Source organism: Triturus cristatus, chromosome 3_1, assembly GCF_964204655.1.
Source record: "Triturus cristatus chromosome 3_1, aTriCri1.1, whole genome shotgun sequence".
NCBI lineage: Eukaryota > Metazoa > Chordata > Amphibia > Caudata > Salamandridae > Triturus > Triturus cristatus.
Window position 1 is genome coordinate 683,575,172 of NC_140583.1, and position 556,335 is coordinate 684,131,506.

Genomic DNA, 556,335 nt, shown 5'->3' on the forward strand with positions numbered 1-556,335 from the left:
AGATCACTCCCACCCAATACCAGGTGAACTGTCACGCAAGCTCTCGTCACTAACAGAATCGACTACGGCAATTCCCTCTACATAGAAATCACCGCCCAGCTCTTGAGGGAACTCCAGGCCATCCAGAACACAGCACCCAGACTTATCCTTGACCTTCCCAGACAGATGCACATCACGCCTCACCTCAGGAAACTCCATTGGCTAACCAGTTGCTAAGAGATGCCAGTTCAAGCTGCTCACCCATGCTTATAAGGCAATACACAACAAAGATCTGGCATACTTCAACAAATGCGTACATTTCCACCAACCTACCAGGGAACTCTGTTATGGATCCCTCTCCCTAACACCTACCCAGCTCATCTTTAGGGCTAACAGCAGAGGCTGCTCCTTTTCCCACCTAGCGGCTAAGACCTGGAACACCCTCCCCCTGCACCACAGAGCATCACCATTGCTCCAACAGTTCAGGAAGGACCTCAAGACCTGGATGTTTAACCAATAGAAACAAGCAGTGTGATCCCGCAGCAGGACCCCACAGTGCCTCGAGACCCTCACGGGTGAAGCAGCCTGACTGATGCAAATGAAATCCGCATTTATGCAATATGTCTGCAATATGGTGAAATGCAGGCACACATAAGTCAATTAAAGTATTAATTTGATGATGCATATGTAATATGTGTGTGCAAATTAAACACAAATTAATATAAAATTCAAATGCATTAGGTTCTTATTAGGTGTAACATTCAGTAATGTTACACATATTACACGTTGCACACATCCAAAGCAAGCCGATTCTGCAAAACGATTGATCTGATTGTGACCATTTCTGTCTATAACTAAAAATCCTCCAGCTGCACTAGTAGATAGTTTATCAACAGTAGAAAGCTTTCTAATCTTGTGCGAGTTGAGTATCACTCCTACAGATGGTATCAAAGCACCAAAGATGTCTCCTACAATTTCACAAGCATCTCTTTTTGCTCACATGTTGTTCCCTTATCGAATCTTCAATTTTTCCAACATGATACATTTTTGGAAAAACTACTCCCATATAACATGTTCCATACCATCTCTAGGGTAATCTGTAAAATGCATTTTTCCCACAAATGTAATAGACTTCACGAAAAACTGGATCAGCTCCATCCAAATACAATCCCCAATCTGTTGAATTTCAAATCTAGGATAACATTCACTTTTCCCTATAAAATGTGTATCAGCTGTGGATTTCCTAATAAAAATACATAATCTCCCTTTATGTTGCCAATCTAAAACTAATGCTGCTATGTTCCCCACTAATCTATGTTCACTTTCGTCTTTGGCCAATTGTGGCACTTTTGATGATTTGTTGCTTTAGCCAAAATGTCTCTCCTCCTGTCTTCTACAGAATCCATGAATTTCTTTTCTCCATCTGAAAGTAAGCAAGTTAAATTGTGTCTATGTGCATAGGCTGAATCCAATGTCATGGTGGTACTAAAGAAAGGTTCCACTATCATAGTGCTTTTGGCACCAGGCTCTCTATTCTAGTGCTTCAGCACAGGACTTCTGAAAGGCAGTCATTATTCGAGTAATAGTATTGGAAATGAACTTTCCGATAAAAGAAGCTCAGCAATAAGCTACAGGTAACTCCATATGTCAAGGGGGGGGGGGCTGGGAGGGTGGTGGTACATTATCCATTCAGCAACTGATGCAGGTAACTGCATACAAATGTAGAAATCCCTAGCATCCATTGTGTTAACATATTCATAAAGCACTTATAATAAACATTCAATGAGTAATCTACATGTAACTCTTTCTCATATACTACAGAAAAACTATTGTCAGTAGGAAATGGTATTTGAGGGGTCCATGTAGACTTAGGCTCTTCTACCTGTAAATGATTAGGTAAATTCAAAATTATAAATAAAGCAACTAATATTATTATCACAACAGCAAATACTCCTGCACATATGCGTTTGCATCTAATAGTGTTTGCGTTAGGCTCCATGAGTTCTATGGTGACAAATTGTTAGCTAGAAGATGCATCACAGTTCTTTCATTTAGTTTCCACTTGCGCAAACAACAAAGCAAAGTTCAAATGTCTCTTCCGCAAAAAATATGTACAATGATCTTCATGAGACTTCCTTAGCCCTACTCCGTGTTCTTCTAAGGGACAACCTTACAGTCCTCACCAGCTCGTGCCTTGGTACTCTTCTTTGTAGTCTGAACAAAGCTTTTAACTTCTGTCTCTAATAAATGTGAAGTTCAAACTCACTAATGATCACTTCCAGAATACATTGACTCAGTATGTTCGGTGGCAATGCAATTTCAAAACTAAGTTCAGCCACAAATTTCAATTTAATTTGTAATAGCAAAAGGTGAAAATTGTGCTCTCCCAATCATGGACTACTAGGTAAGTCCATTCTGGTGAAGAATACCTCCGACAGGACACTCTTGCTCTCTTTGATCTCCTTACTGTTGGCCATTCTTTGTCACTATCACTTAGGTCAAATTCTTCAGAATCCTCCGGGATAGAGAGTGGACATGATCGGCTGTGTCCCCCTCCCTCTTGTCTTCTGGGTCACCTGTCACCGGGTACAACTCGTGTTATACTGCACCAGGCCCTTCACCAGGGTCTGGATCTGCCACAGTCAACACTACAGGATGGCACCCTTCTGTTCCGACTTCAACTGATGAACCTCAGGCCAAACAAGTGGTGTCACAGCTTTGTGCTGATCCCTCAACAGCCTGACTAACCTGCTTCCTCTGTCTCACTATAACAACCGGCACATCAGGAACAGGTGCAGTTATATCATCAAGGGGACACAGGACTCTTTGAGTATTGGCAGCCTGTACGCAATGAAGGGGACCTCTAAACTTCACAGTAGTTATCTTGCCAAGATCATTTGGTACGGTCCATGCCACCAAGGCTCCAAGTATGACTTGTGCACATGCTTCTTCACCATTACCCATTCACTGGGACCGAGGTCATGGCACTGCTCCTGCTGGGGTGGGGCTGTAGCCTCTCCAACCAGGTGAGACAGAACGCACCACATCAGCCAGGCCTTTGCAGTAATAAAGAATCATGTCATTGGTAATGTTCACAGGTGCATTCACAGGCAGAGCTGGCAGTCTCATGGCCCTCACCATGATGATTTCATGGGGCTACAATCCTATCCTCCTATCTGGAGTACTGGGTAGACTCATCAGTACAAGGGGCAATGCATAAGGCTATATCAGAGATGTTGAAGCACACGCTTTAGCCAACCTCGATTTCAAGGCCCCACTAGCTTGCTTCACAATTCCAGAAGCCTCTGGACAGTAATTGCAGTGGAGTCTCTGTTCGACTTGTAATGCTGCACATAACATCTTCAGGACCTCATTAGTAAAATGAGTTATTCGGTCTGACTCCAAAGAAGTTGGGAAAACGAAACACTGTATTAACTCCCTCAACAACAACTTGGCCACTGTGAGTCTATCATTTCTCATAGTCGGGTAAGCTTCTACCCACATTGAAAAGATGCACACAATCAGTAGGACGTGTCTGCACCAGTTACACACAGGCATCTCAATGAAGTTCAGTTGCATCCTGTTGAAGGAACCTCGTGATCTCCCTATGTGACTCAGTATTACTGCGGTTCTTCTGCCTACATTTTGCTGTTGGCACACAACTCTCCTATGACAGAAACTTTCAGACATAAATCTTAATCCGGGGTTAAACCATGTTTGTCTAAACAGGCGCATCATGGCGTCTCTCCCTACATGTGTAGGTCCATGATAATATCTCGCCATAGGAGGTATCAAGCTATCTGGCAACACAGTTCTTCCATATGCTGAAACCCAAGTGTCATCCTCAGCTCTTTTGACATAACCTGCTCTGACCCAGCCTTGCTGTTCTGCCTCTGACACTTCTTCCTGCAACCTCTTAACCATAACTTCCTCCCAAGTATCAACTGCAGCTAGCAACAGATTGCAATTTGTGATATCCAAATTTTCATTGACGTATTCCCCATTAAAGGTGTAAGAATTCAAAGTGCAGTACCACACAGCTTGGTCCGCATATCTATTGCCCACTGTGGCATTGTCAGTGCCATGGCATAATTAATCACGACAATCTGGGCAGACAGTTGCAAAGCCTGTAACAAATTTCTTACACTTTCAGCATTAGGGATTAGTGACCCTGAATAGGTCATAAATCCACGTTGGGAACATAACTGCCCAAAGTCATGAACGACACCAAAGCGGTACTGACTATCAATAAAATGGTCACTTTCAGCTGGTCTGAAACCCAGCATGCTCTAGTAAGAGCAATCAATTCTGTAACTTGTGCTGAAAACGCTCCTTGAAGCCAGAAGGCTTCAACCACACCCGAAATAGTACAGACTGTGTAAAGCAGCGCTCAGGTTTCCATCATGATCTCGTAAGCAAGAGCCATCAACACACAGCATATAATCTGATTCTGGTAGTGGCACCTCTTGTATGTCAGGTCTCGGCTTAGTGCATAGTTCAGTTACATCAAAATAGTCACACTCAGTATTCTCATTACCAGGGAGGGGCCATAAAGTAGCAGGATTTAGTACAGTGCACCTTCTCAGCATGAAGGTTTCCTCTGCAAGAAGGACTTGCTCATATTTGGTAAGTTGACTATTGCTAAGGTGCTGCGTTAGAATACATGTTTGCACTACCTCAACTGAGTAGGGGGAAAAACTGTAAGTGGGTGACCTATAACAATGCTTTCACACTGCTCAATGCTAATATTAGTGGGAGAGGAGTTGGCCTAACGGCTAGGGCGCTCGACCTCGATCCTGGGGGACTGGGTTCGAGTCTCGGTAATGACGCTGAACATCCTGTGATTCTGGGCAAATCACTTAATCTCCCCGTGCCTAACAAAGAATGAATGTGTGTCCTAATGTAACGTAACTGGTGCAATGTAAAGCGCTCTTATACCTGATTGGATTCGGGTCAAGTTTGCGCTATATATAACTCTGCAAAGAAAAAAAAAAAGCAACAGTTTAAGGCATCCAGGCAAAGCAGTAGCTACAGAATCCAAAGTGGCAGAAAAGTATGCAACAGGTCTGTAAGCATTCCGTGCATCTGAGTGAACATTGAAAGAGCGCGGCCCTCTCTTTCACTGCAAAACAAAGCAAAACATTTATTATAATCAGGCATTCCCAGTTCCAAGATACGGCAGAGACATTCTCTCAGCTCTGAGAAGGCTCGCATGCAGCTGTCATCCAACAGTACTGGATCAGACACATCCTTATGTGTCAGCCTCTGTAAAGGCTTGGCCCTCAGGGAAAAGTTGGGAATCCACTGTTGACAGTAGCACACCATTGCCAAGAAGATTCTGACTTCTTTTTGTATTGTTGGCGGATTCATTTTCAGAATCACTGAGATTCTATCTGAAGACACCTTCTTTGCTCCTTTCTCAATGTGATGTCCTAGATACAGGACTTCTTTCTTACAGAACTGCAATTTGGTTGGGGACACTGAATGCTCATTCTCAGCTAAGTGGTTCAAGAGAGCAATTGTGTCAAATTTGCAAGCATCCTACGTATTTAACGCCACCAAAAGGTCATCAATGTATTGGAATAGGACTGAGTGATATGGCATTACTAAGGACTCCAAATTCTTTCTCACTATCTGATTGAAGATGGATGGACTCTCCATATATGCTTGTGGGACTCGAAACTATGCCAAAACACAGCTGCCGAAACGGAAAGCTAAAAGGAACGGACTTCTCTCATGCAATGGTATAGAGAGGGCTTCATACAAATCAATGACATAGTACCACTCTGCCTCACTTGCAATGTGAAATAATCTCACAGCTGGATTCGGTAACACAGAATAAGATGGAACAAATATTGAATTACCGTTTGCAAATCCTGAATAATGCAGTGCTTGCCACTGGGTTTCTGCAAACCCATAATGGGTGAGTTACATGGACTTCCCATAATCTCCAACAGAATGCCTTGCTCGATCATTGAGTCAATCACAGCAGTAATCCTAGCAACAAGTTTCAGGGATCGGATTATACTGTGGGATTCTCTAGTACTCAGCATTTGGCTTCACTGTAATACAGATTGGTTAAACTCCTTTGATAAGTCTGATATCTTTCCTGGTAAAGTCCCAGACTCCAGGTAACACTGTCTCTCTCAATTCTGGGGGCAAATCATCTTTTGCCAACATAGGGAACATGTAAATTTGTGATCTCTGTCTAACAAGTTTAAAGGCAATGTCCTCATCATGAGTTTGGAACGCAATCCCATTCGGGGAACAGTAAATGGAGCAATTCAGCTTGCACAATCAACTCGTCTAAGCAAATTTACAGGACTCGAATCACAAATGACAAATCGGTGATTGTCCTCGAAGGATCCAATCTTGACAGGTACTGCTTCAGAAACTGGGCTAGTAATTTGTTTATTTACGACTCTTACAACTTGGATTTTCTGTCCCTAGAGGGGCAGGTTGGGAACATTTGCTGATCTAACAGTAGGCCAGGTAGCACCAGTGCCAACGAGGAATGAAACAGGATTTTCATTCACCTCAGCATCCACGTATGGGCCATTCTGGTTTATCTATAAGGTTGCGCAAAGTACGCAATCCTCCTCCCCGCTCAGGCCCAGTCATTGCGACAGGTCTGAGCTGAAATCATCATCAGCTTGAATCGGAGTACTGTTGAGATGTACTCTGATTCACAAAATGATTAGTGTTTCCATTGGGAATTCGATCTGCATTGCATCTCAGGACATTTACATTTTGCTGTGGCATTGAGGCTTGTGGAACCTGCATCACCTGAGCTTGGGTACATTTGGATTTGAATTCTTTGTCTCTGTATCTGCTGTGTCTGAACCATATTGTTCTTCTGCGGCTGCACAAACCCACCATTCTGTACCTCATTTCCATTTGCCAAGTTACTGTATTAGACTGACAGACATGTTTCCAGAGCCCTAGCCTACCGCATACATGGCAAGGATTAGTCTTCTTTAAAGTCTGCACATCACCACCTGTACTCGGATCAATCTGGACACCATGTCCTCTACCTTGCGGTTGAAACCCTTGCTGTTGAAATCCCTGTTGTTAGAACCCATTACCACCTTGCATCACCGAAGCTCCCTGCTGATACACTCCCGGTATGGGACCAACGTTCCCAACAAACTGAATTCTGACCTTTCTGTGCAGCATTCATCTGGGCTATCATTAATTTCTCCTTCAATTGCTTGCGTTTCATCTCCAATTCATCACCACAGTACTTGGCGTATCTCAAAATTTCATCAACGGGCTTACTATGCCAACAAACCAAATGCTGTTGAATCATGGAACTAACCTTCATACACAAATCTGTAAACAAAATGTTCTATACCCTTTGCCTCAATAGTTACTGTCCCACTTAACTGTTTTAATGCCTGCAACAGTTTCTCATAGTAGACATGTACTGACTCTTTGAATACTTAGGTCATTCTGTCAATCTTGAACCAATCGATATCTTTAGAGATTTTCGATTTCAGAAATGCAATCACCTGGTTATACTTCTTCATTACCAGTGGTGACGGAGCATGTGATTGAGGATTTCTCATCGGCTCCACCTCGGGCCACAGAAACTTTGCATTCAACTCATAGATCACCTGGAACCACAATTTCAAACAAAGTATCCAAATCTTTACACAAAATGTATGTTTTTTTTCATAAATTGATCAACCTGTCTGTACCATTCCACTGGGTTCTCACTCAATGTTGGAAAATCATTTGTGAATGATGCAAGATCATGATACATGGACATACCCTCCACCAGGCACTTCTCTCATGAGAAGCATGTGCATATCCTCATCTTCCTCCTCTGTTCCAGATGGAGGCATTTGCACCCTGACTTTCTTTGGTTCCTTTTTCTTTCGCCAACTACCTCCTAATCTATCTAATTCATTCAATTTTCAAACTTATGCAATGAATCCCTTGATCTGTAATTTCATTCCTGGCAGTTGCATGTTTGCAATATCCCCGTCACTGAAGCTCATCCTGTAACTTTTCTGTAAAGCTTTGGATCTCTGTATATCAATTCCATATCTTTGATCCAATTCCGATAACCTTTCATGAGACCGTCTTGCACGTCTAGTAATGTCTTTACACAGAAACAATAGCTCATCCTCCCGATAGGCAGTAAATTGTGATGAATCAAGAGTCCCAATTATCATTTCTTCTAATTCTTCTTTCCGTTTGGCCACATCCACTGCCCTTTCCCTTTCTGGGACCTGAGCATTCGTTCCACTCGTTCCAGGATTCCCACTACTTGTCGGGATGTCTATACCGCTAAACCAGTCATCATGGTCTCAGGCAGGAAGACCTGGTTGTGCTGGACTATTAAGGATTATCTCTACGCTATAGGTACCACTACTCACACCAGGCAGTGAATGCAAAGGAGACATGTCAGAGGATGGCGTTTCCATAGACACTTCTGTCCTATGGATACGATCATTCATTATTGGACGTGCATTTGTGTTGAGCATGAAAAAGGGTGATGATCCCTGAGGAAATCTCCTTGTCAGAACAAATTCTGTTTGATTTAGTGTGGGGTCTGCAAACGCAGCATTTGGGGTATTCCCTTGTGTCAAAACCATAGGTGTCTGAGGGATGGGTCTCATTGTCGAGCCCACTGAAGTGTTAGCTCCAGGATTATAACAGTAGGAACAGCCAAAGTGTGTGTAGTATTTCATGTTGCTTCAAGCTTATACAAAGGACCTACAATACCAATTGTGATGGGAACAGTCAATGCATCTGGGGAATTTAGAGCATGTGAAGTCAAAGGGGCTGTCATTCCTGAATTTTCTCTTGTTTGATTAAGATTCAGCTTCACTGGTGACGTAGGCAGATCAAAGGGTTCATTAATGGGTACATTACTCATTCCACCCGTCTGGATGTCGTTGTATGGAGGTGGACGATACAACAGTAATTCTGTTATGAAATCATCATTTATATCGCTATCGCTGTCCTCAGCTACATTCTCTGTGTCATCTGTCTCTCTATTCTTTTTGTTCTCCTTGCATTTACCTTTACCTTCTTCTTCTGTTGTTTTTGCAGAATATAGTGTAGCTCCCTCAATCATGTCAATTCTCCAGGATTTCTGTTGTGCATCCCATCTAGCGTCCGCACAAGTGCATATGGCTTTCTTAACTATCCAATGAAGTCTTTTGCTCCTTTTAAGATAGGTCATATGTTACCAGATATTAAGTGCATCATGCTGTACAGGTCTAGGAGGCGGCATCATTTCATACAACGTCCTACTTAAATGTTGAATAATTCTCAAATAAATGTCCCATAAAGAGGAAATGCCAACGGTCCATCGTTCTCTGTGATCTGTGCAAGCCAAACACATGCATGAAGCCCCACATCTTCTGCTATAATTCGACCTGGCGTACCTTCGGGTGGTGCCTCTTCTCCCTTTCTAACAAGCACAGTCACATCTTCCCTCACTAAAGCTTTGTTATGCTTTTGAAAAAGTAATTTTTAATCAATATATGTAGTATTCACAAATGACTTTAATCGAAACCAGCAAATTGTTTCCCACCCATAATTCTTTGCTTGCCGATCACAACCAATCTCAGCATGGCTCTCTATGATATATTTAATCAATACTAGCATGACACCACACCAACTGACCCATACCAGCGCGGCACACTGTGACGTCAATCTCACTCCTTGCAGCAACTCGCCCACCTTTACAATGTTTCTTGTGCGCGTTCCCTAAGCAATTTACAAAAAATCATGCAAGCAATTTCAACAAATAACTCTAACTGCTCCACTAGAGAAATTAAAGATTATTCATATAAACAAGTGGCAATTTAGGACAATACTTTCAGACCTAATCTAACATTCACTTCAAGTGAAACCTCGACCAGCGGGATCTCACTTAGATTGCGAAAGGTATTCCCTGTTCACTGAGATCAACTATACCAACCAAATCTCACACAACAATAAAGTCCCTATCCGAATGATGCTGTCAGTGACGTTTCACGATCAGCATCACAATACAGCAGACAACTACACCCATTGTCTTGTAATCTGTAACTTGACTGGACGTCTCTTATCTATACCAGGATCTTATGCCACGAAAGACCCAAAGACCACTTCAACTTCTCTGCATTAAGCAGCACATTCACACATCAATTTAAATCAGCTCCGCATAACATCACACAGCCATTTCAAAATAGCACTGTAAGCATAAGCAATTACAACGTACGACCCTATTAATACTCACTTCTTTGCTGCTACAAGTCGTTTTCGAACCGTCACAACTACACCAATCCAAACCTTGGGCTTTTGTGCATTGAACTGGGCATGGGCAATTTCTAGATAGGACACCCGAACTCCCTCATGTCAGTGGAAAACCATCTGACGTGCTACCAGATTTGATACAGCATTTTCTGGGCCCTTTGTCAAGGTGCAGAGGATTCTTACTGTAGACTTGCACAGGAACAGAAGTTGCTTTTTCCCCAACTCCCTCAGAAGGAAACTCCGGAGACCTTGTCTCCAAAAGACCCCCAAGGGGGAAGGGGGAGTGGATAAAATAATAAACAGCAGAAAAGGCTGGTTCAGGACTCCTGATTTCTCAATTTCTCCCTTCAGTCCTGATCTGTTCTGAATTGCTGTTGGACTGGGGATACCTGAGGAAACTAAACACAAACAATTACCGCAACCCCTATTCTACTCTATCCTTTCCTTAACTATCTATTTCCTATGTGCTTACAACCTAACTAGCGTCCTGAAAGACTGTGCTTCTCTTCTTTTATTTAATTCAATGCTTTCTACAGTTGTACTGTCTCTTTCCTTTTATTCTGTATAGTCTTCAGATGGTGTTAACCTGTAATTCACATATCACAATAAATGTAGTTCGGATCAATCCCTATCTCTTATCTGTAGTGACTATATCTTGCTAAGATTTTACCTACCCAAACCTTCTGAAAGCTGCGCTTCTCTTCAACCACTGTTTACGTTCTTTTCTTATTATCTTCGTGATTGAATCTGTGTAACAATCTTTATATGTTGAATTTATCTCTCTTTTACTTTTCTTATAGGTATAGCTATATTCCTCAAATTTAACAGGTAAGATTTATTTTTCTTATACATAAATACATATGTACATAAGTTCTATTAATGTGCTGAGTTCTTATTATTTCTTGCCACCATTGCCTTTCATTGTTATCAAGTTATCTTAGTCAATATTATGCCACTTAGCTTAATAGTCTTTCTCTTCACAGGATACAGCTGAAAACACTGCTGAGACTCTTCTCTTCAGTCAGGAATTCTTCGGAAAACACTCCGAGATAGGTGGGAGGAGAGTCGTCTGTAAGCGACACCCACCAAAGCTCCTTACTTCAGGAAAGCGATGTGCGCAGACTGCGAGAACGAACGCTATGGGAAATCCTATTCCCGACGGGAACCAGGACTGACTGAAACCGAGAGCAAACCGTCGAATTTACTAAGGAAATATTCAAAGAATACAAGGAGAAACTCCGACAAGGTACGCACTCTAGAAATACTTCAGTGAAGTGCACAGTCACTAGAGAACGTACGCTTCACCAAGATTCCACAGAGCTCGGGGAGAAAAACACTAGACTGCAATACGGGTAAGAATGTCAGCGGCCATCTTTAAAAAAAATGTGTGCCACCATGAATTCGAAATGAAGCCTTTGGTCTGATCTCCTCCCTTCTTAAAGCGTTTCTTGACCAGAAAGGCACACACAGACTTTGTTAGGGGGTCTGGAGGTCTGACAGTACCCCCCAACAAAGGCGGTCCTTCCATTCTTGGTTTTGTTAAGAATCTTTGGTGAAAAGATTTCACCAGTCTTGGAGCATGGACATCTGATTCTAGCTCACAAGAACCCCTCTGGCCCATAGCCCTTCCAGTCCACCAGATAGTACAGTTTCCCTTTTATCTTTTTAGAATCTAAAATTCCTTTCACTTCAAATTCTACTCCAGATTCTAGTTGGACAGGTTTTGGAGGTGAATCCTTCCTTAACTATGGAGATGTCTTTTTCAGCAAGGATACATGAAATACTGGATGATTCCTACGCTTATTGGATTTATCTTTTTCTCAATCGGATAGGGTCCAATAAACATAGGTTGAAATCTTCGATTTCCTTTTAACCTAAGGTTTTTTGTACTTAGCCAAACGCTATCCCCTACTTCTGAAGGGGGGGCATTCTCTCCTCTTCTTATCTGCATAAATCTTGTATTTCTTTTTAGTTTGCTCCAAGTTTTTTGATGCAGCTTAATGGACTTGATTCAAGTGTGACACCAAATCTTTGACTGCCGGGACAGAGATTTCAGTTTGCCTTACTGTAGAATTTGGGTGTCTACCATAATTTAAGTAAAATGGAGAATATCCTGTGGACACATTTCTGGCGTTATGTGCAAACTCTGCTGCCCACAGATATTCTGGTCAATCTCCATCTTGTTTTAGAAGGCACAATCTTAAATACTGTTCTAATTCCTGGTTGACCCTCTCTGTCTGTCCATCTGTCTCTGGGTGGTAACTAGTTGAGTATCTGGCTTCAATTCCCAAACATTCTACAAAGGCTCTCCAAAAATGTGAACAGAACTGTGAAGCTCGATCTGAAATTATGATTTTTTTGAATTCCATGAATTTTCACCATCTTAGTGCTGAAATGCCCGGCTAGTTGTTTAGAGGTGGGAATCCCTTAGTGCCAAGAAGTGTGCCATTTTCGTAAATGCATCTACAACTACCAAGATTGTGTTGAAACCCTGGCTAGAAGGTAAATCAACTATTAAATCCAGGGTGATTGTATGCCACGGAAAGGGGGGTGTAGGCTTTAGTTGTAACAACCCGTTTGGGGACTGCCGTTCAGATTTTCCCTCAGCGCAAATTTCAAAAGTTTTAACATATCTTTCAATGTCTTTATTCATTTGTGGCCACCAATAACTTCTCTTCACTAGATCTTCAGTCATCAATTCCCCTTTGTGTCCTGCCAGAGGATTATCATGACATTCATACATTGCTTGATCACGTAATTCCTTTGTTGGTAGGTACAAGGCCCCTTTGTGGTAATGCAGTTGATCTTGAATTGCTCTCCATTGTTTGGCCCATTCTTGCATTGCTTCAGGACTTAAGGCATGAGTAACTTGTTCCCTCAAATCAATGGGAGCTGTTGTACAAATTATTCTTCATTCAGGTATTATCGTTTGGCTTTCCATGAGACTTTTTGGATTTTTAGTATCCAATCTGGACAAGGCGTCCGCCTTTCCATTTTGAGCTCCAGGTCTGTAGATAATTACAAAATCATAATCGGCACACTATAATGACCATCTGAGTTGCCGTGGAGTTAAAGTCCTGGCTGATTTCAGGAATTTTAGGTTTCGGTGATCAGTGAAAACGGTTACCGTGTGCTTGGCTCCCATAAAGTAGTGTTGCCATTCCTTAAAGGCGTCCTTGATGGCCAATAACTCCTCCTTTATTGTGTAATTCACTTTGGCTGAAGATAGCTTTCAGGATCTGTAGGCGACCGTATGGATCTGACCCGTTTCCTTATGTCTTTGGGATAGGACGCCCCCCACGGCTTGATCTGAGGCATCCGTTTAAACATAAAATGGTTCCGAGGGATCCGCGTGTAAAAGGATTGGAGCTGAAGTGAAATTTTCTTTTAAAGATTTAAAGGCTTCTTCTGCTTCTCCTGTCCACTCAAATCAAATTCCTTTCTTAAGCAATTGTGTAAGGGGAAGTATCTTTCGCAAAAATTCTCTGATGAACCTTCTTCGCAAAACCTATAAAGCTTTGGACCTCTTTTACACTAATTGGAGACTTCCAATCAATTACTGCTCTAATCTTTCGTTCATCCATGTTTATTGCAGTTGGTGAAAGGATAAAGCCTAAAAACTCCACTTGGAGTAACATTAAAAGTGCATTTTTCCATTTTCACAAATAATTTGTTCTCTCTGAGTTTCTGCAATACCCTTCGTACCTGTTCTTGGTGTTTATTCTTGTCGATTGAATATATCAGGATATCATCAATGTATACAATGGCACATTGATCGATGAATTCACTGAGGATTTCATTAATAAAATGCTGGAATGCAGCTGGGGCATTACATAGGCCGTACGGCATCACCTGGTATTTAAATAGCCCGAACCTTGTTCTGAATGCCGTCTTCCACTCGTCGCCTTCTCTCATTTAGATTATATGGTAGGTCTCTCTCAAATCTAATTTCGTTTAGATTTGCACTCCTTTGACTTGATCCAACAGGACGGAAATGAGGGGAAGGGGGTATCGGTTTTTCTTGATGATTTTGTTGATTGTACGATAATCGATGCACGTCCTCAAATCTCCCTCCTTCTTTGGCACAAAAAACAGAGGCGAAGATACTGGGGATTGGGAAGGTTGGATAAAACCGTTTACCAGGTATTTATCTAAGTATTCCTTTAGGTGTTGATGTTCTTTTTCAGTCAGGGCATAGACCCGTCTACAAGGCATATTAGAACTCGGCTCTAAGTTGATCTTGGAGTCGTAAACCCGATGAGGTGGCAATGAGCTTCTTTTTTGTTGAAGACCTCTTCAAAATCCTGGTATTCAGGGGGTCGATTATGCACACAGAAACTCCTGTTGAACACAATGAGTGTGCAGGGTTACTTCCACAAGTCCTTTCCTTTCCGCCAAAGCAATTTCCTTTACAGTAATCTGAATCCATAATGATGGTTCTGTCACTCCAGTTGATGGTTGGGTTATGCTCAGTGAGCCATGGCCATGGCAATCCCAATATGAGCTGGAACTGAGGCACATTGATTAAATTAAACTGAATTACTTCTCTGTGTCCGTCCCTTGAGATCATCTGCCCGATGAAAGGTTTGCCCCATCCACCGCTCGCACTGGCTCGCTTTTGGATTTCGGTATGGCTCTCAAACCCACCTTGGCTGCAAATTTTAAGTTTCAAAAATTTCTGGTGGCTCCCGAGTCTACCATTACGGAAACTTCTGTCAGTTTTACTTGTCGAAATTTTATAATCATGGACAAAATAAAATGTGGCGAAGACGACTGCAAGGTATTCGCTACTCGATGTTCGGTTGGAGTTGACTCCTGATTAGCATCCACTGGTCCAACTCCTCCTACTGGTGGTGCTGCAAGTTTTCCTTTGACTTTTGTGAGATTTTTGGTTTCTTTGGACAACCTCTCACAAAGTGACCACTTGATCCACAGTACAAGCAGAAATTGCCATCTCTCCTTTTATCTTTTTCTTCTTTAGTTAAAGGACACCTTATAGCTCCTATTTGCATGGGTTCCGTGCCTGATTGTCCTTCGGTAGTTTTGCCGGTTTAAGATCTGACTATCAAATCTAGAGACAATCGGCTTGAAGTCTCTCAGTCATTCCCCTTTTCTTTCACCTTGATGAAAGTCGATCTCTAAAACCAGATACACCAGCGCCAAGATTTCTGTGGGACGATTTGGGATCTGAGCTAGGACATCCTTCAGTTTGTCATTTAATCCTCTATCAAAGACCGCTGCTAAGCTAAGAGGTCTCTGTTCCCTTGTCGTAGTTCGAGTAATTTATTATCGACCGCTTGAGAAATTCTTCATCTGTCGAATATTCGAAGAAATTCTTTTTTGAATTCTTCATAGTTATGCAATATTGCGTCATCGCAGGAGACCAAGGGCATGGACCAAGAGGCTGCATCCCCGCTTAGATATGACAAGATAAACGCTACTCTTGATTGCGCATCAGGGAAAATTGAAGGACGGCACATGAAATGCAACGAACATTGAGTGAGGAAAACTTGTGCCTTTTGTGGATCCCCACTAAATCGTTCCGGAGGGGCTAACTGAATAACTGGGGACAATGAGTGTACCACTTATATTGTTAACCTATTTGAACTTTCTGTGGACGAGCCTAAGGATTCCCTCCCTGAACTAAATTGTTATCCCATTCTAGAAGCTAACTCTGCAGTTTCCTTCCTTGAACTTATCATTTCCTGTCTTAGACTCTGATTTCCTTCTCTAACGGCAACCAGCTTATTTTGAATTGCATCTAGGACCGTTCCCAAGGTTTGTAAGTTAATTCCTTCGGCCAGTCTGCTTGGGTGCAAGTAAATACATGGGCACTTCACTCTGTCAAGGGGCAGAGGATTCTTACCGTAGACTTGCACAGGAACAGAAGTCGCTTTTTCCCCCAACTCCCTCTCAAGGATACTCCGGAGACCGTTAACCCCTTCGGTGCTCATGACGGAACGGTTCCGTCATGAGCCACGGTTGAGCTGTGCTCATGACGGAACCGTTCCGTCATGACCACGCCCGCGCAAGATTCCGTCAGCACAGCGGCGGAATTTGCGCAGCATGGAAGGGGTTAAATAACCTTTTCTCCAAAAGACCCCCAAGGGGGAAGGGGGAGTGGATAAAATAATAAACAGCAGAAGAGGCTGGTTCAGGACTCCTGATTTCCCAATTCCTCCCTTCAGTACTGATCTGTTCTGAATTGCTGTTGGACTGGGAATACCTGAGGAAACTAAACATGAACTATTACCGCAACACCTATTCTACTCTATCCTTTCCTTAACTATCTATTTCCTATGTGCTTACAACCTACCTAGCATCCTGAAAGACTGTGCTTCTCTTCTTTTATTTAATTCAATGCTTTCCACAGTTGTACTTTCTCTTTCCTTTTATTCTGTATTGCCTTCAGACGGTGTTAACCTGTAATTTACATATCACAATAAATGTAGTTCTGATCAATCCCTATTCTTAAATGTAGTGACTATATCTTGCTAAGATTTTACCTACCCAACCCTTCTGAAAGCTGACCTTCTCTTCAACCACTGTTTACGTTATTTTCTTATTATCTTCGTGATTGAATCTGTGTAACAATCTTTATATGTTGAATTTATCTCTCTTTTACTTTTCTTGTAGGCATAGATATATTCCTCACATTTAACAGGAAAGAGAACAAAAACTATGGGAAATCCTAATCCCGACGGGAACCAGGAGGGACTGAAACCGAGAGCAAACCGTTGAATTTACTAAGGAAATATTCAAAGAATACACGGAGCAACTCCGACAAGGTACGCACCCTAGAAATACTTCAGTGAAGTGCGCAGTCACTAGAGAGCGTGCGCTTCACCAAGATTCTACGGAGCACATGGCGAAAAACACTAGACATGCAATACGGGTGAGAATGTCGGCGGCCATCTTTAAGTTCCTTTTGTGCCACTATGAATTCAAAATGTAGCCTTTGGTCTGATCTCCTCTCTTCTTACAGCATTTCTTGACCAGTAAGGCACACACATACTTTGTTAAGGGGTCTGACAGCCCTCTTGCTTACCATTTGGTCCTCCGACAGACCTTTCTATCCAACTGAGTGGTGATGGGAGTATTAGCATCAATAAAAAATCAATTAACAGTGCAACCCATTTGGCTACCTACTGAGGACCAGAAATCAGTAGCTTGGGTTAAGAAGGTTTATTACAATTTCAAAATCAAATTCAAATAAACAACTCATAACAGCATGCTATAAAGATACAGAATAACAACTGGGAAAACCAACCCCCTGAAGAAGTTTAGGAATACCAGAATCAGACATACAAGAAATTCAGTCACAGCTGTGCAGAATATTAATAAAAGCAATTCAACCAATCAATCACAGGCTTGTAAAGTGTAACTAGTCACCCATGAGGGTCTCAAGACGCTGGTGCTCAGAGAAAAGTCTCAAGTTATGTTATCTATACAAAGGTAAATCTAGAGAAACAGAAATCTAAGTCCAAGCTAAGAGGATGGTTCACTTAACCTAAAGAGTCTCAAAAATCAGGATATGCCATGAAAAAATCAGAGTCAGGGGAAAGGGGAAAGTAAGTAGCATCACAGAGGCTCGGTCAAGAATCTTCTATGGGTCTGGAAGTGTCAGCCTAAGCCACACTTACGAAGGGATCAATAACAATGAAGGACTAAACTTCATCGGTTTCAGGGTCTGCAAAAAATGTCTGGAAGACCCCAAGAGAGGAAAAGGACCGACTCCTAAGAGTGCTGGAAGGGAATCCTAAGCAGTATGAAGAAGATTGAAACTCCAACAGGACAAACACTATATCATAATACATAATGCAGCAAAGTAACACTCCCTATGTGAGCATCACCAGGGGTCCATTCACTCTGCTTCTCAGGTAGCAAGCGGTTACATCAGAAGATAGTCACATGCTGGACATGGGAATGACATCAGTTTCTCACACTCAGAGTAAGTTCGACACATTCCTGAACAGGCTTTTCAGTTAGCGCTCTGGTTCTCCATGTACCTTCATCAAGGTCTTCTTCTCAGGCTTTTTCTCTCTATCTGGCGGCTCCTCCATGTTGGCGGAGGAGCGCTGCCCTACTACTTTCTTGCAGTACGAGAAGCACAAACATCAAATGGTATTATAAAAAATACCATTTTATGTTTATGGTTCTCGCACTGCGAGAAAGCAGAAGAAGGGTTTGGTTGGGGGCGGGTGGGTGGGTGGTCCTGCTCGAGGGGAGGAGTGGCTAGCCTAATGTTGCGGCCCTGACTGTTTTGTCAGCCCTCTGGGGCAGACCAAACCAGTCATGCGCACTCTCCATTTTCTCTATATTTAAACTCAAATAAATATAAAATTCTAATGCATTAGCTTCTGATGAAGCAGGTAAAGCTAAATTTTGTATACCTCCTCTATTTTGCATGAAATTTAATTATGTAATCATTCTAAATATTAACTGGTACTAATTAGTGTAAAGTGGCATGACTAATCAACATCTGCACCTTAATAAACACGAGATACACGTGGGACTAAAATGCTAATTGCATGGCAAACAATTAAACGATTAACTGTGGTACGCAAACTAACTTTAGAATGTGGTGAAATAGAGAATTGCACGATTCATGTTGCTTTTGTGATGGTTTGTGCTTCCAGTGCTGCAGAATGGTGAGTATTATTGCTTTAAATGTTGCTACAAGCTAGGAAAATACTAATATATATTGGGATCAGTGTGGGTTTAAACATTAGAATCTTCATTTCTATATATTAATTACTGTTATGTTTGTTTTTGCTTAAGTTGGCATTCGGGCCTACTAGGCCGCAGTACTTAAGATGGAGTTCTGAAGTTGCCACCGCCATGTGAGCGTGATGTCTACTGCGCAGACTCGTATGGCTCTGGAGATCTCCAAGCGACCTCCAATGAGAAGCGAAGTGTCAAGGATAGGAACATGGAGGACTGCCAAGATGAAGACTGGTGGGAATGACCATGGGGACAATGAAGGACCTGTACAAAAAGGCTTGCATGTTGTTACTTCGGAACTTTTGCCTGTGAATTACCAAAAAGAATACAATTGAGAAATGTCATGCCCGGTCTCATGGGAAACAGGCAAACCTGGGAACATTCAGGACACTTACAAATTGCAAAGGGTTTAACCAATCAGAACACTCTCTACCCCTAAATTGTTGCACATTGACCTAAAAGTAAGGAGAAAAAGGCTATAAAAGCCAGTGATTTGGAAGAGGGGGGTGGCTGGGTTGCTAACTTGTTGGGTTGTTGGTTCGTTGGTTCGATCGTCCGGTCATTTGGCTGATTAGTGGGGACTGCGTCGAGCTGAAGGAGATTTCCTGGTTTACCAGGGTTTTCTTTGATTACAAGAGGACGATTCCATCTGAAGGGTTTTTGATTATTGCTGTGGGTTGACAGGTTCGTCTGGAGATGGTCACAGAGACTGGAATAATATTCGGGGTGGTCGGAAGGTCGCCAATGTCCAAAAATTAGGTAAATATAACGTTATGTCAATTTTATGTTAAAGATCAAAGATTGGAAGTCCCTCAAATAGAGAAATTATTTGAACTGTAATCCTGAATATGCCAATACAGAGTGAACTAAATTAGATAAACTAAAATTGATTAATAAGAAATGAGTTTGTGATTCTTTAATAAGGTATTGAAAGTTAACTGAATGGTTCCGAAGCTTTAAATGTGTTTTAGCTGGTTCTAAATCACCATCAACCAGTCCAACTAATTGGTTCATCGACCAAGTGGTGGAGTGCCTTGATGTTAAAGTTAGGATTCTACAGGTACAGATGTATATAATGTATATAATGTCATGGAATTAATCCCGGTAGGTAACAAGGTACCCCCACATGTCCAACGCTTCTTTTCCTCCTGTGTACAGATTCGAGTGAGACGTGTGAGTGTTGGTGTTGTGGGCCCCACCAATAAATGACTGTATGAATGAGTTAGTGTGATGATGAATCCGTGACATAAGGAGGACATGTAAATTTGCCCTTTTCTGCTGGTGCAGTTTTCTGGTAGCAAAGTTATGGTTTTATTGCATTGGTTTGGTGATTATTGATTTATGTTTTAACACATTATGTTGAGTCGTGTTGCGTTTTATGTTGTCAATTGGTTTAAAGACTTCCGGGACGTAGGAAGTTGGTTGCCCTGTATGTAGACGGGAAAAGTGTGGCAAGTGAAGTCGCACAGTGCATTGTCTGGATGCCCTGTATGTAGACGGGGAAATGTGTGGCAAGTGAAGTCGCACAACGCATTGTTTTGAGTCGATAACATTGTCGAGTGTTATTGGTAGGGACATTTTCTATGTGAACATGCATGAGTGAAATAGCAACAGGTTCTCTCGTGAAACTCTGGCCTTAATTTTCAGGAGCAGTGTAGTCTCCACATGTGTTTTATCCCCAGAGAAACGGTTAGCCTTTTTGCTTGTTAGAAGGGTAAGGTAGAGGGAAGTGCTACTTTATCGGCGAAACGGAGTAATTCAGTGGTAGGGTAGAGGTAAGCGCTGCCTACTGGAAATACAGAATTCTTCTGTAAATGAACAAGACTATCTCTTTGGTTTAGCAAAACAGGCAATGGTGGTGTTTTTATGTTGTTACTAACAGATTTTGAAAGGAGGGGTCAGCAGAAGCAGGAGTAGCGAGAAACGCTGACATCAGAAAGACCACGCTGGGATTGGCCAGCCGTAGAGAGACGAAGCTTTCACGGATTGGTGCGTTGGTGTGAGCCGCACTGGGATTGGAGAAATTCAGGAGTGACTTAGACGCACAAGATTGGTGCGTGAGTGTGAGTCGCATTGGGATTGGATTTGAAAAGTCTAGTGATTCAGAACTAGGAAAAATAAAAATGATGTACTGCGATCCACCTGAGAAAGAGAAAAAATCATGGTTTGGGAAAATTAAAAACCTATTTAAAAGGGATAAGCCGATTGTGACTAGGGAAGGACAGATACTCCCTCCACCGAAATCGCCTGCATCTTTTATGGTAGCGAAATATGAGTACCATACATGTATTTGGCTAGAGAATTGGGCAAAGTATACAAAAGAGGATGGAGTTCTAGCGTTTCCAGAAAGTGGTTCGTTTAGTTTAGCTGTATTAAGAAACTTAAGAGAAACAATGATGAGGTTAGAACCGAGACCTAGACCTACTCAGTTCGAGGCTTTGATGGAGTTGGAAGAAGAGATGTATGAAAGGGAACGGCATCGGAGTGGAAGAAGGTATAATTATATGTTTGGTAGACCGTGTGGGCAAGCAAGTCATGAGGACCGAATGAGAAGATGGTGGAATGCAAGCATGATTGATGGTATGTTTCCTTTGAGGAATACTGAAGAGACAAGTGGCAGAAAGTGTACAGAAAAGAGAAACAATACAGGGTCAGAAGGTTATAAATTTGGTGTGAGTGAATCAGAGGATGAAATGCTAGAGGACATGTTTTATAAAAATTCTCCCCCGTATCAACCAAATTCTACGTTGCCGACGCCGAGTGCGCCGGTGAAAGAAACCATATTAAATAAAAATCTTGCGCAAACACCACCTGATTTAGGGGAAATTAATCCATTTAGAGACTCTGAAATGTCACAACCTGTTAGGACTGGAAATGAAAATTCGGTTGAACTAGCTAGAACTACTCTGGAATTAACTGAGAAAATTAGAGAATTAACCAAAAATATGGAAGCAGTGACTGTACCTGTAACTATAGGGCCGGTGATGCCCGTCTTTGATAAACACAAAGATAGTGAGCATTGTTTAACAGTTCCCTACAATTGTAGTAAACGAATCGAGACACAAATATGGCAGGAACATCAGGTTTAAGTACTCCTAAAAATCTGACTGTAAATCAAAGTCCAGCAAATAAGACACTGATGACAACAGAATCGGCAACAGAAACCCCAAAGAAAAATACGGATAGAATAAGAAGCGAAACAATCCCTGTAGATCCCACTTCTGAAGAATTAAGTGATTGGTTAAGAAATTTACAGCAAAAAGATACAGAACCTCAACCTTTAGATGTGGCAAAATTAAAAGTAACCTTGGAAGAATTAATCGTAGGGACTATTCCAACTGAAAAATTAAAAGCATATCAGGACGAGGAGCTAATGTTTCTCTGCAAAAGTATAACTTGGAGAGCGAGGAGTTAGCATGAGAAACTGGAAGAGACAGCAAGTGAAATGGGTATTGACTTTGAGAAAATAAAATCATTACAGAAACCATAGAGAGTAGATTTTTCTGAAAAGGATATTGAAAATCTGAATACTGCGGGAAGATTGACTCAAATGAAAGAACTGATTGCCTTGTTAAGGAAATGGGGTGATGTAGATAGGTGGAAAAATAGACGGTTCCGAAAGAGAGAGGATACGACAGATCAGGCTTTTTCGGCATTTCCGGTAAGAGAAAAGGAGCCAATAGTAACTGAATGTCCCATGAGGGAGATCCCAGGAGGGGGTTATGTACATGTTCCCTGGACTAGGCAGGATATTTTGTCATTTACCAATGATTTCCCGAGGTTAAGAGAAAAACCAGTAGAATGGTACCGACAGGTAGAAAGGTTTGTTAAATTGTCGAAAGTGTTGTGGATAGATCTGAATGGCCTTTTTGATATAATTGTACCTGCAGATTTATAGGCAGAATGTAAAATTACAATAGGGTGGCCAACTCAAGAGTACCCTAGGGATCCTAAGACGGGAGCCCCTGATCAGGAGGTAATGAGGAAATATGAATTGGAGAGAGCCATACTAAATAACCTTGCGCCCTTATCCCTATTAACTAACAACAAACAGTCACTAACAACAAACCCAATACTCAAATATAACCCGAACGCTCTACTGAAGGTGGACCAGAAGATGGAACACAGCATAAAAAACTCGAGATGGGAATCTCTGTGGGCAAACGCTAGAATAAAATACAGGGGCAAGCCGCTCTCGTTCAACTCGTGGGGGGAAACAGGGATCTCCCACCCTATACAACTTGAAGAGGGAGGGAATCCCATCACTTTCAATATGATAAAAAACAAACATAATCTACCAGACATAGAACTATATACTTTTCTAAAAATCAAAACAGCACTGTCCAAAGCAAAACTTTCCACTACCAAGCCATCAATCTTTCAGTATATGTCTAACCGTAATAAATTAGGCCACCAGGTATCACATCTCTACAGACTCCTAAGGTCCAGCCCAACCAAAATCAATGATAAAACATGCAAATACTGGGAGTCCCAGCTTGGGGACTCACTTAGCGAAAATGAGATCCAGACGCTATGGTCATCCCCCACACAAAGCAAAATATCCCCAGTTCTAGCACAGACAAAGTTTTGGAAACTACACAAAATCTACTGGACCCCAGCGCGTCTGGCGTCCTTGGGACTGAACCTCAATGACCAGTGCTGGAACTGACACAATGGAAAAGGGGACCTGGCCCATCTCATATACTACTGCCCAAAAGTCAAGGTTTTCTGGGGAAAGATCTTTGCCTTTTTAAACAATATGTTAGGTTGTACCCTTAAAACTGAGTTTGCCACCCTAGTAACTGCTTTCATTAGGACAGATGCAGAAAAATAAAAGTGCCGCCAAAAGAAACTGATTGGGTAAAAATTGATAGAACTCACCAAGAGGTTAACCCTTTGGGTGCTCATGACGAGCTGGACTCGTCATGGCACACAGTGGGCGTGTGCTCATGACGAGTCCAGCTCGTCATGACACCCACCCACAGGGGAAGCGCTGGCGCTCCCCCCGTGGGACTTCGATCCGGTTATCTTCTCCGGGGAAGGCAGGGGAAGCCCTTCCCCTGCCTCCCCCCGCCTCCCCTGTAAACGTCATCAAGACGTCAGCGCGCGAGGAGACGAAACAGGTACGTTTTGGGGCTGGAGAGGGGGGGATTTAACTAAAAGAGGCATCGGGGGAAAGGAAAGGGTTTTCCTTTCCCCCCGATTACTCTTTTAAAAAAAGGGAAAATTTCCTTCTGAAAATGTGGTGTATTCACGTTGGGTTTTGTGCCATTTCCTGTCGTGGGTACTATGCCTACCCACACAAGTGAGGTACCATTTTTATCGGGAGACTTAGGGTAATTCAGTTTTGTAAAGCAACTGTTATTACCTATTGATTTTTGATGCATTTCTGCCTTCCAAATGAAAGACATTGTGTAAAAAAGAAGTCATTTTGAAAAATAACCGATAATTCTCATGCTAGTATGAGTATTCCCAATTTCGAAAATGTGCAAATATGTACTGTTTCTAAAGTCCATAATTTGTGCCCATTTCAAAAATACATAGGTGTCTTTCATACTGATTTTTCGCACCACAAACACTTTTTTGATAATATTTGCAGGGAAAACCCCAGACGCTTTTTGCAGCTCGTTTTTCTCATTTTTCCCCAAAAAAACAAACTTTTGCTGTACTTTGGCTAATTTCTGGGACCTCTCCAGGGGAATCCACAAACCCTGGGTAAATTTAGAATCCCCATGATGTTGGAAGAAAAGGACGCAAATTTGGCGTGGATACCTTATTCGGTCAAAACGTTACAGAGGCCTAAGCGCGCACTAACCCAAATAGCCAAAAAAAGGCTTAGCACAGGGGGGGAAAGGCCTAGTAGCGAAGGGGTTAAAGAATCTGTTCATGCTTACTATGAAAGGCTAGACAAAAACCTAATATTGGAAAAGGAAAGGGACAAATCAGCTTAGAGGAAGCAAAACAGAAATGGCTATGCCCATAATTACGGAAAATTATGGCATTGGAAATCCGAGTGTAAATTGCCCCCGAGTGCTAATGGTGATAATGCATCATTGAATCCACAGGTGCAGAATGAGGTGAGTTGTCAACCGCCGCGACAGCAGCAGGTTGTTACCCAACAATGTCAGGTGCCAAAGCCACCCTTTCCACAGAGCGTAAATCCTCAGAGATACAGTAATGAGACAGGATTCTACACCGAGGAACAGGTAACAAAGCTACTGCGCACTAGTGCTGTTTCGCAGTATTGACTGCAGCGAGATGAGAGTGAGTCAGAAAAGAGTTATTGACGGTGCCTAGGAGAGGAAGAGGAGTGTGTACTTGGTGCAACTCTAGAGGTAGACCAGACAGGACCCTTGGATGGAAAGGTAAATTATGAAAATATTACTTTCCTAGTAGATACTGGTGCTACTCATTCAACTGTTACATCAGCTGATGTTAAAAATCTTCCTCTCTCTGGTGACACAATCCAAGTAGTTGGAGTTTCAAATAGACAGATAAAAACTGATCTTACTGATCCTGTTAAAGTTAAAATAGGGAAATTCACCGACATGCATCGATTTGTCGTATGTGACACTAGCCCCGTGAATTTGTTAGGGAGAGATTTGATGTGCAAAATGAATTGCACTATCTTCTGTACCCCTGATGGCATAGCTTTTGAAACTCCTGATGAGGATGTACTGTATAGAATGACAATGGCAAATTTGGAACCTGAAACTAATGAGGCATTTGTTGTATCTGATTCGGAGGAATTGCCTCAGGAATTGAAGAAAACAGTGAAACCCGAGGTATGGGATTTCACAGGAGAAGATATGGGATTGATGAAAAGAGTAGATCCTGTGAAAATAACTGTAAAAGAAGGAGTAAGCTACCCGAATATTCCCCAGTATAAACTGACACCAGAAATAATTGCAGGAGTGACGTCTGTAATAGACAAGCTGATTGAACAGGGAATTTTGAGAGAAATAATGAGTAGTCCATGTAATTCTCTGATCATGGTTTAAAGAAGCCTAACGGAACTTTCAGGATAGCACAAGATTTGAGAAAGGTGAATAAAATTGTTGTTCCCTGCGGGCCCATTGTATCGAACCCTTCGGTAATTCTATATCAGAATCCCCATGATGCGGAATGGTACACAGTCATCGACCTGTGTCATGCTTTCTTTTCTATTCCATTGCACCCCGATAGCCAACAAATGTTTGCGTTCCGGTTCAGCGAACGTACTTTGGCATGGTGCCGTATCCCACAGGGGTATACAGAAAGTTCATCAATATTTGATCAGATTCTAAAGAAGTTACATCAGATTGGTCGCACACTGCTACACCTACCAGTCGTGTTCCCCCAATGAAAATGGTCCCTGAAGGTCAGCGTCGGCGGATACACCTATGCTCAAGAGTGCGTGCAAGTATGCGTGGCGTGTGCCATCCCTGGACACGTGTTTCGAGGTAGTTGCCTCTCGTCAGCAGGGAGTAGGAAAATGAGAGTGGGGTTGCTGTGTAAGCTGCTAAAAACATAATCAGGTCTAGTACCTCTCTTAGCGCGCAGGTGCGTAACCATGAGTCCGTCGACTCCACCGGCTCAAGGGAGCCTGAATATAAAGTTACATCAGATTGGTCGCACACTGCTACACCTACCAGTCGTGTTCCCCCAATGAAAATGGTCCCTGAAGGTCAGCGTCGGCGGATACACCTATGCTCAAGAGTGCGTGCAAGTATGCGTGGCGTGTGCCATCCCTGGACACGTGTTTCGAGGTAGTTGCCTCTCGTCAGCAGGGAGTAGGAAAATGAGAGTGGGGTTGCTGTGTAAGCTGCTAAAAACATAATCAGGTCTAGTACCTCTCTTAGCGCGCAGGTGCGTAACCATGAGTCCGTCGACTCCACCGGCTCAAGGGAGCCTGAATATAAAGTTACATCAGATTGGTCGCACACTGCTACACCTACCAGTCGTGTTCCCCCAATGAAAATGGTCCCTGAAGGTCAGCGTCGGCGGATACACCTATGCTCAAGAGTGCGTGCAAGTATGCGTGGCGTGTGCCATCCCTGGACACGTGTTTCGAGGTAGTTGCCTCTCGTCAGCAGGGAGTAGGAAAATGAGAGTGGGGTTGCTGTGTAAGCTGCTAAAAGCATAATCAGGTCTAGTACCTCTCTTAGCGCGCAGGTGCGTAACCATGAGTCCGTCGACTCCACCGGCTCAAGGGAGCCTGAATATAAAGTTACATCAGATTGGTCGCACACTGCTACACCTACCAGTCGTGTTCCCCCAATGAAAATGGTCCCTGAAGGTCAGCGTCGGCGGATACACCTATGCTCAAGAGTGCGTGCAAGATGGCATTATAGTGACATACTCGTGGCATAGGCGTACTCACCGTTGCTACTACATTATCCAGAGTTCTATGGGGCTATTTGCTGGTATGACGAGCAGTGTGCGACCTACTTTGTTTATGTATTTAAGCTCCCTCGAGCGATTTGGGCTGACGAGCCTGGGTTCCGCACCTGCGTGCCGTGAGAGGTATTTTACCTTTAATATTTTGGCAGTCTACTTGGCACCCCACATACCTACCTGCTCCCTGCTGACGAGAGGCAATTACCTCGAAACACGTGTCCAGGGATGGCATTATAGTGACATACTCGTGGCATAGGCGTACTCACCGTTGCTACTACATTATCCAGAGTTCTATGGGGCTATTTGCTGGTATGACGAGCAGTGTGCGACCTACTTTGTTTATGTATTTAAGCTCCCTCGAGCGATTTGGGCTGACGAGCCTGGGTTCCGCACCTGCGTGCCGTGAGAGGTATTTTACCTTTAATATTTTGGCAGTCTACTTGGCACCCCACATACCTACCTGCTCCCTGCTGACGAGAGGCAATTACCTCGAAACACGTGTCCAGGGATGGCATTATAGTGACATACTCGTGGCATAGGCGTACTCACCGTTGCTACTACATTATCCAGAGTTCTATGGGGCTATTTGCTGGTATGACGAGCAGTGTGCGACCTACTTTGTTTATGTATTTAAGCTCCCTCGAGCGATTTGGGCTGACGAGCCTGGGTTCCGCACCTGCGTGCCGTGAGAGGTATTTTACCTTTAATATTTTGGCAGTCTACTTGGCACCCCACATACCTACCTGCTCCCTGCTGACGAGAGGCAATTACCTCAAAACACGTGTCCAGGGATGGCATTATAGTGACATACTCGTGGCATAGGCGTACTCACCGTTGCTACTACATTATCCAGAGTTCTATGGGGCTATTTGCTGGTATGACGAGCAGTGTGCGACCTACTTTGTTTATGTATTTAAGCTCCCTCGAGCGATTTGGGCTGACGAGCCTGGGTTCCGCACCTGCGTGCCGTGAGAGGTATTTTACCTTTAATATTTTGGCAGTCTACTTGGCACCCCACATACCTACCTGCTCCCTGCTGACGAGAGGCAATTACCTCGAAACACGTGTCCAGGGATGGCATTATAGTGACATACTCGTGGCATAGGCGTACTCACCGTTGCTACTACATTATCCAGAGTTCTATGGGGCTATTTGCTGGTATGACGAGCAGTGTGCGACCTACTTTGTTTATGTATTTAAGCTCCCTCGAGCGATTTGGGCTGACGAGCCTGGGTTCCGCACCTGCGTGCCGTGAGAGGTATTTTACCTTTAATATTTTGGCAGTCTACTTGGCACCCCACATACCTACCTGCTCCCTGCTGACGAGAGGCAATTACCTCGAAACACGTGTCCAGGGATGGCATTATAGTGACATACTCGTGGCATAGGCGTACTCACCGTTGCTACTACATTATCCAGAGTTCTATGGGGCTATTTGCTGGTATGACGAGCAGTGTGCGACCTACTTTGTTTATGTATTTAAGCTCCCTCGAGCGATTTGGGCTGACGAGCCTGGGTTCCGCACCTGCGTGCCGTGAGAGGTATTTTACCTTTAATATTTTGGCAGTCTACTTGGCACCCCACATACCTACCTGCTCCCTGCTGACGAGAGGCAATTACCTCGAAACACGTGTCCAGGGATGGCATTATAGTGACATACTCGTGGCATAGGCGTACTCACCGTTGCTACTACATTATCCAGAGTTCTATGGGGCTATTTGCTGGTATGACGAGCAGTGTGCGACCTACTTTGTTTATGTATTTAAGCTCCCTCGAGCGATTTGGGCTGACGAGCCTGGGTTCCGCACCTGCGTGCCGTGAGAGGTATTTTACCTTTAATATTTTGGCAGTCTACTTGGCACCCCACATACCTACCTGCTCCCTGCTGACGAGAGGCAATTACCTCGAAACACGTGTCCAGGGATGGCATTATAGTGACATACTCGTGGCATAGGCGTATTCACCGTTGCTACTACATTATCCAGAGTTCTATGGGGCTATTTGCTGGTATGACGAGCAGTGTGCGACCTACTTTGTTTATGTATTTAAGCTCCCTCGAGCGATTTGGGCTGACGAGCCTGGGTTCCGCACCTGCGTGCCGTGAGAGGTATTTTACCTTTAATATTTTGGCAGTCTACTTGGCACCCCACATACCTACCTGCTCCCTGCTGACGAGAGGCAATTACCTCGAAACACGTGTCCAGGGATGGCATTATAGTGACATACTCGTGGCATAGGCGTACTCACCGTTGCTACTACATTATCCAGAGTTCTATGGGGCTATTTGCTGGTATGACGAGCAGTGTGCGACCTACTTTGTTTATGTATTTAAGCTCCCTCGAGCGATTTGGGCTGACGAGCCTGGGTTCCGCACCTGCGTGCCATGAGAGGTATTTTACCTTTAATATTTTGGCAGTCTACTTGGCACCCCACATACCTACCTGCTCCCTGCTGACGAGAGGCAATTACCTCGAAACACGTGTCCAGGGATGGCATTATAGTGACATACTCGTGGCATAGGCGTACTCACCGTTGCTACTACATTATCCAGAGTTCTATGGGGCTATTTGCTGGTATGACGAGCAGTGTGCGACCTACTTTGTTTATGTATTTAAGCTCCCTCGAGCGATTTGGGCTGACGAGCCTGGGTTCCGCACCTGCGTGCCGTGAGAGGTATTTTACCTTTAATATTTTGGCAGTCTACTTGGCACCCCACATACCTACCTGCTCCCTGCTGACGAGAGGCAATTACCTCGAAACACGTGTCCAGGGATGGCATTATAGTGACATACTCATGGCATAGGCGTACTCACCGTTGCTACTACATTATCCAGAGTTCTATGGGGCTATTTGCTGGTATGACGAGCAGTGTGCGACCTACTTTGTTTATGTATTTAAGCTCCCTCGAGCGATTTGGGCTGACGAGCCTGGGTTCCGCACCTGCGTGCCGTGAGAGGTATTTTACCTTTAATATTTTGGCAGTCTACTTGGCACCCCACATACCTACCTGCTCCCTGCTGACGAGAGGCAATTACCTCGAAACACGTGTCCAGGGATGGCATTATAGTGACATACTCGTGGCATAGGCGTACTCACCGTTGCTACTACATTATCCAGAGTTCTATGGGGCTATTTGCTGGTATGACGAGCAGTGTGCGACCTACTTTGTTTATGTATTTAAGCTCCCTCGAGCGATTTGGGCTGACGAGCCTGGGTTCCGCACCTGCGTGCCGTGAGAGGTATTTTACCTTTAATATTTTGGCAGTCTACTTGGCACCCCACATACCTACCTGCTCCCTGCTGACGAGAGGCAATTACCTCGAAACACGTGTCCAGGGATGGCATTATAGTGACATACTCGTGGCATAGGCGTACTCACCGTTGCTACTACATTATCCAGAGTTCTATGGGGCTATTTGCTGGTATGACGAGCAGTGTGCGACCTACTTTGTTTATGTATTTAAGCTCCCTCGAGCGATTTGGGCTGACGAGCCTGGGTTCCGCACCTGCGTGCCGTGAGAGGTATTTTACCTTTAATATTTTGGCAGTCTACTTGGCACCCCACATACCTACCTGCTCCCTGCTGACGAGAGGCAATTACCTCGAAACACGTGTCCAGGGATGGCATTATAGTGACATTCTCGTGGCATAGGCGTACTCACCGTTGCTACTACATTATCCAGAGTTCTATGGGGCTATTTGCTGGTATGACGAGCAGTGTGCGACCTACTTTGTTTATGTATTTAAGCTCCCTCGAGCGATTTGGGCTGACGAGCCTGGGTTCCGCACCTGCGTGCCGTGAGAGGTATTTTACCTTTAATATTTTGGCAGTCTACTTGGCACCCCACATACCTACCTGCTCCCTGCTGACGAGAGGCAATTACCTCGAAACACGTGTCCAGGGATGGCATTATAGTGACATACTTGTGGCATAGGCGTACTCACCGTTGCTACTACATTATCCAGAGTTCTATGGGGCTATTTGCTGGTATGACGAGCAGTGTGCGACCTACTTTGTTTATGTATTTAAGCTCCCTCGAGCGATTTGGGCTGACGAGCCTGGGTTCCGCACCTGCGTGCCGTGAGAGGTATTTTACCTTTAATATTTTGGCAGTCTACTTGGCACCCCACATACCTACCTGCTCCCTGCTGACGAGAGGCAATTACCTCGAAACACGTGTCCAGGGATGGCATTATAGTGACATACTCGTGGCATAGGCGTACTCACCGTTGCTACTACATTATCCAGAGTTCTATGGGGCTATTTGCTGGTATGACGAGCAGTGTGCGACCTACTTTGTTTATGTATTTAAGCTCCCTCGAGCGATTTGGGCTGACGAGCCTGGGTTCCGCACCTGCGTGCCGTGAGAGGTATTTTACCTTTAATATTTTGGCAGTCTACTTGGCACCCCACATACCTACCTGCTCCCTGCTGACGAGAGGCAATTACCTCGAAACACGTGTCCAGGGATGGCATTATAGTGACATACTCGTGGCATAGGCGTACTCACCGTTGCTACTACATTATCCAGAGTTCTATGGGGCTATTTGCTGGTATGACGAGCAGTGTGCGACCTACTTTGTTTATGTATTTAAGCTCCCTCGAGCGATTTGGGCTGACGAGCCTGGGTTCCGCACCTGCGTGCCGTGAGAGGTATTTTACCTTTAATATTTTGGCAGTCTACTTGGCACCCCACATACCTACCTGCTCCCTGCTGACGAGAGGCAATTACCTCGAAACACGTGTCCAGGGATGGCATTATAGTGACATACTCGTGGCATAGGCGTACTCACCGTTGCTACTACATTATCCAGAGTTCTATGGGGCTATTTGCTGGTATGACGAGCAGTGTGCGACCTACTTTGTTTATGTATTTAAGCTCCCTCGAGCGATTTGGGCTGACGAGCCTGGGTTCCGCACCTGCGTGCCGTGAGAGGTATTTTACCTTTAATATTTTGGCAGTCTACTTGGCACCCCACATACCTACCTGCTCCCTGCTGACGAGAGGCAATTACCTCGAAACACGTGTCCAGGGATGGCATTATAGTGACATACTCGTGGCATAGGCGTACTCACCGTTGCTACTACATTATCCAGAGTTCTATGGGGCTATTTGCTGGTATGACGAGCAGTGTGCGACCTACTTTGTTTATGTATTTAAGCTCCCTCGAGCGATTTGGGCTGACGAGCCTGGGTTCCGCACCTGCGTGCCGTGAGAGGTATTTTACCTTTAATATTTTGGCAGTCTACTTGGCACCCCAAATACCTACCTGCTCCCTGCTGACGAGAGGCAATTACCTCGAAACACGTGTCCAGGGATGGCATTATAGTGACATACTCGTGGCATAGGCGTACTCACCGTTGCTACTACATTATCCAGAGTTCTATGGGGCTATTTGCTGGTATGACGAGCAGTGTGCGACCTACTTTGTTTATGTATTTAAGCTCCCTCGAGCGATTTGGGCTGACGAGCCTGGGTTCCGCACCTGCGTGCCGTGAGAGGTATTTTACCTTTAATATTTTGGCAGTCTACTTGGCACCCCACATACCTACCTGCTCCCTGCTGACGAGAGGCAATTACCTCGAAACACGTGTCCAGGGATGGCATTATAGTGACATACTCGTGGCATAGGCGTACTCACCGTTGCTACTACATTATCCAGAGTTCTATGGGGCTATTTGCTGGTATGACGAGCAGTGTGCGACCTACTTTGTTTACAGATTCTAAAGAAGTCCCTAGAAGATTTGAAAATGCCCGAAAGTTCAGTGCTCGTGCAATACATCGATGACCTATTGGTGGCATCGAAGACGCGAGAGGCATGTGTGGTGGACACAGTTGCATTGTTGAATCATTTGGCGGATGGAGGACTCAAGGTATCCCCATCAAAATTACAATTTTGTAAGAAGGAAGTACAATACTCAGGTCATAAGATTGAGACAAGCCTGAGGAAAATGACTGCAGACAGGATCAGAATAATATAAGGAATGAGAGCACCAATGACTCAGAGAGAAGTGAGAATCTTTCTTGGGATGGTGGGATATTGTCACCAGTGGATCAGAAACTTTTCGCTGATTGCAAAACCTTTGGTACGCTTGACAAAAGGTGATGTGAAAGATCCCCTTGAACTAAATAAAGAGGAGGTGAAGGCTTTTAGACAACTGAGAGACAGCTTGTGTGAAGCACCAGCTCTTGGAATGCCTGATTACGAAAAGGAATTCGAGCTCTATTGCAGTGAGAGAGATGGATGTGCACTCTCTGTGTTAGTACAAAGGCATGGAAAATTAAGACGACCGGTTGCATACTTATCGGCTGTACTAGATCCTGTACCCATAGCTTTGCTGGATCAGAGTGAAGGAATTGTGATGGGTTATCATATGAGAGTGTTTGTCCCCCATGATGTTGCAATCCTGTTGACAAGAAGCCAAACCCAATTTATGATGCATAGTCATCTAAATATGAAAAGGTCATTCTGGGTGCTACAAATGTGAGCCTTGTAAGGTGCCTTAATGTAGATCCATCAACATTGCTACCTGATGCTGTGAATGTGGAAGTGAAGGATGATGCGGATCATGACTGTTTGGAAGTGCTTGATTTTTGCACTAATCCGCGTCCGGATATAAAAGATGTGCCTCTGAAAGAAAGTGACTATGTGATGTTTGTGGATGGGTCATGTCTAAGAACTGAAGAGGGAATTCTGAGTGCTGCATATGCAGTATGTACTGTAGCGGCTGTGTTGGAAGCGTCTTGCCTGAAAGGAGTAAAATCAGCTCAGGTTGCTGAATTGCTTGCAGTGACCCGAGCATGCAAGTTGGGAAAGAACCTGCGAGTCACTGTGTTTACCGATAGTCAGTATGGGTATGGAGTGGTGCATGATTTCGGACAGATTTTGTCTCAAAGAGGGTTCTTGACATTGAGTGGAACTCCAATCAGAAACGCTGAAGTGGTTGGAAAATTGCTTGAGGCGATACAGCTTCCTAAGCAAATTGCAGTTGAAAAAGGTGCGGCCCATTCAAAGGGTACAGATTACGTGTCAGCGGGCAACAAATTTGCGAATGACATAGCGCAGTATTGTGCGCGGAACCGAAATTCCTTGAATTGGAATCGTGAAAAGGAAATGAACTCATGTCCCTTGCTTTTTACTAACACTGTGAGTACCTGGGATGAGGTGAGGCAGTTACAGGAAGAGGCAGGAGAGGAGGAAAAGAAACAGTGGATAAAATCAGGATGTGCACCACGCGAGGTAGACAAGGTTTGGGTTTATCGTGATCGAAGACCAGTAATGCCTGATAGCAAGATCTCTTTTTTTTTTTTTTTTTAAGTTTGAGTTTATTAAAGTAAAAAGAAAAGGGGGGAGGGGGGTACAATCAATCATGGTAAATATTACATATAATAAGCAATACAATGGGGACTCTCAATAAAAGTAAATATGACAAGCATGAAAAATACAAACAAACCTATATATAAGAAAATATCATATGATACAATAGAAACAATGTCATAACAAAGGGTAACACTATAGCAGTAAAAAATCAACTCATGGCGGCTTACGTACTTCAACAGTGTCAAGGTCTGGAGAAGCATGTGTTGGGGCAAAGGAGGAGAGATAGGATACCACAGGTGACCAAAGCAGGTCACGCTTAACTGCTAGGGAAATGGGAGATACGAAATTGGTATCTAAACGATGGTGGAAGCAAACTGCATTCCACCAAGAGTGATAGGAGACGTTTGCAGCCTGTTTCCAATTAGAGGTAATGGTATGAAAAGCCACAGCAATTAAGAGGTCAAGTAATAGATAGTGGGGAGGCGATCGCGGGAGACTTGGTGATAGGGAACCTAGAAAAACTTGCAGAGGGGAGAAGGGAATTTGAAAATGAAATATCGTTTGTATTTGCGCCCAGACCAGGTGCCAAAATTTGGAGATAGGGGGGCAATCAAACAACATATGTTTGAGATCTGCAACAGGACAGGGACAGGACCAACAAGTAGGAGATGTGTCAGGTGAAAAGCGAGATAAAATGTGTGGGGTACATAAAGATCTAGTATAAATAAAGTATAAAGTTTGGGTAGTATTAGCAGCTCTAGAGGTTTTATGAAGTTTAGTCCATATTTTGTCCCAGAAAGACAAAGGCCAGTCCTGGGTAAGATCCAATTCCCATGCAGTCTCAGTTTTAGATTTTAATCTATTAGTGGAGAATCGAAAAGAATTATAGATAGCAGAGGCCGATGGAGATGTCTCCAATAATGAGGAGGTAGCTTTGCGATCCAAAGGAACAGTGTTAGATGGGGCCAAGGAATGAAGATATGAAGTCAAGACTGGAAGTAGGGCAATGTATTGTGATCGAGCAGAGGAGGGCAGAGAAAAAGAGGATTTAAGATCTTGAAAAGAGAGAGGAGTGTCTCGGGAAATTAGTTGGGAGATCCAACACAATCCTTTAGAGTACCATGACTTCCAAAAAATAGTACGATTACGTATTTTGAAGAGAGAGTTATACCATATAGGCTGCTCATGAAGGGAGAGAAGAGACGGGTAAGATGATGATAAATAAGGAAGAAGAAGAGTGCGAGAATGTGAGATAGTAGGAGAGCGAAAGCGAACCAAGGGAGATGTGAAAGATAAATACTCACGAAAAGTAAAAGGGGAAAGAAAAGAGGATTCCATACTTAACCAGACGGGTGGATAATACGGAAGGTCAGAAGAGAACCATCGGATCGATTGCTTCAAAGAGAAAGCTCGATGGTATTCTCTGAAATCCGGAAAACGTACGCCAGATTGGGACTTATCTTTGCGTAGAGAAGCTAAAGCAATCCGGGAGCGTTTACCATTCCATAGGAATTTCAACAACAGGGAATCAAACCGTCTAAAGAAAGAAACTGGAATATGTACTGGAAGCATGGAAATGGTATATAGAAGAAGAGGTGATAACATCATTTTTATGGAATTAAGCCGACCCCACCAGGACAGAAAGAGCGGGTTCCAACGTTGAATAGCCGTGTCCATTTTCTTGAAGATATAATCGAAGTTAAATTTGAGTGTGTCAGACAGGAGAGGGGCGAACCAAACACCCAGATATTTGATCTTAGATGGCTGCCAAGAGAAACCTGTTTGGGAAAAGAGATGTTTTTGACAGAGAGGGTTTAGGGGAAGAATCTCGCATTTATCAGCATTAAGACGGTAGCCAGAAACCGCAGAGAAGGAGGACACTTGTTGAAGGAAAGAGGGAATAGAGGAAATAGGATCAAGGCAGTAAAGAAGAATATCATCAGCATAGACCGACATTTTGACCTGACGTGAACCAAAATTAAACCCAGAAATACTGTTATCCATACGAATTCTAGTAAGAAAGGGTTCCAGGGCTAGAACAAAAAGTAATGGGGATAGAGGACAGCCTTGTCGTACTCCCCTGTGTAATGAGAAGTAATCCGAGGACATTCTGTTGACAAAAATAGAGGCCTGGGGATTAGAATAGAGTAAGGAAATGATAGATATGAATTTGGGGGGAAAGCCGATCCAGCGTAAGGCCTGAAACATAAAATCCCAACCAATCCTGTCAAAAGCCTTCTCCGCGTCTAAAGAAATAGCCGCGAAGGGAAGTGACAAAGAGGTAGTCTTGCTAAGAATATTAAGAAAAACACGGGAGTTGTCAGATGCGAGACGGCCCTTGACAAAACCCGATTGTTCAGGACCAATAAGGTCGGGTAAGAGGGGATCCATGCGTAGTGCCAATAATTTTGCCAAAATTTTGTAATCTGTATTAACCAGAGAAATTGGTCTGTAGTTTTTACATAACGAGTGGTCCTTATCTTCCTTGGGAATTAGACAGATTAAAGCCTGTTGAAAGGAGCCACTGGAAGATCCCGCCGCAAGGAAGGATTGGAATAAGAGTAATAATTTAGGGAGGAGTAGGGAGGCGAAATGACTGTAAAATTCAATAGTGAATCCATCAGGGCTTGGGGATTTACCATGTCGTAATTTAGAAACTGCATGAGAAATTTCAAGGGGCGTAATGTCCCGATCCAGATCCGTAAAATCCACATGAGAGGTCGAGGGGGGAGTAATTGAGTGAAAATATGAAAGGAGATCCGTAGTTTCCGGAGTGTGTTCGGGGGTATAAAGATTGTCATAAAATTTAACAAACTCAGAAAGAATATCTTTATCCTTGAAGCACGAAATCCCAGAGGAAGTCTTAATGGACTCAATCTTTGAACGCTCCTTCCTTATCTTTAAGTAATTAGCCAAAAGTTTCCCCATTTTGTTTTTGCCTCCATAATATCTGGAATTACATTTTAATAAAAGATTAGAGGCAGCATCAGTTGTAAACCTATTGAAGGAGATTTTTGCATCAATAAGTTTTTTAAGAGAAGCCTCAGAATTAGAAGCATGATAATCAAGCTCCAAAGTCTTAATATTGGCTAAAATGCTTGTAGACTTGGCCTCTCGAAGTTTCTTGCGACTAGCCACAAAATTAATAATAAAACCCCTAGAGGCTGCTTTAAAAGAATCCCAAACAGAAACAAAAGAGGAGTCAGGGGTATGGTTGAGAAGAAAAAATTCCGTGGCGAAGGCAGTAAATTTAGAACAAAAAGTCGAATCTGTAAGCAAAGCATTATTGAAACGCCACCTGCCGGAGTGGGGGGAAAAAGGAAGTAGGTCTAGGTCCACATGAATTGGGGCATGGTCCGAGATTAGAATAGAACCAATATCTGAACGAATAGCGTGTTGGGATAAGGATTTGCTAAGGAAAATATGGTCAATACGGGACTGCGACTGATGTGGAGGGGAGTAAAAACTATATTCTCTGAGATCAGGATTACATAATCTCCAAATGTCCACCAGGGCATTATTTTGAAGGGTGTTAACAAATTGAGAGTGCATCCTAGAGGGGACAAATTTAACGTTGGAATGACGGTCAAGGAAGGGATCGATAATTTGATTACAGTCCCCCCCCAAGAAGAATATAATCTCCAGAGAGGGAGGACAGCTTTGTTGAAATAGAGGGCCAAAAATATTTATCAATTCCAGTTGGGGCATACACATTAAAGAGAGTGATAGGAATATTATCAATAAGTAATGTAACAATAACCCACCTACCATCAATATCACATTCATGAGAAATTGAAGAAACATTTAACTTTTTATGTAATAAAATCACAACACCATTTTTCTTGGAAACTGTGGGGGAGCATAACACATGACCCACCCAACAACGTTTAAGCTTCAAAGCCTCCGAATCAGAGAGGTGTGACTCCTGAAGGAGGGCAACATCAGATTTAAGTCTCGCTAAATGCGATAAAACCCTTTGTCTTTTAATGGGATTGTTTAAACCCTTAACATTCCATGATGTAACACGGAATGGAACAGCAAAGAGATACAACTGACAGCAACATGCTTGTTATTGCAGAAAAAATAATTTGAAAAAATTGAGAAAGTTTCAACAAAGTGATAAAGGGGAAGGAGCAAAGGGAGAAGGAGCGAAAAGGGGAAAAAGGGAAGAAAGGAAAAGAGAGAACCATTATGAGAATAATACTGAGTACAAAAAGAGGAAGAGACAAGGGGGGGAAAAGAGAGGAAAGGGGAAGCAAAAAGAGAGAGGAAAGAGAAAAAGGTAAGAAGTCAATTATAGAAAGAGAGACAGAGACAAAAATCAACAAAAAGACAGTACACGTTCGAGACGAACGACTGAGGAACATACTTACGGAACGAAAAATTCAAAAAACGAGGATGGGGCGATGGCGCCGGGAGACAGCGACGACAACAACCAGAATACACAGACAAACCTCAAATACCATGGATCCAATAGCGCACTGCGAAAAGAATAACATAACACATCAGGAAGAGGGAAGGCAATGTCTGTAGAAACAAAAAGGATATGCGATGAGAGGAAAAGACGTGTCACAGAAAAATAAGAAGTATTAACTACAGATGAGCTAAATTACACTTCATAACACCACAAAAGGGGGCACGTGATAGCAAAAACAACTGTCGGACAAGGAGACAATCATGGTTTAACTAAACAAGAACGTTAACAAAGAGACAACAGAATCATAAACCATCGAATTCAAACAAGGAGAAGCAGAGTATGTCAACCAGGTCTGGATACATCCATAACGTCAGGGCCATGTTGTTGGAGAAACGCCTGTAAGGCCACAGGGTCTTCATACGTGATTGTTCTGTCCTTATAGGTGACCTTGAAGAGACAAGGATGTAGTAGACCATATCTGGCATTTAGGGCCCGCAGCTGAGGCCGCATGTCCAAAAATTTCTTCCTACGATCTGCAGTAGCCTTGGAGACATCTTGTGATAGATAGAGGCGATGACCCTCCCATATAATTTGTTTCTTGAGCTTGGCAGCTGAAAGGACCTGTAAGAGATCAGTGAATTGTAGAAACAGCATGATAACACCTCTGGGTTTACTAGTGGTCCTCGGGCCAAGGCGATGAGCTCTTTGAATATTGATGGAGGTTAAAGTTGGGGCGTCCAAGATCTTGGCCAGAAAGGATTGGAAGAAGGTGGTGGGGTTTGACCCTTCTGTAAGTTCTGGAAGGCCATAAAGACGTAGATTATTTCTGCGATTTCTGTTTTCCAAATCCTCCGTCTGGCGCTTAAGTAGAAGAATCTCCTTTTCCATTGATGGAATGTGGGAACAAGAAGATTGTAAGGAGTCTGTGTGGGATTCCAAGGACTGAACACGTGACTCCAAAGATGACCATTTCTCCTGCATGGCCTGCATGTTCTTGGTGGTAGCCTCCATGAAAGGTTTGAACGCACGGAGCTCCTCCAGAATTAGATCCATGGGAGCGGATGAAGAGATACTCTCTGGGGATGGTGGATCCTTCTTCAATCGTTTAGAAGAAGCGAGGGAAGAGGACAACTTCTCTTTATTGCGCGATTTAGGAATGGCTCCTCGTATTGGATCTGGTTTTGGTGTGATGGCGTCCGCCATATCTCGAGGAGAAGAATCCGAATCTGAGTCCCCAGGAAGTGGAGAGGGAGTGGACAACTTTAAATTCCTGAGTTTTCCCATGAAGAATCGTGCAAAAATCGACGATTACCGCCCCGAGGGAAGGCAAACAGAGATTCTGAGGATGCACGATATGTCCGTGAAAGGAGCTTAGAGTCAGACACAGATCAGAAGGACTATAAACGTGAGATGCCGTGACGATTCAGGGAGCCTGCTCTGATGTAACCTCTCTCATTGGTTATTGACCGTGACTCTTCAAAACTCGGAATGATGCAAAGACCAGGTATTAGACGCATATGTCCTCTTATGCAATATCTGACTCCGTTCACTATAACATGACTTGGGTGCAATAAAAGACAAGAAAGTGCACCATACAGCAAGAAAAAGCTCTTTAAATTTATTCACACTCCTTGTTGAAGTTATCTGAAGTCTTAATAATTCATTTTCCCTCCATTTGCAATAATCCACAAAATAAATTTGAAGAAGATTAAAGGTTGGATGCACCAAAAAATAGTTATATTTAAAGAACTAGGAGCAATTGGATATAAAGGACATTTTCCCCCTCAGAGAGAATAAAGTAAAAAAAAAAAAAAAAACTCCACAGAAACCATTCCATTCCTGGTAATGAAATTATTGTTCTTGGGATGTTTGAGGCAAATGGACACTAGATGGCAGCAAAGAGTTAATAAGCAGAGAAAAAACGGTCACAAAAGTCATTTTCTGAGGGCTTGTTTAAACAAAGTTAGCTTCGTGAAGAAAATAGGTACTTATTATGTGAGGCAAGGAAGAGGCAGCCCATTACAACAGCAGACGGCAGCTCCAGGTAATTTAGAGGGTCGCAATTCAAGGAGAGCTCCGTGAGGGCAGTGCGTGATAAAATTCCTGTCAGCGCGCGAGCTGAAATGGCGGCCGTTAAACGCTACAGAAGCGCTCGAGTGAACAAATAAAAATAACGGCTCTTACATGGTGGTCCCGTTATTGTAAAGTATATCGTTGCAGGCAGCTTCGCTTCCGACAAGCGGGACGCGCTAATAGAAGTTCGAATAAGCGGTCAGCACCGCGTTAGGATCGTCGTTCTCCCCCGTGACCAGGGAGGTCAGGGAGTGTCCGCCATCTTCAACGGGCGCAAGCCACGCCCCCCCGATAGCATGATCTCTACCATGGCACGGATGTACCATGGACAGGCACATATAGGTAGGGATGCCATGATTAGACTTTTAAAACAGACCTGGTATAACGCCAAGTTCCGGCTTGTAGCTGAGAGCCTTTGTCAAATATGCCTTATATGTCAGAAATATAATCCAGGAAGAAAAACGGTGGAGAGTTTGGGAACTATAGGACTGGAGGGAGGTCCTTTCACCAGAACACAGATTGATTTCATTGAAATGCCCCCATGTAATTGGCTAAGATTTGTCCTAGTAATTGTCTGCCTGTTTTCACGTTGGGTGGAAGATTACCCGACCAGACGGAGCGATGGAGTTACTGTAGCGAAACTCCTATTGAGAGAGTTAATTCCTAGATTTGGTTTCCCAGTAACGATTGAATCAGATAGAGAAAAGCATTTCCAGAATGAAATTATAAAATAGATTTGTCAAGCATTGAATGTACAACAGAAACTACATTGTGCCTATCGCCCAGAGGCTTCTGGAGTTGTGGAAGAAATGAATGGCACCATTAAAAACAGATTTGAAAAATGTGTTTGGCCACAGGTCTAAAATGGCCAGATGTCTTGCCTCTTGTGCTCATGACTATTAGGTCGATTTCTGATAGGAGGACTGGCCTGAGCCCCCATTAAATTATTATGGGTAGAGCAATGAGACATGTTTTCATTCCTGTCAACAAACTACTGCCTATATCTGATAACTTTGTTTTGGATTATTGCAAGGGGTTGGCTGATACCGTTCATTCTGTGTTTCATCAGGTTGGACCAGATGCATCCACCCTTGAAAAGAAGCCAGCTCATGATTTGAGTCCTGGAGACTGGGTACGAATCAAAGTACATAGAAGGAGAAATTGTCTGGTCCCACGCTGGGGGAAACCACGTTAATTGATTCTGACCACGACGACTGCTGTGAACTGTGCCAAAGTAAAGAATTGGATACATGCTAGTCATACTCTTCGAATCCCTGGTCCTATAAATAGACCTGAGGAAAAGTATTTGATACCAGTTCTGAGTCAGAATCAGAGGAAACAAGAACTAGACAAACCTCAAGAACGGGAGAAGCGGATTTGAGCCAAGTTGCGGAGCAAGAGAATATACCACTAAGGAGACGACTGGAAATTTCCGACACTAGCTCAGAATCAGAGACTGAACAGGTGGGAATACAGGAAAGGATAAAAGACAATATTGAAGAAACTGAACAAGAAATTTTCGATAAAGAAGCAACAAGTTGCAAGCACAAGAGAAATTCCGCCTGAAATCATAGAAATAGAAGGTGGGGAATTAGATACAGAGAGTGAGGGTAAGATTATTGCGGAAGACCCCCGAGGAGGTGTAGGGACGACACACATCCAGGTAGCAAACGGGACAGTTAGTCAGCAGGAAGATTGCGTGGAAGAAACACGAGGAGGGATAAACATAGATAGTGAACCTGAGGTCTTGAGTATAAAATCCAAAGAAAGTAAAAGTCAAACCGATACGGAATCTGAAGAAAGTGAAGGAGAAAGCCAAGGAGGACGTACTTTGAGGAAAAGAGCTTGGAAAACAGAGAGAGGTGAGAAGAGGAACAGGTTGAAGAGACCGTTGAAAGAGAAAATGTGGCCTAATCAATTAAAGAGATTGAGATACCGACTAACGAGAATAAAATCTTCCAACGCTGAAGAAGTGAATGAAGTGTCTAGTCAAGAGAAATCAGAAGACACTGATCAGGCACACTTGAAAGGAGCAAAGATGATAAAGAAACCAAACCAGAAGTACAAGTCACCAGAGTGGACGTATGTGGCACTTCCTGATATACAAGAGGAAGCAGACAGCCAAGTAAGTCTAGGAGTGACTGTACAGGAAGTGGTTGAAGAAGAAGAAGATTCAGAAATCCTGAGGAGACGGATGATGAGGAAGTTCTGAACCAAGATTGTGAAAACAGAGACAAAGACGATCCATACACAGATTGAAGTGACAAAGAAAGACGCCAAGAATTAAAAAGTTGGACAAGACACGTAACTGAAAGAACCAAGTAGGCACTCAAAGCCTTAGGTTTAGACAAAATTAAATTATGAATGAAAAGAGGCTAAGTCAAAAGACACTGATCATTTCTGAAATGGCAAACACAGAAGGTAGAAAACCTAGATGTGGGTTTCTCCGAAGATGGTGTAAAATGTGTTTTTGTTGTACAGGATTACTAATGCTTGTGTGGATCATATTAGCAATAACGGTTTCATTTAAAGCAACATTTGAAAGGGTAGAAAACCACACCAAGAACAGGACTAATAGAGAAGAGGTTTATGATACTCATGTTACTAAACTGGTAGATAGAACAGATTTCCATAAGGATAAGTCTATAAATGATTCTTCTAATAATATTTTTCAAAGTTGCTGTACGAATATGTAAAGACTATGGAAGTTAGAGATTGTTATGTTTGTATGCAGTTACCTTCATCGGTGTCAGAAGGTGTCACCTATCATCACCTTCCTTTGACATATGGGATAACTTGTAGTGTATTAGCAAGCTTGTTCTATAGAACAGGGAAATTAGAATATTATTATACTGATGTAGATAATGTTTTCTCACAGATACCGGTAGTCCTCAAACTAAACAAGGGGATTCCTGGAAGAATCTTAGGTGAATTTTTCTTAGAAACTAGAGAATTAACTTTAGAAGAAGTGTTTAAGAATAATCTTACTTGTAATCTGAGAAAAGAAGAAAAAACATTCCTGAACATGGTAGAGGAGAGGAGAATTAAGATGCAAAGAAATGTGTCTGGGGAAGAGATGGAAACAACATTTTGGGATGCTGAAAAGGAAAACCATTTAAAGGGAGAAATAAATCCCGCAATGGCTTTGGATTGGCCTCAGAGAGGGAAATTGTGCATCAGTAGAGATAACACTGCTTATGATAATTACTTTGTAGGTGCAAGTGAATGCCATGACTTACATAAAATCACGGGAGGATGGGGATTTAAAGGAGGGAATGATCTGGTATTCCCTGGAATATATTACATCTGTGGGAATAGGGCTTACTATAGGTTACCGGACCACTGGTATGGTACATGCTACCTAGGCCTGGTCTTCCCAAAAATATTTCATGTGGGAAGGGGAGAAGACGGTTTTCACAAAATAGGTAGACAACTAACACGTAGAAGGAGGGAGAGTTGGTCAGAAATTATAGGGAATATTTTTGGAGCGCTGATACCAGCCGTCGGAATATCTCTGAATGCACATAAAATTATGAAATTGTCTACAGTTGTGGATCGCTTATCGACAAGCACAGCTGGAGGGTTCTTAATGGTAAATACCGAAATGGTTGCCATGAGAGCCATGAATATGCAAAATCGACTTGCCCTTGATATTATATTAGCCAAAGAGGCAGGAGTCTGTGGAATGCTGAAGGTACATCATTGCTCTACTTACATTCCTGACGAGAGCCAAAATTTAACGAAATACATTAAGAATATAACTGATTTGCATGAGGAAATTGTTCCATTGGAGTTTGAAAGTGTTTGGGAGAAACTTGGTAAAGGTTTTTCTACTATAAAGGGTTTTTAAACAAAATTGGGTAGTTCATTTGTAGGTAAAATACTAATACCAGTGACTTGTGTGGTAATGCTGATACTGATCGTAAGATTAGGGTGTGTATGTATAAAAAGAAGAACATTACAAAATAGAATAAAAAGAGAAATTGCGAAAAGAAAGGAGAAGGAAATAAGAGAAAGAGAAGTAGGAGATAAAGAACTAGAAGAATGGAAAGAAAACATGTACAATAAACGAGAGAAGATGAGATGGGAGATACTATGATGTAACATAACAAAATGTAAGGGAACTGAGTAATCATTTCCGCGAACAAATTTGACATTTATTGGGATTTGTGGTGATGTTAAAAATCACCAAAGGGGGGATTGATGGAGCAGGTAAAGCAACATTTTGTATACCTCCTCTATTTTGCATGAAATTTAATTACATAATCATTCTAAATATTAACTTGTACTAATTAGTGTAAAGTGGTATGACTAATCAACATCTGCACCTTAAACACGAGATACACGTGGGACTAAAATGCTAATTGCATGGCAAATAATTAAATGATTAACTGTGGTACGCAAACTAACTCTAGAATGTGGTGAAACAGAGAATTGTATGATTCATGTTGCTTTTGTGATGGTTTGTGCTTCCAGGGCTGCAGAATGGTGAGTATTATTGCTTTAAATGTTGCTACAAGCTAGGAAAATACTAATATATATTGGGATTAGCGTGGGTTTAAATATTAGAATCTTCATTTCTATATATTAATTACTGTTATGTTTGTTTTTGCTCAAGTTGGCATTCGGGCCTACTAGTCCGCAGTACTTAAGATGGAGTTCTGAAGTTGCCACCGTCATGTGAGCTCAATGTCTACTGCGCAGACTCGGATGGCTCTGGAGATCTCCAAGCGACCTCCAACGAGAACTGAAGTGTTCTTTGTCAAGGATAGGAACATGGAGGACTGCCAAGATGAAGACTGGTGTGAATGACCGAGGTGACAATGAAGGACCTGTACAAGAAGGCTTGCATGTTGTTACTTCGGAACTTTTGCCTGTGAATTACCAAAAAGAATACAATTGAGGAGTGTCATGCCCTGTCTCATTGGAAACAGGTAAACCTGGGAACATTCAGGAGACTTACAAATTGCAAAGGGTTTAACCAATCAGAAAACTCTCTACCCCTAAATTGTTGCACATTGGCCTAAAAATAAGGAGAAAAAGGGTATAAAAGCCAGTGATTTGGAAGGTGGCTGGGTTGCTAAGTTGCTGGGTCATTGGTTCGATCGTCCGGTCATTTGGCTGATTCGTGGGGACTGCGTCGAGCTGAAGGAGATTTTCTGGTTTACCTGGGTTTTCTTTGATTACAAGAGGGCGATTACATCTGAAGGGTTTTTGATTATTGCTGTGGGTTGACGGGTTCGTCTGGAGATGGTCACAGAGACTGGAATAATATTTGGGGTGGTCGGAAGGTCGCCAATGTCCAAAATTTAGGTAAATATAACGTTATGTCAATTTTATGTTAAAGATCAAAGATTGGAAGTCTCTCAAATAGAGAAATTATTTGAACTGTAATCCTGAATATGCCAATACAGAGTGAACTAAATTAGATAAACTAAAATTGATTAATAAGAAATGAGTTTGTGATTCTTTAATAAGGTATTGAAAGTTACCTGAATGGTTGCAAAGCTTTAAATGTGTTTTAGCTGGTTCTAAATCACCATTAACCAGTCCAACTAATTGGTCCATCGACCAAGTGGTGAAGTGCCTTGATGTTAAAGTTAGGATTCTATAGGTACAGATGTATATAATGTATATAATGTAAAGGAATTACTCCTGATAGCTAACAAGGTATCCCAACATGTCCAGCGCTTCTTTTCCTCCTGTGTACAGATTTGAGTGAGACGTGCGAGTGTTGGTGTTATGGGCCCCACCAATGAATGAATGTATGAATGAGTTAGTGTGATGACGAGTCTGTGACATAAGGAGGATATGTAAATTTGCCCTTTTCCGCTGGAGCACTTCTTATTATGTGTAACATTCAGTCAATCATTAAAATAAATCAGATGCAAGTATGACTGAGAACTATATATGTAAGTGCATACACATGCAACATTGATGCACACATTATATAAACTTTATTGTTTCACATAAAATCACATTCTACATAGGTAAGAATGGTTTCTATTTGGTTTGCAAGTCAATGCACGGTATTCCTATATTATTGCACACGTTTATAGAAATCAAATTTCATCTCTGGATGAGCACATTATCTACTATGTGAGGAATGTTTAATATTTATAAAGACTGATAAGACAGTTATAATAAACCACATAATGTGAATAAATAATCTGATCCTACAGTGAATACACTCTTTAATAATGAGGTCAAGTGCAATACTTACATTAGTTCATTAAACCATTCAAGAAACATGTGTTAAGTGCACTTTTCGTTAGGTATCCGTTAAGTCTATGGTGACGTAATTTGTGACGTGTAATGGGTGAGCAAAATGGTGCTGCACCAATGAAAAGTAATAGTAAATCAATGTTCTGTGTGTTTATTTATTTTAACGATAGAAGAACTAATAAAAGTCATAATCAATTTGGATAAGGTAATACATGAATTTAAGGAGGAGAATAAAGAGGGAAGCTTGGAAAACCATGCTGGAAGAGATTAACCTCAAGAAAAATATGTACAATAAGGCATAGAGATACACAAACAGAGAAAATTCAAGAGACATATTAAACTAGAGGTTGGACATTGTTTATTTGTAGCGAGAGTTTTATGGGGCACAACAATACAAAGTGGCTGTCAGACATCAAGCAGTGATGATGGCACAGATCTGATCTCACATTAGAGCGGAGAAAGAAATACAGGGAGTCAACAAAAACACAGGCCTACACTAGATACCAGAACGTAAATATAGAGAGAGCATCAAAAACAGATAACTTAAGAGCAGACCACAAATTGCAGAGTACAAGCAGGACAGCGGAATCTTTTTTAGAAATAAGAAAAGAAAGAAGAGTACCGTTAGATGAGAATAGGGGGGAGGGGTGGGGGTTGCTCAGTAGCAAGACGAGAGGCTTATAATGAACATATCTCAACATAAATTAAGGAGTTTGCAACAGAGGACACTACAGAAAGGTACATCTTTTCTCCTCGCAACGGACTCGTCAATACAAGATAACATCTTGTAAATTAATGAGGAAAATTAGACTAACATTATCTTCTCCACACTGCTTGCAACACTATCAGAGAAAGAAGCTCGTCTTTATAGTGAAAGTAAACTTAAATCATCATCTAAGTCTCGAGCCACAGACAAAGTTTTGGATTTCTATGAGACTAGTCAAAAAAGGGATTGGAGATTTGTTTTGTTACTCAAAGCTGCTACAGCCAAAAAAAATAGTTTCTGGCCATCTTGCACCATATGTGATCCGAAAGGCATGGCTGTGTTACAGCGCGAGGCAACAAATGTAGAGCAAAGAACCCCAATAATGGTTACAAATGGGGATGGAGGCATCACCTCCGATATCTCTCTAGCAGTGCCTGGGGATGAAAGCAACAGTGCCACTGTACTCATTTGGGACATTTGTAATACTAAGGAACTGTAGGCTAGCCTAGTGTTGCTCCATCTGTGCAGGAGCTATACTTTTCTGGACTAGGGGTCTGAATGTGGGTTGAAACACAATATGGCAAAACCATACCTGGGCAAATGGTATCAATGCAAAAGGACCGTTAGCTTATTCACCTCATCACTGCCTGACCTGGATCACATGTACGTATGTAAGGTCATCCAAACCTATATTTAATAAACCTGCAAGAAATTCATACTCTAAAAAAACACATGTTTAGTGTCAAGGAAAGAATACTCGGAACATGGAAAAAAAATCAATGTAGAGAGGCGATAGTAAACTATAAAGAGTCAATAATTGCGGCAAAAGCACATTTTTTTTTACTGAGAAAATCAGTGCTGCAAAAAACTCAGCAAGAGAACTTTTTAAAACTGTCTCTGCCCTATCCAAATTTGGCGAAAGCAAACAGTTCAGTCCTAACAAGCAATTCTGTGACAAACTAGCTGAGTTTTTTCACGACAAAGTTTAAAAGGTATACGATGAGTTTTCTAGCTGTAAGGACGAAGATAATCTGGATGGGATTAACAAAGGCGAGGCGACCCTGCAGAGTCACCTACAAACATTCAACCATCTAACGCCAGAACGAGTCAGAAGGCTCATAATGTCAACAAAATCGGGATCCCCACTGGACCCCTGTCCTGTTACGGTCCTTCACGCAGTCCCCAACATTATTGCAGAGCATTTATCGAATTTCTGGAAAGAGCACGGTCGGGCCAGGTGTTCAGGAGTGCGCATGCAAATCTAACCCCCGATAATGTGCGGGTGTCCAGTGCTCCAAGTCGGTGAAGGTACTCCCCTCGCCAACGCAAGGTTTTGGATCAGGAGTGTTTCCCACCACCTAGGGGTAGCCTGTTTGAATCTATACAGGTCTCTGCTCCACCCCGATTTAGAGGGTATTTTAGTTCACAGTTGGTTTTACGTGCACTGTTTTCATTATTACTTTGGACGAAGCGCCACCGACTTCTCTGGCCACAGAGGCACGAAACATATTGACCTATGACCTCTTTAACCTAGGCATAATGTGCCTTTAGGGTTATATTATTCTTCATTACTTGTCTGTCAAGGGTACATCTTTCTATATTTTTGCTGCATGATGACCCTTTATCTTTTTATCTCCTTTTTACCCCTGTTTTTAGGACTCACATACCCACACACCCACATGCACCATCCCAGAGGGAATTGCAGCGCCGGCCCTACGAGGAGCAAACGCCCGATGAGGAAGCATGACACCTCTCGGGGTGTGTGAGAGCTTCAGTGGACAAAGTGATTTTCCCTCTCACTTGTGGGTCCCACTTACCTAGGATTACCCTCTTTTTTCCTGATTTTTCTGTTTTTCTTTGAATGCATGGGTGACATTTTGCACCTTGCTATAGGAACAGTGTCCTCTTGTTTATTCAGACCATTTAGCCCCCCTTCTTCACAATATCTTGGAAGCAGGCCTCTTCCCTACTATCTGGAAAAAATCCCTGGTCAGGCATATTTTGAAGAAACTGTCCCACGATCCCATGGAGATTAGCAACTACCGGCCCATCTCGTGTCTACTGTTTCCATCTAAAATTCTTGAAAAAGCTCATAATGAAGAATTTCTTCATTTCCTAGAGTCTAATGATAAACTAGACCCTGTGCAACATGGTTTTAAGACCCTTACACAGCACAGAGTCTACCCTGGTTGCCGCCACTGATGAACTACGTGTCCAACTAGACGGGGGAGGGAAAGCTATATTGATTCTGCTTGACCTCTCAGCCGCATTCGACATGGTTAATCATCAAATACGTATTCAGCCGCCTTTCCGAAATAGGGATCACAGGCAATGCCTCCAATATTCTCAGATCCTACCTATTTGACAGAGAACAAACTATAGCAATGGGAGAACACAAATCTCATCCCTAAGCCCTGCCATGTGGAGTGCCTCAGGGATCCTCGCTATCTCCAACATTGTTCAATGTCTATGTTACTCCACTGGCCAGACTCATACGTTCACACGGCTTCACCGCTATTTGTTATGTTGATGACATGCAATTAATGGTGTCTCTATCTTCAAAGTTGGAGGAAGAGGCAATTAAATTTAATGACTATGGCTCATATTATTAGGTGGATGCGACACAACTGCTTAAAGCTAAATACTGACATAACGGAAGTGGTCTTGTTTGGTAGGGATATCTCCTTCTAGAATTCCTCAAGGTGGCCGGAAGCAGCTGGGACATGCTCGCTGCCAGTAAAAAGCCTTGGTGTAATGATAGATGACCATTCTACCTTTCATTCCTATGGATCTCAGGAAAACAGTCATCGTTGCTCTGGTGCTATCAAAAATAGATTACTGTAACGCTCTCCACTTAGGGGAAATCAAGAGAACTATACACAAGTTGCAAGAACTACAAAACACAGCTGCACGACTGCTGCTTAAGATTCCTAAATTTAGTCCTATAACCCAAAGCATCCGAGACCTGCACCGGCTATCTGTCGAGGCAAGGATCCAATTTAAATCAATGTGCATTGCACACAAGACATTGAACGGGCCGGGCCTGCTTTTTTTAGGAAGCATATTAGATGCCACACCCCACTACGAAACCTTAGGTCATCATCGGCCTCTCTACTCGTGGTTCCCAGGGTAAGGAGAGAAAAATGGGGTGGCAGAATATTTTTCCACGTAGCCCCCAAATTATGCAACACACTGCCCATCAGCCTCAGAAGTCAAACCAACAGACTATCTTTCAGGAAATCGTTAAAAACATGGCTTTTCGAGCCAAAACCATAATCTTTTATCATTCCCCTCTAGTATAGATTAATGACAGCTAGCGCTAAGACGCCTCAGCATACACGCGCTTTATAAAACTTTCATTTCATTTCAATTCTTTCAGTCATTCAATACACATACAATAGTTAGAGTTGCTTTGGCATCCCAAGGGGAGAATTGAATTGCTGGCTTTCCCAGCAGGGTGTGATGGACTGGAAACTCTGTTTTTGGCCAAGCGCCCAATTTTATGTTAAATTTAACCATAAGCAAGCTGGGTTGGGAAGCAAGGTGGGAGAGGAGTTAGAGGAGCAAAATTGTCTCAAAAGAAGCCACAAAGTTGCTCCCTGGTTCGTTTACATTAAATAGTTAATTGGGGGGAGGCAGGTGGGAATAACATCTGTCATGTACTCACCTGGTCCCAACTGAGGAGATGATACGGGGGGGGTTAATAAAAAAGAAAGGGAGACTGGCAGTATTGGATCTGCTCTGCGGCTGTGCGACACTGCGTAACAGGATCTGTCACTCCTGAGACCTTCTATGTTTGCGAGTTAGATGCACACTGGACCAGAACCTCTGGTTTTGCGATGACGCAATGCACTGGAAATAACAAGAGGAGGCAATTACCATCAGTACACTAACAGGCTTCTTATCATACAGTAATCTAATTGTACATTGACTTCAGTGATATACACTTGCTGGTTTCATCAGCAGCACGACATGAGAGCAGAATACCAAAACTCCACATTGGAGTTTAGTACACTCCCACGAATAAACTCAGAGCGCAGATTTCGGTCAAGGTGAATACATATATCAAAGACTCTGAAGTGCTTTCTCTAGGCACTACTGTTCATCAAACAAACACGGAGCTAAAGTCTTGCGCAGTGACAGTTCTAGCACCAAGGCTATAGGAAGGGTCCAGAGTATAAACACACAAGAAGCGCTGGAGTAAATCACAGAGAAGGCCTGGAGAAAAAGTCTATCATTTTCGAAGACACGGATACTCGGTCCTGCTTACTGTTATAGGGGGATTCGTGAGCACTAACCTGATATCAAGTACTAAGCCTAGCTCTTCCACTTGACTGACGTTCGAAGAAGATCTTGAGCCTTTGACTCACGAAGTCGCGGGGGTCTGGAGTAACTGTGCAGGAGGGAGTGAAGAGGAAGACAACAAGGGAGCAGGAGCCACAGACACCACAGATTCAGATGGACGTGAAGGAGACTGGAGTGCTTCTTAGTTTCAGCAAGATTCTTTAGGTGAGTGGGAAGGGTGAAGCTTGCTGCATAGGGAGTGAGGCCAAACCTCAATTCAGGTTTGGGCAGGGTTTATACACTCTCTCAAAGCCTCAACGGATGTAGCTAGATCACGTGTGACATGTGGGTCACATGGCCGTCTGGAAGGTTCTCGACATGGAGAAAACGCATGTTAGTACAACCTCTTTGACCTTACAAAATAGGCAGGTGCAACTGGTTGATTGGAACTAAATAACAGGAAACAAATCTATTGTTTTTGCTTGAACGTGCATGATGGTAAACAACATCAAGACCCCAGTAATAGAGGCAGCAAGGCTTGCAATTGGCTCAGGGGATACTGGGGGAAGCTTGCAGGGGTTATATTGGAAACCACATTACAGTCTTAGTAACAGCGGGTGCAGATAGTCTATTGGTTCACGGGTTCTGGGATACGCTGGCAAGGAATCAACTGCAATGGAATTATGGGTTTTGGGGGACATCAATCATGGTATCAAATCGCACCATAGAGCTCCCCAGAAGTAAAGCAACATAAGCCCTGTGCGTTGGGCCCACTACACAGAGGGTGCATGAGGTGGTTGTGACAACGTCCTGAGATCAGATACTTTAACTAGCTATGTAATGCTTGTTCCAAAGGTCCGGTTGTCTTGGCAAAAGTTTTTCTCTGAACAAAAAAAATATTCAGGAGGAGTACATTTCGAGTCTGGCCAAAACAGTAGTGGGTTGGCACTCCAGGGTCCTTCAGCAGAGGAGTGACTAAGCATTAAATCATATTAATTCTAGCACATCACCTCTCTTTGGGGTCCACTACAAATAGATCTTTTCCTCTCTTGTCTCTGTAGGGAACTTCTGTTCTGGGGTTTTTATCATTAGAAGTATGGCAATGCTGGGTGGCTGTATTTTTGTGGACCCCTGAAGATCCTGGAACGTTCCCTCACAAACATTTGACAAAAATGCATGATTTTGGCCAAAGTTTGAGGTTTGCAGGGCATTGTGGGTGGGAAACGTAGTGGAATCCACGCACCTCAGTCTACACTGTACTCCCCTTGTCCGAAATGTCTGGGCTTGGTAAGTTTCCATCAGTGGAGGCTGAGCTCATGCCCAAATTCGGCAGCTATCCACATTGCCAAAAAGGGTTGATTTTCATAGGAAAAAATATAGTATCCTCAATGCTTTTTATGGCCTTGCCTGTTGCATGCAATATCCCTACTAACACCAGTGGGCTACCAGAAGTGTGAGAAAACAGAATAGTAGCACATTTGTTATTACCAATTCAAAATGTCCTCTGAATCGCGGTTGTACAGGCAATCCCAAGGTCAGATGTTTACAAATAACCACAATTTAAAAACTCAGTATCATGAGCACATATAATTAAAAAATGAGGTTTACTTCATACCCATTTTATCTTCATCAGATTTTACCATATGAACTGTTGCATGGTCTGCACAAAATGAAAAATCATTATAAGCTGCAGCTCTGTTGTTGGCTCTAGTTAGCGCTTGTTTTGAGACAACCAACAAGCAGTACATATCCCACCAACCAAAAAGGTCTGACGGATGTAAAAGTATGTACATTTTGTAAATCAGCCGATGGGGCAAAACAACTGCAGAGGAAAGCTTTGTCATTAATTGTTATGTATATATATATTATTTTTTTATTTCAATGATTATTTTTTTTTTTTAAACCATGAGCAATCTATGCAAATGACCGGTGCCGAGTTCAAAATCTTTTCTAGTTTTCTGAAATGTATAGCTCTCTGGGTTTCACACCTGTTTCCACATTTGTTTTACTCCACAATCTATAAATAGTTTGAAACCAGAAACAAAATAGGAAAAATAGACTACCATTTACAAAAATGAAAAAAATGTGGTAAAAAAATTGTTTCCTTTTACAACTCTTCTTGTTCCTGAAAGCTGTGAAGATTGTGAGCTTAACACAGCAAACTTTGTTTATGTCATTTTTAGAAGAAATAAATGTCACATGTTTCTTGTACAACACTTTCTCTAAAGCCCCCAAACTGTTATATTTTCCTTGGTTCCCTTCAGTGGAATACACAAACCCTGTGTATATTTAGAATTCCGAACATGAGGGAAAATAGGATGGAAATTTGGCTTGGATAATTTTTGTAGAAAAAAGAATTATGAATGACTGTAAGGAAACGTGCCATGGGTTGTGTGGCCTGCACAAGTAGCTGGTCTACATTCACCCTTCACTAGGAACCAAACACTCCCTTGTGGAGCTTGACTCTCTCAGGGTAGCCAAGCAGAGCAGTCGAAGGCCTACTCAACGGTGGTGGGGTGGGGGCAAGTAATCAACACTGACTGGCACAAATAATAACACTCAAGACAGTCTGTGTTTTTTTTTTAGAAAAGTAAAATTACATCTATTACATATACACTACTTCATACTAGACTGTAATTTAGAAATATGTATAAGGCTGGAGGAAATACCTTTGGCAACATTAGATTTGACCCCTAAAGGGTCAGGACTACAACATTAAAAGTACACCCACTTCATGTACAACACAGCACATAATCATATCTGGGGGTGTCACTTTGCATTAGGTCAATGTTGTCCAATCTCAAGATTGGAATCACATGTTATGATAATACTTCATTCCATCACTGGCACTTGTTATGAATAGTCAAGCATTACAATCATGTGCCCATGTGATCATTAATAAAGTATGACATCCCTGCATTATCAATAGTAAAAGCATGACATCCTTATCTGCACTGAATATGAGTAATCAGGCACTGCATTAAGGTGCTCACATCATCATTAGTAAAACATTGCAGCCTCTCAGGAATATGGCTTACTGTCAGCATTCACAAGCCCTTATATAAAGCATTGACATTGGCATTATTTGAATAAGGTATTGCTTAAACTAATGGTGAATAATATTTTGCAAAAGGCATTGCCAAACTGTCATGAAGAACACTTTTCAATTAAGCATTGGTCAAATCAAATCCTTATAACAACCATCATTAAATCAAGCATTTTCACTACACCTCAGTCTTATTTAACTATCTCATAATAGGTCAACTATTAAAAACAAAACTCCACTCTTTTTCAACCCTTACTATAGGTGTCACCATGTTTCATTGTCATGTCATGTAATGTCTTGCCGCACACCAACTGATGGTGTCGTGTGTCAGGGAGATTCATGGCTCGCAGTGTTCCTTCTGTCAAACAGTGTAGGAGGCTGGCTTAGTATATGGTGCACACTTATTTAAGTGAAGCACCTTGCACTAATCCAGACAACCCCTATGATGATTTTATTGGTCTTAGACAACCATAGAAAGCTCTCTAAATAGTAGCAGCCGTAGAGAGCAGCCTTCAGGCTTAGTCCAGAAGGAGTGTTAAGCAGCTTGGTTTACCACAACTAATCATTCAGTGTAGGTTAAATGAAAAAGAACTACAAAGTGTAGTTATAAAAATAGTTATATTTATTATACACAGTCACTAACACATTGGTATATCTCCTACCCAATGATATCAACACAATACACACAATATTTCAAAAGGAAACAGGTAAGTAAGCACAAATACACACTGGTCTCCACAGGGAGACCAAACCATATACTAAAAAAGTGGAATGCGAACTGCAACCGAAGCCGAGACCTGACCCAGAAGACTCAGAAGAGCTAGGGACCCAAGGAACCACCCAAGTTAAGTGCCCAGGAACCTCACGAAGGCTGTGTACAGAGTGGAAATACAGCCGTGTTCTCATTGCACGTCAGTGGGGGAGTCACTGTTGCACTTTCAAAGAAGGACCCTTCCCAGTGGACCCTGAAGAAACCCTGTGGAAGATGGAGCGTTGGAGAGTCACCCTGTAGTGCTAGAAGCACTCGTGTGGTCTAACACCCTGTGATGACCTTTGACTACCATTATTTTAACTGACTTTGGCGTGTTGTTTTACCCTAGCCTGAAATGTACAACGTCCTGCATATGCCTTACTTCCCTTACAGGTTTATTTCTTGTAATCTTGCTGTCTTTCAATGGGAGCTGTCACGGAGTAGGACAGCCTTGCCAAGAACAGAACGTGTGGGATGTGCATTTGAAAGCATGAGAGGGGGAGAGACGTGTGGGGTGTACTTTTTGGTCTCGAAGTGCAGTGCAAATGTGCTCGGTGTAATACATTGAGAGATGAAGTATGGGACTCTATAAGCAGTGTGTTCACAAATGTGCATTGTGTTGTAAATTGGTAGAATTATGAAGTTCTTACTATTGACTTTGACATGGCCTCATGTCATCCTGTTTTCTGACTCTGCCTTGCTTGAGCTTTTCTGCGTGCACAGCAGCGTTTGCAAGTTGTTTGGGTTAATCATGTTCAAGGACTGTTTTTGTGAGAGATTGTTTAATATACCCGGAAGGCTTTGTGAGCTTCGTCAAGATAAAGGCTGGAACATGCGAGATTAGAGATGGGGACGTGAGAACTCCTTCCTGCTGTGGGAATGCTTGCTTGGAAGCTGGCCAGTTCTGGTAAGATTCCTTTGGTGCAGGGGGAGGTCTCTCTTGAACCTTCTAGTGTGTTTTGAGATTATAAAGCTGAGGGTTCTTGACTTAGAAACCGGGATTTTGGAATCCGAACAGGGACGGACATGTCTACTTCGGGGCGTTGGACCCTGGTTGCTTAGGCTCGCTACCACGGCTGTTAATCCCCCGGTCAGGAGTGGGCTAAGATGCAGTGTTTGCACCTGATGAAGTATTGAGTTTTGACTAGTGCTATTGTGATGCGTGTTTCCAGTGGCTGTGATCATTTGAAGTGTTGAGTTTTAATTATTGCCATTGTGATGTTTGGCCAGTGGCTTTGATCATTTGAGGTGTTTTCTGTGTGATGTGTGAGTGAGTTGAGTTGCACATCCAAAGTAATCATTTGATGTGTTCAGTGTATATATCTTTCTGATCTCTTGCAGGACGTCCAGCATATTATATTTTCTTGAGTGTTGTTTCATATTATTTGCGGCTTCTTTATTCATCAGTATTATTCATGCATTTAGCTGTTATATTTACCAAGTGTGTTATTATTGCTTGCATATAAAAACATATATATATATATTTGTGTATTTTAATGTTGTGCATTTGGCATCTGGGAAAGCCTGTCTGTTAGAGAGCATTGTGTAAAATAAAACCTCAAGCCTTATTCTAAAAGACAGGGAGTGAGTCCTTGCATTTTGTAAAATAAAAACCATTTCTAAAGGTGTTTGTATTGTGTTATGTCTCCTACTTCGCCCTGTGGGTTTGAGCTACCGTGTGGAAGATTCTGTATTATCTGAGCGGCGAAAGCAAGACACACCCCACCAGTGGATACCCCAGGAAACAAGATACCTACACCAGGGATGCCGGGTGCATAGGTGAAAGAGTCCGGTGGTTTCAAGGATGGAGTCTTGAAGAGAAGTACCTGCAAGTCTATGCATCTTGGGAGTGACCAGGAGACACAGAAAAGCAATGACCACCGATGACGGAAGAGGCAGGAGAGTTGACAGTGACCTTGTCGCTGCAGTTGTGAGGGCCAGGCAATACTGTGGAAGACCAGGAGCCAATCACGATCTGTCCCATGTCAGAGGTCAAAAACCAGGGGGTCAGTGTCCAGCTGGAGTACCAACAAGCCTTGGCAGCAGCAACAGACATGGCAAACGAAGAAGGTGCAGTGCCGGAACCAGCAAGGTGCAAGGGACTCACCAAATGCAGGAGAGTCAGAGGAGGCCCCCAGCAAGCAGGGGAGCACACTGAAGCCAAAGTTGTGTTTTTTGTTTTCCAAAAGTGAGGCTGAAATTCAACTGCAATGAAAGTATCAACAAGCATTGGCAAAGCCAACAGGGGTTGCCTATGCAAGATCTATTCACTTTGTCAATGTTTTTAACCATGTTCTACAACAGTGACACTGCTTTGCATTGTATAGCATGGAAAAGTATGGCTTGTCATTGTGTGATATGGTTTGTCATAGTATAGTATGGCATGGCCTGTCATTGTATGGTATGATATGACGTATGGTATGGCAAGGTAAGGTATGGCATAGTAACAGAGATGGGTCAGAAGCCAAAAAGATAGAGGGTGCAAGAGATAGAGGTAGGGAGGCAAAAGCACACAACCCAGATGGATGGATGGATGGATGGAGGCAGAGAGGGTAACACGAAGGGATACAACTAAAACATCAAAATTCAGAAAAATGTAAGTGACATGCACTCCAAAAGCACATTTTCTCAACTGTGGTGTAGAATGTTTGAAGTGGGAGCAAAGACGGAGATTTGGAGAGAGGGGTCAAAAGTCACAGGGACAGAGGGTGGGAGGGAGGGGGTGAGGGCAACACGGACAGAGCGAAGGAGGGTGGGAGAGAGGCAGGCCAAGGCAACATGAATGGAGGGAAAGAGGGTGGGGGCATAGGCAACATGAATGGAATAAAGGAGCGGATAGCAAGGGGGAACAGACACAAGGATGGAGATACAGAAGGTAAAACGAAGGATATCAAACCTGCAATACAACAAAAACAACAAAAGTCAGAAAAATTGAAGTGACACACAGACTCCGAAAATAAACTCTCTCAACTATGGTGTAGTGTGTTTGAAGGGGTAATAAAGACAGATACGGAGAAAAAGGTAAAAAGCCACAGGAACGGAAGGTGGGAAGGGGGTGAACAAAAGCAACACAGACGGAAGGTGTGAGGCAAGGGAGAAAAGGCACACGTGGGGGGTGGGAGGAGGGAGCAGCTAAAGGCAACATGGATAGACGGAGAGAGAGAAGCTAACACGAATGAATATCATATCATATCTGCAATACAACTAACAATAAAAGTCAGAAAAATGTAATTGACATGCGCACACTGAAAATAAACTTTCTTAACTATGGTCTAGTGTGTTTGAAGCAGTAACAAAGACTAAGAAAAGGGTCTAAGGCCACAGGGATAAAAGGTGCAAGGGAGGATGCAAAACCAACCTGGAAGGACACGAGTCATACAACAAAAACATAAAACAAAATGTATATATATATATATATATATATTTTTATCAGTACATTCGTAAACTCAAGTTGCTCAAATTCCATCAGATGAGATCCTCAACAGACCAAACCCAAAGGAACATGCAAATCATGGAAGCCGACAACTATTCAGGCCTCACTGTATCAGATCTGGGCATTTACCAGGACCTATGTGAGCTGGGGGAGGAAGCACAAGCCAGCAGTTTTAATCTGTCCCCCCTGGGCGTGTGTGCCAGACCAACTACACCGTTCAGAAGTAAATCTAAATTTGTGCCTATTATGGCTAGAGACGGTTTGGACGCTTTCAGTGAGCATGTTGTGAATCAAATCAAAAAATTAAACTATGCCATCAACAGATCGAGCAAAATATACACCAACAAAGAAAGAAAATATAATCAACTGATTTCTATATTGCAAAGAGAAAATGTTGTTATTAGGAACTCTGATAAGGGCGGGAATATCGTCCTGTGGCCTATGGACGAATACATGTAAGAAGCTCACATCCAACTCAATAATTTACAATGTTACAAAAAAAGTACTCCTTTCAAATATAAGAATATACAGAAATTGCTATTTAAACATCTTTTGGCATGCAAGAGCCGGGGACTCCTCAGTGGAGACGAATACAAATTTATTAAAAAAGAACATCCTTTGGTTCCGGTTATCTACTTCATACCTAAGGTACATAAAAATATCAACAGGCCCCCAGGCAGACCCATTATTGCGGCCTGCGATGGGCCACTGGAGAACCTGTCCAGGTATATTGATTATTTCTTGCAGCCTTACATGAAGAACCTGAAATCATATGTCCAAGATACATGTGACTTTTTGAACAAAATCAAAAATTTGAATTGGAGATCGGACTATCTTTTGATAACATTAGATGTGTGCTCATTATATACTTGCATTCGTAACAAAGATGGATTGAGGGCGGTCGAATATTTTCTGTGTAGTAGACCTATTGTATTTGCCCAACATACCAGAATGTTATTAGACATGTTATTATTCTGTCTAGAAAACAACCTTTTTCTTTTTAATGGCCAAATGTACCAACAAACTCAGGGAGTAGCCATGGGGGCCAGTTTTTCTCCCAGCTACGCCTGCATTTTTATGGGCTGGTGGGAGGAACTGGTTCTCATGCGCCAATTTGAACAAATCTATAACAACAATGTGATCTGTTGGCTTCGTTTTATAGATGATCTGTTCATTGTTTGGAAAGGGAGCGAAAATGGTGCTACTAAATTCATTGAAGAGATCAATCAGAATGATATTAATCTAAAGTTCACTTCCACCATCAGTAAACATACAGTGACTTTTCTGGATGTGCAGGTTTCAGTGGACAACAATATTTTAACTACAACGCTTTTTAGAAAGCCCACCGCGGGAAATACTGTTTTACATGCATCCAGTGCCCATCCTCCCCATCTAATTAAAAGCATACCATATGGGGAAATGCTCCGCATACGTAGAATTTGTAGTAACAAGGATGATGCGGAAATCAAGCAGGCGGAAAGCCGTGCTAGGTTTTTAGCTAGAGGGTACAAAACAGAGATTGTAGATGCAGCCATCAGAAGGTCACATACTAAGGCGAGAGAGGATCTTTTAACATACAAGGCCAATACACCACAATCAGGGGTCACTGCAACCGTACAACCTGTGAGACTCATTTTATCATATTCTAAACATGAAAAGCAAATCAGGAGTATAGTCAAGCGTAATTGGCATTTTATCCAAGACGACCCAGTAATAGGCAATCAGATGCTCACAAATCCCTCCATTACATTTAGAAAAACTAGAAGCATGGGAAACAAACTAGTCAACAATAGACTAGAGGAATGCCGTAAGGATATGTGGCTTACAGCAAGAAAAGGCTTTTTTAAATGTTCCACCTGTAAAGCCTGCCAATTCGGCATAAATGTCAAAACATACACATCAGCTTTCTCGTCCAAGATCAGAGAAATTAAACAGCACCTTACATGTAAAACAGAGTTTTCAGTGTATGTTCTCGAATGTAGCTGTCAGCTTAAGTACATAGGGAGCACAAAATTGGCTGCCCACAAGAGGATTTTCCAACACATACGGGCTATAACCAATAAAGATCAGAACTACCTAGTTGCTAGGCATTTTCAAGCAATTCACGGCAGCAATCCCAGGCATCTTAAATATTATATAATCGAGGCGATCCCGGTCACAAAGAGGGGAGGTGATAGGGAAGCGAAGTTAAGACGTCTTGAAACCAATTATATACTGGAGTTCGACTCCAAATATCCTGGAGGTCTTAACACAACTGAAGATCTTTACACATATCTATAAATTCTGCAATCCCCTCTAGGTCTTCATTGCCATCTATTACTCCTTAATAATCTGATATTTAATGAACTTTTATATACATTACTGTTTATGTCCTTTTAGATAGCTAATTGTCTTTTAGTATTTATTCTGTTCTTATTTATATTTATTCTTGCCCGGATTTTTTAGGACGGATTTTAGACATATAGTTTTTATTGTGTGTCTTTATCATTGTTCTGATGGTACGGAGTTTTAGGATACTTTATAAGAATGGTAGCACTACTTGAGTTATTTAGATCCATTCATGGACTATACTTTGAACTTAGCATCCATTTTCTCCCCTCTGGTATCAACTCTTGCAGATTTTGACATCTATTTTTGCACATGCCCTTTTTCAATGTTTGCACTTAATTGGTCCATAACTGACCGGTACAGCACTTTTGCACTTTTTTGCACCTTTAGATTTCATACATTGTAAACATATTATCACTAGGGGTTAATAGCATAAGGAGTGATTGGTTGTCTAGCCAACTTGCTGAGAAATTGAGATTATCTCATTCAAAATCTCTTAGGCACTAAACCAATATCAGATAATGATCATATCCATGTGATAGACATTCCTTATGTTATCAGAGAACAAACAACAGTATACAACAATTTAAAATGAAACTTTATCCCGGTGACATTATGTATAGGTATTTTATAATGTAATATTATACATTGGTGTATTTATTTGGATTTTATGCAGGTACAGAGTAGCACATATACATATATCTTTTTTTAACACGTGTTTTTATTTATTGTTGCGTTCAGGGGCTTATTATTAGGCAGGTGTTTTAATCATTCATGTATTATACGTCAATACCATTATATTTATTGTTTTGAACTGTGGTCAGTTTCAATCAACTATGCCACAGGACTAGTAAACGTTGGGTATTATACCATTATAAATCATGTTTTTCTCAAATGTTCAAAACAGCAAATGGAAGTTTCATCTATATATGTATTGAACAAGTTAAATCTGTTGTCTATGTCCATGAACTCAGCACTGTGGTTTTTCATGCACCGGCACTTTAAATAACTGGGAAAAAAATCTGAGCATTGTCATGTGATCAAGGCCGCTCAGACGGCCGAAACGCGTAATGGCAGGCGAGGAGGAATAAAAATTATTCATCTTACTTAATGAGGTCTGCGTTCATTCTTTTTCTTGGAGAAACCTGTGAACGAAGAGTGTGGATATATATATATATATATATATATATATATATATATATATATATATTAAAAACCCACACAGTTTGAAAAATACGCTTTCTCTGCCACAGTGAAGCGTGTTTGAAGTAGGAGAGGAACAGAAGTAGACAGCCTGCAAACAGATGCAGTATGTTGGGACGGTATGTTTTCTGCATGGCTCTGGAGAGCGTGCTAACCTGCTCTATGTCGAGCTCCTAGCAAGACTCAGCCAAGTTGCTGAATGTTTTCTTGATCTCTACCTCAGTGAACATGACAATCACGAATGTCATCTGATACTCTCCCTATTTACATGGAAATTACACCCTAGAGCTTGGCTCTGAGGTCGAGGGGCTATGCATAGAGTACCCCTCTTTTGAAGAGAGTAGCTTTTGCCAGGTTGTAGCAGACTGACAGTGGTGGTAGCATTAATCTAGACACAAGGGTACCTGTACACTTTAGGTGAGGTGGCCTACCAGCTCCCTCCTGGTAAAGTCTGTGCAGTCTCACTTACCTGGGTTCTTTTTGTCTCTGTCATATGTGGGATATGTGTATTGAGAGCCAGTGGATTCACTGCATGAGGATGGTGAGCCATTGTGTTTAATGTAAGCTGAGCTGGAATCTGTTCTGGTTCACATTCCATCTCCCTGTGCCTCCCTATTACTTGTAGTAGATTGGTAGGTTGTAGTAGGCACTAGGTCTGATCTGGATTTAGCTAAGACTCTCTTCTGGGAGCACCCACTCCCTTTCTACTGAGTGTCAATCAGGGCCTCCTGATCGTGAGTTAATTTTCTCTGGGGTCTAGGCTGGACAGGTGTCAAAAGACTGGGAGGGAGCTCTCCTCACATGCACTGATCACGCAGGAAATACGCTCCAGAATTGGAGGGACGCACGGGATGCAAAAATAACAGACCCCCCTGATTGGATTGGCCTGTCAATCAGGGAATTATAAAAGTCTGGCTTCATCAGATGTTTGGTTGTTCAATGCTGTCCTGTTGGACAGGCCACATGAGGGGCTTGCTCCCCCCCCGCATGACAAGGCCCGCGCCCCGGACTCCCAGGTGTTACCCACAAGGGCAACCCGCACCCCGTCTCCCAACGGGACTCCTGCCCCCGGACATCCATGTATCATGGGGCCGAACCACTACCGGCTCCCCCGGCCGGATCAGCCGCCATCTTGGACACCGCGCCACGAGGCCGCGTGGCCTCCGCCCGACCCTAACCCTGGGCCTGGCCCGGCCCCGACATCCCGGCACCACCATCCACCCAGGAGGTGAACGGACCACTTGGCAGGTCAATGGGAGAAAGAACTGTCGATGGCTCTCCCCCGCCAGGTGCCGATCGCCCTCCAGCTCCCCCAGGCGCTGGCTCCACCCCCTGCTGGGTGTCTGGACTCCCTCATCCCGGACCCCCCGACCTCCAAGTGCGAGGGTCCGGACATCAAAGGGCGCCAGACCTATAACTAGGGCGGCTCCAGAGCAGGAAGGGAGTTGTATCCTGGAGTCGAGAGACACCGAGAAGAACTCAGCCTTGACGGACTACCGGCGCTGCCGTAGCCCTACCTTGTGAACTATCGTCCTGCCTGCTGGCGCTGCCGCGGCCTTCTGCATCCTCCTTCCTCGTCGGGACCTGCTGGCGCTGCCGCGGACCGTTGCAACAACACCTTCATCGGGACCTGCTGGCGCTGCCGCGGACCGTGTAACGACCACCTTCACCGGGACCTGCTGGCGCTGCCGCGGACCGTGTAACGACCACCTTCACCGGGACCTGCTGGCGCTGCCGCGGCCCGTCCAAGCTAGAACATCGAGCTCGAGGATTGTGAGCTATCCACCATTCCATCTCAGCTACCAGATTGGTAATCAGACTGTCCCGCTACCCCCTTTTTCCCAACCAAGAGACTAGAATCGAGGGGACCCCTGAGTCCAGACCTCCTTGTACCATTCCATCGTACCTTAAGAAATCGCTTATAAAGAACGTTAAATCCTATCCTTGTGTGGTGTATATCTGTGGGGGGGAAGTTACTCATCTGTACGATCGCTGGAGATGGCTCTCCCCGGAGACCTCTCCCCTTGTCCTCGGCCGACCCTCCCGGTCCGTCTAACATTGGTGGCCAGCGGCGCGATCCGAATCAACGCGTAATCGTACAGAGAGTAGCTCACCCCACAACAAAACCACGATGTCAACCAAAGAGAGCGGATCCACCGAGAAATTCCAGATGGATAAATTGGAAGAGTATAGCCATCGCGAACTGAAACAATTCTGCATGGAACTAGGCATGGCTACCACCGGCCTGAGTACCAAAGACGATCTTAAGCACGCCATTGAGTCGTGGGCGGAAACCGGGGTCGCCGGATCCCCAGACCAAAACGGTGCAGCATCGGAGAGGAACGCCACGGCTCCCGAAGAGCGAGGAACGGGCCTCTCGCAGGAGGAGATCCAAGAAAGGGAAAAAAACAGATTACATGAATTGGAAATGGCACGACTCAAAATGGACGGTGAACTAAAATTAGCCGAGCAAAAACTGAACCTAGAACATCTGCGGCTCCGAGAAGAACGGGAAGAAAAACAGAGGCAGAGAGAGCTCGAAGAAAAAAGACTAACATTCGAACACGAGCGCAAACTGGCAGAAATAGAACTACGGAAGCAGAACAAAGAACCGGAGGTGCCCGAGCGACCGCGCACCCCGGGAGCAACCGAAAAGAAAGTCCACATCCCCAAGGATGTTGTCCGAGAGTATGTCCGAGAGGACGACATACAACAGTGGTTCAAAGCCTACGAGATCGCCATGACCTCCCACCGGATCGATCGGAGTGACTGGGGAGCCGGCCTATGGGGGAGGTTCGTCAACGAAGGCCGCGATGCCCTACTGCAGCTCCCAGACCATCAGATGTCATCCTATGACCACATGAAGGCTGCCCTCCTCACCCGATATGGGCTCACACCCGAAATGTACCGCCAGAGGTTTCGGGACTGCACCCGGATCCCGGGTACAACGTGGGTGGAATATGTCAACTATTTCAGCCGAGCCTTCGAGGGGTGGATCAAGGGAAGCCACGTAACGACCTACGAGCAACTTTTCAACCTCATGGTGTGGGAGCACCTGTCTAACAACTGCTTCGTCGAGCTCCGGCAGCACCTCCTCGACAGTAAATTAACTGACCCACGGCAACTCGCCGCCGAAGCTGACCGGTGGGAAAGCACCCGAGTGGGCCGGAGAGGGCCACACGAGCAAAACCGGAACAACCAAGGTCAGCACCGTCCCCGAGGAGGAGGAGGAGGCCAGGGGCGAGGGAGAGACACCGTCCCGGCCACTCCCGCGGCCAGCACCCCGCCCCCGGCCGGCCGGGGCAACCCCCGATGCGCCCGGGGTTCCGAGCCAACGTCACGTGTCACCGATGCCAGCGAGTCGGCCACTACGCCAATGACCCGAACTGCCCGCAGAACCAAACGCCAAGACCCCGCCAGGTAGCTGCCGCCGCCCTGGGGGGAGAACAAATTTCCGAGGAACAAGAAGAATATGAGCAGGCACAACAGGAGTGGGAACCGGCCGCCATGGTTCTAGCGTGCCTAGGGGGAAAAGACATGGTCCCGCGAGCTCCCCTACCCGCCAACACCAGAAAATATAGCCAGTGGGTGAACATTAATGGGCGCCGGGCCGAAGCACTACGTGACACGGGGGCCAGTGTGACGGCCGTCCGCTGTCACCTGGTAAAACCAGAGCAGATCCTGCCGAACATTCTCTGCCCCGTCCGCTCAGCCGACAATTCCGAAAGTCTGTGTCGGATGGCCTGCGTCCCCTTCGAATGGGGAGGGGTCTCCGGCATGTTGAAGGTGACGGTCCGGGATGATGCCCCCCCGTGGACTGTCTCCTGGGGAATGATCTTGAGAGTTCCCCGTGGGCCGCCGTCGAAAGAAGAGAGCACCTGGGGATGCTGGGCCTCCCGGACTGGGCGTGCGTAACCACCCGATCCATGGCCGCCCGTGCCATCCCCCGACCAGAAGAACCCGAATGGCCTGCACCTCCTCCACCGATCGCTCCAGTAGAGGACACCGACGATACCGACCCCGCAGAGCCAACCCCCGAAGGGGTCGCCCAGCCCCAGGACCTTCCCGACCTGGCTCAGTGGCGTCAAGAAGGGGGGCCCACCCAGGAACAGTTCCGCCAGGAGCAGAAGACCTGTCCCTCCCTCGAGGGACTCCGCCAGCAAGCCATCGCCCAGAGCGCAGGGGACTCCACCGGCACCCATTGGGTCTATTGGGATAACGACCTGTTATACAGTGAACAAAGAATCGCGGAGTTAGGGGCCAGTCGAGTGCTGGTGGTGCCCCTCCGTTTCAGAGACTTCCTGCTAAATCTGGCCCATGATGTCCCCCTGGCTGGACACCTGGGCCAGGACAAAACCTACAGTCGCCTGGTGACCCACTTTTTCTGGCCGAAGATGCGAAACGACGTCCTCAACCACTGCCGGTCCTGCCCCACGTGCCAGGCCAGCGGGAAGAGCGGCCGCAAGCTCAAAGCACCTCTGCAACCCTTCCCAGTGGTCACCACCCCGTTCGAGAGGGTAGGAATAGACATTGTGGGGCCCCTGGACCCCCGCACAGCACAAGGACATCGGTTCATCCTGGTACTGGTGGACCACGCCACCCGCTACCCCGAGGCTGTGCCCCTGCGAACTGTAACAGCTCCGGTGGTCGGCCGGGCCTTAATGGGGATCTTCTCCCGGGTGGGCTTCCCCCGAGAAGTCGTCAGCGACCGAGGCACAAACTTTATCTCGAAATATATGAAGTCCCTCTGGCAACAGTGCGGGGTCACCTACCGATTCACGACCCCCTATCATCCTCAAGGGAACGGACTAGTGGAGCGATTCAACCGCACCCTCAAGGGAATGATTGGGGGATTGGAAGAGCCCCTCCGTCGCCAGTGGGATGTATTACTTCCGTGCCTCCTCTTCGCCTATCGGGAAGTTCCCCAGAAGTCCCTCGGATTTAGCCCTTTCGAACTCCTGTACGGGCACCCTGTGCGAGGGCCCCTCAGCCTAGTCAAAGAAGGGTGGGAGATGCCCCCCCTAAAGACCCCTCCAGACGTCTTCAAGTACCTCCTGGCCCTACGCAATCAGACCAGGCGATTCAGGGAAATGGCAAAAGCAAATCTTGAGGCCAGTCAGGAGGACATGAAAAAATGGTACGATCAGAATGCCTCCTCCGTCGAATTTGAACCTGGTCAACAAGTGTGGGTGATGTCCCCCACCGAACCATGTGCCTTGCAAGACAAGTGGACGGGGCCCTTCAAAGTGGTCGAACGCAAGAGCCCCGTCACCTATCTCATCGATATGGAGTCTCCCCGGAACCCCCTCCGGGTCCTCCATACCAACAGACTCAAACCCCACTTTGTGCGCTCGGAACTCAGCCTCCTGATGGCTACAGACAGTGGGGCGGAAGAAGACTCCGAGCCTCTCCCTGATCTCCTGAAGACTTAGGAGAAAGACGGTTCCGTGGACGGAGTCCGGCTCTCCGGTGCCCTCACCCCAGAGCAACGCCAGGGTTGCCGGGACCTCCTGCTGCAGTTTGCTCCTCTGTTTTCCCTCACCCCAGGGGTCACCCCCTGGTGCTTGCACGACGTGGACACTGGGGACAGTCCCCCTATCCGACAGCGGGCCTACCGCGTACCAGATCGGGTGCGGGCCTGCATCCAAGCGGAAGTGTCCAAGATGCTCACGCTCGGGGTCATCGAGCCCTAGGACAGCCCCTGGGCCAGCCCGGTCGTGCTGGTCCCCAAAGCCGCTGCCCCCGGCACCACTCCTGAACTCCGATTCTGCGTCGACTATCGGGGCTTGAACGCTGTCACCAGGACCGACGCTCATCCCATCCCCCGAGCGGATGAATTGATCGACCGCATGGGGGCTGCCCGCTACCTCAGCATCTTCGACCTGACAGCGGGCTACTGGCAGATCGGTCTCACACCCCGAGCCCAAGAACGGTCCGCCTTTTCTACCCCCGATGGCCACTACCACTTCAAGGTCATGCCCTTCGGCATGAAGAATGCCCCAGCTACTTTTCAGCGACTAGTGAACCAGGTCTTGGCGGGGCTCGAAGAGTTCAGCGCCGCCTACCTGGACGATATCGCTGTGTACAGCCGCCACTGGTCCGACCACCTCCACCACCTCCGAGAGGTCCTGCAAGCCCTCCAGCGGGCCGGCCTCACAATCAAGGCCGGCAAGTGCCAAATTGGTCAGGGGTCCGTGACCTACCTCGGACACCAGGTGGGAAGCGGTCTGGTGGCCCCTCTGCAACTCAAAATTGCTGCCATCCAGTCCTGGCAACCCCCAGTCACGCAGACCGAGGTCCGAGCCTTCTTGGGACTCACCGACTACTACCGGCGGTTCGTGAAGGACTATGGCAGCATTGTGGGGCCCCTCACGGGTCTCACGTCCAAAAACCACCCAAAGAAGATTAACTGGACCCCCGACTGTCAAACGGCCTTCGAGAAGCTGAAAACCGCCCTGTGCACCGCCCCGGTGCTCCAGGCCCCCGATTACAGTCGGGAGTTCATTGTGCAAACGGACGCCTCCGACCACGGCATCGGGGCGGTTCTCTCCCAGCTGAACCCCGAGGGTCTTGACCAGCCGGTGGCCTTCATCAGCAGACGCCTCCTGGCCCGAGAGCAGCGCTGGAGCACAATCGAGAGGGAGGCCTTCGCAGTAGTGTGGGCCCTCAAAAAGCTCCGGCCCTATCTCTTCGGTACCCACTTCCGTGTGCAGACCGATCATCGACCCCTGCAGTGGCTAATGCAGATGCGGGGGGAAAACCCAAAACTATTGCGCTGGTCCATCTCCCTGCAGGGGATGGACTTCACTGTGGAACATCGACCGGGCCAAGACCACGCCAACGCAGATGGCCTGTCACGCTTTTTCCGCCTCGACGAGGAGAGTCCCCAAGAGGATGGGTGACTCTCCCCGCCTTCAGCTGGGGGGGACGCATGTTGGACAGGCCACATGAGGGGCTTGCTCCCCCCCCGCATGACAATGCCCGCGCCCCGGACTCCCAGGTGTTACCCACAAGGGCAACCCGCACCCCGTCTCCCAACGGGACTCCTGCCCCCGGACATCCATGTATCATGGGGCCGAACCACTACCGGCTCCCCCGGCCGGATCAGCCGCCATCTTGGACACCGCGCCACGAGGCCGCGTGGCCTCCGCCCGACCCTAACCCTGGGCCTGGCCCGGCCCCGACATCCCGGCACCACCATCCACCCAGGAGGTGAACGGACCACTTGGCAGGTCAATGGGAGAAAGAACTGTCGATGGCTCTCCCCCGCCAGGTGCCGATCGCCCTCCAGCTCCCCCAGGCGCTGGCTCCACCCCCTGCTGGGTGTCTGGACTCCCTCATCCCGGACCCCCCGACCTCCAAGTGCGAGGGTCCGGACATCAAAGGGCGCCAGACCTATAACTAGGGCGGCTCCAGAGCAGGAAGGGAGTTGTATCCTGGAGTCGAGAGACACCGAGAAGAACTCAGCCTTGACGGACTACCGGCGCTGCCGTAGCCCTACCTTGTGAACTATCGTCCTGCCTGCTGGCGCTGCCGCGGCCTTCTGCATCCTCCTTCCTCGTCGGGACCTGCTGGCGCTGCCGCGGACTGTTGCAACAACACCTTCATCGGGACCTGCTGGCGCTGCCGCGGACCGTGTAACGACCACCTTCACCGGGACCTGCTGGCGCTGCCGCGGACCGTGTAACGACCACCTTCACCGGGACCTGCTGGCGCTGCCGCGGCCCGTCCAAGCTAGAACATCGAGCTCGAGGATTGTGAGCTATCCACCATTCCATCTCAGCTACCAGATTGGTAATCAGACTGTCCCGCTACCCCCTTTTTCCCAACCAAGAGACTAGAATCGAGGGGACCCCTGAGTCCAGACCTCCTTGTACCATTCCATCGTACCTTAAGAAATCGCTTATAAAGAACGTTAAATCCTATCCTTGTGTGGTGTATATCTGTGGGGGGGAAGTTACTCATCTGTACGATCGCTGGAGACGGCTCTCCCCGGAGACCTCTCCCCTTGTCCTCGGCCGACCCTCCCGGTCCGTCTAACATGTCCTTTTCTGACAAGCCACCCACAAAGGGTTGTTGAAGAAGCTGAGATCCAGGAGTAGAATCCTGGGAGGGATGGATTGCCATTCTTCCAGACCTGGGAACTGGGTTGAACTTAAGGTGTCTCTGTAGCAGATTACCAGTTAAAGGAATTTGACAGTCTTGTGGAAGGAGCTGGGCTTCAGCTCACCAGGAGGTACCCTAGCAGAGAAACAGTGGTCTGTGAGGCTTGTGGAGGATGTACATGTTTTGGAACACAAGGAGATTGCAGACAGCTGCTCAAGGTGAAGAAATTTGCAGCACATCAACAGGGAGAAGGGAAACCCCTTATTGTCACTGAAGGTGAGACTGCTTCACCCCAGCCCCTCCTCTGATCTCTGGGAGCTTGTAAGTGCTTCCAATTACCATATGTAACTGGAGGAAGAGTGCCTGGTTGAAGAACTTAACATCTGAACCCTTGGTCCCTGATCTTGCACAGTCTCAAGAATTATCCTTGTGTGTCCTGCACTTGTAACATGTAGCAGTGTTCCTGTGGGTGCCCTGCTATTAGGAAATCTAGACTGTGACCAGTGGACTCTGTGGTACAGGCCACAGCCCCTTTTGTGTCTTCTGAGGGTATCATGGTGGACTGGCATCCTGGCCAGCCACTTCCCTCCTACATCTAGCCCATTGGTTATTGGACTAATGGCACTCCAGTAACGGTGCCAAGATAACCCTGAGCAACATGGTCTGTATAATACAATGCTGTGTTTTATAGTGTTTAATGTCTAGGCACTATAATACTGCTTGGGGTCAGAACACTGGTAGAGACTTCTGGTTTCCACTGGGTATCTTAGTTTTATGTGTAGTGTATTTTTCTGGTGTATAATAAAGTACTTTCCTTTTATAAATGAAAGCACTGACTGGACATTGATCTTATTACCTAGTAATACAGTGTCTTACTGTATGTTGAATATGTAACGCACCTCAGCTCTTTTGAGTAAGCCTTGGGCTGCTCCGTCTTTCCACCCTGAGAGAAGCAATTGCTGTAGAACAGGATGTGGTTATCCACTTTGGGGTCAAGTAGTACTGTGGCCTCAGGACACCAGTAGTGGACAACTTCAAGTGATGCAACTGGAGCCCAGTAACCCCCGACGTCCCGGGTGCCCCATGAAACAGATCATCACACAGTATTATGGAGTGCTTCCTCACAAATGCATTATTATGAAGTACTTCCTCCAAAAGAAAAAAATAGGGGGGTGTCAAAGTGCACACAGCAGGGGAACACTCAGTGGGAACAAAAGCAGTAATTTGGCAATGCACCATGGGGGGGGAACACACAAAGAGGAAATAAAACCAGCAAATGCTAACCAAACAAAAGCACAGAAATAAAAGTGATAAAGCCAGCCAATGGTAAACAACCAGCAGGCTCTAAGGCCTTTTTAAGTTAACAAAATATCTCACAAGCAACAGTACATGCGCTTACTGAGGCGAAACCGGACCTAAAAACCGAGATAGGGTCAGGTGCAGTATAAAGATAGTCACTAGTGGAATATGTTTCCAATGTGCTCACTATAATTTTGCTGACATCCTTTTAGGCGTGGTCACAGACACTTTGCGCTGCCCACTTATATGGTGCAAATCCCGAACGGGTGAATATCGTCACACACCCCAAACGTATACAACAAAGTTTTGTCAAAAGTTATGAAATCACCGCTTGAAGTGGGCCGGGTCCTGTCAGTCTTCAGCACCAGCAGTTCTAACAAGCAGATGCTGAGACTGGTCTCAGATGTTGCCCTCACCCTCAGGATGAAAAAATATATATCTTAATTCTGCAGCAGCAGCACCTTTCACAGCCTTTGATGTAACTTCAAAAAGAATCGTTATAGAACTTTGACAGTCTCATCATTTCAGAACGGAGGCATTTTCAATATTAAATACAACAAAGCCATAGTTGTTGCTTGTAGGAGAATAGGATCTGCACTTATGTTGCCCCCACTTTTTGTTCTGATGTATACACTTGTTTCTGGCTATAGTCTGGCTGGGTCCCTGCTAATCAGGGCCCCAGCCTCTCTGTTCTCTCTAAACGACTTGGTGTGCATATTAGATGCACTAGTGATTGGATACTGTGGTACCTTATGAGCCCCTAGTATATGGTACCTTAGGTACCTAGGGCATAGGTACTTCACAGGCCTACCAGGGGCTGCAGCATGTATTATGCCACCCCTGGGAAGCAGACTCAATCTGACACCACAGGCCTGCTACTGCAGCCTGGGTGAGGTAGTGTTAGCACTGCTCACTGAGGTATAGGTTTCTATATCTCACCATACACACACATATAAACCTATCAGTCACCCCTATGGCAGGCCCTATCAATCCTGAGGGCAGGGTGCTTGGTTTACAATGTGAGGGGGTGCCACTGCATGAGCAGGACCCCTCTGCAGCTGGCAGAGTCTATTCTCTGTGGCATTATAACCCAACGGTAAATGCTAACTTTGGAATGACTGCATCAAACATGTCGTGTTTGGTGTCAAACAACTTGGAATCATACCCCCACACCAGTAACTGGTGTGGGAGTATGATCCCACCCTTCTAGAGGGGACAACATGTACCTATTGTGGTAACACGATAGAAATCTGAAAAAGCCCTGGCATCACTAAATGGATGCCACCAGCACAGACACTGGGCTGCCCTCCTGCTGCTGACCGAAACTCACAGTGGAGGAGGCCCAACAATAGACATCCTATCACAGGGAGGTGTAACCACCTTTCAGACAGGATTTAGTGTATTGGGGCTGGGTGGGTGCACTTCTAGAGTGCTTTGAAGTCCTGCACTGGGTGAGCAGTAGGCTCCTCTGTGCATATGCCAGCTTAAACCGGTTCAGGGGCTACCTGTCCCTGCTCTGGCGCAAAACTGGACAAAGGGAAGTGGGTGTAACCAGCCCCTACCCTGACCCTCTCAGAGGAGTGGTCATAGAACTAGTCCCTCCCCTACCTTTAGTATAAGATAGGGAAACCTTGCCATTGCAAGTTAGATGACTCTGGTCGACGCTTTACAAGAAGAATTCTGGCCCTTCGACATTCCACTACCTTTGGAAGACGGAAGAATCTCCCTTGGAGTCAAGGAGTGACTCCCCTGCTTGGCAGGCACCAAAAACTCTAATCAACGGTCGCAAACTTTCCGGCTCCTGCCGGAGTCCGAAGTCCCTGCAGCCCCGGAAGTGGATTTCCTGACTTCTCGACAGCCATTGTGAGTCCCAGCAAAGCTGTGGCGAGTGGACCCCATGAGTGACGAGGAACAGCAATACCCGTGTACCATGCACTATTGTCGAGTGCAAACCCTTCACGACGTTCTACAAACTTGTGCATTGGACCATCTGTGGCCCAAGCCTCCAGCAGGTTTTGCAGTGAAAATCAGAGGTTTACCCCGTCCCGAGTGACCGTGGGCTCCTGTAAAGCATTTCCTCACAAGGCGTCTTCGCGATCCCTTGCCCTTTGGCTTGTGGGTCCCCCGAAGACTTTTTCTTTGAACCAAAGGGTTCCCCTGGTTGCTCCAGGCCTGCCCTCACTCACCCTCGCAGGGTGAGTCCCTCAGACCTTGCCGGTCTGCACCGCTGACTTTCTTCACATTCCACAAGACTTGCTGTTGCCAAGGCTTGTTGGCTCCAATCCGGTTGCCGACACCTCAGTAAGCTGCAGACGTCGTGGGACACTCCGAATCCAGCTGCTGGTCATCGTCGATCCTTCCTGGACCTCGCGAGCAAAGAGTCAAAACACCCTTGATCACCTGAAATCACCCGACTTCCGTGGGCATCCATCTTCCTTGCCCCGGGTCACTGGCAAGTGACTGTGAACACTGTCCCTTCTGCTTTCAGGTCATCTTCATCCTGAATCCACCCTTGGATTCCACCGGACACTTCTTCAGTCTTCGCAAGCAGCAAATCTTCTTTGCTCTCCATAGAAAACTGCGACGTGACCCGACACCAAAAGACACCTATGCACCCGGCTTCCCTGGGTGAGGTAACTCGTGCACTCCGGTGCCCTAGTGTGTGTTGGCCCTCGAATTACTCACCTTGTAAGTGGCTTGCTTGTAGACTTCCTCGAAGTACCCTTAAACTTTAAAAATCCAACCGCTACTTGCTCCATTGTAATCAATACGGAACCCGCGGCTGTGTTCTCACACTGCATGCGTCTCCCGTGGGTCCTTGACTTACCTGCTTCTGCTGCATTAGTGAAGCCCCAGCTATTCTACAGGCCCTAGGCCTTGTCCCATTGCAAGTCGACTTTTTTAAACTTCTTTTTTAGTATATGGTCTGGTACGTCCCTAGGGCCCCAGCCATATTTGTGCTTAACTTATTGTGAAACGTTGATATTGAATGTGTTCTTGACTTCTAATCTCATAAAGAGATTAGTAGAGTGCGTCTAGAAATAAATACATATATATTTGATATATATATAACTGTGTGGTGTCCTTTCATTTGGTAATTCAAGAGATTATAAGGTAAAAACAAGCTGCTTTACATTCCTCTGAGACTTAGCCTGAAGGCTGCTCTCCACAGATACCACTAGGATAGCTTTCTTTAAAAGGTTGTCTTAAACCTATCTACCATAAGAGTCGAATTGGACTGGTGCAAGGTGGCCACTATAACTAGTGACCAGCATATGCCAGGCCAACTTCTCACATTGCTTATTTATCTTATGCAACTAATTACTATTGACAAATCCTATAATCCTGGCCAGTTGTAGGTGTAATGTTACATGTATTATATGTCTGGATGCAATGACAGAAGCCGCAAAACACTAGCAGGGCAGCACACTTTGATAAGCATAGATTTTTAACATAATTGTGTTTTAAGCCACGCCCTTAATTATATCGACCACGCTTTTTTTAAAGATCCCCCAGTTTTTTTTCATCCTACCTGGCTGTATGCAATTATGCATTGTTGTATTTTAATGTATAAACGGAGGACTTAAAGTATCAGGGAACTAACAATTCTTAAGGGGAAAGTTGATGGTTCTATGCCAATTTTAAACATAAAGCGTGTTAGAAGGGTTTACAAGAGGCGGATCAAAACGGGTTGAATTACCTTCCGAACTCTCACGAGCTGCGGCATTGGGGGACCGCCACTCACTCCTGTGCAGTGCTCCGACCTGTTTTACCACACACACTAACACTTTCCGGATCGCACTCATCCATTGGACCCACCATACCTGCCCTGGACCAGGCTGACCCGTTTCACCATACAAACCGGCCCCGCGCGGCAATTATGCCTTTCAGGTTCTCCTGGAGCTGCCCTGCTCTCTGCTGACCACTCCTTACTAAATAAACCCTTCACCTCTAGACCCGGACAGTGGGTCGTACCCTTACAGGCTGATCTAGCTTCAGTGACTTTGAAATCCTGAGAATGCGCGTTTTGCCCATTCTTCTGATGAACAAAGAGCAACCTGCTACTGCCAGAAGCGGGTTGCGGGAAAAAGTGAGGGGGGCATACATAGTAGTGGGAGGGACACAACACTAAAGGGGGCGGGATTGAGAGAATGAAAAACGAGTACTCAGATTATGAGGCAAGGCTGGAGACAGACCTGAATGGAAGAAGGCGGTGCCGGAGGGGGCAGGGCTGTGGGAACGGCTGGAGAGTTTAGGGTGTGTGGCTGAGAAAATGGAGGCTGGGCCGCGGCAGCCAAGGGCAAATGTGTAGGGAAGAGGGCTGAACTGGACGTGGGTGGGGCCACAGGGAACGCGGCCTCCTTTGCTTGTGAGCTCTGGGCAGAACTACTCGGTCCTAACACAAACCTGCCAGGAAGGAAGAAAGACTGCTTTGGTGAGCGCATTTTCTTTCAGTGGTTAGCCGTTCATATGCATTTTATTGTATGTATAGTGCTTATACGGAGAATTCTGGCGTCTTATCTCTGAGCATAGGTGTAGCCTCCCTGGTGCCCACTGTCAAACTGCCTCTGTGGCTGGCACACTCAAAACGCGAAGCCCGCATGGAGCTAGGATGGGAGTCTAGGAAATACATGAACCCCCTGAATGGCACGCAGACATGCTGTGAGCACCCGCGTCGGTCCAGTTACAATCTCTAGTAGCTTTCTTTACATTATTATTTAAAATAAATATTACCCCTGAAACTCTTTTGAAGCGGCTCACTCTAAAACAGTACCCTTCTATATATGCATACTCTTTTTGCGCTTTTGGAGCACAACAACGCTGGGCAGTATTTGGGCACTATCGTATAGCATATTGACTATTTTCCACACGTATTCTGTCTGGATTCCCTGGAGTGTGGCCGTTTCTGGCTTCTTCGTTTGCCGGTGACACACGAGTCTGCACTGTCCCTGTGCATGGAAACTGTTGCGCAGCACTGGGTGCTGCCCTCTGACCTTTGCGTGCCCTAAAGGCAGGCTCGTCCGCTCAAGGTCCCGTGGACCTCAGCAATTACACTCATATGTCTGGAAAGGCGACACCGGTGATTTTGGTGAGCACGAGGAGTCACTTCAGGGTAAAAATTAACCAGGTCTGTTGCCATTTCTGTTTCAAGGTTGTATCAACAGAATTCGAGGTTACTCTGACCGAATCTGTGAGAATTTGGATACACGCGACCTTTAACAAATACCCTTAGTATGTATAATTTATAAAAACTTGTTTGTGGACACATGATGGCATTCAGTTTGATGACAATTAAGGTCTGGTCGTCCTGAGCACTCCCGTTTACGCCACAGTCAGACTTCAAACTGATTTGAGGTTTACTACATCTGATATTGCAAGGAACAGATAAACAGAGATCAAACCATGTTGCAAACTCGGCGATGCTGTTCATCGGAGACCATTTGATGGTCACTTGGACTGCACCTTCCTTCAAAGTGAAATCTTTTGATAAATGGTGGTAGGGATGGCCCGTAGAGAGCTATTGACGAATGCATGCTTAATTTTCTTACACAGGAAATACGTTGTGCACCGCTTTGACTTCTGATCACAAAAACAATATTATTGTCTAGTTGTGATTGCATCCTGGACCTCTGGAGAGAACGACCATTCAGCACAAGCAAACGCGTTCCAGGACAGCGAGATTTCAGCCTGTCATCTACTGATTGCCCGCCATCGCTCCCTTGCTGTCATCTCACCGATGCTGACTCCCAGGCATTCGCACAGCACACCGGCTCCCAGAGTAGCCATCTGCAGCGTGCGACCTTTCACCCACTTTTGCAGCAGTCACGTGTCTGCTTGCTGTGGGGGGAGGGGCAGAGTCAGGGAGGCAGTGGCACTTTCATCCTCGCTACGAAGCCTGAGCGGAAGGACTCACCGGGCGGGTGGAAAAAAGACGCTCGCAGTAGTAACCGGTGCCCAGCAAGCTTCTGCACTGGTGAGGAGACTTTGAGGGGTGACTTGGGGGGCGGGTTGCGCTATTGAGTGGTGGTGTTGCGAACGGAGGCGGGTCAGCGCTGTCACTGCAGTATTTAGCAGTACTCCGTAGCATTACGCTTCTGCTGCCGCTGTGAGGGCATGCGGGGAGAGGTCAGGTGTTCAGATTGTCAGGGTAACGTAAGCTGCATCCTCAGCTTTGACGAGTGGGCTGAGGGGTAAGTCTACTCGCTCTATTGCTTTTAGACTATTCCTTGCGTGATTCTTTCAACCCACCGCTCTCGCGGGACGGCTGGCCTATCGCAGAGAGAATCGTAGTTTCAATGGGGATGTTATCCCTTTCTAGGACAGAAGGAGAAGAGAGGTATATGCGATGAGAAAGGATAGATATATAGAATTTTTATTGTTTCAAGTTATTAAAAACCATTGCAATATAAAAACCACACTAAAGATAAAATACATAGCGTGATCATTCCTTAGATAAAACAGCATGCGATTGTGTTAGGGACTGGTTTCCCTAAAGTGCAAGGTGCAATAGTAATCGCATACAAAAACCAGTGATCCAGGAAAAAACAACAACCCTAAGTTTATAAAAGAGGAGGCCTGCCCCAAGAATCGCTACAGTAACTTCTGAGCCAGTTAAACTGTTGCGAAGAACGACTAACCAGCCCAGCGAGCAGCCTCTATGCAATTCAATTCAATTCAATAGTTCTTTATTCGATGGTTAAAAATCATCATAAAAGATTACACAATTATACATTAAGAACAATATTAAAACAATTCATAGAACATTGAATGATACTATATATGTGCAAATATATCAATGGTCACATACCAATCTCAGAAGTGGATTGCCTAAAACTAACACATTGCCAATTCTACAGGCTACCTGGAAGGGGCTACCCTCTAGAGACTCTGAGTCTAAATGCAAATTTTAAGAAACTCAACACTGCACATAAAGTCAATGGGTCACTAACCCTTTGTAGAAAAGTCAAGGCCTCCTTTGCCCGAGTGAATCTTTCCTTTTTCAAAATGCCTATCAAAAATCTGCGTCTAGGGAGGCTATACATAGGGCATAAAAGTACAAAATGAAGGGTGTCCTGCGGAGACCTATTGTCGCAGCCGCAGGGACCCTTCTGCTCAATAGAACTATTAAAACCAGCTGGTTCAGCCAATAAATAAGGTAAAAAATTGAGCCTAAAACGTGCCATTAAAAACCTCTCTTGGGCATTATAAAGGACACACAGATATGGTTCCAACCCACTAGTCGTTACAAGCAAGTTATGGGCGCTCACCGAGGGTTTAGTCTCTTCTAATGTGCTCCTATCTGCTGCTCTAAGCTCCAGGAAGGTTCTCTTTAGTTTTAACATATCCTGTGCTGTGATCGATGAAGGCTTAAGGAACATCTCTGAATAACCCATGTTTTCCAAAGTATTCTTGATATAGCTAATCCATGGGATTTTCAGATATTTGTCTCTTCCCCGACAGTCTTGCATGATCGTCCTACTCAGTGCTGCTTCAGGATTCGTCCAAAGTTTCAGCCAAGCCAAAATTGGTCTGAACTTGATCAGATCCTATATGTAGGGTCTTCCAAGTTCTTTGTGGGCAATAAGAGCTGGCGTGCAGTTGGGGACGTTCAATATCGAACGAAATATTTTGTTTTCTTCCCTTTGTATACCATCCAAGTTTATGAAACCCCAAACTTCTGAACCATACATAGTTTTTGGGCAACACATTGAACCATACAAATTAGTTGTTTGTTCTGGGCTCCAACGGCCAACTTTTCTCCCGTAACCGGAGATTGCACCAAAAGATGCAACCAATTTTCCACTTCTTTCTTGTGCAAGGGATGTGAATTTTAAGGAATCGTCAAATAGCACCCCTAAATAAGAGAATGTTTGCACCCTTTCAAGCGTATGGGTACCAATCCTATAGGTAAAGCCGGTCAATGGCCTATGGCCTGCTGTCATAATATATGATTTTTTTAGATTGACAGACAGGTCAATTGTCTCCATGAATTTAACGAACCCATCGATGAGGATCTGCAGACTCTTAGGGGTCCGTGCCAGCAGAACCGCATCGTCTGCATACAGCAGCACTGGGATTTTACGGGTCCCAACCCTTGGGCAATCTACTTTTAAATTATTGAGGGATTGTTCCAGGTTGTTAATGTACAGCGAAAACAAAAAAGGGGCAAGGATGCATCCCTGCCTCACTCCACTTGTGCATCCAAAAGATTCAGTCAAGCCCCCATCTTTGTTATACCGGACCCTAGCCGAGGTATCACTATGTAATTCCCTTAAAATGTGTATTAACCCCGGATCAATTCCAAGCTGGCTCATCATGGCCCATAACTTCTTCCTGTTGACATGGTCAAATGCAGCGGCCAAGTCCATGAACCCCAGGTATATGGCTTCGTTGCTGGTCTTGGTGTATTTTGCTACTAGCATATATAGGTTCAGGCATTGGTCGCTGGTTGACCTGCCAGTCCTGAATCCGTACTGGACATCTGAGATTATATTATTGTCCTCAGCCCACTCGGTCAATCGGGTCAAGACTACCCTACCCAAAATTTTAGCAGTAACATCTATCAAAGAGATAGGCCGATAACATTGAGGGTCATCCTTACTCCCTTTTTTAAAAATAGGGACTATAATGGCCGTTGACCATGAACGTGGCAAAACGGTCATAATAGCAGCGTTCAGCACTCTGGTGACAATAGGGGCCCACAGATCCACTTGACTTAAAAATAAGTCTGGGGGGATCCCATCTGGGCCCGGTGCTTTGTTCTTAGTAAGTCCCTCAATTATCAATCTAATCTCTTCCAGAGAGAATGCCACTTGATTACTCGTAATGATCGTCCCCTTCTCCTGTGATGAAGTATCTTTCCCATGGTTGTATAGCCCCTCAAAATGGGCGATCCATTGTTCAGGGAGGATATTTGCGGCAATCTCCGGGGCATTATTGTCTTGAAAACAAGGAGAGTTTATTAATCTCCAAAATTCGGTGATGTCCCTGTTTTCAGATGCCTCTCTGAGAGCCGCCCAAGCTTCCACCTGGAGTGTGACTTTCCGTCTTTTTAGCTCCTTCTTATAAGCTAGCCTACATGTTTTAACTACATCCTGGTCCCTCGGAATGCTACTCAAGGCCATTTTTAGATTTTTCAGTGCTCGTGTGCAACCCCTGTCAAACCATTTTGGTGAATCTAAATGAGGTTTCGTAGGGGCCTTGGCCAACAATAGTTCGTTCACCAAACGCGTTATTTGGTCAAACGCTTTTATAAGGCAAGCCCCATCCACCAGTGGGTCTAGGCACTCGTCGATGAAAGACTTGCCTTTTTCCATCAGGGTATTATAGAATCTGGGCCCATCTATCTTTGCCCACTTAAGCCTTCTGCCCTGTGCCGTCACAGTTTCCATAAAGATGCCCTCCACTGGCTTAGTTTTTTGCTGACCTTGGAGCAGAAGCTCCAGTACCAGCGGATTGTGATCGCTAAAAGGGCTCCACTCGATGTCTACCTTGGTAATGCGACTTTTTAGGCCTCTCGAGACAAATATGTAATCTATATAGGACGAACACCCTCTCCCCTTAAAAGTCGGGGCGATAGTTCCATCCGGTCCCGGGGTGATCCTGTCGACTGTATGCTCGCGATCAAAGGAGTGGATCAGCTTACCCCATTCCAGGCCAGTTGACGAGTGGCTAAAATGGGGTCCCTTTTCTATGGGGCATTTAGACCAGTTAGCACTAAAGGGGAACAGGCCAGGACATAGGTGGCAATTCAAGTCACCCATTACTAATAACAGGGGGGCCAAGGCACCCTGTGCGATGGCAAGTTCATATTTCAACCTGGCATCCAACTCCTTCAGAGTAGAAAGATCACTTTCCGAAGCGTTGGCATTGTACACATTGAACAAAACAAGGCCCAGCCCTTTGTTTCTAAACCTAAGGGCCTGTATGTTCCATGTGAACCAATCCACCTTAGACCATTTGCCTTCTATATTTAGGTCGATATATGTAAGCAGGCCTCCCTTGGCCCTGCCTGAAAGGGTTTTCTGGGCGGGTACAAAGAAGCATTTGTAACCGGCTATTTGGTAGTGAGTGTTATCAGTAGCCCAGGTTTCCTGCAGACAGATGATATGGAAAGGCGTCATAAACTGCTGCCATTCCTTGATGTTAAATTTTCCTGCAATACCTGCAATATTCCACGAGATAATTCTCAAGCCCTCTTTTTCAATAATAACGGGCCCTACCACTGCCGGTTCTTGACTAATAATAAGTCCCCCCCCCCCCCCCCCCCAGTTTCCTTTCCAGGGGATTGGCTCTGTGAGTCGCTAGCTTGGTTTCTTCGCTTAGTCACTAAAGTGACTGACTCTGGGGGTGTATATGCGCAACCCACTCCCTGAGTATCTAATGCTCCTTGGGTTTTTGCTAAGATCCTGGGCCTCTCCCTCCCAAATGCTGGGTGCCCTTCTTCCACGGGTAAACCATATCCCGAAAAAACTTCATCTAGCAGGCCTATATAATCCATGTCAACCTGTACTAAAGAAGAGTGAGGATTGCACAGTCAATCAATCTCCTCTAGTGACCTTAAAGGGGCGAACCTGTTTACCCAGGACTAGTGTCCTCCATCCCAGACCCCTGTAGCTTGATGTGCGAAATTCAAGCCTCTGTTTAACCCAGGGTGTCGTCCCTCGGCCTGTCTCCACCCATGATGCAGTCCCTCCTTCAGTACCTGTTGCTTTGAATAAAAGAAGCTAAGTGGCAGGGGCCTTATACTTGTCATACTTCTCGAGGGTCCCAAACTCAAAATATGCTCCACCACCCTACTGTCCCTAAAATTGGCAATGATGCAGTTTCCCTCGATAGTTTTCAGGCTCCTCCCTACCCAGTTCACTCGTCTAACCAAAAGGATTTCCCCAACCTGATTGTTGGCAATAGGTTTATTCTGGTTAAGCCAGAAAATGAGTTTATTTTTTAGCTCCTCTTGGGATTCTTTCTGTGTTTCTTTGAGTTCTGGAACCCCTGCAAACACAACGACCAACGGACAAGCCTCGGGTGGAAGGTTAATCGTGGGGAATTGCTTATATGTGGGGGAGGGGCTCTTTTCATAGGCAGCTACATCATTTATGGGGCCGGCCAAAGTCTCAGACTGTACGTCTGCATTCTGTTTTCCTGGTCCTTTATCCGGACGCCAGCTGCTCTCCCTAGCAGTGTCACTACTAGCCACTTGTCCGTGGGAGATGGGAGGCTCATGAATTTGCGCTAAAATTGTATGTGTGTTTCTACTCTCATTAGCGTTAGTCACCTTTTTAGTGACTAAGTGGGTCACTCGGGGGCTAGTGTGGGTACTCGGGGCACCTGCCAGGGGGTCTTTCGACACTCTGTTTTTTATCTCACTTGATATTTTGTCTAGTCTACTTGTGACCGGCTTCAATAGATTAACAATCAATAATTCAATCTGGGCCTGAAGGTCTAACATGATCTTATTTAACCAAATAGGAGCCTCTGTCTGGGGGCTTGTCTGGGTGGCACGCTCTATCCCACAGGAGTGTCTATTAGTTGGGTTAGTGAGTGGGGCTACACTATTAGTGATCTTTCGCTTTTTAGGGGTGCACTTATTTTTTGTGCGTGTAGCAGTGCGTTTGATATAACCTGCCTCCTTCTTCTTACTGGTGAGCGTGGGTTGGGCACAAGGGAAGTCCCTCTCACTGGTATCTAGAGTGCTGGGGGGTGAAAGGAATAAAATCTCCTGCTCCTGGTCTCGTGATCTTTCGACAAAGTCAGGGTCAGTATCAGGGGTTAAAGAGAGACGCCTCTCGGTTCGCTCGATTTCACTGGATACAGCCCCCAGCGCTCTTTTTAGCATACGGTCAATAGCCGTGGGCTGCATTATGACTGGAAAGACCGAGCTATTGGCTTCTTTCTGTACCTGGGAGGCATTGGGAATACAACGCTTAGGTCTTAGTAACCGTGTCTGACTTTTGCCGGCCATAATACAGGTCAGTCACTTATACGAGTATTATGGATAGTTTTAGTCTCCCGCCTTTTGCAGCACGAACTTTAAGTCACACTTAATATTAACAAGTCCTGCTGCAACGCCCCGGGCGCTGAAAGAGTCACAGTGATAAGGGTTATAATATGACCAGCAATGTTCACAGTGTCTCGATTGGTATTACTCACAATGAGATGTCCAGGGCGATTGATCAATAGAGTGGCCCAGCCCGGCCTCCTCTGGCCCCTGACGGCCACAGATGGCCCGCCCTCTGCCCGGGCTCAGCCCGGCGACGCCCGCGCACGTCCCGCGACGCGGGGGGAGCCTCGACTCAAGTAGCGCCTCTGGGCGCGCTTTCCGCCGGATGTGGGCGGGTCACTGAGTGGCTGCTGGGGGCTGTAGTCCTCCTGCACGGCGGCCTCGGAGCAACAAGAGGCGGCGAGGGTGACTACCGGCGACTCTGCCCCCCAGCCCTGGAGCCAGGTAGGACTGCTGCGTGGCGCTGCGTTGGCTGTTGCTTAAGGTTTGGTCCCCCCGCTCCACCGGGGGAGCCTCGACTCAAGTAGCGCCTCCGGGCGCGCTTTCCGCCGGATGTGGGCGGGTCACTGAGTGGCTGCTGGGGGCTGTAGTCCTCCTGCACGGCGGCCTCGGAGCAACAAGAGGTGGCGAGGGTGACTACCGGCGACTCTGCCCCCCAGCCCTGGAGCCAGGTAGGACTGCTGCGTGGCGCTGCGTTGGCTGTTGCTTAAGGTTTGGTCCCCCCGCTCCACCGGGGGAGCCTCGACTCAAGTAGCGCCTCCGGGCGCGCTTTCCGCCGGATGTGGGCGGGTCACTGAGTGGCTACTGGGGGCTGTAGTCCTCCTGCACGGCGGCCTCGGAGCAACAAGAGGCGGCGAGGGTGACTACCGGCGACTCTGCCCCCCAGCCCTGGAGCCAGGTAGGACTGCTGCGTGGCGCTGCGTTGGCTGTTGCTTAAGGTTTGGTCCCCCAGCCTCTATGCAATTATGTCTGATCACAGCGGCACATTTCCTACAAAATTGTAAATAGTAAAGCCAACTCCCTGCTAAAAATATCACATTTTGACTAGGGTTCAGTGAACAAATCCAGCACATGCAACAACACATACTCCCTGGCCTCTTTAACCTTGTTAAAAGCCCAAGTTAAGGGATCTCGGCGATAATACTCCATTATCACAGTTCTATAACACCTGATGTATAAAATACTACCTGTAAGTGCCAGTCTTGATCAGAGAATGGAACTGGTATTCAAACCCTACATAAATGCATTGATTAATTAGGTATAACACGCATAATAAAAATTCAGAGCACCCCATGTAAAATGTCACACAAATACAAATCTTAATAACACTAATGATTAAGAGTTTGCTGGCACTAAAGTCAGTAATTCTTTTAGCTTCTTTAAGTAATTTCACACATTGGGCTGACAACTGAGAGCTCACACCACTCAGACATACGACTATAGCTGTGTGAAATAGTCTTATGCCAAGTTTACAAAACCGGTGTTTCAGCCAGAAGGAGCTTCGATTTTCCAAAATTGGACAGACGTATGATATGTGGATGAGACTTTCCTTCTTAAAATTACATACACAACACTGCTGCTCAGTAGACCCTGATATTCTTGCACATTTGTAATCTTTTTGAGAAATGAAGCCTCATCTCAGCAGCTCTTTCTTGCCTGACAATTTCATGTGTGAGTCTAAATACATGGCTCTTCCTGGCTCTTCATACAGTGAGTCATATAAACCGGCGTGAGCTTTCTGGTACAGTTCTTGAATGTCCATGACCCTCGATTGTATCCCCGCTGTATTTAACAGCAATTGTGCAGAGAGCTTCAGGTTTAAAATGAGGAGTGCATTGTTGGGTGCCTCCACGTCTTCCATTGCATCCCTCAAGTAAAGTTTGCATGTTGGTGCTTTGTCATGGATACCTCAACATATCATTTCCTTTAGTGACACTGGAGCCTCTGTGCTTTCTGGAACAAAAGGAGAAGAGAGGTTTATGCGAGGAAAGAGGAGGATATGGGACGTCAGATGACCGAGACAACAAGCATTTGCAATGCAATCGGTCTCGCCTGTGGGACCTTATTTGTATTTAGCTATGCAGCACATTAGCCTGGCTGCTGAAACATCTACTGTTCTTTAATATGGAAGGATGTCCGATAAATTCCAAATACTGTCCCAAAGAGGCCAGTATTCATTCAACTATATAAAGCAATGGCCACTGATGAGAAGCTGGGCCAATCAAAAGTCAGCTTTATTACAAAAAAAAAGAAATGAAAACCGGCTTCCAGTCAATAAGGACTGTTTCTCAACAGGCATTTGCGTCTTTGCAGGGCGCTGGCAGAGGCACGACTGTTTCCAACCGAGGTAGGAATTTTGTAGGTTCGCAGCACTGCACACACAAAGGGTACATCATAGGCTTCAGCAATGAATCTTCAGTTGCCAAAAAATGATGCATATTACACACATGTACAAACACAAAAGAACATCGGTTGCACTGGTGCACAAATATAAAGCTTCCTTCAAAACAAGCACTGGCGAAGACAATAAGTCTGGCTTTAATGTGCTAATGGACGTAAAGACAGACATTCACAAATACAATTTACATACATTAGCATGCACAAATGCTCTTAATCACGTCAAGGCCTACGTTGTTGGCCTTGTCACAGCTGGAAAAAAGAAGCAAAAATGATATACAGAATTGAATATGACAAACAGCGGGAGGGCTAATTTCAGACAGACCAAGTAGTCCCTCGTGCATTCCAGTGGAAGCACTTTATGGAATTATGTAGCACAACCAACACCACGAGGTTAGAGACTTAGACTCCTCTGGGTGGAGCCACAGCCCACTTTAAAATCTACATAAAGAATGTGTAACCATAGCTCTGCAGACAGCTGCGCTGTCAAGCTACACCTAAAGAGTGATTTCAGCAGAGCCAACAACAACTTCCTGCACATATAAAAACATGTAGTGAAATAGGTGTGAGTTTGTCACCCGAAGTCAACACATTCTGCTGAAGGAGCTGCACCATACACCACAAACAAGACCTGGACTGGAGGCAGAAATTTATGGAAGCTGAAGTGCCATTCTGCAGCTACCCACGGAGTCCGCTAATATCAAAGACCGGTGCCACCGCATAAGCCTTCCCCCAGAGCCGGTCCTATGAAAATTGTCATGCGTGCAGCATGATTATATTCAACTGCATTCAAACAAGTAAACAGTCAGGGTGCCGGAAACTATACATTCACATGTTCAAACACACTGCATAACCATGTGTGGAAGCATGGCCAGAGTACACGAGTGCACAGCTATACGTAGGCACATATTGAAAGTGCACGTAAGTGTAGGATCAAGTGTAAATGCCACTTTCATGTGCACTGACCCAGAAAGTAACACTGACTCGCGTAAAGCAGCGGTATGTGGCGCCCTTTCAGACCGTGTTGGTGGCCTTAAATGTTACTCAGTTTGGCCACCTTGGCTCTACACCGACCTTGGACCGGGTGCAGCTGTCTGCACTGCAGGACTTCAGGGTTCCCTGCTACAAGGGTCTGTACATACGTGCAAGCTCTGCAGAGTAAACTACACGGTCCCATGTGCAAATACACGCATGGACGTTAAAATACTCATGCACGAGGTGTGCATGCAGCTATTTGAGCAACATTGGTACACATACCTTACACTACATTCCTTTCCTCACAGACCGAGACGTGCACAGAATGTGGTTATGGCCCTCCAGTATCCCAGGTGCATTCGCGAGAAGCTCGTCGGGCACAGGTTTTCACTATGTATTCTGGGACTCAAGTTATTTTGGGAAGGCACGCGCACCAATCACTAGAACGTAAAACATGGCTTAAATAAACAAGCAACATGACCGCTGACTTCTGACCGAGGTCAGTAATGGCCAAGGAGTACTAATAGATGAGAGTTTTTGGAGGGCCAGAAGTAATGTGTAGGTGTATGTTTTAAAATTAATTATTCATACTGGAGAAGACCGCCAATGTAGCAGCATAGGCACCGTTGCGGGTTGCCGGGCAACAGGGAAGAAGCAGCTTTGAGTTCCGAGGAAGCCCCCGGTACCTTCTAACGACTAGGGCTTCCCTACGCCCGCAAAGAAGATCAGAGTGCGCCCAGGACAGAAGAGCGCCGCCGGAAAGGAAGCTGCTTCGCTGAAGGAGTGTCGACAGCCCAACGCCATCTTTGTCCCTCCGTGCACGTGAAAGCCGCCATGCGCGCGCGTGTGGGCATCATGTGCGAAGAGTTGCCATGCCAATGGCAAGCTTAGCACAAGATGGTGTTGGACTGTCCACAGTCCGTAGGGGCACGCGCATGCTGTCTGCATTGGACAGATGGCGAGAGCAGCCATCTTTGTCCATGTAGGCGCGTTGCATGCAAGCGTTGGGGAGAATCGATTCCAAAAGGTCTCTCTGACGAGAGCAGCGCATGCGCTTCTTTTCGCCAGGCGAGACCTAAAAAGATAAAGTGAGACAGGAGGAGGGAGAAATATAGCCGAAAGGTTAAAGGGGAAAGAGGAGAGAATATTTGGAGCGAGTAAAGATGGAATCCGAGTAGAAGGAGCATAGAAGATTGGAGAAAGGGTGAGCAAGAGATAGAACGGAGTAGTGTGTAAAGCAAAATGTAGAGGAGGACGGTGACAGAGAGGAGTAAATGGTCAAGCGTATGATAAGAAAGCAGCGAGGGTGCCAGGTGTTCACTGATCTTTAACAACACATGAAGGATAGATTGTGCATGTCAGAAACCATCTTAGTTCCGTGGCTACACAGCAAGATGCCCGATTTAGACTTGGATGGTAATGTACACCCTTACGATTCATGGTCGTTCTAAATCTAAAGAAGAAACCACAAATTGAATTTCCTTCAGCCTAGGGATAATATTGTGAAGGAAGTAGCACCAGTAGATTCTGCTCCATTTTTAGGTCGTCTGCAGAAATGGGATTTTTCGTAAACACCCAACCAGGAGCCTAGCAGATACTAAAATACTGCGGTGTGGGGGTGGTGGGGTGGAGCCTTGAGTACCTGCGCAGCCCAAATTGCCAATACTTTATTAAAGAAATGGGCATTTTCCCCAATATACAGGTTAAAACGTATGAAAACCATGGTTTTTATGTAAAATGGCGAAAAATACAAAATAAAGGATTCAAAATAAAAATAGTTTATAACCTCTAGTAGTGCATAGACAGTGCTGAGGATCGGTAATTCTAGTTCGGACCCTAAAACAGTAAGCAGACAGGCAGTACTGGAGGAAGGTGATGCTGCAGGTGACATTAACTACTCTTACAATGCTTCGGTACAAAACTCACTGCTGAAATCATATTTATGTGCTTCTCTATTAATATTAAAGTTCTTTGAAACAGAAATTTTGAAATGACGCATTTTCGAAATTTCCCTGCAGTTTATACGTTTCTACGGCAAATATTACTTCACCACAACATTTTGTATATTTTTCTCTTGGCTTCCTTTTTTTATTTAGTAAAGTGCTTCTGCGTCACGTAGGCATAAGAAGACACAGAAATGTGAATGCAGCTACACATCTCAAATTGTTCTTACAGTTTGCTTGGTGAACATAATGATCATTTGCAACTTGTTTTCCAGCTTTTCTTGCAGCAGTTTGAAGACTGTGGTTCTCTGACAATGGGTTTACACATTCCTCTGAGAGTTCAACCTCCTCTGTTTGTTCTAGAAGACTTCTCAGCAATGTAGGAAACTGTTTTTTTATTGTACCCCCGCCACCACCTTTTGCCCCCTTTTTAGCTACTGGATACAGGGTTTCTTTTTTTAACTCTGACAGTGCACTAAGGCCTGCTAACTGGACCTCAGTGCCAGTGGACTTTCCTTGCAACAAGGTAATGTCTAATTGTAACAAAGTTGGCAAAGAACTTTAGCACTCCTGTAAGTCCCTAGTAAATGGTGCCTCTGGTATCTATGGCATTGATACCAAAGAAGGTCCTTAAGGGCTGCAGCATATCTTATGCCACACTTAGGGACCCACACAGACTTCCATTGCAGGTTGTGTGACATGATGCAAACCATGAGTGAAAACATGACATGGCACACTCCTGTTTTGCTTGCCAAAATCACTGCATTTAATATAAGTAATTCACCTCCATATAGCAGGCTTTTGAGGGTGCATTATATTTTACGGTAGGATATATCTGCATCAGTAGATATCCCTATGTGCTGTCTAGTTCTATTACTAGATATTGCAAGTGAACGTGGAAGCCATCTTAAGGTATGTACTGGGCATTGGCCAAAACGAGTTACCCAGCTACATAATAACTTCACTGAAACATGTGGTGTTTGGTTTTAAACACCTTGAATTAATAAACCCACACAGATTCCAGTGACGGATTTATTAATGCATGCACCCAGAGGGCACCCTAGAGGTATCCCATGAACTCTACTAGTGTGCTTGCTGATTGAACCTGTCCAGCCTGCTACCACAGACAAGTTTCTGACCCCTAGGAGGTGAGAGCCCTGCTCTCAGAGACCAGAAACAGTGCCTGCTCTGGCAGGCTAGTAAATTGGCATGTCAAGACAGGGAGCTTCAAAGAGCACACCACATTTGATATGCAAGCCTGGCTTCCACCCCCTGCCCTGAGGTCCATTTGGCACCAGGACAAGCGGGATGTTAGCTATGCAAGGAGGCGTTTTGCACCTCCAGGATAATCACATCTGTACATGAAAATTAGGATTTCACCATCTTGATTGTGGTGAAGTTAGTAACTCGTGTGTAGAGGAAAGGAGGACAAAGAAGCGCCCATGACGTGAGAACTGAGGAGCAGCAACTGACTTGACACCAACACTGCCAGCCTGCTTGCTGTCCCCGACTGTTGCACAGATCCGGATCGCACAGAAAGCTTTGTCACCTCCAAAAGCTGTGGAGGAGCACACACCTTGCCTGCAACATCCCCCTTGGAGCAGAGGAGCTGCTTCCCTGTACTGTTGCAGCCACCAACAAGCATTTGCAATGCAATAGGTCTCACATTTACGTGAGTTTTAGTTATTGACATTGTAAATGACAATGCCTTTTATTTATGTTTTGCGTTTTAAAACAAATAAAATGCATTGTCATTTAGAATACTAATAGCTTAAACTCTCCAAATGCGAGAGTTATTGCATTGCAAATGCTTCCCCCAATGCGCCTAAGAGCAACATGGAATTACTCTGATTACTCCAGAGTCATTGAAATTCTGTCCAGGTCTAGTCATTATGTGGGCATCGTCAAGGTCACAGGTGTCTGGGAATCTGTGCATATAGCACTATAAATAGATGAATACAGGTTTTATCATTAACAGAGCTCCTGTGTGTTTTGGATATTAACAGGAGTAAATTAAGAGACAGTCTGTGCATTACTGTTCGGTAGTAACGCAGTGGTTAAAAAATTAAGTCACAATAGTGACATGTAGCCACCCCTGCTCTATACACTGTGTAGCCACCCCTGCTCTATACACTGTTTCCTCTCCCCTCCCCCTCCTCACTAATAGCACCTTAGTGGCACTTTAGTGTACTTGAGTTGTATCGTCAGAAGTTTTAAAGACAAACCCTGCAGTTACTGAAGGTAGCTCAGTCTCTGGAGTTCGGTGCGATAAAAATATTAAAAAATCACGCAAATTTAAGAAAGCATTTCAGTCAGCCTCAATCCCAATAGCTTTAGTCTTACTCCAGGAGAGAACTCCTATTAACTACAGGCAAAGAGCGGGGCAGTGCTCTGGCCAGAAACAGCATTCACCTGAACTCTGGATTTGGGGAGCACCTTCAGAAGGGACAGGGCACACTGTGGGCAGCTACGGTGGATACAAGTGAGAGGACCTAACTCCAGATACAGGATGCACCGGCCTCGGAGTGGGTGAAAGCAGTAGTAAAGAACTTGCGACAGTAAGGGAGGGCGAGGAGAAATTCTTGATGAAAGCAGGAGCCAGACCTCCAGTGGGTAAAAGCGAGAGAAGAAAACATCCCATACAGTAAAACTCCCCAGAGAGCTGTAAAGACACCTCTTGCAACCAGGCCTGACTCCTGAGTGCCAGTAAACTCACCCACGGGTGACATGTTAAAATCGCCTCACAGCATGTGAGTAGGTATTTAAGGAAGCCGGTCAGTGAGTCTTAAGCCCTTCACCTAGCCCAGCTCCATTAAATACAACTATTACCAACCAGCAAACAGCTCCTGTTGTAACTGTGGAAAATACCAAGCTCTTAGTCCAAGTCAATCCAATGCCTAAACCTGTCATCGAACAGCAGTCTGCAGAGAACTTCCACCCACCCAAGTAGTGCCTAGAGCTGCGTTGTGCGGTGTAATCTGTGAGGAGCTACACTTTTAACCATGGGGAAGAGATAGGGCAGGAGGGTACGCAGCTGCCCTTACCGAGAGCCCCGCCCCGTCAGGAGACAGAGGAGGGAAGACGACCCCCACACCCAAATAATGCCCAGCGCCCCCAAGGGTGCTCTGGAGACCTTCTTGCCAGAACTGGGGATGTTGTTTTCTGTGATTAAAGTCATAAGAGATGTGGTGCAAGCCCTGGAGACCTTCTACTCTGTCACAGACTCTGTTGGCAGGCAACTCCTTGAAATATACAGAAGGTGGCGACCGGGAACTTCAGAGGTGTCTGCTGGTTGGCAACACAGAACAGATCATGCCGACCTCTTTGGGGACGGACGAGCACCTTCAGGAGAACGTCTGTCTCCAAGATGGAGCGACCTTAACGCTCAAAGAACACTTGTACATTATTTAAACAAGCATTGGCATAGCCAATAGGTCTCGCTTTCAGGACCATATAAGTGTTTAGCCATGTAGCACATTATCCTGTTAATAATCCGGCGATACAATTTTACGCCCTATGATGTTTAAGGACGCAATCCCTGTGTGTCATGGACAGAAACATGCTTTGTAATGTACCGTGGTAACACTGGGCTGCAGAAGTCAGTGCAGAATATCAGTCTATGCAGTTCGACCAGTGGAGATGTCTGTTAAAAAAAACATATCTTCCACTCTTGTGCTAAAATGCAGGCTTGTGCAAATGGTGGCAGCACATCTTACTGTAAGTACACCAGCCGGAACATGTGAAGTATTCTAAAGAATCCCCCACCAGGGACCTGTCAAGAGCTTCCCCCATTGCTTAATGAGCTGACAAGTCACTAATGGAACACACTCGGCTCAGCTCCTGATTTAGGTGTGTGCCAAACCACCATATTCAGGGCCCCTAGAAATGTGCGGCAGGGTACGGACAAAACCAATACACACTGTGTTGGGAGTAAAAGGTTGCAGTTTAATAAACAATTAAATTTTTATGGCCCCCTCGTAGTCGGCATGGCAAAGATTTATGCACGTGAGGTGCTGGCGATGAAGAAAGTAATGTTTCTTTAGTCCACGTTCCCGAACCCTTTAAAGGGCTGACGTAGCTACTGCCCCTTTAAACACCAATTGCCCCTTGCCTTTTTACCCTCAACAGCACATCCACAGCCCCCCACAAACCATTTAGAGCTAGGCAATTAAACATGCCACGTCGCCACCAACAAAACACCGCATGCAGCCGCGTAATTGTTAATAATGCGGCTCAACGAGGCAGGCTTATTAGGCCGGGCAACAGAGCAGAATGCAATAAACAGCAAGTGATTTTGAATAACATTATTACAGATAATGCTAAACGAATATATTCCACTCAGCAGCTGTGCAGCGCCAACTATGACTCTGCAGCGCACTGCAATTTTTTTTTTATAGCAGTTTTATAAAGCGCAAACTCGACACAAAGGTATCAGAGCGCTTTACATGAGCACCAGTTGCATTACAGACTGACGCATTCATTTTTAGGCGCGTGGAGATTACGTTATTTGTTCAGAATCACAGGATGTTTTGAGTCTCCAGCCAGACTCGTACCTGGTCCCCAGCTTAAAAGTCAGCCGCTCTAGCCGTTAAGCCACACATTGACAATGAGTGGGCAACTTGACTCCTCTCGGCACCTGCACCACATTCATGTTGGCACCCATCCCCTGAGAGTAAGAATGATAGCAGTTTGCTGTACAAATGTTTGGAACAAGACATGACACCCTATCATCTAGGATATAACGTTTTGGGCTGAAATGTTGCTGAAATTTGTGTTTACTGTTGCCCATGATGAATACAACAGTCTGTAAAACTAACATCAAATTGCAAGCAGAAAGAGGGTTTCGATTTGAGGGCACTACAGACGTACCACGTGGTGTAAATGTGCTAGGCTACTGTCAGCAGTGCAGCTGCTGTTTGCAGTGGCGCTGTGCCCCCAGAGTGTGAGGTGGCAGTGCACCCTGATTATTTCTGTCCTTTACTATCCAACTGGTGGGAGAGCAGCCGTTTGCTTGCGTACGGGCTATTGGCGTCCTTGCTACACGCTGTCTGGGCTAAAGGTCACAGGATACTTGGCATCGGACTAGGAGGCCATGCCCTCTCATAAGCAGACATAGATATGACGTGCTTCTTGATTTTGCTTTTAAAATCAACTAAAAAAATTCTACCTCAGCAGAAAGGAAGGAGAAGGAATGTCTGGAGCCAAGTAGGCCTGGCGTTAGTGGCAATGCAGCGATAAACACATGGCAGCAGGCAGCACAGACTATCAGTGTTACGTATACGAGCCACGCACTTTGAAACCATTACGCCGGTCCGCCGTCAGTTAAATAAACAGAGGAAAGAGCAAGACGCAGCTAAGAGAACGCGTAATGTCTGCTGAGCTGAAACAAAGCACACGTTTTTAGCAAAATCGTGTACACGGTTTTAAGACCAAAGAGAGAGGATGTGAGCAGATATAAACAAACATACAACAGCTCACGCCAAGAGAAAACTAAACCAGCGAGGCCACGTGGCGACCGCTCTAATTAGAAACATGATCCCGAACAGATGGCGCCCCTGCTCGTAACTGCAAGCCATAGGCTGATGCATTTACTGGGAAAGGTGGGACATGCACCTGCCTTTGTCCAATTGCATGCTGTCTTTTTGGGAAAACGCACGCAAAGCCCAATATAAATAATGCCAGGAAAAAAAAAAGCGCGCACGAGCGTGTGAAAAGTCCAGAGTGATTCCAAGAGGTTGTTTTCCTAGAGCAGTGCATGCGTGCTACGCTAGGCTCGACCTAAAAAAAACGACACCTTATTTTCAATAGTGAAATGTACTGCGGTCCTGAAAGTGCAGGAATGGTTGCAATATTTCCAAATTCTGTTTGACTACAGTCTTATAATCGGCTTCATTTCTTGCTGATGCGTGACTGCCATGTGGAGAAAGCAGCCTGATCCTGGGCTCATTTACATACCCAAAATGACCACTTTGGTTTGCTTTCTTCTTTTTAACTGTCTGTTTGCTGCAGCAGTGATATGTTTGTAAATTGAGAGTGATGGGCAGTGGGCCTTTATTCCCAAGGTCAATCCGACTTTCAGGTCTTTTCAGATGAGGGATTTATATACCGCTTGCTGTTTCCATGCTGTCCTCAGTGCATTGCTGCCTTTCAGGCCCAGCAGCTGCTGGAGGCTTCCCAGTCTCTGGTTGGGTGAAGTCTGAGGAGCAGCTCATTCTCCTGTTACCCATGGGTAACTGGGTGATAGTTCCACAGCTGCTGGTATCCAGAATTTGGTGCAGGGAGCTCAGTCTCTGCTTTTCTTTTACCCACAGGTAACTAGGTGTAGTTTCCACAGCTGCTGATAGCTAATGGAACCCAGAATTTGCTGATGGAATCTCAGTCCCAGGTTACCTTTGACACCGGAGTAAATGGGTGAAATTTCCATCGCTGCTGGCACCTGCTGGAACTCTACAATCGCGGAAGGTAGCTCAGTCTTAGATTAACTTTTATCCATGGGAAATTAAGTGAACATTTAACAGCTGCTGGAACCCTGAAATCGCTGAATGGAGCTCAGTCTCTGGTTTCCTTTTACCCACGGAAACATGAGGTGAAACCTCCACAGCTCCTGGTAGCTCTTACAACCCTGCAGTCGCCGAAGGGAGTTCAGTCTCGGGTTTCCTTTTATCTACGGGTAACTGGGTGATACCTCCACAGCTGGTGATAGCTGCTGTAATCCTGCAGTTGGCGGAGGCAGCTCATGCTCTGGTTGCCCGTGGGTAACTGGGTGTAGTTTCCACAGCTGTTGTAGCTGCTGGAACCCAGAATTCGCTGATTGAAGCTCAGTCACAGGTTACTTTTCACACACGGGTAACTGGGTGAATTTTCCATCGCTGCTTGTAGCCACTGGGACCCAGAAGTCAGGGGTCACAACGCAGTGCAGGACAAACTGGACTGAGAGTGTCAGTGCAAAGATTCACTTGATTACACGAGGTGGGCACTTCCGTCCTCTGAAGACAAATTATTTTTGAAGTATTAGTCGCAGCACATACAGGAAATAATACAGCCTCTAAAAATATAAGAGGTATTGAATTGCATGCAAATACTTGTTTAGGACTTGTGCCCAGCTCACAAACGCACACTAATCTGCATATGCAAGCCTACTGAGCGCATATCCCTAACCAGCGGACTGGAGCTCTCAATACCGAGAGGGCGTTATCCACTTAAGAACCCACGGCTGTTTGCACTCGTGCAAGATGAGCAGACTAACAGCCACACCGCCACTCAACAGTAATTCATTTCCCGTCCAGCCTGTATTCACTTTCAGTTTGCCTGTCGATAGAGCGCCAAACAAAAGGCGAAGAAAATAAATATGGCAGCCTATTTGAATCGTAAAAATTAATTTACCCTCCGCGCTGGCTCGAGAGGCAGCATCGGATTTCTTATTCTGCAAGGAGTGAAGTTCTGCATTTCACACCCCCTCTCCGGCCCGGAGGGGTGAATCTGCAGCCCCCTCAGGAATCTTTCTTCTAAATAGACCGTCTGATAGATTCTGTGGGCTCGCAGGGTCGGGAGAATGCTTGATGGAAATCGGTTTAATGGCTTCCGAGCACACAGGACAGCTAATAAATAAAGGTGCACGGGCATATGAGAGGTGGGAGGAGGCTGCCTTGGAGGTGGAAAAAAGGACTTCTGCATTGGTGCAGCGGAAACGGAGCGTACTTAATGCAAATTAGGTTAGTAAGCTGCCGCCAATACTGAAGCTGGCACCCCATGCGTGCTGTGTCCCTTAATGCTGTTAATAGTTCTCGGAACTGGAAATGAAAGCTCCAGAGTTAGGACACAGTAAAAAAATCGAGTCCTCATGGGCGGTAACAAATGGTGACAAGGCGGTAACAAGGAGGGACTAACAGGCCTCGTAATGAATCGGAAGGCAGCATTTACCAAGGACAATGACACCATCCAATGAAAAGTATGGGTGGAGAATGGGTGAGGATTTCACAGCATACTCTACTACAGCATGCTTCACAGAGCGAGCAGTGCATGTGCGATGCCGCTAGGTTCGACCTAAAAAGACCGAAACAAGAGCCTCCACCAGCGCGACTCCGCCGGACAAATCCTCATTGCACATGAACCCCCCCCCCCCCCACCCCCCAGCCCAAGTTGCTGTGACCTGACCGTGCCCCTGAGGTACCAAGGCTCCAGAGAGGCGAGCCCCCCCTCCATTGGGCTCCACCGGATTGCCATCAGTCCACACCTGCAGCCTCTTTCTGCAGGAAAGCTGGAACCACAAGAGTCTTTGGACCACCCCAAGCTACACCTAAAGACACCACCGCACCCAAGCCCCACAGCCTGAGGAGAAGTGGACCAACCGTGCCCACAGGGTCCTGAGATCCTCCACAGCTGAACCCGCCTTTGGGTCCTGTCCTGCAGCCCAAATTCCAGTCGGCCAACAGTGTCACTTCGTGCCAGAGACCCTCATGGTCTGAGCAACCCTATGGGTTCGCCTGCACTGGCCCCCCAGTCCTTACTTGCAGCCTCTTTTGGACCAGACCGTTCCCCATTGTCATCATCCTCATCAATAACTTTATTCGGTTTAAGAGTAAAACCATAAAAGTCATACAAACAACAATAAAACATCTGCCAAAATACCAATAGACAGGTAAAACACGTCCCAGAAAATCTAAGCATGAGACGATAGTACATGAATTGCGATACAAAAAGATTATTCACAACTTGCCCTAAGTCTGACGGCGGCCCATAAAAAGTTAAGAGTATAAAAAACAGTGTCACTGGAGAGTAGCTGTAGGGAGATGAAAGCTGGTCTCACCCTGCTAAAACCCAGTTTTTAGGTCTTGGCTGGCGATAGCAGCATGCATGCATGCGCTGCGCTTGGCATTCGAGAGCTTCTTAAAATCAATACGGTTGAGGAAGGGGACTTGAAGCCCTGACCCCTCTTCCCATTGGCCCGCGTCATAGTTTATGCTAAACGCTAGCATTCTATTGTTAAGGAAGCTTTTTAGTCCCTCCTTGTTGCTGCCCTGTCCACGTTTGGCCCCGCCCACTGGGACTGGATCTTTTACTGGCAGCAGTACACATACTCCTTTAATTATTAGCCAGGCACTTTTTTCCCCCATTCGTGTAATGTGTTGCAATAACAATCTGACGTGCTTGTTGCCCTCTGGGTGAAAAAAAAATCTTACCTCTGCAGCAGTGCCACTCGTCACTGCTTTTGAGGTAACTTCAAGGAGACTCGTTATAGTTCTTTCAGTCTCATCATATCCGAATGGAAGCATTTTCAAGGTTATATGCAAGGAAGCCGTAGTTGTTGCTGATTTATCTTACACAAACAACAACCATTGGTAAAACCAATAGCTCTGGCTTCCTGTAGGTGTAATATCACTTGCTTTATCAGTATTATATATCTGTATGCAATGACAGAAGCAGTAAAATACAAGTTGTCGTACACGACCACCAGCAAGGCTCCGTTTAATGGCTCTGTGCGTCTTGATCTCCACGTCTGTCCAGCTGCGAGTTGACTGTGGCGTTAGAACCAGAACTACACAATTTTGAATTTGAGAACCATGATTGAATCTCAGGGTGCTCAAAATCCTGTGATTCTGGGCACATCACTTCTCCCCGTGCCTCAAAACAAGAATGTGATCTTGTGTAATTTAACCGGTGCTCACTCACAGTGATTCAATATCTTTGTGTGGAGTTCGCGCTATATAAAACTGCAATACGCATGGTTTTACATTTGTTTTCATCTTGTTACTTAGAGGAGTCGAGCGAAATGCTGCGCATGGGCGGCCTGCTGTGCCACTTCTTTTCAATCTCCTAGTACTTGGGCCAGCTCCTCAGGTGTCTCCCGGCCCCAGCTGTACGAAAAACCTCTTGTGTGCCTGCACAAGTAGCCGCTCTTCCTCTCACTTTTCAGGTTACTGCTGCTTGAGTTTGACTCCAGGGAGCACTTCAGCTGAATGCTGCAGATCCTCGCTGCCCACCCCCCTGCTAACCCACTGCCGGGGTCTTTAATGGTGCACTTGTGTGTGCCCCCGACCGAGGCTAACTGAGGGCACCTTGGCCCCAGCACTGCAGCGGTGCGTATTCCGCGAAAGCGTTTTCCTCACGGTTAACTGCAAACGTGAAGCACTCTTCAAAATTTCACCACGCAGCACGCTGTTTATTTGCAGTCTGCACCCATTATTGTGTGCCACTGTGCTTGTGTAAATTAACAAAGCTGTGCTTTCTTTTAGCTACATAAATAAAAACATTCTGATTTTGAAACGCAACGGTCACTTTATTTTCAGGCGCCATTTACGAGTGCTTTTTGTTGTACATGTTTTGTGTTTAACGCACTATTCATTTATTTATTGCCTGTAAGATTTATTGCTCAATGTTTCTCATTTTTGTGCTGGAATGAGGGGAAAATGACTTAATTGATGTTAGTTCAACCCCGATGCGCAGGGCTGTTTCAGAGGTTTCCCTTCTGTTGCTCTTCCCCTCCCCCCCACATATGTGCTTTTATGGCTCTCTCGCCAGTGTGCCTCTCTGCTGCATGCACTTCCCCCACATGACGGACCTGGCATGCTGTCCTGCTCCTCAGGATTCTTTCTGCTTTGCCACACTTTTCACACACACCAGCTATTTATTTTCTCACATTAGCGCCTGCCGAGCTGGGCCTTTTTGCTCTTTTCCATAAATGAGCTCCCTGCCGAGATTTATGGCTGTGTCTGCTACTCCACCCTCCTACAGTGAGCCATTAGACCTCACATGTAATGTCACCAGGGCAGTGTCATAAACCCAGCACACTAGCAGATCAAGACTTTGTATTTCGATTACTGTGCACTTTGTATGTCTGAGTTATAATCCTATTGCAAGAAACATGTTTAGAGTTTGCATTTTTAAACATATGAAATGCTGCTGAAGCTTTATTCATTGAAAAGTTATTTCTTTTCCAAGTCATGGGCTAGGGATGGTTTAAAGTGCTGCATCCAAATTGTAATATCACCTCAAACCCTTCATTTAAGTACTCTTTCTGGCAGCATCTCCAGGATCTGTGTTTATTTATTTTTGTAAATGTTGCGGCGGTTTCTATCTGGTAACTTTGCATCCAACAACTTACAAAGGCTAAAACAGGCCCTGCAAACGCATATCATTTTGACAGACCTCCTGCAGCTGTTTTTACCGTTATTCATGAAGGATAATAAAGTACATTTTAATATAGCCTTTGCACATACGTGCACATTAATCATTGCCACCTAATTACACTCTACTAAATACCAGATAAATACATCCTACATAAAACCACTATGCCACATAGCAACCATCCATACAAATACACTCCACACCATGCCACATAATTCCCATCAGCACAATTTCACTCAAAATACCACACAGTTCCATGCCACGCAATTCAGCTCCACGCATTTCCATTCTGCACCACATAATTCAACAACAAACCACATAATTCAAATCTACTCACTTACACAACAAATGCATCCAATCACACCTCAAAATTCAACGTCATTTTAAAAAAAAATATATCTTTATTACATTTTTTATTAATTCCCTGATACAAACAATCTAAGCAGTTGTGTATGAAGCACTTTTTACTAGATCATTTTTACTGTGTCGCCGTATCCACAGGTCTGGGTACTAACCTCTCATATCTGCAACACAGGCAACATCCGTATCTTAGGAGTAGACGTGCTATTGCATATTAGCATGGGTGTCCACAGCCCATGCATACTGTTACCTCTAATTGAGGAGCCCGGCTTTTTTATCACATGTGACTCTTTTCATCAGTAATTAACCATATGCAGACATTACAAGTGTTACAGAAATGCAAGGCCTATACTAGGTTCTAGCATTGGGATCGCAGTAGACCGTGGTACATGGGCGATTGGAAGTGAATATCACAACTGATTACAAGATATCTTCATTTTTAACATTTTAACCACAACCAAATGATAACAAGGGGATGGGGGGTAAAATAAAGGCAAAAGAAAAGGAGATGTCCAATACTTGAAGGACCGTACTGTTAGCGCAATATGCGCTTTTCGAGTGAGGTCATGCCGAGGCTGTGTGTACATGGTGGATGCAAGTTGCATGTCCTGGACTGTGCATAGTCGCATGGGCAATAAGGTATCTCATGTTTGAAATTATGTCTATGTAGTGTCATGATAGAATGTGGGGTCATTGCTCAATTGAGCAGCTACAGCCAAGACATCTCGTAAGTATATACCATCAGCTCCACCCAACCAACACGTTGGGCATCAACTCCCGCCTGTTGCATGGGAGGAGTGTGTGACACAGCATTAGTCTGTATAAGGGCTTTCAGGATGTCATCCCAGGCCTGCGCTATGGGAAACTTGCGCAACCCAGCCGTTTCTTCCCTATGGAGAATGGTGCTCTCTGCCTGCGCCCAAATCTCTAGAGATTTCAACCAGTGGGGTACCTCCGGAGGGTCTTTGTTTCCATCTCTTGGTTATCAATCTTTTTGCAGTAATTAGGCCTAAATCGCGAAATCTAGAGCTTACTTTATTAGCTTTTGTACGCTTGTAAAATCCCAATATACAAACCTCCCACGTGTTCGGTACCTCGGAGTTAGTGCTGCTAGTGAGTGTCTCTGCTATCGTGTGCCAGTAGGACAGAAGAAGGGGGCAGGACCACAACATATGTAGTAGGTCAGCATCCAGAAGATGGCATCTCGGACAACCAGAAGAGGTGATGTTAACGTATCTATTGATCTTGTCTGGCGAGAGATACGCTCTGTGTAGGATGAATGTTCGTATAAGTTTAAATCGTGGATTGCGTGGTATGCATGTGGCACCAGCTAAGACACATTCCCATTCTTTATCGGTCCAGGGTCGACCTCTGTCCTCAGTCCACCGTGCATGGAGTCTCTGTGGTGGTTTTAACACATGCGTAAGCAGGGCCTGCACCAGCCAATGAATCGCATGCAGGTATTGCAACAACAGATGTCGGTGGCTCACTACCCAAGTCTCCCCATGCTAGTGTCAGCGTCCGCATGATGGCCGCGTGCAGGAGGAACTGACCCACCGGCAAACCGGTGTCTGCCGTTAGGGTCGCAAAAGGCAACAGGGCACCGTCTGCATATAGGTCTCCCAGTGTCTCCACCCTTGCTTCGGCCCAGGGGGTCAGCACTGCATCTGTTACAAAAACTCGACCTCTGGGCGTCCCGACAAGTGGCAGTATCGGGGCGTAAGGGATGGTGTCTTTTGTGAGCTGAAGGCTCCTCCGGTAACATCTGTGAGCCAATTCGATATGGATCTGTGTCGGGCGGGGGAGTTTCGCCAGTGGGTGAAATAAACAGTAGATTTGAGTCTGTGTCCAGGATGATGACTCAGTCGCAGTATCCCTCAAAATTCAACATCATGTCACACAATTCAACAGCTCACCACATAATTAAATTCCACTACATACCACGCCACAAGACAACATACCAATACACATATTTACACTCCATAACACTCCATCCCATTCTACATAATTCCAGCTAATTTAATACCACATAATTACTATCCACATAATTCCACTACACAAATACACACACACACTATTCCACCCCACATAATTCCACAACTAACAAGTCCAATCCAATCCATATAATTAAACTCCACACTACATACATCCACTCCATAAACAAAAGACATTGTCATTTACAACACCATTAACTCCAACTTTCACTAATGGGAGACCAAATGCATTGCAAATGCTTGTGTTATTGTACGTTGTGGCAGATCTGCTCCACTGTATCTCTTGGGGCTCTACAAACAAATTTGGTGATGAAGAGTAAATTGTATTTTTCTTGACAACTTTTTAATTAAAAAGTTCTTCTCTTTAATAATTCCCATAGTTGAAAAAACAAGCATTTGCTATGCAATAGGTCTCGCATTTCGCGAGTTTGAGCTATTGGCAAGTGGGCTGCTGGATGCTGTTGGCGTAGGAGTGGTTGATCATAAGAACTTGCAGGAGACACATGTGAACTCTCGTTCAACGTTGTGTGGTGCAGTGTGGCAGCAGTGCGGTGAGCGGCAGCCAGGCCTGAAAGCACAGAGGAGTGCAGCACGGTAGCAGGGCTTGGAACAGAACCAGGGTCCCTGGTGCTGGACACGGTGCAGGTGCAGATAGGCGCAGCTGTTCCTGCTGCACGCATCCTTTTATCATCCGTTTTGCAGCTGCCATTAAGTAGTTTGTGGGAAAGAGGAGGAGTACAGGGTGCCGCGGGCGGGAAACGGAAACCAGTTATGTCACTTCCTGTACGATGGATGATCATAAATCCAGTGACTTCCCTTTCTGTGCAGATGGTTGATAGGAAATTAAGTTCTCTTTGTAGGTTTCTTCTACTGCCTAGATATAAGCCCTCATTTATTCCACATGCTTGCAGTGCAATACAGCAGGTTAAACATTCACACTACACATATAGCCAACACACCTTTGTGCAGGACTGCGTTTACATGCATGAGCACATTGAAGCTTGGTACAATCAGACTACAGCATTAGTTCTGTAATGAAGAGATAAAAGTTGGAGAGATTGCGGCTCTTCTCGAGAGTACATATGGAAAGATAAACTGTTTTCAAAGCCTGCGTTCTATACTTTTTATCTTGAGTAACACAGATGCAGGCCATGGAACTGCTAAACTCGGCGTTTCATTATTGCAAAATATCCAAGATAAGGATTGTCTGAAAACTGGTAAATATAAAACTTTGCATCATTTTGCGATTCACACGAAGGTGTGTTATTACCATGAGTGCTTGTCGCTGTACCTGTGTGCGTTCCATCAGTGCTTGGCGCTGCACTGTAATGGCATTCTTGTAAAAAAAAACATATCTGGGGTAAAAATCTTTCACAACAGGGCACATAATTTGACAGATTATTTTCCCCTTCTTACTACCAAACTCCCGTCGGTGCACTGTAGTCACCAGCAAGCCACTTTCATCCTCATGAGAAGGAATGACGGCAGCCGTTTCACCAACTCTCTGAGGAATACGGCTGGGTTTGGCAGGTACGCTGCATGCAGTTGGAACAACTCGCCCCAAAAAAATAAAGCATTACAACTGCAATAGGTCTCGCCTTTCATTAAGTTAAAGGCATTTGCTTTGCTATACAATACCAATAGCAAAGCAAATGGCTTTAACTTAATCAAAGGCGAGATCCATTGCATTTTCAATGCTTGTTTAAGAATGGCAATAATAAATAACTTTCTAGGAACAGCATAAAAAATACAAAACTTTAAAAAGTGCAACATGCCCTGAGGAGAATCACTGTCGCAGCCACAGGGCATGAGGCACTGACCTCTGTGGGAGTCACCGGAGTCAATAAAAAATGATCATATTTACTTTTAAGCCCTAGGAGATATGGCTTGATAGTTGGCACGATTTTCAACATAATGTACTTGCGCACACTAGGCTTACACAACTCTTTGCCCTCTCTTTCGCTGCGGCGCCTTTTTAGGAAACACTCTTTGGCCAAAATAAGATCCTTCTTGCATATCCACTCAGGGTTCGTGAAATGTTCTGCTCTGCCTAGCCTAGAGAGGCCGACTCTTATGTACTGGAGCCATCGGATACGCGAGGCATGGTCAAGGGAGAGACAATCCCGTAGGACGTCTTTACTTAGTGTGTTCTCTTGGTTAGCCCAGATCTTGAGCCACAAAGCCTAAGGTTGCAAGGCCAGTTGATCTGAGAGGAAAGACATCCCAAGCTCTTCATGAACAACATAGGACGGGTGCTTTGCGGGAGGGAAAGAATCCATCGCAAAAAGGTGTTTTCAGCACTCTGCACAGACCCTACATTAATGTGGCCCATATCTCACACCTGTAACTTTGAAATACATTTGGCTTGATAAATCTTCAAGAGAGTCCTGGTTGGTTTCCCTCCCACTCTGCTGGCGAAATTAAAAACAGCTGCTGAAGCTTTTACAAGGTCCCCTTTCTTCCGAGTAAACAGGGGGCACAAACTCAGGGAATCATCAAACGCTACTCCTACATAGGAGAAAACATTAGTCTTGGGTATTGACGAACATCCGAGTGTAAAAGTGGGCTGTTGCCCTTACGGGGTCCCACCTGCATAATGTAAGATTTGGGGTGATTAACCGATAAGTCCAGGTCCTCCATAAATAGGGCCAAAGAATTCAGAAGGAGTTGTAGACCCATAGCTGTCCTCGCTAGGAGGACAGCGTCGTCCGTGTATAAGAGGTCCGGCAAGCTACGCATCCTACTTGGGGACAATCCACTTTTTTGGCCAAAAGGGCCTTCTCTAGGGAGTTTATGTACAGATTAAAAAGGAAGGGTGCTAGGATGCACCCCTGAGGCACATCTCTCTTGATGTTAAACTGACGGGACGCTTTCAAGTCCTGAGACTAACAGACAAACGCCCTTTGATTTAGATGGGGCACCCGATGCTGAATTGCAGCTTTATACCCGGATGCCCCAGAGTTGACTTAAGTGACTTGTTGGTGCTGCCTTGGAACTTGCCCCATACTTTTCTTTAAACCCGGAAGGAGAGTCTCATAAGTCGCTGCTAAGTAACCGCAATCAGTATATGTTTCTTTACCATAGGATAACATTACCACTTTGCCGCTACAAGTGCCATTGTATTTCTGTATAGTGTAAAACCGTGATAACTCACCAAATGCAAGTGTATTTCTGTATACTTTCAGGATAGTGATATTTCAAAACAAGGTACTTATCGAATTACGAAATTCTTGGTGTTAAAAATATATATAAAAAGGAGTGTTATTTTTCTCATTTGGTGTGGATCTCCTTTTTGAGTGTGTGCACCATTTATTGATTCTGTCTATGCAACAAATGTCTACCACTTCTATCTGATAAGCCTGAGGCTACTCTCACACTACCCTAGATAGAGCACCTTGGGATTGCTAGAGCACACCCCTGCCCATTCATAAGGGATACCTGGACTCCCACAGCATAACTGTTTTTGTTATAGTATAGAAAGAGCCAACTTCCTGCTAGCAGTAGGGCCTAGATTGTTTTAACCATGTAGCAAAAAACCCAACAACATTAAAACCTGGATTGGCTGTCACTCAGTTCGTTTTATCCAGTGTCTTCCCCTCCCCCCAACAACTGAAAATTCTCCCATGCACCCAACTTTAAGTGGTACTGTATGTCTTCTCAACAACATCAATGCCTCTCCACTTCTTTGGTTCACCTTTCGAAGCATGTGGAGCTCAGGCCTCTGGCACCCCAAGTAGAAGAAGCCATTAGAAACCGATGGAAGATGGTCCACAACTTCAAATATCTAAGTTCTGTACAGCAGGCAGTGGCTGCAAGTGTGTGTGTGTTTACTTTGTTCAGGTCGTGTGTTACTCTCCATCCAGTGTGGTACGAAACCTTTTTTTTAAACATCTGTTTTTTAAGTTTATTAATATACATCTGCTTGTACATTAAATTTATACCATTTTCATTCTTATACAGGGTTTTAAGCAGGCATGTTTATCAATTGGTGTTCACAGCTTTGCATTTCAATTCGTAATTACCCGCTATACACATTGTGCATTACTATGTGGTGCGAAATCTTAAACAAGAAAAGGGCCGTGAGGTACAATGTGATTAGACCACTTAGAAACATTAGGATGGTATGTTTCAATTGGCATCTTCAAAAGGGGATAGATTAGTGACTTAGCATAGCAACTCCATGGCTGTTGCAGCAGTTTTAAAAAAGAATCCAGAATATTAATTTCCACCAAAGTGGGCATTCTGTTATTCTGTATTTTTTTCTTCTTTAATCTCCTTACATAAACATACCTACTTTGTCTTGCTCTTTTAAAGTGCCATCCATAAGCAACAGAGCATCACTCATAAGTGCATTGAAAGCATGAAACTGTCACACTTGCAAAAGGAAAACATGATGCCTCTGCGGAAGGGGAGCGGTATTAGGGGACAGTACTTGGGCGAAAGTGCAGCCGAAAATGGGTCGGAGCGGTTGGGATAATGGTTAAGTGACCTGTCAGAAGTACCTTGCTCTGTCTCGCTGCTAGTGTTGAGAATGAAAAAGAGATACTCAAATAACCCACAAATTGTGCATACAGGTGTTTTTGCAGGAAGGGTTTGTGAGGAAATGGAGTGCATTGCATGCTGTGGTTGTGTGACCACACCATGTAATACTTACAAACCCTTTTTGGACCCTTCGGTTTTGTTTGTCAAAGCTTCAGTTCAATCCTGGGTAGCTGTGGCTCTGGGCAACATGGCTTACACAAAGGAACAAGTGTAAAGCATTTAAACGGCCCAAAACAATTGAAGAAATCAACAGCTCCAAAGAAATCTAACAACAATTTATAAAAATTGACTCTATTTTTAGACACTCCAACAAAAGAGATCCATCGTAGGGTTTCAGAGATAGAGAATTTGCAAGGTATAGTAAATCAAAATATTTTAGTCAACCCTGAACAAGCATTCACATATTTGATACTTAGAAACTTTTTCACTAAAAAGTTTTGGCTAGTTGAAACACTTGCTTCGAGTCACTTTAGGTGACAAACTCGAGTAGGGTGCTAGTCAGGGGGACCAGTGGGGTCCTTAGAAACGAGTACCTTAGAAACTGGCACTGTAGAAGGTGAAACAGTATTCAGTCAGTTCCAGGCACTTTTATCCTTTGCAGGGCTTTCCTATGGAAGTGGTCCTGATGCAAGGGATGACTGTGGATGCAATGCGGTCCACGGGGGTCTTGCTGAGACTTCTCTTTGTTCCGCGAAGGGGGTGAGGTGGTCCTGGTCACAGGTACATCATCCCTCAAAGTCCTCTAGGTGCTGGCAGAAGTCCAGTCATCACTGGGCTACCAGTTGCCTAGTATCGTGGCCACAAGCTAATCCTTAATGGGTTGATAACTTGTTCTCGGAGGGTCGCAACTGCACACTCCCGGGCTCATGGAATTTGGGTGCAACTTTGTGAGTCGGTGCTGGTCTCTGGTGCTGTACTGCGGCCGTTGGTGGCGTGTTGAAGTCTTGGGTCTAACAACATGCCCCAGCAGGCTTATCAGCTGTTGTGTCCGTCTGATGTGAACAGACCAGCTCACTGACCCTTGGAGTCTTTTAGCTTTGGCTGTGCTCTGGAGACAACTTCTCGAACAAGACACAGCAGGCACAGTCCCTCTCCTTTGCTGGCCATCAGGTTCAGCAGGTGCAGTTCACAACAGTGTAGCCTCTCTTTGACGTTTCCAAGGTGCAGCAGGACAGTCCTTCGGTCCTCCTTCCAGTCGAGACTGGAATACTGGGTGCCAGTGGTGCGCTATTTATGCTCAGAAAACACCCTCTGGTTAGGATCCAGTTGGTAGCCAATAGCCTACCATGTTCCCTTCCATCTGGTGACCACTCCCTGCAAAGTGTGGCATCTGGGCACCCCAGGATGCACCATTCGGCCCCTTTTCTACATGGCTGGAGCGCCCAGCCGAACCCCGATGTGTGGCTACCAAGGACATTTATGCCCCTGGAAAACCAGTTTAACAACTGGTCTCCCCTTCCGTTTCCCTATTGCTAGCCTGTCTACCTAAACAATAGTTCAGCCCCTAGTTTCAAGTGTTCCCAATTTGCCCATCACAGGCAGATTTGCCTTTTGAAGTTTGCCTTTTGGGCTAACACCCATGTGGCTTCCTCCCTGGGGGCAGGTAACGCCTCCTACAGTGGCACGCCTTTATTGTTATCTTTCCTGGTAGTCCCTGACACGTCTCCCCAGGAGAGCAGAATGCTGTCTGCAGGACAGACCCCGAGGACCACTAAAGTGGTAACTTCTACAGTTGCACTTTGCCCACCAGTGACATTCAATTTCATTTAACCATTAAATCTGATCTAATTTACGGATTCTTTTGATACCTTCCAGTACCAACTTTAGTTGTTCCATTCAGGAGTTATCAAGCCTGAGTTGCCGGCCTGTAACTCTGTACTAGGGTTTTTACTGCTTGAACATGTAAAATATGTATTCCACTTTTTAACATACAGCACCCTGCCTTAGGGATCGTTAGGCATACCTTAGGGTTTGCTTGCATAAAATAAAAAGGGAGATTTGGGCTTTGCCATGACCTTAAATGGCAAAGTCAAACTAGCAATTTAAAACTGCCCTTTTAGTCCGCAGTGGCAGACTGGGAGTCAGATATTAGCTTGTCCCACTCAGGGTGGCACAACAAGTGTTGCTTTCGTTGAGGGACACTCTAATTTAAAAGCCCTGGGTACGCCTGGTACCATATACTAGTATCCTGTAAGTATTTATTTATTTAAAAAGTTTTATATAGCGCTTGCTTGACCCTTGGGTATCAGAGCGCTTTACATACACACTGTAGGGACAGAAGAAAAATTGCATTACATAGTAGGCAGGTGGTAAGGAAGCAAACCGAGATATAAGTACAACATAAAAATTAGGTAAACAGTGCAGGAGAGGGAGAGAAAAAAGAAAAATGAAGGTGGTTAATTTAATCCGGTCACCATTTATCCTTAAATGTCAGGTGAGGGAGGAGTCAACTTGGAGATTGAAGTCTAGGTTCGTTGACGTTGGTCGGGAAAGTATTTGTTGAAAAGATGGAGTTTTGGGTCCCTTTTGAAACAGGAGAAAGAGGGGTTGCATGTGAGGTCTCTAGGGAGAGCATTCCACATCCTGGGAACGTTGCCAGAAAAGGTTCGGCACAGAGTGGTTTTCTTTTTTAGTTTTGGAGGGATAAGAAGAAGTGAGTATGAGCTTCTCAGAGTTCTGGATTTTCCTGCTTTTACCAGTTTGTTGTTCAGGTAGTTGGGGGACGGAGAGTGAAGGGTTTTGTGTGTGATGCAGGCCAGCTTGTAAATACATCTACCTTCCATGGGAAGCTAGTTGAGGGAGTTGAGGGTAGCTGTGATGTGTTCAAATCTTTTTACTCTAGATATGAGTCGAGCTGCCATGTTCAGCACTGCCCTTAGCTGGGCTAGGTGAGCTTTTGGAGTCCCTGTTAGGATGGCGTTCCCTTGGTCAAGTTTAGAGAGAACTAGGGATTGAACTATTGTCATGAGATCATCCTGGGGAAGGAAAGGTTTCAATTTCTGCAGGTGTTTTAGTGAGAAAAGCGCACCTTTTGCAGAGTTTTTGATGTGGGCTTCCATTGATAAGTTCTTGTCAAGGGTAATGCCTAGAGACTTAACTGATAGGACGAGGGGGTAGTTTAGGGCATCCAGATTCTTGAGCCAATCTTGGATTGGTCGGTGGTTACTTTTTGGAGAGAATAGTATTAATTCAGTTTTATCCTGGTTGAGCTTTAAGTGGTTAGCGTTGAACCAGGTTTGGATCTCGGTTAGAGTGACATTTAGGTGTCGGATGTCGCTGGGTGAATTGATTTTGTAATAAATTTGGGTGTCATCTGCGTATAGGTGGTAATTCACTCCCGTTTTTAGGTCTCGCCTGGCGTAGGCTGAGCGCATGTGCAGTCTCGCTGGCGAGTTTTAGTGTTAACAGGGTATTTTCTGTAAGGGGCTTTAAGCCCCGCCCCTCTGTTCCATTGGCTGGCGTCACCGTTTATGCTAAACGGTGGCCAGCCATTGGAACAGAGGTGTCGCTGACGTTTTTGCTTGGCTTTTGGAGCCGTCCCATTTGGACGGACTCGCTTGCTTTGCGTTGGTCGCAAAAGGTTTCTTATCTTCATGGGGCCACACATGGCCCCATAAAGACAAGAAACCTTTTGGCAGGCAAGGCCGTCCAAGTGGGACGGCAGAACCTAACCAGGGTAGGGGTAGTCCTAGGCAGCTTCAACTGACGGTGCCCCCTTCCATTGCCTTTCTCTATCTCTCCCTCACCTCATGATGAAAGAGAAACACGCGGACAAGAGCACATGGGAAAAAATAAACAAAAACAAACAGACATGCCTGAATGGCATCGCAGAGCCCTCTCCCCGCGGCAAGGGAGGAGCTAACCTGGTCTCCAGCACACCTCTCCGCACCAGTGCGAGAGTGTAAAAACACCCCGGCCCGCCGCAGCGGAAGGGGCAGCTGTTTGTGCCCTCTGACCTGCCTAGAATGTTCTCTGGCTGATGATCTAAGTTGAACACACAGCACGGCAGACAGCACCCGCACTTTCTCTCACGTTGTCTTGCGTGGGACTGCCGCCTCTGTGCTAGAGATTAGCTGTAGTTATAAACCGTTTTCTATAGCGTCGCCCAGACACACAGGGCAACAGAGCGCTTTATGCGCGACCAAGTTACCAGGCCAGGGACACTGAAGAGATTGATCCAAGATAATACAAGAAAGGCGTCATTTCAGGAGTTGTTCTTACAACATAACTGGCGCCTTTGAGAGACACTCTGCCAACATTTGCCAATGCTCTTTGTCTGCACCTCTCCATGAACGAGCCCACAAAGTGTGTTTAGGTCTTGTCCTGACACAGAAGCTAAGACATACCTCACAGTGCCAAGAAAGGTGAATGCCAATGTCGGGGAGCTCACGAGCTGATAGTTTCACTGCAGAAATGGTGTCATCAATTATTTGTTCATTTACTTGCATCGTTAGACGTTTATTTTACGAAGCAGAAACTATACAAAACTGTGCAATATCACAAGCTTCAGATGAAACGACCCCCGAGTCTCGGCCATAGTTTGCGAGGGGGTATCTTGGTTAAAATTGTAATGCCGCACGAACTCTTAATCTAGCAGGGTACAGGGGTCGCTGTGACACCCCGTGATCCCCACATGCCCTGTCTCTGCGACTAAATAGTTGGACGACCCCATAAGCAAACAGCTAGGTCCCTGCGGCACACCAAACTGCGATTTCTTTTGAGGACGGAAGGGTCTATTTTTGTTGTGCCTTATTGTTCCTGGGGAATATTTCTTGCCCGTTGAAAAGTCGGAGTGAGGGGGGTGGGGGGGGGGGTGCAGGAGGTAAAGGGACAGGCTCCACACTCAATATCAAACACCTCTGTTCGGTGGTGGGAGCAGAAGGCTTGAAATCAGACATCTCATTCAATAGGAACAGGCCAATAAACTGCAAAGGTAACCCCTCTCTAAGACAGGAATAACAAGCATTTGCGAGAGTTTAACCTATTGGCATTGTAAATGACAATGCCTTTTATTTATGTTTTAAAAACCAACACATAAATAAAAGGCATTGCCATTTACAATGCCAATAGCTCAAACTCTAACAACTGCGAAACCTATTGCATTGCAAATGCTTGTTTTCAGGATGATTGTGAGGGGCTCCATGAAGAGATTGAAGAGGGAAGGAGAGAGGATCGAGCCTTGTGGGACCCCAAGTGTGACATTAGTTGACTTTGAGAGACAGGAGTTGATTTTGATTTGTTGCGAGCGGTGCTGAAGGAACGAAGTGAAGCATTTTAGTACTGTGCCATTAATGCCAGAGCGCCTCCTCAAGGTCTCAAGAAGAGCTGCATGGTTTACTGTGTCGAATACAGCCGATAGGTCTATAAGGATGAGGAGATAAGCTTCACCTTTGTCTAAGGCACTGTGGATATCGTCAGGCATGTTGAGCATAGCTGTTTCGGTGCTACAGCCTTTCCTGAATCCTGATTGAAAGGTGTCGAGGAGGTTGAACTCCTCCATGTGTTTGTTGAGTTGGTGGAGAACGCCTTTCTCCAATGCTTTTGCTAGGAACAGGAGCTTGGAGATCGGTCCGAGGTTGTTGAGATCGTTTGGGTCGGCCCCTGGTTTCTTGAGTATGGGTGTGATTAGTCCTAGTTGAAGGGAGTCTGGGACACAGCCTGAAATGGGAGAGGAGTTGATGATTTTTGTCCAGAAAGGGGCAATGGTGTGGTTGAGTTTTTTTACCATTGTGGAAGGGAGGGGGTCCATAGGGTGGGAAGAAGGTTTTAGGCTTGCAATTATACTGAAGACCTTGTTTTCCGACATTAGCTCGAAGTCGGACCAATGCGCGTCGTTTTTTAGCTGGAGGCAGACCTGATTGTCCTTGGTAAGAACTCTTTCTGATTGTTCAAGGACGATTAAAGGGGGGCCGGTTGAGAGGGAAGAGGGATTTGAGGTTTGGATGAAGGATTGTTCCATTTTTGTGACTTTATTAGAGAAGAAGGTGGCAATTTCTTCACATCGTTCATTGGTGGCTTTGATTTCGTGAGAGGGAGTACAGTTTGTTTGGCTTTTGACAATGTTGAAGAGTTCTCTCGGTCTGTTTTTCGCCTGATCTAGTTGGCTGCGGAAGAAAGATGCCTTTTCTCTAATAATTTGTTTTTTGTATGCCAGCTGAGTAGATCTAAGTTCCGCTAGCTGCAAAGTCGAGGGGTTTCGTCTCCAAGACCTTTCCACTTGTCTGAGTTGACGCCTTTCGTTATTAAGATCCACATAGAACCAGGGTTCAGATTTGATTTGCCTCATTTGTTTGAGTTTTAGTGGCGCTACCTGGTCTAAAACCTCTGTTATTGTTGAATTAAAGAGTGTAGTGAGGTCATCGGCCATCCAGGTGGAGGGTTGGAGTTGTAGATGGGCATGAATCCTGGATTCAAGTTCGGTTATAGGGACTTCTTTGATATTTCTGGTCCAGTGCTTAGGTTTGTCAGAACGAATAGGTTGGTGGCTGACAAATGCGTCAATGTTGAACAGAATAAGGTGGTGGTCGGACCAGTCAATGGGAGAAACGGCTCTCAGAAAGACCAGTTCATTATTGGTAATGATCGCATCCAGCGTTGCACCTTTGATGTGAGTTGGTTCGTTGCAGAGTTGTTTGAGGTTGGATATTTCAAATAGGTTGGATATGTTCTGGACTGTGGAGTCTTCTGGGTCGTTCCAGTGGATATTGAGGTTACCCAGGAACACGTCTTTCATATCTGTCAGGGAGAAGCGTGTTATTAGGTCGGTTAGTTCTTAGGTGAAGAGGGCATGCTCCTCAGGAGGATGGTAGATGGTGTGAAATTTGATGGGTGGGGTGCCTTTGGCTGTGAGTTCGACACCCAGGTATTCAGACAACCGGTATTCTGCAGGTATAAGTTTAGTAAGTTGTATTCCAGCTTTGTGAATGATTGATGGCTAGTCCGCCACCAGTTTTGATCGGCCTGTCTTGTCTGATGATGTTGTAACCTGGAGGGGTGAGAATGTCAAGAATGGGGGTGGAGTGGACATTGAGCCAGAATTTTGTGAGGAAAGCGATGTCTATTTCTTCAGCGAGTAGAGCTTCAGCAATGTCTGTGGAGTGTTGTACTGCTGATCTGCAGTTGAGGAGCATGCAAGAGAGAGGACGGGGAGCCTCGATGATGGGGGGTGTTGAGTGGATAGAGGTGTATTGAGCAGGAGGTCTAGGCGAGTGGATAGTTTTAGGGATTCTGTTAGTGCCAATAATAACAGGGATAGTGAAAGGAGCTGTATTCTGGCTCAATGCGGTAAGAGTCATTGATCTCATCCGGTTAACTCCAAAGAAATTTCCAACATGGAAAAAGTGATAGTAAAATAATTCTTAATTAGCCACAAATACTGCTCTTTCTGCAGAGATCTCTGTTACATGGTCAAATACTGGTAAGATAGCTCAAGTGATTAATGGATTTGGAGAGAACAGTGTGTAATCTCTGGTCTTTGGTCTGAATCATTAAGTATCTCAGACGGTTGATGTCTCTTGTAGAGACTTGATTGTATGTCAAAGATGACTTTTTTATGTAAAATACTACTATAGGGTAATGCTTTTGTGTGAGTGATCCTTATTAAGCCTACAGTTAACGAGTTACAATCATGTAAAATAGCTCAGTGAGGTATGCATCTACTGCAACCATGCACGTCACATGTAAAGCTTAGTTTTGAATCCTTGCAAGATTTAACTCAAGCTTTACTTATTGAAGATGATAAAATTGGTTCAGTTGAGTACTACCAACTAATTATTAAACTTCAAAACCACACTCTTTTCATTGTGTACAATTTAAATCATTGTTAGGTACGTCTGTCAAGGCCTAATTTAACTAACACAATACACAGCACACATTCCTTCAATATAGTGTCAAAAACACTTTTTAATCTCACTTTATTTCATGAAAACGTTAGTGACACCGAGCATACTACTAGTTGTTTAATTTTACAGATAGGCAATGATTTAGTTATGCTGCTTCATTTAACATCCAGTCGCTCACACACGGACACTCCACTCTACCAAAACATTAGTGATTTTCTGCAGAGTGAGACATTTAATGCTGTGGTTTTCACCCCTGCAGACTGCCCCTTCATAAGGCGAATCGCACTGAAAGAGCATGAACCCCTTGATCGTGTTGCTCTGTCGGCATACATAATAGGGACTCCTTTGTGAAGATTCAGTAGGACTCACATGGATCTTTGTTCAGGCTTTGCAAAAGTCAACAAAATCTGAATGAATTCCACTCTACACCAGAACTGTTTTTTGGTATGGAGATCCTCTCAGTTGGGCTGGGCTGGCCTGGTGGTGGCTGACCGGTCGTTGCACAGCCCTTTCCTTTCCTGTGTCTTTTTTCCTTGCACACAGCAGAGCCCCACTACCACAAGTCCCCATGTACCCCTTACATTAGTAGATCAAAAGACTTGGTTTCCGGAACCTGGAACTGGTTGTCTTTTCGCCACCTCTGCATGTGAATACATTTACCGAAGGACAGTGATCACTCCTAACTGAACAAAATATGCGCAACAGAAAGAACTTGAAGTGCTGAATAGCCGACGTATATGCCAGTGCCTCTTTATCACAGAGTAGTGGCATTCTTCCCTTTTAAGAGAGCGAGAAGCAAACACCACCACTCTTTCTTCTCCATTCCCCACCTAGACGAGTACAGCACCCAAGCCCAACTAACCAGGCTCACTATTGTTCTCCTCTTAACTTCAAAGTGCTCTAATGTGGGCATCTTCTCCATCTTCACTTCAACTGCCTTGAATGTTGTCTAACTACTAGCAGACCATGTATGTTTCTCACTTTTGTTAATCAAAACGCTTAATGGCTGCACTCGGTTTGCAAGACTATGAATAAACATAAAGTAGTACTCAGTTAAACCAAGGAAGCAACATAATCGATCTTTGTCCTTTGGAATGGTTGCCTTGAATATAGACACAGAGTGAAAATGGCATGGCCTACCTTAGTCACTGTCCCAGCTCTGAACTGACATTTACCTCTTTTGTCCCTTCAAATATGTTATTCCAAAATTGGACTCCTATGAACGTGTAAGAAGACCCCGAATACCAAGCATTGTCACAACTTTGTCTGCAACCATTATATGTAACCTTAGTCACACACGTCCACTGACCTTCCCATTTCTTTTTTTTTTATTATAAATCTTTTTATTAAACCTACATCGGTAAGTAATACAATACAGAGGGCTGTGTAAGTTATATATTACAATACGCATGGGTGGAAGAGTACACTGACTTCACATAGGAGAGGAACATTACAGGGAAATGGGGTCATCATGCTCCATACTGCGAGGCGGCGTACAGATCTCACCTCTATACACATTCCACGGGTTCCAGATACGGGACCACTTCTTATGGCACCCCCTTGCCAGGTACACAGTTTTTTCCCAAAACATACACCAATCAAGGTTTTTCCCCCAGGCTTCTAAAGTGGGCGGTTGTGCTGCCCCCAAAGTTGGGCGATGTTTCTTTTGGCCAACATGAACCCTAGAGTGGCCCATTGCTTCTGAGAAGCGTTCAAATCTGTGGGCTCCCAGATATTTAGAACACATAGTCTCGACTCCGGGCCGAGGGAGACACGTAACACCTCACTAATTGTGTTGTGGATTTGGAGCCAGTAAGAGCTAATATGGGTGCATTCCCAGATAGTGTGCATGAACGTTCCAGTAAGGCCACATCGCCTTTTACTTTCTCCCGAGTCGGACCACCCCATGTGTACTAACCAGGGACCTGTTATGTAGATCCTATGAAGGATTGTAAGCTGAACTAGGCGCAAGCGTGCCGAGATAGCCACCTCTTTAGGGGAGGACATTGCTACTTGCCAATCCTCATCATCTAGTTCTATCCCATCCTTGTCCACTTGTCCTGCAGTGTCAGGAGAGGGTCTGTCATGTGGTGGATTAACTTTTTATAAATTTATGAGATCGCTTGTTCGGGGAGGTGTCCGTCCAAAACTCTGACCTTCAGGGGAGAAGCCTCCGGGGGATCAGTTCCTCTAGGCAACGAAGACTTGAGTGAGTGTAAAATCTGTATGTAACGAAAATATTCTGTGTCTGCAAGTTCATATTCGCTCTGAAGCGAACTGAAGTGACCCCTCCTCCTCCCCACACATCTTTGATAGCCGAGATTCCGATCAGATCATATCTATCAAAACCCTTCGTTTTCCACAGATCGCGCAGTTTCTCTGCATCCCAAAGAGGGGTGGCTAAAGTTAGTTTATGTTCCAACCAAGCGAGTTAGTAGCGTCATGCCAAATTTGAAGTGTTTCGTGGGGCCTGTCATCATAAATCGTTTAGGTCGGGAATACTGTGCTCTACCGTAGTTGCCACCCAGAAGAAGCCACCTGTCCATGGTGTAGCCCGGATCATCTGCGCGACCATACGTGCCATGATTGATGGCCGCCAGGTGGGAAGCCCAATAGTATTTCTTGATATCTGCGAGGCTAATGCCTCCATCGTACCAGCTTAGCGTTAGTTTGTTCAAGGCTATTCCGGGTCTGCCATCCCACAATAGATCTCTCTGCAGGCCCTCAATCTCCCTAAAATAATGGGCTGGAACCAGATCCAAGGTTTTTTGTAGGGCATAGAGGAATCTTGGCAGGACCATCATTTTGAATAGGGCGGCACTGCCCAGGAGTGAGATAGGGAGCGTCTTCCAACTGGCGATGTCACCTCTGAGTTTTTGAAGAGGGGGAAGGAGATTTCGGGCATAGCGTACCGAGGGGTCGAGTGAGATAAAAATCCCCAAATATTTAAATCCAACCGTATTGATTTGTATTTGACAGTTTCGGGGTGGGACCGGAGGGTTCCCACTCAAGATAAATAGGGATTTACCCCAATTGATGGAAAGGCCAAAGAATCTGCTGAAGATTGTAAGGATATCTAACACTACTGCAAGAGATTTCTTAGGGGAGGTCAAATAGAGCAGTATGTCGTCTGCGTACAAAGATATGCGGTCCTCCCATCCGGAGACCACCGTAGCCCTCTTATCATGGGGTCCCAACAGATCCAAGCAGCAAGGGGTTCCAAGGCCAGGGAGAAAAGAAGGGGGGACAAAGGGCAGCCCTGGCGAGTTCCCCGACTAAGTGAAAATGTGGCTGAAACTTTGTTCTTCACCACCACCTGAGCCCGTGGTTCGGAATATAGAAGCCGCACCCATTGGATATACTCTGGCCCAAATCCCAACTTAGCCAAGACTGCCCATAAATAGGGCCACTTGATCGTATCAAAGGCCATGGTCACGCCTAGTGACACAATCACAGCCGGCTCTCAAAGGGTGTGGGCCCTGTCCACCACCCCGTGGACTCTGCGTAGGGCTGTATTTCTATGGGGCATAAAGCCAGATTGATCTGAATGTACCAGGCCACTGATCACTTTCACCAAGCGGGTAGCTAAGAGCTTGGCTAAAATCTTAGGTTCTGCGTTTAGAAGAGAGATGGGCATATACAAGGCTCAGTCTGTTTTAGCCTTCCCTTCTTTATGGATGGTGATAATGGTAGCTATTCTCTACTCCCGGGGCAGCCGTCCCGTTTTCCTAGCTTCTTCGAACATTAATTTCAAATGTGGAGCAAGTTTATCTGGCCTAAGTTTGTACAGCTCAATGGGGAGTCCGTTTGGGCCCAGAGCCTTACCCGAGTTTAAGGAGCGGATCGCTTGCGCGATCTCGTCAGTTGTAAGAGGGCTATCCATATATTCTCGATCTTCCGGTGAAAGACAGGGAGCCTAATATCTCGCAGTAAGTCCTGAGAGTCTGCTTCTGTATGGGAGGTCACTGTCGTATAGACTGTTCAAAAATTACCAGCAAATCTTTCTACTATTTCCTGTGGCTCAGTGATCGAGACGCCGCCCTCTATTCTCCGCTCCGGGACCAGCCGGCTCGCCCACTCCTTTCTTTCCAGCCACGCGATGAGCTTCCCGGCCTAATATCCCAGATCGTAAATTCTACCCTGTTGCTCCCTACTCAGGGCCTTGGCCCTATCAGAGACCACAGTTCTATAGTCCTGCTGTTTCTGGTTCAGCAGATGGAGTTTTTCGGGCATTACCCCAGACTCCAGAGCGCTCTCTAGCCCAGAAATCTCAGCCTCGAGCTCAAGTACTTCTTTTTGCTTGTCTCTCTTGGAACCAGAGACCAGTGATATCTCTTGTCTCCTTATTACAGTCTTAAACGCTTCCCATAAGGTCTAGGTAAAGGACACTGACCCCACATTGTTGGAGAAATATTTGTCAATGGTCTTATCAAGGTCTTTATGAATCTTAGGGTTGCGTAGGTATCAAGGGTTGATGGGGGGCCAGTCTCCCAACTGTACCCCGATTTATGAGCAGATGGACCCAAAGGGGCGAATGATCGGAGATACCCCTAGCTAAGTGTTTAGTTTTGTTTATGGAGGTGGCTTGTGCAGCTGGAATGAGACAATAGTCCAAGCGGGAGAGACTGTGATGTGCCCAAGAGTGAAAGGTGTGCTGTATCTGGTCCGGGTGATAAACTCTCCAGCTATCAACCAGTCCCATTGCCTCAAGGAAGTCTGGTAACCAACGAGTAGATGGTCTCACCTCCCGGGGGGGATACCTGTCCAATGTGCCTGAAACCACTGCATTGAAATCACCCCTTAGTACTAAGAGCCCCTCCGTAATGGTGAGCAGGACCGACCCAAGTCAGCGAATGTTGTGCCCTGCAAGCCAGGGAGAACATAGATGGACATGAAAGTAATGACCCGGCCCTCCCACATCCCGGAGACACCAATATATCTGCCTCGATCATCTACTCATGTGGAACCCACCGCTAGCGGAAACGCATTTCTTGTCATGATACCCATTCCCCTTGAGCCCGAGGTGAATCCAGAGTGTGCAATCATCTTATACCCCCCGGGCATTGCCTTACATAGGTTCCCAACCAGATGTGTCTTCTGGAGCAGAACTACATCAGGTGAATGCCTCTTAATGTACTGGAGAACCACACGTTGTTTGATTTTGTCCCCTAACCAGTTAACATTCCAGCTCAAGATTTTTAAAATGTTGTCCCCCATCATGCTTGCCATGCATATCGCAAAGCGAGAAACCCTCCGCATTTACTCCTTCCATTATTCTCATGAGGATGCAGCCCTATACCGTACCGATGAAACAAGTGTAGCACCAACCCAACAAACAAAACACCCCAACCCAACAACCCCCCACCCCGCTGCCCTGCACTCTGGGCTTAGAACTGCCCATCAAAAACATGCAGAGTGCCTGTCACCCTAAATAGATGTTCAAAGGAAGAAAGAGGGGGAAATAGTGTGCTCCGCATCCCCGCCCCTGACCACGTTCCTTGTAGCGCCCCTAGTAGGCGAGTAGTATAAGGTCATAGTAGATCATCAGTCCCAGCTATCCGTCACATGCGCCCCCGCCCCAGCCCACCCCACAGCAATTGTCCCAGTTGCTCAGTTCCAGGTTGCCGTCCACCAAGTCGCCGTCTCAACGAGGTCGGATGTCTGCATATTCCCCAGCGCCGCGATCCGTCGGACTCTTTGCTCCTCGATATTCGATCCACTCCGCCACCGCTTCAGGTTGATCGAAGAACCACGCTCTTCCCTCCGCCTCGACCCGGAGGCGCGCCGGGAACCGCACGGAATATTTCAGGCCCCTCTCCCTCCGCTCGCATTTCCAAGAAAGGAACGGCCTCCTTTGCTTCTGCACTCTGTGTGAAGTCCGGGAAGAAGAAAATATCAGCGTTTTCATAGCGAAGGGGGGCCCCTGCTCTGGAGTTTTGTAGGATAGCCTCTCTGTCACAAAAGTTTAAGACCCGAGCCAGCATGGGCCACGGGGGAGCACCCGGTTTAGGATGGCCACCCGGGACCCTGTGAGCTCGTTCAATAACAAAAAATGTGCTGAGGCCTTTGAGTTGCAAGTGTTTAAGAATGAGGTCCTCAATAAACAGGTCCGGGGATTGCCCCTCCGATTTCTCCGGGAACTCCTAGGATGCGAAGATTATTGCGCCGAAGTCGGCCTTCGTAGTCATCCAACTTGAGATCCGCGAGAGTGCGAGAGCTCTGGAGCTCGCGGACCTCCCTTTGTAGGTGCATGACATCATCAACGAGAGTGGAGGTCATTATTTCTACCTGCTTGACCTTTTTGTTGAGCTTCCCCAGATCAGCCCTAATAAGATTAATGTCAATCGCCACAGTGTCTAAGGAAGTTTTGACTCCTGTAATGGCCTCCATGACATCCTTAAGCGAAAGCTCCTGTTCCTCTACCACCAGGCTCCCCCAGGCGGCATCTTCGGACAGGCTGCCCCACTGAGCGTCTTTAGTAACGGTGTATCTGTCCAGTTAGTTGGTTTAAATCGGTTTTGTCCCACGGGACCCAGAGCCCTTGACGCTCTCCATATTAGCACCCAAAATGTGATTCCAACCGGACTGGGGAACTCAGGGTAAGCCGAGGCACCACCCCCCACAGCACTCAACAGTAGAGGCAAACGATTAGGCCCCCAAAATCAATGCGCATGCCCCTGACGATCTCTTCACAATTGGTTGTTCCCCTTGGGGGGGATGGGCCACTCGAATTAGCAGCTGTAACAACTCGGGGGGGGCAACAATCTAGGTAGACCTGGGCATTAAAGCTGGCAACTGTACATAGGCCTTGTCATATGTCTATAACTGGCCCCCTTGGAAGCCCGCTACGGCCTCTCCGGATCAGAGCCGCCGAGATCTCAGGTGAGCACACAGGGGGCCGAAAGTCTTTCACGGCTCTTACAGAGCCCCCGGAGGGGGGGGGGTTCACTTCAATTCCACGATGAGTCACAAACTATGCAGAGTTAGGTTGCTGCCGACCTGGGTGCGTGCGGCAGTGATAGCACCAAACAGGCAGGCAGAGGGAAGCTGCAGTAGAACTGCCTGCTTTACGATTGGCTCAGTTCGAGAGTAATGTGGTAGTTTAGCATTTGCACCATGCTCAAGTTCTATCCATTTACCAGTGTCATCAATGAAAATGATCCTTGTCCTTTCCTGGCAGGTAAGATGGCAGAGATTGGCTATAACAACCTGTTGAGTGTTTCATTTCTGTAATTAGTGCACTGGCTGACCCAGGATTGGAGGCAGGATGGAGGTAAAGAAAATTCAACTTAACAGTTTGCACCGCCTCTCCTCCATCGCCCCTTTGTTCCAGCTGGAACAAGAAGCACACCCAGGCTCCCCATAAGCCAATCACAATGCTGCAATGCAGCGTTGTCATTGGTCTGGGCTCTGTGGTTCGGCGCTCAGACTGGAACTGGGGGCCTCGGCATGTTCCCGACCCAGTCTGTAATGTAGCCTGAGTGGAGAACATGCAAAGTGGGTATGACAGGCTGGCCCAAGATGGCCAGCCAAACATTCATGCACACTAACAGTATCCAACACTCCTTTCTCTGCTTCTTTGTCAGAAGAGCAGTCCCGACACCCGCTCCACCCCGTCCCCAAGGCTGCCACAGCAGGAACAAATAAAATGCTAATAACATTGAATTATTATCATGTTATTTTTCCCTTATTTACACTGCTAAAAAGCAGTGAGGCGATGCTCCTCCAATCTGCAAGTGGGCTTACCTAACAATTCAGCACTTTCACTGTGGTTCAGCAGCCTTTCCTAATGTTGCTTTAACCCCTTCGGTGCCCGCCCCTTTCCCCGCCCTGTGCCGGCCGTTACATTAGCGGGCGGGGTTTGTGACGAGCTGGACTCGTCATGGGCACAGCGCCACCGCGGCCCATGACGAGTCCAGCTCGTCACGGGCACCGAAGAGGTTAAAATAATTTATTACATAGGACCCTTGCAGTACTCCGTTAAAGGTAAACATGGTAACAATGTTTTAAAGTCAAGACGACCAAAATAAAACATTCCAGTTGTATGTAGCAAATTTACTATAAAATGCATAAAGGAACACTTTATAAAAGTGACCTAATCAACAACGTAAATGCTAGGGACATTAAACCTGGTATAATTGGCGCATTCCGTGTGCAGCTAAGGTTTGTTGATCTCGGCATACACGTTAAACAACTTGTTTTTCCGTCTTGAGCTTTCATTCAATAAATGTTACATTCGGAAAGTTATTCAATAGATCAAACACACATGATGACTATGGCATTTAGATCAAAGTGCTTACTCTATAAATGTTTTCCATGTTCTTTCTTGATTGAAGCACCCCAGGCCCTGCTCTCCCGTGCTGCTGTACCTCTCTTCCTCCTCCCCATTTTTATGGGTGTTTTCTCCTGCTTTTCCCTCGTTTTCTACTGCTTTCTCTTTCCTTTCCCCACCATTTTCTGAGTGCTGTCTCATGCTTTTGCCTTGTTTTTTACTACTTTCTCCTTCCCTCCCCCTTTTTATGAGTGCTTTCTTCTGCTTTTGCCTAGTTTTTCACTGCATTCTCCTTCTTTTCCCCCATTTTTCTGAGTGCTTTCTTCTGCTTTTTCCTAATTTTTTACTGCTTCTCCCTGTTTTTTTCCTCATTCGCCGCTCCCACCCGTTTTCTAACATCTCGCTTAACCCCACCCACTGCCTCCCAGCGTCCCACCCTCCTCCCAGGACCTACTTAATGGAGGCCGCAGCACAACCCCATTGAGCAGGCCCCAAGCCCAGCTCTCCCGTGCTGCTGCACCACTCTTCTTCTCCCCTCTTTTTCTGAGTGCTTTCTCCTTCTTTTGCCTCATTTTCTTTTTTTTTTTTTTTACAGCTTTCTTCTTACTCGTCCCTCTTTTTAGGTCTCGCCTACGCAGCACGCACGCGCTGCATAGGAGGGGACATCATGTAATCGATTCCTTTTTGCCCTAAAATCGTGCACGCGTTGCATTGCTTAGAATGGCAATGCGTGCACGTCTGGTGAATCCCTTGCGGGAGCAAGCAGCGCCATGTGGTAGCAATTATCGCGCTCGCTCCCGCAAGGGAAATGCTGCGCGTCCCTGCTCTCAGCCAGCACTCCACCCACTTGTTTTTTTGTATTGGAGACTCCTGCCACCACTTTTTTTTGGGGGGGGGGGGAGAAACTGCTGGTGAGGCAGGGAGCTTTATTTCTCAAGGAAGCTCCTTCCCCCGGTCGGGGCCAGGTACCACTGCACTGGCTACGGCCATGCAACTTTCGTGTGATTCACAACATAGTCACTTGTCTGTGGGGGGAGGCATCAGAAATACCCTAAGACTGAGGACCGGGGGCGTGCAAGAAGAATGAAGGATTCAACCATAGCAAGAGCGAATTTGTAATGCATTTAAAAGTCATGGCTGCCGTCCAGCACTTGCTACATTCAGGCAGGGAAAAAGTCAGTCTCTCCCAGGCCTACTCTTTTAAAAACATTGGGTTTTTTTAAGTTGTATCTGGCGCGAACTAAAAACCGCGGGTGTCCGGTTGCTTCACATGAGCACCAGTTGCACCACAGACTGGTGAATTCAGATCAAGGGATTTGCCCAGGATAACAGGATGTTTAAGCGCCCGCCGAGCTCGAACCCGGTTCCCTTGTTTCCAAGTCGGCCCGTCTAACTGTCCAGCCACATGAAGCCAAGAGAAAGGGGTGGGAGCATTAAACACACGCACACATAGATATGACTGTCCGTCCCCTTCCAAACCAACCCCTCAGGCCAATATGGAGCCCACTGCACCCACCTTCCGCCGCATCCAGCAGCAGAAGGTGGCTCCTAAGCGATCCTTGTTAGTGAAGACAGTGACTGTCCTGGATCTGTAGACCCTGGAGAACCGGCTGCAGTGCGGTCAGCCGTCATTAGTTCTGACCTCCACTCCAGCCACACAAAATCAGTAACCCTCGTCCACTTCTCTCCCATGAATGCCCATAGAGTTGTAACCTTCTGGTGTAATCTTATGGATGGCTGCGTACTTGCTCACTGGGCGCTCGCCCGTGAGGCTACAGCCGGAAAAGCCTACCATTCCTATAGATTTAACTGGGTACCAGCCCATTACGCCTTCAGAATAAGAGCCCATACCTTCACCCCTGGGCCATCGCGACTCTAAAGTCTCTTACAGCCCGATTTATGCAGTTTTCTCGAGCCAGCACTTCGCAAGCTTCCACGATGCACCCAGCTGCTGTATATCGATTTTGCTAGTTACCTGCTGGGTCTGCAATGCCCCTCAGACCATGAAAATGCATCCTCTGTCCGTGAGCGAGGTTCACAGCAGCACGATGGCACTGTGCCATGCTCTCTTGCCATTTCCCACCACTGCAGGAATATAATAATTAGTGGCGTTTCCCAAAACTCTCAACCACCTCGCGCAACGGGGGAATACCGGTTAGTGAAACTGTCCATTAACCCTTCTTCCCTACACTTGGAGGAGGTCAGATCATGCCATACCTATTTGCGCATTGTCTATTTTAAATCGCCCTGGAGGTATCAGTGTGCTTCGCTGATGCAAAAGAAATGCACAGTCAAGGGATTCACTGTCCCATATTTGCACCTCACACGCGACTGTGCTGCAATGGGGTGGCAGCTTCTCAGGGCAACAAGCATTGGCATAGCCAATAGGTCTCGCCTTTGGGACCTTATAAGTGTTTGGTTATCCAGCACAATATCCTTGGTGCAACATTAACTGTTGCATGGCTAAACACTTACAAGGTCCCAAAGGCGAGACCTATTGGCTATGCCAATGCTTGTTCTGAGTGCTTTATCCTGCTTTTGCCTCATTTTTTGTTGCATTCTTCCACCCTGCCCCCCATTATTCGTAGTGTTTTACCCTTGTTTTTTGCTACTTTTTCCTTCTTTCCCCCTGTTTTTCTGAGTGCTTTCTTCTACTTTTGCCTTGTTTTTTTACTGCTTTCTTCTTCGAACCCCCTGTTTTATCTGAATGATTTCTCCTGCTTTTACCTTTCTCCTTATTATTGCAATGTATTCTGCTTAAACTGAAAAACAATTTCTTGTCAGTGTAGTTGTGCATCTGAAACAATTTCTAACTTATCGCAGATCGTAAAAGACACAGACATACTTATATTGTCTAGCTAGTATTTATTAACTGACCAAATAGCTTTATATCGAATAGCAGATGTGATTAATTCATAATACCTTTCTTAGCTTCCCTTTCATTGCTACAGGCTATGCCTTTTAGATATCTGTGACAGTGTGTCACAAATTGATGGTTGCTCTCAATGTATAAGAGCAGCTACGTGGATTCTGAAGATCTGGGCCCACTCTCTGTGCTATCTCCGAGTTAACTTAAATAAAAAGGATACAATATAGCATATTATTTTTATATACATATGGTACATAAGGTATTCATATGTTGAAGAGCATTAAAAAAGGGGTTAAAATGCAGAATCCTTCAAGATGAAACTACTGGTTCATTATATAACAGTCATCAATTACCTGGTGGCTAGTGGGAGGAGTAGGAAATAAAGTTTGAAGAGAAATTGTATTATAGTAGTTTTTTTGAATGCCGAAAGATATGGGTAGTGAGGATACCATGTTGAATACAATTACACATTTTGGATGCAAAGACTGAGAAAAAGTGGATCGGGTATGTTTGTTTCTAGATATGAAGTGTCAGAGCTTTGGAGTCGGTGAGTGCCTCCTGAGATCTTCAGTTTCTTTGCTAAACAATGGGCGTAATCTGAGTGTAAGTGTTTGTGAACTAAATATGCATGTTTATTTTAATAAGGGCCTTCAATAAGGAGCTAAACCCAAGAGCATAAAATGTGAGTTTTGTGGTCAGAGCGATTGATTCCAAAAATCAGGTGTACTACTGCATGCAAGGAGGCCTTCAGTGAAGGGAGATGTATTTTGGTAATACTGTAAGAATCACATTTTCATAACTTGAGCTGGAGAGTACCAAACCTGGACTTAATAGTCCTGTTCTGATGCAAACGGTTTGATCCACCTACTGTGTGAGTTGTTGATTCACATTTCTTGCTCCATTGTGTCTGTTTATGAAGATGAATGGGATTGACCAGAATGAACCCAAGAAACTTGAAACTTTTAATGATGGACTGGTGCAGCTTAATAATTAGGTTGAAATAAGCAAGAGCAAAGTTTTAGGTGGTGAATGGTCATACAGGACTGTATGATGTGAAAATTTGAAGTTGGTAGAAGAGATGTTAGAATTGGAAGTAACTTCCAGATAAAGCTCAGTGTGGTCATCATATTGGCGATACGCTATGCAGGAGTCCTTGATGTCCCCCACAGGGGTGTGGATGGAATTACTTTCACCTTACTCCCAGGACATATTGTATGGGGACAAGGGCAACACGTTTTTCAGTGCATTTTGTCTGAATGGACAGGTAGGACCAACATGAAGCACGTTCCCTTTGGCTTGCAATTTACAGTATGAATCTTTTAAAGAATTGTCTGCCAATAAAGCCAGATTTGTATTTATATGTGTATACGATACAAACCTGTATAAATGGTTTATTAATGCAAAGCCTTTACTATTCGGGCCAACGCTGCAAGTAAACGCAGTGAGCTCAACTTTCATTACTGACGTGATTCCAGTACAAAAACTTTTACACTTTTGGAAAATGTAACAATTTGATGCATCTTATAACGTTCCTTGATTGTATGTAGAATTGTGAAAGTAAGATTAAACAGGGGTGTAGAATTTAAGAAAATATCTACTTGTCCATGCCGACAGGTTGCTTCATAAATCTACTTGTCCTGTAACAAAATCCACTTGCTCCTTTTGGTGTCCTGTTGTGCAGCGACAAATTATTGCAGCAATATCTTTATATAAGAGCACTGATACAGCCTCCTTATTATGCCAGGGCTTATACCATAGTGTTTGAATACTTGCAATCCCCTTATGTTGCCACGCTCCCGCAGATCTACATACTGGGGCTGTAGGTAGTGGTAAGCAATAGTTTCATGGTTAGAATGCCCTTTTGAGTCTGTGCAAACCTACTAACTTGCACGTTTAAAGGATTTTCAACAACTCTTCTAATCTTTTCCCATACTGAGAAATATTGGAAATTTACTCCTGACAATGGCAGACGTAAACCTTCTTACAGAGTGGGGGAAAAAGTGGTTGGAGGGAAAGTGAGCTTGCAAGCAGTCAAATTTTCGCATGAGCAAATCTACACATGCACATTTGCTCATGCTAAAATGCAGTTCACAAATTTTTTCTAGCAGTACTATTTCCTGTCCTACTTCTGTAAATACTTTGGAATTCACGAAAGCCTCGTTGCTGCACTTAATGCAAGGAAATGTTTCATGGGTGAACTTTTGAGACTTTCTGTGATAATTAGGCCCCTAATTTGGTCTGGCGTTGACCATGACCTTTTGTGTTTATTGAAATTCGGTCTCTCTCTCTCTGTATCGACTGTTTTCACTGTGAGTGAGAGCATATCTGCATGCAAAGTAGTTTTGTTCAGTGCCAGTAAATACTGTAGAAGTTTGTGCTTTTTCAGACCAAAAAACTATTTTTGCTTTTGCCAATGTTTGTTAGAATGGTGAGGGCCTGGCAGCTGTCACACCAATAAGTTTTTACAAAAACCATGCCAAAATAAGTCACATATTGTCAAAACTAAAAAGCTGACCACCGATTTCAGACCTACTAGCTTTGCCAATGCTTGTTTCATTTTGTTTCCCATAATCGTATTGAAATTGGTTACACTGATTTTCTATTATGAATATTTTTGGGAAATACTAGCATGCATCAACACATTACTAAATGATGCTGCAAAGAAATGCTACCTGAAATTTTACCATAGTTTAGCAAAAGGATTTATTTTCCTGCTTTCATTTTTTTACATGACCATTTTATTTTGAAAGCAAAGAATCATCAATCTTGCTTTCAAGCTTCAGCAAATATTTGCATCAAACCAGAGAGCATTATACATAGCTTCATATTGCTAAACTTTGAAAACATGTGCACACATTTTTATACTGGAACCACTGTCACTAGTGAAGTCGGAGCTTACAACATTTACTTAGAGCGCTCACCCAAATAATAAAGGCTTTCAATTAATGAACCATAAGTACAAGTTTGAACAGCATTAACATATAGGCAAAAATATTACCTTAACTGCAGAAAGTGCAATTCCCTGATCCATAATGTGGTACTGCAAACTGGCAGCTGAAGGGTTTGTGTTGCAGGGGGTTGGGCCTACTTGTCCCAAGGACAAAATACACATGAAAACTTGTTGCACTTGACCCCAAACAATATGTCCTGGGCGTTGAGCTATAGGAATTCCACATCCCTGTAAGATCAGTGATTTTTTGCTTTCAAAATAAAATATACCTACAAAACTCCAATTTGAAAAAAGCGTCTTGCTAAACTGTTGCACAACTCAGATACAATTTCTCTGAGACATATTATAGTAAAATGTGTTTAGTGTAGGCCAATATAAAAAAAATATAAGGGACAATTATGAAAATAAGTTAGGGGCTCTGTTATTAAATTGAGGCACAAATGTGTACTTGCATTGTCCTTGGATTGATGGAGGCCTATGACTTTGAGGAATTTTCAAAAGTATGCCAGGAAACAATACTCCTTTCAAACCTTTGCAAATACCGTTTTCTCATGAGCAAGTGAACATGACCTTAGGTTCAAATCCCAGTGTGTCCACACAGCCGTTTATCCTTCCTAGATCAATAAAATGAGTGCCATTTTGTTGAGTAACAAAAACAACTATTTTATCACCAACAGAACGTAGGGAGAATGCGCACTTTACAGAAACACATGCTGTGTGTGTTCATGCAAAAATCTGGTGAGCGATTGCAAAACGTCTTATACACCCGCCCCCCCCCCTCTCTTTTTTTCCCATTTTGGAAAAAGTTCTAACCCTGACCTTCCTAGGAGTATTTTATCCAACCTTTTTGATTTGGGAAGTGATTGGAATGGACTTGGTGAATATTTTTCAACATACAGGTTAGTGGGTGTGCACAAACTTACAGGGCATTCTGAAATGACCACTTCTAAACTTCTAACCCCTGTACATAGATTTGGGAAAAGATTGGCAAATCAGAACTGTACTAGAATCCAAACCTTGGTATAATATCCGCATAATCTGAGAGGCTGCTATAACCTCTCTGCATGGCATCAAAACAAACAAGTGGATTTTTGTACAGGGCAAGTATATTTCTGAAGCATCACACAATTTAGGCAAGTATAAAGATATAACATTATACACCCTGCACCCACCAGCTCAAGGTGAAGATTAACAAGCATTTGCAGTGCAATGGGTCCTGCATTTACGAGAGTTTGAGCTATTGGCATTGTAAATGACTGTCTTTTTATGTATGTGTTTTTAAAACTTAAATAAAAGACGTTGTCATTTACAATGCCAATAGCTTAAACTCTCGCAAATGCGTGACCTATTGTACTGCGAATGCGTTAGGCACGTGCTATAAAGATTTTTTTTAAAGCGTTGGGAGAGAGCGAGTCATGCAGGCAGGACAAAGCTATTTGAGAAAATAGCGCTCGGAGGCTGTAATTAAAGCCTACAGAGTAACAACACACGTAATGGAGTGTCCTAATGGGAAGTTACAAAATGTAGACAAAGCGGCACTAAGGAGGGACTACTAAGCCCATTGACCAATGAAAAGCTACCGTTTACAGTGGACAGCGATACAAGCCAATGAAAATTTTGGGCCAAGAGTGGGAAGAGCTTCAAGTCCATACCTGAATACAGCATACGCTGCCCAAGCTCGACCTAAAAAGTGCAGGGAGTATGACCGTTCCGGGAAACTCTTTGTGGAACTGCAACAGGATCTGAGTAAAAACTTTCAAGCAGCTAAGAGTATTTTATTGTAAAACATATAAAAGTACCTTGTTTTCTGTACTCATATGTTTATACAGCAAATGAATTACTATATCATAGTTGATTGTATCGAAAGCAGCGGAGTGGTCAATTGGTAAAAGCAAGCACGTGTTTCATCATCCAAAATTTGTTCAGCATCATTGATAATTTGCAGAAATGCTGTTTAAGAATTACAACTAGCTCTGAAACCTGACTGCCATTCATAGAGAAGATAATTATTGCTGACAATCAGTTTGAGTTTTATGTTACATTTCTGTAATACATGTTGATATAGTCTAGAGGTGCCATTATCTTGAGTACCTTGGGAGCAAGTGTAGAGGTGGAATTCTCCTATGTATCATAGGAGCATAACAAACCTATCTGAAAGAACCTACTAGCTTCAGGAATGCAATTCAACAATTACTTCATGGAAAACGATAATCCCAAAAAGCCGTTCTGTACTGTGTCAAACAGGAGTAGCCATTCAGCAGAATGAAATACCGTTTCAGAAGGGGAGTGGGGAGTTAATTAAATCATTTCAGTAGGGTGTTTTTTTGTAGCTCATAAAAGACACTGATGGTGAGATTCATAATAGATCAAATACATCAAACGAAAACCAAAACACTACTACCTATAATTTGGGTGTTGTGAGCCCCTCACACTCTGCTGCACTAATCATAGCTGTGGCCGTAAGTAACAGGCCTTCTGCCTCTTTCACCCCTTCCCTGCCATGTCAGCCATCACTCCAATCTTGAAACAGACTGTCCATTTCAGAAAAAATTAGCTCCCACGTGTTGCCCACTTCTTTGCAGCATTGGTGCCCTTAGCCCTAATGGTAGAAAGGATAATTAACTGAATGCATCTTTGGTAAAGTAAGACGGTTACAAATGTGATGCAGTGAACCCCTCAAACTCGTGGACCTCAGATCAACCGAACCTGCTTCACTACTGAGAGCTACTGCCTTGCGAAGTGAAGTCTCCTCTGCTCGTTGTTAAAATATCTGGATCCATCTTGCCCCATGCCCTACTGTGCCATCTTCTCCATGAGGCCTATGCTAATTAGTCTCTTCTGATGGTTCGAGACCCAAAGCAGCACTGGCACAGTGAGGGTGCACTGGGCCGTAGTGCAAGCAAGGAAGTATAGTGAGCGGCCATAATTCGGGTTTGATTGGTACCTCACACTACTGGGCCCAGTTCCATTGCACCTGCAGCACCAATGAAATGTAGTCTGCTACCCACTTCGCTAGGCCGTCACTCCTAGGCCGAATGGGAAAAGCAGACTGTCTGTCCCTTTGTGCTAAAGAAAAATGGGGGGAAATGCCCCTCATCTTGGTGCCCCATTGCTTGTGACCTGTTCCCAGCATATCAGTATTGACCGGGCCCCCAATGTTAGCAAACAAAATGGCTCCACATCCCCCCTTGTGCTTGTTACAAAACCAATATTGGTGTGTAGTGCACCGTTTCACTATTGCACCAGTGCCACTGCACCTGTTGCACTAATGGTAGTGATGGCGCATTAAATAAAATTACATGAGCCTGCGTCTCTTGCCACCTTCCGCAGGAGAAGAAGCTATCTCTGTCCATTAAAAAACACAATAGTCCCACACATAGCTTCTTCGGACCATCTGCTACCTGGAAGGAATGTAAATATGTGCAGTTGGTTCATCACCAAATGTAAAGGCTAGCTGGGAGCAAGGACCGGCTTTGGGTTTTAGCGTCACTTGAAGATTCATGGTGAATTTATTCGTTTTGAGAGGTAATGTAAGCATCGTGAATATATTTGTTTGAGAGTTCATGTAAGGGTGCTGAGTTTTGGAAAGCGTCTTCTTAATGGACATAAAATTGCTTGCTCAAGGTACGGTCTCGCTACGTATTACTAATGTTTATTTTTTAAAGTGCTTATATAATCCTAAACACTACATCATCATGTAGCAGTCCATCTTATACTGTGTAATACAATTTTGAAATAATAACTTGCATATCCACGGTGCTTTTTGTTACAGGCTGGGACCACATAGCACTATACATACACAAGTCACTATTCCACATTTTGCCAACCAGGATTCAGATCTGTGTCTCTCTGGTCTCACAAACAGACATCTGCAATGATTGCATTAACCAATTGAAGTTTCACAACCTAAAAGAGGCCATTGCCGACTAATTAGTTGAATTTGCAATTTTTTTGTCATTTAAGATGTGTGCATTATTATATATGCAGTTGCCTGAAGGTGAAAACAAGCAACAATATACTAAAGAATAGATTTATTTGCCCCTGCCTCTACAGCGTGCAGGATCACAGCTGCAGTACTTCTTGTATGTTTTGTTTTTGTAACAACAACCCCTAAATTGTTAATGGGGACTTTGAGGTGCCTCTGTGCCAGAGTGAACGGGGGAGTCTAAATTAAGGTTCCACTTCAAATGCTTCATGCAGTCTGGAAACACAAAAAATAAGTAAAGTCACGCTTCCAGGCCGTTTTCATTTACAAGTGTTTATTATGGCACTTGTTCCCCCTCTGGGAACGCAGCCATAGAATCCCAGGGGTGCTCTCCCCACAGTTTGAAGACTTCTGATCTAATCAGACCTTGGGTCTTGTATCCTGCGGAGATCACTGTTTCATCTTTTATTTCTTTATTGTGTTTGGTGCACGTACTACAAAATAAACAATTCTGAGATAGGTGAAGCCACACAACACTAACCTCATCCAGGACGCTATTATAAATGCATTTCTCAGAGACAATGGTGCCACTTGCCTAGGACATGACTTTTACAATCGCCTCCTTGCAGATGATCATCCCTGTGCGTGTGTGCCTTGATGAAATCTGACATTCAGACGTGCATTTAAAATGAAACAAAGTTACTAGACACTAGTCAAACAGTGGGTCTAGGTGCGTTTTACATCCATTAATACACCTTGATGTGGTGATCACTACCAGTTTGAGTTTCCTATGTGCACAATTGCCTAGTCTGGACTCTGAGGGTTCGGGATTACTACTTTCTCAAGTAAACAGTATTGATCCTTTGAGAAACTTGTAGATTATGTAAAACAAGCATTTGCAAAGCGGGTCTAGTCTTGGCTTCACAGCTATTAGCTATGACAGTGCTTGTCTCCTTTGCAGTAGTTCAATATAACTTTACCATTTTAAGATAGCTGACACATTTGATAAAACGTGTCAACCATCTTGGAAGGGTAAAAAATAATGAAATCTGGCAAAAGGATCTCAAGAAGTCTGCATGTGTGTTGATGCAGTGGAGGCCATCTTAGAGTGATTTTTGTTTCACTAGGCAAACACATTCAAAGATGGTGGCCCGAACGTGCTTATATATGGAAGGCCATCTTAAGAATGCTTTCTGTCGAAGTCGATCTCGGCAGGTCTACTCACCATTTCTTCCTCCTGAAGTCAATAAAAAGAGTTGGATAGCAATAAATATCAGTTATTCATCACCAAGATGCCCTAAACAGTAAACGTTAGCTTCACAAATACATGTTACGTTAAAATTTGTGTGGTGTAGCTTTGCTATTTCCTTTTTATGATTTGTGAAATACCTCTTGAAAAGCTAATATGTCTGGTTTTAATGTGCTAATGCACATTATATAATGTGTACCTGCTTGTGTCTAAATGCTTTAACACATTAAAGCCAGATCTATTGGCTTTGCTAGCAGTACTTCATAAACCATTAAAAGACGATTACGGAGCTACACCACGCTGAATAGCAGAAATATATTGATATACAACTCATTGGTACTCATATTATTGAACTTGGAAGGATGGAAGACTGAATTTGAAGCAGGAATTCAAACCTGTAAGCATGAGGTCAAACACAGATCTCTAGAGTCGCTACATTAGTCCACTGAGCGACCAGACCAAGTTTTTAGCATCTTTCACGTGCTGCCTAAGTTGCATCGAGTGATTTAACTTAAATAGCAGCAGTTACATAATCAGTTGACTAAATACTCCACCCTGTGATGTCGTCAAATAGTGAACTAGATGTAAGCGCATTCTAAAGACGTTTCAGCTCATGGTAAAATAGAATTGGCTTTTGCTAACTTTATTAGCATTTTTATGAAATAGCTTTAATAATTGCTCACAGAAAAACATGCATTACCACAGTATAGCGTCGCTACTGACATAATTAAAATCACATTGAAATTGATATAAATATTTTTAATATGACATGGTTTTCGTAATAGGTTCTTTCTTATTTTACATATATATTTTTTATACTTAATGACAAAGACAATGATAAAATTCTCCCTTCTACTTTATCTAAAAAGAAAGGCTACTTACTACTGCAAATGGGGTGAAACGATACAAAGCCTTTAAATGAAGTACTTTGTCATAAATTTTAACAGCAGGTTGCCAACAGGAAGGGAATCCAGCTAAAGACAGTGTGATGCAATTTCACTAAGTTTGCATTTAGTGTGAATTTATTTACATGATTTCTGAAAGCAGTAAAGTTTGCATTTGCATTAACGTTATTTACTTTTTGTTTAATTATAGCTTTGTAAACTGCTAAATCACTGTGCATGCAACCTTGTCAATTAGTAATTGTGAGAAATGTATGTTATGGGCAAACGGTGCAGACACAGCTTTAGGGGAATCGTTAATTATACTCCTTTGTGGGTGCGTTGTCTGCACTAAAAGCGGTATTATATGATGTTAATCCGTAAGTGACTGCAATAAAAAGACCTTGGCGCGGCCTACCAGCCATCACACTGATGTGGATTATTTTTTTGGGTGGCTCTGCACATGGGTACAGACAAAATGCAGTCTCAGAGTGAGGAGATTTAATGAATGAAGTGGGATGATCCCATGCCCTATGTTGTATGCTGGGCTGGTTGGAAATAAAATCTTAATGACCCACAAAAGAGCAATGGATGAAGAGCGTGCGCACACTCTCTCACCCTCCTCTCGCAACTAACGCTCCACAACAACAACTGTGTTTGGGTAAGAAAGTTCGGAATCAATGCTCCAGTTGGGCAGTGCAGATTAACTCCAGTTAACTAAAACCATGTTGCTCTCAAGAACATGGTGTAATTAAAAAAAACACTCCAAAGCGTGGATAGGTGGATGTCATACTGAGGTGAATGGACAGAGATTCACTTTACAAGCATTACGACACAATTGTTGACTTGATGATCCGAAACCAGAATACTGTGATAACTTATTTTATCATTAAAAGTCTTGGTATTTTAGGAGTACAACTCATTCTTGGTTAATCTCTGGCCAATACTAAGATACTTGTTAATGGTTTCAAAGAAGGTTGACATTTTATTTCTGAGGGCGCACTCTGGGTTCGATTGAATTAAATGTGATGCTTTGCATAGCTGCACTATTAGTGAACAGTGTAGACTATATTTACAATTTATTTTGGGAGCTAGTTCTTTTAGCTATTGAATGACAATGGTTAGTATATTGGCAGCTATCTTGCAATGGTTCCCCATCAATCTCTGGTGGTATTAATGGGAAATGGCAGTGTTCATTTCAAGGCTCAGCATTGGATTTCTTCGGAACCCTTCAATTCCACTCAGCCTACCTCTGCGTTGGCCATGTCACGTTTGCATATTCACCCAAAATTGCTATCTTAAACAGTTTTGCATAATAACACTCCAATTTATTACTGAAGCAAAAAAGACCCTTTTATTTAGACAGACTCGTGCCATCAATTAATTATATTACATAACACATTGTAAAATCCACCGCCTCGCTGATGCATTGAATTTCTATCATTCCCCCACCCCTAAAACGCCTAACTTAAGGAACATTGCATCAACTTAAAAGCCCCTTGCTTCTCCCCCTCTATCCTTTCTTCCGTCACTCATTGCCTTTTCCATGCATTTCCTAATCTCTCTCGATCCCACCCCATCAAGCATCCCCTAGCGAACCAGCCTATTGTGTTTCAGAGCCCCAGATGTTACTCTTCCCCTCCCCTGTTCTCTCCCTGCCGAGGGATGGATAAGCCTGCTTCAGACTCTCCACCCCGAACATACTGCCTTTGCTCGTGGTGAGCAGTGTTTTACTGCTAAGATCTCTCAATGGACTTTGTAATAATGCTTTATATGTTCCCCTCAACTACCTAGGGTGGCCTCTCATAAACCCTGTCTCCCGCCTGGAACTGTTTTCTGCTGTGCCTTCCCAAATACAATCTACCTTCTATACACCAACCTGTCTACCCCGCCCCATCTCTTCATCTACCTCTCCTGTCTCATGGCCTGTGCCACCAATGCAAAGTCACTCAGGGAGAGACTGGCTGAAGCCACATTCCCCTGGGTCGCTACATTGCATAATGACAACACACTCCAATTTCTTACTTTAGCAAAAAAGGGCACTTTATTAAGACAGGCTCGTAGCATCAATTCATTAAATGACATAGCACATTGTAAAAACCGCAGCGTCGCTAATACATTGAATTTCTATCACTCCCCCACCCCTAAAACTCCCAATTTGAGCAACATTGCATCAAACAAAAAGTCCCATGCTTTTCCCCTTCTGTTGTTTTTTCCTCCACTCCTCGCCTTTTTCTTCCATTCCCCAATCTCTCTTGCTCACACACATCAAGCATCCCCAAGCAAACTCGCCTATTGTACTTCAGAGCCTCAGACGTTACTCTTCCCCTTTCCTGTGCTCTACCCTCCCCCTCAAAGGAAGATACGTCTGCTCCAGACTCTCCATCCACCAAAAATACCGCCACCCAGGAAAACACTTGGATGTTTTCCTGCTCCATCCTACCCATACACTTTTGTTAAATTTCTGTTTGAGGATTCAGTACACACCAATTCTTCTTTTCACAACTGCTCAAAACATTTCCCGTAATTCACAAAGGTAATATTCTTGCACGATTTTAGATACATGTACCCCATCTGACCTAAACAATAAAAAAAATAATCTTTTTCTTTTGTTTTTATGAGACAAACCTTGAATTCCAAATTTCTCACACAAAAGTTGCATGTCCCTATTTAACTTACAACATGCTTTATTTATGAATGAATTATTTTTGCCCTTCTTCAATGCTTTCTAGGAATTAACTCTGTCCATACAATGCACATACCCACTGATTTCCTACATCTTACTGTCAGATCTTCTTTCATTTGTTTAATCATTGTGAGACCCAGATAATTGCACCAGATAATTTTCTCCAAAAAGTATCACCAACATATCTGGATTCCCTTTGATAGTGAAAAGTTCTGCTAACATTGGAATTAAACTTCCCCAATACAGTCCACTTTTACCTCTCCATACCACTTTGTGGCTGCTACTTGGAAGTCGAAGAGAACAACCATATATGTGTTGGTCTGCATAAGATGCTACCCATCTTACAGTTGAATGTCCCACGGTGCATGAAATCATCATAACTAAATCTGCACCTTGAATGCAACCTAATGTGAAAAATTAACAATTAGCAAAATATTTCTCTCAACATTTTTAAAGCTTTCTGCAACTTATTTCCTCACATACTTTTCACCGCATTTTGATTTCCATCTTCCAATCCTCTTTATACCGTCCCATGAGCAACCCAATATAGCTGCTTCGGTTGCTTTCCTTATATTAAATTAGGGTGTCCCATAAATTCCTGCAGGCTGGCCTATTTATTTCATAGCCAAACATAGTGCTCCTAACAAGTTGGAGATAGTATTTTTTTTGGCCCGTTCTTGTGGCGACATATTTCCTTGTCCTGCAGCTGAAATCTTATTTTGAAACTTGACCATTCTTCATTTGGGCATAATCCTGTTACCTAACTCGTATTCATCCATATCTATTTTCCTCTACCTGCTTGGTCAGTCTTTGATGTTCTCAGCCAAGTTCTCAATCTATCACTTTAGAAAAAGATTTCACTACTCTTCATGCCACGCTTTCCCTTTAAACACAGAAGCTCTGATGCTCTAAATGCACAAAAACATCCATACCATACATAACAACTTGAAGACTAGTACTTCATACTAGTCATAACAGCAACAAGGCAATTGTGCTAACAGTTTCTTGAAGTTATCAAATGTGACTGACTTTCTTAACTTAGGGCATCTGTTTTGTTCTTTACTTAAACCTTTCACAACTGGATCGTAACCCCACCATAAATTGCAATAAAATGATATCCCTGCCAGTTTTACTGATACAGTTGCATGTGTTATCCCTTATCAACCAAAAACATCACAAACCACAAATTTGCCTGTTCATTTGCCAGTGGGTCATTTTTTTCTCAAATTCCTGGTGTTACCTCGAATTAAAAATTCTTCTCACTTCTGTTGATAGCTTCTTCTTGTAGATGGGGCTATAGATTTTTCTACTAACTAAACTATTCTCATTCCCTCATGACCAAATGGTCTGCAACAGTTCTGTCTTGTTGCTTTCTGCATGTGGGCAAGACTGCGAAACCTCTGCCACTGAAAAAGAGAGAAAGCGTTTAGTATATTGTTTCTGACACCAGGCATGTTTTGCTTTAAAATAATATTAATTTGCAAACACTTTATCATTATTGCCCATAATAATCTCAGCACTCTCAAATCTCTCGCTTTCAGTTTATTCACAAATTCTACTACTGCTATGTTATCCACATTAAACATTACTGTCTTGTTTTTGAGTTCATCCCCCCATGCATACAATGCCACCACCAAAGGGAAAAGCTCCAGAAATGCAATATTACGTCCTTGTTGTAACCAATGTTTTGGCCAACTATTCGCCCACCATCTACCCATCCCAGAAAATTCCAAAACCTTTTGCACCTGCGGCATCTGAGTAAATCTGTACTTGCCAAATGGTGTCTTCTAGTAAATATAGTGAAACTCGAGCAGGGTCACCATATGCATAAATCGGCTCTTTTTGTTGCTGATATCCTTATTCTGTGATGTGGTAATATTGCTCCAGACATTGCCATAGTTAAACGTATGCAAAGTTCAAGTAACCCAACAATTTCAGAACTTTTCTTTACTCCAGGTTCCTCTTCCCAATAGCAAAATCTATAGTAGAGCTTTTATTTAATCTAATTTACTTGTGGGAAGTCTTGCCATCGTCTGTATTTTATCTATTTCTATGTCTAAGAATGTCAGCTTAGTACTCAGACCTTCATTTATTTTTAGGTGCTAATGGAACACCCAATTCTTCTCCTGAACTTAGAATTGTTTTTTTGGGAGCAATTATTATTGAGTCACGTGTCAAATAGAACGCAGAGCTCTGTAACCCAGAGGCTTTCTGCTGCAGTTTAAAGTACAAAATATTGCATTGACATTTAATATAAATCTTTTTTCAAAAATAAATAATATGTATCTAACTAAACTCCCCATCCTATGCACTGTCTCTGCACTACATCTCAAGCATCCCCTCCACACCCACTGCATAAATGACAAATCCCGCTTAACCATTGGACTTCTGCCCACTTGTCCCAGAATCGCTGCATTTCCAGCAGGAATGGCTCCAAGTAAAGGCCTCTATAATCCGCCCATCGCTTCCAGATCTTGGAAAAGCTTTTGAGGGCACCCCATGCTTTACAGATAGGAGTCTCCAGACCCATGTTAAAATCAAGACCGTTCTTCCATGCTGACAAGGAAGGCGGGGCCTCAGCCTTTCATTTCCGTGCAATGTCCGTTTGGCTAATGTAAATCCCAGTAACATCAAGTGGTGCTTCTAGATATCTCCCTACACACTCCATTATATATCACAGCACTAATTTAGGCGAAAAGGGGAGCTCCCACCCCGAAACCTCCAAGTCAGGCCGACACCCCGCACCAGAATTTTGCGATCGACATACACTGCCCGACTGTATGAAATAGGGTACCATCATCCTGACCACATCTTAGACCAATCGGGGATGCCACTAGGCCTGCCCACCACAACCTGGCTCTAGAATAGTATACCCCAGTGTAAATGGTTAAATTGAATTAGTCGGAGCCGCATTGCGATTGCAGCCTCCCGAGGAAAGGCCAGTGCTTCCGCCCAGTCCTCTCCTTCCAATGATCCAAGGTCCTCCTCCCACGCCACCCTCAGTTTATCTAGTGTGGTGGGACAGTTCGTCGCCAGAGACTGGTAGAGTTTAGAGATTTTGTGGTCTTGTAGGTCTCCCATAAACAATTTAGCTTCAGTGAGGCTAAAATCAGGGAGAGACTCCAAGCCCGCGACACTGGGGAGGACAGCATGCCTGAACTGAAGTTATTTGTAAAATTGGCATCTGGTATGCTTGCTTGAGGTCTTGAAAAGACTTTAGAACCGTGCCTCGCATCACATCCCCCAGGGCAGAGATCCCTATATTGTCCCAATCCCAGGAGCCCGCTAGGCCAGCTAATTGTGGCAATCTCCCATTGGACCAAAGTGGAGTCTCATTTGAAAACCTGCCCCACCACCCCATCTTCCGCAAAGCCTGCTTCCACACTTGGAACACCACCCTAGAGTATAGATTAGTGTGTAAGGTAGTAGTCTCCATAAATCTCCTTTCTACTGCATATGCATGGTCAGACCTGTCCCCATACCACCAGTCATGTAATATCAATAAGTGCGAGGCTACGCAGTAGGATTGGACATCCGAGGTGGCCAAACTACCACAGTATGTCGATTGGAAACATGTCCGCAGCACTACTCTGGGTGGCCTTCCTGCCCATAAGAACTGCCCCAGTGCCGAGTTAACTTGGCGAAACCACGAAGGGGGGATGGGGAAAGGACAATTCTGTAATTGGGAGATCAGCCGCCGTAACGATACCATCTTGAAGATTGCCAAATGACCGGGGATGGAAAGGGGCATATGAGACCAGGATCACAGCTCTTCGCGCACACGCGTCCATACCAACATAATGTTATGTTCCCAGGACACAGTTGGTGAGTCCGATAGAAAACTCTCGGGTACTTTATTTCATTTATTATTTATTTCGGTCACACGGACCATAAAAGGGTTACAACATAAAACAACTCATGAAGATAAAAATACATTTGTAATTTACAATCAATTGACCAGAATATAAAACAATCATTCGTTTGATGATGACTTAATGCATTGATTACGGCTGTGCCACATTGATGTTAAGAATTTCGCAACTGCAAATACAATTGGGGCCGACAAATCTCTTTTCAGAATCCTATAAGCAAGAAGATAGCGCCTGAAACCCAGATTTTTAAGTATTGGAACGAGCCAGTAGTTTCTTGCTCTTCTGTATGCTGGACAGAAGAATATTATGTGCAAGTCACACTCCCTCGCGTAGGCACAGGCTGGGCATTGTAGTGAAGTCTCAAAATTTGTCCAGCGAGCAGTGTGCACTTTGAGAGGAAGGGTGCTATACCGCCATTGCATAAAAAGCTTCCTAGTAAGCGGGGGGCCAATGTTATCAAATACAAGCTCCTGGAGATATGAGTCTTTTGTCCCCAAGAATTTACCCGTTAGGGACCTCTCCTCAGTGTTATTAATGTGAGTGCACAAATGATATTCATAGTAGGATTTTGATAGGGACTGTCGTGAAGTTGTAGGGCAGGTATTTTCTGGATCAGACCATAGATTCTGTCTGCCTATTGCCTCACATGTTAGTTTAATATGTCTGAGCCAAGGGAACCGTGCAGGATTACATAGTCTCATGATTTCCTGAAGCTCAGATCTGTAATTAGACAATTCTGGTACCGACCATAGTTTCCGCCAATACAATAGGGGTTTAAGGCCCAATTCTTCTGTGATTGGTCTAAGGCCTTAATCCAATCTCAGTGGTAAAAGTGGGGTACTAGGCGGAAGGCCCGTTAGTTGCCTGATAAAATTATTCTCAGTGACCTGCATGGTCTGGGTGGCAGAATGCCCCCAAAGTTCTGCTCCATAGGTCACTGCCCCTTTTGCCTGCATTCTATAGATTTGTAAACGAGGGGAAAACGGCTGGTAAGACAATCCACGGGACATCCTTGCCAATCCTCCTGTCATTTGAGTTAATTTAAGTCTCGCCCTGGTGCGATGCGAATCCCAGGTCATAGACTCATTTAATGTTATCCCTAAGTACTCAAATGTAAAGACCCTCTCCAGCCTAGAGGGCCCAAGAGTAGGATTTGCGCGTGTTTTCGGAGGGGGGTTGAAGATCATGTACTTGGTTTTAGAAGCATTGATCTCCAACCCCCGAATCGCACAAAAATTTGCGAATCCGTCGAGGATCCGTTGGATGCCCATAGGGGACTTGGAGAGCAACAGGGTATCATCTGCAAAAAGAATAGCAGGTACCCCCGTGCCTCCAAGCCTAGGAGCATCAATATTTTCCAGTGCATTCAAATGGCTGATCACCCCATTGACAAAAAGGCAGAAAAGAGTCGGTGCCAGCACACAACCCTGTCTAACCCCCCTGTCAAAGGGGAAACGATCAGTAAGGGTGCCCCCCCTTCCAAACCTCACCCTTGCAAAATTACCCAGGTGCAATCTTCTTAAAATACCTAATATATCATTTGGGACACCAAGATCGTCCAGGACGACCCACAATTTATCCCTGGGCACTAAATCAAACGTGGCACGTAAATCAAACAAAAATCGTATATAGAGTGCCGCCCTCTATTAAAACGGTCTTCCAGTGAATGCAATTTAAACGAAAAATCTGGTCAATGGTAGAGACTTTTCTTCTAAAACCAGCCTGGTATGTGCTCATAATGTTCGATTCCTCGATCCAGTCTTGTAGGTGATTGAGAATGAGTCTGCCAAATAGTTTTTGGGAGACATCAATAAGACTGATTGGTCTGTAATTGGCTGGGAGCAGAGGCGAACCCTTTTTAAAAATTGGGACAATCTCTGCGCCCAGCCAAGTGTCGGGCAGCTCCATGCCCTTTAGAATAGAATTAAATAAAAGCAAAAAATAGGGTGCCCAGACTTCGGGTTCCTGTTTGAATAGGTCTCCCGGCAGGCCATCCAAACCCGGTACCTTTCCTGACGCCAGACCCATGATAGCTATTTTGACTTCTTTGAATGAAAAAGAGAGAGACAAAGCCGATGGTATGTCTGTTTCTACCTGGACAGGATCCGCTCCAGTCCCCTCAGGTGACATATATAGGGACTGAAAATGGTCCTGCCAGGTCTTGGCTGAGATGTTAGGTTCAACTGCAGAGACCAACTCCTCTGAACCTGTGTTTACACAACGCCAGAATTTTCGTGAGTCTCTGCATGCCAAGAATTTCGTTAGTTTCTCCCATTTTTCATGTTCCCATTCAAGTTTTGCATTCTTGATTAGGGATTTGTATGCCAGTCTTCGTTCGCTAATTTCTATCCGGCCTTGTCCTGTCTTAATTGTAGAGAGAAGATCGCTTTTAGCCTTCCTACATGCAGAATTATACCAGGAGGGACCGGGAGTGAACCCACAGGCCTTTTTGGATTTACTGGTTAAAATTCCTGATATAGATGTGATAAGATCTGCATGCAGCTGGCCCAACTTAGTAAATAATCCCAGCATGTTAGATTGGGTGTTTAGGACTTGGGCCTTCTCTAGCATGGGAGTAAGTAGGGTGTATAGCTTAGGTAACAGCCCTTGTTTGGCTACTAAGTTCTCTTATTTTATTCTGCGTCTATTATTTGAGAGAGATAGCCCCACAACAGGAGGCTCCCTATTCTTTTCCCTAGGTTCCAGACCGGAGCAGTGTAGCTCAAGCTCCAAAGCATGATGGTCACTATCTTCTCTTGGCAGTATGCGAAAATCACTTAATTGTGACCACAGGGCCAGTGGGACCAGAATGTAATCAAGACTTGATGTTTTGCCCTCTCTGTGGAAGGTGCATTTTGGAGGAATATCTGATGGTAGCCTTCCATTACAGGCCCTGAGTCCGTGTTTAAGAGTAAGAGATGTGATTTGCACCGCCAGAGGAGACCACACTCTTGGGGCCGGTAGCTGGGAGGGTGGTATAGACCAGGCAAGATCCTCCTCCTTGGTCAAACCATCCAATGGACCCATGAGTGGCTCGAAATGACAGTTCAGATCTCCACCTATTATATAAGGGGTGCCCTCAGGAATTGTATTAAGGGCAAGATCGAGCTCATCGATAGTACAAGATTCTTTCGAGATACTAACTGGCCTCGAATAGACATTTATTACCAAGAGGCGATGCGAACCTGGCCACTCCAGTAATACAGCCAAAATATCCTCTGAATTTACTAGCAAAGGGGCAGCCCTACAACCTAATTCTGTGGCTATCCAGATTGCAAGACCACCAGAAGGGCGGCCTTTGCCACTCCATTTAGCATTCTTAGAGAAAACGGCGAAGCCAGTGCGGGTAAGATCTTCCCTCATCCAGGTTTCTTGGAACAGACATATATTCTTGTTCTCTATGAAAATGTTCCAAGCCGGGCAGTTTAATTTATTGGACAAGCCCGCCACATTCCAAGATAGAATATTTAGAAGGGGGGCTGAGGTCCTCACAGGGTTAGGAAATGTCTGTACAGTGGCCATAGGATGGACCTTCAAATTAGCAGACGTTTCATCCTGTGCTAGGCTCTCCAATACTGCACCATTAGATAGAATGGGAGCCACCACACAGGATTCCAGGTCGGTTTGTGTCTGCTGGGGTCCATTGTTCTGTATAGAAGTATCTAACTGTACATCATATGATGAGGGCCTTTTATGATCCAAAGCCTCACCAAGGCTTTGCCTACCCAGTCAGTCCACCCTATCTAGGTGACTAAACCTGTTATATGTGGGAAAATAATTATCCTCCATGATTCTAGGGTTAGAGTAAATTTTATTTACATTGGGTCTCCACCTCCGATCCCTACTGCTAGTAGGCACGAGTTCCCAACCCCCTCCCTCCCCCTCGTGCCCCACCAAGGGGTAGAAAAAAGACAGGGGGAGAGTTTGAATGGGCGACCCGTGCATATTCCGAGGCCAGCTACAGATGTACTTGACAGTTGCAGGGTCCCTGAAGTTGATCACAACACAGTCACCCTGGATAGACTTCCTAGTGGTGCCTACCCAGGGGACTCTTCTTACCATAAGGACTTCGCTATGTGTGCCCTCGGGCAGGGGTCTATTGATGGACAGCCAATAAATAATCTTGTTTTTTAGTGCACCCACTGGTTCTCTGGCTGGGGGGATTAATTCAGGAATACCTGCCAGAATCACCACATAAGGGATGGCCTGGGGTGGAAGATTAATTATCTTGTGCTGAGGATCCATCATTGGCGCCTCTGCAGGAGGTGCGACCGAGGCTTCTTGGCGAGTTATGTTTACACAAGTTGGATTAGGTAATGGTGGATTCTCTAATGCACTTACAGGGGATTCTTGTATTAAAATGGGCTTAGGTGGAAATGGGCCTTTTTTGGGGGGGGGGCTCAGATTTATTCTCCCTCTCCTTGCTAGTCTTGGCACTAGATACCTCCTTCCCCTCCGCTGTGCATAGTAAGTAAGTAAATTTTATTTGCACAGTTAATAAAAACCATTGCAATTCCACATTATAAAAATAAAAAGAGGATAAAACAAATACATTCTCTACGTTACCCAACACATACTTAAATTCAGTCTAAAATAATAAAATCTTCCAGATTAAGACTTTCATTATATCATTTCCGTCACTTTGATAAGTTTTACAATAAAACTATATAATTGTGTACAGTTCATACTATCAAGTGACTCCAAGATAAGTTAAAAAACAGGTTTCTGCATCCTTATCTCCACCTCTTTCATAAATTTCACCAAGTTGCAGTTTAGCCGCAAATCGTCAGGGGAAAAACAGGCAAGCACGGCATTCCTTCGGGTGCGAATTCCTCGTTGGTTAAACAAACATTTAAGCAAACGTTTCCTTACTTCTAACAGTTTTTCACAGGAGCATAAGAGGTGTGGCATGTCCTCAATTGCCTTACCACATAGCCGACAGAGGGCATCCCCTTTGTCCCTCTGCCAATGTGGAAGATGGCATCTACAAGGGATCAGGCCCATTCTGAGTTTTAGAAACTTCAGCTTTAAAAATCTTGAGTAGCCCAAATTGAAATAACTCTGTAGACCTTGATTTGAATAGGAGTTTAAGACAAACCACCCATGTGATCTCCTGGCAACTGACTCCTTATCTTCTATCCATGATAGGTGTTTTGTTGTTTTCTTTACCAGTCTTTTAATAGTTGAATGATTGGTGGAAGTATTCCATAGCTCCTTTAAGCCTAGGGTCACCAGGCTTTTGGCCAGATAGTTAGCAGCCTGGGATACTTGATTCTGCTGTAATTCTGTCCATAAAAGGCTATTAAGAGACCCTTGTTTTGCCTTCCTGAATTATCCCACGTAATTATGTATGCGCCCTGTCTTGCAAGCGCCTGTTTGTGACCTCCAAACTCTAATCTGTGCATAGAAGACCCATGTGGATTTTCAATAAAAGTGATTCTATCTTGGAGATGCGATCCTTCAAGGGATTAAGAATTTCCCTTAGGAGGACTCGAATGTCCAAGAGAGAGGGTGGCTCATTCCCTGCTGGACAATTAAGACTGGGGGATAGCTCAGACGTAGTTAGAGCGGGTGATAACCTGTTTTTCCTGTATTGGCTCGGTGTCTTAGTTTTGGAAGTCTTGTGAATCAACTCATTCTTAGGATTGCGTTTGAGAGTATTCACCTTGCGTCCTCCAATTGAGCCAACTTTTTTTGTAATTTTCCTTTTGGGAATTGCTCCTTCCCTCGTCCTCTGTGATGAGTCTAAATTAGAAATGGGGCACTCGGTAATTGTATCACCAATAGGGAGGGTTTGAGTAGCATTCGAGGGAAGTGATGGTGGCCTGGTACAAGGGAGAGGTAAAATGCTTAGCTCCGTGATAGCGGACATCTCGCAATCAGTAGTATTTGGAGTAGGACTGCACAGGTCGGCTAATTCAGGAGTAACATTTGACCCCCTAGAATCTACCATTTTAGGAGCACCAGTTTGTTCAGGCGTGGTAGCAAGTGCAAGGGGACCCAGTGAAGATCTTCTAACCCAGTCAATCTCTTGGGATATTCGCCTTTCAAGAATGGATATTTCATCAATTATTAATGAGCCGGCTTTAGCAAAATAAGTGTCAAGAGTACCTTTAGCCACTCCTACAGCCCGGGAGGATCTGCTTCTAGTTTCTCTGGCTGACATTCTCGTATAAGTCTTCCGATAGTAAGTGCTGGAATTTGTGATTCAATGAGGCCTTGGCCGTGCCTCGGCCGTCCTCGAACGGCCTCAAACGTCCCGCTCTTTGCCCGGTCTTCGCCCCGCTCTTCGTTCCGCGCGCGTTCCGCTGGCGCGAATGTTGCTGCGATATACGTAAGCCAAAATAGCTAAGGGGAGTGGCTGGGAAGAGGACCCAGCTGCGCCGATGGTGCTCCAGGCGCTAGGGAAGCTGGTCCTCGCAGTCCCGCCCTCCTCAGTATGCAGGTCCCAAACAGGCGTGGAGCGAAGCAAACAGGAATCAAAGCACACAAGAGCCAAAAGTCAGCAGCCATTTATGACAACGAGCGGCCCCCGCGAAGCGGGGGCCGCGAGTCGCTGCGCTGGTCAAGGGGTGTGGCTGGGAAGAGGACCCAGCTGCGCCGATGGTGCTCCGGGCGCTAGGGAAGCTGGTCCTCGCAGTCCCGCCCTCCTCAGTATGCAGGTCCCAAACAGGCGTGGAGCGAAGCAAACAGGAATCAAAGCACCTGGCCTATAAAACAGCAACGTTAAAACTACAGAGAATCCAGATCAATGACAGTATATAAATATAAATACAGCTGGGCAAATGTAGTGTAGCAATGTTTTTTTGTTTAAAATTGTGAAGGACTGAAGCAGGAGCGAGGACTTAGTCGAGCGGGGCTCCCAAGGTTCCCAAGGCTGTGATGCAGGCACTTGCTGTGACCGCCCACTAAAGGGCAGCTGCACTTATCACCAAAAAGTCACTGTCAGCACCCTCTATCTTCAGCCTCTATCTTCAACAAACCTCTAGCAGACCTCCAAAACGGACTTTCTCACTGCATATAAGACAGCTAATTGAAATTGTAGGATTAGCAAGGGGATTGGCGAGATTAGGCGGGATCAATTGGCAGGGTCTTTGGCGGCGTAAAGAGCAGAGCCGAGCCAAACCACAAGGAGAGGTGGAGGGTGGCAAGCTCCGCAGGTCTTCCTCACTTGTATCCGCCCGGGCACGTCGGTGCCTTCCACCACCAGTCTCTCTCGCTCAACTCACAGAATCCCGCAGAGACCCTCCTCGCTCTCTCGCTCAACAGGTCTCTCAACTCCGTGGCCGCTACCTTCAATCTATGACGTCAGGTTAGATATCTTTAGTGAGAAATAGAATCTCAATAAGACGGCGTACGTGTCATTTGGGGGCTTTGCAAAAAACTGCTGACAGACGCCCGATCCATTTACATCCGTATCATATCTCCAGTCCCCATCGGAACCATAAAGTTGATAATTTGTCAGTAATATATATGCAGTGACAAATACCAATAATCAATATTCGAAAGTCGGCAAAGCTCCGGTGCGCCCAACGTCACGGCAGGAAAGACGAGAGCATCAATATTCGAAAGTCGGCAAAGCTCCGGTGCGCCCAACGTCACGGCAGGAAAGACTTTATTCCAATTGTAGTTACCTGCGCCACCGAGGCCCAAGTACCCAGGGCCAGCTGTTTCCCAAGAATCCACAAAGTGGATTTGCAGGGGTTCATAAACAAACCCGACGACTCCCCAAACATGTGCATGATACGAAGCAGCCACGTTCGTGTTCTGTTAACATCTGTCAAAAAAATAAGACATCATCAGCGTATAATGCGATGTGATCCGACAGTCCCTGAGCCCACTCGAGTCCTGTCACATGCGCCTCCATCCGGACCCATGCCGCCAAGGGTTCCATAGCTAAGGCGAACCGGAATGGCGACAGTGGGCAACCCTGTTGGGTGCCCCTTCCAATAGGGAAGGTGAAGGAGGCAGACCCCGCGATGTAAACTGAGGCAGTGAGATCCGTATACAGCAACTTTAAATAGGATAGGAAGCGTGGACCCATATTCAGCCCGATCTAGCAGGGCAAATAGGTATGTCCAGCTAAGGGAATCAAATGCCCTATCCATGTCTGCCAACAGGAGTGCAGCTGGCACATCCTGCCCCCGAATAGTGGCGATGGTGAAGTGTGCACGACGAATATTATGCCGCGTCGCTCTCGGAGGCATAAAGCCGGCCTGATCTGGGTGGACCAGTGAGGTAATATGGTACTGGAGGCGATTGGCCAAAGCCTTAGCCAAGATCTTATCCTCTTTATTCAGTAAGGAAATAGGGTCATAAGAAGCATGCTGTTCCGGGGGTTGGCCCGGTTTGTGAAACACAACTACCTCGGCATATCTCCAGTCCCGCGGGAGGCATCCGCGTTCCCGTGCTTCTTCTACAACCCGAAGGAGATGGGGTCCCAATTTCGTGGAGTATCTCTTGAACTCCCATGGATACCCATTAGGGCCTGGGGCTTTTCCAGAATTAAGGTCGCCCAGAGCTGAGCCCAGCTCCTCTTCTGTAAGCGGAAGGTGCAGCTCTGCCCGAGCCTCATCAGAGTGTGTCTGGGGCGGAAGGTCCCCTATGATGTGGTGTACCATAGCAGCCGGTAGGAATTTCTTCGGGGTATAGAGTTCTGCATAATACTGCGCAAAACTCTCCGCAATACCAGAGGGATCTCCAAGGGTCCTCCCGTCTGGTCCCGAAATCCCAGGAAGGACCAGGGGGCGCAGAGCTCCCTGGCACAGGCAATGCAGTAGTTTGCTAGATTTTTCCCCCCACTGGTAGATCCTACTACGGGAGGCCAACCATGCCAGTCGGGCCTCATCCATCAACAAGTCAGCATGCATTTGCCTAGCCACTAGCAACTGCTGGCATGCCAATGCACCCCCTTCCCCCTACTGACCAGATCGAGTTCTATAATATGAGCCTCAGACCTTAGCAATGACTCCTTCTTGGTCCTACGCGCTGTGGTGCAATATAAGATATCTACGCCTCGTATGGTCGACTTCATTGCCTCCCGTAGGGGTTGGGCTGCTTCCACCGACCCCACATTAAACTCTAAATATTGGTCAATAACCTGTCCTATATGGTATCCATACTGTTCATCCTGCCGATTCCAGGAGGAGAGGTGCCATCGAAAAGGTGGTTTCGAGGGGCCAATCTGTAACATTATCGCAACTGGGGAAGATCCGATAGACCCCTCGGAAGAATTTCTGCCTCTCTGTCTGCCAGTTACACCCAATGGTACGAATATATAGTCCAATCTTGAAAATGATTTGTGTACTGCTGAGAGATATGTATAGCCCTGCTCCTCCCTGTGCAACCTACGCCAAGGATCAACCCAGCCCAATTTTGACACCAGGGAACATAATTTGGTGGCTTAACAAACAGTGGACGGGCTCCCCATCTTCATCTATCTATAGCCATATCCATCACATTATTCCAGTCTCCTCCTACAACTGTCAATCCATCCAGTACATCCGCCCACAGTGGCATAAGACGCTCAACCAGTGACCAAGACAATGGGGGGGGCATAGACATTACCCAACACAACCTGTTCCCCATAGATTGTACCCTTAATGAAGACGTACCTCCCGTGCGTATCTGCCCACGTCTTAGAATGTGTATAAGGGATTCTTCGGTGAATAAGAGTAGCAACTCCCCAGGATCCCCTGGTGAACCCAGAATGGAACACCTGCGAATAGCCGTATCTAAGAAAGCAGAGGGCCTTAGTTCCCAAGAGGTGCGTCTCCTGCAACATCAAGACATCAGCCCAATAGTGCTTAGCCTGCTGGAGGATGACCCCTGTCTTCATCTTGTCCAGTGCACTCCTAACATTCCAGCTCACAATCCGGATACCTCCAGCATGGACCTGCAATCTATCTGTGGGGGCTGACATTTCTAGAGCCAGTAGTATCAATGAGCAATACAGGCGACAACCAGCAAGCAAGCAGCGGTTCAAGGTAGCGGCGATGCAGTGAGATAACAAAGCCATCCCAGATCTGGGTGCAGCGAACAATTCTCATCTTGAGTGCAGAAAGTGACCCCACAGAACAAAAGTACAGTGCATATGAAAAATGAAATCAACCCAACTAACCCCCCCACCCCAATACCTCAAAATGGCTGAAGTATCTGTCGCGGCGAAGGCGGCAAGGGGGCCCCAATGGGAGCCCTCCGCCCACCCCCACCAATGGATCCCATGAAACCCACCCATAGTCTACAGGCAGTCCCCCGGACTACAAAAGGTCAAACGAGGGTACAAGCCTCTACACTCGCCTCATCGGTCAGAACGGATATTCTCGAGAGGTCCCCCAAGTGAAAGAGTTTCAATACATTTACGAGTTCCCCGGCTGAGTCACCGAGGCAGATCTGCTGGCGTTGCTATGGGACTGGGAGCTGTGCCTGGATCTTGATCTTCTAGTCCCCTTGAGTTTAGGCTTAGGTGGTTTACGGACAGTTTCACTAGTCGAAGAATCCAATTCCAGCCTGAAGACCTCTTCGGGCGACTCAAAAAACAGAGTGCGTGACTGAAATACCACTCGCAGTCTGGCAGGATACAGGAGTGCATATGGCAGTTTCAATTCACGGAGGCGGGCCTTGGCCAGCATAAAAGACTGCCGCTTCTGCTGAACCAGTCTTGTATAGTCCGGAAAAATAAGGATACAAGTGTTTTCAAATTGAAGGGGTTCCTTGAGTCGGGCCTGTTTCAGGATGACGTCTCTGTCATGGTCGGTTAAGAATTTTGCTATGACTCATAGTGGTCTGGCTGCCAAGGACGGCTTCTGCATGAGGGCCTTATGAGCCCGTTCAATAACAAAGCAGCGAGACATTTATCCCGGGGGAAGCCAACTGACGAGCCATGTGGTCAAGAACGGTTCCATGTCTCCTCCTTCACACCCCTCTGGGAACCCCACAAGGCGCAGATTACTCCTCCTTGTTCTCCCCTGTGCATCTTCAACGCGAGAAGCCAAACCTCTGGTAATGGTTTCCAGTGTCGCCACTTTATTTTTCAAGGTAGTAACGGAGTCCTCCACTTCTGAGGCCCTGGTCTCAGACTCTGTGATTTGCTCTGTTGCATTTCATAGATCTTGTCGGAGGAGTAAGACTTTAGAGCCCACCTCCCTGATTTTCATTTCCAAGGCTGTTCTGGACTGCGTAATGGCTGCCATGAGTGCTGCGTTATCCGGGACTCCACCCTAAGCACCCCCCTGGTCTGCCGTCGAGGCCCCCAGCCCAGTGTAGCGGTCTTGCATGCTTTATTTAGCCGAGCCCCCTGTCAGCTTATCTCTCGTCATGATGGCGATGGGGCCCCAATGTAGTGAATGGCTGGCAGGGCAGACCCCCAGACAGAAGCTCCAGCTCAGGTATAGCAGCCAAGACCAATGAACTCAGACCCTTCATCTGCGCGCTCTCGCCCTGCATTGCCCAAGCTCAGTATGGAGGTTCCTGAAGAAGTAGGACACGGGCGGAGATCTCTTACCCACAAGCCGCACCGAGCGCTCGCTCAGCTGCCTCCGCAGGCAGTCGAAACTCCCCCCCCTCCCCCCAGCGGGTGTCCACCTGTCTCCAACAGCTTGGTAGGGTGCTCCCAACAGTTCACGCACAAGCCCCCCAAGTGCCTGCAATGCCATGTCTCAAAAAGCTTCCGTCAATGACTGCATCCACATATATCCGGGGGCAATCTCTATCTGCCTGGAGCTATCAGGTGGCTGCAGCTACTTCTTGTGACACTGGCTTCAATGGTTTGCGGGGATCCAGTAAATCTCACCCTTGTTCCCGGCTTCCAATATATACACCCCAGTGGTCCAGGATAAGCCCTGAGCAGGCACATATGAACAAGGGTCCAACAGGCAGGCCCCAGACAGTCAGGAATATAACCGCCCCCAACTATGTCCGAGGCGATTAGTCCGCCTCCTCATGCAACCCGATCCAATCGCCGATATTCTGCTGGGAGACGCAGGGGGGGGGGAATCATCAGCCGTTATTTCAGAAGTGGTCCACACTATCCAGAGTGCCACTCTCTTCCGTTATACACAGTGCGGCTGCCCAACCCTCCCATGCAGCCCGATGCAGCCACTGGAATGCAGGGAGAATGCGCGCGCCAATGGCCACAACCAGGATATTCAAGCCCCCTGGGTGTGCCACAACACCCCCCCGCATCCGCGGGGCAACAGATCCACCTCCTGTTCAGCCGCCAAAAGGCAGCGGGGGGCAGGGGGAAGCAAGAGGGTGGCCCAGCACACTCACCAGACCGCCTCCCCCATGACCCCTCCGTATAGAAGCCTCAGCTGCAGCAGCCCCTGCCCCAGAGCCACTTCCAGGGGCTGTTGGCAAGCCACAAGACTCCTCAGGTGAGGCAGGGCTGTGCCACGATCCCGATCTCAGCCACTTCTGGCCGGCGCTCACGCAGCTCCGCCTCGTGCCCGTGCACCTCCGGAGAGATGTCTCCCAAATCACGGAACCGGCTGGTTTTTGCCGTTGCCACGTTCCCTGCTGGTTCCTCTCGCAGTCTGAACACTTTTCCTCAGTAGATAGACCGACGAGGCAGGGTAATTCCAGGATAATTCAGACTGGCTCAGCAGAGCTCACCTAAAGCGCATCCACCATGCTGGCTTGCTAGGCCACGCCCCCCCCTGAACTTAGATTTTATTTTTAAAGCTTTCAAATATTGCCTTGTATCTTTTTTATCCACAAACAGAAAATCATCTAGATAGTACCATACCATTTTGTGTAAAGAACCATTGTAAAAAGGTGCTAAATGTTTCGGACAGGGCATGAGAAATAGAACAACCCTTGGATAGTACTTTGTCCACGTAAATGGTTCCCCCAAATTGCATGCCTAACAAAGCAGTCTGCACGATGTATTGGTAAAAGCCTGAATGCCGCACAGCTGTACTGCTTCGACTTCAGGGCCTCTTAGACTAAAATGCATGCAGAAGGAGGCTAGTCTGGCCGCCTGGTTCCTGAGAAGTGCAACGCTGGTCACTCCTATCACCATACTTAGAATAACTCAAATGTGCCTAGTTACCAGCCAAGTAGAGTCATTCACCACTCGCTATCAAACCCTCTATGATCCCCCCCCCCTCCTCCCCCTCAGACTGTCAGGCTCCCATCCGCGATTTTCTCAACTGGGTCACATTGCCAGTTATTGATCCCTAGACTGGGAGGAGCTTAGTGCACCCATCGCAGTGGAAGAAATCTTGGGAGCCATTCCGGGTGCAGCTACGAATAAGACTCCAGGACTGGACGAACAGCCAGTTGAGTTCTGTAAAGCATATGAGGACATCCTGACACCTAAGATGGTACTTGTTTCCCCTCCCAAAGTCCGCCAAAGATCCGCTGAAAGTGACATCATACCACCCATTATCTTTGCTCGGGACAGATTACAAGTCCTAAGCAAAATCGTTGCAGTAGGACTCCATGCGCGCCTCCTCCATCTGGTTCACCTTGACCAGAATTACTTCATCCCTGGCAAGTCCACAACACTCAATGTCCGCAGGCTCTACAGAGTGATAGAACAGGCCCCTACTCACTGGCCCTATATAGCCTGCATAGTACTAGAACTGGAGAGGGCATTTGATATGGTGAACTGGGGATACATATTTTCGATAGTGACATTCTTGGGCATACCTGGTAGACTCCAAAGACTTATCAGACTCTTGTACACTGAGCCCACTGCTCGAGGGAAAATTCAGCAATGCATCTCCCCCCGTTCTTGGTGAGCAGAGAAATGCGCCAGAGATACCTCTTGTCTCTGCTCCTCTTTGCCTTAGCGATGGAGCTGCTGGTGTAGCAGGGTCGGGCGTGGGGCATACCATTGACAGGAGACGCATATTGTCTCCCTGTATGCCGACGATGTCTTAGTCTTTGTCCGCAAATCCGAAATGGCATATCTGAGATCGGGGATATTCTCATGGAGTTCCAGACCACATCTGGCTTGGGAGTGAATTGGGCCATGTCATGTCTGTTCCTGATCCACCTTGATTGTCCGCCACAACACTTAATGGTGGACTCACATCTTGTCTGTTGGGAACCCCACACATTCCGATATTTAGGCATTAACATCTACCGCACCACACAAGATCGCGTAGACTTCAACCTCACTAGGGCTGTCACCTCCCATGCCCCCAAATGATGTTCTGGAGCACACTCCCACTCCCCGTTCAAATGAGGGTATCCTTGTCTAAAATGGTGATGCTCCCACATCTGCTATATTTCTTCCACAATCTTCCAGTAAACATAAACCCGTACCACATTCTGTGCCTTGCACTCTATGCTGGGGAGTTTCATCTGAAATAAAAGCAGGCGTCGGGTCGCTATGCACGAGCTGCTGCTACCAGTTGACAAAGAGGGCCTTGAGTCCCCCAATGTTGAAAATTATTTCTCCAGTATTGGGGTGTCTTTCATAGATTCACATGCTTGAATATTTCCCGTCCTCGAAGTGGGAGTCCCACGGTACATGGCAATGTAGCAATAACACAACCATAGATAGGTAAGAAAAAAAACATAGAGTAGCATTGAATCATAGAGCTTTTAGATAGAAAAAACTTGTCAATTTTCTAACATATTAGTCATTGTGAAAAGTCCAAACTCCAGCCAATCAGGCGTTAGCACCCTCCAGAATGTTCTCCTTAGAGGCTCAGGCCCTCCGATTTTCTGCCGCACGTCTCAGTTATTTTCTCATTTTTTGTCATGTCTACAACCAAGAAGTCCCTTTTCAGACCTTGTGGGACATGTGGAAAACAGCGACTTAATTCTGATGATCCTCATAAGAAGTGCATTTATTGCCTCTACCCTGAACACCAAGTAAAGGATTGTAAAATCTGCAGGACTTTCTCTCAAAAGACCTTTAAGGCCAGGGAGGGGCTGCTCCTTCTGTGGCTACATAAGTTGAAGACTATGGAAAACCCCCTATCATATGTGGAGATTGTTTCCTCAGTCCGGACTACTTCATCTTTGAAGAGAGCCATTGAGTCGGAAAAGGTTTCTCCTAAGACTAAGGTGGCGAAGAAACATCATGTTGTCAAGTCCACTGACCGGCCTTCAACTTCAAAGGGGTGTCTCCTGCCTCCAGAGTCTATCTACACCCTCTATGCCCCCGAGATCTGACTCTCAGGCGTCCAAAACTCTATCTGAGCAGTTTTTGCCTGAAAAACTGGTTATCTCGTCGACGAGCTCGTTGTTGCTTCCTCCGTCGATGAGGACTGCTGTCGTCGCTTCTACGACGACGACTTCAACTTCTTCGTTCATGATGCCGGCTATGATTCTGTCGTCGGTGACATCACTGTCGACATTGGTGTCAGTGAAGGTGAGGCCTCTGTCGTCTACGGTGCCTTTGACTTCGTCGACGGCGTCGAACAAGCAGAAGAAGCCCTCTTCGACGCGCACTTCCTCGTCGACTAAAGGGTCCGCTTCATCGACGATGGCGTCGACAGCGATGGCTTCGTCGTCGATGGCGGCTTGGTCGACAGCGGCTCAACGGCAACTTCTCTCGTCGACGGCGGCAGCGTCGACAGCTGCATCCATGGATCTGGTTCCTTTGAAGTCTTCAGGTTCTCTGCTTCAACGGCGACTGTCTTCTTGGGAAACCTTGACGCCAATCCAAACTGCTTCTCATCCTCCAGCAGCCTTTCGGGGAGGTTCCAATCAATATCGACAATACAATTCTTTTCAAGGCCTACAGCGTTACTCCTCCCAGAATCAACAATCGTACAGACAATCGCCAGCCGCATCTTACAGATAGTTCAGAGGTAAATCCTCTTATAGAGGACGGGATTCCTCCAAGAAACAATGACTTTTTCCCTCTGCCATCCTTGATGCCTACCACCCTCGCAATGGTTGGAGGTCGAATCTCCCGCTTCTACTTGTAAATGTCTTGTAAATGTAAATGTATGTAAATGTATGTGTCTTGTAAAGCGCACTGCTGCCCTGAGGCGTCCTGGCGCTGTAGACCGCTGGGGAACCCATCCTGGCTATCCCTGTGAGATGGTCCCTCCAGGGTATCTCCAAGGTGAAACCAGGCATCCCCGGCGAATGTGGGGGGCCGTTGTGGAGATGAGGCAAGCTAATGCCCAGAGTTGCCGAGTGTGTTCCTGGTTAGAGTAGGTACCGAGGCGAGAATTATCGAGTCCGTTTTTGACACTGGTCCACGACCCTGCCGCGTCGGGAATTGAACCCTGGTCCCTCCAAATGATCACTGATTACTACCGATCAATGGGTTCTAGATATTGTGCGCAGCGGGCTCGTTCTAGAGTTTGTAAAGATCCCTCTCAATTCTCCGCCCAGAGGTCCTCCTCCTGCCCATCTGAAGGAACTTTTAGGTCAACTAAAAATCTTATTGAGGAAAAGGCGCGATCGAAGTGGTTCAGAACTTACAAAGGGGCAGAGGATTCTATTTGAGGTTCTTCCTTATACAGAAAAAGTCGGGAGAATGGTGCCCTATTCTGGACCTAAGCGCCCTAAACATATGCATCAAGAAGCAAACATTCCACATGTTGTCTCTTCAGGAGGTCCTTCATTTACTGTCCCAAGGAGAGTACATGACCTTCAAGGTGCTTATTTTCATGTTCCTATTCTGCCCAGACACAGAAAATTCCTCAGATTCAGAGTGGCCGGGAGAGATTTTCAATTCAAAGTCCTTCCATTCGGCCTTCGTTCTGCACCACGAGTGTTTACCAAAGTCCTCGCACCGGTGGCAGCTTATCTTCGTCTACAATGCATACAAATTTTTCCTTATCTCGACATATGTTGTTTTTAATGTTTCCTCATATTCTGACTTGTTATACCATCTCTGTGCCTCTGTATGCTTTCTATTTGATTTGTCTGTGCTTATTTCCACATTTTGGCCTTTGTTTCCCACAAGTTATATCTTTTTGGTGAATAAAGGTTTTTACTATTGTTGAGACAACAACTCCCATCATGCTTTGTTCCTTCCTCTCCCAGATCCTTTCTCCTTGGCCTGGCTTGTTTACGAGTAACTGGAGCCTTGGTTTACTCTACTCTACCCCAATGTCCACACCCTCCTTTTGCTTCGCCCTGCCTAGCTGGCTCAACCAGAAGCTCCCTCCTCATTTTTGGTGTTGCGGGGTCCACAGAGACGTGAGTGCCTCGTTTCGTGTTAATATTTAACAATGGGGGATAATTAGCCTCCGCCTCCGACATCTCTGCCTAAGGCTAGGTCGCGTCTCCTAATGCACCCACCTTATTTTTTATTCAACTCCGAGGTGAGGGGGTAAATTACCGTGGCCGCTATGCCGCTTGCTGCTTTGCGCTGAAGGCTTGTTAGCCCAACCCAAGCCTGCCCTGAGACCCCCAGTCTTCATAAGTCTTCCCTGCCTGCTTCACACAAAGTGTCATTTGCCTTTCGTATTTCTTCATTCTTTTGCATCACCTTTATTTATGGTTGATATCCTTATACCCCTAAGCCCTTTATAAAAAATGTTAACACTTGTTTCCTACCTGACTAGAAAATCTGCTGCTCATAAACCCTGCCTGCCACCAGGTACTGTTTTTTGCTGTGCCTTCCTGCCTAGAACTTACAATATATAACCACCTGCCTTACCCCGCCCCTTTTTCTTCATGTGCCTAACTTGTCTCGTGGCCTGTGCCACTAATGCGACGTCACCCAGAGGGAGACTGGCTGATGTCAGGATCCCCCTGGTTCTCTAGGTTGTCCTCTGCCTCCTCCCTAAGTCCTTTATTTTTGTCCCAACTGCATCTCTTGACATTACACCCCCAGCCTACGTATGCATGAAAGCACCTTTCAAACCACAATTCACTCTACAAGAGCTATCACTGCCTTCTTTAACAACCTCAAAAGTACTTAAACTCGTTGCGTCCCACCATTTGCCTCATTATCCTCAACTCTCTCTGTTAAAAAATGAAAACCTGTAGGTTCACTAGAAAGAAATCCTTCTTCCAAAATGCTCTATGATAGCTACCTCTCCAATAACACATATTGCCTCACACACTGTCAAGGAGCTCCCCTGAACATGTCCTCATCTTAAAGTCCCTGACATACTCTCCTCACGCCATCAACATGAGTCTTTCCTCCTCTCAAGGTCACTGACAGATTCCTTTCCCACTATTAAAGGAAGTCTGTCCTCATTTCAAAGTCACCTGCAGTCTTTTCACTATCAAGCCCTGAAACTAGCCTCGTCTCAGTCACTGACGGTCTCTCCTCCCCCTATTGTGCACTATTCCTCTGGTCATACTCTTTATTATTCAGTTGTATGAATGATGTTATTTTGAGATTTTCATAATGTCAGTATATAAACTTTTCAAAGTAAATATTGAGTCCATAGGTAGGCACTCCTTGAGGTTTGACAACCAGGAAGCTTACTATGTAAAAGAAATACTTTTATATATTGTAGAACATGACAACAAAAGGGAACACATACAAGCAAAGAAGTTGGAAAAATTTGTATTTACAGATTGGTGTATACGTTTTAATCAAGTAATATATCGGTGCAGGTTAGAAGAGAAACTTATGGTAAAAGTTAACTTGTATACAAAACAAGCTTGTTGATAAAATACGAGAAGTACATGGAATTCTGAGGCCTTGGTTATATTGTACACGGGGAATTCAACTCCACTCTATGCAGAGGTCACATATTGCACTGTTTGCAACCAGATAGCAGCCCAACCAAAATCTGGCCTGTGTGTTTGAAGGAATTCGTATAGCCTGCAATACAGGCATATAGCCAAAATATCTTAAGTCCATAGGTCGGCTGTGTTCCCCGAATTGCAATTCTGCCTGAAGACAAAGCTGTCTTCTACATTCAATGTATACCTGTTCCTTTCTTGATGAGCTTCGTGGGCTAGACACACTTATCAAGATTGGGAAACTGGAAGTTCACATCAAACTTTGTGATGCCTTGCCTGCATATTTCATTCACTCAGTGGGTTCAGTTTGTTTAGTATCTTTCACAGGCGTTTTACAGGTCAGTTACATACTATTTGCCAAGAGATTGATTTGAAATGATGTTTTGCTGATCCTTCATGGTCAATGCATTAGAGCAAGTGGTTTGTTTGGACCTCTTAGATCAGGTTCATGCACATACAAAAGATGTAGTCAGGTAGAGTGTGTAACCCATTAAAGTGAAGAAGATAGCAAATGCATGTACTGTGGCAGAGTGCTCTCTTGGTTTACCAGGAAACACTTAAGATGGTTTGTGTGGAAACCCCTGAAGTATGATGTTCCGTGGTGAGATTACGCTACTTACTTACATCATTAGGTTTCCATTGTTTAATGCGTTTGTAAATTACTGTAGACCTGAAGTTCAAAGTCTGTCAAAGTTGTGCTCACCTGAATTAAAAACGCTTTACAAGAATTTACGTGTAAATAATATTTAAAAAATAATTGGTATTCCACTAAACATGTAAGTAATTACCGTAACGTGTATTAAAGGGTACTTTAACTTTTATTGCTTTTATTGTAGAAGATTAAACCAAGATGGCAGAAGCACATCAAGCAGTAGCCTTTCAGTTTACTGTAACTCCTGATGGCATCGACCTGCGACTAAGTCATGAAGCTCTCAAGCAGATCTATCTCTCTGGTCTACATTCCTGGAAGAAGAAGTTCATCAGGTTCAAGGTACATGATGAATGTTTGCACTAGAGACAGACCAGAGTGAGCCTATTAACCTGATCTTGAAGTGGTGGTGGGTGCTGAAGTCTTGCAGTGGAATGAATACATTTGAGTAAAGGTGTCTTTTCCTGCAAATCTGGGCATGGCCGCAGTTGATAATTTGATTGTGTGATGTCAGTAGAGCTTCTGGTAATGTTTAGCTTAGAAGTGGCTTGAGCAGATAAGTCTGAAAGTAAATGGAGTTTGCATTTGGAAGATGTTTGGAGTGTTATCTGTGTATGGATATGTAAGCCAAAGGATTTCTCAGTTTTCCCTTTGTATTGGATAGTCAACTGTCCATTGCTCAGCCATAGTCAAATGCATTCTCAGTAAACATTACAATAAAGGTAGCCAATTAAGATCTATACGTGTGAGTGTTTATCTGCCTTTACTTAGTGATGGAAGGACACAAAGACTCCTCTCTTCCTCAGCATGAGTGTGTGGTATAGCTATGTTGGCTTTACCTGAGGAGTTTTAAGGTATGTATTGGTGTGAGAGTGCTGTTGGATTGGCAGCACTTTGCCAACTCTGTGTGTTTGGTGCTATGTTGTTCTGATGAAGGTGCAGGGTTTAAGGGTTTTATCTGTCTGAGGATGGCATTTGTTAATTTGTGTGGAACGGTACAGCGTGATTTTAAGAAAATTGGTTACTGGTAAGGGTAGAACACTACTCAAGCAGCAACCACAATTCTTGTCAAGGTGGAATTACAAGCAAAACCTAAATTAACCTGTGCTCAACCTTTGGGTAGGTTGGCACAGAGTAGTCAGGCTTAACTGAGACACAATGTGTAAAATATTTGTGTAACACTTCAAACCGTAACAACGTGAAAACACCACACAAAAAGGGACCCACACCAAATTGGAAAAATGGAGCACATTTTAATAAATAAAACAAACCAAAACAATAACAGTCCAATCAGTAGAACTAGAGATTTGCAAACTGAAAGAATGCAAAGTCCTGCATCAAAGATGCGCCATGCACCAGCTGGTCCTGAAGGGACTGCAGGGCTTACATTGCGAAGCTGTGCATCGAGGATGTGTCGCACAGCAACGGTACGGATGAGGCTGCGAGGCTGATGCAGAGTCCTTACACTGGAAGAATTCTTCCAACAGAGGTGATGTGTCTATTCTACTCGGAGTTCCACAACGTAGCACAGGGAAAGCGTTGGCTCTGCTTGATCCACAGATGGGCTGTCAGAGCACTTTCAGGCCCACGTCCAAGGGCCCATGACTGGGGTGGCACCACTTGACTGGGTAGAACTCACTGTTGCAGAGCCCATGTGCTAGTTACAAAAACTAGCCCTTGGAGTCACTCTGGTGGTCCTGCGTACAGAGTGCAGGTACAGTCCTCACCCAGGCAAGAGGGCAGCAGGTCAGCACAGCAGGCAGCAGTTCTTCATACCACAGCCCTCGAAAAATCTACTAGCCCACTCGCTATGGTGATTCAGATTATATTAGTGGGAGCTATTTTTAAGCCTACTGGCCCTTTCTGGCAAGCTAATAAGAACCGGTGTTCTGTTCACTGAGAAAGTGATTTGAGCAATAAAGATGCCTTTAAATCTTGTTTTTGTGTGACATTTGCTCTGTGTCAAAGACAAGGGTGAACTGTCACAGTCTGTCTTCTTTGCTGCTTAATTTTGGAGGTTGTTTTTCAATTTTCTTTCTCTGACTGCAATGTTAGAGGATTGTGTAAAGTGAACTGTCTGACTGACAATTGTGCTGCACAACTGCTATGAAATGAAAAGCTGCAGGATGTCAGATTTTCCCTAACACAACATTTAAGCAGTTTGTAAAAGAACTGCACAAATATTTCAAAATATATATTTCGGAAGTTAGCAACACACATTTTTTTAAATTTTGTGTTATAGACAGAAAACATTTGATGGGATGAAAACAAATCGTAACCCTTTAATTTGTGATGTGCAAATGGTAAAGATTTATGCTAAAATCCAATTTACATACACCATTGTTTATATGCTGCTTAGTTTTATCAGCAGCACTGCATGCTAATGGGAACATTTGTGGCCATTTCAATGGAAAACGTGCTGTCTGTAAATGGCAGTGTGCTACAATGTCATACTATAATTATATATTTATTAGAAGTGAGTTTTAGGTGGAGCCTGGGCCGCGCAAGCGCTGCTCTTCAAGGCATGCTGTGTTCAGGTATAGACTTGAAGCTCTGCCCGCTCTCCGCCTATATTTTTCTTTGGCTTTTGTCATTGTCCTTTGTAAATGTTGGCTTCTGATTTGTTGATGGGCTTGTTAGTACCTGCCTGTCTTCTGTTACCTCGCTTGAGGACTAGCCCTTTTACATGTGTCCTTACTTGGGAGCCTTCATTAGCATTTTGGAGAACTATTTCCTTAATGTACACAGGACTCACAAGACGACTGCAATGGCGGCCGCTTCTATGTGTTAGCAGCGCACCATGCATGCTTTCACTGTGGCTCTCCACCTGGCAATCGTGGGACACCGGCATTGGCGGCTGCTTCTATGTGTTAGAAGTGTGCCATGCGTGCTTTCACTGTGGCTGCCCACCCCACTGCACCCCACCCGAATCACCCCACAGCACTCATGGAACGCCAGCAATGGCGGCCACTCCTATGTGTTTGCAGCGCGCCTTCACTGTGGCTGGTCAGAAGGGCTGCTGCAACGCAGTATCTCCATAAAACTGTAGCCCCCGTAAATGACGCTAATTTAGAACACTGTAACACCTATCAGCCAGGTCCGGCCATTACTTAAGCCCTGCGCCTGGTCATGCATCGACCGATCACCATACATAGAGCCTCAACCAGAACCATCAAACCCGGTATGAAGCCGTGATCGGCCACATTGCACTGGTGCATGGAGCCCTGACAGACTGCTTCACCCCCTGCTGCCTGAATGCCTGGCATGGTCGTGACCGTCCCATGCAGTGAGACAGTCACCGCCTGCATACCGGTGCCACCGAGGGTCACCTGATTACTTGCAACCCCAGTCTGCACATGAGTGGACACAGCTCACGGCACCACCAACTTGCGGGATACCACCAAAGGCATCACCACAAACATCCTAAGCACCACCAGCATGTGTGTAACTATATTGGATCCACGCTATCCCGGGCACCAGGGAACTGAACAGCAAAGTAGCTAGACGAGTGCGAGCTAACCCACAGCTGACCATCTCATCACTGATGGTTATTGGGACCACATAGTAGCTGCCAAGTCCGGCCTGCCAGCAGCCCGATCAGCCCAACAGTCCACTAGAACATCAGAGAACCATTGACAAAACCAACAGCCCTGGCTTGTTGTAGGTGTAATATTACATGTTGTATTGCATATCTGGATGCAGTGTCAGAAGCAGCAAAATACCAGTCTGGCAGCGCACTATGCTAAGTACAGATTTTCAGTCTACACATTAAGTGAAAGCACGGCATGGGGCGCTTTTACCCCCAAAAAACATTTATTTGTAAACAAATGTTTTTTTGGGGGGGTAAAAGCGCCCCATGCCGTGCTTTCACTTTAATGGTGGCCATGCAACTTTCTTTATACGCGGCTCGCAGTAACCTGAATACTGCGAGCAGCGTCTAAAGTAGGGGTGTGGCCACCGTGAAAGTGGTCTCGCATTTGTGGAGTTTGAGCTATTGGCATTAGAAATGACTGCCTTTTATATATGTCTTGGTTTTGAAAACACATAAATAAAAGGAATTGTCATTTACAATGCGAATAGCTTAAACTCTCACAAATGCGAGACCTATTGCATTTGCAAATGCTTGTTAAATATGAACTGAGAAACATTCCAGCCCCTTTCCTGATGACAATGCTATTGGTGAACTAAGAGGCAAGTCAGGGGTCATGTGTACTCTAGATATGGGCTAGAATCTTATTATACATGGACTAAAAGTTTTAATTTATTATTATTATTTTTTTAAAATTTTATATTCATTGTACATTAATCACAATTAAAAACATTGTTACATAGGCAGAAATAGAAATGTCCATCATATGTATGCATTTAGTATTTACAACATTCAGTAATACGCAGTCCTCTATTATTCAAATGTGATGTTACTTTACAACACATTATTTATATAATCCAATTTAACCATTTACTTGTTTTTTATTGTCCAGTCTCGCAGGGATCTTCCAGCTCGGTCGTATATGTGACTCGGGAGCAAGTTTGTCCCTTGGTTGGGGCTCCCAGTCGCCGCTTGGTCTATTTTTTGTTATGTAGCTGTGCTATTCCCCCCTCTAATTCTAGAGTTTCTCCTTAAGCAGTATCTCGCAGCTTGGCACATGATCCGTAGCAACTTCCACCGGGTGGGCTATTAGGCATGTTTTAAGTGGATCCCATATGTACTTTGGATGAGAAGTGAGGGGGAGTAAGTCTGCAAAAGTAAGCAGTAAGTCCCTGATCCACTGCTTAAACTTGGGGCTTGTTTGGCTAGTAATAACCCAAGTGCCACATATTTTCTATATCCTGCGTCACTATTTTCAGTATATCCTAAAAGGGCCACTGTTGGGGACCCTACTAGTGTCAATGACGTCATCTTTGCCAATGCTATAAAGATTTGTTGCCAATATTCATTAATTCTTTTGCTGCTCCAGGCAAGGTGCAAAAAGTCTGCACCCTCCGTTCCGCATCTAGGCGTGTAGTAGGTGAGATGGAGTGTATAATGCGCAAACGGCTACTGGTGGACACCCGTTCATTGTGTACAGCAGTATTCCTATTGCTTATCTGTCATCTCATAACCAAGGTCTCTGTCCCATTGCCCCCGTGCAGGGCATTGGTCTAGCACCGGGGTGGTGTGCATATTGCAGTATAATGTGGAGACGATATGGGTGGCTGTCCCGGATTTCAGCATCGTGTGCAGTGGGGGTAACATCGGTGGTTCCAGTGGATAGGAGGGCGTGTTATCCTTAATGCTTTCTCTCAGTCTAACCTATAGGAATATGTCTATGGTGGTGGGTGCCTGGTTGGTGAAGAATTGTTCTAGTGTACGAAATTTCCGTCTTGATATAGATCTCCCCAGCAGTTAATACCTATCTGTTAGAACTGGGGGTCTCTAGTTGGCAGAGGTAGGTACCTTTGACCAAATAGGGACCCTTGCTTCTAGTCAGGGTAAGGGGGGTACACTCCTAAAATAACCCCTGCTCACCCCCTTGGTAGCTTGGCACGAGCAGACAGGCTTATCTCCGAGGCAGTGTGTAAATCATTTGTGAACACCTACAGTAATTCAGTGACAACACTACAGATGGACACCACACAGGTTTTATATAAAAAATAAGTATTCTTTATATAGACTTATCACAAGACCACAAACGACAAAAATCCACAATACTGTTCTTTAAAATTGGTAGAAATAGCTCAGTTCTGTTAAGATGGTAAATGCAACACTTTAAGTTCAATGTACCTTTGGATGCGTAACGCTATACAACGAAAGTGTTGCAGGGAAGGTCATGCGTCGGTTCCTTACACGTAAGAACGGTGATGCGTTGGGTCCCTACTGAAGCGTAGGGGATGCGTCGGTTCTTCTCGGCGTGGGGAGGTGATGCATCTGTTTCTTACTGCCTTCTGTGGCGATGCGACCCGCAACGCCGTGAGGCGATGAAGATCCGGTGCCATTAAACAAAAAGGAGTCGTCGTCTTGATGTGACACGATGCGTGCACGTCCGACGACCGTGCAGCGACTCAACGATTCTTCTGAGCCACGACACTTCTCCGGTGATGCAAGGCGCTTCGGCGATGTGATGCGACAGCTGCAGCGGCGACACCCTTCTTCAGTGATGCGATGACATCGGCTGCGATGGCAACACGCTTCTCCAATGATGCGACGGCGTCTGATGTGACGGCGACACTCTTCTCCGGCGATGTGTGGTGCTTCTGCGATGTGAAGAGACAGCTGCAGCGGCGACACCCTTCTCCAGTGATGCGATGACATCGGCTGCGGCGGCGACACGCTTCTTCTTCGTGAGTCATGCTTCCAGCTCTTTGCGACACACAGTCCCTCAGAAGGCCCAGCTCAACAGTAGGCACTTCAAAAGAACCCTTGGGGAGCTGGTTGGTGAAGTCTGTTGTCCCTGAGACTTCAGCAGGAGGCAAGCTCTATCTCAAGTCCTTGGAGATCCTTCACAAGTTGATTTGAAAGTAGCACAAAGTCCTTTCTCCTTTCTTTGCAAGTCAGGCAACCACTGCAGGCCAATTCCCCAAACAGCACTCAGCTAGGGATAATCTCTTCCTCCGTTTCTCTGGTTCCTCTCCTCAGCAAAAGTTCTTCTTGTTTCCCAAAAGTGATCTAAAGTTCTGGAGTCTGGGTCCTCCCTTTTAATCTCATTTTCTCTTTGTCCTCTGAAGGCAGAGAGGCCTTTGCCTAGTCCAAACCAGTTCTGTTCAGTCCTGGAGCACTTTGTTGACAAGACTCCTTCTTTCCTTTCACAGTGTAGGCCAGAGACATCAGACGCACCGCAGGAGGTGGAGCCAGCAATGTGGAGGGAAGGCACAGCCCTATTCAGGTCCCAGGTGCAACTCACCCCCTCCCCCCTCCATCTACATGCAGATCTCTCTATTCAGCCCTGTGCTACCTCACCCTTTCTCCTGGAATCCCCCAGCCCCTGTCACTCAAACTCCAGACAAGGAATACACAACCTAGCAGAGGAAGGCTTGGATGGTTCGACAAGAAAATACCTACTTTCTAAAAGTGGTATTTTCAAGCACAGAATGTTAAAATACATCTTTTAGTGAAGTTGGTTTTATCATTCTGAGTTCAGGCATACTAAACTTGAATTTCTACCTAGTTCCCTGAGTCAGTTAGGATTGTAAGATGTTATAATCAAACTGCCCATTCTGGCCTATGGGGAACAGGTAGCCTTGCAATAGTGAAAAACTAAAATGGCTGTAATTCACTATTAGGACATGCCACACACACCAGGGCATGTCCTACCTTATACTTACAATGCACCCTGCCCTTGGGCCTACCATAGGGGTGTCTGATATGAAGAAAAGGTAAGGTTTAGGGACTGGCAAGTGGGTGCACTTGGCCAATCAACATGGCAGTACCAGACTACACACAGGCTCTGCAATGGTAGGCCTTAGACACACTTTTACAGGCTGCTTCTGTGGGTGGCACAACCAGTGCTGCAAACCCACCAGCAGCATTTGGTTTACAAGCCCTGGGCACACTCAGTGCACTGTACTAGGGTCTGACAAGTAAACCAAACCAGCCAATCATGGAGTCTCTAATCCATACATCTATTTACCATAGGGAGCACTTGCACTGTGGCACTGAATGGCAGTGGCACAGTGCCCAAAGCATCTAACACCAGCAAAAACACATGAGGCAACAGCAAAAAATGGAAGGGAGACCCACGCCAATGGTGCCAGGTCTAACACTGTCTTTTTCATGACTTTTTTTAAAGCCTGTCTCTTGGATTACTTGTATATGTGGATGATCTGTTAAAGGGAGTAGGGGTGAATATATCATAGGAGCTTACAGTAGCCCAGCTATGCGACGGCACGCATTTACGGAACACGTGACGGTAGTGGGGTCTTTTTCATGGGGCTTAGGAGTGTCGTATATTACCCCTGTCAAAGAGATTGGGTCTGACAGCCCTTGTTCCACGGCTACCTGCGGCATGTCTTTGGGTGAGTGAAATAAGTAGTGTACATAGTGAGTTCGGGCACATACATAATACAATTATAAATCTGGAACATCGAATACCCCCCTGGCGGTAGGGTCTAGTGATTGTTTCCCATTTTAGCCTCGGTTGTTTGCCTCCCCAAGTCAATCTAATCAATTCTGTACGCAGAGCCGCAAAGATGTGCCTGCCGGGATAGTAAGGTATATTCATGAATAAATATATTAATTTTTATAAGGGAAGTTCGTACTGCCAGTGACAAAAGCAATGAAATCCATTGTGTGACATATTTTGTGATAGTCTCCAGTGCCCTTCCATAGTTAAGCCTCATGAGTTCTGCATTATCTGACGTGACCCATATCCCTAAATATTTAACTTCCGAGTCACACCATTCTATAGGAAAGTCAAGAGGAAATGACGTCGCAACTGCTGTAAGTGTGAATAACTGTGACTTTCCCTAATTAACATGGATCCCTGAAGGTTCGCCAAAGAAAATAAAGTCTCACAGAATGGGGTTCAGATTCTGTTGCGGGGCCCTGAGATACAGGGTAATATCATCCGCTTAAAGGGAAATGAGTATCTGTTGCGTTTGGCACCGCAATGCTTTTTTCTGGTGGTGGTGTTGCAATTTGGCCGCCAGGGGTTCAATAGCCAACACAAAAAGTAAGGGAAAGAGCGGACAGCCTTGCCTCGTGCCCCTTGTAATAGAGAGAGATGGCGATGTCTGTCCATTGATCAGGACTGTGGCTACTGGGGAGTTGTACAGGAGCCTTATTAATGACAAGTGCCCCTCTGGGAGGCCCACGTGCTGTAATATCCCAATAGATAATCCCATTCTACTGAATCGAAGGCCTTTGTGGCATCTAGGAAGACTGACACGATTGCCAGATCCAGGTCTACATTCTACAGAACGGAGAAGGAACGGTGCGAAGGTTGTGGGATGTTGCTCTTCCAGAGATAAACCCTGCCTGATCAGGTAGTGCCAACTTTCCCATAAGCAGACTGAGTCTATTGGACAATAGTTTGGCAAGGATTTTCGCATCATTATTGATTAGGGATAGTGGCCTGTACGAATCGCATTGATCCTGAGGTTTCCTGGGTTTAAGGAGCGGAGTTACAAGCACCTCTCTCATTGACCGAGGAAGAATGCCATTTTCTTGGGCCTCTTCGTAGACTGTTTTTAATATGGTTGTGAGTTGATCAATGTATGTTTTATAAAAGTCTATAGGGGGGCCATCTGAGCCCGGCACCTTACCTGATTTCATCAGCATCATTGCCGCCTGAATTTCATGTTCTTCGTAGGGGGCGACTAAGAACTCTCTTTGCGATTTCCCCAACCAGCCTAGGGCCACATAGTTCAAATAACTATCCAGATCTAGCGGCTGCTGCCGGCTGGTGTTATATAAAGTGGCATAATGTGCCGTAAAGGTTTGAAGTATGTCTGCACTATCCTTATGTCTCTTCCCGTCTTGGTCTGAAACTTCTAGCCCATAACGTGAGAAGCGGGGTTTGGACACGCCAGCCCACCCCTATCTTGGGCCGCATCAGTAGGGAATGAGCGGTACGGGAGGCTTCCCATTCCATATGAAAACGCGTAGATCTTTCTGAAGATGTTGAATGTCCTCCTGCGGGATTGACTTGGGCAGCATCTGAAAGACGTAGAGAACCCAGGGGAGTATATTCATTTTGATAGCGTTAACACACCCCAACCAAGAGATATAGAGGGGTTTTCACCGCTTCAGGTCCCCCAGAATCACACGACGACCAATTACCATGCAACCATGTGGAAGGATTGAGGGGGGCTAATATAAAGACACAGATGTTTATTAGTCAGTTGTCCATTGGAAGGGAGTGACGTCCTGTAATGCCTTCGCCTCTGCGGCCGGAAGGGTAAGATTGAGAATGAATGACTTGGTCATATTGACCTTGAAGCCAGAGATTGCTGTGAAGGACTGTAGGTTTTCTATGACAGTGGGGAGTGAGGCCGCTGGTTGAGCAAGGGTGAGAAGGAGGTCTTTGGCAAATAGGTTGACCTTATGCTCCTGCCCCCAAAGGAGATGCCCATGAGATCTTCAGAAGTCTGGACGCGTATAGCCAACGGTTGTACTGCCAGGGCAAAGAGCCGGGGGCGCGACAGGGCACCCCTGTCGCGTTCTACAACCCAGGGAAATGAGACTCACGGTCCTCCCATTTACTCGGACGGAAGCGGTTGGAGCGACATAAGACGACATGATTTTGGAGACAAAGGTCTGTCCCAACCTTATTTTGTGGAGCACCGCCCGAAGATATGTCCATTTCACACTGTTGAATTCCTTCTCCGCATGTAGTGAGAAGACAGGCGGTTATGTCGAGTCTGTGGACTTTCTCTATTAAGTGGACAATTCGTCGTACGGAATCGGCCCCTTGTCGCTGGCAGATAAACCCTACTTGGTCCGGGTTAGAAGACCTGGTAAATATGGGTTCAGGCGTGCTGCCAAGATTTTAGTATAAGGTTTTCCATCAGTGTTAAGAAGGGCTATAGGTCGAAATGAGGAGCATTGTGCAGGGTCCTTTCTGGCCTTAGGGATAAGCAAGATTTCTGCCATTGCCATCGTGGCGGTGAGTCCTGTGTCTTGCGAAAAGGAGTTGAAGAGGGTCAGGAGGTGCTCCTGTAGCTGGGGGAGGAACATGCGATAAAAAAGCACTGGGAGCCCATCGGGTCCAGAAGCCTTGCCTTGGGGAAGAGCGCGGACCGCATCGCGCAGTCAATGATGGGGTCGTCCAGGAGGGCTGTGTGTTGTGAGGATAGGGGTTCCCAATCATATTCAGTAAAGTATGTGTGAAGCCGTGTAGGGGAGGGTCTTCGTGGGAATACAGTTGCTAGCAAAAGGCTTGGAAAGCCTCTAGTTGGAAAGCCTCCAGTTTGTCTCCCTCTGCTAATACCCAACCTGCATCGCCCACCTGCAGTTGGTGGCGTAGTTTACGTGCTAGCAGCTTCCCCGTTTTGTCACCCCCCTCTTAGCATCTTTGACGTAGGGACAGAAGGGTGCGCTCAGCTCTACCCTTGCGTTGGGCACGCAGTTGGCCGCGTAATAGGGCCAGCTGTCTCTTGGTTCAGCGGGTTGGGGCTGCCTTATCCAGGAGTTCCAGCTGCTTATTCTCTGCCATGAGTTTAGTTTCCATCAACTGTGCTTCTCGTCTTCGCGCAATAGCTATGGTCCTGATTGTTCCCCTGATAGTAGCTTTAAAGCCATCCCAAAGCGTAAATAGGGAGATTTCAGGCAAGTTGTTGAGTCGAAAGTATTCTACTATGTCCTTGCGTATCACACAACAAGTATGGGGGCAGGCGCCAGCGCGGGTCATGTTGATGACGGGCACCGGCGGCCCAGTTGAGGGCTAAGTGGGCTAGGTCAGATATAGAGCTATCTAAGATATAGAGCTATCTAAGAGCTCTACTGTGTGGAGGCGTCGCAAAATAGAAGATGAGACAAAGGCGTAATCAATGCGGGAAAAGGAGGTGTGGACATGTGAGTGGAAGGAGTTATCCCCCACGCCAGGGTGTATATATTGCCGCGCATCTATCAGTCCATAGCCTACGATATTCTGTTTAAGATTCGCAGACATGGCGCCTGTGTTTTAGAAGGTCAAGGTACTTCTATCAAGGGAGGTGTCCCAGACCAGGTTAAAATCCCCACAAACAATGACGTCTCCTCCCAGTTGTTCCTGTAAGGTACATCTAATAAAGGCATCTTGGGAGGTGTTGGGAGCATATATGTTGAGCAGTGTGAGTGACTGTTGTCCCGAAGCAACTGAAGAGATTAAACACGGCCCTCCCTGTCCTGTGTCTCTTTGATCACAGTGGTATAAAGGGTGGCTTTGCATATGGGATGAAACATGCGGTGAAGGTCGGCTTTAATCAAATGAGTCTCTTGAAGCATCAAGACATCTGGGTCTTGTTGCATCACACAGTTCCAAAGTTGCGTACGTTTTTTCAGGGAATTCAGGCCTTGAACGTTTAAAGAAAGTAATTTAAGACCGCTCAGAGCCACGGGGGGGTCAATGGGATTGCCAGTGGAGAGGCTGGACTACTTTGGTGGTTGAAACTGGTGTACTCCTAGTATTCTGAGAGAAAGAGGCCATCCCTCTCACACGCACCCCATGACTTGATTGATTGCAGCACCTGCGTCAGTACCCTGCCTGTGTGGAGCCCTACATCCGCCCCCCTCCTGAATTATACGCCATCAGGCATGTCCCACAGTTTCATCCCCCACCTCTTGCAACTGCAAAAGGCTCCACACCATGTGTTTGTGCTACATAGAGTCGGATCTGCAGGAAAAAACAAAGAAGAACAGGTGACAACAAGAGACCAAATGGGTCTAACTATGGCGTCTTCTATATGCGGAGACTGGTGCCAAGGCGCGCCAATCTTGCTAGGGAAGTCACCCTCTGGAGGGGAAGTCTGTGGGGGCCGACCATCAGCAGTTCAAAGGGAACTGTAAGATTCCATCTTCAGAGCTCTCCGGATCCCCCGGGACCCACCTCCAGCGATGACGGAGACGCGCAGGAAAGGCACGGCTAAGAGGCAAGTTTGAGTCTGTCTTTGGGCTACCGTGCTTTCATACAGGGGGTAGCGGTGGAGTGATCAGGAGAGGCCTGTCTGCAGGGTGCTATGAGGTGATTAATTATGTCCTACTTGGCATCTTGAGAGGAGCGGCCAGGTTGCTGTTTGTTGGTACGGCGTTGGGGGACCATAGCCCATTTGGGTTTGAGATCTTGCCACAGCGAGCCAGGTCGGAGCGGACCATCACCAGTTGAAGATTCATCTGGCAGCCCCAGCAGTGCCCTGACCTCAGCCAATGAATGCAGTGAGCGGCGTTTGCCCTCCCATTGGAAGAGGAGAGAGAAGAGGTGGCCCCACTTGTAGCGTATTCCCTGGGCACGAAGCTTGTCGGTAACAGGCTTGAATCATGGCATTTCTGGATAGTGACTAGGGAGAGGTCTTGGTAGAGTTGGATCGTGTGGCTCTGGAAAGTGAGCTCAGTCTTGTTCTGAGCCGCTTGCATGATCGCCTCTTTTTCGGTAAAAAAGTGCACCCTGGTTAAGATATCGGGCCCGCTGTCAGCTCTCCTCATTCTCAGAGAGACTCGATGGGCCCAGTTCAAGGCAGGAGTGGATGTTTCATCATCTCCCCAGACAGCCTGAAGGAGCTCCGCTGTAAAAGCCATAATGTTCGATCCCTCCACCCCCGATAGGACACCCCTGATGCAAATGTTATTGCGACGGCTGTGGTTTTCTTAGTCCTCCTGTTTGGTCTGTAGCTTGATATGCCACAGCATCTCCTGGTCCTCAGCTCGCGAATCGACCGTCTGCTCCTTGTCATCCACACAGTCCCCGATTTCTGACCCCTCTTTTCAAATGTCCCAGAGGCCTGCTTTGAAGTAGTCTTTGAACGAAGAGATGTCAGCTTGTATCTCCTGGAGTAAGTGGTCCATAAACCCTTGAGTGATTGGGGCTGAGGGCTCTCCTCCTGCCGGCACCCCCGGAGGCGTTGAGGGGCGTGATGCCACTTCCGGTTGTGAGATTTTACCCCAGCGGGACATTACTGAGGCGTCTATAGGAGCCTTCAAGCGGGGCATGGAAAGTGGGGGTGTACCAGATTCACTTTGAGGGGCCAACCTTCAATTCTGCTCACCCGTCGGCAACTCTACACCAGCTGGATTCCCTAGGGTCGCTGGGACGAGAAGGGGGCCCAACCGTACCCAACAGGACGCGTGCCGCTGTGAGTCACCCCACCAATAAGCAGGCCAATATTGGTTGGCAGGCCCCCCCCCTCCCCAAGAGCATGCAGGGTCAATGCCAGTTAGAGTCCACCGAAGGCGTGCATCACCATCCGCACTCCCAGTGCCCAGTCACAGCCACGGGTCACATGCCTGGGGCAGTGTCCCAATCACCATCTGCGTCACTGGCACAATGGGGAATCGCTGTAGGGGCCTCAGGTTGAGGGAGCCGCCGCGCACCAAGCAAAGAGGTCCGCTGTTATACCCGCCCATCCAGGCGCCCACTGACAGTTCAAGGCCTCCCATGTGTCTGGCGTGCGTGAGAAGGCCAGCCCCACAACGGGGCATCCCAATCTCCACCCAGCGCCGCCCGCTTACCAGAAGAGGTGAGCCTGTCTCCGTTCTACCATAGGCCGCTTTTCTGACCTGCCGCCATGTAGGCCTCTATGAGCCGGTGCGCCAGGTCAATGGTCTGAGGCGCTGTCCACTCCTCTGGCCCACTCCCACAGTCCGTGGCTAGGGGGAGCATCCCAGGCTGTGCCCTGTATGGGGCTGCGGCATCTGGGCCTGGCCCGGACCTACTCAGATGGCGATGCAGCCTTCGCCCCACTCTGCCATCCGCAGTCGCCGCCGTGTTGGAAGCCGCCCCAATCGACCTCCTTAGCAGCGGGGGGCTCTTGGGAGAGAACGGGCTCACTCCCAGTGCACCAGTCAGGAGGCATGTGGGCGCGACGTGGTCTCCAGAATCAAAATGGAGGCCGCCGACCGTCATCACCAGCCTCAGGGCTCTGGCGACACAGATTGCAGCAGATCAGTTTGGCTGGTGTGTGGATGCTCGCCAGCCAAGCTCCGGTAAGCACCAGGGGCAGGTAGGAGCACCACGGGTCAGCCGCAGATACTCCGGTGCGGTAAGATGCAGCACGGCGGGCCCCGGGAGGACGGAGCCCGAAGGAGACACGGCCTACTCCATTGCCATGCCCCCGGGAGCACCTTTTAAATTCAGTGGAGAAGATCATGTCGTAATGCTTCAGTTTATCAAAAGAGACATTATGACAAGTCAGACAAGACCTCTGGTGTCCCCCTCTGGACAATCACTGAAACGGCCCTAACACACTCCACCTTGGTGGACACACAGTTCCCATTGCTCCTCAAACTGCATGCCTGTCCCTTTCATGTTGCTTATTAATGTTTCAAATGTTAAGATATTCCAAAATCTTTGATACCATTTCATCATTTTTTTCCCCGCTGTCGAATGCTGTGGAAAGTTTTGCAGCTCACATACATTACCATGTTAAGTGCCACTCAACCCTGAGTAGGTTCCTAAATCCATTGGGTGTAGGCCCAAAAAATATAACTCCAGGGTCCAGAGATGGGCAGTATCTCAGTATGTATATCTGTACTTTTGCTATCTAAGTCCAAAAGGGTGATATTCAGGGGTATCCCCAGCAGATATACAGTGTATCTTGTATCTTGCAGCAGCCCAGGTGAACCGCTGGATATGTGATAACTGTCTTGCATGGGTGCAGTGCAAGTTTTTTAAAACCACTTTTATATGTTTTCATCATGGAACATAGCAGTGAATACTGCATTATGCAAAATCAGCAACCGATTCTATATGGCAAGGCAGTAACGGTATTTTGGTAAGGAGTAGATGGTTCAAAACCTAAGTGTAATCACAGTATCAAACTTCAGATCACAACAGTAAAATTCGTATTACATCAAGGTATTATATCAAGCATTACATGTCATCAAGTTAACGTCTCCCTTTATGCTAATGCCTCTGCTATACACAGATGGAATAGTGGAATTGTGCTAAGCTGCCTTCCTTCTTCCACCTAATGTCATTATGAGCAATTAAAGGGGAAGGAATGAGATACCTGTAAGGGGAGTCAATGAAAGGACAGATGAAGGATAGAAGGGGTCCGAGTCGGTCTTGTGCTTAGTATTACCCATTTTCAACCGATCTAGGCTACGTGGCCATTTTGGAACGTCTCCAGATCTTGCAGTAGAACATCCCACGAAGCAGCTATAGGGACTCTGTGCAGCCCTCGGACTTCTTCCCGCCTCAGCTCCACTACCTCGGCCTTACCCTATTGTAGTGTTGCAGGCCCAGGACTATATTCGCCTTCCAATGCATCTCAATGGATCGCTGAGCGATGAGCAGAGCTAAGTCTAGGAAACTATTCATTGCCATATGTGCTTTTTTTCCGTTTAAATGTACCCAATAGCACTCCTTCCATTCCCTTCAAGGCCTGTTATTTCTGACAGCGCTTCTGTGGCATTTGGTGTTTATCACCGTGGGAAAAGGTAAGACAATCCAAACATTTTATGGTATCTTGCTGCAGTAAGGTAGCTCCTGTGAAGAATATTATACCGTAAATACTGGACTTTAGCATTACAAGATAATTTCCATGGAAAAGGCAATTCTCTTTCCCATTCCTTGAGTGTGAAATCCTGGTCTATGTCTCATTCCGAGGATTGGAGCGTCAACAGTAATGGGTCTAGGGTGGCATGTGCCAGTGCCCTTGTAAACCACGTAATGAGCCTATTGCCACTGCCCATGATGTGGAGGGATATACGTCCCTTAACTGCCAGAGGTAAGGTGCTCCAAATGCCATGTGCGGATGCAGAGAGGATATGGCTCTAGTAAGGTTTCCGTCAATGAGACCTTGTATATCCTGGTATTTGCAGATCCCCAAATAATGAAACGTGAGGCTCCCATCGTAATGAGTGGGTGTCAACTGTCAGTTGCTCTGGGGGGGTGGGGGGCAGTTCTTATGGATGAGGAAGACACATGACTTGGACCAATTAACCCCAAGTCCTGAGGCCTTTTTAAGCTCAAGAAGATCTCTGCGATCCCGGTGATCCCATAGATAAGTACATCATCTGCATACAATGAGACTATATATATTTTCTGGGTGCAGTGCAAGTTACAAGTAACTTTGTAGAATATCTCCAGATTCAGCACACTGAACAATTTACTATGTCTGACGGTGACCACTTAGAGCTGTTTTTATTCTTTTGTCATTATCTGTCTGTTTATTGTTTTATTCCACATTTCCATATGTGACCAAGCTGGAGTAGACAGAGGATTGATCAGTGGTGCGTACATTTTAGAAATTATGCCTTGCAAGCCCCTAATTTCAGCAGCAGGGATTCAAGCGAGTATTTGTAGTGGCTGTGCTTTTTATCTGGCATAGAGCACCCAGTGTTTCAGCCGCGTTTAACTTCTAGTTGTAGTTCAAGAATGTTTCTTTTGATTATCTGTTTTAGAGAATCTGTTTTCGAATTGGTGAAATAACCAGGGGAAGGTCACCCTCAAATAATTTATGTAAACAGATGACATAAACTCAGTCCACACGTATTTTGAAATGGTCAACAAAGTGGGCTGTATATAGCTACAGGGATGCTGAAGTATGTATTGGGTGGTCTCTGGCTCCTATGTAACCAGGCTATATTGCACAAGGGCCTACAACAGTGTTGTGGACCAGCAATGCTCACATCCTCGGTCTTGGGTTTGGACCAATTTACTACAGAGTGGCGTTGCACCACTGCACACTACATATAGAACTCATGTTGGGTCAGTTCCCCCTTTATGATTGCTGTATTAGACCTAGAGCAGATCTGAGTCTGGAGTTCAGGGATTCATTTTGATCTTCCTCTTACGACATGGACAGTCGTGTTGAATTGTTTATGGCTACCGCTATGGCTGGGGGGCAGGGGGGGAGGGAATAGGTGTAGTTTGCTAGTTTGCCCTGTAAAAGTCAGCTGCCTGCAGTGTAATTTTAATACGCACCAATATGATATGAGTCTTCGCTCATCCTAAAGGATATTTTTTTCTTGGTATCAATTTTGCATTCAGGGTGATGGACCTCTGACTTGTCCATATTACTTTTGTATCTCAACACTTCTTCGAATTCCTACATGTGTCTAATGACTTCGGACAGGTAGGAGACAGGAACACCTAAAGACAGTAGACATCATCAACATCTGAAGCTTTTTTTATGTTGCCTTCGACCAAAAGGTATTTCCCATATAGTTGTAGGTTGACAGATATATCACTCCAGAAGGTCTGTGCTTATGGTGAATAATAGTGGTGACAGTGGGAGTCCCTGCTAGGTGTCCCTAGTAATCTGATTGATGGCAATTAAGCAACATCCTTGCTGTAGGAAGGTGATAGTTTGTCATCATCCTGGCCACGTATCTGAGGCCACACCCTATCTGCTGGAGGGCTGCCGACATGATGTTTAAAACCACCAAGTTGAAAACCTTCTCTGTATCCAAAGACATGAACAAGGTTTGTTATTTCTATTTTGGTTTCTTTTCCTCCAGGTGTTTCATGCTTCTGATATTGTGTCTCTCAACATGACTGGGTGCAATCTCCACCAATAGTAATTAAGGTTGAACCCCATGTCCGCACTCTGTGTCACCAGGATATGACCTGAAATTGCCATCATATATATTATATTTATATTTTGCCATTTGTAGTTCGCCTGGTTACACCGCCGGTGTGTCCCCGTGCTAATAGCCAAACAGAATCTGAATTGTGAGGGTTGGAGACAGTGAGAGACAGAGCTCTGCCTCACACTTGTAGACAGAAGGGTTGCGGGAAGGTCTAGAGACTAGCTGGTGGAAAAAGCCAGGTCTTTAGTCTTCTGCGAAAGGTCATTTCAACTGGTGCTGTTCTTATTTCATCTGGCAGAGTGTTCCAATGCTTTGCTGCTAAGAATCTAAAAGAACGGCCACCCACCCTAGCCTTGGTGATTCTAGGGATCATCACAAGTGCTTTATCCTTAGATCTTAGATTTCTGTTGGGTATGTGAGTTGCCATCAGGCTCTGAACGTATGGTGACCCTTTCTTTTCCAAAATACTGTGGCTATGGCACATGGCTTTAAACAGTATTCTCTTTTCAACTGGCAGCCAGTGGAGCTTGGCTAAGGCTTTTGATATGGATGCTCTTCTTGGCAGGTTCAGCACGAGGCTTGCTGCTGCATTTTTTATAGATTGTAGCTTCATTATTCCTTTTTTTGTGCGCCTAAATACAGGACATTTTCGTAGTCAATTTGAGAAGGACCTTTCTCAGGGCCTTTAGAGTGCCAAAACATTTGCTTGTGACGCTCCTGATTTGACTCTCAAATGTCAGTTTGGAGTTAAGCCATACTCCCAGATTCTTTAATTCTATTTTTGGAGTTGGCAGCTGTCCCAATTAGTTAGGTCACTGTGCTCATGACCAGATGGATGGTGTTTTTCCCACAATAATCACCTCCGTTTTACTGCCATTAAATTTCAGACAATGATTAGACATCCAAGTTGTTACCTCTTCCATGCATTGTGAGAAATTTTGGGCAGCCAGGCCCGGGCTATGGGACAGTGTGATAATAAGCTGAGTATCATCAGCATAGGACACAATAGATACCTCATACCCCTCCACTATAGTGGCAAGTGGTCCGATGTATAGATTAAACAATGTAGGGCTGAGGATTGAGCCCTGTGGAACTCCCTGTGTTAAGGGAAAACTCTTGGACGTATGGGTGTCTAGTGTAATCTGGAAGCCTCTAGATGACAGGAAGGACCTCATCCATCGTAGAGCCCGGTCCTGGACTCCACATGACTCTAATCTTTGGAGGAGGAGGCCATGTGATACAGTGTCAAAAGCTGCACTGAGGTCCAATAGGATCAGGGCAGCTGTTTGACCTTCGTCCACACGCTGTCGTAAGGTTTCTGTAGCCAGGAGAAAGGATGTCTCCATGGAGTGTGCAGCTTGGAAGCCACATTGTGAGGGATGCATTAGGTTGTTACAGTCCATATGCTTATTGAGCTGCATATTCACAATTTTTTCTGCTATTTTTGTAAAGAAAGGTAGTAGTGAGATAGGGTGTAGGTTCTCTAGAACCGAATGCTCTATTTTTTTTTTTTTCTTAGAGTGCAAACCATAGCTTGTTTCCATTCATTGGGAAGCTCTCCCGATTGAAAAGAGCAGGTGATTCACTCAGAAATGAATGGCAGAATGCACTTTTCGCCTTGCAGCAGTAAATCTGGGTTTGCTGGGTCCCTCGGGGATCCAGATTTGATCCCCCTTGCTAGCTTCCTCAGCTCATCTGTTTGAGGCATCTTGAACTCCTCAAGGTTACCTCCTTTGAGTACTACAGATGTGATGTCCTTGTTGCTTCTACCGAGTGGTGCTTCTATGGGGAAGGTGTTGTAGATTCTTGCTACTTTATCAGCCAAAAATTCTGCAATTTTGTTGCAAGACTCCTCCGTGTTTGAGGGTGGTTCGGTAAGTTTGTCCACTGATTGTAATGATTTAAGAAGGGGGTGAACATTTCTTTAGAGGAGTTTTTAGCCTCTTCTATCTTCCCAGTATAGAAAGCACTGCGAGTTTCCTTTATTAAAGCATGGTATGTTTTGAGTTGTATTTTGTATTCCTCCTCGATGTTTGTGCAGTAGTTTTTACGCCATCTGCGTTCTATCTGTTTACACTTGTGTTTGGCCTTCCTTAATGCCTGTTTGAGCTTTCACAGTGGGCCCAGGGTAATACTCGCGATTATAATTAATACAGGACTGGAATGGGTGTGCTTATCATTGAGGTTGTACAACCATTCCTTCTACTGAAATGCCAGGTCAGATGAGTGAGTCCACCTAAGTTGGAACTGTGGGTCCTGAGGTTTTGATAACTAGTATAAAGGCTGAGCGCCACATCAGCATGGTCTGCAGCAAGTCATTGAATCTCTTTCATGTGAAGTTTTGAAAGTATCTCTCAGATCGTTTTCTTCTTGCCTGCGGCACCTCTTCCTAGTTTGAGTAGCAGTGAAGCTTGGCAATGACATCACAATGTCTTTTAGCATGCCGTAGTGATCTTTTTGGGCCCACCCAATTTGTTCTGTTAAGTCCCCCCATCTTTCCATAGTCACCGCCTGCCTTTGCACCGTCTTCAAGGCCCTAATGAGGGGATTCTCACTATACAATGTATTTTCCAAGTTTTTTTTATACATACCAGGGCCACCTGTAATCTGACTGTCGTCTTCTGCAGTGTCTCTGTTCTTTTCACCTTAGCAGCTTCCACAGATTCTGTCGGACTTACACCGAGCCCATATCCTACAGCAGCTCTATAGTCGGTCAACCCGGAGATGCGTTCAAGTTCATGAAGGCTTTTCTCTACATCATTTTTCAGCACTTGTCTCAGTTCATGTTTAAATATCCTAAGGCTGTTAAGTCCTCTTTGGCGAAAGAGATGTTAAAGCTGCATATTGGATTGTCACCTCCTGCTCCTGCTAAACTGTTTTTTTGTGGCACTGGTTTGAGCTCTCACAGAAGATGCAGCTAAGACAATATAGCTTTTCTGCATAGTTTTTTTTATCAGGTCTTCAGGTACAATCAGCATCACGACTTTCTCGATTCAGGCCCCTGAATTCGTCCCCATGCCCACCTTCATGTGGCATCTTAGGGGCATCTCCCTTTTTTGGGTTTATTGTCCAGTCTCGCTGCCTCAGAAATATTCTATGCCAATCTGAATACCACGAGTCACATTACAATGCAAACATGCAAAGGTTTCTCATCTCTCATTACCTTCAGTCATGACTGCCCCCCTGAGCCCGCAGCCAGGCTCCCTTGTTGTGTCACTATGTGTCTTTATATAGTTAGTGTCACATTGCTGTCATGGGCTCTGGTGGCTGTTAAGTGCATGAACCTGGCACTTCCTCTATCTCAGATCCCCAGTCAGCTGCCGTCATTTGCAGTTTAGATGCCTGTTCTGTTGGGTGTCTGGGCAGTGCACAGGTCCCTTTGTCTACCTCTCTCTCTTGCTGCTCCTTTCCTCATCGAGCACATCACTTGCAACTGGTGTTGAGAGCCACCCTATCTCACCAGCAAGTCCACTGCCATGCTCATCTGTCGCCCCCACGGCAACATAGATAGAAGGCCCTACTCCACTGGTGATGGCTGCTAACCTGTCCATGGTTCTTTTAGATATGACGGAGGACTGTCTGTCCAGCTGCTATCAAGGCTTCTCACAACAACACCACCACCAACAGACATAAGCTGCCACTTGTGTCAGGATTTTTCATAGCTGGATTAGTTTGTATCTCAGGTGGGTGTGGGCCAGGTGTGGAACGCAGAGCATACCTGGCCTTTTATTTCGCCATCACAGCAATGCTCCCTAGGTTGACAGCTTCGAACTGCATCCTTTCAAAACAAAATAATTCAAATAGGATAATAAATGTCATGGTTTTGTTGTCTTGAACCAGTTTCCATTGGTGGTAAACAGTTCTTAGATGAAATTTTGAAAACACTGTTGCCCCTTCCTACATGAAGATCATATTTTTTTTTATATTTGGTAATGGATGATTGTCAATAAGAGTGCAACTGTTCAGTACACTCAAATCTGCACGAAAACTGTTTGCCATCTATTTTTGTTTGTCGTCAATATAATAGGTAACACCCATTCAGCAGACTATACCACTTCATTGATTCCTTGTGCCAACATTTAATCTAACAGTATATGCAAAAGCTTTGTAACACAGATAGAAATCCCTCTCAGTTTCTGAATAATCTTTAAGCTGAATCTTGTGTTTGAAACCCTACAGCCTACATAGAATGTCACTAAATACAGTGGAAATAGCTTGACTATATTATTTTCACACAAAAATCCTTCTTGCCTGCCATTAGCACTTGCTCAGGAAAACAAGTGTTAAAAATTGTCTGCATCCTATATTGATCTGCCCTATCTAATGGCCATATTTTCTAGGTGACACAAGAGAGAGCAGGGTGACTTTCATATACCAGAAGAAATGTAAACAAAGGAAAGAAATGGTAAGCCCCCATACCCTAAAAAGTAAGTGGTTTTAGGGAGAGGGTCATGAGCCAACAAGCTGTTATGCCCATTTGGATTGAGGAAAGCCCACGGGGAGACCACAAATGTTTTGTGTTATACAACTATTTTTTATTATTAATTAAAACATTACAAACCCCTGCTCTTCTGGAACATATACAACTTGTAAATGGTACCGCTCATATTCCTCTTCCATCATCTTAACACCATAAAGATAAGAAATACAATTTAAGTCTCTTCCAGGCTCATCCGTCTATGCCATAAGGCGTCCACCATTTGCTCCAGACCCTCTCATATTTACGGGGACAGCTCCATGTAGTATACATTGTCTCTTCCATCTGAGTGCACCAGTAAATCCTGTTTGTTGAGGCCACAATGCTGGAAGCAACGGAGGAGATCCACTGCCTGGCTATATCTTTCTTAGCCTCTAGTGTACCCAACACCACCAGTGTCCTGTCTCCCCGGGGACCTCTAATGCCTTCTAGGATACCCAGCAGTGTGAACTTAGGAAGTGCCTCAGTATGTATTCCACAATTACTACAATAGTTTTCCAATAGGTCTAAATAACTGGTCAGGAGTATACCATGTGATAGAAATCTCCCATGGGGTCCTGGCATGTATTGCAGTAGGGTGAGGCACAGACATGTGCCTTCCACAGATAAAAGAGTATGAGGTAAGCCTGATGTAAATATTTAAACTGTATGAGCCTGAGCCTCGCTGAGATTGCCGACATGTGGGAAGCCATGCATGCATCCTTCCAGTCTGCCTCGTCCAAATCCCCCACCCATCCCTCCCCTGTCGCCTTCAGGGGGTCCCATCGGATCCGGGGAGTGTGTTACCAGGGTATTGTAAATTTATGAGACTCCACCTTTTCCCAGGAAACCCATTCGCTCTTGCCCTTCCAGGGGATTGCATTCCGAGACATCGTCTAACTCCTCTTGCTTTTCAGTGGGAGCATGCTGAAGTTATAGGAACCTAAAGAGTTGGGAGTTATGCATCTGGAAATCCGTTTGGAGATCCTGAAAGGACCTGATGTGTTCCCGTTCCCAGACATCCCCCGGGGTGATATCCTTGTGCAGTCCCATCCTCGCGGCTCACTACATGTTTCAGCCTGCGGCCTTCCCACAAGGGAGTCTCATGCATACGTTTCCCGTCCCATCCTGTCCATTGCAGCTTTGCCTTCCACCCGGAATACCACTTAAGTTCATTCCGGAAGAGATGCTGGGATCGGTGCCCCATAGAGGATGGCAGTTATACTATTCAGATCATCAAAGGACAATTCTCCATGGTATGTCGGGTCCCCCCCGCTCCCATGCAGACAGTCGTTTATGGACAAAATATGTGCTGTCCAGTAATACAGGACATATATATGCCTTGGCGCCCCGTCAAAAACGCATTTGCCAGAGGACACTCTTGGAGGCTTATGTGCCCTGATAAACCGCTACCCCATTGCCATCAGCAAGTTAAACCAGGACTGTGGAATATGAAAGGGGTAATTCTGAAGCGCATAAAATAGCTTTGGGAGGATCTTTGTCTTGAAGAGGGCTATTCTACCCATAAGGTTAAGGGTTTGTCTCACCTTGACATGTCCTCTTGGACCCTTCGCACCAGACGTTGGAGGTTAATGCTCCAAGTGAGTTTCGACTCCCAGGAGATGTGTACTCCTAAGTACAAAAAGCTGAGACCTTGTATAGGGTTCCCCGGGAGCCAGATTTCATCCTGGCAATCGCCCCGTGGGGGACCAGGAGGGTCTTGTCCCAGTTAACCTCCAGGGCAGAGGCTGTTCAGTATATGTGCAGGATGTGTATTGGGTGGGGCCCGTTTCGACTGGCTAAGAAAGGAACAGCAAAACATTGTCTGCATACAAAGCTATCCTGTTTTCCGTTCCCAATCCCCAGTCGAATCCCCAAATCTGCGTGTCACATTGTACCCAGAGTGCCAGGGGCTCTATAGCCAGTTCATAGAGGAGTGTGGCAGTGGGGGTAGCCCAGTCTGGTGCCTCGCCTAATAGGAAACCTAAAACCTATAAGACAAGACTTGTTTTAATTGCACTTGTGCTTGTGGGGGCGCATAAAGGACCTTGATGTGTGTCCGATATCTGTGGGCCAAACCCCATCTTAGTGAGGGTTTCGTCAAGGACTGACCAAAGCACAGTGTTGAATGACTTTTCGAAGTCCATCAGCAGGAATGCTGCAAAGCCTCCCAAGGATCTAATTCGGGCTAACTCCTAGTGACCCCTTCTGATGCCATGTCTTGTGCTAAGACGAGGGATAAAGCCACATTTATTCGAGTGGAGCCAATTAGCCAGCAGCTTGGCATTGAATTTAACCTCAGTATTAATGAGGGAAATGGGCTGGTATGATGTGCAGTGGTCCGGCTGCTGGCCTGGCTTAAGCAAGCCAATCAGAGTTGCTAGGTCTATTTCCGCCAGGAAGCAGCCACTGGTGAGCGCCAGTGTGAATAAGATTGGGGGCAAAGACCTCCGGTCGGAGTCTCCGATAATATCCCGTTGGGTAACCATCTGAGCCTGGGGTTTTCCCAGAGTTCAGATCCACAAGTGCCTCACCCTCGAGCATAATTGCAAGCTCCAGTGTTTCGCTATCTGCTGCAGAAAGCCAAGATAGCGGGAGTTCTGCTATTAATGGAGTTTCATACTCGCAATCCGAATGGGTGTGTTCCGCATAAAATACCCGACCCATCCAGTATTCTGTGTACTACCCTGGATTCTGTGTTATTTGTGGCAGACTGTGCAGGAGCTTTCTCAATTTGTCCCCCCATTCGTATACCCTTTCTGGGGGCTACGCAACAATTACGGACCTCCTCCATGCACAGCTGGTGCAGGCAAGCCCTATCAACTGCCAGCTGACTCTGCATCAGGGCCATCCTACCACCCGGCCCACACGTGCTGGCGACAATATAGAGGTCTCTTAGTCGGTGGTCCATACCAAACATTCGCGGTTTTTGCCTCTGGCATAGGAGCAGGCAGTGCTCCTCATTGAGGCCTTATGGCCCCCCCCATCTATCTGAGCCGAATCCGAAGTGCCTTGTTTAAGTCGAGGAATGCTTTCAGTTCATCAGCCAGTTAGTCTGAGAATTGCTCATCGGTGAGAAGCCATACAAGGTGTTCTCCAGTTGGAGGAGCTCCGATATGTGTGATCACTGGGGCATAGTCTGACATCCCACAGGGGAGGATGTGAGAACCTGTGGTGTGTATAAGGTTGGAGGCCGAGAGAAATAGGTAATCCATGCAGGACAGTGAGCCATGGGCCACGGATGCGCAAGTGTACCAGTGTCTATCAGGATTCCATATGCGCTAAGCGTCACTAAGTCCCAGACCATTCGACCAGTGTGGCAACTCCCTCCCATGCCATATATGGCCTTCCATGGGCCTTTACCAATCTTGTGCGTCCATGAGGTCGTTAAAATCTCCCCCCACTATCGTCACTCCATGAGGTGGGGTTCCTAGCAGCTCCCTTAGAGTTGTCAGTGTGTCACGATGCATGCCACGAGGGATGTACACACTAATCAGATTATATGGTGTAAACGCCTCTCTCCCAACTACCGCCTTGGGCTCATTCACTTTAAATACTTACATCGGCTGTACCGCACCTCCGTCACTTTGCGTAGGATGGGACTGGTGGCTAACGACAATTGTGTGCGATGTTCCACTCCTGGCGCGGACTTCGTGCATCTGGCTTGGACGTGTCCTAAGGCTTCGGATTTCTGGTTGCAAGTATGCTCCGTAGTCAGTGATATCACTAAGGAGCGCATCGATCCCGACCCCCTATTGTGCCTCCTGGGGCATGTCAGAGGCATCTCGGATGCCAATCGTAAGCTCGTCGCAATGATGTTGGTACTTGCCAAGAGACTTGTGGCAGTTCACTGGGACCGGAGGCCGGCGCCGCATGTTAAACACTGGCTGTCTGATGCAGCTCATTGCCAGACACTCCTTGGTGAAATCTGGTACCTGATGCCGGCTGCAAGCAGACCTCCAGATATGAGGCCCTCTCATATCTTATCTTCACAGATTAGCCAAGCATGACAAGCCCCCCGAGGATCCTACTCTCACTAACACCCACGCCACTGAAGTGGAGCCTAACGCGATTGTGTCAGTTGTCCTATAGATCATCCATGGTCCACTAATCTTGTACACTCTCACTGTCCCATGCTCTTACTTGGCAAGTCGTACTGTGATGTGTATTATGGAGTATCTCTTACACAATGTCGGTAATTTCATGATTGCAATATGTGCTGCAGTGTATGCCAAATGTTGTCTATAACATGCCAAATGTTCAAAAAACTTATATAGATGTTTAAAACAGAATAATGTAACTATCAGTAATATGCACATTTGTTAAACAGAGCTAACTAATATATATATTTAAACAATTATTCTACACATTTATACAAAACAATACACATATATAGGTACATATCTATAGTACTAATAAATGCTTATATAAGGAGAGAAAAATATATATATTATATTGTGTACCTTCCCTGGAGCCCTTCAGAACCACACATCTTCAATAGGCATCCCTCATTGCCTTAGAGACCTCCAGGGGGAGGGTTCTTTGGAGAAGTATGGCCACCCCCTCTGATCCCTGGGAGTGGCCCATGTTGAACACTCTGTTGTAACCTCTATGGGCCAGAAACTCTCAATTAATACCCTGTAAGTGAGTTTCCTGGAGCATCAGGATCGACTGGTTGTGTCGCTGTGCAAATTGCATTACCGCCCCTCTCTTGATCTGATGCACAAGCCTGTTCACATGTCATGTCATTACCGAATATGCCCCCATGATACCATTGAAGGCATAGTCTGACTTGCCCCGTGTCGGATGGCAGTGGTCCCCTAGCTGAGGAGAGTAGTTAAAGCTGGCCCGTCTGGCAGGTCGCAAGGGCGTATGGGCCGCAAGCGCTGTACCTGTAAATAGCGAGCCACAAAAACAAGCCAAACAACCAGACCTACAAAACAAGAATGAACCCAATCCCCTAAAACCCCCTACCCTTTACTTCTCACCCTGAAAAATTATCTGTCGCTGGAACCCAACATTAAAGCAGAACTAATTTGGGTTTGAAGTACTCAGGTGGTATAGATGGCTAACTCATCTACAGCTTGAACTGCAGAGGCACAGCCCTCCTTAGGGTTTTGTTTCTGGTGACAGCTATTTCCCCTCTGCGGTTCCTATCTGGGCCTCTTCTCGGACACTTGGTCCCTTGGCCACGTCCCGGTCCCGCCATTCCCCCTCCGACTCTGTTGAGATGTCTGCATCTGAGAGCCCCCTTCTCCATCATCAAACGTTTCTGCTGCAGAGTCTTCATTGCCCCCCTAGTCCTTGCGCCCAGTTTTTGAAGGGGTGGCTGACTACCACTGCCGGGGCCAGTGTGTGGTCAGGGTTCACTGTTTGGTAAGCCAGGCCTCCTCCGTGGTATTGAAAAAGAATGATTTAGAGTTGTGATGCACTCTCAGCCGAGCGTATAGGAGAGGTTTGCATTGCGTACCCTTTGCTTCACTTGGTCGTAGGATATCATATGCGCTGCGTCTAGACTTGTGAGTGTAATCAGGGAATATCATGACGCGGCTGAACTGGTACATTAGGTGCCCCATCGCCTTTGCGCTCCTCAGAACAGCATCTCGGTCTTATGAGTTGAAAATTTTAAAAATCTTGCTATTGTCAAACATGGGGGGGGCTCCTGGGGGAGGTGCTAGGGACTGATGTGCCCCCCTCATCCATCCAGGAGAGGGTAACCATTGCTCTAAGAATCATTCTTGGGCCGGGCCCTCTACTCCCTTCGGGAATGCATTAAACCAAAGATTGTTGCACCGGGCCCTGTTTTCAGCATCCTTTGACGATCCTGTAGAATCTTAGTACTTTGCAAGAGGTGGTTCACCTCAGAGGAGAGACCCCTCACAGCATCCTCCAATTCAGATATCCTACCCTCCGCCACCATCACTTGGTCCGCCGTCTGGCAGAGGTATTGGTGCAATAGAGCCACGTCCAACCTCCCCTATCTTCGTCTTCAGCGCAACCTTGAATGGCCTGTAAAATGACTGATGTGTTGTCTCTGCTGGGTGGGGCCACAATGCCAGATTCTCAACCTGGGCCACCCTTACCCCCCTGACTGGGGCTGTATATTTATCCATTTTGGCCTGGGCCTTCAGGGCTTTGTGCTGCCCATCCTACACTGGTCAGAAACTCTAACCTCCTCTAATAGAAACTGGTGCAGGTGAGCGCCCCTGGACCCACTCAGTCATGGTTGCCGTTGGAGCAAAAGCACCAACCTTTGATGGAGGCAGCATGAGCAGTCGAACCCCAGCAGGGAGCCCCAGCCCCTCCACCCTCTACGGGTTTCACTGTATACCCCAGGGGATTCCCTGGCTTGATGGGCCAGGGCAGCAGGCCAACCCTCAGTGCAGGTGTGTCCCACTGCCCCTAGTTGAGCGCTGGAGATGGAAGGAGCGAGGAGGGAAGAGGACCCCTCCCCCTCACACACCTACATCAGCTCCGGTTTGGTCTTTATCCCTTCCTAGGGCACTACGGGGCCTTGCAGCAGCAGCTCTGCCCTCCGGCAACCAACTTCAAGTGCCCCTGCCTGGGCAGGCTGCAGGTCACCCGGCCCAGTCTCCGCAGTCCTCTGCGCCACTCAGGCTCACCCGCCGCACTCAGTCCACAGACATGCCCTCAATAGTGGTCAAAGTAACTCACACACTGACCTGCTCTACAAAAGTGTTATCAGGGAACACAAGTCATAGGTAGCAGGACATACCTTTTAACAGGAAGAGCCAGCAAGTAGTTTTTCCATACATGTACAGGAACAAATCTTGAACACTATACTATAATCACTTGTCACCACCACTTGTTTTCTCATAGCCTAGAATAAAGAAGAGGAGCAGCCTTTACTCAAGGTTGGAGCTTACTTTTAATGCCCTCTCATCTTCAAAATTAAACGTGCTTTACCAATATGGTGTCTCACAGATAGGCTGGAGAAAAAGGTAATTTTGTAGAACGTCTTTGACTGCTGATTCCCGAATACATTCATTTGAGATTCCGTGGTATGCATCTATGGTATGGATCGTGGTATGGACCTTTTGACCAGTTAGAAAAGAAAGACTTTAGTGGGTCATGGATTCTTGAACCTCCAGATAGCAGATCTTTGCATCATTGAGGTTTGGTGACTAAAGATTGCAAATAATATTTAAATATGTAATATCCTGTCCACGGCTATGCCTCGGCCTATTCTTTTCCAGATTTGACTCTGATAGAGAAGCCAAGTTTAATTGAAGAGAACAGAGGAAGCTTACAAAATCAAGGCAGTAGCTTTCATTTTTTGGGCAAGCCTACCAAAACATCCCAAGCTATCTGATTGCAAAAGACCTTTTGTAGGCTTACCAAGTACTTATAGAGGTTTACAGCTTGCTTATTGTTTTCCAGTAATTGGCCTTATTATCATTCTCATTTGCTTTTATTTCTTTCCTTGTTCCAGTCGGTCCATCTTGTTTGTCTCTGTCCTGGAGCATAGCCTCTTTGCCATCTGTCTCTGGCTGACTTCAATCCTTCTACTGCTCACTTTTTGGGACTACTTTTTTCTTTTGGCTCGAGCACTTCGTGAGAGGGCATTTTGTTTTTTCCGGGTCTCTTGTGTGGTTCTGCACACACAAAAAAGCCACCCTTGCACTCTGTGTTGATATATCCCTCATGTTGCAAGCTCTGCCTCCACAAAACTATCTCTCTCCCTTCACTTTGGGCCCGATTTCGATGTCGGGCGGAATCACATCCACCCAACACTGACTCAGTCACAAGACCGATCAACATCCGGTCGGCGGCCCCCACTGCCTCTTTAGGATGCGACCGAACACTTTTCGGTCGTATTCCTGTATTTCACTATGGAAGCATGCACTATGGCTGTAAACTGGACGTAATGCATGCTCCCAGGGTGAGATAGGAGGTGCAGTTCGTCCCTGCACCCCATGGCAGGCACCCCATGGCACCAAAGGGGGCCCCACTGGGAGCCTCCTCGAAGCTTTCCGACATGGTTTCATGTCAGACAGACCGGCATGGCAACCATGTTGGAAACCGTGATCGTAATCGGGAAAGACCCGCCCTTAAGATTACAGGCCAGATTCCGACTGGCACACAGGCTCTCTGACCCCGTTGGAAGTCAGCCGGAATAACCGTCAGGTTTCCTTACTGACCGCCTCCAACGTAATGAGGCGGTCAGAAAGGAAACTGACCGGCCCATTATGATGTGGCTCTAAAGGCTCTGACCATATCATAATCGGTCCCTTAGTGTTTCTCGCTCGCATCCTTGTTGTACTTTTTGTATGGGAGAAGGGACAACCGGGCAGCAAAATTGCAGCTGGCCTGTCCACTAAAGGAAAAAAAAAAGCATCTTGCTGGATCAGTAAGTACAAAAATGAAAATGTGTCTGGAATCATTTTGCAGACATGTCATCACACATGCAAGCGCCTACAGAATGATGTGGGTATGCCATTGTATTTTTTTTTATTTTTAAAAAACAAAATTGGCCATAACGTACATTATTGTCAAAAGGCTGTGCCAAAGCCAATAGGTCCCAAATGTGAGACCTGTTGGCTTTGGCAATGCTGGTTAAAATAATAAAAAGTGGGAAAACTGTATTCTGTGGAAGTTGCTTTCATGAGAGCAGCAACCTTGAATAAATATCAGTGTCCAGATGGTCTCATTTAACAGAACTTTAAAAAAGGCTTTTATTAATATCCAATTCAATGATTCTCATTATATTGAGTCTAGAAAGGTGACAGTCTTAGTCTGTCTGATGGATTAAAACCTGGTTTAGCACATATCGCAGTTTCTGGTGCTTAACCAGCTCAGCTATCGATCACCTATCTTTCCAGCCACGGGCACAATTCAGCATTAGAGAATCTGTAAATAAGAAATCAAACCAATGCTGTGCTAAGTATGATGTTGATCTTGCCCACCCAAGCTGCTTAATGCTGGTCCCTGCTGAAACACATGTTTCTTCTTTAACACTGGCAAACCAGGTCATCTGGCCTTCTGTTTGTTCTTTGTAACAGGCCTGGCTCTGGATACCTTTCTGCATTGTCAGATTGTAGTTCTGTGGGTATTCTTTGTGGCACCATTTATGAATTACAGTGGGACCTGAAGTATCGTTTGGCCCATCAACAGGGTAATCTGTCTGATTCCATCACGGTGTCAGAGGAGGCTGAAAAAAATCTACAGTGGTGGCTGTTGAATCACAGTGGGACCGGCGGTAGCCCCCTCCCCCCACACTTCATCCTGTTCCCTACACCACCACCCAGAGATGACGGTAGTGACAGACGCATTACTACTGTGTTCGGGAGGTCATCTGGAAGTGGTGGGGATCAGAAGAATCGGGTCTCCAGCGGAGACCTGCATCCACATTAACTTGCTGAAGTTGTGGGTGATTCACTTGACACTTAGCATTAAAGGCCTTCCTGCCAACCATCAAGGAAAAGCTGGTGCAGGTTTTCACAGGCAACTCCACCGCCATGTGGGACTTCAACAAGCTGTGCAGGTGGGGGGTCATGTATGTATGTATGTATTTTTTAAAGATTGTTTTTTTCCTTTAGGAAAATGGCTAGAAATAGACCTAAAAATATCACCCTGGGTCTGTAGCTGTGGACCAACAAAAGTAGTTCATTTTCAACATGGCTGAACAAACTTAAAAACAGCCACTTGGTAATGCAAGAATAAAAATTGCATCCTAACGGCTGTAAGTAAAAAATCCCCTTAAATAATCATAGACAATGAGTAGTCGTCTGAAGAGTGGCTGTGTATCATTGTGACTTCTTGAGTTGATGATGGTTTAATTTATCTGGTTGACTCTGGCGGATTACCATTTCAGCAGCCACCAAAACAGTCATATTATTGCAGGAAGTTGGATAGTCAGGGTAAGACTTCTGTGCCCCTTTTCGTCCCGATGCCTCTATAGTTTGCTTTGCGCAAACACTTTGTCCTCCTAGATGTACAGTTGTTTATATTTAAGTGACTGTCAATGGCTGTTGGCCGCACCTAATTTAACACAACACTTAACCTTCGCTGTGCTTTACCTACAGAATGGAATTCTCACCGGTGTCTTTCCGTCTAGTCCCTTCAGTTGGCTTATCGTGGTGGTTGGTGTGAGATCTGCAGGGTATGCCAACATAGACCCTTCCTTTGGGCTAATCGACAAGATAAATAATGTTCTTAGCACAACGTAAGTATGCTTGCAGCCTGTCATGTTTATTGTTTGAATATGTGCTGTGAAGGATGGTGTGGGGGTGACAATATGTGGAAATGCATGGCCTTTGTAAATCTAAGAATCTTGAAAGTGGAAAATGAAAGAATTTCTTTTTTTTAAGGAATAAGTTTTACTACTTTTTGGCTTGTAGTGTGGCACAACTTCGCCAGTAAAATACAATAACTGTGCACTTAAACCAGATCTAAATATGCAACTCCTGCGTAAGGCACACTAGCAGCACCTGCCTTCGAGCGTGTGACCAGTGTGCACACTCAGAAGGCCCAGAACAGTATTTTGTGTTATACAATGACCATTGGAGGGCGATACAAACGTCTCTGGTAGGCTCGATTGAGGCCTCATTCGAGCCCCCATGTTGTTTTTGCCAGTCGCAACATGTTATGAATTGACTACTGCATGAGGGTTGGTCGCAAACATCTTCTATTGCCAGCATTTTTATGGTGCCACTTACGCCACATAACATTACTGTTGTGCATTTTATTTAAATAAAGCAGTAAACCCCATTTAGTAGGGAGCCTTTCATGAGTCCATTGCGATAAATGTTTTTAAAAAACGTTGCTCTTATGTTCTGACTTTGAAAGTCACAAAACTTCAGTAAAACCAACTGCAAACTGTTTGAAGAGTATAACAAGTATATGCAATGCAATAGGTCTCGCATTTACGCGAGTTTGAGCTATTGGCATTGTAAATGACAATGCCTTTTATTTATGTTTTAAAAACGAAAATAAAAAGCATTGTCATTTGCAATGTCAATAGCTCAAACTCGCTTAAACGCGAGACCTATTGCATTGCAAATGCTTGTTCTCCGTGGCTCTTGTAAAAGAAGGAAGGGTGATCGGGGCAGGAGACAGCAAGAGTGATCGAACGTGGACATGCAGTGGCCTCGCGGATGGAGGTCTCAAGCAACGGAAGGAAGCGGAGAAGGGTTCATAGGAAACCAATCTATATATACATAGGCTAATGTAGAAAGCAACAAAATAGATGAAACTATTATTCAGCCAGTGAAAATATGATATAAAGGTAAGAATTTAAAGAATACAATTTCCCGAAAACAACCAAAGCTTATAGATTCACACGAATGATACATAACAAGAGAGAACGAGAAACCATTTCATGAGTTCAGCGGATGCACGGGACAGCACTCAGGAAAAAACCCACAAAACAGCGAAAACAAGGTGCATGCGTTTGGGAGACGTTAGGGTAAAATAACGAGATTTGGGACAGTGCATTAAATGATCCCTCCAGAAACAAGCAGGAAGTGGGATAAGGGAGGGAGTGGCAAATGGTGAGCACTTTCGCGGCCACTTTGATGTTCTCAGTGGCCGTGCGGCTCACTGAGAACATCAAAGCGGCTGCGAAATGATCACGCAGGCTGCCAAATGGTGCGCGCGCCCGGCGCACATGCTCTGTAGTTGGCGGCCTGAAAGCACTAGTTTGCACTTTCAAATCCCCCGTTTACAAAAGCTCTCGCGAGAGCAGCGCTAAAGCGCTGGCTCAGGCGAGACCTAAAAACGAATCCTGTTAAAAAATAATTCATCACATACTCAATCCGGTAATACAAAAAAAATTGTAATTTACATTTAAAATGGCTTCATTTGATAGCACATAATGGGCACTGGAATGTGGGAGCTGGTAAGAAGCCTCTTCACTGGAGCTTCTCGGACCTGGGGATTGAAGAGCACAAGAGAGCTATGCATAGGAGTCTTCCCTAGTACTTGTTTCTAATATAGTAAAGGGTTTCTGGCATCATGAAAATCTAAAGTAGACTTCTGTTTCGCACAATGTTCAGTACTTGTGATGGAGTCCAGACTAGTGTTGTTAAGATATGTAGTAAAGTAAAAATGAATCCTGAAAATACAACTCTCTGTGTTTATCCCCAGTTGCAAACTTTGTTTTATTCTTCCATGAATGGTGACATAATTTACCTTGGGAACGGCCTGGCATGGGCTGTAACCGAGGAACACATTCAATCCACAGTTCTAGCCTGTTAGATGAAGCTCATCTGTCTTCTTGAACTGAAAGGGCAGACGACTTGATAGATCCATACTTTTCACTCAAGTCAGGTTCCAAAGTTCCATATGTGTTTATTGACTCTCTTTGTGCAAGAGGTCGTGCTGCCTAAATCTCTGGAACTCCGTGTGTAGGAAGGTAAATTAAGTCCAAGAGATCATCCTCTGTGATCTACAAACGAACAAAACAAATCTCTTTTTGCAATCTTTTAGGAGACCTACCATACAGTTTCTAGTTAATGAATTGGTGAGATACGGCCGAGGTCATTTGGCAAAACCAGGAAAGAATCCAGTTTGTTGATTGCACACCACAGCGACAGTGAAAAAGCCCCTGTTGAGGCTGTCGTGTTGCAGCGTATGAAAATAAATGTGTGTGAGGTTTCCTTTAATTTACCTAAATACACTATTGTGTCTCGAGCATGTATACACCCTATTTTGCAATTGCCAGTTTCAGTCGCTTACTCTGTACTTGTTCTCTCTTTTTGTTTGTAAATTTCTATCATCTAGTTGTTATCAATCAGACACCTGGCATGATTTCGCTTGACAGTGACAACAAACTAGCCATTGCCTGTGCACCTACAAGCAATTCTAGGAAATGGGTGTTTGTGCCTTAGAGAGAACTTGCCACCCATCATCGACACAGCTCACCAATTTTCCATGCAGTGATGTATTCCTTTTTAACAGGCTTGCTTGTCCAAGCAGTTAGTTCCATAAAATAGAATGGTTGAGTTTAAATATACTGAAATTAATCACAATGGCTTATGGACAGAATAGAAAAACAAAATATATTTATAATAGACACTAAAAGAAACACTGCAGATACAAGTTAGAAACAAAATAGAGCAGATTCAGACAACATTCCAAGAGCTCTAAGGTTGGAACAAACTAAATCGAACTAACAAATACCCCAGACAGGAGAGTCCTCTTGAGAATTAATATAGAAATAAACTCTACTTTATCGGAGAATACCAGCAGCTGCATGCCACAAAAACGATTTTCTGGGATTGATGAGGCTTGCACAGAATTTTAGACCACCAGTGTCAATTAGATACATCAGGGGAACGAGGACACAAGTAGAACTCCGATTATTACAGGATATCGGTTCAAGACAGGTTACCAATTGAAACAAATCTGTATTTTTAGAGGGAGTAGCAGGGAGGTTAAGAAGATGGTGACAGTCGGTATGGGTATCAAAATTATGGCTTGCTATTAAAAAAAAAAAAAGTGCAAACTGTTCATGCCCTATATAGAAAGAATATTTGCCAGTCTACAACTTGCCCTGTCCATCCTTTCCTATGAAGGATGGGAACTCCTCCTTGGAGAGGTAGGTTTCAGTTTTTTCTTGAATGATGCCAGACTTGGAAGGTTCTTCAGGTATGGTTGCAACAAGTTCTGTACTTGGAATACAATATCTCCCTTCCACACTTCTTGTGATTGAATTTGGATTGAATGATCAGGTACGCCTTGATGGGCCTAGAGTTACAGTTCAAAATATAGGAAGACAAAAGATCCCGAATGTTTTCTGACCGTCCCCCGTGCACCTTGAATACGACGCAGTGCAACTTTGGTGTTAAACATATTCTGAAATCTCCTGGCTCGTCTGGAATGGGTAAAGTAAACCAAAAGCCTGCCACTTTGTCTGTGAGTTTGCGCCTTTCTGTGTCCACTTCGTAATGGGACACCCTGCACTGTTCGTAGGAAAGTGAAGGTGCAGACAGAAGCTTTCGACATAACACTATCTGTTCCTCAAAGATTTTAACTCTTTGAACGTAGCTAGTGAGTCCACATTTTAAGTTGCCCGTTTTTAGGTCTCGGCTGCGAAAGGCTGCGCTTGCGCAGTCTCGCTCCGAGATTTAATGAGTTGGAGTGACTTTGAGAAGAGGGGCTTGCACCCGCCCCTCTTCTCTCCTGTTCTCCATTGGCTGGCCTCGTAAATGCTGGCCAGCCACTGGAGAAGAGGTCCAGTCACTCCGATTAGGCCCCGTCCTTTTCGGATCGGGGGGCGTGTTTTTTGCGAGAAGTCTCAGGGAGGAGACAACAGCAAAACACGCCCCCCAATCCGAAAAGGACACTCCCTTTCTCCGAGGCATTTTCTGCTGTGCCTCGGAGAAAGGCGGTGGTGTCCCGGCGTTGCTCCCTCACCTGATCTCCTACTGTACGGCAGGAGCTCTGTGCTTGGCCGCTGAGGTGACGGACCCGCGTCATGGGCAGCGTCTCTGTATGTTTCGAAAAAGTTCTACAGAAAGATTTTTATGTTTTCGTTCGCACCGGAATCTTATGGTTCCGCAAGATGGCTGCCCAGAGTCCGGAGGATGCTGTCTGAGCGCATGTGCAAGCCTCAACCCGAGTGTGATTGCCTGACCCCGGCCACCGTGACCGCACCGCTCCAGGCGCTTACCGTATCCCGAGTCTGCCCCTGACGCTGCCGTCATGAGAACCGGCTTCCCGTGGCACAGCTGAGCGTGCTGTGCTTACAGTCACGAGCACGCCTTTGTGTGCTGACTTGCCCCTAACTTTGTGTTGGTGCAGCATTTCCTGCGAAGACCGCTTTTTGCGCATTGGCAGCTGGTCTTCACGCGCTGAACCTAAAGCCTTACCATGGCACTGACTATGTTTGGTAAGTCTGACGCACAATTCATATTTATCGTATCTGAAGTGGCTAATGCCTTTGTGACTGTTTCAGAGACGGTGACAGTCTGTGTGATACAGTGCTTGTGTCTGCCGCCTGAGACAGTATAACTGTCTGAGGAGAGCTCCTTCCCATTGTTTCCTCGGGCAGAGCCCATGGGCGTGTACTCCTGCTAATTTTAGCTCTGCTACGGCTAGTCCACTGAATCTTGATAAAGATTTAGCTGGAGGAGGAGTGCACGATTTCCAGCCGTTGGCGATTTCATTATGCACAGCTGTTTAACTGTACGAGAATTTACCTGTATTTCACATTCCCAATGCATGCGCGTTTTATACAAGAAAGTCGGTCAGTGGTTAAATCGATCCTTTTAGCCTCCAGCTGTTTTTTCATACACGTGAAAGTCACGTGTCTTAAGTTATTACCCTCTGCCCTTCCACAATCGCAGGCACACCATCTGAAACAATTTTAGTAACCCATGCACTTCAGCTTTCCTCATGTATTTTAACACGTGACGCTGGCCCCTCTGCTCTCTTTTGTCATGCAAGAACATAACATTGTACCTTCTGCCGTCACTGGTCCTCTTATCAATTGACGCATTACTTCCAATTAATCCCACTGTACTCTGTCATTAGACTTTTTTTTATTACGTGGCAAACTATCCATGCCCACATGCATGCTGATAAACGCAGCGACTGTTCACCCTCTTTTTATCTACCATACCAGTAGCCCCCTTCATTTACTGTCCTCCATATTTTTTCTATTTTTGAATCTATGTGTAAGCATCTTGTATTCAAGATCTTTTGCCTATATTACTACAGCATTATTTTTATGTAGCACTTTATATCTTTGTTTTTGCGGAACTCCATTTATCAACCACAGAAGGATGAAAGACTGACGCAGCTCTGTTATGATGTGATATTGACCTACAGGCGATACAAGATGCCAGCAGTTGGAACTTTACACACTTGGTCACGTTGCCAACTCAGCTTACTATGTGCAGGAGGTGTTCCTAACGTAATTCAAATCTGTATTGAATTCATAGAGGTAACAAAATTGTGACAACAAAAGCGTGTACTGGGTTTTTCACTTTCAGGGGTCCGCAGCTTTTAGACACACCTAAAAAAAAATTATGTCTTCAGTTAGACCCTGGTTTAACTTTTCTCCAAACGAGAATTGATCACCATTATTGAGATCATGAAACCCTCTGGCCAGGTGTTGCATGGGTTCAGCTGGCACTCTTCCTGCATATTCTCTTTCTGCTGAAGATCTACGTTTTGTTTCTAGAACACTTCTTTCAGACCAGGTTATGTTCTTTATAGATGGTTGTAACTAACAACTATCCCCTTAGAACACCTCCCGCAATGAAAAAGGGTCCAGTGCCTGTACCCCTTTTTAGGTCTCGGCTAGCGATGGCTGCGCTTGCGCAGTCTCGCTCGCGAGACATAATGACTTGGGAGAAGAGGGGCTTGAACCCGCCCCTCTTCTTCCCTGTTCTCCATTGGCTGGCCTAGTAAATGCTGGCCAGCCATTGGAGAAGAGGTCCCGTCACTCCGATCCTGCCCCGTCCTTTTCGGATCGGGGGGCGTGTTTTTTGCGAGAAGTCTCAGGGAGGAGACAACAGCAAAACACGCCCCCCCAATCCGAAAAGGACACTCCCTTTCTCCGAGGCATTTTCTGCTGTGCCTCGGAGAAAGGCGGTGGTGTCCCGGCGTTGCTCCCTCACCTGATCTCCTACGGTACGGCAGGAGCTCTGTGCTTGGCCGCTGAGGTGACGGACCCGCGTCATGGGCAGCGTCCGTGCTCATTCCGTAACCCGGAGTCTCCGCTCCGCTCTAAAACAGCAGGGCGTTAACAGGGAATTAAAGCAGGCGCGCTCCGTTCCCGATATACCCGCAGCACAAAGACATTCGCAGAAAAGCATTCCGACATACCTCCGGCGCATCTCTCATTCCGAGGTATTTCATGGACTTATCAGTTATCTCCATGTTTTGCGCTGGTATAAAATTGGATGCAATAATTTCCAGGGTTTTGACCAATTTTGCTTTATTTCTTAGTATTCAGGTTGTAAATGTAGTGCAAATTAAGGTGGTATTCGCACCAAACTGATAGTCATTAGAAAGTATAGAATTCGAGGATGTACCGGGGTTTGCCCAAGCTACTGTCTGTACCCATGTTCCCCCAGGAGCGGGTACCTTCACCCCTTCCTTGCCCTTCCCCTCACACCTCCCCCTCGAAAATGGTTCCTGCTCCAGTGCCCCGTCATTGTGTCACACGCAGATGCGCCACGCCCCTTGCTGCCTCATGGCCTCCCACTTCCACCACCACACCCCCTCCCGCAGTCGACAGGAGATAAAGTCAAGATGAGTAGGGGAAAGCCATGGGAGGCGAGGAGAAGCGCTGCGGGGGGCCCCGGCCCGGGAGCCGGAGCAGCGGGCCTCTCCCCTGTGATGTTTGTTTATCCTCACACCTCTCCAGGCGGGATAGAGGGGACAGGGAGGTATGTGCAGTGAGAACTAGCACTATTTCTGGATGTGGATAGATCAGCGGGATATACCATGTTTCCTGGCTGCGGGTGAGTTAAGCCTCAGATCTGCCACCGGTTCAAAGATAGCCTGTAGAACTGTAGGCGCGAAAGGACGGACTCTTTATTTTCTAGCCTCCATTTCTAGGAGGTTTATCTCTGTCTGTAACCAACCCTATGTTCTTTTAACGGCCGTGACACGGGTCATATGCGGTCTCAATGGGCGCTTTTAATAATGTAGGCTAACTCCCTGTCAGAGACTCCCTGACATTGTTGTGGGATTTAGCTTCATATCCATTTCAGAACTCTTACAATTCTGGCTTCTAATACTAGAGCTGTCCGACCCATCAGACTGGATCACCGATGTAATCCCTTGAAAGAGAGGAGGAAATAACTATTCAAACTGCAACCCGAGTTCACGATCAGCTGGTGCTATAGTTCCGCGGGTTAGGCGCCTGCTTCCGTTTTCTGTGTCTAATCTGCTGTAACTCTCGCGCTCCAAACTCGGACTGAGCCTGCCGATGAGATCAGCCTATCACATGCACACCACGTGTTTCAGTACTTCCAGCAGGGTGTTGTAGGTGCCTACTGTACAGATCTCCGTCTTCTATGCTGCTGAACGCCATAGGCTACTCAGTAAGGCAGATCAGTGGGTCGTGTGCCTGCTGCGGAAATCCATGAGACGCTCGCATATTACACATTGCACTACGTGTAGGGTAGCTCAGTGTGTTAGACCCCTTCAGGGAGTTTGTGTACAGTCTAAAAACAAGCATTTACAATGCAACGGTCTCGGCATTGTTAAAGTTAGAGCTATTGGCATTGCTCATGACAATGCCGTTTCTTTAAATGTTTTAAAAACAAAAAACATAAACAAAAATAATGTCATGAGCAATGCCAATAGCTCTAACTTTACCAATGCCGAGACCATTGCATTGTAAATGCTTGTTTAGGTCGAGCCTGTAACAGCGGCGAAGACTTCATGTAGGGGATTACGAAAACTAACCTAAGAATCGCACACGCTTGTGCTTTTTGTTTTGGCCCACGCTATTGGCCTTTGCGTGCATCTTTTTAACAAAGACAGCACGCAATTGGCCAAAGGCGGGCGCATTGCTCCGCCCATGGTCTATTGGTGTCGGTTACCTGCACGGCCGGCATGTGGTTTCAATTATCGTGCCCAGACACGGGTGCGATAATTGAAACCAGATGTCTCGCTGTGGCGCGCGTGCATCACTCGCGTGCTTGTTTTTACAGTGCTTTTTTTTTTAATTGCAGGAAGAGTGCTTCAGAGGACAGCGTGTTCTTTTAACAGCTCTCCCACAATTGTTTTTCCACCACGTAGCATGTGTATGCAAAATAAAACTAGCATTTTTTCTCATTAGCACAGGTGTAGTTTTCGCCCTTCCACCCGTCTGTTTGTTTTGATTGCGCCGCCCTCTCTAACTATTCTGGAACTGCAGTAATGGTGCTCGTGCTCGCTTCTCGAAAGCAGAGCTATGGCAGAGCCACTGCCGCTCCTCTGCTGCAGTCTGCCACGGAAGGGTCCACCACGGAAGGGTCCACCACATGACTGCCGCCCTTCATTGCACAAACCAGCTGCTTCAGTCACGGGGCTTCCTCCTTCTCTCAATAAGTGACTGCATCCTACGGATGGCAAAAACAGCCTGGCACCGGCGCTGATGTGCTCCCAGTTTCTCCACATTGGGTGGGTGCGTTTAATAATGCTCATGTTGCTTTCACCTTCCGCCCGTGGCAGTTTTATCATTTAGCCGGGTACAGTTTACTTTAATTCACTCGTCCCGCCCGCTGCTTTTCATTAGATTTTTTTATTTTTTTTTAACTTATGAGGGGTATTGTACTTCCAACTAACTTTCCAGCAAGCACTTTGTCGCATGCTTATTTAAAATAATGGTCCATTCCGGAGAGAATGAAAATAACCACATGCGTTCTCGATTTTATTATGCTATTTTACTATTACTCCCGTTCTAACTTTTATTCGCCTCCACTCTTTGGCTGTTTTTCTTCAGATCGTCACTCCTCTTCTTCACCACCTGCACTGCACTCACTAGCCTTAGTATTCGTTTTGTCTTCCTGTCATGCCGCCTTTCTAACACATTTATATTCTTTGATCAGTCTTTGGTGTAGAGTCAAGCAACACGACGTTGAGCGCAAATGTGAAAAATGCAGAGGCATCGAATTAATAGTTTGTTCAGTGGTGCGTGTTTAAGAGCAGTAATTGATTCGTGACTTGCAGTGAGTAAATAACCTGTCACGGATTCCTACGTGAATAATTATGAACCTGTAGGCAGGGCCAGAGTGTACGCCCGGGTCCCAATTAAGTGTCCCTCATTAGCAAATCAGTTAGCTAAAAAAAGCATCACCCGTTTGTAAATCAGGGCAGTTCTAAAATCATCAAGACCCACTACATGTTGTAATGGACTACACGCATTTGTGTTTGCTGCAGGCAATGTTTTTTGCTGTTTCAGATTGATCAACTGGAAAACGGCCTCGATCATGCAGGGCCACAAACAGCCAAAAAATACAAACTTAAAAAACAGCCCCAACACTGATCACCCCTTAAGACATTGCCAGATTGTCCTAATTGCCAATACGTCGCTGTCTGTAAGTTGTCGATTTAACTCTGTCTGGTTACGTAAAAAAACTGCCTATTGTCCATGTTGCTATTCGCTCATTGCTTATGGGGAAGATTCGCTTTGAATACTAGCTTTGCCAAAGCTGTTTGAGAATGAATTTGCATTTTTACTCGCCTGTAATGCTGGTGTCAGGGTACTCTGAGTTTCTGGTCAAATCATGTAATCTCCCCAGTGTAATGTGTCTCGCATTTGCAAAAGATTGAGCCATTGGCATTGTGAATTACAATACCTTTTATTTATATGTTGTTTTACAAAAAAGATAAATAAAAGGCATTGTCATTTACAATGCCAATAGCTTAAACTCTCGCAAATGCGAGACCTGTTGCATTGCAAATGCTTGTTTTTCTTTCCACTCTTTATAAAAAATTGTATTGTTTTAGTTAATCTTTTTTTTAAATTGCCTTCCGATAGTACATTTTCCTTTCGTCAATAAGAATTAGTTACCCTGTGATGTGCGATAAAATTAAAACGTGTTTCTACCCATGATCTAAGCACAGATCAGCGAAGCCTCCCTGCTGTACTGTTAAAATGATATAAAATGGTTAATCTATTTTGGAGATTTTTATTGCAGGACTATCTATAATAGCTGCCACTTTTAGACGGCATATATATTTTTTTAATTTGTATTATATTCCTACAGTAAAAAATAACCATGGCATCCACTTACCAGGCCACACCTACTGGCTTTGCCAATGTGTGGTATTTTATGGTGTAGAATGGCATTTCTTTGTGGTTGAGATTGGACAATTTGAGTTCTATGTTTTAAAGTTCTATAGCTAGGGATGTGTTATTTTTCCATACCTGGTAGAAAAACTGCAATTGGGTGCCACTGTATTTTACTGTAGTTTCCGCAGCATTTTAAAATAAGTGAATACAGCGAGTTTTTTTTTTATATATGCTTTTTTGTTGAACTTGCATTATTGCACTTTTTCTTTTCCTATAGAACGTCTATGTGTGGTCAGACGCGGAATATCGTCAGTGGCATGCTGTTTGGTACAGGGCTGTGGGTCGCCCTTATTGTAACAATGCGCTATACTCTAAAGAGGCTACTCTCTTACCATGGATGGATGTTTGCTGAGCATGGTAAACTTCCCACCTCCACCAGGATTTGGATGGTATGTAAACATCAGCGTTCTTACTTGGTTGTTCAACTGTTGTCCTGTCTCATTTACATAGTTTTTACATGAAAGACTAAATAGTTTTGGTCAAGTGAAGAGGCAGTTCAGAATATTTTACCATAAGTGGAGGTTTTTGAAATAGATGTTAGAATTTTAAATCATTAAGCAGTTTACCAAAACTACATCCATTATTTCTTCTGTTAGGATATGAAGGATCTGAAAGCTGTATGTAGCGCACACTTATCACAGGTCACTTCAAATAGGTTCTGTGTAGACTTTGGAAATGAGTTACAGCTCCATAAGTAGCTATATTCATGAAGATGGAGTATTAATTTGCTGAAATTTTCCAATGCCTCTTCTAGTACAATAAAATATATTTCCTGACGGGATTTTAATTTAGAGCTTTGCAACAGTTAGCTGTGATATTGCTTTACATTAATTCCTGCAGGCCTTAAACACTTTCACATTCTTGGGAGCACTATCTTATGCTCCAATTCATCAAAAATTGGTAATGCATTTAATTGCAATGTAAACAGTTGACCTTTTGAAGACTTAGTGTGCGCTACAGTTGGAGATCTAAGACTTTGAGAATGAAGGCACGCTTAGCTATCTCTTCTTTGTAATAATTAACACATCTGCTGTGTGTAAATACTCTGTTATCTTATACTATCCCTATCTCTACCTCATCTTCGTTGACCTTAAAGCAGCTTTTGACTTGGTCCCTCGTCAGACTCTTTGGGCGGTCTTGGCTGAGATGGGCATGCCTGCCTGTCTACTTGAGATTTTTAAGCGACTCCATAAAGACAACTTTGCCCAAGTAAGGTGTGGCAAGAGGGGCAATTTGGCATCTAAGTTCCCTGTTAATCGTGGTGTCAGACAGGGATGTGTGCTGGCCCCAACTTTATTCTCCCTTTATATTAATGCATTGGTGGCCCACCTGCGGGGAACCAAGGACATAGACGCCCCTAAACTTAACAACGAGCAGGTAGTGGCATTAATGTTCGCCGATGACACTCTTTTAATGTCAAAATCCCCTATGGGGATACAGCGTGCTCTTGATAGTTTTACTAAATTCATGGTATGTAACCCGCCCAAAACCACCCGCCCTAATCCTTCCCTTAATGGTGTTATACTGGATAGGGTAACAGTGTTCGAATATCTTGGAGTTACACTCACAGATAGGATGGAATGGGGTCCTCAGCTAGCAAAAGCAAAACTTCGACTTACCCAGACCTGCGGTGGGATCCTTAAATTGCACAGAGCATCCACCTCCAAACCTATAGCACCCATTATTGAGATTTATAAAGCACAAGCACGGGGTGCAACTTTCTATGGGGTTGAGCTCTGGGGGCACTGCCCAGCTGGAGACATCAGTAGGTCTGAGAATTTGTTTTTAAGGTCTTTATTGGCCCTACCACCCAGTACACCACTCAATCCGCTTAGAATGGATCTGGGAGTTAGACCCATCCAAGAAGAAGTCGCGCTGAGGCCTCTAATGTACTGGCGGAGGCTGTGGGTAACGCCAGAGTTGGTAAACTATCGAAATGATTTAAAGTCACTAATGGCCCTCCCTGGTTCAGCCAAAATACCGTGGCTTGTACACATCAGAAAGGAGTTCACGAGATTGGGAATTCCTGCTCTCTGGTATCAGCCAGAGAGAACTGCTCCAAATCTCTCTAGAGCTGAACTGGCTAACATATTTTGGACAAATAGCAAGAACAAACTGTTATCCAATAATAGGTTAGGTCCACTGACCATAGAATTTTATAATATAAAGGAGGAGTTTAAAATAGAGCCTTTTCTAGATCAGATTGAGCCGTGTGCCTCTAGAAAGCTCTATATGCAATTTAGACATGGCACACTCCCTCTGAGAGCCTTCTCAGGAAAGTGGTCGACTAATAATCTTTTTGACTGCCCGACCTGTGGAGCTACAAAAGAAACTGAGTTGCACGTCCTATTCTTTTGCCCCGCATACAAATCAATTAGAAAACGTTGGCTTGTCCAACTTTGTAGGAATTTGGGCACTATACACTGTCATGCGGCCTATAGAATTCTGAAGACTGATACCTCAACACCTATAGTTTTTTCAGTATCACGTTATTGGCACGCTGTGTGGCGGAGGAGATGTTCCCTTATTTCATCTAATCTTTAGGGTCATCTAAACAGATATATTTATTTGCCACTGGTATCATTTTTAATTATCTTAACTTTTTATTATTTTATACTGCTTTTAAATAATTGTGTTGTTAATCAATGTAATTTACAATGAAATATTATTTATTATGAATTGTAACTGTCGATCTTTGTCCATGTATGATGTATGTTTTTATGACTTATCATCTTTTATGGTCTATGACTGAAATAAAGATTATTTGATTGATTGGTAATGCATTTAATTGCAATGTAAACAGTTGACCCTTTGAAGACTTAGTGTGCGCTACGGTTGGAGATCTAAGACTTTGAGAATGAAGGCATGCTTAGCTATCTCTTCTTTGTAATAATTAACACATCTGCTGTGTGTAAATACTCTGTTATCTTATACTATCCCCTGCAAAAGGCAATCGGCGTAATGCCCACATGTGGTCTCAAAATGAGTTTAATGTGTTAGTGTTGATTCCTGTGCACTATTCCTTTCAGTTTTTGAGTGACAGATCTGATATTGGGTTTATGCAATGCTTGATTACATTCTAGATCGTCATGTTTCTCTTTAGGATCCTGCAGATAATTGTTTTGTAGATGGGTGCTTTGGGTTATGGGATGAACTTCCTCTGGGTGAAGCTGAGATTTGTTTTGGATACAACATTTTGAGCTGAATAAGATTTGTCTCTTTTTTTTTTTTTTTACCTTACTGGTTGATGACGCATTTGCTGCCAACGAGCTCCTTGCTATACCTGAGTGCAGAGGATTTCACCTTTAAATTAAAGGACTGAAGCAAGGTGTGCTAAGCTGCTGTCATTTGGAGGGTGTAGCTGAAATTTCAGAGCTGGCTATGAGTCTCTACTGCAGCAGAAGAAGCAATCGGGGTTTTTTTGGTGCATTTGTTATGAGGTTTCTCTAGGACTTGTTCTTCATCTTTGCCAGCTTTAGATGACATTTGTGGCTGAAGATGCATGAGCAGGTCAAAAACGATGGGAACAATATCTTTCCAGTCAATTGTGACAGTTTGGGTGATAGAAGAGGATGGACAACAGTTTAAAGGAACCATCTGTCATAATCTTGATTAATACATTACTTGAGAGGATGAAGTTTCAGAGGAAGATGTTAGAGTAGCAGTTGTTAGCTGCCATGATGAGATCAGTGATCTTAGAGTTGCCCACTGGCTTACGACTTGGTAGACAGCAGATGAGGTCGAATATAATAGTGTCTGTGGCAGATAGTTTGACAGTGTTAAAGGACTTCTGAAGATCATGTGTGCAGGGCTACAATGAACTGTACTCACCCAGGGCTCTCCATTCTGCTCGCTTTGATTTGTTTGCTTGATGCTGTGGACTTGTGGTTGTAGAAGAACTAGGATGTGTCAGGTTTCTGTAAAAAAAAGGTGGTGTCAAAGTTAGTAGTGCTGAAAACATTGATTATACCTGCTTTATAAATGACTGTGCACCATGCATTCATTAGCTTTGAGCTAAATGTGTGTTTATGGTACTTGCTTTGAGAGGCAAGTGAAATTCATGTGAAGTTATTTTGTCAGGTTTAGGTAGCCTGCTGCCTAAGGCGTCAGCTCATCCCAGTTGATGTAGATTGAGAAGACAGCAACAGGGTAAAGGTAAAAGTTGGCTTGACAGCAACTCTTGTAACTCATGCTGTGGATGTTAGGCTGACAGTATGCATTCACATTTTGTTTACTCAGTATGTCCACTAGCATCCGTACAATGGGGATACCTTTGGTAGGGTTCACAGATGGCCCTAGACAACTGAAGCAGCACCAGTGATCATCGCTGTTCATCCAGTAGAGTCTGTACTGGGGACCTAGGCAGAAATGTTCTCCCTCCAGAGACTCCTGCTCTTTTGTGTATTTCCCTCAGACATTTATCTCCTGATACCTTGGATTTACTTACACCTTACTACCCAACCATGTCATGTCATCATTCTCTGTCCAGGTGACATTCAATATTATAATAAAAAATAATATTTTGTTAAACCAACAAATCTAAAACAGATTCTTATTCGTAGTTCCAATAATGAAAAACTGTCTGATCTGGGCAACTTTTCTTTCGTCGCTTAATTTTCCATAAGGAGACACCTTTGTTTTACGGTTGTTTGCCTTGTATCATAGTGCAGCAATCTTTCCCAATCTGTGCACCAAGATTGTAGATGAAAACTCAGCTAAAAGCTTTGTTTGCACTTGAAAAGTATTTAAGAGAAGGCTGTGAATCACATATTATTGAAGCAAGGGAATCCCCTGGCATCTGTGGTGTAATCAAGTTCCCAGTGGAGTCCTATATCTGAGAAGTTTAACTATTTCATGAGCAGGTGCAGAGAAGAGCTCATGAATGTGAGCATATACCTTTCAAAGAAATATCAATAATATTTTCTACAGTACCAGCAAAATTTCGAAAACCGTTACTCCGGTGCCTGCAGACCGGATCTTTTGGTTAACAGTGTTAGTGTGAGCAGGCTAGAAAGCAGTTGTAGGTTACCATGTGCACGAATTTTCATAGAGTATGGTTGTTTAATCTGCCTTGGTGGATGAGTCCGGCCGTATGACGTGGCCATTGCAGCCTGGCCGGCAGGGCCTTTCTTTTTTTATCAGCTTTCCTGAGGTAGGATCCTACCATTCCATTGCTAAGACAGCCTATAGGAACGCCGTTAAAACATACCATAAATTGGTCTGGAAAACCAAGACGACGTTCTATGCGAATATGATCACGTCTAGCAGCAACCCAACCAAAACCATTTTTGCACTTATGAAAGGAATGCAACAAATACCATCAGCTGTCAATAGCAGTATATCTTCTAACTCGCAATGCGAGACACTGGCTAAATATTTTATAAGCAAGGTGGAACGAATTTATAGCACATTCAGTCCGGAGAAGGCTCTCCCTGATATTAGGGAGAGTTTCCTCCAGGACGTTGCGACCCGCTCCCTTTACGTCTTTCCTCCCATGTCTTTTAAAAACATGGAATCCCTGTTGGTGAAGGTAAAATCAGGTTCCCCTGGTGACCCTTTGAAACCTAACTTCTTCAGAGAATTCTATCACTGCCTCCTATCGGAGTGCTGGGAGCTGATCAATAAGTCATTATCATTGGCAACAATCCCCAAGTCTTGGAAACATGCTAAAGTAATTCCCTTGCTAAAAAAAAACAATGCTAGATGTATCTCAGCCAAAAAACTTTCGTCCAAAATCTCTGCTCCCATATTTTGCAAAAATTATGGAGTCCTATGTCAATAATATCTTGACTCAATATCTGGAAGTAAATTCAATCTTAGTTATCTCACAAAACCATTTTCACCCCAGACACAGCACCGAATCTGCACTACTTGCGGTGATCGAGCAATTACGGTCTGCCTTGGATGAGGGCAGCACCTCAGCTCTGATCCTGCTGGATCTGAGCGCAGCCTTTGACACGGTTTCCCATAAGTCTACTTCAAAGCTCTATGCATTACTCACAAGATCCTTTATGGCCTGGGTCCAAAAATCTTGAGAGAGCTGTGCTCTATGTATGTTCCCGCTCGAGCCTTGCGCTCTAAGGATTTGCACCTGGCTTGTGTACCACGGGTGCGCAGGACAAGAGCAGGGGAGTGTTCATTCCGGGCACTGGCACCTGCCCTCTGGAATTCCATCTCTCTGGCTGTCCGTAGCATGCAGGAACACTGGATCTTTAGGAAAATGATCAAGACGTGGCTATTCTCCAGTTACCAGCTCCCCTGTTCTCTCTGCTTCTGCTAGCTTTAGTGCTGGGACGCCTTGATGTGGGGGCAGCCATGCGCTTTATAATTCCGGATAACACAACATAGGAAACTGCTGGTGGTGGACTGGGAAGGTCTTGTGACCTGACATGAATTGTTTTGACCTGTAGGGGTGAGGGTCTGCAGGGTCACTTTCGCAAACTGGTGATAACTCCAGTTTGGGGGCTGAGAGGGGCTTGCAGGGTCATTGGTTCTCTTGATTAGCTGGCTGCGCTGGTATGGCAATATGACCTAGTATGCACTGCTTGACTTTTTAGGGAGGGTCTGCTAGGTCTCTTCGCTTGTGCTGTGGATCTTTTTCCCAAGTCAAGGGATTAGTGGCTTTTTTGTCGGCGATACTGAAAGAGCTAAATTCTAGTTCCTACAAAAAAAAAACAAGCATTGGCATAGCCAATAGGTTTCGCTTTTGGGACCTTATGAGTATTTTCTTTTGCAGTACAATATCCTTGGTGCAACAAGATCAACTGTTGCTCCTGGGAGGATGAATGGGACAAGCTGCACTCGGTCCGAGTTGCACTTCAAAGGACAATGGAGTGGCCACCAGCAAATCTGTGCCAGTTTGGTCCTTGCTGTGTGTCATTTAATGCCTCCAATCACAGTTTCTACGGATGTCACCTTGTTTTCGATCTATTGGGAGATCCAAGCGGCGCCTGCAGGGCTTGCATTAACGCAGTAAAGCATGGAAACATTGACATGCACAACTGCTCTTTACAAGCTCATTCACATTGAAGCTAGACCTGTTGGTTCTGTTAGTGTTTTTATAAAAGTAAGCAATGACGAGATATTGGTACTATTTAGTGTTATTTACTGTGTCGTACTGAATCTGTGTTTCTAACTCCCTACACCTCCTGAAGAAAGGCTTGAAACTCTCATTTAAGTCTCCACAGTTCAACAGATGTCCGGTTGTGATTGACAATTATAAGTGGTCCAGAATCTGCTCGGAAAATTGAGTTTGTAACTGTTAGTTTAATGAAACTTTTACTCTGTAGAACATTATTGGCAATTTATTTAAAATAAAAAAATATAAAAATATTTTTTTTACCTGGTTTGAAGGAATAGTGAACTTCACCTTTGAAATGGTACACAGGCGCATAGTACATTTGAAGATCCTGCTGGATTCCACTTAACATTAATTAATTACCTGCATTAGGTTCCCAAAAATATATTTTTGGCCACATGGACATTATTGTCACTCGGGTCAGTCTTGGAAAGGTATTAGTTGATGTAAGCCATTTAACTACTGTTCACAGAAGTGGTTAATATTTTTTTTGTAACACGTTCATAGTGTTCGTTTGATGGGTAATTTGTGATGACTATATCCCGTTTTTCTTATTTCACATACACCGGTTGCATCAGTTTTCAGTTGTTTATTTGATATTATGTACATATCCTCTAGAAGGTTGTGTGTTAGCTTTCTGTTGCAGATAGCCTCATTGAGTTTTCTAAAATTATTTCCAAGACCTAGTCTTTGCTGTTTATATTTACAGCATTACTGCCTTTATCTTCTTCCCTCATTATGTTGCAGCCCATCGAATGCTTGATTGTGTTTCTCTGGCGTTAGCCAAGATCTTTTGAAAATGGTTTGTTTTTATTTATACTTTCTAATAGGGGCTTCAGTCATCCCTCTTCATTCATTGGTTCTGTGCCTTCAGTATGAGTGATGGCACACAGCTCTTTCTCAAGGACCACATCCGCTCAAAATAGTTGCATTCAGTGCCAGAACCTACTATGGCAATGTTTGTTTTTTAGCGACCCAAAAATGTTTGCTTTTAGCCAATGTTTTTAATATTAAGAAAAAACGCCAGACGTTCCCTCGGCTATTAAGTTTTTTCAAAAACCATGATACCACAAATAAGCATTGACAAAGCCAAAAGGCTGGCTGCCAACCACTGCCATAAAGCCAATAGACTGTCAGTCAACGCCAGACCTATTGGTTTATTTTTATAATTAATATAACTTTTCTTAGATTGTAATCACTGGATATTTCTGGGAAATGAAGATTGTCCTTGGATAGTATTGAAACAAAGGTACATATTTCTCGGAACACCCTCTCTTGGGTTATAAATGTCTACATCTTATCATACTTAACATTTTTTGATTTATCTAAAAAGGTGCTTTACTGCTTTATCTTCAGCCAAGCTAAGCTTCAATTTACGTGTGTCACTGAAGACCTGCAGGAAGTCAAAGCCTTTGTTTTGCTAATTACTGTAAATGCTCTTAAACCAGCAAAAGGCAGTGATGCTGACATTAAAATAGTCTCTTACTCCCCCTTTACACATACATTCTTCTATTTTCAAGAAAGGCGTTTTCATTATACATACATCTATACTGAATTATATTTTTACATTGAAGACATGTTGATATATTTATACATGTAGCGTGTCAGATTCAATTAACGTGATACTTGTATTTGTAGAAAATGTACTTTTTTAGGTCATCAAATAATTGAACAAAAAACGTTGGCCTTTGGTGGTGAAAGAAAGATCAAAGTATATATTAATAAAGTGGCCAAAAGCACAGTGTATAACTGGAAAACCTAGGTTCAAATCCTGGCTTTCCCACTTGACCTTTTTCTGCGACCCAAGACAAATCACCTTTACTTCATTCCCTGTGTCTCGTTTAAGTTGGTTTTATCAACTCTGAGACCACCTTAAAGAAATTCAGTTCCGGATGTGTGCTACAAAAATCGTCACTTGGATGTAGTTTAATACAGAATAGTGGTGCTATATTATGCAGCAACAAATGTGGCCTTCTCTACGGTGCACATGACAAACTGTTATCCCTTGGTTCATGGCAGTGTTAGGTGGGTAAACGTTAATGTTTAACACTATTACCTAATGTCAATCCAGTGATATAATCTCATGTACTAAAGAGAAGCACAAGAAAAAGAATTGTCCTCCTCTTAATCTGAAGCGTCTTATTGTATGTTTGCGTCACATTTGCTGTATTCTTTACATGACGAATGTTTTCATGGCTCCGCTCGTGCTTTGGTCGTTCGAGCCAGTTCGGACACTGACCTTTGATTTTGATGGCTTGCCATCTGCAGTAAAAGCTATAACCGGGGAAGGACACTAGAATGTGCAGTCACAGTGTAGGTGCAAGGCTGTGGTCAGCGTTATCCAGTTGGGCAGGGTTTATTTACTCTCGACCTTCTCAGGAGCGTATTGCGTTCACTGTGGTGTTAGTATACAAAGGCAGAGGCAACTTTTCCAATCTGCCACCTTTAATCCCGTGCTCCAGTCTAGTGCAGTGCAATACTTTTCATCCCGAGTATTAAAGGAACTCCGGCAAACAGACGCCTTGCAAAGGCCCGCTGGGCATTGCAGCGCCCACCCGGCGAGGAGCACAGCCTGATGGCGAAGCTCAACTTCGGTGGTTAAAGGATTGTGTGTCTGATAAAGGATGCTTCCCTTGAGTGACCTGTAAATACGCAATTACACAACATATACTCATAAGTGTAAAGATGCTAAAATCCACCCCTCTAGTGATCTATTTCCGAAACACCGCCAGGGGATACTCCTGACTGCTCTGCATCTTCCACCTTGGTAGAGGGAGCCAACGTCATCCTCTTGCCGCTTATGCGACAAAGGAACCGAGGACCTACCGCACTTATTATGCATTTGCAAAGAGCTCATGGGGGAAAGGTCTCCGCTGCTCAAAGCTCATTTTAACTACAGAGGGATTAGCCCCCGGAGACGGGCAGTGCTGGCCTGCTTCAAGCCTGGGAGCCCACAGTTGAACTGCAGGCTGGTAAAATGTCCTGCGCGGGTGGAAAAGAGAATGCACCGAGCCAGCCTGCACACTGCACCCGATGCCATAACGGAAGTGACCCAGCCCTGCATCTTCGTTCTCCTATGTCCCTCTGACAATAGGTCCATACGCTTTGCTCTTACGGGCCGCACCGACACTGAGGTTTATCTCAAGAGGATGCGCTGCACTTGGCACTTTCTGAACTTGGCCCACAAGTATCAATCCCCCTTCTCAAGGACACTGCGAACCATCCTCTTCTCAGCGGGCCACTGCACTTTGCACATTCTGGATCATTCACTCGGGTGATTACTGACCCATCACCGGAAGTACAGTTGGAACACTGATAATACGGTACATCTGGCTCATATAATTGCATTGTTTACATATAGGCTTTTTTTAGCAGACCAGTCTGCGTTTTTAAAATGTTTTAAAGTAATTTTAATTGATGCAAAGTTGTTTTATTCATCATGTTTTTATTCACTTTAACCATGCACTATTATGCATTCTTATGATTTATGTACTCCACTGGTCTTTATTAATTATGCAAAAAAATTACTTACCTTTAGGGATTTTGTTTGACATACGTTTGGTTTCAAAACAGCGGACTTTTTTATTCTTGTATATTGTTTAAGGGATGTGAGCAAGGACCACTTAACCCCTTCAGGCTCCACCCGCGCACCGTCAATACCCACCCTTGTTTCAGTTTGACATGTGAAAGTATCAGCAGATTCTAAGATCCACTGGGGAGAAGAAGAAACACACAATGGAGTGCACTGTACGTGGGAAGCGCTTTTGTCACACCACATTGTTTTCCAAAGTGCACTTTTTCCATGTGACTGTTAGTCTGAACCAAGCTCTTCTGCTCACTGAATAACGCTCCTCCCTCGACAGAGGAAATAACCTCAAATTCAGTGTAAAGAGGATGCCCCTCTTTTTCCTCCACTCATACTCTTGCCCGATTACGTCTTTTGAGTACCGCGACTGACCAGGCTAACCTGAAGTGTCCTATCAGCTTTGCCTGTGATGGCTCTTGAATATCTGTAAAGCTGGCCGTCTTTCAGTGGACAAGATGGAAACGCATGTCTCCCACCATAAACTTTTCAATAATGCTCTAAGGTCCTGTCTATGGAAATGGTAATTAGTATGTATAGCCCTCGCCCATTCTGAAGGTCGTAAAGCAGTTTTTAATGGTATATTTTACAATGTGAACTTTCTCGAAGGCATAGCTCACTGGGCACCGTTTTCAGATCTTCATATGGAAGGCCACTTCCGAAAATTTTGCATCAGCACCCTGATTTGTGTGATACCTTCCAGTGACCCCCGCCGTAGCCTTGCTCCCTTTCCGTGGGCGCTGTCCTGTTGGTTTTACCGGGCAGCTATGAGATGCACTGAGCAATTGTAGGAATCCCTGAGCAGCACTGGCTTGCCGAACATTGTTGGGGATGAAGTATTAAGAATTGTTTTCTTGGCCAAGAGAGCTAGCTCCTCATTAGGCTTTTATCCAGGCAACCATTCGAATGACTTTGGAGGCTCTATGCCACTGTGCAGCATCCCTCTCTAGTCAGTATATTTGATTAGGCAGGTTCTGTTCACAGTTACATGCATATCATTCCATCTTTCACCAGGTATTTATCTTTATGGCTTGACTTGTTTAACATTGGTGTTCCCATTGGATGCAATGGACCAGTTGAGGACAGAAAGGGCACCTTAGTGATCGAGTGAGTGGCTTGGGTGCTCAAGTACTCAGTGGAGGCAGCATAGGCGAAACCACAGTCTCCAGCCAGACTTGTGATCCTCTCACTGCAGATGCCGTTTTCTTATGTCCAACTGAGTCCTTAATATACTGATCTCTGGAGCTTTCTACTTGATATTTTGTGTTACTGTAACATCGGGGTGTCCTACTCCTACATTAACCGTTCTATCCTGGGCATTAGGTTTGTATTTCTCCCCAGTCCAAAAGGGTTTAACAGTCAAACACGGCTGCTAAATCTGTCACCTTCGCTCCAGTTCTAGACCATTTCACCCTGACAGAAGCTTTCTGTGCAACTGTCCCACCCTAACTCTGAAATAGAGGGTGGCTTACTTTCTTTTCTTTGCTATCAACATGGCTTAGTAAAATTCTGTAGCAGTAACAGGTTGGTGATATTTAACACTACTTGTTTTTTAGCCTCCTTTTCTTCCTGTTCCTCCCAAGCATTTTGAATCCTAAACGTGATACTCTCTCTCCTCCCCCTTCCAGGGCAAGCTTCCCAGAAAGGGCAAAGTCAGTAAATTTGTCAGTTCCCCGGCATTCAGAGCCGCACCTAGCCCACACTAAGATCAAAGGGAAGAATGTGTTCAGTTATATTAATATTTGCATACATTCGCGTATTTGTTTTATGCAGTCACAACATGTAACTTGTGCTTTTTTTTTCTTTTTTTCTTTTTTTTAACATTTTTCAGCCAATAAACTATTTGGGAATGGAGAGCGCTACATATTGGCTAAAGTTCTTTGTTCCGTTGTTCAAGCTAAACATTTACCTTCCAGTGTGATGGTTGATGACTTGGTATATGGGTTGTAGGGCAGCATGCCTCCCTTATAAAGCACTTAGACACCAAGTCCATTGCCAGGACTCTGCTGCAGGCTCTTCATGTTCTTTGGTCGAGCGCCTAACTACTCTTCTAAAGAATGGAAGCCTGAGCAGGTGTTCTTCTACTTGTGGGAAAAGTTAAGCATCTATTGAAATTTGAGATAATGTTTTTAGATGAAAGACTTAAAACACTCTGGCTTAGTTCTCAAGCTGGCTGCAATGTCCTGCCTTTTAAAATGAATATCCTTAGGATTGGTTCTGCGTGCCTCATAAATGAACAATTGTCTTGGTGTTTTGTTTTCTTGTAGGGGATGGTAAAGGTTTTCTCAGGTCCTAAACCAATGCTGTACAGTTTTCAGACTTCTCTGCCACACCTGCCAGTTCCACCAGTAAAGGACACCGTGAATAGGGTATGTTGTTCAGTTTTTAATGTATTGACGATTTCCTGTATATATAATGTTTTAATAAGTTGGGCGAAAGAAATGATTTCAGATCTACAGTGCTAACCCATCATTCACCAACTGCTGAAGGCTCTTGATGGAGTATTCCTTATGAGTTTTGATACTGCCATTGCTGATCTAGACATTAGACCCTTAGCCTTTTCTTCAAACTATTTGAGACTTGACACTCTTGAACAATATTTTCTTATAAAAGTGTTGTACTCCTTTAAGTATTTCATGAATTTAACCAGGAGTTTTGTATTTTTCTGAACTGGTATACATTTTACTTCAATTAGAGCGTTGATCATATGTCAGAAATACTTACTGGTTTATAACAATTGACTGAATTCCAATAACGTTACATCATGAAACCGCAATGTTCCAGTCTTGCAATTTTTATTTTATTTGTTTTTATTAAGCACAGTGAGATCCAAAGAGAAGTGTCCTACAGAGAAACAAGGAAAAGCTTTTACATTTAAAAAAAAAAATATATATACGCTTTTTAATACTACAACATTGCACATGCTGCATAATAACAAAGAGGGAGACACGATCCCACAACGAGCCCCGTTCTGATTATGCACAACATCACATATCAACCAGGGCACAGATACCATGACGTCACACTATGCGGTATGGGGCGGTTCAGGGGGGCTGCTGGGGCAGTCCCGGTTCAGGACTCCTGTTCAAATAATCAATTCTAGACTGAGCTCCTGCTGGACATTGAGAAGTCGTGGCTGCCAGCATCGCTAAGTAGGTAACCAGCCGGGCCCATATGTCCTTTTGGCGTGATCCCACCGGCATCAAGTTCCAGAATTTCTCGAGTTGTTCCTGGCTATGGGTAGCATTCCCCAACTCGTGTTTTAGCTGAGGATCTGGGTGTCCGCCCCAGTGAAAGGCAACCCTGTACTTAGCCAGCAGTAACTGGAGGGTGGTCAACTCCCATGTCCCCGGGGAGTATCCTTCACATACCCCAGTGGAGCCACTAAGGACGAGCATTGTGTAACATGTTTGGTGATCAATTCAAATGAGTCAAAGACCCCGGTCCAGAACTGTACCACAGCCGGACATTCCAAGGCCACATGGAGGATAGGTGCAATGTGCAAAGTGCAGCTGCAGGGTCATCCACAAGTCCAATTTGATGTCACTGAGCTGGAGTACAGTATATTATATGTAGCTATTTGAAGTGAATAAGCCTTTATTTGAAGCGAATAAACCTAAACCTATAATTTGGAAAGATGGCTCTGAACTGTACCGCCACTGCTGTTCACCAAGCGAGGGATCCACGTCAGCAATCCACCCGGACTGGGCAGCAGGAACACTGATCGGGGCTTTATTCTGCATTGTGGCGTACAGTCGGGGAATCAACTTGTACTGGTACGGGTCATTGATTATCATTCCAAAGGCATGAGAAGTTGCGGAGACTCCAGGAAGGTGGCTTGCACAGCCCGGAATAATCTTGCAGTTGGTGATAAGTTAGCACATCTAAAGAAATTCGTGCCAGGTCGTCCAACAGTCAGTGTGGGTCAAGGAAGCGTACCCCCGGGCACACATCACCAAAGGTGTTGAGTTGCAAGTGCAGTAATCATCGGCATGCACTGGTGTAAGTGAGGGCAGGGAGCACAGGATGTCCTGCAAACAGTAAATTCGATGCATACAGACAGTCAAGGCCTGCACGCATTCTTAACCTGACCCACTCCCATGTTTTGCAAGCCACTGTTTCGATCGAAGTCCTAGGTTGCTTAGGGGGTTGACCAAGGGCACCGCTCAACAGCAGGGGTCTGATCGTGCTCAGGAGCCGTGTGAGGCTGAAACTGATTGCGATATAGCCAGAAGTGAGCAAACTGTGCTTGCACACAGTAGTGGTAAAGATCCATGTCAGGGGCACATAGACCACTGTGCTCAAACGCGAGGGTCAATACCTCCCACTCAACCTGGAGCTGTTGCCCGCCCTCAAAAGGGCAAGCAAATTAGACCGGAGACGCTTGCAGGAAAGGGCTGTTAGGAGGAATGGGACATTGATGAATAAATACAAAAATGTAGGGAACACTAACATCTAACATTTTAACTATGGCATTCCTTTCGACCATGACCAGTGGCAGTTGCATCCAGACTGGCACTTGTTCCTCTAGCCACATCATGAGTTTACCGTAGTTCGCTCCCTAGGTTTCGTCGGTGTCCCTGCTGAGCCCGACGCCCAGGTCGCAGACCGGCTCCGTTGCCCACAGTGGGTCTATTCAGAAACAAAAGGCAGCGTATCCGGGGTGAGGTGGAATTAAATGGATTCTGACCATTTGATAGTAATCCCAGCATGTCTCCCGAAATAAGTGATTTCCTGGATGATTGTAGCAATGTTAGTGCTGTTGTCGCAGACATACAGGGTGAAGTTGTCCGCATACATGTAAACCAGGACTCACTTCAGCGTGAAGGCCAGCCCACAGTGTGAGTGGTGCTGCCACAACCTGGCTGCCAGGGGCTCCATCGCAATGACAAAGAGTATGGGAGAGAGTGGGCAACCCTGCCCAATTCCCCGGGATACTAGAAAGGGGATTTGACCACGCCATTGATTTGAAGATGAGCAAGGGGTTGCCTCTAAAGCAGTTTGATAAGGCGCAGGAATTGGTCGCCTATCCCGATACGGCCAGAAGTTGTAAGTGAAAAGGCTTTAGTGGCGTCAAGCACGATTGCCACATCGCTCAGCTGAGGGTCAGCTATGGGAAGAAGTGTGAATATGGTGTGCAAGTTATGCGGTGTCAAGAAGCCCAGCACAAAACAGGACTGATCAGGCCAGATGATATGCGAGAGTAGTGTAAAGAGGGAGAGGCCATCCACTAATCCAAGATCTTTTTGTCCACGTTGATCATGGACAGTGGTCTATAGGTGTCACAGCAACTTCGGGGTATGTTCGGCTTTAGAGTTGTCATGGTCAGCTCCTCGCGGAGGGAAGGCCGCAATATGCCATGCTGCAAGGACGACTGATACATCGCCAGGAGGTGGGGGGCTAGAATGGAGGAATGCTTTTTATAGAAGGCAACCGTCAGTCTGTAAAGACCAGGAGCCTTGTCTCCAGGCATACCCCGAATTATTTGTATGGCACCTTCAGCGGTAAAAGGCATGTTTATGTAGAATTGATGTGCATTATCAAGCCAAAGTAGTTATGTTGTGTCAAAGAAGAAAGTCAGAGCGCAAGAAATGTGTGTCAGTGAGGACTCATACAAGTCAGTATAGAACATTATCACTGTACGTCCAATGGCGTCCGGCTCGTGTGGATAGTCTGCTCATCCTCTGTGAATTCCACAACTTGGTCGGTAAACCAGAGCTTGCAGAAGAGGTGAACTAGTTTTTTTGCCAGCTCCTGCCCGCCTCCCCATAACTGCGCACTACTTTCCTACCAAGGTAATGTCTGCTTAAGTGCCTCCTCATATTACGCGAGCTTGGTATTGAGGCATACAAACATGGCAGTGTCTCCAGTATCGAACACGTGTATCTTTAAATGAGTGTATATCCTTCTCTAATTAGGCAAGTTAAATGTGGATGGTCCAAAGCACTCCAGCTTGTCTGGAAATGCATGCTCCCTGAATGACCACTTCGAAGGCCTACTACAACATAGAGGGGGAACTGACAGAGGAGACCTAATGTTCTAAGTACTCGAGTATGACTGACAGGATTTCTGTTTTAAACAGTTGCACCCTGAGGGCGTGTGGGGGGAGCACCATGTGTTGTCCATGTGGCTGGATCTCCGGTAACCAACCAGCAGTCCATTCTGGACCAGGTGTTGTGGGTGGAAGTGATGCTCATGCCTTCGGTACTGGGGCTGTTTGAATTGTTAAATATTGGTAAGATCACCACCCGACATAAGCTTTTGCAGTTTTGCGGCGGCTTCTGGATGGGGCCGCCGAGTATCACTGGATCGATCCGCTTAGTCGTCCAATATCACATTGAAATCACCTCCATAAAGTACCGTCCTGGGACGTGTGTTGACTGTCAGGTGCCAGACTTAGATGAAGAAGTCTTGCTAATCCACATTCTGTCCATTTATAGAAGTGAGTGTAATTTGGTGTCCTTGCAAAGTCCCAGTAAGGATAACTAACCTGCCCTGTGAGTCATATACCAACTGGTGCGTACGCCACAGGAGCCCCTCACGAATAAGAATGGCCATTCCAAGGGTATAGCGGGAGTAGACCGAGACATGGGCTTCCTCAATCCAACTCGCGTGCAGTTGGAAGTGGCGTGCCTCAGTCAGGAGTAACACCTGAAATGAATATATGTCTATGCGATGTCTTTTGAGGTGCGCAAGTGCCAAGCGTGTTATGCGTTGATCATTGAGACTCCAAACACTCCAGGTAAGGCATTCAATGGTGGACATACCATGTATTGTGGAATGCATTGTACATCTCCTGCACGCAGTAACCAAGCAACTGGTGTGCTGACAGCAAGAAGGGCCTTTGTGACAAATGGGGAAGAGTAACATACAGAAAAAACAGTAAACCTACCCGTCAACACCCACTCCACCCATTTCAACTCTCATGACTAGTTGAATACCCACCATCCACCCCCCAGATATAAAACATTCCCACTTGCAAACAGATTGAAGGGAATCATTCCTGGTGGATGCCAATAGAGTCTGGCGTACACCGCAGTCGTCAAGCTGCTGGGTGGCTGGGGAGGGCCAATGGGAAGGGCAGCAAAGAAGCATGATGCTGCAAGAGTAATGCTGATAAGGGTCCATCGGAGTCCAGTCAATTCTGTGAGGCCCAGCACCACATCACCCAAGCCGCACACCAGAGGGGCCTGGGTGCAATGCAGGGTCACCCCCTCTAGTGTCCTCCCACATCTTGTGGGCACACAGGTACTCATATCCGAGAGTAGTTAGTCATCCCTAAGGTAACCACCACTGGACTGCCTGGGAGATGTTGTGCGCCCACTGATGGTGAGTCAAGCCCCTAAAAACATTGTAGCGCCCTAGGGTCTTTAAAATGGTGCGGTTTGCATTTGAAGTTGATAAGAAGCTTGGCCGGATACAGCAAAGAGTAGGCAATGCCTGCTTTCTGTAAGATGCGATTAGATGGCAGGAATTCATGGTGCACGTCTTGAACCACCAAAGTGAAATCTGGATAAAGTGAGACAGTATTTCCTAGATATTGGATGGTGTGACGTTCTCTTGCAAGGCATAGTATGGTGTACTTTTAGTTCAGCAGTTGAGTTGCTGTGGGTCTTGCTGGGCCTCACAGATGGGGACGTGGCCCCAATGAGTGGTGGGCACCCTCCACTATAAAGGCAGGTAGAGATTGTCGTCAAACAAAGACCACAGCATAGACTCTACTTAGGTTTCAGTTAAAACTAAATGACACAAAAATCATTGCTCTCCAATCGTTGTACAATAACCAGCAAGTTTGCTATCGGCCATATCAATGAAAATCTGTGTAGCGGTGCTCAATGTATATCAGTAGTTTGTGGAAAATACACCCTATACCGGTGGTATAGTATGTCATAACATGCTCTATTACTATTGGATCTCAGCCGGGTGCATAATCACTGTCCTGGTTAGAGCCCTATATGATTTGATGAAGCCCTGAGGACTATGTGAAGTGAATTTTCCCAGTGAAGAAACACGTGTTGGCTGGCTGAGGGCACTGAACAAATAAAGAAAGAAGCCGAGGCATACTTGAACTTCTGGATTAATTCTATTATTATCGTTTGGACGAATTTGTGTGTGCTTGGAGGCTTGTTTAATTTGTTGTAACCATCCAGGTTTTGGGGTTGCAGAGTTGACATCCTCCTCTTTAAGCACCGCTCAAATCTTGAACCTGTGCCTAAATATTTGTGTACTGTGTATGAGCGCAGAGTTTCCAAATTCACCCCCATCTGTAATCTACCTCGGTTTTAATCTTGCCCATCGCAGTGGATTCTGGAATGCTGAGAATGAGGAGGTTATTTTGTTTTGAGTGTGCATCAAGCTCTTCTTTCTTGTTTTTGCTAACTTCCAGTACTTGTTCCATATGTTAGAGCTGTTCCCCAACATTTGAATTCATATCTTCAATATCAGGCGTGCAATGCTCCAGTTGGTCTGTGTGCTCCTCTTAGTTGTCCACTTTCTCCTTGAGGTGGTCGAACCTATTAGTGAGGAGGTCAGTTTAGGAGACGATCAAGGTCCGAGTTAGTTTGAGGTCCAGGAACCTAGCCTTGATGTCCTAGGCTGCTGTGCCCCCCTTCTGAAACAAGGACAGTCTGCCCATAGTTGTCCTGATCCGCTTTTGCAGCCTGGACTCAAAGTTCAATTTGGGCTGCCGAATGTCAACCTTGCCCATATCAGACATGGGGTAATAACCCAGATTGCTGGTGTTTATGTAAGGAGGCTGAGTGTGTCTCTCGCAGTGAGTCCCCAGGCTGTAGTATGAGATCCTGCCATTCCACAGGGGGGCATGAGCAGACCCCAGAGGTGGCCGTGGAATAGTTGCCCCTGGCTCCAAGAGCTCCCCGGTGCAGGTTGCAGCGTGTAGGTTGCTGGAGAAGCTTGGCTGAGTGACCACAACCGCAGTGACGCCGATCGGTCTTACAGCCAGTGGGCAGTGGAGTGGCTAGAGAGGCCCGAGCGGGGGGGGGCACGTAAAGTCTGTCACAGGGTACATGCCCTTAGCAACAACAGGGGCAGCAGAGCAATGCAATGAGACGGCCACCACTGCAGGCACCCTTCGCCTAGAAGTCCGGAACCCGGGGCCCAGTATGTGTGCCGCCTCCCTGCCCTCTCTCTGCCGCAGGTTACGATCAGGCCCGCAGTGTATTGCGTGCAGAAGCGCCAGCCCTTGTCCTCATGACTCACCCAGCAGGCTGGCTGCCTGAGACCCCGCAGCCTCAGCACCGATCAGGCATGCCGGGGGTCCCCCAAACACACAACTGTCCAAGTCTGCAGCAGGGGCCTGAAACGGTTGTCACTGATCTGTTTCCCTCCCTGCGTAGCCCTGCCTGACAGCTGCTGCCCCTGCTGGTCCACCGACCCTTACTGGTTGGTGTTCGAGGCCCTCCACCAGCAGGCTCCTGCCTGCACCTCATCCCTGGTAGATTAGTGGGGAGCATCTTTGCTCTGCTCCTAGTCTGCCTTCTGTCCTTTGCTTTCAGCCTCTTAGTCTTTCTGCCTCTTTTACCTCCTCTGCCTCTGTACTCTTTTTTTCTTATTTTCCCCCTTTTTGATTCTTTTCTCCACTCTCTCAACTCTTCCTTTGTGCCGTGCCCCTACTACTGCTTGACCCCCTCAGCCCGCCCCTTCCAGTGCCGCGTTTCCCACCTCCTGATTCCCCCCTCACAGCCACTACTTAATGGCAGCTGCTGTGTGGCTGCACAGAAGGTATGCCAAGAGCAAGTGGTCTGCGCCCGTCAGTGTCTAGACTGTGCCCAGCGCCACAAACCCTGCATCTCAACCCTTCCACCGATACGACACAAACATACTCCTCGCCCTCAACACCAGACATAACGCCACCTGCCACATCCTGATGCTGAAGGACACCTAAGGACCTTTCTCCTGCAAAAACTGCAGCTGCACCCTCACTCTTTACTCCAGCTCCTCCCGCCGCCCGGTCGACTCACAGTACACCGACCAGCTCAGCTGCATCCTTCTCAACATGCACTCCCTCCGCAAACACATCACAGAAATCTGGAACCCCCTCGACTTTGTCTCCCCTGACATCACCTTCCTCACGGAAATCTGTACGAACCCCAGCTCTGGCCTGGACATCGCCGCCGCCATCCCCGACGGTTCCAAGATCACAGCAGCTGCCATTAAGTAGTGGCTGGGAGGGGGGAAGCAGGAGGTGGGAAACGCGGCACTGGAAGGGGCCGGCTGAGGGGGTCAAGCAGTAGTAGGGGCACGGCACAAAGGAAGAGTTGAGAGAGTGGAGAAAAGAATCAAAAAGGGGGAAAAATAAGAATAAAAGAGTGCAGAGGAGGAAAAAGAGGCAGAAAGACTAAGAGGCTGAAAGCAAAGGACAGAAGGCAGACTAGGAGCAGAGCAAAGATGCTCCCCACTAATCTACCAGTGATGCGGTGCAGGCAGGAGCCTGCTGGTGGAGGGCCTCGAACACCAACCAGCAAGGGTCGGTGGACCAGCAGGGGCAGCAGCTGTCAGGCAGAGCTACGCAGGGAGGGAAGCAGATCAGTGACAACCGTTTCAGGCCCCTTCTGCCGACTTGGACAGTTGGGTGATTGGGGGACCCCCGGCATGCCTGATCGGTGCTGAGGCTGCGGGGTCTCAGGCAGCCAGCCTGCTGGGTGAGTCATGAGGCCAAGGGCTGGCGCTTCTGCATGCAATACACTGCAGGCCTGATCGTAACCTGCGGCAGAGAGAGGGCAGGGAGGCGGCACACATACTGGGCCCTGGGTTCCGGACTTCTAGGCGAAGGGTGCCTGCAGTTGTGGCCGTCTCATTGCATTGCTCTGCTGCCCATGTTGTTGCTAAGGGCATGTACCCTGTGACAGACTTTACGTGCGCCCCTGCTCGGGCCTCTCTAGCCACTCCACTGCCCACTGGCTGTAAGACCGATCGGCGTCACTGCGGTTGTGGTCACTCAGCCAAGCTCCACCTGGACAACCCCAGTGCCCAGAACCACATCCCTTCTGGAGAACCTCGCTTATGCTGCATGTGTTAGTACAATGGAAAGAAAGGGCAGTTTGTTGGGAAACTCACTCCCACTAACCCTTTTCCTCTTTGTGGCTTAGTTATAAGGAATATAATTTCATAAATTCATTTACTTAATACAACTAAGCATTTAATTATATGGCACCAAATTAGCTGTAGATGATTATAAAGGTACTAGATTTACACAAGCAGATACCTTTCTGGGTGTATTTATTTCATACTAAACTCTTAAATTCTGTGATATTTTGTGCAAGATGAACAACAAGGAAATGATGTTGTCCGTGCCTTATTCAATGTATTTTTAGCTATTGAGCTCTCTGCTCAAACAGAGAGCTCATTGGTTTCTTAAAAATAGTTTGAAAATTAATTTGATTAGGGAATATAGTTTGCCTGATAATAGTGATGTATGCAGGAAAATAGAATTTCGCCCTAGACATTGACAGGTCTTTTTTGTTGGGAATATTTGCTGATTAAAAAAGTATTTTATAGATATCCCACCTGACCTCCTTCATTTTCCCTAGTCTGTAATTTACTTATTGGCCAATCTTTGCTGATTTACTATGTACAAATATGACTTAAAGCTTTAATGGTTAGATAAAAAGCTTAAACTGTATCTGATGTTACATGTCTATCCAACCCAGAAACAAATTGCTTCTATTTCAAAAGATTTCAGTACATAGTTTCATCAAGAAACCCAACTAGTCGAGGTTGTATCAATTATTTTTGATCCGTTTGCCAGGATATTAGAGAATATTTTGGCATCAACTTTGCTTAAGGCAATGGGTAGAAATGACAAACACTATTGAGTCTTTCCTAGTTGTGGTATAACCATTTACTTCATACTATTTGCCACCTCCTGGTGTTTCAGAAGTAGGTACAATTATAGCCTTCGTTTTTGTTAGGTTAAAGGCTAATGTTAATGAAACTCTCTCATAGGCATTGCAGCCGTGGGCTTTTGTTTATTTGTAACATTTTAATGCATCTTGGTGCTTTCTCCAGATCCATAGTTTTAGTGGAATGAACTCTTTTGGTTTTAAGTAATTTGCCTCAAGTCTTTAGCGTCCCTCCTTTTCAGCCTGGATTTCATTTTCATAATCTCTTAGTTTGGGCCTCAGCTATGCCGTGCTTCTTACCTGCTGTCAGGGTGGTTAGCTGCCATTTTATGTCCAAAAATTCCCTTAATTTCCTGATTATTGGAAACTGTGTTCTGCCTCTTCCAGGTTTGTAAGACACATTTCTGTGAGATTGTGTGGTTTCTTGATTCTCTAGATTTATTTATTAATATAATAAGTTCTATTGAAGCGACAGTCTCAGATGTTAGTGCGGTTCTTTCTGTAATGACTTTTAGGCTTACTCTTTAGATTATTTGAGATAAGTATGTAATCTGTTCTCCAGGACATGAAGATGCGAGGACATTGCAGCCTTTCTGTTGGGCTTCTATTGCACCTTTTCCTGCTCGAGTCCACCCGTCTTTTTGCAATGACGCTGAGGCTTTTTTAGTGGATGCCTTTTCCCACCTTTGAGGACTCCCATCTTTCTGGTAATCACAGCAGTGAAATTACCCTTCACCGCTTGTGCTAATCATTGTTTGTCCTTGAGGATTTTCTTCATGCTGGTTCCTTGCTCATTTGGGAGTCTTTTTTTCGTCCTCTGAAGCTTGTATTTTGTCCAGTTTCAAGCATGAAATCGATTCTAAACACACTTATTTCATAGGCTGTCTGGAGGGGCTGTTATAGAGGCTGAGTACTCACATTCCCAATTTTTGGTGCTTCAGGGAACCTGGGAAGGTACACACTTCCCCTCTCAGTTGAAGTTCCTACCTCAAGCAGTCGAACAAGAAGTTGAAAACTGGAGCCTGCTCGTGCATAGTACAGCATGAATCCCTGTGACGTCAGGTACATGCTGATGCACTACACAGGCTCCACTTTTTTATTAGTTGCAGCTTCTTGCTTTTAAACGTACACTTTCATAATTTGTCACAGGGAGGAATGGGGTCAGTGATGCTCATTGATCGTGCCCGCCCTTTTGACGATTTGGGAAAGAATGGCTTTACCATCTGATTGGTCTGAAGCCCAGGCACTGCACGGCAGAAGCCTAAATTGACAATAGCTGTCTTTGATTGACACTTCTGTGTGTCATCAGTAAGAGAGGCATGTCTGTTTGTTAGCTGTCTGAGGTCAATGCTGCCAGTTAGCAGGACTAAACAGTCTGTATATCAGTTGGTGCTGGTACCTTCATGCACCTGCCGTCACAAAGATTCACTGCCCTAGACTGATTGACTTTAATTCGCAAGAAGATAGTCTTTTTTTTATTTATTACTATACTGAGTTTATTGTTTACTACCAGAGAAAAAATTGTCTTTTACGAGGGAGACCATGTCTGAACAACCATATAAGTGAGTTACTCCTTGACGCATGTTTGCATTTGTGTTATTAGATGACATATAGCACAACTTCTGTGGTCACTCCAAAACATATTTTTTGCTTTTGAGTTTGGTTGGTTTGTGCTTGTATCTTTTAACATTCTCCGGAGTTTCTGTTAAAGAGGAGGAGAGTTGTCAGGTGAATTAAAATTACTTTAGACTACCTTTGCTGCTTGCTCTGCCTTGTCTGGGCTTCTGCCTGCACATTTGTATAGCATGAACCTATTATAGATTCACACGGCCACCATTGCGCCACCACCTAATGGTCAAGTCCAGGAAAGTCTTCGGAATTCATTTTAATTTTGGGCTAAAACCTTAGGTGATTATGACTCGTTACAGCTTTTCTGTTGAAGGATTGTACGCTACCGGCTCACCTTTCATGGGCTGATACATCCTGTACTTTACTTCTGTTTAGCAGCTCTTAATTTGTGGTCTCCTAAACACTTCAAGATATTATCTTGTTAATCAAGAGCCTCATTACATTATTTTGCAATCAACCCAGTCTGCCTCAACCACTATGTGATAGCATTCATATGCTGATTAAAACCTCAACAGAATTGTTACATTCACATCAGAAGAGGAATTTTCAGCTGTCTCTGCTTCCAGTAAGTAGCTGTGATCAGGACGTAACACCCTGCAGACCCAATTACCGCAACCAATAATGATGAGTAATATTATTTTGAGTTTGAGCATGGCTATCTTTGGAAATTAGACCATTGACCTATGCAAACAAAAGAAAGGGTGGAATCCAGTATTCCAACCAACAACAAGGCAAGATGTTTGAACTTAACAACATACCTAAATAAAGAATAAATGGCACATATCCCATTTGTAAATATGTGGCTCTTGCAGCAGTTGATTCTGACCTTTGTGGTTTGAAATCCCCGCTGCTGATCAACTCTGTTAGGACCTCTTCATTTGTGATTTTACATCAGTGTTTTACGGTATGTTAATTTTTTTGTTTTGAATAATGGGTCTAGCATCAGTGTTTTGTATTGTGGATAGCAGAGATGTGTGTGGGTCTAATATGTAATAAAATAAGGATCTGGCACAAAATTACATTTTCTAAAATTAAGCACTCCAAAATTACGGGAAACAACCTTTACAACGCAGTCATTACAACGCAACATCCTTTACATCGCATGTCATTACAACGCAGCCATTACATCACATGTCACTACAACACATGTCACTACAACGCATGCCATTACAACGCATGTCACTACGACGCAGCCATTACGTCGTATGTCATTACAACGCATACCATTACAAAGCATAGTTTTAACCCTTACACTATTTAACACTTATCCTACTGTTGCACTCACTGGAGTGGGAATAGTAACTTTTACCCTTACATTATCCAACACTTACCTTAAATGCAATGTAATGGTATGCTTTGTAATGGTATGGGTTGTAATGGTATAATGCGACTTAATGGAATGTGTTGTAAATGTAGTTTCTAAAAATGCATTGTAAAGGATGTTGCGATGTAAAAACTGCATTGTAAAGGCATGCGTGGTATATGTTTGCGTTTTAACGTCATACATTCCAAAATTACAGCTCTCACCTCACTTGGAGGACTATTGTACATCTCCGTGCCCTTTGCAGTGCACTGTTTTAACCATGCTTTGTTTAATGTTTGCTCTAGTATTTGGATTCTGTGAAACCCCTGATGGATGAAACCGATTTCAGAAGAATGAATGCTCTTGCCAAAGACTTTGCCATTACCTTAGGACCAAAACTACAATGGTACTTGAAACTTAAGTCTTGGTGGGCAACAAACTATGTAAGTAACCCTATGAAAGCTTTCTTGCCTTTACATTTGTTCTCCTAGTGGTAAATAATCCTTTTTGTTTATTTTGTGCATGGTGCCAATATTGCATGAATGCTTAGTACTACAGAATACAGAAAATAGATGGTATCTCAGTGCACTGGTAGGAATAATGTCTTCATTTAATTTAGGAATATTTTCATTCTGTATAGTCTGGAGTTGGGGAGGCAGATCAGTTGCAATATGTTGTTTGGAAAGGGGCAGAGAGGTGGCAGATCTACTGCTACCTCCAGGGCTTTTTCTTTCTTAGAAATGTTTGAGTATGGTAGGATCCCTTGTTCTGTAAGAGCACTGTGCTTTTTTTATTGAAGGTTTAGTGATTTATGAATAAAACTTTGATGTCTACCTCTTGTACCACAAAGAGCTAGTGAAGGAAAGGCAAAATGGGGGACATGCTCTGTAAGCTGTTGCTCTCTGTAAAAGACGGACTGCAGTCATGGCAACAGGCACTCATGCAAATCTTTGCTATATCAATTCTTGAACAATCCAAATGGCTGAATTAGTGCAACAGTACAGAGTTGGTGGGTATACCAAGTATGACAACTTCTGTTATAACCAAAGGTCACCTATGGTTAGCTGTGGTTCCATAGTTAGTCTAAGATCAAGAACTACTGTACCAAGATAACAGACCTGAGGTGATGAAATCTGAGACTGAACTACCTTTCCCAGTCCTATTGAAAGGTAGTACTAAGGTTAAACTGTAGGTCCATCGCATTACCTTTTTACAGGTAGGTACTTGTTTTCTTAATCTGGGTTACATTTCATTGTATAGTTGTACATCCAGGTGTTAGTAATGAAATGCCCTTAGATGTTGAAGATGTTACATTTATTGGAATTTGCAATGTTTTCCTCATGGAGTACTTAATGTGGAAGTAGGTGAGAGTTAAGAAACAAAATGTGGTTGATGTGGATGAGGGATGTGAACTGTATTGGTGAGAGAATTGAACTGTGATTTGAATGGTGGCAAGGTAATACTGCTGGTAAGTCTGAAACAAGGGATATACACAAATCCTGTGCCCTTAAAAGTTTGGCTTGGTTGTAGACCAGTTTCACACAAATGACACAGCCAATGAAAAATCAAGAACAACAAAGAGACTGGTATCACCCTAGCCCACTTCTTTTTGAAAGTCATCTTGAGTGGAGATCCGGATTGATTCAGTTTTCTCTCTGTACTGAAGCCTGATCGGATAAGGTTTAACCACTGATCCTTTTCAATGAATTGTTGCAGTTGGTGTACAGCCATAATCCTCATGAGCTGATAATGTCAAATACTGTAAGGATGACAACCGTCCATTGTAGTTTTCAACACAGGTTTCAGTAACAACACATATTAGTTGTCACAAGACCTTTATATAGTGATGTCAGTGATGTGGTAGTCCTGGGGTTGTTTGCCAGCTTTTAAAAAACTCGATGATCATCACTATTGATTGATAGAGAGCGATTTGAGATCCCTTTAGGGCCCGCTTAGTTTGCTCTTATTTTATTTTGCTTGCACATTCAGGCTGCTTTGCCTTGCACACGGTACGCTTGGCATGTTTATTTTTGTACCACAACATTATTTTCGAGAAGCTCTGTACATGTTTTTGTTATTGTTTCAGACTGTCTGAACATCTAGTACAAAGTTAAACAACACTGTGCCCGGTCTTCTTGTAATCCGTTAGCAGATGTAGCTCGGCACTTAGACATAACATACATTCACATATCACATATTCACATATTTTGTGATTCCTTAGCATTCCTTAATTGCGACTCGCAAATTGCGAGTCGCAATTAAGGAATGGCTTCCCATTCATTTCTATGGGCCAAGAGGCACATAGGAATGAATGGGAAGACATTCGCAATTTGAGAGTACCCATTAGGTTCTCCCAAATTGAGAATGCAATTGCCAGGGTCTCAAAAGGACACTGTTGCACCTCTGAAATATGTGTGTGCGTACATGTGGCGCACATACATGCCCTAAGGGCTTTTATGTGCGCCAAATGGCACTTTGAAAAATGCAAAAATTAGCATTTTTTAAAGAAATCGCAAATTACCACCACTTGGGTGCTTCCTACATCGCATTTACGGAATCGCAATTTGCGATTCCTTAAATGCGGTTGCAAAATAGGGAATCACAAATGTTGCGATTCCCTATTTTGCGATGATGCATCCCCAAAGGCCTTTTCCTGTTCGCAGACGGGCCGATTCTGAGAATCGGCCCGTTTGCGAACGGGAATAGGGCTTGATACATATGCCCAAATTTTCTTAGCCGTCCCATCGAAATTGCAAAACAGTATAAAGTGAAGCATGCTTAATTTTCGAGAAGCTCTGCACATGTTTTTGTTATTGTTTCAGACTGTCTGAACATCTAGTACAAAGTTAAACAACACTGTGCCCGGTCTTCTTGTAATCAGTTAGCAGATGTAGCTCGACACTTAGACATAACATACATTCACATCTGCTGTTTTCAAGAAGACACCTCATAACATATACACGAGACACGCCATTTTTAAAACAGAGAGAAGACATTCTAGCAGAGCAACGGTCCAGACGAGAGAGAGATCCACTGCCTGAGATGTAGAACAACTACCTATGCATAGCAGGTATGGGGTTCACCACTAAACCCAGAGATTTATAATATAAAATTGTGTTTCCATAATTGGGGTAGGCTGAGGCAGATAAATAATTCACCATTGTAGGACTTCTTATTGTTTATAGTTTACTTTTAAAGTACCTCACTCTGTTGGATCCATATGTTTTCGAGTTGCAGCACAGATGTTTTATAATAGACCAGGATAGGTTTCAAGAAATTTTGTAAACTGTTCTTGTCTCTGTTTTGTTTATTATGGATAAGCATGAGTGAGTAAACGAAAGGTGACAATCTGTTTCTGCGGTTCCCTGGCCCGACTAGAGTGTTGTGTTCTCGCATGCTACTTACTTGTCACTCTGGGAATGTTAGTAGGACAGGTAACGTACTATGAGCTAGTCTGGATTGGGGCTCGTAGGTACTGATGTGGTATAGTGACTCAGTCTCTAAATACTGACGTTCTGCCGTCTCAGGCATAGTTCTGTTTACACAGAATCCCTGCAATAGTAGACATTATGGACTCATTGCTTTACAGGAAATGGAATTCCTATACAATTATAAGGAGTTCTTTCTGGTGGTCACTGGATCTCTGAAATGCATGTTGTATTATATACTTTTTGTTGGGTCAGCTTTCAGGAAAACAGGTGAGCTGTGAATATAAAAGTATATTTCTGCTTGTACAGTGATTGACGCTTGTGTCCCACTTTAAGGTTTTCACAAAGATTAAAAGAGGCAAAAACCAAGGTACTGTTTTTAGGGGGCTGTACTTGAAATGGTTTTGAACAACTTCAGAGATCCAATTAATAAAAGGTGATTTGAGAGTCATCAGTTTCAAGTTAATCTAATTGATTTTTGCAAGATTATGCAAATGATCCACAGTTTTAATTGCTCAATATGAGTAACAATCATAGGTCTCTAGCACCCTATTGTGTAATTAAAGAGCAGCTCTGATTATATATGCTTTGTTTGAAAAATTGGCTCACTAAGTTTAGAGTGCCTCATGTTAGAGTGCTCCTGCTACAACAAAGTTATCTCTGTAGAGTGATATGATCCAACTTGCAACTAGGTCTGCCATTTATAAGACACCTAAAAAAAAAACAGAAAAGCATGTTGATTTAATTACCTCTTAGTAAGTGGTAAATTGATAGCAGGACATATGGAACTTGAATGAAACTCTTCTAACCAAGCAATACAAGAACTGGTGACACGTGGGAAGCATACAGTCTGCTTAAAGGGGCGATATGATATTCAGATGACTCAAATAAGGAAGATAACAGCAAAAGGAACCATCAGTCCTAGAAACTTCCCTGATAGAAGGGTAGATTCAATGTATCAGAAAAAGCCTAAAACAAGAGAAGTTTGTGCTATATATGTAAATATAGATAGATAGACAGACAGACCTGGTATTCTGTTAGTATGTGACTGTCAGCAGGCATAACAGAAGCCTTTGGAGATTGCATCTCATCTTCAGGAGCAGATGACTTGACGTCTGAATTATGCTGAATCCTCCAAATGGGTCTCTCCTTTGGTAGGGGGTTGTTTTAAACAGCATACATAGTCATAACAGTGATTCATAATGGGTATGATACAGACCAGAATTATTAATCTAATACTCCAAAGGCCCATCATATGAAAGAATTGATCAATTAATCCTTTATTATTCTCTCCTTCGTCATAAAAGGTTCATAAACAAGATAAATAAGACTAAATATATTTAATTGGTACAATAAATGCAAGACATTTTGAATTAAAAGCATCCTATTGTACAACAGCTAAAATGAAATCTGATAAACATGGACTGTTCACTGAAGTAAGACACAATCCCTATAAGGATTTCCTGATTTTAAATGCACCCTGTATAAAGTTTATTACAGTCATACATACGACACCAGAGTCAAGGTTTTATAAGAATAGGAAAGCTGCTATACACTGGCTCCAATTTATGGCACGCTATACTGGTAGCAGATTTGGGGGTATATGTATCCAAGAATGGTCTTGCGATTCTCAAATAGCGATTTTTAGAGAATCGCTATTTGAGAATCGCACAACAAGGTGTAATTAAAAAATAGCAAATATTTTGTGATTCCTTAGCATTCCTTAATTGCGACTTCCAAATTGCGAGTCGCAATTAAGGAATGGCTTCCCATTCATTTCTATGGGCCAAGAGGCACATAGGAATGAATGGGAAGACATTCACAATTTGAGACTACCCATTAGGTTCTCCGAAATTGCGAATGCAATTGCAAGGGTCTCAAAAAGACACTGTTACACCTCAGAAATATGTGTGTGCGCACATGTGGCGCACATACATGCCCTAAGGGCTTTTATGTGCGCCAAATGGCACTTTGAAAAATGCAAAAATTTGCATTTTTTAAAGCAATCGCAAATTACCACCAACTTGGGTGCTTCCTGCATCGCATTTACGGAATCGCACTTTGCGATTCCTTAAATGCGGTTGCAAAATAGGGAATCACAAATGTTGCGATTCCCTATTTTGCAATGATGCATCCCAAAAGGCCTTTTCCTTTTCACAGACGGGCCGATTCTGAGAATCGGCCCGTTTGCGAACGGGAATAGGGCTTGATACATATGCCCAAAGTTTCCTAGCCGTCCCATCGAAATTGCAAAAAAGTATAAAGTGAAGCATGCTTAATTTAACTGATTATCACAAGAACAACATAAAAAGATCCGAAGAGCAGACCCCACTACGAGGGAGTGCAACTAAAAATTGCATCATGTTTATTCTAAAACGGGTCAAATGACACCTATGTTTGTAATTGCTTAAAGAAAGAAAATAAGATTCTGTCACTGCCGGGAGTGAAATGATGGCAATGGCCCCTCACCGAGCAGTTTTGACATTCTTGCAGAGTTCTTACAATCTTATTATGTTCAAGAAACAACTGCTTGAACGTTTCTTTTGTTGATCCATTCATGGAATCAGGGCTGGTGTAAAGCTCAGCAACACACAATGAGGAAAAAGACATTTAGATCCAGGAGAGTGATGGGATACGTGGCACTTTGTCTGATAGTAAGCAATCTGCAGTATAGTCCTAGTAACGCTAGCTCCAGGTTTGACCCAGATTGAAACCAATAACAGTTAACAGACATAATTTTATCATATCCTTCGTGAACAATGTCCCAATTTCATCATGGCAGTCCTAAGTAGAGCAGGCAGCTTTGCGAAACAGCCAAAAGTCTGCACAGAAAATTATCTTTCCAGATCCCGGTGTCTGAAAACCCTCACACACCAACATCATATGTTGCAACATCTACTTTTATAAACTGTGAGTAGTTCTCAAATTGGTTTCTGTTCTAGCTTAGATATAAACCACCCCTATTGACCTGGAGAATTGTTGCTGCCTCATCTTGTGTAGATGCTCCCAATTAAAAGTGGTATCCAGCTGCATCTTCAAATATATCAAAATCTGTGCGCACCTCCTGGTTTCCAGAAATATTAGGACAGCGCCTTTTGGTAGATTTGGGCCCACAGATGACGGTCTATAATCTTGACATATGTGTCTCTAGATAAAGCTGCTGCTTAAAAAACAGTGCAGGACTGCGTCATCTGCCTAAAGCAGCATCAGAATGACAGGTGAGACCTCTCGAAACCGTTTATGCATAATGTGAAAAAAAGTTTGCCAAAACTCACCCTGGATGAACACCTTTGGAATTATGGTGGACTGGGGCTAGCTGCTCTAATTACAGGTGTTAGAATGGGGACCCATAAGCAGGTGTTTCTTTTGTAGACATCCATTTGGGACGCCATCTGGCCTGGGGCTTTTCCATTGGGACTTGTCTTAAATACATAAACCACCTCTACTACTTCAATGGGGATTATGAGGTGAGTGGTCTTTGGCTCAGTGTTCCCACTGTCTCCAAACAAGGGGAGCAAGTTTACTGACCCAGAGAGTAAACATCACATCCAGCTTTCAGCAGTAATTCAAATGTCCACTTTTGTCATGGGACATGTTGACAACTTCCCCAGGAACCCCACTGCCAGCCATCATCAGGGAATTCCAGGCGTCTTTCCTTATATTTGTCCTTGCTTCCAGTAGATTTTTTTTTTTTAGGTCAAGCCCAGCGCAGCGCGCATGCGCTGCTCTATGGGAGGCTTCTTGTGAGCACTCCAAACTTCTCCGAAACTTCTCTGTGACTGTTTGGCAACTCCCACACATTCCATTGGCCTTTGCGTGTGGCTTTCAATAATAAAAGCACGCAAATGGCCAAAGGCGGGTGCATTTCCCACCTCTTTATGTGAAAGTTCAGAGCCCACGGCGTTTTGCTCTCTGGAGCGAGCAGCGGCGCGCAGTGTGGCAGCTGCATTTTTTTTTTTTTTTACTTCCTTGCAGAGCGCTCACAACACTCTCAGGATGCTATTCTTTGTTAGTCGTGTTGCGAGCAGCAGCACGCAGGGTGGCAGCTGCTTCCCTCGTTTGAGTTTGCTTTGTTTGGAGATATTTGTTGCGCGTGTGCGTGAACACGCAATGTTTGTCTCCTGTGTAGTTGTGTTCCTATGTGCATGCATGCATGTAGTTTGCTTTGTTTGGAGGTATTCGTTGCGTGTGTGCGAGAACACACAATGTTTGTCTCCTGTTTACTCATGTGTTTATTGTGCCTTATGCCTTTATCTACTATGCAAGTCTGCACAGTTCCGTGTTTTTGGCCGTTTGAATTGTTTCCCATCCCCTGTACCTTGCATGTTCGTGCGCCTCGCTGGTTCTTTCCCTTCCGTTTCCAGGCCAGTGTCTGTGGGGCCTGCGTTCGCCTCAGCCCCTCTCTTCACAGATGTAAGGTAGTTTGTGGTGGGGCCGAACCCTGACAGGAAGGTGAGGTGTAGGCTTCGGCCCGGCTGTTGGAGGACGACGAACGGGGCCCGCGGCTGTGGTAAAACTGACGCTTTGGGAAGGCGGTAAGGGAGGCTGTTCTAAAGTCTGTTTTATTTTATTTTTGAAGCTTTGTATCGCGTGAACCAGGCTGAAGTTGCAAAGTTCTGACTAAGTGCGGGTGCTCTGAATGAGCCCTGGTGTTTGCAGATCTCGCCGGTGCTCAGTCCGCGCATTGTACTGCGGCCGGCCCGGATCCTGGGTGTGGCGCAGTAATCGATGCGGATTTGAGATCTGTCTAGATTCCCTCTTTTTCCCCAACACTGGCTTGGAGGGAGGCCTTCAGTACCGACCGCAGAGCAGAGCACGAGCGGCTGCCATTTGCGGTGCTTTAGGGTTTTTTGTAGAGTTTTTTCTAAGAGAGAAATACATTTTACTTCAGTTTTGTGCTAAAATACAGCACCAAATGCCAGTTTTCTGTTAAGTATAATTACATGTTATTTTGTTGAAATTTTGCATAACTACGAAAAAGTAAAGTGCATGAATTTCGTCCCCTACCCCCCCAATCGTAACGTCCAAGGTGCCTACGCATGGTGTACCAGTGGCACAAAACTATCTTGCGAATGTATAAGCTGACTTCACTGACATCACCCCTCGTATCTTCTGTAAGTCTGAGTCACTGGTTTTAGCTTTGATGGAGGCACACTGCATTTGTCCTCCTGAGCCTGTGTGTTAACACAACGTAAGTTATCATCATTGTCATAATTAAAAGCTGGCATACTCTCTCCCATCGATGGGTTTCACAGATTTGCACCTGAGCATGTATGATTATATTTTCAAATGAAGGTATTCCATGATTATTCCTAATAACCAACATATTCAAAGTTTTCCTTAAAGTTGAAGTATTCTGATAACAAAAGCCACACAGACTCAACATCTGCACACACAGATGTTTAAAATGTTTTTTTATTCTAAATATTTTTAATAAGGACTGATTATTTCTGTCCATTTATATGAAGTATAACTCAAAAGAACCAGACTGTTATTCTTGTGATCCGTGGCTGGTGGAGGCTCAGACTTGGATTATTTGTAACATTTATTAAGGAAACCGCTTTATGATAGCCGCATAAAGAATGTTATAGCTCTGTTGACTTGCATAGAGGCACTTGTCTTTGTGCTTTAAAGTGCCTTTCAATGTGTCCATAAATGTTTACTAATGCAAGCATATATTTCTAAATCAGACTACTTGAACTAGTGTGTAGCAGTTGTATAGCTCTTCAATTTCTGGCTGCACAACACCCAGGAAAATGTGCTGCATGGCTAAACACTTATAAGGTCCCAAAGGCGAGACGTATTGGCTATGCCAATGCTTGTTTTTATTGTTTCCTGCATGCCTGGACTTCATCTGGTATGTGATGTCCCCCTTCAATTGCAGGCATAAGGTGGTTGTGTGCATGAGAACAGACTAAATGGAATCTTTTATGGGCATTTACCTTTTGGGAATGCACTGGAAGGGTTAGCAAGGAATTAAGGGTGCCAAAAGGGTCTCAAAAAGGTTCCGCATCCTTATGTAAGCACACCCAGCATGTCCCTACATTTAAATAAAATAAGTCAGACAGGAAACTAATTGGGTTAATATCACACCATCTCAACAATATGCCATTATTGTCAATTGACTCAAGTTCAGTTGCCTGTTTGCTGGGACTTTAGGATTATGCCCATCTGCAAGGCACATTGATAATGGCTTATGGTCACTTGTACATTATTTTGGTGTTACCTTAAAGGTAGACATGCAAGGCGAACATTCCTCGGATAAAAGCATTTCATCTTTAAAAGTTGGTGGCAGGGGCAAAACAAGGGGGCACGCCTCTGAGGCAAAAACCAAGCTGTATTCCATCAGCAAAGTGTTAAGTGTCTTGCATAGGGATCGTGAGTAACATGAGATTGGCCCACCCCACTTGTGTTTACAAATCCACAAGCTGTTTTTGAGCGAGTTTTTGCATAAATGCACATTAATATCAACCACCTAAATGATTAAAAAGCTAATTTCATGGTTAGCAATATCATTTTCAAGTTCTTTTTCTAGATGGGTGATAGTTGAGTCTGTGAGACCAAAATTAAAGACGTTATTCCAAAAAATAATTAGTAGAATGTTAAGCACCCCTAAAAATTGAATGTGCATTATCTAGTAATTATTAGAATCACATTTAAGCCATACAACTTTCCCTGGGCTGAGGACCGAATCAAACCGGGCTAAACCATGCTTTGTCCCAGCTCATCGCAGAAGGTGAAGCAGGAGTAACAAAAATGGAATAACCTTCAGTATAAAAAGGTTCAACATCCAAAGTTTCCTGGACGCAAATCAAATCTGACGTCTTAATATAACCTTTGAGTCCATCGTAGTGGGCTCTGCCAGCCATTAAAGGCACAGTCCAGCATTAAAAGGCCCGAACCAAAGGCAAGGGCCTTTAATATGTTAGAGCCCGCAATGGAAGGCTCTAAGGCTATTGGAACATTCGCCCCTAGAGGCCAGAATGTTCTGATTTGTAAAACAAAGGCCTCACGAGCTGGAGGGGGTTGAAATTCCCTCGGTCTGTTTGAGGTCTTTGTTCACAGCATGAGCTGTGAACAAACATTGGAATGTTGACGTTCCAGGCTTCTACCACCTATTAGAAACCCGAAGCACTCCATTGTCTTCAATAGAGTGCTCAACATTCCAATGTTCTAATGTAAGCCATTCCGGGCTATTTAGTTTAGAAGTTATACCTGCGTCATTCCATGAAACCAATTGGCTACAGTCACTCGGGTGATAGTTTAATCCTGGTGGCTGCATTTCAATAATGCCCTCGAGTTTTATTTCCTGTTTGCTGCTTGGGACTAAGCTTTTCTAAAAGGTCAGTTCCTACAGGCCAATTGTGCAGCAGTCAATCATTCACATCCATGCAATCAAGCAGAGCAAGAGAATTACTGGTGGGTATGTTGAAGATGGTATGGTCGGCAGGGTATGTTGAAGATGGTATGGTCGGCACTGTGTCTTCCTCTCCTTGTGACTGCTTGCTTTGGTCTACCGCAATCCACTGGGCGTTAAAATTAGCCCATTGCCACAGTCTTAATTTTACTATGACCATCATGTACAGAGTTAAGTTTATATAACATATTTCCAGCCACTGAAGCATCTCCCAAGTTTATCAACACACAGTTCCCCTCTCCTAACTTCTGACCATTTCCACCACAACATTCTTCTGACCATAATATTTCTAAACAACTGTTCACTGTGACCTATTCTCCTAGCCAGCCAATGGGTCACTTTCTATTTCAAATCATATCAGTCCTCCTTTTGGTTGGCGCAAAGAAGGTGCACGTTTTTAGATAAAATCACATATTGGGTAGTGACAGGCAGTAGTTAGAATACAACAGAGCGCTCTTTGCAAAGCCCAAGAGTTATTCAGAAACCAATTTGAACCTTGCTTCTTGAGCCTGCCCATTCCAATGAGTGACCCTTATTGTTGAATTGAAAAGGACCTTGCTGGACAGTAGCAACACCTTCCCTTACATTGCATCCTGCATCTATAAAAGACTCATTTGTGCAAATATATTGTGTGGGCAAAACAGTGAAGAAGTTGTTTATAAAATAAACTTGATTTTGATTGGCAGCAGTGGGGTCCTATAGATTACACAAAAATGATACCGCAGTATAGGAAGCTGGCTCCTTATGTAGTGGACCAAAACGAGGTACACTGCGTAAAGAGTCCAGGCTAAGCCCAGTTGGTTTACAGTGGCAAAAATGATAACCCAAATGCTCTCTTTTGTGGTAGTGCAGTCGGGCTGATCGTAGGGTCTTGCTAAGCATTTGTTGTACTCACCTAGGCAATAAATGAGAGACACACTCGAGAATAAATCCGAGACCAATTTAGAAAAATAAGTCTTATTTTTATATACATTTTTATACCAGGAACGTTATCAAGAAAGTCCTTATTTAAATATTGAATTTTGCATGCAAGTAAAACAGTTACTTAAATGCGCCTTTACGCACAATGCTTTCCTATGGGAGAAAAGACAGTGATAGCATACAGGTATTTACGGTCGGCTTCTGGGGTCTCTTTTGAGTCTTCAGGTCATAGGAGGGCCAAGGTCCAAAGTACTACCAGCAGTTACTCGTTAATTGCCATGGGGCATCCGGTTGCAGAGGTCAGGTTGGTAGCTCTGCCTGCTATGTTAGTAGGGAGTAGGGGGGCCAGCAAGAAACAGGCTGCAGGGGGAGACTTGGGGACAAGTCCAGAAGCTCTCAATAGGGGGGCTCAGGTCTCAATGTTCCAGGGGACAAGAGGGCATAGCCGGTTTGTCGGTACCCGGACCGGGCGCTCGGGGGCAGAATGATGAGGTCCACTGGGCTCTATGCGACCTGTAGCATTGTAGTTGTTGGCCTTGCTGGTTGAGGGTGCATAAATCAGGACTGCCTGGCCGCTCTGAAAGTGGTTCTCTGCGGTGCCGACGTCCTTGCTGCTTGGTCTTGGTGCAGTGGAAGTCTAGATTAGACTCTCATGGGCGGTGCTCCAGGTATTGGTCCTTTGCAGCTCTGGTTTGTCCTAGTATCCTCTCATTTGATGGAGGGGCAGTCTCTGCTTCAGGAGCATAAAGTCCTCTTCCTGGGCAGCTGCTGCATCAGGCTTGCCAGAGATCGGCAACTCGATCAACCGGACTTCGCGTTTCCATGCCTGCGAATTGCAAGGGAGCAACTCCTCTACTCCATGGGAGATTTGCTGGCAATTTGCGAAGGGCTGGCAGTCTCCCAGGGTTCTTGAAAGCTGGTCGGCTGCAGGGCGAGTTGCTGGTCACGATTGTCAAGACTTAGTGCAGGCAGGGTTTGGTGCACAGCAGTTTTCAGTTTATTTTTTCTCGCTGCTCTTCTTTGTCCTCTCTTCTTGATCTGTCGAATCTAAGTTCCCGGTGTCAGGGAGGCCACCTAAATACCCAATTTCGGGGCGTTCTAGGGAGTACCAGGTAGTTCCCAATGGGCTACGTACCTTTAGGGTGTCTACACCCTCTATATGACCACTTCCTGTGGGCAGTGGGCATAAACCTAATCCAGAGAACCTAATTCTGCCAAAACTAAGATGGTGAAATTCTAAAAGTTGTGTCAACTTCACTTAGCCCCCCTTAAGGGTGGTACTAGAATGAGAGGGGTTCATGCCTTCTGGCTGGCTAATTGTCTCACCTGTTCCAGTACCAAATGGGCCCAGGGCAGAGGGTGGCATTTTCCCTGTCTGGGGAAGCTTTGGGTAACATATCATAGGTGGTAGAGGCTTTTGTTGCCTCCTGCCTTGATATACTGATCACTTAGCCATCATGCTTGGAGGTTGTGACAACACCTCCAGCTGGAGCAAGCATTGTTTCTGCTCTCAGAGAGCGCAGGCTCTCGCCTGCAGGGGGTCAGAAACCTGTCTGTGGTGGCAGGCTGGTCTACACCAGTTGGCCATCACACTAGTTGTCGGTAGGTTTTCAGGGAGCACCTCTAAGGTTCCCACTCGGTGTACATATTAATAAGGACATCACTGGACGCAGTGTGCATTTGTTAATGTGAGATGTTTGTTACCAAACATCTCTAGTTTCAGTGAAGCCTTCATGTATCTGAAGAACTCGTAAACACCAGTGTACAGCATATGTTCTTAAAAACGCTTCCCTGTTCACTTGTAATAACCAGGAATCGACTTAGATATCACAAGGGGGTATCTGCTCCTGCAGATATGTCCACACATATTATAGTGAACCCTGCCTTAGGACTGTAAGGCATGCTGTAGGGGTAACTTACCTATATTGCATGCAATGTTTGTAGTGCCATGTCGTGTCTTTACTTTTTTCTGCACCATGGCAGGCAACCTGCAATGGTAATTTGCATGTTGGTGCTGAGGGTCCCTTAGGGTGGCACAAAACATGCTGCAGCCCTTAAGGATCCTCTGAAGCCTCCTTGCACTAGGTACCAGGGGTACCATTTACTATAGACTTGCATGGTGTGCTAAAGCTATGGCCGATTGGGGAAACAATTGTACAGTTTTTAGGGAAATAGATCTGCTACTGAGGACCTGGACAGCAGGAACCAAGTGCACTTCTATCAAAATTGCATCAGATACCAGGCACAAAGTGGGGGTGACCATGTCAAAAAGCAGCACTTTACTACACAACCAAAATCGTAATCATGAAAAATTGTAGGCTCTAACAAAACCCAATAATTTTTTTCCAAACAATGCAAAAAGACAAAATAGAAAATGGTACAAAGGCTTCAAAAGAAAAGAGGTATAGGAGACTCGCAACAAGCCAAAGAGATGGGCATGAACATGAAGAAATAGGCAGCTGTCGAAGAAGTGAAAGCGGAGGAGAAAAGTGATAAAAGTATGATGTAAGTGCAGCGGGAGAAACCTAAAAGAGAAACAATGGTGGGGAGTAATGTTAACAAGCATTTGCAATGCAATAGGTCTCGCATTTGCGAGATTTTTAGCTATTGGCATTGTAAATGACAATGCTTTTTATTTATGTGTTGGTTTTTAAAACAGATAAATAAAAGGCATTGTCCTTGACAATGCCAATAGCTGAAAATCTCGCAAATGCGAGACCTATTGCATTGCAAATGCTTGTTTTTAATGCTGGGATCACTTTGTTACTTCCAGTTCATATGCAGCAGTGATCTATTTACCGGCTTCAAGGAGCTGCACGCAAACTGTATATCATGAGGTTAGATCCTTATAGTGATTTTTCTCTCAATTGTTATTCTAAGATTGCAAAGAAGGGTTCCTTGGGAAGTAATAGTCTTGTTCGTACCGGCAACCCCAATCACTGCGTTAGGTTTTATATCCGGAGTTATGTTTCTCTAGACATTCGCTCTTAAGAAATAAGGTCTACAAGTATGGATGTTGTGTGATTCTTACAACATGTACCCTTCATTCTTGTATGTAACGTTTCCTGTACATTGATTTACACACTTGTATGATTTGTTTGGTCTCTGTGTGATATAAAGCGCTCTGACACCATGCACTGGGGTCAGTAGTGCTATAAACGTTTTAAATCTAAATAAATGAGTATGTGTCATTTAAATCAATAGTTGTGTATCTACTCATACGGACACATCCATGTTGCATCCTCGCAGTGCGTGCACATCTCTTTCACAGGGAGTTGAACACAGTTAAGAACCTGCCTTCTTAGCTTCTCTTAAGCACACGTGAAGTGCATGTGTGATCACATGCTGTGCGCCTTGGTTTCCTTCCATTGTATTGGCATTCAAGTGTTGGGCTCCAGATGGCTCCCAGTCTGGATGACACTTAAAGAGGAGGGCTGATGGCCCTTAAATTCAGGACTTTGTTTTGGACCCAGTTGGAATCTCAACTCAGAGAGCCCCCGTCGCCGCCTGCACCGACCGGAATAAATTGAGGGGAGGCCAGAGTTTGCCCTATGAGTGAGAGAAGAGACACGGCTGCCCCTACAAACGCAATGAAATATTTCCCCGAAAATGTGGATTTCGCAGCCGGTCTGTCCTCCGAGCCGCTTACTGGAACTGCCTAGCCGGCCCTCAAGGGGCTGAAACGGAACATCTTACAGCGACAGGCTGTGGCGGATCAGATAAGGGCAGACTCCGCGCGTCGTTTCTAGTGCCGGAAAGATCAATCACAGCTGGATTTCGATAAAAAAAACAAGCTCAGATTAGGAACATTCTGTTATCAGAACAGAAAAAAACCATTTAAACAGATTCTCTCCCCTTTCACAAAGCAGCCATTTATGCCGGAGAAATCGTGCTGCAGGCAGCGCGAGCACTTCACAGAAGAAGGTAGAACAGCAGGCTAATGTGCCTGCTGCGTTGGTATGCGTGTAACTGTAAGGTTGTGGCGGTGGGGGAGGAGGGGTCGCTGCTTAATAAGCGGTATATCGAAGAAAGGCTCTATTGATATGTAATTCTTGTGCGTCTGAACAGTAGAGAATTGCTCATGGGCCTCGGTACCACTCTACGTGCTGCACCATTGATAGCGACACCCCTATGGATTGACAGCAAACAATCAGATTATTGGTGTATTCTTTTCACTCTGCTGTGAAGCCTTTAAACGGGAAGCGACTCAAATATTTTTGTATATATATTTTGGTCTCAGAATGAAGAATTTCGGGCTTTGTTTGTTGAATGTACTTTCCGCGGTTAGACAAGCCCGGCGGAGCGTGGTGCGCGCGCTTGGCGGGGGAGCGCATTCCAGGCGGGGGAGCGGACCCTTTGAAGTGCGCTGCCAAACGGATTGCATGGCGGCACAATGCGCGCGATTGTGCGCGTGCTAGCCATGCAATCCGCTTTTTGGGAGCACTTTTAAAACCCCCTTACCATAGTCTCGCTTTGCGATCGCTTACGCAATAGCAAGGCGAGACCTAAAAATGTGAGCATGAAGGGCAGAGCAATGGGAAATGAGGGTCCTGTAAAAGCAGCAAAGACTGAAAACCCACTGTAAGTGGTACAATTGAGATTCAATTTTTACCTGATGTTACATAGTTAACTTTTTTTGTGGGCGTCATTGAATGTTTCAGAAAGATCCCCCCCTGCTTTGACCACGTCACCTTTTTGTCGCATTAACCACCCCAGATGTGTTGTAATTTCGTCACCTCCACAATCTAGAATTAGATTTGGACGATGTGTTTTTTCTCCGACTTATTATTGGTAAGCAAACCTTACGTTAATGCACCCCTGCGTGGTCCCACAACTGCTCTGTCCTGCCTTTGATTATAGATTCCTGGTCTATCTACTTTGGTTCACCATCTATTTATAGTAAACGTTTGGGGTAGTGAAGTAAGAGGCCAGTCGTTTTAGTGGGGTGTTTGGAGAAGAGATAGGATCGGTTTTAAGTACATCGTAACTGTGTTGTTTTATGCCCTTTGGTACTGTCCTGGACTTTGGAAATGAGTCACATTCTCAGGAAAGGTGTGCTACTTCTTTGTAAATAATTACCAGCTCAAACCATTGGCTCTGATCCGTCGTCGGCGTCTTGAGAGACTATTACAATGCACAGGTAGCAGTCCTTGCGTCGGTGGCATTACGTGTCTTCATACGAACACTGTGCTTACATTGTGACATTCACCTTTCAACAGCAAGAATGAGGCTAGATTACAAGTCACGGTTTCGGACATTGACCTATGGATTTTTTGCTTTCACATTTGAGAGAGCGTGGGAGGCTTCATCGATCCTGCCGGCACTGGACTCATCGACGCCGCATTCTTTGGAGTTAGATTTGTACTTGGTACCCAATTGAGCAATCTAATGGCTAACGCTTTGTTCCTCTCACCTTTGGCTGGGAAGAAAGAGCAGTAAACACCTGGCACTGCCAGCTGGCAGCCTCGCCTGTCATAGTAATACCCCTGGCCCTGCTCACCCCAGAGCGCTACACACAGCTGGCATGGGCCACTGTTTACTTTTTAGTTGGCTCCAGTGCTTGCATATACTGTTCCTATCTCACGTTCAGCATTACGCAGCTTCCACGCTTGGCTTATTAGTACATTCCTTAGCCTCGTTTCCTGTTGCCGATTTGCTGGTATCTGCCTATTGTGTCGTAAATACCGGACCATTTTGAACGCATCTGTCCATCTGAAGATAGTAGCAATGTCCAAAAGCCCCGTTTTAAACTTTGTTTCTGCAGTCATTTGCTATGACTGATTGAAAGTGATACACGTCTTCTTCCGTGAGCATTGACCACTTCTTGATAGCACTTCAGACACAGCATACTTAGTGATTGAAAGCATTCGTTTTCGAAATACCATTAATTCATTGTTTCTAAAATTACTAATCTTTCCTTATTTATTTAGATGAGCCCCTGGCCATTAATCGAAAGGTAAAAGCAAGTAATCTGATTTGGTTTTTTGTCTCCTTAGGTAAGTGACTGGTGGGAAGAGTACATCTACCTCAGAGGACGCGGGCCAATTATGGTTAACAGTAATTACTTTGCAATGGTAAGTACATTTCATTTTCTTTCCTTAGCAGTACCTTGAAAACTGTTGACTTTATTGCTGCATAGTTTGAAAGCAGACTCCGTGTTAATATTTCATCATTTGGAGTTCCTCCTCTTGTCTACTGTGATCATACATTCCAGCCTGCAAATACACACACACACTACCATTGTTCTTTGATTTGATATCTGGGACTTCATGAGGAACCAGGTTCAAGCAGTACACAAACTTCCTTACAAAACAGTTTTCCAAAATGGATAGTCCAGTCTTTTTAAATTATCACATGCAAGAGAAGCATTAATACATTGATCACTTAGGGTGTGGCTAGCCAGCCAGCAAGTAGGACCACCTCTGGGTGAATCTCCGCACCGACAAGGTCCATTAAGTCAATTTTGGGTACTAATCCTAGTCCTCCAAAGGACACTACTACTTACCTTGTGACCAGAGGTGAGGGCAAGATAAATGAACCCTTTTGCTACCCATTAAAGACTGTGGCTATCTTTCCCGATCCCCATTCTCAACAAGGCTTGAATGCTTTGCTCGGTATGCCATCTGCTCAAACACATCCTTATCACATCACAGGCAGTGTCTACCTCCGTGCTAGACGTCCACATTATTGCAGCCCCGAGATTCCTTCTACAGAGCCCCATGGATCACCGGCCTCCGGTGTTTCCACAGTAGATCTGCACAGCAGCCTCTGAGAAACGGTGAGTGAGATGCACATATGACTGCACTGCAATATCAGGGCCAACCTGCTTGATGCTTGTATCAGGAGCTTGGCTGCCCACTGCTCATGGCAAGTAAACCAACACAGCTTCTTGCCAGGAGGATCTGGCATCAAGGCCTCACTGCTCACCATCTTTTTGGAAGCTCAGTCGATTTCAGATCACATAATTTAGTCATGCAATGCTGGGTTCACATAAGGCTGCAGCCATCTATTGGATGTAGCACTATTAAAACATCAGGGAGAAAGCACAGGTTAGAAAAAAGAAAACTAAGGATAATGTTAAATAGTAGCAAAGGAAAGCAAACGCAAATTAACATAGTCTGAAGCTAAAATAATTTTAGCTGAAGTTAAGCTGAATTTTTAACTTAAAGTAAACGGGAGGTACAAGCAAATCATATGCACGTACAAGTTAGCAAGTGCAAGCACCAGGCATCAGACCTGAAGCACCAGGTACAATCATCAAGTAATTTGCAAGTACCAAGTACTTGGTATTAAACACTAACCTACATGAAAAAATACTAAATAACAAGTACTAAGAAAGACCATGCAGTGATTAACACCAACCCTTAAGAAGAGATCAAGATCTGAGCATATATTAGACCACATACCACCACGTACACTAAATGGAAGAAACATGGCTAATAAGGATATAACCAACACAGTAAAATTAATCCGCAAAAAGTGACCCTTTCTCGCCTATGAAACAAACTTATGAGTGATGGATAACAGAAGTAATTGACTCCCATTTCTAACGGTAACCTCACGAAAACTACAGAGTTTAGAAGGGAGGCTAAACAGCATGGAGAATAAAATAAATGAAGAATTCTGAGTTAAGAGACTCATATGCTTTACGTCTAGAATAAAAGAATTGGAATTTGAAGTTTGCTAACTCCACCATGTAAGATATGTACAACTAGAGCATGATGAATAACCTCTAACTGCATGGTCATTCAGAAGGGGAAGAGAAGAGTGACTAATATCAAAGACCTAGCCAACAAACAAACTCAATCTCAGTAATGACCCAAAGGCGCTTAGACTTCACCTGACTGTCAGTTTCTGAGAAACACCATATTCATTATTCAGATTGTTACAACCAATCCTTAAAGAGAACCCATTGGCTCTCGCAGTTCATCGTTCACACCTCTCAGTAATCACTAAGATGTTTATTAAATGCAACTCCTCATAGTACAAGGGATACACAATCCCATTTAGAGACAGAAAATCCTTGTACACCTACATAAACTGAGCTTGAACCTAGTCTGTATTCAAGAAACCATTTTAAATGAAGCAGAAACCCTAAAGCTGCAAAAGAATTGGGTGGTAGAAATTGGCTTCTCACAAGCCAGAAAAGAAAAAGACCACGGCTGCAATTCTTATTCATAAAAACATGAACATTACAGTCAGCTACCAACTCTGATAAAAAAGGCAGCTGGTTTAGACCCAAAATTAACAGTGGCTACTTTACATTTACACCTTCATTATTATCTATGCTCCAGGTCCAATGTTGCCCAATTCTGTAAGGAGATTAAGCAAGTCAAGAGAGAAAGCCCCCCCCCCAAGAAACTTGATCCTCTGAAGAGACTGCAGGACCTATATTGACTTTAATCTTCTGGAAAATATTACCATAACAAATTCCCAAAGGCGTTCCAGAAAATATTCAAGGAAATATTCAAGGAAGAAAACTTAGCAGGTGTATGGTGCTTTGCCAACCCTATCACACAGATTTACATTCTGTTTAAACCCTCGTAATTCATGTCTGAGAACCGACTAGATCTTCCATTTAGACCACTTCTCAGCACCATAACAAGAGCAATTATTGGCTCAATGTTGCTGTCCGACCGTACTCCAGTCGCATTCACGTTTGAGAGCACAAGAGTTGGCTACAAGTCCCCGTAGATCAGTAGTTCTTGTGGTCCTGAGACCCCTTGGGGTGTGCATAGCCTTCTCAGGGGTTCCTCAACTGCTTGGAAAATTAAATAATGTAATTATTAAATACTAAAATATTAAATAATACATAATTAATATTAACAGATTAAGAAAATGGATGTAAATAAAGAAGCAAAATGTTAAATTGTAGGCTAAAAATGAGTATCCCCAAATTGATTTGTAAGAGCAGTGCAAATCCATCAAACCAGACATAGAATGGATAATGAGCAGCCGCAATTGAATTTAAAAAGGCTTCAACCTTCCCATTAGAGTTAAAATTGTATATGTGTTTGTGAATTAAATAAAAAATGTCATCATTTGTGTATTTGTTTGATAAATACTTTTTCTGTATTTTTGTGTATGTTTTTGCAGTTCAGATGACTAAAAATGCTTGGAATGGGGTCCCCCGCTTCTAGTAGTAACTGGGTGGGGGGGGTCCCTGGATTTCAATAATGATTTAGCAGGTGTCCCTGGGTTCTAGTAGAGATTACGTGGTGGTCCACAGAAGTCAAAAGTTTAAGACCCTCTGCCCTGGATAGCTTAACCCTGACAGCCATTTCAAATAGTTCACCACGAACTTCTTCACTAACGACTCCAAAACAATCCCCAAAGAAGTTGTCTGGGATGCCTAAAGCACAACCGCACAAGGTGAGGTTACAGCGCTATGAGCTAGAAAGAAGTGTTAAAAGAATCCCCAAAAATACTAAAGAAGGTAAAAAAATTGGAAACATATTTCTCAAAGAAAACTGGTGATCCATCCACAATTACCACCTAAAACCGAAAACGTAACTTAATTTAACACAATGCGGATCTCATTTTTCTTCGCATCAAATTCAAATATAATACTGCTGGAAACAGAAGTGGTAACTTTCTTGACGATTACATTAAAGATAGAAAATAGAAGTAAGAAATAATTGTGATTAAAAAAAATAAACAATGGTTACTTAAATCTAAATACTCTGAAATATCTAATATCTTTAAAGACTTCTAGTAAGCACTTTACATGTATGATAAACAGCACTCTAAGGAAGACCTTAAATTATTTTCCTCACTCCAGAAAATATTACAACCAAATAGAAATTACTTAACTTATCAACTCTGGAAGCTATAAGCACCAAGGAGGAAGTATTAAACAACATGCAAAGCCTCAAAGCCTCAAGTAATGGAAAGCTCCTGGCCCGGATGGTCGAATTCTGGCAACCAGACCCAGAGATACTAACTCAAAGACTCCTATCACTATTCAACCAGTGCAAATATACTGGTGCTCCCTTTGGCACTGTTTCATAAGCCACAATCATCCCCATCAACAAGGAGAAACACTCACAAGAAGCAAAGAAGTGTTGTCCCATCTCGTTGATTAATACAGACTGCAAAATCTTAGCCAAAATTGTACCCCATTTATCTAATCTGTGGTCCAATCCGATCAATCTGGGTTTGTGAAGGAGGGACCTTCTGCATCCAGTACTTAATTGCTCTCCAGTGTGGCATCCTAAGTTAAATCAGATGTTTACCACAGCTGGTGGGCCAGATAAGGGTGCACCCCTTCACAACCTCTGTATTTTAGCAATTGAGCTGCTTTTTGAAAGAATCCGGAATAGTAGATTTATAGAAGGCATTAAAATTAAGTCTAACAAGTACAAACTTTAGGCGTATGTCGACCAGTACCATTCCTTAACAATCCAGAATGTTCGATTCAGAAACTCTTGAATGGACTGGAGCTATATGAATCTATCTAGAGAAGTAAAGCGGAGCAAGATAAAGCTAAAATTCTTCCCTTAGTAATGTCAAGTTTGTCAATTGCAATTTCAAATGTGCCCTTCTCAAGTAACCTAACAAGAAATCATATTATCAAATTGATGCTTAATCCAATTTAAATCAAAGGAAAGTATGAGAAGAAATCGAACTGAAAACGTCCATATGGTTCCTTTTAAACCTCTCTCTGATGGACCCGACTAGACACTATTTAAATGATTCTCACTTGATGACTTTGTACACCCAACCTTGTTCCCCCCTAACTTCTCATCTCAACCTTAAATAAATGAGGTTCACAGTATGCCTAAAGGTTTTTCCTGGTAAGGGGGAAAATCACAATTGTTTTGCTAAATAAACTCACTTTGCCAAAACACCTTGGAAGCACTAATTTTCCCAACGTCAATATATAACAAGAAGCGATATGAGTGGCAAAAGCACATCTGTGGTCATTGTGTCTCCAGTGATCCAACACCCTCTTTCTGGGTTAAGCTCGAGACCTCACTCACATAGCAATTTGCCTTCATATGTTTCCCTCAACTATCAAGAGAAGAAACAATTCATCCTTTGATGTTCCTGTGTCGACTAAGAAAAAAGGTATCAAATTTAGGAAACAATGCAAGCTTACCATCACTGAATGGGAAAACAATTCCTAAAGGTTCAACATCGACTTACAAACTACCAATCCCTGACCATTTTCGAGATCTGGGATGGTACAAGGTAGAACTTCTCTCAGACAGTCATAGTCACAAGAGTCCTTAATCCCTTTCCAAACCCTACAGCTACGTTATAACCTAGCGAACAAATAAGCAAAAAACTCAGAAGACCATGCAGCCTATCTTTGAAGTTATATCCTTGACAAGGTTCAAGGAAAGATCTGCTTGCAAATAACTCCCAGTCATCCAACCTCTACCATCAGCCTCAGCTACCAACAAAGGTATCATAATCCATTCTATCGGCTCTGCTTCTGTATTTCGTAAGAACCATAGGCTACTTCACTCGACATTCTGCTCTCAGAATCTGCATCTGTCACACAGACTACATCCTGCACTGAATACTATGCCACCTCGCCCCAACAAACTAATGCTGCCCCTTCGCACACACAATTAAGAGAGCTGTGGTCTCTGTTAATTGACTTTTTAGGTAAATAATCTACAATCAGTTTAGCAAAATGCACTCTGAACAATTATGTTTCTTTTAATTTTCTTTATCTATTACAGATTGCCACTTATGTGTTGATTTTATTTATTTGCTTGATTGATAAGAAATGCCATAAAGATATTTAACAAAAAAAATACATCTTACGCTTGGTGTTGGAGTGAGATGCTTTATTATAGCTGGTTAACATTATCGGAAACTAAAACCAGAGCAGATAATTATCTCCTAGTTTTAACTGAGTGTGTCAAAAATATCATCTTGGCTGTATTTCTGTTACTTGGCATTTTCTGGCCTATTACTTCCATATTCCCTGTTGCACAAATATGGGCCTTATTGACAGTACTGAAAAAGAAGCAGAAAAGAAAGCAAAAAGCTTGGGTGTTTCATAGGTATATTGCTTTCAAAAGCAGGAGCACTTGGCAGATTATTTGAAATCCCATGATCCTTCAGAGGCAAGCAATGGTTAGTTGTAAAATGTAAAGCTGCTCAGTAAAATATGAGAATGGTTGATATCGTAGCCCATATGTAGTACAACCCACAATATTTTCCTCAACTGTAAACTCTGATAATCAAACCAAACCCAAAATTGAATGGCAGTCAAAGTTGTATGAAAGTGCATGAACCAAGTGTTTCTGGAAGCCCCTGCGATAATAGGTTTAGAAAATGAACCACACTTAGGGTCATTTTATAACTGTATTTCAATTACTTAGGCTAAGTTTCTTTTCTGTACTGAGAGGGAGGGTGCAGAAGTAGTAGAGATCAGAGAAAAGTCATCTGGGATTGCTGAAATGCTGCCCAAGTTTTCACAGGTCACAATAGCACTCCACAAGCACACAGATGTATCCCAGGTGAGCTCATCAGCTCGTAGGCTCAAGTGCACCTTTTAAACACAAGGGGGGAGGGAGCACACTGACTCTCATTCCAGCACAATTCACCCCATTGCATTCTGGTAAATGCAGTATGCTTACTTCAAAGTTCCTTTAGTTTTTCACAAAAGTTTTTGAAAGTAGTACTGTTTTCTGGGTTAAACCTTTCATCAGTAGAGAGTAAAAGTAGTAGAGAAAAGCCATATGGGATTTCTGAAATGCTGCCCAAGTCTTCACAGGTCACATTACCACTGTATAGGCAACAGGTGCATCCCATGTGAGCTTGTCAGCTCGTTTGTCCAGGGGAGCCTTTTAAACACAAAGGGAGAGGGAGCACATTGCCTCTCATCCCAGCACAATTCAACCAATTGCATTATGGTAAATGCAGTATGCTTGCTTCAAAGTTTCCAGACACACTTCTTAGTGACTGTCCCATCTCTTTTCAGACATACTTCTATATTTTTGGTGGACGTACTCCATTAAGGACTAAATTAGTAATACACCTGCTGTTTGTAAGACTGTCTGTGTCCCGGATGGCACCAGTTGGCCACAAAAGAGGGAGGGAAACCTGAAAGGGATGAGGTGGAGCCAGCATCTTCCTTTGGAAGTAGCAGGGCCAGCAGTGATGAAAGACTTGTGGATTAACAAACCTGCTGTCCCTCCATTACTACCGCCAAAACTGCACTATCGGAACAAGCAACTGTGAAAATCTTGTTTTATAATCATCTGCTTGGAGAAAGGAGGCGGTAAAGGCAAGGCTTTGGAGGCTGGCAGGATTGATGAGATGTCATATACTTAGCCTGCAATTGTTGCCACCTTTTCCAAAGATTCTGTCTGAAAACCTTAAAGGGACCATCCGATGTAGAGGTAAAAACAATTCTCTTTACCCAAAACTGCAACTCTTAACAATTGCCAACAGCAAGCATGTTAGAATGTTGCTTTGTTTGGTTATCTCAACTCGGGGTCTGAGCTTTATTATGACACTGTTCACTGAATGGGCCCTTCAAAACCCATTGTATATAATAATCCTGGCATATGTGATTTGTTTTATTGTCCATTTGAAAATAGAACTTTTCCCATTTCTTTTGGCATTCTAAGGTGGCATGATGCACAGAATTGAACAACAAGTATTTCAGAATGCTCTTGGCGAAACACTGGGCTATAGCAACAAACACTGATACCTCTGCACAAGTTAAAGGAAAAGACATTTCCACAAAATCTGTTATAGATGCACAACTTAAGTCAATTTATGTGAACGTTTCAAGACTACGTTGGCCATAGTGGCACATTGATTTTTAATAGCGACCTCTGACAGTCCCCGGGATCTGAAAATCTTAATACTTGGAGATGTAGAGATGACAGCCTACGTTTTACACTCTCAGTTTGGCACATTCATTCTAGCATCTTCTCACAGCAGCAAGGGTTATGCTTCAGCACATAAAGTCACCGGACTCTTGCTGGACCTAGGGTGTATCAATGAGTAGACAAAACAACATTGATTAAACATAGTATAAATAAATATTTATCTGTATGGTCTCTCTTTTTAGATGTAGCACCACATGACCAGACCGGAACTTATTTCCAATTTGCAATAGATCTCTAGAATTACGTTGGACTTTTTGTCACCTCATACATTCAATCTGATATGTGACCTTAGAATTTGTGGCTGCATATTTTCTGCCATGAATGATGATATAATGACAGTATGCAAGCAGGAACTAGTGACTGTATTGCTTCTAACATTAAATCTATTTATACTTTCAAAAATAGTTCAAAGAACTTGAAAAAAGGAGGCGAAATGAAAAGGGTAGAAAGGAAATAGGTTTTGTGAAATACAATATTAACAACTTTGAAGAATGCTTATAAAATCCCTACAAGACCACTTCTAGCCTTTGCACGGCATTGAAGAGCTGCTATCAAAGCTTTGCCAGTTTTCAGGCAGTCTTAAAGTCGGAATAGCAGTAATATGTCATTCCAGAGGTTTGTGACTTGTATACATTGGTGCCTGTCTCCAATTTGATAGTATCTAGCCAAGATATGTACTTGGGTATTACAGATTGTTCACATTCATATTCTTCATTTTGCTTTTAGGACTTTCTATATGTCATTCCAACTACAATTCAAGCAGCTAGAGCTGGCAACGCTATTCATGCTATCCTCCTCTACAGAAAAAAACTTGATCGGGAGGAAATTAAACCGGTAGGTAGTTTGGTTGAATTAAACTGGCCCATCAAGCGACATTGGAATGATCTTGAAAACAAAAATGTGTCAGGTTGTGTTTTTGTTGGTTGGGTGTTTTCTATGTGTTAAAATGTACTTTTAGGGTACCGTATTGGGGTTTCATTTGGCTATTTTTTCGATCTAAATGTATCGGGGAGCCTTGATGAGATTCTTCCTGATTTTGTTCTGGTGTACATCTATGCAAAATTCCAATAAAACACAGATTAGTTATGCTCTTTTAGTTGACGCATTATATCCCGCAGCCCACTTCTAACTATCCTAGACGTTAAGAATAGCCTATTTTATTTTAATCTGAAGATATGACGGATGAGATTTCTCTCTTGAGTCTTGAAAAAATCTGCCCAGAGTGTGAGTAAATCCAATAACCAGGTAAAAAGGTTCACTGGGGCCAAAAATATAACTGCGATTAGAAAAAAGGGTTATTCCTAATAGGCTGTTAAACACATGTACAGGACAAACCTCACATGTTGTGTACATGTTTCCACCTTATAGTAAGTTAAGGATTTTACATTTTGTTGGGAAATGTTTCATGTAAATCAAAATGATGAGAGATAATTAATGAGGTCCACTGAAAATAGGCTGAGGCCCTTCCATTTGTCCAAACACATCAGGTCTGAACTTGGGTTTTGTGTAGTGAGATTTAAGACCAATGTCTTTGTGATAAGCTTCCTTTTGAGATAATTCAAATGTGACCCTATAGAATATGGACACATCATAAGTTATAATGGAAAAGCTGTTTGTTTGAATCCTAAAATATCACCTGGGAACCTACAGATATTTGCTATATACAGCTATAAAACTAAAAGTAGACCCATGGTCTGGTGACATCGGTGTTCTCCCTGCACACCAGGTTGATTAGTACTCATCTGTTGTAAGAAAATACAATACACCCTGCGTGGAGTGACTTAAAAACGAGTGATTTAAAGCCTGATTGGGGGCATTGCCATGGCGCTTCATAGGTTTGTTTCTAAAATTAAACATAGAAAAACTTTCTTCAATATATATATATAAACTCATTTTATTTGGAAGCCATTTTAGTTGCACTGATTTTAGTTCTTCTTCCATCTCCATTGCAATCATGGTGACTGCTATAGCCAGGCTCAGACTCCTATTACCTTCAAGTTTTGTGGGTGCTAAATAGACCCATTTGAAAGAAAATTAAAGGACGCTTGTTTGGGGTGTACTCTGTTTCACAAATAGCATGTGTTTGGCATAGTACAAACATGCAAAAATCAAATTGGCATTGAGAGGGGTATTACTGCTGAAGTTGAGACACTTTTCAATATCTAAAATGGCACTGAAGTGTAACTGAAATGACGTGCCTTTTGCTCTGCACATGATTAGAGTAATGCAAGTAATTGGATCAGATATTTCAGAATGGTATGCGCAGTTTAGAAGCATTTATTTAGACTGGAAATATACTAACAGCTGTTTCCAACATAATCATAATTTTTACAAAGCACAGATGCAGCTATTTTGGCATTTTCTGTTTAACAAAGCAAACACCCCCACAATATGAGCTGTGTATGAAGTTGTATTATTAAATAACTTCATAGGTGGAAGGAGTTATTGATATCTAAGATTCACAAAGCACACTGTGGCTCCACTGTTGTCTTGAACACCTGACTGCTTAATCTGAAAAGGATGGCACAAGTATAAAAAATAGTATAGCCAGTATCCCCAGATTGATCTCTGTTTACTTAATCTGCATGTTTGTCATGTTTTTCCCCTTGAATGTCTTAATTATGTCTCTAAACACCCAATTGCTGCACATGGTTTTGGACAATTCTTCATGTGGAGTAGATTCTGCTGATGGGATCCACTGTTCCGCTTTGCTCGTCTCAGTGGGAACAGATGTTTAACACCTCTCGGATTCCAGGAGAAGAAACAGGTAAGTGGGGCCGTAAATTCAGTGACATGAACACTGGCAAGCCCAAACATCTGCAGAATATTTCCTGTGAGTGTCAGCTCAAGAACCAGTTCCTTTTATTCCTCTCCATTCAAACGGACCTTTATGTACATGAAGGGGTGAAGAAGAGCAAGATGCCTAAGATGATCTGAGAGGCATAAAACCATATGGAGCTCGTATAGTAGCCCACCAAAATATGACCGCCTTCTTTCCAGTAATTGTCAACATTCTGAATACTTGTAGCAGCAGATCCAAGTATTTGGATCGAGGTAGCTTAAAAAGGGGTTTGTCAATTCTCATTTTAATTTCAGCCATGCTAGTCAGACAACCCAATGTGGAATGCTGAGCATTGTATTTAACAGTAGGCATGTTCATGATTATCTCAAAATAGTCACTGAGTGTGCCAAACTGGTAATATTACGCAGATAATTGAACTTCTCGTGTTCTCTGTGGTTGGCCCTTTAAGTTATGTTTAATGTTGCCTGTTTTCATATTTCAACATACTTTTCTCCTTTGGTTTCTCAAGGTTATTGGGATTATTTTGTTTGTTTTCTCAAGTATTACCGTTTCTTCTTTTTATTCGTTTTTTGTGGTTTCCATAACTTTTGGGTTTTTGACTCGTTACTTTTCCTTTCAGCTTATGGCTCAAAATACCATTCCAATGTGTTCTGCTCAATATGAACGTATGTTCAACACTAGTCGTATTCCTGGAGTTGAGACAGGTACAGTTTGATAGTCCTGTCTTTGATGTTATGGCTCCATATTTAATTCTAACACACTTGTACACAATGAGGGGAAAACATTCAGCCCTTGGAATTGCCTAATAAAACCTATTGCTTTCATGCACTGTGAATTATTTGTAAATTATTTTCCCAAAAGATAAATCTGCATTGTTTTCAGTGTGCATTTCGGATCCCAATTCTGTGATAGATTTAACACACCGTTTTTACAAGATCATGGTGCAGCACGTTTCATAGCTCAATGATCAGCATAGGTATAGGTGTGATATTTTGCCAATGACGGTGGCCTGCTTGTATGGGAAGGAGGTAGTTGCTTTTACTGATTGTTTACTCTTTCCATTAGTGCTCTCCAGTAATAGGTAGAAGGTCAGTTTCTTACAAAAAGAAGCGAGACAACACCACAAACCTTTGGCTGTACATCGGTTTGTAGTAAGCTTCCACACTTCGACTACACAAATGTTTTGTAAAGGTATGCAAATGTAGCATTGCAAAAATGCTTTTTCTACCACATTTTAATCACACACACCCCTCTTGAAAGCGAGCTGAATCTCTTGAAAATGTTTTCTGAAATTTCTCTATTCAACAAAAACACAGAATATATTTTAGTGACAACTTCCTTTAGTTGCACAAAAGATCATTACAATATTTTTTTTTCATTATTGCCTTATGGCATTGAACACCACTTTTTCTGTGAAATTTCTGTGACGCATGGCTGAACAGAGAGGATATGTTTCTGGCCCGCCAGACCTATTTGACAAAACAATCCTTCTCAGGATATGCCACCCGGCTCAGATTTGGGGGCAGTCGCCACCCAGTTAAGTATCTTCAGGCTTCTTCATTTATATGTAGGCTAAAATATTTTACAAACATTCTTCAGTGCGCTTAAGGTGGTGAAGTGTTTCTTAGTGATAGAATAAACACCTCTAAAACAAGAGATTGGGTATCTTTCTGTTGCATCAACTTCATCTGACTTGTATTTGATATAGTGTCTGTTACACATCTCTCTTTCCTTTGTAAGTCTCTTGCCCTAGCCCACTCTCGTTATGGATTCACCGCTTTGTTTGTATTTAGATTTGTAGGACTACTAATTCGTGCAAGTGGGGGCTTTACTCTGATAATAACAGTTTCTCGAAGTGCTCCCTCTGCTATTAATCTTTTATCTCGGTTCTGGAACTAAATACATGGTCCTCAGCTCCATTCTTTGTATGTCTTTGTATTGAGGCCCAAGTCATTTTGTTTTGGCTATTTCTTTCAGATCACCCAGTTCTTCGGATGATTCAAGGACTTCTTCGGGGTCCCTCCTGCCTTTACTGTAGATTTTCAGTTGAAGACCTGAAATTCCTCCATCCTACTGTGAGCTGCTTTTTAGAGAGGGTACCTTGGCAGATCTTTGATTCTCTTCTTGGACGTCAGGGAAGGGGCTATCTGGAGACAAGGTTTTGTGTTGCTAGCCGTTAGTGTCTCATTTTGCTATAGAGTTGCTGTATATTTGCAGATGGAGGCCGTAACCTAATGTTAACACTAGATGTTTTCCCCTGAGTTTCCGTGGTTTGTTATTATTGCCTTTTGATCACATCATCATTATTGGCAGCCAACCAGGGATGTCCTGTATGCGTTGGCTATTTATTTGTGGTGTTTTCACTTGGGAGAATGTGTCTTCCTCCTTTTGCATCTTAGGTCAGTGTCTTTACCTGTTTAGGATCCTACTCTTTCGCATCACCTTGTAGATCGTTCTGCATCTATTTGATATTATATGGAGATCCATAATGCCCGAAAAGTCGCCAGAGGTCTGATTTGTAAGAGTTGGATTAGAACGGCAATTGTCCTCCAGACATGTTGACTAAATGTTAGCTTAAATTGCAAATGGGTGATCATTTATTCAGTTGTACTCATTTAGTATTGATGATCAAAAGCTGCAATAATTCAGTAATTTGTTCCTGTTGCCTGACATGTTTTAAACCGTCATTGGCTGTATACGCTCTTGCCGCACCTATTTGTTTATAGGCGAGTGAAGGCTCAAATTTCTACTTTAGTAATGTGTATTTGCAAATTCTGCTCTTCTGTATTCCCAGGTGCACCTTGTTTTGCAAACACAGAGAGCTTGTGGTAGGGCTGTGTGCCAATTTTCGAACTTGCTGATAGGCCCCCATGGCTTATCATGTTTTTCAAAAATCTTTGTTTGTCTGGCCAGGATGGCTTTAAACTCTTTCAAAATCCTTTATCCAAAAAATAAATAAAAGTAGTCCTCTTTGCAGTAGGTCTGTGTGCTTTATAAGAATTGGCGCCTCTGTCAATGCAACAAACAATGCAGTTTGTTTATACTGTATTTGAAACAAATAACAGTATCTTTTTTGCGAATTGAAAATAATTTCACAGATTTTTTTTTATAGCAACAGCTATTTTTGTGGTGAATATGCTAAACTCATTTCATGCATGCATGAAAATCGCTTCACATTCCCACAACTAACATATTTGTGCCCTGTCCTGCATGCGCTACACTCTGTGCCTGCTTTTTGCAGTTTTCATTATGATGCTTTGAATACTTTTAAATCCTTGTCTTGAAATTACTCTTCTGTAATTGTATGGTGGGCAGTGTTTCACATATTATCTGCAAATGTATGGGTTTTCTAATTACGTGATACTGGTGAGTATTTCTGTTCTTTAAGAAGAGTGTGCTCTTAGTCAAATTACTAAATGGAAAAACTTCCTTTAATATAGACCAGATTTATTTTGTGTTTTTGGGACTTAATTGAGGAGCATGTTTTGTTTTATTTTGTTTTACTTGTGTTTGAGCCTATGTGAACTACTGTTGGGCACGTTTTTCTGTCAAATCGTTAAATACATGGGAAGACCTAGACAGCAGCTTTCCTCAAAAATGGCTGTACAGTGCACTGTCTCATACACAATCCTTCTGCCACTTCTTGTTACTGATTACCCTTGCTCCACTCTTAATCTGATAATTCACATGCTACACAGATAGGACGGCCCAAAGGATCGATATTGAGAGTAGTATTTATTTAAGAAGTTGTATAAAGCGCATACATGTCCCAAGCAGCCATATAAGATCACTGTGAGAGTTCAAAAAAGCAAGGCATGGAAAAGAGGGTCCGAGAGAAGTGGGTCGATACTTTGTGTGGCATAATGCCCATAGGATAAGGAGAAGCAGTTAATTAGATTGCATAAGCAGATCAAGGAACGTGTATGAAAATAGTTTTAACTGGGGGTTTTCAGGCGATGTGAGGAAAAAATGCACCTGTGAGCAAGAAGGTTTTCAAATTTTATCCTAAATGGACGAAAGCCAATGGTGTCTGCATTTAATTGTTCTTTTACGCGAGTCATTTTGGGTACTCCCTGCTCGAGTCAATCCAGTGTCCACTTTTTTTTTGAGTCTTCAGGTCTTTTATCTCGAGATTCACTGTGATTTCCTAAGTTGTACATTACTGATTGACATTCTTATTGAACTGTAGCATTACTTGTAGAACCATGAAAGCATGTAATCCAAATCATAGCGGCTGCGTTTTTCAGATTTTCATTTCTTAGTGACGTTAGTGTAAAAACTTTAGAGCTATTAACGACCTTGTAAGGATCTTGTCTAGCAAACCTTTAACTGGCCCTTGGAGTATGTTTAAAATTTCTGGGGCATCATGATCCTTCTTGAGACTTGCATTCCAATCCTCCTGTTTCTGAAATATTTTAGGAATATCTTGGGACAGTGGACATGTTTTATTGCAAAATACTGAAATTCCTTGAAAAATAAAAATAATGAAAAAAGAGACTTCTAGAGTGCTCTAACCCAATGGTATTAAGGTGCTGCATCTGAGAATTCCTGAATCCTATAAAGAGAAACCCACCCCAGAGAGAAAAAACAAAGAGACCGAGACCCCTCAGAAAACTGAGAAGAAAGGAGATTCGAATAATCTGTGAGACCCAAAGTTTCATTTCAAGCCAGGTCGAAATGAAAGAAACAATTTATAGAGCATTCTAATTAAGACTAGCAGAATCCGTCCAAAATATGCTTTGTTGAAAGATGATGATTTATTATTTGTGTAGGTGGATATGCAATGGAATTCATGAGTTATGATTACACATGCAAAATTGAGCAGGCAGTTCACGTTTGAAAGAAAATTAATTAGATATATTTGTATAGATATCACTAATTTATTTTCATGACACTTGGGAAAAGGCAGGTATGCTGATTTTATCTTTCAATTTTTACTAGATGACAGTTTAAATGTTAAAAAACTTGACTGTTTTGGTCGACATGCTACTACTTACATTAGAAACTTCTCTTGGCCTTGAATACAAAACCATTTGTTTTGTGATAAATCTAGTAGTCGCATGTATAGCTTTAACAAGTAGAATACATTTGTGTCTTCTTTTTACTAGTGTTGATTTTCAGCACATGTTGTTTATCGATGGGATTCATACATTAAGCGTTTAATGTTATAAGTATATCACATTCTCACAATACTAACAATTTATCGATTACCATCTGTTCCGGGAGTCTCTAGAAAGGGAACTCACCATCCATTGCTGACAGAGGCCTTCTTAATCCCCACCTTAAAGCTGCAGAAAGATCTGGTTGTTCCAGCGTCTTATAGGGCAGTTGCCATTCTCAATGCTGACCACAAAATACTCAGCAAAGTCTTGGTGGACCACGTAAATAAGGTTCTACACTTTTGGTCCAACCCAATGACTTTTTTCCGGTGCATGTCTAACAATATTAGATGATTTTCCAGGCTCATGGCTGCTGTTCCAAAGTTATGTCCTGATTTTGGATCTTTAATTCTGGGCCTCGACAAAGCGTTTAAAATGATTAATTGGAGCTAGCTTTTTGCGGTCCTCGTAAAAATTGGTTTTGGACACAATTTTGTACGCTTAGTACAGCTGCTCTGCCAGAGTCAGACTGGAAGGCTGCATGACTGAATTGTTTGTAGTAGATAGAGGCACCAGACAAGGCTGCCTGCTCTTGCCCCTTCATTTCGCTTTTGCCAGGGAGCCACTGGCAATCCAAATGCGACTAGTGGGACACGAACGGAGCATTTCCCTCGCAGGTGGCATCCACATGATATCCCTTTAAGCGTGCGATGCCCTCCTCTATCAGAGAGACTCGGCTGGGCCTAGATGTGAGAGGCCAGATATTTGACAGATTCAGATGGGCCCCATCACTTCAGGTTAGTAGAGGCAAGTTTATACTATTTCCCTTGCGCAGCTGTCCTCTCCATCTAATAGCCTCACTAGGAGATGAAATACTTAAATGGGAGGACACCTGCTCTTCGATACCTGGAGATAAACATATACCACGATGATGAGAATTTGCGTGAGGGGAATTTGGAGAAGTGTCTCCTCACACAGGAGCCAGATAACATTCTGGGGATCACTCTCACACTCGGAGTGATAGAGAGTGTCACAGAGCTTATTGCCATCCTCAAGATGGTGATGCTCTCAAGGCTCCTGTACTATTTTGGCAACATCCCAAATTAATTAACCTGATGTTTCTTCAGGAACTCTGATGCTTTTCTGGGAGATCTGATATGGGCTTGGGGCTGCAAGAAAGTGGCATTAGCCACGCAGATACTTCCAATGGACCAGGAAGGGGTGGGGTCCCCAATTTCGAGGCGTATTATTTAACAGCAGCGATGGTTGGTAGAAGCCTTTCATGGGTGCCTTTATAAGAGACTGGGGCGATTGATAAGTTGTTGTGGCTATCCAAAATACTGAACCTAGCTCTTTCGGGTTCCTTGTCTGCCAGTGTGTCATCCAGATTGCTTTGGGGGGCTCTACAGGTCCTGGTTAAGTTTTGGCTGGTCACAAAAAGAACATCCATCCCCCCCCCCTCCTATGCCTAGTATTCCTCTCCTTGGCCTTTCGAAGCAACACGTTGGCCTTGATCAGAAGTGCATCATACAGCAGCAGGGTTGGACATACTGGGGGCCTTATTCCAGTACTGTCTCCTTTAGTTCATGCAATCTTTGCGAAACCAATATACACTACATGTAGGCAAGTTTTCAACACATGGTCTTATATCCCAAACCCTGCGCACAAGATGGGCACAAGATTGGCAGTTGTAGACAAGTAGCCAGCCATATATTGACTGACCTAAACACTGTATACTATAGGTAATAGCCAACACTGCATCATCTGGTTATATAAATTACAGAACACCTCGCCTCCTACACCCATTCAACACCCTCACGATATCTTGGAAACCAAGTTTGGAAGGGTTTTACGTGAAACATAATGGGCCTGAACACTGCACTATCCACATACAAATTCCTTGAAATTCCAAGTCTAAACTGACCTAGTTCTTCATCTTGCACTAGGCATACCTCCCACCTGCCAGTATTAATAAGATTTTTCCGGAAGCTACTGCCTCTTGCTTTCACTACAGACACTGACTCCCATCACATGCATTGGACTTGCCCATTCCTCTCGTCTTACTGGAACCAGGTCTTCCACTTGTACTGGTATACCCCTACATCCTGCATGGGGAACCTGTGCATTTGCAATTTTCCAGCGACCAAACCACCACAGAGTTGCGACACGTTTCCTAGACCATGGCCACCGTTTGGCTAAAGGAGCAATTACCTGCAAAGGGAAATCACTTCCCGCTCCTGCTCTCTCGGCATAGTGGACAGTGGTCTTACGTTGGTCCCAAGCAGAAAGCAAGGCCCTACATAGAGAAGACAAAAGGCCTACACAAGTGCCCGATAACAGAGATCTGTGATAGATTGTGGGCTGCTATAGGGGAAGAACCCAGGGAAAATGCTCCACCTACCTGAATTGAGACGGTCATAACATGTGTCACATGTCACATACCCTGCCACACACTGTGGTTTAACCCCACACCCTGTTTCACGCATTATAACCAACACCGCGTGGGTTACATAGGCAAGAAACCCTAGAAACACAACTCTTCGATCCTCCCACCCCACATGACTCTTACCCACACGACTCTAACCCACACGATTGTCACTCCCCTCCCTTGATGCCCTACTGTCTGATGCTTTCCAGTCGCTCAGATACAGTTGTTGCTTCCCCCCTTTCTTCTATTTTCTTTCTAAGGTGAAAGAGTTTTCAGGTATGCATGCATTATTAATTGCAAATTTCTCTACACCACGCACAGTTAGACACTTTCAGAGTATGCTGGACCTGTGGGTTATTCCAAGCCCCCCATTTGTCAATACCTCGACCCTGCTTTACCTGTGCGTCAGGGTCACACCATTTCCTATGTTTGGGATCATGACCATTTATTTACACAATGTTTCAAAGATTAAACCAGCAGTTTGTCCTATGCTCGTCTTTTATCCTTTTTCTTTTTTCTTGCTTGTCGTATACTATGAACTGACGTACAATACTACAATTATGTTTTGCTGGTATTTCCAACATACTGATTGTACACTATAAAAAAGTCAGTAGAAAAGGTGTAAACAAAATGTTGCTATTGTATAGAAACTTTGTGTATAAGAACCCTAGGAGAATTAAGCTCCTGATATGAGTGCCGTGATTCTTCACACACTAGGCTGCGTGCTGCCTTGTCCGCAGCACATTTTTGTAGTCATTGGCGCTTCTTAGTTTTTTTGCACCTCTTTAAGTACGCGATTTTTTGTAAAATTGAAATCCTCCTTTTATTAAAATCTTTGCTGTAGATGCACAGAATAAAAATCCAAGTTTTATACCCGGATAGGATTATGAAAGGTAGAATTTTGTAGTGATTTCGTTGTAGAGTACTAGAGTGGCACTGTATTTGTGATGTGTCTGATAACACATATGTTAACCCATCGATGATGTACTTGGTTCCTGTATTTAAACCATGTAGTTATCACTAGGTAGAAGCAGCAAGGAATGTGGTTCCTCTGGGTTTGTTAAAACATCTTTTTGAAACCTGACTTTCGATTCTAGACATAATCCAGCACATCAAAGACAGTAGGCACATAGTTGTGTACCACAAGGGACGTTACTTCAAAGTCTGGTTGTACCACGATGGTCGCCTGTTGAAGCCACGGGAGATCGAACAGCAAATGCAGAGAATTTTGGAAGATAAATCTGAGCCTCAACCCGGAGAGGAGCATCTGGCAGCTCTCACCGCAGGAGATCGGTAAGTGCACGTTTGAGACTGTGCTGACCTCTGATGTAGGGAAATCAACTATATCTTTTTGTTTTGCAGCTACTTACGCCTTACTTCTTTGTTTTGTTGCAATATGCTTTCATTCGGATTAGATTTACGATAAACCCACCAGTGTCGTACTTATTTTTGTGCTCTTTGAAGAGAGAAGCATTGAACACTTTCAAGTTCAGAATTGTTCTTTTTGTTACATCTCAGACGGGTGTATCTCAAAAGCCTGGGAAAGTGGCGTGAGCTGGGTGGGATGCAGGGCTGGAATTGGATGTTCAGCCTGATGGTTGGCGGATAATTGTATGGCAGTAAGATCGAAAGTTCAAGAAAGGATGGTTTCGGTGGAGATGTGTTTGTGGCTGGAAGTCTGGCAGAAGACATTTGTGTTGTCATCAGGCTTTAAGAGGCGAGGTGTTATAGGGTTAGGCTTCAGCATAAGTATGAGTGCTCGATGAAGGCACACGCTGTAACAGATTAAAACATAAAACACTTAGGAATGCATCACAAACTATAACTATATTTGTATAAATAAAGATATATGTAAAATTAGAGAATATATATATCGTATATAGATTGTATATTGGAAAGATTGTATTATGTGTTTGTTGTCTTCATCTAATGGTCCGTTATGTAAATTTGCTGACAATTCTTACTTCTCATTTGCAGAATACCCTGGGCAAAAGCTCGTAAGGCCCATTTTGCAAATGGAAAGAACAAGCAGTCTTTGGATGCTGTGGAAAGAGCTGCTTTCTTTGTCACTTTGGATGACACGGAACAGGGGTTCAACAAGGAGCATCCTGGGACCTCGTTGGATAGCTATGCCAAATCTCTGCTGCACGGCAAATGTTATGATAGGTGCGCTATTCTTGTCCCATACCGTAGCCCCTTTATCAGTATGTGATGAAATGACAAGGTGGTGTATAGAAACATAACTGTAGAATCCTGCGAAGAGCTTATGACACTGTATTTCCTTATTTTCAGTGCACAATGGCAAAATGAATCCGAATATGCATTGAAACCTCTGGTCAAATGCTACTACAAGCGTTCACTGCAGCTATATTATAGATTTTGATAACATTGGAAATGACATGCAGGCTTACTATGTGCAGAATTAGATTGCAGCATAAATCGTAAAGATTGAAATAGCTTACATACTTGCAGCATCTTGGCTTTTTTTATAGAAAAGTGAAACTTGTTTTTCTGTAAAACCTTACATTGCAGATATCAACAGTAAGTGTGTCCATAACAATACTCAATTATGTCCTCCACCAGTGTCTTCAGTGCCTCAGACATGTGTTCCATCTTTTACACATAGGTTGATAACGGGTGTTTGGTAGGACTAATGATTATTGACGGGACCACGACGTTGTAGTTCACTTATGTGTTTTGGGCAATGGCCAGTGGGTGAGGCTGGTTTCTTCAGGCTGAACTACCTTAGTGTTATGGTAAACCCTCTGTTTGCGTTTTCAGTTTAGTGTCATTCCTGGTTTCCATGGATGGATTAGCCTTGCTGCTTACCTTGGGACCATCAAGAGACAACTTGATTTGTTTGTTTATGAGAATTCAAGCCCAACACTATTGACCTTGGGATACCGAAACATTTTGTGCTTTACGGCATGACTTTGAATGGTGGTTTGTATCTGCTAGCCTAGATGTGGTCGCTGAAACCTAATACTGTGGAGAGGAGGAGGCATCATGAAATGCACGATTTGAAATAATACATCACACAGCTATTAACAAGAGAGAACACTGTACCAATATCAAATACTACTGCTGTGCTAATGTTAAAAATTACTATCCCAAGACGTAAAAGCCCTATGTTTCTTCCGTAAAAGGAACCATCGAGGGAGAAATAAAACTAGACGGCATACAACTAAGAGCAACGGGTATGGAATACCAGAAAAGCATTGAGGCTTGAAAGAGTAAACGAAAATGTTACACTGAAGTAGCAGTCAACACAGACAATGGTATCCATTTCGTAAGACTTTTTGGCCCAGAAATACCTTAGCACAATGACATGACTTCGTGGGAGCCAAAATGATGAAAGTTGAAAGTTCAGCATCACAAAAATTGATGTTTACATTGAAAAATCAAAACCTCACTCATATTGTACAGAAAAGACTGACGCTATCTCCAGAACGTTTTCAAGCCTAAATATCATTCCAGATAGGGAAACTCTATGTTCATAACCGAAAACTTGTGTGCTGAGAGATACTTAGATGAAAACATTGCATTTTTCTTACTCTTCGCCATTTGGGCCCCTCCCTTTTTTTTTTTCCTCTACCTCTGGGTCGCATAAGTTCAGTTTACCAAAAGCCTAGGTATTGCATCCAGTCCCTTGCGTAGAGAGCCACCATCAAGATTCGGTTCTCAAGAATCCTATCTGCACTGCTGGTGTTTATAACTGCAATTGAAGTTCAAAGTCTTTTTCCCAGAGGACCATTATTTCTCAACCATGGGGTTAGTCCTGGAACTGCAGGGAAGCAAAGTGCAAACTACTTCACTCAAAAGGAAACACACCTCAGTCTTTATCATTCTCTTTCCAGGTTTTCACAGGCAGGCAAATGTGTACATCACACTGATCACAACTGGTCAAAATCATTTGTTCATTTGAAGTAGTTGTCAACAGGGAAGGATGGTTTCAGAGAAAGAGCAGCGATACTTTTTAGGGAGATGAACAGATATGGACCCCCCTAGTGCAACAGTGTTGAGAGTTTGCCCTAGAACAAAGGACATGTAGTTATGTCACTCTGAGGACGACTACAGGGTTATCTGGAGAAAACTCGAATACAAAGTCACTAGACACCCTATATATGGTGACCTGTTGCCACGCACAGATGCACACACATTTTCTAAACTTAACTTTAATTACACAGCTCAAGGCCAGATACATAGGGAGACGGTACACACTACATTCAACTTAATGTCACATTGTTCTTGTTTATAACCTGCCATGTACACAAACAAGTGCATCTTTTGCAAAGCATGTGACTCTATTACTATCCATACATTAAAAGTCAGTTATTTAATAACATTTGCAGTTTGGGGATACTATAATTCACCTGTTACAAACCCTACCTCCACAAGAATTGAAACTCAACCAAAAATGTCTCCACCTACGATCACAAACATAAAAGATATCCACAAGAAACACTTTACAGATTAATATGTGGCCCTTAACTGACAACCCACTAGATGGAACAAATAGGCAAAGCATGTGGGTCTTTAATGATTTCAAGCTACCCAGGTAACAGTTTTTTTATTCTCATTGTAGACCACTCGAGGTGGGCCAAGTCTGATTTGCATATGGTGTTTCCAATCTGACTAGTTGCACAGTGGTGAAAATACGATGCAGCCCCAAGTGATTGCCAGTGGTTGAAACCTATGGTCGCCTTCTCCTGCTTTAAATAGATACAGTTTATGGGAAGTGTATAAGTAGGGGATTTTTCGTCAGTTTTTATAAGAACCTAAACAATTGGTGTATCCTTTGTTTTTCTGTTAGGTGGTTTGATAAATCAATTAGCTTCGTAGCCTTCAAAAACGGTAAAATGGGCATGAACATGGAACACGCCTGGGCAGACGCCCCTATCGTTGGACATCTGTGGGAGGTTAGTCTTCATGCAAAACAGCATGTTGTTTTATATTGGTGGCAAATAATGTATAACTAAGTCACACTTCCACTTGAGATGTATCTACATTTGTATGACTGTGTAATTGTAGCCTCTCCATCAAGAGATCGCTGAATGATTATATAAATATTCCTGATATTTGTTAAAGTTACATTGTCCGAAAGAGCGACCAGACCTTTGTGCATTTTCAACTGGAACCGATTCCTCTATGAGAGTTTTAAAGGGACTGAATTGGGTTTCTTAGACTTCAACAATGATGCCAACTGCGCAAAAAGGAGACCTAACATTTGATCTATGTGATCTAAATTGGCACTAAACGGCAACACTTATTCTATACTTTTTAAAATAAGTACTGAGAAGGAGGAGTAGGACACCCTTGCAATGCTGTTAAATGCAAAGAATAATTAATAACGGCTAAATGTTAACAAATCGAACACAAGGTTAAAGTCTTTTGTTATGACACATTTGTAGCTAATTCTTATTTTCTTGAGCTAGTATTTGTATGTATCTGTTATAGTTTGAGACTGTCTTTTCCTCTTTCTGCAAATTGTTGCGCCTTGAATTTGCCTACTTGGTGATTGCTTCAATCAAATTCGTAACTTTTCAATTCTATGCCCTTAATAGGGTTTAAAGATTACATAATTTCTTTCAGAGAAGAATCCTTTTTATTATTTCTAGTTGCAACTGTTTGTAACTTTTTAATTGGATTCCATGCTTAGTTTATATTATACAAACATGATATTTCTTTGTGAAAATTCTTGCTAGCCCACCATGTCTGTCTACCTGTTAGCATACAACTGACAAGGGCACCTTAATGCCTTTACCTGTTTGATTCTCGACTTTCTCCCATATTTCAACTTTCCCTTTTTAATCTTATTCTAAATGAATGTGTGTCAAACTTCCACTCTCCTCCAATCCAATCTATGGCTGCATTCGCGTGGTGGAAAAATCTGTTTATTTTGGCAGGGGTGAGGTATGCTCTTTGAATTATGCAATGCTGGATGAGGCGGAAGCAAGCATTGCGAGGAGTATAGGTGGGGCTGCTTAGCACCTCAGCCCATTCCTTATCAGTGAAGGGGCGATGTCTGTCTACTTCCCAGTGTTGCCTCAGTGGTATTAGTCTTTTGTGTGTGTTTGCGTAGTGAATCAGCCAACCATATGGTGACGTGCAAATACTAAATGGTCAATTGTGTGGTGTGTTCCATGGCCATGTCCCACCATTTGTTACCTAGGGCCGCAAGCAGTGTGTTATACGGTAGAAACTGGACAGCAGCTAAGTCATCTATTTCTGTTAGTGTGTCATAGGGGTGTAGGGTACCATCCTGATATAAATCGCCAAGCTTTTCAATTTCCGCCTCTAGCCAGTCCGACAGCTCCGCGACTGATGTAATGACGCCGCCTCGTGGCATGCCTTGCAGGGGCAGAGCTGGTGCATATGGCAATGTTGATCGCGTAATATAGACACTCCCACGTAAGCATTGGTATGCAACCCCCAAAAGTAGCAACTCGGGTGATCCGCATTTAGCACCGGGGTGAAATAGCTGGTTTATGGCCGCCATCGACCAGGGCGGGGAAACAGCAGCAGTGTTGCATTACTGAAATCCTGCCAGGCATCTTGCTACCCATTGCAACTGCTTCACGCAGTCTAGGTCTGCAAAATCCGTAAGCGTTTGGGCTAGCGCAATTGGGATCGATCGTGCATCTCTGAGGTATATCAGAATATCGTCCGCGTATAGTGAGACTATGTGCGTACCGTCTCCCAGGGGGGATACCCAATTCAGCACCCCCGCTCACGAATCGCCGCTGCGATCGGCTCGACTACACCAGGGTGAAGAATAGTGGGGACAGCGGGCATCCCTGTCTGGTCCCGTGGTGGATTGGTATGGAAGATGTACGGGCCAGTCCTCACCCTGGCCGTCGGCATTGTTTATAGGAAGCGGACCAAGCGAAGAAACCTGCCCTCGATTTCATATTTGATCAGAACAGCAAAAAGGAAGTCCCACTCCAGGTAGTCGGAGGTCTTCTCGAGGTCAAGAACCAGACACCCGGAGTGGGGCCACTGCCGAGGGGAGTAAGTAGTGACCCTGAAGAAGCGCCTCAGGTTTAACAAAGTGCTACTAAATGGGATAAAGCTGTTCTGGTCAACATGAACCAGCAGAGCCAGGCAGCCAGCAAGTACCTTAGCTAGGATTTTATAATCTGTGTTTAACAGGGCAAGCAGACGATAGGATCCCAGCTCAGTTGGTTCCCTGTCCGGCTTAGGCAGAGAGACAAGCAGCGCGTCACGCAGTGAAATGGGGGGCAGGGCAGCACTGAGCACAGCGTTATATAGTGCATGCAATTGCGGTATTAATGTGTGCGAATATGTTTTATGGAATAGAACTCCGAGGGTAGGCCGTCGGGTTTAGGGGTCTTGCCCAGTGCGAGAGCTCTGACGGATTCATGAATTTCAAAAAGTGAAATTGGTTCCTCTATGCTTTGCTTTGCATTGGGTCGATGACAGGGAGCTACATCTGAGAGAAAAAAGCTGCCAAATGTTTGTTGTCAAAGGTAGTGGTCGAGGCGTATAGGGCTCTATAGTGTTGAGTCAATTTAGCATGCATTTCATGCTGCATGTGTAACAGCTGCTCCATATGATGTCACAGGGCATGAATAGGGTTATGTGCCTGCTCCCGACATATAAGCCATGCTAGAAGGCGAACTGCACCCGATGCCCATGAGTGCGGATGGAATGCGCAGCATAATATATGCACCTAGGAGAGCAGCAACTTCTTCGTGTTTTGCATCCCGTTGAGGTGCACACTCCGGTCTTGTCAATAACCATGTCTCCAACCGTAGGAGCTTGCGTTCGATTTTTCCTGTGGCATCTTTAAGATGTTTACAGATATTTCAGTTGATTACCAAACATCGCCCCCTAATGGTCACTAAAGGATTCCCATTCAAATGAGTGTTATTTGTGGAGCCCTCATAACCTGTATAACCTGTAGGGCTGTTTCCCATTGTAGTTGCAACTTTTGAGGATTATGATCTGAGTGTGTGCGGCCGAGGTATGCAATTTGACCGAATGTTGGAAAGAGTGCTGGCGATCCTATTATGTAGTCGAGTCGGACGTGCAGACCATGGGGTGCTGAGTAATGCGAGTACACTCTTGTTGTGGGGTTATGTGAGCTCCATATATCTACTAGTGACCAGTGGCTTAACCAGTCACCCAATGCGCGAGCATTTGATACGGAGGCTGTGCGTGACGGGGGACAGGGAGGGATGATCGACCAGTGTAGTGTTGAGGACGACATTGAAACCATCTATCAGCCATTGGGTTTTGCTCCACTTTGCTATGTGGCAGATAGGCTATGGAGAGGAGAAATGTCGCCTGATCTGAGTTAAGAGCGTATATCGCCCCCAGCACTAGCTGTAGCCTATTTAGGCATTATCTTAAAAGTACATATTTCACCTGGGTCTACCTTCACCACCTCTGCAACAAAAGGGGTCCCCGCCCGCACCCTGATCAGTACATAGGATTGGCATAGGATTAGTAGCTGCCAGCAAACACTTGACCATGCCAACAACTGCAGAGCAGATCAGATTCCGGGAGTGTCAGGTGGGTTTCCTGCAGGAGGGCCACATGATCAAATCTGCATTTCATATAGGAGTAGATCAAATATCAGCGTGAGGGTGTGTGCATGACCCTTTCATTCCACATGATAATGTAAGTGTGAGTCATGCCTGGGTTAGTGTTTGCTGCTGCTGGCAATGTAGCTTTTCATGATAATAAGGGCCTGTTGTGTGCTGAATGCGGCATACGTGGGGGGGCAGTGAACACAAGGCGATATTGCTTAGCTGAAAAATAATAATGGGAAAACAAGTTCAACATCTAGAACATTTTTGGGGTAGATTTTTGGCAGGGATCCGCCCAAACAGTATGGCCAAACATTGGCAAATTATCAAGAATCTCGATCAGAGAGAAAGGAGTGTGTATAGCAGGGCATGTTTTTTAATCTTCCCTGCACCCCTGATGTAATATGTATGATGTACCAGCTATGATGCATGTCAGTCCAAGCAGCAGGCCTGGACTGCAGCAGGATTGTGCCCCGTCCCGTGTTTCTGGGCGCCTGTAGGTCCTTTTGGTTTTGTTCCTGGCGAGTATCTCTCGCGGGTGTCCAATGCAGCAGATGTCATCATGAGTCACCCGCGGAGTGGAGACTGAGTTTTGGTGATTGCCCAGCAGTCAGATGATTTAATCAGCGCTCTGCAGTGTCACGTCGTGTGGAACCGGTGATCCCATCTTGACCAAGCTCATGTTTGAGGAATCGTCTTCGTTGGAGGACTTCACAGAGTCATTGTTTGGATCCGAAATTTGGGTTTGAGTATGCAATGCAGCCGCCGTCTGAAAAGCGTCTCCTTTCCGATATGACCTGCTCTAGATTGGGTACAGCTTTTGGTGGCAAGGAGTGGTTGGGGCTCCTCCTCCGGCCCTGTCAGTGGACTTTGGTGTCTCTGTCCAGTCTCTCTGTTTCAGCTGGGCGAGGACATGTGGATGTGTGAACCACACCCTCCGTCCAGTCCCACGTATCCTCGGAAAGTCAAAGAAGCGAAAATTGTCTTTGTCTACTACGCAAAGGCCTGCCGGGAACAGCAGGGAGAATCATATATGAAGCTCACGGGGCGACCCTTGACAGCAAGGTAAGACAGCGTGTTATCCGGTAATAGCATGACCGAGGTACTGTTCACATTGATTTCTTTTAGTTGACCTGCTTTTTGTAGTGTGCTGTCCCGGTCTCTGTAATTGAGGAGGAGAAACAGGAAGGGCATGGGGTTAGACCCTGGCGGCGGTCTCCGTGACGGCACACGGTCTGCCCGCTCAACTGCAAAGTGGGGGGACAGTGTGGTGGGAGGTACCAATTTGCAGATCCAGGCTTCAACGTATGCCACAACGTCCCACCCTTCCGTTCCCTCTGGAAGTCCCACTACACAAATGTTGTTGTGGCTGGATCGGCCTTCACCGTCTTCTATTCGAGCCTTCAATTGACTTTTCCCCATTGGGTTGTATACTTGTTCACCATTTGATTATAACTTCTAGAGTTCATTAGTTCAGTCTGGAAGTCTCTATGCAACAGGTGAGGGGGTGGAGGAAGGTAGCAAGGGCGGAACACAGATGTTTCCTCTTTACACATTCCATTTACCCCAAATTTGCATCCATTTTTTCGGGCGTCCCCTGACTACATATACTTTTTTTTTCTCTTATCATGCACCAGTCCATGTCTTTTTCCATGTGTTCAACATTGGCACTGTTGGCGCCCCCCACATTCTACCGGTATTGCATTTGACAACCATCAAATCCAGTGTTACCCATGTTTTTACTTTGCTCTTGAAGTCTGTGGGTTCCCAAATATTCAACAAACATCTTTTGGCTTCAGGTTTTAAGTTCGACTCCATAACCTCCTCCATGCAATGGAGTACCTTCCTCCAGTATCCGCAGACATGGTTGCATTCTCATATTATATGCAGAAACGTACCCACCTCACTACCGCCCACACTCGGGATCTTCCCTATAGCCCATCTTGACTAGTGCTGGCCCAGTGAAATCTATTCTGTTAATTCTTTTTAATTGTAATAGCTTAAGTCTGGAAGAGATTGCCACTTCTTTGGGAGAGGCTAGTGCTTCCTGCCATTCATCATCGCCCATTTCTGAAATATCCGTTTCCCATTTCCTATGGAGTTGCGTGAGATGGTCAGGAGTATAGTTAATTAGCTTCTGATAGGTCAGGTATATTGCTTTTTTGGGCATATATTCATCTAGGAGTCTGTTTTCCAGTGGAGAGGCCTCCTGGGGCCCCCCCCCCCCTCTCGCAATTAGCGCCTGTAGGGCGTGTTGCACCTGCAAGTATCTAAATCTTTCTGTATGTGCAATTTCATATTCTTGTTGCAGAAGCTAGAAGAATATCACCTCTCCTTTCTTCCATAGGTCTCCAACCCTGGAGATTCCAATAGTACCCATCTATCAAAGCCCTTTGTCTTTCTTAGCTCCCCCAATTGTTCCGAGTCCCACAAAGGAGTGGTCTCTGTGATTCTTTTTGCCCAGACTCTTATTGGTGGTGTGCCACACCTGGACAGTGTGTCTCATGGGTCCCGTAAGTTGAAATTTTGTGGGCTTGGAGTAGAGCGCATAACATAACTCCCGCCCGGTAAGAGCCATCTGTCCATTCTGTATCCTGGATCATCGATAGGCCGTTATATGCAAAATTTAATGGCTGTTAAGTGTGCCGCCCAGTAATACTTTTTGATGTCAGGGAGTCCCACTCCCCCGTCCTATCACCCCCTCACCAATTTTGGGAACTATATTTGGGTTTGCCCTCCCACCCAGAGTAGTGCGCTTTCTATATCCTTGAAATATGTCGAAGGTACAGGATTAGGGAAATTGTGCAGAGCATACAAGAAGCGTGGCAGAGACATCATTTTAAGTAGTACTACGCTACCCAGCAGTGACAGGGGAAGGGCCCTTCAATGCTCTACATTTTTTAACTGCTTCAATGGTGGCTGGAGATTGCGGTCATAGGTCAACTTGGGATCGGTGGTGATGTATATGTCTAGGTATTTGAATCCATCTATGGCTTCTGTCATTATGCATCCTTTAGGCAGGGGACAAAACCTCCCCCTCAGTACATAAGTCAATGATTTTGTCCAATTAATAGTATATCCAAAGTTTTTGCTGATGTTTGTAAATACGTTTAAGACCCTATGTAGTGAGACACTAGACCACGCCAGGTATAACAAAATATCATCGGCGTAAACGGAGATACAGCCCTCCCAATCTTCCGACCATCTCACGCCATGCATGATAGGGTCTTTTCAAATCCATGCAGCAAGGGGCTCCAATGTCAATGCAAAAAGCAGCGGGGACAGAGGACAGCCCTGCCTGGTCCCTCTTTTAAGAGCAAAGACTGCTGATTTTTTGTTGTTTACAACTACTTGGACCAGTGGGCCCGTATAAAGGAGCTTTATCCAACTTGTAAAGTTGGGTCCGAGTCCCAACCTTCCCAGGACAGCAAAGAGGTAGGGCCATTCAATTGTGTTGAATGCCATAGTGGCATCCAAGAATACCACCACCTCATCTTCTCTCAGCGTGTTTTTTCTCCCCAATACCCCATGCAGTCGACGGAGATTTAGTGATGTATTTCTAGACGGCATAAGACCTGATTGGTCAGGATGGATCAGTTTGGAGATAACTTGGATCAGGCGAGAGGCCACTTTATCTTTCTTGCTTTTAAGTGAGGTCTGTGTACAATCCAGCGTTGCACCAATTTTCTCCACTGCTAGAAGGAAATTGACCAGCTTGGCACTAAGGGTAACATCAGGTTGCAGCGTCTCTACCCCCAAGTGTGCTCCCACATGCTCCACAGCTTCCGGGGCAGGCCATGCCAGGACAGAGGGAGTAGTTGAACGCAAGCATCCCATCACTATCTGCTAGGCAGTGGGCATGTATTGGCCTACGGTCGCTTGTTAGTGCCTTTCGCACAGGCCATTCAGGATAGAAGCCTATGGCAAAAACCAATCTAGTGGTGCCCGCCCCTATGAGGTGTAAGCCTGTTGAATAGGCAATCCGATGGATCTCCAATGTGTTTACCGAGGCTGTGGGTGTGCCAGATGGTCCCAGGTCGAACCCAGTCCTCCTGATGCAGTCAGCTGGGGCACTTCTCTTCCTCTGTGTGCAGCGGGACAGGCATGATGATCACAGCTGGTCAGGGTACATGCCAGATTAGGGGTTCGAGAAATGGGTCTTCAAAGGAATGCGTCCGCCATCATGGCCAGCTAGCCACACCACCCCAAGCCCTTCCCCTTTGTTACTGCATAGTAAAGATGGACGGAAGAGAGCGCCCTCTTAAAACACAAATCATAGGAGCGGAGATGAATTTGAGGGTGTGAGAAAGTGCTATCTTTCTTGCATGGTATGCCCCTCACTTTTTGCTGAATTACTGATGTACTTTGACTGAGTGTGCCCTGGGCTCCTGCCAATCAGGTGCCCAGGGCCTGTGTTCCTTCCCTATTATGCATGACAGCCTAAACTCAATTGGCATCTCTGGCCACAGGTCAGCCCCTGGTAAATGGTACCCTAGGTACCGAGGGCACTGTGACCAGAGAAGACCCCTAAGGGCTGCAGCACCTATTGCGCCACCCTTTGACGCCCTGTACCCTTACAGACCCACACTGCCTTTGCAGGCTGAGTGTCTGGGTGCAGAACTAAATAGAGAGTCGACAAGTTACACATCCCTGTGTGCCATGCCCACAACACACACTGCCCTGGCATATATCAGCCACCCCTATAGCTGGGTGCCCTATGCCAGTGGTGTGGACACAGGTGCATGAGCCCTGTGCCCCTACAGTACCCAGGTCCATTCCTGGGCACTGTAAGTGCAGTGCTGCCATTTATGGTTTAAATGTTTTTATTAATTTGCAAGGCAAAAGACACAACCACATACAAACATCTATCTTCATAGAATGCGATAATGATACCACTGAGCCCAGTGACTATAAAGCATTGCCCCAGCTGAATGCGCCCTGCTGTGAAATAATACCTATAAAATTGAACAGTAAAATGCCAAAAAACAAAAGGGGGAACCGAAGAAACAAAAAAGGGAACCCAAGAAAAGAACCCCCCCCCCCCGGACCTCTAACCTTTCCCCTCCACCCCCCTCCCCTTTTTCATGCTCCACGTCCACCACTTAAGCTCTATGAACTCTCCAACTACCCCTTCAGCAGTCCGCCTGCCTCAACTCTGCGAGCCGCAGCAACCGTAGATATTTGGGGCACGTGACTTCTCGAAATTCAGCAGCTAACAATGACAGAAATGGTTGCCACAACTTATTTAGTTCTCTCCCCTGCCATGGTGAGCGCTAGCTTCTCCATCCCAAGGACATGCACAGGCGGTGCAGCCAACCCGTAAGAATTGGGAGTGCGCCAATGTGTGAGAATGTTTTCTGTCGCAGACCTTCGTGCAATAGCTATATGTCTACCTCTGCGAGATTTTAGTGGATAGGTCAAGGGATTGGGGAGACCCAGTAGGACATAGGCCGGGAAGCGTGGTATCTCAGTCTGGAAGTGCTTATCCACCTCATCCAGCACCTGAGTCCAGTATGGTTGAACGTGTACGCGCTCCTAGAGTAGATGTACTAGGTTGCCCACAGCCCCTCCAACACATCGCTTCTCGGGTATGGTCCATTGCGTGCAAGCGTTCCGGGGTGTAGTACCAGTATGTCACAATCTTCGTGAGTGTCTCCGTGAGTCCCATGTGGTATGCAGAATGCCTGGCCGTATAGTATATTCCCCCCATTCTTTATGGGTGAATGCTCTGCCCAACTCACGATCCCACCGTTCTCTACTGGGGTTGCGATTGTGTGTGTGTGTATAATATGCAGTCTCTTGTAAAGATCTGAAATGAGTTTTTGGTCTGACGTACGCGTGAGAAGCCATCTTTCGTAAGAGAAAAAAAGTGTCTGTCTGCCCCGGTGCGGACCTGTGGCTCAGTGCTGCCATTTAAAGAGTATATGGTGCTGTGAGCTCGTCAACGCAAACTCCACAGCACCATGATGGCTGCACTGAAGACTGAGAAGTTTGATATCAAACTTCTCAGCACATTAAACCTGCACTGATGCCAGTGTGAGATTTAATGTACAATGCACGACAGAGGACATCTTAGAGATGCCCCCTGAAACCTAAACTACAATCCACGTCTGGTCTGAGGGGCTGCCTAGGCTGCCACACAGCAGACATGTTTCTGGACCCCTGGGTAGAGAGCTGTCCGATCTCCTGGGCCTGCAACAATGCACATCCTGGGTGAGGTGCTAGGTCTCCTCCCCCAGGATGGGCAGGGGAAGCTTCAAAGGCATACCGCCTTTGTGAGCTTCTCCAGGCCACTTGCTGTACTCAGCAACTGGCCTCTACCGGTTCTGACCCCCCACTCTTGTGGGAAGACTGGCCGTAAACCCCAAGGAAGGAAAGGGGGTGTGCCAGCCTCTGTCAACCCCACCCCTCAGGTGGGGGAGGCGAGGTGAAGCACATCTCCGGGCTCTCGCCATCTTGAAGATGGGAGGCCCTGCCCAATCAGGACTAGGCTACTGCCCCCCTCCCACAGGAGAGTGGCAGGATAGGGGGTGTACCCACCTCAGGGCAAGGACCCATTGGTCCCTACCCTTTACCTACCTGTAGCGTCCCTAAATCTAGTATTTAGGGGCACCCTGAACCTTCCTTCCTTAGATCCAGATTCCGAAACAGCAAAGAAGATCAAGAAGTAAGAAGACCTGCCGTCCAGCTGCAAACAAGAGGAAGACACCAACTGCTTTGGCCCCAGCCCTACCGGCCTGTCGACCCTCGAACCTGCTCCTGCTAAATCCCGGCATCTCCCGTGGCCAGCAACCTCACAAACCTCGGAGGACCTGGCTTCCTTGTGACTCTGAGCATCTGGGACTCCCACGAGCAGTGGTACTGCTCAAAGCAAGTAACTGACCTCTGGCATCAGCCAGGAACCGCGAATCCTGCGCACTCTGCACCCGCCAAGCCTGGCCTGTGCTGGAGTGGACAAAGACCACAAGGACATCCCCCGGCAACTGTGACCTCGAATCCGGCACCCAAGGACCCACCTCGATGCTCCTGACGACGCCTGCAGCCTCAGAACCAGTGACCCCCCCCCCCCCCAACCGCGATCAACAGAGTGTAAGATTTCCCAACACCAAAAAGGCACCCCTGCACCCGGTGCCCTGCGGCCCCCTGTGCCCAACTCCTGGGTAACTACCTATCCTCCAACTACCCAACTTACCTCTCAAAGTGATGGTTGCACCTGAAGAATCTTCGTCCCGAGCTTCCAGCCTTTGTTCGTTCTTGAGCTTCTCCATTGCAATCCATTGAGGCTCAAAAGCACCCTGCACCCAGCCGCCCGAGTGCCCCAGGCTGTGCAACCTCTACTCCTATCTACTTCCCCATTTGCCCTGAGCAAGTGACCAGGAGCCCCGCTCCCACAGCCGCATGGCCTGCTAGCCAGCAGCCACCAACCAAGGGCCCCCTGCCTTCCATAGGACAACATTGGGCCTAACTCACTCTGCACCGGGCTGCCCCTGTGCCGCTGAGGGTGTAACAACTGTACTTACCTGACCCTTGGAGACCCCTGAGTATATGCCCAGAACCTTAACTCTGCCAGTCGAGTACTTACCCAAAAGCCGATTACTCACTTTACTTCCATAGGGTAACATTGACTTGTTTCACAACTTTAAAATATTCACCTAAAATCAACCGAGTAACGAAAACGGAAATAGTCACCTGCTATTAGGAGAGATCCCAGTGCTGGGTCTTGGTGCCCAGCACTGACCCTGAAAAGTAATTACAAACCATACTTACCGCTAACTCAATTTTCTTCCATAGGAAACCATTGACTGTTTTTCTATGAAATTTCTTCTAAGTGTCGATTTTTGCAAACTACAAATATTCTTAAAAAATCGACCAACTGTGAAAACGTAATTACTTACCTGTTTTAGATAGATGTCCCAGTACTGAGCCTAGGAGCCCAGCAGTGGATTACAAAAGTAACGAGAACATACTTTACCGGTAGCTTGAACTCTCTCCCATAGGAAACCATGGACTGTTTTTCTGTGAAATTTCTTCTGTCGATTTTGCAAACTTACAAATATTCGTAAAAAATCGCCTGTATAACCTAAACACATTCTATCAGCTGCCTACAGGTGGTATACTAGTGCTGGATCCAGGATCTAACACTGAACCCGAAAAAGTAACCATAACCCCACTTACCTGCTAAGTGAATTTCCTCCCATAGGATAACATTGGTAATTTGATTAGAAAAAGTTTCTAAGTGTCAACTTTTAAAATACCAAAATATTGCTTAAAAATCACAACCGTAACTAAAACGTATTTACTCGTTTCCAAGAACTGTCGCAGAACTGAATCTAGGATTCAGTCCTGGAGTTAGAAAAGTAATCCTAAAAGTAATCAATTGCATTTAACTTAAAATTCCCATTGAGCTCAATGTAATATTGTGTTGGAAATTGTGTTGCCTATCGCAACAAACTGTAACTATTACATTCAAAAGTCAATTGCCTATTGCAAAGTATTTAACTAAAGCATCTCATTCTGAGAAAGTATATTTTGATACCTATTGTTGGTTCTAAAATAAAACAACCATATATTTTTATATACAAACCATTGGCCTAGAGTTCAGTTCTTGAGTGTGTGAGACCATTTGCTGACTGTGTACAACAAATGCTTTACACTGTCCTCTGATACTGCCTTACTGCTCGACCAAGCTACCACTTTAGAGAGTAAGGTTCTATCTAACTTTAGCCTCTGCCAAACCTCTGGGGACTGTGGACTCTGTACACACTGTTCCTATTTGGGAACCGTATATACAGAGCCACTTTCCTACAGAGGGCAGCTTGAGCAAGCAGATCCTGTGCTGTTAGGTTTCAGCTGGTATATGGTATGCATTGTCAAATGGAAGCTGGAACAGTTCACTCCATGGAAAGCAAGTTGTTTAGGATCTTAAAACCTTTGAGTTGGTTCAGTATCCTGGTTCCTTTATCATTTTAGTGGTGATATGGGCCAGTGTTGTTCAGTTTGTCCACACTTCACCATGTCATGGGACACTTGCATATTGTTCTGGTAGTGATGGTTTCAGTTGAAGGATGACTCTAGGTTCCTCAAACAGTTAGGATTTTTTTAGGCGATCCCCGCGTTCCTCAAACATTTCAATGGTGACATGAGGTGGTAGTCTGGTATTGATCATTTCAGTGAAAAGTTGGGGCAAATGGTTGTGTTCTGCACACATTGCAGATGTCAGATTAAGAAGGTCCTTGGTTTCTACAGACATTTCAGTGGGGGTCTTAGAGCCGGCTTCCTTGGTTCCTCAGTCATTTCATGGGTGATGTGAAGCAGGACTTTTGGTTTTATCAGACATTAAAATGAGCAAGTTAGAACAAGTCCCTGCGTTCTGCCAACCGTCAGCGTCTGATTGAATTCCCCAGACATTTCAGAGGGTGTCTTTGTGAAGGCCTCCTAGGTGCCCTAAACATTCATGCAGTGACATGAAGTAGGAATTCGGGTTTCTTGAATATCTCAGGAGGGAGCTGGAGTAAACTGCAGGGTTTCTAGTGTTGAGTTGGAGTTGATTATTTGATTATTAAAAGCATTGCCTATAGAGGCGTGGTAAGGACTTTCACTAGGGCGCACCCAACACAGATTGTCTTTACCTGAAAACGAATGATTATAGCATGTGTGGCTATAGATACACATGCTTCGCTTACTTGTGCCATTTTGGTCATTTGCAAATTGTTTTTCCTCAAAGAAGTATTTCAATTCGCAAGATGTGCTGTAACTCCTTCCTCAGTGAGGAATGCCCATGGGCACTGACTCCATGTTGAATTGTTTTTTTCTGCCATCAGGTTTGGATGTTTATTGATAGGGCTTCTCATGTGTCCTGGACATGTTTTTTGGATCCACACAGTTAGTTTCTGAACCATTGGAATAATCAGTCCTCTTCCTAAAGACCCTTTGTCACATCTGTAGGAAGTTGGAATCTGACTGCTTGGTTACCCCCACTTTTTGCCTGGTGTTTTGCTGATTTTCGACTTAGTTTGACTGGGATCCTGCTAATCCGGACCCCAGTCTATCTGCTTTCTCCCTAAAATGGATTGCATGTACCTTAGGTACACCACAGATTGGAGTCTGGGGTACCCTTATAAGTCCCTAGTATATGGTGTACTATGTACCAAGGGCATAGGTACCCCAGAGGCCTCTCAGGGGGTGCAGCATGTATTATGCCACCCCTGGGAGACCATTCAAAATGACAGCACAGGTCTGCTACAGCAGCCTGTGTAAGGCGGTGTATGCACCCCTTACTTAGATATAGGTTCCCAATATCTATCCATATCACTGTACATATAAACCTAGCAGGCCTTATCAATCCTGAAGGCAGGGTTCCTTGGTTTTATGTGAGAGGGTGCCCATACATGAGCAGAGCCCCTCTGCAGCCTTCGCAACATGTATTCCGGTGTTGTTTGTGATGCAGCCAAACCATATACTCTTAAGTGCATTATAAACTCACGGTAAATTCTAACTTTGGAATGGCTGCATGGAAACATGTCGTGTTTGGTGTCAAACACCTTGGAATCATACCTCCACACCAGTAACTGGTGTGGAGGTATGATTCCACCCTACTAGAGGGAGAAACATGACAGCACCGGTACACCTTGGAATCATACCTCCACACCAGTAACTGGTGTGGAGGTATGATTCCACCCTACTAGAGGGAGAAACATGACAGCACCGGTACACCCGGTACCAGCTTCACAGACCCTGGCATCACAAAATGGATGCTGCCAGCCACAGACACAAGTCTGCCCTCCTGCTGCTGGACGAAACTCCGGCAGGGGGCAGCTAGACAATAGGTTTCCTGTCACAGGGAGGTGTGACCACCTCCCAGACAGGCTTTAGCATATTGGGGCTGGGTGGGTGCACACCAAGAGTGCTTTGATGTCTGTACTGGGGGCACATTTGGTGTCCCTGTGCATAGTCCAGCTCAAACCGGTTGCAGGGGCTACCAGCCCCTGCTCTGGTGCGTACCTGGACAAAGTACATGGGTGTAGCCACCCCTCTGTCCTGACACACCCATAGGTGGGTCCCCAGAGTTGGTCCCACCACTTCCTTGGGTACAAAGTAGGAACCCCTGGCTACAGATTTACCTGGACGAAACTCTGCTACAGAATCCCAGAACTTCTACTATCCACACGACGTTGGATGACCGAAGAATCTCCCTTGGAGTAAAGGAGTTACTCCCCTTCAAGGCAGGCACCAAAGACACATCTGTCTGGTTTGCAACTACGCAGCTCCTGAAGGACTCCGAAGACTTTGCAACAAAGGAGGTGGGTTTCCAAGCTTTCCCGAGACTGATCCTTGCTCTCAGCAATCCTGAGATCCAAAGCCCTCGTGGGGACCGTGCAACCCGAAGAACCCCTGGACACCGTGCACATTTGCAGCAGCATATGCTTTTTGGCGATCCCTGAGGCTGTGCTTTGGGCTACTTGTAGTCCAGACCCCGAGCAGTGATTCCACCGAAGATTACTGGCCTACACTGCTCGAGTGTAGGCCTCTTGAGGTCCCTGAGAAGGGTACTTTATCTTTCAACAGGCTTACCTGGTTGCTCCAGACGTGCCCTGACTCTCCATCGCTTGGGGAGTCCACAGGACCTTGCTGGTCTACACCGAAGCCGTTTTACTCTCACCGCGTGGGTTGCCGTTGCCAAGGCTTGTTGGTCTCCAATCCGGACACTGATCCCCCCAGCACTCGACATCCTTCGTGGGACAGCTCGCCTGCAGACTGTAGTCGTGGTCGACAGATCCTGGTCCCCATGGCAGTGGAGTCAAGCTTCACCTCATCGCACCTGAAACACCTGACATCGGTTGGCATTCGTCTATTGTGCCCCTGGTCACTGGCAAGTGACCCAGACTCTGCCCCCTATGCTTTCAGGTTCGTCTCATCTTCGATCCAGGCTTGGATCACACCGGACACTTTTCCTTTCCACGGCAGGAGCACTTTGCAGCAACTCTCCATTGGAAACGACGAAGATTCCAGACACCATTTGACACCTATGCACCCGGCTTCCCTGGGTTAGGTAACACGAGTACTCCAGTGCTCACGTGGGTGCTGGCCTTAGAACCTTCTAAGTTGAAAAGGGTTTGCTCCACGTCCTCTCCTGAGTGTCCTTAATCTTTAACATTCCAACCGCGACTTTCCCATAAGATTGTACGGAGCTTGCGGCTGTGTTCTCACACTGCACACATCCCCCGTGGGTCCCCTGTGTCACTACCTTGGGTGGTTCTTTGGGGTCCCAGCAATTCCACATGCTCTAGGAACTGTGTCTACTCAAGTCGTGGTTCTTATACCACTTTCTTTATATATGGTTTGGTCTCCCCCTGGGGCCCATTGTATATTGTGCTATTTACTGTCGTTTTAGAACTGTAATACTGTGTGCCTTGCGCTCTAATCTCATAAAGATGTTAGTAGTGAGTGTTTAGTAATGAACACATATATTTTATAAATATACCTTGTGTGGTTCTCCTTTCATTTGGTCATTCAAGAGGCTATAATCTGGTAACCAAGCTGCTTTACATTCCTTCGAGACTTAGCCTGGAGGCTGCTCTCCATAGCTACCACTAGGATAGCTTTCAATAAAGGTTGTCTTAAACCTAAATATCAATAAGGGTTCTTTGGACTGGTGCAAGGTGCCCACTATAACTAATGGGCAGCATATACCAGGCTACCTTCTCACAACATCTCCTTCTCACATGCCTCTGAAGAACAATGCTCAACTTCCCGGATGCCGGGGGCCTCCGCGTAGACCATGTGATCTTCTTCGGCCCTCACCACTAAACAATGCAGACTAAAAGGGGTTGATGGAATGGACTACCTTCCAACATTGCCCCAGTGCAATTCTTGTTGTCAGTGGTTGAACCATAACAATACCATCTGTGAGCTCTGCCTCACCTTCCATTTAGAGTAAACCCTAAGGTATCAAAGGGAAATACTGGGCTGATTGCAAGATGCCCCATCTGACATCCTCTTAGATTTCAGAAATCTTTGGGGAGAAAGATCCCTTTGGTGCGGAGCAAGGCGAAGAGGCCGCCCATCAGGAATTGGACCTCGTACTAATACCACGCGCATGCCGTAAGCCCTACATGTGTTAAGGGTGGTGAGCATTTCTTTACTCTCTCCAAGAGGACGCCAAAGGCATTGACGACCCAGCACCAAACCTCCCATCCACCCCGAAACCCTTGTTGTCAGCCCGATCTGAAGAATCGGCGTACCGATCTTACAGTGGGTCCAGGATGAGTTTGACACAGGGTACAACTGTCAATATAATTAGTCCATCATCAGGAAGATTTTGGCGAAATCATGTATGCTAGGACCATCAGAGACACTTCCCTACAAGAGGCGACTTCTCTTCGAGGGTGAACCTTCTTTGAGGCTCCCTCCTCTGAGGTGGCAGCAAAGAGACACAGAGGCATACATAAGCCCTCTTCCTCCACCATCAACTGCACCTGACCCTCTCAGCCTTCGCCGGAGTTCCCTGAGGGATCCCCACACAGCATCTCTAGCCCTGCCAGTCCATATGATCCCTTCGACCCTTATGACCAGCCCTGGTCTAAGAAGCCACAGATAATCTCGGGATGACTATAGAATTGATCCCCCAGGCAACCTTGATATGGATCACTACCCAGGCAAAGCATTCCTTCCAGACAATATTATGGCCTACCGCAAGATCATACAACAGGCCAGTGTTCCATTAGGTGGAAATGCACGTCATCCAAGAGAGAGACTACTTCCTTTTGGATATGCTCTGAAAGTCTGAGCAGACTGTGCAGTTCTACCCACATACAAACGTATGCAAAAATTCGCCCTCTAATTTTGGGGAGCCAGTTATGGTGTAGTGGTGACGGAGTTTTAGATACACACATTGCTATGTTAGCATAAGCGTCTTAGAAGCTAGGAACGCCATCTTGTCACTTTTGCTGCTTTTGCACACAACACTGCAGATAGATGTTATTATATGAAAACTGCTGGCTTGCTTTTTCTTCACATGAGAACGGTCTGTTCACATCCCTGGATGTGCACAGCGACCTTGGTCTGAACATTGTGTGCAGACACAGTCAGGGCCAACAAACAATGTATGCTTTTGAATTCAGGTTGATCGGCCCACGTTCTAGCCATAACACGCACACAGCTGCAACTATCTGAAATTCGAGAGCCTTTAATATTGCAGTCTGCGTGCATTAGACACACATTCTGGAGAAGAGTTTTTCCAGGCACAGAGCAAAGCTGATCCTGTGATGTGATTCACCTAAGCTGATATTTACGTTATGGGGTTCCCCATTGAAACCTAGAGACCTTCTATTAGTTTAATAATACTAGCTTACTAGTGAAGGGAAGGTGACGGTATTCCACTATCATTTGTAACATGATTTCTCCCTTCATTTTTTATGGTATTGTAACAATGCTGATGGTTTTATTTTTAATCATTTGTCTGCTTATGTTAGTTAAAGTACTGCATCTTAGGACACGTAGTTTATAAAATAAACCTTTTATACTTTACTGTGTCTCTGATTACTCTTGTTGTGGACTGATATGAGAATAATAACAAACAGGTATTTCTTATTCCCACCATTCCTGAGAGTACTCTAAGTCACATGTTCTGGGTTGTCTAATCATTGGTAGCACCAAGATGATATGGAGAGCGAATGAGACACTGATGCTAGTCGGATAGGGGTTCTGGGTACTGAGGTGAGTTTTTGGAACACCGCAATTCACTGAGGTCCTGGTTTCCTGCGCATAGTTCTGTGCATGAGCAGAATCCCTGCAACATGGCGCACCTAACGTTTGGTCTTACGATTTGAGACGCCTTAGTAGTGCTTATATTAGTCCACGACGCCCTCACTCTTGTTTCCGGATAACGGGAGTGACGGTTTTAACCTACCTATTAGTTCAATAGGTTCAGTCAAGCTTGTCAATTAAAAAGGTTTTTATATTTTTGAACCCTTGTGATACTATAATATAGATTGTTTTTCTTCTATGTGTCCTTATGGCTGCGGTCGATATTGCGGCGCATAGCCGAGCACCTCTCCGGCGTCATTTGACACAGTTCGGGGTACCGGACTATGGGATGGCTGTTATTTTTGTGGTGAGTGCCGATGCATCATATCTCTACGAGTTGTTTTACTCTTGGGTTACTATGCCGGCGGTGAATGCGGACGACAGTACGTTTCTCTCCTATACGCCATATAGGACGCAGGAGATTCCAATTTCGGCTTGGCAGCATCGCATTTGGTTTAATGGTGCCCTTCCCCATATGGTTACACCAGTTTGTTGGGCCCTTTGTCAATTCCAGGGGCCACTTGGCCAGTATTGGCCGGATTTACACCTCATCCTCGTTATTTGAATGCTACGGTGGATGAGTTACGTGTCCTCCATACAGCCCTGATTACAGTACATCGGGCTTTAGTTCAATACGTTTCACGCAACGTGCAAGTGGGGGCACCTGTTGTTGCGGAGCAGCCAGCTGGCCCGGCCGGGATTGTCATTAGTCCCGTCATGGTTAATTTGGTAATGGGCAAGTACCCCCAGAATAAGGAGGATTTACCTTATTGGCTTGCTGAGAAATTTGACCAGCTGGAAGCAGTATTTCCGCACTCTACTCTTGTGGAGGAACACAGGACACTCACCATTAGTTTGCAGAAAGACTTAGTCCCAGAGGTGGCCGATTGTGACAACTGGGGTAAAGTTTTAGCAACAGTCTACTCGAAGTGCTTTGGCACCCCATCTATGGCCGTGCTTCCCTCTGTCAACAAACGTGTTCAAGATAAACACGGTCTGGAGGCGGCGGTCGAGTTGGGAATGAGGCTTGTCGGTGTGTTCGACGTAGTTGCCACTCTCATCCTTGGTAACCTCAAGGGAGATGCGGTTCACTTTCAAGTGGCGAATGGTTTAGCCCTAGTTGACGAACTCGTGGAGGCTTATAGAACTATTGGCCGCAGTAGTTTGGGGATTAAGCCTACTATTGTCATTCCAGATGTACAACAGCAAACTAAGGCGAGTTCGTCTATCAAAGACGATCGTTCATCTTTTCCTTAACAGAATTGGAGAACTAAGAAACAAGGAAAGCAGCAACAGAAACAGGGGTCTCGTCCTGCGTCACCGGTACAGGCGTCTAGTGAACGCACATATGTTTGCGCGATCGCTCTAGGTTTAGGTCACGTGACAGATTTCAGGTTGCTGACCAACGCTCTCCTCGTTATTCACAGGAAACATCGGCCTCACAGTCCAGTGACGGAGAACGTGGCAAAGGTCGGGGTGCCCAACAAGGACGTGAGCAACCCCTTCAGCCTGACAGTAAGAGCAAGCAGGACGAATTTGAACGTCAACATCCCCCGTTTCAGAAGAAGAAAGTTGCTGCGTTGACAGCGAGGTATGCCACAGATAGTGAGAACGCAGCTTCGGAACCTGACCTGGGCACTAACGCTGCTCGACAGCGCAGCGGAGGGTAGAGTAGTGCGGCAAGCACTGCGTCCATATCTGGAGGCGACAGCAACTGACACGTTCATTACTGTAGAAACTGCAGACACTAGAGTGGCTCCCCCTGACAGACTATATTACATAGTCCTTTTGATTCAAGGTGACATACAACGTACAATACAAGGGATTTTTTGGGATAATCTGACCTCTACATATGATATTCTATTAGCAGAGGCGGACTGGCCCCCAGCTTTCATTTTAACTGCTCCTAGAGGGGAGGAAGTAATCCTCCCATCCTTCGCGCTCATAGTGCCAAAGGATCACGCTCAAAGATTTGCAGAAGAGTTGGCCCAGGTGCTTGCTCCGGCTCTGTACCGTACTCCGGTTGGGTGGGATAAATTGTCGCCAAGCCATGAGATTCCTTTACGGTCTATGCCGCAGCCCCAATATCCCATGCGCCGCGAAGCTAGATCTCACGTCGCAGAAATCCTTGAGCAATTGGAATATCAAGATGTTATTGAAACCTATCACCTATGAATAATCCTCTATTCACTGTAACTAAACCTGATGGGTCGCACCGCATAGTTTTGGATTACCGGCATTAGAACTCTCATTGTCGGACTTGTGCTGTACAGAATACCCACAGTTCTGCCCTCGTTGATAGTCTCGTGAGAAAACGGTTTAAGACCACACTTGACATATCCAATGGCTTTTTCAGCCATAATCTGTCCTCTATTAGTAGTCAGTGGACAGCGTTTACTTCTGGCGGCAAACAAAAACAGTTCAAGAGATTGGCCATGGGCTATAAAAACCGCCTTGGCATCTTTGCCGCACGTGTAGTCTCTCTGTTAGAGAGCATTGACCCTGATGCGTACTCGTATGTTGACAATATCTATCTCACAGACGAATTATGGCCTCATCTGTGTTGCGTTGATCGCATCATTGTTATGTTTGCGGACTTGGGTTACAAATTCAACTTTGCGAAGTCACACGTCGCGGAGTATACAGTGTTGTTTTTGGGCTACGAGCTCAACAATGAAGGTCGAGGTTTACCCCCTCACTTCTTGGAGAAGTGCGCATGTTTGCGTGCTCCGACAACGCTGAAAAAATTAGTCTTTACTGGGTTTTCTGAATTTCGGGTGTACTTACATTCCCGATTATGCCCAGCGTATCAAGCCGCTATATGCCTTGGTACAACCTACTTTTTCCAAGTCGAGCTGGCTGCCAGAGCATTCAGCTATCTTGCAATCTTTGCAGGCTGATCTTCTTGCTTCGAAATACTTACTGACACGTGATAACCACACTAACCTGGTAATAAGAATTGTGCCTGGCGCAGTGGGTTTCACGTACTTAACGTTCAATGAGGGCGACACGGTCCCCATTGCCTACAAATCACACTTGTACACTTCGGCTGAAATGCGCTTTTCCACTGTCGAGAAAGTTTTGACTGCGGTGCAGATGGTGATTCTGAAAGAGAGAGCACTGTCGCAAGGGAAACGCATGTTGGTTGTTACACCGTATCCTGCTGTAGAGGCAGTAACAAAAGCCAGTGTACCTAATTCTAAAGCTTTGCATCCCCGTTGGATACAATGGGCTACTTCCTTGACATCACCGGATGTCACATACATCTTTGATGCCTCATTGTAGACTCAGGAGTACTTACAGAATGAATTTGTTCATCCCGCTCCTCTGTCATTGCGCCCACTTGAGGATTACCATTGTCATATACACACGCGGTTCTGCGCAACCGGCAACGGGATCAAAGCATGCTTATTCAGCGGCCTGCGCAATTGTGGCTGGTACTTTCGTGAATGGTGAATTCAAGTCTGATGTCATGCATACACAGTCATTGGGTGATTGTACCTCCCAGTTGGCGGAGCTACGTGCTCTTGTGATTGCACTGGAGTTTGCTGATCCTCGTGTTACTACTCTTCTAGCAAGTGACTCGTTTTACTGTGTTCAGTCTTTTAATGACCATGTATTCTTTTGGTCTCAAAATGAATATCGTGATTCCAAGGGTAGCACAATTAAGCATAAAATGCTTTGGGTTCGAGTGGCAGAACGTCAACAGAATCTACCTCTCGTGAATGTGATTGACACTCTTGGGCACCAGCGAGTTGGTGTCCACGCTGTCGGGAACATCTTAGCTGACGAAGCAGCGAAAACTGCAGTGGCAACATATTTAGTAGCAGCAGTTACAAGATCCAAAAGTAAGATTGATGATGACATCTTGGGAGCTATTGCTGCGACGGAGAAGGGAAGTAATTACCCTAGAGGTTTCCCTTCTCAGTACTCTTATCATTTAAGCCCTGATAAAGTTCCTTAAGTGAGAATTAACAACGTTGGTGACAGGTTGATTCCCAACGCGGACTGCAGACCTTCCTTGATAATAGCGGCTCACGAAGGTATGGCCTCTGCCCATGCCGGCGTTTCAGCCACTGTTACTCTTTTACAACAACATTACTGGTGGTGCGGATTGTATAAACAAACTCGTGCTTATGTTCTTAATTGTGACATTTGCCAGCAGATTAAACCTTCCACTTCTACGCGCCCGCCACAAACGCAGTTGTATATATCTAATAAACCACTTGGGTTTGTTTATCTAGATCACTGCGGTCCTTTCTCCTCTGATACTGCGTATAAGTACATCTTGGTTGCAGTAGATTCATGCACACGTTTTCTTTGGGAATGGCCACAAAGGAGTGCTGATGCTCGAACTGTCATCAGGGATTTGCGTGTCTTTGTGGGAATCTTTGCATTCTGACCAAGGTCCTGCGTTCGCCTCGAAGGCGTACAAAGAAGTCATGAGAAGTTTATGGGTCCAAGTCAAATTTTCATCTCCATACCGGCCTGAGGGCAATAGTGTTGTGGAACGGATGAACCGTGACTTAAAGCAATCCCTGACAGCTAGGGTTTTAGGCACTGGCAGGAACTGGTTAGCCCATCTGTATAACATACACTTAATAATCTCCCTAGAAGGTCTCTGGGTGAACGGACTCCATACGAAATGCTCTTTGGCATAAAGAGGTTTGTCCCGGACCTTGATGGTCTAGACATGGCGGCGTCAGCCGCACCCTTTGACGTAGATGATCACTGTGCTATATTACAGAATCTACAAGAGACCAGAGTCAGTCTTGCAAAGGAACACTTGCCCTCCACAATTGATGCTGCACTTCAGATTCCAGTAGTCGGCTGGCTACCTCGAGTTGGTGACCTGGTCCGTGAGAAGGTGGAGAACAAGAAGGAGTTCGGCCCCTCTTATCGTGCACCAGTGCTTGGTGTGCAGTGTACAAGAACAGTAATTTTACCTCCACTTCCTGGTCGCAAGGATAACAGGTACATCTCCATTGACAATGCCAAACTACAGCGAGTGGCCGATTCTTCTTAGTATGACTCCAGCGGTCTCTTGTCCAGCGATGCTGAGAAATTCTGTTTTGGCTCCGGCAAATACCAACAGGCTTGACTATGCCATCGAGATACATACAGTTACTAATCCTTTGTTGCCTCCATTGGCTGGTGGTCAATCTGAAGATACTGAGTATGCTTATCCCACAGATGTACCGTTGCCTTGTTTACATTCAACTGCAGTTGACCAGTCACGATTTTCATTTGATACTAACTCTATGACTTCCAATCCCCCATCGAAAGTTTCTATTTTTGCTACTTGGGTTAAGAGACATTTTTTAATTCCCCCCTGGACTTACATTTGGCTGATGCTCATAAGTATCTTTTTGTTTATGTCCATTGGATTTGTGGTGGTATTTTTTTTGTCTTCTAAATGGACACTACCTCACCGAAAGATCTGCAGTTAGACTAATTGATGGAACTTTGGCCCCCCACTCCTCATCGCACATCATGAAAAGGGACCAGACTTTTGTCAATATTACTGCCTGGCCTGTGTTAGATGGGATTGTGTGGGATGCTGTTAAATTTTACATTTCTGGACCCACAGAGGTTATTAATGTCCCCAATGTGCTTCGTGTTTCTATGGGTGATGTTGTGAAACAAAACATCTACTCTGATGATTGAGACGTTCAGGCCATAGAGGCACTATTTTCTGATTTGAAATATTATGCTGCCTTTGATGCTGAAGATTTGTATTTAGACACTGCTAATTATGGGGAACTATTTTGCTACCAACATTATGGCAATCATTTCCTACATAAAGCCAATACCTTTAGAAATTTTGTAAATTTTACGCAATGGGAACATTGTCCGGCACCCATGGAAGGCAGCTCCAGCACATTAGTGAACAAATTTACATATTTTTCTGATTTCAGAGTTTCTAACCCTGAGGCCTTTTATTTTAAAGTGGCGGCAGAGTCAGCTTCGAAGGTTAGGCTGACCCACACTAAATTATTGTATTCCAAGTCCTTTATGGATGAATTGGCTATCGGGGGCTATGAGCTGTGGAAAGATACTATTGATCTTAAATCTGTTTGGGGTTCTAAGAAATGGCAGGTGCAAGGGACTGAAGCTCTGCATCGTGCTTGCCTTATCCCAAACCACATGTTATTTTTTAATTCGACTATTTTTCAAACCACCTGTTTTGGATTGGCTACTACTAAAAAGATGAATTCCCCCTCTATTCCTGATCTGGTTGCTTATCCTAATTGGGATAATCATACAGATCTGTCCCTCGAAGAGTTGCAGTCGTAGATTACTAACACATCCTTCAACATTTCCAATTTAAATAGTGAAGGATGGTTGATATGGCAGAAAAGCTGATTCCTGTCAACATCGTTTTCTGAGTCTATACCCTGGATATACACAGGTTAGAGTGGACCCACGCTTTGAATCTTCCCATGCGATTACTACCTATTCTGTAGGGAAGTTATGTCAGAACTGGCTGCAACATTCCACCTTGGCATCTGTTAAACTTCATTTATCAAAATTGCATGACAAAATAGATTTGAATGATTTTGTTAAGGGTCCTGTGGGTGGCAGGTCCAAAAGATGGGTATATGCTATTTATAACGAAGTTTGGAAATTATCTCAAATTGAAGTGGCCTCCAGATTGAGAGCTATTGATCAAGCAAATTTGGAAAAAGTGCTAGCTGTTATCGATAATAGCATTAACACCCTTTCTTCCAGAATTTACACATTAGATAATATTGTTTCATCTGTTGTGGATATTGTGCAGGATGATCTGTCTGTGTTATATCATGGTCAAAATCAATTGCGTTCGATAATGCAGTTTGCATGGACTTTACAAACATTGAAGGCTGGGAAAGTTCCCTGGGACTACATGAATACATCGTCTTTATTCCTTCCATTTAATTTGACTGCAAAACAGCAGTTCATGTCCATGAAGGATGCAACATACTCATTACTGCATATTGAAAAATTAGAACCTTTGCCTTTCTCTGTGGCCCAATTGAACTCCGCTGTGTGGCTTATCCACGGGTTAATCACCTTGCCATTTCCTTTGTTTAAGTTCAGTTCCTGTATGAAACATTATGCCCTAGGCAGATATGAACCATTGGGTACTGCTTTTTTGCATGAAGTTTGGTCACTCCCATTTACATACAGATGCATGAGAGAAGGTAAAGAGGTTTATTTGAAAGGTGAGGAATGCACTTCCACACCTGATCACTCAGTAGTCTGTAGGCAGATTCAATTGCATGGTGCATGCAACGTTCAGGCACCGAATTTAGCTTGCGTTCTGAAGGGGATTCCAGTGCCAGCTATTACTCCCACTTTTACATTGTTAGCCAACGGTAGTTATTTGCTTCTAAATAATGAGGCTTGCTGCGGGATGTTAGTGGGAATTCCCTACATTGTGACTGTCTCACAACGAGTAGTCTGCTGTAAAAATGTCCTTTTCCCGTCCCCGCATGGGAGGCTGGATGTATCCATCTGGCCTTCCATCCCAACCTTGAAAGCAGAGTTCAAAAAGATGAACAGAATAAGGGCTCTATTGTCTCAAAAAGAAGTCGCTCTGACTTCCTCCCGTGAAACATTTGTCCTTCACGTAGCAAACACCTGCACCGAGGTGCATGCACTTTTGAATACTGATCTCCCCCTTCACTTCGGTGCTCTGAGTAACACTACATTCATTGCCTCGTCTACAACTGGCTTGGTGCATTTTTTCAAAGTTGTGAGCTCCGGTCTCGTGACCTCTTTCCAAACAATCTTTGGTGTGATACCGGCATTTTTTCATTCTATTTTTTCCAGCGTCTTCGGCGGGCTCCCGTTGATTCTCGCCCTCACGGCTGGTGTGCTCCTGTTGGTCTGCTTGCTGCGCAATGGATGCACAATATGTGTCACACGACCGCCTGCCCCGGCTGCTCCATCTTCGTACCCGGATGCTTGAATATTATGGAACATTGCCACTGGCCACTTTAAACATAGCATATGGATTGTCCTTTCGGTTTTCCTACTTTACTTGCGTGCAACCTGTTTTTCATTGCCTAGATTGTCCCTTCGAATGGGTCTCTGGATTTGTGCCTGTCGAACTTGATGTCTCCTGCCCCGGATTATGATCGACTAATGAGTCCCTTAGTGGCTCATGAGTTGGACTGTTCTGGTATCAGGATTATGGCCTGTGGAGCGGCACATGGAGTCTTAGGGAATTGGGACATCTGTACGGTAGCATATGACTTCTTGGCGAGAAGTTACATTGAGGAACACGCAAGTTGCCCTCTGATTGTGCTAGAGGCGCCAGTTATCGAGGAACATGTATGTTCGTTTGCCTTGTTAGACTGGATGGCGGAAACTTTTACAGAGCATTCTAATGACTTCCCTCTTGGAGGCTGTCGCTACTTATTGTGCTTACACGTTGATAGATTAACTTGGATGTCGTTCAACTTTCCATGTATGAACTACACATTTTTTAGTTTTTTTGAGTTTTTTTGCCATTTAGGCTGGACTGAGCCATTGCAAATTGTTACATATTTTCCCCCTTTTTTTTTTCTTCTCATATTTTACGCAGGTTTTTCAAACTTTCACTCCCCTTTATATGGATTTACAATACAGGCACTTGATTCTGTCACTGTCGAACTTGAACTCTGCGTTCCTTAATTGTATCCCTATTTGTTCGTGGTCCGATCAAGGGGGGGGGGGGGTGTAGTGGTGACCGAGTTTTAGATACACACATTGCTATGTTAGCATAAGCGTCTTAGAAGCCAGGAACGCCATCTTGCCACTTTTGCTGCTTTTGCACACCACACTGCAGATAGATCTTATTATATGAAAACTGCTGGCTTGCTTTTTCTTCACATGAGAACCGTCTGTTGTTCACATCCCTGGATGTGCACAGCGACCTTGGTCTGAACATTGTGTGCAGACACAGTCCGTGCCAACAAACAATGTATGCTTTTGAATTCAGGTTGATCGGCCCATGTTCTAGCCATAACACGCACAAAGCTGCAACTGTCTGAAATTCGAGAGCCTTTAATATTGCAGTCTGCGTGCATTAGACACCCATTCTGGAGAAGACTTTTTCCAGGCACAGAGCAAAGCTGATCCTGTGATGTGATTCACCTAAGCTGATATTTACGGTATGGGGTTCCCCATTCAAGCCTAGAGACCTTCTATTAGTTTAATAATACTAGCTTACTAGTGAAGGGAAGGTGACGGTATTCCACTATCATTTGTAACATGATTTCTCCCTTCATTTTCTATGGTATTGTAACAATGCTGATGGTTTTATTTTTAATAATTTGTCTGCTTATGTTAGCTAAAGTACTGCATCTTAGGACACGTAGTTTATAAAATAAACATTTTATACTTTACTGTGTCTCTGATTACTCTTGTTGTGAACTGATATGAGAATAATAACAAACAGGTATTTCTGATTCCCACCATTCCTGAGAGTACTCTTAAGTCGCATGTTCTGGGTTGTCTAATCATTGGTAGCTCCGAGATGATATGGAGAGTGAATGAGACACTGATGCTAGTCGGATAGGAGTTCTGGGTACTGAGGTGAGTTTTTGGTACACCACAATTCACTGAGGTCCTGGTTTCCTGCACATAGTTCTGTGCATGAGCAGAATCCCTGCAACAATGGCATGGGTCGTTACACCAAGGGCAGAAAAAAAGAACATTCACCTAGTGACCCTGTTTTAATCAAAATGTAGGTTTCCCTAGGCTTCCTGTTAGTTCATACTGCCAGTAAACAGACTTCCACCCTGGTGACAAGTAAAGACTTTTTCTAGCATCGTGGCTGGGTATGGTAGGAGGAAGATTGGCTGATAGTTTCCGAGCTTGGCTGTATCTGCTGAGTGCTTCTTGAGAAGAACGCTGACGGCTGCATGCTACCAGGCTTCAGAGAAAGTGGCTGTGTGATGGAGATGTTGAGGATGAGCGAGATGGATTCACCAATTGGGGGTGGGGGGGCAGAGAGATGTCCTTTGCTGATGACTTGATGGGGGCATGGGCACGAGGGGGCCCCAGAGTGGATGGACTTTATGGTTGTGGCAGTCTCGCCTGTGGTGATGGTGTTTATGTGGTCAAGATACGTTCTTCAGCAAGAGATTGGTAGACTGGCTTCAAGGTAGATGGAGTAAGGTTGGGGTTCGGAGATTTTTTTGCTAAACATTTATCAGGCACTATTGCGTGGACATACTGGCCTGCCAACTGGCTATGGTTGGTCAGCCAGTCTTAAGGACTTCTTTCAGACAACTGCATTAAACACAAACTAGCCACTGCTTTTTTAGGGTACTCTTCTCAGTCTATACAGAACATTTGTATCTACAGCCACACATGACTTCGAACAGAAAATTTTACTTACTATATAAGATTCTCTCTGTAGCTTGTAGTGCTATAGATTCACATGTATTTACTCTCCTCCCTGGAAGCCTGTGTTCATTGCTTATGTCCTACTATTAACACGTGACAATGCACATGGTGTACCACGCTAGGCTCAATTGATACTCCATACACATTCTTCCCCACTGTACGAAAAAAGTAGCCAACATGGAGTTGGTGCCCATGCGCATCCTCCACTAAGGGAGGAGTCCCAGCACCTCTTGTAAATCGAAACACTTCTTTGAGCATAAACACTTGTAAAAGTCCAGGGTCAGCACTGCTTACAGGGTAAATAACCTCTTACTTTCTATCTAAAAGTAAACTTGACAGTGAGATGGTACAGGGTGTGGCCGAGGCTGCCTGTACTAGAATATAATTTCTTCTGTTTTTGCATGGTGAGAGCCTACTCAAAAAAGAGCTGCTCTGTGTTAGGTAGGTCTGAAAAGCATTTAGGGCTCCTCTTTAGTTTGGCAGCTAAGGCTTTGGCAAGATAGAAAAGATTATACACACATGTTCATTTCAAAATGCATTATCAGTTTACAAAGGGAACTAGGTGTAGCAGTAAAGCCAGGGTAAAATCAGAACTTAATCATATACTTGGGTACTGCCAGGCAGCAAAATAGGCCAGTGTGTTTTATTTCTTCAGTCACACTTTAGGTATCTCAGTGTGAATTGCCTCCTTATACCTGGTCTTTCTACTGTATATTTATGATTAAACAACATCATATTGTCTCCTCCTGATGCCTGAGACCAGGCACATCAACTTGAGAAAATTAGTTCTTAGTGCTTATCTTTTTAGCAGTAATGTCTGTTTTGCTTCATTGTTTGCAGTATGTTCTGGCAACAGACAGTTTTCAGCTTGGATACAGTGAAGATGGGCATTGCAAAGGAGAGGCAAACTTGAATATCCCACCTCCAGCTAGATTGCAGTGGGACATCCCAGCAGAGGTGAGTGTGACCAAGTGTTTAAGCCATTTCATAGTTCTCTACATAGCTTACTCTAAACCTTGTGACCATGTCAAAAGGTTTTCAGTTTACAAACCTGTTTGTATTTGGATACCTTTTGGCAAAATGGCACATACGGCAGATGAATAGAAGTTGTTTGACCTGCAGGTTGCCTGCATCAATGCATCATGTTTTACGTGGAGTATAAAGTTATTTAGTGGTGACTATGAAACAATGTGCAATGACTTACATTTTGTCTACTGTTAAGTTCCGTGATGGTTTCCCACTCACAATAACTGTGATTAGCTGCAGCTCCCAACAGTCATAATGTACCAAAGTAGAAGCCCGCATTTGCATGCGACTTCACTCTAGGGTGTTTAAAACTGTGTTTGAGGCATGTGAGCTGTAGATCACATGCTTTCCATACTCCTGCCATCGAGTGACTCTTTCGGGGATAGTGTGCATGGGCATCGACTCCATTGTCAGATTGTTTTTTTCTGCCATCTGGTTCGGACTGGTATTGCTGCACACCGCTTCAGAATCGATCCTTAGGTTCCTTCCCCCTCTGTGCATACTTCTCTCTACCTCGACGGTATTGGTTTAGAATGCGCTTTCTCTTTCCGTGGTTCGATTCGAATTTCAAGACTTTGACATTTTTACCGGAAGATCTGCGGGCAGCCTTCCGGCCCACCCGCGTCCATTAAGCTCCTCGTCGATGGAACGGACTCACTTTAAATTCTGTCCCCTGTGCCATGTGAAATATCCGTGTACGGACTCTCATCCAGAGCATAATTTGTTCTTGTCCCCCGAGTACAAAGAGCAAGACTGCAACACATGCTGATCCTTCAGATCAAAGATAACTCTCTGTGATTGTTGGGCTCGACATCGAGAGATGCAGGCGTTGGATGTCACACCTGACCTCTTCAGTGAAGATTCCGAACAAGAGGAGGTATCAGTGGCAGAGGAAGAGCTGGCTTCAGCTGCGTCTGACTCGCAGATCGACCTCGAGGATGATGTGCCTTAGGGACAAGGGGACGTGAGTACCGAAGACACCTTCCCCCCCTCTCCCACCGTCCCTAAAAGAAATCTAAGGCTTCGGTACCACCTCCGCCTCAAGGACAAGGTCGGCACCGAGAAGAGGTTTGTCACGCTCCGCCTTATGGCTTAGCACCGAAACACTCTGAAAAGCCTTCCGGCTGGGGACTGAGTCGGCCGAAGACCACTTTCGAGCTGAAACCTTCGAGCTCTGAATCTAAGATAGGTTCCGAACTGTAACCTAAGACACCGAAACTCAAGGATCAACCCTCGGAGTAGAAACCCTCCGCACTGAAAGGACATTATGGCTCGGCTCCAAAAGCTTCGGTGCCAAAAAGCAAAGACTTGCCTACAACACAACCGTATCCAAACATAGACACTGTACCTCCTAAATTGGTTTCGAAACAGAAAAACTGTATATTCACCCTGACACAGGGCATATCCATGCTAAAGATAGCACAAGCTTTCTGATGATGACAGTCCATGCAAAATTTATTTGAAGAAAAGGCACTAGTCCTTTCCATACACTTCCATTTCCTCCTCCTCCCTCTCCACCACAGCTTGATCCATTACATATTATACATATTACACCTAGTCAGTCTCCTCCACCTCAATTTGACGCAGGTGACACTGACGATGATGATGCACATTTACCAGATTCTCGGACGGACTACACAGCTGATCCTCCACAGGATACTGACCCAGATCGTTATCCTGCCAGGCCATCTCCACCTGATGACAATCTGTAATACCAACAGCTTATTGCTTGAGCAGCAGAACACCATGGGGTGCAGCTACATAAAGAGTGTTTAGAGGAAGATTTTCTAGGATCACATAAATCCAGTCAGACACTGCCTATGCTCAAGGGCATGTTAAGGCACACAAACGATATTTTTAAAGATCCTGTCCTTGCCAGAATACTTACTCCTAGAGTAGATAAAAATAAAAATCTTCCCCCACAGATCCTATTTTCATTAAGGGTCAGTTTCCACTTGATTCTTTAGTGGTATCAAATGCTAGAAAGAGAGCTAACTCTCGAGCATCAGGGGATGCCCCTCCCCCAAATAAAGAATCAAAGCTTATCGATGCTTCGGGCAAAAGTGTAGCTGCGCAAGCAGCTTATCAATGGCGTATTGCTAATACGCAGGGCTTACTAGCAAGATACGATAGAGACCACTGGGATGAAATGGAACAATTACTTCAGTTTCTCCTAGAGGAGCATAAGGCAAAGCCTCAGGATTTAGTCTAATAAGGCAAACTAATTTCTAATCCCTCTATCAGATGTGCTCTAGATAAAGCTCCCACCGCAGCTAGAGAGGTAAATACTAGTATCTTACTACGATGACATGCATGGTTACGGATATCAGGATTCAAACCTGAAGTCCAACAATCCATCCTGAATATACCTTTTGATAAAAAACATCTAGCCCAAAGTTAATCTAGCGCTCAAAAAAATTAAAAAGGACACAGATGTAGCAAAATCGATGGGGAGCGCTTCAATCTCCCTCAAATGGTGGTTCCTTTCAGCGCTCTTTTTATAGGGGAATGTCCAAGTCCACAGGCACTGACCAGAACACTTCCTCATAAAAAGGCAATTCCCAATCATCTATTACAAGAGGATTTTTCAGAGGATGTTATAGGGCAAATAGTCCCAGGGGCAGAGGTAAAAATGCCACACCTCGCACTTCCCCTTCCTCAAGTAAACAGTGACTTCCCAACACTTCCCTCCGACTACTCCACACCTGTTGGAGGAAGACTTCAAGACTTTCTCCCCATTTGCAAATCAATAACAACTGACAAATTGATGCTTGGAATTATCCAATATGGTTATTTCCTGGAGCTTATCCACAATCCTCCAAACATTCCTCTATCTCACAATATGTCACAAGACCGCCAGCACTTGCTTTAACAAGAAGGGCAATCTTTATTACTCAAAGGGGCTAGTGAACCAGTCCCAATTCAGTACCAAGGGTCAGTTGTTTATTCCATTTACTTTCCAATTCCCTGAAAGGACTGCTCCTTGAGACCTATTCTAGATCTCAGAGAGTTAAACAAATACATATTGTCATGGCACTTTCACATGGTAACTCTTCAACAACTACTTCCCCTCTTGAAGCAGGGTGAATTTGGTTCCTCTAGATCTAAAAGACGCCTACTTTCATATTCCAATTTATCCCGCTCATCGCAAATACCTCAGGTTTGTGATAGCAGGCAAACATTACCAGTTCAAGTACTTCTATTTGGTGTCACCACAGCCCCCAGAGTGTTCAGCAAATGTCTCGCAGTAGTAGCCACTCATCTCAGAAGACAATGTATACATGTCTTCCCTTACCCGGACGACTGGCTTATCAAAGTGGGCACTTACCAGAACTGTATACTACACACTCAGACAACAGTACACCTACTTCATCAGTTGGGTTTTACAATAAATGCACAAAAATGTCATCTGTGTCCGGCACAAGTGCAATCTTATCTGGGAGCTTTCCTCGACACTCCCAAAGCTCTAGCCAGTCCCAATGTAGCCTTGGATTCACAATATTCAGGCCAAAATATTACAATTTCAACCCAATCAATCATTACCAGCCAGTCTTCATGCAACTGCTGGGAATGATGGCATCCTGCATTGTAATCGTACCTCATGCAAGGCTTCACTTGCGTCCTCTGCAAGAATGTCTAGTGCGTTAGTGGAATCAATCACCGGGTCTATTAACCGATCTAGCCACACCCATCGCTCTCTGCAGTGGTGGAACACTCAAAACTTAGCAAAAGGGCGGCCTTTCATAGACCCGATCCGCAGACTATACTGACAGCAGACGCATCGTTAACAGGTTGGGGTGCCAATCTTCAACATTACACAGTACAAGGGCTGTGGTCGGATAATCACAAATGTCTCCAAATAAACTACCTGTAACTTATAGCAGTGTGCCTAGCACTCAAAGCTTTTCTTACCCACCTTATAGGCAAGACTGTCTTAGTTCCAGCGGATAACATGACAGCAATGTACTACCTACAGAAACAGGAAGGGACACACTCTCTCCAGCTGTCGCGCCTTGAACAAAGAATTGGTCAATTCATCACAAAATCTATCTCTTAGAAGAACACCTTCCAGGAGTAGACCATCAGATTGCAGACCTGCTCAGCAGACATAGGCAGCAAGTACACGAGTGGAAACTTCATCCCCAAGTTGTTCTTCCCTACTTTCAAAACCGGGGATTTCCACAAATAGATCTGTTTTCCACAACGCAAAATGCCCAAACTTCATATCCAGGTTCCCACACCGAGCATCCAAAGGCAATGCTCTATGGATGAATTGGTCAGGCATATTTTCTTATGCTTTTCTGCCTCTCCCACTAATTCCATTACTGGTTCGGAAGCTCAGACAAACGTCCCTCACCCTGATCTTAGTAGCCGCCACATGGGCTCGTCAACCTTGGGTCCCCACCCTGTTAGAACTCTCGGTGGTTCCACATCAAAAGCTACATCTCACACCCTGTCTCCTCACTCAGAGCCATGGAGAAATCAGACATCCAAATCCCACAGAACTCAACCTAGCCATTTGGCTCCTGAAGTCATAGAGTTTGGTTATTTACAACTACCACCAGACTATGAATATTCTCAAAGAAGCTAGAAAGCCTCCTACTAGAGCATGTTATGCAGCAAAATGGAAACGGTTTGGTGTCTATTGTAACAACATCTATCCACTAAATGCTTCCATACAGAACATCATTTGTTATCTGTTGCATTTACAGTAGTGTGGATTAGCTTACACATCCATTCATTTACATCTAGCAGCGGTAGCTGCATACTTGCAAAATAGACAACACTTATCTCAATTTAGAGTACCAGTGATTAAAGCCTTCATGGAAGGATTAAAAAGGGTCATACCACTAAGAATTCCCCCTGCTCCAGAGTGGAACTTGAACATAGTCCTTGCTAGGCTAATGGGTCCACCTTTTGAACCAATGCACAAATTGTTTTCCTCATTGCGATAACCTCCTAAATTTCTCCCTAAAGTAGTTTCTGATTTTCATATCAATCATTCAGTTGAGTTACCTGTGTTCTTTCTACGACCTGATTCTGTAGCAAAACGTGCTCTACACACACTTGATGCTAGACATGCTATACTTTATTACATAGAAAGAACCAAAGAATTTAGGAAAACAAATCAACTATTTGTTGCTTTTTCTCCACCTCACAAGGGCAGTTTATATTTGTCAGGTATGACAAGATGGATTGTAAAATGTATCCAAACATGTTATGTTAAAGCAAAGAGAACTTTTTAGTACCCCCTAGAGCGCATTCTACTCGTAAACTAGGTGCAACTATGGCCTTCTTGGGAAATATTCCCATAGCGGATATTTATAAGGCAGCAACATGGTCTACAACGCACACATTCACCAAACACTATTGTGTAGATGTGTTAGTAAGACAACAGGCAAATGTAGGCCAAGCAGTACTTAAAACACTGTTTCAAACAACTACAAACACTACAGGCTAGCCACCGTTTTGGGAGTTTACTGCTATATAGTCTATGCAAAGCATGTGATATACAGCTCACATGCCTCGAACGGATAATGTTACTTACCCAGTAAGCATCTGTTCTTGGCATGTAGAGCTGTAGATTCACATGCGCTCACCCACCTCCCCGGTCTCCTGTAGTTGTTGTAGTTCTTAATTCATATTCATATGCATGGACACCTCTATTCTACACATTTAAACTCCATTCTCACCCTCTGCGGGAAAACAATCTAACAATGGAGTCTATGCCCATGCGCACTATCACCGAAAGGAGGAGTCACCTACCTCGTGACTGGAAAGACTTCTTCGAACAAAAACAACTTGCAAACATCCGGACCTAACACTAGATGGCAGGAGTATGCAAAGCATGTGAATCTACAGCTCCTCATGCCGAGAACAGATGCTTACTGGATAAGTAACATTATCCTTCTGTTTCTTGTGATGTGTGTTCTTAATAGTGGGCAAACTCCACACGATCTGACATGTTCTCTTTGTGGCGAATTCTCGCCCTTTCAATGCCGATTGATTAGTACAATAAGAAATGTGCACACTTCATATAGTGCATTATCCATTGCGTTTGATGTTTCTAATTGCTGCGAATAGCATTTTCTTTCTAGCATGTTGTGGCCATGGATACGTTTGCTTAGCATTATCCTGCCATCTAGTGTTGGGCTTGGACGATTACAAGTTTTTCTTTGAAGAAGTCTTCGAGTCACGAGGTATAGTGACTACTCCTATGGTGTGTGTTGCACATGCTGCTTGGCTCCTTTGTTAGATTGTGTTTTTTCCGCCATCGGGTTTGGGCTTCGGTATAGCAGCTCTGGGATCGAAGCTTCATTTGTCACTGATGCCTTTGCTGGCGCTCAGATTTTTCTCTCCAGGCAAGACATTTCATATCCGAATGACCGCAGTGGGTGTTATCAATCACTTCACGACCGGGCTTGGACCCGGCGTTCACAACTTCGGCTCCATTCTATAGGACTATGTCCATGAGGGACGGAAAACACTCCCTTCTGCAAACACTTCGGCAGTGGAGGGAGTGTCATAAGGCACCAAGATGCACATGATATTTATGGGGATCAGTCACCAGACCCCAATCAAGAAACAGAAGACACAGAGGCACAGACTGCACCACCAGACATGCCGATACTGCTGTCCAGGAGTGGGGACAGCTCAGACTTAGAGCCAGATTCCATACAGGTGCATGTGAGTATCTCGGTGAAAGCCGCCCAAACCCATACTAACCCACTCAAACTGGCTTTTGGAGCCCCACTGCCTTCGAGCCAAGGAGGTCTCAATCAACAGGCACACAAACTCACTCCGCCCTGAAAGCCTTCCACTAGTGTCTAAAAATATTAAAAAGCGAAAAATGGTCTACAAAGCCTTCGGCATCAAAACTGGCACATAAGCTGTCAGCATCTAAACCACAAATTCAAAAGACTGCTGTAAGAAACTGGCTCTATAGTGTATATAGAGTCCAAGGGTCTCCAGAGGTAGGCAGAGGTTAAAGTTAGATAGAACCTTACTCTCTAAAGTGGTAGCTTGGTCGAGCAGTAAGGCAGTATCAGAGGACAGTGTTAAGCATTTTATGTACCCACTCAGTCAGCAAATGAATTCACACACTCAAGAACTGAACTCTAGGCCAATTGTTTTTGTATAAAAAATATACTGTTGTTTATTTTAGAACCAAGCAAGCCTGGAACAGGTAAGCATTAAATATTTTTCAGTAATAAGTTACTGGCTATAGACCTATTTGAAAATGTAATAGGAATGGTACTTTGTTTGATTTACAGGGAAGCAATAGTATGCAACACTTAGCAAATACAGTACATTGGAACGAATAGTCTTTTTCAATAAATTGCAGGTAAGTTACTTTTCAGATTACTTTTCCTACTCAGCGCTGGATACCTAGATTCAGCACTGGGATATTTCCTGAAAACAGTTGAGAAAATGCGTTTTGGTTATTTGTAAGATTTTTACAGAATATTCGTAGTTTTGAAAAATCGACACTTAGAAACTTTTTGGGAGGAAACGTGTCAATGTTATCCTATGAGGAAAAACAGGTTAGCGGTTTAGAGGTAAGTACTCTGTCTTTGGAGTTGGGGTTCTGGGGTTAGACTCAGGGGTCTCCCAGGGTCACTGATGCACTGTTGTTGTACCCTCAGTGGCACTTGGGCGGCCGGGTGCAGAGTGTTGCGGCCCAATGTTATCCTAAGGAGGATAGGGGGGCTCCGATTGGTGGCTGCTGGCAAGCAGGCCACGGGGTTGTGGGAGCAAAGCTCCTAGGGTTTAGCTCAGGGCAAGTTGGGGACCAAAGTAGCACCAAAGGTGCACCCTCAGCGGAACTAGGGCGGCCGGGTGCAGGGTGCTGTTTTGAGGTCGGGTGCCCCGTTTGATTTCAATGGCGATTCTCCGGGACAAAGAAACACTGCAGGCTCGGGACGAGGATGTTCCAGGAGTGACCACCACTTCGTGAGGTAAGTTGGGATGTTGAGGGTTGGTTAGGCACCATTGGTTTGGGCAGGGGTGTCTTGGGATGTCAGATTTTCTTACCCGCTCTGGTCGTGGTGGGGGGGTCCTCTGGATTGAGGCTGCAGGCGTCATCAGGAGGCTTAAGGCAGGTCAGGGGTTGCCGGATCTCGGTTCAGGATCGCCGGGGGGACCTCCTCGTGGTGTTTTTCCACTCTGGCCGGGTTCGGCGGGTGCAGAGTGAGCTGGATTCGCGGTTCCTGGCTGGCACCAGAAGCTGCAGTTTATACATGTCTGGTGTTCACGGGAGAAACAGTCTGGAAAGTGTAGGCAGGCAGGTCCTCCGGGGTTTGTGAGGTTGCTGGCTGCTGGACATGCCGGGATTTCGCAGGAGCAGGTTCGAGGGGAGACAGGCCTGTAGGACTAGGGCCAAGTCAGTGGGCGTCGTCCTCCTTGTTAGCTCTGCACAGCTGTTCGTCCTTCTTCTTATCTTCTTTTCTTTTTGTTGCTGGATCTGAGGAAGGAAGGTTCAGGGTGCCCCCTAAATACTAAATTTAGGGGCGTTACAGGTAGGTAAAGGGCAGGGACCAATGGGTCCCTTCCTTGGGGTGGGTACACCCCCTATTCTGCCACTCTCCAGTGGGAGGGGGGCAGGATCCTGTCCCTGGTTGGCTGGGTCCCCCCATCCTCAAGATGGCGGGGACTCGAGGTTGTGCTTCACCTCGCCTCCCCCCACCTGAGGGGTGGATTTGGCAGAGGTGGGCACACCTCTTTTCCTCACTTGTTTTTCCCGCCGGTTCTCCTGCCCAAAGTGGGGGGTAGAACCAGTGGAGACCAGTTGCTGAAAGCAGCAAATGGTCTGGAGAGGCTCACAAAGGCGGCAGGCCTTTGAAGTCTCTCCTTCATGAACCCTGCCCATCCTGCGGGAGGAGGCTTGGCACCTCGTCCCAGGATGTGCATTGTTTCAGGTCCCTGAGAGCAGTGAGCTCTCGACCCAGGGGTCCAGAAACAAGTCTGGTGGTGGCAGCCTAAGCAGCCACTCAGTCAGGTCACTAGTAGTTGGTCGAATTTCAGGGGGCATCACTAAGATGCCCTCTGTTGTCCATTTTACATTAAATCCCACACTGGCATCAGTGTGGGTTCAATGTGCTGAGAAGTTTGATACCAAATTTCCCAGTCTTCAGTGTAGCCATTATGGTGCTGTGGAGTTCGTAATGACAAACTCCCAGCACCATATACTCTTAATGGCAGCACTGCACTTACAGTGCCTAGGAATGGGCTTGGGCACTGTAGGGGTATAGAGCTCATGCACCTGTACCCTCACCACTGGCATAGGGCACCCAGCTAGAGGGGTGACTGATGTATGCCAGGGCAGTGGTTTGTGGGCATGGCACACAGGGATGTTTGCCATGTCGACTCTTCACTTTGTTCTGCACCAAGGCACTCGGTCTGCAAAGGCAGTGTGTGAGTGTCGGGGTACAGGGCCTCTGAGGGTGGCACAATAAGTGTTGCAGCCCTTGGAGGTCTTCTCTGGTCACAGTGCCCTGGGTACCTGTGGTACCATCTACCAGGGGCTGACATGTGGCCAGAGATGCCAATTGGGTTTGTTTTTGGGGAAAAACACAGGTCCTGGGAACCTGATTGGCAGGGACCCAGGGCACACCAAGAAAAAGTGCATCAGTAGTCTGGCAAAAAGTGGGGGAGGTTACTGCAACAGAAACCCACTCTCCTATAACTGCAACCATTTCAAAAGGCTTCTTGACATCTTCCACATCTTCGACGTTTAAAAACACTAAAAGTAACACAGAGCCACAGCAAAAATAATTGCAGCTCATTCTTGAGCGCTCGCAAGACAAACTAGACAAAAGACACTTGGCACACCCAAACACTGGGAAACTACGCACTAAGCTACCACCACCTGTTACACTTCAAAAAAGGAAAAACCCATTTGAGGAGGACTTGCTGGGCCTCACCCAACCCACCAATCAAAAAGAAAAGGAGGACAGAGGCACAAGTCCTATTTGTTTCTCTTCTTCTCCTTCCCCTCCTATTCCTTCATCTCCTATTCCATCTTTACCTATTCTACCTTCAAAGCCAGTGCAAACACCCTCTCTAGAACTTTTGCCTTCTGAGCAACCACCTTTTTCACGAAATAAATCACCTACTGGTGATAATCAAACTGAATAATACAATATATATTATTTCACAGATCCACAGGGAGATCCCAAATACTGCTCCTGACCTATAGGACATTTATGATACTGATCTGCTGGATGATACAGATCCTAGTATCTACCCATCAAAACCCTCACCACTAGATAATACATCATCCTGTCATGACATTGTCAGTAGGGCTGCTGCATACCACAAAGTAAGGCTGCACACTTTCCCACGACAAGATGATTTCCTGGTTGAAATACTTAATAGATCATAGAAAAATAGCTCAGTTGCTCCCTATGCTTAAAGGTATATTATCATCCACACACAACATATTTAAGCAGCCGGTTAAATCTAGGGTAGTCACCCCTCATATTGAGAAGAAATATAAGGAATTCCTATTGGACCCTGAATAAATTAAGGGCGAAGTCGCACGAGATACCAGATTCTTGCTGGTACACACAGTCAGGAAAAGATCAAATTAATACGGCATAGGTTGTGCCACCTACAGATAAAGAGAGATGTAAGTATGATGCTGCAGTTTGTGTTGCATCACAAACCGCCAACCACAAGCGTATTGCAAATTCTGTGGGGCTACTCTCCTGATATAACTGGGCCACATGGGATGAAATGGAGAAACTACTGCAACACCTCCCTGATCAGTACCAACAATGTGCAACACAATTGGTAGAAGAAGGCTAGGCTATATCTAATGCCACTATACAATGTGCCTTAAAGTCTGCAGATTCAAGCGCCCACTAAGTTAACTCCAGTATCCTCATCAGACGCCATGCATGGCTCAGAGTGTCCGGTTTCAAAACGGATGTACAACGCCTGTTCAATTTACCTTTTGATGGTCAAAATCTATTTGAACCACAGGTGGATGAAATGGTAGAAAAGTTAAAAATGGACACTAAAATCTCTAAAGCATTGGAGGCCCTATAAACATATCAACATCGTGGTTCCTTTCATAGGGGTCATTACAGGGGTGCAACCAGAGGAAGTTTCTCCACTGACTCCAGTAGTGGCAATAAACAGCACTGCTCCTATCGGAGTCAATATACCAGGGAATCTGTCTATAGAACGAATTATAGAAATAAAGGGAGAGGCCATGCTACCACAATCCAAAACTGTGACCACCTACACCTCCCCAACCACTTATAACACACAACATTTCTATCCACAATAGCAACACATCACCACAGACCAGTGGGTGTTAACCATAATAAAAGATGGATATTATTTAGAACTTCACCCACAATTCCACCAAAACCACAAAATATGCCAAAGGAACATTGTACACTTTTAGAGGATGAGGATCTTTCTCTCCTTCAAAAAGGGGCAATAGAAATAGTACCCTTACTACATCAGGGACATAGAGTATGCTCTCAGTAGTTTTTCTCCTTACCAAAAAGGACAAAACAATTGAGGCCTATCATATATCTCAGGTCATTCAACGGGTATATCTCATCAGAACACTTTCACATGGTCACACTACAAGAGGTGATACCACTGATACAGCAAGGAGATTTCATGACTGCATTAGACCTCAAAGAGTTCCATATCCCTATTCATCCAGCTCACCGCAGTTATCTACGTTTTCAACTAAACGGGCAACTATCAATTCAAAGTACTACCCTTTAGGGTCACTAGAGCTCCAAGGGTTTTCACAAAGTGCCCTGCAATATTTACAGCTTATCTCAGAAGGGAGGAAATACATGTTTTCCCCTACCTAGACAATTGTCGAAGCTACCGACAGGGTCTTTCTTCAACACACTCAAAAGGTTATCAGCCTTCTGTACAAACTAGCGTTTACCCTTAACACACAAAAATCCCATCTGCAACCATTCACAAAATTCAGCCTTTCCTATGTGCAACTCTCAATTCAGTTACAGGCAAAGCTTATCCCAGTGCAGAAAGAATGAAAACGTTTGCAAAAACATGACTTCTTTTTCAACCACAAGCTCATCTCACAGTAAAACTACTGATGGGGCTTTAAGGCATGCAGTCTTCCTGCATAGCCATAGTACCACACGTTCATTTACATATGTGTACCCTTCAACACACTCTGCAATCTCAATGGTCTCAAGCGGAGGGGCATCTACAAGATCTAGTGTTAATAGGGCCAGGAACTCATCCAATGTCTGGAGTGGTAGAACAGCAACAACTTGTTGAAAGGCCGGCCCATCAAAGCCCCAATTCTGCAAATTACCATAGATGCATCCTTTCAGGAATGGGGAGCATATGTGCAAGATCTCACAGATCACGTTCTATGGGCAATAACTAATACAAATCTTTATAGCAATCATCTAGAGCTACTAGCAATTCAGCTAGCCCTCAAAGCTTTTTGCAATCACCTACACCACAAAGTGGTACTTTTACGGACATACAATATTACTGCAATGCATTATATTCAAAAACAGGGGAGAGACACTCCTTGCAGCAATCCCTCCTATAAGAGCGCATCTGTCATTGGGCAATTTATTACAAAATTCACATCCTAGCAGAATACTTAACTGGGGTGAACAACAACTTCAGAGATATGCTCAGCAGGTGGACGAGCGGGAGAACAGTGTGTCACTACTCCACTCTTACTTCAAAAGATGGGGGACTCCAGACTTAAACTTGTTTGCCACTCACCTCAGCACCAAATGCCCAAATTTCGCCTCTAGGTACCCTTACCCCCAATCCAAGGGCAATGCCTATGGATGAATTGGTCAGGAGTATTTGCTTACGCTTTTCCTCCTCACCTACTCATTACATATGTAATTCAGAAGTTAACACAAACATGACTAATCCTAATAGCCTCAATATGGGCATGGCAGTCATTGTTCACAACCTTACTGCAACTATCTTTAGTGCCCATGAGAAACAACCTCTTTGGCCGCACATACTAACTCAAGATCAAGGAAGAGGGATGCACTCCAATCCCAAGCAATTCAATCTAGCGATTTGGCTCCTGGAATTCTAGTATTTGGACACTTAAAATTACCACAAGAATGTATGAATATCCTTAAACTTGTAGGCCTACAACTAGAGCATGTTATGCTGCAGAATGGAAACGATTTGCACATTTCTGTGCCAATAAACAAATTCAGCCTTTAGCACCTACAGTACAAGACATTATAGGCTATCTTTTCCATCTGCAGCAAACATGTTTTGCCCACACATCAATCAGATTACACTTAGCAGCACTAGCAGCCTCCATGCAAAATAGGCAATATATGTCCCTGTTAAAAATACCAGTAATCAAAGCATTCATGGAAGGACTTAAGTTATACCGCCATCCCCTGCCTGGAACCTACAGATTGTCTTTACCAGGCTTATGGGGCCACCATTTGAACCGCTTCATCATTTCAAATCCAGTTTCTAACTTAGAAAATTGCCTTTCTAGTGGCAATTTTTTCTCTCAGAAGGATAAGTGAATTACAAACACTCGGGATGAATGCTTCTTTAAAATTTACCCAAACAAATTAGTTCCACAAACTAATCCAAAATTTCTACCTAAAGGGGTCTCAACCTTTCACACATGTCAGATAATAGAGCTAATAGTGTTTTTTCCTAACACTGCAGAGGGGGTAATACATACATTCAATGTTAAAAGGGCTATCATGTTCTACATTGGCAGAACAAAATATTTTCGGATATACACAACAGCTTTTTGTTGCTTTTAACAAACCTCAACAGGGGACACCACCATACAAACCAGGAATTGCCAGATGGATAGTCAGATGTATTCAGACATGTCATTGGAAAGCCAAAAGAGTGCTTACAATACCACCTAGGGCTTATTCCACACGTAAACAAGGAGACACCATGGCTTTCCTAACAAATATCCCTACAGAGGATATTTTTAAAGCAGTAACATGGAGTACCCCACATGTTTTTATTAAACACTACTGTGTTGATGAATTCACCCATCAACATGTAAGAGTGGGTCAATCTGTATTGAAAACATTATTTCAAACAACTACTTCAAGCAGTCGCTACCTACCGCAAAGAGGAGCACTGCTTTACATTCGATGCTAAGCATATGTATCTACAGCCAACACATGCTACAAATGGAATATGTTACTTACCCTCGTAGCGTGTAGTACCATAGATTTATATGCACTCACCTTCCTCACTGGAAGCTTTTCGTTGCATTACTTCATCATTTTTTTAACCTAATGTTAGAGGCATGTGCACTTGTTAATACACATGCTGTGCATAAGTCCGCCATCTAGTGTTGGGTTCAGATGATTACAAGTTGTTTTTCTTCTAAGAAGATTTTCGAGTCATGAAGTTGTGTGATTCCTCCTGTTGGTGATAGAGTGCATGGGCCTCAACTCTATTGTTAGATTGTTTTTTTCCACCAGGGGATGTAATCTCTCATGCTGCAGTAGATTCCTTTCTCAACGGTATTGTTTCGATCGCATAATCCTCCATGCATTCTGAACAAAACAATTATTTTGTGCGACAGGTTCTTTGACCCTCATCCTCTGCCTTCGAGCCACGCCCGGCTGGGTCTTTTTTCCACTTCAACGGCTCGATCCGAAAAATGATCTGCTAATGGAACATACTCCGTTGCGTTGTCATTCTAAATACACTCACACCGACCTCGACTTGGTCTGTAATTTATGTCTACCACCCGAACATCGAGAAGACACCTGTGAGGCCTGCAGTTCGTTCCGATCTAAGAAGTCTTCGGGATAGACATGCACGCCAATTAGAAATGCAGCGCACACAAGCAGACGATGCATCCGATATATTTGGTCGACAAGATGAGGCAGAAGAGGAAGCTTTGTCAGCCCAGGAAAAATCAGTCTCCATCCATGAGACTGATTACAAATCAGAGGATGAGCAACACCCAGTTATCCAACAATCTTCGGAGAGGCTTTGGACCGGGAGTACACCTGCCCCTAATCCAAAGCCCAAACAAACAGCTTCAACCAATAAAACTTATCACGGGCTGCCACTGCCTTGCACTGAAATTAAGACTTGGATGCCCCACCCTCGAACTCTGCAACGAAACATAGGCCTACAGCAGAGGCCTCCACCTCCTCTAAATCGAATTCGGCACCGACACATCGGACTGTAGGTTTGGTTATGAAACCTAAAAGCCGTGATATTTTGTCTCTGACCACACCGGTGCCAAAATCGAAACATCTGCTGGCACCAAAATGCTACACCTTCGGGCTGAAAACTGCACCTGAGCAAATTCTCGGAACTATGCAGGAATGGCTCAGTCCAAGGCAGAAAACTTTACAAATTCAGCCTGCAACTCCTCAAGCTTCAAAGAGACAATTATCTTTTGAAGATGCTATTGAGGCTCCAGTTCCTAAAAAGAAGAAAAAGAACATGGCAACTAGCCCTTTAAACATTCCTCTGAGAAGAAGAAGGTAATTTCTCTCCACATTTACCCATATTACATGATGATGATAAAACAGGAGAGGATACATAGCCTAGGGATCCATGGGATGCCTATGATATAGAGACCCAATGGGACAATGATCCAGACCTTTATTCTAAACGACCATCTCCACCAGATGATGCTTCAGCTTATCAGGACATAATAGCCAGAGCTGCAGCTACAGGTTCCACTACATAAAGACCCTATAGAGGATGGCTTTCTCTTTGAGACCCTCACTCTACTGCACAACAATGCCTCAATATTTACCAATGCTCAAAGGAGTATTATGTCATGCTGATGATATTTTTAAAGACCCTGTGAAAATACGTATAATGACACCAAGGGTTGACAAAAAAAATAAGGCAACACCATCTGACTATATATATATATATATATATATATATATATATATATATATATATATATATATATTCACTGAAAAAACCATAGGTTTCACACACGTTATAGTTAGGAATTAGCATTTAAAAAACCTTGCAAATTCACTGAAAAAACCATAGGTTTCACACATGTTATAGTTAGCGGAAATTTTACTGATAAAAAACCAGTGAAATTGCCCCGTTATAGTTAGTGCTGGCAACTATAACTCACGCGACCGCAATCCTCTGCTGATGCTAATACTGTATTTAGACACTTATTTGCCCATGTCTTCTTCCATACATTTTTAGCTATACATATATTACAAATATTTTTTTTTCATAAAGACACATATGTCATCAGCAGAAGATTGCGGTCGCGTGAGTTATAGTTGCCAGCACTAACTATAACGGGGCAATTTCACTGGTTTTTTATCAGTAAAATTTCCGCTAACTATAACATGTGTGAAACCTATGGTTTTTTCAGTGAATTTGCAAGGTTTTTTAAATGCTAATTCCTAACTATAACGTGTGTGAAACCTATGGTTTTTTCAGTGAATTTGTACGTTTTTTTAAATGCTAAGTTACTTTACGCCATTCGAGGCGTGCGCGCCCACTTAACGCAGTTCGTTCCGTGCACGGTTTTTATCAACTTTAATAAGCCCTGTACATTTGGTGGCCTTCGGCCACCAAAAGCACAGGGGGTGGGGTCAATGTGGATAGTGTTTTTTTTATTTCGATTTTATAATTTCATGTTGCCAAAATTTAGTTTTTTTTACCTATTAATAAGTCCTGTACATTTGGTGGCCTACGGCCACCAAAAGCACAGGGGGTGGGGTAAGTGTGGATAGTGTTTTTTTTTTTTTTTTTTTTTTACCGTACGCTTACGGTAAGCATACGGTAAGCGTACTCGGCGAAATTGCCGAAAAAAAAATAAAACCGTTTTTGCTCTTGGGGGATGTTTGGGGACTCCCTCAACATGACTATGTGGGAGGGAGTTGTCAAAACAGCCCCGTAACATGTTTTTGGCCATCTTGTTTGATAAACAACACTCAGTGGGAGAGACAAAATGGCGGCCGCCGCTTCCTGGTTTCGGCCGATTCGAATGTTTACTAAGATCTAAGAGCCAATCAGAATCGCGCTCGCGCACGCCACCGTACGCTTACGGTAAGCGTACGGTAAGCGTACCGTAAGCGGGCTCAGATATATATATTGATTTAAAGGCTATTTTCTCAGAATCTACTGAACAGATTTACACCAAACCTACAAAAGGCACTTCCTTGACCTAGGGACTACCTCTCTGCCAAATTTCTAGTAATTCTGTTCAGCCGTTCGGGCTGTAGCTCGTTCTAAAGGTCCTATGGAAAAATGCATGGGAAAAACGCGTTTTGGGACCCCCCTTTTATCTCAGCCCCCGCTTGACGAATCCCCCCGAGACTTTCAGGGTAGGAGCGGAGCGTAGCGCCCCACCTATTTTGAGAAATTCGCGAGGATTCATCGACCGGCGCCAAAGTTATTCAAAATAGAATGTTGAGGTTTTCCTATGGAAAAGGGGTCCTAACTATAACTACCTACTGGCGACCGCCAGTAGGTAATATATATATATATCAAGACCGCTGTGTCGGTCGAAACGCGTCTTGTTTAAAATAAATCGAGCATGAAAATCTGAACCAGCATTTGAGTGTCCGTGTCTTTTGGGAGTACCGGCTGGTGCTTCGGAAGGAGGATTCGATATAGATATATATATATATATATATATATATATATATATTTTTTTTATTTATTTATATTAAAGGGCAATGAACACCTGACTCCTTAGTAGGAGCCAACACTCGAAAATGGGTGTAAACTCCCAAAGAACTGGGGCTGCACCTCCCCCAGATAAGGAGTCAAAACGTATTGCTGCTGCAGGGAAACAGGTGGCAGCCCAATCTGCTAATCACAGGCGAATTCCAAACAGCTAAGCGATTCTTGCTTTGTACGACAGAGCACATTGGGACAAAATGGAGTAACTCCTCAAACCCCTCTAAGTGGAATGCAAAAAAGGGGGTATGAAATTGTTAATAAAGGAAAGCTAATTACTAACAATTCCATTGAAGTGTGCAATAGATTCTGCTGACACTGCAGCAAGGGGCATACATACTAGCCTTCTCCTTTGTAGACATGCTTGGCTTCGTGTTTCAGGTTTTAAACCTGAAGTACAGCAAGCAATACTAAATCTCCCATTTGACAAAGAGCATCTTTTTGGCTCACAGGTAGATACAGCCCTTGAAAAAATAAAAAAAGACTCTGAAGTAGCTAAATCTATGGGGGTTCTACAATCTCCCACCTATCATGGTTTTTTTTTCCGCCCAACTTACAAACAAGGAGCCAAATCTGCTGTTACAGAGACAAAACTCAAGTACAGTCATCCACCTCTACCACGGTCAAGGAAATTTAGCCTGTACCCCGAATACAAACACCAAGCAATGACTTGCTTACCATTCCCCATGAACATTTAACACCTGTTAGGTGACGTCTTCAAAATATTTATCCAGCATGGAAGTCCATCACAACAGATCAATAGGTGTTGGACATTATCCAACATGGTTACTGTCTGGAGCTCTTTACCACTCCTCCAAAGAAAAAAAGCCAGTCCAACTTCAACATTAAGGAACAAGAGTATATTCCATGTACTTCTTCATTCCAATTCTAGACCTCAGACCTCTAAATCACTACATCCTATTGGAACATTTCCATTTGGTCACTCTTCAGTTGGTGATACCATTGCTGCAAAAAGGAGATTTCATGTTTGCATTAGATCTAAAAGACACCTACTTTCATTTACCCATCCATCCCTCACACCACAAACGCCTCTGGTTTGTCTTCCTGGGAAAGCACTATTGATTCAAAGTCTTCCCTTTTCAGTCACAACCACCCCACAGGTATTCACAAAATGCTTAGCAGTGGCTGCTTGGCATCTACACAGATAGAACATTCATATATTTCCATATCTCGATAATTGGCTCATAAAAGACAACTGCTTTCAGGTTTGCAGCCAACATGTACAAGAAATACTAACCCTACTACATCAACTAGGGTTTACTATCAATCTGCAAAAATCCCATTTAAACCCATCACATGAGCTATACTCAATGCGCACCTAGGGATAGCGTACCCAAATACAGACAGGACACACAACGTTTAACCCTAATCTTACAGTTTCAAACGACATCAGGTCACAGTGAAAACAGTAATGCACTTTTTGGGTATAATGGAATCATGCATCGCAATAGTCCTCATGCCCACTTACATATGAGACCACTGAAAGAATGCCTCTCTTGTCAGTAGACACGGTCACTGGGTCAGCTACACAATCTAGTGTTGGTAGACAGCTGCACACATCACTCTGTGCAGTGGTGGAACTCACAAAACCTGTCCAAGGGTCGGCTGTTTCTAGACCCAGTTCTCCAAGCCATTCTCACAGTGGATGCTTCACTAAAAGTTTAGGGAGCTCACCTTCAGAATCTAACAATTCAGAATTTATGGGACTCCAAGCACCAGGGTCTCTATATAAATCACCAAGAGCTTCAAGCAGTTCACCCTTTTTTTAAAACATTCCTACCTCACCTCAAAAACAAGGTTGTCCTAATATGGATGGACAATATGACCACCATGCAGGGAGTGGTGGGGGGCACTCTACAATTATTGCTCCTATCTCAAACCATATGGCGCATAGCAATCTTCACAACATTCATCTCCTAGTGGAACATGTACAAGGGACAAACAATCAAGTTTCAGACCTCAGCAGGACGCAGCAGCTAGTCCACGAATGGGAACTTCACCTCAAAGTCCTCCTACCATACTTCGCAAGTGGGGATTTCCACAGATAGACTTGTTCACAACCCCAGAAAATACAAAGTGCACAAACTTTGTATCCAGTATCCTACAACCACTATCCAAGGGCAATGCTCTATATATGATCTGGTCAGGGATATATGCATACACTTTTCCACCTCTCCCAATATTTCCATTTGTGGTGAGCAAATTCAGGCATACCTCCCTCACATTAGTTCTCATAGCTACAACTTGGGCACATCAGCCGTTGTTCTTAATGCTACTGCACCTTTCAAGTTTCCCACGAGAAACTTCCACACAACCCTGACCTACTCACACAGAACCATGGTGAAATCGGTCATCCCAATCCCAAGGAAATGAACCTTGCAATATGGCCCCTGAAGCCATAGAATGTGGCTGCTATTTAAACTTACCACAAGAATGTATGGAAACCCGTAAAAAAGCTTGTAAGCCTACAAATAGAAAATGCTACGCTGCCAAATGGAAAAGGTTTGTTTTTATAGTGCCACTGTCAAAAAGTGAACACTTAAGATGCACAGATACAATTATTTATCTGTTACAACTTCAACCCTCATGTTTAGCCTTCACTTTTATTCGCCTGCATCTTGTTGCTATAGCAGCTTATCTTCAAAACAGACAGCAAATGTCTTTATGTACAATTCCAGTATTTAAAGCATTTATGGAAGGACTCGAGTCATTTTTGAGAAAGTGGCTCTGTATATACTGTTCCCAGATAGGTACAGGGTGTACAGAGTCCACAGTCCCCAGAGGTTTGGCAGAGGCTAAAGTTAGATATAACCTTACTCTCTAAAGTGGTAGCTTGGTCGAGCAGTAAGGCAGTATCAGAGGACAGTGTAAAGCATTTGTTGCACACACTCAGCCAGCAAATGGTCTCACACACTCAATAACTGAACTCTAGGCCAATGGTTTATATATAAAAAATATACGCTTGTTTTATTTTAGAACCAACAATAGGTATTAAAATATACTTCCTCAGAATGAGATGCTTTATATAAATACTTTTGCAATATGCAATTGACTTTTGTAGAAAGTTACAAGTGGTTGCAATAGGCAACACAATTCTAAACACAATAATGCATTGAGTTCAATGGAAGTTTCAAGTTATTTGCCACAGATTACTTTTAGGATTACTTTTGGAATTCCAGGACTGGATCCTAGATTCAGTCCTGGGTCAATACTTGGAATCAAGTGATAAAAGTCGACTTAATTACTGTGATGATTTTTAGACAATATTTTGCTATTTTAAAAGTTGGCACTTGGAAAATATTTCATAGAAAACAGTTAATGATTCCCTATGGCAGAAAATTCAAGTTGCAGGTATAGTATGTTCTCGTTACTTTTGTAATCCAGTACTGGGTGCCTAGACTCAGTACTGGGACCTTTATCCAAAACAGGTAAGTAATTACGTTTTCAGATATTATACGATTTTTAAAGAATATTTAAAGTTTGCAGAAATTGACAGAAGAAATTTCATAGAAAAACAGTCAATGATTTCCTATGGGAGAGAATTGGGTTACTGGTAAGTACAGTTGTAAGTATTTTTCAGAGTCGGTGCTGGGCACCAAGATCCAGCACTGGGAGCTCACCTAAGAGCAGGTGAGTATTTATGTTTTCGTTACTCGGCTGATTTTTGGTGACTATTTTAAGTTTTGAAAAGTCCACACAGAAGAAATTTCAGGAAAAGCCAGTCAATGTTACCCTATGGAGAAAATTGAGTTATCGGGTTTAAAGGTAAGTACTCGACTGGCAGAGTTAAGGTTCTGGGCATAGACTCGGGGGTCTCCCAGGGCCAGGTAGGTACAGTTGGTTCACCCTCAGCGGCACAAGGGCGGCCGGGTGCAGAGAGAGTTAGGCCCAGTGTTATCCTATAAGAGGTAGGGGGGGCCTTGGTTGGTGGCTGCTGACTAGCAGGCCACACGACTGTGGGAGCTGAGCTCCTGGTCACTTACTCAGGGCAAGTGGGGAAGTAGATAGGTGTAGAGGTTGCACTGCCAGGGCCACTCGGGCGGCTGGGTGCAGGGTGCTTTTGAGCCTTCGGGCGCTCAATTGATTTCAATGGGAAATCTCCGGTTTAGAAAAAGACTGCAAGCTCGGGGACGAAGATTCTTCAGGTGCCACCACCACTTTGAGAGGTAAGTTGGGTAGTTGGAGGATAGGTAGGTACCCCGGAGTTGGGCACAGGGGGCAGCGGGGCACCGGGTGCAGGGGTGCCTTTTGGTGTCGGGAAATCTTACCCTCTGTTGATCGCGGTTGGGGGGGCACCTGGTTCTGAGGCCGCAGGCTTCTTCAGGAGTGTCGAGGGAGGTTCTTGGGTGTCGGACTCGGGGTCACAGTCGCCGTGGGGTCATCCTCGTGGTCTTTGTTCACTCCGGCACAGGCCAGGCTTGGCGGGTGCAGAGTGTGCTGGGTTCGCGGTTCCGGGCTGCTGCCAGGGATTAGAAGTAGATTTTGAGTAGAGCCTCTACTCATGGGAGTCCCAGTGGGCTTAGAGTCAAAAGGTAGCCAGGTCTTCCGGGGTTTGTGAGGTTGCTGGCCACAAGAGATGCCGGGTTGGAAAGGAGCAGGTTCGAGGGTCGACAGGCCGGTAGGGCTGGGGCCAAAGCAGTTGGTGTCTTCCTCTTCTTAGCAGCTGCAGGGCAGGTCTTCTTTCTTCTAGCTCTTCTTCGGATTTCAGAATCTGGGGAAGGAAGGTTCAGGGTGCCCCTAAATACTAGATTTAGGGGCGTTACAGGTAGGTGAAGGGCAGGGACCAATGGGCCCCTGTCCTGGGGTGGGTACACCCCTATCCTGCCTCTCTCCTGTGGGAGGGGGGCAGTAGCCTAATCCTGATTGGGCAGGGCTTCCATCTTCAAGATGGCGAGAGCCCGGAGATGTGCTTCACCTCGCCTCCCCCACCTGAGGGGTGGAGTTGGCAGGCTGGCACATCCCCTGTCCTTATTTGGGGTTTCCGGCCAAGCTTCCCGCCAGAGTGGGGGGTTGTGGTGGCCTGGGGAAGCTCACAGAGGCGGCATGCCATTGAAGCCTCCCTCTGCCCATCCTGGGGGAGGAGATTTAGCACCTCGCCCAGGATGTGCATTGTTGCAGGCCCAGGAGAGCAGGGGCTCTCCTACCCAGGGGTCCAGCAACATGTCTGCTGTGTGGCAGCCTAGGCAGCCTCAGAACAGACGTGGATTGAAGGTTAGGTTTTAGGGGGCATCTCCAAGATGCCCTCTGGGGTGCTTGGTACGTTAAATCACACACTGGCATCAGTGCGGGTTTAATGTGCTGAGAAGTTTGATGCCAAACTTCTCAGTCTTCAGTGTTGCCATTATGGTGCTGTGGAGTTTGTGTTTGACGAGCTCTCAGCACCATGTACTCTTAAATGGCAGCACTGCACTTACAGTGCCCAGGAATGGACCTGGGTACTGTACGGGCACAGGGCTCCTGCTCCTGTGCCCACACCACTGGCATAGGGCACCCAGCTAGAGGGGTGGCTGATGTATGCCATGGCAGTGTAGGTGGTGGGCATGGCAGGGATGTGTGCCATGTCGACTCTCTTCTTTGTCTTATACCCAGACACCCAGCCTGCAAGGGCAGTGTGTGTGTGTGTGTGTGTGTGTAAGGGTACAGGGCCTCTAAGGGTGGCACAATGAGTGCTGCAGCCCTTAGAGGCCTTCCCTGGTCACAAGGCCCTGGGTACCTAGGGTACCATTCACCAGGGGCTGACATGTGCTCCAGCCACTATCCTTAGAAGAGCCTTTCTTTCAGCTCCATAGATATAAAGTAGTGCTCCGAACAAATCCCAAATTTCTTCCCACAGTAGTCTCTCCTTTCCATATTAATAAATCAATAGAATTGCCTGTATTTTTTCCACAACCTAACTTTGTTGTTGAAATGCCTCTTCATACTCTAGACGTCAAAAGAGCTTTACTTTATTATATAGACTCAACCAAAGTATTCAGAAAAACGAAGCAATTATTTGTTGCTTTCTCACATCCTCATATTATAAACCCAATATTAAAAAAAATGCTATTTCCCGGTGGCTAGTCTAATGTATTCAAACGTGTTATGCTAAAGCAAAGAGACCCTTACCTGTCCCCTCTAGGGCTCACTCGGCTCCTAAAATAGGATCCTCTATGGCATTTTTAGGGAACATTCCCATTGATGATATGTGCAAAGCAGCAACGTGGTCCACACCACATACCTTCACAAAACATTACTGTGTGTAAATTACATCACACCAACAATCCCATGTTGGACAAGCAGTGCTTCGTACTCTTTCAAACAACTGCTATCCCCATGGGCTAGCCATCACGTTTGGAGAGGGACTGCTTTACAGTCTATGCACAGCATGTGTATCTATAGCCACACATTCTTTGAACAGATGATGGTACTTACCCTGTAAGCATCTGTTCTTGGCATGTAGTCCTGTAGATTCACATGCACCCACCCTCCGCCCTGGATGCCTGTGTAGGTTGCAGTTCACTCACTAATTTTCCCTGAATTCGCATGATTAGCATGGATAGCCCATCACTAGTACTGTCTAGAACTCCATTCTCGACTGCCTGCGGCAAAACAATACAACAATGGAGTCGATGCCCATGCGCAATATCCCCTACAGGATAAGTCACACGACCTTGTGACTCATAAATCTTCTTTGAAGGAAAACAAATTGTAATCATCCGAGTCCAACACTAGATGGCAGACTTATGCACAGCATGCAAATCTACAGCACTACATGCCAAGAACAGATGCTTACAGGGTAAGTAACCTAATCCTTACACCCACACAATTATATGCATGTTTCTTTAGACCTTCACTTTATTGCTCTTTTTTCTAATGCTCACCCGATGAGCCAATAACAATCTAACAAAGGAGCCAAACAACATTTGCAATACACATCATAGGAGGAGTCACAATACCTTGTGACTTGAAGACGTCTTTGAAGCCGAGCCCAACACTAGATGGCAGGATAATGCTAAGCATATAAATCTACAGCATTACATGCTACAGCTAGATGCTTACAGGGTAAGTATCCTATTCCTACTAATACTCAATTTAATGACACACAGTTTATGGATCTCGGGAGGATAGAAGGTTAAGCTACTTTTATCAGAATTCACATTGACTGCCTAACCATCAATGCATGTTTCAGCTCACTAAGGTATCCTGCCCTAAACTAGAGCCAGGAGTTTAATGAATGCGTCTCCCTGTTGAAATATAACAGTTAACTTTGTCTCTAGCAACCTTCTTATTTTATTCTGAAATCCTGTAGCACATACAAGGACAGTTGGCAAACCCTATTTTCGAAAGTGGAGACTAGATATCCAGATAAGTCCATTTAAGAGCTCTGTGCCTGACACAAGCATACAAATAGAGGACTGAAAGGTTGATGAAATGTACAACCCTGCAAGAATCTCCCCACCCTTTGCCCTGTATGAACTCTCTCAGAGGTGACTGGGCTCTTACAGATTTATATTTAATAACTGACAGAGCCTCCAACCACCTGATGCTTGTCTCTGGCCTCTGAGTGCATGTCAGGTAGAATTTGTAGTTTATTAATAATATTTTGTCTCCCAGTGAGTGGATGAGAAATTATTTTTTACTGCATTGTACTGATGGTTCAAGCTCAAGTAGGAATACAATACTGTTGAGTCATTGAGAGCTGAATTATTTCCATTTCCAATAGGCATTGAAAATGGTAATGCATTAAAGATCACCATTCTGTTGTGGCACCTCTAAGGGTGTCTTTCCATTAAGTTGGGGCCTTCATTTCTGCTCTCTTGTATATTTAATTTGAGTAGTATGTTAACAATACGCGCTGGATAAACCTCTTCCAGTCAGCGTGTGAAGTTTTTAGCTGTCTCATTGATGGTCAATAGAGTATCATTCGCATATGAATATAAGATGCTACTGAAAGATTTGAGAAGTTTGGCTAAACTTCTGGTCCCAAGAATTGTTGGCAAAATCCTTCAGCATCACCTCAACCAAACCTGTGATCTGGGTATCTGGTTAGACCCTGATTTGTTTTTTAGAGAACACCTCAAAATCATTTGCTCAATGGGCTTCAAACTTTATAAGAAATATAGGAAAATCTCGAGTTTCCTCCCCACAGACTCTAAAAAAGACCTGTTTCCTGCCTTAATTTGATCTGAATTAGATTATTAGAACTATATATAAATGGGCCTACATGTGTATCTTTTGCACAAACTACAATTACTTCAAAACACAGCAGGCAGGTTAGCGCTTAAGGCCATTTTCTGTTGACTTTTGGGATTGCATTGCCTCCTGATCTGCAAGAGATGTCAATTAAAGGCCTGTGCTTATGCTTCAAAATTCAGTACTGGCAGTACCAACTATTACTTGACCACCCAATATATGCCTGGTACGTTTTATCTCAACCCCCGCCCCTTTCTTTCATTGACTTCCACTTGTTTTTCATGTTTTGACACCGCTTGGGAGTGGGGAGGTGCCGGTCAAGGTTATGGCATTTTGAATATAGTTATGTTTTCCCATTTTGTTCCCCGGTTTTGGTGATGGGGAATGGACTAGTCCTTTTATCAGACTGCAGGTTGGACATGACCTGTAGCTTTTAATTGAGAGCAGCTATACAGTGCTAATCCTTTATCTCCCTTGCAAATTGATTGGTTTTACTCTACTGCCATGATGGTATCCTGGTTGTTTTATACTTAAAACAACGGTGCTAATACCTAGGTCCGATAAAGATGTTACACAAAGCTTTCTGATGGATACTTCTAACTGTGAATTCCTCACCTTTTGAATGTTCCCAAGGTGTCAGACTGGATCCAGAAAATCTTTAGCGGTACCCATGCGTCCTGGTAGGTGGCGTTGTGTACCTTCATGCTGATCTCGTTCTGCTCTGGAACTAATGTGTGTAACTGCATATAGGTGGCACCCTTTAACATTGGTGTTAGTTCCTTTCTTTCTGTGCCACCAGAGGCTGATCTGCAGCTACCCCCCATCTCTACATAAGACTACTGTTCCAAAATATGTAGATACACTACCACTGCTGTGCAAGTGAAAATGGCACCCACTAAAACCACAGTCTTTAGGTCTATCTGATGTGTTGCTTTTTGAGTTGTCTCTAGCCCAGCAAAGAATTGTTTTGGGCACAGTTAGAGGTTATTTGTTGGCTCTTCCAGTTTTTTTTGTGGTTACCGGACAAGCCCTTTGTATAAAACACCTTATGCGTTTTTTTGAAAGGACTGCAACATAAATGTTTGTCCATTCTCTTCATTACGCCCCAGTGTGACCTGAATATAGTTCTCACATTCCCAGCATTCTTCGCTCCACCTCACCCTTCTAAATAAAAGGAGATAATCAATCAGTTGGATCCCAAAAGAGCTCCCAGCTTCTACATTGATTGTACCAGGGAACATAGTGTGGACATGCAACTCTTCTTTGGATTCTCTAGAGCAAAGAAGGGCAGAGCAGTGCAGAAAAGGACCATTTCTCACTGGATTGTTCTCTGTATCAAAACCTGCTATGCCTTGGCTAAGAAGTTTTCCAAAAAAGGCCTGAGAGCTCACTCTTCTAGTGAGAAGGCTGCTGCTGCTGTTTTGGCAAGTGGAGTGCCTGTTATGGACATTGGTCAGGCTGCTACACGGGCGTCGTTTCACATGTACACAAAGCACTACTGTCTGGACAGCCAAGTGTGACGAGAAGGGCCTTTTGCCAGCTTGGTCATGCAGAACTTTCTGGTCTAGGCTAGTTCACATACTCACTTCTGGGGTGGTACTGCTTTTTTATCTATTCAAGAGGTGCAGAATCCGCTTTCAGAAGTCTCCATCAGAAGAACATGCTGCTTACCTTAGTAATGATCTTTCTGGTGAATACTCTATCGAGCTCTCCCACCTCCCCGTTCTGTCAGTTGGATTCTTTTCCATTAAAAATGTCTAGACATCTGGTCAGCACTAATCTGCTGTTGAGCTGGTGACCTGGATAGCCTAGAACCCAAGTGACGTCAGCATACATGGGTGGTGCCTATATGTGGCTCTGTCATTTCCAGAGCGGTACAAGGTTGGCACTGTGCCTCGACACCACACACCGACACGCAGGGGTACTGCAAAAGATTTTCCAGATCCAGTCTGAAGCTGGGGAATATTGAAAGGTGAGGAAAATAAGGTTCAAGGCATGTGAGCTGTAGATCACATGCTTTGCATATTTCTGCCATCTAATGTTGGGTCCAGACCTTTGAAAGTTTTTTTTCTTCAAAGAAGTCTTTCCAGTCATGAGGTGAGGTGACTCCTCCTTTCGGTAATAGTGCGCATGAGCATCGACTCCATTTTTTTTTTCCTCCATCAGGTTAATTGTGTATTGCTGTGCACCAGTTCGAAACCATTCTTAGGTTCTCCTCGACGCGCAACCCTCTCTACCTTGACGGTATTGTTCTCGTACGCGTTCCCACTTCTTCTTCACGTATCATTTCGGTCACGAAAAATAATTTTGATCGGAAAGCTTTGTGGACGGCCTTTGGGCCTAGCAGCATCAGGTCTCCGTTGATGGAACGGACAACGTTCAAATTTTGCCCTCTGTGCCACACAAAGTATCTGCGCTCTGTGGACACAAATTGTGTAACTTGTGCTTGTCTCCGGAGCACAAGAAGGAAGACTGTGATTCCTGCAAATCATTTAGAGCATTGAAGATACACCGGACATCTTCGGTGAACATTACGATCAGGAAGATGTCGGGACATCAGCGGCGGAGGAAGAAGAAATCTTCTCCGTCCAGGACTCCGCATCGGACCTCGAGATCGGCCTCGACGAATTGCCGCAAGGACGGGGTCACATAAGTACAGAAGACCCCATGCCCCACCAACTTCCCCAGGAAAAAGACCAGGCTTCGGCACCACCTCTCCCATCTGGCCAAGGTCGGCACTGGGACAATGTTTCCGACGACCGTCTCCAGGCTCCGCTCCGGAACACACTGTCAAGCCTTCTGGTTCCGTACCTACTCACCAAAAGCCCTCTTCGGATCCAAAACCATCTGGATTGAAGCAACAATCTGGCTCGGAGCTTAAACTTTCCACGCTGAAATCGAAACAGCCTTCGGAACAGAAATCTTCCGCATCTAAAGAGCATCACTTGTCGGCACCAAAAACACTGGCGCAGAAAAACAAACATGCCTCCTCCGATCTAACTTTAGACGTTGTACCACCAAAAAAGGATCGGAAACAAAAAGAACTCTATTAACCATGAGACAGGTCGTATACACACTAACCACCTCAAAAACACAAACTTCCAGATGAGGACACTTCTTACAAAATTCCTTTGAAGAGGAAATCTGTGGCCACAAGTCCTTTTCATTTACCGCCGTCATCCACTCCACCACCACCCTCTCCTCCTTCTGATCCTTTACAGATTACACCTCAGGATTCGCCAATATCTCACCATGATAATGATGACATTGATGGTGAGGGTACACATTTGCCAGTAGACCCATGGTCTGATTACACTTTTGATCCCCCAACAGATAACGACCCGGACCCTAATCCTGCCAAGCCATCGCCCCCAGATGACAATGTAGCCACCAAGAACTCATTGCCAGGGCAGCACAATATCATGGAGTGGCACTACATAAAGCGGCATTAGAGGAAGATTTTTTGTTTGAAACCTTAGGGTCTTCACACAGGTCGTTGCAAACATTTCCCATGCTTAAGGGCATGATGAGACACGCAGATGACATTTTTAAGAATCCCGTGGGTGCTCGTATGTTAACTCCTACAGTTGATAAAAAATGTAAGCCCCCCACTGATTAAGTATTGCAATTAGATTCACTAGTTGTAGCTAATGCTCGCAAAAGGGCTCATTTCAAAACATCTGGGGATGCTCCTCCACCGGATAAAGAGTCCAAATTAATTGATGCTTCTGGCAAACGTGTAGCGGCACAGGCGGGCAATCACTGGTGCATTGCAAATACGCAAGGCCTTTTAGCCAGATACGATAGGACCCACTGGGATGAAATGGAGCAGCTGCTTCAGTATCTTCCAGGTGAGCATAAAACCAGAGCCCATGACTTAGTAAACGAAGGGAAACTAATTTCCAATTCATGTGTGCGTTGGATTTGGATGCTGCTGTTACCACAGCTACAGAGGTCAACACCAGCATTCTTCTTAGAACACATGCTTTGTTAAGGATCTCAGGATTTAAGCCTGAGGTCCAACAATTCATTCTAAACACACCCTTCGACAAATAATATCTTTTTTGACATGATGTTGATCAGGCTTTAGAAAAAATGAAAAAGGGCACCGAGGTTGCCAAATCTATGGGAGCTCTCCAGTTCCCTTCCAATAGAGGTTCCTTTAAGCGCTCCTTTTACCGAGCAGGGTCTAAGATCACACCCTCACACCCTCATACCAAAATACATCCACCTATAAGGGTAACAACCAACCGTTCCCTTCAAGAGGATTCTTTCAGGGGGGAGGTTACAGAGGGAGCAATTCTAAGGCTTGAGGAAAAGGCAGCATGCTCTGTAATTCCCCTTCCACAAATAAACCGTGACTTCCCTCCGACTATACCACACCTGTCGGGTGAAGACTTTAACAATTCCTCCCCATTTGGCAGTCTATAACTACAGACAAATGGGTGTTAGGAATTATCTAAATTTGTTATTACCTGGAGCTTACCACCAATCCTCCAAACATTCCACCTCGTTCTCAAATAATGTCACCGGAACATTTACACCTGCTCAAACAAGAAGCACAGTCTCTTTTACTAAAAGGAGCCATAGAGCCTGTACCGTTACAATGTCAAGGGTCAGGAGTATACTCCCTGTATTGTCTAATTCCAAAAAAAGGACGGCTCTTTAAGAGCTATTCTGGATCTCAGAGAACTAAACCTCTACATACTGTCGGAACATTTCCACATGGTGACACTTCAACAAGTGCTCCCATTCCTACAGCAGGGCGACTTCATGTCTACTCTCGACTTAAAAGACGCATATTTCCACATTCCAATTAACCCTGCTCAGCGCAAACATCTCAGATTTGTGTCAGCAGGCCAACATTACCAATTCAAAGTACTACCGTTTGGAGTCACCACTGCTCCCAGAGTATTTACCAAATGCCTGGCAGCAGTCGCAGCTCATCTGAGAAGACATCACATTCATGTATTCCCATACCTGGATGACTGGCTCATCAAAGCCAGCGCTTAACAGAAGTCTCCAACACACTCCAGCCACATTCCTTTTGCTACACCAACTAGGGTTTACAATGAATGCGCTGAAGTCACATTTGCAGCCTTCAAACATACAGACTTACCTGGGAGCCCCCATAGACACTCAAATAGCTCTAGCCTCTCCCATTGCAGCCAGAATTCTAGGTATTCAGTCTCTTACTCAGTTTCAGCCCAACCAATCATTACCAGCAAGAGTCTTCATGCAGCTGCTAGGAATTATGGCGTCTTGCATAGTAATTGTTCCCCTAATATGCAGCAAAATGGAAACGGTTTGTTTTCTATTGTAACAATATCAATCCTCTTGATGCTTCTGTATATAACATCATCTGTTACTTGTTACATTTACAGCAATCTGGACTAGCCTACACATCCATTCGCTTGTATCTGGCAGCAGTAGCTGCATACTTACAAATCAGACAACACTTCTCTCTATTCAGAGTACCAGTGATTAAAGCCTTCTTTGAAGGATTTACAAGAGTGATCCCACCAAGAGTCCCATCTGCACCAGTGTGGAACTTGAACATAGTCCTTACAAGGCTTATGGGTCCACCATTTGAACCAATGCATAGGAGTCGGTTACAATTCCTATCATGGAAAGTTGCTTTCCTCATACCAATAACCTCACTGAGGAGAGTTGGTGAACTCCCGGCATTAACTATACAAGAGCCCTTCTTTCAGCTTCATAAAGGCAGAGTGGTTCTTCAAACCAATCCTCAATTTCTTCCTAAAGTAATTTCTGCCTTTAATATCAGTCAGTTGAGTTACCTGAGTCCTTTCCTCAACCTGATTCTGTAATTGAACGAGCTCTACACACACTTGATGTTAGAAGAGCTCTACTCTATCAGGCATTGCAAGATGGATTGTGAACCATATCCAAACATGTTATATAAAAGCGAAAAGAACTTTGATAATACCCCCTAGGGCGCATTCCACTCGCAAGATGAGGGCAACTACGGCCTTTTTAGGGAATATTCCCTTAGCTGACATTTGTAAGGCAGCAACATGGTCTACACCGCACACATTCACTAAGCACTATTGTGGAGTAAGGTTAGTAGCAAGCTAATGTAGGCCAGGAAGTACTTAAAACACTGTTTCAGACAACTCCAACAGCTGCAAGTTAGCCACCGCTTCGGGAGTATACTGCTTTATAGTCTATGCAAAGTATGTGATCTACAGCTCACATGCCTCGAACGGATAATGTTACTTACCCAGTAAGCATCTGTTCTTGGCATGTAGAGCTGTAGATTCACATGCGCCCACCCGCCTCACCGGGTACTTGCAGTTGTTGCAGTTCTCACTTTACATGCATACACATGGACATCTCTATTCTAACTCCATTCTCCCCCTCTACGGGAAAACAATCTAAGAATGGAGGTGATGCCTATGTGCACTATCACCGAAAGGAGGAGTCCCCTCTACTCGTGACTGGAAAGACTTCTTCAAAGAAAAACAACTTCTGAACATCCGGATCCAACACCAGATGGCAGGAGTGTGCAAAGCATATGAATCTACAGCTCTACATGCCAAGAACAGATGCTTACTGGATAAGTAACATTATCCTTATAAAAATATCCACCAGAAAGACTTTCACTGAAGGTGACTAAAATGTTCATTAGGTTACCTTCTTTATTGTAAACAGTAAAGCAAGAGATGTTAGCTATATGTTATCTTTACCTATCATGGTCCTAAAGATTTTGTAGGTAAACCAACATAAAGTTCATTTTTAGGTCTATCTTGATAGTCCAGCTGTCTGCATGCCCTATTCTTGACATTGTTTTTAAAATATATGTAGAGTGGGCTTTTGCTTCACCCAGAGGATTACATCTCTTCCAACTCAAGCTGTTGGTTATTGGGTGCATCATCTAGTATTGGTAAACAGGGGCGGTGGGTGCGATTTTAAAGTGGTGGGGCGCAAACGAATCAGCAAACAGCACCGTAGCGAGCGAGCGCAGTGAGCGAGCCCGAACCCCAAAAGGGGGGTTTGGGGGGGTTACCCCCCCCAAGAAAATTTTGGAAAAAAAGAAGAAAAAGCGTGCATTTTCAAGCAAATTTGAGAAAGCAGGAAGGTTAATAAAGCAATTGTGAAAGTGCAGTTATTACATTAATAGATGGCATAACATAGGTAGCTGCTTATTGAGTATTACCACAGAGCTTCATACATTCGGTCCTATTATGCTCAGGTGCTGAATTCAGACTATAAGACTCATGGAAATCTCAGCTCTAAGAGTAGATGTGTCCAACATAGTTCCAGGAGGGCCAAATCCACGCCAGATTTTCAGGATAAAATAAGTGTCGGTAGAATTAATCTAAATGCTACTCATTTACATACTAATTAGATATTTTGAATCTGTGATGATGGATCCGGCTCTCCTGGACCCCTGCTTTAGAAAATGGCAATTTTGTGTAACGTGTGTTGCTTTTTGCTGCACCCTAAAATGGATACCTTAGCTACCGTTAGGGAAGCGCCAGCCTCAAATCAGAGATAACATCTAATAGAAAAACATAATAGTAAAGGGTACACTTATTTAAAGAGACAGCATGCATTTTACACAGGGCCGTCAGACAGAAGGGGCTTTTGATTTAGGACTGTACTTTACAAGGCCCTTCGTTGCTGCTTCAAATGTATACATTATAAAAACAGGTCTTGCTTGCTTTTGTGGCACAATCGCAACATGGCAGATAATGGCGGCCGCCTATAAATGGCACCATATATTAGTGTAGCCTTCAAACTTACATAATTTATTTCTAGTCTGAACGACATGGTCATGCTGCCGGAAAACCATCTTACTGCCTGATTTTACTGTCTTTATGATTACCAAAAGCACACGGTACTCCTCTGTGAAGGAAGATTTCAAATGGAGTCCCATCTCTGCTCCCAGAACCCTCGGAATATTTGTGTTGAGTGTCAAGCAATGAAACGTTAGTTGGCATGGTGCTTCAACATAAAACAAAACCAGCATTTGTCACTATGTTTCTGGCGTTTAGCACTAGGGAAGAATAGAGCAAAAACTGGAAACCCAGTGGGATTATCCTGCTAAAAATGTCATCTCCCAGACCCTTGTGTGTTAAAAAAAAACAGTAATAAATACATAAAAGACTTTAGAAAAATTGTCTGACAGAAAAATAAAATTTAAAGTCCTCCTTCCCCTGCTTTGTTTATCATGTCTGTATGGTGGCCAAAAGCATCTCAAAGTAATTTCCTCTGGCTCATTACATTTAATTAAATGCTGCAGGAGGTGCTCAATATTTAGTATAAAGGCAGAAAAAAATGGATGAGGACGCAATAACCTTCATGTAAAGAAAAAAAGAAAATTAGAACAACCCATACGCTGGCGAGGCATTGTGCATTTTTGTTTCCAATCGCCACCGTGCAGAGATGCACATGGAAAAAATTGCCCACCAAGCATATAGTTCTACTCATGTCCATCCGTTTGAAGTATAAAGCCGAAAATAAAACAAACAAACACTCAAAGAAAAATGTTCGTCATTCCATATAAAACATGTAAGAAAAACAAAGAAATTATACATATGAATCAATTGCCGCCATGAGACTCACTGAATCAAAGGGCATAGCGAAAATCCTCCTGTTCCCGACTCGCGCAAACTCGTGTCAATATCCAAACATTGCATTACATGTTGCCGGCCTACATTTTAAAAAATTCATTATAGCAGCCAAATGCAATTCCTATCACGTGCATTGTGCGCAGCATTCAGTGAAGTTTCCAATGTGGCGTACAGCTCGATAGCCTGGTCACATTAAAAAATACAGGCAAGTACCGCAACATGAAATGCGATGCTTGGATATTGACATGAGTCAAAAGGGCCATGTGAGCCAACACCAAAGTGTCTTCGAACGTTACGTAAACTACTGCTGTGGAGTGGCATGTAAAAGGCTTAGTGAATCAGGAATACAACACCCAGAATGCAGCAGAATGCAATAGGTAAATCCAGGGCCGGAGTTCAACACGAGATAGAAGACAACCAATCCCAGGTTCAAAAGTCAAAGGATTGAAAGCCAATGGGCTCAATGACTCAAAACAATGCCTACCACCCAAGCATAAACAAAAACGCCAAATTAACAAGTCCCACACTCAATCCAAAGACAGATGGCATACATTCAATCAAAGACCACGCGTAATAGAACCAATACCTCAGAAACCCACGGACAAACCGCAACTTTGAACGCTCCGGAAGAAACACCTTGCTGCAATAAAAAAAAAACATGAACTGGAGTCACTCTTGTCTGAGTATCTGTTAAGGAGTGCAGACATTAAAGACCATCTGTCTGGTTCAGAAGGGTGTGCCTGATTCCCGCTCAAATATCCTGTTCCCAACATAAAAACACTTGTCTAGGAGGAACATTCTTCTATTTCCAGAAAACATAAAATTTGGAAAGGCCCTAAGGACCAGTCTTTAAACATACTGACTGATTTCAACTGTTTAGTTCTGGTCCCACTCAATATAGCAGCAAAATGTCCACAGGCACACATTTGCACTTTCGAAAGCTCAAGATAAATATATAGGTAATGAAATGGTCTGTGGTAAAAAAACAAAAACAATATTAATTACACCTGGGGTGCGGTATAATAGCTTGGGAGTGGAAAGGGATATACGGTGTGGGAAATGTAAGTGAAGGTGACAGAGGGGAGAAACAGATATGGAAAAACATTACAAAAATCCCTGACCACCAACATTCCTATGGTCTAAGGCTCACAATAAATACAAGCGAACATTTCCGACATGGTTTTTATGCAATAGCACACCTGTCCATCCCTCAATAGCCTAACAACAATCTGCCCAATATTGCAACACTTGTTCAGTTAATTGTTTTTCAACATGTCACATGAGTAGACGAGGGGAAAGAATAAGCTGGGAAATATCGAGTCTTTTTGTATTTTCTTACCATTGAATAAAAGTCTCCTAAAAACGAGTACAAATAACTGAATGCAAAATCAAAGTGCTGTCATTTCTCATAAGTCCGGAAAAATATGTTAGTTTAAACTCTACTAAAACACAAGACTAAGGGGCATATCAGCAACAACCGGCGATAATTATCGCTAAGCGCACTTGGCGCTAGGATAATTATCGCCGGCTAGCGTGGATTTTTATCGCTGAGATAGCGTGCTATTAGCAACGCCTATCTCAAAAGCGATAAAAATCCTCACGCTAACTGCCTAACATGAGATTATCGCTGGAAACCCAGCAATAATCTCACGAAATGTTGCGTTAGCTTGTTGATAGGACCCCACAAACTTAGCCATGATATCCACCTTCCATAGGATATCATGAGTAAGTCAGTCCTGAAGCAGGCGTAAGGAAAGTAGCGATAACAGGGGTTATCGCTACTTTTCTTGCCGCTATGCTTCATAGCGTGGGGCTTGATGATAGGAGAAATGTCGCATAGCGACATTTCTCCTGTCATGTCAGGTCAGGAACGCCCACTTTGCATCTCATTAGAGATGCAAAGCTGGGCGCTAAGAATTTGTGCGTTAATGCAAGGTTTCACGTGTTAGCGTGACCTTGCTAATTAGGCGATAAACGTATCGCTTTTCGGCCGAAAACGGCAGCAAAAGCGGCGCTAATTTTCTATCGCCGCCTTGTAAATATGCCCCTAAATACTTAAATATGAGTTGGAGTCATGATAGGTCTGGTCTGTTAGAGGGGAAGAAACAAAATACATACACTTAACTAATTCAGCATGGTCCACCAACATTCACTGTAAATGAATGTTACCAGCGGTGGTACTACTCGCATGCAGTCTCCGCGGCAGAGCCCACCCAGGGCGTATACAGCCGCACAGAGCAAAGAGGATGCCCCGGAGCTCACGTTAGCAGCGCCCGCAGACATAGCTGCCAAGGTTTCAGATTGCTAGAAGTGACATTTTCATAATCTCCATGCAATTATGAGTGACATTTCAAGTACTATGAGTGATACTTTCTTGAGCAAAATCAAGCAATGAAGACGATGGAAACATACCAAGATCAGGAAAAACACCCATTTGAGCAACAACAGCTGCAGCAGTAGCAGTCAAAGTCAGTGCCGGTCTCTCGTCACAGCTGCTGACTAAATAGGGAGATGCTCCCTGTTGCAGAACTGGTGGCACTGTGATGAGGCAGGAAAACATTGGACCTGGGCTGCACAGCCTAGTGGGACATCTCTATGTTACTGGACGGGCCAGCAGAAACAGATGCTGCCTCCCTCGTAATTAATTATGCTGCTTAGAGCATCCCTCCAGGCCTCTCTGTCTCACGAAGGACCCGCACCAATTCCAAACAGGCCCCAAGTAAGACAAGTAACTCTTCTCGTTGGTGCCTGCGTACTGTTGCCAGGTGGGATGGCAGAAAAGCAAACTAAAACAGGTTGCCAGCCTTTGATCCCCTTCCCCTGCCAGCAATCAATCAGGAGAGAATCAGGACTCCACATCTGCATGGTTCATGTTCTTTGCAGCAGGCACAATAACCCTCTGCCCTACTTTTATAATAAGTTAAAACTGCAACCAGACAAAACTGTGCTCTCTCCAGCAGGAGCATTAATCAACAACTTTTCTTTATACTTATGTTGAAAACTCTGCATCGCGTACTTTTAACGCCCAGGCAATTTATAAACACAACACCAGGGTGAGCGCCAGGTGGCGGTGCAATGCTCTAAAGCCGACCCTGTAGAAATTAATTCTGTTTTTCCATTTAATCAAGGCAATTTTAGCTGTACTAGGGCCGTAACGGAACAATTCATTTACCGCAATGCACAAAATAACTGATTTTGAGTGTCACTCAAAACGTCACACAGTAAATCTCATCCCACAAACATAAAAATTGTGACCCATATTACGCACTTTGAAAACACTGTGGCTGTGCAGTGACAATGCACCTTATTCTGCAAATTGACCCTGCCACATAACAATGTGTGTAATTACTAAGTTGGCATGATTTGTGAGACAAGGATAACTGTTTAGGAATTGACTACAGAGCTGTAGTCATTTTTTGTCTTAAACCTGCATCCAATATGTTGCTTTATGTGCCCGCGAATATATCACTCCAGACATTTTCACATTTATGTGCTGCTGCATGTCACTGGTGTGAAGGAGGACGGGGGAGCTGATTGGTCTTTGCTATCTGTCTAGGGCGAGGGGGTGGGGGGGGAACGAGACTGCAAAACTTCTTTTCTTGCCCTCGGCTTCTTGCTTTCAAGAGCCAGCGCCGAGCCGCCGATCCCCGCCCCGGCCATGAAGTCAACCCCGGCACCTAGCAGTGCAGGGCGGAGGTGGAGGGTGGGACTAGAGACTCCGAGAGCGCGCAGGCGCCGCCTTCTTGGTCCATCGGCTGCGCTGCCGCCTCTGGTGCAGGAAAACAGGGTTCGAGCCTCGAGGTCGCGTCCACATCCTGTGATTCTGGGCAAATCACTTCATCTCCCCGTGCCTGAATGTGTAATGTAAATACGGTGTTATGTAAAGCGCTCCAATACCTTTGGGTCAAGTTCGCGCTATATAAATATGCAAAAAAAAAAAAAAATTATGAATGAAAGTGAGTCACATTAAAGGGTAGCGTTGAATTGGCTTAAACTGCCATTTGATTTGCATTACACGTCTTATACTTCAAATGGTCAATGTACATTTGAAGCACTCTTTCCACAGTTCAGGGAAGTGGCCTTCACGCTGGCCCTTACTCCCCTGAACTCTCCGACGACGGACCAATCAGGGAAGCTGTGTCTTCCTTTGTACGGTGTGTGGGGCTCTCCTCGGTGCATGGGAGCCCCGCAAACACTTAGGCGTGAGACGCCTGTGCACTGCTTTCTATGCACTGACGGAGGAGCTCAGGGAAAGGCAAGCGAGAGGGAGGAAGGGGTTAAGGGTGGGTGCATGGTGGGAGGGTGACACGGTGAGGGAAACAAAGTTAAACCCCTTTAAGGGGCTTGTCTTGAAGCGAGGAGGTGGCTCAACATGTAAAGCTGCCGACTTTAGAGCTGGAGACAAGGATTCGAGTCTAAGCGTGGGCTGTATCACCTAATTATAAATAAATAAACAGGGATCTCGGAGTGGGGAGCGACAAATAAAAAAAACACAACACACCTGGAAGATAACATTTTAAAAAACAGTCAAATGTAGCATCTGAAATGGTAGCAGAGAGAGAAAAATAAAACGAGCATTGGCAATGCAATAGGGGGGTGCAAGAAGGCTTCAGGAGGGGGAGGCATGGGAAGAAAGTAGTCTGTGCAGTAAAGGGGCCAATAGCCGTGGAAGGACACAAATGAAGCCATGTCAATCATAAGGAGGGACTAACAAGCCTACAATCAATCGGAAGGCAGCATTTAAGACACAAAGCCAATGAAAATGGTGGGTGGAGAGTGGGTGGAGCTTTCATGAAGCTTCCACTCTATAGTGTATACTGCATGTCTCAACGAGACAGCGCAAGCACTGCCTAGGCGAGACCTAAAAATAAACTGTATTTGGGATTAAGTAAGAAAAGACAGTGTAGAGAAAGATTGGAAAAATAAATCCTTCAAATAGCCGTCGTAGAAATGGGAGATTTGAATGTGACCAGACCTGTACTAAAGAGTTGCGTGAAAAACCTGGTAAGGATGGCATATGCCAAAGTGGGGAGTATGAGTATGTTCACAAATTTGAAAGTAATGAATGAATGATACAACTTATAAAGTGCACGAATACCCGGAGGAGACTTGTGGCTATACAAAGCAAAAAGGAGCAGACGAGAATGAAATAATGTCAGTGAGGATCATTGACTAACTAACAAGGTTGAGGCTGTTTCTAAAAACCGAGAGCGGAGACGCTGTTTTCAGTTCAGGTTCCAATGAAGAGCTGTAATTTGGAAAAAACCTCTCTCCTCTTCCCCCCACTCCCCCTCAGGTGGCGCGTTTGAAGGAAGCAATCCTCAAGAGACTACCTGAACAAGAGCGCCATGTTCTACCTGGAATATACCACACAAATCTTTTCTTGAAGTAGGCTGGGGCTTTTCGATGTAGTGTTTTGTAGGCTAAACAGGCTAAAGAAAGAGCCTTGAAGGTAATGCGATGGCAGACAGGGAGCCTATGCAACTGTCTAATGGCAGCCCAGACTGACTGAAATGTAGGAATTCTTAGGAGAAATCGTGCGGCCGCATTTTGAATGGTCTGCAGTTTAAGTGAACCTTTTCAAAGGCTGATATAAAGACTGTTACAATAATCCAGTCACAATAGAACTAAGGTGATAACCACCGCTTTCAGTAAATCAGTTGGAAGAAATCTTTTTTTTTCTTTTACAATTCTAAGCCAGTGGAAGGAGGAAGAAGTAATCAAGTTGACTTGTTCTTTGTATATTAACTCCCTATCCAGCAGAACACCCAGGTTTTTTTTTTTTACTTTGGATGTTGGTGTAGGAGCCATACCCAAGTCAGAAGGTCTCCAGTTACATGACCAGATGGCTGGATTATTGCCTTACTGCATAACCTCGGTATTTGAGGAGTTAAGCTTCAGGGAATTGTTGGCCATTCAACCACTCACTGCACGCATACAGTTGTTAACCGTATTGCCAGAATAGCTTTCACTTTTTGCCAATGAGACTATTATTTGTGTGTCATCTATGTAAGACGCCAAGGACAAGCCAAGGGATTTAATCAAATCGGCAAGCGGTGTAACATAAAGATTAAACAAAATGGTGGACAATGAAGACCCCTGAGGAACCCCACAAGGCAACCAATATGGCTCTGAGTTAAAAGTACCAAGTGATACCACTTGTTGGCGCCCTGAAAGAAAAGAGTTAAGTAACACCAGTGCTGATTCACCAAAACCCTAAATCTTGCAGACGATCAACTAGTAAATCATGGTTGACCGTATCGAAAACTGCTGAAATAGCCAGCAGGATTACTGCATTCCCCCCACTCTCAAGAGATGATCTAATTTCCTTCCGTAGCTGTGAGCAGAGCAGATTTGGTACTATGATTTTCTCTGAAACTGAATTGCGTGTCATCTAAAAGATAATTAGCTTCAATTAAGGAGGAGAGTTGAAATGTAATAATTGTTCCTGCTAATTTATCCGGAAAGGGAAGTCTTGCAATGGGTTGGTAATTGTTAGGATCTAGAGTGTTGAGAGTGGGTTGCTTTAAAAGAGGAAGCACTGATGCTGCTTTCCAGGAGGTGGGGAAAATGCCAGTGTTGAACATGGTAGAAAAAATAATGGAAAGTTGACTTGCTATGACTTCTGGGACCAGGTGAACAATCTTAAGGGGGGCACTGGTCGTCGGGATCCTGCTTTGATCTTTGGAATAAGTTTCTCAATCGGTGTCACTGACGGGCTACTAAAATGTCTAAAGCAAGCAAGCTTAGGGCTTGAATTTGTGGATTTATTTAATGAGCAACTGTTAGTAAATTTGTTAAAAATATTCAAAACTTTTTCCTGAAAGGTACTGGCAATGGAGTTGCAAAAATCTTGATTATTGATTGCCGTATCTGCTCCTACAGGGGAACTCAGTTTTTTTATAGTTTGAAAAAGAGTTTTAGAAACGTTGTTGGCTATTTTTTATATGTAATATTTGGTTTTAGCATTCAAAATGATTTCTTGTAACTACCTAGACAAGATTTGTCATTTTCTCTCTCCTCGCTATTGGATTTAGACCCCCATTTGCTCTCTTGTCTTCAGCATTCCTGTTTGATTATTCTAAGAGAGTCATTGAACCAGGGCTGAGATATCTTTCTATTATTCATTTTTGAACCTCTAACAGGAGCAACATCGTTAAGGCCGGAAACGATCCAGTTATAAAAGTCCTCTGCCATCTGAACTGGACTAGTCTCCTTGATGAAAGGTGATTGAGAGAGTCGAGGTCCGAGATTTGGATTTTGTGCCATGCATGATTCACCTGGTGAGGTTTCTGAGCCCTGGGGAAAGAGTTGCGTAGTTTTAAATTCCACATTACGGCATAATGATCTGTCCAAATTAATGGCAATGTATAAATAAAATTAAAGTTGGGGTTATTAGTAAAAACCCCATCCAGCAAATGGCTCGCACTATGAGTGGGCCCCTTCACTATCTGGGCTAGATCAAATCCTGACAGCGTGTCTACAAGATGTTCTGTTTCAATGTCAAACCGATTTTCCAAATGGAAGTTGAAGTCCCCCATGACGTAAAATAAGTTTTCGAAAGAAGTGTTTCCAATACTTGGTTGATTTTTTTCTACAAACAATACATTTGTCCCAGGTCGGCGATAAACACGCGGGCTATTGAGTCATTTGGTCTTTGAGACTTTGATATTGAAAATCATTACCTCTATGCCTTAGATGAAGATTGGAGTGAACAAGGCATGCAAATGTCCTCTGTAGAATATCGCCAGCCACCCACCCCTTTTAATAGGTCTGTCAAGATGGACCACGATGTATTTAACAGGTGTCGCAGCAATGATTTCGGGGCCTGAGAGGTCATCTGCCCATGTTTCTGTTACAAATAGCAGATCTAGGTACTGATTGGAAATAAAATAAGAAACCTCCAAGTGGTGTTTTACTAACGATCTGGAATTGATGAGGACACAAAGCAAGGTTGTGCGATCGACTAGAAGGTCAAAGCAGTTGTCAGAGGTTATGCAAATAGAGCCCAACCTAGGTGAGTGTACCTTTTGGAAGGTTTTGTTACAAGTAAAGCAGGAGATGGATGCAGTTTCTGACAAGTCTGAAAAGCTTAGTGGAGGACTTGGGGCGGACTCATTCACGGTATTAAGGTTAAGTAAAACTTCACATGAATATCTCATCTGCTGAGGAAATTCTGGGCGGGAACAACCAGGGGGACTGGCACTGGGTGTGGTCCATGCGTGGAAAGGGGCAGACAGGCTTGCCTTTGGCGCGCCCGTTGTCTGTTGGCACCATCGTCCGGTGGAGGAAGTGCTTCAAAGGAACAACTAGACCGCCGCCCTACCAAGATGGCGTCTCTGGATGGGAGGATGGAGAAGAATAAAACTACTACCCCTCCCTCCACTCAATCAGCACAAGAGTGCTGCGGTGGACCGGGGGAGGAGTGGAGACCGGCTGCTTCCTCAGACACTCAGCAATTCTGATAAGAAGGGATAGCTCAGCGCTTATTATTTTAATCCTCTAGAGGCTTTTCCACAGAAAACCCCTCCACTTCGTACAAAAGTCCAACACAGACCTCATCTACAAGAGGCTATTTCAGAGGAGGCTACAGGGGCAATAACAATAAGGGTAGAGACAAAACTACCAACACTCGTACCGCCTCCACCCCTAAACAATGACTTCCCTCCACTCCCCCCGGACCACTCTACTCCTTTCGTGGGAAGATTGCTACAGTTCCTACCTGTCTGGAACACCATTACCACAGACAGGTGGGTGAGACAAATCATCCAATCTGGCTATTGCTTGGAGCTCACACCCACTCCCCCAAACATTCCACCCAGACAGCATCCAATGTCCGCAGAACACTTAACGCTTCTAAAACAGGAGGTACTTTCCCTCCTACAAAAACATGCCATAGAGCCAGTTCCCCTTCACCGCCAGAACACAGGGGTTCACTCCCTGTATTTCCTCATTCCAAAGAAGGACGGAACCCTGAGACCCATCTTGGATCTCAGACCATTAAACCTCTACATACAATCAGACCATTTCCATATGGTCACTCTTCAGCAGGTCCTCCAGTTACTCAAACAAGGCGACTTCCTTACCACATTATATCTCAAGGACGCCTACTTCCACAATCCCATTCACCCTGCTCACAGGAAATACCTTCGGTTTGGGGTAGACTGCCAGCATTACCAGTTCAAGGTCCTCCCGTTCGGAGTCACCACGACACCCAGGGTCTTCACAAAATGTCTGGCAGTGGTACAGCCCACTTAAGAAGACAACAGATTCATGTCGTCTCATATTTAGACGGCTGGCTCCTAAAAGCAAAGTCACATATCCAGTGTGTAAATCACACACAAGCCACAATACAACTACTTCTCAACTTGGGGTTTACCATAAACCTCCCAAAGTCTCACCTCCAACCATCTCACATCCAACAATATCTGGGTGCAACAATAGACACCTCAAAAAGCCTTGCATGTCCCAGTCCAGCCAGGATAGCAAGCATGCAAGCTCTTATAGCAAGATGCCAACCGCAACACTCTCTTCCAGTTCGAGTGTTCATGCAACTAATAGGGATTATGGCCTCTTGCATATTCATAGTATCTCATGCAAGACTCCAGAAGCGCCCTTTACAGGAATGCTTAGCACGTCAGTGGAACCAAGCTCAAGGTCAGCTGACAGATTTGGTGTTGGTGGACGGCCGCACACATCTCTCTCTGCAGTGGTGGAACACCCAAAATCTTTCTAAAGGGCGACCTTTCATAGAGCCGGTTCCACAGATTGTGCTAACAGCAGACGCATCGCTCACCGGATGGGGAGCTCATCTACTTCATCACACCATACAGGGTACATGGACATGGCAGATCTGTTAAGTAGACAGACACAACAGATTCACGAGTGGGAACTTCACCCACAAGTTCTCCAACTGTTCTTCCAAGTGTGGGGGCAGCCAGAGATAGATCTCTGTGCCACATATTACAACGCAAAATGCCCAAGCTTTGCCGCCAGATATCCACACCCATTGTCCAAAGGCAATGCTATATGGATGAATTAGTCAGGCAGATTTGCGTACGCTTTTCCACCTCTCCCACTCATTCAATGAGTGGTGCGCAAGCTGCAACAGCAGTCGCTCACACTGATCGTAGTTGCTCCAACGTAGGCCAGACAACTCTGGTACACAACATTGCTGGAACTATCAGTAGTCCCGCACCAAAAACTGCACCTCTCTCCACATCTCTTAACACAGAACCATGGAGAGATCAGACACCCAGATCCAGCACAGCTCAACCTAGCGATCTAGCTCCTGAAGTCCTAGAGTTTGGTTACCTCAGTCTTCCCCCTGATTGCATGAACATTATCAAAGAGGCTAGACGCCTTACCACTAGAGCCTGCTATGCAGCCAAGTGGAAAAGATTTGTTATATAATGTAACAATAACAACATCAACCCTCTAGATGCCTCCGCTCAGCACATCATATGTTATCTTCTGCATCTTCAGAGATGTAACCTAGCATACACATCAATTAGGTTACATCTCGCTGCCATTGCAGCTTACTTACAAAATAGACAGCACCTATCTCTGTTCAGAGTGCCCGCCATTAAGGCATTTATGGAAGGCCTCAAAAGAATAATTCCTCCCAGGGTACCTCCTTCCCCCGTGTAGAATCTAAACATCGTCCTCACAAGACTAATGGGTCCTCCATTCGAACCTCTGCATAAATGCGAACTAAAATTCCTCACATGGAAAGTCCCTTTCCATGTGGCCATTACATCTCTCAGAAGAGTCCGTGAGCTACAGGCACTAACCATTCAAGAACCATTTTTACAACTCCATCATAACAAAGTGGTTCTCAGAACAAATCCCAAATTTCTTCCTAAAGTTATCTCTCCCTTCTATTTGAACCAGTCTGTTGAGTTTCCAGTGTTCTTCTCGCAACCACAAACAGTAGCAGAAAGGGCTCTTCATACACTAGATGTAAAGAGAGCACTCCTTTACTATACAGAACAAAACCTTTTCATAAACCAACAAAACAACTTTTTGTATCCTTCTCACCGCCACATAAAGGCAATCCCATATCAAAATCTGACATTGCAAGGTGAAAGACTAGTCCTCAACCTGCCAAGCCACTGCCACATCTTCCAGCACCTGTGCACACTCCACTGGCTCCCCATCGAAGCTAGAGTCACCTTCAAGATGCTAACCCACGCTCACAAGGCCCTCCACAACACCGGACCAGCATACCTGAACAGCCGACTCAAATTCCACGCACTCCAAAGGACCCTGCGATCAGCCCAGCTCTCCTACGCCGTGGTCCCCTGCTCTCCCTCCCCCGCCCCCCCCCCCCCCCGCTTCCCCCCCACTCCCAGCGCCTTGAGACACTTACGGGTGAGTCGTCACGCTTAACAAACACATGATTTGATTTGATTGCCAAATGTATATAAATTTGCTTCCACAAGGCAAGACGAACACTATCCATTCCCCCTAGAGCCTACTCTACTCGAAAGATAGGGGCTTCAATGGCATTTTTAGGGAACATTCCCCTAGATGACATCTGCAAAGCAGCTACATGGTCTACACCGCACACATTCACAAAACACTATTGTGTAGATGTGCAGGCAAAACAACAAGCTAGTGTTGGCCAAGCTGTACTTAAAACACTATTTCAAACTACTGCAACAGACACTGGTGGTCACCGCTAAGGAGGAGTACTGCTATGCAATCTATGCATAAGTGTGTGATCTACAGCTCATATGCCTCGAACGGAAAATGCTACTTACCAGTATGCATCTGTTCTTGGCATGTAGAGCTGTAGATCCACACTCCCACCCACCTCCCCGACTACCTTTATTTGTTCCAGTATTCTCTTATTTAGATGCAACATACATGGACATCTTTTCTGTTTCTTACAAAACTCCATCATTTCCCTTCTTGGCGAAAAAACAATCTGACAATGGAGTCGATGCCCATGCGCACTTTTGTCCAAAAGAGGAGCCAACTATCCCGTGAATTCTAAAGACTTTCCAGGACAACAACAAAGGGCAAACATCCGGGCCGAACACCAGATGGTGATCTATGCACAAGTATGTGGATATACAGCTCTACATGCCAACAACAGATGCATACTGGTAAGTACCATTTTCCTTTAAATACCACAGCCGCAATACTGCTCATGCCATGGTAAATAAGAGATAGCTGAGTGACCATGCATAAGAACTTGAGAATATGACAGCAATGTTGGGACTTGCAGTTTCTGTACTTGTAGAATCCACCAAAAGGTTAATATCTGACATTTAAAACATGGCATTAAGTGTTTGGTTCTTCTGGCTATAAAGAGTCACGGTGCCACTTTTAAGCCTTGAAATGTCAAACATAAGCATATTGAAAAACTGTGTAATGTGAAATCTGAGCAGTCTAAAACCCTGGCAGTTATGATTAAGATGACCCCTCCCACTTTACACACCAGTTTTTTTTTGTTTTTTTAAAATCCTCTGAATGGATTTTATAAAGGCCTTAGTGTGGCCTCTTTCATTTGTGGAAACCTTTATTTTGGGGGGGCGTGATGAGGGGAGGCTGCTGAACCTACTTTGTGTTTGGGTTTACTTCTTGTGAAAGAGCAGAATAAAGTCACTCACAGTGAAGTTAGCCAATGCCTTAAAAGGGCTAACCTATTCTCCAATGATGTATGCTGTAGTGGGCAGAAGAAACGTGAATGACACAACAGACCAATGTGTATATATATTTATAATCTACTTTCAGTAAACTCCAAAGGTTTTGGCTAACACCAGACCTTAAAACAGAAGGAATGGGTGAGAGAGAGTGTTTTTATCTTTTGCACTGACACGGTTTGTCTTTTTCTTTAGTGCCAAGAAGTAATCGGGAACTCCTTATGTACTGCGTCTGCTTTGGCTGATGATGTAGATTTTCACTCCTTCCCATTTGATTCATTTGGCAAAGGGCTAATCAAGAAAACCCGAACTAGCCCAGATGCCTTTGTGCAACTCGCCCTGCAACTCGCACATTTTCGGGTAAGAGAAAAAAGGCTTTGAAGTTATGTTAAATTTAAACGTTGATTTGAATACTGGATTGATACTGCTATTTAAAACTCTTTTGAGTACTCCATTGTGTTGACTATGTTGGAAGGTAAATAATATCTTCGTGAGTTTGTCATTGTTTTTGTTTTACTATATTGAAAGAATGCTTTGGAAAGGAGCACTAAAATGTGTATAGTTCTCTTTTGAGACTCCTAATGACACAATCAAGTAGAGGGGGGAGAAGCGCAAAACATGTAAAGGAATTTTTGGAGATGTTTTAGTCATCTTTTGGGAGGCATAATTACTTAGAAAAACAGTCAGCACCAGTCCTCTTCAAGAAGATTTAGCCAGAGGAAAAATAATGTTTGAACATCTTCAAAGATGCTTTTTGTAACTGATGAGAACTTATCCGATGCTGGAAATGAGCACAGCACTTTTCTAGCTCATGATTAAAGAGCAAATAATCGTTGGACTTGAATGGCAAAAGCCAAATGTCTGATGAAGACTAGGGTCTGACGATACCATAACCGACCAAGGAAAATGCAGTAACTTTAGACCTAGAAATCTCCTATCCTACCACCAGTTTGTATGTCATTCTGACAGTAAATCTAAACATGAGAGATGGCCACACAAGTCTAATGGTTATAGCTACAAAGTAGACATCTGCAGATAGCTCCGTTGCTGCACTCAAGGTGCAAAGTCGTTTTTTGACTTTTTCATTTCTGGTGTTTCTCAGGAGGGGCCCGTGCAGGTAAGAGATGTGGGGAGGGAGTCGACAGACGATGACGAGGGAAAATTAAATTAAAAAGAAAGGAACCCACTTACCTTGTGCTTGCTGAGTTCTTTCAATTTTTTTAATTCAATTTCCCTCGTCTGTGGACTCCCTTCCCACCCCGCACTACCGCTCTTACCTCAACGGGCCGCTCCTGGTGTTCCTGGGAAATGCACTTCATGTTTCAGGTCATTTAATTGGATCTCTTCTGGAGCTAAGAGAGGCTTGGAATAAAACGTGTTTTTTAATTCTGATATGAGTACCCAGCTTGTGCTGGATTTGCTATGCTTCTGCGCAGAATAGAGGTAAGAAAATGTGTCTCTGTTACAATTATCTGTGATCAAATATATAGTGTTGCGTTGTTATTAAATGCATGTATTATAAATAGTACTTTGCAGTCTACGTTCTCACATTTTCAATTCTGGTGCCCATCTGCCACCAAGAAACTGTGTCTTAGTAATTAGTGGGTGAGAGAGCATATATACACCCAGATATGTGTGTGTGTATGTATGTATATATTATCTACTGGCGGTCGCCAGTAGATAGTTATAGTTAGGACCGTGTTTCCATAGGAAATCAGAAAATTCTATTTTGAATAACTTTGGCGCCGGTTGACGGATCCTCGCGAAATTTTCAAAACTAATGGGGCGCTCCGCTCAGCTCCTACCCTGGAAGTCTTGGGGTAATTCGTCAAGCGGGGGCTGAGAAAAAAGGGGGGTCCCAAAACACGTTTTCCCCATGCATTTTCCCATAGGACCTTTAGTCGAAGGTACAGCCCGAACGGCTGAACAGAATTACTTGAAATTTGGCAAAGAGGTAGTGGTCAGGTCAGGCATGTGCCTTTTGCATATAGGGTGTCAATCTGTTCAGTAGTTCCTGAGAAAATTGCATTTAAAAGCACATAAATATCTATATGGGCGCACCGTGCGCGCACCGTGCCGTGCGCGAGCGTAATTTTGATTGGTGGTTACATGTCAGTCAACATTCGAATCGGTCGAAATCAGGAAGTGTCGGCCGCCATTTTGTGTGTGACAGTGAAAAAGAAAGGTGGAGAACGTGAAAAGGGGGCAGGGTACAGAGTTCCTGACCCCCTAGCTTTTGTCAGGGGGTCCCTGAAGGAGCATGAAGGGTGAAAAAAACATTGTATTTGTTTTAAAAAAATCGCGGGGTGCGCGCAAGGCGGAAAAAAAATCATTAAAAAAATAGAATTAAAAATCTAATTTAAGTGTTTAGATGTTAGGTGGCTCTAAAAAGAGCCGTTGTGTTAATTGAGGAACAGAGGAACAGAAAAATGACAAAAATTATAGGGTGCCGCACGTGTGCTGCTGTATCTTGCTCTCTATTAGGGGAATGCTGGTGTCCCCATAAGAGAGAAGAGCATTGCACGCATTGCACCGTATATGCACCCTCTTAAACAGAGGGTGTATATCCAGAGGAACAGAAGCAGGTGAAGCTGCCGCCGCAGATGAAGTGCTCGGCTGAGCTGCTGCGTATGTGCTCGGCTGAGCTGCTGGAGGGTTTTCTCTAGCAGCTCGAGCATAAGCCACAGGATGCACATCTCTAACGTGCCTGATCATAGTGAAGATACTAAAAGAGTATTTCTTTTTAGGATCTCCTCTTGATAAGACACCATTACAAATAGTGCAGGTGACTTTTGGAGCATTCACCTTCTTCCGCCCCTCTGGAAAAGTGAAAAATTGCCATATAAAAGAGTTTTTCTGTTTCCTCTGTCTCTGTGGCACAAGGGTCTCATGCTCACTCCCAGAAGATGACTGCTGCTCTGCCATTCTCAAGTACTGGAGTACTGGAAAAGCTGCTCAGCTCCTTCTCCCAGGGAATCAGAAGTAATAATGAGGGGAGTGGGTGTGGTGTTGGAAGTTTCTGGAACTGAAACTACTATAAACCAATGAAAAGTGTTGTTTCTAAATCACATGACTTGCCGTGCGCACACGGAGCACGCACGCGCGTACGGAGCACGCGCGCATGCGTGTACGCGTACGGAGCACGCGCGTACAGAGCACGGAGCACGCACGACGTACGCATGCGCACGTGGAGCACGTACGCATACGCACACGGAGCACGTACGCACGCGCACGGGCAAAAACACTTAAAAAAAATATATATATATTAAAAGTGTTTATAAGTTTATAGAAGATATTAACTATGCTGTTCAACTCTATACAAAATAAAAAAATAAAAAACTAAGCCATTCCATATTACAGGATAAAGGTAATCTATAACTATATATATATAGGTAGCTTATTGTAAAATAAATATTTAAAAAATATAATAATACATTCATAAATTAGCATTTAAAAAACCTCGCAAATTCACTTAAAAAACCATAGGTTTCACACACGTTATAGTTAGGAATTAGCATTTAAAAAACCTTGCAAATTCACTGAAAAAACCATAGGTTTCACACATGTTAGTGGTGTTGGGCTCCGATGTTTGCACTTTGTTTTTGTCTTGGAAGAAGTCTTTGTAGTCACGAGGTAGGTGACTCCTCCTTAGAACGATAGTGCGCATGGGCATCGACTCCATCTCTACATTGTTTTTTTCTGCCATCGGGTTCGGATGTGATTTGCTGCGCTCTGTGTCGGTGTCGTTCTCGAACACCCATCGACGCGCAATCCCTCTCCACTCTACGGTATTGTCTCAATCGCGTTTCCTTTTCGACGCGTATCTTCAAAATATATAAAATCCTCGACCTCAATTGTCGACGCGGGCCGTTGGGCCTATCCGCGCCGACCACGCCAGCAGTCAATGGAAAGGATCCGTTAAAAAAATGCCCCAGATGTGGTGCTAAGTTCCCACACCCGGACTTACATGAGGCTTGTAACCTCGGCCTCTCCCTGGAGCATGAAGAGAAGAACTTCGAGGCCTGTTCATCTTTCAGGTCAAAGAAAACCATCCGTGACCGTCGGACTCTACATCACGAAATGTCTTGTGGAAGCGGTTCGATTTCGGACATCTTCGGAGCAGATCCCAATCTTCAACCGGCACAACAAGCTGATGAAGGAGAGATCTCCGTCTCCGAAGCAGACGACTCCGACGTCACCCCGGCTCAGCGGTCCCTGAGTACCGAAACCCCTCTTCCAACCAAAAGCAAACCAAAGGCTGCGGTAACACCTTCGCCCTCGGGCTCAGGTCGACACCGACAACACACTTCAGACGCCCCGCCTTCGGGCCCCGGCGATGAAACCAAAAGAAAAGCCTTCTGGCTCAAGATTGAGCCAACCCCATTCCGGTGCCGAAAAATCACATTCGGCACCGAAGCCCAAAATCAAGGAGGTGCCACGCCCTTCTTCGTCGGCGCCAAAACCCTTGGCATCGAAACAAACAAAGGACATATATTCGGAGCCGAAAAAAGTCTTCGGAGCTGAAAGTCTTCGGAGCAAACATAAATTCGGAACCGAAAAAACACTCTGAGCCACAAACTCTCATGCCGAAAGCTAAAGAGCCCAAGACACCACAGAAAGCTTTGGAGACACAGGCCAAACAACATTCTGACCCTAAATCTTCGGCACCCACAGAGGACATTGTACCTGTACAACAACTAAAACAGATTTTATGGATCCGAAACACGACTCTCTACATTAACCCAGAGACTGGCAAAGTGGTTGCCAAGCCTCCTAAAAAGAGAAAATTGGACACTTCAGAAGACCCTGAAATACCCATGAAGCGAAAAGAGATGGGCACTAACACTACTCCACCCCTCTCTCCTTCTCCAGCTGATCCAAATCTGCTAATTTCTGCTGTACTCTCCCCACAACATACATTTTCACCTCAACCACAGGATGATGAAGATGATTATAGGGATGAGGGTGGGAATGGAGATCCAGATAAAGATGATGATGCAGATACTATTCCACACAATCCAGATCCTGGGGATGATTACGACACAGATACCGACCCACACAATGCCCCGGACCTGTATCCCTCTAGGCCATCACCACCAGATGACAATATTGGGTTTGCTCAACTCATTAATAGAGCTGGTTAGTACCACGGGGTACAGTTACACTCTGACCCTTTAATGGAAGACTTTTGACTAGAAACATTTACACCCACACAAAAGTCCACATACACCCTGCCAATGTTAAAAGGCATGTTAAAACATGCACCAGAAGTTTTTAAGGACCCCGTCAGAGCCAGGATTCTTAACACCAGAATAGACAAAAAATACAAGACAGCTCCCAATGACCCAGTGTACATTAAGGGTCCGGTCCCCCTAGACTCTCTTGTAGTGTCTAATTCACGCAAGTGAGCAAATTCACAAAGCACAGGCGACACCCCTCCTCCTGATAAGGAATCCAAACTTATAGATGCGTTTGGAAAACGCATCGCATCACAAGCTGCAAATCATTGGCGGATTGCCAATGCCCAAGCATTGTTGGCCAGATATGACGGAGCTCACTATGATGAGCTTGAAAAGCTAATGCAACATCTTCCTGACTAATTTAACGACAAAACTAATGACCTTATCCAGGAGGGGAAATTAATACCAAATACGTCCATCAAATGTGCGCTTGATGCAGCCGACACTGCCTTTCATGCTATTAATACCAGCATTTTGTTATGCAGGCACGATTGGCTCCGAATCTGCGGATTCAAACAAGAAGTGCAGTCCGCTATTTTTAATCAGCCCTTTTACCAAGAGCATCTTTTTGGGCCCACAGTAGATACAGCTTTAGAGAAAATAAAATAGGATACGGAGACTGCCAAGGCCATGGGGGCCTTGCAAACCCCTAGAAGTTCATTTTGTCTCTCTTTTTAAAGGGCTGGTTCCAGAATGTTGGCTCGGAGCATCCCTCTTCTTCCTATAAAAGCCCCAATTAAAACAATTCCTCCAGAGGATACCTTCATGGAGGGTACAGAGGCAACAATGGTAAGGGAAGAGGTCGCAGTAACAATACCCGCATCTCCCCTACCACCAAGCAGTGACTTCCTTTCACTTCCCCCCAATCATCCCACTCCTGTCGGGGGACACCTCTCACAGTTCCTACCTGTCTGGAATTCTATCATAACAGACAAGTGGGTAAGACAAATTATCCAGTATGGTTATTGCCTGGAACTTGTCTCTACACCCCCAAATAGCCCTCCCAGAAAGCGCCCAATGTCTTCAGAGCATCTGACTCTTCTAAAACAAGATGTTCTCTCTCTATTACAAAAACATGCAATAGAACCAGTCTCCTTGCCTCATCAAGGCGCAGGGGGTTTACTCCCCCTACTTTCTAATCCCAAAAAAGGACGGCTCTCTTAGGCCAATACTAGACCTCAGACAGTTAAACCTCTAAATTCAGTCAGACCACTTCCACATGGTCACTCTCCAACTGGTGCTCCCACTGCTCCAACAAGGTGACTTTCTCTCCACTCTAGATCTAAAGGCTGCCTACTTTCCTATTCCCATTCACTCCGCTCACAGGAAATCTCAGGTTCGTGGTGGACAGTCAACACTATCAATTCAAAGTCCTTCCGTTCGGAGTGACAACAGCACCCAGGTTCTTCACCAAGTGCCTCGCAGTAGTAGCAGCTCACTTACGAAGACAACACATTCACATGTTCCCTTATCTGGATGACTGGCTCATAAAAGCCAAGTCACACAGCAGCTGCGTACAACAGACACATACACACACACACACACACACACAAAACAATCCAGCTGCTTCTCAACTTAGGATTCACAGTGAATCTCACCAAATCCCACCTCCAACCATCCGACACACAAGAATACCTAGGTGCTACAATAGACACTTCAAAAGCTTTAGCATACCCCCACCCTCTCAGGATGAGCAGTATGCAAGCTCTAATATCCAAATTTCATCCTCAACAGTCATTACCAGCTTGAGTGTTCATGCAGTTGATCGGGATGATGCCTCTTGCATTCTCATCGCCCCTCATGCAAGAATCCAAATGCGTCCCTTGCAGGTGTGATTGGCACGTCAATGGAAACCGGCTCAAGGTCAGTTAACAGATCTGGTGTTGGTGGACAGCCGCACACATCGCTCTCTGCAGTGGTGGAACACAAAACCTTCCCAAAGGGCGGCCGTTCCACGACCTGGTTCCTCAGACAGTGCTAACAGCAGACTCATCGCTCACCGGCTGGGGAGCTCATCTTCAGAACCACACCATCCAGGGTATATGGACCCCTCGACAAAAACAGAACCACATAAATCACCTGGAACTGCTGCCAATTTTCCCAGCACTAAAATCCTTTCAACTCCATCTCATAGGCAAAGCTGTCCTAGTCCGTACGGACAACATGACAGCAATGTACTACATACAGAAACAAGGGGGACACACTCTCTGCAGCTTTCACACCTAGCTCAAAGCATATGGAGATGGGCCATTCCGCAAAACTTATATCTTCTTGAAGAACACCTCCCAGGGGTACACAATCAGATTGCAGATCTGCTCATTCGTCAAACACAGCAGATCCACGAATGTGAACTTCATCCTCAAGTTCTTCTTCTTCCATTCTTTCACATGTGGGGCCAGCCAGAAATAGATCTGTTCGCCACACATCAAAACACAAAATGCCCAAGCTCCGCGTCCAGGTATCCACACCAGCCCTGGGCGTAGTGAGGCTAAGTGAAGCATTACGGAGTGGGGGCAAATCTACGCCCACCCGCACACTTCGCGTAGCCCCACTAAGCGCCTCCCTCCCGCCCTCATTTTACAATTACTTAGAAACATTACATAAAGAAAATTACTTACCTGAGCTGCCGCGTACCGGTGCTCCATCTTGCTGCTTCCTGGAGAGCTTCTTCCTCACGAATGCGCACAAAAGTAATTTTCTTTATGTAATGTTCTAAGTAATTGTAAAATGAGGGCGGGAGGGAGGCGGGCGGCGGGCAACTCTGCTCCGCCGTGGGGTGTGCGTAGTCTGCCCCTGCTACGCCTACTTTGCGAAGCACGAAGTGGGCAGTACTACGCACACTCTGCGGGTGGAGTGGAGCACTCCGCCCACCCTTAATCCACACCCATTGTCCAAAGGCAATGCGCTATGGATGAACTGGTCAGACAAATTTGCTTACGCTTTTCCGCCTCTCCCACTAATTCTGTTAGTGGTTCGGAAGCTCACACAGCATTCCCTCACAATGATCCTGGTTGCTCCAGCATGGGCCCGACAACCATGGTTCACAACACTCTTGGAACTATAAGTAGTTCCTCATCAAAAACTGCGCATCTCACCCAAGCTTCTCACTCAGAACCATGGAGAGATCAGGCATCCAGATCCCACTCAACTCAATCTTGCGATCTGGCTCCTGAAGTCTTAGTTTGGTTACCTTAATCTCCCACCAGACTGCATGAACATCATTAAAGAAGCTAGACGTCCTACCACCAGAGCATTTTACACTGCAAAGTGGAAACGATTTGTAATTTACTGTACAAATAACAAAATCAATCCACTAGATGCTTCTATTCAAAACATATGTTGTCTCCTACACCTACAACAATGTAACCAAGCATATACATCCATAAGACTACATCTTGCTGCAATAGCAGCTTATCTCAAAAACAGACAACACTTGTCTTTGTTTAGCGTACCCGCTATTAAAGCATTTATGAAAGGACTTCAAAGAATAATTCCACCTAGAGCTCCACCCTCTCCAGTATGGAATTTAAATATTGTTCTTCCTAGACTCATGGGTCCCCCTTTTGAACCTCCGCACAAATGCGAACTACAGTTCCTCACTTGGAAAGTAGCCTTCCTAGTCGCTATCACATCTTTCTGAATAGTTGGAGAACTCCTAGCATTAACCATACAAGAACCATTTTTACAAATCCATCATAACAAAGTGGTTCTTAGGCCTAACCCAAAACTTTTACCTAAAGTCGTTTCTGCCTTGCACCTTAACCAGTCTGTTGAACTCCCAGTTTTTTCCCACAACCAGACTCCGTGGCAGAACGGGCCCTTCACACGTTAAACGTTAAAAGAGCAATACTTTACTACATTGAAAGGACAAAATCCTTTAGGAAAACGAAACAACTCTTTGTGGCTTTCTCCCCACCTCATGAGGGAAATCCCATTTCCAAAGCGAGTATTGCAATGTGGATTGTTCAATGCATTCAAATATGCTATCTTAAAGCCAAACACACACTAACCATTCCCCCTAGAGCTCATTCCACACGCAAACTAGGGGCTTCAATGGCATTCTTAGGGAACATTCCCCTAAATTATATCTGCAAAGCAGCAACTTGGTCTACACCACACACTTTCACAAAACACTATTGTGCGGATGTGCAAGCAAAACAACAAGCTAGTGTGGGCCAGGCTGTATTAAGAACACTTTTTCAAACCACTGCAACAGATACAGGTAGCCACCACTAAGGAGGTAACTGCTGTATAGTCTATGCACAAGTATACGATCTACAGCTCATATGCTTTGAACGGAAAATGCTACTTACCAGTATGCATCTGTTCTTGGCATGTAGAGCTGTAGATTCGTATATGTCCACCCACCTCCCCGGATACCTCTATCTGTTCCTGTACTATCTTACTTAGATACATTACACATGGACATCTTTTGTATTTCTTTCTAACTCCATCATAACCCTCCATGGCAAAACAATCTGGAGATGGAGTCGATGCCCATGCGCACTATTGTTCTAAGGAGGAGTCACCTACCTCGTGACTACAAAGTCTTCTTCCAAGACAAAAACAAAGTGCAAACATCCAACACCAACACCAGATGGCGATCTATGCACAAGTATACAAATCTACAGCTCTACATGCCAAGAACTGATGCATACTGGTAAGTAGCATTTTATATATATATATATATATCTACACTCCCTTTGCTGCACAAGGAGTACCACACTCAAAAAGCGGCCTGATTACTTTTTATTCTTGGCTCCGAAATGAACACAACTACATGTTTCAACTAAAATGAAGCCTTGATGACAATTTGGAAAATGTAAAACGGGTAAGGCGATCCTGCCAACTTACAGAGCACCAACAGCGGTTTGGAACCAGCAGCTGGCCGTAGATAAAAGCCAGCTTGCAGGGAGCTGGTGACAAGGCCACTGGGACCCTGGAGCGTCATCTGTGGCCACTTGCTAAAAAAAATCCCAAAACATTGGGTATATTAGGTGAGACTGGGACATCCATAGAAAATATTCATAAAAAGCAAAAAATTAATAACAAATGAGTGGCCACAGCCACTCTTTTATTATTCACTTCTCTTTCAGAGCGCCCCATAATGCCTGTGAGGGCTCCTAGAATGTTGGGGAGGGGGTGTTGTAAGGACTTCTGCAGCCACTCGGCAATACTAGAAAAACACAATAAGTCTCCTGGGTCATTTAAACCTGGACTCTAAGAGAGCTTACCCTATGTTTTGTAAAAGCACTTTCCCAGGCTGGAGCTTTTTCTCTACAGCTGGTATTGCGTTCCCTCCTAGGAGCTGGTTGTATGGTTGCATTTCATGTGTCGAAGCAGGCCTCTACAAATCATAAAAATGTTACTGGACCTGCAGCTAGAGTATCTTGAATAATCTACTCGACCTAACTGCAATGCACTTGACCCATAAACTGGTCTCAACTTCTGTGATCATTAGCGAATATTTTAGTTTACAGTGTCGCCTTTTTCTTCAGTCTTACATGTGAGTGCACCTTCAAAACGTGAGTTCAGCATTTCTGTTCTGCAAAACAAAACACTTTTGTATGATTGAATAGACTAAATGTTTGCTCCATGTGTAATAAGAATCTAGCCCACAAATAGGGTACACATGATCCCTAGCTTGCCTCTCAGTTTTCTGATAGCATTGCCATCAGGGCAGGGGCTGGAGTGTTTCTCAGTTCATGTTTAAACACTCACTTTTAATAAATATATTACTAACGCTTGATGTGGTATCATACTGTTATTACAGACAGTAACTTTCCTAAAAATGTGCAAAAACCTTTCCACTACCTTGCAGCTTCACTGGTGAAACTATATAGTGTGCTAACAATAATCTATGAAAATTGGGTTTCAGAAACATTTATCATTTGCACATCACCAAGTAAACTGTTCTGATATGTTTTTCATCCTATTAAAATATTTTTTTCATCACGCAGAAGTACAAAAATATGGGTTTTCACAACTGCTGAAATATATTTTGAAATGTTTGTTGACTTATTAGTTATTTAAATGTGTGTTATGAAAAACCTGATACCCTAGAGCTTTTCATTTCATACTTCGTACAGCATATCAGACCGTTCACTTTACAAAATCCTGGAACTCAATCAGTGAAGGAAAAGTAATTATAAACTGACTTCTGACCTTGGTCTCTGAACATGGAGTAAATGTGAAAATATAAAAAAGATTTAAAGGCATCTTTATTGCTCCTCCACTTTCTGACTGAATAGAACACCTGTCGTTGTCAGCTCTCCAGAATAGGCAAGTAAGTCCAAAATATAGCTGGATCTGATAAAATTTGACTTACCATAACAAGTGGGCGAGTAGATTTTTTGAGCACTGGTTGAAGATGTATCACATAAAATACACCTTTTAAAAGGCCTTGATGTGGTTATTTTTGCCATTGCATTCTATGGGGTGTACAATGTTAATGGGTCAAACAGAGACTTGTTTATTTTATATTTTTCTTAAAGAATAAACAATATATCTCTTATCTATTTTCACTTTTTTCAATTCCTAAATGTAATAATGTAAAAAGAGAATCACAGACGTATAGTTAAAAATAAATAAAAAGTTATTAAATATTTTGACATCATTTTTTGGACTATACATTTGATTACAATTATTGGTAATTTCTAGAGAAAAAAAATAAAAGAAATTATATGTAGGGTAGGTGTTGCATTTGGTTTACATGTATATATGTGTTTATGTATATATGTGTGTGTATATATATATTCACTGAAAAAATCATAGGTTTCAGGGGTGTTATAGTTAGCTGGACTTTTCACTTGTACAAAACCATTGAAATTCCCCCGTTATAGTTAGTTCAGCTAACTATAACTCGCGCGCCCGCAATGCACTGCTGATGACGTCACATATTACATCACTCATGACATGGTCAGTGACATCACTCATAACATCACTCATGACATCTCAAATGACATCACTGATAACATCGTTTTTTAAATGCTAATTCCTAACTATAACGTGCCTGAAACCTATGGTTTTTTCTGTGAATTTCAAAGGTTTTTTAAATGCTAATTTCTAACTATGCCTACAGAGATAGGACATGTGAAGAAAGAAGAAAAAATGCACAGAAAGAAAAAAAAGAAGTGCAGAAAGGAGCAACAGAAGTCCTCAAAGACGAAGAAAAGTGCAGGAAGAAGGATAACGTGCAGAAAGAACAAAAAGAAGAGCAGAAAGAAGCCTTGTTGCAAAATCATCCTGTACCCTCAACTTTTTCAGACGGATACTGGTGGTAACTGAGTCTGACTAACCAGTCCTAGAGCCAGTGCTATGTTAAAAGACACTTAGAATACAGTGAAAACACCTACATACACTAGGAAACATTATGCGTTGGGGTCCCCCTGTGATTGAAAAAACAAAACAAAGAACTGGGGGTCTTTTTAAATCCTGCAAATTGAGCGGAAATGCAAAATAGAGGGCTGATTAGTCCCACAAAGCAGAGGAGGGAGTAGAAGAACAAGAAAAAGAAAAAGAAAGAGACAACCAGATGCAATCTAAAAGGACCTTAGAGCGGAATTTTGGATACCCATCAATTGTCTGTGTGATCAATCTTATCATCTGGTCATCCAATCCAAAATGAGATGCTTCTCTTGATCATAGAGAGCATCTAAATGGAAGTGATTTCACTCAAGGGTGGTCCAAGGTTGTCAGAGGATTGGAGTAAGAAGACCAACCGTAGTGGGATGATAGAACAATTGAAAGGAGTGCAGTGCTAACGAAAGACAGTGAAGTGGTGTATCAAAATAGAATTGTGAGAAAACACTACTAATTTAATATGTGTCTCACATTCTAAATAAAACAACAGTGCAAAAAAGCAGTGTTAAACAAATAACTGCTGTATAAAGAGGTCGACATGTTTCAGCCAAATGAGATACATCTGCGGCTTTCTTCAGGACCTATGTTGTTATATTTTCGCTACTTCAAACAAGTGAAATGTATAGTGATGAAAAGGAAAGATAAAGATAAAAAAGTAAATTTATCTCACTATCATGTAAACGTGGCACTGTGTACCACCTTAGGTAGATCCTCCGTCTCAAAAGGATGCTGCGTGCATCTGTCAAGAGAGCAAATGGAAAGTGTCTCAATCTTTAAAAATAAAAGTACTCCCACTGTTATATTCGTACCCAGCCTCTGCAGCCACAACGAGGCAACGACGGATAGGTGAGCACTCTCCCTACTTTTATGAGCCCTATTATAGAGAACATTGGGCATTCTGTTTGCACTTTTTTAAAAGCGAGGTCTTGAGGCTTAGTTCCTTTTTTGTTAATCAGTTCTACACGAGCTCCTGCACTAGACCTAAGAATGTTTGTCACACTTAGTCTGTTACCCCCCCATGCCTCTAACATTATAGAGAACACTCTTTATTTGTTTCATAATAATAACACTTGACGATGAGCATTAGGGGCAAGCATATAAGGCAAGAGATGTTGTGTTTGTTGTTTTTTTTATACAGTTCTTTTCATACAGTCTCTTCCCTTGGCATATGGCATTTTATCTGAGCGTATGGGCGAGGGTCTCTTCCTTTGGGACGACATATGTGTGTTTTTACTCAACTAATACCAGCTACTAGTAGTTAACTACACTAGTACACCTTTGAAGATGCATTAAGTGCTTCATGATCATTCTTCAGATATTGGGAGTTTAATTTTTCTTCCACACAGAGCGGGGCCTCCTAGTCCTGAGCCAGGATCCAGGCGAGGTGAGGTCCGTTCCTCGATCACTACGGGTAAGCCCCCTAACACAAGGCTGGGTACGAATATAACAGTGGGAGTACTTTTATTTTTATTTTTAAAGATTGAGACACTTTCCATTTGCTCTCTTGACAGATGCACGCAGCATCCTTTTGAGACGGAGGATCTACCTAAGGTGGTACACAGTGCCACGTTTACATGATAGTGAGATAAATGTACTTTTTTATCTTTATCTTTCCTTTTCATCACTATACATTTCACTTGTTTGCAGTAGCGAAAATATAACAACATAGGTCCTGAAGAAAGCCGCAGGGGTAAATGTATCTCATTTGGCTGAAACATGTCGACCTCTTTATACAGCAGTTATTTGTTTAACACTGCTTTTTTGCACTGTTGTTTTATTTAGAATGTGAGACACATATTAAATTAGTAGTGTTTTCTCACAATTCTATTTTAATACACCACTTCACTGTCTTTCGTTAGCACTGCACTCCTTTCAATTGTTCTATCATCCCACTACGGTTGGTCTTCTTACTCCAATCCTCTGACAACCTTGGACCACCCTTGAGTGAAATCACTTCCATTTAGATGCTCTCTATGATCAAGAGAAGCATCTCATTTTGGATTGGATGACCAGATGATAAGATTGATCACACAGACAATTGATGGGTATCCAAAATTCCGCTCTAAGGTCCTTTTAGATTGCATCTGGTTGTCTCTTTCTTTTTCTTTTTCTTGTTCTTCTACTCCCTCCTCTGCTTTGTGGGACTAATCAGCCCTCTATTTTGCATTTCCGCTCAATTTGCAGGATTTGAAAAGACCCCCAGTTCTTTGTTTTGTTTTTTCAATTACAGATTTAGGGGATTAGAACTGAGGCAGGTCATTAAACTCTCCCTTAGACCCTATCATACTCTTTTAGTGCTTGGTCCCCCTGTGATTAGCATGACCTCCACTGTAAGCCCCTAGTATATAATAGGGCAGGGGGATTAAAACTACCTCTTAAAACAGGCCACAGGGCGTTTTCGCACTCAGGCCCCGTCCCCTCCCTTCACCACTGTGTAAACACGCCCTATGTCCGTTTTTAGTTGGGAGATTAAGTTCATTTGAATCCTGAGGGTCCCTAGGGTCCAACTAGCCCACTACGTACCTCCAGTAAGTGCCACAGAGCTGCGTTGCAGAGAGGTGTAAAAAGTGGCACGGCCTGGACCACCTCTCTGCAATGCAGCTCAGTGGCGCTTACTGGAAGCACTTGGTGGGCTAGTTAGCCCCCAGGGGCCCTCAGTATTGAAGGAAAATTATATCCCCAATTTAAAACGTGCCATAGTGCGTGTTTGCACACGTCACCTCAGGCCCCGTCCCCTCCCTTCACCACTGTGTAAACGCGCCCTGTGGCTGTTCTAAGTTGAGAGATTAAGTCCCCTTGAATCCTAAGGGTCCCTAGGGTCAAACTAGACCACTAGGTACCTCCAGTAAGCGCCACAGAGCTGCGTTGCAGAGAGGTGTAAAAAGGGGCTTGGCCTCAGAACACCTGTCTGCAGCGCAGCTCCCTGGTGCATACTGGAGATGCCTGTTGGGCTAGTTGGCCCTCAGGGACCCTCAGTATTGAAGAGGAATTAATTCCCCAACTCGCCAGGGGGCGCGTTTGCAGAGTGCTGCAAGGAGGGGGCGTGGCCTCCGGCACGATGCCAGTCGTTTATTTATTTTAATTTTTTAAGAAGGGGGGCTGTGTGGTTCCCCTTCTTATTCTAATTTATTGCCCCTGATGACCCCATCCCCCAGGGCCTGTCTCCTAATTATATTATTTTTACCCCAATCCCCAGGGCCGGCCACTGTTTTTTATTATTTTTAAAAAATATATATTTATAGACACACCTAGGACATGCTGGACAAACCGTACGTACCTATCACCATGACGATTTGCGTGATATTCATTAAAAGGCGACTATGCATACAATGAATCCACGTGGAATGTATTTACACCACTAGTGAAGCTCTGACATGTCTGATGCCCTACCGTGCCTAATCCCGGTAGACACCCTTGTCGTTTATTTATACAAACATGGGTAGCTATTGATGGGCATATTTAATACACATGCACACCAAGCCATTCAAAGGGGATTCGACAAAAATTCGACCAAAACTATGCAAGAAACCCCCCTCACGGTTAATAAAACACACATCCACTGACGGATGTGTAATACTTTTTATTTTACTCTCTGGAAAGGGGACGAACATCACTTGAGAGTCACCGCGCGCTCCTGGCAGAGCCCAATGCTGTGTTACACCCACCATTGCCTGCTGAGTGCCACACACCTCTGTGTTGTATTCCACTAGCTAGTGCATATGACACTCTCTAGCCCATGTTCACTGTAACACCACCCCGTGAAAATGTCATGCCACACTTGTCTTCGCACGGGTTATATTGCCCCATCTAACGTGCCTTCCTCGATGCCTATGTTATAACGCACAGTGCTATGCCATACATATTACAATCTGGAATCCATATCTTTGTCACAGTGCATATGCAACGTTACACTCCCCAGCACATATTTTATATTACAACTTTAGAGACTAGTTAGGTTACACAACACTGCCCTGTGCACATTACACTCCAAGGCGCATATCGCATAGCACGCGCTAGTGCCTGTGCTATCTCGCGCTCTCCAATGAATCTGTCATTGCGCACAATGTATTGCATATTATATTTCACGCCCGGTTCATCTTATATCACACTTTTTGGTGCATATTTTATACCATACACTATATCTAGTTTTCATTTTCAATCGTACTCTCAGGACTATGTTCTATATAACACTGTGTTCACCTACCCTTTTCACGGGCATTACATTTTGCGATAGGGGGTGGAGGGTCAGGGGGTGTTTCTGCCAAGTGAGCCCGGAGTCACAGTCACAAACGTCCTCTTCTTCCTGAATAAAAGTGAGATTATGCTGCATACTTGTTCATATTTTAAGTAGTTCGCACAGACACACGTTTTAAAAACAATAAAGTTCCTAATACCCGCCTTCTCTGAACAGTTAGCTTGCTGCCCCATCCCCCTCCTCCCTATCCTCTGTTGTGTGAATCCATGGACTAGCCTCCTCCCTCCTGCCATGCATGGTCTGATGTGCTGCCACTGCCCTCAATTTAGTATGATGTACCAGTCCACTCCTCCTGCCCTCCATTGCCCAATTCTATGCCCCATCATTGACCTCCTGCTTAAACTCTGTGCTTAGCTTGCTGCCCCTATTCTCCTTCCCCCTGCCCTCCGATGTCTTTGTGCATGCCCCTGCTCCATCCTTTTTGCCCACCATGTTCCATGGACCTGCCACTCCTATCTACTCTGAGTGTTCTGTTGAGCTGCCACTCCCCTCCCACCTGCCTAGCATTGTCAGATGACTGTAACCTGTCCCTGCCACCTCTACCCTGCCTGTCCACATGCCATGCCCCTATCCTCTTCCTCCTGTCCTACATGGTCCATTGTACTGCCACACCCTTCTGCCCTCCCTGGTCTGTTGTGCTGCAACTGCTCCTCCTGCCTGCCCCGTGAGGTCTGTTGTGAGGTCCCTTTCCCTGAACTTTCTTGTCTGTGCACAGGTCCTGACCCTCCCTTCTATCCTCCATCGTCCTTTGTGCATTCCCCTGCACCCTCCTTCTTGCCCATCATAGCCATTGTGCTACCACTAACCCTCCCACTTGCCATGCATGGTCTTCTGTGCTGCCATGGCCCCTCCCACCTTCCCTGTGTGGTCAGTTAGCTGCCCCTGAACCCCTCCCACCTTCCCTCCATGGTCTGTGTGTATGCCATCACAGTCTCACTGTTGCTCTTCATGGTGTGTCTTGCTTCTAGTGCCCATCCTGCCTGACCTCCATGGTTATCTTGCTGTTCCTGCCCTGCCCCCTTGCCCCCAGCCCTCTGTTTACATGTGCAGACCCCTACTCCCTCCCTCCTGGCTTGTCTGTTCCATTGTAATGCCCCTGATCCATCCCTCCTGCCCTTTATGGTCTGTTATGCTGCAGCTTTCTCTCCTAACTGTCCATTATGGTCCTGCCTCTTGCCCCTCTGTTCTCTGTTGTCCATGTGCATGGTCCTGTCCCCTCCCTCTTGCTTTCTATGGATTGTTGTGCTGCACTCCCGTCCCGCATGCCCTGTGTGGTGTATTGTGCTGCTGCAAACCCTGATGCCTGCCCTGCAGGGTCAGTTTGGTGCACCTCTCCATGTCCCTCCTGTCCTCTATTATCCAAGTCCATGTCCCTACCCCATTTCCTTCCATGATCCAATGTACCATACTTGCGAACATTTTGAACTTGGTAAGAGGGAGATTTTGAAAAAAAACTGGGGTATTGATTTTCCCCTTTGAGTTACATTGAAAAAGAGGAGATTGTAGACAGGAGACAGATAAAATAAAGCCCATTTGAGCTTAAAAACATTGGACGTTTCCTGGCTGAATCGGGTCTGTTGGTATGTATGGTTGTACTACCATTGCCTCTTCCTTCTGCCCACAATGGTCTATTACATTGCCACAGCCTCTCTTGCAAGTCCTGTATTGTTGGTTTGTTGCCCCTGCCCCCCTTTCCACTGCCCTCCATAGTCTGTTGTGCTGCCACGGCCATTCCTGCCTGCTCAGTGTGGTTAAATTGTTGCCTTTGCACCCTCCCACCTGCCTTCAATTTTCAGAGTCCGTGCCCCTGGCCTCTGCCTCTCAACAGTATCCTAATGAACAACTAGATTGCTAACATTCTAGATTTATTACAAAAGTGTGGAACGCCTGACATCATCTTGATGTAATCAAAACTGTAATACCTAGAGCATTTCCTTTAGAAATTACATATATGAGAGGGTCTTATTGGCATCAAAATTATGGTTAGTGCTCTAAAAGACTAAAATAAGGACATATTTTCTGGGTTTTCAAATAGCGAGAAAGCACTTTTAAATTATTTGTTACCTTTATGTTTTTTTATCCAGTTGACCACTTGATTAAATGTTGCACTTAGGGGAGAGGATGTGGTGTTACTTCCAGAACTGCAGACTTTGCAACTGGGGAACCAGGTTGGAGTTTCTGCTTCAGCTCGACATTCTGTGATTCTGGTCAAATCACTTAATCTCCCCATGTCTACAACCAAAATGAATTGTTCTTGTGTGATGTAACCAATGCTCATGTAAAGCACTCCAATACCTGACAAGTCTGCACTATATAACACTGCAAAAACACAAAATAATAAGTGTTTTCCACACTTCTGTCATTGGGCTATATTTGGGCTACATCTGGGTGATTTTGGGCTACATTTGGGCTCTTTTGTCTCCGGTGGCCATCTTGGGAGAATTATTTGTTATGAAGTTTCCTGATTTCCTCATGTACTGCAGTCTCCTCAGTAGGAAATACTTTCAGTTTTTTACTTTGATTCCAAAGGCATTCAGATGTGTCACACATTTGCCATAAATTCAGAATGTTAGCACTCTTTTTGCTCATTAGATCACTGTAGTAAAGCTACTGCTCACCAGGGAAAACTGCTGCTGGTATTGAAAGTGCATGTTTCATTCTGCATGTCAGAATTTTTTAATGAAATAGAAGAGGATTTGAGAAGTCACTCAAAATGTGCCCTAATTTTTCTTTCTGCAGCACTAATCATACTTTATATGGAAAAATGAACCCCCTCATTTTGTTCCTTTTTAAATTAAATGTTTTAAGAGTTACCACTTTAATCCAAGCAAGATGGCTTCAGGTGTGCCATACGTTTATCATAAGTAGGACTGTTAGCGCTCTAGATGTTCTTTGGAACACAAAGGAATCAACTGACAGTCTCTGCCCTTGTTGGATGTACATGTTTTACTGAGAATGTCAGACTTCATTCTCACATGACTGAGAAAGATAATGTGAATTTACAGAAAATAAGCTCTCAGTTTAGCTTATAGATCACCTTCCAAACCTCTGTGGGAAAAGCATGAGAAAATATTTTTCTCTCAATCATGATATCCCAGCAGAAGGCTTTTTCACATTGTGAAATCACCTTAGAACATACCACAATTCCTAAAATGAGTATGGTACCATCAACAAATGATTTATAATGTAACTAAAGTCTTAAAACCTTCTATTAACTGTAATGCTTTTTAATGAGGTGCTATCATGTATATTGGTCCCAAGATGGCTGCCAACACTTCTTGGATGAAGTGCTGACAGCCAATCAGATCTCAGGATGAGATGTGTGGTTAGGCTCCGCCCACATATATATATGATTTTACTTTTGATTTTCTCAGGAACTACTGAACAGATTGACACCAGACCTGCAAAAGGCACATCCCTGACCTGAGGACTACCTCTCTGCCAAATTTCAAGTAATTCTGTTCAGCCGTTCGGGCTGTACCTTGGACTAAAGGTCCCTATGGAAAATTGCATGGGGAAAACGTGTTTTGGGACCCCCCTTTTTTCTCAGCCCCCGCTTGACGAATCCCCCCGAGACTTACAGGGTAGGAGCGGAGCGGAGCGCTCCACCTATTTTGAAAATTTCGCGAGGATTCGTCAACCGGCGCCAACGTTATTCCAAATAGAATGTTGCGGATTTCCTATGGAAACACGGTCCTAACTATAACTATCTACTGGCGACCGCCAGTAGATAATATATATATATATATGTATGTGTGTATGTATATATGTGTATATATATATATATATGTGTATATATATGTATATATGTGTGTATGTATATGTATATATGTGTATGTGTATGTATATATGTGTATGTATATGTGTGTGTGTGTGTATATAGATGTATGTGTGTGTATATATGTGGGTATATATATATATGTATATATTGTTTCCCAAGTTTGTCCTGAGCTTAGGGATGCACTCCATCATAGGCAGATAAATCTATGCATCCAGGGGAACCAGCAGTTATTTGCGGAGTTAAAATCACGGCCTAACATGTTTCAGAGCCCCCAGCTCCTTTCTCAAAGGCTAACCACAGCTCGGCGCACACAGCCAGACAAAGCGCACTCATTTTTTCTTTCTCATTTATTGCCTCCAATAGGCTGCAGGTGAGTAATTTTGCTATGGATTCTGGTATCCGTAGTGCACCTTGATACAATTACAACCCTTCATTGGGTGCTGCGCTGTTGCAGAGTTATTAATAAACTTTTCAACCCTCCAGTGGGCCTCAGATCAACAACTGTACGGTATTTACATGTAAATCATTCTGGGATCAATCCCCGATTTTACATAATTCAATATTTGCTTAAAGATTAGAATGAATTTGAATAAATGAATTATCTGTTCTATTGAAAAAAAGTGCTATGTGCTATCTAAAATGTATCAAAATACCCCCATCTTTCTACTCATGATGAATATAAAAACATGCAGTCACGTCACTTTAGTACACTGCCTTTTTTCTTTGGCAACATGAGATATTGGTCTGGGACACGCAATGGTCCCTGTGAGTGAAACAGGGATGCTTTATTTCATTTTTTCTTTCCTTTACATACATAATCATCGGGACCGTAATTTTGATCTGGTGTGATAACTCTGTGGCAACAACACGGCTTGTAGGTTGCCCCCAACTTGAATGGGCCACATGGCCATGACTATGTAATCCTTTTTGTTTTCTTTAAGTGGTCTAGACTTAATTTAAGCTTGCATAATCACCCAGCACTCTAACAGGCCACTTGGCCAGAGAAACAACAGGGCGACGCATAATGAAATTAATTATATCGTCATGTTTTATGTTAATTATGAATTAACAATGTGCAAAGATAAGTGTGTTTTTATAAATATAACACATAGTCTGTCCTCTAGACAACAAGCATGAGAATTGCAATGATTGTATTTTTTCCATGTTTATACATCATGATGGTCCTACTTTTATGTTTAGTAAATGCACTTTAAAATGGTGATCACCAGTGGTGGAACTTTGGCTTTGTGAAGAAGATCGTTTGATCGAAACGTGTTGCCAGTAAACTTACTTGGATACATTGACCCTGGAGTGCGAGGCTTTATTCCTGTCCTATCGTGAAGAACAGGATTTTTCATGCAAATTCAGCCGGGATCCGACACCCGGAGCTCGCACCGACCCGTTAGGAGAGGAGCCGGTTCCATGTCGGAGCTTTTCCTCGTGTATATATGTATATATATTTGTATTTATATATATATGTATGTATGTATGTGTGTGTGTATGTATGTGTGTGTGTATGTATGTATGTGTGTGTGTATGTATGTGTGTGTATGTATATATATATATGTAGTTATATATATGTATGTATGTGTGTGTATGTATATGTGTGTATGTATGTATATGTGTGTATGTATGTATATGTGTGTATGTATATATGTATGTGTGTATGTATATATGTGTGTGTATGTATATGTGTGTATGTATATATATATATATATGTGTGTGTGTATGTGTATGTATATGTATATATATATATATGTGTGCATGTATATATGTGTGTATGTATATATATATATATATGTGTGTATATATATGTGTGTGTGTGTGTGTGTATATATATATATGTGTGTGTGTGTGTATATATATATCAAAGCCAGAAGGGGTGCCCCTGTGAGGAGGTCTCTCCGGAAGGGGTTACAGCACACCAATGCCGGCAGTAGCGCTGACAGTATGCCATCATGCCTCAATAAGCCAAACGCGTTTCGAGCAGTCTCTCAGCTCTTCGTCAGTGGCAAGAATGTGAAATGCAAATGCAGCCATTTTCAAATCCATATTATTTATTTAACAAGTCCCGCCCCAATGGGCGCAAGGCATTCTGGTTATAGTAGTCCATGAAATGAGTGCCAAGACTCTGGATTCCTTTGTAAACCCCAGTGGGTGCCACATATTGCAAGCGGTCAAACCAAATGGTATATTAAAAATAATATAATGTCCCATGTGGGTAGAGGTCCATGAAAAATAAACTGCCATGCTCCCAATAGTGTCCCGGACAGCGAGGCCCCCATCCCTCCAAACGGTGCCGCGGTTGCAAGCACCCAGGATCCGCTCGAGCAGCAGCGGGACCTCCTCGCGGCCGGACCAGCCGTATTACATCAAAGCCAGAAGGGGTGCCCCTGTGAGGAGGTCTCTCCGGAAGGGGTTACAGCACACAAATGCCGGCAGTAGCGCTGACAGTATACCATCATGCCTCAATAAGCCAAACGCGTTTAGAGCAGTCTCTCAGCTCTTCGTCAGTGGCAAGATTGTGAAATGCAAATGCAGCCATTTTCAAATCCATATTATTTATTGAACAAGTCCCGCCCCAATGGGCGCAAGGCATTCTGGTTATAGTAGTCCATGAAATGAGTGCCAAGACTCTGGATTCCTTTGTAAACCCCAGTGGGTGCCACATATTGCAAGCGGTCAAACCAAATGGTATATTAAAAATAATATAATGTCCCATGTGGGTAGAGGTCCATGAAAAATAAACTGCCATGCTCCCAATAGTGTCCCGGACAGCGAGGCCCCGATCCCTCCAAACGGTGCCGCGGTTGCAAGCACCCAGGATCCGCTCGAGCAGCAGCGGGACCTCCTCGCGGCCGGACCAGCCGTATTACATCAAAGCCAGAAGGGGTGCCCCTGTGAGGAGGTCTCTCCGGAAGAGGTTACAGCACACAAATGCCGGCAGTAGCGCTGACAGTATACCATCATGCCTCAATAAGCCAAACGCGTTTAGAGCAGTCTCTCAGCTCTTCGTCAGTGGCAAGATTGTGAAATCCTGGATCAGCTACACTGGCTGTCGATCCGTCAGAGGATAAAATTTAAGATATGTTGCCTTATCCACAAATGCATAAATGGTCAAGGGCCCGTCTATTTACAAAATAAATTTGTTCCCTACATTCCGCTCCGATCACTAAGATCTAGTAATAACCTCCTCTTGGTGATCCCTCGTGCAAAAAAAGCCCGACATGGGAATAAAGCTTTATCTATTACTGGCCCCACATTGTGGAATAAACTTCCTTTATCATTAAGACAATGCAAGGAACATCTTACCTACAGGAAACTCCTTAAAACTGTGCTGTTTAAGAATGAGATCTAGCCTCCCCATCATCTTGTCCTTGGTTTACCGATTACCGAAAAGCGCAGAGATACTCCATTGGAGTCGATTCTAGCGCTATATAAACCAATAAATAAATAAAATAAATAAATAAATGCAAATGCAGCCATTTTCAAATCCATATTATTTATTGAACAAGTCCCGCCCCAATGGGCGCAAGGCATAAATAATATGGACCTCTACCCACATGGGACATTATATTATTTTTAATATACCATTTGGTTTGACCGCTTGCAATATGTGGCACCCACTGGGGTTTACAAAGGAATCCAGAGTCTTGGCACTAATTTCATGGACTACTATAACCAGAATGCCTTGCGCCCATTGGGGTGGGACTTGTTAAATAAATGATATGGATTTGAAAATGGCTGCATTTGCATTTCACATTCTTGCCACTGACGAAGAGCTGAGAGACTGCTCGAAACGCGTTTGGCTTATTGAGGCATGATGGTATACTGTCAGCGCTACTGCCGGCATTGGTGTGCTGTAACCCCTTCCGGAGAGACCTCCTCACAGGGGCACCCCTTCTGGCTTTGAGAGATATATAGATATATATATATATAGATATATATATATATATATATATATATATATATCGAATAGGGAGAGCATGGAGATGTTGTGAAAAATGGAGAGGTCGACTGCCACCTAATGGCACATTGCAAGCTCTGATCCCCCTGCTCAGCAGGTAATGCCATCAACAATGGGAGGAGGTGGAGGAGTTAATGACACATTTCCTAGAGCAGTACAATAAGAGGACAAAGGCGGTTATCTAGGAATGCGAAACCATATCCAACACTGGTCTAAAATCCGCACCAAAAAGGAGGTTGCCCTCTAGAGGGGATCTCAGCCTATCATTCCCCCATGCTAGCTTCACCACACAGCCTAGCTCACAAAGTGTGCCACGACAGTAACAGTATCTCAACACACAAAGCAGTCCTTTCAAGGAAGATCCAGAGGGATAGGTGGACGTGCATTGCTGGCATTCTTGAGGCATGAGTGCGGGACTTAAGCATTGAAGTGGGGAAAGAGGATACAGCCCCCCCTCAGAGAATTTCTTTTGCTGCTTGATTAGTCTCCCTAAGTACTGTCATTTAGTGGATGACAGTGATAAAGGGAGATATTTTAGTTCTTGTTAAAATGTGTGCAAAGGCTCCCTTAGAAGTCATCAACCTTTTGTCTCTCTTACTGATCGCTATCACTTGTCTGTGATATCCAGGTGCAGAATGGTCCTACATTTTTGTGTGTCTCTTGTGTGTACGCCAGCCGGTTGACCCTGCAGGAGGTGCACCACTTTAGATTAAAGGCTGAGTCAGAAAGACAGGCAATGAAGCACACATGAAAGAAGAACCTACACATACCTCTTCTAGCAGTGCAGATAGAGTGTACATTTCCTGTCTGCTGTACCTGTATGAGTGAGAGCTTTTGACCCATTTGTTGTTCCAATTCTGAGTTCTCTTTAGCCAAGGAGGGGGTGCTTCACAGATTCCCCAAAGGACAACTATGCAATCAGAGCTGATCTCTGCCTGACATCTAGCTTTCCAGACGTGAAGAGACTTCACGCGGAGTCTATCCTAGAAAAATAACTTTTCTTTGTATTGGACTGTCTGGAGGATCCTCCCTGAGGAGGCGGAAAGGAGCTTGCCAACCCTTCAGGAGAAGGAATGGACCACTGGACCACTGGTGTAGGTAAGAGCTGTTACCCTGGTGCTGTGGGTCGATTTGAAAGAGAATTGTGGGAGCTCGCCTGAAGTGCTCTACGCTTGGTACCAGTCATCACCATTGTAGTGGACAATTTGTGGCACTGCAGGAGTGTGCCTGAGCGAATCACCCCCTAACTGTTGAAGCTGTGGCACTTGTTCCAGCAGGGGGCCCAAGCCGTCTGTGCCATTGAAGAAGAGACCTGAGTAAACCCGCGGCAGATCCCCAATGGCTACCCCTGTGGCACTTGCCATTGTGTGTCTGTGCGGACTACATTGTGAGAAAGGAGCTACTCCCCGGAGGCACTTGCCAGTATGACTGTGTATTCCCTAAGGTAGTGACTGGAATTGGTAACTTGCCAATCTCTACCTTCAAGTGACTACGCTGCCGTCCCTGACCCAGGACCAGAAGTGGACTGCATTCTGGCATAAGCCAGGGAGGACTACGCCTTTGCCTCGACCTACTCACCCCAGTCCCAATCTTGTGGGCCCATCTGCTGTGGTCGACGGAGAGCCCAGAAGAGGGCTGCCATTGCTCCAAACTCTGCTGCAGCCCATGTCTGCACACACCCTGAACCTACTGCAGGCTTGCCCATCCCTGACCTCGGTTAAGCCAAGACTGAAGAAACCACACCGATGCAAGGCCTTCTGCCATCCTTAACTACAGGCAGGATGAACGTAGAGCGACTGAGTGCTGCTAATGCATTCCAGACCAAGGGAGAGCACTGCACCTATGCTGAAGCCCTCTCCAGGTGACCTTTAGATTAAGGGAAGGTAGAAGGGGCATCCTCACCAAAGGGGTATACCCCCTGCACCAGAGACTTTTGAGTATGTGATACGTTTCTGTAGTTTTTCTGTGTATTAAACTCCTTTTCTTTTTGCAAAGATAAACACTGGACTGTTAGTAATTGTGCTCTTCGGTGTCTGTTGTGCCTTCTACATTAACCTTCCAGAGAAGCCTGGCACTGCTCTCCATCACTACCATTGAGAGCCAGGTGCTGAAAGGGTTGTTACTTAGCCCAGTTTGCTGAGCAATAGTAAAACCAAGCCCGGAACATCAAAAGCAATCGACCCCAGCCTCCTTGGGTGTGATGCAGTAGCCCCCTCTTGCCCCATGAACGCGGTCTGACAGTATATTTTTCCACACTGTGCATGGATATCCATTTAAATGGGGCAGGGTGCTAGAATGCGCTAAATGACATGAACGTGAATTTAGCCTTTTTGACAGCGCTTTAGGGCACTTACCTGTATTTAAACACAAATGAATGGGCCATTCTTCTCTCTTTTACTCTGTTTCTATGTGAGTTATGTTAAGAGATTTTATGTTCTAAATTGTATTGGTTTCTGTTTAACCTCATAGGACAAAGGTAAATTTTGCTTAACATATGAAGCTTCGATGACACGACTATTTAGGGAAGGAAGAACTGAAACAGTGCGATCATGTACCAATGAATCATGTGACTTCGTTAAATCCATGGCAGATCCAACCCAAACCGTGAGTTTAACTTTGAAAATACTTTGCTCAAACATTTTCGCCATATGTTAGCCTTTATTCAAAGAAAAACATTCAACTGTCTAAACAGAAATATACTATTGAATTTCTTGTCTTTGTTGCTGAATGTTTGTTTTGGAGATAGACAATATTTTTGGCACTGCGTTTTTGGTACCATTGAATTAGTCAAAGTTGAATGAGCTGTAAAGTGGTTCAGATTTTATTTGTGGTTGCATTTACAATACTTCGAGTGCCAACTTTACAATCCTACGAGGTTCCCAGGCTGATAAGTTCATCACTGCGATACTGAAATGATTAAAACACAAGACAACGGATGAGGTAACTAAAATGTCCATTGATGGGTGTTCTTCGTTACTTTTGCTTACCAAGCACAGTTCACTCTTATTTATGAGAGCCAGCCCTGCCTTCTTTTTACGCCTGTCTTCGCTAAAAAGCTCCTATTGTGTATAAGTGTTACTGTTTGCACGGTTGCCAGGTTGCCCTATATCATATGGAACACCTTTTGTCACTCCTGGTTTTTATAGCCAACTACAGTTGTCATGCTGGAATTTCTGAGCACATAACTGCATTGTTAGAAGCAGAACTACAGGTCCCAGCATGGTTTTGTGTAAAACCACGAATGGGCAACTATATCTGAATCTTTTTGAATACTTGGCAATTATCTTTATCTTTGTAGTAACAGTTTTTCGGTCATGGTTACTGAAAGTTGAAAACAAAAACTTGTACAATGAAAAGACTTCTCACATAAGATGATTTCAAACTAAGCACTGTATGAAAAACCATTACATTTATACAAGTTAAGCAACAGCAACTATTCATTTGCATCACATTTATTTCATAGGTAGACATGCTTTACATTGTTCTGCCAGTATGTAGCTGGATACAGTATAGTCCTGTTTAAAATAGCCTAAGGGTGTCATCTTTAGTAGTGTTTGGAAACTTCAAAATTAGGCCTTTGTTTAGCATTGTTTTGTTTGATTGACAAGCCTTCTTAGCAATCCTATATGTGTTTTTGTTTCTGATGGATACTTCGAACCGCAGATTCCTCACCATAGAACATCTGGCAGGTTTGTAGCAATGCTCCTGAGTGCCTGTAGGTGGAGTTGGGTGTCTCCACGCTGACTCCATACCACCCCTTAAGTGACGGAGCAGAGCCACATATAAGCACCACCCCTGCATGCTGACCTTAGTTTCTTTCTTTCTAATCCTTCTGATGCAGATTCTGATCTCCATTCTCACCTTGTCTTCCATAGACTCCTAAACGCAACTCTAAAATAGTGTACTGGGAGAAGAAGTCACACCAAAAACAACAGAATTTAAACCGTGCCGTGACTGCAGGAGGCAGATTTTAGTCATGTCCCTGCACCAGGAGTACCTTTGGTGCCTGGGCACCAGACACGACTCTTAATTTGTATAATAAATGTGCCCTAGTGCACCTTAAGGAGATTCAAGACCGAAATGCGAAGATGTATCTCAGCTAATAGAAGAAGTTGCAGTCTTCACACAGGTTCTGCTACCACAGGCACTCCAAATCATGGGCCCAGTCATGGGGCCATTCCCATGACCGCTCTACTTCCTGCTTGAAATCTTAAGTTTAATTTCAAGCACAAGCATAAGAAAGCAAAGCAGGACTCAACCCCATCCCATTACTCTGACTCCAAAGAGAAAGCAGGACAGCGTCAAAATTTAACTCTCACTCCCTCGAGGTCACCAGCCATATAATCAATTCCTCAGTTGATTCCGATGCCTCCCCTGAGGTCCTAGGTCGTTTGATCCTCCAGCAGATTGAGGCTTTAAAAGAAGACATGCTAGTAATCTTTACTGCACTTAGGGGCAATGTTCCGTCTATTTGTTTTCCTCTGTGTGCGGAAATGTTGGGTCTCTGTGCGCTGCAGCCATGGCCATGTGCACCAGGAACCAGACCGCGCGTGTGCAGCGCAAAATATCACTCCAAACTTTTGCTTAAAAAAAACAATCACCCCGCAGCCCAGCTCGGTTAAGAAGAGAAATTGTATTCCTCTGTCTTATGTAACATTTCCAATACATTGATTTACACACTATGATTCAGTGTCTTTGTGTAATGTGTATGCAATGTAAAGTGCTTAACACCGAACACTGGTATGAGTGGCACTACTAACAAAATAAATAAGAGAGAGGGGTTATGGAGACTTGAGGGGCACTGTTAAAGGTTGGTAATGAGAGTATCCATGGCGGAGGTGGTCATTGGGGCGCCAACAAACATTGTCACACCAGGCGCCACCAGCACTAAAGCCTGCCCTGTTCAAATGGCACTAATATGTACAGTGAAATTATGAAAACGTCCCACATTGCAATTTGAAATCTTGGCAGCTATGTTGCTGCATTTCTTTTCTTAATAGGGCTGGGCTGCGGGGTGATTGTGTGTATTTGTTAAGGTTTTCGTGTTAATTGCAGCTCATGATGGGTTCTGCTGTTAACATGAAAACTTTAACAAAGACACAGGGATATCTTGAGGATTTTGAGTGCCCTGGGCCGAACTTATTTCTGGGGCCCCTGATCAGAACATCTTTTGAGTTATGATCCAATTTCAGCTTTTTCATGTCCTTTGTGGCCAGGTCACTGACACTGCAGAGGTACACTGGACAAAATTCTAAATGTGCTTCCAGTTAATATTCAGGGATAGTAATATGTGTTTTCAAAATTGTAACATAGCAGCCAGAAGGAAAATGAAAGGATACTAGTGAGAAATAGGATGTAGTGGCGGAGAAAGGGGGAGAGAGGAACAAAGAAAAAACAAAGTTGTGGCGCAAAGATGAGAAATGGAGAAGGGGGTAATGGAGAAATTGGTAAGAGAGGGACGGAAAGAGAAAGGCAGCCAGAGGGTCTGGAGAACTAGGAGGGAGAAAAGAGAATGGAAAACCGGTAAGAGAGAAAGCAAAGAACAGGCAGCGAGAGGGAATGGAGACAAGAATGGGATGGGGAGAAGGGGAAAGTGGGTAAACGTGGAATGGGACATATGAGGAGGATTAAAAAGAAGAGAAGGAAATGGCAAGAGCAGCTGAGGAGTGGATGAAAAAAGGACAAAAGATATGTCAGAGAAGAGAGCCAGTGTGATATGGCAAGCCTTCAGAAGTAGCGTCTCTGCATATTGACAAGGTTCTAAAGGAGACTTTTTCACCATCTTGTCATTTCTAAATGCTCGCTCTATGTAACCTTGCTCACTTGAACGTACTAAGAAGGGTAGAAGGCAGGTTAGTCCTTGCCAAGATATTGAATCTTGCCAAGATGCAGGTCTGAGCAGATGGCAGCTGCAAGTGTGTAAATGACTGATCCATCTGTCGGGTGTATTCTCCTCAGTAACACTTGCTCATTTCCTACAACACTCTCCAAGCCACTTCTGCAGGCACAAGCTCGGGCTGCGGGTGCTATGAATGGACTAGTCTTCACTGGCACGGAGTCTATCCAGTGTGACCCCCCTGCATGTAAGACCCAACGCTTCCCACAGCTTTTGGCTTCCACCGAGAAAGCTCCCTTGTTCGTGACATATCCTCCTTGTAGTCCCCAAATCTCACATGTAGTGCCAGGCCTCGTGCTAACTGGCAGATTTAGACTCTTTGTTAATCAGCACCTAAAGTGCCCTCCCTCACATTCTGATTGTGTGATGTTCCTAGTTGACAGTGGGTGACTTATGATGGACACTACGTTCAGGGCTTTAAGTGGGCCGGGTCTCACCGGTGCTGAGCACTGGCAGTGTTTTTAATGGGGGTCTCGAAACGGGTCTCTATCGGGCTCTGTTTTTGTGCCCTGGCACAGGCCGTCCTCTTTTTTTTACGGACTGCAGTGACAGCAGGTACATCGATGTGCGCGTGCTCACACTGCTCACTTCTCACTAGTGGAGAAGTTATGGCATGATTTCATGCCTGGTGAGCGTTGTAGGAGAAGGGAAATCCTTCAAAGAGACTCATTTTCTCTCTGAATTTCCCTTCTCTTTTTGAAACTCAAGATAGCAACAATGCCGTGGTGTCACTAGGGCTTTAAGTGGAAGCTTTTTCAATTTTATATACACGCCATAGTTGCTGCTTATTTATCTTATGCAATTAACAACCACTGACAAAGCCAATAGTCCGACTTATTGTGGGTATGATGTTACTTGTTGTATCATAAATCTGGATGCAGTGACAGAAACAGGAAAATACAAGTCGTGTGGCACACTATGCCCAGCACAGAAAAGTTTAATAAGTCACACAATCACCCCCAAGCTGCGCTCTATTAAGAAGAGAAATTCAGCAAGTCTACAAACAGGGCATGTGCTTTACACGCCGTATTTGTAGAGTTGCTGCATATCTTTTCTTAGTAGAGCAGGGCAGCAGGGTGATTGTGTGACTTAGCTAAAGTTGTGAGGTTAATTGCAGTGCCCATCAGGAGCTGCAATTAAAAAGAATACTTTAACAAAGTACACAATTACCCCGCAGCCCAACTCTTTTAAGAGGAGAAATTCAGCAAGTCTACAAACAGGGCGTGTGCTGTACACGCCGTGTTTGTAAAGTTGCTGCATATCTTTTGTTACTAAAGCACTGCTGTGAACAGATTGTGTGCTGTTGTTTAAAGTATTCATGTTAATCGCAGCTCATGACGAGTGCTGCAATTAACATGAATACTTAAACAAAAGCACACAATATGCCCGCAGCGCGCTCTAGATACAAAAGAATAAAGCAAGTGCCCTCGATAATCCCACAGGCTGCCTTGCCTGCCGCTCTCTTGTCTTCTTTTCAAGTTAGTCTTTTCCGCCCAGGAAATACCAGTTTTTCGCGCCGCTCGTTCTATTAAAAGCTGTGGCGCGAATGCTCTTGCGGGATCATGTGCTGTATGTGCGTGCTCCACACACAGCACTGCACGCTCATGGCAACTGAGATGCGCGCAGCTTATTGGGAACAGTGCATAGGGCTCTCCCTGGCAGGCCTCCTGCACCTACAGAACCGTAGGGGCCTTCAGTCTGGTTCCCGCTGGCAGGCCCTTCTTCAGTGCCATTAATCCCCTTGGATCCTTTATCAGGCTTATTTCTACACCCAGTACAGACTTCCAGTTCTCTCTGTATTCATTTCAGTGATTAGTCATAAGGGGACAGTGGCATATGCTACACAGGAAGCAGCGCATTGATTCTTTTCTTAAACTTCAGAATAATAGGATACACACAAGAAAAATAAGGTGTGCAGGTTGACACTGCCCATCTAAGACCCTTCTTCAATGCCATCAATCCCCTTGGATCCTTTACCAGGCTTATTTCTACACCCGGTACTGACTTCCATTTTGGCCTGGGACTGGTGCTGGTCCAAGCCACTGACACTGGTTAGGGACATGTCCAACCAGTGGGTGGCAGGATCCAGCACTTCTTCCTGGATTTGCTACATCTGATATTGCAACCTGTTCTCTCCTGTTGAAGGTGCACATTTTTACTTGCTTGACGTTTCTTAACTATATTATTGTGCCAATTGCTGTAGATTGGATATGCACATTTTACCTGTCACTTCTAATGCGTTTACACAAGTAATGTGCCCGGTACATACAAACCCCATACTGCACTCTCATTTGTAACGTTGTCATATTGGTCCTGCTACCATCTCAAAATGTATTGTTGTCTGTGTGTCCCACACATGTATTCCGAAATATGTAAAAGGCAATAAACGGATTTAAACTAAAAAACAGATAGGTCTTCCAAATTGTTCAACAAGTCTATGCCCAATATACCTCCCAGACCAGAGCGAATTTCAGAATAGCATATATCCATCCTGCTACATGAGGCTCACCTGTTGCTCTCCAATGGAGCCATAGAAAGGGTAATGGACTTGGAGAATGGTATTCTGTTATTCCTTTTACTGTCTCATCCCAAAAAACGGCAAGGGCTTCAGGCCTATCTTGGACCTCTGTCCCCTGAACGCCTTCCTGTGGAAGGACAAATTCAGAATGCTTTAATTGGGTCAGATCCTCTCTGCTCCAGACTAGGGCAGCTGAATGGTGTCCTTAGACTTGCAAGACATGCATTTTCTTGTGCCCATCCTGCAGTCCGACAGGCCTTAACTACAGGGCAAGGTGTACTAGGAGCTTTTTCGGTTTGCCATTCTCCCATTCGTTCTCACTAGTGCACATTGAGGGTTCATGAAAGTGATGGAGTTGGTCGCAGCCAATCCTCGGAGGTTAGGAGTTCCTGTATTTCAGTACTTCAACAACTGGCTGCTGAAGGCAGGCTCGCCACAGTCTGAAGTGAACCACCTCCTATCAAATATGAAACTCCTGCAAAAACAACAGTTGATGGACAGAATGCAGAACAATGTCATACATTCACCCCAGTAACCGGTCCCAGGATGCTTGTTTCCCGTCCAGGGAAGACATGACTTGGCAGTTCGGGCTGGACTGTTCCCATGAGGCACAGGGTCAGACTGATTTGCATATGGCCATGTCTGAACTGGGGTGGTGGAGTGAGTGTAATATGTGGAAGTGAATTTCTTATGTAAAGGGGGTCATAAGTGTTATTTAATGTTTGTTGCTTTAAGGAATGTAGAGTGTAGAATTCTTACTAGGTCATAAGAGAATGTTTGGGTTTGACTGGATAACAGACTGGGGAACTGGAAGGAGGAGGTCGTGGGTCTTGTTGTGAATAAACTTCAACTTTCTTCAAAGAGATAATTCTTCTGATTTTATTGGATGAGCGTTTGCTACAGTGAGCTAAAGAATGATGATGTATTAAACCCAGATCACTTGACTGGGGCTGAGTGTTTGATTTGTTCAAACGCTACGTCCATCATCCCCTTTGGTATCAATATGAAACTCCTTACATTGTTGGGATTTCCTATAAACGAGCCAAAGTCCCATCTGATTCCAGGACATTTGGGCATTATTCCTAATGTTTCAGGCCTAATCCTAAATCCAAGTGAGGGTGGACCTGAGGCTTCTTGGACTTCAGCCTCGCACATCCCCTTTGTCAACTAGGCGAGGCCGGCAGTGGAACTTAAAGTCCCAGAGAAGACAGCCCATGATTTGCAGACAATAAATCTCTTCTGCGGTAGACCACTCTTGCTCCCTTACCCAGAGTGGTAATTGGTTATGGACACATCGCTTCTGGGTTGGAGGGATATTAAATGAGATGGAGGAGCTCAGAGGTCCCTCGTCTCCAGTGAAGGGCAGTTTCAACATCATCATATGAGAGCTATGGGTCATTTGTGTGGCCCTGAAGCTTTTCTGTCACCCATCGGGGGAGGCTAGTGCAAGTTCTCGGGTACAACACCACTACTGAGTGGTACTGCAATAAGCAGGGCAGGGTGGATTGGGCCAAGATAATGAACTTTTAAGCATGTGCATTTGTCCTGTAATCTAGCTACCGCTTTAGTAGGACCTCCTGTGTCAGCAGCAGGACCGGGTCCACAAGCTGGATTTATGTGTGGAGATTTAGTGGTGTAATTGACTGCTTTCAGTTTGCTGCCTGATGTCGTGGATGTCATCCTTGTCACCAGATTCTGCTCTATGAAATCCATCTATGTTGGGTAATGGGACACATTTGTAATCTGTTGTGGTGCCCTGGACACTGACCCCTTGCAGGGGAAGCTGTCAACTTCTGTTTGTTTGTTTTTTCCTTAGCAAAGCACTACTGCCTTGACGCATGAATGTTTTGCAAGACTAAGTCCTCTCCACAGACTCTCGACTTTGGGTAGGTACTGCTTTAGTATCTATTCTGAAGTGAGGCATCTGCAGTTAGAAGTGTAAAGCAGAATAACAAGTTACTTACCATTGGTAATGCTCATTCTGGTGGATGGTCTGTAAATGAGCTTCAACACCTCGTGTGGTAGTAAGCACTATATAACTCCAATTACAATAATTGGATTACTGTAGAATTTCAGCTGTGGTGCATTGTGCCTCTATCTTGTCATCCACAGTTACCTAGCAGGTCAAAATCTCAGTCTCAAGGTTACGGTTGTTGAACACTTGTGGTCAAACTTTATAAACATCTGGTTCTCGGTGTTTATTTTGTATAAGCTGATGATTTTGTATGATTTAGCTGTGAAACATCATCCTGATCTAATCTAGAGACTTGCCCCATATTTCGTCTAAGTGGTCTTTCTGTTTTTAATGGATTTCGTTTGCGTTTGGGATAAGAAACCAATATCTTCCGAAAGAATTCTAGAAGAAATAGGTGATGAAGGAAGTATCAAGGCAAAGAACAGAAATGTGAATATTGGTATCATTTCTGTTAGTGCTATATAGTTTAATTGCAATTGAAAGCAACTGTCGGCCTATAATGATTCTTTTCCACCTTTGGATAGATTCACTTCCAAAACCGAAGAGCAAGTCAAACCTGCTTTAAGGATGGCCAAATCTGGCTCGCCAATGGATGTTTGTGTCCCCCAGAACATTTGCTACTTTGTCAGCTGAACTTGACCTGGCAGTTCAATCTTTACTCAGTCTGTCTCTTGAATTCGCCACAGTAACATTGGCTTGGAAAACAGCTCTGGTAGTCCCTTTGCAGAAAAAAAACAATATTGATCCCACAAATTTGAGTAATTATTGTCCAATCTCCTTACTTCCTTTACTGGGAACATTTCTTGAGAGCCATGTAAACAAACAGCTTATGTCTTTCTTGGATGAAGGGGCGATCTTGGATCCTTCTCAGTTGGGATTTCGAGTGGTGCATAGTACTGGGGGCACACTTGTCGCAGTAACTGACTCTGTCACTCTTTCTTTGGATGGTGTTGCTCCTGCCATGCTTGTTTTATAAGGCCTCTCTGCGGCTTTTAACACCATTTCTCATCCCGTTCTGATTAGCAGACTACATGAGATCGATGTCAGTGGGATTCCTAGGCAGTGGTTAGTCCTATTTTCTAAAATATCGAACCCAAATTTTTACACTGGGTTCCTTTAAATCTCAGCAGGTTCCTCTCACCAAGGGAGTGCCTCAAGGCTCTTCATTGAGCCCAACGTTGTTTAATATATCTATGTGACTCCCTTGCCACAGTTGGTGAGAACACATGGTTTTGAAGTTCTCTCGTATGCCGTTGATACGTAGCTGATCACTAGAGGACAGGACACTGAGGACTCAGGGCATCGCTTCCAAAACTGCATGCAAGATATTGCTACTTGGATGGTTAAAAACGGTCTTCAGCTTAATAGTGAGAATACTGAGGTCGTGTTATTTGGCAAAGCGCAACAACTTCGGTTGCCGGACTGGTGGCCAGTGAAGCTGGGGACTGTCCTAAACCTTAGCCCTTCAGTGAAAGATTCAGGGATAAAAAGTGACCCCCAATTTGACAATGAAGGATCACGTTGCAGTGATAAGAGGGACTTATTTTGCCACTCTGTGCACCTTGAAGAAGGTTTTCCCTTGGCTCCCTTCCTCAGCCAGGAAAACGCTGATCCAGGCACTGGTTATCAGTTGTGTGGATTACAGTTAAACCCTGCTGATGGCAGCTAATGGCATTCTTTTGCCAAACTGCAGGTTGTACAAAATACGGCTGCCCAATGGATCTGTAATATCCCAGCAGGTTCCCCTTCAGCTCCTATCCTAAGCTCTTTGCCCTGGCTGACAGTTAAGAAACGTATCTTTTTTTTAAGACCTGCTGTCTTGTCCACCAAGACCTCCTAGGAAAATCCCCTCTTTACCTGATAAACAAACTATGACATCACTGCCAGGTAGGTACCCTTAGATCCAGTGGTAGGGCACTCCTTTCTATCCCTCAGATTCAGCTCTTGTGAGAAAGTGCCTCTGTATATACTGTTCCTTAATAGGTACAGGGTGTACAGAGTCCACAGTCCCCCAGGGTTGACAGAGGTTAAAGTTAGATATAACCTTACTCTCTAAAGTGGTAGCTTGGTCGAGCAGTAAGCCATTTGTTGTACACACTCAGTCAGCAAATGGTCTCACACACTCAATAACTGAACTGTAGGCCAATGGTTTATATATAAAAAAATATATGCTTGTTTTATTTTAGAACCAACAATTGGATTTAAAATATACTTTCTCAGAATGAGATGCTTTATATAAATACTTTTGCAATATGCAATTGACTCCTGTAAACAGTTACAAGTGGTTGCAATATGCAACTCTATTTTAAACACAACAATGCATTGAGCTCAATGGAAATTTCAAGTTATTTGCAACATTACTTTTAGGATTACTTTTGGAGTTCCAGGACTGGATCCTAGATTCAGTCCTGGGTCAGTACTTAGAATCAAGTGATGAAAGTCGACTTTATTACTGTGATGATTTTTAAACAATATTTAGCTATTTTAAAAGTTGACACTTCGAAAATATTTCAAAGAAAACAGTCAATGATTCCCTATGGAAGAAAATTCAAGTTGCCGGTACAGTATGTTCTCGTTACTTTTGTAATCCAGTACTGGGTGCCTAGACTCAGTACAGGGACCTTTATCCAAAACAGGTAAGTAATTACGTTTTCAGATATTATACGATTTTTAAAGAATATTTAAAGATTGCAGAAATCGACACTTCGAAGAAATTTCACAGAAAAACAGTCAATGGTTTCCTACGGAAGAAAATTGAGTTAAGGGTAAGTACAGTTGTAAGTATTTTTCAGAGTCAGTGCTGAGCACCAAGATCCAGCACTGGGAGCTCACCTAAGAGCAGGTGAGTATTTTCGTTTTCGTTACTCGGCTTATTTTTGGTGAATATTTTAAGATTTGAAAAGTCCACACTTAGAAGAAATTTCAGGAAAAAGCCAGTCAATGTTACCCTATGAAGAAAATATAGTTATCGGTTTAAAGGTAAGTACTCAACTGGCAGAGTTGAGGTTCTGAGCATAGACTCAGGGGTCCCCCAGGGTCAGGTAGGTACAGTTGGTTCATCCTCAGCGACTCTAGGGCGGCCGGGTGCAGAGGGAGTTAGGCCCAATGTTATCCTATGAGGGATAGGGGGGGGCCCTGGTTGGTGGCTGCCGACTAGCAAGCCACGTGGCTGTGGGAGCTGGGCTCCTGGTCACTTACTCAGGGCAAGTGGGGAAGTAGGTAGGTGTAGAGGTTGCACTGCCAGGGCCACTCGGGCGGCTGGGTGCAGGGTGCTTTTCATCCTTTGGGCGCTCAATTGATTTCAATGGGAAATCTCCGGTTTAGAAAAAGACTGCAAGCTCGGGGACGAGGATTCTTCAGGTGCCACCACCACTTCGAGAGGTAAGTTGGATAGTTGGAGGATAGGTAGGTACCCCGGGATTGGGCACAGGGGGCTGCGGGGCGCCGCGTGCAGGGGTGCCTTTTGGTGTCGGGAAATCTTACCCTCTGTTGATCGCGGTAGGGGGGGCACCTTGTTCTGAGGCTGCAGGCTTCTTCAGGAGTGTCGAGGGAGGTCCTTGGGTGCGGGACTCGGGGTCACAGTCGCCGTGGGGTCGTCCTCGTGGTCTTTTTTCACTCCGGCACTGGCCAGGCTTGGCTGGTGCAGAGTGGGCTGGGTTCGTGGTTCCGGGCTGCTGTCAGGGATTAGAGGTAGGTTTTGAGTAGAGGCTCTACTCATGGGAGTCCCAGGGGCTTAGAGCCAAAAGGTAGCCAGGTCCTCCGGGGTTTGTGAGGTTGCTGGCCACAAGAGATGCCGGGTTGGAGCAGGAGCAGGTTCGAGGCTCAACAGGCCGGTAGGGCTGGGGCCAAAGCAGTTGGTGTCATCCTCTTCTTAGCAGCTGCAGGCAGGTCTTCTTTCTTCTTGCTCTTCTTTGTATTTTGGAATCTGGGGAAGGAGGGTTCAGGATGCCCCTAAATACTAGGTTTAGGGACGTTACAGGTAGGTGAAGGGCAGGGACCAATGGGTCCCTGTCCTGGGGTGGGTACACCCCCTATCCTGCCTCTCTCCTGTGGGAGGGGGGCAGTAGCCTAGTCCTGATAGGGTAGGGCTTCCCATCTTCAAGATGGCGAGAGCCCGGAGATGTGCTTCACCTCGCCTCCCCCACCTGAGGGGTGGGGTTTGTAGGCTGGCACATCCCCTGTCCTTATTTGGGGTTTCCGGCCAAGCTTCCCGCCAGAGTGGGGGGTTGCAGTGGCCTGGGGAAGCTCACAGAGGCGGCATGCCTTTGAAGCTTCCCCCTGCCCATCCTGGGTGAGGAGATTTAGCACCTTGCCCAGGATGTGCATTGTTGCAGGCCCAGGAGATCATGGGCTCTCCCACCCAGGGGTCCAGCAACATGTCTGCTGTGTGGCAGCCTAGGCAGCCTCAGAGCAGACTTGGATTGTAGGTTAGGTTTAAGGGGGCATCTCTAAGATGCCCTCTGGGGTGCTTGGTACATTAAATCCCACACTGGCATCAGTGTGGGGTTAATGTGCTGAGAAGTTTGATACCAAACTTCTCAGTCTTCAGTGTTGCCATTATGGTGCTGTGGAGTTCGTGTTTGACGAGCTCTCAGCACCATGTACTCTTAAATGGCAGCACTGAACTTACAGTGCTCAGGAATGGACCTGGGTACTGTAGGGGCACAGGACTCCTGCATTTTACTAAGGAGGCATGCATGGCTCCGAATTTCTGGTTTAAACCAGAGGTTCAACAGGCTATTCTTAAAGCACCATTTGACAAAGAACACCTTTTTAGACTTCAGCTAGACCAATGAAAAAGGACACAGAAGTGGCGATAGCAATGGGTGCCCTTCAGTCTCCGTCAAATAGAGGTTCCTTTTGTCACTCCTTCTACAGAGCGGGCTCCAAAAATAATACTGCAGATGCGCCACATCTTCATATAAAACCCAGGCATTGTCTTCTTCCTCTAGAGGATTCTATAGAGGTGGATACAGAGGTAACAATTTCAAAAGCAGAGTTAGAGGTACACCATCATCTACCCAACCCGCTAACAACAAACAGTGACATATCAGCTCCCACCGAACCTGTGGGGGGGGTGGAGAGACTACATCAGTTTCTACTCATTTGGCAGTAAATAACAACCAGCAAATGGGTGTTGGATATTATCCAACACGGTTGCTGTCTGGAACTTACAAACAACCCTCCCAAATTCCCCCCTTGGTTTCACAAACTGTCTTTAGAACACAAATATCTACTCAAACAAGAAGTACAAGCTCTTCTAACAGAGCTATAGAACCTGACTCTCGACCTCTCTACATTAACAGGAACCTCGTCATTGCTGTTCCTGTTCATGTAGAAAAGGTTTGGAAGACAGTACCAATAGCCATAAAGGTCAGCTGTCAGTTTTCAAACGTTTGTTGTTTTTCAAAAACAAACTCCCAAGTGGGAATTTCTTTTTGAAAAACATATAACTAATGACACACTCACCCTGGGAGGTTTTTCACATTTTCAAAAGGCTGTCCGCAAACTCTAAATCAGACCATTAAATGAATGCTACTTCCTGTTGACACAATTTGTAGCATTTGTCCATTTTCGTATGATTGTCTTCCCTGGCAGCTAACTTTATAGTTGTTGTGTACCTTACGTTTATTCCTCCAGGAAAGATGGGTTGTTGTTTATGCCTTACATTTCAAGTGCCCTAGCCTCTGGTTTACTATGAATAATGTGGCCCTAATTTGAGAGTTCTGCAATTTAGTATGTTGATCTGGGGTCGGCCAATCTTCTATTCATTCCGCCTGTCATTTTATGATTATGAAATGCTGTTGTGACCCCTGATTTACACCAGGTCATATTTGTGGTGATTCCAACCTTATTTCCCCTAGCGTGAATATTATGGATGGTTGATATTATTGTTAGAGTGGAGAATATATTATTACCTTTTTAGTGAAACATTATTATTATCAGAGTTTTATGTGGAGATCTCTCTGTTAATCTCTCTGCTCTCCTTGGTTGAGGTCAGTCTTCTCATGACACATTGACTTGTGCTTCCCCTTACTTATCTGCCTTGGTCCTGTCTCTTCCCACACACTCTACTGGCAGCTGTCCCAGAAGAAGACTGTCGATAGCTTCTACGTTTCCTTGTGTCGAGCAGTAGGAGGGTAAGGCCTACTCCTCACTTCTACAGGGCTAACTGCTTTAACATGACCCCTCTGCCTAATGTCCCCAGCCACCTCCTCCTGATTTCTGCCTGGGAAGCTGTCCTTGGAGCAGTCATTTTGGTGAGCTTTGCTCTCACAATTCAAGTTGCATGACGAGTGAAAAGGCACTTTGTTTGAGAGGGGCATCTATATGATTTGACTTGACAACACAGTTGTTGCCAGATAGTTATTTGAGCATTACTATAGAGGGACTTTGGCTCCACCCATATGTTGGGAGTCAGGAGTGCATGTTTTAATTGGGCAGATGTTGTGTGCCTCCACAGAACACACAGCACAGCTGTCACAACATAATTATGTCAGCATTACTTGAGACGGGCTTTAGCTCCACCCACATTTTGGGAGCTAGAAGTACATGTTTTGATAGGGCAGAAGTTGTCTGCTTCCACAGAAAAAAGTTCTTGCCCTCCACACAGCTGTGATTAGTTCGTTTATCCAGATACCAGAGTTTGAAATTTTAGGGGCACACACATTCCACTGTAATGTTATTAAAGTGTTTTATATAACTAGATAATTGATGTTGGTTTTTCTCTGGCAACAACACAGATGGGAGGAGGGCATTCATTAGTCCACATAGATTTTTAGGTCTGTCTTTTCAGTGCAGCTGTCACTTGATATTTTAACCTACACCAATTTTAACACAGTTCATTGCTTCTACACATAAACACATTAATTCCCAGGCTATTTACTTATACTGCTTCACATTACCATACACTATTCTTTTAAAGCCAGACCTACTGGCTACATCCAGACCTACTGCCATTTCCAATGCTTGTTTTAAAAAGCTAAAATTACTGCTTTACGATTTGAATTAGAAATATTGATCTTGGAGAATTCAAGACATCGACAGTCACAGTTGCTTTTTCCAGTGATTAAATCTTTCAGAAGTGAGGTAAATAATGTAATGTACAAAACATAAAATGTATTAATTTTTTTAATCGTTAGGACGAAAAGAGGTTGAAATTGTTCAAGCTTGCGTCTGAGAAACACCAGCACATGTATCGCCTTGCCATGACGGGTGCAGGCATCGACCGCCACCTCTTCTGCCTTTATGTGGTGTCCAAATATCTTGGAGTGGACTCTCCTTTCCTGAAAGAAGTAAGTTATTTCCTGGAAGTGCAGCTTCAACTGACTTATCTTTTAGATGCATACAATCGACAATGCAATGATTAATAGTTACCCTTTGCACTTGGCACTGGTTTATCTGTAGAGCAAGTTACTGTGAGGCCTTGGTTGTTAAACTACAGATAGAATTATTGTTAATTCCACATTTCCTACGAAACGTTTTGTTATCTGCTGAATAATGGGTGGAAGTTAGCCTCATCCCCCATATAGATTGTTATCCGCATTACACCACTCGCTGTTGTACCTGGGTAACATCGGCTACAGTGGCTTGCATGACGACATCCATTTTTATTGAACTAAGTAACAACATAATAAAGTTTTCCTTCCCAGTGAAAGAAATGAGAGGGTAGGAGCTGCCGTTTGTGCTATACTGTCATCACCCAGTTGTGACATGGGATTTTCATTATATCGTGTAAATTTAAATACATTGTGACATTATGTTATAAAATATATGCAGTGTGTCGCATAATGAGTCTCAGGAGTATGTTTTCCTTTTATGTTTAAAACGTTTTATTGAGACAAAACAAACCATGGGGGAGGGGGATAGGAGGGCAGGATACATGGAATACAGTCAAAGAAAAAGGGTGCAACTCCAGAGGGTTGGCAATAGGTAGCGCGGTGGGTCAGGGGGAAAAACACAGTAAATGAAGGCTAGAAATACAAGCTGTGGAATCCCCGCACGCGTATCCGACACCCCAAATCTAAACAATAAAAAACCCCCCCCATCAACACCTCAATAGAACACAATCCCCCCCCTCCCATCCCCCATCCTCCCAGTAACGAAACAACAACACTCCCCCCTCCCCCCCGTCCTATGGTCCCGCATCAGAGTAATCCTAACCAGGAAGCCCCGCACCCCCCCCCCCCCTCCCCGGGGGGTCCCCGTTTCACATGTAAGCTAGTCCGCCGGGGTCACCGGCGGCGTCAGCCTGAGCAGCCTAAGATACCTCGGGCAGGTGAGCTCCCGGAATTCAGTGGACAGCAGCGCTAGAAAGGGTTGCCACAGCTCTTCAAATTGGTCTATCTCCCCCGCAACCGTAAGCGACAGCTTCTCCATCCCCAGCACATGCCAGAGCCTATGCAACCAACCGGTGATGGAGGGGACGGTGGTTGTGCGCCAGTGGATTAGAATGTTCTGAACCGCAGACCCCAGCGCGATTGCGATCTGCCTACCCCTACGGGACTTCAGTGGGTACATTAGGTCATTGGGGAGGCCCAACAGGACATACGCCGGGAGTCGCGGTAGCTCTATCCCAAAGTGCTTATCCACCTCGTCCAAGACTTCCTTCCAGTAGGCGGTCAGCACTGGGCAATCCCAGAGAATGTGTGTAAGGGTACCTTCCTGCCCGCAGCTCCGCCAGCACCCCCTGTCAGTGTGTTTATGCATTTCATACAGTCTCTCCGGGGTGTAGTACCAGTATGTGGATACCTTAGTAAAGGTCTCCGTAAGGCCCGTGTGATATGCAGAGTGCCGCGCCCGATACGCAATTTTGTCCCATTCCTTGTGGCTGAGTGTCCTACCCAATTCCCTGTGCCAACGCTCCCTCCCCGGGTTGAAATAGTGAAACGGCGGGGGTTGTAGGTATTTGTACAGATCGGTGATCAGTTTAGCGTCGGAGGTCCGTGTAGCCAACCACCTCTCATACGGTGTAATTGGACGGGCGGCGGTGGCACGCACCTGGGGCTGGAGGGCCCAATGCCGAACTTGCATGTAGCGCAATCTGTCCAGCTCCGTCAGGCCGAACTCCTGGCGGAGTTGCTGAAAAGGAACCACTCCTTCCGGGCCATAGATCTGGAAGAGTGCCCTGCAGCCCGCCCGCACCCAGTGGGAGAAAACCCCCGGCTCCATCCCTGGGGAGAAGTCCGGGTTGCCCGCGATGGGCGTGAGCGGCGAAGGGAAGGTGGTAAGGCCCCGGGCCTCACAGACCGCGTCCCACACCCGCAGGGGGACCCGCGTAACAAAGGAAGCGTAAAGATTAGGGGGGCGATGCGCGCGGCGCAGGAATGGAACCTCTTGTAAGGTGCGGCCCGCCACTGCCTGGTCTTGGAAGAGCCAATGTTTGTCGGACTCCCACCTGCTCCACTCCACCAGATAGCGGAGCTGTGCCGCCTGAAAGTACTTACGGAGGTCCGGAATGCCGAGACCCCCCGCTTCCGGAGCAAGCGTGGAGAGGACCCTCTTCATGCGTGGCCTGCGGCCCTGCCAGACAAAGCGGGAGATGTCAGCCTGCATTTGTCGTATCCAGCCCGCCGGGGGTTGGAGCGGAAGGGCCCGGAAAAGATATAGTATCTGGGGCAACACCGTCATCTTGACCGCCGCGATTCGCCCCAGCCAGGACAGCAGGCCTTTGTTCCAGCGGCCAAGCTCGTCCTTGATCTTCCTGCTGAGGGAGGCATAATTGGCCGTAACCATCCCCGATAATGTAGGCGCCAGCAGAATCCCCAGATACGGCACCGTGGACGAGGACCACTGCATGGGGAAGAGCCGCTGAAGATCCCTCCTGGTTTCCGCAGCCAGGGACACGTCTAATGCCATCGACTTGCTCATATTCATTTGGAAGCCGGCCACCCCCGCAAAGGCGTCCAGCTCTCGGAGGCAAGCAGGCAGCGACCTCCTAGGGTCGTCCAAAGTCAGCAGGACATCATCCGCGTAGAGACTGACGGTGTGGACGTACTGGCCCATCCGGACCCCGACAGCATCCGGATTATTACGAATCCTCTGAGCAAACGGCTCCATGTAGAGGGCAAACAAGAGCGGCGAAAGAGGGCAGCCCTGCCGCGTGCCGCGCTCGATGGCAAAGCCACCGGAGCTACACCCGTTGACCCGCACCGACGCTGAAGGATGCTTATAGCAGTTAAAGACCATGGTGCGGAACTTATCGCCGATTCCCAGTTTCTTGAGGACCAGCTCAAGATACGGCCAGTGAACTCTGTCGAAGGCCTTCTCCGCATCAACGGACAGCAACATCCGCTCCCCCGAGATCCTTGAGGCCTTCTCCAGAACATGCGTCACCCTCTTGGTGTTGTCAACCGTCTGTCTGCCGGGCACAAAACCAGCCTGGTCCGCCTCCACCAGGTCGGGGAGGTGTGGACTCAGCCTGGACGCGAGAATCCCCGTGTACAGCTTGAGGTCGACATTTAAAAGCGAGATGGGTCGGTACGAGCCGCAGAGGGCCCGGTCCTTCCCAGGTTTCGGGATTACCGCGACCGTCGCCCTCAGGAGATCCGGAGGGATGGCTCCGGGTTCGGAGAAAGAGTTAAATAGCCGAGTAAGGACAGGGGCCACGGCCGTGCAGAAAGTCTTGTAAAATAGCGACGTGTACCCGTCCGGGCCCGGGGCCTTGCCATGTTTCAGCCGCGCGATAGCTGAAATCACTTCCTCAACATGGATGTCCCGCTCCAGGTGGTCAGCCTGAGCCGGATCCATTACCGGGAGGGTCACCGACTCCAAATAGCCGTCGGCATCCCGTGGCGAGGAGGGCTCCTCAGCATACAGCGCCTCGTAGAAGCCGCGGAAAGACTCCGCTACCTCCGCGTCCCCGGAGACAACCCCCCCGTCCGCGCCCACCAATTCTTTCACAACGCTGCGCTGTTGCGCGACCCGGAGCCGGTGTGCTAGGAGCTTGCCACATCTGTCCCCCCCAGTGTAGTAGGCATGTTTCAAGCGTAGGGCGGCATACTCCGCCCTGTCAAGATCCAGAGCCGACAGGAGCTTCCTCGCTGCCTTCAACTGCCTCCACACCCTCGGCGCCCCCGTACGGCGGTGGACCTGCTCAAGCTCCCGGACTTGAGCTGTCAGCTCATCCCTCTTCAGTTGCCGCTCCCTATTCTCAGCTGCAGAGATAGAGATGAATTCCCCCCGGAGGACGGCCTTCAATACCGCCCACTGTGTCGCCTGCGAGGTGTCAGTGTTGCTATTGTGGGTGAGATAGTCCTGTATGACCTCCCCGATGCGTTGCACCACCAACTTTTTGTGTAGAAGTGTATCCCGGAGGCGCCACACCCCCCGAGAGGGGGAGGCCGCCGGCCACTGGAAAACGCCGGTGACTGGGGAGTGGTCAGACAGGGTCAGGACCCCGATGTCCGCCGCCGTGGCAGCGGCACGCATCGGTCCACTCACCAGGAGATAGTCCAGCCGTGAGTAGGTTCGGTGTGCGTGCGAGAAGTAAGAGTAGTCCCTATCCGTGGGGTGCATGGAGCGCCAGAGGTCGTGCAGATCCATTTCCGCAATCCGGGCCCTCCCAGCCTGGGACAGTTCCCCCGTCTGCGGGAAGCGCTGCGCCGATCTGTCCATCGCAGAGTCAAAGACAATGTTGAGGTCTCCCCCCAAGATAATGTGGCGGTCGGGGGAAGCAGTGACATCCACCAGCGCGGAATCTAGGAAGCGCTCTTGGTGATCGTTTGGGCTATAAACGGAACCGACCGTAAATGCTATGCCTCCCAGGCGCATGCGATACGCAAGGAGCCTCCCCTTCTGTTCAGCACACTTATGCAACACCTCCCCCCGAAAGGAGCTCGCTAGGAGAATGGCTACCCCCGCCGTCTTGTTCGCTGCCGAGGAAAAGAACTGGGTAGGGAACTTAGCAGAGCGCATCCTATGGCAATCTCGGGGCAATAAGTGTGTCTCCTGCAAAAGGCAAATGTCCGCCTGCGTCCCCTCCAGCAACGACAGGATCGCTCTGCGCTTCACCGGGTTGTTCAGACCCTGAACATTAAGGGTCACTACCTTTAGGCCCGGCATTCCTCGCGGGGGTCGGGAGCGCCATGCAATGGGCAGGGAATCAGCGGGTGGGGCGCGCGGGGCCACAGCGCAGGACAAGCCAAAACAAAGCGGGCATAGACAACATCGGACGGGACCTTCCCAACCCCAAAACAACCCCCTCCCCCACCCAAAACCCAACCCTGGCAACTAGCCACCCACAAACTCAAACACCCCATAGTCTCAGTCAAGCCCCAAAACGGGCAAGTCCGTAGAAAAGAGCAAAGTGGACGTCCAGCCACTCACCTCCAACCGTTCCCCCCCAACCCCCCCGCCCCGTACCAAGCATGTAAAGAAGCTAAAGACATCTCCCCCCGGAGTGTGTGTTAGGCCGTCAAGGCCACGCTAGAGGAGCCGGTCGAGTCCCCGGCCGCCACCCTCAGGGCGTCGGCCATGTCCGCTCTGATGGTAGTGGAGTCCGGGCGCCCCACACTGGTCGCTGAGCGCCGCCTCGTTGACCGCCGCCGGTTCCGTCTCTCCGAGGACCTCCACGACGGCGTAGCTCCCTCCTCCTCCGCCGCCGTGAGCCCCAGGACACCACAAATGTCTTGCAAGGAGCGTAGCTGGTGTAGCACTCCGTTCCACCGAAAAATCAGGCGGAAGGGGTGACCCCAAGAGTACGGCGTCTCATGCTCGCGCAAAAAGTCAGTGGCAATCCTAAAGGACCTGCGTTTCTGCAGAGTTATGGCGGAGAGGTCCTGGTAAAGCGCCACCGGCCGATCCCGGAAAGTCAGGGGCTGTTTCCTGCGGGCTTCAGCCATGATACGTTCCTTTAGTGGAAAGTCGGGCAGGAAGGCCAGAATGTCCGGTGGAGGTGCCGATGACTGGCGCTGCCGGCCAACCCTGTGCGCCCTGTCAATGCTGATGGGAAAGTCCGCAGCTTCCCCCAGGATCTCTCGGAACAGGGCCCGCAGGTAGCTCCCCAGATCGGACCCCTCGTCCGCAGTCGGCACGCCACGCACTCGGATGTTGTTCCTCCGAGATCTGTTCTCAAGGTCCTCGGAGTGGGCCTGGAGCTCCACACACTGTTCCCGGAGGCGAAGAACGTCCTGCTGGAGGTGGACTATCTCCTCCGCTCGCTGTTGGCCCTCCGTCTCCGCCGCTTCCACACGCTCGCCAAGGCCCTCCACCTCCCTGCGCACTTCTCGGACCTCGCTGGCCACCTCCTGCTTCAGTGTCTGGAAGTCCTCCCTGAGGGAGCTGAACAGTTCCTCCATAAAGGCCCTCGTGACGGGTGGCTCCCCTCCAGTCACATCCGCCGGAGCCCGGGAGGGCCCCGGTGAGGGCTGCGTCCTGTCCCGCAAGTGCTGGGCCCTGCCAAGCATGTCCGGCAGGGTACGGTCCCCCTTCTTCAGGCCTCCTCTTCCAGACATCGCTAGCTCCGCAGTCGGGCCCCGATCCAGGCACTCCAGGGATGCTCAGCCGCCGGCTAGCACTCGACCTGGGTATCCCCCACGAGTGAGGTCGCTGCGTCACAGGTGACAAAATGGCGGCCCAGTCCGGTCACCGTCAGCCGCAAGAGCTTGTGTGAGACAACCAAGGGGGCCGCAGCAGAGGGGTCTCATCAGCACATCCCTCCGGTAATCAGCCCAGCAGCAGCGGGGGTCGCTCGCATCCAGCAGCCAGGACTCCGGCGAAGGCTGCCACCACTGCTCCTTCGGGGCCAAAATGGCGGCCGGGCGGAGCAGGCCAAAACGACCAGGCCCGACGACACCACCGGGCCCCCCGAGGCACCCCACAGTAAAATAAGTTCCACCACCGGCCCCCGTCTGTCACGCACAGGGGCCCAGATGGTCCGACCCCATCAGGGAGTCCGCTGTACCTCGGCTAGGGGTTAGGGCCTCCGCAGTGCGGGGTGTCTCCGTCACCAGTCTGAGTGCCGGGGCACCCGTCCCAAGCCTTCCACCCCGTCGGGTCCTTTCCCGCAAGGCTCCTTCAGTCACCGTCGAACGGCGGGCCAGATCCCCTCCAGATCGCAACTTTCAGCACCAGGCCCAGCCGAGGCGCCCGGACAGCTCTCCAATGCGCTCCGCCCCTCGGGCTCGCCGTCGTCGTTCCTTGGTCTCGATCGAACTTTTGGGGGGGTTCCCCCGAGGCGATCCGAACCAAAACAGCACCAATGTGCACCCCTGATGCTCCGCCACGCTCCTCTCCCGCGCTGAGCCTCAGCGGGGGGAGAAAAGCATAAGAAAAGGGCTCTAGCTTGGCCGGGCCGGAGGAGCTACGGGAGGAAGCGTCCGCTCACCTCGCCATCTTGGCCACGCCCCCTATGTTTTCCTTTTAAGAACTTTTATTATAATTATGGTTTTGGAAATATGATGAGACTTGGATTGGTGGACTTGTAATTGTTAAATAAACCTGCTTTTTTTTTTTTTACAATGTCACACTTTGAAAATAAATTAGCATTTAGTCTGTATTTATATTAAATGTTTTATATGGTAACTTTTATGGTTCTATGGAACCTAAATAAAGGAAACATGATGATGATGAGTCTCAGGATTATTTCCAACAATCTCGGTCATTCACCTTCTCGTGAGTACTGTGTCTGGGCACACAGAGTCTAATGCAGGGGTCTCCAACCTTTTCTGTAGTGAGAGCTACTTCTGATCAAGGAAAGTCTTCCCGAGCTACTAGCAAATTCTATACCTGTAAAATAGTGACTACACTATGACCACCCAAAGCAAGATTTCCAGTAGTTACCACCCAAGTATACCAAATGCGGATACCAGCAGAAATGCTGGGAAAAAGTTCTTCAATATTAAATGCCTCCCCTTGACTTATGAAGTAACATTCAAATCTTGACATGCCCAGTGACACAAAGGACATAAGCACAGCAGTACGTCTCCCCAGCTCAGCTTGAATTATCATTCACCAGTTTCTGAAAATGCAAATTTTTCCTATCTAATACTACTTTCCACTGTAGGCAAACAAACTCAATTTTCCAGAAGAAACCCCATTTTTGAAAACTAAAACTAAAATATCAGTTTTCAGTTTTTGAGAAATGCACAGTCTCAAAACATCAGCTTGTCATTATCATCATGTACTCCCATGTACAAATGCCTCATATGGACAGACTACTTTGAATTCTCAGGTATTAGTCATATGCCATGGATGCTCACCATTGGTATAGGAAACAATGGTCCTAGACTTCTTTAAAGCTACAATTCAGTTATGAAAAACATTCATTAGTCAAAGGGCATGAGGGTAATTTATATCCTCTGCAGGCGGGCCTTCCTCAGGACGGGGGAGGGGAGGCAACCTAGGGTGAGGCACTGTCAAGATACAGCCCCTGAGGAAGACCCACCTGCAGAGGATATAAATGACCCTCAATGCACCAGGGTCGAAACATCGACACTCTCCCCCAGTGGGCCTGCACCTGATATCATCCCAGCCTGCCTTTTCACAGATGAATGTTCTCTGTGTATCATCAGAAAATCATGAAATGTATATTTGTAAATCCATAAGGGACTGACCTATCTGTAAAACTGGTGCCACTATGAACCACGACCAGTTTTACTAAGGATACCAGAATGTGTAATTGATTGGTTATTGAATTTGCCTTTTGGATTCCCCTCCTTTATATCTGTCGTACCTCACGAGCACTTTCCTTTTTCACACTCCCCTTGGAGCATCCTCTTTCTCTACTTGGAGCATTGAATATGGTGATCTGTTATAAAAGTAACTAAATAATTCTATATGTACCAGATGCCCTTTGACTAATTAATGTTTTTCATAACTGAATTGTAGCTTTAAAGAAGTCTAGGACCGTTGTTTCCTATACCAATCGTTACCCAGGTCCGTGTACAATTGTGGGTTACCCCATTATATCATAATTAGGGCTCCCGGTTTTATGGTATGTATTTTTTTGACATTTCCGTCTGTATTTATCCATATTTATTTTTTGCTGAATTTATCTGTATTTATCCGTATTTATTTTGGGTTTTGTGGAAAACTGAAGCTGAAATGAGTATATTTCCACATTTATTTAACCAGTAAATATGCTGTCATGATTGAATGCCTACTAGGTTTCAGTGCTGTAACACACGCAGAAGATAAATCAATGCACTTATAAGAAAAAATGCACATTTCAGTATCAACCTTGTGCTTATCTACTGCTGTTAAAGCCTCTTTACTAAAATTCCTTTCTTTCTTAGCCCCCTTACCTATCAATCCACACAGCTATTGGCCTGGCAGTCATGACAGACAGTATTTAGAATTACTCAAAAGCAAACCAATGTCCGTTTTTATCCACATTTAAAAATAAATACAGAGCAGAAAATAAATGTTTTCTGTCTGTATTTAGCTGTAAAAATCAGTAAAAACGGAAAACAGGGAGCCTTAATCATAATGGATGCTCACCATAGCACCAACGATGCCTGAATTATACTAGTAATGCCCACCATTATACTAGGGCCACAGTTGTGCCAAGGCTGGAAACCATAAGGATCTGGGATAAGACCACATATCAGTCATGGCCATTAATATGCCAGGAATAGGTACATATAGGCCAGTCACGCTAAGAGTAGTTCTATGATGGCTGCCAGCATACCACAACTAGACCAAAAATACTAAAATAGTCAAGGATGACCATAATTATGCCATTGGCACTATTATGTCAGGAATGGACACACTTATGCCAAATATAACACTCTTATGATGGGGCTAGCATATATATTTGGCGGTTCTTGGCGCCAGGCATAGTTTCAGGAAGCAATAGTGTTTATTATGGGCACACACATAAATGTTGATGAATCTCTTAATTTTCTCTGGTCTGGATCATACCCTGTTCTCCTCAGGTCTTGAGCTGATCATGCATCTAACTGACATATTTTCACTCTGACTCCTGCAGTCCCGGACTTTGGTGTGTCAGCAATGATTACAGCTCAGGCTACTGCTACCATACTTTTTTGATGGTGCACTGTTTACACACATGTTGTGACTGTTAAAGGAGGGACTGCAACATGGTCAATCTCCTTGTGGCTTAATTACATTGAGATTGGATACAGACTGTCATGTAGCAGGTCCTATAAGCTGGCACAGTGTGTGTTTGAGTATTAGTATGAGTTACTGAGATAAGTTTGGCGGGCTGTCACTCTGAGGGTCTTGAGATGATCAGTGCTGCCTTCTTTAATAGGCACCTACTCTGAAATTGATACTTGGCTTGACTTCACCTCAGAGAGCTACTTTGAAGGTACTGGTGAGCTACCAGTAGCTCCCGAGTTACTCGTTGGAGACCCCTGGTCTAATGCTAGCCAATGGGGAGGTGTGGCATGAGTCATTTTCCTTACTCCTGTGATCTGCATTAAGTTCTCATTGCTTCATATTGGCACATTTTTAGAAATACATTTAAAAGACAATGTAAAATACTTTTCTTGAATGATGATATTCAAGATCCTGAAGCACAGCACGATTTATGGACTGAATGGAGCTCAAATTGTGATTTATTTGTAGTCCAGATGAGAAGACGTCTCACCATGCCTGTGCAGTTTCTAAATTTGTGACAGTGAAACAGCATTGACGTAGTGACATCCATTTTGACAACCTTATTCCTGTAAGCGCTACTAGGTGAATTACCTCTTGCTAGCAGTATTTCTCAGGTTTCAATTCACCTCTCTCATGCACTGGAAACTCTATAGAATGGTGTCCATTATTGCTTTGAGCTGTACTCCACATTAGGTTGTCATAGTAGTTTCTCTTTGGCGTGCAGAAGAAAAGGCATCATGCTTTTCTTCCATATAGTTTGTTCTGGTAATGGTATTTTTAGTCTGGAGTTTGAATCGTGCCTCTTGGAGCCGATACGCGTATGAGGTCCAGCTTAAATTCAGGGGAAATAAATCACTGCATATTAACGCCACATGCAGTGCTTCGAACGGTCATTAAATGAAAAAAGAAAACCTGAGCATTAGCAGTTACATTTTTGAATTGAAATTAAACCTCAGTGCAAAGATTTGCCTGAACCCTGCCAGAAGTATAGTTTTACTCTGCAAATCTTGCTCTAAGAACTAAAGTTAAGTTTTATACAGTCGCCTTCATGATAAACATATTTCAGTCATTATTCAACAGGTTGTCAAGAAATGTGCCTGCATAAATCTTACTTAATAATTTTTTTACGGGTTATCACATCTCCGTATATTTTTATTACGATCCTGTCAGTGAGGCGATGGGCTTAAGACAAATTTATTCTCAAAGGAACGCGGTCTGCTACGAAGTAAATAATTACTGTCTTACAAAAAGTCAAACTGCAGTGTTCGGAGAGCTGCAAAGGCCGCAGTTCAGTCACAGCTCACATTCGATTTGATTCTCTCTCCAGGCCTGTTTTTAATAGAGATACTGGCAACATATTTTACTTAGATTATTTGCAGTCTCGTTGTGTATAATGTTTATTAACTTCTTTACATTAAGGCTTCATCACATAATATGACTTTGGTCTTTGACTGTCAGTTAGAGGATTATGGCTAGCACTATATCATTCATTAAGATGCGCAATTTGAAATCATAACATCTCTGTCAAGTGTGAGAAGTTATTTACCTTCTCCTTTGGAACAATTTGCAATTTTAAAATGTATGTAGTACTACAAAAAAAAGGTTAAATATTGAGAATTTGTCGCCAGTATTGAGCCGAAAAGGAATATTTTATGGTTTGAAGAGCCAGGTTGGTAAATTAAATATTGAGTAATGATATTTCTTTGCACAAAAAAAATATTGTTATCCTTTGGCTTTATTTGTGAAATTACGTTTGTTGTTTCTTAAATATGTGGCAAAGTATGCCGGGATATCATTTTCCTGTTGCCCATGTTCAATTTTTATTAATTTAGACCTGCTCAGGGATCAACAAAATGAGATAAATATATGAATAGTGTTATTTTTTTTATAACATTTCTACTATAAACATGTTAATAAAAATGTCCTATTAAAATACAGGTAAAAAAGATTTTACAAATGTATACATATTATAACAAACAATTGGGCAGAGATTTCAAGAAGCCAATCAAACATTAGGGGTAGAGATATTATTCCTAAAAGATATAGGTTTTAAGAAACAATTCCTTCATCGACCTCCTCTTTATTCGAACAGGAATTTTAAAAAACGTGGATTAAGTCCTGGACTATTACGTTTATCACAGACTCCTGTGCTTTCAGCTGAATCGCTCCAGCTCTTTGTTTAGGGCTTTAAAGGTAATGTCCCTAGTCGAAACATGATAATGCACCTCTGAATACTATGTTCCAAAGTGTATGACCCATACGTTTGATGGATCTTAAACTCAAGAGTAGATACCAGAGATTTATAATGGGATAATTGAGAGCAATGTTCCCTATCAAGATCAAAGCTTAATCAAGGTGTCATAGTTCTTAGAAATCGCTTTAAGTGTGCTGGAGACCAGGTTTGTAGGATACTTTTGATACAGTGACAGTATTCTAAGGCCGCCTTAAAATTTCTATTAAAAGTGTATGATTTTTTTACTGGTTTACTGGCCTAAGTTTTTGTATTTTAGTAAGTGCCTTAAGGGGCCTTGTTCCTCATGTAAAAGCTTAAATGCCCATCTAAGTATGCTGGCCTAGGCTATTACAAGTGCACTAACAATTGAAAGCTCTAAGCGAAGGATCTCAGTGGCCCGGCTCAGTAGTGTTATTTTTCGTAATTTACCTTTGCATATATTTAGAATGTTCCATCTATCAGTGGGCATATATTCTGTGGCATAAATTAGTGTAGGGGGAATTTTTGCACAGTAGATTTCGAGGAGAGAATGAAAATGCCTCTTACCAGAAGAGGCATAAAGTTTCTTGAGGGCGTTAATATGTGCTGCTGCTTTTTGATCCATATGCTGTAAATGGGAATGAACTTGAAGGGATTGTGTGAAATCTCGCCCTAGTTAGGTGTACGTTTTTGCCACCTCAATTGATGTACCATCTAATTTCCAGTCAAATTGGGTATAATGCTTCATTCCCCTAAATGGGACCAGCTTTGTTTTGGAGATTTTTACTTTTAGAAAGTTTTCTTCTGAATACTTAGTAAGGGCATCTATTCTACGCTGTAACCAAACGGAGTGAGGTCGAAAAGTACCACAAAATTACCTATCTGAGGAGGGAAATTATTTACTTTTAAAAAGCTCTTTGGCAAGTCCCTTAGAAAGATCGCAAATAAGAGGGGGCTAATAGGAAAACCTGCTTTAAACCATTTGAGGTGGATATCGTATGAGTCAAACCTTTTTCTCCTCTCATCTGGACTTTGCACCATGTTGAGTTGTAGAGGGTGACAATCAACCTCAGAAGTTCATCAGGAATCCCCATTATCATTAATTTCCTCCACAGGGTGGGTCTGTCAATCCTGTCGAATGCTGTAGAGAAATCAACAAAAAGACTATAAACCACCTGTGATTTGGTTATTCCATACTTGTTGATAATTGTCTGCAAGATACCAATATTATCGATCACAGAATGGTTATGGCCAAATTCAGCTTGAAACATCAGAATTATGTCCCTAGAGAAAGCCCAGTCGTTCAGATGATCGAGGATACTTGCTACAAAGATTTTCCCTGTGGTATCCAAAAGTGCAATTTGGCAATAATTCCCAGGGTTAAGACGAGAACCTTTTTTATTAGTATCGGGATGACAATACTTCATGTCCATGAGTTGGGAATTTTGCAATGAGGGAAAAGGGGTGCTAAAAACTTGCTCCATTTTGCTGGATTACTTTGAAGTATTTTACTGTAATCATATCTGGGCCCATAGCCTTCTTGATAATAAGACTCAATTTGTTTTTCTGAGGGAGATGGTAACAGCTGTTCGGATTTGTAGGAAGGCCTCAGATTGCAGATTTCACTGCTGTTAGAACTAACTGGGTTGATTTTATAGAGGTCGAGGAGACACCTTTCCCAGTCATTCTGTGAAGCGGAGTAGCCTTTAGCGATTTATGGATACCGATTCTTTTGCAATGTGGCGCCAAAATTGTTTGCCATTTTTTTTAATGGCTGCCATATGTAAATCCATCCAGTTTTTATCTATGACGTCTCTGCTATTTTTCTTCTTTATTCTTTGAAGATTTTTTTTCAAGGAAGCTATTTCTTTTTTTCTATGGTGATGAACTGCCGTCTGATGAGCTGGTTTCTTCTTTTGCAGATGGAAGTGTATTTTCTCCATTGCTGAAGTCTCCTGTATATTCACATGCTTTAAATACTCCCCAGATACAGTAAAGGATACAGTTCAACATAACAAGTAATACATTTGTTTGTAGCCTGTCCCAATCTCAAAGACCGTAAAAAACAAGCATTGGCAAAGCTGATAGGCCTCACCCATACAAGAGCTATTGGCTTTGTCAGTGTCTTTTAGCTATGTTGTTGAGCAGCGTCGCTTCTTTGCGTCCTGGCTAAATGATAGTAAAAAGCATTATGACGGGTGGGAGGAGGCAACATGGACAACGGGTGGAAGGGAACGAGATAGAAAAAAAAGCACTATGACCTAGCCAGTGCTGGCTGTGTCATAGCAATTTTTTTTCTTATGGTGATGGAGGGGGCAACACAGAAAGTAGGAGGAAAGAAGCAACAAGGACAACAAAAGTTTGGAGGTGGGAGGGAAGAAGAAACACTGAGGGGAAGAAGCAACACAAACAATATGAGATAGTAGGGGCAAGAAAAAACATGGACACTGACAACGGGGATGGAAGGGGTAGAAGCAACACAGACAACAGGGATTGAAGGATGAAACAACACAGACAACATGGATGGTACGGAAGAAGCAACACAGACAAAAAAGAAGCAACACAGACCTGGGTGACAGGAAGAAGAAAGAAAAATAGTACCTCAAACACAGCACGAGCAGCAGAAGGACACTAATTAAGATGGCGCCATCAGTACTTGGTCCAAGTTCTACACAAAAGAAGAGGAAATTGAGCTTGTACTTGCTGGCCAAAGAGGAGGTAGCAAATAAGAGTGAAAATGAATCCAATGAATAGTAAATCAATGGGTGGGCTTCAAATCCCTTGTAGTATGTAGTATCATTTGCAATCGACTGCATACATGAGCTGTTTTAGGCGAGACCTTAAAACCTTGCTGGGGTCATTTTTGTTTACTTTTTTCCTGCATCACAGGAGAAATGTTAGGCTTAATGAGCCCTTAATGCATGTCTTTGTGATTTGTTTTATACATGTACATCTATTTAGAATCTGTGTAGTTTAATTTCTTTGTACCATTTGTTTTATTTCTTCAATGCTGATAAATTTGTTTTGCCTTTCCCTTTTCCTGCTTTTGTTAAAACTCATTGATAAATACCCTTGTTTTCTTGTTGCATTTTTTTCTCATTTCAGAACTATATAATTTCGTGACACGGCATTATTTTTTTAAGGGAAATAGGATCATATGTAATTCATGGTAGATTCATGAATTGCCCGGCCTCGTGTAAGGTTTATAAACTTCTCCAGCAAAATCCGAGGCTATTTAATGGAAAGAGTGATTGTGTTGGCCAGAAACACTATTGACATGCAGATTGTGGCCTCTTTTTCTGATCTCCTCTAAAGAATGGAAAGTGTCCTCCTTGTTTCTTATCCTCACATTGTGATTTAATTTGTCCTGCGATGCACTGTATAGTTTGAGAAGTCTGAGTCATGTTAAAAAGTATAAAACAAAAAAACATGAGGGTTCTTATACCAATCAAAAATACAAACTCCAACATTACTAGCAGGGGCCCTTTGGGATCAGATGCATCGGGGTTGAGGCATATTTTTAATAGTAAGCACTTCACTACCTTGCATAATAGTTTGAAATGAGATTTATATGAAGACGTCAACGGCAACTGCAAAACCAGCATTAGCAAAGCCGGTAAGACTCGCATGTGTGACCTTTTGACTTTGCTAAAGTTTTTTGCCAATGCTGTGCAGCTTCAGCATTTCTTTTTGTGATGGTGTGCTGTATTAGGGAATAAAATGGCAAACTATAGTATAATGATGTGTACACGCATGCCAGCAGCTAGACTACTTTTATTTGGGGAATTGATCATGACTATGGATGTTGAGCAACAGAGGAGCGTGTGGGGGGAAAATCAATAGTGGCTGAAGGCTCGCTTGCTGCCCTATCTTGGGTGATTTGCGTTTCATCCTAACAAATCTAGTAATATTTGCGAGTCTCTAACTGCTTGTGGTATTTTACACTTTGAGGTTTTGTGGATTGAGTGATAAAAAGGTCACACCCTGCTTAAAAAATAAAAAATTCTATACATGCAAAACGTTTTTTCAACAGGCGAGAAAAGAATTGGCACAAATAAATTCTTAAACATGTTTTTTCGGTTACTACAGAAAATGTTGAAAATTACCAAAAGGTCCAAAGAAGTTTGTTCTGCTATGCAATCATTTAGAAGGTATTTAAAATGTCCCCAAAAATAGACAGAATATATATCGATCTTAATTTTAATGGGGACCATCTACCTCACCTGCAGCAGATAATCAGAAAGACACTAAATGTCACATTAATAACTAACTGAGCACCATCTGGTGATGGTTTATTGACTCTTAAATCGCCAGTGGCTTACTAGTATCATTTTGTAATGAAATTAGCAGAAAAACTGTCTTTCTCATTTTACTTTTGTTCTCTAAATAAAAGGAATACTGTGTTTGTCAGATGGAATATTAATTTTAAGACGCAGTGAACAAGAATTGAAATATTCCAGAACGAAAACATTTTCAAAGTGCTTTTTAATGTGACGGGATCTAAAAGATATAAAACAAGGAATGGCAACGGTAATGGGTCTGACTTTGGCAAGCAGGTGCCATATTTTTTAATTGCACATATGCCGCAAAAATAAAAATAAAATAATGGCAAAAAAGAAAATATGCGGCTGCCCAAACCTGGCAGCCATATACTTGCAATAAAAATATATTTTAAATGTTTACAAAAAGCAGCCATTACAGATTTTTTTAATTGAAGAGTACAAGTAAGGGTAGCTCTTTTCATCCTCTGGTCCCCTCCATCTGGAATGCTCTCCCCCTCTCTATCCGAAATACTCATAATCTTCTTCTGTTTAGGAAATCCCTCACGACTTGGCTTGTCTGAATCTAGCCTCTACCGCTCTTTTCTTGGGGGGAGCTGTCCGTTGCAGTTGTGTGTTTTTAGGGCTAGTGCTGGGAAGCCCCGTTGTGGGGGCAGCCATGTGCTCTATACATCTAGTAACATAACAAGTGCTTCCTAGCATGGAGGATATAAATCCTTATTAGTTTTAATGCACATCACAGGAAAATATGAAAAAAGATAAACAACTGAAAGAAAAAAGAAAGCATCAGCTTAGTATTGACCCTCGAGCCCTGCTTCCGAAAGTGACATATTTTTAGTTGGATGTGAACGTGTGATCTGTTTTAATTCCATATCAGTGCAAAGTTTGAAGAGGGTTGACCCATTGCCCCATGCTGTATGTTATAGCTGACAGAAACTAAGGGGCTGATTTAGAGTTTGGTGGGCGGAGTTTGTCCTTCAGGATGGCAGAGGTCATTACCTTTGCCATCCTGAGGGACCTTTGCTGGCCAAATTTAGAGATGTCCACAGGCCCCCTAGACATCTCTTTACATTAACAGGAACAACCGTCGTGGCCGGTTTTATCAATGTAGGAAATGTTTGACAGACAGCACCTTCAGCCATGAAGGCCTGCCGTCAAACTTTTCAAAAGTTTTTTGTTGTTCAAAAACAAACTCTCGAAGAGGGAGTTTGTTTTTGAAAACAAAATGCATTTCCAACTCCATGGGAGTCTCCCCCCAGGTCGTGGGGCTAGTTTTTTTTTCTTTCTGTCCCTAAATGCGAGAGTTTTCCTGGCAGTGACGTACAGAAAAAAAGGCATCACACTGTCCACCCTAAATGGTACAAACTGTATAATGCCTTTCCTACAATGGCCTCGACTCCGACGCAGCTTCAGAGGAAGTATCAAGTCAGCTGTGCTAGCGGGGGTTCCGTGGACAAAATACTTATAGTCTGCCTGGCTCCAAATTAAGAAACCGACCAAGGGTTTGGCGGTAGGCTACTCAGTCTCATTTGTAATGGAGTACGCTGTATGCCGAACTCTACATAAGGCCCTAAATGTGAATGATATTTAAATAGGCCAATGGATGAAGAGGGATGACCCAAAGTTCTACTATTTATGTGTGTGTATATATGTATGTGTGTATGTGCGTGTGTATGTGCGTGTGTGTGTGTGTGTGTGTTTTTATTTTAGTGTTTTTGATTATCTGGGGCTGGCATGGTAACATGCTGTGATAAGGAACTTTTAATAATACAAATATATAGTTGCCTTACTTCAGTCTGATCTCTAATTTAAATACACACAGTCCCGAGCCTTACCACCTCTTCGGGGATTTTATTTTATTTTTAAGCTCTAGGTAAATTCAAAAAGCACTTAAAAACTGCTTTGGTCCTTGAATATTGGCACTTTCTGATGGGCTGTGGGACCTGTGATCTGCTCAAGTCCTGTGCTGCATTGCACCTCATGACAAGCTTGCCCTGACTTAATCTAAGCATCTTCAAAATTATCTTGTTCTTGCAAAAAAAAAAGGGCCGCTTTAGCAGACCGGCAGACAGGGACTAGTTATTAAAAAATATCCTTGTAGGAATCTTCAATCAATCAATCAAGTGGCTGGTAAAGCATGACTACTCACCCGTAAGGGTCATAAGGTGATGGGGGGGGCGGATTGCTGCAGATCTGTCGCAAGGAACTGTGGTTAACTCGAAGAGCCAGGTCTTGAGGTCCTTCCTGAATTGGGGCAGCTACAGTGATTGCCTTAGGGAGAGATAGTGTGTTCCAGGTCTTTGCTGCGTGGTATGAGAAGGATCTTCCCCCGCGCGTTGTCTTGCGGGTACGTGGAATGGCGGCTAGGGCCAGTTGAGTGGCGGTCTCTGGTGGGTGTGTGGAATGAGAGGCGGTGGTTGAGATATGCAGGTTTTGTGTCGTGTAGGGCTTTGTAGGCATGTGTGAGGAGCTGGAAGCCAGTGGAGGTCTCTCAGGTGAGTGGGGTTGTGGCTGTGGCGTGATTTTGAAGATGTGTCTGGTGGAGGCGTTCTGGATGCTTTGCAGTTTCTTGAGGAGTTTCTGGCAGATGCCGGCGTACAGTGCTTTGCCATAGTCTAGTCTGCTGCTGATGAGTGCGTGGGTGACTGTCTTTCTGGACTCAGTGGGGTTCCACTTGAAGATCTTTCGGAGCAGGCATAGCATGTGGAAGCAAGCTGATGAGACTGCGTTGATCTGGCGGTTCATGGTGAGCGAGGAGTCCAAGATGATGCCGAGATTTCTAGAGTGGTCAGTGGGTGTGGGCGGAGGTCCAAGATTTGCAGCCCACCAGGAGTCATCCCAAGCAGAGGGGGTGGAGCCCAAGTTCAGGACTTCAGTCTTCTCTGAGTTTAGCTTGAGGCAGCTGTCCTTCATCCAGGTGGCAATAACCTTCATCCTGTCGTGGAAGTTTCTCTTGGCGATTGTGGGTTCACTGGTGAGGGAGAAGATCAGCTGGGTGACCTTTGAGATGATCACCTAAAGTACCCTCAATACTTAAGTTACTTTTCATAGTCAATCGTTTATGATATTGTAATGGGCTTCTTAAATAAATATATAATATGTCTCAGGGGTGTGGAATTTAATAAAATATCTACTTGTTCATGGGGCAGGTTGCTTCATAAATCTACTTGTCCTGTAACAAAATCCACGTGTCCCTTTTGTGCCATGTAATGCGGTGACAAATTACGGCAGCAATTTCATTATGTAAGCATTCTGATAAAGCCTCTCTAATTATGCCAGGGCTCGTACCATAGTAGTGTTTGAATACTAGCAATTCCCATATGTTGCTACGTTTCTGCAGGTCTACATACTGGGACTGAAAGTAGTGGTAAGCAATAGTTCAATGGTCGGAATGCCCTTTTGAGCCTGTGCAAACCTAGTAACTTGCATGTTTTAAGGGCTTTCACCGACCCTTTTCTAATCTTTTCCCATACTGAAAAAGGTTGGAAATTAATCTTGACAGTGGCAGATGTAAAACTTCTTCCAGGTTTGGGAAAAAAGTGGTTGGAGGAAAAGTGAACTTAAAACATTTAGATTTTCACATGAGCATATCCACACATGCACTTTTGCTCATGCTAAAATGCAGTTCACTAATATTTTCTAGGAGTACTATTTCTATTGCCTACATCTGTAAATTCTTGTAGATTCACAAACACTGTATATATGCACTAAATGCAAGGATATATACATTGACGCTGGCATTCCGAGCCATGCATGGAACTGCCCCAGCTCCCTAAAACACAGACTATGTGGATATAAACAGTCTAGACCTTTGAGGTCCAATTCACAAAATTTACTGTGAATTCCCCGTTTCAAAAAGGCTCGAATGGGGGGCAGATATTTTACGCTCTGTGCAGCAAATATGCGGAACTCCCTGCCGAGTAACTTCCGCACCATAGAAACAGACCCTCTTAAGGAAAATTGTAAAAACCTGGCTCTTTAGGGTAGACTGAGGGCCTGACTTTCTGAGCTGTCCAGCATTGCACTACTGTCCACTTAGTGCCGGGACACCTCTGTTTGAGGCAGCTGTCGCACTTTATAAGTGTCTATATTATTATTATTATTATATACCTGGATACACTTTTGAGACTTACTTTAATAATTGGGCCTCTAATTAGGCCAGGTATTAACCATGACCTTTTGTGTTTAATAAAATGTTGTCTATCTCTCTTTCTCTCGGTCTATCAGCTGGCTTCACTATGAGCGACAGTATTCTGCTCTTTTACAAGGAGCATATTGGCACACAAAGTAGTTTTGTTCAGTGCCCGGAACTGCTGTGGCAATGTGTGCTTTTTAAGACAAAAAATAATTTTTGCTTTGGGAAATTGTTGGAATGGTGAGGACCCTGCAGGTCCCACACTGTTAAGGTTAAACCATGCCTAAACAAGTCACGCATTGACAAAACCCAAAGCCTGACCACCAATTTCAGACCTACTGGCTTTGCCTATGCTTATTTTTTTTGTTTCCCATTATTTTATTTAAACGGGTTACACTGATTTTTCCATTATGAATATTTTTGGGAACTACAAGCATACATCAACTTTACTAAATGATGCTGCAAATATATGGCACCTAAAATCTTACAGTGGTTTAGTAAAATGTTTTTTTTCCTATTTGCATTTTTTATGGACATTTTATTTTGAAAGTAAAGAATCATCACTGTTGCTTTCAAGCTGCTGCAAATATTTGCATCAAATCAGAGAGCATTCTGGGAGCATTATACATAGCCTCATATTACTACACTTTGAAAACTTGTGTACACGTTTATACAGTAGTGCAGTCCGAGCTTACAACATTTACTTTTAGTGCTCACCCTAATAATAATAGCTTTGCATTAATGAACCATAAATACAAGTTTGAACAGCATTAACACATGGACACACATTACCCTAACTGTAGACAATGCCCTTCCTTGATCCATAATGTGATACTGTAAACTGGCAGCCAAAGGGTTTGTGCTATAGGGGGTTGGGACTACTTGTCCCAAGGACAAAATACACATGAAAACTTGTTGCCCTTGACCCCAAACAGTATGTCCCGGGCGTCGGGCTATAGGAATTCCACAACCCTGATGTCGGGCTTCCATATCTGGTCTGAATTACTTGTGTGCATTACTGCAGTAGGTACTTAATGGGCTTTGTTTAATCTGACGCAGGGGAGTAGCTGCTATGGTCCGAACCAAGAACTCAGCTGATAATGTTGTTTAGTGCTAGCTTAATTTCAAAGTGGGTCTAACCTCTGACATAAGTGTATTCTTTCACTCTATCATTGCCCTATATTGGGTGCTTGGACAACAGTAACTTTTTAGGTGACTTAAGAATTCAATCGGTTTTCATTGCGTTCTAGCATTTTCGTCAAGCCTCATGGGTTTCTTTGAGGTTTTCCAAAGTGTTACCAGACTGAGATTTTTTTCTTTAAAAAATATTGTGCTTCTTGGATCTTCCTGGTTGTTCTAATGCATTTTCAAAGTGGAATGCTTTCTATTTCACTTAGCATGTCATTAAACATCATTTAACTGCTTACGTTTCTAAAGAAATGCGCATATGTAATGAAGTGGATGGACGTATGCGACTAGAGTCCGTTATTTCTCCTTCTTGCTATGCCCTCAGTATGGTAGTGCTACACTTATGTAAAAACAAACAATTTGGAGGTCGTTTTAATTATTGCCCTTTCACAATGTCTTCAAAGTATTTAATCAACAGATACATGTTATCATCGCTAATTTAAAAGATGGTAAATGCTGAATGTTAAATAGCTTGGCAAAGTTCAGAGAAACTTAATTTCTTTTATCGACTGCATGTAAATGTTTACTCACTGCTGGCAGACAACTGTTCTGGAGCTTCCAGAAACCTGTTCAGGATCCCCAAATAACCGAGTTTCCCCAACCATGCTTCATAAGTACTAACTACCTCCAGCAAGATCAGTGACAACTTTATGATATTCTTCAACAACCAAAATTACTTTACCCAGAGTCACAAATGACACCAAAACCTCCACTTCTCTTCACAGCTATCACGTCCACCCAAGAGTCTATAATCTTAATATGCTCAACAAACTGACATCTGGGAAGTAAATTTGATCGGTGTAGGCTTCGCAGATATAGCACCAGTCCTCGTGAACTTAAGAATTACATCACTTTCCACCTTCGAAATCATCAAATATCTCGTTAAAGGGGCTGAGACGGCCAAGATGCCTGAGCCTCCTTACTGAGCTCTCGCCTGGCTCCGGAATTGACTTCCATTGAGCCATGCTGGCATGTGGAATGGCCCTCCTGAGCTGCAGCGGGGCTGTAAGATCCATGGAGGCAGTCGACGGAGGGTCGGCACTGGATCTGGGAAGCTATCCAGCGAGGATGGACAGCCTGACATTGGGGCAAGATGGTGGCCTCCCTTTGAAACCCAGTGAGACCTGCCGCCTCGCACCATCGGAGAGCACCAATGCCGACCGCCGGGAGACACAGTGCTCCTCGTAGGACCCCACGTGGGATAGGGAGCCCACAGTGGTGCGTTTTGGCCCTTAGGAGAGGGCCTCACATCAGTGCTCCTGTCTCCTCAAGCAGGGGAGGAAGTGTGGGTGGAACCCACGGGCCCCCTTGGCAGTTTCGTGAGGGAAACAGCCATCGGGTCCATAACGGCCTGCATCCCCCCACTGGGCTGAGGAACGTCACTCTTTTTCGGCACAGTTCTCCTGTGCCCTCAGGGACCCCACAGGAGTAAGATCTAGCCCGAAGGGTAGCAGCCAAGAAAGATGCAACTGCCTTCGCTGATATCAGAGGAAAACTGCCTCTTGTTCCTTGGGCTCTTTTATGAATCTTCTCCTCCTCGGGAACCGGATCCCTTAGGACTCTGGGTACTCTTTCTGGTGCCCATGACTGTTCCTCATTAAGCCACTGCCTAAGGTAGGCCCTCATTCTTTTGTTACCCGCACCTACCGCCCCAATTTCCCCAAAGTTCCCCAGTGGACTTCTGGGATTCAACTGCTCGTGCCGACCATGACAGACCTGTGACGGGGCAGGCAGGATGGGTCTTGCACGGCTCAAATCCAGCATGGGCCCTGTTGACTGACGCCATTATATGGCGCTCTGGTGGAGGGACCCCAGTGCAGGTTGTGCCCCGATTGCCACAGACGCTCTGTCTGTTGGAGCTGGCTCCCGCTGTGGAGACTCTGGTGTCTCAGCTGCTCATGCCACCTTTGTTGAGACTGTGACCGGGCGGGCGGGCTAGTGGAAGCATCACTTTTGGCTATATAAGCTCCATTCACTTGGATAACCAAATCACACCGACATCCCAGGTTGTGACATGCCCCCAGGACCTACTAATCCAGAGAAAGAAGAATTGACAAATTTACAGCAGCGGCAGGGGGACAGAACATAATTGGTGGTGAGGAACCTCAGAGTGATGGCCCGCACGTTGGGGGGGGGGGGGGCGAACACCTCAATGATCCTACAGACCCTTCATGAATCATGCACATCGCTCAAATCTAAGATTGGAGAGGTCTGGGTAGCCCTCCTGCGTCAAGATCTGCAAATTACCACAGCTAGAGTAACTGAAGATGAGGGGTGTATTTCTGAGCTGGAGGGCACAGTCAGTGACCTTAATACAGAGGTGTCCCGTCTGTACATGACTTCGAAAAATCTCACAGACCGGGCTAAGGATACTGAAAATATGACCCAGAGAAACAACCTTCACTTCGTTGGCATCCAAGAGGCGGTGGAGGAGTTGACACTGGAATTATTCCTAGAATCCCCTATTGAAAACAGCCTCTTATCCACCTGTTTAACTGTTAAAAGGGTGCTGAAGTCAATGGCCACCCGCCACTACCGTGACAGAGACACTATCCTCAGAGGAGTGAAGGCAAAGGAACAACTACAGTCTCAGGGCAGTCGTGCGAAGGAACGACTACAGTCTCAGGGCAGTCGTGTGGTGATATTTCTGGAATACACTGCAAGTTCAAGCCTAAAGGAAATTGTATGACCAAGTGAAGCAGAAACGCAAAGCAATGGGACTACAATACATGCTCCATTTCCCAGCGAGGCTGAGAGTAGTTCACAACCGAGAATCGCATTTTCTTGACAGCATCAAAGGAGCCTAGGAGTGGCTAGCAAAGCAGAAGCACCTGCCGCCGACCCAGCCATCTCTGTGGCCTGATCAGGCAGAGAGAGGCAGCTGGGCGGCAGACCATGAATGCTGGCGGGGCCCTCATTAAATGAAAAGATTTTGCAGGGGGCGTCGCAAGATTCGAAGAGGTAGGTGGCCGATGCCCATGCCCCACCAGGGGCTGAAGCCACTGGAGGAGACGATCCTTTTGCAGGGTGAGACTAATGACTCTTGGGGGTGGGGGGGGGGGGTGTTACGTGCTATTCACCATGGTATCCTGAGCACAGCTCCTGTTGACCAGGTGGCCGAAAGGGCGACCCACAAGAAAGGTGTTACCGCCTAGTTATGAAAGCGACTCAAATTCGGGCGACAGATGCTTCTACAGGGGAAAGTATTGGGTGTGGGTGATGGGGAATTGAGTGAACTGTTATGTTTGCTTTGCCTTCAGGTTTTTATTCTCTACAATTCGCTACATACTTCCTGCACGGCCCTGAATACCTCAAATTCCTTTTTCTGGTACCTAGAGTGAAGGATGCCAGCTGTCATTACCAAAAACTGGAACCCTTTACACTTACCCTCCACAACCTCACATGTGAATTTTGGTATAGGCCTCCATGAGTAATTTTACAGTGCTTACGAAGAACGTGAACAGCTTCCTCAACCGTATAAAGAGAGCTGTTATGCAATTCTTTACTTTGGGTCCAACAAGATATGGCTACAGTAAAGTGCACCATGCAAGATTAAATCATGGATCCAGGAGAGTGGCATTCATGTACCCTAAATCTCTGCTGCTGGCAGTTTCTCCAGTAACCTGGAATGTTCTGGGGAGCTATGTGTTACTGGAAGGCTGATTGGTTGAAGCCCTCTACAACTTACTAAGGGCCTGATTACAAGTTTGACGGATAGGTTTATCCATCACAAATGTGACGGATATCCCGTTCACCGTATTATGATATCCATTGGAACATAATGGAACTCGTAATATGGCGCATGGGATATCTGTCTGGGATGGAGTAACCTGTCCACCAAACTCGTAATCAGGCCCAAAGTATCTGTGTTCCCCCCACAATTGGTCACCATCACTTTGTCAACACTCAGGAATCTTCTATTCTCTCCCCCTGGGGAAGGATAATCATAGGGGGAGATTTTAACTATGTTTTAAGTCCTCATAATTCCCTGTGTGGCACTGGAACAGAGACCAGGGTGGAGAAGGGGCTACATAACTGGGCACTGGGCCTTGGAATATGTGATGCCTGGAGTGTGTGGAACCTTAATGTTAGAGAATACAGGCACACTGGCTCCCTATCTCGTATTGACCTCTTTTTGCTACCGGCTCCAGATCTTCTCAACACATGGGGCTCTCGTATCCTAGCATCAGGAGTTTCGCATCGCGCTCTGGTAATGCTCCAGTTGGCAGCTCAAACAAAGAAAGGGGAGAAACAGATGTGGCATGTTAATGCCTGGTTTCTCCAAGATAGAACTTTCACCCAGACCTTGCAGGCCTGACTGAAGTCCTTCCAGAGTATCACTCAGGAAACAGTAGAATCACCAGGGACACTGTGGGGTGAGGGGAGGTGCAAGGTCACAATGTGCAGTAACACGTGCTTCTATATCGGGTCGATTCCGTAAGAATCGGGCCTGAATGGTGCAATTGGAAGGGTCTATCTTATCCCTGGAAAGTAGAAACCAGGGCAACCTAACATAATTACTTGGCCAGCGCCTGGCGGTGTAAAGGGCAACCGTTTGACAATTATGCTTGGACAAAGCCCATTAACGCTGGGAGACTTCAACTAGACGTATCTATGTATGGGGGTTTAAATCTGATAAGCTCCTTCACTGACTCGCAACTAAAGAACTGGAATCTAGTGTAGTGCCCAGTGTTTAGGTTAAGGGCGGAAACTGATTCGGGGGGGGGGAAGAAGGGGGACATGACATAGCCTACACATTTGCGGATTACTATGGCCTCCTACATGCGTAATGGACACGCCCTTAGTGGGAGGCACATGCCCTGGTCATTGCTGACAATCCGCTAACCAGACTCGCCCCTTTAGAATGGGAGATTCTTGCCCATCCACTGACTATAGAGGAGATCAATAGCCATGTACCTCTAAGCGATCGTACGTGGACATTTACCCATGAATATAGACCTAGCCACCATTGTGGATTTGTTGAAAACCGCGAAACCATAAGACTGATGTACCTCTTACAGACCTATCTCCCTTATTAATGCAGAGGTTAAGTTGTACGCCAAAGTGCTGGCGAGACGGATCACCCATGATCTGGTTCGTCCTTTCAGATCAGTGCGACTTCATCCCCCACCGAGGCACAAGACACTACATCAGTAGGGTTCAACTTGCGCTGGTCCTCTTCCCTACGTTGCACTTCCCCACTGCCCTATTGCTTCTTAACATCAAGAAGGCCTTTGACTCAGTGGAATGGGCCTTCTTACAGGAGTAGAATGAGGGGTTTGACAACCTGCACTCCTAGTGTAATTCAATATTTAAGTTGTCTAGAAACGACAAAAATTCAAAAAGTAAATCTTTCAGTGATCAAAGGTGCTGCCTTTGTATGACCTGTTCAACCCCTAGACAGGCTACAAAATATGACCACAAAATTGTTCAAACAACAGTTTGAGCAAAGGCGCACTATCCACCCGCCCTTTAAGGTGCAATATAATAATGTGATTAAATTCAAAAGAGTAAGCTGCACATGCAGTTAATTAATGAACAAACATTAATTATCACAAAGGCAAACACAACACTTAATATCAGTGTGAAATGCAAGCCAGTTTCAAATGTGAACCAAAATTGTAATCCAAAATAAAACTCAAGAAAATAGCTGTATCACGGATAGGTTCATAATTGCTTAATGCGTGTTAATGTTCTTCAACCATAACACCAGAGATGACTGTGAGGCAGAAGTTAAAACTCTTCTTTATTTTCTTATGCAGAAAGCATTAGTATTTCCAAAGCAACGTCATGGTATCCCAATGCATTTCGGTGTCAGAACATTCATCAGGGGAATGCTGTAAAAGTGTATATATATATATATATATGTGTGTAATTGTTTGTACAAATGTCATCTATAAAGATGCAAAACAGATTAGATGAGCAAAGCATATATTGTATTCCATATATAGCATTGTTTAAACTTTAACATCCGGTATTTTTGCCAGCCAATAGCGTATCCAAAAATGAAACAAAAGCGAACGGTGATGTTAAACAGAACAATCCATGTTAGAAATGAAACTCTCACATATAGCAACAAATGTTCTAATTCATGTCCAAAAGTATGGGGTTGCTTGGTAAAGGGTCACCGAAAACCAAGTGAGCGAAAACAGAGTGAACGTCCTGAGGGAGAGTGATCGTCTGCATAATAACCAATGTTCCTCATCCTTTTCTAAAAAGTGGTGAACTCAAAGTTCAATGTATAGGGAGGACTCACCTCCAGACGTCTCTGCGCGCTTAGGGGTATCAAACACGAATAAGTTGACCGTGCTGCAACTATCACGGGAAAAAGGGACCTGTTACTAGATGTAACCGGGCATTTACTTTACAAAAAGGTCAGATCTAGTCCTTGAGGAAAAAACAAAAAACAAAAAGGTTCCACTTACTTAACCGCTGTGTGTAAAACGTCTACATCATGAACCGCTCAACATGGAAGTATGCGATGGCATTACGAAGTAAGCATCTGTGTGAGTAATGTGTAGAATAAGTCGACGCTCTTCTAAGCGGGACAATAGTACAATGAGTCAGTCTTATAAAGCTGTTAAGTTACCTGCGTGTAAACTGTTATACAGAGCCTCGGCGGGGTTCAGAGTTCCAGCAGCTAGGGTGTGTGACTGTGCGAGCGCCGTGCCGGAGTAAGTGTAGAAAGCGGACCACGTGACGTACGTGCCTGTGAACCTAACATCGAGAGCGGACTGACCTAAACGGTGATATCCTAGCAGTGTGCAAGCAATAACGTAAAAACAACACCAATGTGGAAAGGTCAAAAGTTCTTCGTTATCGCAACGTACTGGAAAAAAGACACCAATAAAATGCCCCTGTGAATCAAACAAGTGAATGGACTAAACGGAAAGAGAAAGCACGTGAACATAAGCATTTCAATAATGGAAACAGGTTTTTGACGTTAACCTATGTTAAAGCAAACAGAATATTATATACACAGGTACAAATGTGAAATAAAGTGAAAGGAAAACAAATAGTAACAAATGGTTTGTACATGAACATTTAGCAATATGCAACCACATTTCATCACAGAAAGTGAATTAATTCGATTTTATCATTCAGACCACAGGGAATCGGGGTTTTCAGAAAGCGTATCCAAAAAGTCTCTCTTTGAGCCAAATGTCTATTCGGGTCAACATGTACAAGTCCTGACACTTGTTCAAGCACTGTGAATCGTAGTTGGGGTATAGTGTGTTTGTGTGTATGGCAGTGTGCTGCTAAACAGGATTTCATGTTGGATGTGCGAATTGCGCTTTTGTGTTCGGTCACCCTTATTTTTATTTTTCTGGTTGTCCTCCCCACAAGTAGCCTTTCAAACCTGTCCTAGGCCTGCCATTGCAGGGCCTGTGTGCACAGTTTACTGCCACATGGACTTGGCATCTAAATCCTTTCCAAGCCTTAAAACTCTCCTCTTATTACACATATGTCACCCCTAAGGCAGGCCCCAAGGGCAGGGGATTGTGTAACTATAAGGCAGAACATATACTCTTAAGTTTTGCATGTCCTGTCAGTGACAACCAGTTAAATTCGTTTTTTCACTGCGTGAGGCTTACACCGTCCATTGGCTAGCATTGGGGATTCCTTAAAATACCTTTTAAGCTGTTAATCTTGATTGGAGAGGAGTAGCTACTTGATGTTTAATATCTTTGAAATGGTGATAATATATCCTCTTTAGTAATTAAGTTGAATTTCGTATTACCATTTAGGAAATGCAATTTTTAGAAAGTGGACATTTCTCTGCTCTTAACTTTGCGTTGTGTGCCTGCAGCCTGCCTTCAATACACTTCAGGGCTGTGTGACGGCTACATTTCGTGCATACTATCTAGACAGCCACAACACAGGAAGGGCTGGGTATGACAGGGGATGTGTTATATTTTCTAGACTTATGTTTTCTTTTACTATATATTTCAGTTTCTGTATAACATCATATTCAGTTTGCCTAGTGTTGAGTTTTGTTATGTGTTTTTCAGTCTTGCCCCTCTCCTTATTCCACCCCTTCCTGTCTTCCCCGGTAGGTATTTCCCTAAAGTTGGTGCAAAGGCTGCATTAGAATGTTGAGTAAAGCCTTGTCTAGAGTAGCGGTTTAAGAATGCTGAGAGATGTGAGAGGCAGTAGCTGTACTTGTGGTGGACAGAGGAGATCTAATAAATACCAGAACTGAACTTACCTTCGTGTAGTCTTCTTCGCAACACTGGCGAAGACTAATCCACGTAAGGGAGCAGGACTGATCTCCTTCCCTTCTGGATCACCACCTCATCTCCTCGTTCGTGCTTCAGATTGCGGCCACTGTTTCGTCATCTTTCTTGTTTCAGATTCCTACGAGAGAATCTCGTGATTTTATACATACATTCAGCTTTGGATGTACGATGTTACAACGTGAGTTTTTACAACGCGTACCGTTACATCGCGGTCGTTACAACGACTGCGATGTTACCACGCCATGCCTTTACAACGCAAGTCTTTACATCGACTTGCACTAGATGGCGTGCTAACATTAGAAAAGTGTAATTTACTATTCCAACTCCAGTCCACTTAACAGTAGGGAAGGTGTTTGGATAGTAAACTACACTATTTGTAATGTTAGCACGCCATCTAGCGCAAGTCGATGTAAAGACTTGCGTTGTAATGGCATGGTGTGGTAACATGCAGTCGTTGTAACGATTGCGATGTAACTGCATCGCGGTGTACTAACCGCGATGTAAAGGTTGTTCCCCTTCAGCTTTACTTCAAGCCCGCCTCGTTGTGCTGCGTGCCATCGAAGCTCCGTCTCTGCTTCTGTGAAGCGCACACTCTTATGGCTTTTACAAGTGCTGCTTCCCGCTTGGTGTTTTGAACTTTTCCACTGATTCCTGCTGCCATTACAAGCAGTTTTGAAGTGTGATGCAGTGTACATTTGAATACTCCCTTCGCCTCAAGAGTTTTACGCACACCCTCTCCAGCTTCTTTTTGCTTGACTAAAGGCTACTTTCCGCTTGGGCCATGGTCCTCTCATCCTGTCCTGCGATCCTCAGCATTTAGAAGCTCCACAGAGCTTTCCTCAGAGGTCTCCTTCCGCTTTCAATACTTTGCATGCCTGTTCCGTGCTGAAGCGCCGCCTCCTTTATATCGCGTATCACGGAAGCTTTGTGATATGCACACAGTTGAGTGCTGCCAAGCAACATCCTGCGTTGCCGTCTTCTGGGCGTGCCTTGAGCTTCCCGTCCTGGCTTTCCGACGCACATTTTCAAGTCGCGGGGTCACGAATATTTTACCCTGCTTGCCTCCACGTTTCCTCTTTGGTGATACTCTCACCCTCCAAGCGTGTCACCAGAAGCAAGCTGGAACAAATATACACCTTTCATTATTGCATCTCTTCGGCAGTGCCGTGGGAGCTGGCAAAGTTGTCATACATATTTCATGTCTCTTCGGTGATACGCTCACCTTTCCTGCGTGTCACCAGAAGGCCAGTGCTACGCACACTTACTCATTGTTACATATATTTATAAATTTTTCCCATCCAGTGAGATGCCGTCCCTGTTCTGGTGATAGGCACACCCACATAAGAGTTTCTCTTTTCGTGTCACATTAGTCCTCGGTGATACGCTTACCATCCACCTTAAAATATTAACTGTATTTCCTAACTTGAACTGGGTACATTCTCTCCTCATCTTGTGTAGCTCCTTGGTGCTACTTATTTAAAGGTACTACTTTACCATCTTTTCTTCCTTTTGTGTCTGTCGTTCTTTAATTTTGAGTCATGGCTGCCAGCATGGCTCAACCTGCACCTTTTCTAAATTAAATGGCATAGCCTACCACACCATGGAAAGACTGGGCGAAAGTCTTTGAATCATATTTAATAGCCATAGGTGGGGAAAAATTCTGCCCCATAAGAAAACAACATATATTACTACATATTCTGGGTACTCATGGCGGGAATGGCACTTTACCTGACCGCGTGCAAGGTCGTAATGCAGATGATGATGAAGAGGATGATGTGTATGAAGTATCTCTTCTTAAATTAAAAATACATTTTGGCAATAAGATTAATATTGGCCTAGAATCCATACGTTTTACTGCAGAATTCAGGGTAAAAAGAGAGGGTTACCAGCTATAATGCCATTTTACGAGGGTTGAGTGAACTATGTGAGTCTGGCGAACTTAATGACTCTTTCATACAAGATAACTGGTGCGTTGTACCAACAAACCCAAAATACAAGAAAAATGATTACAGAAACAACTATACCTGTGCGCTGATGTGGAAATAGCTAAACCCATTGAGCACACTGCCATATATAACAGAGAAATGAAAAATCCTCTCAACAAGGATCTTGAGCAGATCCCAGAAATTACTGACCTATCCATCCTGACAGGCATACAAGCCAGGCTCAGGATGCAGAAGTCTATAAATGTAAGTGTTACAGCTGTGGAAGCAGTAACCACCTAGCCAACCATCCTAGTTGCCAAGCCAGATCCTCCATTTGCCGGAAATGTAACAAGAAATGACATCCAGCTAGAGTATGTCGTAGTTTTCCGAAAAAACTGACTGATTCAGAAAATCTCACTGAGATGAAGTCTCAAACTGTAAAGAAGATTATTTTTCAAGTACTGGCGGGCAAAGGGATCAATCGTATCAATACCTGGAGTGCGAGATTGCTTAAGTTGGTAAATGTATCAAAATGTTTGCAGATTCGTGCTCACCTTTCACTTTCATCAACATTGCTGATTTTAAAGAATTGAGCATTTGTGAGGGAGAAAGTTTTCAGCTGACATCAACCCTAGCGGTTACACGAGGGACCCATTCCGCTTAAACTTATGATTAAAACCTGTATCTCATTCAAAGATCGGTCTATTCTGGAAACGGTCTATGTTGTCGAAGAAGGGTCCAATCTTCTTGGCTGGCAGCATCAGAAAGAATTCGGGATTAAACTTGACCCTAACACCGAACAAGACCGTTCCAGCACAGGCTTTGAGGTGCGCAAACTATTTCATGAGGTGTTCACTACGGAGCGTTAGGGCTATTTAAAGATTTCCAACATAAAATAAAGTTTAAACCCAATGCCAAACCAGTTGTTCATAAAACCAGACCCATATTTCACCTTATGTGGGAACCACTCAAAAAGGAATTGTCCAGACTAAAAAAACCTAGGCATCATCCAGTAGGTGGAGTGCTCTGAGTGGGTTTGCCCTGTGGTTATCGCCAAAAGGCACACGGAGAAGATAATAATTGACCTCCAAGTCCTCAATGACAGTATCCTTATTGAGAGATGTCTGTTACCTCACATTCATGAAATTCTCAGCACTATGGGGGAAGCAACATGCTTGAGTGCCCTTTACCTCTCCATGACCATCCCGACTCCAGAGAACTGACCGCCTTTACAACACCTTTGGGTTCTTTCATGTTCTGCAGAATGCCGTTTGAGTTAGCCTCAGCGGCTGCTGTGTTTCACAAAATAATGCAAAAAGGTTATGCTTCCAAGACGATGTGTTGATGTATGGTGCCACCACTGAAGTGCATAATACTTCCCTAAAGCAAGTTCTTTTGAGATTCAAAGAGGCAGTTCTAACTCTGAAGGAAGAAAAATGCCAGATTGGGGTAGGTGGTGTTGAATATCTTGGGCACACCATTTGTATCAAACTCAAAATGAGGCTTCTTGACGCTGAAGAGAAAGCTCCTGTCCCTACATCCAAGCAAGAACTCCTATCATTCTTAGGACTTTTGGAGTATATGGCAAAATACGTAAAGTATTTTGCAGACCTAACGAGCATCCTCAGAGATCTGACAAAAAAACATTCACCATATAACTGGCAAGAAGTGCACCAAAGGTCATTTGAGAAGTTAAAGAATGCTATTCTATCTGCCCCATTCCTATGCAATTTCGACCCATGCAAATAAACCTTTTCTCACCAAGGATGCCGGCAACAAAGGGCGGGGAGCCACCTTGTTCCAGTTCATCAGTGGTGGCTCCCTTGCACAACAAGGTCTTCTTGTAATCTGTAATTTTGAAGTCTCCACCATACATTTTGGGCAGTTTCCTGTCACAGGCACTAGGCCTACCCACAAAAGTAAGGTACCATTTATATCGGGAGACTTGGGGGAATGCTGGATGGGGTGGAAGTGTGTGGATCCGAACAAATTCCAGAACTTTATATCCGAGAAATGTGAGAAATGTTTTTTTTATTATTATTTTTTGTTTTACAAAGTTAGACGTTAGCAAGGGATTCTGGGTAACAGAACCTGGTGAGAGCCACACAAGTCACCACATCCTGGATTTCCCTGGGTGTCTAGTTTTTAGAAATATATGGGTTTGCTAGGTTTCCCTAGGTGTCGGCTGCGCTAGGGTCCAAAATCTACAGATAGGCACATTGGGAAAAAAAAGGTTAGTGCCTAGTGTGTTTTCTGCTGCCCTGGGGGCAGAAAGACTGTGGCTATCTTTTGGGGTGGTGGGGACACTGGTATGCTCATTCTGGGCAGCCCCTACCCCTACGTATAAAAAATCCAGTTTAATCGCTGGTGCCTAGTGAGTTCTCTGACTCCCCCCCCCCCCCCGCACATACCCCCTGTCAATGGGGCAGATTGGGGGCCACTGGCCCCATCTGCCTCCTGGGGGGGGGGGGGGGGTAGTAAGAAAGTCTGTGGAATTTTGTGGGGGGTGGAGTATTGGCATGCCCATTGTGGGGGGGCAGATCAGGGGCTATGTCCCACATATGCCTCCTGGAGGGGCAGTAAGACTGTGGCAATTGTGTTTGGGGTGTGGGCATTGGCATGCCCCCACTCCTAGGTATAAATTTAGAAAATGATTCCTTGGTGGGCTTTCTGTCCCCATTTCACAGGTAAATAGAGCCTTGGTGAACTCCTTGCTCTGTAATCTATCACACATGACATTGGGAGGGCTGGTGGGCCCTCTGGATGATGCAGACTGGAGGTAAACTTGCTCACCCTGGCGATATCGGCTAGACTACACCTCATTCAAATGCATATTTTAGGCTGCACATATTTCACACCTAGATGGCTGTGGTAGGCAAAAAGGCTCCCTGAACCCATCTGCACTTGACACCAGGACTGTATAAGAGATTTGTTTCATATGGTGTGGGGATGCCCTCGTATTCAGCAATACTGGCTCACCATCCACTGAACTCTTTTAGAGGTCCTGGGCCAGCAGATTGAGGCCTCACCTAAAATTGCCCTCTTAGGGATCCTAGAGGATTTGGGTCGCCCCAGGGGAGACCGAATCCTAGAAGAAATGGGAACGCTATTGGCAAAAAGAGACATAGCATATTGGAAGAAGGTGAGGGTGGGCATGAACCATTGCACATAGCTGGAGGAACCAATTTATATAGAAAGGGGTGTCGAAAAAACACCCCAAGATGTGGGGAAAATGCTGATCCTTCTGAGTACTGAATGAGAACTGTACGTAAGAGGGGAGGAACAGTTCAGATATGAATAAAGATGGATATGATTCTTCGTTGGGGGTTCCCTACGTGGACCAGCGAAAGGTGTGTATTGTTTGTTTTTTCTAAAAGACCAACAAAAATGTTATTAACAAAAATCAGACAGAGGGACTAATTAAAAAGACCTATATAAAATCAACTACTTTAAAAAAAAAAATTCTTCTCAGATAAAAATGCCTGCAAGGGATTTTATTTCGAAATTAGTTAAACCCAGACTAATGGCCTCAAGTATATGAATTTTCAAAATCAAATTAGATAATCAAAAGTGAATAAATCAAAAAATAAATCAGCATAGGGTGTATTCTTTTTTTGTAGAAATTTATAATCAAATAATTGAATTAAAATGGTACAAAAGAATAGTCACATAAGTGACAGAGATTGACAATCTTCAAATAAGATATCTACTAGTCAGTTAAGTGAGTAACCCATTTCAAAAGCCTATTTACAAATAGAAATGTTCATTTAACATTCAGTAAAAATTCATATATAACCATATTAATTTGTTCATGACTGGTCAACGTTTAGTTCGTGCCATATGTTACATCTAGTAGACCATCTTCAGGAACAAAATATTCTTATGTGGACTGAAGACCCCTCTGTAAAATATATAATCACAAAAACTGTATTTGTCAACCAAAGACGTAATAAAGAACAAGATATACACCTGAAAAAAGTGAAGAAAAGAATGATTTGTTGTCTTGAAACAATGAGAGCCCTTTAGCATACAGTCTAGCTCATCTATTATAAGAATAGAAGAGTTAGTCATCTCTAGATAGGTGGGTGAGGGTTATTTGACTAATTGTTTTATTTTTTATGTGAATATTGTTTTGTTGAATTAAATTATTTGATAATAAATTGCTACAAAACAAATCACACCAGTTGCTGATTTATTTTTTGATTTATTCACGTTTGATCATATAAATTGATTTAGAAAATTCATATACTTGAGGCCATTAGTCTGATATTGGTAAATGTAGTTTCACTCATTTGAAATAAAATCCCTTGCAGGCACTTTCACGTGACAATATTTTGTTACCCAAGCCTCCAAGTATATATCGGGGTGCCCGATCAATATAATACTTTTTTTTTTAAAGCGCTGGTGATGGCTGAGACAGCATCATTTTCCATTCTCCATTATATGAATTTCCTGCTGTGCAATTTCTCCTTACCACCCAATACAAAGAGTAATTTTGTGCTTTGCCATTCCCTGCTCTTTCAGATGTTTTCAACACTGTTGATTACAATGGTCTACTTGGCTGACGTCACATATCTGGAAAGGGGACACCATCCTGTACTACTTTACATTCTTCTTGACTAATCTCAGTCGCCCAGTCATACTCAGTTCAATCTTTCCTGATTCTGTTCTTATGTTCGAAGAGAAAGTGAAGCTTCCTCAAAGTGTTTGATTCAGTGGAAAGTTTTGAATTTTTGACCCTTGGGTGTAAATTAATTTTGCACCTGAGAGCTTGTTGGCCATCTGAGATGTCAAAATGACTAGTATATTATGGGGGTTGGTTTAGGTGGATGGCTTTCTAGGCCCGACCAATCTAAACTTCAATCTCAGCTCAAAGGAAACCAGCTCCTGTACTCTTAAAAACAGTTCAACCTGCATCTAGAGGCCACAGAAGTGATGAATGAGTGTTTTTCTCAAATATCATACATATCATAACATTAAGTATTATGAGACTCATTCGCTTTTCTGCTGTACAATTATAGTAATACCTGAAAACATTTCATATGGAGAACGAATTGTGATGGGATTCTCTCCAATGCATAAACCGTTTTTAAGCATACTACGACTGACCTGTTTCATAATGAACTAACATGGTATTAGCATGATTAATTTATGAAATCAAAACTCAAGATAAATTTGACCTGTTGCTGTGAACTACATTGTTTCTAACTCGTGGTTTTGTTTTCAACAAACAGGTTTTGTCTGAACCTTGGAGACTGTCCACCAGTCAGACTCCTCAACAGCAAGTGGAACTTTTTCAACTAGACAAGAATCCAGAATATGTTTCAAGTGGTGGAGGTTTTGGTCCTGTGAGTAGATATTGTACAGTGTTGTATTTTATATACTATGCCAAATCTTTGGTACAGTTGTCTTTTCTGTATCACGTTCAGAAACATCCTGATTGCAGTTAATTCCTGGTAGTGCTCACACTATAAAATGTAGGATCTTGATTCTCGTATCAAATGTGAGAGATCTTCTAGGAAATTGTAAGCCTTGACTGTTTGTAACCCTAATGTTAGAGGCAGGAAGTTTGAGACACACACATAGACACACACACATAGACACACACACACACACATACCTACACCTATATATACACCCACACACACACACCCATATACACACACACACCTATATACACACACCTATATACACACACCGATACACACACACCGATACACACACACACACACCTATACACACCCCTACACACACCTATTTATTACAATGTGAATATCCAATCCAGACAGTAGGCACAGGTTGGGTAAACTGTACTTATGGAAAGCACTGTTCCAGAAATCTGTAAACTCTGCTTGAAAGTCATCAAGTTAGGTATTGGGTACTGTTCTTAAAACTATGCACAGCATGTGTTCTACAACAACCAAATCTGCAAATGGAAAACGCTCCTTACCTGTAGCAATTGATTTGTGGCATGTTATGGTGTCATGTACACCCTATCCACCACCCCTAATGTGAGCTCAGTGTATCAAGTCGTTTCATTAAATTATTCTACTAGAATGTGGGTTTTTTAATACAAAGATCTTATAATTATTTCCCCCTACACACACACACACAGATGTATGTATATATATATTCGTTGGTGAACAACACAATCTCAAGTGTAGTCTGTGTCCTGATCCATTGTGAGTCCCAGTAAGATATCACAAGTCGCCGCTAAGCTTCTTCTTACAATGCCTTAGCCCAACCCTAGATGGCAGCATTGTTCACAACATGCGAATCTAAAACACAACCGGCTGTACACCAATTGCTACGGGTAAATAATGTTTTCCTTCCTCCCCTAGATTAAGCTTCTGTTTTCAATGTTCTCTAATTGACCTCTTTCACAACCTCATCTGCAGAAAAGGGGTGAAATTCAGGGGTGGAAGTTAGTAATAGGTGCAGAAATGCTAATAAATTGCTGGGTAGTAATGATAAGATAAAATTTGCATGACATTACCCTTCTGTTTCTTTAGGTTGCTGATGATGGTTACGGAGTTTCTTACATTATAGTGGGCGAAAATCTGATTAATTTTCACGTATCCAGTAAATTCTCAAGCCATGAAACGGTATGTACAAAAATAAATATAGTGAAAATAACCTTGATGGAAACTGAAGCTTTTTGACCTGCTCAAACCATTACATGAAAACATTTGCCATTTCTATGCATATTTTCTAGGTCCATAAAGTAAATGTTCGGTTAATTTGGGTGAATTGTGTCACTGTAAGATATATATAGGTTAATTCATGTAATTTTCATCAAAATGGCTTTACGATGGTACATTATAGAACACTTGTTGGTTGTAATATTAGTAGCATTAATTTGCTGCATGGATGGAGTACAAAGAATACATAATATAGTACATGGCAATACACATAGTATTTGCACATACAGGAGGGGCGGGCAAAAATAGAGCTTTTTACAGTGTGAAAGGGCCTTACAGTATTCCACCAACAAGTAGTTTGGTTCTGAAACTGTGGATAACTGTAAAATGCTTTCTCGCAGGCGTCAACCATAGTCTAGATAACTCACCATGACATCAAGCCCTTAATATCCGAATGCCTAGTCACCATCTTCAGATTCTTTTTTTTTTTTTAGGTCTAGCATCAGCGTGCATGCGCTGTCTGCAAGGCCTGTTGTGGGAAACAAAACCACTTAATTTCTGCCTGCTACTTACCTTTGGCTCCCCCTCCGTCGCTCTTTGCTGCATCCTAAGTCGCCCTTGCAGCCGATGCCTCCCTTCCGGTCAAGGCTAAGGAGCACCGGCCAACCACAGTGTCCTTACCCTTACTTTGCTAATCTGTTGTTTAGATAACTATTTTTTTTTTTTTTTTTTAAAGGTTGCTTGACGCCAGATTTAGTGTTTCCTTTAAATAGGCGGCGGGCCCGTCGCTGCTTCCCCCACCCTCCAACATGCATGCTGTGTTTTTGTTGCAGCTCAAGCTTTGTAAACATTTTTTGTCATCGTAAACAAAGGTGTTATGGTTTTTTTAACTAAAAATACTAGTCACCGTGAATGTTCAGAGTCACACGGAAGCGCAAAATGTCACCACTGCTAGTTTCAATTTATGCTGCTGTGTTCTTTTCAATAAAATATTGCCTAGATTTAACAATTCGCAAGCTGATCTATATTATGTGTCTGAGCTCTTCCACTGAATATTCCAAAGAAATAAACATATGCAAATAACACAACCAAAACGTATGAGTTAGTTAAAGGTCCATTGCACACAACGTGTGGAATAAATATAGCTGACCGACCCTACAAAAAAAACGCAGCTCTCGACTTTAAAGGTAACATCCCGCCACTCGGAATTTATTTAGCTGAGATGCAGAAATAGTTGTACCCCCTACCTAATAGAGCGTGTTAATTTATTCTGCTCCAAAACGGGTGCCGCGCGGCAATACATTTACCTTTGTCTGTGGCTTTTGTTGCTCAGGGGATTGTGGGGAGGCGAGAAGTAGTTCAGTTCCCCCATTTGGTGCAGTGCCGGCTGCGTACTCTCCCTGCGGCAAGAGACCATATGCTTCGCATAGCTCCGGGCACAGATGCAGCAATTACCAAAGCCCAAATCTCTCATTCCGCAAAACTGACGGCTGCAGATTTACAGTTTTGCTTTGTATTTCTAAAAGCTCTCGCCATTAAGTGATCTTGCTAAGGGGTCCGTTTGCTTGAACCTGGGCTTTGACCTTTGCCATGTTGAACATTGTTCTTCACAAACGATAATATCATTACAATCACACAGCAGATATAGCAGTGTGCCGTTGTACAAAACTTTGTGTGGACACAGTCAGCAAGTTATTACTTGTTTATACGGCACCATCTTGTGGCTAAAATAAAACCTATTTATATTATGTTGCAGAAAGCAAAACATTGTTGATCTGAAAGAGACAATTAGTTATAGATTTCATACCTTGTGTATTACCCCTAGGCGTCAGACTGGATCCGGAGAATTTTTCATCAGCAGTACCCCTGCGAGTCGAAAGATGGCGTCGGTCGGCTCCACGTTCATTGTTGGTGTTGTGGTCGCCGGAAAGACGTAGTGCTAGCTGCTTAGACGCCGCCTTCGCGTGGTGACATCAGTTCTTTTTTTCCCACGCCAGCCGGTGCAGATCTGGAGACAGCGGTACCTCCAGTCACTTTTTTGACTGACTTTTTGCCGACTTTTGTCAACTCCGTTTTTGAGTCTTCGACTTCTGGTGCACATCAGGAATGTCCGGTTTTAAGGCTTGCGGTTCCTGCTGAAAACGATGTCGGTGATGGATCCGCACCGCGTGTGCCTGTGGTGCCTGGAACGCGACCACGATCGCAAGTCGTGAATCCGAAGTCTTGGCAGGAGCGGTCCTGAAAGCTTCTCAAGGCCCTGCAGTCTGCTCCACGCCGTTCGAGGTTCCGTTTGTGCGGGGAATCAAGGTACCGGTCGTGGAGCCGCCACCACTACTCATCTTCGAAGTCTTTGCACTCCTCAAGTAAGTCGAAGCACAAGAAGAAGTCGAAGAAGCATCTTTGCTCTTCGACTTCTCCCCGTCTGTCGGCGGACGTGACGAGGGATACCGGTGGTGCCCTTCCTGCGGCTCCGCATACAGAGCCCAAAGGCTTGGCTCCAAGTTTCCCTCCCTTTCCGGGACCCGGAGCGACCCCTGCCCAGCTTTAAACTTTCTGCGAAGCAATGCATGCCATCTTTGGGCAGCCTGACTCCACTGGCGTGCCCTCAGGCCCGTGGACTCGGCTGGGGGACCTGGACCTTCGACGCCAGCGGCTTTGGCCCCAGCAGAGCAGGGTCCCCTTGGATCAGGACTGGATTTGGACCTCATAACTCCTCCACCGGCATCAATTCAATCGGCACTATACCCGACGCCACTTGTGTCCCCAGCCGGCATCGACCCCGCCTTCCATCCCAAAATGGGCACGGAGTTGGACCGAGGTCGACCGACGCTGGATCCGGCGCCGATGGGTACTTTTGTACCCCTGTTCCACCCTGGTTCTTTTAGGCCAGATAGGCAACCAGAGGAGGGTGAGGAGGACTGGGTGGGGTCTGGAGACCCTTTAACTGACCAGTTAGAGCATGATCCGGACTGGAGAGAGGATTTGGGGAATGCCAGTGGTTTGGAAACCTCCCCAGACCTTGGCATGTTGTCTCCTCCTACCTTGGCTACGGAGCTTCTTACGCAGTGGTGTTGCGTAGGGCGGCCGAGGCTCTCAACCTCGAGCTACCTACAGTGGCGGTCAGGACTAACCTCCCAATAGAGATGCTTCAACTGGCAGCGGGCTGTTCGGAGCCCCTGCTACCGTTTAATGAGGCCCTCACTGACATCCTTTTGGGCACCTGGTCCAGGCTTAACACAGGAGCTCCTGTGGATAGAATTATTGCCCGACGCCACTGCCCAGCCCCGGGTGACCCCACTTTTCTCTCCCAACAACACACCCCTTAGAGCTTGGTGGTCCAAGCCTCTGCATCCAAAGGCGCATTCCCTAACGCACAACCATCTTGTTGATGTTTTCTTCCTCCAGCTTGGGACTGCGGTCGGTGAACACCGCATGTCTGTTGGGCCGCTGCACCTATCTGTGTGGGATACAGTAGCACAGGTGCTGCCACAGTGCCCGGAGAAAGCCAGGGCCGTGCTATCTCGTGCAGTCGCCGAAGGGAGAGACTCAGCCCAGTTCACCATAAGATGTGGACTGGATACCGCCAACTCGCTAGGCAGGATGATTTCAGTGTCGGTAGCCCTTCAACACTATGCCTGGCTGAGCTCGACTGGTTTGTTCCGGGGATGTCCAAGCTACCCTTATCGACAAGCTTCATAACTGTCCTTTCAGACTTCTTACTTTAAAGACTGCCTTACTGGTTGCCATCACCTCTGCTTTCAGGGTAAGTGAGCTCCAAGCTCTTTCTTCAAAGCCTCCTGTTCTGGCTGTTCATCTTCTGGTTGTTCATCTGGACAAGGTCGTCCTCAGAACCAGACTTTTCTTTCTTCCCAAGGTGGTTACTTCTTTCCACATTGGTCAAACCATCACTTTGCCCACCTTCTTTCTGCCTCCTTATCCTTCTAAGGAGAAAGAGAGGCTCCACTGTCTGGATCCAAAACGTGCGCTTTCATTTTATTTGGATAGCACCAAGCAACTCCGGGTGGATGATCAGCTGTTTGTGGGCTACGTGGGCGCCAAAAAAGGTTGGGCCGTGCACAAACAGACCATCTCTAGGTGGGTAATTTTGTGCATCAAAGCTTGCTACTCTTTAGCAAAGATGGAGCCTCTAGTGGGACTGCGCGCCCATTCCACCAGGGTGACGGCAGCTACCACTGCTTTGAGACGGGGAGTTCCCCTCAATTGCATCTGTCAGGCAGCTACGTGGGCATCTCTGCACACATTCTCAAAACACTACTGCCTGGACAGCCAAGTCCGGAGAGACGACTTCTTTGGTCGTTCTGTTCTCCAGGACTTTCTGGTGTGACCTTGGTTCGCAAACCCACCTCTGGGGCTGGTATTTCTGGGATATCTATTCACAAGGTAAGGAATCTATAACTGTCTCCTTCAGACGAACAAGTAATTCACCTTTGGTAACGATATTTCTGTAAGAGACATAGATTAGTTATAGATTCCTTACCCCCCCCCCCCCCCCCCCCACCCGTCCTCCGCATTCTGGAAACTGACTTCTAGGGTCAGGGAATCCCTTTCAGGGATGGAGTTTTGTGCACCAGTGGTCAGTGTCTTGCATGGCTATGCGCTTTTTTCGCGTGGAATGTTGTGTAAATGAACTGATGTCAGCGCGCGAGGGCGGCATCCAAGTAGCTACCGCGATATCATCCCGGCGACCATGACGCCAACGACACACGCGGAGCTGACCGCCACCTTTCGACGCTCGGGTAATTCTCCGGATCCAGTCTGATGCCTGGGGGTGTCGCCGAAGGGAGAGACGCAGCCCAGTTCACCATAAGATGTGGACTGGATACCGCCAACTCGCTAGGCAGGATGATTTCAGTGTCGGTAGCCCTTCAACACTACGCCTGGCTGAGCTCGACTGGTTTGCTACGGGGATGTCCAAGCTACCCTTATCGACATGCCTGTTGAATGGCCGTCGCCAGTTAGAAGACAAAGCAGACAATGCGCTAGAGCTTCAAGGACTTTCAGGCTACGGCCAAGTCCTTGGGCCTCACCACCACCCACCCTGAGCAGTCTGCTTTTCGCCCCTTTCGTGGCTACACCACGTTCTGCCCAGAGCCACAGGCCGGCGTAAGCTGTTCAGCCCCTGTGCGGCCGGGGACGTGGGACCCACCTCCGAGCGGGTCAGTCCACCACTACTCTGCAGCAGCCTCCAAACCCTCCTAGTCTGACCTTTCAGGGCCAAAGCAGGTGCAAGGTCTCTTTCAGCAGTGGGGAGAGCCTTTGTTAGATCTATTCGCCACCGAAGAGAAGGAGCAATGTCAGCGATACTGCACGTTGGAATTTGCTAGGCGAGGCTTTTCGTCGCGAGTGGAGTTGCGGTCTTCCGCCTATACCACTTCTGCACAGAGTGCTGAAGAAGATCAAGCGCGACTGGGCCCAAGTCATCCTTGTGGCTCCGGATTGGGCATGAAGAGTCTGGTATCCCAAGCTGTTACACATGTCTATCGATCCTCCGATCCAACTGCCTCTTCAGGAGGATCTTCTGTCTCAGCTGCGGGGGACGGTCCTCCATCCGAACCTGTCCAGTCTCCACCTCCTTGCGTGGAGATTGAGCAGCGACAGATGACAGCCTCCGACCTTCCTCCCGAAGTCTGTGATGTTATCTTGGCAGCCAGGCGTCCCTCCACTGAGATGGTATACGCCTGCAGATGCAACAAATTTGTGGCATGATGCGCAGCAAAGGCTGTGGATCCCCTTTCTTCCCCCTTTTCTGAGATTCTCTTGTTCCTCCTGTCTTTGGCCCAGCAGGGCTCTGCTCTGGGCACTTTGAAGGGGTACCTCTCAGCCATTTCAGCCTTTCCTAGGCTTCTGACCAGCCTTCTCTTTTCAAGTCCCCTGTTGTAAATCACTTCCTTAAGGGCATTACTCATCTTTTTCTTCCTGTTCCTTCGTAATGCCTCAGTGGGACTTGAACTTGGTTCTTACTTACCTTATGTGCGCTCCCTTTGAGCCGCTTCATAACTGTCCTTTCAGACTTCTTACTTTAAAGACTGCCTTACTGGTTGCCATCACCTCTGCTTGCAGGGTGAGTGAGCTCCAAGCTCTTTCTTCAAAGCCTCCTGTTCTGGCTGTTCATCTTCTGGTTGTTCATCTGGACAAGGTCGTCCTTAGAACCAGACTTTTCTTTCTTCCCAAGGTGGTTACTTCTTTCCACATTGATCAAACCATCACTTTGCCCACCTTCTTTCTGCCTCCTTATCCTTCTAAGGAGGAAGAGAGGCTCCACTGTCTGGATCCAAAACGTGCGCTTTCATTTTATTTGGATAGCACCAAGCAACTCCGGGTGGATGATCAGCTGTTTGTGGGCTACGTGGGCGCCAAAAAAGTTTGGGCCGTGCACAAACAGACCGTCTCTAGGTGGGTAATTTTGTGCATCAAAGCTTGCTACTCTTTAGCAAAGAAGGAGCCTGTAGTGGGACTGTGCACCCATTCCACCAGGGTGACGGCAGCTACCACGCAATTACAACGCAGTTGTTACAATGACCACGTTGTAATAACGCATACCATTACCCCGCGAATCGTAACAACGACTTGCTCTGGGGGAGGCGCTGGATGTTGGATTGGTATAATTTACTATTCCGACTCCAGTATGTGCAATAGTAGGGAAAGTGTCGGTTTTTAAATCCAACACCTTCTGCCCCCTCCGCAAGTCTTTGTTCAGATTTGCAGAGTAATAGTATCCTGGAGGGGAAGCATTCTGAGCCCAATATACAAATCGGGTTCTCGTTCCGATCCTGCAAACTATAGACTGATTGCGCTAATTGATGTGGAGGCTAAAATTTACGCATCAAACCTGCTGGTAGATCTAGAGGACTGGGTGGCGCGAACAAGCCTTATTCCCCCAACACAAACTGGTTTCAGGGCCGGGATGGGCACCTTGACAAACATTTCCGCAGTAACCCTCATGGCCAATCAAGCCCTTAGCACCTCAAGGCCACTCTACGCTTGTTTCATCGACCTCAAAGCGGCATTTGACAAGGTCTCAAGAGTCAGGCTATGGACAAAAATGCGTAACTGGGGCGTCCCAGCAAAGTTGCTGGAGGCCATAATCAACCTGTACTCCGAAACGTGGGTCCAGATTAGGATAGGAGACGGACTCAGCATCACCAAGAAAATTCACACACTTAACGGACTAAAACAAGGGTGCGTGTTGGCACCATGCCTTTTTAACTTTTATACCGCTGATTTGGACGAGCATATTCGATCAATCCAATGTGATGCTCCAAAACTTGGTACAACACCTATATCCAGCCTTCAATATGCGGATGACATCGTTTTACTGGCGCAAACACCAATTGGTTTGCAACGATTAATTATTGAACTCGGAGCCTATACCACCTTGGTCCATCTGACCATCAACCACAAAAAAACTAAGGTGATAAGCTTTAATAAACATCATAACGCTAACCGTAAATTTACCTGGATTTTGGACAAACGACCTCTGACTGAGGTAGATTCATACAAATATCTCGGCTTCCAAATTGATCGCAGACTCACTTTTAAGACCCACATGTCTCAAGGTCATATGAAATCTAAACAGCTGCAGTTCGCTTTCAAAACCTTAAAAAACAAACTTGCAGGGGGCTCCACTGGGCACTTATTAAAGGTTATAGCAGCAAAATTCCTGCCCTCCATCTCATATGGCACAGAAATCTTGAATGGCAAGGATGCTATAGGCTTGAATTTGGAACAGTCAATCCTCTTTAAGAAGCTGTTCGCAATTCCACGACACATCCCGCAAGCTCAAATTCGCCTCGAGATGGTTTAAAAAATCAGATCCCTGACAAACAAGGCACCCTAGTCAAGTATTACTGGAGGATGCGCGACGCAGAGGAAAACACACTCGCACATTACTGTTGGGCGGAAATTGAAAAGCAAGCAAGCTTCACAAATTCAATTTTCAAAGTTCTGAAGGCTTCCCTCTCAGCTCTGAAGTTGGAGGAGGCATGGCTTACAGCCTCCACCTACTCCTGCTTCAAACTATTGGTCAATAAAGCCACAAAACGGCTTTCCATATCACTAGACAAAATTGCCTTAGCAAAAAACAAACATGCCTGGGCCGTGATTCAGTCATATCAGAGGCTGCAACCCCAACCCTACTTGCAGGATCACTTCTCTGCCAAGAAAAAACATTTTCTCACTTTACTAAGGCTAGGGTCATACCCCTCAAAGGACCTGACCCCAAAATGGAAACAAGCATGGCAATCAACGGAATGTCGCCTGTGTGGAGCTTGGGATGAGTCGTTACTGCATCTACTATGCATCTGCCCTGCCCTGGCAGAAAAGCGCAAAAAGGACCTCCGGGAGATCTTTAGGACGGAACAAATAAGAACTTGTAGAGCAGCAGTGATTCACTGTCTTACGGGCTCATCCATCCCACTGTCCTGCAGAGTCATAAACTTCCTAAAAAATGCAGCGAAAGATTTGGCCAATACAGAATCCGCTAACTAACTTACGCTGTATTAGACTAACTGGTTTCAAAATCATTCGAAATTCTTGTTCAAATGCTAATTTTTTATACTTTTTATATTACCAATCACAATGTACATTCTTGAAAGTTTTATTTATGGTGGTATTCTCCACCCTTTTAAGGTTTTTATGAAATCAAATAAAAGTATATTTCTTTGCGTTGTTACAATGCGGTCATTGTAACTACCGTGTTGTAATTCCCTGTGGGGAAGCTCCTAGTTTACAAACTTTCATTTCTGTTGAGTTTTTAGTAAGCATGTGTCTCGGTCTAATTAATTGTGTGTGTGTATATTTGACTTTTACGTACCCCTTGAGGTGAAAACTTGCTGGGCATTAAATGGCCAACAGGTTAATAAGAGTTCACAAATAAAGTTGAAATCTCCAAAATAAAAATGCCTGTCTTCTAACCGTATTGCCTAGTGCCACATTCTCCCCATCCTTTCAATCCTAGAGAAGTTCCTAATTTCTTTATTTACCTTTCTCCTAGCCTTACTGATTGATGCAGGTTTAAAAGTCTTGCCAAATCCACTCATAATCAGCTGTGTCTACAACAGCATTGTTGTGAACCTCAACCTCTTAATCTCCCCCATAGCTCTCTTCAGGATTTTCAATAGTGTCGAGCTTTCAATTTGCAGTAAATCCTTTTCCTCTAAATGAATAACTAAAGTAGCGGGCCAGCTGCAACCCTTGAACTAGCATAAGTAGGAGCTAACCCCAATGCATTCTTCTTCCACCACCATTTTATCCGCACTATGCTGTTATGAAAGCCAAGCTTCTTTCCACATGACCACATCTTGCTTGTCTAGATGCCCTATTTATGAACGAATGTCTACAGATCTGAATCCTAATCACTCCACTTATTTGCCAGTTAAGAAAACCTGGAACAGCAGCAACAGAAAATGAATAAAGATCCTCACAATGATACAGACCATTCCTCCGGTCTTATTTATCTCTTAAAACAATCAGAGCTCCATCTATCGAACTCTATAATCTGCCTCACATACTATCTTCTAATCCCGCCTCTGCAGCTGTACCAAAACGAAAACAGTGTGTTTCAAACTCTCCTTCTGGTAAATACAGTCTATACAAAACCCACGCCTAACCTTCAGCAAATTAAAACTCAGGAATAGTATACCATCAGCATGTCAAACAGCAATGACCCAACTCCCAACACTATAAAACTGTTCCAACAAGTCACAGCACAAATCTGCTCCCTAAGATATTACTTCAAATACATAAACCTACCTCTGACCCGTTTTTGTAACCCCAAGACACGCTCTCTATAGCGTCTCAACTACCATGACAGCTTGCTTAAATGTTCTTCCTGCCCCTTTCAACAATTCAGATGACTGTAAATGCCCAGAAAAATAATCTCAACATAACTACTGCAAGTTACTCTTTTTCCTGATCTTCAAAACACCTAAGGCTGGCGGCATTTCCTGGAACAAACATGACGTAATTGTCCTTGTTGGTTTCAATGGAGTTGAAACAATCTCTCAACCACCCTTCTAGTATACTGTTACCCATCTCATTTAGCGAGGGTTCACAACCCCAGAATAACTTTTCTTAAAAGGCTATACTCATCAGCTTTTTCCATTAAGGCCAAGAAAACAACCATTACAAAGCCAATAGGTCCTGCCTATGTGAGGGCTACTGGCTTTGCCAATGTCTTTTAGCCATATTGTAAAGCTGAATTGTTGCTGTGCAGCATGGCTAAAAGTGATTTAAAAAAGCTCTGTGATGGGGTGCTTTGCTTGGCGGTCCAACTTGGCAGACGCGCCTTAGCGAGGCTCCCGTAGTCTGAAAATGAATCCGTCTTTTATCCTACATTTTATTTGCTCTGCTGTTCATCCTGATACTTGGTGGTGCCGGCGATACTTCCCTGCTGCTGCCGGCAATCTCCGATGACCGCATACCAGATATTGGCGACGGGAGCCTGGCTGCGCGGGGCGAGGCCCGAGACTGGATTGGCTGCGGGTCTTCCCAGAAGCTAGCCTTGCGATGCGCTGAAGGAGCGGCGGTGCTCCGTGAGGTTAGGCCATCCGGGGTGATGCTGACGGGGTGAGGCCAGGGACACTGAACCCGAGCTGTTGGGGCTGTGGTTTGTGCCTGAGTGAGCGGGCTTGGCGCCTGTAGTGTGGAGGACTGGGTCCGGCCTCAATTACTGTTGAATGGCTGGGGACGCCTGTGTGGACGCGACTGGAGCTTTAGTGGCCAGATCGGGCCACGGAGTGGAGGCCAGGGCGGCGCCATACCATGCTGGATCGGCTCCCCCGAGGCTCCACTGGATCGGATTGGCGCCCTGCGGTGCAGTACTTTGCCGCGGAGCTGAGATTTCTGCTTCGTGCCGCACCTGCTCAGACGAAGCAACTGTCTTGGAGTGGGGGGCTTGATGCCAGGAGATGTTCATTGAGCCCTATATTTGTATCTCGGTAGCCCAGAGGGCCGTGGTGGAGAAGGAGGCCGGCTGGCCTGGAGCCTCAAGTGTCTTATAAGCAGGGGAGATTCGTCTGTTACATCCGGGCCATATATATAGCAGCATAGACCGTTTTAAACCTCGCGGGTCAGATCGGACCGAGCTGTGGTGCGGATGTGCCCCCCTTCCCTCCGGACTGTTGATGTGCGATAACGCAGGAGACTGATGGGCCTAATGTGAGGTGCCTGTTATTGGCGACTAGAAGTTTCTATGTTGGGGTCTACTTTGGACAGCTTGTGCAACAGATACTCTCAGATTAGGGGTTGTGGACTGGCGCCGGTTAGGGGAGTAGGCGGTGCTTAGCTCACAGAGGCGGTCAAACAAGGTTTGACGTGGCTTGTAGGTGCGGCCCCCCCAGCTAAAATCCCCCTCCCCCTCCCCCCCCCCCACCCTCCCCTCCCGGTTGGTTGGGCAATGTTTGGATAATGTTTGTGTTATGTTATTGCCACTGTCCACTTCTGCTTACATACTCTTCGGGCCGGCTTGGCCGTTCCGATATCTATATTTGTCCCTATACCTCAATGTCAGTCGCTACACCGGGCTTGATGGGGGTTGGAGGTCGGGAACTTCACATCCTCAGCTGGAACTCTAAGGGTCTTATAGACAAGATCAAGCGGGGCGCTCTGTTAAGACAAGCTACTGTTACAAAGTGGAAATCTTGCTTCTCCAGGAGACCCACCTAATGGGCACCAAGACGCCATGCTTGGCAAGATTTGGATATGCCCAAACTTTTCATGTCGGGTTTACTAAAGGGTCCGTGCGGTGGCAATTCTTATACACTGAAGCATTCCATTCATTCATTGCAAGACATGGTCCGATCCCCAAGGTAGATTTATTGTGGTTTCCGGAACATTATATGGGGAACATCTTGTGCTGGGCAGTGTGTATGCCCCACCAACCCGCCCCTTACTTGGAGCCTCGTCTCGACGGTAGTCGAGGGAGACTGGAACAATGTACTGTGCCCAGTACGGAACAGATGGGGCAGCACGGAGCGGGTGGCAGCACCCCGAGCTCTAAACTACAACCCATGGTTAAGGGCATGGGGTGGGTTGACTTTTGGAGGGCGCTCCACCCCACAGATCATAAGTACACACATTTCTCAGGGGTGCATGAGTCCTTTTCTCGCATAGACTACATATTTCTTTCCGCAATCCATGCCCAGAGGATATCCAAGGTCTCTGGCAAAGAGCTAATGTTTGGAGCATCAGGTGAATCGTCTGGATCTAAACGCCTTCCTGCCATCCATCATGAGGACTTTGGTGTAGAAACAAACAACAACATGTCTGTCATGTGGTACTGCAACAAGCAGGGCAGAGTGGGGCCCTAGATCCTGTGTGTAGGGCTGTTGTAATTGTTTACACCACTACCTCTCCTGCCTCAAGTTCTGAGGAAGATCAAGACATACTGGATGCACGCCATCCTATTTGCTCCGGACTGGTCCAGGAGGGCGTGGTGCCCAGAGCGCCTAAGCATTTGTACTCCGATCAGGGTAACACTTTGGGGGAACCTGAATATGATTCCTTTATCGAGATTGAGTGGCAGCCAAGGTGGTTAACGCCCTCCATGGTGCCAGACTCCCTTCCACTAAGTTGATCTACTCCGGGGATGGGACACAATTGTTGACCAGTGTGGAGTCCAAAATACTGGCCCATCGTAAGTTGAGCTTTCAGAGATTCTTTAGTTTGTTCTTTCAATGTCTCTGCAAGGTCCTACGGTGGGCCTGTTGAAATGTTTTTCTGTCTGCCATTTCAGCCTTTCAATCAATCAATCATAGGCATTTGTATAGCGCACTGCTCACCCGGAGGGTCTCAAGGCGCTGGGGGGGGGAAACGCTACTGCTCGAACAGCCAGGTCTTGAGTTGCTTCCTGAAGGCGAGATGGTCTTGCGTTATCCGGAGGTGGATGGGGAGGGAGTTCCATGTCTTGGCTGCCAGGTAGGAGAAGGATCTTCCTCCGGCGGTGGCTCTGCGGATGCGGGGGACGGTGGCGAGAGCGAGGCTGGCGGAGCGGAGCTGGCGGGTGGGCTTGTGGAAGGTCAGGCGGCTGTTGAGGAACTTGGGGCCCAGGTCGTGGAGGGCCTTGTGTGCGTGGGTGAGGAGTCGGAACGTGATTCTTTTGTTGACGGGGAGCCAGTGCAGGTCTCTCAGGTGTCCGGAGATGTGGCTGTGTCGGGGGATGCCCAGGATGAGTTGTGCTGAGGCGTTCTGGATCCGTTGGAGTTTCTTCTGGAGTTTGGCGGCGGTGCCGGCGTAGAGGGCGTTCCCGTAGTCCAGCCGGCTGGGGACGAGGGCCTGGGTGACCGTCTTCCTGGTCTCGGTGGAGATCCACCGGAAGATCTTTCGAAGCATGCGCAGGGTGTTGAAGCATGAAGACGAGACGGCGTTGACTTGTCTGCTCATCGAGAGGGAGGAGTCCAGGATGAAGCCTAGGTTGCGTGCGTGGTCTGTTGGCTTGGGGGTGGCTCCCAGGGCGGGGGGCCACCAGGAGTCGTCCCAGGCGGAGGGTGATGATCCCAGGATGAGGACCTCCGTCTTGTCTGAGTTCAGTTTCAGTCGGTTGTTCTTCATCCATTCGGCGACGTCTTTCATCCCTTCGTGTAGGCTGGCTCTGGTGGCGTCCAGGTCGCTGGTGAGGGAGAGGATCAGCTGGGTGTCGTCGGCGTAGGTGATGATCTTGAGGTTGTGTTGACGTGCGATGGTTGCGAGGGGGCTCATGTAGACGTTGAAGAGGGTGGGGCTGAGCAATGACCCTTGTGGAACGCCGCAGATGACTTCGGTGGCCGCTGACCGGAACGGGGGAGGCGGACTCTCTGGGTTCTTCCGGCGAGGAATGAGGTGATCCACTCCAGGGCCTTCTCCTGGATGCCGGTGTTGTTCAGGCGCTGTACCAGGGTGCGGTGGCAGACAGTGTTGAACGCTGCGGAGAGGTCCAGGAGGATGAGGGCCGCAGTTTCCCCGTTGTCCATTAGGGATCTGATGTCGTCTGTGGCTGCAATGAGGGCGGTCTCCGTGCTGTGGTTGGCTCGGAAGCCGGATTGCGAGTGGTCGAGGGATCCGTTGGTCTCGAGGAAGGCGGCTAGCTGTCTGTTGACGGTCTTCTCGATGACTTTGGCAGGAAACGGGAGGAGCGAGATGGGGCGGTAGTTCTTGAGGTCGAGGGGTCTGCAGTTGGTTTCTTCAGCAGGGCACTGATCTCGGCGTGTTTCCAGCACTCCGGGAAGGTGGCGGTGTTGAAGGAGGCGTTGATGTTGTCGCGGAGGTGGGGTGCGATGATGTGGTCGGCCGTGTTGAAGATGTGGTGTGGGCAGGGGTCCGTAGGGGATCCGGAGTGGATGGTGTTCATTGTGCGTGTTGTGTCTTCGGTGCTGACTGGGGTCCAGGTGCGGAGGGTGGAGGTAGGGGGGCATCGGTTCGGTGGTGGGGTTCGTGGTTGGTGGGTCGAAGCTGTTGTGAATGTTGGCGATCTTGTCGTGGAAGAAGGCTGCGAGGGAGTCGCAGAGGTCTTGCGCGGGAGTGATGTCATTGTTTCCGGCGTCGGGGTTGGAGAGCTCTTTGATTATGCTGAAGAGTTCCTTGCTGTTGTGGGTGTTGTTGTTCAGTCGTTCCTTGAAGGCTGTCTTCTTTGTGGCGCGGATCAGTTGGTTGTGTTTGCGGGTGGCGTGTTTGAGGGCCGTCATGTTGTCTGTGGTCTGGTTGGTGCGCCAGGTGTTCTCCAGGGAGCGGCAGTTCTTCTTGGACGTGATGAGCTCGTCGGTGAACCAGGAGGCTTTCTTGCTGCCGCGTCTGCTGGGGGGGTTCTTCTTCAGTGGTGCGAGGGCATCTGCGCAGTTGGTGATCCACTGTGTGAGGTTGTTGGCGGCTTCGTGGGGGTCCGTTGAGCTGGTGGGGGGGTTCTGGCTGAGGAAGGTGGTGAGCTGGTCGCCGGTGATCTTGTTCCAGCTCATGCGGGGGGCTTGTTGAGGGTGGTGGTGGGTCGTCGTTTTACTGAAGCTGAAGTGGACGCAGCTGTGGTCAGTCCACTGGAGATTGGTGGAGTGGCTGAAGGTGACGTATTTGCTGGATGAGAAGACTGGGTCAAGCGTGTGGCCGGCGTAGTGGGTGGGGGTGGTTACCAGTTGCTTGAGTCCGAGGTTGGCCCGGTTGTCCAGCAGAGCAGTGGTGTTGCGGTCCTTGTTGTCCTCCAGGTGGAAGTTGAGGTCTCCCAGGAGGATGTAGTCGGTGGAATTGATGGCACGCGGGCTGACGAAGTCTGTGATGTCTTCGCTGAACTGTGTGCGTGGTCCCGGTGGTATGTAGACGAGGGTGCCTCTGAGCGTGGTCTTGGGGTCGGTGTGTATCTTGAAGCGGAGGTGAAGGTGTCATCGGAGTTGGTCGTGATGCGGATGGTGTTCTTGTGGATGATGGCGATGCCTCCTTCTGTCTGGTTGACGCGGTCCTTCCTGGTGATTTTGTAGCCTTCTGGGATGGCGATGGCGACGTCGGGCGCTGAGGAGGCGTTCATCCAGGTTTCCGTCAGGAAGGCGATGTCTGGTGCTGTCGAGTCGAGGAGGTTCCAGAGTTCGACGGCATGCCTGTGAACGGAGCGGGTGTTGAGCAGGATGCACATCAGGTGTTTGTTGCTGTGGCTCGGTTTAGCAGGTGCGGTGTTGGGTCGGAGGCCGGTGAAGCGGCAGGTCAGGCAGGTGAAGGGTTCGTGGGTGCGTCTCGGGGTGGCTCGGTAGCAGGCGGTGTTTCGGCCGGCGTTGAGTGCTTGGAGGGTTTTGGCGTCGTAGATGTGCAGGGTGTGCTGGCGAGGGCGAGGACCAGGGGGTCTGGCGCTTGGCGCGGTCCAGGCGCGGACGGGCGCAGACGGGCTTACCTTTGGCGCACCTTCGGCGCTCCCGCTGCGCGCGTCCGCTGCGCGGTCGCTCTGGGGGCGTCATAAGTAAGGAGCCAGGAGGGAGGAGCAGCTGGGTGGCGGGAGCGGGGCGGCGAATGGAATCACAGGGGGGCGGGGCCGCAGGGAGGCAGCGGCGGGAAATTCCAAGAAGCAGCGGGCAGCGGGAAATTCCCAGGAGCAGCGGGCAGCGAGCGAAGGAATCTGCAGGCAGGAGGCGGCAAAGGCAGGCAGGAGCGGCAGCAGTGAGTGGGGCGACCAAGCCCTGTGGAGGGCTGAGCGGTCTGTGTTTCTTATCAGCAAGTCTCTGATTGTCATGCCTTTCATAAATTGTTTGACTTGCTTGTTTCCCCCCTAAACTGTTTGTTATGCCGCAAAGGGACCTGAACTTGGTCTTAATGTATATGGCCTTAAAGGCGATACACAGCTGTTTTTAAGACTCTTGACTTTAAAGACCGCCTTTCTCATTGGGATTACATCACTGTTCTGTGAGTGAACTACAGGGACTTTTGGTGCAGACATCCTAACCCACTTTCTTTTCAGACAAATTGTTAAATTCATTTTTAAGGAAAGTTACAACTCTCTTCCATGTTGGCCAATTGATCACTGCTAAGTGTTTTTTGCTCTGTCTCACCCCTCGAAAAAGGAGAACCTCCATCAAGTGGACTCTAGCAAGGCTCTGAACTCTCACATCAACTGCATGAAAGGTCATCACATGGATGATCAGCTCTTTGTTGGTTTCTCTGGGATAAAGAGAGAGAAGGCTGTGCTAACAAGCATTGGCAAAGTCAATAAGTCTCGCGTATGCCAGAGACATTGGCTTCGTCAATGTGTTTTAGCCATGTTGTACATCAGCGTAGTTGCTGTTCAGCATGGCTAAATATGTGTGGTGTAAATGAGTGGAGGGTGAGTGTTGTGGAGTAGTGTTTTTACAAACCATAAAGCCAATGGTAAACAATGGGTGGAATGTATTCCCAGGAAAACCTTCAGAATGCCTTCAAGATGTATTTGAAGCTGTCTTGTAGGCTTCAACCTAAAAATGAGACTGTCAGGGTGGACAGTGCTCTTTAACAAGTCTGCTCAGCGCTGGCCAGTAAACAACCCCTTGAAAGACTGCAGGCCCACATCACCAAGGCTGCCACACTGGCATTGGTGTGAAGGATACCGGTTTTGAACATCAGTCACACTGCTACTCTGGTATCTGTGCATACATTCACAAAGTACTACTGCCTCAACAGTGGGGACCAGTGGAAAGTCGCTGTGAAGCATAGTTGTACACATTCAAGGCAGTGACGTTCCCAAACAAAATAAGAGTTCTGGCACGCTAGGACAAAGTTTGCCTCTGGCAAAGTCACAGACTCGGACTGAGAGGAAATTAATAAAGTTACTGGGTATCTAGACAACTTGAGACCCACACAGGACTCACTTGCAAACCAGTACTCACAGTCTAATGGTTGTCACAAACAAAGTGCAATTGCAACAGAAATGGTGGTCAGAGGATAACATGGTCAAAGGCAGACGCTTGCAGTCTCAATCTGCTCCATGACGATCATTTCAGAAGTAGGGTGCACACGTAGGAAAACAAAAAATTGGAGGACAGTGGCACAACAGGAGGCTGTAAAACATATCAAGAGTGCTTTGTCTCTAAAGGACTTTCTCACACACAAATAGAAGGGAAGGTTGTCCAAATTGAAACAGACACCACCACTACAGTGCTCTTGCCTCATCATACAAAGAGTAAGAAAACTCTTCTTCTTTTCGAACCAAGCCAAGGAAATCTAAACATTGGCTGTCAACAAAAAGATACTGGTAATGGTAGTACACTTACCAGGAGAACAAAACACCGGTAAATAGACTGAGCATACAAAAAGTGGTGCCCCACAAATGGAAATACACCAGGAGGGAGTAAATATGATTTTCCAAACTTGGGGGAATACTAGACATGGACTTCTTTGCAATGTTGTTCGAATATAAATTTACCTTGAAAAAACATAAGACAAGAGGCGTTTGGCAAAACAGGAACAGTTGGTTTTAGTAAACACTTAGGCTGGATGCACAGTTACAGAAGCTAGTCTGAGGACTGTCTCAAAGTACAATCAATCTGAGCAAGACTTTATACAGTTTTTGGGTATCATAAAAATACTTCAGGCGATCGTTATTTGGTAAAAGAATGTGGACCTTGTCTGTGGAGTCATAAATAAGACCCAGATAACAAATGCAGGTGGGCATCATCCTTGCGTGAGCACAGTTGGGGCCAGTAGTTAACGTGTCCAGATATCTGGCATGAGGTGCGTGTGATCACTCTGTGTGCTGTGTTCTGATTGGCTATGTGTTCCTAACTTCATGTGGCATGTGACTTTATGCTGTTTGGAGAATGTGCGCACCCCTTCGGCTATGTGTGCTTTATTGGGGCCAATCTCCCATGACCATTGTGGTGTTGCTGCGCTTATCTGGGAGATGGACCTGAGTTTCCTGTTCGCACGTTTGGCTGTCTGCTACGTGCCCCTCCACCTGTGATGTGTCAAATAGTAACCTCAGGCCTATGTCGCAGAACCTGCCTGACCCCATACTTCTTAGTCGGAGTTGATGGAGAGTTCATGATAGGCAAGTTTTTTTTAATAGTGATGCGTTTTCGGTCGTATATGTGAGTGTATCATTATAAATAACACCCCCTTTTCAAACTCCTTACGTACACATTCAAAGCACTACACAACATTGGACCTGCATACCTGAGCATCTGAATTAGATTCCACAAGCCCGCCAGACACCTTCACTCCTCGAACATCCTTCTCACCAGTAACAGCTGCTACGGGGCAGCAATGGTGAGGTGGGTGGGTTTAAAAAAAAAAGGGGGGGGGAGAAAATTAAACGTACCTTACTGGAGGCTAACTCTCCTCCATCCTGCGAGCCACATCTCAGAAACCTGGAAACATACAGGCTCCCAGACTCCCCTAGCCAATCTTAACACTGCCTTACAGCAGCTTTGTGATTGGTCGGAGTGTTGTGGTTTGGTACTCAGACAGGTACTGGGAGGCTGTGCTTCTCCACCTAGGCTGTGCATTACAGCCAGTGGAAGACATGCAAAGTGTGCATGACTGTTTGGCCCGCTCAAGACGGACGGCCAAACAGTCGTGCATACTTAGAGTGCTTACCACTCCTCCCCTGCTCTGTAGGCAGTCCAGCCCTTTCCCACCAAGCACCCACAGAGGGTTATTAGCATTTTATTTTTCTTGTGGGGCGACGCTCCTCTTCCTTCTCGGAAGAGCTGCCGCTGCTTCTCACCCACATCCACAGCACCCAGAAAGTTAGAGCAGATGGCCACCTCTCCTCACACCTGGATCTCAAAACCTCGAACGACTTTCCCTGCTTGTCAGCTGCCAGGTCTATCATGAAAACCTGGCTTTAGTATTCGGCCAGGTTAGATATCCCTACATCTGAAAGAGACTGTAGTTGTAGATTCCTTACTTTTAGAATTACCCCTAGGTGTCAGACTGGATCTGGAGATTTTTTCTTAGCAGTACCCCTGTGCGTCGGTAGGTGGCGTCGGTCGACTCCGCGTTCTTGTCGCCGGGATGACGTTGTGGTGTCTATTTAGACGCCGCCTCTGTGCGCTGATGTCAGTTCTTTCTTTTTGCGCACCAGCCTAGCGCAAATCCGGAGATAGCTTGCCCCTTAGTCAATTCTTGACTAACCTTTTTCGACTTTTCGTAGATGCCTTTTTCAATTCTTCGACTCCTGGTGCACCAGGGATGTCCCATCATCGGACCAGATTCAAGCCTTGTGACTCCTGTCACAAGCTGATGTTCGTCACAGTACTGCACCTCCTGTGCCTCTGGTGCCTGGAGCACGACCACAACCTGAAGTCGTGCTCCGACTGTCGGGCCATGAACCCGAAGTCTTTGCGGAAGCGGTCCTGAAAGCTTATGGAGACCCAGCAGTCTGCTCCACATTGCTTGAGGTCCCTGTCGAGAGGAAGGTCTCAGGACCGGTCGCGGAGCCACCATCACTATTCGTCTTCCAAGTCTTTGCACTCCTCGGGTAAGTTGAAGCACAAGAAGAAGGTGTAGAAGCAGCATCGCTCTTCGCTCCATCTGTCGGTCAACGCAATGAGGGACCCGGAGCATCGCCGCTCTCCGGCTCCGTCCTCGGAGCCTGCTTCTGGGACGGCTCCACGCTTCCCTCCTTTTCCCGGAGCCGGAGCGTCCCCTACAATGCTCCGAGCCTTCTACGAAGCGTTTCATGGCATCTTTGGGCAGCCCGACTCTGCCGGTGTGGCAGAGGGCCCCATGGACTCAGCTGTGGGCCCTGGACCATCGATGCCAGCGGCTCCAGTGCCAGAGGGTCCCTGAGGATCCATGCCTTGATCTGGATCGACCCCAGCTGACCTCAGTGATGACGCCCCCGACGTTGGTTGTGCCCCTGACTGGCGTCGACCCCAGCCTCATCCCCGACATGGTCACGTTATTGTGATTTCTTCCTGAAACCATTGATACAGACTACTAGCACCTACCTGAAAGACACAAAAAGTCTACTGGCTCTCCTCCAAGAGATCACCCTTCCGGATGGAGTAATTTTTCTGGTGACCATGGATATTGAAAGCCTATACACCTGTATTCCCCAGGATGACACCATCAATGTAATCAGGAGCACCCTTGATTCCAGCCCTTGGAACCATACAACTCCGCGCGATTTTGTGATCGCATGTGCCACACTTGCATTAAAAAGAAATTTCTTCGAATACAAGGGCAATCTGTTTTTACAATCATCCGGCACATCGATGGGCAGCACTTTTGCGCCTTCGGTAGCAGGGCTGTATGTATTTGATTTTGAGAGTAAATTCATCCTAACGCCACAAAACCCTTTTTCGCCCAATATTTTCTTTTGGAAAAGATATATTGATGACGTCTTGATCATCTGGCAGGGATCTGAGGATTCCCTCCTTGATTTCTACAACTGGGTGAATGAATGCGATCCTCACCTCAATTTTACACATTCTCACAATAAAGACGAAATGATCTTCTTGGATGTGGTAATTACCAGGGTAGGCGATATCCTTCAAACTAAAACCCACCACAAACCAACGGCAAAAAACAATTTACTGCATTTTACCAGCTACCACCCTCGTCCATTGAGGGAAAACCTGCCGTTTGGACAATACCTACGGCTCCGTCGTAACTGTAGCGAGGTCTCAATGTACAAAAAACAAGCCAATGATCTTACTGCCAAATTGAAAGATCGGGGATACCCTACCAAAATACTGGCTAAAAGTAACAAACGAGCTCGCAACCAGAACAGAGAAGCTCTTCTGGAAGTTTATGAGAAAGGTGATCAGGACACCACACCTCTCACCTGCGTCACAACTTACAACGCAGCCTCCAACGCAGTGAGCAAGTCCATAAAGAAAAATTGGCATATACTGACAAGCAATAAACATGATTGGGAGAAACCATTATTCTCTTATAAGAGAGCAAGAAGTATTAAGGACTCCCTTGTACATACTCGTCCGAAAGTTCAAGAAAGAAACCAAGATCAGTCCATTACCAGTACGTGGGGCCTTTCGCCCATTGTGGGCCACTACCCCTGCGGGTCATGCAGTGTTTGCCATTTGACTTCCCCTTCTAAGTACCTACTACTGGAACAAGGCAAACAATGGATACAGAGAATGCACACCAATTGCAACTCCACCGATGTGGTTTACATGATCACTTGCCCATGTGGACTGAGATACGTCGGAATGACGAGTAGAAAGATAAAACAGCGAATTTGCGAACATCGCAGCACCATCCGATGTCGCAAACTGAGCACTAAATTGGCTGAACATTATCTACAGTTGAACCATACCACAAATGACATGAGATGGACGATCATCGAAAAACTCAGGCCTGGAGCAAATAACCAACAACTGCTATTTGAAAAAGAACAACGTTGGGTTCACCGTTTATCTACTCATATCCAAGGACTGAATGATAATATTCCATGGGGTTCCATATTGAAAAACTGATTCCATCATACATGACATCAACTCCTTAGTAGCCTCCGTGTAGTTCTTCTTTTAACCACACACTGCATCCTGTGTGTTGTGCCAGCATGAATTACTATATTGACACCAACTCCTCCGTTTATGCTGCCCATAGTTTTTGCTCACGATACGATAGTTTTTCCTCACGATGCGATATATACCAACCCGGGTATATTAAAATCAAATAAAGTGTTTAACTGCTTTATACGCATATACACATAAGAACTCACAACCGGGGATCAGACATCGATATTATATGCTTCCAATGGTAGCATGTGACAGACAAAACGCACCACCCCTAAAAACCCTCCTATTCTTGGGGAGAGCCAATAGGATTCCAATGCAAACCCGCCCCTCCATCTGTACTAATCACGAGGACACAACCAATGGGAAGGCATTTTCCACATTCGGATTCACCCGCCCCATTGGGTTACACGTACGTAGAACCCATCACGTGATCAGAACCAGGAAGTATTTACTTCCGTGTTCCCCGCACACTTACCAAGATCCGGGCCGAGGAGGACAGATCGAGGTTGATCGCGGGAGTGTGCGAGCATGGAAGTAAGTTGACGAACCGCTAAGACACCGCATCAGGTTCCTTCCAAATTCCATTCCACAAGCAGATGATAACAGTTACGATCTGCTTTTTTATCTCGCCAGATACTATAGCTCACTACCCCCCTCCCGGACCCATGATGTTAGTAACAACAACAGCATAAGTAAGAGGGCTATTTGGTTTTTCATGCAGCTATTTTTAATGTTAGACATGCTTTGGAGCAACGGCGCCTGGCAAACACCACAGACGCTTGTTTTTAGCATGCCTGCCACTTCACGAGTTCGCTATATGTTTGACATCCACTCCGGCCAATCAGCCACCACGATTGCACCTTGTCAATAGTGCTGACATCACTTGTAGTAATCGTAATAAGACACAAATAGTGTTTTTGTCTTGTGAATATCAGTCCACATTTTCACAAGTTAGAGACAACGAATAATCACTCGTACTGCGGTCTTGTTAGCTAATATTGCTAACAAGACACCCACTCTCGCTTTACAGCACGGTTCCATAAAATGTTTGTTCACTCAAGCACTTTTTAACAAAACTGCAATCAAACAATGTTTTGTCTTTGTATGTTTCTTTATATGTGGTTTGTCTGTCTTATTTCTATTTCAGACATTTTGAGCCCCGGATAATTAGGAGGCTCCTGGGTAAAACCGTGAGTTTTACCATTTGATCTCCACAGGTTAGGGTGCGCCTTAGAGTGTGCATACCGCCGTGGAGACACCCTTGGTCCTGATGAAAGCTTAGCCGATTAGGCACCATAAGCAGAAACATGTCGACCTAAATATTGGTCAAGCCCTGGTCAACATTACTGGCCAGACCTTGCCCAATTCACGTTTTTATTGGTTTTTGATTTGCCAAGAATAAACTTGTCATTGGTTAAAATCAATTACCTTTTAATCTCACTTCCCTTCACAATCAGAAACCCGCTACGCTGTAACACAGGCGTCGCAGCACACCAGAGAGGCATTCGGCCTCTCTGGTGGGAACCCGATGATGAAGCATGTCACCAACTAGGTTGGTGAGTGAGGGTTCTTTTAACAAATATTTTTGGTTCTTGCCCGTGCCTCTTTTTTGCTCCCTACCCCCTTGTCACTCTTTTGTTGTTTAATTGATTTAATCAGGGGGAACAAGAGTGATAGTCCCTCACCCTCTCTTTGTTTTTGAGACACGGTGCCGGATCGACATCGATTGACATCGGTACCAGCGGTTCCTGCTGTTCCTTTCCACCCTGAGTAGCAACCAGAGGAGGGTGAGGAGAACTGGGAGGGGTCCCTGAACCCTTTGGCTGACCAGCTTGAAGAGCCGGACTGTCACTTGCGAGAGAAACTGGGTGATGCTAGTGGCTTTGATACCTCCCCAGACCTTGGCATGGTCTCCCCTCCTACTGTGGCTACAGAGGAGGGATCTTCCTATGCAGTGGTGTTGCGTAGGGAGGCTGAGGCCTTGGGCCTTGAGCTTCCTATGGTGGCAGTTAGGACTAACCACCTGACGTAGGTCCTTCAACCGGCAGCAGTCTCTTCGGAACCCCTTGTGCCTTTTAATGAAGCCCTCACCGAAGTCCTTCTGGGCACTTGGTGCAAGCCCAGGACAGGGGCTCCTTTGGATAGGATGATTGACAGATGTCACCGCCTGGCCCCGGGCTACCCACTTTTCCTCACCGGACCACCGAGAGCTTGGTGGTCCAAGCCTCATCCTCTAAGGGCGCACTTTCTACTGCTACCCCAGATAGGGAATCCAGGAAGCAGGACCACCTTCAGAAGAAAATTTTTCTTCTGCCAGTTTAGCGCTGCTGTCGGTGAACACTGTATGCTCTTTGGGCCATTATTCCCATACAGTGTGGGATACGGTTGCGCAAGTGCCACCACAGTGCCCAGGCCGTTCTCACCCGCACAGTAGCAGAGGGTAGAGATGCAGCTAAGTTCTCCATCAGATGTGGGTAGGATACCGATGACTCTCTGGGAAGAACAGTTTCCACATCAGTTGCCTTGTGGCGCTACCCCTGGTTGAGGACGTCTGGTTTCTCCGGGGATGTCCAATCCACCTTGCTGGACATGCCCTTTGATGGCTGTGGCCTTTTCAGTGACATGGCGGACTTCGCGCTGAAGCGCTACAAGGATTCTAGGGCTACGGCCAGATCCTTGGGCCTCGCTGCAACCTTGCACCCCACACAGGCTACTTTTCGCCCCTTTTGTGGCTAAGGAAAGGGTGCCCCACCGCGTTCGACCCAGTCCAGCCACCGGCCCATGCAAGCTACCCAGCCTCTGCGTGGCCGCGGATGTGGGACCCAGTGATGCGGGTCTGGGGCCAGTCTACCCATAACCCCCTCCCCCCCCCTGCAGCAGCCTCCAAGCCCTCCTAGTCTGACATTACACGGCCACCAGAGGCCAGTGGGCGGCAGGATTCGCCATCACCTCCCCCACTGGCAAAATATCATGTCAGACAGGTGGGTTTTGCAAATAGTCCAAAGGGACTACTCCCTCCCCTTTGAGAGTACCCCTCCCTTCATGCCACCATCTTTCCATTGCATGTCAGAGGATCACTTGACCCTTGTCCGCCAGGAAGTTGCAGCTCTCTTGGCCAAGGGAGCTATCCAGAGGGTCCCTGTGCCAGAAATGGTTTGTGGTTGTTACTGTCACTACTTTCTGGTACCCAAGAAGGACAAAGGCCTGCATCCTATCTTAGACCTCAGGGCCCTCAACTGCTGGGCGCATACTTCCATATTCCCAGTCTTGCCAGCCAACAGGTGTTACCTACTGTTAACGGTAGGCACGAGCATTTTCAATTCACTGTGCTCCCCTATGACCTTACCAGCGCCTCTCGGGGGGTTCACGAAAGTCATGGCGGTGGTCGCAGCTCATCTGCGAGGATCAGGGGTTCCAGTCTTCCCCGATCTCGACAACTGGCTGTTAAATGCGGGATGGCTGTTGTTTCCCACTTCCAGACACAGGCGAACCTCCTGCATTCGCTGGGGTTCACTATCAAAGTGTGGAAGTCACACTGGACTCCCTCTCAGAAGCTCCTTTTCATCGGAACTGTTTTGGATACTGCGCAGTTTCGGGCTTATCCTCCAGAGCAGCGACTCCGGGATATTTGAGTTATGATACCGATGTTTCAGCCTCTATCCTGGATTTCGGTGAGAATTACCCTGAGGCTGCTGGGCCTCATGGTCTCCTGCATCCTGCTCGTGGATCATGCCAGATGGCATATGCGGGCTCTGCAGTGGGACCTGAAGTTCCAGTGGGCACATCATCAGGGGGATGTTTCTGACTATGTCCAGATCTCGGAGGGGACTGCGCAACAATTGCAGTGGTGGCTAAAGAACCAAGCTTGGGTCCGAGGCAGAGCCCTCTCCCTTTCCCAACCAGACTTCACAATGGTGACAGATGCGTCCCTCCTGGGATGGGGTGGCCACTTGGGAGAGGCGGAGATCACAGCCATCTGGTCTCTGGTGGTGTCCGGGCTCCATATCAACCTGCTGGAGCTCCTTGCGATTCATCTGGCACTGAAGGCATTCCTTCCCTCTCTCAAAGGGAGGGTAGTGCACATGTTCATGGACAAAACCACCGCCATGTGGTACTGCAACAAGCAAGGCGGGGTGGGGTCATGGACCCTATGTCAAGAGGCTCTTAGTCTCTGGACATGGCTGGAATGTCAGGGCATGTCCCTGGTGGTTTAACACCAGGCAGGTTCTCTGAACACCAGAGCGGACGAATTCAGCCGCTGGTGCCTGGTGGATCACAAACGGCATCTTCACTCGGATGTGGTGCAAGGTCTCTTTCAGCGGTGGGGAGAGCCTTGGTTAGATCTGTTCGCCACTGAAGAGAACGCACACTGTCAGCAGTTCTGCACGTTGGAATTTCCAAGGCGGCACTCGCTCGGTGACGCTTTTCGTCACGAGTGGAGCTGCATCCTCCTGTTCGCACTGTCCTCTCAGGCTACTCACTCTAAAGACAGCTTTCCTTTTTGCCATCACCTCTGCTCGCAGGGTGAGTGAGCTTCAGGCTTTGCCTTCAAAACCTATTTTTCTTGCTGTTCATCCATACTAAGTAGTTCTTCGCATAGGGCCCTCTTTTCTTCCCAAAGTGGTTCATTCTTACCATATAGGACAGACGATCACTTTGCCCAACTTCTTCCCACCTCCGCACCCTTACAAGGAAGAGGCGAGACTCCACCGGCTGGAACAAAAACGTGCGATGTCTTTCTATCTCGACCGCACAAAAGATTTCCGGGTAGATGATCAACTCTTTGTTGGATATGTAGGTGCCAAGAAAGGTCGAGATGTGCAGATGGGCTTTGTAGGGAGCGGAAGATGGGTTGTCTTATGCATTAAAATCTGCTACTCTTTGGCAAAGAAGGAAGCCCCAGTGGGACTGCGTGCCCACTCCACCAAGGCAACGGCAGCTACTACTGCCTTGGGGCGTGGAGTCCTACTCCTTGACATTTGTCAGGCGGCCATGTGGGCATCTCTGCACACGTTCACCAAACATTATTGCCTTGACATCCAAGTCCGGAGAGACCACTATTCCGACTGCTCTGTTCTCCAGGACGTTCTGGTTTGATCTTGGTTCGCAGTCCCACCTCCGGGGTTCGCATTGCTGGGGTATCCATTCTAAAAGTAAGAAATCTATAACTACAGTCTCTTTCAGATGAGCAAGTTACTTACCTTCGGTAACGATGTATCTGTACGTGACATATGTAGTTCTAGATTCCCTACCGCCCCACCCATCCTCCCCGTTCTGCAAACAGACTTCTAGGTATAGGGACTGCCTTCCAGGGCCCTAGTTCTGTGCACCAGTGGTGAGTGTCCTGCATGGCTCTGCGCTTCTGGCGTTGAAAGTCGTGTCGGAACTGACCTCAGTGCGCAGGGGCGGCATCTAAATAGGCACCGCAGCATCATCCCGGTGACCACGAATCTCCAGTTGGGTATCTCAATCTAATGGAAGTAGTTATTAAAATTTCCAAGGTGTATTCACACAGCCATCTGTAGCAAACCGAATCCATAGCAGCAGGCACAGCCTGGAACATGTTATGTGAATTTTTAGAGAAGTGCTAATCACCAGTGAGGGTATCCAGGCACTGAGTAGGGCAGGGCTGAGGGAGGAGGAGGAGATCATGCCTGTTTCATCTGAAAGAGCCATGTCTTGAGGCTCCTTCGGAAGTCCATGAGGGAGCGGAAAGTTCTGAGGTGTGATTCATGAGAAGGAGAGTCCTCTGCTTGTGGTCTTCTTAATGCGAGGTAGGTGTGCCCACTGCCTGAGATGGTGGTCAAAGGGGTCTGATGGGTGGGATAAAAGTTGAGACGGTGGTTTAGGTTAGCTGGACTGGTGTTGTGGAGGCCTTTGTAGGCGTGGGTGAGTAGCTTGAACTCACATGTTTCCTGGGCTGGGAACCAGTGGAGATTGTTGCGGTCTGGGGAGTAGCGTTCTGGGTGGTTTGAAGTCCGCTTAGGACAGGGGCTAGGATTCTGATGTAGAGGGCATTTCCGTAATCAAGTCAACTTGTGATGAGAGCCAGGGTGACCGGTCATCTGGTGTCTGGTGTTAAATGGGATCCTCTAGAAAATCTTAGGTAGTATTTGCAGGATACGGAAGCATGATGCGTAACAGTATTGATCTGTCTGCTCATGGAGAGGTTGGTGTCCAGGATAATCCCAGGGTTCTTGGCATGGTCCGCAGGTGTGGGTGATGGGCAACGTTTGATGGGCCACCAAGGAGAGTAGCTATTGCAGAAGATTAGGACTACAGTTTTGTCTGTGTTGAGCTGGAGGCAGTTTTTCATCCAAGCAGCAATATTGCTCATGCAGTTGGTGAAGTTTGGTTTTGGTGGTGCTGGTTGAGTCGGTGAGGGAGAGGATGAGCTGTGTGTTGTTCCTGTAGGATACTGTATCGATGCCGTGTACTTAAACGATATCCGCAAAGAGCGCCATGTAGATGTTGAAGAGTACTGGGCTGAACAAAAATCCAGGAGGGACTCTGCCGATGAATTTCTTGGGTTCTGAGGTGTAAGGGGGAAGTTTAACTTGTTGAGTTATGACGAAAAAGGATATCCACTTGAGGGACGATCTGCTGATTCCCCAATTGCTGAAGCTTTCAGATGAGTGACTTGTGGTCGAGAAAGATGAATGTGGCTGTTTCTCCTCTGTCCAGGATGCTTCTGATGTCATGACCTGAACTGAGTAAAAAAAAAAAACCTTCCCGGCACCTATGCTTCAAACACCTCAACACTGATTAAAACAGGCACTTAAAATTCAGCTCATGTTTTATTCCTCATCGAGTGGTATTGATGTCATGTAAAGATGAATGGGCTTTTGCACTGTTATTTAACACTTGTTACTGGTTAGGTTATGACTGACTACAAAAAGGAACAAGTATACATGTTAACTTATTTTTCTCAATTTTCATTCCACCTTGTATACCTGCTGATGGTCATGTACATGGAGATTCCTTGTGTATACAAGGGTCGATGCTCATGCGAAAAATTTGCTAAAATAAAGAAATGTTGGATACGCCATCTTTCCATGAAATAGGTGTCCGGGAATGCAAAATGTGGGAGGCAACACTAGAACACATTAGACAAGCACTGAATATTCTAATAAATGTACACCATATTGATCCTTGCCACACATACAAAAGTGTAAATCACTACAAGACATCAGTAGTCACTGCAGAACCTCTCTTTAATAGCATGGACAGGTAAAACATTTTTTTATATATATGCCGTTCCTGGGACCTTAATTATTGTAGTCATCAATCCGCTCCCACCTCTCGCATGATCATATTGTATTTAAATCTGCAGCTCAGCATACTTTACTAGGATTAGATTTTCTAAATTATATAATCTTGAAACACTAGAAACCGTTTTTTACCTTAGCCATACTTGGGTAATACTTTTTTTTTTATGTTAAGTCCCTTAAAATTGGAACCGTTTACCGGTCACGTGATACAGTAGATTTCTTTTCTAAACTTTTTCCGATGTTACTAATTGCAACACCTGACAAACGTACTTTGCCTCATATCATTATTATACTAATTTATCTGGTACAAACATACTATGCTCTCTGACATAATACTGCCTTAATAGGGTTTGCATCTTATTTCATATAGGCAAGACATTTAGGGCCTGATTTACAAAGCCATTTTGGTGTTGCAAACTCTCAGTTCACAAAATCACAGGGTTTGCGACTGCAAAATGGCTTTTTTTAAATCTATTAACCCGTTCGATGCGTCCGTCGGCCAACGGCCATCACGAGCCATACCTCCGTAGTGCTGTGCACGTCCGTTGGCTGACGCGGCCCCGCCCGCGCAAGAATTTACCCACACCGCGGCGGATTTTACGCCACGGTTAACGTGTTAAACCCATTAACATGTTACCGAATCTCAAATGGGCTTAGAAAGGCATAACAAACCACTGTTTAAAAGGGGTATGTATAGGGAGTCCCTTCCAAATAATCATTTGTTATGGTATATATCAGTGTGTTGTGACTGTAATCCAGGTGCAAAACATTGAAAAGTTACTGACTTCCGAGTTGCGATGGTAACACGTTCACAAAGGTAAGGGGTCCCTTTGGTTTCAAAAGGGATACCTTTCCCTTTACGAAAAAGGTTTGTTAGGGAGTAGGCAGTGGTCCAACTCTCAAACAAACTTTTAGCATATTTACTCTTCTTTTTCAAAAGCAACCTCTTTCCTTTAAAAAAATTGGATACGTTTAAAAAAAAAAAAATTTGCTTTATGAAAATGTAAACACAGGCATGGTGGTCTGTTGACCCCAGCTGGCCACCATCTCTCTGATGGCAACCGCTCACAGTGTGTCGCATTGTGCGACCTACTTCATGAATATTGAAGACGTAGATCGGGTTGGGTGAGACCCACTAGGTTTCCGAATTTTGTAAAACAACCTATTAGTTCCTGGGATGATTCGCAAAATAGTTTTCCATTCACAAAGATTATGCAATTTGCAACCACTTTTTGTGAATGGACTTTTCGTACATCACGCCCCCTATTTCCAGTCCTGGCCAACCAAACATAATTTAGGATGCCTGTCATGGTTCATTTTAATTGAATTCAACATTGTAATGCTCCTTTATAACCATAATTATTAATAAAAAGAAACCAAAAGTGACTATCGCTGGGGCAGCGGACATTTCTAAATTTGTAGTGCAGTTACCCATAGGTTGACAGAGTAAAATACACTTCTGTCCCTACGGAATAATCCCATCTATATCAGACCCTTATTTTCTAATGCAGGACACGTATCCGTCGTTATCACCACCAATATGCAGGGATTTGAATAAAATATTGAAATCAAGTTACACAAACTAACATAAGTGGAATTTTGGGTCACGTTTTTGTTTTTATAAATCTGTAGTAAATCAAAACTGTTTTCTCTCCTAGGATTCGCATCGCTTTGGAAAGCACATCAGGGACGCCATGAATGATATTTTGGCACTGTACCACCTCAGCAGAAACTCCGCTAAGTGAACAAAAACGAAAGCGTATCATTTCATGTAAAGGTCTTCTGGCCTCTAAAGAAACTACATTTTACTGATTGGAGGTTAGATGTACCATAGAACCTTCAACAAAACAATTATCTCATACCAGGTCCGGAAAGTCGCTAGTTTATTGAAAGACCTTTGCATGTGTTCCCACAAATGTGTTGTTTTTGTTTGGTTAATTGTCCTTGGGGTTAAAATACTGACAATTAAAGGTTGGCCACTAAGTTTAGGGATCTGTTACTGCTCTTTAGAAAAGAGAATACTAATCCGCGCTGCTAGACGGTCTTCCTTTGTGGGGAGTGGGGGAATAACTGAACGTTGTGTGTTATATTGCTGCCATGTTTATTTTTCATTTTTTTTTATTCCGAAGTCAGAAGAGTTTTTTCTCAGTCGCAGTGTTTCCAGACTGGTTTTTAGTGGCTCCAGCTGTAAACGATGAATGGAAAGCATGTGTTAGTGATAGTAGGCCTCTCTAAATTGTGTTTACATTGAATTATTGTAAATTAAGTTACTGTAAACTGAAAATGCTGTCTACCAGCGTAGCACACTCATACTGCAACATGATGGGGCACCCCTTAAAAAAAGATCGGTGGCTGATTACTGTTTGGGGGCTTTCTCACATCTTAGAATTTTTGCTTTTATCTGTTCGTTGTTTCAGATTGTAGGTGCATCCCAACAAGATGTTACCTGTTAACCAAAATGTGATGCACTAATGTACGCTGCTGGGAGGACCCAGCCACTGGGGCTAGAATACTTGCACTGCAACAGGAAAGCCAGTAGTGCCTCTTCATGCTTTGTAAGCACTCACTATAGTCATTGCTCACACAATAGTTTTCGTTACCAACAGAAAACATGTGTGAGTTGGTGCCTTACATATTGAAGACCTAGTCATAGGAAACAACTCCAGGTCATGTATTTTAACCATAATTTATCATTACAGTGTGTGAAGTTGCTGTGCTTGCCAATTTTGTGGCAAATGTTTCAGAAAAGTATGTCCACACTCTCAGATATGTTCATGGGAAGCACAAACTGAAACGTTATTGGCCTGTAGAGGACCCGTCAGCTGTCCAACCCGAGAGTTCATTGCAAAAGAGTGGAACGAAGAATAAATCTTAAGGGTTATGCTAAGGTACACGCGACGCAAAGTGTTGCTGTTAAGTGTCATTTTTGCATCCTATTAGCACCCATAGGCAATCACATATGAAAATGCTTGTACAAATGGTACGGGGTGATATGGAAATATATTTAAACTAAACACTTTATTACTTACTACCAGCTGGTATAAAGTAAAACTATATAGAAAAAAACAACTTTGCTGCTGTGGGTCACACCTTGTAAGGTCTCATTTTTGTGGAAATAATCTGCTAGAAAATGTCATTATATGGCAGCCTAAAAGGTACAGTGGGCTCATACGGCATACATTCAGGTAAGCAATTTTGCAAGTATCAATTATTTTTAAATAGTTTTGCTTTCCTTAAAAAATGGGCCTCCAGCTGTTAATAGAACTCTTTTCGATTAATGTGGTCAACGGGTTTGTCACTGTCGAGATAACATTTTGACACTCCTCTCCTAGCTTGCGCTCTTCTCGCAATTAATGTAGATGAGAACTGAGTTAGCTCACACTGCACCTCATTCAAGTACTAAAATTCACACCAACTCCTTGAAAAACAATACCTGCGAATAATTTGGTGTGCAATTTGTAAATGAAGGACTCAAGTTGTGGGGCATCAGAACATGTTATTCATTTCATTCATCCTTCCCTCGATGGTTGACAGGTTTGTGCTTTCATGAAGGCTGAAAGTGTGGGCAGTTGTTCTAATGACATGTGACCAGCATGGCATCCAGTCAAATAACTGAATGCAACTTCACGAGGAGCTATAGACATCCTTTCTGGAGATGCAGGATACATGCACTATTTATGTTGACCACTGGCCAGTTCATTTATTTAACATAAGATTAACAATAAATAGAATGTTTTTATTATCACTGCAAATAATATCCGTTTAGGTTTAACTCTCAGGTTTTAAATGTTTGGAATGTACATGTGGCTAGTACAGTGTTACCATTTTAATATCTTTTTTCCTTACGTGGGATGTTGCAGGTTCGTCGAAGGATCAGTACTGCCTCTTCTAAAAAGAGATTAAAGATTGTTATGTATTTAATTGGAAAAGATGACATTTCTTAACTACTGCGATGCCATGGTTAATTTGGACTGTACAGAGCATGTAAAGTAAATACCCACTCTGAGGCTGTCCCTCGCGGTTCCTGCTTGTTAAGACTTTCTCAGCACCTTTTTGAATCCAAGAATTCTTGATAAGTCTCAGCAGCCAGTGGATCATGTGTTCTTGCTTCTAACCTGATAGAAACATTGGTTTTCTTTCTGTAGACGTTGGTTCAGAATACACGAAGTCGGGGGCACATCTGGTGTACCGTCCACTTTAGAGTATCCTACCCATTGCAGAAGCACCAAGATGCACTCCCAGTCAGCTTGGAAATAACTACCTCAGTGCTAAAAGCACAATAGAGAAAATCCAGTGCTTTTATCTCCCTCATGAATAGCCATAAAATTGAGACTTGTAATATACAAGGTAACCAGAAGCTGACAATATTGTGGATTCTGACCATGCAGTACATCAACTACAACGTACTTTCTAAATGTTCTCTCCATGGTGTTACGCTGTTCAATGTACAATTATTTGTGTTGTTGAGTAATTGGAATCTATTTGAGACCAGGTCTAACCCGCTTCCTTCCAAGTGAGTTATATTTTCCTTTCTGATGGGAGAGTAAACTATTTCAGTCCTTTCATTAATTATTATTAAAACACTGCAACATAGTTACAGGTCTCCAAGTAGACTATTTAAGAATAACATGTTTCCTGGACAGCAGTGTGCTTCTCTCCCGCTGACTGATGTTATCAAAGATGTGTTGAACAACTATCATGCTGAAAGCAAGGTTGCAGAAGTAGTGAGTCCATAAAACCATTAGGCTACAATCTTCTAACCCAGCTTGGAATAGGTGTTTTAATTAATGTTGTAATGATGAGCTTGGTGAATGCAACCTAGATGTAAAATGAACTTAGAACTAAATTTTCCTGCGTGTATTGCCAACACCTTTTAGATCTGTCTCATGTTCTGTAGTTCGCCTTACAAGAATGTTTGGATAAGAGGTATTGGGCATGGAATGAAATGCTGGTTAGTTGGAATCTAGGTGCTGCAAGTATGAAGTCAGCATACAGATAAATTAACCCTATTAATATGCTTCAGATCTGTCTTTTATGCAATCCAATGTGATGCTGAAAAAGTTGTTTTAACGTGTAGCAACTTGTAGGGGCTTCTAGCTATTTAAAGAAACCATGTTTCTGTCCATCTTTGTTTATTTGGATGTGAATCTTAGAAATCAACGTGGATTTAGATTATCATTAATAAAAGAGATTAATTTAAAATGGTGACTTCGTTGTCTTTGTGTTTTATCGCACAAGAGATTGCCTGGCATCTTGTCTTTTTCCTACATTTCCAATCTTTTAGTTCTTCTACCTGTCATGCAAGTATGTAGTAGTGTGCAAAATTATTTTGTGAATTGCAAAAAAGGTGAAATTCGCCAATGTTTTTTCTATCCTTTTTTCATTTATTTTTATTCATCCACAGGTTGAAATCGGGCTACAGAAAAGCTCTAAATTTACTCCCAGGTGCGCCTGAGAAATAAACAGATTAAACATTTCACAAGTTTGTGCATTTCATGTGATTCTATCTGGCAAAACAAGGTACACAAACTGCCTATGAACCAGACAGTTTCTGTGGTTTGCATTTTGTGGTAGGCAGAAGTGAATTGGAACTCCACCAAAACGTGCTTTCTCTTACCACCAAATATACCAACCATTTTGCCCAGCTCTGCATGAAATCACCATTGGAGGTCGCAATCATGGTTGCCATCTACTATAGTATGAAAGCGATGACTGTCTTGTAGACAGTTTACTAGTTCTTTGTGATGCAAGGGATCCAGTGTCATTCTATGAGAGTAGGTGTGATCCTTTGATTCTTGCATATACCTATCATTAGGCTAACCACTGCATGAAGGTTACTTTCACTGAAGTTCCATTGAGTCACAGTATCGCCTCTGTTAAGATGGTAACTAAGAATAACTTGGATGGCAGACCTGATGTTCGAGGCATGTGGGCTGCTGAATTCATATCTGTGCATAGATCGCCGCCTAGTGTTGGGTCCGGATGATTGCATATTGTTGACCTGGAAGAGTCTTCGAAGTATCACGAGATAGGTGGCTCCTCCCCTGGACTACAGTGCGCATGGGCATCCTCAGATTGTTTTTTTCCGCCATTGGGTTCGGATGTGCTTATCTTAGCTCAAGTTAGGAAAACTTTATTTAAGGCCAAAAGCCTTTAGATATCGTCTGTATCGTTTGCGTTTGGTATCGATAAATTATTATACCCGTTCTCGAACTTATTCACCCTTCTCGGACCGAGTTTCGGTCCGAACATCAATCGACGTTCGAAGATGGAATCGAGGACTCCCTTCAAGAGATGTCATCTATGTCACGCAAAATATCCACACGTTGATGTCCATCCGGTGTGTAACAAATGTTTATCACCGGATCATGATGAGACCAGGTGTATGGCCTGCGCCCGGTTCCGGTCGAAAAAGACCCTTCGGAATAGACGAGCGGCTAGATTGGAGGCCAAAAAATCGGCGCCTAACCCGGTTAACATATTCAGCACCGAGGATGAAGAAGTCGAGAGCGTCGAAGAGGTAGAATCGGGCCCTGCTTCGGAGCATGAATCCCAATATGATGACGAAGATGAGGAGATCTTCGAGGACGAAGACGTCGTCGACGAGGTAGGAGACGACGATGAGGCCCTTGGGGCCGAGGAAGATAGCTCAGGCGAGGAGCTAGGCCAATCCGTCGATGCGGAGGCCGAGGGAGATAGTCTTGATAAGGCTCAGGTTGAGGGATCGCCTGCGGGCCTTACCCAAGATCGGTCGGATCGTTCTACAGCCCCGCCTGAGGGCCCGGCTTCGAACATTTCAAAAGAGCCAGAATTATCGAAAAAGACTGGAGTCGATTCTGTGAAATCAAAACCAAAACCTGCACCGGTCAAATCGAAACCGAAAGTGCAACTGGTTCAGGTCGGATCGAAGGCATCGAAACCTTCCAATCCGTCGACACACAAGAAGGACATCGGAGCCGAACAAACAAAGAAGGACTTCGGGACCGAGAAAACAAAAAAGGACTTTGGCACCGAGAAACAGAAGAAGGCCCTCGGTCCCGAGAAGACGCAGAGGCCTATAGCACCGAAGGTTGGGGCACCAACGACCAAGGTCAAGGTGGTCGATCCGACTACATCAACACCGAGGAGTGCTGAGACTGCCAAAATACCGGATCAACAAGGCGTCGATCCCAAACTTTGGATCGAAGCCCCGAAGACAGGAAAGAAACCGGAGACCGCGTTGAGGCCTGTCTCCAAAGAGCCTGTCGGATCAAAAGCACAGTCGGCATTCACGTTGCAACAGGTGTCGGAGTCCCTAAAGCGCATCAGGGAACGGGACACACTCGAACCGAAAACGGGTCCCGAACCGAACAAGGTCGCCAAGGCTCACTCGGCGCCGGCACCGATCAAGTTTGGATTGCCACCACCGGGGGCACCTAAGATGTTCGAACTTAGGAAGAGTATCGAACAACCAAGAACAGTGTCCACAGAAAGAACAGATGTCGAAGACTCACAGGACCAGTTTATCGACGTAGACACTGGTAGACTGTTGTTCCGCAAGCGGAAAATTGTTCCAGAAAAGGCTTTGGAATCATACAAAATTCCACTAAAAAGGAAAATGGCGTCCGGTTCGACACCAGTGCTTGTGGAACCTTACCACACATATGATCAGGAACCACAATCCTTTTCTTCCGCACACTCGGAGGCGGATGCAGGAGAGGGCTATACTGAGGATACCACTTATCCTGTGGATAATGACCCTGATGAACAACAGCAAGACCAGGATCAGGCATGGGGAGACCCTAATGGCCCAGGAGACCCACAAAATGCTCCTGACACTCATCTTTATAATATAAAACCATCTCCCACTGAAGATACTGCTGCTTTTAACGCCCTCATTGAAAGAGCGGCCGTCAATCACGGAGTGAAACTTCATTCTGACTCTGTGGAAGAGGATTTCTTGGTGGACACGTTCTCCACATCAGAAAGAACGGTCAAGACTCTACCAATGTTAAAAGGGGTTATTAAACATGCTAAGGACATCTTTAAGGAGATGACCAGAGCACGGGTATTGAACCCGAGAATAGAGAAAAAATACAAACCAGCCCCAGGAGACCCAATGTACATTAAGGGTCAATTGCCGTTGGACTCAATGGTAGTTTCTAATGCTCGCAAGAGAGCTAACTCGCAAACTACCGGTGATGCTCCTCCTCCGGACAAGGAGTCCAAAGTGCTAGAAACATCAGGAAAAAGGATAGCAGCACAAGCAGCAAACATCTGGCGCATTGCCAACACTCAGGCACTCCTGGCCAGATACGACAGGTCACACTACGATACCCTAGAAACACCGCTAGAACACCTACCAGATGACTACAAAGATGGAGCGGAGCTCCTCATCAGAGAGGGACAACTCATTACAAATGCGTCCATCAAATGCGCACTAGATGCAGCTGACACTGCAGCAAGGGCAATCAACACTAGTGTGATGTTGAGGAGGCACGCATGGCTGAGAATATCAGGTTTCAAACCTGAAATTCAAACTAATATCTTAAATCAACCAGTCAACCCAGACTTTTTATTTGGCCCAGAGGTTGACACTACACTAGAAAAGATTAAAAAGGACACTGAAACTGCGAAATCTATGGGGGGTCTACAGTCGCAGCAGTTTCGGAGTGGCTCCTTTCGTCGCCCCGGGAATAGAGGAGCAGCTAGAGGTCAGGGGTCCCAGCAGCAGTACAATAAAGGAGGTACCCAGAGTACCTATAATAAGAACAATAGGGGTGGATATCGTGGATCCAGCACCAAAGGCAGAGGACGAGGACACAACAACACCAGGTCCTCCGCCAATAACAAACAGTGACGTCTTGTCACTGCCCCCCGACCACATAACACCGGTCGGGGGGAGACTCCAACAGTTCCTGCCAGTCTGGAGATCCATCACCACAGACAGGTGGGTCAGAGAAATTGTCCAGTACGGTTATTGTCTGGAATTAACATCCAATCCACCCAACATACCACCAAGACACCGTCCTATGTCCGCAGAGCACTTGGCATTATTGCAGCAGGAAGTACTAAGTATGCTGCAGAAAGGAGCCATAGAGCTCGTGCCTGTAGCACAACGAGGGTCAGGGGTGTACTCCCTGTACTTCTGGATCCCAAAAAAGGACGGGTCTCTCAGACCTATACTGGACCTGAGACCTCTCAACCAATACATCTGTCAGAGCATTTTCTTATGCTCACCCTCCAGCAGGTTCTGCCGTTACTCAGTCGGGGAGACTTCCGATCAACACTGGATTTGAAGGATGCGTATTTCCACATACCCATACACCCATCACACAGAAAATATCTCAGGTTGACTCTTCAGGATCAGCATTATCAGTTCAAAGTCCTCCCTTTCGGAGTAACAACGGCGCCCAGAGTCTTTACCAAGTGCCTAGCGACAGTGGCTGCACACTTAAGGAGACAGCACATTCACGTCTTCCCTTACCTGGATGACTGGCTTGTTCAGGCAAAGTCCCACACCATTCACCTTCTTCACAGTCTGGGATTCTCACTGAATTATCCAAAGTCACATCTTCAACCCGCCCACGTACGGCAGTACCTGGGCGCGACCATAGACACTCTGGCAGCCAAAGCTCAGCCAAATTTAGTGAGGATCAACAGCATGCAACTGCTGATAAAGAAGTTCAGACCTCAACACTCCCTTCCAGCGCGAGTGTTCATGCAGTTGATAGGCATGATGGCCTCCTGCATCTTCATAGTCCCGCACGCGAGACTACATATGCGCCCGCTTCAGGAGTGCTTGGCACGTCAATGGAATCAGACTCAAGGACAGTTGAAAGACCTAGTGTTGGTGAGCGGTCGGGCATACAACTCTCTGCATTGGTGGAATCCACAAAACCTTTGCAAGAGCCTGTTCCACAAATAATACTGACGGCGGACGCGTCTCTCCAGGGATGGGGAGCTCATGTACTCAATTACACAGTGCAGGGACTATGGACGACACAGCAAAAGAAGATGCACATCAACCTTCTGGAACTGATGGCAATCTTCCTGGCAATGAAGGCATTCAAAGTACACTTGTGCAACAAAGTCGTGTTGATCCGGACGGACAACATGACTGCCATGTACTACATACAGAAGCAGGGAGGAACACACTCTCCACAGTTGTCTCATCTGGCTCAGAACATGTGGAGGTGGGCCATTCAGAGGAACATGTTCCTCATGGCAGAACACCTCCCGGGCAACGACAACCAAATGGCGGATCTGCTTCTCGAGACACAGCCACCAAATGCACGAGTGGGAGCTACATCCATCAGTACTCCAACCGTACTTCCAGCAGTGGGGTCATCCAGAGATAGACCTATTCGCCACAAGGGAAAACGCAAAATGCCAAAGCTTTGCCGCCAGGTCCCGCATCCACAGTCGCAGGGCAATGCGATATGGATGAACTGGTCAGGCAGATTTGCTTACGCTTTTCCCCCAGCGCCATTAATACAGCTAGTGGCACGCAAACTAAGGCAACACTCAATGACACTCATCCTGGTTGCTCCAATGTGGGCACGCCAGCCATGGTACACCACGTTTCTAGAACTTTCCGTGGTGCCGCATCAAAGACTGCGGCTAACACCCAAACTTTTAACACAGAACCATGGCGAAATTCAGCACCCAGATCCGCAACAGCTGAACCTGGCGATCTGGCTCCTGAAGTCTTAGAGTTTGGCTACCTGAACCTGCCTCCAGAATGTATGAATATCATCAAGGAGGCCAGGAGACCCACGACCAGAGCTTGCTATGCGGCTAAATGGAAAAGATTTGTCATTTACTGTAAAAACAATGACATTAATCCGCTGGATGCATCCATTCAGAACATCATCTGTTACCTGTTACACTTATACCGATGCAATCTGGCATATAGCTCCATCCGTATACATCTAACCGCAATAGCAGCCTATCTTCAGAACAGGCAGCACCTCTCTTTATTCAGAGTGCCTGCCATCAAAGCCTTCTTAGAGGGACTCAAACACACCCACCGGCACCGGTGTGGAACCTGAATGTGGTCCTCACCAGATTGATGGGTCCACCTTTTGAACCTCTACATTCATGTGAGATTCAATTCCTCACCTGGAAAGTAGCTTTCTTAGTGACAATCACTTTGTTGAGTGGAGTTAGTGAACTCCAGGCACTAACCATTCAAGAGCCATTCATACAGGTTCACGCAAACAGAGTTGTACTACGTACCAACCCCACATTCATGCCTAAAGTGATATCGCAGTTCCACATGAATCAGACTATTGAACTGCCTGTTTTCTTTCCAAATCCAGAAAATGTCGCAGAGAGAATGCTCCATACACTAGATGTAAAGAGGGCCCTCATGTACTATATAGACAGAACAAAGGATTTTAGGAAAACAAAACAACTGTTTGTTGCCTTTTCTCCACAACACAAGGGCAATGCCATTTCCAAAGCAGGGATAGCCAGATGGATCGTTAAATGTATTCAAATTTGCTATGAAAAAGCTAAACGCACATTAACGATTCCTCCAAGAGCCCACTCAACACGAAAGTTAGGGGTATCCATGGCTTTCCTAGGGAACATTCCTTTAGAGGAAATATGTAGAGCAGCCACATGGTCCACTATACATGCATTTACTAAACACTACTGTGTAGTTCTACATTCAAAACAGCAGGCAGCTGTAGGACAGGCTGTTCTCAAGACCCTTTTTCAGACTGCTGCAGCTGACACGGGCAGCCGCCGCTAATGGAGGGACTGGTATGTAATCTATGCACAGATATGAATTCAGCAGCCCACATGCTTCGAACCGAATATGCTACTTACCAGTATGCATCTGTTCTTGGCATGTAGGGCTGCTGACATTCATATCGCCCACCCTCCTCCCCGGCGCCTGTAGCGGCTGCAGCACTCAGAATTACTGTATAGCATGGTCATCACTTACTGTATCTACTCCATCACTGCCACAATGGCGAAAAACAGTCTGAGGATGGAGAGGATGCCCATGCGCACTGTAGTCCAGGGGAGGAGCCACCTATCTTGTGATACTTCGAAGACTCTTCCAGGACAACAATATGCAATCATCCGGACCCAACACTAGGCGGCGATCTATGCACAGATATGAATGTCAGCAGCCCTACATGCCAAGAACAGATGCATACTGGTAAGTAGCATATTCGATATATTTCTTGTGGCTGGGCACCACGAAAAGATGGTATCCCTGATCGGTTGCAGCTTCCAGCCTTGCCCTGCGGAAGGACTTTGAGGTCCACAAAGCTTTCAAGTTCAAAGATAAAACAGATACCTGAACCTATACCGGACACCATCACTACATCATAATGTGACACAAAGAGTGCCTTAGTGCCGGTCCACCATTGAGCTGACTCTGGTATACATGTATCATCAGCCTGATCTTGCTTCATCGCTGGTGTGCGAAGGCGGTTGCCTGCATCTTAATCTCCCAGTTCCAGTTGATTTGTATTGAATTTCGTACCCACTGGTTTTTGTTATGGATATTATTTACCATTTCTTTCAACGTTAGTCCTCCTAACCAACTACTGCTATTTTGGTGGTACTTTTTTACATTACATTTCCTTTTTTACTAAATCAGTTTAGGAAGGTTATCTGATTTTTTTCTTGTTTTGGTGCTGCTAAAATACTTTACTGGATTGTTTTCTGAGGGAAGCCTTATGCTGAGGGGATAGCTACCAAAGGGAAGATCAAGATTGCTGGCAGAAACCTGCTTTTACTTATTAGGCACTATAACATTGTAGCAATTCTGCGGCAGCCTCAAGCAACTCTCCCCTCTAGCAATCAGTCTGGTTTCAACTGGTCCAGCTGATACCAGGCATCTTTGTTTTGTGTCCAGTGTGAGCCCTGATGCTAATATGGTATAGAAACACAGTGCCAGGATGTCATCAAAGAGTGAAGCAATCAAAATTCATCTTGGAGAGCCAGCCATGCATCTGTTTTTTTCCCCATTCACTGGCAACGATCCCACCTTTTGGTTGTGGTGGGGTGCAATTGGAAGTAGACCTTAGACATCTAGGCTTGGATCACAACCAGACAGTCCTTCAGGCCATCAATATCTAGCTAGATTAGACCCTGAAGTAGGTTGGGCCTACTAGTGGATTGTGTCATCCTTGTTTGTCAGCAGGACTTTCAAGGGCTTCTTATACTGTCTGAAGATCTATGCTGACAGAATTGACCTTTGAGTATTCCATCAGAGAATGAGATGGGTTTGAATCTGGACTTGAATGCTTCTGTTCCAGGTACAATGCGAAACAATTGTTTCACAGTCCATTTGGGATAGGAGAGTAGGAAGGTCATTGATGTAGAGGACATCACTGACCACTTATTATGGGTAGCGGGAGGGATAGGCACACAGAGAGAATGCGGAGTCCTAAATGGAGCAGTAGCACAATGAGAAGGAAGAGCACTTTGAGAGGGGAATTAATGTACACTGTGGAAGAGGAAAGAGATATGTGGCCCCAAAGAAGCATATTTTCTGATAAAGAAGAATGGCTATTAGGTGAGAAGGGTGTGGAGCTCAAGAGATGCATTCGTTGAGAGGTGGATGACTGTGACAGAGGAGTGAAATGGGCAGAGGGATTGATTTTTTGATTTGATTTAGATTTGTAGAGCGCGTAGCTACCCAAGGGCGTCCCAGCGCTATAATGTTAGCTAGAAATGAACCTGGGCCGGAGTTATCGGGGGGAAAAGCCAGGTCTTCAGAAGCCTGCGGATGGGCAGCAGATTGGATTCTTTACAGATGTTGATGGGGAGACTATGGATGAGTACTGAGAGCAAGAAGAGTGATTACTCAAAGACTATGTAGGAAATTGGGTTACTGGTTGAGGGGAACAAAACACTGTGCAAGCAATGGTCTCATTTTTTGTCAGGGTGAAGTCACAAGTGAGCCCCAAATTAACTTGTGCTTAACCCTCTGGTAGCTTGGCACAAAAGCAGTTAGGCTCAGCTTAGAAGTGATGTGTAAAGTATTCAGCTCTTCAAACAGTAGTAAAGTGAAAACACAATACAAGAAAAATCCCACAACAATTTAGGAAAATAGAGTAGAATGTTATAAATTATTTTACGCCAGAACAAAAGTTCAGTATGTAGAACCAGAGAAATGCATTTTTAAAGATTTCAGGTTAGTAAAGCGCCTAAAAGCACAAAGTGCTAAACCATGTAAAATTACAAGTTTATATCGACTACAATGGAGTGCGAGATGGATTCAGGGGGCATGTTAGTTCTTCTGTAAGAGTTACCTTCAAAAACTAGTGCAAAAAGTTCAATTTGTGTAAGAAAGGACCGCAAGGAGCAGAACTGGCGTCCGCAGACAGTTGTCACTGTAGCGTGAAGACCTGTTGAGCGTCCCAGGCTGTCGTTGCTAGAGCTTTTTGTTGCCTGTTACTGTGAGCTGTCAATGCTGTAGTGCGAAATGCAGATTTCGCGCTGTTGGGCATCGTTGGCAGTCACTGTGGCGTGAAGAGTCCGGATCGCCAGAACTTCGCATTGGCGGGTGGTGAGATCTTGGCACAAACTGGGCCTTTTGCGTAGAGCCCAACACTTCACCTGTGGTCAGGAATTCACTCCAGCAGGGCTCTGGCAGGTCCTGGCTGCACCACCAGGCACACTCTGTGAGTAGCCCTGCACTTTGTTAAACCCCTCATTCATTCAGGTCAGCTAGGCAGGTGCAGGGAGCCTCTGAGGCTGTTATGTCCATGTAGCTCAGAGCAGGTCAGTCTGCTGACCTTTGGAGTCACATTAGCCCGGGATGAAGGGTGCAGGTCCAGCCCTTCTTCCCAGCAAGCATGGCAGCAGGCTACAGAGTCGCAGGGCAGTAGAGTGGCAGGCCTTCTGCCAGCAAATTAGCACAGCTGTCCTGCCTTCCCTGCCATGGTCCAAGGTGTCTGCATGAACAATGCAGTGGTGAGAAGTCCTTTGTGTGAAGGTAGGGAACAGCCTATTCAGTTGCAAGTGGGGCAGTGCCCAGCTCCGACACTCCACCCTCCATCCTGTCAGTTGATGCACCGTTCGAGTACCTATAACCCCTCTATTGTGTGGTTGTCTTGGAGGAATAAACAATTCTAACTGCTAACTGCATGCAGTCATGTGACCCAGAAACAGGCTGCAGGCACCACATAGGGCAGGAAAATAGCAACTTTTTAAAAGTGCCATTTTCAAAACTGTAACGTAATAAATACGACTCTAACATTAGGGATGATTTTTAACTACAATGACTAAACCTGAAATGCTTTCTTGTTCCAATCAAAAGTTAGCACTTGTATATAAATGCTATCCTCTGGGAGAAGTAGACCTTGCAGTAGTAAATGAGTTTTTCACTACCAGGACATGTAAAAGTTAAAAGTGTATTTCCTACATTTTAAATACTCTGCAACCTGTCCTATGACCTGGGTAGGACCTACCTTAGGGGTGCCTTATGTATTAAAAAGAAAGGTTTAGTCTGGCAAAAGGCTTATTTTGCCAGGTCGAAATGGCAGTTTAATTTGTACACACAGGCTGCAATGGCAGGCCTGAGAAATGTTTTAAAAGACTATTTAAGTGGCTGGCACATTCAGGGCTCCAGGCCCACTAGTAGCATTTAATTTAAAGGCCCTGGGTACATGTAGTACCACTTTACAAGGAACTTACAAGTAATTTAAGTATGCCAATTAGGAGTAAGCCAATTTTACCTTGTTTAAATAAGAGATCATCAGCACTGGTTAGCAGTGGGAAAGTACACAGACTCCTAAAGCCAGCAGAGATTAAGTCAGCAAAAACAAGAAGCTGAAAGGCAAAAAGATGGGGAAAACCACGCTATGGATGGGCACTGGAAAGTGTGGAAGGAAATGGCTCTGTGTGACAGGTGAGAATAAAATGATTGGTAAATTATGAGCTGTATGTACATCATAGAGATGGAAAATTGGGAGATGACAGGGCACGAGTGAGAGAGGGGATGTGCCTTAGATGGCCCTGTGGGTACATTGTAGGATAGATGTGCAAAGAGGTAGTGAGTTATATGCACATAAATAGGATGGCATGCTGCCATTGGGCTAAAGTGGAATTATTTGGTCAATAAAGAACACTTATTCTATATTGACCAAATAAGAGCCTCTGAATCTTGTACTCTACCATTATGTTACAGTATAAATCAGAGTAGAGCTGAAAGCTGATTATGAGAAGTGCATCCAGCAGCAGACACCTACGTGCAGGGAGAAGACTGGTGTTGTCCTCTCCTGACTTTGATCTATTTCGGAACTGGAACTGGTTAAACTCTAACCTATTGCTAAAAATATACATGAGAATCCACCTCGTGAGATTGTGTTCGGGTTTGCTGCCATTGAGAAGCTACTGGTTCGGACGACGGAATGATAAAACAAAGTGTGCAAATTGTGTGGCAAAGCAAAAGAGACTGATTCATGTGATCTGCATTTTTTGAGAGCTTAATTCCAGTGAGGCAACTGTGGCTCTGACCAATGTTTAGAATAAAAAAAAAAAATTTAAATAGACGATCCTGTAGGAGTGCAATCATTTGTTGCTTAAAAGGCAAATCATGCCAGCTCTCAGGCTACTTTCGACGATATGAGTGCTGTGATAGCCAAACTAAACTGCATGAATACGGCCTAAGAGACCATCCTTTGGTTGAAGCTGTAAGGAGGGTACTCCTCTTCCTACTCCCTTTAGGCCGGTTACCTCATTTTATTGGGGATAATAATTGCACTATCTATCTTGCTAGGGCAGAAAAGCATGCCATTTGCTTGATAGCCTGCTGCATACTCAGGCAGAGATGTAAAACCCAGGGATGAATTTTTAGATAAGACATCTGGAAGGAAAAAGCATGCCATTTGCATGACAGCCTGCTGCATACCCAGGCTGAGATGTAAAACCCGAGGGGGGGGGGGGGGGCTTTGAGATAAGGCAGCTGGAACTAGGTAAGCTTGTGTGGCACGTCATGCTAGCTAGGTCATGAAGCAGAAGTGTTGGGACTTGAGGTACTGCTGCTTGTAAAACAGTAGCATGTCGAACTCCTAGAAATGAAAGCCAACTGGCAAAAAAGGTCTGGGGTAGGTTGCCAGCCTTTGGCGTGCTTTTACAAAACCTTTATTGTAGGGAAAGCTGCCAGGCCCTCACTAACGTACAACAACAAAAATGGCTAAAGGCAAATATATTTTTGGGTCTTTAAATGCCTCATTACCATGATAGTCCCTGGCACTGGAGGGAATTACATTGTGTGTACATGTTCCTTGTGAAAGGGCAGAATGCTTTAACTGACAGCAAGTCAGCCAAAAGCTGAATTGGGCTAATCCATTGTTGCATGGAGTGGATGGAAGTAAAATTAAAATGACACAAGCAACAGACTAATAGATGAAGTCTGGATGGTAACCTTTATAAGCAACTGTTATACACATAATTTTAGTCAAATCAAAAGTTCCTGGCTAACGCCAGAACAAAAAAGTCAATGGGTCTGGCACTGACTGTCAGTCTCTTGACATTGCAATTTTTTTGTAATGTTTTTCTAAATGGCGTTGAAAAGGCAGATAAATGGAGAGTCTTGCAAAGACAGAGCGGGTTGTATAGATGGTGTTGCATAGATAGCTAGATAAACGAGTAGCTCAATAGACAGTTGCATAGAAAGCCATAGCTGCATAGATAGCTAGATAAAGAGGGTTGCATACATAGAGAAGTTTGCATAGATAGAGTGGTTGCCTAGATAGAGTTGCAAAGATAGATATAGATAGAATTGTATAGAAAAATAGACTGGTAGAGAGACAAGGTTTCAAAGATAGATAAATAGATGTGGGAAGGAAAATAGAATAAAAGGCACAGTTTCAAATAGTAACCTAATGTTTAAATCTCTGTACAAGAGCACTGAAAGCAAATTAGAAAACCATACAAGGAGGCCAGATAGACTAAATTGGTTTACAAGTATAACTGCACTGCTCAAAATACATAGCAGCATGACATACAGAGGTGCAGGTATAAAAGCACTTAATTCTGTGCATACTAAAAAGAGGATGGCTTTATAAAGAACAGTTGCAAATGGATGCAATCTGGTACGTTGTGAAATAGCAGCAGTTAGATAAATAAAGGCCACTCCAGAAGGTATTTACAAAAGCTTTAGCGAGAGATGGGTACTGATGAAGCTGGAATGTGCCCTGTGCTCAGATCAAAAGCATGGGAAATTGCTAGAATGTGCTGTGCTATCACATCAGGCTTTTAACACAAGGCAAAATTAAAGTAACTATAAAGTCAAAATAAAAATACTGGCAGTGAAGGGAGCTACCTTGTGAGCAGATGTGCTCCTTATGAAAGAGCAAAATGTAGTCACTCAAAGTGAAGTAAGCCAGTAGCTGAAGTAGGCTTATCCATTGCCTTGCTAAATGCTGTAGTGTATGGAAGTAAACGGGGGAATGGACAGTAGATGAAGAAAGCTGGCTGAAAGCCCCTTGACATAGGTATTGTGTACATATATTAATTTGAGTAAAATCAAAATACCTTGGCTAATACCAGACCTAACATGCTGCAAAGCAATCAGTCATGCCAGAGAGGAGTAGGTGCAGGGCACGACTTGCAGCCCAAACTACTGGAAGCAGATCCAGGTAGAAGGCCACACTGTTCTTTTCGCCACAATTATTTTTTTTTAATTAGATTTTGGTTTATACAAGAAGCAGTATACATTCCATTATTATCAGAATGTAAAAGCATTTTTGGCATGAGTTCTCACGCCCATAGATTAATTGTTTGAACAGTTGTGACTACACGACAGACCTTATTTCAACAAGATAAACGGCAAGTTCTTGCAGCATTATTAAGGATATGACATTTTGAGTCGCTACTGCTTGTGTGCCCCTACATTGTTGTTATATTCAATAAACATAAAATACAGAACTTAACCAGCAGTGTGCAGATGCAGCGGGTCTGTGTGACACAGTGACCTTAATTCAGAAGTTCAATACCTATTACACTGTCACAGCCTTGGTTCTCTTACCCCATCTGGATCCAAGCTGATTAACTATGCATGACTCTTCCTTAACTAAATAGGCAGAAAACATCCTGTACTAGAAAAAAAAACTGAACACAGTATAGTATATGGTACAAGCCGAGGGGCCCTCTCCGAGACTGATCTATGAATCTTTCAAGCAGCTCCAAGTAGAGACCCGAGCAGAGGAGAAAAAAACCGGTTGGCAACTAAAAAACTGATAGGGGCACTTAGAAAAATGGCTAAAGCCTGTAAAGATATTAATACAAGGCTGACGGCTGCAGAAAAACGTACAGCTACCCTGGAAAATGATGCTGCTAGAGCTCAAACCCAGACAGAGGCTCACGGTGCACAAATTACGGACATCCAATGGAAACTTGAAGACTTTGAAAATAGACAACCTAGGAACAACTTAAGGAGTGTAGGTATCAAAGGAGGAGTTGAAGGGAGCGATATCCGAACCTACATGTTGGATCTGATGAAGGGAGCTTTTCCAGAGCTCCAACAATGGAACTGGGACTTGGAAATCCAGCGCGTACATTAGCCCTGAACAAATCAAATCAGTCCCATACAGGTGACGCCCTGAAGCCAAGAGCTGTTATAATTTATTTAAGGAACTATCTGCTCTGAGAAGCAGTGTTTGCAAAGGCTCGTCCTGATGCTAAGCAGACTTACGATGGTCAGTCCTTTTTTGCAAGACCAGGCTTTTGCCATACTACAGTGAAGAGACGTTGGAGGCTCATACAATTGATTCAACCATGTCAGGCGCTGGAAGTAGAGGCATACTTAATGAACCTGGCTCATTTGAAAGTTCTATTTAAAAATAGAACAAGAGTTTTCACCTCAGAGATACTAGCGAAGGAGTACATGGATACATTGGAATAACTTGGGCATTGTAGCTTTTTCTCAGTAGTGTCGTTTGGGGTTTTGTATCTTGCGCCTGGTCTAAGTAGTATAGAAAACCAAGGGCAATCTCTACATTAGGTATTAAAATGAGTTATGGCCCGGAAGGTGGTGGGGGTCCTAAGCACAAGTCTCATCACCAAGACCTTTTAGTCTGCTTGTCTCACGGAGTAGGTGGGTGGAGAGGGCGCAAGGGTGTGTAGGAGGGGGATGTGTTTTGGAGGGAGGTGGGTTACTCAGGAGCAAAAATGGGGGAAAACACCATTACATGAGGAAATTAACGAGGCTGAGGAGAGAGGAAAGATGTGTTGGAACTATGTAAAATGGTATCATTAAAATTCGGATTGCGACAGTAAATATGTGTGGGTTGAATGATCATGGAAAGTTACAGACGATTTAAGAATGCTTCATGCCGATGTAGTGTGCTTGCAGGTGACTCACATTGAGGGACGGAGAAAAAATGTATTTGAGCAGTTGGGCTATCAGCTAGTTGTAAGTACCACACAAGGAACCAGAACCAGGAGGGTGGTAATTTTATCTTGTTAGTGGGGTATGCTATTTAAAAAGTGTGCAGCTGATATGATTTGGTTGATGGGTAATCATGGAATGCGACTACTCTGAGTTTTACTATTTGCTCTGTTTATGGATCTACGGGGGTTGATCCTGACATTATTTAATTTCTTAGTACAGAGCTCACTGGGTAGCCTACTCCGATTACATTCTTCGGCGATCTGAATATTAATGGTTTGGGGGGATTATGGAATGGGAGATTCAGCAAGTATATTGGTTGTAAAAGCAAAGTTTATAGAGTTCTTACGCACCTGAAGCAGGATAATGGGCTTGTAGTTGCGGTGGCCATATTTAAAGCCTAACAATGGGGGCAGTATGTTATTTTCTGCCCTGCATAAAGTAGTAGCACACCTGGACTATTTCTTTGTTTCACAACAATTGCTACCTGCATGCACCATAGAAAAGTACTCCAGGGTTATGTCTGACCACAACCCTCTGGTCTTAGAAATTACCTGTACAGGGGTGGAAATACCAGAACGAACCTGGACATTTGAGAGGGGATTGTTGCAGTACTCCGACTATATTAATCATATGAAACCATGGATTGGAGAATTTTTTGATTTTAATAGGGGAAGTGCCGGGTATGGAGTGGTATGGGACGCTTTTAAGACTGGGATTAGGGGGGAAGGTATTGAATTATTCTCTGATGAGGAAGTAATCCCAACATCTAAGCGAAATATACAGTATGTTGGCGGTCATTGAGGAGGAACTTGTCAGGGCAATAGTTATCGGATATGTATAGAGGACATTTTATATAAACTCGCCCAGACAAAAGCAGCTGCTGGTGAAACCTTGGCAGCAAGAGCAGCGGAAAAATACATGGCCTGGCGTCAAAACTGCTATGAATATAGTGGGCATGTGGATCGCTTGCTGGCTATATGGACAAGACAGAAGACCGTTAGTGTGGAGAGCTTAGAGATTAAAAATCACAAGGGCAAATTAGTGTCCGGCCCTAAGGTTATTTGAGAGGAATTCTGCAGATTTTATGGGAAATTATATGGATGAAGGGGTGCTGTGCAGGGAACCAGATTAAGGGGTACTTAGGTTCTGCTACAACTGAGCAGTTTACCAAGGAAGATTGGGACTCTCTTGATGCTCCATCCTCGGGAAGAAATACCAAAAGCGTTAAGAGATATTCCCTCCAGAAGAGCTGTGGGTAATTCAGAAGTTCAATACCTATTACACTGTCACAGCCTTGGTTCTCTTACCCCATCTGGATCCAAGCTGATTAACTATGCATGACTCTTCCTTAACTAAATAGGCAGAAAACATCCTGTACTAGAAAAAAAAACTGAACACAGTATAGTATATGATACAAGCCGAGGAGCCCTCTCCGAGACTGATCTATGAATCTTTCTAGCAGCTCCAAGTAGAGACCCGAGCAGAGGAGAAAAAAAACGGTTGGCAACTAAAAAACTGATAGGGGCACTTAGAAAAATGGCTAAAGCCTGTAAAGATATTAATACAAGGCTGACGGCTGCAGAAAAACGTACAGCTACCCTGGAAAATGATGCTGCTAGAGCTCAAACCCAGACCGAGGCTCACGGTGCACAAATGGGTCCCAATCAAATCCCTCTAGAATTTTATAAAACTTTTTTTTCAACCTTGAGGCCCGATTTTATCTATTTAATGTGTCAGGTTCAGGAGGGGGTTACTCCCCCAGAGTCATGGGCCTGGGCAAACATTGTTATTTTTTTGAAGAAAGGGAAACCTCCAAACAAGATGGGGTCCTATAGACCCATAACTATGAATAGTAACAGTAAGATTTTTCCAAAGACGTTGGCCAGTCGGTTGAATTACATTATAGGGAAGGTGATATCCCCTAGACACCATTGCTTTATCCCAGGCAGAGGAACTGCCGATCATATTCGAAGCACGGTTACCCTATTTGATGCTGCCTCAACCTCCGGAGACCCTATGGCGCTAATTCTGCTGGATGCCGAAAAGATGTTTGATAGAGTTTCCTGGGAGTATTTGTGGGCCTCTCTTGAGCTAATAGGGATCGGTAAAGGCTTTATCGAGGCCATACGTGTTCTTTACAGAGTCAAACAGAGCCTATTCACATCATACGGGGGACCAGACAGGGGTGTCCTTGCTCTCCTCTTTTATTTGCACTCTATATAGCTCCCCTGATTCGAATGATTGATGTCAATCTGAGAGTTCAGCCTATTTGTCTTCAAGCATTTGATACTAAGATCTTGGGGTATGCCGATGATCTTGCAGTAGTGACACCTAGCCCTTTTGGAGATTGAGTAAGAGGAAAGAGACTTTGAGCAAGTAACCCGAAACCCTCCCAATCAGGACCAAATCCAAATTGTAATGAATAGCAGGGATCCAAATTGTAATGAATAGCAGGGTCCACTGAAACTTTTCATATCAACGCGCTCACTTCCTTGTTAGCTTGCAGCATAGTTGACACAATTATTTCATAGAGAGAATATTCTAACCGTAGGAAGGAAACTCTAGTGATAAACACTCATAATTAAAAACAACTAGATCAGCATTTTAGAAAAAATGAAGGACAAAATACATTGTTCTTAGGCCTACACTAACAGGTTTTTACGGCCTACATGAAGAAATCACAAAATCATAATTTTCTAAAGAATAAACACACTATTATTTAAAAGAGGTTTAAGGAAATAAAGAAACATAAGAAACAATATAGATAAGCATCATTTTCATTAATACATTTCTCTCTCATGACATAAATGACTCAATTTCACCAGTTTGCAACCCTCCGCCATGCTTTTGCGATGCAATTTTGAAACTTTCACGTTTTCACAAGATCACAGTTAGTTATTATCTATTAAATTAATTTTAGTTCACACTTGATGAGTAGATTTGATCAAGCAAAATCATTCTCAAGTAATCATGCTCCATCAATCCCCCATCTGATGGAGAATCAAGCCATTACACAATCCACATCATTTGATTACAATGTGATTATCTTAGAATGCACTTGTTCTCTCTCATCTGTTTAAGCCTAACACCCTCTACATCCCTTCACACTTTATAATAAACACCCTTTTTGTCTTACAACTCTATATCGCCCCTTTTTCTATTTCTTGTCCTTCGCTTTGTCTCTTCTACTTTGCACTTACAACATCTATATATCAGTATTACTACTATGTTGATAGCTATAGCAATTTTTGGTATTAGTATTTGTCTTACTAAGCTGTTACTTAGTGCTGCAAACCAATTTCCCACAGAGGAAAAACCCTTACAAGTTTTTTCCATGCACCATCTAATTTTAGCTCTGCTAAATCACTACGCAAATGTGTAATGTTACTTGTATATCCCTTCAAGTCTCTACTTGTGTCAGGGATAAAATTGCAACATTGTTGAATTTTCAGCATACTACAGTCTCCACCCTCTTTTGCCAATAATACATCAAGAGCAAGCCTGTTTTGCAAAACCATTGATCTAATAGCAATCATTTTAGTATCAATCACTAAGAACCCACCAGCAGTATCCATTGATAAACGATCAATTGTAGTCAATTTTCTAATTTTATGTAAGTTCAAAATCACTTCCACTGAAGATATTAATGCACCTAAGATATCGCCCACAATTTCCGAAAGCTCGTATTCCCCATTTTTTCCTTGTGTGTTTCCTTTCATTGGTTCCATAATTTTCATTTATGTGATAGATTTTTGGAAAAACTATACCCACATAACAACGTCCATACCAATCTTGTGGCAATCTATAATAAGCAATTTTCCTGCACACATGGTATACTCCAGGATACCACCTCATAAATCCCCAACCCCCCGTAATTAGGAAAGTATGTTCAAATTCACTAGAACCAATGAAATAATTATTATATTCAGTCATTTGTCTTAGTAAGCAAAGCTTCCCCTTATGATGCCAATCCAGAGTAATTGCAGCATATGTCTCTCCTTTCTTATAATTGCCCTCCCTATGAGCCCAAGGAGGTATATTAGTTTTCTGTTCTACAGCTTTTCTCTTAAACTCTTATCCTCTACAGTATTTATAAACTCTATTTCTACACTGTGTAAACAACATGTTGGATTGTTTTTTTGTGCATGTACAGTATCTACAGGCTTAGTGGTATGAAATAAATCACCCATATACTCTGAATTTTTGGCACTAGCCACTATATTTATATTCTTCTTAATGGGTCTTTCTGAAAAAAACAAATTCATAGTTTGAGTAGAAACGTGTAATTCCATATGTTACACAGACAAGGGTAATTGCATCGACACATAATAATCTCTTGCATCCATAGTATCTACATACTCATACAAAAGTTTCATAAAAACATTTAATGAAGTCATTAATAGGTTTATCTTGGTGCAAGTCATTTCCTGTTAGTTTTTTAATATGTATTTCTGTATCCTCTTTAAGGACTCTTGCTACCTCTGTTATTTCACTTGCATGATCATTAGTAGGAATAATAGGAAACATAAAATAAGGCACAATTAGTACTAACACCAACCAGACAAACAATATTATAAGGACACATATAAGGCAAACGTTTAAACACTTTCGCCTATTTGAGCTTTTGATTATCAGTCTCAGTTTTATCCATTTTAAAAGAGAAAAAAGAAAAATTATTTTTCAAAAATGTAAAGTAATATTCAATCGGCTTAGACTAGCAAGGTTTGTATATCAATCAGTTTAGATTAGCAAGGTTTAGACTAGCAAGATTTAGACTAGCAAGGTTTGTGTATCACACATTTTTTCCAGGCTTCAGGTCACGGCCTTATTTTCAAATCTCTTTTTTGTTTTTTTGCACCCTCTTTTCTCATGCACAGTTCATTTAGGGTGGCTCATATGATGAGTTGTCTTTGGAATTAAACGCAATGAATTCCTTTTCACAATCATTTGTGGCAGCCAAATTTGTCCATTCAGGTGCTGAATACCTTCGGCTTGGAATTTGTGATCTTTTTGTTCTGTGTACTGTTTTCTTCTTCGTCTGTATCACTTTGTTAAGATTGGCTAGAAACTTCAACCACAGTTGCTGTGATCGTTTCACTCAAAATATTCTTCAACTGTTTAGTTCCTCCAGGTCATTTATCACCTTTGCTTGCTCGTTTTCCAGAAACGCTGTCTATTTCACTTGATTCAATATTCCGTTTAGCGGATTCCCTTTTTCCTTTTCTCTGTCATTTTCCGGGACCAACTTTCTTTAAGCTTCGACAGTGACAGTGTTGCGAGACCCAGTGGCTTGCGCCCACTCTACTTGATTCTCAGTCTGTTCAGGCTCTCTTGGTTCTCTTTGTTCACCTTCAACTGACTCTGTACTTTCAAGTGGACATGGGACTCGATGAGTGTGAGCAGCATGAATCCAGTTAGGCAAACCACTACATTTAACTGCTGTTGTTGTCACACGAATGACTTGATATGACCAATGCATACGAGGTTCCAAACAAGACTTCCTCACAGGTTTCTTTACGAGCACCCATTCGCCAGGGCTCAAATAGTGTGCCTGTTCTTGTTGGACAGTAGTTGCGACTTGTCCAACCTGGTGAGACACAGAACGCACTACGTCAGACAATCCTTTACAGTAATCAAGCACTAAATCATCAGATATGTTTACAAGCTGATTTGCTGGGACTGTTGGCTGTCTCATAACCCTCCCCATAACTATTTAATGTGGGGTACTTCTCAAATTCAACAACACCAACGGTAATGCATCGGGCCATTTCAATGTTGTGGATGCACAAACCTTTGCTAATTGTGATTTAATCGTGCCATTCATTTGCTCGACCACACCAGATGCATCAGGTCAATAAGCACAATGTAATTTTTGCTCAATTTGTAAGGCAGCACAAATTATTCGCACTACCTCATGTTGGAAGTGGGTTCCTCTATCTGATTTTAACGAGACTGGAAATCCAAATCTAAGTATGAACTCTCTAAGCAGCAATTTAGCAACTGTTAGGCTGTCATTACCTCTTGTTGGGTGTTAGACCTGGCATCATTGACGTGGGTTATTCCCCTGTATTTCTGCCTTTTACCTCCTGTGTTCTTGCTGTGTGTTGGACTCCGATTTGCTGGTCTAGATGCTTTGGGCACTTTGCCACTGCTGTTCAGTGCCAAAGTGCAAATGCTCCCTTTGTAAATTGTTGTTCTGGATTGGTGATACCATGATTGGCATATTTGATTTACTAGTCAGTCCCTAGTACAGTGCCAAGGGCCTGTAAATTAAATGCTGTTAGTAGGCTTGCAGCACTGATTGTGCCACTGCTCCAGCGCAAGACTGGGAAATGGGGAATAACATATACCAATATCCTCTCTATGTTGCAGACCCAACGTCACAGTAGCTCATTCACACACACATTCATTAGTGGGGCCCATAACACCAACACTCATACGTCTGTCTCACGAGTCTGCACACAGCAGGGATGAGTAATTCAAGCACTGGACATGTGGGGGAAATACCTTATAACCTATAGGGAGAGAAAAGTTATTTTACAAAATATACATTAACATCCTTCGCCTATAGATCCCTAGTGCTCAAACATCAATGCACTCCACCCACTTGGTCAACGGACCAATTTAGTTGGATTGGTTGATGGTGATTGTCAAGACCAGCTTAACCTCACTACAAAAATACATTGAATTGCATAATTAATTGACTCTAAAAGAATCACGAACACCTGAAATCATTTAAAAGATTTTATGTAATTAATTTGCATAAAGAAAATTATCATTTATTCTCTCACTATTAATTTTCACTTGAGCATTGCCATTAATTCGGAACATAAATCAAGAAACTGTTTAATAAAAGTCATGAAGAGAAAATGTAGGTTTGTATTCATTTCATTATTCTTAAATGGTTAAAAATCAATCCTTGGTCATGTAACTGACAGAGGGTTCCAAAAAATGAAAGATCAGTGAAGCATAGTTAAAAACATGCATTTAATTCTAAAGATTTCCTACACTAAACCCTTCCTACCCAGCACTAAAACCCCAACATACTTAATTAACCCTTGGCCTCCTCGATGACTTCTCTCACCCAGGCTAGTGTCCCGCAACGATCTCGAACCTACAGGGGCCATCAGTGCACAGTCTGGCATAATTCCAAGCTCCCAGCATCTCTCCAAAGCAGCTTTTCTCCTCTGCCTTCTCTGACACCAAACCCCAATTTTGGTCTGATATTTATACTGTGTTTGCTGGCTCTCTACCCTCAAATGTTTCAACTCTTGTTGTTTCCCTTGCTCTGATTGGTCATGACAAGCAGCTCTCAGGATGTCCGTTCATAACAATGTAGTTCTCAGCTCCCAGGATGTCCATGAATAACTTTGTTTGATAAGCTGATAGATACAAATTTGACTGTCCACATTTCATTAGCAGGCATTCAAAGGTTCATTGGAAGGGATTCAACTGTTTAGTGTCAGGGATTCAGCTGTTTCCACGTGGTCATTCTTTGGCAGGCATTCAACTGTTTCTCTTTGGCAGGCATTCAGCTGTTCTCGTGCTATCATTCTGGCTCTCAACCACTACCGGCATTCACACCAATGGCCTCGAACATAGTCAGCTGGAGTTGCAAAGTTCAGTGGAGCACAGTGCATGCACGAAGTTCCTCCAGCCAGATGATGCAAGCATTCTCTACTGCGCAGAACCGGGAAAAACAAAGCCATCTTGAAACTGGCCACCAGCCAAACTACGACAAACACACACAAAGAAAATGTGAATACACAGAAAGCAAGTGTTTTCTGTCCCCCCCCCCCCACCCACCAGGGCTAATATTTATCCCCTAAAAACTGTTACCTAGCGGAAAAGCATCACACTGCAAGCCATTAAAATGAAGCAAAAGCAGCATGCAATGCACAATGTACACTACAACATAGACATGCACTATTACACTACTTAAATGCGCAAAATAGATTAAACATGCGGTTTACACCATTAATATGTTAATCAAACCTGTTAATGCTGGACATTTCTCACATGTAATGTGTGTTTTTTTTGTTTTGTTAATACACAACAAACAAAATTAATCCATTACTTTGTAATGGGGGGTGATTGGTCTGAACGGGGTACACACAAAATCTTCTGTACTCTGCTCCTTCACCACCTACACAAGCAGCCTTGCAACAAGGTGTTATAGTCCACATATATTTACCCTATATAGGTGCAGGTAACATTGCAACCTTTCACCTATATCCTTCCCTACATTACATACATAACGGTTCTTAGGGACTGACCTTTTACCTAGATACAACACTGCATTCAGAATGCGGGTTTTTCCCTAGTTTGAATCTCATACATTATGCATGAGGTGTCTTGGAAGCACAGCGGGACTACCTTCTCCTGTATAATAGCTCTGTATAAAATTCAGGCCCAACGTCATCCTTAAGGCCGACACAGTAACACAGCAAGGTAGGACCCCTGGGGAGACCTACGAGTATATATACACCACATCTTGCTTAGAAGGACAGAGGAGACCGAGACTTCCCAGCTGACGTACTGACTAGAGACGCTGAGGTTCCTGCATGCAGACGCTCCAGCTCGCAGTGGTCTAACATCCCTCACGGGGTGTTAAACTCGAGACCAGGACGGGGTCCCATATTATCTCATTCTCAGGTAATGGGGTTGACTAGATCCTAGAGGGATTATTGGCATAACACCTACATAGATGCTAGGTGCATTTAGATACATATAGTTAGGGAGGCATTGTAGGAGTACGCACCTTTTATCATGTATTTTATGTACTTGTGTATATTCATGACTACTGCAAGATGGTAGAACTGTACCATCCTTTTACTTTCGTAGTACTTCTAATCATACATCTCTGCTACTGTCTGATGGTTGTTGCAGCTCATCTATTCTACACTAGAATTACAACTGTTCAATAAATTCTTATTGAAAACTCCCAGGCTGTTTATTCTGTGTATCTCTGAGACAAACTAAGTGAGCACGAGTGACTGAGCAAAAGGTATTGTATTGTTTCCACGATTCTGAGAGATCAGGGTTGCCATTTTCTGAGGTTGTCAGAATCTATTCTCTCCTTGGTGAGAGGAGATTATAGTGGCACTGTGAGCTAGCGGATTCAGACAGGCTAACATATCCAATGGGGGTGCACGGAATCAGTGTGCCACCACTCCCACAGTTTGTTATCCAAACACGCAGATCCTGTATAGGTTATATAGGAACTACACGACATGGCGCCGCCAACATTAATTGGGTGCTTATTTAACAGAAGAATTTGAGTAGTTCAGTCATGCTATTCTCAGAGACCCCTACTTACAAAACACCAGAGACGTCTGGAGTGGTTGGGCACAAACTCCGCCACAGCTGAGTAGGCGAAACAATCCTATTTATTGGCTGTTGGTTAATCAAGCATGAAGGACACATTGTTCCTAAATTGTGCATAAACACCTTATCTTTATTCCTTGGAAAACATCTTCTTTACAAAAATGACTGAGAACATTAATACCATAATAGTAGATCTACACCTCTCACCCGGAGAAGAAGATGCAGACGCAATACAAATTGCAGAAACTTTTAGACATACAGTCACACTGAAATTGCTGGTGCATGGACTAACAGCGAGGGGTGGAATAGTAGCTTTCGTGATTGAGGCGCACAAATCATACAGAACAGAGGTATTTTATTAGTGAGTTACATTCCCAGCAGCAAATGCAAGAACAAAAACATTTCACTCCTACACAGAAGGGGATGCACCAGCGGATTACTGTCCGTTTGTAGGACATTGAAGTTCCGCTCACGTACCAGGAACACTTCTACTGGTTTCAAGGCGCCCTACCCCACATAAGAAAAAGAGTGAGACTCGGCCTGCTCGGAAGAGAAGGGTCAACATTGCCAATATTAGTGGCCTACACACCACATCCTGACATTGAAACAATGACACGAGGAGACTTACACAACACAAAGAATTGATAAAAATCTACAGAAACTTGTCGCAATTCATCATGAGGACACTTACAGTCCAACCAGCAATAGTTGCAACAAATGGAACTCAATCTCAGGGCACAGCAACTACACGCGATGATGGGCAAAATGCCCACAAAAGGTGAACAAATGCCATTTGGGGTAGCTCAGAAAATAACACAGCTGGAGGCACTATTCACGAATACTACCTCATATGAAAAATACAGAATGTTAAAAATCTGCTTGCCCATGGGGATAACACCACAAGTGGAAGATTGCACCACTTGAGGTACAGTCTTTACTGCCATTTATACCAGGACTCATGGTATTCTGTCATTAGCAGTGATACCAGATGTATTGACAAATACAAAATGAGTACGGAGCAGAGCCTGCTCTGAACTTAGGGATGAAGTTACTAGGTAACTATGCCAGGTATCAGCCATAATATTAGCTAATATTAATGGGGAAGCAGCTTCAGTGGCTATCCGCCAACGCCTAAGGTAGTTCAGTCCTTTAGAACAGGAACATGAACTACTAAAAATTATTGAAACTGCATATGCAGAATTAGGCAGAGACAGTTTGGGTGGGAAAGCTTTAAAACCACAACTGATGGGCAGTCCTGAAAAGGACACTTCCAAGCAGACACCTGCTTAAACAAAAAAGAAGTGGGACAATAAAAAACAACAAAACTTTAAAGAGAACAGATCTCAATCCAGAGGTAGATCTCCTCCACAGGAGCCCTCCAAGAAGAGGTATAATTTAGGAATAAGGATAACATTCGGAAACCTGACAGGTATCCGGATACTGATACACGTTCCTCTCGTTCGTTTCAGGGTTCATTGAAAAACTCAGAGAGGGAAGGACGGTCAGACAGACAAGAAGAGCGTACAAGCAGCACGCTCAAGATTACACTTCTAAAAAAGAAGAGAAACCAAAGCAAAAGCCACAGTTCAAAAAGAAGAAGGTTGCAGATCTAAGGATCAGACATGTCCAGAATTCTGAGGACTCGACTAAAGAACGGGGAATGGGCTCTGACAATGCTAGACAGTGCGGCAAGGGTAACAATAGCTCACCAGAACCTGATGGAATTTCTAGTGATAGCGGACTTGAATGATTATATCACGGTAGAAACACCCGATACTAGGGTGAGTGTCCCACATAAAGTATATGAAATAACGCTCCAGATGGAGGGCGTCAAATGTATAACAGTGATAGGTCTCTTTTGGGAGAACCTGACATTTGGCTATGACATTTTGTTAGCTGAACGAGATTGCCCGCCAGCATGCGTCATGGATTGCCCTAAAGGGGAAACGGTATTTCTACCGCCATTCTAAGACCATATTCCCAGGCACCTAAAACACACTTATGTGCAGGAGTCGGCAGTAGCCCAGGCTCCAGCATTATACAAAACCATGTTGGATGGGATGAGGATTCAACCCACCACTTAATTCCTTTAAAAAATACTCCAACTGCACAGAGGCAATATCCAATAAAGCAAGAAGCTAAAAAACAAGTCTTAGATCAACTTGAATACCAAGGGGTGATCGAAAATTCCACCTCATTGATGAATAATCCGTTGATTCAGGTCATGAAACCTGACAATTCATATCGTTTAGTTTTAGATTATAGACATTTAAACACTTGCACTAAGACATTTGCTGTCCAAAACCCACACAGTGCCGCATTAATGAATAACATTGTGCGGAAAAAATATAAAACAACACTTGATCTCAAATGGATTATTGTGCCAAAATATAGCGCCTGAAAGCAGGTATCTAACATCACTCTCAGCGCAAGGGTCCAAGCTACAATTTTGTTGATTGCCCCAAGGGTATAAGAATAGCCCAGGGTTGTTTTCAGCCAGAGTAACTGAGTTACTTCTCAATTTGGATGAAGAGGCGTTGCCCTATGTGGATGATATTTATCTGACGGACGATGACCTAGAGGAGCACTTGAACAGAGTGAATACCATAATTTTGGGATTTGCATCTGAGGGCTACAAATTCAACTTTTAAAAATTACCCACCTCAGTGTCCTACTTTTAGGATACGAGCATTCAAGTGAAGAAAAAAGCCTGGCACAATTTTTTTTTGAAAAATGCGCGCTGCTCCAACCTCCAAAATCATTTAAAAAAATTACAAACAATCCTGGGATTCTTAAAGTTTGGTAGAACATACATTTTAGAATACGCAGAAAGGGTAAAACCTTTCTACGACTTAATAAAACCTATAACATATAATGAAGGTGAAGCATTACCAATTACATACAAATCACATTTGTACACAAATACTGAGATGCGGTTCGCATCTACAGAAAAGATCTTGACAGCTGTCCAGACTGCTGTAGTGAGAGAATGAGCACTGGCACGGGGGAAACGAATAACAGTAGTGACTCCAGTTCCAGCCTTAGAGGCTGCAACAAAGGTAAGCGTTCCTAATGCCAAAGCCTTACATCTGAGATGGATACAATGGGCTAATTCTCTCACTGCAACAGATGTAGAATACAGGTTCTACCCAAATCTAAAGACACAAGCATTTCTGCAATACAAACAAGAATATCCTCTACCTGGAGGTACTAACTAAGGATTGTCCACAGCCATTACAGCAGCTTCAACAGCAGCTTCAACAGCAGTCATCTAAAAGTAGAACCTCACGTAGAAGAGGTAAAGAGTCCACAAAGGTACAGTGGAAGAAGTCTGCTCCTGCCTTACAGGTAAATCTGGCTGATTTGGTGCATGGTGGACTCTCACCCCCTGAAGGTAAGAAAGCCTCTTCCTATCTGTCTGTGGAAGTAAAATCAAAGGGTACAAGATCATACGGGGTCAGAGGTAAAGCTAAATATAAAAGGGACTCAAGCGTGCCACCTGATTCGAATTCAAAGATAACCCCGTCTCTGCGCTCATTTTTTAAAGTTGTACCACAGGTGCTTCGTTTGTCGGAGGCTCAGAGCATGTCTTCTCAGTTGACAGTAATGGACACTGGCGTTAACAGCATGCCCGTTTCGAGTGCTCTAGGTGTCATGGGTGTTCCAGCTGCAGATGCTGTTCCTGCCTCTTGTGTCCCTTCTGGTGGAGACTCTGGTTTAAAGCACACTTCTGAGGGCGTTTTTTCTGAGGAGGATATGGCTCAGCCAGATTTAGAGACCATGGATTCGGTCAAGGCTCTCAAGTCTCAACTTCCGGGGGGGGGGGGGGGGGCGGTCAAGGTAACACAAGAGAAGAAGGGGGGGCAGGCGATTTTGCTGCCCTTGATCCGGTAATCTCAGTGGATACAGATACGGGGGGCGTAATCTCTGCGGCTTCTATACTGGCAATGTTCTCAACATTGTCCCGTGATATTAAAAAAGGGTTTGAAGAGTCCTTTGCTAATCAGGCGGACATTCGGAACTATTGTGAGTCCTTAGATAAGAAGATCGACGGGTTGACATCTAGGACGGGGGAGCTAGAAGATACTGTTGCTGTGATGTCTATCCATTTGGACAAAGCCAAGGAAGACATTGTTAATCTACGAAAAGAGGATCAGGCCCTACTTGATAGGATGGAATTACTGGAAAATAATGCCAGGAGAGCCAATATACGTATACTTAATGTGCCCGAAGGTTCCGAGGGTTCGGACATTAAAAATGTTGTGGTGCAATTGCTAAAGGAGTCGTTATCTCTTGATAAATCTCTAGAGGATCTGACCATCGATATACAAAGGGTCCATAGAGATCCGTTCAGGAGAAATCAACAAAGATCTAAACCTCGTAAAATCTTGGTTAACTTCCATACCTATGCACTCAAAGAACAGATCCTTAACTTAGCCCTGAAACAAAAATCCCTCCTTGGAAAGGGATTTACTTTCCTCATTAGATCTGACCTTTCTAGGGTTACGTTAGAGAAGCAGTGGGAGTTTGGTAGGCGGCTTGAGGCATTTAGAAAATTGGGGGCAACGGCTCAGTTGGTGTTCCCTGCTGCCCTGAAGGTGATGTTCAATAATAAGATGTTTAACATCAGGTCAGTGCAAGCCGCAGACGAGCTCCTTCTGGAGTTGGGCAATAAGGCAGCTGGCTGATATGTACTTTTTGTAATAATTTCAGATAAAAAAAAAGGGGCTTCTGAGTGTTAAAATATATTAGCAGATATGTAGGTATTGAATTTATTTATTTATTTTTTTTTTTTAGGCATTAGTAGAGGTAGTTTGGCTATCACACAACTATCATGGTGGGGAGGGGGGAATGGGGGAGATTTGAGGAAAAAAAAAAAAAAAGGGAAAATCACGAAAAAGGGAATATATATATATATATATACATATTGTGTAGGAAAGAAAATTTAGTTTGTTTCCCCCTTTCCTTGTTCTATCCTTGTTGTGTCCATAAACTTCCATTCTCAAATACCAGCATCCACAGATTCTGTTAGAATATGCGCGCAACTAGCTCACCTTTTGAGGGGAAATTGGTTTAGCGTCGGAGAGGGTCACGGGAGCTTGAGATGGGGGTGCTATCTACTGGATTTGTTCCGGTTAGATACACCAAGGGTTCTCCATGGGTGGGAGGGGGGTGTGGGGGGGTATAGGGGTCACGGGATTAAATGTATTATAAAATTCCTCATGTGCCAATCTTGTGTACTATTGCATTCTGATGGGGGTAGGACAGTTTTGGAGATGCAAGTATCAGACATTAGGCTAGGTCATACGGATGATGTCCCAAGTCTCTGGGTTGGGTTGAGAGGCATTGAAGTCAGATGGCTAATTTAAAGATAATATCTTGGAACGTAAATGGCCTGCGTACTAAACCTAGGGCCAGGAAAGTACTTCAATATCTTCGGGATTCTGAAGCACAGGTCATTATCCTGCAAGAGACGCATCTGGTCCAACACGAAATGGATACCTTAGTTAAGGAGAATAAGTGGATCGATTTTTCAATTTCTACCTCTCAGTCTTTGACTTGTAGAGGGGTTTCACTTATCTTCAAAAAACAACTTAAGGCTAAAGTGTTAGATTTTAAGGTTGACCCAGCGGGTAGATGGGTTATTGCATCCCTGTCTATTTTGGGCAGTCAGTTTACTATTGTGGGATATTATGGTCCTAATCAGGACGATCCGTCATCTTTGGAGGTAATTTTTTCTCACCTTTTGTCCTTCCCAGAGCCTGTTATTTTTGCAGGTGACTTTAATATCGTTTTAGACCCCACTCTTGATAAATCGCATAATAGTCGATCTCGAATTCCATCAAAATCTAGATCCTTTTTGCTTAGTGAAATGAAGCAATATGGCTATGTGGATATTTGGAGGTTGAGGGTAGGTGTACAGCTGGGTTTTTCTTATAGGAATCAAAAATATCACCACCAATCCAGAATAGACTTTGTACTAGTCAGCCATACATTAGTAGATTCTGTTAAAGATGTTAAATACCTCCCGTTACATCTATCAGACCACTCGGCAGTAATCATGGAGCTTACTTCAATGCTAAATTTGTCAGCTAGAAGTTGGTCCTTTGATCGCTCCTTACTTTCTCACCCGGAGGATGTTCTTTTTATTAAGTCTGAGGTGAGTCACTTTTTAACAACAAATGTAGGATCGGCAAGCATCGGAGTGGTGTGGGACTCCCTTTTAAGCGTTTCTGAGAGGCCTTATTACAAACAAAATGGCTTACAGGAGGAGGCAATACAAAGAGGCAGTGACATCAGTGGAAGCAGATATCGCTAAGACTCAGTTAGACCTAGACGCTGATTCCATTACATCAGAGGATCGCTCTCTTTTTTCTGAAAGATTAACTTCTTTAAAAGGCCACCTCCCTTCGGTCTTAAATCAGCGGATACAAGAAAGATGGGAGGCTAGTAAGCTCGCACATTTTCAGTATGGAGAAGGAGCAGGGAAGCTATTGGCATGGAAATCCAAAACAGACCAAGTTCGTAATAACATTGAGGCGATTAGTGTCAATGGCTACCCACTCTTCCGAGATGAAGATATTAGATCAGCCTTCAGAGATTTTTTTCAAAATATCTACTGTGAGGATAAGAACATCAGTCCGGCTAGAATTAAAGATTGGCTTAGTAAGATCACACTCCCAGCACTCTCCGATGAGCAAAGTGAGAGGTTGGATAGTGTAATCTCGGAGGAGGAAGTCATCAAGGCTATACATAATGCTAAAAAAGGGAAGGCGTCAGGAACAGACGGCCTACCGGCTGAAATTTATAAAGCCCTGGAGCAGGAACTAGTCTCCTTCTTGGTACTACTGTTCAATGATATTTTACTCGATGGAGGTCGGCCCCCGACATCATGGGACAGCGCGTCTATCACGGTAATCTTAAAACCAGGGAAACCGGCTACTGCATGTGGTTCCTATAGGCCAATCTCCATACTAAATGTCGACTACAACATTTTTGCCTCAATTCTGGCCAATAGACTAGCTCTTGTTGCCCCCAATATTTTACACCCGGATCAGAAAGGGTTTGTCAGGGGGCGACAGTTATATGAACTAACTTTTGACTTAATAGGGGCTATCGATTTGGCAGTTCTGGAGTCCCTCCCCCTGGCGGTTCTTACCTTGGAAGCCACCAAGGCCTTCGACAGAGTCAATTGGATGTATCTGTCGGAGGCCTTGGCTAAGTTCAATGTGGGAGCAGGGTTTCGCCGGACAATCAGTCTATTGTATCAGAACCCATGTGCCTGTGTGCTGATTAATGACACCTTGTCTGACCCCTTAAACATCTCGAGGGGTACGCGACAGGGCTGCCCATTCTCCCCACTTCTTTTCGATCTCTACGTTGAACCATTCGCTCAAAATTTAAGAGACAATGTCGACATCAAGGCGTTCGCGTATAGAGGTTGGGAAAGGAAAGTGGCCCTGTACGCTGACGATATCCTTATTTTCACTTCTGATGCTCGTACTGCTCTCCCGGAAATAATTAAGTTAGCCTCGGAATTTGGGGTAGTGTCCGGGTATGAGATCAACGCTTCAAAAACTGAGATGATGACCTGGGGTATGGATAAGAGCTTTTGTATCTCGGGTATCCAGCCAGGAAATAAATTGAGATACATGGGCCTCGATATTGTGGAAAATATAGATCAGATTGTAAATATCAATTTTTCCAAAGTAGTCAAGGACTGCAGTAAATTGCTTCAGTCTTGGTCCCATCTTCCTTTGTCGTTATTAGGAAGGGCTAACTTGGTTAAGATGGCTGTCTTGCCAAAGATTTCCTTTCTTTTCAATACTATCCCTCTGTACTTCGATGCAAACCTTATTAAAACTTTTCAGGTCGAGATTAACACCTTTATCTGGAATAAACACCTTCCAAGAATCTCGTGGAAAAAGTTAAGGAGGCGCAGGGAAAAGGGGGGGTTGGCCGCCCCGGACATCCAGGTCTATGCCTGGGCGTTCCAGTTGTCACATGCTAGGGTGTTGCTAAAAAAAACATTGGAGTATGGGGTGGGAACTCTATACACCACTCTGCTTAGCGGAGAGGGGGTTAGCCAGTCTGGGTTTCTACTGAAATTCGGAGATCCCAAGTTCTTTAAAAAAATTAAATTGAAAATTCTATTGGGACTGGCAAGGACTTGGGCCCAGGTTTCAAAATCCATTAAAATAGGGTACTATAGCAGTAGAACTCCCTTATGGGATCTCCCCGATTATCCATCCTGGTTGGGAGACTCACTTGCGGCACCTATTAGAGAGGCGGGTTTGGAGGTCTGGGGTGACCTATTTGTTGAGGGGGAACTGCTCTCCTGGGAGTGTTTGAGTAGGAAGATTGGCCCTGGCCTTGCTAGGCTAAAATATCTGCAGATGTCCAGCTGGTCTCGTTCCGATTCTGCACAGCCCGTTCGAAAAAATAAATTTCCAGTAGGTGGTTACAGTACCCTTATTACTCTGTTAATTGATAGACCCCCTGCTAAGAAGGAGATCTCGTCCTGGTACAATTTGATTTTGGATGAGATGGACGGAGTATTTAAGCTTCCACATGAACTCTGGGGGGCTGACATAAGCAATACCGATTTGCATGAGGTATGGAGAACATCTTGTAGACTGCTGTGGGATGTGGTGAAACCGGCGTGGTTGCGTAGGAACCACATCTTTACTATCCACAGAGCATATTATTCCCCCCTTCGCCTTTCTAAATTTACTCAGGGAAATATGGTTGCGTGTGCTAGATGTGGTCTCCTAGCAGCCTCTGACATCCACATGTTTTATGAATGCCCCCTTCTGTCTCAGTTTTGGGAAGCCATCTGTAAGATCCTGTCGTCTTCAATAGACTCCAAAATAACTGCTCATCCCCAGTTGGTGATTTTCGGAATCTTAGAGGGGGTCTCCAGCTCAGCGAAGAAGCTAGTATTCTACGCTATACTACTGGCTAGAAGGGAGATATGCAGAAAGTGGAAGGATCCTTTACCTCCCTCTATCAATGATTGGTACGCCTCTGCCCTGCATGTTTCAAAGCTTGATTTGGCAAGAGCCGGGAACCCAGACAAAAGATCATTTTGGCACCTTCTTAAATGGGATCAGTGAGACTCTGGGTTTTTTTTTTTTTCCCCCCAGTTCCAATGATTAAGCCATCTATCCCACTGCTTGGTATAAGCGGTGTTCTGATCCCTTTTCGGCATTGGGTACCACCCTGGCTGAATTTCTGAGGTTACGGTATGGCGTTCGCTGGTTTATCAAGCTCTATTGCTGTGGGACGAGGCCCGGTTCCATGACTATCCCTCCCAGTTGGTATGGACTGTGTCAGCATATTGCTTGTGAGCCGATCGATTGTGTATAAAGAACCTTGGTGGCATATATGAGGACAAAAAAGAAAAAAAAAAAAAAAAGAATATCCTCTACCAAACGAAATAATGCCTCTAGATCAGTATGAATATATTATTTACACTGACGGATCTGCTAAACCGGCCATAGAAAGTAATCAACAATATAGCGCGGCATGTGCAATCGTTAAAGGTCGCATGCGGGATGGAAAGTTCCATCCAAGTTGCACGAAAATGCAATCTCTAGGAGACTGCACGGCACAGCTGGCAGAGTTAAAAGCCTTGATACTGGCACTGATAAATACAGATCGAAAATTCCCCACACTAATTGAGTGCGATTCCATTTACTGTGTGCAGTCATATAATGAATATTTGCAGCACTGGATTCAGAACGGGTTCAAAGATGCAAAAGGTGACACAGTTAAGCACAAAATGCTATGGGAACAGGTAGTGGAGTTGAAAAACGAACTACCAAGGGCTCACGTGATACATACACTGAGTCATCAGCGTGATGGCGTTCATGTTGAAGGGAATTCACTGGCTGATGAAGCTGCAAAGGGGGCTGTACGTACGGCTTCCGTAGCTGCAATCACTCGTTCTGAAACGAGACAAGACTGTGAGATATTGGTGGGTGGCATTGCTTCACGCAAAAACAGCAAAGCAGTACCAAAAAGATTTCCACTCAAGTACTCCTACAAGTTAGATGCCAATAACATTCCATTTGCTCCAATTCCTGGAGTGGGGGATAGAGTAATTCCGAACATGGATCGTACGTTAGGTTTAATTCTAGCAGCACAAGAAGGGATAGGTTCTGCGCATGCAGGAGTTACGGCAACTGTTTCTTTATTGAAACAATGCTATTAGTGGTCTGGGTTAACAAAGCAGACTAAAGACTTTGGGGCATATGCATCAACCAAACTAATACCGATTCCTTAATAGCGAAAAATAAGGAATCGCCATTAAGGAATCGGTAATTGGCATGCATCAACAGATTCGGTTAAATTTAGCGATTCCTTAAAAGTCGCTAAATTTACCGATTCCTTAATAGCGGGGCACGCAAACGGCCCCACTAGCAAATAGCGAGTTCGGTAATACCGATTGGCTAATAGCGAGTTCGGTAATACCGAATTAGCAATTACAGAATCGGTAATAGCGAAATCGCAAATTGCCGCGTCGCTCCGGGAACAGGCTGATGACATCACCAACCAGGAAATACTGCTGCCCCACCCACATAGCCTCGACAGAGGAGCAGACAGGAGCTGGAAAGAAGGACAGGCTGTGCAGAGTGAGGCCACACAGATTCTGCCATTCACAGCACACATCCATCATGTCGCAGGAAGTGCCATCCAGCGCTGAATCTGCACGCAAGCGCAAGAAGAAGTTTTCAGACAGGGAGCTGGAGTACCTCATCGAGGGAGTGTCCAGCAAACACGACCGCCTCTTTGGCAAGCTGTCCCTCAAGGTGCCTGAGACCGAGAAGCGGCGCATCTGGCAGCGCATCCGTGAGAGGGTCAATGCGGTTGGCGTCACTAGCCGCAGCATCGACGACCTTAAAAAACGGTGGTATGACCTCCGGAAGCGCGCAAAAGAGAGGATTGCTGAGAGGCTCCGGGAGGCAAGAAGGACTGGAGGCGGAACAAGCACTGCACCATCCAACACAGCCCTGGAGGACCTTGTGGAAGGGACGATAGAGCGGGAAGCCGTCGTGGGGGTGATCCAGATGGACACGTCCGGCGCAGCCACAAGTGCCCAAGGTAAGATGCATGCCTGTGCCACACCCAGCATAGCGTAAATCCATACCCATGCCCCCAGCCCAATCTCACTGTGTCTGCAGCTCTGGCACAGACAGTTCCACACATGACACTACTGCATCTTGGGAGTTGTAGTCTAGTCAGCCCAGAGTGCAGGTACAGGCGTAAATCCTCACACAACACATATTTTGTACATGGCTGTAGACTGTTCATTTGTTGGACCACAGAGGGACATTGATGGGTACAACACTATGTAGGTGTAATCATCCCACTAATCATGCACTGTTTCACACACAGATGCATCACCTGGGGACTCTGACGACAGCGACCAGCTGATCATATCTGAGACACCTGTGGAGTCAGACCAGGAGACTGTGCAGGATGCGCACGCACCGCCAACACCTGCCACCCCACCAGCACCACCTCCACCAGCGCCACAATCATCGGCACCAGCACCAGTGCCACAAGCCAAGGCACCTGCGCCACAAGCCAAGGCACCACCACCTGCGCCACAAGCAACGGCACCAGCAAGCCAGCCTGCAGCCAGTACAGCCACAATACCGCAGAGGCACAGGCACCAAGTTGCGCCCTTGCAGGAGATGGCAACCCCCCCCCCCGCAATTGGCACCCACGCAGCGCACATCCACACCACCTGCTGCACCACATGGAGGCTCAGACACGCACGGCGTCACAGGGCCCGTCGCAGTTCCGTCTCCTCAGCTGACCAGGATGTCCCAACAACCTCTGCAATTGAGGAGAGGATGCTGCGCACACAGAACCTGCAGGGAAGACATGTGGCTAGCATCAGCTGCAACATCGTGCGCCTAGCGAGGGAGATGCGCGCCATGACTGCAGCAGTCACCGACATGGGCTCCGCGGTCAGGGACATGGGCACGGCGGTCAGGGACCAGACCACTGCGGTTGCTGATGGCAACGCTCAGCTCAGGGAGGAGGTACGTGAGCTCACCCGTGCCATCAGGGAGGGCCATGAGTCCCAGAGGAGGAGTAACCGGCAGCTAATGTTGCGTTCTGCCGCCGCTACCAAGGCCATACAACGGCACAGCAACTGCACCGCTGTGTTGGCACGCCGCACAGTCTCCCTGCAGGTGGACCTTGGGCACTTCTGCGGTGATGTTGCCAAGTCACTGGGACACATCACCACTGCTGTGGAACAACTTCAGAGCAGCACATGCAGTGCTGCAGCATTGGGAGGGGATGACACCAGTGAGGCTGCCTCCAGTGTCAGCAGCGTGTCACTGGCAGAGGCCAGCACCAGGCGCCGAAGTTCGCGTGCCTCCACGGGGACAGGCCGTGGTGAGGGTTTGGATGCACCTGAGCGGAGGCTTGGTGTACGTGGCAAGCGCCACTAGAAATTTGGACATGCTGCAGGTCCATGGTGGAGCAACCATGGCCATCCAATTATTCTGTTTGCACAGGCCTGACTTTAAGGAACCTTTTATTTACATTTATGCAATCGGAGCATGATTCACAATGCTAGTTCTGTTGCACAATCCTCAGTGCTACTGTGCATTAAACAGTTGCACCCAACACCAACTTGTAATGTCTCATTTTACCCAGGGTCAAAAATGATTTTGCGTTATGTCTGTCCGCCTCCTATGGCCCTCTGCTGTGTTTGGGATGTGTGCCGGTCGTCGTTGGGCGGGTGGTTGGTCAGCCTGGGGGTCGTCATCCCTGTCCACCTCCATGGGTATCCCCCTTCTGGTGGCAATGTTGTGCAGCATTGCACATACAGCAATTATTCGACAGCATGTGTCTGGTTGGTATAGCATTGCGCCGCCAGTCTTGTGGAGGATACGGAAGCGGCTCTTGAGAATCCCAAAAGTCCGCTCTATCACATTCCTCGTGCTGATGTGTGCAGCGTTGTAGCGATGTTCCTGCGGGGTTGCTGGATTTAGGTATGGGGTTAGTATGTATTCCCGCAGGGCGTAAGCACTGTCACCTAGAAGATAGAAGCATAGACTTAGCATTGGTGATGTACATACATGTGTGGTGTTGGTGTGGGGAAGCGTAGTTCTACTTACCTAACAGGAGTCCCTCTCCAAATTCGCCATCGAGTAGTCGCCTGTGCATTCCACTGTTGCGGAAGATGTATGAGTCGTGTGTGCTCCCTGGGAATTGTGCCACTAGGTCCGTTATGATGTTGTTGGCATCGCACACAACCTGCACGTTGATCGAGTGGTATGACTTGCGGTTCCTGAAAAGGTACTCATTTGCTGACGGAGGGCATATGGGGATATGCGTGCAGTCGATGCATCCAATCACATGTGGAAATTGTGCCACCTGGTAGAATGCCTGTTTGGTGCGGTCCAACTGCTGTGGGGTTGTGGGGAAGCTGATGTGTCTGTGGAGCATTGTCAGCATGGCATCTAGGAATTTTTGGAAGAAGCGTGACAGTGCGCTTTGCGAAACACCTCCGGCAACCGCAATTACCCCCTGGAAACTCCCTGAGGCCAGTAGGTGCAGGCTGCATAGTACCTGAACGTGCGCAGGGATTGCATTTGTCCGGTGGGTCTGGTGCTGCAGTAATGGTTCCAGGTCTGCAATCAGGCGCATGATCATAGCGCGATTGAGGCGATATTTCTGGTACACCTCGTCCTCATTCTGGCCGAGCAGGGTTATGCGCAGTCTGAACACTCGCTCCTGGACCCTTCTCCTGCGCTGTCCTGCTGCATTGATCCGCATCCTCCTTGCAAGCACGTAGAGGGCAGCCATTTTGTGGGAGCCAACAGGGTCTCCTGGGCCAAATTTAAGGGTTTAGTGATTGCCTCAATCATTTGCACATGTAGGAATTTTTTTTTTCTTTTTTTTTTTTTTTTTTTTGTGACTTTACCTCCAGGTTTTGATTCCCCTTATTTAGCTCTGGCAAAATAGCGATTTTTGGGATTTTCGTTATTAGCGAGTTTTGTTGCATTGGGGTGCGAATCGTTATTTGCTATTGGCAATTTCCGGGAGCTAATAGTGATTTCGGTAATTGCGAATTCGGTATTTAGCGATTCGGTAAATTAGCATTTTGGGTATTAGCGATTCGGTATGTTCAAGGTTATTTATTTAGCGATTCGTTATTTGCTCGGGTTTTGGGTTGATGCATTGGGATTGGGTATTTTTCACACAATACCGGGAGCTATTACCGAATCGGTATTTTACCGACTGGATTTTGGCTTGATGCATAAGGGTGTATGTCTAGAAATGCGAGATCTGCCAGCAGATTAAAGGTTCCACCGTAACACGTCCAGCACAGACACCATTAATAATATCTGACAAACCGCTAGTGTGTGTTTACTTGGACCACTGCGGCCCCTTACAAAGAGATGGAGCTTACAGGTATATCATGGTTGCAGTGGATTCCTGCTCAAGATTCCTATGGTTGTGGACCCAACGCTCTGCTGACGCTTGAACTGTTATAAAAGATTTTGTGAGTCTTCATAGGGACATACGCAATTGGCACATTACATTCTGACCAGGGCCATGCATTTAGCTCTAGGGCTTACAAGGAGGCCATGCAAGGATTGGGTGTAGTATTGCGGTTCTCCTCTCTGTACCATCCCAAGGGAAATTTGGTTTTGGAGAGGAAAAACCGAGACTTAAAGCAGTCTTCAACAGCTAGAGTATTAGGCACGGGTGAGAGCTGGGTAAAACATCTGTATGGAGTGCAGCGAGCATTGACCAACATGCCAAGAAGTTTTCTAGGGTGGGTCTCTCCATATGAAGTCCTATTTGGGACAAGAATGTGGGTACCTGATCTTGATTGTGAAGACGCAGTGGTGGATGAAAAGCCTTTTGACATCCATGATCGTTTGGCTGTTTTACAGGATCTAAATGAATCCAGGACACAAAAAAGTAATGTCCACCTGAAGCAGACCGCCACTGGGGACGTCATATCAGTTACGGCAAGACCTGTCTGGATCCCAAAAGTCGGGGATCTGGTCAGAGAGAAAATAGCAAACAAGAAAGAATTTGAGCCATCCTACAGAAAGACTGTACAGGGCCTAGCAGTCAAAGGAACTAGAACAGTACTTCTACTGCCTCTTGCTGGAATAAAGGAGAAAAGATTTGTCTCAATTGACCTAATCAAACCACACTATGTGGCCGATACTGAGTAGTAGGCCACGTGGACTCCAAAGTAGCAGTCGCCCTCCTCTCGCTATAATTCAAGAAGTTCAAACGGAAAGGCTCATCATGTTCGAAGAGTCCCCTGTACAGAATGAAGGACTAGGCAATAATGCTATGGAACTCCTTACTCTTGAACCTGAAGTTCAAATTCAGCATCAAAGTGAAAGACAAATCTCAATTCGACAAAATACAGATGTCTACATCAACATGCCTCAACAAGAGCAAACTACGATTTCCACAAATCCTGATGCAATAACAACAATTGATCGAACTGCTTCTGGCTACTTCACAAACTTGGATACGTTTTCTGTGGATCAAAGGGAACCTGAAACGATGCCAGCCCAACAATCACGCAAGCAGCAAGTTAAAAACTTTCTGAACTTTCTCAAAAAGACATACCAGGTGTCCTCTTGTGTAGAACTATGGGTAATCACCGGGATACTCTTCTTTATTTTCTGGGTAGGCTTAGTAATAGTATTTAGCATGCTTGTTAATAGAAAATACCTTTGACAAAGCTCTGCAGCCCAAAAGGTGAATTTAATTTTAAAACCACATCAATCATCTCATCGAGAACAAAGAGACTTGTCATCAGTGAACATCACAGCAGTTCCTATACCTGATGGTATAGTTTGGGACAAGGCTGATTTCAAAATATTTGGTCCAACCGAACTTTTAAGAATTACTCATTTATTTAAAATATCATTGAGTGATATCATTACCTCAAGTACATTTTCCGATGATTGGGACTTTGAAACTGTAAATAACATGTTGTCTGACTTGGAAAAATCTGCTGCATTTTCTAAAAGTGTAACATTGGAAAGCACGCCAAATTTTGAAACAATGTATCGTATTCAACGTTATGGTCATCACTTTCTGCATAAATCTGCTAATCCTAGAAATGTGTTCACATACCACCAGTGGGAGCATTGCCCAACACCGCCGAAAGGCAGTTCAAAAACATTTACACAAAAGTTTTTATATTTTTCAGGGTTTACTATGTCTGACCCAGCCTCATATTATTATAAGGTTGCACCAACATCAGCACAGAAAAATTTGTTAAACACCAAACAGATTTACTCCGCTTCCTTTATTGCCCAGTTGTCAGAAGAAGGTTTCGACTTATGGCAAGATACCATAGACTTAAAATCAGTCTGGGGTACTAGAGAATGGCAAGTTCAGGGAACGGAAGCTTTGTTTAGAGCATGCCTTATCCCTCAACGGATCATGTTTTTGAACAAGACAGTACAACAGACATCTTGCCTTGGACTAGCCAAGAATAAAGATTTGAACACACCTCGGCTGCCATCACCATCACACACCAAGGGTAACATAACATCACAGAAAGAGATTACGTTCAATGATATTATACAATACAACAGATCAGATCCCAATTGGAAGAAATGGTTGATTTGGCCCACAGACACCAATAGTTGTCAGGCAAGTTTCATGGGTAAAACCGAAGGGTTTAGTATCTATAGGCCAGATCCACGTTATGTACAGAGAGAACATCCAGGGGTAGTGACTTCCTACATTGTTGGGAAGTTGTGCCTTGATTGGCTAAAAACCTCAACACTCACACAGGTGAAACAACACTTATCCTTACTGTCTTTGTTTTATTTTACTAGGTCCCAGGAAGCCATGTCAGAAACGTTTAATTTATGCGGTCTACAATGAAATATGGAAAATATCCCAACAAGAGGCCGCAGAGAGACTACGGGAGCAAGACCGTATAAATCTGGAAAAATCTCTAGCAGTGATAGACAATGGGTTAACTACATTGACCTCCAGAATATATTCCTTAGGCAACATTGTATCTTCTAGGATCGACATACTAGAACAAGAAATCTAACAGATAGAAATGGCACAAAGGGGAGCAAAATATACAATGCTGCGTATAGAAAAACCGGATAGATTACCATTTACAGTGGCAGAATCACCGTCCACCGAATGGCTAATCCATGGCCACATACCGGTCCCCACTTTTCAGTTTCAGTATTGCCTTGAACAAAAGTAGGCAGGCAGATATGAAAAAATGGGTAAGGAATACATTAAGGAATCATGGGAATTACCATACAGATTTCGATGCCGGAGTGGGGATCGGGAAGTGTTTCTAAGCGGTACAAACTGTGAGAACGCTTTAAGTGGATCACTCATATGCCAGGATATAATGCTGCACAGGACTTGTAATGGTTCTGTAGCAAACTTGTCCTGCCATTTGAGGGGATCCCCAGCTGCAGTGTTTTCTCCAGCATTCAGGCTACTTTCAAATGGGAGTTACTTGATGCTGAACAGTCAAGGCTGCTGTGGAATGCTCCCGGGCATCGCATATCTGGTAACCGTGAGCTCCAGGGTTACTTGTTGTATGTGATCCAGCGCGAGACCGGGAAACAGGGAATAACCTTTACCGATACCCTCCCTGCGCCGCAGACCCGATGTCACACTAGCTCATTCACACACGCAGTCATTGGTGGGGCCCATAACACCAACACTCACATGTCTCTCTCTTTACTGAGTCTGCACACACAGGAGGGATGAGTAATTAAAGCGCCGGACATGTGGTGGAAGTACCTTAAAACCTATAGGGAAGGGAAAGTCATTTACAAAATATACATTAACGCTCTTTCGCCTACAGTTCCTAAATCCCAAAACATCAAGACACTCCTCCCACTTCAGTCAATGGACCAAATTAGTTGGATTGGTTGATGGTGAATTTAGAACCAGCTAAAACACATTTTAAGATTCAGAATTCTTTCCTCCTTAATGGAAATAAACCACAAACTCATTAATTCTTGTTAATCAATAATAGTTTATCTAAAATAATCATAGGAAATTTATGTTTGCATTTGTCTCGATAAAGTTCTGAATTTCTTGATCAATTCATAATAAATCGCGGAACATCATATTTACCTAATCTGGCAAAGCTAAAGTTCTCAGCTCAGCACACTACAGTCCCAAATTATCAAAGGACCAGAAGGCGTGCAAGCATTTAGCATAGCCCGTAGATTTTGGAAAGTTCGCAGTCATTGGGCAGCATCTAGGTCATCAAGGAGGCAGGCGTCAGTTCGTCAATCAGTCCGTCAAAGTGATAGATAGGAAAATTGGAAAAAGCAGCCACACTAACCTGTCCTACTAGTCTTGTTTTATAGGAAACGCTTAACATAAAAGTAACGATTTAGAGTATAAAGTGGTCCTGATTGGTTGGTTTATTACGTCCGATCGGTTCCCAGGATTTTCAGTACAGTTCAAGGGGTGAAGTCACCGGCAAAATGTATCGAGATGTTCCGGTTCTCTATGTAAAAGTCATTGTTCCCCTTTCTTGGAAGACGTCCAATGTACCATCCTTGCTGGGGTACTATGTTCAGAGGTCACTGCGAGGATCATGAAAACTCTCGCGCAGGCGCTGTTCATTCCGCGCCGCATGAGAAAATGGCCACTCATCGTGGTGTCTCGGCAGCCATCTTTGTTTTAGGCCCAAATGCTAATTTAAGCGAAACAAACACAAAAGAGTAATTAATATAAAGAAATAATAAATCTAATGTTTTTCCCTTACTAATCCCTTTATGTGCTTATATTTATCTAGTGTATAGCAACAATTTAAGCATTTATATTCACCATTTCGATCCTCCTTCTGGGCAACATTACAAAACGTCACAAAAGCAACATATATCATGCAGTTTTCTAATTATCACAATTACTATTGTTAATATGCGTACGTATTTTAGTTATAAAAAGTTATTTTAGCCATGCAATTGGAAATCCCACATGTAATTCTATATTAATAAATGTTGATTAATAAACATGCAAACTCATTTAGGAATATTATAATTAATAGATTATTTAATTAGTATTTTCATGCAGAAATGGGGGAGGTATACAAAACGTTGTACACCCTGCTCCATCAATCCCCCCTTTGGTGATTTTATCACCACACTATAAAATTTTGTATCAATTTATCATAGAAAATGAAATGAATTCTTAGATTGGTTCACATCTCTGTTTCCCCAATTTCTTCTCTTCTAGCTGTTTTATACATGCTGTCTTTCATCTCTTCTAATTCTACCTCTTCATATTCCCTCTCTTGTTTCTTATTCTGTCTTCTTTTCAAATTTTCTTTTTTTAAATTTTTATGTATTTTCTTTCTTTTACAACATAAGCATCCTAATCTTAGTATTAATACTATAAAAACCACACATGTTAATGGAAATAAGATTTTACCTATAAATGTACTACCTAAGTTAAATAAGAAATCTTTAATAGAAGAAAGTGTCTTTCTTATCTTATCCCAAACACTTTCAGCCTTCAGTGGTACAATTTCCTCATGCAATTCAGTTATGTTTTTGATATAGATTTTCAGATCTTTACTTTCATCTGGAATGTAAGTACAACAATGTTGAACTTTCAGCATTCCACAGACTCCACCCTCTTTTGCCAATATTATATCAAGGGCAAGTCTATTTTGCATCACCATGGCACGCATGGCAACCATTTCAGTATTTACCAATAAAAATCCTCCAGCGGTGCTTGTTGACAAGCGATCCACTACTGTTGATAATTTCCTAATTTTATGTGCATTCAGAGATATTCCCACTGCTGGTATCAATGCTCCAAAAATGTCTCCTACAATTCCTGACCAAGACTCTCTTTTTCTATGAGTTAGTAGACTACTTAACTTATGTACGCCATCTTCTCCTCTTCCCATGTGGAATATCTTTGGAAAAACCAGACCTACATAACATGTGCCATACCAATGATCTGGCAAACGATAATATGCCTTGTTCCCGCAGATAAAATACAATCCAGGAAAAACTGGATCATTTCCACCTTTAAGTACCCATCCACCCATGATTCAATATGTATCATGGCAATCACTGTTACCTACAAAGTAATTATCATTAGAAGATTCCTTCTAATACAAAACTTCCCTTTCTGGGGCCAATCTAAAGCCATTGTTGGACTAGCTTCTCCTCTCAAATGCTTTTCCTTTTCAACATCCCAGACTGTCTTTTCTTCACTTCCCTCAGGTACTTTCTTTTGCATTTTCAATCTCCTTTCTTCAACCATATCCAAAAACACTTTCTCTTCTTTCTTTAGACTACAAGTTAAATTATTTCTAAATATAGATTCTAATGTTAATTTTTTAGTTTCTAGGAAAAATTCACCTAATACCTTTGTTTTTACTTTATTCAATTTGTTAATTACATGTACTTGTGAAAATATGTTATCTACATCTGAAAAATAATATTCTAATTTCCCTATTTTATAAAACAAACTTGCTATTACACTTCATGTTATTCCATATGTTACTGGAAGGTGATGGTATGTCACTCCCTCAGATACAGATGCAGGTAACTGCATGCAGACGTAGCAATCCCTCATATCCATTGTCTTTACATATTCGTACAATAATTTTGAAAAAACGTTGTTAGAAAAATCATTTATAGACATATCTTGGTGTAAGTAATTTCTATCTACTTTAGTTGGATATACTTTCTGAAACTTTTCTACATTATTTTTATTCTCACTATGTCCTTCTATTGTATCTAAGGTAACTTTAAATGAAATCATCAAAGCTAAAATACTCCATAGAAGCATTAGTAATCCTGTACAACAACACCACATTTTAAACCACTTTCTAAGAAAACTACATTTAGTTTTTCTATTCTCTGTGTTTGCCATTACGAAAAATGAACAGTGTCTTTTGACTTAGCCTCTTCTACTTCACAACTAGTTTTGTCTAACCCAAGGCTCTAAGCGCCTACTTGGTTCTATCAGTTATGTCTACTCCAGTATTTTATTGTCTTTCCATCGATATTTTTTTTTGGTCTCTTCAGTTTGGCATTTGATCGTCTTTCACTTTCCTCTCATAGTCTTGATACAGAACTTCCTGAACATCCGTCTCTTCCCCAATATTGGACAAGATAACTCTCAAGATTTCCGATTCTTCGTCTTCCTCAACCACTTCTTGTACAGTCACCTCTGGGTTTCCTTAGCTGTCTGCCTCTTCTTTGATTTCAGGCAAAGCCACATACAACCAATCTGGCGACTTATACTTCTGGTTAGGTTTCCTTGTCCTCTTGTTCTCTTCCACTGTAGTTATTTCCTCACTTTTGGGTTTTTCTTGACTAGATACTTCATTCACTTGTTCTGCTCTTGATGAATTCACTCGTGTTAGTCGATATCTCAATCTCTTTATCTTGTTTGTCCAGGTTTCATCTTTTGCTGATCTTTTCGAATTATTCCCTTTATTATTCTTTTCAGCTGTCCATGCTCTCTTTCTCAAGACTCGACCTTCTGGTATCTCTTCATCACTATCTTCTGTTTCTGTTTCAACTTGCCTTTTGCTTTCAACTGTTGCCCTTTCCACCACTTTATTGTTCCCTACTTCTGTCCCTCCTCGTGGTTCTTGCACACGATCTTCCTGCTGACTAACTATCCCTTCCTCTAACTAGGTGTTTGTATTCCCTACAACTCCTCGGGGGTCTTCCACAAAAATCTTTCCCTCACTCTCTGTATCTGGCACCTGTTCATCTATTCCTTTTATTTAGGGTGGAATTTCTCTCAGCTTTCCATCAGGAATTTCTTTATCAAGAATCTCCTTTATTATCTCTTCGCTGTTTTTTTCTTGCCCAGTACATGCTTGTCTCTGTTCTGTTTCCGAGTCTGAGCTGGTATCGGAAATCTGTAATTTCCTTCTCAAGGGAATATTTTCTGGGGCTACGATCACATCTGGTTCTGATTCCCCCCTTTCAGGGTTTTCTCTTGTTCTGTTGTCTTCAGTATCAGATTCAGAGCTTGATTCTGATTCCTCAAAATATTCTCCTTCTTTGTTGTCTACTGGATTTGGATTTCGCAGTGTATGACTAGCATGGATCCAGTTCTTTATTCCAGCACATTTTACAGCTGTGGTTGTTGTCAAAATCACTTGTCGTGGTTTTCCCCAACATGGGACCAGACAGTTCCTTCTTCTGTGTACTTTGATTCTCACCCAGTCTCCTGGGCTCAGATCATGAGCTTGCTTCTTTTCAAGGGTGGTGGCATCCGATCCAACCTAATGAAACACAGAATGAACTGCGTCAGCCAGTCCCTTACAGTAATCCAACACCAAGTCATCAGTAAAAGGCAACAGCTTGTTGACTGGAATGAAAACATGTCGCATTGCTCTTCCCATCACAATTTTGTGTGGACTGAGACCTGTGGTTCTATCTGGAATAGATCAAATAGTCATGAGTACCAGAGGCAAGACAACAGGCCATTTCAAACCTGTGGCTAAACACATTTTCCCCAATCTGTTTTTAATAGTGCCATTCATTTGTTCCACCACACCAGAAGCCTCTGGGCGATAGGCACAATGTAGTTTTTGTTGTACATTCAATGCTTCACAAATCAATTTCATGATCTCATTATGGAAATGTTTTTCTCTATCTGATCCAATTGTGACTGGGAACCCAAATCTAGGGATGAATTCCCTCAAAAGCAATTTTGCTACTGTGATTCCATCACTTCTTCTTGTGGGACATGCTTCTACCCATCTAAAAAACAAGCAGACCATCACTAGAACATGCCTCAATCTGTTACAAGGGGGCATCTCAATGAAATCAATCTGCATTCTGGTGAAAGGCCCTCCTTATCGACCTATCGTTCCTAGACTTACCACTGTCTTTCTTCCAGGATTGAACTGCTGACATATTAGGCATCTTTGACAAAGACTCTCAGCTACAAGTCTGAACTTTGCATTGTACCACGTTTGCTTGAACGACCTAATCATGGCATCTCTCCCTATGTGTGCTTGTCCATGATACATTCGTGCCATGGCAGACACCATACTGTCAGGCATGACTGGTCTTCCATCTCGATAAACCCACACGTGATCTGTTTCTCTTGGTGCACATCCTGCTTGTACCCACTGTCTCATTTCCTCATCTCCTGCTTCTTCCTGTAACTGCCTTACTTCTTCCCAGGTACCCACAATGTTAGTAAACAATAAGGGCAAAGAATTAACATTCTTTATGGGTGTTCCACTTGAGATCAGAAATCCTCTCGGTAGCCATATCTGGCCAAAATCATGCACAACACCAAAGCCATACTGACTATCCGTTATCACAGTCACTCTCACATTCTTTCCTATCTTGCATGCTCTAGTCAAGGCTACTAGTTCAGCAACCTGGACTGATTTTACTCCCTTCAGGTAGGATGCTTCCATCACTGCTACAACTGTACATACTGCATATGCGGCACTTAGCATTCCTTCTTGTATTCTTAAACATGACCCATCCACAAACATCACAAAATCACTTTCTGTCAATGGTACATCTTTTATATCAGGACGTGGTTTGGTACAGAAGTCAAGCACATCCAAACAATCATGATCCACTTCATCTCTGACTTCCACATTCTCTGCATCAGGCAACAACGTTGAAGGATTTACATACAAGCATCTCGTCAGGCTCACATTTGTTGCACCTAAAATGACTTTCTCATATCTAGTCAGCCGACTATGTGTCATAAACTGAGTGCGGCTCCTTGTTAAAAGGATTGCCACATCATGAGGTACAAATACTCGCACAGGGTATCCCATTACAATTCCTTCACTCTGTTCCAGACTCTTACAAGTAGCAGCTACTGCTTTCAAACAACCTGGCAATGCTACAGCTACAGGGTCTAGCATAGCTGAAAAATATGCAATTGGTCTTCTCAATTTTCCATGTTTCTATATTAGTACAGAAAGTGCACATCCATTCCTTTCACTGCAGTACAACTCAAAGTCCTTCTCATAATCAGGCATTCCCAATGCTGGGGCTTCACACAAACTGTCTCTCAACTGCTTATGAGCTTCTAACTCTTCTTTATTCAAATCAATGGGGTATTTTACATCACTTCTCGTTAGGCATACCAAAGGTTTTGGCATCAGGGAAAAGTTACTTATCCACTGTCGACAATATCCAACCATTCCAAGAAACATTCTCACTTCTCTTTGTGTCATTGGGGCTCTCATTCCTTTAATTATTCTGATTCGATCTACAGTTATCTTCCTCAGTCCTTTTTCAATCTTATGTCCTAGATATTGTACTTCTTTCTGACAAAATTGTAGTTTCGATGGGGATACCTTAAGTCCTCCATCTGCCAAATGGTTCAACAATGCTACTGTGTCCATTACACAAGCTTCTCGAGTCTTTGATGCTACAAGCAAATCGTCGATGTACTGAACTAGCACTGAATTTTCGGGCATCTGCAAATCTTCTAAAGACTTTTACAGTATCTGATTAAATATCAAGGGGCTTTCTGTATATCCCTGTGGGATTCGGCACCAGGCCAAAATACGCTCACCAAAACGGAACGCAAACATTTGCTGGCTGTCATGATGTAATGGGATGGAAAAGAAAGCGTGACACAAATCAATCACTGTATACCATTCTGCATCATGTGGAATCTGATACAAAATCACAGATGGATTTGGTACAATAGGACAACATGACACAACAATTTTGTTTATCTTTCTCAAATCTTGCAATATTCTGAACTTTCCATTAGGCTTTTTCAGTCCCATAATTGGTGAATTACATGGACTACTCATTATTTCTCTCAAAATACCTTGTTTAACCATTTTCTCAATTATAGGAGTAACTCCTTCAATTATCTCAGGTGTTAATTTATATTGGGGAACATTTAGGTAACTTATTCCTTCCTTTAGTGTTATTTTTACAGGATCCACATTTCTCATTAATCCCACATCCTCTCCTGTGAAATCCCAGACTTCTGCCTTTACTGAGTTTTTTAATTCTTGGGGTAATTCGTCAGGGTTGAATACTGCAAAGGCTTCAGTAATCTCAGGTTCCATATGAGCTATTGTCATTTTATACAGTACATCTTCATCAGGGGTCTCAAATGCTATACCATCAGGGATACAAAATATAGTGCAATTCATCTTGCACAGTAAGTCTCTCCCTAACAAATTTACAGGACTTGAATCGCACACAACAAAGCGGTGCATTTCGGAAAATTTCCCTATACTGACTTTTGCTGGTTCTGTGAGATACGTTTTAATTTGTCCGTTGGATACTCCAACCACTTGGATTGTTTCATCCGAGAGAGGAAGATTTTTAACATCAGCTGTCCTAACAGTCGATCGAGTAGCACCAGTATCAACTAGGAAAGTAATATTTTTATCATTTACCTTTCCATCTACAAAAGGGTCTGTCTGGTCTACTTCTAGAGTTGCGCCAAGTACGCACTCTTCTTCCTCCCTTCGGCATCGTCAATAGCCTTCTTCTGACTCACTCTCATCGCGTTTTAGCCAATACTGCGAAACAGCGCTTATTTACCTGTTCTTCGTTGTAGAATCCTGTCTCATTACTGTATTTCTGTGCATTTACGCTCTGTGGAAAAGGCGGTTTTGGCGCCTGATTCTGTTGGGTAAGAACCTGCTGCTGTCGCTGCGGTTGACAACTCACCTCTTTCTGCACCTGCGGATTCAATGATGCATTATCATTATTAGTATTTGGGGGAAATTTACACTCTGATTTCCAATGCTCTATTCTTCCGCAATTATGACATGGCCATTTCTTTTTGGCTTCTTCTATATTAAATTGTCCTTTTCCTTTTCCATTATTACATTTTGCTTTCATACCTGTACCATTGGCTTGTTCAATCAATTGGGCTTCCTGTCTTTCTGCCACTTTGACTTGTGCCCACATTGCTTTTTCTTTCAACTTGCGTTGTTTGGCTTCAATTTCATCACTAAAATACTTTGCATGTCTCAATACTTCATCTATTTTCTTGTTTTGTCAATCTACTGTATGCTGTTTAATCATTTCACTTATTTCTGGACGTAGCCCATATACAAATCTGTATACAAAGTGACTTAAATCCTTTTCACTCAAGTTTTCATCACCACTAAATTGCTTAAAGGCAAGAATCAACCTTTCATAGTAGGCATGTACTGTCAATTTTTACCCAATCAGTTTCTTTTGGAGGTACCTTGTTTTTCAAGAACACTATTACTTGTTCATACTTTTTCATGACTTCAGGATCAGGGGCTCCTGTTTTTGGGTCTCTAGGATATTCCTGTGTAGTCCAATTTATCATAAACTTGCACTCTGTCCATAGATCTGCTGGTACTATTATGTCAAAAAGACTATTTAAATCAATCCATAAGACTTTTGATAATTTAACGAATCTATCCACTTGCCTATACCACTCGACTGGCTTTTCGCGTAGTCGAGGGAAATCATTGGTAAATGACAAAATATCTTGTCTAGTCTTTTGTACGAGGCATCATCTCGTTTCCTGAACCACCTACTCTTCCATTTGTCTACATCTCCCCATTTTCTTAACAAAATGATTATTTCCTTGATCTGGGTCATTCTTCCTGTGGTGTTCATATTTTCAATATCCTTTTCAGAAAAATCTACTCCATATGGTTTTTGTAAAACCTTTACCTTTTCAAAATCTATACCCATTTCATTTTCTAGTCTTTGCTCTCCATGTTATGCTCTTACATAGAAATAGTAATTCTTCATCCTGATTATTCTTAAGTTTTTCAGTTGGGATAGTTCCTACTATTAACTCTTCTAAAGTCATTCTTAGCTTAGCTACATCTATAGATTGAGATTTGTAATCTTTTTGCTGTAAACTCCTTAGCCACTCATTCAATTCATTGGAAGTAATCCCTACACTATCTTTCCCAGAATTTTGTTGTGTTGACCTTTCTGGTGTTCCTGGAACTGATTCTGTCGTCATTATCATCCTGTCTGCTAAACTTTGATTTACTGTCAAGTTCTTAGGGGTACTCTGTTCTAACATACTTGTCATTGGTCTCCATGGATTCTGATCTGTATTCTTTTCTTGGCCTTCTGTGTGTTTATTACTGTTATAAGGAATCGTCAAACAGTCCTTTTGTTAATCAAAAATAGGCATTACGGGTCCTATAGTTACTGGAATGGTTACGGCTTCCAAATTGTTAGTTAATTCCCTAATCTTCTCAGTTAATTCTAAAGTGGTTTTTGCTAATTCAGTTGAATTTTCATTTCCCATCTTACCATGTTGGGTTTGCTCCACTTCTTTAAAAGGATTGTTCCTTCCTATTTCTGGTAATACAGATTCAAATTTTATATTCTGTGAATTATCTGTCATTGGGCCACTTGGTATCAACATATTGGAATCTGACTGATAAAGGGGTGGATTTTTATAAAACATGTCGTCAAGAACATCATCCTCCGATTCATGCACACCATACCCTTTTGACTCCACATTATTTCTTTTCTCTGTACATTTTCTACTGCTAGCTTCCTCAGCATGTCTTACCGGGAACAGACCATCAGCCATATTTGCACTTCGCCATTTCCACATTCTATCATCATGATTCTCCTGTCCATACGATCTACCAAACATATACTTGTATCTTCCGCCACTTCTCTATCTTTCTCTGTCATGCATCTCATCTTCCCATTCTGTCAATGCTTCAAATTGCGTCGGTCTTAGTCTTGGTTCTAGATTCATCATTCTCTCTCTCAAATTTCTCAAAACCGCTAAATTAAATGAACCATGTTCTGGAAAAGCCAAAACTCCATCTTCTTTAGTATACTTCGCCCAATTGTCCAACCAAATACAAGTATGATATCCATATTTCGCAACCATAAAGGATGCGGGCGATTGTGATGGAGGAAGTAATTGTCCCTCTCTAGTCTTAATCGGTTTGTCCTTTTTAAATAAACATTTTATCTTTCCAAACCAGGTCTTTTTCTCTTTTTCTGGTGGATTGTAATACATCATTTTGTCTTTCGTGTATCGCTAGACTTCTCTACGACTATTCTGTTGTTTTAAGCAATCGTAGCGCGACTCACACTAACGCACCAATCTGGAGCGTTTACGTCACCCTGTAATTCTCCCCTCCTAGCGCGGCGTACACTAAGGCACCAATCTGGAACGTCTATGTTAGCCAATCCCAGCGCGGTCTTTCTGACATCAGCTTTTTCTCGCTACTCCTGCTTCTGCTGACACCTCCTTTACAAAATTATTGGCAAACTTTTCTTTACATTATTCTGACTTACAAAATCTGTTAGTAACGACATAAATACGCCACCATTATCTGTTTCGCTAACCAAGTATAGTTAATGACCTCTCTTACGAGAATTCCGTCTTTCCCGAGAGCAGCGCTTACCTCTGCCCTACTACGGAATCGTTACTTCCGTTGATAAAGTAGCACATCCCTCTACCTTACCCTTCTAACAAGCATCAGCTAACCGTTTCTCCAGAATTAAGACACCTAGTTGGAGACGCTCTGCTCCTGAGAAATAAAAACAGAGTTTCACAATTAAATTGAATGCTATTTCATTCACGCACTTTCATACGGATAATGTAGTTCATTCACACAGAATTCTGTCTTTCCCGAGAACAGCGAACAGTCTGTCCTACTACAGAATTATGACACACGTTAATAAAGTAGCACTTCCCTCTACTTTATCCTTCTAGCAAGCTTAGGGAACAACTATTACCTTTCCAGTGATAAGCGTAATCAGAGTGCCTTTTGGACTCCTGGTACCTAAGACCAAAATTTCACAGGTGACCTTCGCTACCATACACTTCTCTCATACAGAAAATGTCTCTAATGGCAACACACGACTATGTTACCGAATCGAACCCAGACAATGCGTCGTGCAACTCCAATCGTCACACGTTTTCCCCGTACACTTACAGGGCAACAACAATTCCGTCTTTCCCGAGAGCAGTGCTTACCTCTGCTCTACTACGGAACCGTTACAAACTTCCTACATCCCAGAAGCCGTCAAACAACATAGAACTCAACACGACTCCACATAGAGTGTTAATACATAAACCAATACTTATCCACAATCAATAATCAATAAGCTATTTACAAGCAATAATCACCAAAACAAAAATAACCATCATCCTGCTACCAGGAAAACTGATCCAGCGCGAGACCGGGAAACAGGGAATAACCTTTACCGATACCCTCCCTGCGTCGCAGACCCGATCTCACACTAGCTCATTCACACACGCAGTCATTGGTGGGGCCCATAACACCAACACTCACACGTCTCTCTCTTTACTGAGTCTGCACACACAGGAGGGATGAGTAATTCAAGCGCCGGACATGTGGGGGAAGTACCTTATAACCTGACCGTTCGTTCGCTTTGATTCTCCCGTCACTGAGGAGTATACATCTCTGCTGGAGTCCCGCGCTCTGACGGTGTTCCGTTTCGCATGGCGTCTGTGCTATCAGGCATTCAACTCTTTGTCTCGCTGAAACCCACCGCCGCCACCCGAGTCTGCTCCAGCCATTCATTCTTTCTATCGAGGCATAAATCCCCGCCCCCCCCGCCTCATCGGGGATTCAAATCTAACTATTATGCCGCCGAAAATTTACGATTAGAAAGATTCTACTTTGACGGCGAGTCTACAACTTCCTCAACAGATTCTATTCAAGTGAACGCTTTGACCTTCGTTATTCGCTCGAGATCAGAGCTTTCTCGCCAGTGTCCTCATTTGGACTTATTTGCCACAGGTCCCAGCAAAAACGCCAAAACCATTTCTTTGTTCGCCCTGAGGAAGGTGGCACCAGCATTTCGGTGCGTTCACCTAAACGCGCGTCGGCGCTCCCAAGGGGTCCACTCAAGCCCTAAATCTTGTATTTTGAACATATACCCTTTAGCACAGTATTGAATATTCATATGCTTCTGCCTATATATTGATCAACTTGGCAGCTTTTTGGACCCCCACTTGACTAGTGGCATTTTTATGAGTAGATGCATGATGTTTGTTTTTAAGGTGTGACATGATACCGGTATAAGTTTGTGTGTTTGTGTGCGCGTGATTGTGATCGGGACCTATCTATCATTGTTATACGTGTTTTGTTTCATGACATTGTTTGTTATTCATACAAATTATTGAAAATTTCATTTTTTTAATCCCTTCGTCTAAAATTGACTAAAACAAAAATTAAAAATATAAACAAATTTTTCTTTGACTATGTACTGAAAGTTCCTTGAAACTTATGCTCTGAACAGGTCTAGCTTAAGTGTCAGTATACTAACGATATGATACACTGTACATTTAGAATAATATAGGTAGAGTACTTTCCTTTTTCTTAGATTTTCCGATCTCACACTAGCTCATTCACACACGCAGTCATTGGTGGGGCCCATAACACCAACACCAACACTCACACGTCTCTCTCTTTACTGAGTCTGCACACACAGGAGGGATGAGTAATTCAAGCGCCGGACATGTGGGGGAAGTACCTTATAACCTATAGGGAAGGAAAAGTAATTCACAAAATATACATTAACCCTCTTTCGCCTACAGATCCTCAATCCCAAAACATCAAGACACTCCTCCCACTTCAGTCAATGGACCAAATTAGTTGGATTGGTTGATGGGGATTTTAGAACCAGCTAAAACACATTTTAAGATTCAGAATTCTTTCCTCCTTAATGGAAATAAACCACAAACTCATTAATTCTTGTTAATCAATAATAGTTTATCTAAAATAATCGTAGGGAATTTATCTTGATCAAGTCATTATAAATCGCGGAACATCATATTTACCTAATCTGGCAAAGCTAAAGTTCTCAGCTCAGCACGCTACAGTCCCAAATTATCAATGGACCAGAAGCCATGCAAGCATTTAGCATAGCCCGTAGATTTTGGAAAGTTCGCAGTCATCGGGCAGCATCTAGGTCATCAAGGAGGCAGGCGTCAGTTCGTCAATCAGTCCGTCAAAGTGATAGATAGGAAAATTGGAAAAAGCAGCCACACTTTCCTGTCCTACTAGTCTTGTTTTATAGGAAAAGTTTAACATAAAAGTAACGATTTAGAGTATAAGGTGGTCCTGATTGGTTGGTTTAGAACGTCCGATCGGTTCCCAGGATTTTCAGTACAGTTCAAGGGGTGAAGTCACCGGCAAAATGTATCAAGATGTTCCAGTTCTCTATGTAAAAGTCATTGTTCCCCTTTCTTGGAAGACGTCCAATGTACCATCCTTGCTGGAGTACTATGTTCAGAGGTCACTGCGAGGATCATGGAAACTCTCGCGCAGGTGCTGTTCATTCCGCGCCACATGAGAAAATGGCCACTCATCGTGGTGTCTCGGCAGCCATCTTTGTTTTAGGCCCAAATGCTAATTTAAGCGAAACAAACACAAAAGAGTAATTAATATAAAGAAATAATAAATCTAATGTTTCCCCTTACTAATCCCTGTATGTGCTTGTATTTATCTAGTGTATAGCAACAATTTAAGCATTTATATTCACCATTTCGATCCTCCTTCTGGGCAACATTACAAAACGTCACAAAAGCATCATATATCATGCAGTTTTCTAATTATCACAATTACTATTGTTAATATGCATACGTATTTTAGTTATAAAAGTTATTTTAGCCATGCAATTGCAAATCCCACGTGTAATTCTATATTAATAAATGTTGATTAATAAACATGCAAACTCATTTAGTAATATTATAATTAATAGAATATTTCATTAGTATTTTCATGCAGAAATGGGGGAGGTATACAAAATGTTGTACATCCTGCTCCATCATATGCAAGTATTGTTTCCACTGACACATTCAGTCAGGAAGGCGCTGTTATGGCCTTCACTGAATGTTTCTTTAATACAGTTTGATACTCTAAGCAGAATGAAAGCCATGCCTATACAGAAGACTGTGCCCTTAACCTCCGCTCGAGAGACTTTTGATCACCAGATCGGGAGGTCTTCGGCAGAGATACAGGGGTTTATCCATACAAACTGCCCTTTCCATTTCACAGAAATGGTAAATCGTATCTTTAACGTGTCTGATACGACAGGCGTAGTCCACTCATATAAGAACATAGGTTCTGGACTTCTGGGCACCTTTTAGACAGTACTTGGAGTTATACCAAACTTCATACGCTCCGTATTTGGAAGCATCTTTGGAGGACTTCCGCTAATTCTGTTTCTAATAGCAGGTATCCTGATTGTTTTCCACCTGTTACGCAATGAACGAACCAGTCACCAAGGAGATAGAAAAAGCACTCCAGGAGCGTAAATACCACGACCACATCGTACAACATCTAGGCACGCCTCGCCTAAGAGAACTATGTGCATTTTGGTTCTTATCATTTTGTCCAGTCTGGATGGATTGTATCTTACCTGTTCGCCGATACCTGTTTTACGGAGAAGAATGCGCGTTAGACATTTGTTTGACACTCCCATCATGTGCGCAACCGGACGTGAATGCTCTAATGGACCCGATAACGGCCCATGTTCTGCAGTGTCCTCAGCGTATTCCAATGTTGATGGCGGCATTCTTTGAGCTACCGCAAGGAAGTAACTGCATCTGTTAGTATGGACAGCGGCTCCTCCACTGACACCCAGGCTTTGGATGGCACACAGACTGCCCCAGCACTGGCTGCGGACAGTGTGGAACATCATCTGTGCTCAATGACATACTCTGTGAGGTGCTGCGGGGGCCGTCTACTGTGGAAGCAAGCAACGAAAATGTTGCGTCTACAGCCAGGAGACATAAACAATTTACTAATTTGGCTCGTCGTGTGCTGGAAGAAATTCGCCTTTTTTTTTAAAACCAGCTCAGTTTGGGAACTCAAAAAACAAAATTGACATTCCTTTCATTTTTAGGGCATGCATGGCTTTCTAATGCTTATAGTGTTTCGGATTATAACTACCGACACTTTAGAGCTATAACTTGCAAATATTTTTCTTTTAATATAATTTTAATTTTGTTAGACGTTTTAAACATTTTTGCAAAACAAATGTTTTATGAACTTTGAGCATACCTATATCTAGTTAGGCTAGTAGTACAGTAACAAGTTACATATGTCGTCCAGTCGGAAGAGGAGTGGGTGTTATATTCCATATGGGTGCCCTATATAGGCGCAGGTAACATTGCAACCTTTCATCTATATCCTTCCCTACTTTACAAACATAACGGTTTTTAGGGACTGAACTTTTACCTAGATACGACACTGCATTCAGAACGCCTGTTTTTCGCTGGTTCGTATCTCATACATTATGCATAAGATTTCTTGGAAGCACAGCAGGACTACCATCTCCTGAATAATATCTCTGTATAAAGTTCAGGCCCAACGTCATCCTTTAGGCCGACACAGTAACACAGCAAGGTAGGACCCCTGGGGAGACCTATGGGTATATATACATTGCATCTTGCTTAGAAGGACAGAGGAGACCGAGACTTCCCGCCTGACACACTGACCAGAGACGCTGAGGTTCCTGCATGCAGACGCTCCAGCTCGCAGTGGGCTAACATCCCTCGCAGGGTGTTCAACACGAGACCCGGACGGGGTACCATATTCTCTGATTCCCAGGTAATGGGTTTACTAGATCCTAGAGGGATTCTTGGCATAACACCTACATAGATGCTAGGTACATTTAGGTACATCTAGTTAGGGAGGCATCGTAGGAGTACGCACCTTTTATCATGTATGTTATGTACATGTGTATATTCATGACTACTGCAAGATGGTAGAACTGCACCATCCTTTTATTTTCATAGTACTTCTAATCATATATCTCTGCTACTATCTAATGGTTGTTGCAGCTCATCTATTCTACACTAGAATAACAACTGTTCAATAAATTCTTATTGAAAACGCTCAGCCTGTTTATGCTGTGTACCTCTAGTGATCACGAGTGACTGAGCAAAAGGTAGTAAATTGTTTCCAAGATTCTGAGGGATCAGGATTGTCATGTTCTTTGATGCCAGAATCTATTCTCTCCTTGGTAAGAGGAGATTATAGTGGCACTGTGAGCTAGCTGATACAGACAGGCTAACATATCTGGTGGGGGTGCACGGAATCAGTCTGACACCAATCCCACAGTTTTTTATCCAAATGCGCAGATCCTGTATAGGTTATATAGGAACTACACAACAAAGGTCTCAGGCTTGCCTTGCAGAGCCTATGTGCAGTCTAGTACTGCCATGTCGACCTGGCAAGTGCACCCACTTGCCAGTCCCTAACCGTCCCCTTTCTTACGTGTTAGTCACCCCTAAGGTAGGCCCAAGGTACCCCTGTGGGCAGGATGCAGTGTATGTGAAAGGGCCTGTCCTGATGTGTGTGACATGTCCTGATAGTCAAATACTGCCAATTTTGTTTTTCACTATTGAAAGGTTATCTGGCCTATAGGAAAGTATGAGAGTAAATTTATAACATCCCAATGGTACCAGATAGGAAAATAAAGTTTAGTATGCCTGAACTCAGAATCTAATGATGCCTCTTTTAGGAAAGGGGATTTTTACATTCTGTGTTTGAAAATACCACTTTTAGAAAGTAGGTATTTTCTTGCCTAGCCATCCTGTGTGCCTCTGCTAGGATGTATATTGACTGTCTGGCTTTGGCGTGACAGGGGCTGGGGATGTGCAGTGGCTCCAGAGTGTCTGGATGAGTCAGGGCTGGGCGGAATAGACCTGGGCTGCATTTAGAGAAGGGGGAAGAGATTTCCTTTCACCTGAATGGGCCTGGTCTGCCTTAGACAATGATGTCTCCACCCCCTGCCAGGAAGCTGCACCAGAGTGGACAGAACTGTTTTTGACTGAGCACAGGACTTCTCTGCCACCAGAGAACAAATGATTTTGCTGTATAAAAAGAGGAGCCAGACCCCAGACTTGTAGATCATTTCTGGGAAATCAAGAGGAACATTCGCTAAGGAGAAGAGCTGGAGAAGAGTACTGCCTATGGGCAGATTGCTGTCTGGGGTTGGCCTGCAGTGGCTACTTTCTGCCAAGGAAAGGGAAAAGAGCTTTGCTGTTTGCTGTGTCCCCTGCCTGAGGAAGGTCTCCAAGGGCCTGAAGAAGAGCTTGCCTCCTGTTCATGACTCAGGGACACAAAGACTTCACCCCCAGCTCCCATGAACTTCCTTGCTGGGAGTTCAAACCTGCAGAGAGTCGCCTGTAGCTGTTCTGGGCCTCTGGCGGTTGTTCTGGCTATTAGGAGCTGGGAAAGCAACGCAACAACGAGAAGTGTGACTAATCAGCACCGGTTTCCGACGTATCGCTGGAGAAATCATCGCAGCGCCTGCCCACTGCTTGAGAAATTTCTGCACGCTGCATCAAGTGCACCGATCTCCGAAGTCCGAGATCACCGATTCGGACGCAAGCCCTGCTGTGCAGCTGCAAGAACCCACACATCATCCCAGATCGTCGCATCGCATCGAGGCGCCAGGTCTGTTGCATCGTTGGGGGGATGCAGTAAGAAACCGACGCAATACCTCCCTACGCAGTAAGGAATCGATGCATCACCTTCCCTGAGAGTAAGGGACCGACGCATCACCTTCCCTGCGACCCTTTTTATTTGTGTGCACGACGCATCCAAGGTAGTGTGTGTGGAAAGTATCACCTCTGCAATTTGCTTTGAACTGAACTTTTTCTACCATTTAAAAGTAATATTTTTATTACTGTATTGTGGATTTATGTCATTTTGGTCTTGTTTGGTTTGATAAAGAATACTTGTTTTTCAAAACTAGTGTGGTGTCCATTTGTAGTGTTTTCACTGTATTACTGTATGTGTTCACAAATGCTTTACACACTGCCTCTGAGATAAGCCTGTCTGCTCGTGCCAAGCAACCAAGGGGGAGAGCAGGGGTTATTTTAGAAGTGTATCCCCCCTTACCCTGACTAGAAGCAAGGGTCCTTATTTGGACAAAGGTACCTGCCTCTGCCAACCAGAGACCCCCATTTCTAACATTGGTGGTCAGCGGTGAAGATCTGGACTTGCATTTGTGTCTGACATACAGTGATTGGTGTACACTACTAGTATAGTGCAGACCATTATGCGACCGCATACAATTGGGGGAACTTTTTCTCTGGGACTATTATTTTTTCCTGCAACTAAGAACTGCCAGTTTTCATCATGTCCAATCCAATATCAATTGAATCCATGGATCTGGAATTTTAAGAAAATGGGGTTGAAACCTACCACAATTGAAAGCTATCTGCAAGAAGTTTAAAATGTCTGTAAGAGGCCTCTCCAGGAAGGAGGAATTCCAAAAGGCGCTGAGGGCCTTGTTGGATTTAAAAGATACCAGTGAGCATGGCGACCAGCCTATGAAGTAGGTGGAGAATTTAGATGAACTGCAGGGTGGGCTAGTGGATCTGCCTGGGGAGGGTACATTCCCGGGGGGCACCAGTGTGTCTTCAAAGAGGCTGTCTCCAGCAGAAGAGCTAGATGACAGGGAGAGAAAAAGGATGCATGAATCTGAGCTCACAAAGCTGAGGCTGGGGTAAGAGGATAAGGAGTTGGTATTTCAAAGGGAGAAATTAGCCCTAGAAGAGAAAAAGATGCTTTTAGAGCATGAAAGAGGTTTGAGGGAACTGGATCTAAAAGTAAAACGTATAGCGTCCAATCCCAATGGTGGCAGGGCACCATTAATGCCTGGAGAAGGGAAGGAGGTTATTAAGGATTTTATGAAGCATGAGGACATTGGTCAGTGGTTTTAAAGCCTATATGGTAGCAATGAGGTCCTACAGAGTCACTGAGAGAGACTGGGGAGCAGGGTTGTGGAGCCGCTTTGTCAGTGAAGGGAGGGAAACATTGCTAGCATTGCCCACTGAGGATCAGATGTCTTATGCCCCCATGAAGAAAGCCTTGGTAAGGAGGTATGGTTTGACCCGAGAGCTGTGCAGACATAATTTAGAAACTGTAAGAAGCTGGAGTCCTTCACTTGGGTGGAGTATGTGTCCTATTTTTGCAGAGCACTGGATGGTTGGTTGAAGGGTAGCCAGGTGAATGATTTGCAGGGGCTGTATGATTTGGTTGCATGGGAGCACTTATCAGATAATTGTTTTACAGAGCTACGCCAGCACTTGATTGACAGTAGGCTAACTGACCCCAGAAAGCTTGCTGTGGAGGCGGACCGCTGGGTCAGTACCAGGGTCCAAAAAGGTTGTGTGGGAGACCACGCCAAAGCTGCGCAGGGTCCCCAGTAGAAGAGTGGGGCGACAAGGCTAAACAGAAGGAGTTCCAAAAAGGGCCCCAAAGTAATTCCCAAGGGAACCAAGGTAAGGGTTCGCAGCCTCTCAGCGAGGAGCAGCCATGTGTCCCTACATGTAAACCTGCTCAGAGGGCTCCAGGGCATGTTAGGGTTGTGGTCAGGTGGGCCACTTCCAAGTGGACCCTAGGTGTCCTAAGAAGGTTACCGCTGGTGCACCGTCCCGGGAAATGGCTAGTGTGGCCTTGAGGGAGTAGTTGGGTGCCCCAGGAGGGGTGGGAACCCACAGAAATGACCATGGTCTTTTTAGGAGACTGTGAGATGGCCCCAAGAGCTTATCTGCCTGATAAAACTAAGAAATACAGGAGCAGCAGGAACGCTCCTCTCTTGTTGGTTTGCGGAAGCAGGCTGCAAACCAGGCAGCAGGTGATCAGTCTGGATCACATTGGATCTACTGGTAGAATGGCCACCTGTATAGTGAGCCTAAGGTTGCTGACCCTGGGTCAGCCTGTGTGCTGGTGGTACCCCAGCACTTCAGAGCCTTCCTACTGGGTCTGGCTGATGATATGCCTTTAGCTGGACATTTGGGGGCAAGGCAAGACCTTTGAAAGGCTTGGCTCCCACTTTTACTGGCCTCAAATGAGAAAGAATTCTGACACTCATTGTAGGTCTTGCCAGGCAAGTGGTAAGAGTGGGAGGAAGTGTAAAGCTCCTCTCCAACCTTTCCCTGTAGTCAGAACCCCCTTTGAAAGGGTGGGTATTGGCATTGTGGGGCTTCTGGATCCCAAGACAACCATGGGCAACAGGTTGATCCTGGTCTTGGTCGACCATGCCACCCTGTACCCCGAAGCCATCCCTCTCCGGACTGTGACAGCCTTGTGGTGGGTCATGCGTTGATGGTGATTTTTTTCCCATGTGGGGTTCCCCAGAAAGGTGGTGTCTGACTGAGGTACCAACTTCATATATAGGTATCTGAAGTGCCTGTGGTAGGAGCGTGGTGTAACATAGCGGTTCACCACTCCTTACCACCCCCAAGGTAATGGGCTGGTTGAGAGATTCAACAGGACCCTGAAAGGCATGTTCACAGGCCTTGGTGACCCCATGAGGTGTAAATGGGACATCTTTTTGCCATGCCACAGGGAGGTGTCACAGAATTCATAAGGGTTCAGTCCCTTTGAACTCCTATATGTGCATCCTGTGAGAGGAACTCTGAGTCTGGTGATAGACGACTGGTAGAAAGCTCCCAGTAAGCCTCCTGAGGATGTATACAGTTACATGCTAGCCTTCTGTAGTGCTAGAGGCACTCTTGTGGTCTGACACCCTGTGATGACCTTTGACTACCATTATATTAACTGACTTTAGTGTGTTATTTTATCCTAGCCTGGATGTACGATGTCCTGCATATGCCTTGCTTCTCTTACAAGTTTCTTTCTTGTAATCTTTATGTCTTTCAGTGGGAGCTGTCACAGAGTAGGACAGCCTTGCCAAGAACAGAGGTGTGGAAGGTACTTTTTGGTCTCGAAAGTCAGTGTTGTGGACAGTGATGCAGACATGTTGTACATTGAGAGATGAAGTGTGTGAATCTATAAGCAGTTGTGCACAATTGTGCGTTGTGTTGTACATTGATGAGAATTATGAAGTTCTTACTATTGGCTTTGACATGGCCTCATGTCATCCTTTTTCCTGACTGTGCCTTGCTTCAGCTGTTCTGCGTGCACAGCAGCGCTTGCAAGTTGTTCGGGTTATTCACGTTCAAGGATTGTTTTTTGTTTAATATACTCTGAAAGGCTTTGTGAGCTTCATCAAAATAAAGGCTGGAACATGCGAGATTTGGAGAAGGGGACGTGAGAACTCCTTCCTGCTGTGGGAATGCTTACTTGGAACCTGGCCAGTTCTGGTAAGATTCCTCTGGCCCGAGGGAGGTCTTTCCCGAACCTTCTAGTGTGTTTAAAACTGAGGGTTGTTGTCTCAGAAACCAGGAGTTTGGAATCCGAGTGGGGATGGACGCGTCTACCTCGGAGTGTGGGACCCTGGTTGCTGAGGCTCTCGGTCACCGCTGTTTAACTTCCCCAGTCAGGAGTGGGTGAGATGCAGTGTTTGCACCAGGTGATGTATTGAGTTTTGGTTATTGCCATTGTGATGTTTGGCCAGTGGCTTTGATCATCTGATGTATTTTCTTTGTGATGTGTGAGTGAGTCAAGGTGCACCTCCAAAGTAATCATTTGATGTATATGTATATATATATATATATATATATATATATATATATATATATATATATATGAAGGATTCCCCGAATACGTCAGCTCCACTCCTGTCGGGGCCGGTGCGAGTTCCCGGGTTCGGGTCCCGGTATATATTAACGGAAACTCCTCAAGGTTGTATCCTAGAAAAGGAATACTCGCACTCCAAGGCTCGGTCATTCAGAAAAGAATTTATTGGCAACGCGTTTCGAGCAGACGCTCTTCGTCACTGGCCACCATTGAAAATCACTCTTCCACCATTTCTAGTGTTTACACAAACACAAACATAAACAGAGGACTGAATGTTGCTCGTAACCCGAGCATGGCAATAGAAACGAGACTTTGCAAAACCCACACAGTGAGAATGAACAAACATATAGTTCTTTTAACATAAATTGCAAGTGCACAGTTTATACCTTAATAAAGTAAAAAAGTTTACACTTATTAATGTGAAAGGTTCAAAAGTCAACATTGATGTTGCCTAGTGGCATTAACCGATACTAAGTCATTATTTTCCACAAAAAGAGAAATACTCTCAAGGATCAAGTCAAGTGACCTAAAGCTGTCCTTATATTGAAAACATCTGAGTGAAAAAAACATACTAAATTAAGTATTTACACAAAGTTCTGAACACAGCTTGAAAGGAGGTAGGGGAAACCAAATGGCACTGCAGCTAACAGAGACCTGAGACAACTTCTGTTTAAATATGAGAAACAGCTGAAGAGGGAAATCAACAGATGGTGGGAGGTATCCTCCCTGGATAATTATATTGAGGTCGGTAGGGTGCCGAGAGGACTTCGAATTCTGATTACACCTACATATCAGAATCCCCATCCAAAATTATTGGAGGAGTGGTCCAATCTGATGTCGGAAACTTGCAAACAGATGTTAGGTCTGTTATCTAAGTATGCTGCCATTGAATTGGAACAGGTGCTTAAAGAGATTGCAAAGTTGAAAGAAGAATTGGACCAACATGCTGCACAGGAGGAAATCAAAGTTGCACTTGAGCAAATGGAGACTAGGCTGGATAAATATGAAGAAGAAATTAAGTTGAAGAAGAAACGAAAATTTCTAAGAGACAAATATGATTATGCCAGCGGAAGGATCCTTACTTTTGGCAAAAGATATGACGGTGCAATTAGGCAGTTTAAACAAATGGGGAGATACAGTAAAGAACCAGAAATTGTAACATCTGAATCAGGATCTGACATGTATTCAGATTTGGAGGAGGCACCTGTAGCTGCGGTTAATGAATCTACACCTACCTTCAGGCCCTTTGAAGAGTATTGTTTTTTACAAACAAACATGACATTGCGATCTCGACCCCCAGAGTCAGTGCCAGGAAAAGGGAGAGGAAGAGGCGTAACCGCAAAGGGAAGAAAACAAGGAGAGGTGGAAGGAAGCGCCAAGGTAACAATGCCGCATGGGAGACAAACACGGCAATCCAAGCAGAAATAATGGGTGAGAAAAATATGACAGTTTTGAATTTATCCTCCCATGTTTTAACCGAGGCAGAAAAGTCTCTGCTTGAACTTGGTTTGACTTTCTGTCCAATGGCAAACTTTGATTATGCTAGAACTCGAATTGATGTGTTTCTCTTTGTTCGCAAGTTGAAATTGCTCAAGATGTTCATGCAGAAAATCAATAAGCATTCGGTGGAATCGGTTACTGCTGAAACTGATACGAGTGTTTTGATTTCTAAGAATCTATGTCTGGGAGATATAGAGGGTATGGCATCTGTAATGGAACTTTGCGGGGAATCAATTGTTGATGAACGGGCTCTGTTGGAACAGATGGGGTTGGAGCTAACAGGGAAAGTTTCTACAAAATTTAAACCTAAGTCGACTTTCAATCCCAAAACCCTACATGATTCCCTCGACACTTTCCATGAGGTAGTTGTGAGGGACTTGATGCGCATCTGGGACGCGACTAAAAACAGACACGCATATAACCTATTACCCGAACAACGACTGGCACTGGGCACTTTAAACAGTGATCCTGGGTTTATAATTAAACCTTCGGATAAAGGGGGCAATGTTGTCTTATGGGACATCAACTTGTACAAACAAGAGGCTCATACACAATTGATTCTGTCTATGTTAAATTTAGTAGGGAAGACTACACTCGGGCAATGAATATTTATTACAACAAATTGGGGGAATGGAGAAAGAAAGGCCTATTAGAAGAGAGTGAATACAGATTTCTCTATGTGAAACATCCGGTAGCATCCTGTTTTTATATGTTACCAAAGGTCCATAAGAATCCAGTTACCCCCCCAGGCAGACCAATAGTCTCGGCCAAAGGTAGTCTTCTCGAGAACACTTCAACTTTCCTTGATGCTTTTCTCTCCCCCTACGTACTAACCCTCCCCTCATACTGTAGGGACAGCACAGATTTTATTAATCAAATTGAGGGTATACTGTGGCAAGAGAATTTTTGGCTTGCAACGGTGGATGTGGTATCGTTGTATACCTGCATCAGGCATTCTGATGGAATACAGGCGTGCAAACATTTTTTCAGGGACAGGTCCATCCTTTTATATGATCAAACGAATATGCTTCTAGATATGCTGATTTTCTGTCTGAATAACAATTTTTTCCTGTTTGAAGATCAATGGTTTAAGCAAGAGATTGGTACGGCGATGGGAAGTTGCTTTGCACCGAGTTATGCTTGCATGATGATGGGATGGTGGGAGGAGCAATTTGTGTGGACGGATGCTAATGAACATTTAACAAAAGACATTGTTTTCTACACCAGATTCATTGATGATATTTTTTTAATCTGGGGGGGATCTAGATCTAACCTTGATATGTTATTTCAGGTTTTTAACAGTAACAATGTTAATCTTCGTTTCACACATAAAGTTGCGCAGGATGAGATGGATTTCCTAGATGTCTGAGTTAGAATTGAGGATGGGGCTATAACTACTAGCCTATACAGGAAGTCCTCAGCTGGGAACAGCATTCTACATGCCAGGAGCCACCATCCCCCTAAACTTAAGTGGAGTATTCCCTACGGGGAACTACTGAGAGCTAGACGAAATTGCAGCTCCATGAGCAGTTGTGAAAGAGAACAGGAGATTATGTTACAAAGGTTCCGAGAGAGGGGTTACCCGGAAGATGTTCTTCTTGTGAGAAGTTACTTAGGAACAAGTAAAAAGTTGACATGGATACAACAGCAGAATGTTTTTTTCAAGTGTGGGAAATGCAAGGCATGTGGCACTAGCAAGAATGTGAAATCTTACCCCTTACCAACAGGGAAAACTGGCATGATTAAGAAATTTATGAATTGTAATTCAGATTTTTGCGTGTACGCCATCAAATGCCCGTGTGCAAAATTATATGTTGGGAGCACGATCTTTCCTGTGAAAAAGCGAATTCTTGAACACCTTAGAGCGATAAAGAATGTGGACTTGAATTATTCAACTGCTAGGCACTGGCAGAAGTACCACAATAAGGATGTTAATTGTTTTTCATTTTTTGGAATTGACAGGGTGCCAGCAAACCTCAGAGGGGGAGACCGTGAGAAACGTTTGAGAATTCTGGAGTCACAATATATCATTTTGCTTGAGTCCAAGAACCCTTTTGGCCTTAATGAGGATGAGGAGCTTTTTGTCCATATATGATGTTTCATAAATGTAGCTGGAACATTATTATATAATTTTGTGTAACCAACAATGATTAATTGTTATGATGGAAATTTGGTATCTGCTATTTGGTTTCCCCTACCTCCTTTCAAGCTGTGTTCAGAACTTTGTGTAAATACTTAATTTAGTATGTTTATTTCACTCAGATGTTTTCAATATAAGGACAGCTTTAGGTCACTTGACTTGATCCTTGAGAGTATTTCTCTTTTTGTGGAAAATAATGACTTAGTATCGGCTAATGCCACTAGGCAACATCAATGTTGACTTTTGAACCTTTCACATTAATAAGTGTAAACTTTTTTACTTTATTAAGGTATAAACTGTGCACTTGCAATTTATGTTAAAAGAACTATATGTTTGTTCATTCTCACTGTGTGGGTTTTGCAAAGTCTCGTTTCTATTGCCATGCTCGGGTTACGAGCAACATTCAGTCCTCTGTTTAGGTTTATGTTTGTGTAAACACTAGAAATGGTGGAAGAGTGATTTTCAATGGTGGCCAGTGACGAAGAGCGTCTGCTCGAAACGCGTTGCCAATAAATTCTTTTCTGAATGACCGAGCCTTGGAGTGCGAGTATTCCTTTTCTAGGATACAACCTTGAGGAGTTTCCGTTAATATATATATATATATATATATATAACTTTCTGATCTCTTGCCGGACGTCCAGTTTATTTGCTTGAGTCTTATTTCATATTATTTGCTGCTTGTTTATCCATCAGTATTATTCACTAATTCTATTTACCAAGTGTGTTATTATTGCTTGCATATAAACATATATATATCTCTCTTTGTGTATTTGAATCTTGTGCATTTGGCATCTGGGAAACGCTTTCTGTTAGAAAACATTGTGTAAAATAAAACCCCAAGCATAAAAGGGTCCTTGCATTTTGTAAAATAAAACCCTTTTCTAAAGGTGTTGTTTGTTTTGTGTTAAAGTCTTTTGCTGCGCCGAGTGTTGAGCCATCGTGTGGGAGATGTATTATCTGATAGGCGCAAGCTAGACAACTTGGCGTCACGAACAGGATTCAAAAAGAAAATTAAAAGGGGAAAATGCTCTCTAAAATGCCTGTTTTCAGTTGCTGAGTCCCAGATGCCAACTGAATTATTTGAGAGGAAGTTTGTCTCTCTTGAAGATGGAGAACAACTTGGTATTTCAGACAGAAACAGTGGTGTCATTTTGAATGCATTGTTTAGCATGTAGCAAAAATGTGAACATTTAGAAAAAGAATGTAGTGAGCTGAGACGAGAGTTGGCTGGCGCTAAGTTTGAAAACAAGTGTTTGATAAAAAAAAGTTAAACATGTACCAAGCCCTGAAGCCGTTTGTTTTGACCAGATATTCCGATAGTCAGCAGGATGAGTCATATGTGAAAAATGTGAACTTAGATATGTTGCCAATTAATCTGCAGGCTTCACAAGAGGTCTTAATTCTTTTGAGATAGTTCCTCAGCCAGACATGAATTTGAACCGAGAAAATGTGAATGTGCAGGAAGATAAACAGATCAGTCTCTTAGAATTAGCGATCGCTGGTTGCAGGTATAAATCGGACATGTCAGTAAATGATGAATCTTGCTCTACATGGAAATATGCTATTTTGAAAAAAGAAATGTGGCAATGTGCTTTTGAATCTGTAAAACAGACTGTTCAGAATGTTTTTAAGATGTGGACAATTCAGAAATGTGATAGTGTATCTTGTGTGCCAGTTCAGGAGTAGTGTGCTATTTTTAGTTATTGTGAAGAACAGGGAAAGAAAAGTATGCTTTTAAAGTTGTGGACTGAATTTTTTTAAAATGCTAGACAAATACAGATGCTTTTGTGCTTTTGCGCATTGAAAGACACTGGGCAGATGAGAACTCAAAGTTGTTGAGGTGGTCTATTTCCCTACAGGAGATGGACTTCACAGTGGAACACCGGCCTGGTACAGAACAGGCTAATGCTGATGGTTTTTCAGATTTTTCTGCCTTAGTGAAGAGAACTCCCAAGAGGGTGGGTAGTTCTCCCCACATTTCAGCTGGAGGGGACACGTGTTAGACCTGGCATCATTGGCATGGGATTCCCTTTATTTTTGCCTTTACCTCCTGTGTTTTTGCTGTGTGTTGGACTCAGTTTTGCTGGTCTAGATGCTTTGGGCACTTTGCCACTGCTGTTCAGTGCCAAAGTGCAAGTGCTCCCTTTGTAAATTGTTGATATGGATTGGTGATTCCATGATTATCATATTTGATTTACTAGTCGGTCCCTAGTACAGTGCACTGTGTGCGCCCAGGGCCTGTAAATCAAATGCTGCTAGTAGGCTTGCAGCACTGATTGTGCCACCTACACAAGCAACCTTGCAACAAGGTCTCAGGCTTGACATTGCAGAGCCTGTGTGCAGTCTAGTACTGTCATGTCGACCTGGCAAGTGCTCCCAGTTTCCAGGGCCTAACTTTCCCCTTTCTTACATGTTAGTCACCCCTAAGGTAGGCCCAGATGTACCCCTGTGGACAAGATGCAGTGTATGTGAAAGGGCCCTGATGTGTGTGGCATGTCCGGATAGTCAAATACTGACAATTTCGTTTTTCACTATTGAAAGGCTATCTAGCCTATGGGAGAGCATGGAGAGTTAATTTATAACATCTTATAAATGTAACTTCTCATTGGTACCAGATAGGAAAATAAAGTTTAGTATGCCTGAACTCAGAATCTAAAGATGCATCTTTTAGCAAAGGTGATTTTTACATTCTGTGTTTGAAAATACCACTTTTAGAAAGTAGGTATTTTCTTGCTTAGCCATCCTGGGTGCCTCTGCTAGGATGTGTATTGACTGTCTGGCTTTGGAGTGACAGGGGCTGGGCATGTGCAGTGTCTCCAGAGAGTCTGGATGAGTCAGGGCTGGGCTGAATAGACCTGGGCTGAATTTAGACAATGTCATCTCCACCCCCTGCCAGGAAGCTGCACCAGAGAGGACAGAATTGTTTTTGACTGAGCCCAGGGCTTCTCTGCCACCAGAGAACAAAGGATGTTGCTGTATGAAAAGAGAAGCCTAGGCCCCAGACTTTTAGATCATTTCTGCGAAATCAAGAGGAACCTTTGCCAAGGAAAAGAGCTGGAGAAACTGGAGAAGAGTACTGCCCCTGTGCTGTTTGCTGTCTGGGGTGGGCCTGCAGTGGCTACTTCCTGCCAAGGAAAGGGAAAATGACTTTGCTGTTTGCTGTGTCCCCTGCATGAGAAATATTTGCAAGGGCTTGAAGAAGAGCTTGCCTCCTGTTCTGAAGTCTCAGGGACACCATGACTTCAACCGAGCTCCCCTGAACCTCCTTGCTGGGAGTTCTGACCTGCCAAGAGGTGCCTGCAGCTGTTATGGGCCTCTGGCGGTTGTTCTGGTTGTTGGGAGCTGGAAAAGCAACGCAACAATGAGAAGCGTGATGCATCTGCACCTGTTTCCGACACATCACCAAAGAAATCGTTGCAGCACCTGCCCGTGGCTCGAGAATCACCACATGCCGCATGATGTGCACCGATCTCCGAAGTCCGAGATCACTGATTTCGATGCAAGCTCTGCTGTGTGGCTGCAAGAACCCACACATCATACTGGATCATTGCATCGAGGCACCAGGTCTGTCGCATCATTGGAGGATGCAGTAAGAAACAGACGCATCACCTCCCCACGCAGTAAGGAACCGACGCATCATCTCCCCCGGAGCAAGGAACCGACGCATCACCTTACCTGAGTGTAAGGAACCAACACATCACCTTCCCTGCGACCCTTTTTGTTTGTGTTCGCTATGCATCCAAGGTACTTTATGTAAAAAGTGTTGCATCTGCAATTTGCTTTGAATTGAATTATTCCTACCATTTAAAAGTCATATTTTTATTACTGTATTTTGGATTTTTGTTGTTTTAGTCTTGTTTGGTATAGATAAAGATTACTTGTTTTTCTAAACTAATGTGGTGTCCTTTTGTAGTGTTTTCACTATATTACTGTATGTGTTAACAAATGCTTTACAAACTGCCTCTAAGATAAGCCTATCTGCTTGTGGCAAGCTACCAAGGGGGTGAGTAGGGGTTATTTTAGAAGTGTATCCCCCTTACCGTGACTAGAGGCAAGAGTAACTATTTGGACAAAGGTACCTACCTTTGCCAACTAGAAACTCCCATTTTTCACATTGGGTATGCCTCAACCCATCGTTAAAACATACAATCACCACGACATGTTTTAATCCATTGCAAGGTAGCATGTATATGAAGTCCAACTGCATATGCGTAAATGGACCCGCTGCTTTTACATGACACACACCTCTGGCACAGACTCTCTGCAATGACTCTGAATTTTGGATTGAACCATGACTGTTTGAAAAGCCTTATCATAGCATCTCTGCCTACATGTGTCGGACCATGGCAAACTCTCGCCATTTATGATAATAAACTATCGGGCAATACAGGTCTTCCATCTGTGTAAACCCACACTTCATCATCTGCTCTGTGTGTACATCCTGCTTTGATCCACCCTTCTCTTTCTGCCTCAGTAACTGCATCTTGTAATTCTTTAATTTGTTTCCATGTTTCAACAGTTGAGAACATTAATCTGCATTCTGTTTCATCAGATTGTTCTTTCAAATGTTCCCCATCGATTGTATATGAATTTTGAACACAAAGACGTGCATTTTCATCAGCATATCTGCAACCAACGGTGACATAGTCACAATCAGATTTATGTGCTGGACATTTCACCACCCTAATTTGAGCTGGCAATTGTAGTGCCAGTGCATCAGTAGGTTTTTACACACTCTCCGTTTCATATGGGTAAACCCGAAGAGGTCATAAAACCACGTTGAGACCACAACTGGCCAAAACTATGCACCACCCCAAACCCATATTGACTATCTGTAAATATGGTACTCACATTTGCTTCGCAATACAACATACTCTAGTCAGCACAATCAACTCTGCCACTTGTGCTGAGCTCACTACTTTCAACCATGACGCTTTAATGACACTCATCACTGTACAAATAACATATTCAGCTCGCAAGGCACCCTCAAAATCTCTCAAACATGATCCATCCACCAACAAAAGAAAATCAGATTCAGGTAATGGAGTATCCTGTATGTCAGGCCGTTAGTTTTGTACACAATTCAGTCACATCCAAACAATCATGATCTGCTTCGTCTACGACCACTTCACAACTAGGAACCTGTAACAAGGTAACTGGATTTAAACTCGTACATCTCATCACGGACACATTTTCTGCGCCCAAAATCACTTGCTTGTATTTTGTTAACCGACTGCTAGTAAGATGCTGTGTGCAAATTTCGCGTTAACAAAATCTCAACTGAATGTGCCACATACACTTTCAATGGATGTCCAATTACAATCATCTCCCTCTGTTCCAAACTCATGCAAGTAGCAGCAACCGCTTTCAAACAACCAGGTAAAGCAGCAGCTATGGGATCCAACTTGGCTGAAAAATGCCACTGGACGGCGTGCTGTTATGTGCATTTGCGTCAGAACTGAAAGTGCACAACCATCATGTTCACTGCAAAACAGTGCAAATTCATTACTGAAGTCTGCCTTTCCCGAAGCTGGTGCCCGACATAAACTGTCTCACAGTTCAAGAAATAATTTCATGCATTCTTCATCTTCTAGTTCAAAAACTAGAACTATCTGGAGGTTGCAGACATTCAAGAAGTGCAAGCTCATTGCTCCTAAAACCACAGATCTTCCACAAAACAAGAACGAGCCACAGAGCCTTCTCAGGCGCTGCACCAAAGATTTGGAACTCTCTACCACCGGAAATCCGACACGTCTTTGTGTGTCAGTCTTTGCAATGGCTTGGCTATCAGTGAAAAACTCGGTATCCACTGCCTGCAATATTCAACCACTCCCAAAAACATTTGAACTTCCTTTTGTGTTCTCAGCGGATTCAGTTGCAAAATGACATTGATCCGATCTTGAGACACTTTCCTGACTCCTTTCTCAATATGATGTCCCAAATAGAGAACTTCTTTTTGTCAAAATTGTAATTTTGCTGGTGACACTTTATGCCCACCTACTGCGAAATGGTTCAGTAGAGCAGTTGTATCCTCAACACAAGCTTCTTTTGTTTCAGACGCCACCAATAAGTCATCTATGTATTGCACTAAAACGGAGTTATTAGGCACTACCAATGACTCCCAGAAATTTTTCAATACCTGATTGAAGATTGAGGCGCTCTCTGTATACGCTTGTGTAACTCGGCACCATGCCAAGACACGGTTTCCAAACCAGAACGCGAATAAATATTGACTGTCCGGATGCAAAGGTATTACAAAAAATGGCTTGACACAGATCAATCACTGAAAACCATTCTGCTTCACAAGGAATCTGATATAGGATCACGGCTGGATTTGGCACTATTGGACAACAAGGTATTACGGTATGTAAAATTTTTCTCAAATCTTGCACTACTCTATATTTACTGTTAGGTTTGCGAATTCCCATAATAGGTGAATTGCATGGACTCCCTAAAATCTCTTTACAAAATGAGTCCTGAAACAATTGCGAAATGTTAATTGAAAAAGGTATTTTAAATCTGGTGTTCTCAGAAATACTGCATCTGGTTTTACTGCAATCTGAATTGGAGCTACTCCTTTCATCAATCCAATGTCTTTCCCTGAAAAATCCCACACACCAGCCAACGCTCTATCTCACAACTCAACAGGCAAATCATTTGCTGTAAAAAGAGGATGTAAATCATTAACTTCTGTTCCTTATCGTGCCATTTTAAATACCATATCTTCATCTTTTGTATGAAATACTATTGCATTTTGCGTTAAGTAAATGGAACCGTTTGTTTTGCAAAGTAAGTCCCTTCCTAATAGATTAACTGGGCTTGTGTCACACACCACAAATGTGTGTAAATCCTGAAATCCTCCAATCTGTACTTTCATCGGTTTAGTCACTGGGGTCTTAATCAAATGATTTGAAACTTCTACAACTAGGATACTTTCTCCCAAAAGGGGTAGGTTGGGAATTTCCACAGTTCTCACAGTGGAACTGGTAGCACCAGTATCTACAAGGAATGTAACTGAGTTTCCATCAACCTCGCCATTCACATAGGGACCACACTGATCTACCTCTAAGGATGCACCAAGCACGCACTCCTTCTCCCCCCTCAGGCACCATTATTGAGATGTATCTGAATCATTTTCATCCAACTGCATCAAATATTGTGAAGACACCTGTACATTTGAATTCAATTGATCATTTGTATGAAAACCCATATTTGCATTGTATCTTTGTACTTGATCAGACGTATTTTGCATAGGAGCTTGTGGTATTCGCTGACCCTGTTCTCTGCCAATCGACATCTGCTGATTCAGATTCTGTTGATTCATTTGCATCAGATCCATTCCATCTACACCTGTATCTACGAACTGTGTATTACCTGTATTTGCTTGTATACTTTTACACTCCCGCTTCGAATGCCCCAACTTGCCGCACGCATGACATTGAAACTTCTTTTTCATCTCCTCTATATTACCACTTTGACCTCTTCCTTGTGGTAATGATATAATTTGCGTCACAGTATTTCCATTTAATACCACCACTCATACCAGTAGTAGTCTGACCATTTCTCTGATAAACTTCTGTAAAATCTGTATTCATATTCAAAAATCCTCTTTTATGCTGCTGCTATTATCTGAACCAGCATCAATTTCTCTTTTAACTTTTTATGATGCCAATCAATATCATCACCATAATATTTCACACAAATAAGAATCTCGTCAATCGATTTGCTCTGCCAACAAATTAAATGCTTCTGAATCATCGCACTTGTTTCTAGTCTCAATCCATACACGAACCACTATACAAAATGTCCCATATCTTTCTCTGAAAAATTCTCAATACCACTGTACTGTTTAAACACTTGTAAAAGCCTCTCATAGTATGCATGCACTGACTCAATTCTTGAGTAGTCTTCTCTATTCTCACCCAATCTGTTTCTTTCAGTGAAATTTTCCCTTTCAAACACGTAATTACCTGATTATACTTTTTCATGACTTCTTCAGATGGTCCTCCTGTCTTTGGATCTCTTGGAAATTCTTCTTTTGGCCAATCCTTCCACAAAACTTTTGAAACCTTGACAAACCTCTCCACTTGTTTATACCATTCCACTGGCTTCTCTCTCAACCTAGGAAAGTCATTCGTAATGGATAACATATCCTACCTCGACTAAGGGACGTGAACAAACCCACCTCCTGGTACTTCTCACATAGGATATGCCATTGCATCAGCTGTTTCAGTTCCTGTTTGCCTCACAGGATACAGTGTTAAACCCACTGAAGTCACTATTGTATCCTCATTCTTCTTTGCCTATCTGCCTTCCCATCAGTCTAATTCATCCCAATTGTTAATTAACTCTTTGATCTGCAAACGCTTTCCTGAAACATTCAAACTCTCAAAATCTTTGTCACTAACATCTAATTGATGTGTCTTTTGTAAAGCCTTGGACTTCTCTATGTCAACTCCATATGTTTGTACGACCCCTGCAAACTTCTCATGTAAATTTCTCGCTCTCCGTGTAATATTCTTACACATGAAAAGCAATTAGTCATCCTGATATTTGCCTGATCTCTCTGGACTAATTGTTCCCAAAATCATTTCTTCCAAATCTACTTTAAATTTGCCCACATCTATGCTTGCACTATTACTCTATAAACTACAACCAGGGGCTATTTCTTTTATCCACTCATCCAGTTCTTCCGGAGAAGCACCTACAGATCCTTGAATATCTTTATTAACTCCACCTGACCTTGACCCTCTTGATATAGGTTTCCCCTTTTCTCAATCTGCAACGTACTCCTTGGATCTACATATGCACCTCTTTTTGGGGTTTCAACTGATTTTTCTGAAATATAAATTAATGGCTCTAACTCTTCTCCTGTAACTACACTTACATTTGCTCCATTATTCTTCAATCGATCCTTAATTCTCCACATTCATTTTTTTCACACCTGTAGGAATTACACACATATTTCTATCTGGTATTTTTAAAGCATGCACTCGACAAACTCCTTGCCCATCACTGTATAATGGAACAAAAGGACCAATAGTCACTGGGACTGACAAAGCATCTGGGTTTGTTGGTGTCATTATTCTCGACAACTCCCCTCTAACTGGTATTTGATTCTGTCTTAAGGGTGTTTTTTCTTGTGTTGTTTCTACATGTACGATTAAAGCATTTGGAAATTAAACTGTCTCCACTGGATTTTGTTCCACATGATAAGGTGGAGGTTGTCTATTCATCAATAACTCATTAAAAAAATCATCATCATATCGTCAGCTCCCTCAACAAATTCAGTATTTTTAGATTTTTGTTCTCAACATTCTTCTTTCTCTCTTTACATTTTTCTCCTTCATTAGTCTTAGCTACCATGACTGGAAACATTTGTGTTTCTTCAGCTATATCTCTTCTCCACATTTTCTTCTGAGCATCCCACTTTGCTTCTAAATATCTACTCACAGTATTCTTATATCTAGTTTCATACCTTTCTCCTTTGTATGCCTCATGTTCCCATTCTTCAAGAGCGTCATACTGCATAGCTCTAGGATTAGGTCTCAAGTTATTCATTTGGTTCCTTAAATTTTCAGAAATTCTAGGATTTAAAGTCCATTCTCTGGAAATGCTAAATTACCATCCCGCTTATGATATTTCATCCAATTTTCTAACCACGTTCACGTGTGATAGCCACATTCTAATTGCATGAATGATGCAGGGGTCCCTTCAGGAGCCACAGGAATTCCTCCACTAATTGGTATCGGCTCATCTTTACTGAACAAAGTGTTCAACAATTTAAAAATCTTCATGATTTCTCTACGTTAAAAGTTAAATCTATAGTAAGAAATCTCCAACAATTCCTTCTCCGAGTTATGATTCTCTGCCACCAATCAAAATTATTCACGCTGTCCAATCCCAGCGCGACTCACACCAACCTATACCAGTGCGCCACCCAGTGATGATTTATCAGCAACCGACCAATACCAGCGCGGCAGCTAGTGACGTCAGCTTAATTCCTGCGACTGACCCTCCCTTTACAAAATCAGCATCAGCATCTTTATGTAGTCTTTAACAAAATGAACAACATGAAAACAACTTGTCTGCTTAACTAAAAGAAAATGATAGAACTATACACTCTGAGAAATTTATTTACTTCTAGCAAAATCTCGACCAGCATAATTTCGTCCTCACTCAAATGAAAAATTCTCAAGATCCCTCCAGATGCGCTTTCTAAAGCTACCTCAAAAATCTTAACTATCAGTCTTCAAGATTCCCTATGCAAGTACCAACATGATCCTTAGTACTGCCTCAACAGCAGACAACAAACTATGCCACACTAAGACTGCCCTTAGGCATTATCCAGGGATGTTAGGCCAACGATGGACCCTTTACTTCCATTAAGGTCAACGATGGACCACAACATAGAACATAAACTAACCATCCGATAATGTTACCAGAAAACTGATCCAGCAGAAGTGGTGTAAACATTATAATAATTCATATAAATCATTTACTATAACCGGGCCCATAGAAACTCTACAACCACTTACAAATCATGCAGTCCTCCGATAGATCTTTGTAGGAGCTAATAGCGACTCACATAATTAGATACAAATGGCATTCCTTCATGAGGAACTGTAATGACGAAATGCCTAACTAACAACAGTAGTCAAAACCATAATATATCAAATAATACTCATCAACAAGAAAGACAAATTCAGTATCTTTATCAAGGTACTTTTATCTAATACTTCAAGATGAATGGTCAATGCACAAAAACACATTAGAATTATCAGTACTTCGGTTAATTCAAATGAATACAGATAAAATCACAATATATCACAGTTCAAAGCAATATACATCATAAATCAATAACTGGCGTGAGGGATGAGAGAGAGAGAGAGAGAAAAGATACACATTGCAATTTCAGTATGCAATTCGAGATTCATACGAACCTTAGATCAATGTGCTAAAGTACAGCGTGCAATAGTCAGAAATTAGCTAACCATCAGCTGTAAGGGTATTAGCCTGTGCAATTTCACCAGCAGATGAAATGCAGAAATAATTCAGGAAGGTAGATACTGAATCCACCAGTAAAAGCATTACCAAAGGTAAGTAACTTGTTCTTCTGATGGATACATCTGCCTGTGGATTCCTCACCTATTGAATTGAATCTCCAAGCAGTACCTCTCCCAGCGAAGGGTATCCACCTACTCATACCAAAAAGTCTTACAGCACAGAACATGCAAAATGGCCATCCCTCCTCACCTCTGAATCCAAGCAATAATGCTTCACGAAAGTGTGGAGGGAGGCCCATGTTGCAGCCTTACAGATGTCTACCACAGAGACGCCTCTAGCCAAAGCGGAAGATGAAGACTTTTCCCTAGTAGAATGAGCTCTAATACCTTCAGGCGGCTCCTCCTTGGCCAAGACATACCATATATTGATGCACAAGATGATGCATCTGGAAAGCGTTCTCCTATGGACAACTTTGCCCTTCATACGTCCCACGTAACCAACGAAGAGCTGATCGTCCAACCTCAAGTCCTTGGTTCTGTCCAAGTAGAAGCTGACTGCCCTTCTAGGATCCAGGCGGTGAAGTTTCTCCTCTTCCTTGGAAGGGTGAGGGGGAGGATCAAAAGTGGGTAAAGTGATCTGCCCTAGATGAAAAGGAGTGACCACCTTCGGCATGAAAGTAGCTCTGGTCCTGAGAACCACCTTGTCTACATAGATGGTTGTAAAAGGAGGCTTAAAACTAAGAGCCTGAAGCTCACTTACCCTCCTGGCAGAGGTAATAGTAATTAGAAGAGCAGTCTTGAATGTGAGAAGACTCAATGGGCAACTATGAAGAGATTCAAAAGGAGAACCCATCAGGAAAGTCAGCACCAAATTCAAGTCACACTGAGGCATAATGAAGGGAGTGGGAGGAAATGAATTAGAGAGGGTCTTAATGAACCTCATAGCTATGGGAGACTTGAACAACGAAGGCAGGTCTGACAAACAATGGAAGGCAGATAAAGCCAATAAGTAACCCTTAACAGTAGACACAGCAAAACCTTGCAGTGCCAAGGAAAGTGAAAAGGTAAGCACATCAGATAAATGGGCCTTCAAGGGATCAATCAACCTCTCCACACCACTTCACAAATCTGGTCCAGCTACAGGAATAAACAGATTTGGTGGAGGGCCTTCTGGGCAATAAAATAACGTCCACCACATCTGGTGGGAGAGAGAAACAACTCTGGTTGCCCCGTTCATTCTCCGGGCATGAAGGTGCAGTCTCATGAGATGGGGGTGTAGAACCTGCCCCTGCGACTGCAAGAAGAGATCTGCCCTGACAGGGAAACAGAGCAGAGGGTGCAATGAGAGATGAAGAAGGTGTGTGTACCACACCCTTCTTGGCCAATCCGGGGCAATCAATATGACTTGGGCCTGGTCTTAGCGAATCTTCAAGGGTATGGGAGGAAATGCGTAAAGAAGCTGCAAACCCCAAACTAGCTGAAACGCGTCCCCCCAATGCTCCCCGCAACGGATACTGAACACTGCAAAACGACGGGCAGTGCACGTTCCCCTGAGTGGCAAACCGAGGAAACCCCCTCATCCTGAAAATGTGGCGGACCACCTGCAGATGGAGATGCCACTCGTGATCGGGTGAGTACTGCCGACTGAGGCTGTCCGCATGCACATTCAGCACTTCTGCCAGATGAATCATAATCATGCCAATCCGAAGGTCCCGAACCCAGGACCAGAGCCGCAGATCCTCTCTGCAGAGGCGATATGACCCTACTCCTCCCTACTTGTTGATGTACCACATCACGGTAGTGTTGTCCGTCAGGGCCAGAACTGACTGACCGTAAAGGGAGGGTAGAAAGGCCTTGAGAGCAAAACGTATCGCCCGCAATTCTAGGAGATTGATGTGAAACAATCTTTCCTCTGGAGATGAGCTTCCCGCCCCAGAGTGGAGGCATCCGTTATCACTGTGGCTGAAACGGCTTCCATTGAGACAGGTTGCCTGGACCACTCTACCATAACAGATCCGCCGCAGTGTCTCTGGAGATTCTGGCCACCTCCCTGAGATCCCTGTTGTGCTGAAAACAATGCCTGCGGACGCAGCACTGGAGTGCCCTCATATGCCAGCGTGCATGGTCGACCAACAGTATGCAGGAAGCGAACAGACTGAGCAGGCGTAAGACCTTCATGACTGGAACTTCCGCCCCTTCTTGAAACAACGGAATCATAGCCTGGATTTCTAGGATCCTCTAAGGAGGCAGGAAGGCCCAATTCCCAATAGTGTCCAGTTATGCCCCTATGAACAGGCTACGCTGGGAGGGCACCAGGTGAGATTTGGGTACATTTCTTGAAATACTCTTGTGGAACAGCCGAGCTGTTATCTGAAGATGATGCAGCACTAACTCTGGAGACTTCGCCTTGAGCAGCCAGTCATCCAGATAGGGGAATACCGGAATCCCCGACCTGCTGAGATGAGCTACAACCACGGCCATCAACTTTGTGAAGACTTGCGTGCAGAAGTAAGTCAGAAAGGAAGGACCACAAATTGGTAGTGTTGGGATCCCACCGTAAAACTGAGATACTTCTGATGAGACCTCAGGATGTTGATGTGGAAATACGCATCCTGTAAATCGATCAACACCATCCAGTGTACCTGCTGTGGCGCATCTTGAACTTCTCCTGCTTGAAATAAAACGTCTAGGATCAGTCTCAATCGCCTGTCCTTTTTGGGGATCGAGAACCACCTCTATAGCACCTTTCTGAAGCAAGGCCAGGATCTCTTGCTGAAGAAGCAGCTGATGGTCCCCAGAACACCATCCCTGGCGAGGAGGGTAAGGAGGGGGAAAACTCCTGGAAAGGAAGGGCGTACCCATTTTCTACAAGATTCAAAACCCAAGGATCTGATGTAACAGATTTCCAATTTTGTAGAAAATGGGACACCTGTCCTCCTACAGGACCAACATGCTTCAAGATAGGGGATCTACAGCTGCTTCCTTGTGGAACCGGTGGGGGTAACAGGAGAGGAGGAGGAGGACTGTTGCTGGGCGGATCCCCGCAAGAGGTCTCTTCCCTTCCCTTCCCTCTGTACGATTGTACAGGGGGTTCTGCTTCTGCTGCTGTTGCTGATGGCCTTGAAAAGAAGCCACCTTTCCAAACCCACAAAACCTCCTGTAACTATAGTCCCTTGGCTGGGACTGCAGGCCAAGGGATCTCGCAGTAGTCCTGCTGTCCTTGAAGAACTGCAGAGCAGATTCCGCCTTCGTCCCAAAGGAAGATCAAGCAGAGTGGCGTGCACATCCGGAGAAAACCCCGAACCGCACAACCAGGCGTGCCTCCTAGTAGCCACTGAGGAGCCCATCACCCTGGCGACTGAGTCCACTGTATCCAGACTTGACTGAATCACTTGACGAGCTGCAGCCTGTGTATCAGTGAATACCTCCAAAAAATGCCCTCGTACATCATCAGGCAGTTTAGGTGCCACCTCTTTGGCTGAATATATCAGAGCGTAAATATATATCTTCCCAACAAGTATGTGGAGTTAGTAGATTTTAAAGCCATACTTGTCGAGAAGAACACCTTTTTGGCTGACTGCTCCAGCTTTTTGGAGTCCCTATCCCCCAGGGTGGGGATAGGGACTCCGACTGTTTAGATGAACATGGCGCTTGAACCACCAAGCTCTTCGGAGAAGGGTGAGAGGTGAGAAAAGTCGGACCCCCCACAACAGACTTATAGTATCTTGCCACTGCTCTTGAAACTGCTCGGCCAGACAAGGGCTTCTGCCACACTTCAAGAATTGGTTCCATTAAATGGTAGTAAAGGCTCCACAAATTAAGATGGAGAGTGTAAAACATTTGTTAGAATATTCGATCTAAACTCAGCTGTGGGCAATTCCAGATCCAACAGGTCAACAGGTTTTCTGATGACAGCATGATAAGGAGGCACATCCTGAGAAGGCATTGCTTTTGGCGAAGAAAGCTCCCACTCTGGGCAGTGTCCAATCCACTGGCCTACTGAAGACCTTCAAATTCAACCATGGACTCAAGGATTTCCCCCTCTTCAGCTTGTTCCTGCTGTCCCTGGAGCTCCTCTTCTTCGAGCAGTCTCTGAGCCTCCCTCCTGGAGTGCATCTTTGGGATCTGCGTTGGCGCCTGTGACATTGGCGCTGGCGTCGAAGGAGGACCCTTGGTAGTGGTTATCGGTGCCGCTCGAAGCCAGGAAGGCGTCCGCCCAAAACCAGACGTCGCTGGAGACTGCGGTATTGGCGTCGAGAATCTCCGCTCCGGGAGATGCCATGATGGCATCATCGGCATGAAGGGCACGAATGGTACCTGGGCATATAGTTGGGGGAGGCCCAAATTTCATGCAAGCAGACCCACGGGCCAGCAGGCGTGCCAGATGGGTGAGCTGCTATGTCAAACATGCCAAACATTGCATTGAGAAAATGCAATGGATCAGCACCCAGACAGAGAGAGTAAGGATCCAGAGCCGCCTGTTCTGGATCTGACCAAGGCTGGGAGGCAGGTTGCAGCTGCGGTGCAGGTGACGCTGGGATTGGGGCAGGCGAAGCTGGAGGAGCTGGAGACAACTCCCTAGCTGCAGGTGAATTTCTCATCGCTGGAGAAGGGACTGGAGATTCCTGGGGAGAAGGAGAGGGAGAAGGCCGGACGTCCTCTTTCCTATGACACCGGTGGACCGGAGTAGCCGACCTCGAAGACTTGCCTTGCGAAGACCGACGTCGGGACCCATGCCACCGCTTCTTTTTGTGCTTCTTCAATGACCTCGAGGTGTGAGGGGTCATAGACTCAGATCTCTTGCGGCCCCTCTTCTCCTTTCTCGCCCGGGCCATGAATAGCTTCACCTCCCACTCCTTGAGTGCCTTCGGATTTATCCTCTGACAAGATGAACATCCCTCGATGTAGTGATCTGACGACAGGCACCACAGGAAATCTTCGTTGGGGTCCGTGATGGACGTATGACCCCAACACTCCCTACGAGGCTTGAAGCCTGACTTCTTTTGTATAGCCATTGTCCCGCTACACTGAAGACAGAAACTGTAACAAAGTGATATCCTTAAGGAAATGAAGAGTCCCGTTATGCATCAACGGCACGGAAAAAAGGAAACTGACGTCAGCACGCCGACAAGGTCTTCTTATGGCTACGGTGAAGTCATACGGAGTTGCGAGAGGAGCTGTGCTATTGGGACGTCTTCGTCGACGTGGGAGAGCTATGAAAAAGTTTCCGTGGAATGTTGGCGCAGGGGTAATTCAAAAGGTGAGGAATCTAAATTTGCCTAGCATCGTAATGGTAAATTTCAATTCTATTCAGGACACGGAGGCGAGGATTATGCTTTTCTTTCTCCGCTTTAATCACTATATAAAACTCACAGCAGCCAGAAAAGCAACATTAATGTTTTTCTTCCAACAATATAGGAGAAAAAACTTTAAACCAACAAAAACATCAACCAAAGTCTGAACATAGACTACAATTCCCATAAGTCTAGAGTAGGCATTATCCAATAAGTCCTTCCACAGTGTCCATTAAGTATAGATAGGTCCTCCATTTTATTTGTCCCTCCTCGCGCAAGTCACGCCCCATGTCTACTGATCCTGCTTGGCACCGTTGTTCCCTAAAACAAATAGAGACAAGTTAAGGTTTCGCAAGAACACATCTTCTGAAATCAAACTCAAAGCATCCGATTGTAAAACAACTATGAGGACTACGTCTGACCAATGATAAAAACAGCAAAAAAAGTGAAAAAACGTGTTACTTACACCTATATGGGTAGCTTCGCACTACATCGTGCCCTGGGAGGGATAATCCTAGCCTCCGTGTCCTTAATAGAATTGAAACTAACCGTTACGATGCTAGGCAAATTTCGATTCTATGTCAGGACCAGAGGCTCTGATTATGCTAGTTCAAAGCTTACTTACCACTAGCTGAGCGATGTTCACAAGCGGTTTGAAATAAAACTTAAATGTGGAATCCACGAACCAATCCGAACCGCGCATTAGGTCCTCCAAACGGGCCCCCAGAGAAAAAGCTTTAGAAGCCATCGCACCTCTGGTTGAGTGAGCTCCAAACTGTTTTGTGCCAATGCCCGCCTCCTGCATGACCCACCGCACCCACCAGGCTATAGTGGGTGAGGAGACTGCTTTGTGCGATTTTCGTAAGGCAATAAGAAGTTAACATTCACCCGGAGGACGGAATTCTAGAGTCATATCTTCATATGCCGTGAGACAATTCACAACCCACAATTTGGGGACATCTGAAAAAGCTGGGTTGGAAATTGTCCGTGACAATGTTTTAGTACGGCGTCCCACCGTAAGAAGTGTGGCTCACTGATTAGAGCGGCAGACCCTGAGGCAGAGGTCTAGCCCGGGACCAGGGTTCAATTCCCCGCCTCAGCGGGTCTTGGGCTCAAAAACAAATTCCACGGACCTGATAACTCTCGCCTCGGTGCCTATTCCAATCATGGAGTCCCACTCTGCAACTCTGGGCAATAGCTTGCTTAATCTCCACAACGGCCCCCACAACGCTAAGGATGCCTGGCCTCCACCTTGGGGGTGCCCAGGAGTGGACGCCTCACAGGGAAAGCCAGGATGCGTTCCACAGCGGAATTCGTACAAGCGCCTTGAGACCCTTGCGGGTGAGTAGTGCGCTATACAAGTATCAAATTTACATTTTTTTTATTTACCGTAAACGTCACTTCGTCCGGAGAGAAAACCCTTGCTGAAATGTCCAATGCGCGAACATCTGAGACTCTCTGACAGGAGACCAGGCTGAGATTTCTTTTAAGGTAATATATTTATTGGGTTGCCAAGAGAGGAAGAGATTCAAAACTAAATTGACGTCTCATAGGATGGAATGGCGCGGTTCCAGAGACAACGAAAGACGAATACCCAGCAGAAGTCTACAGACAAAGGGATGCTCCCCAATTGGGACATCGTCCACCGGGCAATGAGCTGCCGAAATTGCAGAACGCACCACGTTAATACAATGGTACGCCACGCCGTTCGTCGCCAATTCCGCCAGATAATTTAAAATTGGAACGACGCCTGCGACCATGGGATCCAAATCCCGTCGAAGACACCAACGCATCCACTTAAACCAGGCGGAGCGATAGCGTTTTGAGGCACTGTCAGCCCAGGCTTTGGATAAGAGGCCCTCAGCTGATCTCGAAAGGCCTGTGAGCGACCAACATTGCCTGATAGTCGCCACACCATGAGACGGAGAGAATCCTGGACGACTAGGTGATGTTGCTCCTTCGGATTCAGAAGAAGGCGAGGAAACCTGGGGAGTAGGATTGGAGAGTCCCAAGAAAGTTCCAGAAGAAATGGAAACCAAACTTGGCACCTCCAATACGGTGTCACCATCACCACTTCTGCTCGCTGGCAACGGATCTGGGCCGCCACTCGCACAATCATGGCGAATTGGGTAAAAGCATAACCCTTCTCCAAATTACAGTCCTGAAGGAATGCATTAGTGGTCTCCGCAAGCGGGTCCAGTCTCTAGCTGAAAAACCGCGGGAGCTGGTGATCTAGGCGGGAGGCGAAAAGATTCCCTGAAAAAGGTCCCCATAGGTCGACCAACCACTTGAAAATGTGAATGCCCAGTTTCCACTGACTGGAGTCCCTCAGATGCCTGGAGTGCCAATCTGCGATCTGATTGGCCTGACCCGATAAGTACTCCGCTGTCACAGATATATGGTGATATTCATAACAAGGAGCTCAAGAGGGAAAAAGCCAGGACAACCTCTTCTCAAAATCATCAATGCAACTAAGACCTGGCTTGAGAGAGTTATTCAGATAACATTTCTAGGCAATGCTTTCAATATGGGTTTCTCTTTTTCACCCAATTTTTGGCCTCCCGTCCAATTTCCAGCAGTCCCAATAATCTCAACTTAATGTTTTTTTATAAAAAAGGGAAAGAAGAGTCACTGTCAATCAAGTCGCCTAACCACACTTTCCTTTTAACACCCACAACATATGGGTGAAAACCACTTATTCAAGAATATTAAATGAAAAATAAGTGAAAGAGTGAGAGGGCACCTCACGTATGCAACACCAGGGAGGCTACCAGCAGGTTCTCGCTAGTATGCCCACATATATCATCATTGGTTGCCCACTCACCGAAACAGAAAAATGAGTGTCCAAAAGAAAGACAAGGAAGGCAAAGAAAAAAGAAGAAGAAATCAACTTAGCCCATGTATAGAACCTGTGATGTGCAGAGAAAAACGTCTTCAATGCATCTTAAAATCGAGTTAAGACTCACTATTACGTTGCCCTCTTGATTTGAAAACGTGAGCTCACTCGAATTAAAAGCACTTCATGTTGCTAACCTTTTCCAAGAAGGCCAACATGTTTCATTGCCAATTCACAAGCGTTGTGGCAAATTCATCAGGGCTTAGGGTTCAATCACTTGCCTCTCTGAGCACTGCTTTATATAGTGCGGGTTGGTCGTTGTCAACAGTGGGCTTTCATACCAGCCTGTACCAGACCACAAGGGGATGAGTTTCACTATTACCCCTTAGTTCAAAGCACTACAGTTCTTTCCAGTTGCACTGCACCCATATTCGAACTACACCGTGTCCAGGTCTTTGTTGTATTGATGGATATGCGGTGAGCCAGGCAATAATCCCAGAATTCCTTTGCCAAATTCACCAGAGCTCGGGAACGAGGGCCTCCCAGGTGGTTGACATAGCGGACCGCGGAGACATTGTTTAACAGGACACATGAACGCACTCTGTCCCTGGTCCAGCAATGAACGGCGAAGGACCACGCTAGGAGTTCCAAACAATTGATGTGTAATGCCTGCTCGACTAATGACCAGGCGCCTCCGGTGGAGAAATCCCCGCAGCGGGCACCCCACCCTGACCTGCTGGCATCGGACTCTATGACCACATCCTGGGCTGTCCCGAAGATGGCTCGGCTGTTCCAGGCTTCCATGTGAGTGAGCCACCATGACATCTCCTCCTTTACCTCCGACGAGAGAGGAACCATCTGATCGTATGACAGACCTCTCCTGAGATGGTGTGCCTTTAAGCGCTGGAGGGCTCGATAGTGGAGGGGTCCCGGAAAGATTGCCTGGATGGACGAGGAAAGAAGGCCCACCACCCGGGCAATCTGATGGAGAGAAGTCTGTGTTTTGGAGACGGTCTGTTTCAACTCGTGTCGAATTTTGGTCATCTTTCGAGACGGTGGACTTAAGGAAGACCGAACGGAATCTATGACAAATCCGAGGAAGACTAGACTTTGAGCCGGTGTAAAGACTGACTTGTCCTCGTTGATGAGGAAGCCCAACCCCTGTGAGAGACACCGTCTGCTGTAACTAATTGGCCAACTTCCTGGGGCATGGCGCCTTGAGCAGGATGTTGTCCAGGTAAACAATCATACGGATGCCCTGGCTTCGAAGAAACTCCACTGTGGGATGGAGCACTTTTGTGAAGCACCAGGGTGCCGAAGAAAGTCCGAACGAAAGGTCTGGGAACTCGGTAATCTGATACCGCCAACAAAATTGTAGGAACCGCCGATGTGGCGGGTGGATTGGAACCACCAAGTAAGCATCCTTGAGGTCCAGGCGGACCATCCAGTCCGCAGGCAGGAGGACATCAGGGAGGAGGTGAATTCCCTCCATCTTGAAGTGCCGGTAAACCAACCATCTGTTGAATCCTTTGAGGTTGATCACCGGACGCCGCCCCCCATCAGTTTTGTCTACTAAAAAGATGTTGCTGCGGAAACCGTTGGGATGCAGAGCTGTCGACAAATTGCCCATTTGCGAAGCAGCGCGGATACCTCGTCGTTGACCAGCTGTGCATCAGCAACGGAAAAAACTATGGGATGAGGGAAGCCTTGTTGACGAGGGGAATCGTAAAATTCTATATGAAACCCTCGGATGGTCTGAAAGACCCAAGCGTCTGTTGTTATAGCTGCCCAAGCACTCTGGAAGGCTGCTAGCCGACCCCCGATACGGAGCTGCACCGCAGGCAAAACACCGTTGGAACCACTGCCGCCGGCATTAGGTTTGAAACCTCCACGTCCTCTGGTATGGTAAAAGTCTGTGTAGTTGGCGGTGGAGTTATACTGCCCCCGCCCGGAGCCTTGTCCCCTGTTGGGATTCTGCTGGCCACCACGGCCGGTCGGGCGGCCCCTGCCAGGACCGGCCCTTTTGGAAAAACGGGGCTGGAAGACCCTCTTTATATTAGACTGGACCTTGTCTAATGAGGTGAACGTTGCGACAAATGTAACCAATTCCTTAACAAAGGGGTCTCCAAAGAGGCCCCCCTGCTTCCGAAGAGCCCCCCTGCTTCCCCCCTGCTTCCGAAGAGCCACCGGCCCTGCTTCCGAAAAGGGCCAAGTCACCCAATTTTGGATCCAACTTAATCAGCAGGGATCGACGGCGTTCCGTCGATAGGGCACAATTGCCATTGCCCAGAAAGATAACAGCTCGTTGGGCCCAATTGGATAACACTTCAGGAGATATGACGGAGCCTGTCACTTTGACCTCCTCCGCCATATCTAATATCTTCGTTAGTGGGCCTCTCGCATCTAACAATTTGTCTTGACAAGAACGCCAAGAGCGAACTATACCCTCTTCGGGATCTTTGATCTATTTGCCCAAAAAAGTGGCCATCTTGGAATCCAGCTCTAGGGTGAAGGCCACTTTATTCTCTAAAGAGGGTCTTAGACACTCTGCCCTCAAACACCCACTAGCCTCCTTCTCTAGGGGCTTGCGGAGCCGGCCGGCCACGAACTTAGCCACTTTGTCCCCAGGCGTCCAAGCCGCCGACCGAGGATGAATTATCACATCCGGGTCCTGCATGCTTGAACAATCCTGTGGTAACGCGGTGGAAGTACTGGCCGGGCGCCAAGACCGTGAAGACCCCTCATCATCATCTGTGTCCCCTGGTGAGTCCCCGTCAGGGGATGGCGAAACTGGCGCGGGAGACTCAATAGGTGCCAGGACCAGAGCTAGAGCAGGGGGTGGAACATGCCCCTGAGCCAGGAAAGCGCTCCGCAGGTGCTCGAATGCATCCTTGTCCACCCCCTGCACCTCCCCAGGGCCACCCTCAGTACAGCATTTCTTTGGGGGAGGGGGACCCTCCCTGGGGGTTGTGTTTTCAGCTGGAGCTGGGGGTACCAAATGGGCTTGCGCCAACTTGGCGTATTCTAGCCTTATGTGGTCGGAAAGGCGCTGCTCCATGGGTCCTACGACCTCATTGGCGCACTGGTAAATGGAATTATTGACCGCATCGAAAAAATCATCGTCGTAGGGGAGGTACTCCTGGATCTCCTCCTCTTCATATACATCTCCCATGCTGACAGCTGTTGCCTGTATTATTACTGTCAGGCTCAATGCACGACAAGAGTAGAAACTCCCTAAATGTAAGCTGGGAATCTTCTCTGTAAAAGAAGCCTGGGGGACCCAGAGGCAATGTAGGCAGACCTGAGGGCTACAATCAGTTTACACGTGGTTTGAAACCGCTATCGAGGCTGCACCCTCCTCAGACGCACACGGCCCTCAGGGAAGCTGACCGGGCCTAACTACCACCCAGCGAGTCACGAACAATCAAAGTGCACAAAAACTGCCTGAGCCGATATTCGCGGCTGAGCCGCACTACGGACCCCCGCCGGGGCGTAATTAGTGAATGAGCGACGGGGAATACAGAACTTGCAGGGCATTCAGGTGTGGCAGCGGGGACAAGGCTCTCGAACGTAGCAGCTCTCGCAGCGCGGCTACCCATCTGAGGAGACTGCGCTGCGGGAGCAGCGAGACGTGAGAGACTCCCTAGCGTGCTCAAAAGGCACCGCACAGAAGTGGAGGCGGCCGCGTAAGGAGCAGAAAATGCTCCCACGGCCGCAGGGAATCTGCAAGATAAGAACAGCTTGAAAATAGATCAACACAAGCACCCGGCACTCTCCGTAATAAACCAGTGCCCCGGGGTGACAAATATCAATAAATACAGAATACTCAATCCAAGATCAAGAAAAACTACTTAACTGGCTGCGAAGCATTGAAGAAAGAGGAGGGACAACTAAGATGGAGGACCTATCTATACATAATGGACACTGTGGAAGGACTTATTGTATAATAGTTCGGAGGAGGGTTTAGATTAAAGACAGGAAGAAAGTGGCGCTCAAGCAGGTGCGCAATTGATATTACACATGTGAAAAATGCATACGGTGCTGCCAGGTCAGGGGAAAAACAAACCCAAAACAACCCCTGCGAGTGTGTAGGTGAGAACCCACACTGTAGAAATAAGTACAAAGTCCTGTGCACACGTTATAGGTTGGGTGGTTACAGTGTAGAAACCGTTAATCAAGTGTTCTTTGTGTAAAAAGAAATATGAGAGTTGACATCAGGCGAATCTTTCTGAAGATATTTATATATCAAACCAAATCAAATACAGAATTGAAAAACCAGCTGACACGTGTTTCATCACAACGCAATACAATTGTGACTCTTCAGGGCTGGGAAGGACAACAAAGCATAAGGTGTAATAAACACATAACAGAAAATAAAAGCAGAATTAAACCAAAGAAACAAAGCCAAATGGCTCAGGAGATGGAACCAAAACACAGAGTGATTTTATAATGTATGAACACCCCTAATCTCGTGGATACCCTATGGTGTAAGGCGTATACAACTGTGACTCCACAGCAAACGAAGTGAGAATGCCATGGCATCACCACATAACTTAAAGTGGATACGAAACGAGCAGGAGAATTGGAAAATATAAATTGTGGACAATCAATGAATCACGTCTTCAACGATGTGTCTAACATATAGACACAGTCTAAAAAAGCACATAAATCAAGTATTTGAACACCATGCGCATGACAATTGTGGGTGTGTGCATCCATGGTGACTGTAAAGCATATCTACGGTACTTACTGCATGCGCAAAGAAAACTAAAGGCAAGTAACAGAATCAGAAACTTGGTAAACAAAAAAAAAAGGTGCTATAATGGTGGGGAAAGGCACTGAAAACAGATTGTTAGGGAAATCGGAAGACAAGCTATAGAGATAGTTAAGCATGAGTCTCGAGAAGGGAAAAGACCTAGACGTCGTAACATTAATAAGAAAGGAGGAGGGCGGTCTAATCATGGCATGCGAACGAGTACGAAACGCAGTGATCAGAAAAAGTATATACCTGTATATGGAAATCTTGGTGCATGATTCTATAATAAGGGCAAAATGAGGATTTAAAAGAAAGCTCGGTACAACGTAAAGACGGAAAAAAAGTAAGTGTAAAAACTACGCAGAAGGGAAGAGAACTCACCGCAGTACCGGTGATAATTCCAAACATGTATGGACACGGGTACATCAGAGAATATGGACCAAAAGGAAGGGAAGGATCGTCCTTCCTACGTGTTCCAGAGGTAGTCTGGAAACACAAAAAAACGGACGTGCAAGTCCGTGCGAGCAGGAGACCTGTGGAGAAAGATGGGTACCAAAGGGGGGCGGTCTACCGAGAGTGGATTGCTATGAAATCAATGGCACGTATGCAAAAGGCTTACCTCAGCTCCCGCATGAAACGCAAATGCTCGTCGCGTCTAGAGTTCCAGTGCTTTGGAAAGGGCGGCAAGAGGGGAGGTGTTTTAAAGAAAGAAAAAAAAAACCTGTGTAAGAGAACTAGAGCATAAAGGCTCGGGCGGTCAGGCGGAAAATGTCCCTACCAGGAAGCAAGAAAGGAAACCGGAAGTGTAGAGCTAGCGAAAAAACACTTGTGCGCTAACCTCAAAAGTAACAGCGTATGTATAAATCTAAAACAATCGTCGGGGCAATAAGGTGAAAAGACTTAAAAGAGAAAGGGGGGGTAACGGAAAATGTAACTGCAAGAAATAGAGTAGTGTAAAAAGGGAGGGCGTCATGATGAGACAATGGCAGTATATGGGGGTGAGAAAAGAAGACAAAAGGGGGGAAAAAAAAAACAATGGGGAGAATCACCAGCACGAGTAAAAGCATATTTCAAGTACTGAAAAATAACACAAACATGCATGATAAAATAACAATCATATCTATCATCAAGGTTGCATGGGATTGACAATCTGTCATTACGACATGTAGTAAATAGGCCTTGCATATAGCGTCCTGTGCTACGCAAGGTTCACACAGGAGTCTGTCTTTCTTTGGAATAGACGTGACGGAACCAAACATCAGGGGTGGAAACCACGAACTGAGACAGCTTGAAGCAACTTGGATAATGCGTCTACATACGGTCAAACACGGTCTTAACATCGACCATGAACTCCAATATTTTTTAGGTTCCTAATACTTCCTCACCGCTCTTTGCATTTACTTTCTGTAACTCTAATGCATAATCATGC

General features: G+C 44.7%; 1 protein-coding gene across 4 annotated transcripts; it reads left to right on the plus strand.

Annotated features, from left to right (window-relative positions):
- Positions 1-76,831: 76,831 nt before the first annotated feature.
- Positions 76,832-463,433, plus strand: CPT1A (carnitine palmitoyltransferase 1A). 4 transcript variants are annotated; one of them, XM_085644765.1, is made up of 19 exons: positions 76,832-76,968; positions 161,881-162,035; positions 194,341-194,480; positions 205,276-205,447; positions 217,987-218,088; positions 230,818-230,955; positions 248,275-248,352; positions 256,867-256,974; positions 259,563-259,647; positions 267,568-267,763; positions 268,448-268,636; positions 271,284-271,389; positions 301,051-301,167; positions 348,554-348,718; positions 375,433-375,567; positions 390,495-390,647; positions 427,631-427,744; positions 428,909-429,001; positions 459,890-463,433. In XM_085644765.1, the coding sequence occupies exons 2-19, from the start codon at positions 161,895-161,897 to the stop codon at positions 459,974-459,976; spliced, it is 2,319 nt and encodes a 772-aa protein (XP_085500891.1). In that variant the 5' UTR covers positions 76,832-76,968; positions 161,881-161,894; the 3' UTR covers positions 459,977-463,433. The 4 variants fall into 4 exon arrangements, with proteins under 4 accessions (XP_085500891.1, XP_085500889.1, XP_085500890.1 ...); XM_085644763.1 differs by lacking the exon at positions 259,563-259,647 and adding an exon at positions 258,820-258,907 and having other exon boundaries at positions 76,833-76,968; XM_085644764.1 differs by lacking the exon at positions 76,832-76,968 and adding an exon at positions 78,374-78,507.
- The last annotated feature ends 92,902 nt before the right edge of the window (positions 463,434-556,335 follow it).

Coding starts and splice junctions, on each gene's coding strand:
- CPT1A (XM_085644763.1), top strand. CDS start 161,895: ATGGCAGAAGCACATCAAGCAGTAGCCTTTCAGTTTACTGTAACTCCT. Junction 390,648..427,630: donor ACTCTCCTTTCCTGAAAGAA/GTAAGTTATTTC, acceptor TTCAACAAACAG/GTTTTGTCTGAACCTTGGAG. Junction 427,745..428,908: donor GTGGTGGAGGTTTTGGTCCT/GTGAGTAGATAT, acceptor CTGTTTCTTTAG/GTTGCTGATGATGGTTACGG.